We start from the raw sequence: 576,716 nt of genomic DNA on the forward strand, positions 1-576,716 counted from the left end.
TTAGGGACTTTGTCTTGCTCCTGCCTCCCCTTCTCTCTCTGATTCTAGGTATTCATGAAGTGAGTGGCTCTGTTATAACACGTCATCTTCATCATGACATTCTACTTTGCTCAGACCCAGAAACAATGGAGCTAGCCAACCATGGACTGAAATCTTTCAAACCACAAGTCAAAACAAACCTGTCCATCTTTAAGTTGTTCCTGTAAGCATTTTGACCATCGCAGCACAAAGCTAACACAAGAATTGTCTAAGAACATGAAGTAAGCATGTCAAAGATTGAATTCACTAATTAAAGATGGAACTTATAAGATGGTAAGGACAGTTCAAAGATAATTGAAGGAAGTATTTAGAGAAGCTAAAAGAATGAATTCCTAAATAATGAAGGTTACCAGAACATGCTACTCCAAGACGTTTATTTGACTCATGAATTATTTTGAGAAAAGGGTAATTGCGGATAAGTAGATATAGGAAATATTGTCCAAAAATCTCAAAAGAATATAAGTTTCCCTTTTATATAGGAAATCTACTTTCATAAAGGAAATTCTTTTTCCTTGATATGGATTTTCTATGTTGTCCAGGCTGAACTCAAACTTGCAATTCTCCAACCTTGGCCTACCAAGAAGCTGAGATTATAGGTGTGTATACCACTATTCCTGACAGAAATTCACATTGTTAAATTTGTTAAATTTGTCTGATAATGGTAATAGATCTTATTACCTAAGAGACTCTTATCTGCATAACAAGACTGCCCTTATTTACCATACATTTCCCCCATCATTACCTTCTTATACTTTCATCTATTGTCTGAAATCCAAAACCCCTTTTCATAGGTAGTATATAAAACTCAATCACTTGATTGTCTACTTGAGTCTCATTTTCAACATATCAAATTAAAAAATTTTTCTTTTATTAATCCGTCTTTAAAAAATTCAATCCTGTGAGCCAGCCCTAAGCACTGAACATAGGAAGGCAGAGGGAAAAATAAAACCGAATTTCTCTAAAACAAGAATCACAGTAAACTGTGATTTGCAAAATTGTTAAAATTTAAATCAATAGTAAAACATCAAGGTGACTGAAGCACATAACGCTAGGAATTAGATAATCCCTAGCTGGATTTCTCAGCCTTCAACAACAAAACAGAGGAATCACAACAATCCCTTTTGCTGATTTGTAAGGGCCTCAAAATAAAACTACAACAGGGCTTGAAACCTGGAATTTTTCCTAAAAGCTCATGTGTTGAGGACTTGGTTCCCAAAGTAGCAATGGTCAGAGGTGGAGCTTTTGGGAAGTGATAGGATCATTAATGATCAGATCATTAATCATGACTGATTAATAATTTGATGGTAATATTGGGAGATTGTGGAAAATGTAGGAAGTGGGGCCCTGTTAGAGGAAATAGGTCACTGGGGCTGTGCCCTAGGAGAGTATTTTTTTCTTCCTGGTCTCTTCTTCTCTTTTTCCCACCCACCCCTGCTCTGCTTCCTAACTGCCATGAAGTGAAAAGCTCTCTGTACCTCCCTCTTCCACCATGATGCTCTGCCTCACCTCAGGCTCAAAGAAATAGAACTAGAATAAAAACCAAGAGCTAAAATAAACTTTTACTCCTTTAATTTGTTCATGTCAGGTATTTTGGTCATATTAATAAAAAAGCTGGGAAGGGCTCCTTGAAATTATCCTTTGCTCCTCCCTGTTTTGCCCTTCTGACTCTCTGTAATTTGGGGGATGAAGAGAAGCCCCACTAGATGGCTAACTGATAGCTGGGTGTAGTGATGCACGCCTGTAATTCCAGCAGCTCAGGGGGCTGAGACAGGAGGATCCTGAGTTCAAAGCCAGCCACAGCAATGGTGAGGTGCTAAGCAACTCAGTGAGACCCCGTCTATAATAAAATACAAAATTGGGCTGGGGATGTGGCTCAGTGGTTGAGTGGCCCTGAGTTCAATCCCTGGTAGCTGCCCCCCAACCCCAAATAAATAAAGAAAGAAAATTCTAGATGATTAACTGATAAATTTTTCTTTAGACTCATAGAACCCAGATGGCCTTGGTGACACCCTTCCTTAGTAACTAGCCACAGGAGATTGGAGTCTATTGCAATATTCTAGAGAAAATCTGCTCTGGCTGATAGAGAGCCCATGCAGCCTGCAGCTTCACTGTATCTCCTTTTCCTGCCCATAAAAATCCTTTATCCCCCCTGATCTTCAAGATGGAGCACTGAGAAGCTAGTCACACTGTCTTATTCAGTTCTGGCATTGAATAAAACCTCATTCCTTTTTACCAACTCATGTCTCCTAGATTTTGGTCACCATGAGTGGTGGGCAGCCTGGACATTTGATTCTGGTAACAAAATTACAACAAATTCAAAGATCTTAATTGACTTTATGTTGTGATCCTAGACTTGAGCACCACTTTATACCATGAAATAGAATAAGTATTCTGATGGGCTGAGCAGAAGAGGTTGGTTTTATAGATAGAGAAGGGATGAAGAAAGCAGAAACAAAGAATGAAAAGCAGATTGATAATTTCAAAGTTACTTTCCTTGCAAGGCATGGAGAGGGAGACAGTACTGTAGAAAATTAACTAATTGGTATGACTGGGGATGTCCTTCAGTGGTAGAGCACTTGTTTATTATGCACAAGGCACTGGGTTCAACCCCCAGTATTGAAGAAAGAAAAGAAAGAAGAAAGAAAGGAAGGAGGAATGGAGGGAGGGAAATGGGGGTGGGGGGAGAACCAGCCAGGCAATTTGTCAACACGATGATACTTTAGAGTACTTTATGTGAAGATTATAGGATGTATGAATTAAAGCAGAAGGACTTCATTTCCAGGCCCACTGGCCTGTTTTAGAAATTTTATTCTCTCTCATTCTCCTGATTTGGTTAAGGTCAGGTAACAACTTAATTTCCATTTGGTGACATGGAACTTTAGCATGAGTGATTCCACTTTGACATTTGGTCTGTGGTGGCCCAATGCAGGAGCTTAATCCAAAACAACGGCCTCCTACAATTTTTATTTAACTCAAGTATCGGGTGCTTTTCTTAGCAGAAGGAAACAGAGTTCTTCAATGATTAAAAAATATGACAAGTGCTTTGCTGTAGGCAGGAGCTAGGTACTAAAAAGTCATAGCAAAACAGCACTTATTGAGTATTATGAATAAGAGCAGGGTGTTTTCAAGGAAAATGCTAAAATATTAAGAACATTTCTCCTGAGACCTGAAGAACAAGTAATCAGGCATTAAAGGGAGAATACAGAATATAAAAGGTAAACTGCCTATGAGTCTTCACTGGGTTAATATGTGAATCATATGAGACCATAAATAAATAAATAAATAAATAAATAAATAAATAATGGAAATAATCTGATTAATGTGTAAATGAGAGGGTGGGAAGTAAAGACTAGTGTAGAAGGATTAATCTGACTCAGAAAATCTGAAGCAAATGAAAATCCCTCTGCTATTAGCATGAACCTTTCAAATACCTTGGGAAATATGACTACCTAGGAACAATTCTCTTTTTGACCATGAATTACTTCTCTTATTGACCATGAATTACCTACCATTTTCATGAGGCAATTCTATTGGTGCTATTTATTCATTCATTTGTCAAGGTTTCCTTATGGGAGTTGGGTTTACAGTTTAAGAGATTCTCATAGGTTACACAAGGGTTCTTTTTCATCTATATAACTATGCTCAGTCACAAATCAACAAAATTTTATTATCTACTCTTTCATTCATTGGAAAGGTTAAATGGCCTTATCTTGGCATCACCATTAGCATAATTAAATCTGACAGTCTTGACCCAGAGAAATGATAAGATAAATATGTGTTGTTGTAAGCTGCTAAGTTTGTGGGTATTTGTTATGCAATAATAGATAGCTAATAAAATAGTCAATTTAGAACTGCCTAAAATTTTTGACAATGATCACTCTATAGCAAATTCTACTTCTCTAAGCAGACACAAAATTGCCTAACAAGTACCCAAATCTTATAAGTCATTTTTTACATTCTTATTGAGATGCACCTATGATTTCCCATGATATGTATTTGCCTCTCATTGCAATGAGAAATCCCTTCAATTTTTTTCAACAACAGCTGCATTTGCAGTGGTTTTAATCAGTTGGGCATTGATTGACCTTTGTTCTTCATCTTTAAACACTGGGCTACTTATTATCTGTTAATTATTGACCTTCCAAGAGACCAACAGAAACACCTGTTGGCCAAACAAAACTAAATTTATTAGCTCTAATGTAGAATTTCAGATTAACAGTTTTTTTAAAAATACAGAATTTAAGGGATGACATTTATTGGGCTGGGGTTATGGCTCAGCAGTAGAGCGTTCACCTAGCCTGTGTGAGGCCCTGGGTTCGATCCTCAGCACTACATAAAATAAATACATATAATAAATGAATTAAAAATAATTTAAAAGAAAAAGAGATGACATTTATGAGGCTTTAACACCTTGGTTAAGTGTTTTTAAAGTGGATCTTGTGAAGGGGGTGGGAACTGGTTGTAACTAGATCAAGTTAAAGTCAGAATAAATTTGGATAGAAGAGTAAAATTAGATAGGAATGTTGAAATGCGCTTTGGTGAACAAACTTCTGTCTTGATATTTGAGATAATTTAATTTATTCTGTGTTATTTTCTAGAAGCACATATTTTCTGAGTCAAATTGCTAAGTTATTTTTGCTTGCCTTTGGTATTATTTAACACATAGTATAACAGTAAGTTTTCACTCAGAATTATTGCATAGGGATGGGGAATTAGGTTGGTTTCCATTTCATATTGTTGTATCATTACCCTTATTACTGTTTGCAGGCAATGATTCGTTTAATGGCATAGTTCAGATTTCTTTTTAAATTCAGATTCTTTTTGTTCTTCTGTTATCCCATATTTAATTTAATCTCAAGTTATCCCATATTTAATTGCTTCTTGTATTTCCATTTTCTCTTATTCTTTGTTTTCAACATGGGGTCATAGGAAAACACACCAAGTTAAAATAGTGAGAAGATCTTAACTTAGTGGGTTCATCAGCTTTGCTTCACTACGACCAATATACCCAAGAATACTTTAGAGAAGGAAAAGTTGGTTTTGGCTTGATTTCAAAGGTTTACTCCATGTTTAGCCCACCTCAGGTGAGGTAAAACATAATGGTAGAAGGGCATGTTGGAGGAAGGCTCCTCAGTTCATGACAACCAGGAAGGAGAGAGACCTTGAGTGCAGGATCCAGGCAAAATGTAATCCCTAAGGGCAGGCCCTCAGTGACCAGTTCCTCAAATCATGCCCTATCTGCCTAGAGTTATTACCCATTAATACATTCAAATTATTAGTCCATCAAATAGATTAATCTACTGATTATGACACTGTCATAATCTAATCATTTCACCTCTGAACATTCCTGCATTGTCTCACACATGAGCTTTTGAAGGACACATATCCAAACCATAAAAGTATTTTGGACAGGATTTCAGTCTCAGTCCTGAATTATGAATATATTCTTCTCTGGCCTTAGCATGTGTATCTTGGCTTTTTTGAGTAATACTATTAAAAATCTTCCTTGGGTGGAGAATCTCAGAATTTTAGTATTTAACAGCCTCACAGTCTGTTTTAGTTAGTTTTTGCACCATTGTGACTTAAATATCCAAAGAGAATAACTCAAAGGAGAAAAATTTCACAGGGGCTTATGATTTTGGAAATATTGGTCCATAAATGGTTGACTCCATTGCTCTGGGCCCAAGGTAAGGCAGCATATCATGGGGGGAGGGCCCAGCTACAAAAAGCTGTCAGCTCATGATGGGGTCAAGAAATAGAGAGGGGTTGGGGGAGGCTGGAGGAAAGATGCACCCTTCCAGGGCCCACTCCAGTGGCCCACCTCCTCCAGCCCTTCCCCACCTGCCTACAGTTACCATCCAGTCATTCCATTCAAACTAGGATGGACTAATTTGGCTTCAGCTTTTGTAATTTGCCTCAGTCTGGCTGCAGCAAAATAACCCGGGGGTGGGGGGTGGGGGGGGGGTGACGAGCAATTTGTGAAGACTGATACAGCAGGAGTGGGAGCCATTTATTGTAGGACAGGAGGGGTATATATACATTCCACACAGCTTATCTTAATTAACATAAACTAGATACAGCAGTCAACCAATAAGGAATCTCCACACTTAATGGCTCCCTGGCCTGACTTCACAAACCACTCCCTCTGGCAAAATGCGAGGCACCATCTTGACTTGTTTACAGACCTTAACAGTAATTCAAAATCATTTAACCTCGGAATATTCCTTCATTAACAGGAGCTTTTGGGGGACAGGTTACATACAAATAACAACACTATCCTACACCTAAATTTTTCCAGTATTGAAATTGGAAAGCCTATTTGATAAAGTGGTAACTTTTCTACCAATCAAAATACCTTTTTCTACATCTTAGACAAGAAGAAAAATCTTTTAAAATGCATTGCCTTTTGTTAATGTGTCCAAATTATCTCTGCTTTGTAGTAAGTCCGTGTGGCCTTAACTCAGGGCAGGGACTCACCTTTTTGTTTTTGCAATTTTCAGTTCTAGCCATCTCCTGAGTAGCATCTCCTTTGGAACTTTTCTTTTGACATTTAATGACCAAACATGGAAAGGCAGTTTCTTCCTCCATTAGTCTTATCCAGAAAATAAGGGCAAGTATAGTAGGGTCTAAATTAACCTATATGTCATGGTAATGAGGCCAGTACAAGCTGTCATAGTAATTGGAGGTTTATATTAACCCAAAACTTAAGGTATGTCAAATGTCAAGAACAGATATAAGAAAGTAACTCTTATAATTCACTGAGAAAAAATAAAGTAGCCCCCAACCCCAACCATGGTTTTTACTCTTTGTGGTTTTTACCAAAGGTCAACCACAGGCTGAAAATATTAAACAGAAAATCCCAGGAACAAACCATTTATGACATGGATTGTGCAGTGTTCTGAAGGGCATGATGAAATATCGTGCTGTGCTGTCCATCCCTCTTGGGAGAAGAGCTCTCCCTTTGTCAGGCTATGTCACAGCATTGCAGTGTTGATGCTCAAGTAACCCTTACTTTACTTAATAACATCCCAAAGCACAATGGCAATTTCATTACAGTATATTTTTACAGTTACTCTATTTTATTATCGTTATTAATCTATTGCACCTAATTTCTAAAATAAACTTTATCATAGGTATGTATTAATGGGGAAATCCATAGTATATGTAGAGTTCAGCACTATTCGATGTTTGAGGCACCCAGTGGGGGCCTTGGAACATATGCCCTGTGGGTAAGGTGGGACCATTGTACCCCACCCTGTGCCAAAGGTAGGCCTATCCTAGTAGACACACAATACATGGGTGTTGATGGAGTTTAAGTCAAGTTAACTCAGTGGACAAGGTGAGTGTCTGTCTTGCACCACCCCTTTTCCAGGTGCTTGTGGTCTGTCAGTGAGAAAAACAAAGATCCCTGTCTTGGGGACTTATGTCCAGACAAGCTGAATAAGTAACTGATCTAAGCAATGGTGTGGTATAACAAATGTATGTAAGAAGGACCAGGCAGGGCAATGTGGTGGGATGGGGATTGCTGGGAGGGCCTGGAAGGAGATGCTTCTGGGTGAGAATAGTCCAGCTCCATGAGAAGGTGCAATTTGCCAAAACATCTTGGAGGAGTTTTTTAGTAAGAAGCAACAGTCAGAAAAAATACTCAAGGACAGTGTCCTTGAGTAAAAAGTAAAAACTGTTCGAGCCCAGTTTGGCCAGAGCAGAAGGAGCAAGGGCAGGGCAGCCGGTAAAGTCAGGAAGGTGATTTCTTCATTTATTTCATTCTGGTATTCATAATGATTTCAATCAATTTTCTCTTTTCAACAATCACTTCCATGAATAGAAACAGCCAAATGAATACGTGATTGTTTTGGTATACTCCATAATATTTTGATGGTAATTGGCATTCATAATATCAAATGTAATATCCAGTGATAAGTGGATCTCATTGGAAGTTACAAATAATAAGTGGAAAAATTAATCTAAAACAATTTTGGGGGGGAGTAAACTACCCATAGATCGATTCTCAAGTTCTAAAAGTAAAGTTCCAGGCAATTGAAACACACATTGGATCAGACCTCGATCCTGCTATAGTTTTTCTCACATTACAAAATTTACACTAATGTTGGAAACTCAATTTAGGCAAGTTCTTCCAGTGATTCTGAAGTTCAGTCACTTGGTGTCACCTTGTGGCCCTTCTTGGTATAACAAACAAAATAGTTTTAAAATAAAATGATTTTCTTTCTTAAATAGCAAATATCATTTGTCAAATTGATATGGAAAGAGGAGAAAGGACAGGGGCCTTGGGACGACTGTGATATTAACCAAATAAAGAATTTAAAGATTATTAAACCAGTAACCTAAGAAAAAATTGATCATAACCAACAAGGGATTTAAAATGTCCACAGTAATAGCCCAACTGTCTCAAATTAGTGCAAAGTAGATTTTTAAAATTAGACCTTTGTGTCTTTAGGTTTTGTCAAAGCTAAGGAATTTAGAAAACTTATCAAACTTCATCAAAACTACAGATGGCAATCACTTTAATGTGTGAAAGTATGTCACCATTCACTACGATATAGCAGTGAGAATTCCTCAAAATATCTAGTACAATCACATTTAAAAATAAAATCAATCCATACAACAGTCTACTTTAAACCTTCTTCTCTTTGAATCTTGGTTGATACCTTCACTGTCAACACAACTTTAGTGTTGTCTTTCTGTTGGAATACCACATTGTAAATAAATTTTCTCAATCAAGTCTGTATATATTTCTAAATGTATTCGCTTGTTCATTTATTTCATCATTCTTTTTATTTATTTATTTTGTGGTGCCAGGGATAGAATTCAGGGCCTCACACTTGGCATGTTGGATAAGCCTCCTATCATTGAGCTGCATCCCCAACCCCCAAATCATTCATATTTTTTATAGAGCATCAATCCACTAGTTGTTCAAGTGGGATAATTTTTTGTTTGTTTTTCAATTCTGGAGATTGAACCCTGGGCCTCCTGCATGCTAGGTATGTGTTCTACAAGTGAGTAGCATCCCCAGCCCACTTTTAAAATTTTATTCAGTGACAAGACCTCACTAAATTTTCCAGGCCAGCTTTGAGCTTGCATTCCTCCTGCCTAGTCTCCCAAGCAGCTGGGATTACAGGCATGTACCATTGCCTCCAGGCAAGGGAGCACTACAGGGATAGCAAAGAGCCCTGGGTTCTGACCCAGCTCCATCACTGTATGAACTTAGATGTGCATGACAAATGCAGGTGAAAACTTTCACCTTAAAAAGAATGTAAGATTAAAATTAAATTATGGTTATTATAATGTCCTATTATACATCTATAAAAGTATGTTATAATTCTGTTATAAATAATATTTCTTCTCTATCATGTTAAATCTTGGGAGTTACAGAGAAATGAAATATCTTTCTCTGGGAAATTATCATCCTGTTAGAAGCTTTTGAGATGATCATAGAGGCAGAAATCTAAGACAAAAGGGAATTTTTATTCTGAAAAATGAGCAAAACCAAAAGTACCTATACATATTATCCAAGAGGAGAGACCTTTAAATACACATGACATTGTAAGTATTTTACACCTAAAGGAAACTTCTATCAGCTGCTGTCACTTGATTTTGATACATTATAGTTCATTCATATTTTATTTTAAGGTTGTAAAGTCAGTGAGGCAAATTATTACATCCTTTTTTAAGAGCTGTGATCAGTGATTTTATAAGAGATTTTATTAAATCACTATTGCCATATCACAATTCAATTGTTAATAGTTTATATACACTGTTAAAATACCCACTAGAAATTTAAACACTTTTATCTTGACAAAGCTTTTTGTATCTGATTTTATACATTGTGTATTGCAAATTTCACTGGGTTGTTTTTATAAGAGAACAAAGTGCACATGGAGGTTACCTTTTCTACAATGTTACTCACCTGAATCCTTACTATTTGTTGTGTCTTATAGTATTGAAAGCCAGAATTTACATGATTTTGATTTTGTGATATTGATTTTTAAATCTTGAGTTAAGTGGTAAACAAGAAAATTTTAAAAACAGTGATAAGCATATCAGTTAGAACTAAAGTTGCCAATAAGTCTATAGCTTAAGTTTGTTTGATAAGGATCACATTTATTCAACATACTGGACCCTCCAAACTTGCTAAATTAGAATCTTCAGGGAAGAAGTCTGAATGTTTATCTTTGATATTATTCATGCTGCTTCATAAATCGCAGTTCTAATTTAGATATAAAACCTAGCACAGGACACAATCCTAAAAGGCAAGATGAGTATGAATCTCTGATCTGATACTTTTAACCTTAAATACGTGCCTTAGCTAACCTAAGCCTTGGATTTTTATCACTTGAAAAGGGTAACAATGATTACACATGAGCAATGATAGGCATGAGTCAGTGGTGGGCACTGAGTCAGTGTATGTAAAGCATCTGGCATAGCATTTGGCACAAAATCAAGTCTTAATCTTAGCTGTGATTATTGCTATGTCAACATCATTCTTAAATGATTTCACTTTTTGTGATTTATGGTTGCCTCAGAAAATTTTACTAACCATAGAAAATTTCTATGATTATGAAAACTGTAGAGAAGTTCAATTGTGGAACAAAAATATGCTGTGTTCATGGTTTGCGTTTGTGCTTTATAAACCTTGAAATAAATGAGACAACTTTTGGAACTTTTTAACTTTTGAAGAGTTATACTGCCATCTTGTGGCAAAATGACTGTAAAACAAAGACAACAATTTACCAGATTATTCCTTAGGTATGATGGAATAAAAAATTATTTATACAAGTAAGGAAATGAATTCAACTTTAAAAATTTTGGCCAATAGTTGTAAATGAATGAATAAACAAATAAATTCATAAACATAGAAGTCAAGTTTAGAAATAAAATTTTAACTTGAGAATTGCAAATCTTTCAGAGGCAGGAAGGTGCCAATTTAAGGACTTGCCAGGTGCACAAGTTGCTCCTGAGCTGCAGAGAAGCACATGATTAGTAAATATTTGAACTTTAAAAAGATCATTATTAGATTGCTGAGTGTTTTGGTTAGAGGCAACCCCACCGTGTCTAATAGAATTCTGTCTTTCTACCTCCCTTTCTATCCTGAGAATTTTCAAAATTGATGGTATAAATGCTTATAATGCCAGCACAAAACTTTCATAAAAATTTTACAGTATTTCAATTTCACTGTTCAAGATGAATATTAAAAAATCAAGCATTTATTCAGTCATTAATATGAAACACATTGATATGAACTGTCACTGAATTCTTTCTCTCCTATTAAATTTCATCAGTTCAAATGTAAATTTCACTACTTATTGACTATTTTCTGACAAGTTTACATCATTGACCAGCTGAAATTGATTTTAAAAAGCCATTTGGTATAAAAGAACTATTGCTAGCAAGGTCCTCAGCGTTATCCTGTTTTGCATTTAATGAAACTTCCCTGAACACAATTTGACATTCCTTATTGAATTTGCATCCACAGGTATTCAATTATCACTCTATGAACATATACACCGATGATGACTTCCTTAACCTACTTCACCATGGTAGCAATTAGAAGATGATCATGCCTGAATATGGGGCAAGAAGGGCATTTCCTAATAAGTAATTCTTTGAACCTAGAGACCTATGATTGTCCTTAGAATAATTCAACGATTTTTTTTTTTCATTTTTAAAAAATATATACTTGAAAAATAGGAAGTAGAGAGGTTAAACATAACATGAACACTAAAGATCCTTGGCTGTTGTGTTTCTTAATGTTATGAAGCAAGGATCCAATCAATGATAATTAATTTTTTTTGAAGTGATGCACCAGGGCATCCATATATACTATTCAAGTTGTACATTGGAAATATGGTCCTCAATGGGAGCAAAAAAATGAAACAAGTATAGAAACCAATAGTAACTGGAATGAGATTTCAGAGATAGGAGAGGTCATTTATGAGAGTGGTATCACATGGCCAATGATTAGAACTGTTCACTCATCAGTATCCTGAGGCCCCTCATTCCTTTATTCTTTTGTGTAACCAACCAACCTATTTAGTGCCAACCACAACTTATTCCCCAAATCTACTTTCTCAGCATGCACAGCTAACTGAGGGACAGAACACTAATGGAGAACACCAGAAAACAATCGGGACATGATGGCATCAAAATTTCATAGTTTTCATTCATATTCAAAAAACAGAATCACTAATGAACTTTTATTTGGCTTGCTCAAATATTTCTTCCATAAGGTAGGGCAATTATTTTAAAAAGCCACCACTCTGTTCCTGTCCTCTACAGAGATCTCCACAACTTTTTGTCTCCATCCAGTCTTCTAGTTCCCTAAGAAACTTACCGAACACATAGTCATCCCTTTTTTATACCACAATACCCACTCTCTGTTTTAGTTCTAAAAAATTAACTATAGGAAGCACAGAGGGCCAAAGTACACAGTCAGGAGAGGGTTGTATAAATGCAATAGAAATGGTAGCATGGACACAAGTTTGTACCATGTTGACTCAGACTTCCTGGACACAATTATTTGGTCTCTTCTTTTTACTTGGCCATTTGGAGACAAGCCCAATTTTTGTCTAAACACGCTCAGGCATCCAGGGAAGTAACTTTGCAGATATAAACTATCAGAAAATCATTGAAAAATTATTGCTTTAAGCAAATCAGATTTCTACATTTCTAATATAGCTCCAGTCAAAAATTCAATATGCTGAATTAAGATCAAATAACATAAGCCAATTATATATATTAAGTGACCACAATTCATTTCATAATAAAATGCATTTACTTGATTTCAAGCTCCAAAAGTAAATTGTTATTTATACTTCAAAGACACTGAAAATGTAATATTTGAAGTGATATCTGAAGGATGTATATGAGTTGGGCAAAGAACACCTGGATAAATGCCCTGTGACGGAGGAAAACAAAGATGGTTTCAGAAACTGAAAGGTCAGTGTGATTGTAACAGACAATAAAAAGGGAATAGAATGAAAAAAGAGTCCAGGTAGGAGTGGAGTCCCATGGATCTGGAAGCAGCTCTTTTAGGAGGGAATCTCCTTATGACTTGATCATCTCCTCAAGTGCCCAGCTTCCTAATACTGTCTCCTTGGAGGGCAGGATCTCAACATTTGACTTGGGGTTGACACAAACTTTTCTGATCAGCAGGTATGAAATGATCATATTTCCTTTCCAAGTGAAGGTTTCCCTGAGACAGTTCCTGACTGCCTGGAAGCCAGGACTCACAGCTCATCTCCATTACTACTTCCTCCATAGTTCATGGATCAAGTATGCACATGTGACTTCCTTGGCAGCAGATGCAAAGGTAGCAGTTGACCAATGAGCTATGTGACTTTGTTTAACCCAATAAGTCACAAGTTTTCAATTCTGTGAACATACTAATTATCTCAAAGTTATCATAAGTGGAATATTGGTTGCTCAATTTCAGTTTTTATAGGGGTTTCACATCAGGGACAGTACTACAAAATGGTTGATAAGGGCAGTTAGACTAACATGATTCACTTTCTTAGGAATTTAAATTAATATATGAAAATAATATTCTAGTTGTGAGAATCTATAATAGCTGAGGATGTATTCAGAAAGACTGTGAGTTAAAAAAATACAATATATTTTTGACTTTGAAATGAAATTAGGTACTTTTATAGTTTTTGAGTTTGGTAGGGGTTCTCTTAAGCATATCAGCACATATGCTATCTTTTTAAACAATGTCTGAAACCACAGAATTCTGTTTTGAAATAGGTAAAAAAAATATCACTATGAGTTTATTTGCTATGAGTTTATTCATGAGGTTTGCAGTCTCCTGTTCCTCTTCTGTGCCATGCTCCACACCAGCTTTCTGTTCTACTAGACAAAAAAGGATTTTATGGATACAATGAAGGATTTGTGTGTGTTCTCTTTGTGTGTGTGTGTGTGTGCTCATCTTCACTTTGTGTGTGTGTGTGATGCCAGGGATTAAACCCAGGACCTTGTACATGCGAGGCAAGCACTCTACCAACTGAGTTATAGCCCCAGCTCTCACCATCACTTTTTGATAGGTTTCTATTACTTAGAAACTCACTGAAATAGATTCTCAATTTTGTCTTATAGATTGTTAATTCAATGAGAATTCTAGTGCTATATATATACACACACACACACACACACATATTTGTACAAAGTAAGGATAGCACAAACACACGTGTGTGTATATACACATATTAATATATATATATAATATATATATAAAACTATATATATATATATATATAGTTTTTTCTCTATTCTGGCAAGTTTATTTTTTGCTGTGCATTTCTTTTTGGCTGCAGATTTTTTTTTTCCACAAAGAACTCTTACTGCCTGTGTTCTTCTTTGCCCCCACTCTATCTTGAAGATTTCTCACATGTCCTCTTTCATGGAAGTGGGTTTCTCTTGGCAGTTTTTAAGTTGCTTAGAGTGTGTGGTGCTTACCCTGGAAAAGGATAATACTATAGAACAGATTCTATATGGTTCTCTGGTTGGTCAGGGCTTCTTCAATGTGCTGACCACTCAGATAAACAGGGGGACACACTGACACAGAGTAACAGCATCCTTATTACACAGACATGAACAGCTTCCATATTTTTAGTCTCAAGAGTGTGGTGATCAAGGGGGCCTTTAGGTACCATCTGAAATGATTCTCCTCAGTAGTAATGGGAAAAGTCAATCAGGTTCCATTGGCAGTAAGCAGATTAATTTCAAATACATTTCTGAAGTCTTTAAAAGAGGTTGTCTTATTCATAATGGAACATGAAAATTTCTCATTTTTTCCTTCACCAGGGTTTCTTATGCCAATTTATACAGAAGGTAAGTGTTCTGTTTTTTTATGATGCCAGGCTATTGAGATTTTTAAGAAGTATACAAGTCTCTTTTTCTTCTAGTCCACAAAATTAATTTCAATTACTGAAAGGATTTTAGGGATATACTAAATACGATGATCTTTACAGGCTTAGTTAAACTGAGGAGGAAGATGGATAGAACATCTGTTATAGACCATCAGGGACACCAGTGGCAGCTTTTACACATACTGGCCAAAGTCCTCAGACTCTATTACAATTCACCCAGAAACAAACAATAAAACTTCAGGGCTCCAGACTCAGCTGCAGTTTGATGAACTGAAAATTCACTTAACAAAATAGGCCTATTGATGTTACTTATGCATATTTTGTACAAAGAGAATTCAGGTTTGCTATTGGTTTGTTGGTGTTATTGCTGTTTTTGTATCAGGAATTGAATCCAGGTGCATTTAAACACTGGGACATGTCCCCAGCCTATTTTATTTTTGATTTTGAGACAGTGTCTTGCTAAATTGCTTAGGGCCTTGCTAATTTGCTGAGGCTGGCTTTGAACTCATGATCCTCCTGCTCAGCCTCCTGAGTTGCTGGGATTACAGGCATTTGCCACCACATCTGGTGAGAGCTCAGTTTTAAGGAGGAACAGATAAGTCCTTGCCCTGGAAGTAGGTAATACCACATTCCATTACTCTATCCTCAGTAGCTCTGAGGTGCAAAAGTATGTTAAAGTTTAACGTGTTTAAAAATACATTTTACAGATTTAGAAATGAAACAACCTAGTGATTTTGAAGTCTTCAATTTATCATCTCTGCATTATAAAATTTATATGTATAATAAAAATGTATTTTCATATACTCAGAGACATATGCTATGTTTCCTGATTTATTGAAATCAGTAGTGTGGAAAATGCATTCATAGATTGGGCTTTTTTTCACCCAAAATTAATCAGAAAGTTCTAGATTTGTCCACAAAACAGGGCCAATTGCATACTTTTTTGACATTTTTGAAATAAGGGGCATAGAATTTGGCTTCACAGAGAAAAGCAAAGAGAAAAGATAACCAGACTTAGGAAAGCCCACATTAAGCCTAAATTATTTATGTTTTATAAAACCTAGATAGATGTTATGTTACTGATTTTAAAAAAAACTTATATAAGAATGGATGAGAGCTTTGATGCCCTCACATAGCCAAATCAGTCAATTAAACTAATTATTTAACAGAGACACATTTATAACCTATAATGAAAGTTTGTAAAATTCAACTGTGGTCAACCTTCTTGTGCATTCATAGGTTCATAACTGTTAATATAAAAAATGTTTAAGATCTACTTTCTTGTGTCTTCTTGGTTGACAAAAGAAGGTAGAGAGAATAAAACGAGAAATTTTCAAAATATTATTGTACTTCTCATTTCTATGGTAATTCATAATGGATGGCCTCTTTCTAGTGCTATTTCTATAAAGTGGACATTTGATTAGATTAGGAAACCATGGAAACATTGTATTTTTGCTATCATACTAAAAGTTGATATTTTTGTAAGAACACTGAATTTTACCCATGTCATATATTTCCTCTCCCAACACCTGATTTCAAGTTTTGGTTCAGAAAATGATAATTGGAAGCCATGATCCCTAGTGACTCTATAAATATTTTAGGGCTTTCCCTTACTATGGACAGGGGACAGGCACCTACACTTAGAATTTATAACTTTTCCCATTTTGAGAAAACAGAAAGAAAATCACATCCTATAGAATTACATTTGTTTGTTCTATGGTTTCTTTGCTATCTAATGAGGTCATATATAAGAATGGCCAATGGACAGGTTCATGAACAGACAGCAGGATTAGGGGTACATTTCAGCATAGACATGGTTCTCATGTTGTCACTTCATCATGCATTTCCATCTGAGATCTAGCTGTAAGACTTCAAGTTAAACATGGAAGATTAGGCTGGGTGTAATGGCACATGCCCAAAATCCCAGAGAGTTGGCAGGTTGAGGTATAAGGATCCCAACTTTGAATCCAGTCTGGGAAACTTCATGAGCCTCTGTCTCAAAATAAAAGAAGAAGAAAAAGGGCTGGTCATATAGCTCATTGGTATACTTGGTTAGTATTAGTGAGGCCCTGGGTTCAATCCCAGCCCCGCAAAGCAGTTTCAAAGCCAGAAGAATTTCCTCTAAGTCTTCCCTGTGAAATTTAAGCAGCTGGTGGGGGAGGGGGGAGAGAAAAGGAAAAGAAATAAAGAAAGAAAAGAAAAGGGGGAAAAAAAAAAAAACCCTAATGATGCCAACTTCAGGACTTTAACAAGGGAATACCCCAGTCAAATTATTCTACAATGAATACCAAAATCGAAGAGCTTCATCTAAACTCATCATCTTCCATTTGAGTTTCTGATGTACCACTAAAATATGAGTATTTGAGTATACACAAAGCCAGCAAAATAAGAAAAAAAAGAAAGAGGACAAGGAGGATAAGGAGGAGGAAGAACAAGAAGAAATTGAAAAAGAAAACACAAATCATACAGCAAAAAGGAAAATAGCATTCATGTAAACATATAACAATAATCACAACATTAATATCATAGGGATATAAAAAGATATTGAATTCATAAACTCAATTCAATACTCTGAAAAAGTTACAAAGAAAAATAGAGATGCTTTTGAAGATTAAAGATTTGGCAGACATGAAAAATTTAAAATAAGATTTGGAATATGAAGTTAGCAGTTCTCCCATAAAGTAAAATAAAAGCAAACAGGTAAAATATTTGGGGATCCATCTAACAAAAGAGATGAAAAGACCTCTACAATGGAAACTAAAGAACACTAAAGAAAGAAATTGAAGAAGACCTTAGAAGATGGTAAAATCTCCCATATTCTTGGATCGACAGAGTTAAAACCGTCAAAATGACCATATTACAAAAAGCACTATGCAGATTTAATGCAATTCCTATTAAAATTTCAATGATTTTCTTCATAGAAATAGAAAAAGCATTCATGACATTTATTTGGAAAAATAAGAGGCCTAGAATAGCCAAAGCAATCCTCACTGAGAAAAGTAAAGCAGAAGATATCACAATACCAGACCTTATATTATACTACAGAACCATAGCAACAAAAATGGCAGAGTATTGGTATCAAAATAGACATGAAGACCAGCGGGATAGAATAAAAGACACAAAGTCATGTAAATATAGTATCTCATACCAGACAAAGATGTCATAAACATACATTGGAGGAAAGATAGCCTCTTCAACAAATTATGCTGGGAAAACTGGAAAGCCAATTATGTAGCAAATTAAAATTAAACCCTTATCTCTCACTCTGCACAAAACTCAATTCAAACTGATCAAGGACCCAAGCATTAGACCAGAGACCCTGTGCCTACTAGAAGAAAAATTAGGCCCAAATCTCCATCATGTCAGCTTAGGCACCAAATTCCTCAACAAGAGTTCTAAAGCACAAGAAGAAAAATCAGAATGAATAAATGGTATGGTATCAAACTAAAAACTTATTCACAGCAAAGGAAATAATCAAGAATGTAAAGAAAAAGCTTACAGAATAGGAGAAAAACTTTGCCACCTGCATCTCAGATAGAGCATTGATCTCGAGGATATATAAAGAATTCAAAAACATAACACCCAAAAAACAAATAACACAATTAATAAATGGGCAAAGGAACTGAACAGACACTTTACAGAAGAAATACGATTGGTCAACAAATATCTGAAATAATGTTCAGCATCTCTAGCAATTAAAGAAATGCAAATTAAAACTACACTGAAATTCCATCTCAGTCAGAATGGCAATTATCAGAAGACAAGTAAAAATAAATGTTGACAAGGATGTGGAAAAATCTACACTCATATGTTGCTGGTAGGACTGCAAATTGGTGCAACCACTATGGAAAACACCATGGAGATTCTTCATAAAACTTGGAATGGAACCACCTTTTGACCCATTTATCCTACTTCTAGGTTTATAACCAAAGGACTTAAAATCAGAATACTATAGTAACAAAGCTTCATCAATAAATAGCAGCTCAATGTACAATAGCTAAGCTATGGAACCAAGCTAGGTGCCCTTCAACAGATGAATGGATAAAGAAAATGTGATATATATATACTCAATGGAATATTACTCAGCCATAAGTAAGAATGAAATTATGGTATTTGCTGGTAAATGGATGGAACTAGAGACTATCATGCTAAGTGAAATAAGCCAATCCTCAAAACACAAAGGTCAAATGTTTTCTGTAATATGAAGATGCTAACACACAACAAGAGGTTTAAGGAGTGAAGAACAAAAATATTTTGCATTAGACAAAGGAAAATGAAGGGAAGAGAGGGTGAGTGGGAATAGTGAAGCCAGAATTAGGCAATCGGTATGGATAGGTAAATAGAGTCAGGTCAGATCAAGGAGGCCAATTTGAGTGAGTCTGGAAATTTGGAGATGGCTGCCTTGAGGAACTGAAATACCTTCACAGCCCATCCTCCACCCTATCCAGATAACCTGCCCCTGCTCCAACCTGTTGCTAAGGTAACCTGTCCCAGGAATTGCCCCTCCCTACAGTGAGTTTTAAAAGTTGTTAATCAATGTGTCTGGGGATTCTCCATCCTATCCTTTATCCTTAAGCCACCTGTTTCCCACTTTTTGGCCATCCTACCAAGCATTTCCTGGGCCTAGTCACATACCAGGAAGGAGAAAGATAAGGGGAAGAGAAAATGAGAACAAAGGAAGTCCAAGACATATAAAAAGGTGGACCAATGGTACAGAATAGAGGACACAGAAACCAATCCACAAAACTACAACTATCTTATATTTGATAAAGGGGCTAAAAGCATGCAATGGAGGAAGGATAGCATCTTCAACAAATGGTGCTGGGAAAACTGGAAATCCATATGCAACAAAATGAAACTGAATCCCTTTCTCTCGCCATGCACAAAAGTTAATTCAAAATGGATCAAGGAGCTTGATATCAAATCAGAGACCCGCCGTCTGATAGAAGAAAAAGTTGGCTACGATCTACATACTGTGGGGTCGGGCTCCAAATTCCTCAATAGAACACCTATAGCACAAAAGTTAATAACTAGAATCAACAAATGGGACTTACTCAAACTAAAAAGTTTTTTCTCAGCTAAAGAAACAATAAGAGAGGTAAATAGAGAGCCTACATCCTGGGAACAAATCTTTACTCCTCACACTTCAGATAGAGCCCTAATATCCAGAGTATACAAAGAACTCAAAAAATTAGACAATAAGATAACAAACAACCCAATCAACAAATGGGCCAAGGACCTGAACAGACACTTCTCAGAGGAGGACATACAATCAATCAACAAGTACATGAAAAAATGCTCACCATCTCTAGCAGTCAGAGAAATGCAAATCAAAACCACCCTAAGATACCATCTCACTACAGTTAGATTGGCAGCCATTATGAAGTCATACAACAACAAGTGCAGGCGAGGATGTGGGGAAAAGGGTACACTTGTACATTGCTGGTGGGACTGCAAATTGGTGCAGCCAATTTGGAAAGCAGTATGGAGATTTCTTGGAAAGCTGGGAATGGAGCCACCATTTGACCCAGCTATTCCCCTTCTTGGTCTATTCCCTAAAGACCTAAAAAGAGCATGCTACAGGGACACTGCTACATCGATGTTCATAGCAGCTCAATTCACAATAGCAAGACTGTGGAACCAACCCAGATGCCCTTCAATAGACGAATGGATTAAAAAAATGTGGCATTTATACACAATGGAGTATTACTCTGCATTAAAAAATGACAAAATCATAGAATTTGCAGGGAAATGGATGGCACTGGAGCAGACTATGCTAAGTGAAGCTAGCCAATCCCTAAAAAACAAATGCCAAATGTCTTCTTTGATATAAGGAAAGTAACTAAGAACAGAGTAGGGACGAAGAGCATGAGAAGAAGATTAACATTAAACAGAGATGAGAGGTGGGAGGGAAAGGGAGAGAAAAGGGAAATTGCATGGAAATGGAAGGAGACCCTCAGGGTTATACAAAAGAACATACAAGAGGAAATGAGGGGAAAGGGAAAAATAATACAAGGGGGAGAAATGAAGGTCAGTAGAGGGGGTAGAGAGAGAAGAGGGGAGGGGAGGGGAGGGGATGGGAGGGGGGATAGTAGAGGATAGGAAAGGTAGCAGAACACGACAGTCACTAGTATGGCAATATGTAAATCAATGGATGTGTAATTGATGTGATTCTGCAATCTGTATATGGGCTAAAAATGGGAGTTCATAACCCACTTGAAGCAAAGTGTGAAAGATGATATATCAAGAACTATGTAATGTTTTGAACAACCAACAATAAAAAAAAAAAAAAAAAAACATAAAAAAAAAAAAGGCCAAACACCTGGCTTCTTGGGATACTAGGATACTAGCTATGGCCCCCTTCTCCCTCCTGGGAGAAGTGTATGTTACCCCTTTTTAAGTAAACCCTGCTTTATATGCTTGCCTCGGTGTGCTTCTCTAATGTTATTTTCAACATGTGAGGGAGCAGGACTCATCACTGGTAACTGGGGGTATCAATAGGAAAGACAGTAGAATGAATTGGACATAACTTTCCTATGTTCATATGTGAATACACAACCAGTGTAACTCCACATCATGGACAACCACAAGAAGAGGAGGTCACATTCCATGTGTATATACTATGTCAAAGTACTTTCTATTGTCATGTATAACTATAAAGAACAAATTTTAAAAATTGAAAAAAAAAAGTTGAGGGAAAAACAAAAAGAAAGAAAGTAAGCAAAGTAAAAAAGCAGTCCGGGAAACCCATTTTCAGCTTCTGGGGGGGGAAAAAAAAGTACATAGAAAAGACAACAACAAGAGTAAACTAATTTGAAAAAAAAGATTACCTAAAAAATGCGAATTCCTCCTCCAAAGAAATTATACCCAGAGTGCCTATAAGGCCCTTGCTTAGCATCTGGATAGCCATCTTAAGTGACAGCCACCATTTTAAGAAAAATTTCGCTTTCCTGCCCAAGGGCATTTCTGAGAAAGGCTCACCACTCCCTCATACCAACCCCACCCTTAACCACTGCATTAGGATGGCCTTGCTCTAATCCCTGAGCCTGCCCCATAAAAGTCCCAAACCCCAAGCCTCTCTCCATCTTTGAAGAAATGTGCCTTTATTTTTCAGCTCTGACAAATAAAGTCTTGTGTGTATGTCTTCTCTGCCTGGTCTCCATCTTTCATTTGTTGCTCGACCTTCTCCTGGTTTCTCACTTTCCTTTCAGTGCCAAACACAATGATCAAAAACAGCCCACCAAATTACACCTGTGCAACAAGAACAGCACAGACAAGGTGGTGGGGCTGGTGAGAGAACCAGGTTTCAAACAAAAAGTCAAAAATTGGTATAATTTCAATAACAATGGGGACTAGGTGACAGTGGAGTAATACCTTCAAAATTTTGAGAGACACCAATTTCCAACCTATATTTTGTCCAATTATTAAGTGGAAGGTTGGTAGAATAAGAAAATACTCAGGTATACAAGGTCTCATGAAAATGTTTCTTGAGTTGGGTGTGATAGCACACATCTGTAACCCCAGCTACTCAGAAATCTGAGGTAGGAGGGTTGTGAGTTTGAGGCCAGCCTCAGCAACTTAGTGGTGACAGTCAACATAGATAATAAATAATTGGGTCTAATTGGGAAAGTGGGGGATGGTTGGAAAGAAAAATAAATGCTGTCCTTTTCTCCTCCTCTTTCCAAAGCCCTTCCCCCCTGCTCTGGTTCCAACCTGTTGCTCAGGTAGCCCTGCCCCAGGAATTGTTCCTCCCTGCAGGGAGTTGTAAGAGTTGTGAATTAATACCTCCTGGCAGTTAGTTACCTGACTGCCTGGATCACTCCACTGTTTGGCCCATCCCCTGCACCTTTGGCTCACCCTGGCCACTGGTCAGGATGGGGAGAAATAAGAGAGAAGAGGGCAGGAGAAGAAAGAGAATCTAATGTGTAAAAGTGCTGGACACTCCCACTTCTTTCGATATGACTCTGGGTCCCCTTTTCTGGGGAGAAGTCTATTTACATTCTTTAAATAAAACTTGCTTTCTTCACTTGCCTCAGCTTTTCTCTGGTGTTAATCATCAACATTTGGGGAAAGAGATGTCACCTGAAACCTGCAGTATCTGTGGGACACAATCTGGAAAATAAAACTACAATAACAGAATTCCTTATGCATCTTCTACTAGGAGTTTTTCAGAAATTATGCTCTAATGAAAAATAAATAAAGAAAGAATATCATCATCAACAACAAAATCAAAGGAACAAAGAAAAATGAGGATATGGGATCTAGGAAATAGGATATCCTTCAAAAGAGAGGTGAAGAGGACTCCAAAATATAGTGAAGGGATGGCACAGGATCAGAGAGTGACCACTCCAACTTGTAGGTCAGAAGTTTCCAATAAATATGTATTTTCCTAAGAAGGGAAAATTGTGTGAAAGTTGAATATGCTTCAATATAATAAGAAGTGCATTATGTAACTGAAGGAGAGTTTTGTGTTGAATTGGTGAATATGAAATTAATCAAAGAGACAAATGTTAGTTCAAAAGAAAAGCAAAATGTTATACCAGAAAAAAAAAAAAGAATTTTAGTGTACTCGATTTAGTCTAAACCAAAATCAACTTTAACTCATAAGTAAATTGAAATAGATTGGAAGCGGGGTGGGGAGTGTGTTTGGGTTAAAGAGGGAACTGTAAAAAGATGTAAATTCTTATCTTTGCAAAAGGGAAGTTAACAGATAATTTCAAAGAAAAAACACAGGATCTGGGTCTGGGCTCAATGGTAGAGCACTTGTCTAGCATGGGTGAGACACTGGGTTCAATCCTTAGCGCCACATTCAAAAATAAGCAAAGAAAAGGCATGCTGTCCATCTACAACTACTAAATAAATAAATAAATGGGAAAAAAAAAGAAAAAACACGGGCTGTAGAAAAATGTAAACATGTTATGGGAAATTATAGGTAAATTTGAAAACATAAAATAAAAAAATTCAGTAATTGCCAGTTGGAAGCATGAAGGGGATGGGAGGCTAAAAAGTCTATGAGAGTCATTTGACACTCTGAACACTATAATACTTTCTTTATTTAAATAAAAACTAAATGAAGAGGAGGAAGAAAAGAAACCGAAAAATTAAAAGACTGAAAAAAATAAAAGAAGATGCTAGGCCTTTCTATATAGATTGAATTTGTACCAAATTAAATATATTATTTTTAAAATAAAATTCTTCAGGGCTGGGGATGTGGCTCAAGCGGTAGCGCGCTTGCCTGGCATGCGTGCGGCCCGGGTTCGATCCTCAGCACCACATACAAACAAAGATGTTGTGTCCGCCGAGAACTAAAAAATAAATATTAAAAATTCTCTCTCTCTCTCTCTCTCTCTCTCTCTCTCTCCCTCCCTCCCTCTCTCACTCTATCTTTAAAAAAAAAATAAAATTCTTCTTTTAGATATTAAATATATCCATAAATAACATAATGTATAAACCCAAGGCTCTAGCTAGCCAATTCTATTGTAAATATTTCATTATTCACCGTGGCTTTTGAACAAATGTAAAGCAGTAAACAAATTTTATTGTTTTACCACTTTTATCATTCTGGGATTATATTTATTTTCTTTTAAAACTATTTTAAATAAATAACCAGAATCTTTATCCCACCAATCACTGTGAAATGTGGTTCTGATAACAGCCACATGTTCAACTATTACAGTGATCTGTAATAAAAAAAATATATATATATTTTTACATAATTTTCTCATTCTGCTTGTTTCATTTTCTTTTTTAAAATTTGTTCTTTTCAGATATACATGACAGAGTGTATTTTGACATTATACATATATGAAATATGACTTATTCTAATTAGAATCTCATTCTTGTGTTTGTGCATGATGTGGAGTTATACTGGTTGTGTATTCACATATGAACATAGGAACGTTATGTTCAACTCATTCTACTGTCTTTCCTTACTCCCATCCCATCTTCCTTCCCATCATTTTCCTTTGTCTAATCCAATGAACTTCTATTCTTTCCACACCACCCTCTCTTGTTGTGGGTTTGCATCCAGACATTAGAGAGAACTGGCCTTTACTTTTTGTCACTGACTTATTTCACTTAGCATGATTATCCACTTCCATTTATTTACCAACAAATGCCATAATTTCATTCTTCTTTGTGGCTGAGTAATATCCCATTTTGAATATATACCACATTTTCTTTATCCATTCATCTATTGAAGGATATTGAAGAGGATGCTATTGAAGGGCACCTAGGTTGGTTTCATAACTTAGCTATTGTGAATTGAGCTGCTGTAAACATTGATGTGGCTGTGTCATTGTAGTATGCTGATTTTAAGTCCTTTGAGTATAAAACGAGGAGTGGGAGAACTGGGTCAAATGATGATTCCACTCCAAGTTTTCTGAAGAATCTCCATAGTGTTTTCCATAGTGGTTATACCAATATGCAGTCCCACCACCAATGTATAAGTGAACTTTTTCCCCCACATCCTCACCAACATTTATTGTTACTTATATTCTTGATAAATTGCCATTCTGACTGGAGTGATATGGAATCTCAGTGTAGTTTTAATTAGCATTTTTCTAATTGCTAGAGATGTTGAACATTTTTTCATATATTTGTTGATGATTCATATTTCTTGTTTTGAGAAGTGTCTGTTTAGTTCCTGTGCTCATTTGTTGAATGGGTTATTCATTTTTTACAGGTTCCTTCATTGTTGTGAATTCACAATTCAAGTTATAAGCTCATCCTAATCAGAAGCAAAACAAGAATGCTGTAGTGTTTTGGAGTTTTAAATAAAGTCTTACTAGTCATACTAGTAAAGACATATTCACAGACTCTAATCTTTCTTTGCCTTTTCAGCAATATTGAGTATAGTTGTCCTTCAGTAACTGAAGAATTGATTCTGGAACTCCCCCCAGATGACAAATTCCAAAGACCCTTGGGTTTCTTATATAAAATGGTATAATATTTGTATATAATCTGTATATATCCTCCTGTATATTTTAAATCATCTTTAGATTGGTTTTTATACTTAACAATGTAAATGGCATGCAAATAGTTATTATACAGTGTTGTTCAGGGGAAAAAAATGACCAGAAAAAAATGGTTAGTACAGATAAAATTTTTTTCTTAAATTTTGAAAAAAAAAAAAAATGTCTTGGCTGATTCCACAATCATGGATATGTGAGGGTCAAATGTACCAGAGATTTAGAGTCTACATTAATAGAAATATAAAATTTAGATTATGATTCAATGGTTTAAATACTAACTCTAAGACTGAATAAACTAACACTGAGCATATTGTGTTATCTTACTAAGTTCCAGTTCCTTCATTTAGAAACAAGAATTTTACTATATATACTATAAATTTTTTGAAGGATTGGAAATAATTTATATAATATAGTATTATCTCTGCACATAATAACCACTCAATAAATTTTTACTCTTGCTATTAATTTAAGCTACCTGGTCTTACTGGCTTGTTTGTGACCCTCACTACATTTACATGGTGAAGCCCTAAACTCAAATGTAATGACATTTGGGGCCTTTGAGAAGTAATTGAATTCATAAGGGGCTATAAGGGTAGGGGTATTAGGATGGGATTAGTGTGCATTAGTACAGCCCATTAGTAGAACAAGAAAGACCAGAGATCTCCCTCATCCCCATGTAAGTACACAAATAATTTGAAAGTGATCATTTCTGCCTGAATGAGATGCCTGTTTCCTGAGGAGGGGCTAAGCTACTGAAAATCAGGCACAGAATCTAATCCTGTTCTTGGGTTAAATGGCAAAGCAAATTGAACTCCCAGACTCATATGGTGTCTATTCTTAAAGTGAAGGCAATGACTGAGAAGAATGGAATCCTTTCAATCAGAATTGGAATGTGTGGGAAGACCACAGGAAGTGGGAGACAGTGAATTCTTGAATCATAATGAATCATCTCTGCCAGTGGAGAGATGCTTGCTTCTTCCAGCACTAGTAGAAACAATGCTTCCCTGTCTCCCACAGAGGGGTAATGGTTTTCCATACTATAATGGTAATGAGCTCTCCTATACTGTGAGGACAGTAACCCTACATGCTGGAGGAATTCATTATAGAACAGCCCTTCTTAAGATAGTTGCCACAGAAAACAATGCTCATTCTCCTCAGGACCTACCACCACCACCTTTCTTTACCTCTAGACCTATAACTACACTAAAATCCCAGAAGGTCCTTACAGGTGAGATACAAAATATGATTGCATGAGAAAGCTTTGGTTACACTCCAAAAGCACTACTTTAATTTTCTAATTTATACCAACAGAAATCTGGGGAGCATATGTAGGGTTGGATATTGAGGGTATGGAATAATAATGGAAGAAAAATATAGTTGGATCAGGATTAATTTATTCATAGGAATTCACTAAGCTTCATTTAAGCTTGAAGCTTCTTGAGTAAGGAAAGGCTCTTCAATTTTGTTTGTGGTTCAAGCATGGGCCAACATGTGACCCACAGTGAGGAAATTAGAAATTCAGGATCTTCCTTGGTTAAAGGTAGAAAAAGAGATAAAAAGTCTTGGGAAGACTGGAGATTTAGAGTGGAACTGTCATTTAAGACCTACTCAGCCTCCCTGTGAAGGGACTATAAGACATACCTTTCACTTCTACCATGAGAAATAAATTTGTGAGGACAGCCTACCTTCCTTAAAGAACTCTATAATTACTTTTCTTTGTAGGCCAGACCTTATAGTTGGGACTATAGTTATTTAGACTGGGAAATCTAAATATAACTGAAGGAATTGGACACTGGATTGCCAGGGGCCAAGTGGCAGAACTTTACCACTGAAGGCAAAGTGAGTATGGTTACCATATTGGACACTAGAGTCAAAGCAGCAATCAGACTATCCTGACTCACACAGACCTGGTGTTTCCTAGTTTACCATGATGTTTGGGAAGTGAAATAGAGAGAAATTCTACTAATTATTGCTTTATCTGTATAAGCAGAGAATTTTTAAGTCAAGCTGTGTATGGTGACATGTACCTACAGTGCTAGCTACTTGGGAGGCTGAGGCAGGGGTTTGAGCCCAGAAGTTTGAGACCAATCTGGGCAGCATAATGAGATTCCCATGTCAAAAAACACAATGGAAAGAAAAAGAATGAAATTTCTAGATCAGACTTACAAAAGTCTAACCTGAATCATAAAACACAATCCCTTAATCAATCTCATAGATTCCATTTATAAGTCCCAGACTTGAGTCAGTTTTTGGACTCAGATATTTTTGAATGGAGGGGAGAGAAAGTCCTTTAGAGAAAGGATGGTGGTACACTGCCAAAAATGTTTACTGTTTATCTTTCTCCCAGTCTTTCCCAAAGGGAGTAATGGCCTTTACCATGGTATTGTGCATGGGGGGAAAATAATGTAAATTCCTTCAAGGAATACAAGATACTGGCTCTAAAATGATACTAATTCTAGAAGACCCAAAACGTCAGTGTGATCTATCTAACAGACTAGAGTAGGGCTTATGGAGTTAGAGTGATCAGCAGAGTTTTAGCTTAGATTTGTCTCAGTGGGCCTCTGAACACATCCTGTGGGGATTTTATAGACTTCTGAAGGCCAGTCATATTAGGTACACTCAGCAGCCTGCAAAATCCCCACAATGTTTCCCTGACTGTGGAGTGAGGACTATTGAGATAGGAAATTAGGACTGTGTCTACCCAGGAAAATCATAAACCAAAAGCAACACTGTATATCTGAAGGACTCACAGATAATGGTGCCACCATCAGGAGCATGAAAAATGCACATGTAATGATTTCTATCACATCTTCATTCAGCTTAGCTCTTTGGCCTTTGTAGAAGACAGATAGATCTTGGATATTGAGAGGATTGTCCTAAGTTTAACCAAGTCATAGCTCTAGTTGCAGTGACTGCACCAGATGTGGTTTCATTGCTTGGGCAAATTGAAACACCCCCAGTATGTGGGATGTAGTTAATGATCTAACAAATCTTTTTTTCTCCATAATTGACAATAAGGGCCACCAGAAGCAATTTGCCTTTAGCTGGCAAGGCAATACACCTTCACTGTCCTATGTCTGGGGTATATCAACTCTCCAGGTCTATGCCATAATTCTGTTGGCAGTGAATTTTACTGCCTTTTCCTTTCACAACATGTCATACTGGTCCACCATACCGATGATACTATGCTGATTGGACCTAGTAAGAAAGGAGTACCAGCTACATTAGACTTATGGTTAAGACATCTATGCATGAGATAGTGGAAACAAATGCAACAGGAATTCGGGGACCTTCTATAGCAGTGAGATTTCTTAGGGTTCCAGTGGTGTGTGTCAGGTCAGCATACCATCTTAAGATGAAGGATAGTTTGTTGCATCTGCCTCCTTCTACAACCATACCACTAATAAACACTGTGTGTGTGTGTGTGTGTGTGTGTGTATCTTGACAACTGCAGATCTTGAACCTCTCAACTTCCATATCTGTATGGGCAAACTCTTCAAGGTAAATCTGTATGTCTGACTGTCTATCTATCTATCTACCTATCTATCCATCCATTCATGTATCAAATAATCTATTATCTCTTGCCCATTATGTTTTTCTGGTGACATAGACAATCAAATATTTTAAGGGAAAAGAAATGGATCTCAGTACATTGAAATTTGCTAAAACATGATCTCTTACATTGATAGAGATTATGCTCTTTTTTGAACACAAACTAAAGAGGAATAGTATTGATATGTTTTTAGCAAACTGCAAACAGTCAAATTTCTGTTTTCCACAGTACTTCTTTGGGGATATTTTTTAAAAATCTGAGTTGGATAATGGTGGTGTTGAAGGATATAAAGCATTAATTTGGGTTAATAACAAATGCAATTTTCTATACACAGGGAACTCCTTTTCTCTCCCAATCTTGCTACACAAGTATACTGTTTGCTTAAGAAGAACTTTGTGGATGACAAAGGTCACTACAAAATTACTGGGAGGGAGAATATGAGAATGATATATTTATCTTTACATAGATAGAAGAAAAAAACTAAAACACTCTAAATATAAATATTGCCATTAGGGACAGGAAATGATAAATGTGAAAAACGGTACCCAAAGCTGTCAGAAAAATCTGACTTAGCCTCATTAGTCATTTAAGAAATAAAACATAAATAGACCATAGCATAAAGACTCTTGTCTCTCAGGGACTGATGAGCATACACTTTGTGCATTTCTCCATTAGCAGGGATCATCATCGATTAAAGCCTTCTGAGTGCACTTGGTGTATTCAGTTAATATCTGTTAAATTGAGCACATGGGGCTCTAGCAGAGGGCATGATTAACAAATGCTAGAGCAGGGAAAGCTTGGTCAGTATATAGATCTAAAAATGGATCTAGAATTCCCAGCCAGTTTAGATCCCAGCCCCGTTTCCTTTTGCATTGATCTGGATTCAAGTAATACAATGGTTTAAACTAATAATATAATTTATGCTTTTTGCCCTACAAAAAGAACAATGAGAAACAGAAACCTGATTTTCTGAAAAGATTAATTATTGAATAAAATACATAGAATATTTACTAAACAAGTATTTTTTAATTTAATTTTTTTATTATTTTTTTGGGTACTGGGGATAGGACCACCCAGGGGCATTTTACCAACCAGCTATATTTCCAGCCCTTTTAACTTTTTAAAATTTGAGACAGGTCTTGCTAAGTTGCTTAGGGCCTTGCTAAGTTGCTGAGGCTGGCATTGCACTTGCAATCCTGCCTCAGCTTCCCAAGTTGCTGGGATTATAGGTATATACCACTATGCTCAACCTGAACAAGAATTTTTAAAAATTAAATTGCATTTTTCTTTAAAAATGATTGGGAATGTATCTTTCTATGCCAATATGAGCTTATTTACTGAATCCAAAATCTGAAGGAAAGAAAAAAAAATAAGCACATTTTTTTAATGCCAAAGTTAACAGGGGAGAAGAGTGACTGTAGTGAGAAAACACTTACAGCTTGATAAGAGTTCTTAATATTGAGTTCTAAACATCACTAAATAAAATACCACTTTGCTCCTTAGGCAAGTGTCTTAAAATATACATGTTACACCTAAAAATATTCCTGGGTCTCAAAAACATTCAGACTACAGGGAAGCTAACTGAGAAGGTGAGGAGAAGTTTCCTATTTCATCTGGATGGCTTGGCTTCCCCTGACCTCAGAAGAATTTCTATAAAAATTTCCCATTGAGTGGGTACCAGGGCTCTCCATGTCCAAATCAGGTTAAACTTCATGATGACCAGAGGAAACATTTCCCATGAACTCTCCTCTCCTACTTTCTTACAGACCCAGCGTCTCATCTTGATGTCCCAGAGAATGTATTCCTGTGTTCTTTGAGTTTGAGTTTTTAGCTTTAACTTGTATTTGGCTCTCAATCTTGACTCTATCTTATTGTGTATAGGCGACTACAAACATTAGTTCCCATTGAGTGATGTTTAACCTACTGACGGCAAAAGTGATACTTGTTTTTTTTTTTTTTTCCCCCCCCAGGACCAGGGATTGAACCCAGGGGTGCTTAACCATGAAGCCACATCCCAGACTTTTTTGTATTTTACTTAGTGACAGGGTCTTGCCAAGTTTCTTAGATCTCACTAACTTGCTGAGGCTGGTTTTGAACTGGTTATCTTCCTACCTGGCCTCCCTCCAAGCTGCTGAGATTATAGGCATATACCACTGCACCTGGCGCAAGGTGATACTTTTAATGGTGACTTTCGATTATGTTGTTGATATTAGTGATGATGATAAACAGTACTATGTGAACAGGAAAAAGAACAGGAGAGAATATAGAAAAGAACTAGAATAGGCAACATCCTAGATGTTTTAACTAGGCCTCAGTGAAAACAGAATGACTTATCTGTCCATTATGTGTCTCCAGGTATCTAGGTCTGGGGATTTATTTTCATCCTTGGGAACAGACACCCTTTCATATCCCACTTTATGAGAGTACAATTGCAGAGGCAGCAGCTTTGAGCATCCCTTTGAAGTAGGTACTAAGGAGGCATTTGAAGCACTACTAAAAGCTTGCTGTACCATCATTAAAAGCCAATATTAAAATTCAGGAACCTGAAGCATGTTTACACCAGGCTAAGCCATTTATTTCACACATTAAAAGAACATCAAGCTATCCAAAATAATTTAGTTAAAAAGGCCTGTTCTCCTTTTTCTTCACCAACTAACAATGTGCTTGGCCAACATTTTTCTATTCATCTTATCATTTTCAGTGTTTACTTGGTATAATTTTTTTAAAAGGACAAACTCAAAACACACACTCTCTCATTTGATATAAGAAATAGACTATTTAAGGAAATCAAAATCATAAAACAAAAAAGAAAAAGTGTTCAGTACTCTTCAAAATGAAATGGAATAGAAGATAAACTGATTTCTAATTCTAAATCTATCCCCAAGTTACTTTCTCTAGCATACATTTCCATATTTTAATTTTTGTTTTTCATCATAATTTTATTGCTGTATCATAGCTGTAAATAATGGTGGGATTTGTTGTTTCATATACTTTTTCATATTTTAAACTGGATTCTTGCAAGTGGCCTCTTCTGGTGGCTGTGGAAGTGCTTCACTTAGTTTTCCTTCCCGAAAGGCTGCTGTGGGGAGGTATGTTGTTGATTGACCAATCATCTCTAGCTGTGACCCTCCTCATCACCGTGGAGGCCCTGCATTCCGCATTTGCTCCCAGTGAATGGCTAAGCACAGCAACGAGAGCAGACAGCCCATGTCTGCACAAAGTGACACTTCTTCTAATAAGCAAAAAGTTGTCTGAAGTCTCTCTGTGTCCAAGATTTCCTTCGAACAGTTCTTTTCTCTGAGGTTCTTTTTCTTTTCCTTCCTTTCCCCTTACTTTTTACTGCTGTCATCTTTGCATCCCAGCCTGAAGGCCCGTCCTGCTTTCTTCTCTCTGCTGCTTTATCCTTTATAGGAAATAATCCCAACAGATCCCTAGCACACCCAATCCGCATGGTGTCTACTTCTTAGAGTACCCAAACTGAAACAAATGATTCAGAGGATGGTCTGAGAAAGTAGGTGGCAAGACAGGGATCCGGGATAGGATCACACACTGTTCAGTTAGCAAATAAAACATCATTTTGGGAAATATGAGGCATAGGGAGTCTCTGCATGAGATGTCACCCAGATGTCAACCATTGTTGATGATTTCAGGAGTGGTGACATAGAAGTCCCCATAAAGGGGAATGTCTTGTGGGTGTGATGACTAAAGAAATAATTTGAAAGACATAAAATGAATAATACCTGTGAGTCAGCACAGCTGACTCTTTATCATTAAGCTGAATTGATGCCTCACAGAGGTCTAGCAATCAACTGAGACCAGTTGAAAACAGTTAAAGTTAAGTGTGGGTACCATCAGAGTTTACAGAGAAGCCATTTCTTCTTGCAGTGTAAGAACAGATGTGCTAATGCATAGACCCAAGATTTCAGTTAGAAATACTTAACTCCAGAAACATTAAATGTTCTGCGGACAGTACTGGATCAATCTAAAGTTTTGGCTGGGGCTGGGAAAATCTGAAATCCCACTAGATGGAAACATAGGAATGTGACAGCTATGACACCCAGCTTGACTGAACTTTAGACAACCTTCTTCCTGCCTCCAGGTCCCTGACCTGCCCTTTGTTAAAGCACCTGCTATAGAAAAGCTGATATCGTCAATTCTCTCCCTGCCTTGTTGAAATGTAAGTCTCTTTAAAACCCTCTTGCCAAAGTGGGAAAAGCAGGATACACCTGTTAACCCAGGTACTCTGGCAGCTGGGGCAGGAGGATTGCAAGGCCAGCCTGGGTAACTTAGTGAAAGCCTGACTCAACAAACCCAAATAACCAAAACAAGCAAAATTCTTGACAGTGTCACCACCCAGGAAAGTCTTTGTGAAGGACCTGGAAGCTATCCTTGTGAAATGAAATCTCAAGAAAGGGAATGCACCTCTCTCTCTACAGTGAGTTGGGGGCCTAACTTCCATGGACACCAGTCAATAAGCATGATTGGCCTAAACACCGAGAGGAACTTTTGCACACTCAGGAATAGCACATCCTACTGATCAGCTCTGTGCCTCACCACCCCCACATCTTCCAAGACTTTGCCATTATCTCACTCTCATGCTGCAATCATTGCTGCCTTTTGTTTCAATGGAATTGAGTTCAGACCGAGTTCTGGCCTCTCTCCCATATTTCATGAATGAAGTCTTTCTTACCTTCCAGGGCAATGCCTTGAGAATTGTGGCTCTTCAGACTCCTCTTTTTCTGGGAACTTGCAGAGGGGATGAGGCTGTCCTTCCTAGTGAGAGCCAGCACTTATTCCACCCAGGAAGAAGCCTCTGCAAAACAGCAGGTACTCTTTGCAAGAGTTGCCCTTCCCCTCCATACTGGCTTTCAGGCTGACAAAATTCTAGCATGATCTAACTAGAAACTTGCTAGACCAGATAAAGGAGAAATGAGATAATACACTGAAGATGCTGCAAGAATTAGCCACAACAAACAAACAGTAATCAATAGATACCCCTGGTGTTAGGTTGTGAGGGTGTTTGATCAAGAGGACCAGAATGAAAAGCTGGAGAAAAATTTGTTGACTCAGAAGCAATTTCTTGAAACATAGTTTTACATTCTGTTAAGAGCTCTAGATCATGGAAAAAACTTATTGCTTAGTAGTTCTTAGAAGCCAGAGTAAGTGATGGCCCACACTTGGGCAGAGTGTAAAAGCCTGTGTTGCCTTGTAGATTATAGAGGAAAAAGAAATAGGTTCAGGAATGTGGGCCTGGTTGAGACTAGAAGACTTATTTTATGATTATGCTTCTTGGAAGGTCTTAAGGAACCTAGCACTCAGCAGGACTCAGGAATAAATTAGTGGGGGCAGCCAGTATCAATAAATTCAGTAGTGGCTCAAATCAGAATGGCAGGGATGTTAGTAGAAAAGTTACTTGCCGAATTGTACTGGTTAGCATCCACAAAGATGATGAGTCCCTCCCTGAATGATCAAGGCTAGGTGGCAGCACTTAACTGCAAAAGAAAGTGACTCATAGATTGGAGTGGCAGCCCAGTGAGTTTTGATCTTTAGGGTGTTATAGAGAGCAAAATAAACAGGTAACCGATGAGTCTGTTGTGTGACATCTCTAATCAGAAACAGGCAGGAGAAGCAGGAAGGTGAAGACTGTTGCCTCAATTAAAAGTTACAATCCTTTGTGTAGTTCTCAAACCCAAACCAAACTTGAGTTCAAAAATTGACTGAAGAGATGACCCCATTCCTGGGAGGAACACTGAATGATACACATCCTGCCCCCACTGAATTTACAGCCATTTTACACACAGGACCATATGTGTAAAATGTCAGAGAGAGGGATTTCTGGGCACAGAGTCTGAGTTGACATTGAGACTTGGAAACTCAGTGAAGGATCATGGCCTCCTAGTAAGGTGTGGATTACAGAAGCCATGTAATAAATAGAGTCTAATAAAGGGTGGTTTTCAGTGGACCACAAACATATCCTGGTCTCCAAATATGTAACTGGTAATGCCCATTGGCATTTGGAGCATTCCCCATGTTGGGTCATTGGACTCATTGGAAAGGCCAAGTGGAAGTCTGCAATTATTTTCTATCCTTCCCTGAGCCAAAATTGTAAATCAAATCTTCCTCAGAGGACAGGAAAGAATGGTCAAAAATTAGTCTGAAGGGGTGAGGTTTCAGTATATCTATCATTCTGGTCCCTGGAAAAATTGAATAATCCAGAAGAATAAATGTAGATTACTATAAACTCAGACAATTAATAGTTTTGATCGCAATAGCTATTCCAGGTATGACATTATTGATAGAGTTGACCAATATGACTTTGGAAATGTATACTATTAAAATTCTGATAAAAATATAAGGGAAAAAAGCTATATTTATACAGAATGGGTAATATTCACTTAGTTTTCCCCAAGGACCTTACTAACTCTCTCAACCCTCTATTATAATATATTAAAAATTGATTCGAACCTTCTGGATATTTCACATATTAACATATTTATTTATAACATTGGTGACATTCTACTGATTTGGGCAGTACAAAGGACAAGAAAACAATAGGCTAGTATTTTAGAGGCCTTGCTCATACACATTTCAGAGACCTGTGATTTCATCTAAGTTTCTAGTGGTCAGGGACATTGGAGATATTTAGTACAAAGTAAAACACTTTGATATACCTTCTAACACCTGTCACAGAAATGGAAGCACAATGCCCAGCATATCTTTTGGGGTTCAGGTCAGAATGCATTGCTAACATACAAATAATGGCAAGGACCTAAATGTGAATGATATGGAAGGACATGAGGTTAGAATGAGTCCCAGAATAGAAAAGGATTCTGAAGCTGGTCTAAGTTGTGGTACAAGTGGCCCTACGACTTGGGCTATATAATCTGTCAGGTTTTATATTATAAATATCCTTAGTGGAAAAGATGGAAATGTAAGTTTTGGCAAACTCCAGTGCGAGAATTATAATATGTGCTATTGGGATTCTGGAGCAGGGCCAAGTTATCTGAAGTAGAGAAATGCTATTCCCTTTGAAAACCACCTCCTGGCATAAGACTTTACTTTTTTGTATAGATGGAACTCTTGATTATAGGAAAAAAGGTGAACATGTGTCTGGAACTTCCCATAATGAGCTGGGTTCTCTTAGAACCACAATGTCATAACATCATCAGGATCAGTAGTGGCTATCATAAATTACAAGATGTACATTTGAGACCAAGTCTAAGCAATGGCCGAAGGTACAGACAAGTCACATGAGCAGGTGTTGCAGAACCCCTTGTCAATAGGCATGATTGTGTCAGTCCTCCTTCCGAGTGAATTTTCTATGACCAACTGAAGGAAGAGAAAACAAACAAACAAAAAACAAAAACAAGGTTGATTATGGATAAGTGTCAGCCAAAGGCCTGCATTAGATGGAACCCTTGGCGTGGGCTGGCTGGAAATAAGAAGTCTGAAAATAATCAATAAGGAACAGAAGACAAAAGACAGAAAATAGTTTTAAAAGCAGGAGCATTGACGGCTGGAAGTTGGGTCTGATCCTAACAAATGGAAAAACCCATGAATCCTTTATTTATAGTGAAACACACCAAATGAATTTATGATGAGGAGGGGGTTCTTCAAGGTAACCAAATGGCAAGAAGCTGTGAGGAATTGGCCTGGTTCTGGCCTTAGTTGCTTGTGCAGTAATTCTTCCTCCTTCAGGCAGGGGCATCTCAAGGCTGTTAAGTGCACTGGTGTCTCTTTCACCTAAGGCTAGAAGGCATCAAAATTCAAAGCTATTGAACTCATAAATTCCAAGACAATCATGGAATCAGCCCTATTAATAGCAGCCATCTGCAGGTGGATGTATCTTTTACACCTTTGTGTGGAAAGATAAGCAGATGCAGAGTTCAAAGCAATAATTTATTTGCCGCTCCCCAAAGATAAGGAGATTCAACCTATGAGTTCAAAGTGAAAATGGATTTCAGCAGTCAGTAGTATTAATTGCTAATCTATGGAGAAAGAAAATCTTCCTGATTAGTGGAGGTACAAATGGAGAACATGGTCATCCACTCTGTGGAAGGAGAAGTGGCCAGCGAGGATACATTCAGATTCTGGACATATACTAATGGTTTAGGTCTCTGGTGAAGAATCTAGAAAGAAAAGACTAAAGGATAAGAAATAAAAAGGTCTAGGATAGCATGTTGAAGGACACTTGGGAGTTGAAATTGTGAAAATGTTTGAATCATAAGCTCATGCCTAACAGAAAGTAACCCCCAAAGAGATGCTGAACAATGAATTAGAGTAACACGGTCTAATGACACTAGCTACCTTTTTCATTAACACTCTAGAACTGGCATGAGGGGCATGCAAATGTAATGGCCCTGGCATAATTCTGGCACTTTTTAAGCATGGGCAAAGACTAGATTATGCTTATGCTAATTGCTTATCTTTTAATTATCTCCCCCACAAAATTTTTTAATTTATCTTAATTATGGTTTACAGACCTAGATAATCTTCACGGTTTGTTTTTTTTTTCAAACCAACAACAAAAAAATAAAATTTGAGAAAGTGGTTTGAAAAGTGATAGTGGGTTAAAAAAAAAAACTCCAAATTCCAAATTTGTCCCAGGTGTTTGCTTACAAATTTGATAGTGAAAATATTTCAGAAAATGTTAATAAGCCTGTACCAACTCTGGACACAATTTTTTGATTGCTATTTTTATTAAGAAGAGATTGTAGATGTTACGGAACTCTTTCCATCCTTGACTCTAGATAATCTTATTTAAGATTTTCATAAGTTTATTGACAATAGCTCACTTTCAGGGTTTTTGTTTGTTTGTTTGTTTGTTTTTGTTTTGTTTTCACTTCAGATTCTAGATATCACACTAATGCCAGGGTACTAGTTAAATCAGCATTTCATGCTTTTTTTCCCTAATGTTATTGCCCTTAGATTCCTGCAAGTATTTTGTCACTTGGGCAATGATACTGTGATGATAAGGTATCAAAATTTTATCTGAGAATTTTTTCTCTTCTCTCCTACTTATTCTTCAATTTGGCCATTTGCTGTGAGATATTTTTCTGTGTAAAATGTGTTTTGTGTAATAGTGATCATTTTAAATTAAATACATTCGCCAAAACATTTAATTACAAGAAATGTTTTCTCAGAATTTCTAAGGAAAAAGGCCTACTTGCCTAAGATTTGACTGAATGCTAGAATCAGGAAGGGAATCAGTTTTAGTGACATTTTATGGCTCTTCTTGTTTAGAATATTGAAACTCATGAAAGTCTTTTGCTATTATACCTGTGCCCATAGGCCTCAGTCATTCTTCTTGTTGCCTCTTTCCCATCACAGTTCCTGGCAAGCCATCTCTGTACTGTTCAGAAAGGGTGCCGTCCTTTGTTCTCTTAGTGTTTTCCCTGACTTCGAATTCACCTGGTATTTTCTTTCCAGAGGAAAGGATAGAGAAAAGGAAGTGTGTGTGTGTGTGTGTGTGTGTGTGTGTGTGTGTTAGGGATAGGGAGTGGGAATCAAAGAGTGATCAAGATGGCTTGAACAGTTCCCTCTGCTTGACCAAACCATAGACTGTCTTCTTTCAGACAATACACTTTTCCTTCTTCAAGCCTCAAGTCTACTTTATAACCCAGGAATGTCTTTCTCAAGTACCTTAGAACCATCCCTTTGAAAGGTAACCATCAAAGATAGCGCCCTGTCTCCCAGTCTCTGTGCATGGCGAATAGAAGCCTAACTTCAATGGAAGCTTTGCACTAAGTTGCAAAAAGTCATCCTGTTATGAGGAGGTACATTCTTTGTGGGAGAGGAGGAGAGCAAGATTTCCTTAGATCTTGAATTTAGCATTTAGTTATTTTCTTCCATTTCTTCCTTTCCCTTCTTCTCTTCTTCCCTTTCTATTCATGTTTTTAAAAATTCTATTTTGGCATATAACTGGTTTTATTTTTATAAAACTAACAATATTTACACTTTTCTCTCGTTGGGAAGAGTTAGTGCATCGTGAAGACAGATGTTCCTTACTTCTCCTCTAGGTTAAAGCTGTCTGAGAAATAAAATAATCCTTTAATTTAAACAATACTTATTAGGTACCTATTCTATTGCAGACACAATGTTAGAAAAGGAGTTTATAATGATTAGCAAAACAAACATGGTTCTTGTATTCCTGAAATTTATAATCTTGCATTAGTAAACCACTCATAATAAATAGATAGATAGATAGATAAATAAAATGTATACTAAATGCTTTCTTTGAAATGCTTAACAACAGCAGATTTGAGTAGCCCTCTTTAACGCAGTATTTGAACCATTCAAAAGCTCTAAACAAGTGACAGTAAGAGTTCTTTGAATTTCACAGACAAAATAAAAAAAAAACTGAATAAAATAAAACAAAAAAATTAAATTCTCCTGCTTGACAGAATAAAGCCTGTCTCCACAACACAAAACTTTTCACCGCTAAAGCAGAAATGTCATCTGAACATCCAAGGGTCAGTATGAACTGATTAAAATAGCACACAGAAAAGGAAAGAAAATTGGCCAATTTTGCTAATAATCAGCTGTTGCCTCAGGATCAGCTCTCTTTTTTCAATGTTCAGGTACAATTATGAGTATACTGAAGAAAATGGTAACCTGTTTTTTGAAACATGAAGTATAGAGGCTCTTAAATATGTCTAGAAATATTTTACTTGCATTACTTTTCATTGATAAATGAAAGGTAGAATCAGATAGTACTCGATGAATCATTTAAAATATCAAATATATGGCAAGTTATACAATCTGATCCTAATACCTTATAAACCTGTCTTTAAAGGTCATCATCATTGTAAACTATGCTTGGAACAGTTTCTGCATTTCTAAAATAAATAACACATTTTCGCCACCACTTTGGCTCTCATTCTCTTAGTTAAACTGGTCAACTTTTTAGTTGCCTTCTGACTTGACTCACAGTCCCCTGTAATTTCACAGAATTGTCCAAGGACAACTTGTCTTTCTATCCTCTTATTTCATTTTAAAATATGTTTCTATTTCCCAGTTCTTTGTTCTTTCTCTTTATTTCCTTTCTTAAGTATTATATATTAGATGGTCAAGCAATTTAAAATCAAATCGTCCTGTGTCCTGCACTTTCTTGGACTTCAGTTTCTTTCTCTCTCTTTCTGTGTAATCCATCTGGTAAGACCCATTCTAACTAAGACTTACCATGTCCTATTTGTGATCTGATGAATAGACTCCAAGTCCAGGGTGGAGAACATCAAAGATGAACCAAGCATTGAGCTATTTTCACTTTGTATTGTCACTAAGCTCAAAGGGACCCCCAACATGCACAGAATCTTTCTCTTCCTGGCTACTTATTCTCCACTCTACCCCAGAACTGTTTTAAACCTCCTGTACTCCCTTCAAATACTTAATCCATTCTAAGCAGATAACTTCATTCCTTATTCCACTGAGAAAACTGTAGCCATCAGAAGGACTCTCTTTGAACCTCTTCATAAATGATCTAAAATCTATCTACATCTTTCTTATCATCTCCTTTCTTTTTGCTTTTTGTTTTATTAGAGTGGTAGTTTTAAACTTTGCTTTCACATTGACAATATTTACAAATGGGCATATGCCTGGGTCCCAAAATTCGTTGATAAACTGAAGACATCAAAGTTCACATTTTCAATATTTATTAGTAAGGCTGAGACAACAGCCTTTATACAGCACAATTTACATAAGTTATCAAGATACATCTTGTATACAATCACAAAACCAAGACATATTTTTACATAGAATAAAACTCAAGACAGATTTACAAGCATTTTTTAAATATAATTCTCATTTATTTTCAGGTCAGTTTATACCATCTTTAGTCCGAGAATTTGCATTTGTTCATTAGATTTCCCAGAGGGATTTGGGCAAACCAAAGGGGGGAAAAAGAAAAAAAAAAAAAAGAAAGAAAGAGAAAAGAATATTAGCAAATCACCAACACAGCATGCAACATAGTCACAAACAAGACATATCTCCAAGTACTTTGTTTTTTGTTTTGAAATTGACTTTATTAGGTTCTTAATTTTCTCAGACAAGAAATTTTTTAAACATCATATGTGTTGTTAGGATATTAGCACACACATTAATCAGTAGTGGGAGCACCTGAGCACATCACTGAACAAATATATAGACACAATCAAATAATAATCATATTCACATGCTGAATGCCAAAAAATGAATATTTCAACTTCATCTATTTTACCAAATGTATAGTTATGTACAGGGTAATGAATTAAGAAAATGCTCTCAATCTACCTATCAGATAAGAGATTTGATTAAATGATTTTGGTTTAATGGGTAACTTTAATAATAACAACATGGGACATACAGAAAACATCAGTGTGTCTTATTCAATGAAAATCTGTTTCATTCATTCATTCTTGTATTATACCAAAGGCAAGAAATTATTAAAGAAACAGCTCATAATTAGCTACCTCTCATTTTCATTTCAAGCTCAAAAAGAGGGAAAATCACTTCTGTCACACATATATTTATAAACACATAGCTGTAAGTTGGCTGATTTTAGAATATTAGACATTCTAGCAATGAAAATAAGTTTTTAAAAATATTGTTAGTTATGATTTAAATAATAAAGTAAAAAAATACTATAAACATCTTTATGATTTCTTGATGAAATGAAGCATTGATCAAATAATTCCTAATATTTTGGGCACATATAATATACAATTTATATTTTACTTCACATCACCACCATTAGTATCACTACGCTACCACCACCATCGTCACGACCTTTCCTATAATAAGAATCAATATCAGCTGGTTACCAGCTATAATAATCCCACAATATGACTATTTTAATGTGTGTGATTCACAAAATTAATCTTATTGATATGCTGAAAATATGCATTTAATTAGTGTGATTTATTAAAATATGGGCAATATTAAGGAGTAAAAACAATTGCTACCCCTTTGTCTTGGGTATTATTCTTTTGAACCAAAATGGTAAACAAAGAGTTCATAGTCACAGAAAATTTCCCTAATCTTAAGTAAAAACAGGGAAAACACCAACTTCTTGCTACCAGTGTTGTCTGTGTCTGTAATGACAGTTCTAGAGTCTCTGTCTTTTGTAAAAATTCTCTCTGTGCTTTTCCTCTACAGCTTATGTTTCTTTAGGACCAAATTTTCAAGTAACATACCACTTCAGTCTTTGATGACTCAATGAAATAGTGGAAAATTCTGATGCTTTTCAAGGTATAGGTGTTGTATTTGGACTAGTCACATATTAATTAGAGATTACAAACTGTTGCTATTAGGATAAAAAGAAGCTAATTTCAATAAAATTAAATAAAATAAAAAGTGGAAAATCATGTGCTGTGATATATACAAAAAAGTAAAAAATACCAAGAGCCCTATATGAAATTAAAAAAGAAATAGTTTAGTTGTAAGAAGGGTAATCAACACCATTCAGAAGAAATGCATTCATATAAGGATCAGTGTTGCATAGAATAATTCCAGTACAACCTAGGAGTTTGGTCAGTTGCAAACTTGGCACGCTGGCAGGATCTTATGCTCTCTGAAGGGGAATGCTGGTGCATGAAAAGAAGCCCTGTCATTGACCTTCTTGATTGATCTTACCACTAGTTTCTTGGAATGGAGGGGCACCTAGAATAGAAAGGCTCTTATTCTTTCAGGTTAAATAGCTATTAAGGGATGATCTTTGTTTTAATTGGCCCTCCATTTGTATTATTCCAAAAGAAATTGCAACTGCAATGAAGTAAGCTAACTGGTTATACAACCTCTCATGCATACCTCTGGATGAAAGTGGCTGGAGAAGAGAACAAAGGTGAGCCAGGGTATCCTTTTAAGAGCAAACAGCAGAGCCTTATTATGTCAGAAGGAGATCTTCCTGGACCTTTTTCTTCCCCAATTATGACTGATGATTACAGGCTTCCCCAAGTGCTAGCTTCTGCTGGAAATATCCATGGCAACTATCAGCAGATCTAGTAATCTCTAAAAATAAAATCCTAGCAATATCATATCTTTGATGATTTACCTCCTCTATGCTCACTTTAGAGTAGCATTAATGGTCAATGTTATTATACTATCAGACGAGGGGGATTAAAAAATATAGAGAAGAAAAGTGATGGTCATGTTAGGTTGGGAAAAGTGAATTTGTATTTCTTTATGAGTATTATAAAGATATATAGCCTGGGATATATATTACAAATTCTTTAGTTTTAGTGTTTTATATTACTCTCTAATTGAAAGTAATTTCTCTCTAAAAATGAGAAAATTTGACATCCAACCAACACTTTGGTACTCATTTCCTCTAATTAAACCACTAAAACCTCACCTTGAAATAGCAGCTTTTAAGTTCAAAATGCTCTGAGAAGCAATTAAAATTTATTTTGGTCAGGACATGGAAATAAGATGAGATCAATATAATTTATTTAATTTAGTATAATAAAACAAATAATTTTTAATTAATTCTTCCATATTTTTAAATGAATATTCATATTTTAAATAAAAAAATGAGTTTGGGAACAAATTTACTGCTTTTATCTATTACAATGCTTACCATTGGTTTGGAGGACTTTTCTCACATACAAAATTTGAGAATTAAGAAGCTACATAACAATTATTCTTCACTTCTGTGTAAGATTATATTTGGAAATGTGCTTTCATTTTTCATAGATCTCTTCATTGAATCATCCCAACATCCCAATGAGGAGGGCTAGGAATGTATCATTATTATTACCTACAATTTAAAAAACTGGGTTAAACTGAGTTTAAGTGACATGTACAAGGTCAGTAGCAGAATCTAGACAGAAGCCAGGGTTCTAATCTCAGTTGAGTGTGTTTTCTGCAAATCCACATTACTTCCTTTGTCAATGTGGTGGGTTGATGGAGAAGAGGATGCTTCACTTTAATAACTTAAACCTTGGTTGTGTCATTGTATATTATTAAAATAGCTCAAAGTATGTTTTAATCTCAAATGTTGACTTTTTCACATTTTCCCCACATTGATGAACTTGATCACTATGATATTGTCGCTAATAGAGAAAAAGAGAGTACTTGAGAGAACTTGAGTTTGATGTGAGAGTTATTATTGTACAATCAGTTAATGACTTCATGAAAAAAAATTATGGATAACAAGAAATTATACTAATTTAATTAATTAATTAAATGAAATTAATATGATTTGTTTGCCAGAGGAAGAATTTTCTAACAATATGTTACTCAAGAAAAAGGAAAATGCAGGTTAATACATTCATATACAATACCACAAAGAACTGATCATGCTTCCTAGGACATACCAATTTAATCTAGGCCCTTTGTTATGTAGATGGAAATGCCGTGGCTTAATGATAAATTATGGAGACTTTGATATTTTCAACCAGAGTTCCAATATTTTGTGGGTCAACTTTCTTCTTTATTAACCATTCATGGTTTTATTTCTAGATAAATGTAATTTCATGTCTACCTAGTATTATCTTCACTCTATATATTTCAAATTCTATTAAAACAAATGTGCTTTAACCATAAGGATTCCAAAACTGGTCTTTTATATCCCTGTAACATTTACAAAGGGAAAACCTGTATGATATGGCCTAAAAGCCAAGATTTCTGTATCTCCTGTTCCATCTTCCCTACGAACACAGCCACCTCATGTCCAGTCCTGTACACATATTATAGATGTATCTTATATCAGGATCTCAAAACAGCAAGTTGCCTGAGAACACTAAGAAGAAGGCTTTTTGACAACAGAGATTCATTATTTCAGTTCTTTCAACCAAGGTTTCTTTGCATAAAGAATTGCGTCTGCGCTGCATTTGGAAGCCAAGTCAATCTTTGAGGCTGTCTTTAGTTACAGCTCACTCTACTCAAAGATTTTTGCCTTAAGTATCCAAAATGTCTCTCATGGTTTATCTTCACAGTCATGGGAAATCCAAGGTCTCAGAGCTCTACTTTTGTGGGTTGGTTATCAACATGTAAACTTTCTCTGTGTCTTTTTCTGTGTCCCACAGCAGTAAATTTACAAGGCTTTAACATGCTTTTCGTCTGTTGTTCCCACTTCATGTTAGCCTCTGAAAATAGCTCAGTACAATAGTATCTGACTATAACGTTGATTTGAGGCTATGTAGATCCATTTTATACCCTGAGCAGACACTTTTCTTCAATGTGGTTGAGTAGGACTGACCAAAAGTTTGTGCCAGTTGACTATTCTTTTTCTAAGATCCACTTTGTCAAGCCAGATACAGGCTTCACCAATCAAGGTCTTTTTCATAAACTTCCCTCCATTGGAGAAAAGCAAAATCTATAAAAAAAAAAATAGTCAAAATTACATACTTATCCGGGATCACCAGTAAAAGCATGACATTTATATTTAAAAAATGTGGAGTATGGTGATAGACGGAGAGGAATGACAAAGGAGCTTTGAAGTGGAGAAAAAATATGAGCAAAGATTGGAAGCTTAGCCTGATTTGAAAAGATTCTGGAGTGACTGGAGTATTGAGTGAGTGGAAAAGTATACAAGGAGCTATGACTAAATCAATACAACTGAAATTCACCTTGAAGGACTCTGAATGACTAAAGAAAAATGGCAACCCAACTAGTGTTTTTAAATGATAACTCAGGTAAACAGTGTGATAAAATGAATTAAAGGAATAAAACATCAATGACAATTTGGCCATATAAACTACCAAAATAATGTGAATAACAAAGATGGGAGACAAAGAGGATTAATGGCAGTAACATGGAAGTATGGGGAATCAATGTAAAATTAACAGAATGGCCAGAGTAGAAAAGAACTGGCAGATGACTGGATGAAGTGAGTGGGCTACAAAAGTATAAATAGTTTTGGGGGAGATGCTTCTAAGGATTTATCATTTTCTCAAGTGTCATATAGTATATGATAAGTAAATAAATATTTAAAAATCAAATAGAAAATGGATAAATAAAACATGAATGAAATTTTAAAAATAGTAACTATAGAGTTACCTGAAGAGAATGTCCAGCAGGACTGAGGCTAAATCTAAAAGTTTCATTAAATGAAGGCTCTCGATCATGTCTACATACTCTTGTTTTTTTCTTGATCACCTTTTTTTGGGTAGAGATGTTCATGACATATATTTTCACATATAAATCTGAAAATAAGATTCCATCCCAGTAAGTTTCCATAAACCAGATAATTTTCTACTGAAAGAACTATAATTTCATGCTGAGAGTTCTACCTATATTTTACACAGAGGCAATAAATGGTGTACAATTTGTTTCAGAAAACATAAAGTGATTAAAAACATACCAACTTCTTATCAACTTGGATTTGTTTTCTTGTTGATTAATAAATATAATTGTCTAATTTGTGTGCTGAAGAATCTAACCAAAAACTAGGAAAAAATTGACCTATACAACAGAATTTTTTTTCATATCTATATATCTATATCTATCTATCTATCTATATATATATATAATATATATTCTTTGATGTATATAATTGTGGTCAGTATACTGATTACATTTGAATTAGTGTTTCCTATAACATTTAAGAGATATCCCAAATAAATTTCTAGATATATTTACCATTGTCATAAGATTACTTACCTGGTAAATGATCAGGAGACTTAAATTTGTAGGTAATATTTCTGCACTGGAGAATTTCAACTATCAATTGTTCACCATCTGTTTTCATTTCCTTTTTCAATGCAATTTTGATTTCTCCCATTACCTGTGTTTTAACTGAAAGAATTTAATAAAAAGTTGAGGAACATGTAATGCCATTTATTAAATATTAGTTCAATGCATTAATTTATTGAATGCTTATCAAATGCTAAATACCTTATTGAGTTCTATGGATATACAGATGAATAAAACACAGTCCAAACTCTTAAGGAGTAAATAGTCCAATCAAGAGATGGATAAATTAGACAGCTACTTATAACAATGTATGTTTATTATAATGATGGGCTAGTAACAAAGGAGGTATGAGGACGATAAGTAGATGTGTTATTCAGATGTAGATTTTTAAGAAAAAGAGTAACAGATGAGACTATAGGAAGAAAAACATACATAACAGAATTCTAATATAATTTATAGGAAATAATAATAAGTCATGGAAATTCAAGAAGTTGCTTGCCAACAATTGCTTATTACCAGGCTTGCTGCAGAACATTCACTAACACAACTAAACATGATTGTACATTATTACTACTACTTCCTGTTTCCTTAGTAAAATAAATAGCTAGCAAGAATATGTAATAATATTGTCTAAAGCAAGATATGATGAATGATCTAAATGGCAATCAATGCATTTTCTTCTAGTGTTCTATCTTGAGTCTTACATGCTGGAAGAAGCCATTCATACTAGGTCCAATCCTTTATTACTCCACTCATTATTTATTAATTCATATATTCATCCACAGACTCTTGTGACAACAAATATTTTATTTGCCATCCTACACTGTGCTGAGCATTCTACTACAGAGAAAGAACACAAGAAAATTAAACCATAACCAATCACATGCATGGTTATTGGTTTCATGACTTTTTAATCTCCTGGGAGACAAATACTAAGCAGATTATTTCCATGATAAATGTATGATTAGAAAGAAACACAAGGCTCTGAAGTACAAGAGCATGATTTCAAGAGAGTCTTAAACCAAGCAACACTTGCCTAGGAAGTACTGCCTGAGCTGAAACCAGAATGAGAAAGAATTATCCAAGTGAAATCGATGATGAAGGACATTCTTATACAGAGGAGGAATGGTGTTTTCACAAATGGAAATATTATATGGGAAATGAAGGCCCATGTGATACTAAAATATTTTTAACTGAGGTTATATCGTTGACTTGATTTTTACCTTTAGAACACAGAAATCTCTTGATGGTCTAAACACGACTGTCAATTATTTGTTCCCGAGCATTTTGGTCAGGATTTATTTATACTCTTAAAAAAAATTGAAGATCTTCAGAGAACTTCATCTATGTGGATTATATCTGTTGACATTAGAAACCTTAAATTTCTAATTTTAAATAAAAAATGTGAACATATTTAAAATTAATTAATTCAGTTAAAATGAAAATAATGTATCTGTAAATGTTTTAGTGAAAATTAACAAATTTTCTAAAATAAAAAATGTTATTTTTTTCAAATTGCACAAATGCTTGACTGATAGAGAACAGATAGATTCTAATGCTTGTGTCTACATTAAGTCAAGAGCAATATGTTATTTTAGTAGTAGTATATCTGAAATCCAGTCTCAGATATTTAGTTGAAAAGGGGAAGGATATTTTACTGTCTTTATCAGACAATTGTGGATATTTTTTGTTAGAAAACTAAAAATTTTACAAGAGGTAGTTTCCTAGGATGAGGGGCAATGAGGAATCTGAAACCAAATCAATGAACTTTCTGAACTATTATTTTAAAATCCATCATTTCATACTGCTCTTCGAACAGATCTGATTTTTTTTTTATTTTGCTTTTGGTTTTGTGGTCTTACACATACAAGGCAAGTGCTCTATCACTGAGTTTTATATCCCTAGTACTTCTTATTCTTTTATTTTGAGACAGGGCCTTGCTAAGTTGCCCTGGCTGACCTGGAACTTGCCATTCTCCTCCCTCAGCCTTTGTGAGTAGCTGGGATTAAAGTGTGTGTCACCATGCCCAGTTGAACAGATCTTTTCACTCTGCTTAAGATGATAATAAATATGTCAGTCTAATTTATGTGTTGAAAAAATATTGAGTTAAAAACTAGGAAAATTTGGTTCATATGCTACAAATCAATCAATTTTGTTTGTATTTCATGATATATTAGATGTACAGATCAAATTTTAGTTAGCATTTTTGTTTGGTTAATAAAGCAAAGCCTAATTTTATGCTATATATAAAAAACAAAATCCAGTTTTGTTCTAGACTGTCAAAAATGCAGAGACTGGTACATATGTCAGCCATATTCAGGTCAAAATGGAGTGAACAAGAAGAAAAACTCTGTGAAAAACCAAAAATCTAGAAATCATAATGAAGATACAATAATTATGAATGTCTATGAGTCATTTATGTAATTTGCACATTCTTGACAGATAGGAAAGTACAAATGTCATCTAATATATTTATTAGAACGTGCAGGTAAGAATCCAGTTCTGTGTACTAAATATTTTAAATAAAACTTAGCAAGCCCATTCCAATGATCTGTTCTTTTCAAAAGGACCTTCACAGGAGAATAGTCTCCAAAATAAAAAAAGAAAAAATAGGACAGGTCTTAAAATCTCTTTTTTTTAACATCTAGAGAAATTGGGGGAGGGGGGAATAAAGGAAAAAATTAAAAATGTAGGAAAGTGTTAAGCAGTAGCAACCAAAGAATAAGTTATAGTCTGCTGCCAGAAGACCTAAAAATTGGTGTTTAGGAGCAGAAGGCTGATTCTAATACAGCTTAGCAGCATTCCCGAACACATCATATGTCACAGGAGCTTCCCAGAAAAAGAGAAAGGGTTAACAAAATCCTGAGAATTATCACTAAATCCTCTATTACCAAGAGGTAGATGAACAGTGAGCGCAGACTGTTGAGGAAGAGTCAAGCTTAACTGCTTAACTGCTAAGAGGCCAGCAGTTTTGACATATCACAAGGAAGTTATGAGAGGTTCAGTAGATTAAAACAAAACAAAACGAAAAAACCAGACAGGGTTCCCTACAACTGGTGTTCCAAGATGAATCACAGAAGTGTGCAAATCTTAGTGTCTTTTTGTTAGGATTAAGATACTCCTGTGTTTACTCTGGTGAACATAGGCAAAAAAACATTCAACCAATCAAATCCCCAAAAGGAACAAAACCTAGTCAACTAGGTTTGTAAATACACTTATCAGGTAACTTTAACTCTTTGCTCTAAAGGGATATAAAAGTAGATAAAAATAACACTCATCTTTCAAACCACACCTGGAATAGAGGGAAAAAGAGGATTCTATAGAAAGGGAGGGAGTCATGGAAGTGTCCTTCCCCAAATTTGGACCCAATAGAACTTGTGGACAGAATTAATAACACTAATAAGCATGAGGGTTTTTTTTTTTTTGAGAAATTCATTTTTATAGGTCATAGTCTACTTGTATGCCTAAAATCCCAGTACACTCACCAGTGAAATTTGTTGTTGCTTTCCACCTTCTCACTCAGGGAGAAAGGTGAATTAAAAACTTGCTAAAGTTCCCAAGTCATCACATTGCCTGTTTCTTTCTTGGGAGTTTAACTTCACATGCTTCACAGTGTGATACCTGTGAAATTTTTGATGAGTTGCTCTCGGGTCAAAGATTTTTCTGGCTTGTACTTCCATATTTCTCCTGAAGGAAGAGGATGTGCTCACTGAAATTATCTGAAAGCTGTGGATGTGCTAATGGTGGTTCATCATATCTATCATATCTTCTATTTTATACCATCTGGAAGCCCCTGTCTTTTGAGGCAGATGCTTTTTGGTGGAGACTGAAACTTCTGTAACCATGTCTCCACATGGTGGGCAGCAGCTCATGATCTGTTTGACTTTGAACCCAAAAGTGTATCTCATACCCAGAGGATGTGCGCTGATGTTTTAGAATAAAGAGAAAATGGTGGTTGAGAAATGCTCTCACCAACTTCCAGGTCTCTTGATATCCTGAACCCTGTGTTTCTTTGGTGGTATTAAAAGAATAGGAATTATAAGTTAAAAGAAAAGATTTTGAATGTTTTCACTATGTGTTTGTGTGTGTGTGTGTGTGCGCGCACACAAGCGTGCATGCACACATACATATATATACACACACCATAAATATTTAAGGAGATAGAAATGTTTAACCTGATTTGAACACTACAAAACAGATACAAGCACCAATATACCACCTATACCACTTAGTACCCCAGAAACTTGTTCAATTTTTATGTGTCAATTTTTAGAAAATAATAAAAGTACTACTACTCTAGAGTAGATATTTATCCTGGAGGGTGGAACAAACCTAGAAATTAAGACTAGAAAGAGGGAGAAAAGGAAGGAAGGGGGAGGAATATTTGAGAAATGAGATAGCAAAATAATGATGGGGATTATAAAGTTAAATACACAACCAATCTCATTTTTAAAGTATTAATGCATTCAAAACATCAGGGGATGAAATTAAACAATACAAAAATGAGTATTACTGGGCTGGAGTTGTGGCTCAGTGATAGGGCATTTGCCTAGCCCATGTGAGGCAATGGGCTCAATTCTCAGCACGACATAAAAATAAATAAAGGTATTGTGTTAAGTAAATAGATATTACTGTCACAGAGGAAAGGCTTAATATAATATAAAGAAAGTATATAAAGATAACAAGTTAGGAAACAATGATATACATATAGAACAGAAAGATCAGATTCAATATAAACAGTCTCTCAGAAAATGTAAATTTGATAGAAAGCAACATCTATTTTAAAATATAGAAGTCTTTCTCCAAAATAACAGAAAAGTAGATCTATGCATAGAAAGAGCATCCATATACTTGGAAATATTGATAAGTTGACATATTGACATAGCCAATATAATGCTATACTTCACAGATACAGAAAATATTCTTTAAAAAATCCATGAGGAAAAGGGAACATTGGTATATAAAATAAACATTTAAAATATGTATGAGAATATGAATATTAATAGACTAAATGACTATTTGATAACATAACACAAGGAGTGACAGAAAGAAGGAAGAAGGTGGAAAGGCAGAGAGGAAAACTTGAAGATAAAATCCAGGCAAGCAATCAAATAATGGAAGAGGAAATTGGAAGAAAGTGGAAGAGAATTGATCTACTTATGTTTTAATGTAGATAATCAATAGAATTTAAAATTGAAACATAGTATTAAAAATCACAAGCCCTCAATATTCAAATATTTAATTTGTTTCTTAAGTAATAAATTTTTTCCTGAACTAATAGGGTTAAAATATTTATTGAAATTAACTCATTTTTACTTTGATTTATTCTTTGTTAAATTTAAAAATGATATAATCATTTTTTGGACAAAGAGCATACAAATTTAATTCCATTTTAACAAAATTGAGTCCTATTATCTCTTTTGCTAGCTGAAGTGTCCCAACTGATGTAATTGTCAGCTTGTCTTACTTTTTTGTTTTTCACAGCTTTGCTTTTTACACATTCTCATATGCAGCAATCTTCCCACTTTTTCCTCTTTTCCTTTGCTTCCCTTTTTTCTTTTCATGGTGTTGGTGATGAAACCTAGGGCCCTCTCAGATGCTAGAAAAATGTGAGGGACACCCCAGTCCCCACTTTTTTCTCCAGAAAAAGTTTACATGGATTTTTTTCTTTAGAAACTATGTGTATGTCCTATCTACATGCCTACATTTACAGACATATTTTTATATCTATCTAATATATATTTGGGGAAAATGTATTTTAAAATTAACAAACAATCATCTTACAAAATAAATTAGTATAATTTCTGTTTTACAGATGAGAAAACAGTGGCTTAGATATTTAAAATAACTTGCTATGCTGTTAAATGACTCAACTAGAACTTCAATCTATATCTTCTCATTTTAAGTCCAGGGTTTCATTCTCCCATGAACAACTTTCATTTTCTATGAAAGAGATCATTTAAAGATTGACTCATTTGTGGGAATATTCATTTTGAAGGATTTTTTTAAAAAATATCAGAATGAAAGCATTTTTTAGAGTCTATTTTTCTGCTTTATTTTAGCCATACTGGACCATATCCTGGACATTAGCAGAGAAGGTACAGCCAGCAGCTGTCAACATTCTTTGGACCATGCAACAGTATTCCAGAAATTATTGTCTGCAAGCAGACATTTGGTCAATAATGTAGTTAAATAAAACAAAAACAACCGAAACAACTTTTTTTTTAAACAATACAACTTTTTGAAGTACTCAGTAATTTGAGATCCCATTTGTTTAAACATGTGAAGTGATTTACAAGAAGTGAATATTGATTGATATTTATTCTAATTACATCATTGGAATCTGTAACACCTGACATTGTGTAAATTGAGTTTTACTATCAGAATTCTCCTGCAGCCTCAAGCAACATTGTTCAGTGCAAGAACATCTTCCTTTTAGGTAAATTTCTCTTTAAGAGGCAATGCTAAATTAACTGAAAGTGAGTAAAATGTGGGAAAGAAAAGAAGGAAAGAATTGTGTTCAATAAAAGGAAAGTCTGTGTAAGGAAACCAGTAGAGTGCAAATAAAATTCTCATCAACAGATTTCTTTGCATTTGCAAATTTCTATTGCTATTTTTACTATATACCTATGAGCAGATCAGTGGAACTAGCTAATCAAGTCTAAATTGGTGTTATGTAAGGTGTATATTTAGCCCTGACAGTCTTCCACCTCATAATTGTCACTTAGCTCCTACTGCTTACTCCAAAACTAAGAAAATTCTAATAAAGAATTAAGATATATAGTTAAAAGAAAACAAATAAGCAATCCTGACTTTTAGCCCTATGAGAAGACAGGCAAGTCCACTAAATCTCTCTGGTTTGTGTTTCCTCCTATGTAAAGTGAAACTATATAATAAGATTATTTATCTCTTTTAGCTCTATAGAATAACATTTTCAACATTTTCTAAATAAAATAACATAGCTTAGTTCTGGCCCTCCAATAACTAAACATCTTCTGTAAATATTTTTTCTGTTTGTTATGGAAATTGTTATTAATGTTCTAACACCTGTCAATAGGCAAAGTAGGGTTGTATATTTCCTCATATATAGTTTTCTTTACCTCCCTTTAACTGTTTTTTACTCTATCAGTTTCATACATGTGAAGATTTTTTTTCTTTTTAAAATGACAAGATTACCAAGTTAAACAGCACAATGCCTAAAATGGTCATTACTAATGAACAATAATTCTTATTTCTAAACATTATTTACATGGTTTTTGTTAAGAATTATATTTACTTGAGAAAAATAATCGAATATACTTGTGAATATAATATGATGTTTTGATATACATTTAAAATATGGAATTAGGAGTTGAAGCTAATTAAATCTTTCACCTCCCATACTTATATTCTTTCAGCATTCATTATTGATGCAATAAAAAAAATCATTCTAAAACTAATTGATAATGTGTCTGTACCATTAGGTCAATTGCTTATATACTCAGAAAAAAACAAAACAAGAAAAATCATGTCTTAAAGTATCTATATGTCAATATATTTTAAATTCAATTTTCTATGAAAGAAAAGGAATGGAAAAGAAGCCATTATTTCCACTTTGGTGAACTTGTCAGAGAGAAAATAAGCCCACTATAATTTATTCTATTCACCAGTCTTTCTCTATAATTTCCAAACAGGTGTATTAAAGCTGCCCTGAAGTCTATAATAATTTCACTTTCCCTCTTCAAAAAGTTCAAAGGCCTTTAGCCTGTGGAACTCAACAATTATCCATGTTTCCTTTATACCATATCCTCAAGTAGAAAGAAAAGTTGCTAGATTTTTAAAACAGGTCTGGCCATCTTATTTGTATTGAATTTCATCTCCTGATTTAATCATTTTGTTGAGGCTATGTTAAGACACTGACATGTATTTTAATTCTCAGAAACATGTTTTCTGGACAAAATTTCTTAGCTATAAAGAATAATTTATATGTAAGGACAAAATAGAAGAATGAAGAAGAACCACATTATTTGAAGGTTTATCCTACTTATTGTTTGAAAGAGGGAAGCAAAATGGAACTAATTTGTTTAATTCAGTAATGTATTAGATTTTATTCCAAATGCCCAATGGTATGACTTCCTGGGGTTAATTCTTGATAAATTACTTTGGTTGTACAATGAAAATGACACTATGCAGCTATCTCCACTATCCAGCTCTCTTTCTACCTAGCTGTCTATGAGATGATTGTAAATGTTTGAGTACAGCACTTTTTACTAACATATACCATGAGTAAAGATTTAGAATGAGAATACCTATAATAGGATTTGGAAAATGCTAAGGGACCAGATGAAATTCTTTAGAGAACAGCTTATTAGATTTGGTTTCAAGGAAGGAAAAGAAAAAAAAAAGAATCTTTAACCCTAAAATATAATAATAAATTAAATTTCTATTCTTTCATAGTATATACTCATCTGTAATCAAATAAATAATATTATATTATGAAGTGATATATACCTATTAAATTATTAAAATAGCATATGTACATTTCTATCATTATTTCTTCTCAAACATATGAAACAAAGTAGGCATTATTGCTCTTACTGCCCTTGCTTTGAACTAAGGCTGTGTTTTAGTCAGTTTTTTTGCTACTGTGACTAAAAGGTCTGACCAACACAATTGAGAGGAGGAAAAGTTGATTTTGGGGTTCATGGTTTCAGAGGTCTCAATCCATAGACAGCAAGCTTCATTCACTTGAGATGAGGCACAACATCATGGTAGAAGAGTATAGTGGAGGGAAGCAGCTCATATGATGATCAGTAAGCAGAGAGAAACTTCACTCACCAGATACAAATGCCCCAGATAAATATATACTCCACAGCCACACCCCCCAATGCCCACCTCCTACAGCCACACTCTCCCAGCCTTTAATTACCACTCAGTTAATCCCTATCAGGGGATTAATTTACTGATTGGGTTAAGATTATCATAATCCAATCATTTCTCCTCTGAACCTTCTTGTATTGTCTCACATATGAGCTTTAGGGGGATACTTCACATCCAAACTCTAACATGATGCTACAACTAGATTAGATATTTCCAGAAATATGGTCCAGAGTTATTGGAAAAATCACAGCAAGCCGTGTACTATGTGATAGTAATTTTGTGCCAAGTTTATGTGTGTGTCTCTGTGTCGGTATGTGTTGGGCAGGGAATTTGGAATGGGGTAGGGGAATCAGCAAGTATGTGGGTTTGTGGATTGGGGTGCTCAGAATTTGTGGGAAGGTTGTACTGAAAAGATGAAGTATGATCAAAACAGGAAATAAATGCTTACCCATTTCTTTTCTAAACCATTAATTTATGAAAGGGTAATTCATCTGTTATGTGCAGGGAGTTATGATTGACTTGAAGGGCAATTAGCATGTATTCAATTTGTTGAACGAATATTGTGTTCTTGGTACTGTATGTATAGTTCACAGTCTTTATAGTATAAAGTTAGTAAAAGTACTGAAACCTACTTATTCTTTTTGTTTTAGCCTACTATAAAAATACCTAACATATATTAGATGTTCATTGGTTGAATTTGTATAATTTCTCTCCCTGTCTCTCTTTTTTTTTTGTACACAAGATTGAACCTAGGATTGCTTAACCACTGAGGCATATCCCCAGCCCTTTTTATTTTTCCTTTTGAGACAGGGTCTCAGTAAGTTGCTTAGGGCCTTGCTAGATTGCTGAGGCTGGTATGAAACTTGGGATCTTCCTGCCTCAGCCTACCAAACCATCGTGATTACAGGTGTGTGCCACTGTACCTGGCTTGAATTTGTATAAACTCTCTGATCTTTGCAGTACACCTATAAGGTAGGTGCCTTTTCCACCTAGATCTGAAGAAAGTGATCCCTCAGGTCTCAAAAGCCCAGGCTTTCCCCCACTCAACTATGCTGAGGCTGGTGAGAGATATTTTGGAATGTTTTCCAAGTCAATATGGAGAAAAAAAATGATTGTATGTCAGCCTATTAATTTCATTTTTATTTATGTGACATCAGATGCTCTATTAAAGCTATAGAGTGGTATTATACATTCATATCTTAGGGCTAAATGGGGGATGAAGAAGGAGGCATTTATTATATTTTCATTAAAAATATTTTTTTCAAAGGAAGAAGAGCTCATGTAAACGTTCATTAAGACCTTTATTTGAAATAACCCAGATTCAAGGAGACACATAATAAAATAGAGCAAGCATTCTGATTTAAGAGTTCTGTGAAAATAGGACAAGTTTGTGCATTCTCTCTGTATGCTGTTACATAAAGGAAGCCATTCTCTATGAGATAAAGCCCAAAAGAACATAATTTTAGGAGGGAAAATGGAATTTTTTCTGATTGAGCTCCAACAATGTTTTTGATTTTTTTGTGTGTCTTTTTGGTAGATGCTTTTTAGCATTCATTTTACTGTGACTAAAAATAACCAGACTTCTTTGTAAACATTTTTAATTGAAAGCCTCCTATTATCTTGTCTGAGACATCAGATAATTTCATGAGAAGCAAAACTGAAAACTTAAATGGACATTACCTTCAACATGCTTAAAGTTTTGAAACAACTCCCCAAAGCCTTAAGGAAACAAAGCCCAGGAGTGAGGTAGGAGAGCTAGTGCAATGACCAATATGCTAGTAAAACCCTTTTACAGAGAAGAATAAAGCTTAAGACAAGAGTAGCTTCCTGTGTCCTCAAAGCCCTGGCTACAATGCTCCCTCCCTTCTATTGACCTTCTGTCTGAAAGCAGGCAAATCATCCTCCTAGGGAAGTAATAGGTTCACATATATTCTGTTAATATGGAGAGATATCAGTGCTGTCATAATAGGTTTAGAAAATAAAACCAAATAATGGTATAATTCAGGGAAAGTAGAAGATCTTATAAGGAAAAATAGTCTGTCTCTGTAAGCGTGATGCTATGGTAACTGCAGACAGACTTGGGCTTCTCTGTGATGTGAATGGCCACCAGGCAGCCAGGTAAGCTCTGAGTGTACCTGCCAATAAGTCCTGAATAAGGGTGAACAGATGGTAGGAGTCAAATATTTGCATTGGCCCATGGGATTATTTACATCACTTTTCTTTCTTTGTCCCTGGTTTAATTTGATATTCTTAACATCTAATAATTTTGAATGTCCTTGAATTTGTGGTTTTCTCCTTTCTACTAGATGCATCACATAGGAATAGTTTACTGTTCTATAAAACCCTTCTCCAACTTTATTTTTTGCAGCTGCTAGTTCATCTCTTTTTTCTTAACTGTCACACTAGATAAGAGAGCAAACTGTAATTCTACCCCAACAATTTATTCTTAACCCTCATATACTAGACATTTTTTTCACCTCTTGGGTTCCCCTCTTCATTTGTCTCCCTTTGCTTCACCCCAAGAAGATCCCCATGATCTTCACTGTCTGGTTTTCCTTACCTTCTAACTTCTGATGTAGATAAAGCTTTAACCAGCAGGAGCTCTGAGAAGGGAAGGACAGGCTTCTACCCTCTTTATTTCCTTCTCTCACCCAATCCAATCTGCCAGTTCATTGTATTACAAAGGCTTCTACTACTTTTCAGGGTCGCTTGTATACCACAGTGATAGCTTTCACTGGGTTCTGATAACAGCCTCTCACCTCCTGCTTCACTAGATAGAAGGAGGGCTATGGCGCTTTGTTGTAGTGGATTCCAATCGTGCTTCACCTTCCCATTTGGTTCTCTAAACATGCCTCTCTTTGTAAATCTTTTCAACTACCTTCTTGATCATATCATCTGGTGAATACTAGCATATTATGTGACATTGAGTACTGCATAGGAAGTGAAATAAGGATTTCTTTCTCCTCATAGGGAGACATTTTCCCAATTCTGTTTTTGAAAATCTATTTTTTAATTTATGGTATCACTTTTATTTCCATATATTCCTAAATCTATCTTTGATTTATATGCTGTGCTTTATATGCTATGGCATTGTTTCCTTTATCTTCATATGTCCTAGTCAATTGTAAGTTGTAAGGGTCTTTGCTCTTTACAGTTATAAAACCTCAGGTTGATGGGGCAGCCATAATCTTCTCCCTTGCTGACTGACATACCTGAAGTAAGAGACCTCTGAAAGTCCAATTGAGGTAGGACAGAAAAAAATAAGAAAATAGGTAGAAAGAAGATATAAATGAAAGATGGGAAAATAGGATTTTAATTCAGAATATGACAGGCCATACTTTTCCTCTAAAAGCACAAATGAGCTCAATGATCTCTAAAATCCTTTCTTTCTCTTCTCCTTATGCTGCTTTGCAGGATTACCTCTGTAGGTTTCTCAGCTGCCTGCCTGATATCTGTCTAAGGTCCCCTAACTCAATTAGGCTGGAACATAAACTACGTGAGTCACAGCCCAGACTTCCTTAAGACCAAAAGAAAAAAGTGTTACTTTTAGATCCAAGCTACCAATGGACTTAAACAGGTGATTTCTCTCTTTTTTTCCTTTTTTCCTTGCCCCAAAGCCCTCTTCCCCTTTAAAAATGAGTGCTTGTTCATTAAAGCACCAGATAAGATTTAGAAAATCAGTGTTTCTTCATAAAACACTGAAGATAGGAGATAGCCTTTGGTCAACTACCCCATTTCTCAGTCAGAAGGAATATAAGTGGCTTATCTGGAAGATGCATATGAAGAATTGGTCTCCCAGTGTCCGAAGCACTTCTTCATTTCATCAAACATGTGGTTCATCCAAGATAGCTTTTTGGAAAGATCTGACCTTGATGCGATAATCAAGGAAGCTATTTCCATCAATCACCACATTCAGACCTGATACATTTAGAAGTTCATTTCTTAACTCTTTAAACTTTTGATATGAACCTAACTTCTGAAGGTGAGCTCTTATTCTGTCTTCCTTCACTCCCTTCTTTGAACAATCTATGTGCAATCTCATATTTCATGCTCCAGCTAAATCAGACTGTCCAGCTAAATCAGACTGTCTAGCTAAATCAGCTACTGTCAACTAGAAGTCATTCTTAGTTTGTTGCTTTAACTAAAATCATACTAATTTTCATACTTTCTGTGCTTGACACTGGGGAAGTATGCCATTCAAATCTGAACCCAACCTTTAACAGACAGAGTCCAGAAGGAAAGTGTCCTCCTCTCTGTCTGACCACTTATTTTAGTTGCAATAAATACCCAACCTACTGGTACTCTCTAGCTGAAAGAATGATGGTTCTACCACTGGTAGGGCAGCAGTTGCCATACTTAAGATTCTTTGTTTGACATCAGATCTCACCACGAACAGATGTTATTACCATGAAGCAATCATCCTTCTTAGTCATGAGATAAAATGTCAGTTATAAAAAAATTTCTATTTCAATTACCTGACTTTGTTCTATTATAAAATGTCTCCAAACTCTCTACCAGGTCTTTGTGTACTCATTATCTTACAATCATAAATTCTCAAGCACATTCAGATTATTTGAGATCTCGGGATATTCTTTTCATAAAGAACTAAGGACTTCTTTTTTTCTTTCTTTCCCTGAAGATCCCAAAATGGGGAATCCTTCTGGTCCAGAAATTTCTTCATGTGGAAACTTATTAGTAATAAAGAAGCTTGTACCACTGAAAGATGCAGATGGCATGAGATTTTAGGTTGGGCAGCATCTCCATAGTAGGGACACCTGACCACTGTGAGACCAGCAGTGTAGGGCAGACTTAAAAGATCCAGTAGAGACTTGCACAGCACCCTGAAGTCTATCTTTTGTCTTTCTTTCTTTCTTTCTTTCAACACAAGCACACGTGCACACACATACAACCTTAAAGTATGCAAATTACAAAATCATGGGTAATTTCATGTCTATCCCCAAGAAGTCACCACTTGGGTACATAATAAATAATTGGTAAATAACTGGAATTATTTTAAGGCAGAGAATTTAAGGAAAAGTAAATTAACTTTTTCTGTAACACAACTTGGCCCTGATATGGAGAATGAGGAGAAACAGCTGAGGAAAATGGGACCCTAAATATGTCAGCTTATTTTGTTCTATAAATGGGAAAGAAAATGTACAAGGATCTGACTATCTATCTCCTTGCTATATTTTCTAAGAGAACCAGTTATTCAAGTGTTGTTATCGTAGGCAATTATTCTAGAGCAAACTATTCCTACTCTATGATCTCTCTTTTATATTGTTTGCCAGCCATCTGTGACAGGCTCTGCTTAATGAGCACCTGTAACTTTCTTGTTCCCTACCTGTGGGGATCCAGTGAATGGAAATTGAAAACTATTAAAATCATTGTTCCTATTTTTATGTATGCTTGAATACATGTGTATTGTGTTTCTTTCTCTTTTTTTTAAAGAGAGAGGGAGAGAGAGAGAGAAAGAATTTTAATATTTATTTTTTAGTTATCAGCGGACGTTGTCTTTGTATGTGGTGCTGAGGATCGAACCCCAGCCGCACGCATGCCAGGCAAGCGCGCTACCACTTGAGCCACATCCCAGCCCTGTATTGTGTTTCTACATGTGTATTAACTATGTGATGCCAAATTGGCTTATAGGTAAATGAGGATTCATAGAGTTTTAAAAAAAAGAATCCAAATGCCTCTAAATTCATATGACTTAATTAGTCTTTAACAAAAAAAGTTAATTTAATGGCATACTTCCCCAGTGTCAAGCACAGAAAGTATGAAAATTAGTAAAGGATATTCTAAAAATTATTATATACTTTTGCCCAGGTCGCTTGTCAGTCAGGATGTTTCTGTTAATGTTTTAAATAAAATGTTCCATTGTTCTTAAGATTTCTCTTTGACAAAAACAATCACTTAAAATGTTAACTGCTTGTTTGATATCTTTATTTTCATAGTGATCTAAGAATAGCTATTAAAATAGACAAATTAGGTAAATAATGACAGGATAAATATTTATAAGTTATAAACATGATTTGTTTGTAAGTTGAACTAAAATACTAAAAAAACCAATTGATAATTATGAATTCAATATTCTTGTTTTCTTAAAGTCCATAAAAGATAATATATTGGGGTATATTAAATATATTTAAAAAACAATTTAGATTGCTTTCTTCCTGGATTTTCACTAAATATAAGACTACAAAGTTAATTAATATATGTAATATTATGCACAAGGAATACAAAATATTTAAGCTGTATGAAAAGTAGAAAATATTTTATCTGATTGAGAAGAAGGAATAGTTTGTCTAAATTCAAAACAGAAACAGACATGTGGAAGCATTTCGTTAAAGAAAGGAAAAGAGAAGTGGTTTTCAATTAGAAAGGATTTTGTATGATAAGATTTCTTGTCCTAAAATAAAATGACTGGATCATTCCAAGATGGGTGAAGAGAGAGGGGACAAAATATAAGGATGTAGAATGTCTAAATAAGTTGCAGAAGGTACATGTGTGTGATGAATTTGATTATAACTTGATCATTTAAAGTGTTTTCTAGGGTCAAAATTTAATATACCGATGCAAAATCAGAATCTTTTTTATTTAAAGTAATAGGTTTTCTTCTCTTAGTAACATTTGCAGGTAACTGGCATAAGGAGCAGAGATTTTGTGTTTTATGAAGATAATCTCTCCTAATTACTTAAAAAAAACAGTTGCAGAGTCAAAATTTATTAAAATGTCTATCTGCTTCATAGCCTTTTAATGACTACACTATAACTCTAATTAAATGAAGAACTATTATTTTGTGTTACTGTAGTATGTTTAATACTCTAAATATCTGAGACTGAGACTATATAAACACATACACACTAAATATGATATACATATATATATATGTATATCGTATATAATATATATATAATATATATTATATATCAGTTTTGTCCAAATAGTATGCAAAAGTGTGTTAAAATTAAAGGTATATAACTTCTAATATATGCAAGAAAACCAATAAGTGCTGTATTTTATATATTCTAGCTGGACCTTAAAACATATAAAATGTTGAATTAAACTTTTACAATTTTTTCCATTTTTATTTAGTCTCATTCATACACACACACACATACACCACCTGCCATTTAAAACCTGGCTTTCACCTATTTGCTCTGATGAAATAAATGTTTTATTATTGTATAACTGAGATGTACTTGTATATCAGGTAATAAGTCTGTGTGTGATAATTAACACTGTTACCTACACTTATAGGAGAGTTAAAGTTACTCTTTGATTTTTATCAATGCTGTTAACCTATATAGACCATAATTACATAATTACAGTTATCCTACCAAATGATGAATTCTAAATTTCACTCCAAAGGCTAAGTTAATATATAAAGGACTTCTATGTTACTGAGATATAAATTATTTTTGTATATGTATGTATGTGTATGTGTGTTTCACAAGTGTACAAGTCTTCTAAAAAGCAAAAGCTTAAAAGAAAAAATATCTTTAACAAGTTGGTGTCCTCCAAACTAGATTTAAATCTTCCTATCCCATTAAGGAGTATGGAATCACTGCATTTATTTGGATAACTTTTTAAAAAATGTCTTTGATGGAATTTTTGTTTTTCTGAAGGCATCTTTGTTATTTTACACATTAACTTTAAAATACTTTAAAACTTGTCTTCAAGATTGTTTTTTAAAGTGGTTTTAGCAGAGATTGTGGCTCAGTGATGGAGCGCTTTCCTAGCATGCATGAAGTACTAGGTTTGATCCCTGGCACCACATAAAAAAATAAGCAAATAAAATAAAGGTAAAAAAAATTATATATAACTATATATATATATATATATATATATATATATAGTTATAAAAGTGATTTTAATTTCACAGTAAATTGAGAGGAAGATACAGAGATCTTCCTTATACCCCCACTCCTACACATGCATAGCCTCCTCCCCCATTACCAATACCACTGACCAGTGTGGCTTGTCTGTTATAATTGACAGATATACAAGGACACACCATGACCCATCATTACCACCCAAACAACACTGCTTACATTAGGGCTCACTTTCAGTGTTGTATATTTCATGGATTTGGACAAATAATAATGATAAACATCTACCATTATAGTGTCATACAAAGTATTTCACAGTTCCTCAAATTCTCTGCACACTGCCTTTTTAGTTCTCTTTTCCCTTAGCCCCTAGCAAATACTGATTATTTTACTATCTCCACAGTTTTGCCTTTCTTTTAAATGTCATATAGTTGGCATCATTATAAACATCCAGTATTGTAATATGTATAGCCTTCTCAAATTGACTTTTCAATTTATAGTATAAACTTAAATTTCTTCCATGTCCTTATGGCTCGATTGCTCATTTCCTTTTAGCACTGAATAATATTTCATTGCCTTTGTACCATACTAATTTTTATCTATTCATATATTGAAGGACATCTTGGTTGCTTTCAAGATTTGGCAATTATAAATAAAGCTGCTATAAGCATTTGCTGAGAGTTTTTGTGTAGACATAAGTTTTAAACTACTTTCAGTAAATACTAAGAAGCATGAATACTGAATCATATAATAAGAGCATGGTTAATTTTGTAAGAAATTGTCAAACTGTCTTTCCAAAGTGGCTGTACAATTTTTCATTCCTACTGGCAGTGAATGAGATTCTTGCTCTTCTGAATGTTTGCCAGAGTTTGGTGTTGTCTGTTTGAGATTTAGGTCATTCTAATAGATGTGTAGGATTACCTCATTGTTTTAATTTGCATTTTTTGATGATATATAATGTAGAGCATCTCCTCACATTCTTATTTGCTTCTGTGCATTTTAGTGAGGTGTATACTAAGGTCTTTGTCTCAGATTTTAATTGAGTTGCTTGTTTGGAGAGTCCTTTTTAAAAGTTTGGACGACAGTCCTTTTTTTTGATGTGTCTTCTGCAAATATTTATTCCCAGTCTGTGGCTTATCATTGAAATCTCTTGAGTGTATATTTCACAGGGGAGAGATTTTTAATTTTGAAGAGATTTGGTATGTTAAGTCCTTCATAGGTTGTGCTTTTGATGTTACATCTAAAAAGTCATTGCCAAAGCCAAGATTTTCTCCAGTTATCTTTTTGGAGTTTTCTAGTTTTGCATTTTTCACATAAGTCTGTGATACATTTTGAGTTACTTTTTGTGAAGAACAAAGTCTGAATCTAGATTCATTTTTTTTTGCCTGTGGACATCCATTTGATTCAGTATAATTTGTTGGAAAGACAAAATTCATTTTAGTTTTGATATTATAAATATTATTTTTGATGCTGTTGCTGTATTTTTGGTTACTTATTGGTAATTTAGAGAAACTTTAATTAGCTATATATGTTGATGTTGTCAGTTTTTCTATATAGATGCTCACATTGCAAATAATTTGTTTTAATTTTTTCTTCCAATCTTTATACATCTTACTTTATTTTCTTTCCTTATACATTCATAAAGGTCAATATAATGTTAAATATTAGTGTTGGTAGTGAACAAAAATCTCTCCAATAAATAAAATGACCAAAAAATAATAGAATCTTTACAAAATTTAGAAATGGCCCTATTATTTTCTAATTTGCTATAAGTTTTCATTAAAAATGGTGTTTAATATAAATCAAATGATCTTTCTTCATTTGTGTATTATTTCATGTATTGAAAAATTAATGAATATATAAAATTATTTGTCAATTTGTTGTTGGTTATAGTTTTTCAATTTTTCACTAACAATAACAAAGCTGAAATGAACATTTTATTTGTAACATTCAAATGCAAATATTTAGCTAGGATAAATAGAATATTTAGGATATATTAGAATCATTGGTTTAAAGAACATATGCACATTTTTATCTTTGTCTTTGACAAATAATTCTCCAAAATATTTATACTAATATTTCATGTAATGTTCTTCTATCAGCAATATTTAATTCCATTTTGCCACATTTCTATGAATTCTAGTATTTTCTTAGTGATTTTTAAGAAAACCATGTAAATGCATACACCTACACACATTGTATCTTGACACGTTTCCTCTACATACATTGTAAATGTCTGCTGTCAGTCTTCATATTGCTTTATTTTGCTTATGGTGTCATTGGTTGAACAAAAGTTCTGTGAAAATTGTAAAGTAGTCAAATTTTTTAGCCTTTTATGTTATGCTTTTGGTTTTAAATTTTAAAAATCTATCATTATTCATTCAACAAATAGATGTTATCAATTTTCTTTTGAAAATTTCAGAGCATTACTTTGTGTTTTAAGATGTTTAAAACTTTCCACAATTGTTTATTCCTTGCTTTTTTTTTACAACATGAGGTGGTAGTAATTATTTTTTATGTAGCAACCAATTTTTTTATCTGAAATGCAATTTTTTTAATAAATAAAGTTTCTACATATATAAGGATATTTTCTAGGCTTCCTTTTCTGTTTCATTGTTTTGTTATATTATAATTGTTCGATACCATAGTGTTTTATATAGTATAATTATATAGTTAATCTTGATAACTGCAAGGAGCTGTACTTCACCATTTTTCTTTCAGGTGTTTTTAATCCTTTTAATCTTTTATATGAACTTTAGGATCAGCTGTGAAAAGTCAATAATAAACTTTTAAGTGAATTTTTATTATATTCACATATTAACTTGGGAACAACTGTAATCATTATGATATTCACTTTAATGGCATGTTCTTTGTGTCTGTTCATTCGCATCTTCTTTTGTAAACTTTAACACCATCTTATAATTTTCTCATAAATGTGTTTTTTGGTTACATTTATATATTAGAATCAGACTTTTTTTGCAGCTACACTTTAAAAGATTTTATTATTTTTAAAAACATGGTTATGACAGGCAATAAAAGAATTTTTATTTTACCTGATTTTGATATCACTTCACCAGCTTCATTTTGAATAGCAATTGCATTATATGTATATTTTCATAACCATTTTGTGAGATTTTACTTTAGATATATTTTATGTGAATAATATTAACACCCTATGTAGGTGTTAATCATTAGAAGTGCTTCTTTTCTATAATATAAATTACTCCTTACCCTTCTGTTCTTGTAAACACAAGTGTTTCTGAATCAAATCTACTCTGCATTCCTGCATGCCACAGTGATAACTCCAGAGGGTACAGATTACCAACTGATTTATGTGACTAGTGCTTCCTGAAATGGGCTGTGCAAATCCTACTTGTTCAAACTTGAGTAGAAGTAAATGAGATATTAAAGATTATCACTGTTATTGATAAATACAAAACACAATTGCTGTGAAAGTTGAAATCACTAAGTAGAGAATTTAGTAGCCAATCTTAAGAGAAAGAATATAGTATGCTTCTTCTGTGAATTTATTGATATATCTGTCCACCTCCTTTGAAAACCTGTTACCAAATGCCATTCTTTCCAACAGACAACTGTTAAAAGCTACCCTGTCCTACCACTTTTTAATAAATAGAGTTATCATCTACCCCAGTGCTTGAACAGCAAATTGAAAATCTCTCATTTTATACTCAATTTACATAGTAATACTATGAATAAGTAGTTACTAATAATCTTACACTCTTTTAAGCCCACATATGTCAGACATTTTCCTTAAATGGTACTGACAGTATCTGATATAAAAGTACTTGGAATTATTATCTGCCAAATTATCATACCAGATTTTCATTAGTTTAATTTTAAAGAAGCTGAAATCATAGGAAATGGATGAATCATAATATTCAGATTGGATGAGTGATGTTGAGAGTATAGTATTTGACTATAAGTACTGGAATACAAATTTTAACTTGGAGTAAAACAATCCTTGAAAACAGACTCAAATAACAGGACTGGATCAAAATGAGCAAATTTTCTGAGAAAGAAGAAAGAAGGGTAAATCATTTTAAAATAATCAACACCAATAAACATTGAAAAAATAAAAATCGCTACTTTTTAAAAGAAATGTAGGCAATTGTATGGTGACTTTAAATATTAAAATTCATGTAACTAAAATTTTAAAATTCTCCATTTCGGGTAAGAGGAAGATCATGCTCTTGACCATTTTTATATGTTGAATTAAATTTATTTATGATTTATAATTTTGTATTTGTGTGAAGGAACTCCCATTTCTATTGTGGCATGTAACTGCACTTTCTCCTAGCAAGAAAAAAAAAAAAGAAACAACTTCTGTATATTAATGCACTGTTACAGCATGCAAACTACTGATAATTTATTATTATTTTTATTTATTTTGAATGACCACCACGATTAGCTACACCAGGTTTAAAAGACTGATTTTGCAAAGCATCTAAAATTATAAATCTATTATAGTAATGTCTGCTTAGTTGAAAAAAGCTGAAGAGTAGAATGCTGAATTTTTGGAAAAAAAACTGAAAACATCTCTTTACTGATGCTTTTATAACTCTTGACTTGCTAAATATGTTGTTTGTTTAGTAACATTTTGTATTTTATTTTTGCTTGTAGCTTATCCAAGTTTTCTTTCTGTCTTATATGAAGTCTTCAATGATAAAAGCTAAGAAATCCTTCTAAATATCCCTGTAACCTTCTATCTCCCATCTCAGAGAGATTTCAGTTCAGTCTGGCAAAAGAGGTAAAGAAAATATCACTACAATTCATTGTGGTTGGTGCAACGATAGAGGTGATGAGGGTGGCAGAAGAAAACATCCTTAAAATAGCCAGGTGGAGGTGGACTTGATCAATAGCTTCAAAAAAGAGGTAAGCTGAGGGTCGGATTTCAAGGATAGACAGGTATTTTCCAGACCAGATTCATCTGGGAGGTGGTGATCATATTAAGCAAAGAGAACAGCCTGAGCAAAGCTAAGTAGAGAGGAAGTGTAGAGCTTATATGGAAAACTATGAACAATTTGAATATAACCAGGATGTAAAATAGGAGAAAGAACATGTCAGGAGATAACCCATAGAAGTACAAAGTGGAACTTGTAGTAATCCAGCTAGATTTATGTGGTTGATGGGGGTCCATAGAAATGCATTATGCTAGAGATGGACAAAGTCAGATTAGTCAATAGCTGTAATACTGGAAAAATGCTTCAGACCTAGGTGAAAGGAATGATTATGACTTTCACATTTCTTTTGGTGAGATGTGATGAAAACCTAAACTTGGGCAATAGTTAGAATTTAAAAGAAGAAAGAGATTTCAGAATACTTAAGAGGTAAAATCTTCCGGGATTTAGCAATTACCCAGCTTGGAATTGAGATAGTGTCTAGAAAAATAGTTCAACAAACCTGAAATAAAAAAATACATTGGTAGTTGTTGTTGTTGTTACTGGGGATCAAAACCAGGGACTCCCAATTGCCAAGCAAGTCATTTACCACTGAGCTATACCCTAGACTTAAAATAAAACAGAAAGAGTTTACAGTTTAATAGCTATAGTCTTTACTTCCATCCTGTAGTAAAACGAACTCCAAACTAAAATCCTATATATTTTTCTTTTTTTGAGAGAGAGAGAGAGAGAGAGAGAGAGAGAGAGAGAGAGAAAGAGAGAGAGAGAATTTTTAATATATATTTTAGTTTTCAGTGGACACAACATCTTTATTTGTATGTGGTACTGAGGATCAAACCCAGACCACAGGCATGCCAGGCAAGCGCGCTACTGCTTGAGCCACATCCCCAGCCCAAAATCCTATATACTTTTCTATGCAATAAATTTGCATATTAAAAATTTTAAAAACTTTCAAAAGTATGTTTAAGACTGCAGGGAAAAAATATATATATATATATGCCTCACACTTGTGAGGCAAGAGCTCTACAGCTGAGCTACAACCCTAGTTTCAGGGAATTATTCTTAATAAATTAAACAATTTTATTTCTTCAAGTAACAAAATTATGTATTTCTATAACATGTCTTTATACTATCATGTCTGCTATATAATAATTCAACCTAGATTGAATTCTAGTTAATAGTATGGCAGGAAGAAAATCTACTTACTAATTATTTAAGAAGGATCAAACTTTTAAAAGCAGGTTTCCAAATAACTCCATAATTTTTTTCCACATCATTCTATCCTTTTAATCTATAACATGATTATTTTCAGGAATATTATATTTAAATATGTGCAAATTATTAAGAAAATATCTATGAACAAGAAAGTGATTAATCAAATTTAGTTATATGACTGTTTAAAAGATCTAGTCTACTGCTATAAAAATTTCAACCTGAGACTGCTAATCCACATTCCTAAAGTCACAAGAAAAACACATTCTGAAAATATATTATATTTAGAGCTCCCAAACACCCATAAGTCAATATGTAACAACAGCTCATATTAATTTTACTTAGAAAAACTTCACTGGTAATGATTGTAAAAAAGTAAGTGGCAAATTGGTTGAAAAATATCACTTAAGTCTCAAAATCAAAGCAAACTGAACAAATTGACTTCGATGTTGACCCAGCCAATTCATCATTTATTAAAAGGAAATGAACTATAACTATCAAGAGTAATAAACACTTGAAGAAAAGTTATTTGTCCTGAAAATAAGTTGTCAAAAATGGTTCCTGTCTTTGGCCTCTTGTAACAACTGAAATCATTTTAAATTACCTTCACCACTGATTAAAATAGAAGCCAAACAGAGCACGGCCCTGCCTCGCTCAACACAGAACCACAGAACGTGAAATGAGCTTGGACCCTTGAGGGCTAGCAGACAGCTGAGTGAAGGAAAATGTACAATCAAGACACCTGTTTCTTGGATTTAATGAAACACTAATCAAGGAAAGAATATAAAAGGCAAAATAATAAATCAGATAACTTTCTTATTTTAGAAAATAAAGTATTTTGATGAATTCCATTTCTTATGTTTCAAAGAAATCCCCTAATTTTCCCAGGGAACTTTGTAATATATCAATATACAATATGATATATAACTTTTTATATATCAATATACAAGTTTTTCTAAATATAAAATTGTAATGTTTGACTAAAACTGCTTTTAATGCCTTGTATAGGTAGGTATTTTGAATTCCTGATCTTTTTATATAATACCATAGCATCCCTTACTGTCTTCAGGATACAACCTAGAAATTTTTATTTGAAAAATCATATCCTGCCTGGCAATGGCACACGTCAGGAACTCCAGAAACTGAGGTAGGAGGATGGCAAATTCAAAGCCAGCATCAGCAATTTAGCAAGTGTTTTAGTCAGCTTTTTCCACTGCTGGGACTGAAGGATCTGACCAGAACAATTGTACAGGAGGTAAAGTTTATTTGGAGGCTTACGGTTTCAGAGGTCTCAGTCTATGGATAGCAGGTCCACTCCTTGGGGCTTGAAGTGAGGCAGAACATCATGGCGGAAGAATGTGGTAGAGGGAAGCAGCTCCATAGTAATTAGAAAGCAGAGACAGAGATCTCCACTTGGTAGATACAAAATATATACCCAAAGCCATGCCCCCAATTCTTACCTCCTCCAGCCACACTTTACCACTTCAGTTACCACTCAGTTAATCCCTATCAGGGGATTAATCACTGATTGAGTTAAGACTCTAACAATCCAATAATTTCTCCTCTGAACCTTCTTGCATTGCCTTACACATGCACTTTTGGGGGACACCTCACATTCAAACCATAACAGTGAGGCTGTAAGCACTCTAGTGGGACCCTGACTCAAAATTAAAAATAAAAAGGGCTAGGGATGTGGCTCAGGGATTAAGCACATTTGGGTTCAATTGCTAGTACCAAAAAAAAAAAAAAAAAAAATCATATTCCTCTTCTGAACTTGTTTGCCAGAGATTCTTGTTCTCCAAGCCTTCCATATATGGAACAACAGATCAATGTCACCATACATAAAAACAAAGCTAAGATTAAAGTGTAAGAATCCTACCTACTTTAAATTCCATTTTACTTTTTCAATTCATCTGTAAAATTTACTTTGAAGTACATAGCCAATTTCTTAAAAATTCTGTGAAGCATAGGTTTGCATTTTATCATTTCCCATGATTTCTATTATTTTCTTAATTTGTCATGTTGCCCTTTGTTGTTAACACTTTTTCTATGTAAATCATACTTGCATTTAATTGCTCATCATTTACACAATGACCATTACTGCATCACTTCATTTGTATGTTACTAGTACCCAAAGCTGTTCTATTTGCATTTTGATTCAGAATCATATTTTAGAACAAAGGCATCCTCATTTGTCTTCCTAGATAGCTTCCAGACTCTCTGTCCTTGTTTCTTCTACTGTTGCAGCTACATGCATTCCAGTTCTTACTGTTTCTTATTTGGAATATAGATTATTGAAGTATCTCCTAATAGATCCCTTGATGCAAATATGATCCCCTGTAATTCATCTTCCACAGCTCCAGATCAGTGTGTAATTGTCGCTCTTGAAATTCATCTGCATCTTCCAATTGTCTATGTACCATGTGGAGTCTAAATTTCTCTTGGTGGCATGTCATATTTCATAAACTAACTGAACTGTGATTCCCTTTCAAGTTGCATCTCCTACTCTCTGCAGCTCAGAACTATGATACACAGTCAAACATACACAACTACAGCTCATCCATGTCACATATTCTCTCATGTTGCAAAGACTTTTTTCCAGCATTCCCCCAGCTAAACTACATATACTTTAATTTCCAGAACTATTTTTTAAAAAGTATTCTTCTTCTAGGAATTCTTTCCTAGTCAACATATATTCAACTCTATCAGAACTCTTATCCCAATTGTTCATGAATATGTCTGTCTGTCCAGCTGTGCTGGTTCTTTCTGTTAGAGACTCAGTATTCATCATCTTCTATAGATCCAGCTGTGCTTTGTGAAAAAAGGAGGAGCAATCAACAAAAATGCAGTTACTATACTTTTTAACTAAGTTATATAGTTTCTAACTGAAGCAATATCATCTCTCTGGGTCCAGTTTGGGGAGGTAAACTTCTTAAAAGCTGTAAGTCAGTACACACGGTTAACATCATTTGTCAAGATGTTTGTGTTTGTCAGACATATGCCAAGCACCTTTAAAATTCTCTCACAATATTCTCTCAAAATATTTACTTTGACAACTGACATCAGGCTTGATTTAGCTGTTAGTTTTTTTTTTGAGTCTTGAGTTCTAGATTCAATTTTGATTCAAAAATATTTACCAAGTGGGTATTTTGCACAAGTCTCAATACTAGACACTGGGAATCATGAATATTATAATACCTGTTATGAAGGATTGTCAACAGAATTCTGGCCAGAAATTTTTAAAATATCCTAGCTGTGCTTGTTAAATAAATGTCAGTTGTACTGTTATTGTTATTAAGGGTTACATTTTAAAAAAAGATGAATCATCAAATAGAAGGAATATATATATATATATATATATATATATATATATAAATTTTATTCAGTTGCAACAATGTCATAATAAAATGTGTAGAGTAAAGCTTTCCTATTGCTACTTAGTATTCTGTAATATCAATGAGGGCTGTCTGGGCTCCAGAATGCAATGTAAATTGCAGAAATCACACTGATATGCTATTTCCTTGATAAGTAAGCATCTGTTTCAGATGATAATGGTTTAAAATTGCATCTGCTTAGTATAGGAAAATACTCAAATGCAAAGCATGAGTAGAGAGCAATTCTTTTTAAAATACAAGATTTAAATAAAATGTACCCTCCCCCAGTTTTTAAGGTCACATAGCAAAAAATAGAATATATTGACTATTTTAGTCAGTATGCATTTTCCTCAGAGTATACTATTTTCTGTCCATGGTACTTTCCTCTCTGTGAAGTTGGTTCCTTAAGGGAATGTTATACTTGGTTAGTAAAAGGCTTCTTTTGTGAAATATATTGTTTCTTTTTTAGTTCTACTTCTTCAGTAAGATATAAAACAGTTTTTCTTTATAGAAAACTAGGTAAATTCTGAAACTTGCTGGATAGTATAAATAAGAATATCTTTAGAGAAAATAATGATCTACATAGTAGAAAATTAAATCATCTTCAATGAACTTAAATATTATCCAAAGTTTTAAAAATTTTTTCTTGTTGAACATTTATAAATTTTATTTTAACTTTTGAGTGGAATGAAAAAAAATTAAAATAACATAAACATTCTCCCCAGAGATTTTATATTTTACTGTTATTAAAGTCTTATTTCTTTAAAAAACCTCTTATTAATACAACATTGGTACCAACAGAAGGTCTTTTATAAGTCTGTTAAAGACAATACTTAGCTGCAATAGCTGCTATAAAAGAATTTTAGGACAATGGATATTCATATCATTCAGGAGAAGAGTAAGAAATTATGTATTTACTGAAAAAATACAAAACTTTTCTTCTCCTTCTTTTGATCTAGTCCTCCCCCAAATGATTTACACAAACTTTATACTTGATCTATAGTGAATGAGTACAAGTTTAGTTTGTAAACCTTTCCATCTGAAATTTTAAAGACATTTCTTGACAGGTCCTTTTATTTTAAGCTTCTATTACTGCTGTTGAAAAATTGTTTATACTCATATCTTGGCTTCTTTGTATATAATGTATATAATTAATTAAATATCCCTAGAAACATTTGGGATCTTCTTTATATCTCTTGTTTTCTGAATTATAATATTGCATAGTACAGGTCTGTTAATTCATTATCTTTCCAATGTGGAAGTTTGTTTTCCTCAATAAGAGGGAAAATATGCTATGTTTGAATAATATTTCTCTTCATTTCTCTCCTTTCTATGGAATTCTACTAGTAACCTCATGAGTTATAAATCACTTATTTTTTTTTAACAATTATAAGTTTTTTTGTTTTTTTTCCCTAATTTCTCCTCAGGCAAAGACCATTTTCTTTAAAATGACAGTTCATAACCTTTGGCAGGTTTTCTCTTTCTTGATTGTCCTTTTTTGAGCAAAATGTGAGAGCCATTTACTTAGGATAGTAATAATTTAGCAATTAAATAATAATTTTAAATTTATTATTTGTTTATTATCTTTTTTAACTATATAAATTCTGTGGGTTTTTTGTAAATAAAAATGTCTACTATTTCTGTCTCGGTGTATGGATTCCATATCTTATTTAGGAAGCTGTCTCTATACATTCCACCAAGGTTATACATATATTCTTCTAAACTTCACTCAAGTATTTTTATAATTTAATTTTTAAATTTTGACTCCTTATCTTATATTTATTTGGTTAATGGTATAATCTAGGACTATATATTTTTTTCTTACATATTAAAATTATGGCAAACTATTTGCTTAATAAATTATGTTTTCCTACTAAATGAAATGTCTGTTTCATTGGACTTTATAAAATTTACTTTCTTTGAGCAACATATGGACTGTGTATATTATCCCATGTAAATATTTGTCCAATTTGTGTTAATACAATGTTATATTGAGCAAAATAATTTTATGAAAATTTTTAATATCTGATATAACAAGATTTAAATTTTTTGTTTGGTAAGATACATAGTGCCTATAATGTAAACAGTATTGTTACTAGTTGATTGGCCTTAATCATCGATAGTGTTGGATGATTTCTTCCTAAACCATTAAAAATTTTATAAATTTATAACAGTTTTTCATAAAATAACACTATAATCATCAGTATTAAAAATGGTGATAGGTACAATGACAAGTTGGGTGGTATTAGATGATTTACAGATTTTAACCTTGAATGGTGAACAAGTTGCTAGGTATTTCTGGATGAAATGTTTTCACTGCTCTGAGTTTCTTTCACTATAAAATGCAAGTCATATTTCCAATTATTTCATATCTATATCTCCTATTATTTGGAGGCAAATTACCCAAGTAATGTAAAAACATTTAAAACAAAACACCATGTCTTTAGTATATATATACCTTTTGTTAACTATCTACATCTATACCAAAGGGAGCATTCTTAGCTAATATTCATTCGGTGTCCTATACTTTGTTATGTTTGTTCATTTGTTGCAGTATAAAAATTATACTCCAATGTTATACCATGTACCAAGTAAATTTAAGGTGGGTTAAGGAGTGCTCAGGGTCTTGCACATGCTAGGCAAATGTTCTACCACTGAGATCCAGCCCTGGTCCTTTGCTAACCTTTAGTGTTTCTTTCTTCATTAAAAAGCCTCTCTCACTTAAAAAAAATCAGAATATCAAATCCCAATGCAACTATTTGATAGATTTCTGAGCAAAGAAGACATTTTTGAAAAATATTGAGAACTACCACTTCATATATTAATCTCTGAAAGTCTAAAGTACTATGGGCCTTAAATGAAGCGATTGCCAATTCTTTGGTGCATGTAACACTAAGAAGTATTCAAGGTAAGTTCAAGAAATTTAATTTATTTAGCTTTTTAGTGGTCAGTCAATATCCTACAGAGATAGATCTGGCTCAGAGTCAAGACATGAAATATTTTATATTTCAGTAATAGACTATTTTTCAGTTGATGACTTCAATTTTAAATTCACAGTGAGGGAATCCAGGACTAGAAATCAATTTCACTGATTTTTAAACCCAAGCAATTTAAGAAAGTCTGGTAAATTCTAGGGAAACCATTAGCTACACAGAGGATGCATTTCTATATAGTGAATCACATAAGGGTTATTTTGGGAAGAAGAGCAGTCTGAAATACTGTAATAAGTTTATGTAAGAGCTTTTCAAAACAAACTGACAAATGTAGGACTCCTTAAAAATGCCTTTTCTTGGTTTAATACCAAAAGGCAGAAAAAGAAAGCATCTTGGAGAATATGAGATTAAGGAAACTGAGAAGTCCCTAGGATAATATGGGGGATGATTAGAATAATGACAACTAACATTTCTTAGCCAGAGTATCAAACACCTTCCACTCATTATTTTCACTAATCCTTAAAATACACTGTGGTAGGTACTACTGTTATACATGGCAGGAGAGTCCTTTTTGGTAATATTATAGTGCTACCACTCTAGAAAGCAGTATGGAGATTCTTCAAAAAACTAGGAATAAGACCACCTTTGACCGAGTTGTCCCACTTCTTTGTTAAAATCTATAGGATTTAAAATCAGCACACTACAGTGTAAGGATGGCCTTAGGCCTTAGAGTAAGCAACTTCATTTTAAAACTCCAGTTTGAAACCTGCAGTATCACCAGGCACACCTAATAGAGCCCTCCAAATAAGGCCCTCAGGCACAAACAAGTCACTTCTCCCCATCCTGACAAGCAGAGTGAAGTCTCTGGCATGTTGCCCTAGCCCAGGTAAGAGCAAGAAGCAAGAAAATCGGGGTGAGGACCACCAAACCAGATACTTTAACCTCAGGATGAATGACATCACTAAGAAATCTGGTAGCAGTTGATAGAAATTAAAAGGGTGGTCAGAAGCCCCCAAAATTAGTATAAATGATGGAGCAAATGAACAGACATTCAGCCAGCCTACACTGATAAACACAAGCCTGAAAGCCTGATGAGGACCTAGACTGACATCCCAACTTTTCTCATCTGCCTGATCCTTTGCGTTGTTCTCACCACTCTCAAACTCTATAGAAGCCTCTTGACTCTGGTGAGAAAAGAACTTCTCCCTATGACCCTCTCCTCAACCAGCTGTCAGCTCCACCCCAGGTTCCTGACCTGATCATCATGGTCTGAGTGAGTATGCATCCGCTGGACTTAAAGCCTAAGGCTTGAGACTTTAGATCTGGCTCTTGAGTTTAGCACACAGAGGGAATGTCTGTCATGGGCCTGTCATGATTAAGAGTGTTTGCAGGGCTTAGAATTAATCTAGAATTGTTTGCTGTGAATTGATTATGTCTATTGCAGTGCCTAGCATTAATGATTGTCATTTTCTTGATTAAGAACCTATAGAGTGAAATTGTATTGAGTGATTTGAGTGAATAAAGCATTGAAAAGGGCAGAAGCATGTGGACATTCTTTATTTCTCCCTCCTGACTGCATAAGTCGCACCTTTTGCCATCGCGACAATCAGTGGCACAACCACATTAATGTTTATAGCAGCACAATTCACAAAAGCTAAGCTAAGACTCAACCTAGTTTCCCTTCAACAGATGAATGGATAAAGAAATCGTGGTGGTATATATGTACAATGGAGTGCTACTCAGCCTTCAAGAAGATAACTTTATGACATTTGTCAGCAGATGGATGAATCTGGAGATTATTATGCTTATAAGGTCCTTGCTTAGCATCTGGACAGCCATCTTAAGGAAAAAGTTTTATTTTCTTGCCCAAGGACGTTTCTGAGAAAGGCTCACTACTCCCTAATTCCAACCCAACCCCTAACTGCCCTCCCACCTGCCTGGCTCTGATTCCTGAGCCTGCCCCATAAAAGTCCCAGAACTCAAGCCTGTTTGGCCCCTCTCTCCTATACAGAGAGATGGCCTTCATTTGTCAGCTCTGACAGATAAACTCTTCTGTGTATCTCTGCCCGGTCTCCATCTTTCATTTCTCGCTTACGTGTCTCTGTCCTGGCTTTCCCTTCAATGCTAAGTAAAATAAGCCAATTTCAAAAAATCAAAGGTTAAGTACTATTCCTATTTTTGCTTCTATCAATTAAGAACCCAAACCTAGAAAATTTGAGTAACTGCCTGACATTTTGTATATAAAAATTGGCATCTGTAAGTAATGTTTGAAACAATATCATTTTCTTCTTTAAGCCTCACTGAAACTTTCTAATCTATCATCAAAGCCTTTGCATTTGAGCTTGTGCTTATTCTAAGCATCCTTCAGTAGCATAGCATTCCAGGCAGTCTCTAATTTTTATTTGGAGTTGATACGTAAGTCCAACTTACTTCATATTCCTAGAATTTCTCTTAAAATGAGTCTATGAAATTGCTTATTGGTATCTTCCCATTGTTATCTCCTCTCCAGTGTGTCAAACATCATACTATATGACCATTGCTTGTGTATATTCTTCTTTGTTTTGGGGGATTAATAACTCTGAAAAAGCAAAACCAAATCTATTTAGTGTGTGTGTGTGTGTGTTTCTCCATTCTAAATGATGTATTTGGAAACATACACATATACACATACACACTTACATAAATTCTCTTTGCTATTCATCCTATGTAGCTGCTATTGTACCTGACTTGCTACCACCTTTCTATTTTGTAATGTAAAGGTTTGACATGCGAATAAATATCAATAACTGTATTAGAAAGTAACATATTGATCAGTTAAAACTTAGAAAAATTTACCACAACAATAGCACAAGCAAACAGCATTCTTTAGAATAAAAATAACTAAAATGTTTTAAGTGGAATGTTAAAAAAAACATTAAAGCAATTTTACTAAAAAAACAAAAAAAATCTATTAGTATGGACAGGCATATATGTTCATGGATAGGAATTATTACATGTGGAGATGTCAAGTCCCTAAAAATTACAAGTTGTAATATAATTCAAATAGATCTTTGTGTAGAATTTTCTTTGCTTTTCAACAGTTTAAAAGTTACTTTCAAACATTTTTAAAATAAGTAGGCAAAACAGTCCAATGTAGAAAAATAGAACTTAAAATTGGAATAGCTGAATACAGATGGCACTGACAAATCCAGGGAGACATGTCAATGAGATCATCCATAAACCTTTAGTCAGACTAAAACCTACTTGACAATTTTCACTGATCAAAGTGATATTTCATATTATTAAATGTTACGGTTTGGGTGTGAGGTTTTCCCCAAAAGCTCACATGTGAGATAGTGCAAGAAGGTTCAGAGGAGAAATGATTCAGTTGTCAAGGTTTTAACCCAATCAGTGACTTAATCCCCTGATAGGGATTAACTGAGTGGTAACTGAAGTGGTAGGTTGTGGCTAGAGGAGGTGGGAATTAGGGCGTGGCTTTGGTATAAATTTGTATCTGACCAGTGAAGTCTCTCTCTGCCTCCTGGTCATCATGATGTGAGACGGTTTCCTCTGCCACCTTCTCCCACCATGATGGTCAGCCTCACCTCAAGCCCAGAACCTCCAGGACTGAGGAATGGGGCTTTCTATGGACTAAGACCTCTGAAAACTATGAGCTCCTCAAATAAATCCTTTCTCCTTTACAACTGTGCTGATCTGGTTCTTTAGTCACAGCAGCAAAAAAGCTGACTAAAACAGTAAGAAATGAAAGTTTATACCACAAATGTTTCCAGGAATATTGGTTGACTGTTGCTTCTTTTTGTAATACTGGGATTCAAACCCAGGACCTTATGCATGATGTGTAAATGCTCTTAGAGGGAGCTACGCCCCAGCCCTTTTTATTTTATAATGAGATGGGGTCTTGCTTAGTTGCCTGGGCTGGCCTTGAAGTTGTGACCTTGTGCTTTCTCCTCTTGAGTAGCTGGGATTACAGTTGTGACATTGGTTTAAAGCATTAAGTATTACCTTTCACATCACAAAAGAACTAAAAGAAAATAGAGATAATTATGTACCTAAACTGGACATGGGCACAACATAAGCAAATAAATAAGGAAATAATAAAATTATTTGTAAATTTGACCTTAAAATTTTTGCATTTAAGTTCATGAGGGAAAGTCAGGGATTTAAACAATCTTTTTTAAAGAACTAGTCTCATCCTTTGTTCACATGTTATTTTACCAATGCTCATGGACTAAACAGCCACCCTCTGTACTTTCCATTCTTATCAGTAACCTAAATAACTTCAGATGCCATGCATAAAACCTGGTGAGGCAGTATTGTATGCTGACTGAGAGCATAAGCTTCAGCATCAGACACAACTAGGTTTGCCTTGACTTTGCTGCTGAAGGCACTAAAATCTTCTGACCCACATTTCCCTTTGTGCAGGTTGCAAGAAAATGAAGCTTATTAGATGTTATTACTGTGTTTTTTTCTTTTTCTAGTGGATGGAATTTACAAGGGATAATGCTCCTTGCTGATTCTAGTTTATGTTACGTGCCTCACAAATATTACTATATCATAACTGAAATCTAGATTCAAATTGAGACTTATAGATCTGAACTCTAGATCTGTAGTCTACCTATATAATATACAGTTTTACCCTGCTTGAATCTCCCATGTATAATATTTCAAATACAAAAATCTCTAAAAGTCTTAAATAAAGAGGAGTACCCTGTTTTAGGGTAGAAATGCTCATCATTGTAAATATTGATACTTTAAAATTCCTTATTAAGGTTTAATTATTCTTACATTAATCAATCTTGTTGATCACAGAGCACTGGACTCCCATATGATTTAACTTTGTAGAAATTTCCAGTTGTTCTGCTCTCTCCTTGCTCTCTTCCCTATAATTTCAGTGAATTGTTTTCCTACTTGACATCCACAATCCTTTTTTCCATCTATCATCATATTGTTTTTTCAGCCTGGAATTTGACCCTCCCATTACCACCTTAGACCTTGCCCATCTGTCAAAGCAGTCACTAAGTGTAGCCTCTTTCACAAAGCCCTCCCCCATCCCCTGATTCTTACAGATGTAGCAATGTTTTCCAAGGCTGAAATCTCATGGCACATAATTCATTCTCTTGGTTATGAATTTTTGTCATAATTCTTCTTTTCATGATGGTTATTAAAGTCCCTCCTCAGAGAAATGGCTAAGTATCTAACAACAGATATGGTATAGTTACCAATCACTCCAAATAGCCCCAGGCTGTATACACCTGGGTGAGCAAATATGCTTACTTGCTAATTATGAGATGGACCCATCTACATAGACCATATGTTCCCTCAGATCAGCTTCCGGATTCACTTGTTCTCCATAGTATCCAGATTTTTAACACAGTGTCTTATGCATAATATAAATGTTAGTATTTAGTACTGGTCAATGTTGGAAATATAAGAACGTATGGGTAAAAACAGGGCTTTTAGCTCCCTTTTGTGGAGCAAATTTTAGATGCTCCAATAACAGCTGTTATTATGTTCCAATTGAAGGTCTTCTATAGTGATTTAAAAATTTTCTCTTTGAAGAAAATTTTCTCTTGTTTATTTTTTTAAACAAGTCAGCAGAACAAGAGAAAAAAGATTAAATGAATATTTACATAAAGAATTTGGATATTTCAATTTGCAAACTCCTTAAGACATACAGTTATATAATCCAGTTATTATTTAACAGAGAAAATACTTTGACAAAATATTTTTTCAGAAGTCTTTTTATGTTTATCTTGAACAAGACAGAAGACTAATTCTTCTGTCTTAAAAGATAAGACAGAAGGCTTAGATTTCTATCTGATCAGCACAGGGAGTCATTTATGCCCCATACTTGGGTCGTGGACTTAATAAAGTGTGTTCATATACCTAAAACAGGTCTATACTAATCACAGAACTATATATAAAATATACATCTATATAAAATAGGTATTGAAATACCTGGTAACAGGATATTGTTGTTGTCATTATAGATTCCCATCATTTCTGCATTAAATTGTTATGCTTTGCAAACAATTTCCAGTGAGATATTGAATCAAATTTCTGTCTGACTCTCCTCTTAGGTTGATATTAATGGTGGTGTGTTTTTACTCAATTATCTGAAAATATTTGAAAGTATAGCTTTGTATATTTCTGTGATGGTAGAGGTTTATTTGTTCTGGCCCATTGAGAATGCAAACTGAATTTCCATTCTCACTGAAACTAACTTCAAGCTTCCAAAGATACTTACGAAAATTAATGATTTATTAGGGCTATTTTATCTGTAAATATATATAGCCAAGAAAATTAAGTCTCATACAAAGTTGGGATTATAATGCTTGCTAAAGTTTCAAACACCAAGCTTAGGAGAATAATTATATCAAAGCAGTTACTACATGGATGCCTGCTGGCAAAGAATAACCCTATTAAATACATCTAACTAATGAAAAAATGCAGAGAAGGGCTAGATGGCCTATCTTAAGGGTATAATTAGAAACCTTAACATAAATTGGGGAAAAACTCATCTTTACAATTAGAAAAGCTAATTGGTTTGATCTAAATCTTGAAGAGAAGTAATCTTGAGCATCTTTCTCAATAAGTGCATGACATTTGATCAATCTTGAATATTCTTACTGGTGTGGATGGGATCCAATGTCCCTGTCTCAAATCCTCTATCACAACTTAAAGGTGTTAACCATGTGCCAAACACAGTGCTCATTTGCGTTTTACATTAAGTCATGGACATTCAACCAATCATTAGCAGAGATAGTCCAACAAACTATTATCATTTTCTAGTACAACAAAGAGTCCAAAACTTAATAGATCTCACATTCTGACCCACTGAATTAATCTCATGCTGAGATTAAAATTTATGAGTTACTGCTATAAGGAAGATGAAACATTATTAGAGAAAACAACTAAGTGACACATTAATATCAGAAGCCAGCATAAATATGCTTGTTTAATAAGTGAAAAAGGGCATGGCTATTGAGTATAAAAAAAGTCTCAATATCATTCTCAACAGAAAATTTCAACACCATAAACATTACTTTTGCATTCTATACATTGTAATGCCAAAACAGAAATAAAAATTTTATGAGAAGAAACTGTTTAATGGTGATTACCTAAAATCCATGACATCTTTTGATATAAGTGTATGATACATTTATGTTACACATTCATGTACATTGTCTTAGAGAAGTTTTTGTAGGTCAATTCTTTTAGAATAGGCCAAAGTACTCATAAAACAAAATGCTTAGATGAATAATATGAAATTTCAAAATGAAGTAGAGCATTACAAACATTTTTTTTTTTTATTTTCAGAAAAATGCCTTATTTATAAGAGACACTGTTTTTCTAATACCCAGGTCAAGAATTATAAGGAGTAAAAACACAATTAGGTAAGTGAATATTTCTAAAACAATTTACATTGATTCCTTTTTGCTTCTTTGTTTTCCTATTAAATTCTTTATGTTAACTGACAACAAAAGGAAGTGAAGGTAAGTCTCTGGATCACAAAAACAAATAAAATAAAAGCTATCTATATGCCTAAAGTACAACACAAAGTTGATTCCATATTTCTACATGGACAAATCAAAATCTTGCACTTTAATTTGATGTTTTCTACTATCTGCTTAGAACAAATATGTTAAATAACTTTTCCTTACTCTGTCAATATATTCTTTCTAATTAAGTTATTTCTAAAAAGAGTTTAATATTTATTGCATACTATTAACTGTCTTTTATATATCTCTTATAGCCCAGCTTCACATAGACATTTAAGTTAGAAATTTGGTTATTGTTTAATGTTGGGTATAACTAAGTCAAAAACAAGTTGTCTGGAATATTGCTACCAAAAAGGCACATGACTGTAAATGACTCACATTATATCACATATTCCATGTTGTTCCTATCCTCAACCCCCAATCCTCTGCTCAATAACGAATCTGGGATCAACAGTTGGTCAGGGTCAGTTCACTAAAGTATAAATACACTGACTCATAGGTTTGAAGCAAAATAAAGTAGCCCCTTATTGGCTCCTTCTTAAAAAACAAACACGTTTTATGTGGGACTGATGGGGGAAAGAAAGCAATACTGCGATTAACAGTATCTATTCATTGACAGCTAGCTGCTGAAAACTAAAATAATTGTATTTATAAACTTTGAGGTTAAAAGAGTGTCAAAACAAAGTAGCTAAAACCACACATGAGGACCAGGGATGTAATTCATAGAGGATCTGCCTAGTGTATAGTGGGCCCTGGGTTCAACCCTTAGGACCTTGGGGGAAGAGGGTGTGGGGAGTGGTATTAAAGCTACCCATTGATTTCTTCTCTTTATACCTGAAGTTTAGAGTCATAGGAAACCAAAAGCCATGAGTTTTATGTATAATCATTCATTCTAGTTATTCGTTCATTCAATAACGTGTGTGTGTGTGTGTGTGTGTGTGTGTGTGTGTGTGTATTACTGGTGATGAAACCCAGGGTCCTAGCCAGGATGGATAAGCACTGTACCAACTGAGCTTTATCCCCAGCTCTCCACATGCCTCTTTAAGCAACTCTATGGACAAGATTTTCTGCCAAGTGCTGTGATACCAGGATGAATAAACATATTTCTGTTTTGAAAGTTGTTCAGTTCTTATGGAGGAGATGAGCATGAATACAGGTAATTTAAGTAAAAAAAAAACAGTATAAATTATGCGAATTATGGTGAAAATAAGTGCAAATTTTGTGAGCTATAGAAGAGCATAGACAGAAAAGGAGACAAAATGGGGGGAAGGTGAACTCAGACCAGGGAATATGTTGCTTGATGCATCTATGGGATCCTCAGAATCCTCTGCTGTCCCTATGCTTCTATGCTCTCAGATATATTCTTTAGTCTTTCCCTTGCACCCCTCTCAGAGTAGCTGTCACATAGGCTCTTTCCCAGGTCTCCTGTTACCTGGCTTCCAACTGGGTTTGATCAGGCACTGGCAGAGATTGGGAGGAAGTTGGAAACCAGTGTCTTTCTTCTCAAATAAATTCATCTCAGGATATATTTCTGGTGTTTGCTATGTCTCTTCCTTGTCTCCTGTTCCTAGCAACAAGCTTGTCCTGGTTTTACCTCTTACTATCCTTGACCCTACAAGAAGAGTAGCCTCCTTCTGCTGCCTCACTGTCCCCTCTTTGTTTTCTCAGGTTCTTTTATGAGTGTATAATCAATTGCAGCCCTGCATTTCTTCTACTTGAAACACTCAAGAGTGGTTTCTATTTTTCTGGTTGGACACAAATGCCTGACTGAGTCTGAATTCTGGAAAATTTGGGCACTAGATTTGGGATTAAACTACCCATAGGAGAGGGAATGAGTTCATGTGAGAAGTTAGGTAAAAGGGTTGGTGGATTAAGGATGGAACTCTGGCAGAGGTGGCAGGAGGTAGAGGAAGCACAGATTTTTCATTGAGTCTAAGAATGATTGAGTAGAACCAGAAAAATGGGGCATTCTCTTGAATCCATGGGAAACAAATATCATATAGACCCAGAATTTGTCAGATAAGGTTTCTGAAAGCAGATAAATCACATCACAATTCAGACCAGAATTGAAACCTAAGTCTCGTTGTTCCTTTCTAGTAACATTGTGATTCCATGCCCATAATCAGTCATTTTAATAGTGTGACATTTGTGCTGTTTTCCTGGGTTCAACTCACTTGTTTGGACTTTGTATGCTCTTTGTAGTTTTGTTTCCTTTCATGTAAAGCCAATATAAACTATTACTTACCTCACAGGTATTCTAAAAATTAAATGACATAATAGATGAAAGGTACTTAGGATAGTGTACAACATTTAGAATAGTTAAAATTATTGAGCCTTTGGTGAAATTCATAAAGGTTTCAGAGCTCCCAGATTTAATCACAATGTTATAAAAGATAAGGTAATCATTGTTGAGCTCATATTATTATTATGTGTTTGCTGATGCTAAAAATTTTATTTTTGCATGTTGAAATAATTTGCTATTTGTTGAATTTCTTTTTTTAAAGAGAGAGAGAGAGAGAATTTTTTAAATATTTATTTTTTAGTTTTTGGCGGACACAACATCTTTGTTTGTATGTGGTGCTGAGGATCGAACCCGGGCCGCACGCATGCCAGGCGAGCGCGCTACCACTTGAGCCACATCCCCAGCCCTATTTGTTGAATTTCAAACTGAATTTTAAATTTGACTATTACTTTAGAAGTTAGTTCAAATAATTAATTTCTTTATAAAATGATTTTTATACTATTTGTTTCATCTCAGCTTCCTTTATTTAAAAACTACCATGGCTTCAGTGAGGTTTTATGATAAATTCTCTAGTTGTTAAAATTAATTTTCTACTTATTAAAATTTTTAAAAATTTAAGTAAGATATTTTTTCCTTGAGAAAATCTTCTGAATCTTTGTTGTCACCCTTTATGTTCTTTCTATTTTAATTTTTCCCATAGGCTTTAAATTTTTTCAGTACCCTAAGGTAAGTAAATAAAGGGGCAAATTGTTAAATGAATACAAAGTCATTCTTATTTAATGGTTAATAGTGATTCATTACCTTGTGCTTTTATAATTCATCCTTAGATATTTTATTCACATTAAAAGCAAAGATTTTTTAATACAATATGTAAGTTCAACCAAAATTTAGTATTGTAAATTTAACTTACCTTCAGTATCGGCTAGTCCTACGCCCACTCCTGGCTGTTTTACAGGCTCTTGTCCATTCTGTCCCATCTTCCCTCTTTTGTAAAAAAAATCAGAATGATATATTTAGTTATGATCCCCTGAATGAAAAGGAGGAAGTTGTGTATATATATAAAAAATAACATTGTGTATTCAGACCTGCAATGAATAATTTGAAAGGCAAATATATTAATACGTAAATGGCAAATATCATGTTAATTTTAGAATGGGAACTTGTTTATTGTTCCTATTTAGTCAAAACAATATCTTGAAATTCAATGAGTTTCATTTATCAAAAAATCAGACCATCATTACATTTTTCAATTTTGTTTTATAATTTTCCCATTTAAAAATTATTCACTTAACTGATACATAAAATAATAAAATTGCTCTTATGAATGAGAAACCATGTGATATCTTTTGAATGTATATATGCACAAAGTCTGCACCAGGTCAAACATGTCCATCTCTTCAAACATTATAATTGTTTTTCATTTTAACTCAAGAAGATTTTATAACCTTATACTTTGAAATAATGATTTGTTATAGATTATTTTGTGAGAAGGGAAATACTCAATGAAATAAGCTTTGGAATGAATACTATAACCTAAATAGATATTTCTTAAAGAAAGATGTATAAGTGGCCAACATGTACAGGGCAAAATGTTCAATGTCACTAGTTATCAGAGAAGTGCAAATCAAAGTCCCAATGAGATACCACCTCACTCTAGTAAGAGTGGCTTGACAAATCCTGGCAAGGATGCGAAGAGAGCACCCTTTCACTGTTGCTGGGTGTAGCCATTGCTATTATCCATTAAGGAAAATAGTATGGAGGTTCCTCACAAATCCAAAGTAGAACTGCCATATGATTCCATAATTCTCCTACTGGGTATATATCCAAAGGGAATGAAATTGTACATTGTACATTGAAAGTAGATTGAAAACATGCACACCCATATTTACTGCACAACTATTCACAATAGCCAAGAAATGGCAGTGTCAAACTCTATCAACTGAATTGAAAATATGGTACATGTACACAATGAAATACCATTCAGTCATAAAAAAATGAAATTCTGTGATTTGCAACAACACGGATCATATTAAAAATCGTTATGTTCATCATTATCCAAAGTACATGTATAAATATATGAATTGGTGTGAATATACTTTGTATACAACCAGAGATATTAAAAATATGTGTAATAAGAATTGTAATGAGTTCCACTGTCATATATAAATAAAATTCTAAAAAAAATCATTATGCTAAGTGAAATGAATCAAACACAGAGACAATTTCTGCATGATCACCTCATATGTGGATTCCAAAAAAATGTTGATATCAGAGAAATTGATAGTAGAATGGTGGGTACAAAAGCCCCAGGAGAGAAGGGGGAAGGAAGAGTATGAAATAGTTCTATCAAAGAGTACTGAGTTTTATTGTGTGTTATTGCATACTAGGGTGAATACAGATAATGATAGCATGGTTAGTATTTCAGAAAACCTAGAAAAGGGGTTTCCATATATATTGGAATCACATGATACTACACAAAAATGTACAATTTTTATGTTTAAATTAAAAATAAAGACTGCCTAAAATTGTTTATATATGCATATTTTTAAAAATTATTTAATAATTTTTTATATATGTCAGAAGAATGCATTACAGTTCATATTACACATATAGAATATAATTTTTCATATCTCTGGTTGTACACAATGTAGAGTCACACTTTTCATGTCTTCATACATGTACTTAGAGTAATGACGTACACCTCATTCCACTGTCTTTCCTACCCCCATGCCCCCTCCCTTCTCCTCCTACCCCTCTGCCCTATCTAGAGTTTGTCTATTCCTTCCATGCCTCCTCTCCCTACCCCACTATGAATCAGCCCCCTTATATCAGAGAAAACACTCAGCATTTGTTTTTTTTTTTTTTTGGGGGGGGGGATTGGGTAACTTCACTTAGCATATCTTCTCTGACTCCATCTATTTACCTGCAAATGCCATGATTTTATTCTCTTTTATTGCTGAGTAATATTCCACTGTGTATATATGACACATTTTTTTTTTATCCATTCATCTATTGAAAGGCACCTAGGTTGCTTCCACCGTTTAGCTATTGTGAATTGTGCTGCTATAAACATTCATGTAGCTCTGTGCCTGTAGCATGCTGTTTTTAATTCCTTTGGGTATAGACCAAGGAGAGTGGTAGCTGGGTTAAATGGTGGTTCCATTCCCAGTTTTCCAAGGAATCTCCATATACTTTCCATATTGGCTGCACCATTTTGCAGTCCCACCAGCAGTGTATAAGTGTACCTTTTTCCTCACATCCTTGCCAACACTTATTGTTATTTGTATGCATAATAGCTGTCATTCTGATAGGAGTGAGATGAAATCTTAGAGTAGTTTTCATTTGCATTTCTCTAATTGCTAGAGATGATGAACATTTTTTCATATATTTGTTGACTGATTATATATCCTCTTCTGAGAAGAATAGAGGACATAGAGACTAACCCACAAAATTACAATTATCTTATATTAGACAAAGGTGCCAAAAACATACGTTGGAGAAAAGATAGCCTCTTCAACAAATGGTCCTGGGAAAATGGGAAATCCATATGCAACAAAATGAAATTATATCTCTCACCATGCACAAAACTCAACTCAAAGTGGATAAAGGAGGAATTAAACCAGAGACCCTGTGTCTAATAGAAGAAAAAGTAGGCCCTAAACTTCATCATGTCAGATTAGGCCACAAGTTCCTTAATAAGACTCCTTTGGTGCAAGAATTAAAATAAAGAATCAATAAATGGGATGGATTCAAACTAAAAAGTTTCTTCTCAGCAAAAGAAACAATCTGTGAGGTAAACAGAGAGCCTACAACTTGGGAGCAAATTTCTATCCCTCACACATCAGATAGAACACTAATCTCTAGGGTATATAAAGAACTCAAAAAGCTAAACACCAAAAAAAAAAAAAAAAAAAAAAAAAAAAAAACCCAATCAATAAATGGGCCAAGGACCTGAGGAGACACTTCTAAGAAGAGATATATAATGCATATATATATATATATATATATATATATATATATATATATATATATATATATACATATATATACATACATATAATTTCTTTTCAGATTCTTCCTCTGTTTTCAGACTGTGCTGAGCAAACTGCCTTTTAAATTCAGCTTCTGGGCATAGATAAATTTCTTAAGTCATATGATCTGCCCAGATTGAGTCAGGAGGATATAGACAACCTAAACAGACCAATATCAATTGAGGAAATAGAAGAAACCATCAAAAGACTACCAACTAAGAAAAGCCCAGGACCGGATGGGTATACAGCAGAGTTTTACAAAACCTTTAAAGAGGAACTAATACCAATACTTTTCAAGCTACTTCAGGAAATAGAAAAAGAGGGAGAACTTCCAAATTCATTCTACGAGGCCAACATCACCCTGATACCTAAACCAGACAAAGACACTTCAAAGAAAGAAAACTACAGACCAATATCTCTAATGAACCTAGATGCAAAAATCCTCAATAAAATTCTGGCGAATCGGATACAAAAACATATCAAAAAAATTGTGCACCATGATCAAGTAGGATTCATCCCTGGGATGAAAGGCTGGTTCAATATACGGAAATCAATAAATGTTATTCACCACATCAATAGACTTAAAAATAAGAACCATATGATCATCTCGATAGATGCAGAAAAAGCATTCGACAAAGTACAGCATCCCTTTATGTTCAAAACTCTAGAAAAACTAGGGATAACAGGAACATACCTCAATATTGTAAAAGCAATCTATGCTAAGCCTCAGGCTAGCATCATTCTGAATGGAGAAAAATTGAAGGCATTCCCTCTAAAATCTGGAACAAGACAGGGATGCCCTCTCTCACCACTTCTGTTCAACATAGTTCTCGAAACACTGGCCAGAGCAATTAGACAGACGAAAGAAATTAAAGGCATAAAAATAGGAAAAGAAGAACTTAAATTATTACTATTTGCAGATGACATGATTCTATACCTAGCAGACCCAAAAGGGTCTACAAAGAAACTATTAGAGCTAATAAATGAATTCAGCAAAGTGGCAGGATATAAAATCAACACGCATAAATCAAAGGCATTCCTGTATATCAGCGACAAATCCTCTGAAATGGAAATGAGGACAACCACTCCATTCACAATATCTTCAAAAAAAATAAAATACTTGGGAATCAACCTAACAAAAGAGGTGAAAGACTTATACAATGAAAACTACAGAACCCTAAAGAGAGAAATAGAAGAAGATCTTAGAAGATGGAAAAATATACCCTGTTCATGGATAGGCAGAACTAACATCATCAAAATGGCGATATTACCAAAAGTTCTCTATAGGTTTAATGCAATGCCAATCAAAATCCCAACGGCATTTCTTGTAGACATAGAGAAAGCAATCATGAAATTCATATGGAAAAATAAACGACCCAGAATAGCAAAAAAATGCTAAGCAGGAAGTGTGAATCAGGCGGTATAGCGATACCAGACTTCAAACTATACTACAGAGCAATAGTAACAAAAACAGCATGGTACTGGTACCAAAACAGGCGGGTGGACCAATGGTACAGAATAGAGGACACAGAAACCAATCCACAAAACTACAACTACCTTATATTTGATAAAGGGGCTAAAAGCATGCAATGGAGGAAGGATAGCATCTTCAACAAATGGTGCTGGGAAAACTGGAAATCCATATGCAACAAAATGAAACTGAATCCCTTTCTCTCGCCATGCACAAAAGTGAATTCAAAATGGATCAAGGAGCTTGATATCAAATCAGAGACACGCCGTCTGATAGAAGAAAAAGTTGGCTACGATCTACATACTGTGGGGTCGGGCTCCAAATTCCTCAATAGGACACCCATAGCACAAAAGTTAATAACTAGAATCAACAAATGGGACTTACTCAAACTAAAAAGTTTTTTCTCAGCTAAAGAAACAATAAGAGAGGTAAATAGAGAGTGTACATCCTGGGAACAAATCTTTACTCCTCACACTTCAGATAGAGCCCTAATATCCAGAGTATACAAAGAACTCAAAAAGTTAGACAATAAGAGAACAAACAACCCAATCAACAAATGGGCCAAGGACCTGAACAGACACTTCTCAGAGGAGGACATACAATCAATCAACAAGTACATGAAAAAATGCTCACCATCTCTAGCAGTCAGAGAAATGCAAATCAAAACCACCCTAAGATACCATCTCACTCCAGTTAGATTGGCAGCCATTATGAAGTCAAACAACAACAAGTGCTGGCGAGGATGTGGGGAAAAGGGTACACTTGTACATTGCTGGTGGGACTGCAAATTGGTGCAGCCAATTTGGAAAGCAGTATGGAGATTTCTTGGAAAGCTGGGAATGGAGCCACCATTTGACCCAGCTATTCCCCTTCTCGGTCTATTCCCTAAAGACCTAAAAAGAGCATGCTACAGGGACACTGCTACATCGATGTTCATAGCAGCACAATTCACAATAGCAAGACTGTGGAACCAACCTAGATGCCCTTCAATAGACGAATGGATAAAAAAAATGTGGCATTTATACACAATGGAGTATTACTCTGCATTAAAAAATGACAAAATCATAGAATTTACAGGGAAATGGATGGCATTAGAGCAGATTATGCTAAGTGAAGCTAGCCAATCCCTAAAAAACAAATGCCAAATGTCTTCTTTGATATAAGGAGAGTAACTAAGAACAGAGTAGGGTCGAAGAGCATGAGAAGAAGATTAACATTAAACAGGGATGAGAGGTGGGAGGGAAAGGGAGAGAGAAGGGAAAATGCATGGAAATGGAAGGAGACCCTCAGAGTTATACAAAAGTACATACAAGAGGAAGTGAGGGGAAGGGGAAAAATAATACAAGGTGGACAAATGAATGTCAGTAGAGGGGGCAGAGAGAGAAGAGGGGAGGGGAGGGGAGGGGAGGGGGGATAGTAGAGGATAGGAAAGGCAGCAGAACACAACAGACACGAGTATGGCAATATGTAAATCAATGGATGTGTAACTGATGTGATTCTGCAATCTGTATATGGGGTAAAAAGGGGAGCTCATAACCCACTTGAATCAAAGTGTGAAATATGATATATCAAGAACTATGTAATGTTTTGAACAGCCAACGATAAAAAATTTAAAAAAAAAATAAATAAATAAATTCAGCTTCTGACTTTGCTCTTTCTTACTATGTGGAATCTAAGGCAAAGTACTTGGTCAAGATTGTTTTTCTTTTATAATATGATAATAGCCATATCAGCAACCTTTTGATAGAGGTGGCAAATGGCAAATATATATGAAGGGTTTAACACAGTGCCTGAGAAATTATAAGCATTTAATAAGTACACTGTATTAATAGTGATATATATATATGTGTGTGTATATATATATATATATATATATATATATATATATATATATATACATGGTAGCCTTAGACTTCCATTACAATCTGTCACTCATTTTAACTTTCAGCCTCAAATTTTGGGAAAGCCACTTATATAATGAGTTCATGTTATTTTCAAAACTGAGTTTAGTATGCAGATAATGTAACAGCCAAAAGACTGTAGGCAACTTCTTATTGCTTCAGCCAGAGTAAAGACTCCATGGCATATAAAAGATTTTGAGATTGCTTGCATGTGTACTTTGATAAGACATTAAAAATAAAATTAAGTCTCTTAAATCCTCAAAAAAAGCTGGCTGAACAAAAGAATGCCATGGTATTTTACTTTCTAGACAGTAATTTTAACATATCAGGATTTGCTAACAATTCTGATTTACTCAAAAAGTGTCTAGTTTGTTGAACCTGTTGAAAAATGTAACTATACATATTTTTTTAAGAATCCAATTATATCTCACTTGAAAAATGCTCTAAAGATCCTCTTATCATTCTACTTCAGAGAAGATGCTGAAATATATTTGCACATCATAAAAGAGGAACTGATGTAAATTTAAGAATAATTTTATCTTGGTAACCACTGTATTGTTCCATTGTGCCAATTCAAGGTTGAAGATTTAAACACATATTTGTGTTAAGAGATTATGTGAAGACCAAGTGCATGCAAATTAAGTAATTTCTAACACTTATGTGTGTTTTTGTGTGTGTGTGTATATATATATATATATATATATATATATATATATATATATATATATATATATATGGTTTTCATGTGAACATATAGTGTTGTTTGAGCAATGCATAAAACTGCAATTCATGTAATTGCTTCAATGAAATTCAGGTAGTTAAGATAAAAAAGTGAACTCTGCTTTCTATTACCATTAGGAAGAAAAGCTTAATAACCTAGCAGTAATGTTCTCTTTAGCAGTATACTACACTGGTAGAAAGAGCCAAATCATCTTGTTACTGAGTCATCAAATTCAGTTGAAAATGAAGATCTTTTAGTATTACCAATCTAGCAGAGCACAGTATTGAAAAATTACTATCTGTATACTTTGACGAGCTTTAAAAAATTATTACAAATTTTAGTAATTGTAATTGAAATAAAGTTTTGATAATTTTAGATTTGTTGTAGTCCTAGATTTCACATTTTAATATCTGGCAACAGTTTTGTTGCTAATGAAAACCCATTTAAACGTAAGATACTTAGCCAAAATGCATAGTTACTCAATTTTAAAGATTATACAGAAAATCTGCAGCACAGCAAAGCTAGTGAAGAATAGAGGAAATGCAACTGTGGGTGTGTGAAGAATGTGATTTTTCTAAATTCTCAGTAAAATATTTTCAGCTCAGCACATTTTGACTGTATGTTTTTTGTAATTTATATATTTCAATCACCAAATATTAATTGAACATTTACATCAACCCAAGCAATAATTTTATTAGACACAATGGGGCATATAATAGAACTAACAAATAGTATTTCTTTTTTTTTTTAAATAGTATTTCTTATACATATCATATAATATTTTTAAATAGTGAATTTTCTTTGTGCTAATATCGTAAAACAATACTCTCCCAAACAGTTAAATAAAAGCCTCTTCTTGATTTACAAGAGAAACAGAAAACAGGGTGGGGGGCACAAAAACCAAATTGTCATATGGTATGTATGTAAAAAATACATAATCTCACTTCACACATTCAATATTGATGGAATTTCATCATTTACTCTCTGTAAGTCAACTTTATTATCAATGTTAAATTATATATTTTGAAGGGTCCAAATAAATTGGAAGGATATAAAATTAATTACAAAATCTTTATATGATACAGTTTAGAGAGAAATGTAATGAATTTGCTGAATTTTTTAAAATTTAAAATGGATTATCAGAAGCCAAGGACTAATAAGATCAAATTCCTTTTAGGAATAACTTCCAATAAAATAAAACAATTCTATTAAATCCATAGCCTTAGTGTCAAAAACAAACACAAAACCCCTCATATGGACAGGTGATACAATAAAAAATTGCTTAATTCAAGTTGGGAAAAATGTAACTTGAACACTACAAATCAAACATGTTATTCATTGTGATAATAATCTGCTTTCCCTATTATTTTAGTTTTGTAAACTGAACAATTATCTATTAGAATTATTCTGGAGATAAAAAAGAAATATTTATAAAACCCTTGGATATTAAAATAAGTAGAAATTCCACTCTCTGAGAGACTTCCCTCAGCACTGGAGAAAATGAAGAGTCTTTAATAACAGCCCTGATCAGGGTTGGCAAACTCTCTAAAAGGCCAGATAGTAAACATTTTGGGTGGTCTCTGTTGCAACTACTGGATTTTGCCTTGGTAAAGCACAAGAGCAGCATCTGGCAGCACATAAGTAATGGTCATGGCTGTGTCCAATACAACTTTGTTTGTGTTCATCTCGACTTCATATGATTTTCAAATGTCCTAAAAAACTTCTTTTATTTGTTTTTAAAAAGCATTTTAAAATTCAAGAACCATTTTAGCTCTTAGGCCTTACAAAACTAGGCAAAAGTCTTTATTAACCCAGTGGCCTAGATTCTGAGATCTGTATGGTCCAGTGGTGTTTTGAAAATCCACAAGACTATGTAAATTGAGAGGAGAAGGAAAGGTCTGGGGTTTAGATTTTGATGCTGGAACAGACATTATCTACATATTTATCTTGAATGCTGCTAAATTTTGCCACCAATAGGACTAAATCTATTCTAACACATTCTAAATACAAGCTGCTTGAGTTTTACATGTGATTTGCAGGATGATTTTCTTGAAGCTTAACATATTATGAATGAGCTTTTCTGGGAGTAGTTACTCAGGGACCTATATACAAATTGATATATTCTAGAAAATATGAAAACACTTCAGAGCTTTCAATTTTAATTATAGAGAGATTTACAGTTGGAAAGTTTATATGATTAACCCAATGGGTCATCTATTTCAAAGATGATATGTGTCCTTTGAATATGTTTAAATCTGTCTTGAATCAAATTAAGTTACCCTATGTTTATCTCAAATAATATTTGAATTTGGTCATTATGTGATTAAAATACAAATGTAGTGCTGGTGAATTTTAGTCTAGCATGGCTGAATTATTATTTTAGCAGTTTTTGTATTAAAGACTGCACTGATTAAGTAATGCTGCTAGTGACTAGCATTCATCCTTAGCATTAAATGAATTAATCTAGTCTCTCCTGAAAAATCTATTTTTATGTAGGCATAAACAAATGTTTATGGGACAATTATTCCAAATTGGTTAATTTCTACTTATTCCCTGTTAAATGTTAAGAATGTCTTAGTCATGATGCTGTTAACTTTCTAGTAAAATAAAGAACCACTTACATCCTTGGAATAGGAAATAGATTAGTCTCCCCTGCAGTGCTGCTGCTTCCTTCACTGTCCACGCTATACCCACTGCCAAAGCTGCTGCCCGAGGAGCCAGTAGACACGGAGCTTTCTGCAGGCCGGTGATTGGTAGGCTTTGCTGCATGATGTGGGAAGAGTCAACACCACAGTCAATAAGTGAAGCTCACTTTAATCTTCAAATGTATAATTATACGTTTTCTTAAACTACGTGTATAAAGAAAAAGCTGTAGCAAGGACCCTACATTCCCCAGGCTAACTTTCATCTTCACTTCCTTAGCCAGTAATGAGCAAGGGCAACACTAAATTACTTTGCTTTTTTGTTTTTTAATTGGACATTAACAAAATTACTTTTAGGGAAAGCCCATTTCATATTTTAGACAGAGTTAAATAGTATGTAATTATTCTGCTAGCATTATTTTTGTGATTTGAACAGTGTAATAGTAGTGATATGGCAAACAAGAATTTGGGCTATTTCATGGAGAAAATGATTTAAGAAAACTTCTGTAGTTACAAATAGCAGAATACAAGAAGTTGTTAAAATTTATTAGTTATATATTAATAACTAATAATCTGTTTTTCTCCTCAGAAGTAAAGATGCAAAACAGAATAGATAATTTAAAAAAGAGTTTGAAAATTCTGTGCTTGTTTTGTATATGGTTCTACCAACAATCTCCAGGGGGATTTTAAAATTTAAAGATAATTGTTTCTCCTTAGATATTTATGATTGGAACGTGTTTCAAAAGTTTCATAATTTTGACTTTGGATATGTGAATTTACATTCCCATAGAAACATGTTCATTTGTGGTATTTTATGTAGTTGGAGTATGGTATTAATATTGTTAGCGGAGTTATAGATTCAAAGGAGATTTGGGAAGAAATTTCTATGCAGAAAGAAGAAAGATAAGGCCTGTGTTTCCTCATATTTTCTGGGAGAGAAATTTTCCTAGCAAGTTTTTAAAAATTGTTGATATTTGTGTTTTGCCAAAGAGCATTCAAAACCTGATCCAGTTTTGAATCCCAACCCACTCTGTATTAACTCTGAGATTACTCATTTGAAAACCGTGGGGTCAGTAATGCCTACTTTCTAAGACTCAGATTATGAGGAGTGAGCCCAGTGACTCACTCTGCTTCCTCTTCTATTACTTGCTGTACCCCACCATACCCTCTTCTCTTCTTCAGGCATTTACCCCAATGGCTGTGTCTTTGAACTTACACAATCATTGACAATAAATTTATCTTGATTCTCTTCCACATTTAGATGTGTTCTAAGCTACAAAATTACATCCCTGTTCCATTAGGAGTCTCTTAGCTAGTAGACTGGATTTGTTGTACTGGGGAAGAGTTGATTTTTAATTATTTCATGATCCAACATATCTATGTATTTCATAGGGAAATGATAAAGTCACAATGATTCTTAATCTGGGGGATTTTGAACTAAATAACTAAAATAACTAAACGAAATGAAAAAGTATGGATATTTTGTGGGAAACCATTTGAGGACAGGATATCCACCATCAGGTCTCGCCAAAGATTTAGCTTTTTACCCACATCCTCCCTTCTTCCAATTCACCAATATCAGATTCTCTAAAAACACCAGGAATTTTCACATCTGTTCCAGTGACCGTAGTACCCCTCCCCCAATAGGGAAATAAGAAAAAAAATAGTAATGTGTTAATTTTATATTAGGTATTTATAAGTTGGGAACAGCTATATTAAAAAAAAAGGTCTGAATAGCTGGTCTGCAATGAATTACCAATCACCATAGGACTAGAATTGCAGAAAAATAATTGTTACAACATTTGTATAATATTTTCTACAACTTTGTATAGAAGAAACCCAGATAGTGTATTTAGTGTTAAAGAAAATATTTTAAAGGATAATTTTTAAAATGTGAAGGTAATATGACTAGGATATAAAATTATGAACATGTGTGAATTAAATAAAATTGCATAATAAACCACATGATGAATCAGAGAAGATGTCAATTGATTGTAAAGGAAAGCTGTCATGCTTTTTGATTGGTATTATATAATCCAGCCAACTAGATTGTTAATATTTTATAGTATGAGATTAAATGAAAAACATTGATTTTATCAAGCAAAAGAAAAAACTCAATATACTATTTTCAAAGACAACCTTAATAGACATTAATTATAACCAATTTATCTTTACTAAATTAAAACAATTTTCATCTAAGGGCAAACTCACAATGCATCAGAATAGTCACCTTATGGAAATAATACCTTATTATTTACATTTCAGAATAGTCTTTTGTTAACATTGGTTTAATCTGATGCAATTTCCAGTTCTATTCTTTTTCTGGGAAATATGAGAAATATATATAGAATGTTAAGTATCATCATAAGAAGAAAGAAACAGCACTAGAGGTAAATTGAAGGGAAGGTTGTTTTTTGTTTTTGTTTCATCTTGCCTATCTCATTCAACAGAAATCTCATTTGGAAAGCTTGTGAAAATGCCTTCATGATTTTAAATGCAAACAAATAATATTTTAGAACAATATAAAAAGAAAATCAAACACAGTGATGCAAATAATGGAACAAGTCTATCTAGCATTTCTGCAAAACAAGATTGCATTTAACATCAAGTCTACAGAAATTATGAGAAGTCAGGTGACTAATTCAAATAAATCTAGATGTTTGGCATTAATTTAAGCAAACATCTTGTACCTTATTGAATTTTTCTTCACTTAGTAAGTATAGTATAGATACAGACAACCTAACATTTAATGAGTTTCTGAGAATTAAATAAAAATACAGAATGAGCCTTTTTTTAAATCAGGCTATGCCTACGCTTATAGCATAAAATGCTATAAAACATGAGAGTGCAAGGGTTTGATAAGTTGTTGCTAAAAATTCAAGTATTTAAATAGTTCTTTTTCAGATACTTGAAAGAACACATGTATTTTCTCATTTCTCTTGAAACAACCCCTAGGTAAAAACAAAACAAAACACATCAATTTTAATAAATTCCACTTAATCTGTGTTAGTGTAAACTTTTTAATGAAAATATTCTTTTGGACTTATAAATGAGGCTAGATCTAGTGTAATTTCAGGACATCTAAATATTTCAGCTAAATTCTTTAGTTTGCTTCTCAAAATTATTTAGTGGTCTGTTTCTTTCTAAATTTATCACCCACAATTCTCTCTCTCTCTCTCTCTCTCTCTCTCTCTCTCTCTCTCTATATATATATATATATATATATATATATATATAGCCCACTAACATCATTAACTCTGGTTCTCTCTCTCTAATACTTTCCACATTTGTTATGTCCTCCTCCCCATCCAACCACTTTCTTGTATCTAACTTAAAATTATATTTTATTTGTCTTCCCTATCAGAATGGCCTCTTCTAACTTTGGACCCTGCATAGCATATGATATGTGTATCATTTATGGAAAATTATCACTTTCCACTTTTGGTTATAGTTTTACATCAATGTTACATTATTGTAAGCAGAGTCTGCATTTGCTCTTGGCAACCTCCTTCAATCTTGTTCTGGAAGCATTATTCAATGAATAAATACATAAATAACATGACATTAATACTTCCTTACCTAAACCAACAACTAAGACATCTGAATTATTTATTAGGTAAGATTTCACTTTTTAATCCAAGTCTGGGTTTTCATCCCAGTATTCTCAAAAACTGGTTTGATTGGAGAAAATATTTAGTGACAATGTTCTGACACTTGTAAAGGTATATGTGCTACAAAAACTCATAATACACCATGAATAAATAAATACATATGTGTATATACATGTACACATATTCACATACACACATATATTCAAATTAGAGTGACACAAAATAATGTGTATAGTAACTGTGTGGAAGCTATTGCTATTTCAAGTGCTAGAATTTATGTTCCTCTTCCATCTTGGTGTATAGGCAGTTGGAGAGCCTGGGTTTTGATTGTAATATGTCTTTTTATTTTCCATGAAGGACACAAAATTTTAAAATATTAACACTGAATATGATCTTCCATAATTTTATGATTTCAAAGTTAATAATTTAAAAATATTCTACCTCTGCTTTTTTTTCAATTTGATTAATCAAAAGTCTGAGCACACACCTACTATGCATGAACGTATTATGACCTGCATATTATATGTGAAAAATGATTATTTTATAGAATTGATGTTTTTAAAAATAATAAAATACATTTTGAGCCTTTTTTGAGCTGCATTTTTTAGTGTGTTTCTATTTTCTTTTTGAAATTTTAATTGTGCAATCAAGTACCAACTAGAGGAAAGAGTGGTTGATGTACATATTTAATGAATTGTGCTTGCTACTATAGAGGGGATCCTTGTACCCTAGAAAAATCAATCTTAGAATGTTGATCATTTTTGAGACTCAATTATTGAGGGGACACTGCAGGTAAACAAATTTTGTCTTCTGTGAAGCAATGTAATCTATTTTAAATTATCCTTTGACCTCTTCATTCTCTTTGGCTATTAGATGGTTAGACATCATTGTGTTTTATTACTCCACTGTGGCTAACCTTAATTAAATCTGGTAGTGTCTCTTTGCACATCTGTCTTCAATTAGTTTGCTCCATTGGTTTTTCTCCTCTGTTTTACTAAAATGTGCAAAACTATCACTGTTCCTACCACACGATGGCAGCACTATACTCAAGAGTCCACAGATCAAATTGTAGACTGGTGAATCTGGAAATTAGAAGCTGGTAGGAACTCGGAAGATAACCTGCTCCCAAATCATTATTCTGACTTCAGAAAAACTAAGCCCTGTAATGATTAAATAATTCATATAGGTCACACATTTAATGACCAAAAATAATTAAAAGTGTAATCCACTTTTATACCACATTCAATGGTCTTTATTAAAAATGTGAGGTCTCTGCCTCCCTCAGAATTCAGTGCTTGGAATGTATGTAGCCTGGCTGCCTGTGATGTTCTGACACCATCTCGTCACTGTGGTCCAGCATAGTGCTGTCACGACTAGTTCACGAATAATTCATTCTGTAGGTATCCGGTAATCTCCTAAATTACTTGGTTCATAAAATATTAAATATTTTCTTTATAGACACAATCTATAGAATTTTAAGAATGATTTGAAATTACAAGAAATTAATCAATTATTCTTTTGTTTATTCCAACAGGTTAATGATGAACTGAAGTAACTACCTACTTGTTTTAGAAGTCATGTACTCAGGCAGTTTTCTTTATCTGGCTGTAGCTTTGACTTAGCTGGTATTTACTTTAGGGATACTTTCTACTTCTTCCCTGTGCTTGCCTGCCTTCATTGCCTTCCCTTCATTCCTCCCTCCCCTTCTTGCCCTTCTTCCTATCTGTGTGGCTCCCTCTCAGCTGTTTGTGCTGTTACTTTACTTTTTACTTTTACTTTTTTTTTCTGTTATTTTGCTAAAGGTATTTTTAGGTTTTATCTTGTTTTTTAATTTCATTTGAGCATGGATCTGAAAATGTTTGGTTTTAAGTTTCAATGTGACCAATAGTATCAGAGTTTTTTTTTTTTTTTTTTCCGTTTGTTTGTTTTTGATGTCAGAGATTGAACCCAGCGGTGCTTAACCAGAGCCAGATCCCCAGCCACATGGAGATAATAACTTTTTTAAAATTTTGTGACAGGATCTTGCTGAGTTGCTTAGGGCCTCATTACGTTGCTGAGGCTGACTTTGAACTTGTGGTCCTCCTGCTTCAGCCTCCTGAGCTGCAGGGATTACAGTTGTGCACCACTGTGCCCAGCTATTATTTTAATTTTGTCTAATCAAAAAATTTAGAATTTCAGATTATAGTCCAGTTATTAATTTAAGAAGAGATGTTGCATCTTTCAAGTAGTACTTAAGAAATTTGTATATTTAAAAATCTATTTCAATGTATTCATTATCTAATTTGGAAATCTTTAAAGAAAATAGGACATTAGAAAAATGACATAGTTCAATACAGCTATTTGTAGGAGTGCTCATATAGGTACAACTTACAAGCTTTCATGAGTAAAAATATTGAAAATAGATAGTTCTGACATCTATACGAGTCATTTGTAAGTTCTTAGGTGGGGCAGTTGAAGGAAGGATGCCATTTGAAATATCTTTTTAAAATGACAAATTATGAAATGACTATATATACTTACACATATAAGTCATTAAAGGTATAATATACATATCACATACACACATATACCTGCATACAAAGATATTATAAACAATGAGAAAAAGAAATGTTGCAGTCTTTTTCCCTTATAAAAATCAAAATATGCTCCTTAAGATAATCCAAATTCATATAGCTTCTTTAAGAGACAGAGATGGAAATATGATGTCTCATTTGTTTCACCTCAAGACACCTGGTAAAGCTCTTAATCCTGTTTGCATTTTTTCCCTCTTTCCAGACACATTGGCCTTATGACTGAAGTTTTCAAGACATTTTAATGAACAATTCAATATGTTTTTATCTCAAGCTACCAGTAATTGCGGGTGTTTTCTATACATACTAATTCATTCACTCTGGCACTGCAGATAACAGGATCAATGATCAGTTCAGGGAACTGAAATAATGTATAAAAATTCAGTATAAAAATGAGAGTAAAGTTAGTTTAATATGCAGTAATAAAAACCTTGACGGCACAGTATACTAAAATCCTTGCAGTTATCCTATAATTTGCCTTTTAAATAGATCTTCCCTTTTTAAAATTATTTTGGTTAGGAACTGATTTGGAAGAAATCCAAATCCAGTTGTACTTTATGTACAACTTCTGTGGAGACCAAAATTTCATAGTGAATGATTGAAGAAAACTGGATTAAGACATTATCATAAATGAAAATTAAGAATATTCCTTTCCTTTTATCTTTAATAAATTTAGGCTATAGCTTTATCTATGTTCAAATAAAAAGAATGAACAAAAATGTATCAAATAATAAGTTTATCTTTAAAACATTAATAGGAAGGAGCATCAGATAAATAACATTCTAGATCTACATTAATTCTTCATGAACAATTTAATATTTCAGTATTCGTTTCATCTCTTTTGAAGCAGAAATACTCTCTCTTGAAATTTGTTTGTGCTAATTTTGCATTAGGTTGTCAGACAGGTATTTCTAAAAGCTGACAATCAGAGATAAAAACTAAAAACAAAAACAGGAAACAAAATAGAGCTTAGTACTTTAAAACCTGCCAAATGACTGCAAGGAAATTCTAAAAATAGTCATTTAAAGAAATGTTGTCATATAATCCTGAAACTCTGATACCTTATATCACATTTTTTTTGATAACGAGGGTATTCCACTAGATTGATTTATAAAATTTTGCCCAAAGGAAGTGGAGTACATCTCCAGCAGAAATAAATAATAAATTAATGATAGCAAATTGCTAGGACTAATGCTACAAGAAACACGTAATTCAAATTTGGTCAAGGGCCACAGAATAAAGAGGAAGCATAATTACTTGAGAATTGCAGGTGCAGACCCATGAGATCTAGCTTCCTTAGTTAATTTCCAAACTGCTCATTGTCTAATACTTTCCCTCCTTCTGTACTTGGTTATATGTTAGTGGATTATAAAGATTATGAGAGAGAACCAGAGTCAGAACAAATACAAATATTATTAATTCTATTTCCCAGACACTTCTAAACAGGTCAATGACTGCCTTTCTTTCTCCTCTTAGTTGAAAGTAGATAAAACTCACACTTCTATCATACTTCACATTTCTTCCCAGATACTTTAAATTATTCAGTAAATATTTCCAGGATGGGAGATTGACAGGGACAGTGATTTTTGTCTATTATGTTTGCTGCAGTATCAGGAACAACTTGAAGGGGTTCTGAAACATAATATGCACTCAAAAGATTAAACAACATATGGTTGAATGTGTATAAATGATGAACAAATATAGGGAATTCAGATAAGACTTGTTATAGGTGATAAACACATATTTTCAGATTTTCCTTCTTAAAGTATTTAAAAACTCACTAAATTATGTACCAGAAACTAAGGATCAAGTCTAAGAGGTAAGAAACTGTCAATTTTTTCTCAAATTTGAATCAAAATCAAAATCTTCAGTTTTTCTCTTGTTTATGCCAACATAATTTGTAATATTAATTGCAAATTAATGCAGATAAGCAATGCAGATAATATGACAGAAAAGGAACTAATAGTATATAATAACTGTTTTTTCACTGTTTTTCCTTCAAGATAAGAATAAAAATGAAATTTACTCTGCCTTTATAAAATACCCATCACCCATATTAGTTTGAAGAAACTAGATGAAAGCTGATGGGCAACTTATCAGTCAGATTTCAATAGAAAGAAGTAATGAATATGGACATGTAATCATAATTTAATTTAATTCATGCCCAATTAAATATTTTAAATTTGCTATATAAATATAAAGTTGTCATTTGTCAACCTTAATAGTTATAAATTAACATTAAAAAAGGAAAGAATGGGTTCTCAAATGCAATAGAAGAGATAATCAAGGCACAGAAAATTTAGAGACAAATATGATGTCTTAGAAGAAAGCCCTTAATTATCCAGTCTTTGACTATTATAAAAATTATGACTGTACATAAGATCTCTGTTAGTGGATTGTAAACGTTTTGGTCTCGAGATTCCCTTTATGTTCTTAAAAATTACATTATAATCCAAAGAAACTTATTTCATGCAGGTTATAGCTATTGATACTTATTATATGCAAACTTAATAAAACTTTAAAATAGTCAACAGCCCATATTCCTTTAGCCATCAAAAAAATGATGTTCTGTGGCTGGGCTGTAGCTCAGTGGTAGAGCACTTGCCTAGCACTGGTGAGGCATTGGGTTCAATACTCAGCACCACATAAAAAGTAAAATAAAATTATAAAAAAATAAATTATTTTAAAAAAGAGGATGAACTTGGATCTTACCTAGCACCATAAATAAAAATTAACTCAAAGTGGTTAAAAGATCTACCACATTTAAAAAAAAAAAATGATGTTCTGACGCCTGAAAACTCCACTGTACACTTGAGAATGAGTGAGAAAGCAAATAACATCTTGATACTAAAGTTTTCAATCTTGCAGGGATCCCTGGGGGATCAGTGGGCACACTTAGAGAAAATTACTGGACAAGACCTACACTGGTGGAAATGAAGAACCATGAGAATAAGAAACCAGTAAGCATCAGCTTCCTTGATAGTCATTACAGACACCAGGATCATTTTATGGTGCACTCATGTTTCATTTTCTGTAGTGAAAATGTATTCAATGGTTAACCTCTTTTGAGAAAATACATTATTTATATTATTCTTTTTAATTGTCTTTAAGTTATTTCAGAACTTGCTTCATACAGCATTTCACACCTCTAGAAGAACTTAGTCTTAATTAAAAAGTATATATGTGACTGCATGACCAATATGATTCTGTAACATGTGCACTCAGAAAAATGAGAAATTGTATCCCATCTATATATGATATGTCAAAGTGCATAAATGCATTCTACTGTCATGTATAACTAATTAAAATAAATTTTAAAAATTAAAAGAGAGTATTTGGCTAAACCAAAACCAAAAAAACTACATGTAGCTAATTAAAAACTATATGTAACTATTAAAAACTTGCTTCTCTGTTCTACCTTTGCTTAAAACAAAACAAAACAAAATTTATGGTGCATAGAAACTTGAGTAAATAATGAAAATTGGCAGGCTAAAACAATAGAGATTCTTCCCACAAGGGGTTGTCTGTACATGACATCTTTTAATATTCTTGTGCATTAATAGCTGTATGAAGCAAAAATAGTGATTCACTAGTTATTTACATTATGAAATGTCATTAGCAATAAGAATGCTTTAAAAGAAACAAAAACTAAAAGTATAATAATATACCTGCATAGATATTTAAATAGAAATCATGTTTGAATTTAAATATATTTATGAGGAATAGCAGATTTTGCTTCTTCTCTTTTTTTTTAAGTTATAGTTGGGCACAATACCTTTATTTTATTTATTTTTATGTGGTGCCAAGGATCGAACCCAGTGCCTCGCATGTACTAGGCTAGCGCTCTACCACTGAGCCACAACCCCAGCCCCTGCTTCTATGTTCTTTTAAAAAAATAAATATAGTAAAACTTTTATTTCACTCTTTCCTATATTTTTAAATATAGGGATCCAGACTCTTGGTGTTTACCAAGTATTTTTCTTAAAAGTTGACCTGCCTTATGTGATTTGTGATATTAATATTTTCATTTGTGTTTGTTCAAATTATCATCAATTAAATTTATAACTTGCATTTTTCAGTATCTTTGGACAGATTAACATATAAAGCTGTGATTATGTCTGCTATTTCTAGTCACACATCTAACAAATTCAAGATCCCAATCAAAATTCTGTATTTCTGACATGCTTTCTTTTAAAATCCATAAGTACTTTTGGTTTCTCAATAGTTAACTATATATTTACACATATAGCACAGTAATAAAGTAAAAATAAAAAGAAATATTTTCACAGTCTGGCTCAGTACACATGAAGATTCCCCCCATTCTATTCTATACCCATATCCCTCACCACCCCAATTCATCCTGCATGATGGAGAATGGGTGAAATATCATGGTTTTACAAAATGTGTATAATACATGTGGATGAAACATAGAAAAATAATCAAGTAATTCATGGAAAGTTAAAATGTGAATTTAGGCAAAACTGTTAAGTAGCCAGATGGTGTCCTTGGTATTCCTCCACTCCTTAGGAGGCATTTCCCTAGTTCCATGATCCCTTCATCCCAGATGAGAAAGCTCCTGGCCTCATGATCATATATCGCATCCTGACTGTCCAGCATCCCCATTGTGTCTCCATCAGCTTTTCCTTAATCCATACTTCTCATTTCTTTCTTCCATTTACTTGCCTGTCTCGTTTTTCCACAGGTCCTGCTCCTTGGTAGTAATCATTTTGAAAATGATTTGCTCTAGCCCAATGTAAAAGAAATTGCATTTTAAAAATGAGTTTTTCTAGGTATTTCTTGCTAAACTAAAAACATGTCATAGTATTTAAAGGAGCTTGTTAACAAGATTTCCTCTTCTTAGGTCCCGAATTGATAGTTCCGCCTTCATTTATAGTCTCTGGTTACATCATTCGACTAAAGCATAGCAATGTTGAAGCCAAATTTAAAATTTAAATGGACCTGTTGGTTTGCTATTTGTGTCAGGTGAAATGGACATAAAAATAATCATTGTGGACCACATGGATGGCATGGTAGAGACCTATGGCTACTACTGGAAAAGATCAAAAGTAGCCATTGATGGTGAATCAGTGGATTCACCTTCAGTAATGAAGGTTCATAAATAAGAGAGTGTCATATGATCAGAATATGATTGATATGCATTTACTGGTTGTGACTCTGCATGTATAGCAGAGATATTTTTGGCAATGAATTCAAATAACTAAATAAATATTTGAAAAATGCATATGCAATCACTCTAAGAAGATATGGAAACTCTCAAAAAACATTTTGATTTTTACACACAACAATAAATGAATGCCTCTATCCCCAGAGAACAGGCATACAACTTTGAAAGCTAAAAATTATTCAAACTGATTCTCTCAAATTTTGTTGGATGTTTGCTGTGTTCACCTCATTACAGTTTCAATTTTCATTTTAAAAAATATTTTAATTTTGCTTTTGCACAAACACATTGAAATGAGGAATGTCAAATTTGTTTTTATTAACCATGTACATACAATATTAATGCAGATTCCCTCTCCAAATGAACCGATTCTTATTTCTTTTATGATTTCTCCTTTACTTCCCCTTATGGGCCCTGCCCTTTCCAAATACAGAGAAGGCTAAATTCTTTCTGACCAAAAGTGATCATCTACTTTGGGTCAGAAGAAAATGAGATAGTGATTAGCTACTACATTTTGTAACCAACAATTTGCTCAACTCCCCAGAGCCCATCCACTCCCCAACCCAACCTCCCACTACCACTTATCCTTGAGAGCAACTCCCCCAGAGGGATGGATTGGTAAGAGTCCGGCAAAGCAACACATGCATATGAAACTCTTCTTTGACAGGTGCCGCAAATGAGCTTTATTGAAAGTGGAGTCTCCAGCAGTGGTCTGTGGAAGTAGCTTCAGACTTTTCTCCTACAATTCGGCCCACACAAAGAAACTGGCTTTCGTATTTCCCTCATGCAACTTATTTAATAAGTTCTTATTAAATCAGCTTCTTATCTATCCTCTTCCACCTGTCCTAACAGCTCGTTTTATTCCCAAAGAAAGGTATGTCTACCCATTCTGTATGATCTCTAAATTTAAACCTCAAAACCCCAAATCTTAATATCAAACAAAAATAGACAGGAATTTTCAAATTGCACTTAAAATTTAATGTATTAGATGCCAGCTAAATCATTATTCTGGGTTTTAAGAATACTTTCATTTATTTTCATTTTGGTATGGTTCTCAAAAATGTAAAATAAGAAAACAAAAACAAAGCAAAACTACTTTCTAAACTCCCTTCCCTGGCTGGTGTCACTTTCTAAAATAGCAGGACCTGTGATCAACCAAACCAAGGAGCATGGAAAAAAAACACTTTCAAGGATTTCTAAATACAAATAGAGTTGTTTAGGCATCAGGATGATTTGGCACAATCTGTCTAATCTTTCCCTTCAGATTTCCTAGCATGCAACTAAACTCCAGAGGGAGAGAAAGAGTTCCTTTTGGCTCACTCCATAATTCTTGGTTGACCCATATATTATGCTAGTTCAAGCAGAAATCTGCTGAGAAGCTTACAAAAAATATTTGAAAAGCTCTTTAGGGACAATTTTGTCGCCCTTGATAGAGATGCCTACAGATGTACACAGCTTCCTCTACAGATCCTGCCTTCTGACTCACTTGGCTTGTGCAGCAGGAATGTTTTCTTCATTGCTTTTTAAGTCTCCAGCCCTTGGAAAGGAGGACGATGCCGGTAAAGAAAGTGTAAAGTGTCACTATTTCTAGCCACTTTTAAGAATTTGCAGGAATTTTAGTGATAAATAACCAATAGGTAAATGACAACTGTTTTTATTGAAATCAGGAGTTTGATATTGAAAGTTCCTACATATTTTAAAAGCAAAGGCCTCAGAGTCACAAGACAAGGATTGTAGTTGCTGGTTCAGAAAATTTCTAGCTGTGTTCTTAAATCAACCATTCTACCCTTCTGACTCTCTGAATGTTCACCCACAAAACAGGGATAAGAATATCTGAGTGACTACCTCATCCACTTGGTGTGATAAAATGAGAAATGGATGACAAAACACTCTGTACGACGTGAAGAACTATTCAAATGTAGAGCATTATTTTCAGAATGCAGGTGGGATTACATGAACTCCATTGTGAGGATTGAAACAGGAAATTTCTATCCGAATATGTAAACTTATTACTAATACTTTTGAAGTCTGTGAACTTGTGAATAGGAACCTGTCGTTTTTAAGTTTATATCTTGATCAGTTTCTCTTTGCAAATTTTAAATACAGTACACTGCATTTATAAATTTAACCCTGTAGCATGTTTGCTATTAGGCATTTGGCATGGTTCAATTTTATTATTGGTTAATTTATAGTAGCAGGGAAATAATACACTTATATTTTAGAAAACAGGGCATTTTATTTACTATCTATTAAGAAAACATTAAAAAAAAGAAAGCATGCTATCTTATCCAGTTTTCCTTTTGGTTATAATTTCAATAGAGTGATTTCCTAATTCAATCATAACACTTTAAAGATAAAGCAATATCTACTTAAACATTATTTAAAGAAAAAGGATTAAAACATTTCCATATAGATTTTAAAAGCCACATCTATGATAAAAATCTGACAAAATAATTATATTAATACTTAAATCACAATATATAAAAATAAAGCATGAAATAAGGGAAACATTTGATTACTGTGCCATTTGTAACTAATATAATATTCAAGTAAGAAAACGAATAATATCAAGAAATCAACTAACTTATTTGATGGAAGAAAAGGTGAGAGGTGGACTTTCAAGTACTTTTGGAAAGTACCAATAAGACCAGAAAGGACAGGGAAATTGTGTACTGGTGACAACTTATAATTGTGAAAAAGCACATTCAAAATTATACTAACATTTAAACTGTTTTCTTATTTACTAAAGAGTCTAAGAAATATCTTAGTGATTTGCTTTCATATTGCCACATATGTCATGTCAGTTGCCCCAAATATCTAGCTAGTTGGGAGAAAGGCATATTAAATGCTTTTAATTTTCTGAAAATAAATAAAAATCAATAGGAGAGTAGAAGATTTGAATTTAATTTTGTGGCAATACTCATAATATTGAGTGTTTTAGGGTTGGAAGGTACATGCTATCCTAATCTTTTTTTAAAAAAATAATTTTTAAAGAAGGGGTTTTAAATTAAATTTGGAAATTATTTTATAATCACACTAGTTTGATTCCTGTCACTGACAACTTTTTGTTGGGGAAAACTCTATGAATGTTGGGATGAGGTGAGGAACAGATATAAACTTGCTTTTCTTTCTGAGTACAGCTATGGGATCAAGATTAGTTGTTTCTCTAAGCAGAAGCTCATGGGATTTGCCTTCCTCTTTACTGGAACCTGAGAATATTGCCAAGAAACATTGTAAGTGTTGCCTAGGTTGGCCCAACTCCATTATCTACATTTTTATGTAAGCTCTGATGCTTTCATTGGTAATGATTTTCCTTCTATTTTGTTTCCAATGTTGAATTTTCTTCTGCTCCCCAATGTTTCTATTCTCACAGCTATGACTAGCAATGGAATAATAACTACACTCTACTGCAAGGATTCAAATGAGAAAACAAAAACTGACACATTTTATACTGCATCATATAACAATGGCTCAGAACCCAGTAGTTTATGAATGAAATAAAGATACTTTATTTGTTACACAGGCACTTGGATATTCACATGCCCAACACATCTGATACACTTAACAACTATGGAAACACGAATGGAAAATGTCTGCTTGTAGGATCAAGAGAGAATTTCACCATGGAAAGGTGAATGAGTGCATTGACAATTTTTCCTTTACTTTCCTCTAAGAATTTCCAAAAGTTACACTTCAAATAATATGCAACAAAAACTGATCTACATTCCAACTGGTATACTAACTTGAACTGTGAGCAATTTAAACTTTTATCACAATGCAACATATTTATAGTCATGCTTGAACAGATTAGGTTAGTAGCATGCATTCCATTCTGCAATATGAATACTGTTAATCTATTTCCCAACAAAAGTCAAAAGATGCCCAGTGCATAGAAAAATACAAATCACTGTAGTCAATATATTACGAGACTGATCTTGGGACTTACATGGTGATGATGAAGTCCTAAAATGCCATGCCCACAAAAGCACATTAAAAAGTGGATAAACATTTTATCAGACAATCTCTAAAAAATTAAAGATGCGAGCTTTAAATTTGGGGGATTTTCTTGCTGTGTGCTTTGAACAGGGCCTTTCTGCTCACCTCCTTCTGGCTTGACTGGTCCATCAGACATCACCTTCCTGAGGGCTAGCTGGCTTTGGTCTTGGTTGCCATTGGCTGGTGGAGGCAGATTATCAGACTGAGTTCTTTGAATGGGGAGGACTCCTGCTATGCTGTGTCTGTGCTGCTTCCTGGCATGATTAGACTGACCGCTTTTATGTGCTGCTGTGGCAGTGTGGGTGAAATGGAAACCCAGAGTATGTACCTCAGATGGAACCAGCTTCAATGTTATTCATGCAAACAGAAGTGTTCTTTTGCTCTATTTCAATTGTGTTTTCAAATGCCAAAATGACATCACATGCACAGCGCTAGAGGGCGTTAAAACTGGCTGTTTCTTTTAAAATGATGACTGGGAGATGGGAAAACAACCATCTATCTCATTGCCTGGCTAATGCCATGTGGAAGTAACAGTTCACCTACATTTGTGAAATGCCTGCACTTAAGTTTTTATATAATTATATCAATTGCTTTACATTTTCACAAGTGAAGCAAAAACAAAACAAAACAAAACAAAAAAAAAAACCACAACAGTTAAGATGGGTGAACTGCTACACTTTAATTGATTTACAGTTACTAGACATAGCACATCTTGACTTTTAAAGGATATCAGTGATTAGGGAAAAAAATAACCTATAAATTCTCTGTTATCATATACAAAGTGTGATCCAACAGAAGGGACCAATTGTGCTCCTTAACGAGGTTGCATTACCTCATCACATATGCTTATACATATATCATAATATGTACTTTTTAGAATATATGAAATATGATTTTATTCACAGATTTTTCAAAAGACTAGGAAGAGTCACACAAGGAAAGCTACAATGTCTCACATGCATACTTTCTTTATGTTTTTAAGCATTGGTTTGAAATGGCTTTTTCCCCTAGGCTCTAGAATTTGACTACTGATTGGTCTCAATACTCTTCTAATTTTTTTGAGTGTTTTCAGGTGCAAGAATCACATTGTTAACTTTCTACAAATACTTGTGTGTGTGTGTGTGTGTGTGTGTGTGCTTTTTTGTGTGTAATACTTGGAGAATTGGCAGCTAATTGTGCTTATAGTTCCTGCATTCTAAATAATTTTTAAGCACACACGAAAAGGACGCACAACACTGCTTTGCCTGAAAACGTCATAGACACAGCTACCAAATACTATGAGCCAGGGTGGATGGATGGTGGGAACAATGGAGAAACAGCCAGTTTTATTGCAGTCTATGTAAATTAAAAAGAAAAAAAAAACTGAATAAGAGAGCATATTTATGTTTTGATACTGTTCTTACACAGACAAAAGGACAGAGAACAGAGTGAGCAGGGGATGCCAAAAACAGAAAGCAAACAGGGAAGGACAGCAGGAGAGAAAGGCAACAGATGAACATTAAGCTGCCATGCTGAGGAATTTATTTGCGTCTTTTACTTGGTTGAATGCGGAGTTGTTGCACGGCGGCTTCCGCAGCGGCTATGGCAGCCCCTGCATCTTCCAGGTGGGTCTGAGTGACGCTGGTTTTGCTTTGACTGCGAGATGGTCCATGGGAACGAAGATGGCCTTCAGATGATGATTTTGAGCTACCAGGACTACTATGGGATTTCTCAATGGTAGGAACCTGCATGTCTGGTTACAAAAGGGTAAAACAGTTAAAGTTGCTCCAGCCTTCCTGCTGTCAAGATTGGTCTACACATAATTTGAAATTGTTTCAGATTTATTTTAATACTCTTTAAGGAATCATTTATGCTACTGCTTACCATGTAGTAATGTGACTAAACATTTGGAAATTTGGGGGATGAAAGGCAGAAGGGTCAGAATTTTGAGAAGAGATAGGTTAATAAAGAGGAAGACATCCTAATTAGCCTCAAGTCATGAATCTGTTAACTTCTCGTTTTTTTTTTCTTGCAACTCTGATCATTCTAATAGAGGTCCAGTAAAAGACAATAGGCTTAGCATTGCTCCAGGAGGATTTTTAAACAAAATTATAGTGAAGTTTTAGGACATAATAAATGTAAATATTGTAAAATTATTGTCTCAGGTAATTTTAGAGAATGTATGGATCACGTTTACTAAGTTAGTCATAGAGACAGAGGTCTAGACCAATCCCCTTGCAGAATGCTAAACAAATTTTAAAAATTCCAATGGCTAAGCAGAACCCATAAATGAACTATGGAACCTATTCATAAGTAGTCTATAGCACTCATTCCCAGTCAATGGTTACCATATTAACTCAATAGCCTTCTAGACATGGCCTTAGATTCCCATCTCTTACAACACATAGAATCCATTCTCTTCTCATACACATAGAAGCCTGTTCAATTTGATGTGCTTAGAAGTGCATAAGAGACAAGGAAACAATACTAAAGTCTGGTATAAAAGTTGTATTTAATATTTATCAATAGTTCAGCATATGTAGATAAGATATCACACATTTATCTTGTTACCTAATTTATGACAAGGAATCATATTGTGCTATAAGGTGGTTGGTAATAAATCTCCCAAAGGAAAATATCACTCAAATGGAATGCTGTATATATTGCCAAACCCAATGTATGCCACTATTATTTTAAAAATAATAATAGTTTATAAATTAGTTGCAGTTCAACATTTAGGAAAGACTTAACAAAATTTAGCATACCAAATGTTTTGATGACATGGGTAAAATTTTCTTGATACAATAAGTAAAAAGAAGAATGCAAAATTGTATCTATAGAGTAAGAGTGTATTTGTGAAAAATCAGAGATTCAAACAATTAAATGGAATATGCCTAAATGGTAATGATGATTATGTTTTGTCAGTGTGCTACAGGGATTTTTATATTTTCTTTATGAAATACCCCAATGAATTTTCTAAAAATCATATTATTATGGATTTTAAAAAAACAGAAAAGACCAAATGGTTCATATAGCCCAACATTCTACATTTTGTAGATTGAAAAATGGAGAGTTAAAGTGAAGATTGAAAAGTATTTTACTTAAGAATGTGGTTATCTGAAATTAGAACTTCTTTGTCTCAATTCCATATCAATGCTTTACCTGAGATTATGTTAAATTTTTTTTGCCATTCTCTAACTTTTCAATATACATTAAATATACATTCAAGAAGATACTTAGTGAACAAATAGACGAAAACTTTTTGTACTTAAAATATCTCCTACCCTTGGATGGGTCAGGGAAGATACCGTGGCTCCTGCTTTTGATGACAGATGGCTTTGGGGATTGCTGGCTGCTCTGGCTGGAATGAGACTTGCTATGATCAATGCTTTCAGTCTGTTCTTTGAGTGGATACCACCTAGGAGTGTTATCCAGATGAGATGTGCTAGATAAATCAATCAGTACCTGAAAAAAGAGTGCAATGAATCAATGAAATCTATGGATTAATTATGTTCAACTCATTACTTTTTTCTGTAAATCTAAAATTTATTCAAAAATATAAACCAAAGGACACAGTGATGTGAGGAGGAGGATGCTGTCTTGCTCAGTTTTCTTTCTTTTTTATTTCCTTATTTTTCTTCACCCATAATATTGGGAACAAAGTCTTATGTATATTGGATACTCAGAAAATGTATAATTAAATTCAACTATATAATGTCTTTTAATATTAACTCAATTATTTGGATATTGTGTAAAAAGATAGGGTCACAGGTCAATCTTCTCATGAAACAACTTTTTACATGAAATTCTAGTTCTAACCTAAGCTAGGAACTTTTAAAAATGTATGATTTTAGTCACTAGAGGGACAAAAGTGAAAATAATGAAAAAATGAATACTGCAATTACTAATTTCTTCTATTTTAAAATACACTTTAATACTTGAAATAAGATATGACTAACAACACGATGAGAAAGCACTGTGTCATGGTTTAATTGATGTTATATTTTTTTCTTAGTGGCACATTAATAATGACAAATTTTCAGTTGATGAGTTATAAAGATCTAATAAGCCCCACTACAATGGACATAAGTTATGGGATTAGGGTAAACACAAGACAACAAACTGGAAGGACTTCCACATGTCCGTTTTTTAAAATAAAGACATTAGCTCAGATACAGCATTATATCCTAGAGTACTCCTGCTATGATCAAGGCTAGTCCATAGGCTGGAATAAGATGGACTGTTAAGGTGACAGTTTAATGGTCTGATTTGTGCAGAAAGAGGGTTATAGAGTCTTAAAAACCAAAGAAGCCCATGTTATCACCTAGACTACAAAATAGCTTTACACAGTCTGTATCAAAAGCATATCACCTTTTGTAGGTTTTAGATTTCTTGCAAATAATTTATTTTTAATATACACCCCAAACTTCTGCTCTAAGATCACCAAGTAAGAGAGTTTTGGAACATCATAGATGAAAATAGGTCACAAGATCTTGTTTTGATTGTTAGGTCCTATTCCTAGTTTTGCTTTTAATGATATTTGGGAATTTTTTTCTCAGGATATTTAATCATAAGTTACAATGTAAAATGCTACATCAAGTCATTTATACATGTAGCAAGGAACAGCAATTAAAGAATATGAAGTTCCATTTAAAAAAATCCAGCTTATCTTATAACATAAATTTGTTACCTCAAATCTCATTTCCCAATGATTATTGCTGTGAAGTAATAATAAATAAAATAATTAATTATTCTTGGAAATAATTATAAAGTAGCAGGCAAAACCATTTTTCAAGTTGCTGTTCAAATATTCAAAAAGTAACTCAGGAAATAAATTATACCAAGAAAAGAATTTTATTTAGAAATGGTTATTTTATAAACTTAAGATATGTGCTTTGTATCATGCTTTAATTGGTGGTTTATAATAGTAGCAAATAAGGAAAAGGAAATCAGAGGCTTACCTCCCCAAGGAAGTCATTGGAAGAAAATCTATCATAATCCCAAACTGTCACCTCCAGAGTTTTCTTCTTGAGCTACAGTTCAAATAAAACTCTCATCAACCCCCTTTTTCCATCAGAAATTTTCATTATATTCACGTAATAGACTAATTTATTTTCACCCTTGAATCCTTTCCATTTGTGTAAAACCTCTTGAAATTCCATCTGAAACAATGTGGATTTATCCTAAACATTGTTTAAAATTTCAATGATTAGTTTGCAGTCCCTTCTACTGTTTGATCATAAGGGAACTCATTATTTTGTGAACAAAATGGCAACTCTCATTTCCTATTGTTCTATCCTACCCTCACACACCCATTTTTAAAAGTAACAAGCATAATCTAAGCAACCTTTGAATATAAGCAATCTTTAGATGGCAAAAATATCTAGGATTATTTAAAATATTTTGATATTTAAAAATATTTAAAATATTTTTGTTTCAGTGATTTCCAAAAAAAAAATATAGTGACAGTATCTTATTTTTGCAGGTAAATTTCACTTACTTTAAAGAACTCAGCTTATAATTTATATCAGCTGCAACTTCATAATCAAATTAATCTTTCAGAGGACAAATTAAAGGCACATTTTGGAAAGATAATTTCCATATAAAACAATATAAGTTCTAACTGTTCTATTAGTATTCTCTTTTCTCTGAATTTAACCTTACAAACTTCATTTATTTTCTGTATTCATGGAAAGTTAAGATTTTTGAAAGCACATTGATGCAATTTTGCTTCAAATCACATATTTGTGGTGATGATATTTATGCTAGCCACTGTGATCCTGCTTCACAAATGAGCCTCATACTGCCACCTGTAAAGAGGCCTTGACTTAGGGAAGAGATGAATTCCTAAAATATTGTCTGGTGCAGTAATCCATTTTGATGTGATGAAATTTGATGTTGTCTTTGTATCACTTGTGAAAGTCAAAATAAAGATAGTCAAAATAACTTTATAATTATAAGAAAAATATTCTTCCCAAAAGCATAAAGATAATCCACTCTATTAAAATATTTAAAAATTTTTTCATTGAAATAATCAATGGAAAACTTTGCACTTGTCTAATTTAATTTACTTATTTACTCATTTTTTGTGCGATTTTGTCAAAATACATACATCACTTTCATCTTATCTGAACTTCACTCATTTCTTTTCATTGGCTACATTTTTACATGTATTTTATGGAATTCTTGTTTATATGGCAAAAACTAATATGGATCCCAATTTCAAAAATTTTGCCATCCTATATTTATATTAACCCAAATCTGTCACTTGGAAAATAATCATTACTTACCTGTTCCATGGAAATACTTTTATAAATTACTGTTTGATTCCACTCAGGATTAAGACTTTTCTGAACATATTTAGTCCTTCTCTTGTACTCAGCACTGAATTGGAAGAAAAGAAAGAGCTGTTTTGATTATTCACCTTAACTGATGACTTCATAGTTAAATTGAAGGACATGCAGACTTTTCAAGATATTTCCTTCCAGATCACTGTATAATCATCCCATTATCCTCATGTCTTAAGGCTTATTTTAACTTGAATGTACAATGACAATTTAAAAATATGTTGCATGCCTTGAGTTTTGTTTGCTCTAATGAGTATTGTTTTTAAAAGAAATGCCTGTAGATGTTCTAACAATACTATAATTTTGGAAATCTTAATCTTTCCTGAATGTAGGAGATAATTGCACAAACTATATGGTAACATCAACATCTTCTTGTCCCATAAATACTAATGTGGTGTTTAACTTTCCAATGGTTTTGCATGTAATCAAGCCAGCAAAGCTATATTGTCTTTTAATTCATTATTTCTAAAACAAACCAAAAAGAGCAATGAATGCATTAACTGAGTAAAGTATGAAGAATAGTTATTGCTATAGCTGAAATTTTGTAAACATTTATCTAATATATAAAGTATATTCTGATGCTTTTGGTAAAGTACTTTAACAATTTTAATTAAACATAAATTTTTAGCTGTTGAGAATCAAACTCTAGTTCACACCCACTTTTAGAAGTAGCTCTGCCATCTTCCCTCTCTCTGGCTTTATGCTCTTACCAGCCAGTTGCAGGTTGGTAATTCCCAACACTGATTGCAGAGTGGGTCACTTGGGGATCTGGGGTCTGGCAGGGGAACTAGAGGTAGTCAGCATTCCATCTACACTTCCTTATACCCTGCATCCTCAAGGAGACTCTGATCTAATCATTCTGGTGAGAAGCTTGAGCCTATGGATTTTTGAAAGCTCCCAGTAAATGTAGCCTAGACTATGACACACTGGGCTTGTATCTCACAACACCTCACAAGTAAGCCATTGTGACCTGAAACCTATTTTAAAAATAAAGTGGTATTCTTCTCACTTTTAACCACCCATTTGAACATACAAAAATAAGGGCAGTATTTGATGATTTTGTCATTCAAGATAAATTGCAAATATCCTTGGGGAAATATAAAGAAAATCATTTAAAGAAAAAGAGACTCATATAATATATACTGTGGACAGAAAGTATATTTGCACACACACTTCTTAGGTAACTTTGTTAATATCTAGAGAAATTTAAGTTTATATCTACTCAAACATCTGGAATATTCCACTTCTGTCCTAAAGAAGTTATCCCATCTGTACACAAGATATTTGTTCATTGCAATATTGTTCCTAATAATAAAACAATATTGTTTGCAATATTATTTCTAATAGTAAGACACTAATAAAATGAATAATTATGATATATTCAATCAATTATATACTAAACTGTAGTTAAAATGAATTAAATATCCACATACAAAATATATAGATCTTAAAAGTATCTTTATCAAAAAATTTGCAGAAGGATAAATATATATACATGAAATAATATTATAAATTATCTAGTATACATGCATATAAGACATTTATGTAAATATAATATGATAAAAGGAAGTAGAGGTATTAAATTCAATCGAGTAGTTAGGTAGACAAGAAAGTGACATCAGAAGGATCCAGGGGTCCCTTAAAATACCTTTTATTAAACATTGAAGTAAATATAACAAAATATGAGTATTTGGATATTTGATAAAACTAGATAAGAACTACATAGGTATTTGTTAAGGTATTTTCTATAATTTTCAGTACTTTGTAACAAACATTCAAATATTTTGTTAAATTATGTCTCCATATATTTAGGATTTTTGTTTTGTTTTTGATGATGACATGGGAAGAATAATGTGACCACTTTTAAGTTAATAGCAAAGTTGTTCAGCTCTCTAGCACCATAGCTATTCCCATAGAAAATAAAACATGATAGTATGAGTTTTAAAACATGATAGTATGATTTTTAAAGTTTCTGCTTGTTTTGGACTTAGTTATCAAAGTGGCAAGATCATGGGAAAACCATAAAAAGGATTCATGATACAATGATTAGTAGTAAAATCATTTTTCTAAATTCTAAAAATTTGAATCTGATAATTTTAACAATTGAGAATAAATGTCAAATGCAAACTCATACTTTCACTAAAATTTTAGATATGTGTATATTAAAGTCATATGTAGTGTTGAAATGTTTTCAAAAGAATTTATCCGTGTCTTTTCTTAATTCATAAATATAAATAATTATTTTTAAAATTTTCATATTCACCTTTAGACCTTTTTTTTTTTTTTTCAGTTACACAGGTAGTAACAATTATTGAATACTATTCTGTACCAGAAACTTTGCATCTCTATTAAGTTGTACAACCACATAATTCTTACTTAATTGTATTAACGTATGATCATATCTTTGATTATCATGAACAAGTTTGGTTCATGCATAAAAAACATTTATAAAGCAAGCATGCTAAAATAATAACTTTTATAAAATCCTTACTTTTTCTAGGCAGAGTTCTAAATTATTTTTATGTCTTAACTCAATTAATCCTCAAGTCATCCTTAAAAGACAGGTATTATTTGTCATCCTATTTAATAGGAAGAAAAACTGAAGCTTAGAGGAATTAAGGTGGGTTGGCAAGGTTGCATAGTTACCGATGGTCAGGATTAGGATTTAAATATAGAAAATATGATTCCTTGCTCTTAAATACATAACCTATGAACTTAATTGATTAGGCCCATCATAAAATGTCACTTATCCTTCTATTTGTTTAATTGTAGGCTTTATGAACAGGGTTGTCTAGTTTTTTTTATAACCTAAATTTCCCTACTTTAATTTAAATACTTGTTTTATATGTATATATACACACAATATTGTATATTTAGTTACACAATATAAATTCTATATGATGTGTGTATACAAACACATGACACGAAAAAGTAGGCCACTTTTAGAGTTGCCTAGGGAAATTCTTAATGGCATACCTACATGAATATCATGGGACAAAAAGGGATAGTTATTGTAAGTATTTATTTTTTAACAGATTCATTCAAAGGCAACCTAAACTGGACACAAATTAAGCTGTCAATTTTAAAAGAGCATTTTAATCTTATTAAGATATTTCGTTCCCTAATTCTCTCCAGACTCCAGATATTCATTGCCTTTAGGATGAATAGAGGTAAACATGCTGCCCCTACACCCCTGGACTGTACTGTGGAAACAATAAAATCTTCTGCCAACTTCTTTTTGCATTTGCAAACCTGACATGCAGAGCTGGCCACAGAGGCCATTTCTTCAATAACACTTGTATGTAAATAACATGTTATATCCATCTTTTGCATGATCCCAGCAGGCTGTGTAGCCATTTCACCTAATTGAAAACCTGCTATAATTCTCAAAGCCATGTTGAAATCTGTGGGTCACAGGTAGAGGTGGGCAGCTAAGCTGGGGGATTCTTGAATGTGAGAATAAATTCAGGCTGAGAAACAGAGTTCACTCTTATTTTCCTTTCTTGTCTGGTATATGCATGGCAGTACATTACCTCATGGAAGATTACGTTAATGATATTACACTATGACAATTAGGTCATATCTCATAATCAAAGATTTATTAATATGGGCAAATAAAAAGTCAATTTGTTAAGAAAAACATGGTGTTTATCTTAATATATATGTATATTTTAATTTTTATCCCCTTGAAGTTTTGACTGATTTCCTTTTTCTTTCGTTTGCTTTCATTGGCTATTCTGTAATAGGGAGATGCTTTTAAGGAAGTCTCAAGAAAATATTTAAATTCAATTATTCCACCTAAACCAGCAGAGAACAGAGTTCTCCACATCTTTTCAATTTTAAAAGAAAAAAAAATGAGGAAAAATAGAATGTGATAACTTCTTTGTATTTATTTTCGTATAATTAATTATGTAAAACCCTGGAGTCTTCTTTTATTTGGTTTTCCTCTACTGGTCTCACAATGTTTGTGTGTATATTGAAAAAAAAAAGGTGCAGTGCATACCCCATCACCCCATTATGTAAGCTTTATTCTTCTAAGCAGCAGTGTATTTATCATCTGTCACTTAATTTTCCCAGTTGTTCCCTGAGAGTAGAGATTACCACTGTGTTGTCAACTTGAACCCCAGCACTTCGCACATATCTGGCACATAATTATGCTAAAAAAATTTGTTGAATACATCCTTAAAACATGTTTGTACTTCTTTGTTTTCCTTTAAAATTCATTTGAAATAAAATAACTTTTGGCTATTATATTGCACATGCATCTAATATCCATCCCAGAGGAAATAGTTTGTTTGATATGTTAACAATGATGTTTAGAGAAAGTCCAAAAAAAATAATTGAGTTTCCAGGCCTAATGATAGCTAAACCTAGTTAAAATCATAGGAAAATCTCATTAATGAAAAAGAAATGTGCACTTTGCCCAACAGTGTGAAGAAAGACCAGAAAGAGACACTTCAGATATATTCATTTCCACTCCTTAATTATCCAGGGGTGTATATTAGGTTCATGAATTATTTGGGTTCCTTCCTTGTTATTCTTTCACCTCCTCTGGTCTGACATTTATTCTCTCAGAGCTTATGAGTGTATTAATCAAAGACCAGGAAGAGGAAATAAGAAGAAATGAGAAAAAGGAATCAGTGTCATTTTTAATTAGCTAATAGAACTTGTATTTTTTAACTTTAATGTTCTGCAATTTGTTAATAAAGAAAAGTTGTTTGATTTTCTTAGTTTTGTTATATAAGTTGGTATAATTGAATAACCCAAATATGCCAGATTACCCTATCCTCACTTTTTTTTTCCAGAGATAACTGACCATTGGCTACATGAAGTTTATATTTATCACTAGCAATTATAATAGCAACTACCATTGGCTGAAAGCTTATTATGTGCCTGGTATTATGCTTATCACTTTGATTCATTACCCATATATTTCACAAAAGTCCTCTGGAATAGGATATTATTCCTGGTTAGTAGAGGATAAAATAGTTTTAGGTAAATCTCACAGTTTCTAAGTGACAGGGGTGAAACTCAAACCCAAGTTCTTTTCTTTTTTCAACTTTGGTTCTGTGCTACTGGGGATTATACCCTGAGCACTCCACCACTAAGCGACACCCCCAGGCCTTTTCTTATTGTAGTTTGAGGAAGGGTCTTGCTAAGTTGCTCAGACTGACCTCAAACTTGTGATCCTACTGCCTCAGCCTCCTGAGTCACGAAATTACAGGCATGTGACAGCATGCCTGGCCAAACCTACATTCTTAAGGACTTCATTGACTGGCTTCCATAGTACAACTTAATTTCAGGACCTAGTCATTACAGTTACCGCTTATACTGATGATTCTTAAAGACACACTGAAAATGACTTTTAGATGAAAGACTTACTTCTAGAACTTTCAAACTGTAACCCAAGATGCTCCAGACATTCAACCTTTATTTACATTGACAAATCCTGGAAGCTAAATGCAATCACTACTATGATGGTGCTTTCCCCCCATTTCTCTAGATAAAAGACCCAGAAATTCTGAATAATATTTTATGTGTGTGTATTGAAAAAAATGGGTACAGTGCATACCCCATTGTGTAAGCTTTATTCTTCTAAGCAGCAGTGTATTTATCATCTGTCACTTTATTTTCCCAGTTATTCCCTGAGAGTAGAGACTATCACTGTGTTGTCAACTTGAACCCTAGCACTTTGCACAGTATCTGGCACATAATTATGCTAAGAAAATTTTGTTGAATGAAGTGTACATTTCTTTCTCATTAATGAGGTTTTCCTATGATTTTAACTAGGTTTAGCTATCATTATGCCTGAAAATTCAATTATTTTTGGACTTTCTCTAAGTAACATTGTTAAATATCAAACAAACTATTGAAAATATGTTTGAATAATGTGATTGAAAAAGTCTGTTCTAAAAACAACACTCTCTCTGAGAAACAGAACAGATTTCACATATCAGCCCAAGAGAACTGGATGAGTGAACTAGTCCTAAGAAGAAATCCATCACTGTGTCAAAGTGAGAAGTTAATTGAGATTTACTGGACAGATTATAAATGAAAAGTTTAGTTCTGTCTAATTTCAGCGTGATAGTTCCATGTTTGCTTTCTGTTTTTAATATTTTCTAGTTTTTAATATTTTGTACTTTTCTGCATCTTATTGCACATACCTGCTAAAGCTATTTAGAAATGTGGTCAGAAAAATTTGCTGTAGGCCTAATTCAATAGATACAAGAAAATAGAAAAAATAAATGTTAAAACTCAAATCGAAGTGCAAGTCAATGTATATAACAATACAAAAAGTACAATTCTAGGCATAAGAACATTGCTTGACACTGAAAGAGAGTCAACTCTACCTTGCATTCTGGACAACCATGACTTGACTGCATTGATTCCAAGAGCGAGAATGAAGGACACAACAGGAAAGTAGGAAAAAGAGGAAGAAGGAAGTTAGGAACAGAAGTAAGGAAGAAAACACAAGAATAATAATTAGAGAAACTATATCATAACAGATAAACGACATGAGGCAGAAGTTCATCTTAGAAGTACAGTGAAAAAATACTTCACTAATAAGTCTCAATGCCTTAGTCACTGCAATAATTAGGAGTAATTTAGTGAAAGAGTTAGGAGTTGAATATCAGTAGCATATTAGCTGAATTTAAGCTAAATTCCACTCATTAGGATATTTTCTTGGAGAAATTACATGAGGGTAGCTGGAGGTGAGGCTTTCTATCTCCATTTCACTATAGTTCTCATTATTCCCTGTTATTTTCTCTAGAAGGGACTGACATACTTACATTGCCTGTCTGTCCCTTTTTTTGGTTATTCAAGTTTGTAACATTCTAATTAAAATATATCCTGTATAAATAAAAGATAGGTACCTTCATGTAGGATAAAATACTTTTGTTCATTTATTTAAAAATACTAATTAGAGACAAACCTTTGAAAGTAATTTCCCCTTGTTTCATAATACTGTCATTAAGTAACACTAGAGCTTTAATGACCACAATTAAAGTCAGAATGTAGTTTTTTTTTGTCATTTTTGTCATACTCACTTTAAAAGATATAGCCATGCAACTACATACATGTATAAATAAATTAAAATAAGAGATCTCCATTTTTAGGTTATGTGGCTAGTGGGTAATCTCTATGTGACATTATTGAGGGTTTAAAAAATGCTTGATAAATTAAAGCTAGAACAAACATACCAACTATTCTAAGTTTCTAAATGGAATTTTGGAAAAGGATGAAATTAAAGCCTGTCTACTGAATTTAACTTGGCACCTTGCATTTTTCAAATTATTTTCTGAGTATTACCTAATTTATTGCCTCAGAAAAAACATAAAAAACTATGGTTCTCCTCCCTATCTCTCTCAATAATAACCAGAAGCCAAATTTCAAAGAAATTGATCATCTACCATAATGATACACAATAAATAGCAGATATAAGTGCAATGTATGACTCTAATTTGAATCCCATTCAAAACAACCAACTATAGACAGAAAACATATTTTGTAGGATTTCAATGTTCGCTTTGTTTGTGTGTGTGTGTGTGTGTGTGTGTGTGTGTAAAGAAAATAGTTTTGGTGAATGCCCCATGTGTACTTAAAAAGAATATGCAAGTTGCTATTGATGGATAGTGTGTTCTATAAATATCAACTAGGTTCCCAATCAAGTAGGAAAATATTATGAATCAACAGGGAAAATAAGAAATTATTGGTAAATTTAAAAATTATGTTTATACATTGCTATTATGATTGTTTTAAAAGTCCTTATTTTTTAGATATGTATATTAAAATATTTGCATAGAAAATTACAATAGATGAAATTTATTTCAAAACAATCTGGGTAGAGGGAATGCATGAGGGTAAACATGGAACAAAACTGCCCAGTAATAATAATTCTTGAAGATGAGTGCTAGGTACATGGTGGGTTACTGTACTAGTCTCTCTTCTTCTATAATACCACAGTAAAAATATTCCAAGCAAAAAGTAATATTCAAATGTAATTCCCCAGATTGAAAGAAAAAAATAAAGAAAAAATAAAATTTGTTTCGTCAAATTACCAACCAAGATTTTTTTTTTATTATACCTCCATTTGTTGATTACTTTATGGTTTCATCATGCTAATTTGGCTTATATAAATTGTTCAGATAAAACCAATTTGTAGTAGTCAAATCACTGTTTTGAAAGCACCCTTGAGTAGTGATTCACATGTTAGAACATCGAAATTAGCATTAATTATATGAAGATTACACATCTTGAAAGAGCACTTATCTTTTATTTATTAATTTTATTTGGTGCTGGGGATTGAACTTAGGACTTCAAACATGCTGCACATATGTTCTCAGCAACATGCTCAGCCCTAGGCACTTACTTCATGTCAACAAGGTATATGTCATAGAAGAGATTCAGACATATTTTCTATTTACTTACCCAAGTCAACCAACCACTCAAATATTGTTCTTACTTATTATTATTTTTAAAACATTGATATTTTAAAATGTGTGGGAAATATACATATAAATAGGGGCATATCAACAAGCCATTTAAAAAACATACATATTGGAAAATATACACATTTATAAAACAGCAACTAAATATAGATTTTTAAAATAAATTTGGAAATGAAAACTAATGTTTTACATCTACCACAGAGAATTTCTTATCTGATTTCATAACCTGATTGGTCATCACAAGAGTGGTTCCAAGAATTGAAATGTTGATTTATTCCAGAGGATGCCTGAGTTGTGATTACTGCTATTTCAGAACTCTTTAAGGATTAATTATGAATTTTTAATTTCATATTATCTACTAATTAGAAATTTAATTTTGTCATGTAGACAAAACTAAAGAAAGGGTACTAAATTGAGGTGAGGTTTTGGAAATCAGAGATTTTGAATCCTGGGCTCTTGTACTTGAAAGACATTGCTTCTTCACTTACCCTCGCCCTGGAAGAAGGTAGACTTTAACAAAAGGGTCAGAATAGCCATTGTTGTCTCGAGGGACTAGGTTTCTTGCTTGGAGAATATGTATTATGAGATTCCCAAGGTCATAGTTGATTTGAAGCTTTAGGGGACAGCAAAATAGTCCATGAATTTATTTAAACACGAAATACATTATCACTAAATATCCTACCAGTGTGTTTTCATAATCTTATAAATAAGAAGCATCAACCCTCATTTCCATTTGATTTGAAACTAAACAGACCACTTAAGATTTAATTTAATTGGGAGCTCCCAGGCACATTTTAATTTCTAGTAAACATGCTGTTCATTCTTTTACAGTGAAAAGCCTGGCCTATCTAAAGTTCATTAAAAGGAAAATGATACAACAAATGCAAGTTTTACTTTTTCACTAAATTTCTACTCTTAGGAAAATACTACATATTGCTAATATTCATAACTACAATTACCAGGATTTTGAAGCTAAATAACTGGTAAATTTATTATAAAATGCTATTTGTATTTCACAAATGTTACATAATATCAATACTGAGATGTTAAGAATATTTGAGAATGTATAGATTTTACCACTTCCTCCTTTGCATGCATTGATGTCAAACCTATAGCCTGTCTTTCTTTGCCTATTTTTCTTATATAGTGAGAGACTTAAATTTAATCTTGTTGTTTAATTTTAGAAGCTGAAGAAGAAATAAAAGTAGTGGTCTCAGAGATGCTTATTAGCTGTGGCACATTGTCATTGAATAGTAAAAGACTTATTTTTTTTCATATGAATGTGTATATTTTTATTATAATTGTCATGGCTTTATAAACATACACATACATATATACAAGCACATAAATACATATGAAAAGTTTCTATAATATAGTGTACTAATATTTTAACAAATTTATTGAGGTTTAAGCCTGGATATTTTGTATCAGTGTTTCCATAGAACTCCTTGGAGTTTTTTAGCATGATCTGAGTGATATTCTGTTATAAATATAATATCTTCTCAAAGACAGTATAAACTTTGAATCTTAAAATATTTCATATCCCTATATATTTAATATACTTTACCTAGATATTTATTCTTCTGTCAGTATCCAGTAAATTAAATAGCAATCCTTAAATTGATTTTAGATAGTAATTTTTAAAAACCTAGGCTTAATCAAAGAGCTGTTTTATCAATGTTTAAAATATCTCAATATATTTTCTAAGGTAACAACTGCCATATTTTATTAATTTATGATCTTCTTTTATTCTTACAGAGATTTTTCCTTTTCACATTTCCTTTGATTACATGGAAAAAGAAAATTAATTATTACTCCTGAGTCATTTTCAAACTACTAGAAACTCATGGGCTTTTCTTTGCTTAAAATTAATTCAAGACATAAAACATGCAAATGGAAAGACAGACAATAGGCATTTCTATTAATATTTGGGTCTGTTTATGTATGTCTGTATATATCTATCTATCCATCCATCCATCCATCCATCCATCCACCCATCCATCCATCAATCCCTCTGTCTAGACATATTTTTTATTGGTTGTTCAAAACATTACAAAGCTCTTGACATATCATATTTCATACATTTGATTCAAGTGGGTTATGAACTCCCATTTTTAGACTTATAATTCAAACAAATATTTGAGAAGCTGACATATTCCATCATAATTAAGCTAACTATTTTTTCTCTTTCATAATTAGAAGATTCTTTTGGCATCATTTAGAATAAGCCTTAGTTCTTTTTGATATACTTTTGTTTACCAAATAGTAGAAACAGAAAGATCTGTATTCAAAGGGGAAATCCATAAATAAAAATACTAACATTTTCTTATAATCCATACAAAATAGATATGCAGAGTTTATATTAAAACTGGGACAACTAAATGAGTCAACCCTTCATTTAAAACTTTATAATTGAAATAAATCCTCATTTTAGTATAATTTCAATCTAGTTAAGTTTCTTGGCAGAATATGAATCTCTAATTGCCTGACTCAGTCCAGAAAAGCCTAGAGTCTCTATGATCATCATAAAAGCCATGTGAATGATGAAGTAGTAGACCCTAAGGAAGATAAATGGGAAGTTTAAATTGTGTATCATAATGTGGTACTGAAACATAGAATAATAAATTATCTGCAATTAATTTCCCTGAAATTTAGTACAGCTCCCAAATCATGGAGAGAAGTGTTCCTTTTTCTGCCAGACCTGGAGTTCACTTTTTACTGGTAAAGTGCCAAAGCCATTCCTTATTGAAATGAAAACTTGCAGGCTACCCCAAGAAAGTGCATTTCAAAATGTGCTCTTATGGCTTTAAAGAACATCTAGAGATATTCAGGGCTCAGTTCTGAGACAAAAGAGGATACTGCCAGTGACCATAGTCACACAGCTCCAATGCTTACAGATTCATAATCTGGCTTTCTATATAAAATTCCATTTGGAATCAGGTTTTGATAAAGACAAAAATACTGAAATTACTGCCTCAAGAAAATATCCTAAGCATTAAGAATAATATTGTTAGGACAAATTTCACCTACAGAATCAAATCATGGTGCTCAAGGAAAAGACAAATAAAAGAAGAAAAATAAAAATAAAAGAAGAAAAATAACAAAATGACAATAAACCCAAAGGAAACACGATGAATAATAGTCCAAAGGCAAAAATTTTAAAACAAAAATTGAGATAGAATCAAAAATTCTGGTATTCTCTTTATGGTATGTCAAATGATGAAAGACAGATGAAATACAGGCTTCCTAGAAGTGGGGAAGCAACAGAGAGAGCAAGATCTGTAATGCATGAAAAATCAGACTCAATCCTGCTACTTACTTGTAAGTAAGGTTTCCACATTCTATACTTCTCCATTTTCACACTCACCCCCCACTTTTGCTTTTATTTATATGTGCCTAGATAATTGCTTAATTGATAATTTTGGTCTTCATGACTCCATTTCACAGTATTTATTGTAGTCACTACATAGGGATTTGTATTACTTTTTTTTTTAATTAGTCTTGCTTTCACTGCAATTAGTTAGTCATCAGGCTACACTATGTAGCAATTAATATCCCTTGCTGTGTCCAAGTTCTTTCTAATTTAGCCTCAAGCTATCTCCCAGCTGATCTCCTTCTTTTACTTTCTGAATGCCATGCCTTTCCTTTTACTCCTTCTTCTTCCAGGAACACCCTCACCCACTTTCACTATGCTTATCCTCAAGTTAGTCCATATCTTTGTTATCCTTTGTGAAGGTGTTTATGAAAATTTACTCTAGAGTTTGTCGGAGACTGAGCTAAGAGTGTTGCTTTTCCTTATCTGACACTATTTACAAACTTAATTTATTGTGATAATTCTTTCTGTGTCCTTTCTTATCATCTCCATTTATTTGTGTTATTACTTAAAGCATAGTTTTTCTAATATTTCTTACTATGATCCACACTAAGAAATACAATTTTACAATATGCAAATACAGAAACACACACACATATTTTAAAATGATGGTGATCTATACTATTTTTGTTCTATTTTCCTAGTCAAAAGTTTTTCAATTGATTTCATAAATGATAAAGTCCTTTTACCTACAGTATGAAAAATGCTTCTCTACAATAATCATTCAGCAATTGTTTAGCAAATATTGATCAAAAATAAAAAAAGGCAGAATTAGATTTATAAAACTCTTAAACATAAACGATTGGATTTCTGGGAAAATTGGTTATAGTTGAAATATTCAGAAGTATTCAGTCACTGAAACACAAAAAATAATTGACAATGCCATCAGACAGATTTCAAAGTAGAGAATTCCAAAGGTATAATTAGATTTTATAAAGCATAATTTATATAAATATATTGTTATAAAATTTAATTTTCCTGAATAGTTCTAATATGTTATGGAAAAAGAAATATCCTACTATATTTACAGTTTCAATAGACCAGTGGCAAAAATAGTCAAAAAAGATGGTAGAATGACAACTTTTTAAAAACTTTCATACCTGAATTTCTCCTGTAATTGGATGAGAGACAACCTTTGTTGCATCAGTAGGCTGCAATATTAAAGACCATGCATTATTTTAAGAGATAAATTATTCATAGAATTTATCATTTCAACTTTATTCTGAAATTAATTTCTATTTTTTCAGAGCACACTGCCTGGAAAATATATTTCATCCATTTGGTTGCTTCAGAATAACAGGATCCACTTATATTTCTCAATACAAGTTTAATTTAATAGATATATAAAATCTATTATTCATTTTGCTAGGCCAGTTTTGAAGCTGTCATTTTATACCAGCAATATTTTAAATTACTTAGGAAAATGAACACTTTTGGTTTAAAGTACTTTGTTAAAGTATTTAGAGATTTTAAAGATGTATATAGTAATGAAAAAGAGTTTCTACACAAGACCTGCCTAGGAGCACAGAAGTTTTAATAATAAAAGTCCTTTTTTATGCTTGCTGGGTACTCAGCTACTTCCTGCTCCCTCCCAGAGTAAATCACCAAGTGGTTGCTTCCTATTAGAGGATGATGTTTAATTAAAATTCTATCCATTACAGATAAGTTCTCATCTATTTGATAATTTCTTTTACAAATAAGCCTTTAAAGCAATGTGATATCAATGTAGAGGAGAGATTTACAGAAGCAAATCTTTCCCCTCTTTATTTATTTAGAAATCAGGGCACTAAAAAGAAGATAGCTTTATTCCAAGTCTTGTTTTATGAAATAACAAAAGACTAACATTTATGTCATCACTGATGAAGTTATGGGGGTGAGGGCTAAATATTCTAAGTCACATATCCTTTATTAGTTCAACTAGTTTATTTAAAAACTACATTTAGTAAAACTCAAACTGTGCTCTGGCTCCAAAGTATAAACTATTATTTATTGAACACATATTCATTTAATAGTTTTCTATTTCAAAAAGACAAATAAATCTTGAGAAAAAAATGGTTCACACTAATTCCTGTTACTATTTATATTGGATTTGAAGATTTAGAGTTTCTTCAAATCAGATATCTTGAACCTTTTAAAAATCAAAATTATTTATTTTTTATTTATTTAACTTTAAAAAATTCAGTTGATGCATAATTTACATATTTATGGATACAGCATGGAAGTCTGGTAAGCACTTAATAAACAATATACAATGTATAATGATAAAATCAGGGTAATTAGCATTGAATGGGGCACAGAGAGACTAATGCTGCATGTTTTCATTCACATAAAGATAACAGATAAGTTGATCTCATAAAAGTAGAGAAGAGTATTCCATAGAGGCTAGAACAAAAAGAGGGGAAGTGGAAGCAAGGTCAAATAGCAGAAGCCAAAATACAGTTAGACAAGCGGAAAGAACTTTTAGTGCTCTAAGGCACAATAGGGTGACTACAGTTGATAATAATGCATTATACATCTCAAAATTTTAGAAGAAAGAAATTCGCAGATTCATAGAACAAACAAATAAATCTTTGTGTCTTGACACATAGTTGGGGAATAACTGAACAAGAATCCCTCACCCTAGGGTCTCCACGTAAAAATAAAAAATGGTTACTGATAAACTGTTTCATTTGATTTCCCTTTGAGAACTCTATTTCATTTGACATATGACCATGGAAATATATTTAGTGAGGAGAATAATCAAATGGGTCATTTTTAGTTGTCCTGAGGTTCTGGTATATATATATAGTTGGATATTTTTAATTATGGAGAATAAAGGCCAATATCTATTGGACCTAGCTATAAAAGCAAAAATAGACAAATGAAATTAAATCAAACTAAAATGCATGGCAAAGGGAAAAATTAACTGAACGAAGAGGAAATCTACAGAAAGGAGAATATCTGCAAACGATATATCTAACAGATTAATATCAAGAGTATAAATGGAACTCTAAAGTCTCAAAAGCAAAACAAAACAAAAATAAAACACAAATAACCTAATTTAAAGAATTATCAACAGACCTAAATAGACATTTCTCAAAAAGAAGATAAACATATGTCGAGGGACATGAAAAGTGTTCAATATGAATAATCATCATGAAAATGCAGATCAAAATCACAATGAGTGATCACCTCACTCAGTAAGTAAGAATGACTGTTATCAAAAATAATGGAGTTAAGTGCTGGTGAGTATGCAGAGAAAAAGAAATCTCATGCACTGTTGATGGGAATGCAAAATTAGTCCAGCCATTATGAAAAGCATTATGGAGATTCCTCAAAATTAAAAAGTAGAAATTAGAGCTGGGGCTGTGGCTCAGTGGTAGTGCACTTGCCTGGCATATGTGAGGCACTGGGTTCGATTTTCAGCACCACATATAAATAAATAAAATAAAGGTCTATCACAAACTAAAAAATATATTTTAAAAAAACTATAACTACCACATAATCCAGCAATCTGAATATTCTGTTATATCCAAGGAAAAGAAGTCAGTGTGTAGAAGAGACATCTGCATTCCTGTGTTTATTTGTAGTATTATTCACAGTAGCCAAAATATGGCAGTGTCAAGCTAAGTACCCATCAGCTGATAAATGGGTAAATAAAATGTGGTACATACACACAATGGAATGTTATTCGGCCATTAAAAAAAGAATGAAACACTGTCATTTGTGACAACATGGATAGAACTGGAGACCATTTTGTCAGTAAAGTAACTGATGCACAGAAAGACAAATACTGAATGATCACACTCATATGTGGATCTAAAAATGTTGACCTCATAGAAGTTAAGATTAGAATGGTGATTATCAGAGATGCAGGGAGATGGGGTGACGGGAAGGGGCGTGGCTAGTACATGTGTATAATGTTACAGCTAAACAAGAGGAATAAGCTCTAGTGTTCTATGGCATAGGAGGGTGAATATAATCAAGAATATTGCAATAAATACCTCAAAATATTTAATAGAATTCTAAATGTACTCACCACGAAGAAATGATAAAACTTTATGGTGATGGATATGTTAATTACCTTGACTTGATCATTACCCAGGATATAGTTGAAACAAATGATAAGAATGTACATAATAGATATATGTTAAGTCAACCAAAAGCATAAAATAATAAAATGCTAATAGATATGCTCTAATATTTATATATAAAATTATGCTAATTATGATTTAAATATTTTAGTTTTATTACATTGTATTACATTAAAAGAGCTTATAATTTAATATTTAATTAGTCTCATACCAAATGAAGCATAAAGAAGTTAAAATTATCATTTTCAAAATTATCTTATGAACATATATTTGGATATATTGTAACCTGATTTAGGGACATGTAAGCTTCAGATCATCACTTGATGTTTTTATAATCTCAAAATAATTGTTTTTAATTTTAGGATTTGAGGAACAAATAAAAGTATTGCCTTTTATGCATACTACATGTTAATGGGTTAAAAATATCATTAACTTTATTTATTTATTCATTCATTCATTCACTTAACAAAAATGTTTTAATAAACTCTATATGTGCTAAAAAAAAGATAGATAATAGCCCCTCCCTTCTACAGTGAAAACATACATTGAGTACAGTTTTTCAATAAAGAATATGTATATTTTTATATATATATATCCAAAATAACAAGATTTGATTAAAGTTACTATCAGTAGAGTTGACTAGTCTCCATACAAGTATTATTCAATAGACTTTACTGTGTGCCACATAAGTAATTTTAAATATTCTAGTAGTCACACTAAAAATACAAAAATATACATTGAAATAATTTTAACAGCATGTTCTATGTAACCCCATTCATTCAAAATATTATCATTTCACATATCAACATGAAATTGCAATAAAATATTTTACATTCATTTTCTTCATACTATCTTTGAAATATTTGTCACCTGAAAGTTATATAGAGAGCAGCTCTCATTAGGACTAGCCACAAGTGACGAGGAGCTACTTTATTAGATAGTATAGCCCTACAACTTAGCATTTCAGCAAAAATACTGTAATACTACATACGCCCACATACTTGACATAGAAAAGAACTGCTGAATATCATAAAACTTCTCAATGTGATTTCCTTAATGTTCCAATACAACTATTTTAATCTTTTAATCATCATGTAAGATGTTAAAATATTACAATAAGTCAACTTTGTTCTCCCATAATACTCATCAGGTTCACAAGTGACCACTGATGTTTTCATTCACAAATATTTATTTATTTTGCTTTTGTTCTGTGCAATTTACTCAGCTATGAGTTAAAGGTGATATAAATTAATATGTAAATAAGAAGTGGTTGTTAACTCTTATGGAGTTTGTAGCCCAACTGTGAGGGTTAAACAAGCAAACAAGTAATTACAATTAAAATATAAATTATCTTGAGACATATAAAGCATTTTGCACTTTGGAGGGAGGAAGGAAAAGAATCATCTGATGTTAGGGAAAGACCACAATATGCAAAGATTTCTGGTCCTCATATATTTTTGCTTAAAGCCCATCACTGTTCTTTATTACCCGCAAATGGTAATAGAAAGGTTAGGAACAACCTACAATATTCTCCAAATTTTGATTGTTTAGGCTTCAACTCTCTTACCCTTCTAGATTCTGTACACCTATGTAGGCAACTTTCTGTTTGTGAGATTTTCTTCATGCTGCACTCTCTGCTTGGAATGTTGGCCCCTTTCCCCTGTTACCAAAGTTGTTCCATTAAATACCAGCTTTCCTAACTATTCTCCAGGAGTGCTCACTCTACATCTTAGTGGCTTCCAACTTTATACCTTCACTGAATTTGACAAATGATTTTTCACTAGTAATTAGATCAGCACTTCTCAAAGTTCAAGAGGCATCATACCCATTTGGAGAACCTACTAAAACCCAAGTGTCTCTGAATCCCATTTCCTGAGTTTCTGATATAGTAGGTCAGGGGTTGGGGGTCAAAATTTTTAATTTCTAACAAGTTCCCAGGTGAAACTTGTTAGAAATGCAAAATTTGATGTTCCTGGACTGGGAGCTTGCTTCAAGAACCACTCATTGGTCTACCTGGTATGGAGGGATTTTTCCATCTTTGCATCTTGAGTATAGAGCATGTGGCATTGAAAATATCTGAGGAAAATGGGGATAGTTTGGAAACCCTAAATAAATACATTGCTTATTGCAAGAATATTAGTCAATATTTGACAACATTGTGCTTACTATGATAATTTCCCAAGGAAAACATTTGACTCAGCCCTTATAGAACAGGTAAAATATGGCCAAAGAAAGAAATGGGGCAGAGGAGATTCCAGGTAGAAGGGATGCTTTTTAAACAAAAGAGTGACATAATTAGATAATTTATAAATTGTCTTCATTGTAATCTTATTTTATAAGGATAAAAAAGTTAAATTTGTGTTCCCTTTTAACTCCCTGAAATTTTAAAATAATGGTATTAGAAGCATTTGTTTCAAATGAAGATGTACATTATTAAAAAAATTGATTAGTGTGGAAATGTGGGTAAAATTCAAACTGGTGATAGTATTGTTTTTTATTGTCCTAAATTTTCCTTATCTCTATACATTTTTGTTTTTTACTTTTTACTTACATTATGAATCTTATGTAATGTTTAACTTTTCTTTCCAAAATAGTTGTAAAGCCAATGTCTTCTACACAAAGCTCAGATTCATACAACAACAAAGAAAAATAACCAGAAGATATGAAACATCAGATACATTTTCAAATTCCTCATGATAATCATTACTGAAATATTTTGAGAGGTGGACATAAATCATCTTGATACATCTTGATTAGTTACACAGTCAGAAAAGGAAAAATGGTTTTTGTTCCAAAAGATCATAGAAAATGAGATATCACAAGAAAATCACTTTAGAAAATGATGTTTTATTTCCTGTCCCCTGGTCTGAGTCAAGAGCTCAGAAAAGTGACTCAGAGGTTACACTGAACACTTCTCACCTTGCTGCTGCTGTGCTTCTTTTTGCTCACTGAGGGTGACCCAGGCTGCCCAGGGCTGGGAACAGAACTGGATCCTGCTGATGTGGGACCCGAATGAGCATGAGATCCCTTCTCAACCATGGAGGACATGACCAGAGGTGACTGCTGTAGTGAAACCTTTTGGAGCTCTGCTGCCAGCTGTTTAGGATCAACCCCTGGGGATTTCGCTTTGTCCACTACAACAAAATGAAACAGTTTTACATACTTCTTTATTTTTTACATACTTCTTTATTAGGTACCTAATTTTGTGGAACTTATTGAAGTCCTATGTGACAAAATGCAAACTGTGACTTATAAACTAAGCTAAGGTTTCAAAATTAAATCAACTTAATTGCAACTCTCTGGATCAATTTCTGAGGAAATTTAGAAGACCCCCCAGAAAGGGACATCCTGATGGATTACAGAGGAACACAGAAGTGCCTATCATCTTCAGAGAATTTTTAAAAATATTTTATCAAAAAAACTATGAATGACATGATATTTTATTCACCAAAATTCACTTGTATGATCAGATTCTTTTCCTTCTCTAAACTTACTCATCTCTTTTTAAGGGGGAAATTTTACTGAGAATATTAACATTAATAAATGTGTTAAAATTCCTATAGTACTTGGTCTGTTTAGTGCAGATTTTTTAAACCCAGACTTTAGAATTGTCACTTTAATCATAGGAAGTAATTGATAAAAGTTAAATAAAGAAAAAAGTGATACTTTTAGTCTTACAATAAATCTAATAAATGTGTACATTTGTTATTTAAGGAAGAGTTAAGTTTTACATTATCTACTTATGAAATTATGTGTTGATTTTTATTTATTATAAAAAGCAACCAAAAGGATCTGGAATTAGTGTTTCAAATGTCAGTTATAGGACTGGGCGTGCATTGCAGTGATACAGCACTTGCTTAGCATCTTAGCATGCACAAGACCCTAGGTTCAATCCTCACTATCACCAAACCAAACCAAAACAGTTATATTGAAAAGAAATAAGTCAAATAAGTATTAACTAAAAATTATATAAGATCAAAAGAAAATGGCTACATGGATTATTTTCACAAAATGAATTTATATTTAAAGGATTAAAAATGTGAACTCACACAGAAACGATTTCATAAGAATTTCTTACTGAGTTTAAGAGGCAAACATGTACTACCCCAGCATGTTAAAAACATAGCTACAGTGTTTTTGATTTTGTTAAAATTTAAATAGAAATATCTAACTTTGTCAATATCTGTTTATATCTTCATCTACAGCTACATTTGCCTCTATAACTCCTTCTCTATTTACATCTTTATCTATAATTGAAAGCAGATTGCTTCTACCTACCAGCTTTTGGTGGCTCATGAAGTTCCAGGTGCTGAGGATTTTCTGAATCCGATAGCATATTGAGGTCCCTAAAAATTAAGACATAACATTAAGAAAGAAATTGAGCAAGCCTGAGACAAAGGACACTTTTTTCCAACTACCCTCATTTTTTTTTTTCAGTAGGTAAATGAGAAGTGGTTAATGACATAAAGCAACTTCAAAGCATGCTCACCCTTCTAAACCAATATATATTTGCAATGCTTTTAAAAGTCAGAGCTGACAAAAATGATTATTTAAGGTGAAATCTTTATGGATTAAATGTAAGTTCATTTGAGATAACCACACACATCCATGAAATCTAAATGGCTTTAGGCTTTCTTTTAAATGAAGCATGTTTCAATAAAAGCATGAAAGGGGAGAGCTATTGACATATTCAGAAACTAAATTAGCTGAATTCTGTCTATGCTTTAGACTTAGATTCTGAACAAAAATCTATGAACTTTGTATTCACTTTAATTTCTAATTACTGGAATTCTTGCTGACTGGCAAAGGTTCCACCTTAACAATTTTAAATTAAAAGAGCCATGAATAGCCAAAAAATGGAAACAGAAAGATGGGGAAAAACTCACAGTCTTACACATATTTCTGCTTCCCCACTTTGCTGACTAATGATACTCTGTACTTCTTCATATGTTTTAGAAGTTAAGGGAATTCCATTCCATTCCAATACTTGCATCCCTAAAAAGAGAAATTTGAGTATAAAATTAAACATGTAAGCTATCTCTATTCTGGGTCCACAGGGCAGAGAAGACATTTCTTTGCATTTAAAAGTCAACTCGGCACACCATTTCAGAGAACATCATCTCAAATTTCTCTGGAACATTTTGTAGTTTGATTTCATCAACTTACGTGAGAACACAAAATATATTTAATACAACATGCACAATTTTGCCTTCGAAAACCTATTCATGTTAGCAAACACATGCATTCTGTTCACACTGCTATCAAGAAAACATTGAATATATATTGCTTGGACCAATTTTGTTTAGAAAATGAACAGTTACAACTATCCATATAATTTGCCTTTGGGGAGCAAACTACTAGAAAAGCATGGACTTCCATATTCTATCATGGAATGGTAGTGGCAGAAAAAAAGTCATCAAGATTTTCTTGTTAAAATCTCTCCAGAAACTGCTTACCTTCTATTTTTTTTTTTTTTTTTTAGGTAAAACAGATTTTACTTTGTATCTTTTTCTTTGCTGCATGTCAGCTATTCCTGAATGCAGGAGCAGGAATGTCTTAGGAAGAACAGCCTGTGGGTCTGTGACTTGTGCAGTTAAGGGCCCGTGCTCAGAAAGGCTCCATGCTTGAGGCTGTTGCCATCTCAAAAATTTTTAATAGTGTATGAAAAACAACCCACATTTTCATTTTGCACAGAGTCCCATAAATTATGTAGCTGGTCTTGCCTGGCCAGGGTATTTCATTTTTTCCTCTTTAACTAAAAAGATAATTCCATACAAAAAAAAAGGAAAATAGTTACATCATTGATATTTTAACAGTTTACACCTAGTTTCTCTGGTCCATTGTATATGAGCTGCCAAAATAATTTAGGGTACACATTTGGCATGACTCACATGGAACTAATATGTGGGTATGTGAGCTGGACATATAAAGATGAAATCATCCCACAGTGACAAAATATTTGAGAATGTTAACCAGCTTTACCTGAGAAAAATGTGTCTATGCCATAATCTAAATAAAATAATAATTGTTGAACAAGTAAGTTCTTAATGAGCTTTGCCCTTTTCCATATTGTTCACCATTGGCTTTAATGGAAAATTCTAAACATGTATTTAAAAGTTTTAATGATTGTGATATACATTCAAAGAAAGCAGATTATAAGTTGCAATCAAGTAAGAGAAATGCTTTTGCACTCCAATGAAATACCAAAAGAAGACCATTAAAAGGCTCACAGTAACACAAACAAAATGACTTTTCTATAACTTACTCCAAGAAAACTTTATCTTCAGTTGCGCCTTAGGTTTATTTCAATAATCCAAGGCTGTTGTACACATAAAATGAGAAAATTATGTAAAAGACAGTGACAACACCTCTAGAAAGAAAACTATGGCACACTGAGAGAGGAAAGCAAAGCACTTTTTAAAATTTGGACAAAAAGTACATTTATAAACAGATGATTCTGAATTGAAACAAATTAATGCTGTTATAATTCAGAAATTGCATTGTCACTTTTTTGCAGAAGCAAATTTTATTGAAAGAAATAATCACATATCTTCATTATTTTTCTGTTGAATTTACCCATTTCTTTATATCTTGAAATAAAGAGCAAATTTTAAAAAATGATTATTCAGTGAAATGACAAAAAATGCATCTAGTCATAGGAAGGAAAACCATCCAGTACTGCTAATAAGCAATACTTATTTTTTTCAATATTGCCAAAAAATTTATAGATAATTGGGGTTTTGCATTGATACCTATCTGGGACCATGAACTATTTGATCTGCATCTGTGTTAAAATAGACCAGCTGAACTTCTTTTCCATTCAGTTTCTCCCCAGATTTGGTACAGTGCTGGAGTTCAAAAGATTGTCATTTGTTGTTGTTTTTTTTTTATTATTTATTTTTTAGGTATAAATGGATACAACACAATGCCTTTTATTTTTATGTGGTGCTGAGAACTAAACCCGGGTCCCACCTGTGCTAGGTGAGTGCTTTACCTCTGAGCCACAATCCCAGCCCCATTGTTGTTGTTTTTTTAAGTCTTGGTTTGGTACCCATGATGAGACCCTGTAAGAAAGGTGATGACTGGAACAGTTACCCAATACTTCCCCTTTCCATTGTTTGTATACCTACAAATCCTGCAAGAATCGTACTAAATAATGAATGAAAAAGTACAAACCACCCTGTATTCATTTCATAAAATGGTTATAGAAGTTGTGAGAATTAAATACATAACTTTAAAAGATATCCTTGATACATCACTTCAATGGAATAAAGGACAAAAACTTTATAATCATCTCAATGGATATAGAAATGACATTTAAAAACATTATCTCTTCATGATAAAAACAAAGAAAAAACCAGGACACATCATAATAAAGATCACTCATGTTAAGCCAATAGCTAACATTACACTAACAGGGAAAAACTCAACTAGACAAGGATGTTCTCTTTCACTACTTGTATTCAACACAGTATGCAGAATCCTAGCCAGAGTATGCCAGAAATAAAGAATATCTAAATTGGAAAATAAAGAATCAAATTCTCACAGTTCACAGATGACATGATTTTATATATTGAAAAGCCCCAAAACTCCATCAAAAAACTATTAAGACTAAGAAACAAATTCAACAAAGCTGCAGGACACAAAAGCAACCTATAAAAATCAGTAGTAGTGCTACATGCCAGAAGTGAATTATCTGAAACAGAAAACAAGAAAGCAATTCCATTTAGTGTAGCTAAAAAAATAATATTAATAAATTTACCCAAAGAGGTGAAAGACCTCTAGAATGAAAGTTATTTATGAAAGAATTTGAAAAGGATACAAAAGAATAACGAAAAGAAATCTCATGCTCATGGTTGAAGAATGGATATTGTTAAAATGTCATACGATCCACAGAAATATATAGGTTCAATGCTATTCCTATCAAAATACCAACAACATTCTCTACAGAACTAGAAAAAGACAATTCTAAAATTTATGTGAAAACACACACACATACACACACCAAAAAAAAAAAAATCCCAAATTGCCAAGGCCATCTTGATCTAAAAGAACAAAGTAGGAGACTATCTGACTTCAAAATGTTTGAAATATATTTGTTAATTGTAAAAATCCTATAATTTGAAATGCATGGAAAAAATTGTTGAAAATCACTATGCTCTTTGGAAATTCAATTAAGTAATATTTTATCATTTAATAACTTTGAATGTATTTTCAATCTTAAACTACTTTATATACTGTCTTAGAAAAACCTTCTAAAAGATAGTATACATATGAATTATAAAATTTATTATTGTGAGCAACCATTCACATTTTTCTTATATCAAAATTTTTGTTGAACAGTTTTTTAGGTGTGCAAGTGAACAGATAGATAGATGTAACCTAATGTAACAGCTTCCAGTAGGAATACTAAGAGAAAATGTGGATTTTTGTGGAATTTATAACACCAACGACAGGATTTGTTGCTCAAATTCTCAAACCAAATGTGTTAGAAAACACTAAAAAGAAAAAGACAATTATTATGTAATTATAGAATTTAAAAACAATCAACAATAAGATATTCTCTTGTATATGTCTTCCTAATTCCATGATGAATTTTGAATGTTCCTCAAACTGGTTCAAGCCAGTCTTAACTTTATGATACAAAATTTCATGTTACATTACCACTTGATTTGTTTAATATTTACCCATTAAATCAAAACACTTTATGGTTACAATTATTTAGTTAACAGTCAAGATTCTTACAGGTCACTATATTCAAACATATATCACACCAAAGCTCATGTTCAAGCTCATTTTCTTCTTTCCACATATATTTTCCCAGCATCTAGTACGTTACCTTTATGTCCACTATTTGTTATAAAAATAAAAAGATTATAATAGAAAAATTAGAAATAACTGGGCAATTAATAAAATAATGGTAATTCATAGAGGAGCAAGTCTAAAACTGTTGTGGGTAAATTAAGTAACATTTAGATTCATTAGTGATTAGAAGTGCAAATTAAAACAAGAATGCAATATTATTTCTCATCATATTAAAAAAAAGTATGAAAGCCAGAAAATGCCATGTGTTGAATGGATATAGGATCAGGAGACCCTGACCTCTCCCAGGAAGATCATACTTGCTAGATGGGTTGCTCCAGCTTATTCCCACTCTGTGATGTGTGAATGCTATTACTAGGATGAGATGAGAAAAAGAGCTTGTTTATTAAAGGTGTAATTATCTTAATGAGATTAAAGAATGCAACTGTTTCAGAAGGCAATCTGGAAGAAATTAGTTAAATTAAACATACAAATGCCCAGACATCCCCTTCTTGAGTATTTGTGGAATTAGAAAAGCTGGGCCTTGGGAGTGTAGGAATGCTAATGATGGAAATAGTTGGCAAAAGAAACAGAACACACCTGGTGTTGATGCCAAAAGGTGAATCCATCTTAATATCTTTGGCAGGTAAAAACAAGTGAGAAACAGGATCTGGTACATAGAGCAATGCCATTTATGTGGACTTCAATGATATGCATGTAAAATTATAGTATATGTTTTACAAATAAATAGCAGGCATTACATAAAATAGTTGCCAAGAAGGGAACTGAAGAAGAAAATAAGAGAAAATGAATGAGTTAATAAATGAATGAATGAAAAATATAAGCAGGAAGAGAAAAGCTAGAATGAACCAATAGAATGGTGGGCTATAAAATGAGGATTTGATGTGTGTGGGGGTCCAGAACAGAAATGAGAATTCTAAAGTAAATTCAAACACACACACATTTATTTATATAGATTTATGTGTGTGTGTGTTTGTGTGTGTGTTATATAGTATTTTGGTAACTTCAGAAGTCCAACACATTCAGGGGTCCAAAAACTTTAGGGGTCCAACAAATTATTCATATCAGTTATACTAATTACACATTCACTTTTATGTTAGGCTGTGTTAATATGTGAGAAATATATAGATACATTTTATTCTATTTTGACAAATATAATTTTTGTAATTTGCAATCTCAATTATTCATATAGTAACATCAAAGAACAAAATAAAAAAGGAAGCATAGAAGAAAGGGATAAGAAAATAGGAGAAAGGGAATATGTAGCAAAGGGGGAAAAACAGTATTTGAACAGTGTCCTACTTATAGGACAAGCAGATCCCCTCAGTGATGATAAGACATTAAAAACCCTGGTTTGTTTAACTGAGGAAATTCATCTATAAATATGAAATCCAAAGGTTGGAAATTATCTCACTAAAAAGCTAATACAATAATTTTGCTATTTTTATTTTTATTATTGCTATCATATTTACACTTGGTACTGGTAGTTCAAACAAAACTTAAAATAATGCAAATATACAAAAATTGACCTACTTTCATTAAATCAGGCTGTATTTACATGCTGTTTCCCTGGCCACACACTTACATGATACCCTAAGTTTCCTTGATATGCATGAATACATTACGAATTTAAAGGACCTCAATATGGTAGTCAACTTTCTGTTATTATAATCAAAAACCTGAGATAATTTACTTATGAAATGTTATTTGGCTCAAAATTTTGGAGGTTCAAGACCATGATTGATTGGTCCCATTGTTTTAGGTCTGAGCATGTAGGAGGGCAAAACCTTTTACATCACAAACCAGGGAGTAAAGCAAAAGAGGACAGAACCAGGGTCCCACAACTTCCTTCAAGGACATGAACACAATGACTTCACTACTTCTCACAAGGCTTTGAATGGTTCCACCATTTCCCAAAAACACCACTGTAGGGAAGAAGCCTTAAACACATGGGCCTTTGGAGGAAATTCAGAATCCAAACCATAGTCCTGAATAAGGATATAAGAACAATTTGCATTAACCAAGACACTGCCTCTAGAGATACACTGGAAGAAGGATAATCTGACTTTTGTTTTGTTGAAAAAGGAATCTTAATTGAAAAGCATTTTTTAACCCAATAACTTTAATAATGTTTTCACATGTAACTGTGTTTGTGTGTGTGTGTGTGTGTGTGTGTGTGTGTGTGTGTGAGAGAGAGAGAGAGAGAGAGAGAGAGAGAGAGAGAGAGAGAGAGAAAACATTAAAACTTGCCTATTTCTCAGTAAAGAAAATATGTACTATTTTCAGAAGGATAAATGTTGTAGTTTTCAGAAGTGTAATTTTTTTAATTACCTTGCTGCAGGTAGCTGACAGTTTATACTTTCTCTTCACCATAATCAAACTGTGCTCACATTTACTTTGGTTATTAACTAGCTGTTGTACCCTTGAAAACGTTGGTTAATTTGCCATCCTTGACTCTCTCAAGGGAGATTACACTTGCTCCATAACTAGTGTGTTTCTGCTCCATGATGTGGAGAATGGGAGGTTCATGATAGAATGGAAAACAAAACAATAGAAAATGCAATATTTGAGCTGCAGATTTATATGAAAAATTTAAAGAACATTTTAGAATCCTAAAATCTCCATAAATAAATTATTTTTACTATCTACAACTTCTCTTGACATATGAATAAAATTTCTCAAGCATATAAAAAATGTCATCTTCTATTTTGCATTCCTCCCATTTCCTCTCGCTTTCCTCTTAGTGGCAGTTTTCTAATTTCTTCATTTTTCCTGGCTCCCAAGGTTTCTATGGTATCATCCTGACATAACTTTCCCCAGCCATTGCTATGCTTATTCCTGGATTGGTCAGCTCTGGGTTTGGAATATGAAATGTTAAATTTGAATCTAAATTTGGTTTAAATATACATGCCAAATAAAGTATTGAGTTTCCAAAGTTGATATAAATCTAAAATTCATTTTATTAACTTTAGTTTTTTGCATTAAATTTTCATCAGGAATTCTTGAAAACAAATAAAAAATTAAAATGTCAAATTTTTACTCTTTAAAGTATATATTTTAAAAATATGTGATATGTCACAATGGAATATTACTAAGCCATAAAAAAGAATGACTTTATGATATTTACTGGTAAATGGATGGATCTGGAAACTATGATTTTAAGTGAAATAAGACAAACCCCTAAAAGTGAAGGTCAAATGCTCTGATATGTCGATGCTAACACATAATTCGGGGTGGGGGGCAGAGAATAGAAGTTCATAGATTAGACAAAGGGGAATAAAGGGAAGGGAGGAAGGATAGGAGTAGGAAAGACAGTGAAATGAATCTGATTTAACTTTCCTATGTACATATGTAAATACACCACAGTGAATCTCTACATCATGAACACTACAAAACTGGGATACTAATTAGAATAAGATGGACTCCATGTTAGTATAAATATGTCAAAATATATTATTGTCATGTATAATTAAAAAGAACAAAAAAAAGTGATATGCAAATTTCCTGTCCATAGTATCAAGATAAGGGAATTTCTAACTCATAGGAAATTTTAATGTGAATTTAATCAGTGCATATTCCTTTAAATATAGTAATATCAAACTTGCTATATGTAAAATATATAGAAGATTTGTGGTAATTGTCTATTTTTTTGTTTTAAGCCACTGTATAATTTATATTGAAATTGAATATGAAGATTAAAAAAGTGTTATTAAGCAAAAATATATGCTAGTATAGCATAATCTATTTCCATCCTTGGGCAGGAATATAGGCAAGATTTCTACAGACAAACATTATACAGCTTAGGTATATTCTTAAATTTCTCAGAATTAAAGAAATTAAATTATACATTTGAAACATTCATTTGGATTATGATCTTGAGCAATTTACTTTCTATGTGACTTCTTTCACTCATGTGTTTTGGTAAGAACAAGCAATTAAACTTAGCAAGGTTAATGTATGCACACAAAAATTCCCAAATAAAATTAATTAATATAAAAAGTTCTCATGACATTTTGAATAGGAAAAAAAATTTAAAAACCTAATGAATACCAAAATTGTCTGAGCTATCTGAGCTGACCCAAACTACTTTTATACGTCTGGCTTATATTGAAAAATACTTATAATCAACAACTTCTGCACTCAGATCTAAAATAGATTTGACTCCAATTGCAAAAAGAATAATTGTAAAATACATAGATTCTCACATACTTTGCAGTATTAATGATTAATAATGAAAATACATTGTTGGAGGATTACATGAATCAAATATTTGTTGTTGAAGCATAAGTTGGCATCACTTTATAGACTGATGTTATAATGCAAGATCCTTGCAGATACTCTAATTTGTTAACCTAATTATTGAAAAGGTGATATATAAGAGATGATGTATCTTGATATGTCTTGTCCATACAACCAACTGTATACAAGGCCAATGCTAGTACCAATTATTAGAAAAATGTATCCAATTGACGCTATCTAAGCTTACATGGTAGCCCACCTGAATATAAACAATGTTCAAAGATGTAAAACTCAGCATAAAAAACACAAATAATTTATAAGGCTAAACTGTATTATCTATATGATAATATTATCTTGAAGACTTGGGCATGTAAAAACTGAAGATATTAATGAACATATAGAAAGATCTTGTTGTATGTATTTAGGGTGGCAACAATAAAAATTATAAATGCATGAAAACTAATTGGCTTCCTCATCTCTTTTCCCCGTCCCTCTCCCAAATAAGAAACCAACATCACATTTCTCCAGAAAGTTATGTTGTAACCTGCCAGAAGAGAAAATAATATAGTAATGATTAAAGAAATGGAAGGCAGAGAGTCAGTTCTAGGAAAGAGATGTAGCTGTAGTTTTCAAAAGCAATTGCAACCGTCATTCTGCTTGTTATTCTGTTCAAGGAATATGGCATTACCTCAAATAAAAACACTATCAGGCACCTTCAGAAAGTTGGACATTAGACTATCTGTGACTCATTACTCTTATAAAAAAACTTGGGTACAGTTAAGGACGCCAATTACTCTCGGGAAAGTGTCCTGGCTTTGTCATGGTACTTTCAGTGTTATAGATCAATGCGTAGAGGCTGAGTCCCCAGCATTACAGAACGTATAATTCCCTCACTAGGTATTTCCTCAGTGCAGGTGGGGCAGGAAACACCAAATAATGAATATGACTATATTTCCTACCAATAGGTGAAGGGAAGATTGGAACTGATTCCATTAGATTTATAGGAAAAAGGTAATATGTTTCTTGAAATCCAGTATGACTTACAAATTTGTGCTTTGAAAACACCGTTAAGTTGAATAAGGGATTATAATTAGCCATAGTTTGTGGTCCATTTAAGGAAGATTAGCATGATAGGATTTTGTGCTACTAACAATGATCACTAGATTAGTCAGGTACTCCAGTACAGTATTTACTGGAAGGATTGGTGAAATGACAAAGTCACTCTATGGCTGTAATTTATTATATTTAGATTTACATGTGTCATTTTTGTCACAAACAAAATCAGAGTAGCTGAATGAGTCAGAAGAAGGGGCATGGATGTATTAAAAACATTTTTTATTGATCCCCAGAAAATGTAACATGTAAATCACCACCTCATTTGAAATTCTGCATCCTTTTTGATATTAATATTTTATGAATTGTTCATTTTTAAATGTTTTTTAAGTGTGCCCCACTATTCAGACAATAGAATTTAATATAAAATATAACCACTTTATTCTAGGCAAATTATTTCTTATAAACAACGAATTAATGGCAAGACCATCATTATCCCCACTGAGCCTATATATAATGACAATATATAATATATATAATAATATATACAATATATGAGTTCCATATTATAATATTGTTTGACAGATTAAATGCATAAAGTTTTGCTTACACTACTGAGATATAACTTTAAATCATGCATAAATGAGGCAAAAAGGGAATTATGTTTCTAAAAGGGACTGTTATGACAAAAGTCTCTCCCAATTAAAAATTAGCTGTAAAAGGAAAATTCAAATGCCCTCATGGAAGCAGGGCAAGATGGAGCATACATGTAATCCTAGCTAGGCTGAGATAGGAAGATTTCAAGTTTAAGGCCAGCCTGGGAAATTCAGCAAGACCCTTTTCAATGAATAAATAAACAAAAAAAAAATCAATTAATTAATTAATTAAAAGATGTGGATATAGCTCAGCAATAAAACATGTCCAGGTTCAATTCCCAGTACTGGAAACAAACAAAACAAAACAAAGCAAAACATGTATAATATGTCAAGGTCATCGTTCTGTCATGTGTAACTAATTAAAACAAATTTTAAAAAAAGAAAAAAAAAAAAAACATACACACTCATCCCATTGTATGAGAAAATAAAATGCTTCCTTTCACAAAAGTGGAGGGATATCTTAGGACAATGCAAATACCAAAAGTGCTCTTCCTTAAAGTGTGCAGGGGGTGAGGTGGGAGGGGTGTAAATGTTAGAATATCATCAACGCATGTTATATGCTATATTGAAATATCAGCGAATCCCATTTAACTTTGAACGATTATGTGTTAATAAATATGATAGTAAGAAAAAAGTTAAGAAACTGTTCCTCCCTAGAAAGTTACAAAGCAGTTATTTGCTGTGTTAAAAAGTTGATTAAATTCATATTTTAATTGATGAATAGGTTACATTTCTAAACTCATTTTTTAAAAGTAGCATTTTATCCCAATACCAAGGCCAAGCAAGGGAACTACAAGAAAATAAAATTACAGGTTAATGGCTCTATTGAACATAGATACAAAAATCCTAAACAAAATACTAGCAAAACAAATTCAAAAACACATTAAAAAGATTAGTCACCACGATCATGTGGGGTTTCATTCTGGGAGGCAAGAATTGTTTCGCATATACAATAGAAATCAATAAATGTGATACACTACATCAATGGAATGGAGGAAAAATATGATCATCTCAATAAGTGCAGAAAGAGCATATCTTTATAGTATACCACATTGACAAAATACAAAAATTTCCATGGATATGAGAAGGCAGAGGAGGAGTAGGAGGAGAAGGAGGAGAAGAGAGAGGGGGAGGAGTCATCAGAGGAGGAGAAGGAGGAGTCGTAGAAACAGCAATAGTAATAGTAGTATTAAAAGGCATCCACATGTGAAAGGAAGAAGTAAATCTGGGTAGATGGCATGATCCTATATATAGAAAACCTTTTTAATTCCATCAGAATATTGTTATAATTAATAGACAGTCAAATTGCATTATAAAGATTAAAATAAAAAAGGCCACCATTCTATAAACTAACAATGAATTACATGAAAATTAAATGATTTAAAAATCCCATTTACAAAAGCAATAAAAATAAATAAATTACTAAGCCGTACATTTAACCAAGGAGATGAAAGATCTCTACAATGAAAACTAAGTCGTTGATGAAGATTAAAGACAAAATTTCATGGAGTGATGTCCTATGCCATCTATTGGAAGAATTCATACTGTCAATATTTCCATACTATTTTAGTGATTTTGTAGGTTTAATGTGACCACTATAAAATTTTTAAGGACTTTTTTCATAGAAAGAGAAAAAATAGTTCAAAATTCGTATGGAATCAAAAGCATCCCAGGTAGTCAAACAATCTTGAGAAAGAACAAAGTTGGAGGCATCCCAATTTTTAATTTCAAAATGCATACTCACAGACCAATGGAACAGAACTGACAGCCCAAAAATAAATTTTAAAATACATGCTCAACTAACCTCTAATGTTGTACCAAGAATACACAACAGGGAAATGATGTATTCCTATTTCTAGGTATATATCTGAAGGAAAAGATATCACCTGATGGGCTGGGGATATAGCTCTTTTGGTAAAGTGCTTGCCTAGCATGCACAAGGGCCTGGGTTCAATCCCCAGCACCACCATAAAAAACAAACAAACAAACAAAAAACCCGCCCTGTTTATCAAAATAACTAAGACATGGAAACAATCTTAGTGTCTGATGATAGATGAATGGATTGAAATGAATAATACACACACACACACACACACACACACTCTCACACACGCACAATAGAAAAAGTAATTTTGTATTTACAACAACATGATTGAAACTTGAGAGCATTATTCTAAGTGAAATAAGTCAATCAGAGAACAACAATGTGTGATCTCGCTCATAGGTAGAATCTAAAAGGGCTGAACTCACAGAATCAGAGTGAAATGGTGGTTTGCCAGGGGATGGGAGATGGGGAATTGGGAAACACTGGCCAAAATGTTGAAACTTTGAGTTACAAGATGGATAAGTTCTGGGGATTCTAACATTCATGATGATTGAAGTTAGCAATACAATTATATTCTTAAAATTTGCTAAGAAAGTAGATCATAGATGTTCTCACCAATAAATAAATCAATATGTAAGATGAGATTTAAAAAATAAATAAATAAATATGTAAGATAAGGATATGTTAATTAATTTTAACAATTAGCTAAATTAATTAATTAAAATTAATTAATTTAGCTGTAATATATACATAAATCAGAATAAGGAAAGTAGTAATAAAGTGGAAAGAGTCTTTGACAAAGATTTAAAACATAAAATACTTTATATTTGAATCGATGACATGTAATAATTATATGAATGATAAAATCAAAATTAAAAGAGTAATCCTTTGATTCACAATTTCTTTCAACACTAGAAGTATAAAAGTTATATGTGGAGAAGTCATTTTAAATAATAATAAGACAGTAAGTAACCATGTTACCTTCCTCAGAGAATTTTCAAAGAAATAAATTATGTGTCAAGTTATTTCACAAGAAGTGCCAATATTTGTTTCTTTACATTATATAGAAGAGTTAGTTTCGTTTTGATAGATGTTCAATAAAGAACAACTGGTATTTGATGGTTGAATTCCATAAAAAATGTTCTCCATCACTTTAAATAAATAGAATTCAATTTCGAATGCTATCAATCAATATTATAGTATAAACAACATCCTACAATAATTGATTTTCCATTGAAAAACAAGATTGTCTAAGAAGAGTCTAACAGCATATCTGTCATCTGATATATAACAAATATATTTCTTCTCTCCAGTTTTGTCACATTCATGCAAAGAAATAATTTCTCATAAGCAAACATGATTGCAACAAAAAATAAACGCAGTATAGTTCTATAAGAATTATGGAAAGTATTCATATGTATACCATGTATACATATTATTTTTGATGAAAATAAAGGTTATTAGACCCATTTTACTTATGTTTCTACCTATGATATTAATATAGAGCACCAGTAAAAGATGTTTAAGAAAACAACAATGAAGTAATTTTGCCTACTTTTTCCCTCATTTTATCTTCATAGTCATCTAGTAAGATAGAGTAGAAATATCTCTATTTTTTACAGATGAAAACACTCAGTTTTGGAAACCATATTTAGAGACAGTTCAAAAAGCCAGGTCTCTTGATGAGTTGCCTAAATTCACCAATATTAGCATTCTAAAGGCCTATTTTATATTTAAGTTATACAGAATATCTCATAAAATTTTGACTATTTTCATAGCTAATGCCTTATATTTAAGTGCATAACAAATATAAATGAATATATTTTAACTGAGATAAATATAACCACATTAAATCTACATATATTCAGTCAGTATGTATCAAAGAGGATTGAAGATTCTGGGCCACTATTATCAGTTGGTTATGATTTTGGATCATACAATTTAGGAGCAGAACAGGAACAAATGTTTTCAGAGTGTAAATGAGGTTCTGAGGCAGCATCTCCAGGGTTAGAATGAGGCAATGGGTGTGAAGTTGGGAAGTAGAGATGGGGATGGATGAATAGTTCAAATGGGCTGGCATAGGTTGTGAAGGCCTTGTAGGCCACATTATATTCAGACTTAATTCAGTTGATGATATTAAGGCATAGATGAAAGATTTACAATAATCCAGTCCACATTTTAATAACATTCTACCATTTGGAGAAGACATATGCTTTCTTTCTCATATTTTTACCAACTTTGGCAGGTTGGCGTCAGTTTTTTTTATGTTTTTTCTGTATCATGCACATACTTCTATTATATTCAATACACATAATTTCGTTTTTTTGTAATTGTTTCCACTGATGTTCTGAGAATTTCTATATCCATAGTACAAGTGTTTACTGAACAAATGAAGAAAATCAGACACAGACTGGAAGCTGGGAGAATTGGTAAGACGATAACAACTGAAAATCATAATTGATTTTACATTTTTACATTAAATACTATTTTCAGAGAATGTTATCATGATAAAAAATGGGATTTCTGAGAATCAGTTATTCTAATCAATAAAGTACTTAAATCCATTTTTCATAGTTTATTAATGCAAACTCCCTAAGCACCATAATACATTGGTAGAGATTTTATTCAATTTGTTCTCCCTAAATACTTATAGCAATATTGGCAGAGATAATTTTCATAAATAAATACTACATAGTGACCTTCCTTCATAAACATTTAAAAATGTGGCTTTTGGCCATCTTTTCTCCTACCAAGATGTAAATTAACAATGATAAAAATTTTAAAAAAATTGAACTGCCATCTGGAGAATCACACAAATATACATTTAAGAGAAGGTCCTATTAAAGGATATGTATTTTGTATTAATTTAAACAAGGCAGAATATGTGGATGCCAAATACTCTGTACTTTTGTTATATTACATATAAATTTAACTTTTTAAAAAAATATTTGAGTAACTTTTGAATTACTAAACATGGAAACTATGTATAGGAATAAATGACGGAACATATTGAGGACATTTTCATTGAGATAAATTTAACATATATGTATATGTGATACACACACACACACACACACACACACCATTTCTCACCATTTCACCTATCCTATTTCTACCTGGGTTATTTCTAACGTTTTTCAACTATTTTTCTTACTTCTACTTTTATTCCTTTCAGACAATTCTTAATATGGCAGCAAGAGTAATTCTATTTAACAGTGTTCAGCTTGTGTCAGGTAAATGGCTTCTCATCTCACATCAGAGATTAAATATTTTACAGTTGCCTATAAGATTTAATCTCTGTTACTTCTCTAATCAAAACTCTTGCTGTCCTCCATCCCACATATTCCATCAATTCCAGCTACACCAACGTCTTTGCTGTCCTGCCGATCCTTGGCATACACCAGCATGCTCTTGCTCAAGGTCCCCCTTCCTCACCTTGGTGGCTTTACTAAAATCTTCCCTTTTCACTGAGGTCTTCTCTGATCACCCATCTAAAAATGATATGCCACCTTCCTACCTGCCATGCCTACCCTCCTTCCTTTATTTTTCTTCTTAGCATTTATTACCATTTAATATATGAAATTGATACGAACACTTTTCTGAATTTGCTCCTAGAATGTAAGGTCAATGCTTTTATTCATTGAAGCTCCAAAAGGACTGAGAAAAATGACTGCTTTACCTATATATCCTAAAGCATTTTTTTTCAAAATTAAATGGATTAATGATGATACTAGGTGAATTCAAGCACCCATAGTCAACAATGATGAGGATCTTGGGCATGAGCAGAGAGTAAAGTAGCTTAAGATATGGAATCAGGAATCTTATTTTCTCCCACACAGTCAGTGAAACTCAATAAATATATGAAAAACCATTCATGTGAACTTGTTGAGTATTGAAATGAAAAACTATATTCCTGTAGAATACTGTTTCTGCTTAAGCTCTGGTCACTATATCCAGAATATAATAGTAACTTGTAACTATCTATTAAAAATTTATAAGTGAATAAAAGCCTTGAAAGATCTGTATGGTCTGCACAGTGTCTTGGCCACAGAAAGTAATGGTTTGCTATTCAAAATAATCCAAAAGTTACTTGGAATTCTTGGGTTGCAGAAATATAAACCTGTGAGCTCCATTAGGCCATGATCCTGGTGTAGTGCATGAAGACTTGAACAATGTATTCTGAATCTCTTTATTTTCATTTTCTTTCAACATCATAATGAAAACACCACAAACATCGTTAGTTAAGGAAACGAGTTTTTCTTCCCTAAAGGCATACTTTCCATAGTTTTCAGATGTATTTTATATTTTTATTCTTTCAGATCCTGATCAAACTTTCCCTGCACAATGGAAATTTTGGGTCCACTGCTTTGTAGGGTCTTGGCACTGTGAGAGCAAGAAGAACCAAATCATTATATTTCCTTCTAGGATATATCTATAAGAGTCAATACTGAGTGAATGTTATGACCTATTTTAATTCTTCATTATTTCTAGTATTCCTAATGTTCTAACCTCTGCTCCTTTGCAGCAGTTATCTCTCTGGACTTCTGTCTATCCCCTCCAGCCACTTTTTCATCATTTTACTATTTCAAATCAGTAGGTCTTTGTATTTCTACAGTAAGATCCTCAATGTCTTTCACCAGGAAGAAACATTTCATTCAGGGATAAAGACAGACCTTGTAAAGCCTGTAGCTTATAGAGTTTATTAAAAATGTATAAAATTATTTATATTAAATTAAGTGAAAGTGGATATTTGTTAAAAGATGAAACAACAACCAATTACAAATGTTATAAAGCTGACATGTGCCACAATTCTCAAATATTTTTAAGCCAATCCTGTCTTTGTAAGGAACGATATGAGAGGAAGGAGCACTGAGAGTCATGATTTATCTACTTCTTATCTCACTTATTCTTTCATTTCTTGTGATTAATTTTTAGTTCCTAGATCTCCATCTTATATGACATACCCAGCTTAATGGCACTCACATATTACCACCTCATCTCCCACCTCCAAATCTTTGACTCTGTGTTTCTTCAGGTTAAATCTGTCCTTTGTGTCTCTTCAACAGGCAAAGTGTCTCTAAGTCCTATAGGTTTAACGTCAAAGACCCAGTAAAATCATGAAGATGACACTAACTCAGAGTCTTCTGACTCCAAGTTTAATGACTTTTCCATCAAGAATATGATATATTCCTGTAGTTCACAGTTTGAGCATGGTTAACGATCTAAACAGGTACAGGTATGGGGCATGAAATTCAAAATTAATATAGCAAACATTATTCTTACTATATAAGATCTCCAAAGTTGAAAATAAGGACAATTTCTGCACCACTTACAATATGCCAAACACTATGTGTTTCTGATATATCATTTATCAATCTGATAACAATTTGGTAAACACTATTATTATCCTAATTTTCCAACTAAGAACACCCAGATACTAAAAGTTAAACAACTTATCCAGGCAGCAAGTACTAGTCCTGGTCTTAAATCCTAACCTATCTCACTTTAAAATATTCTCTCGATTATTAAACAAAAAGTAATGACACTTGAACACAAATAAGTATTATCCTCTGATAAATATCAAAATAAATGTGTACAGGAGAGAAATATCTTTGTCCTGGCAATGAAGCTAATCATTAATATCCTGATGTAGTAAGACTGATATTACTGCAGCCTAAAAATGTATTAAAACCTCCCCAGTTCACATACCAACAATTTGTATTTTTTTTTCTTCCCAGAAGACAGTTCCTAAATACTTATTAGAAAATCTCTGTTCCAACATGAAATGTAACCTTGTCATGTGTACCTAACATACTGGCTTTAGGGAATCCTGAGAAATCTCATGCTAATTACTAATCCGTACCTGGTATTCCCCCCGGAACAAGAACAAGGAAGCTCACTCATCTGTGTGCAGTGTTTCTTGATCTCCAACCTTGATCACTGCCATGCCATCTGTAACATATGCCAAAAAAGCATAAGCAGAAATAGAGACTTCCTTGCCTGGGAACAATCTCCCTTGGTTACACAGAAGTGTGTCCTCTAAGAATGCTACTGGAATCAGCTCTTGTACAATAGACATCTTCATGGAAGGGACTTCCAGAGGCCACCTTCTAAACTCAAAATCACCACTTCTAAATTGGTTAACATCACTCTTACAGTGAATACTGATTCTCAACAATAAATCCAACAGTATTTTCTTGCCAGAAACTGTCAGTTCATCTGTAAGAAGAACTAGCCAGTTGGGTCATTATCAACCACTTTCACTGAAACAACTAAAAGCTAAAAACTTAAAACTATCTATGAATTAGAATTTATGCACAGGTAAAATCTTTCATAGACTAGCTTATTGATAACAATGAGGTTTTTCTCATCTCTGTGTAGGTCTAAGGTCTGGGAGAGCTAAGTTGCTGTTAGGCTCTACATATACAAGTAAACACTGGGCATCATTGGTTTTTAACTTTTGTTCTCATTGTGTTTCCACTTATTCATTAAAAAGGTTCTTGGAGCTACATTCATATTTGAATACTATATTCCTAGTTTTTAGCTACAAATTTAAAAAAAATTCATAATATTGTAGATATTATCCTCAAAAGATTTTACTAGATTAACTTTCAAACAACCTATCAATGTACACCAACTGTTTTTGGTCCACTAGATAAAAGATATTTCAAGTCCTCATTGATTCATTTTTTTCTTATGAATATTGTTGAAATTATAAAACTATCACTCCAGAAGTGTATTTCACATTTAATATATTATGATATAAAAAACCAGGACAAAATTTATTTGGAGAACAAGAAATCCAGTGATAAAATAAAGCTTAGAACACAGGATATGCACATAAATTATTAGATTTATCCACTATAGTTCCCAAATAAATTTCTATTTTATTAATATTTTCTACTCTGCCTCTTGTTTTGAATACTTAATAATATTTTTTATGAGTCAGCATAGAGAAATACAAAATTAATGTTAAATAATTGCTATTTATTTATTAATTTTTAGCTTTCTTAATGTCCTACTTTACTTTGTTGTATTGATTTAGAATACAATGACTAAATCTCCAGGTAAAGCAAAGATTCTGCATTATGAATAGTTTGAAAGCTCAAATAGATAGGACTATTTGTAAAAATATGTTTTTTCTACAATAATCTATGCTTTCAGTATAGTAACCATCAAATCTCGACAGAGATTGTCATGAAAATGAACAAGCTGATTTTAGAATTTATACACAAGATCAAAGGGTCAAGAATTGTTCCAAGAGGATTTAGAAGAACAACAATATAGTTTATTTTCCTATAACATGTCAGGACTTAATATAAAAATATCATAATTAAAACTGTAATATTATTGTAGGGGTAGACATGTAGACCAGTATCATGGAATATAAAACTCAGAAAAGACCCTTAAATGTGCAAAAACTTCAGTGTATGATATACAGCACTGTAGATCAGTCAGAGTAATAATACATGATTCAAAAACTGGTGCATGAAAAATTGCCTATTCATGTTGGGAAGGAAAACAAAAGTATTCTATAAGTTTCTATTCCAGATCACAGATAAACTAGAACTAACTTAACTCAATGACTATAAGGAAACATTATCTTTATAATTTTTAGAAGAAAATATAGAATAACATTTTAAGACTTTAGAACATGAAACATTTCTTAAATTTATAAAACTTAATAGAAAAAACAAATTTGACTATATTAAAATTCAAAAAAAGAAATTCAAAAAATAAGCCACATAGTAGAAGAAGGTATTTCCATCCTACATACTTAGGAAAGCATTATATCCAGAATATATAAAGAATCTCTAAAAATCGATAAAAATACACAAAAACCCAATTGAAGAATTAGGACAAAGAATAAGTAAATCACAAGTGAGAAAAATTGAAGAGCTAATAAGATTACTAAAATATGATCACACTCAACACTACTAAAGGGGAAGTAAATGAAAATAACAGTAGGATATCATTCTATATTATTGCTAAAAAGGAAATACAGGCTCTATAGTATAACTTAAGGTCTGGTATTGTGATGCCTCCTGCTTTACTCTTCTTGCTAAGGATTGCTGTGGGTATTCTGGGTCACTTATTTTTCCAAATGAATTTCCTGATTGCTTTTTCTATTTCTATGAAGAATGTCATTGGTATTTTAATCAGAATTGCATTAAACCTGTATAATGCTTTTGGTATTATGGCCATTTGGACAATGTTAATTCTGCCTACCTAAGATCATGGGAGATCTTTCCATCTTCTAAGGTCTTTTTCAATTTCTTTCTTTAGTGTTCTGTAGTTTTTATTGTAGAGGTCTTTTACAACTCTTTTGTTAGACTGATTAAATATTTTTATTTATTTTTTTGTGGCTATTGTGAATGGGGTAATTTCCCTTTCAGTGGATTAATCACTGTTGTATAGGAACACATTTGATATATCGGTGTTAACTTTATATCCTGCTACTCTGCTAAATTTATTAGTTCTAAAAGTTTTCTGGTGGGATTTTTTTGGATCTTCTAAATATAGTATCATGTCTTTGGCAAATGTTAGGTTCTGTAAACAAGTCAAGATGGCGCCTGGCATTTTGCCAGAGGGAGTGGTTTGTGAAGTAACACCAGTGAGCCATTAAGTGTGGAGATTCCTTATTGGTTGACTGCTGTATCTAGTTTATGTTAATTAAGATAAGCTGTGTGTAATGCATATATACCCCTCCTGTCCTACAATAAATGGCTCCCACTCCTGCTGTATCAATGTACACAAGTTGCTCGTCACCCCCGGTTATTTTGCTGCAGCCGGACTGCGGCAGGCAAATAGTGATAGTTTGAGTTTTTCTTTTCCTATTCGTATCTCTTTAATTTCTTTCTTCTGTCTAGTTGTTCTGGCTAGAGTTTCAAGGATGATGTTGAATAAAAGTGGTATAAGAGGGCATCCTTGTCTTGTTCCAGTTCTTAGAGAGAATGCTTTCAATTTAGAATGATGTTGGCCTTGAGTTTAGCATACATAGCTTTTATAATGATGAGGTAACAAAAAAGGCATGGTATTGGCACCAAAACAGAAATATAGGCCAATGGTACAGAATAGATGACACAGAGTCAATCCCACAGAAATAGAGTTATCTCATACTAGACAAAGGTACTAAAAACGTATATTGGAGGAAAGATAGCTTCTTCAACAAATGGTGTTGGGAAAACTGGAAATCCATAGGCAGCAAAATGAAATCAAACCCCTTTATCTCATCTTGCACAAAACTCAACGCAATGTGGATCAAGGACTTAGGCACTGGAACAGAGACCCTGAACCTAATAGAAGAAAAAATATGCCCAAATTTCTACTATGTAGGCTTAGGATCTGACTTCATTACCAAGACTCTTTCTTTAAAAAAAATTTTTTTTAGTTGTATATGAATACTATACCTTTATTTTCTTTCTTCATTTTTATATGGTGCTGAGGCTAGAACCCATTGCCTCACACGTGTAGGCAAGCACTCCACCACTGGGCCACAACCTCAGGGCCTTAACAAGACTCTTAAAGTACAAGAAGTGAAAATCAAGAATCAATAAATGGAATTGAATCAAACTAAGAAGCTTCTTATCACCAAAGGAGCCAATTAATAACATGAAGAGAGAACCTACAGAATGGCAGGAAACCTTTACCACATGTACCTCAGATACAGCATCAATCACCAGGATGTATAAAGATCTCAAAAAACACCAAAACACCAAATAACTTAATCAGTAAATGGGCTAAGGAACTGAATAGACACTTCTCAAAATAAGAAATATGAATCATCAACAAATATATGAAAAAATGTTCAACATCTCTAGCAATTACAGAAATACAAATCAAAACTCCACTGAGATTCCATCTAACTCCAGTCAGAACGGAAATTATCAAGAATATAAGCAACAATAAATGTTGGTGAGGATGTGGAGATAAAGGTGTATTCATACATTGCTGATGGGACTGCAAATTGGTGTAACCACTATGGAAAGCAGTATGGAGAGTTCTTAGAAAACTTGGAATGGAACCACCATGTGAACCAGTTACCCCACTTTTTGGGTTATACTCAAAGGACTTAAAATCAGCATACAACAGTGACACAGCTACATCAATGTTTATAAGCAGCTCAATTCACAATGGCTAAATGTGGAACCAACCTAGGTGCCCTTCAACAGATGAATGGATAAAGAAATTTATATATATATATATATATATATATATATATATATATATATATATATATATATAGAGAGAGAGAGAGAGAGAGAGAGAGAGAGAGAGATAGAGAGATAGAGAGAGATTTTATATAAATATATACACACACACATACATACACACACAAACAATGGAATATTACTCAGCCATAAAGAAGATTGAAATTATGGATGGAACTGGAGAATATCATACTAAAGGAAATAAGCCAATTGCAAAGAACCAAAGGCCAAGTGGTTTCTCTGATATGCTTAAGCTAATTCACAATAAAAAGTGGGGACTAGGGAAGCATAGAAGTACTTTGGGGGCTGGGGATGTGGCTCAAGCGGTAACGTGCTCGCCTAGCATGCACGAGGCACTGGGTTCGATCCTCAGCACCACATTAAAATAAATAAAGATGTTGTGTCCACCGAAAACTGAAAAATAAATATTAAAAAAATTTTCTCTCTCTCTCCCTCCCTCCCTCCCTCCTCTCTCTCTCTCTCAATCTCTCTCTCTAAAAAAATATTTTAAAAAGAAGTACTTTGGATTAGACAGAGCGCAGTGAAAGGATGGGAGGCAGTTATGGGGGTAGGAATGATAGTAGAATGAATCAGACATTATTACCCTATGTACATATATAATTAAATGACTTGTGTAACTCTACATCATGTGCAACCAGAAGAATGAAAAGTTCTATTCTGTTTATGTATGATGTGTCAAAACTGGCATGTATAACTAATTAGAACAAAGAAAAAATCATGAAAAAAAGAAAATATAGGTGAAGGAGAGCAAGGATTTAGAGAAACAAGAACACCAAATTTCCACAAAAGAGTACAACACTTCAGAGAGAAATTTGGAAAATTTACTATATTTGAAGTAGCCCACATGACCTTCTCCTACATTATCTATCAAGACCGATGATGGTCATTATAACCCAGAAATTTGACTTACATTTCAGAAGATGCTCATGGACTAGGAAATTACTTCAGATAATTGTACCATTATTGGGAAGAGTTTACAAAAATTGTAAATAAACAGAATTTTTGAACTGCAGTAGTGACATACAATCATAAAAATTCTACTTAGTTGTTGAAAAATACATTTCTGCCCAGTACTTAAAATAAATGAAAATGTACCCAGTTTGGATAAATCTTAAAAACTTCATGTGACCATAAAAAGATGTCACAAAGATATGTACAGTAAGATATTTTTAAATGAATCATATGTGGTTGTGGATACATACATGACATTGAAGAAAAGCAAGCAAAAATGTGACTCTGAGATTAAGTCTGGTGGTTTATTCTGAGGCAGTAGTACATTTGTGAGAGAAGAGGTGGCTATAGGAGGTTTTATCTCATTTATATATACTTATTTCTTTAAAAACACAAAATATGTATGGTCAAATGTTAAGACTGCAATATAGTATGTTGGGCATATGACTATTGGCCATTGACACTCAAACATTTGTAATGAAAATTGGCCAGTGCCCTATTAAGTGTCAACATCAAATTATGGCTGCTAAGAGGCATTCCTTCCTACCAAACATTCCCTTCTCACCAGAGAAGGAGTCATACTTGGGAGAAGTTGCACTGGGCATCTTAATATGTGAGATGAGCACAAAGTATCAATAAACTGTGTAAATGTGGTAAGGTCATTTTCCTTATTGGGGAGGGGTGTAGACTGAAAAATCATGGCCATTTTAAAATATTTATTTATTTATTGTTATTATTATTTTATATATTTTTAGTTGTAGTTGGACACAACCCCTTTATTTTATTTATTTATTTACTTTTATGTGGTGCTGGTGATCAAACCCAGTGCTTCACATGTGCTAGGCGAGCGCTCTACCGCTGAGCTACTATTTATTATTTATTATTTTTTAATTGGTACGTTTATCAATATTCATACAGTCGAAATTCACTGTGGTATATTAGTATATGTACATAGGATAGTTTGGTGAATTTCATTCCACAGTTCCTCCCTTTTCCCCATCCTACTTCCCTTCCCTGAACACCTTTTTTCTATCCCCCGATCTCCTTTCTATTTTCTTCTTCTTTTTATTATAGAGAGAGAGGTAGAGAGCGAGAGAGAGAATTTTTAAATATTTATTTTTTAGTTTTCAGTGGACACAACATCTTTATTTTATTTTTATGTGGTGCTGAGGATCGAACCCAGCGACCTGCGCATGCCAGGTGAGCGCGCTACTGTTTAAGCCACATCCTCAGTCCCTCCTTTCTATTTTCTATTTTCCCTTTCCCCCTTATTTTACTCTAGCTTCCCCATATGAAAGAAAATCTTAGACTCTTGGTTTTCTGAATCTGGTGTACTTCACTTAGCATGATGTTGTTCAGCTCCCCACTGCTCAAGGTCAGATCCTTTCTGTGGTTACCATGTAATGAAAAATTAACCATTGAGTTGTTTCAGTAAAAAATGTACAAGACTGAGAAAAAAAAATGCTTGCCATTTAAGTGAGAATGAATCCAAAACAAATTTGTCGGGCAAAAAACCATTCCACAATAGCACTTACTATTTTGAGTTGAGATTTTAAGTTCAAATGCAAAACTCTCCTGTTTTGTGCCTTTCACCTTCTCACAACCACACTGTTTTAGAGCTTCTGAGCCAAAGAACTGGCAGAGTAAAAATCTCATGCTCAACACTGCACAGGAATATAGCACTGCATTTTCCAGATTGGAGCTTTCATTTCTGTCCATCACAATCCCATCCCCACCCCTGAGATCTGAATTTAATTTCACAGCAAAGAAAAACCACTAAGGAAAAACAACAGCAAATCAACCTAGAGTAAATTTATGAGCAGTAAAGCTCAAAGTTGTGAGAATGTATGCCCAGAGGAAACACTTTGCATTTTGTTCATCTTTTCTGAAAAGATAATCAAAAGTTATATTACAAAATATTGATGATGCTATAAATGTATGTGGTTCTTTACAACGTGTCACTTTATTTGCCTCACACAAACCTGTGAGAAGCTGCATTTTAATAACTATCCAATTTTTGTAACTGAAAATGAGTTTTTTTTTAATCACATTTCTTCATACATTGCCTGAACTCTTGTTTTATTAGTTACTCACTGTGTTGGCCAGTAAGTATGCAGAAAAAAAAAATAATTCACAGTGTTACAGGATAATGGAGGTGTGCAGAGTGGAGTGGGACACAGAGAAGAATTTATCAGATTAAAAGAACCACATCTAAGGTATTGACAATTGTATTATGAACATTCCAAAATCAAAATTTTCTAAGATTTTAATGATACTGAGTAGAGAAAAGAAAGTTTTTAACAGAGGAGACATCTAATTTTTGAACCCATTACTTAAGGTGATTACTGAACTTGTTATTGATATTGTGATATAAAAAGGTTTATAATAATTTGTTTAAGAATAATGATTTAAAATGAAAATGAAAATCTGTAATAAACTTTCAAAGTCCATATATTTGAGTATACTTTTTGATATCTAAATTAGTTCAGAAAGAGATACCATATGGGTGGAGACCAAAATGGGATAAAATATTATACAATATTTAAGACTAACATCGGTGAACATTTCAAAAGTCAGCATTGTTGATCTAAAAATTGTTAAAATGGATAATCTTAAAGACAATAGCAAGAAACAGTACTTTAGAAACTTAATTATATTTGTAGTTTAGTTCCCAGCAAAACCTCATCTTTTTTGGGGGGGGAGTAAATCCTCATAATTTTGCAATAAAAATTATTGCCAATTCTCAGCATTCTTAAACCCAACATTCTTCTCTATTATTAAATAAGACAAATTACCGGCCTGCGACCCACCGGCAGAAGAGGAGCAGCGGCCTGCTGAGAGGCTAAGCCGCCCCCTCCCCCTGCGCCAGCAAAGTAGAGGGAACTGTGACCACCCACAGAGCAGGCCCAGCGGCCTGCTGAGGGGCAGAGCCGCCCCCCACCCCCCGCGCCTGCCAGGTAGGGGAACTGTGACCACCGACAGAAAAGGCCCAGTGGCCCGCGGCGGGACAGAGCTCCCAATCACTCCTGCAAGGTAGGCGGGCCTGCGACCCACCGGCAGAAGAGGAGCAGCGGCCTGCTGAGAGGCAGAGCCGCCCCCTCCCCAGGCACCGGCAAGGTAGAGGGAGTTGTGACCACGCACAGAGCAGGCCCAGCGGCCTGCTGAGGGGCAGAGCCGCCCCCCACCCCCCGCGCCTGCCAGGTAGGCGGAACTGTGACCACCGACAGAAAAGGCCCAGTGGCCCGCGGACGGGCAGAGCTTCCAATCACTCCTGCAAGGTAGGCGGGCCTGCGACCCACCGGCAGAAGAGGAGCAGCGGCCTGCTGAGAGGCAGAGCCGCCCCCTCCCCAGGCACCGGCAAGGTAGAGGGAGTTGTGACCACGCACAGAGTAGGCCCAGCGGCCTGCTGAGGGGCAGAGCCGCCCCCCACCCCCCGCGCCTGCCAGGTAGGCGGAACTGTGACCACCGACAGAAAAGGCCCAGTGGCCCGCGGACGGGCAGAGCTTCCAATCACTCCTGCAAGGTAGGCGGGCCTGCGACCCACCGGCAGAAGAGGAGCAGCGGCCTGCTGAGAGGCAGAGCCGCCCCTCCCCCCCGCGCCTGCAAGGTAGACGGAACTGTGACCACCATCAGAACAGGCCAGACCTGCAACCGACAGACAGATCAGGCCCAGTGGCCTGAGGAAGGGTAGAGCCGCCCCCCCCCCCGCGCGCCTGCAAGGTAGGCGGACCTGCGACCCACTGGCAGTACAGCCCCAGAGGCCTGCAGAGGGGCAGTGCCGCTGCCTGCGCCTGCAAAGTAGGCAGAACTGCGACCACCGACAGAACAAGCCTAGCAGCCCGCAGAGGGACAGAGCCGCCGCCCACGCCTGCAAGGTCGGCGGACCTGCTACCGACCGGCAGAGCAGGCCCAGCGGCCTGCCGGCGTGGTAGGCACATTGCCCCAATTGGAGGAGGGGCAGAGCCGCCGCCCGCGCCTGCGAGGGAGACTTTGCAACTATACAAGACCAATATAAATATATAGGGGGAAAATTCAATAGCACAACAGTTTCACCAAGTAGAAAGGAACGCGAACAGTATGAAGAGACAAGGAAAGAAAGGACCACAAGCAATGCAGGTCAACTCAACGTTAGAAGAGGTAATAGCTGCAGCAGATGGAATGTCAGATAAAGAATTCAGGATATACATGCTTCAGATGATCTGGAGTCTCAAGGAAGACATCAGAGAGCAAAATCAGACAATGAAAGATCACTTCAACAATGAATTACATAAACAAATCCAAGAAGCAAAAGATCAACTATACAGGGAGATAGAGGTTATAAAAAACAAACAAACAGAAATCCTAGAAATGCAGGAAGCAATAAACCAACTTAAAAACTCAATTGAGAATACTACCAGCAGAGTAGAACACTTAGAAGACAGAACATCAGACAATGAAGATAAAGTATTTCAACTTGAAAAGAACATAGACAGCTCAGCAAGACTGTTAAGAAACCATGAGCAGAACATCCAAGAAATATGGGATAACATCAAGAGACCAAATTTAAGAGTCATTGGGATACAGGAAGGGACAGAGTTTCAAACCAAAGGAATGAGCAATCTATTCAATGAAATAATACGAGAAAACTTCCCAGACTTGAAGAATGAGACAGAATCCCAAATCCTAGAAGCCTACAGGACGCCGAATGTGCAAAATCATAAGAGACCCACACCTAGACACATTATAATGAAGATGCCCAACATACAGAATAAGGAGAGAATTTTAAAAGCTACAAGAGAAAGGAAGCAGATCACATTTAGGGGTAAGCCAATCAGGATAACAGCTGATCTTTCAACACAGACTCTGAAAGCTAGAAGATCCTGGAATAACATATTTCAAACACTGAAAGAAAATGGGTTCCAACCAAGAATTGTGTTTCCAGCGAAATTAAGCTTCAGGATGGAAGATGAAATTAAAACCTTCCACGATAAACAAAAGTTAAAAGAATTTGCAGCTAGAAAACCATCTCTTCAAAACATCCTTGGCAAAACATTACAGGAAGAGGAAATGGAAAATAACAATGAAAACCAACAGTGGGAGGTAGGACAGTAAAGGGGGGAAAATAATCAAAGAGGAAAACAAACCATGTTTAGTAACATAAATAAACAAATATGGCTGGAAGAACAACCCATATCTCAATAATAACCCTAAATGTTAATGGCTTAAACTCACCAATCAAGAGACACAGGCTAGTAGAATGGATCACAAAGCAAGACCCAACAATATGCTGCCTACAGGAGACGCATTTGATAGGAAAAGACATACATAGACTGAAGGTGAAAGGTTGGGAAAAATCATATCACTCATATGGACTTCGGAAACAAGCAGGAGTATCCATACTCATATCAAATAAAATAGATTTCAAGCCAAAGTTAATCAAAAGGGATAAAGAGGGACACTACATACTGCTCAAGGGAACCATACACCAACAAGACATAACAATCATAAATATATATGCCCCAAACAATGGTGCAGCTATGTTCATCAAACAAACTCTTCTCAAGTTCAAGAGTCTAATAGACCACCATACAATAATCATGGGAGACTTCAACACACCTCTATCACCACTGGACAGATCTTCCAAGCAAAAGTTGAATAAGGAAACTATAGAACTCAATAACACAATTAATAACCTAGACTTAATTGACATATATAGAATATACCACCCAACATCAAGCAGTTACACTTTTTTCTCAGCAGCACATGGATCCTTCTCAAAAATAGATCATATATTATGTCACAGGGAAACTCTTAGACAATATAAAGGAGTAGAGATAATACCATGCATCCTATCTGATCATAATGGAATGGAACTGAAAATCAACGATAAAAGAAGGAAGGAAAAAGAATACATCACTTGGAGAATGAACAATAGGTTACTGAATGATCAATGGGTTATAGAACACATCAAGGAGGAAATTAAAAAATTCTTAGAGATTAATGAAAACACAGAAACAACATATCGGAATCTATGGGACACATTGAAAGCAGTTCTAAGAGGAAAATTCATTGCTTGGAGTTCATTCATTAAAAAAAGAAAAAAACCAACAAATAAATGATCTCATACTTCATCTCAAAATCCTAGAAAAAGAAGAGCAAAACAACAGCAAAAGAAGTAGAAGGCAAGAAATAATGAAAATCAGAGCTGAAATTAATGAAATCGAAACAAAAGAAACAATTGAAAAAATTGACAAAACTAAAAGTTGGTTCTTTGAAAAAATAAACAAAATCGACAGACCCTTAGCCATGCTAGCGAAGAGAAGAAGAGAGAGAACTCAAATTACTAGCATACGGGATGAAAAAGGCAATATCACAACAGACACTTCAGAAATACAGAAGATAATCAGAAATTATTTTGAATCCTTATACTCCAATAAATTAGAAGATAGTGAAGGCATAGATAAATTTCTTAAGTCATATGATCTGCCCAGATTGAGTCAGGAGGATATAGACAACCTAAACAGACCAATATCAATTGAGGAAATAGAAGAAACCATCAAAAGACTACCAACTAAGAAAAGCCCAGGACCGGATGGGTATACAGCAGAGTTTTACAAAACCTTTAAAGAGGAACTAATACCAATACTTTTCAAGCTACTTCAGGAAATAGAAAAAGAGGGAGAACTTCCAAATTCATTCTACGAGGCCAACATCACCCTGATACCTAAACCAGACAAAGACACTTCAAAGAAAGAAAACTACAGACCAATATCTCTAATGAACCTAGATGCAAAAATCCTCAATAAAATTCTGGTGACTCGGACACAAAAACATATCAAAAAAATTGTGCACCATGATCAAGTAGGATTCATCCCTGGGATGCAAGGCTGGTTCAGTATACGGAAATCAATAAATGTTATTCACCACATCAATAGACTTAAAAATAAGAACCATATGATCATCTCGATAGATGCGGAAAAAGCCTTCGACAAAGTACAGCATCCCTTTATGTTCAAAACTCTAGAAAAACTAGGGATAACAGGAACATACCTCAATATTGTAAAAGCAATCTATGCTAAGCCTCAGGCTAGCATCATTCTGAACGGAGAAAAATTGAAGGCATTCCCTCTAAAATCTGGAACAAGACAGGGATGCCCTCTCTCACCACTTCTGTTCAATATAGTTCTCGAAACACTGGCCAGAGCAATTAGACAGACGAAAGAAATTAAAGGCATAAAAATAGGAAAAGAAGAACTTAAATTATCACTATTTGCAAATGACATGATTCTATACCTAGCAGACCCAAAAGGGTCTACAAAGAAACTATTAGAGCTAATAAATGAATTCAGCAAAGTGGCAGGATATAAAATCAACATGCATAAATCAAAGGCATTCCTGTATATCAGCGACAAATCCTCTGAAATGGAAATGAGGACAACCACTCCATTCACAATATCTTCAAAAAAAATAAAATACTTGGGAATCAACCTAACAAAAGAGGTGAAAGACTTATACAATGAAAACTACAGAACCCTAAAGAGAGAAATAGAAGAAGATCTTAGATGATGGAAAAATATACCCTGTTCATGGATAGGCAGAACTAACATCATCAAAACGGCGATATTACCAAAAGTTCTCTATAGGTTTAATGCAATGCCAATCAAAATCCCAACGGCATTTCTTGTAGAAATAGAGAAAGCAATCATGAAATTCATATGGAAAAATAAAAGACCCAGAATAGCAAAAACAATGCTAAGCAGGAAGTGTGAATCAGGCGGTATAGCGATTCCAGACTTCAAACTATACTACAGAGCAATAGTAACAAAAACAGCATGGTACTGGTACCAAAACAGGCGGGTGGACCAATGGTACAGAACAGAGGACTCAGAAACCAATCCACAAAACTACAACTACCTTATATTTGATAAAGGGGCTAAAAGCATGCAATGGAGGAAGGATAGCATCTTCATCAAATGGTGCTGGGAAAACTGGAAATCCATATGCAACAAAATGAAACTGAATCCCTTTCTCTCGCCATGCACAAAAGTGAATTCAAAATGGATCAAGGAGCTTGATATCAAATCAGAGACACGCCGTCTGATAGAAGAAAAATTTGGCTACGATCTACATACTGTGGGGTCGGGCTCCAAATTCCTCAATAGGACACCCATAGCACAAAAGTTAATAACTAGAATCAACAAATGGGACTTACTCAAACTAAAAAGTTTTTTTCTCAGCAAAAGATACAATAAGAGAAGTAAATAGAGAGCCTACATCCTGGGAACAAATCTTTACTCCTCACACTTCAGATAGAGCCCTAATATCCAGAGTATACAAAGAACTCAAAAAATTAGAGAATAAGAGAACAAACAACCCAATCAACAAATGGGCCAAGGACCTGAACAGACACTTCTCAGAGGAGGACATACAATCAATCAACAAGTACATGAAAAAATGCTCACCATCTCTAGCAGTCAGAGAAATGCAAATCAAAACCACCCTAAGATACCATCTCACTCCAGTTAGATTGGCAGCCATTATGAAGTCAAACAACAACAAGTGCTGGCAAGGATGTGGGGAAAAGGGTACACTTGTACATTGCTGGTGGGACTGCAAATTGGTGCAGCCAATTTGGAAAGCAGTATGGAGATTTCTTGGAAAGCTGGGAATGGAGCCACCATTTGACCCAGCTATTCCCCTTCTCGGTCTATTCCCTAAAGACCTAAAAAGAGCATGCTACAGGGACACTGCTACATCGATGTTCATAGCAGCACAATTCACAATAGCTAGACTGTGGAACCAACCTAGATGCCCTTCAATGGATGAATGGATAAAAAAAATGTGGCATTTATACACAATGGAGTATTACTCTGCATTAAAAAATGACAAAATCATAGAATTTACAGGGAAATGGATGGCATTAGAGCAGATTATGCTAAGTGAAGCTAGCCAATCCCTAAAAAACAAATGCCAAATGTCTTCTTTGATATAAGGAGAGTAACTAAGAACAGAGTAGGGTCGAAGAGCATGAGAAGAAGATTAACATTAAACAGGGATGAGAGGTGGGAGGGAAAGGGAGAGAGAAGGGAAATTGCATGGAAATGGAAGGAGACCCTCAGAGTTATACAAAAGTACATACAAGAGGAAGTGAGGGGAAGGGGAAAAATAATACAAGGGGGACAAACGAATGTCAGTAGAGGGAGCAGAGAGAGAAGAGGGGAGGGGAGGGGAGGGGAGGGGGGATAGTAGAGGATAGGAAAGGCAGCAGAACACAACAGACACGAGTATGGCAATATGTAAATCAATGGATGTGTAACTGATGTGATTCTGCAATCTGTATATGGGGTAAAAATGGGAGCTCATAACCCACTTGAATCAAATTGTGAAATATGATATATAAGAACTATGTAATGTTTTGAACAGCCAACAATAAAAAATTAAAAAAAAAAAAGACAAATTACCTTGTTCAGAAAGGATTTTCAAAAATGGAGTAAACCAAATCTTTTTTCAAAAAACCAATGGGAGCAGTAACTCAGAAAATATACTGGGGATTCTTTTGTCATTTTTAAAACAAGTACATTCAGAAAAAAACTTATGAGCATCAGAAAACTTATATGATTGGTATGATTTAAATGGATAAATCAAAGAACAAAATGAAAGAGGAAATTTGAAAATATTATTGCTTTCACCAAAATCAACCTGATCAAAATCCATGCCATGGAGTGTAGTAGAAGTGTTAAAATATCAGAACCTAATGAGTCTGAAAAGCCTTAGGTCCAGCAAACTCTTCTGATAACAGCTTTGTAGTTTGGGGAAGAAAGAAGAAGAATTTAAGAATTTGGTAGCCAGCTGAATTGTCATTAATATTTTAAATCATTTGGAAGAAAATATTCAACCTGTAAAGGCTCTGTTGACATACTTTTGTATTAATAAATACAAACATCAAAGATAAGCTTGGAGATCATTGATTCTTAAGTTTATTTGGAATTCCTTAGGCAGATAAAGAAATCTCTGCATATCTGTTCAAATATATAAAATTTTTCCCTAGGATAAAATTAATTTAAAAGGATGGAAAATTAATCACTTTGATTTCCTTCAACAAATAAGTTTTTAAAAATTATGGACCATGAAATAAATTTTTAAAGATATAAACAAAACCTCTAGTGATGAAAAATTTGGTATTATAGCAATGCTTCACATCAATCATAAAAACCAGGATTACATCTCAACCAATCTACTGCTTTTAAATGTTTGCAAAATCTATCAGGGGTTGAGGTGGACGGTCTTAAGACCTCAGGATATAATGTTTAAACATGCATACATGCACGCATATAAACACATAAAGCACCAGAAAATATATTAATCTTTACTAGGTAAATGCTTTGGCATTGTCATTTGGGTGGTGGCCTTCTACCTAGGAAATCTTTGGATATGAAAGGAATGACCCTTTACTGTTTTAGGCTGGTGGCACAGAACACAGGCATAGCCTTTATGCTACCCAGAAAGGGTATGATTTATCATGTGTTAAATTAAATATTGTACAAAATATTCAATGTAAAAACAGTATTTAAATATCCACAGTTAAGACAGCATCATGAATTTAATAGAAACATCATCAAGTATTTTATTATGGATCTATGGGTTAGGAGTAAATAAAATAAAGATGAAAATAATAAATAACAAATTATGGGTATGGGTTACACAAAAACTGAACTCTAACTAGAGGATCTGTGCTCATAGAAAAGCCTGAATTAGCACTGTGGCAGAACTTTGAGAGAATATATAAATGAAATAATTAATACAAATTAAATATGTTATATGCACATAGTTTTTAATGATTTCCCACTTAAATAAATCAGATAAATTACAAAACTACTATCCTCAAATAAGAAATGAGGACATTAATAATAATCTTCCATCTTGAAAATTCACAAAGGTAATTTTAGGTTAACTTTAATTTTCTTTCTTGAATGAGTTGTATTATGTTTATTTTAAAATTAAATTTCTGAACTTTAAAAATGACACACAGGCTAGCAAGGGCACATTCCTATGGTGGTATGTTAATTCAAAGAAGGCTATAGAATTTTATCTATAGATCATTCAAGTATCTTTGCCAAATAATATCAGAAATTTACTATCACAACTTTTATTTAAAAATAAAAACTGAATGTTCAGTTTCCTTTGGGAGTCTACTATGTGAAAGTGATCCTATCACTACCATCTTTGAAAATGGGTCTCAATTCATGTATCCCAGACTGCAACATCCAAAGAATAGTGTTATCCCTGAAAGCTATAGTTATAGAAAATTCATGTAGTCCCAGTGTTTTTCTGGTAATCATTATTATCAGTTTCTTCCTTCATTAGCTATCTGGCTAGCTCTCCTAACTTTTCCTATTTTATGAATATCATTAAAATATTTTTGGTAATATACTTTCAGTTACCTATTTTTTGATGTACTGCTAAACTGGCATTCTGGAGACAAGCAAGCAAACAAACAAAATACAAACAAAAAAGGCTGAATTTATAATAGCTTTCTATTTTAAAAGCATAAGTACTTCCATCATGACAAATTAAAGATACCAATGATATGTCAATAATTTGAAGTTGGGAAGAAATGTATACAACACATTTTAATGAGCTGAATCAAGATGCCTGAGGCACAATACTGAAGAATAAATACCACATCCAGTTTGTTTATTTTCATAGTTTATCAAAATATCCAAGAACATTTTTGGTAGTTTCCAAAATGTTTGGCTTAAAAAGATGATGGTGAATCATTTTTAGCATAATTAAAGATTTTAACTAACAACAAGCAAAAGCTAAACCATGAAATGACAGAAAAATGCTTTTTTCCAAATGAGAATTTTATTTAGAATAAAAATAAAAGGTTATATCTAATTTATTATAAACAGTGCTCACTGTAAATAATATCACTATAAATAATACCACCAGAAGCTCACAAGCTCTACACAAATATACACACTCATACACAAAAATGTATATCCAAAGAGTAGTGTTAGCCCCGTGTGCGTGTGTTAGAGATTTTGAAATATTTGATGACTACATTTATGATTCATAATTGAAAATTATCATTATATATTTTGAAAATTCAGCTGAAATACTGTACTGCACAGAAATGATGTAATAATATTTTTGACCATTGGTTACTTCTATAAAGTTATTACATTAAAGCCTTGTAGTATAATGTAAAAGAAGACAACACCAAGCAAGAGGGTTGGAAAACTTTATTGTGAAGGGCCAAAAAAGTAAATATTTTAGACATTGAAAATCATGCAGTCTCTGTCATGAATGCTGTCCTAGTACTGTAGCAGGAAATCACCCAGGTTACACATGTGAATTAACGATCCTGCCTGTGTTCTAACAGACATTCTTCACAAAAACAGGTGGTAGATGGATTTGACTTGTGACCTGTCTGTAGTTTGATGACCTGACTTATACTTGTACTGAATCATTTTTTGAATCTTCGTAGCTCTGCTTTCAATATAATTTTTCTTTTATTCATGAAACATTATTAGAGTGAACCAAACTGTTTTTTTTTTTTAAATAAAATTTCCCCAGTTAGGAAAACTGTTGGCTTATTAGTGTCTTTTATACAACTCAATCCTGTAGCTAACCAACTGCCAAAAGGACAATGCAATTGAAAATAAAATGAATATGTTTGTGGACATAATTTCTTTTGTATTGCCATACCATTATTTCATAGTTTACCATAAAGACAGAGCCTTACCACACAGTAATAAAAGAGAAAATCTTCATATTAAACTAAAAGGTATTTAATATGAGTACATTCATTTTTCTTTGTTTTGAAATCTCTTATTCTTACCTTCCATAAGTTTCCCTGTCTGTTCTGCACCTCCCCCAGGAAGAATTTTGGCAATATAGGCTCCAATTTCTCCACCATGTCCAGGGATTTCTTTACCACCTACAATTCTGATTCCTAGTCCATTACCTGTATTGAAGAATTAGCAAATTAGTAATAATTCAAGAAGAGACTATATTTATCATAGTTTTAGAGAAGACAAAAAGTGGATCTGGCACCAGAAAGCTAAATATAACATCAGCAATAAAAGTACTTTATGCTGACTTCAATTTCATATACTAACACATTGCCAGTTTTTAACCAGATATATTATAAAAATTTTACAAAAGGATATTCTCAGTGTAAGAAAATCTTGAGTATTCACCTATGAAACTTAGGAGCATCTTACAGAAAATCAGTAATGGCTGTCATAAATTGAGCAGAGGATGTGAACATACATAGGACTTCAGCTGATAATGTGAAAACATGATTATAACCTATGAATTATTTGTCACTTTTCAATCTTCACTCATCAATTTATATTGCTTGTGGCATAATAACATTGATCTTGATTGATGACCCACTTAGTAAATTGTTTCTTACCCAAGACAGGTTTATCTATAATTAGCTAAATGGAAAGATGATCAATAATAATGAGAAACCTAATTGAGATAGGTAAAAACTGTTAATATTTTAAATTTATGTGTTTTTTTTCCTAAATCAGCTAAAAACTCGTGAGAGGACATAGTACCAAATGCATTTTCATTGTAAATGCTAAAAATATTTTACCATAAAGCATTAAAGGAAAGCAGAATTCTTCATATTTAATAGAATGCACAATAAACGACTTAAATTGAAATTCGCTGAAATTCATTCATTGATTGAAGTACTATTTTCAAATTCTTTCAGATTGTCTTTCAAAATCTCCAAATCTTAAAAGCTCTTGCTTTAAAATTTTGTTCCTTTTCTACTTTATTCTTAAAAAAAAAAAACCAATGCTATAGGAAGCATCTATACATTTTAAACACTCAGCCACCACTAACACTGAATTATGTAACCTTCCTGTCACTTGAAAAACAAGGATATATTCTGGTAAAATATTTCTTCCCAGTTGTGATGATTCCAAATAATTCCTTTCCTCCTTTCCTCTCTCTTTCTTTCTCTCTTCCTTCCTCTCTCCTTTTCTACCTATCCTCATTTCCTACACTTTATTTCCTGTTTCTTAACCAATATAGGTATTCAGAAGATTTAGAACTCCATGACCAATGTGATTCTGCAACCTGTGCACTCAGAAAAATGAGAAATTACATCCCATTTGATTCAAATGTATGATATGTCAAGGTCATTGTACTGTCATGTGTAACTAATTAAAACAAATAAAAAAAAAAAATGAAAACAAGTTGACTATGTTTCTAAATGCCCTGTATTAGAGTTCACAGTTAAACAGGATACTAGCTCTCCTTACCCCATCTGTGGAGATTTTCTGCTACATGTTTCTTGGTCTAGCATTACTGTTGTTAGCATAAATTATTTATAATGTAAATTTAACACAACTGTATGAATGTGTTTTATTAAGTGATTTACTCCTCCGCTAAGTTTGGGTAAAGACAGATGCGTTCTTAGATATTAGAGTTTAAGGAATCACCAGGACTGAATCTATAATATCACATTTGATGTGTGTGAAGAATTTAGCCAGGATTCACTCAATTAGTTAGGTCTAATTTTTTTCAATGTACTAAGGAAATTTTAGAAATTATAAAATGAGTATTTTTAAATTACTGGCTATAACAAAAGGTTATTCCTTTATTTATCTTTAGGAATAAAAGTATGTTCACAACTAACACTTTGCTTTCCATGGTGGAATCACTCACAAACTGTAATCCATTATTTGTTCAAGATTGTATAACACTTCACTTGGATATTAAATTTCTACTATAGTTAGCATATCAATATCAATATTTGGTCAGTCTAAGAACTCAAAGGTGATTTACAAGATTTATTTTTAGCTTATAGGGATATGTTTAAGATCACACTGTTAAAATTTCTCAAAAAATATACTTTTATGTAGATTATGGCAGAGGAAGGAGCTCAGGGCACTGGCTTTGCATATATCTTTTAAACCTAAAATTTAGAATGCAAAGGTAGCATGCAAAAATAGTTTTAGCACTATATGATGTGTGGTACAACCATATGCTAAAAAGTCTCAAATAGATCTAAGATCATCACACCCTTTTAAAGGTATAGCTAAAAGATTAGTTGTGAAATTTCAAAATCTATAATTAGTATAAGTGACTATTCTACAATTTGGTTATAGCCTCATTTTGAAGATAACAGTGACCTGAGGTTAAGTCATTGGGTCCTTACAGCTATTTGCTTTTTAGTGACTGAACACACTCTAGAACCCTGTGGTAGGATCAGTGATAGGAAACCAAAACTATATCCATCTTGATAAACTAGAATAGAGAATAATTATTTCTGAGTTATGGTGAAATAAAACCTCATAGTGAAATCAAGTATTCAAAATATTATAAAATGTACTTTATGGAATTCAGGGTGGATGGTATAATGGAATAAAACATTATCATGAGAATACTGTGAAAAATAAGATTATATACATGGAAAGTACTTCAGGTGCATAATCAATTTTCAAAAATTACTGTTAACTCTTATTGATATTCCTGCAGTTTTTAATATAAAAAATAAAGTTGCATAAAATATTAAAAATTTGCACAAGAACAGCATGGGAAATAATAAAAAGACCCAAGGAAGATAATATTTTGGTAGTTTTACAGTAGCTTCTTGTACAACTTGGATATTATAAAAATAATAAATATGAGATTTAAAATTCGGTCATTTTGATTTTATATTTCTATAGCTGCATTTTGATATTTTATCTATTAAACATAGACAAAATATTTTCATAAAATTTAATACCACTCTTCAAATCTAGAAAGCAGAATGTCAACCTAAGTTTCAGTAAATTCAAGAAGCAACATTAATTTTGATCTGAAATTGTCCTTGGCAACTAATATTTCTTTAACCAATTTTTGTCAGCAAAATCTCCTTTGCATCTTTTGCTTCTGTTACAATTAGAAACATTGATAAAATGTCTCCTCAGATGCCATGAAATGCATTGGTTCTTGTTCTGACTTCACAGTATGGTATAGTAGAGAACATAGTTCTTTAATAAAGAAAACCAGAAGATAATGCAATTTCACAATATATAAGTATAGCTGTGGTAAAGGAAGTCTTATGGGGTAATTTCAATTCAGAAAATATTTAAAGCATGTTGGGAATATAATATTTGTAGGGCAGAAAAGTCCAATGATAAAAGTACCAAAACATGAAGAAAAAATATTACTTCTAACTTTAGAATTACAATTACTAGTTATTTGTTTTTTAATTGGTCCATTATAATTATAAATAATAATGAGATTCATTATAGCACACTCATATATGCACATGATTTGCTCAATCTCATTCCATAGTGCCTTTCTTTCTTTCCCTCCTTTCTTCTCCTCAATCTGCTTATTTTACTCTATTAATCTCCCATTATTATAATTATTATTTTAATTAGTACACTATGATTATATACATAAGGAGGATTCACTGCAGTATATTTATACATGGACATAGAACAATTTGGTAAATTTAATTTCCTAGTACTTCTCAAAGCCCTCTCCTCTTTCCTCCCTCTCAGTCCCCTTTCTGTACCCTATCAGTCTCCCTCCTTTTTTTTTTTTAAGATCCCTTTTTATTTGATTTTTTTCTCTCCAGTTTCCATACATGAGAGAAAATATTTGACCCTTGGCTTTCTTAGTCTGGTTTATTTCACTTAGCATGATATTCTCCAGTTCCATCTATTTACCAGAAAATGACATAATTTCATTCTTCTTTATGGTTGAGAAAAACTCCATTGTGTATATATGCGATATTTTCTTTATCCATGTGACAGCTGATGGACTCCTACATTGAGTCCATAACTTGGCTACTGTGAATTGTGGTGCTGTAAGCATTGGTATGCAGATATTACTATACAATGCTGATTTTAGTTCTTTTGGATAAATACCATGGAACATTAGACTTTTAAAAAATGTTTATTTTTTAGTTGTAGTTGAACACAATACCTTTATTTTATTTATTTTTGTGTGGTGCTGAGGATCGAACCCAGGGCCTTGCATGTGTTAGTTGAGCACTCTACTGATGAGCTACAACCCCAGCCCACAGACTTTTAAAATCTCTATTTGTAAGTACTTGATGAATATAATATGGTATTAGGTGAGTGAACTCACTTTTTATGAAAAAAACAAATATGAGCATATTTAAGGAAACTCTTTTAATTTCCATTTAAGTTTTTATTTAAAAATCTAATTTTATGTTTAGTGATATGTTACATAAAAAGATTTGTTTTTTATTGTATCAAAAAGAATGTTTCTATTTTCATCATTAAAATTATTTATGAAAATATTATTAAGTCATAATTAGAGCATTAAACTTTGACATAAAGTACTTATTTCATTTAAAAACTATTATATGATACATCTAAGTCTCAAGGAGAAGTGAAATTTACACAAGTAAATATACTATATCATATAGAATAGTGGTAGGTAAATAAAATATAATTCATAATAAAGTTATCATAAAATGAAAATAAACTGCATATATTCTTTAGTTGGAAGAAAGTGATAACACACTTGCTGTACAAATATTAATGTGGATGAAATACCAAAGATAGTGGAAAAGTGTTCAAAGGATGGTTCAGTTAAACATATGTTTGTTTAGTTTAAATGTTAATTATACTCTTAAGGTTATGAAAGCTTATTTTCATATTCCTTCACCTACAAATTTCTATTACAAATTATCAATGTAATATTTAGGAAAATTAACCAAATTATATGAAACATGCATAGTAATTTCCCCTTGTGTCCAATAGAATGCTATAATTTGTTCATCAACACTGGAATACAGAGAACTAAGAAATATTTCACTATTTTTCCTTTTTTTCCCCCCAGTAATGTTTTGCTCACTGCAGGAAAACCTTTTCTACAGACACAACAGTATTGATCACCTTAACAACAACCCAAACTTGACAGTTTTCAGGAGTATTAAAATGGAAACACACGAGTGCCAAGCCAAGATATTTCCTCTTAGTTTTAAATACATATCCACATGCATGAAAAGCAATTTAGCTAGGTGTGGTGGTGCAGGCCTGTAATCCCAGAGGTTTGGGAGGCTGAGGCAGAAGGATTCGAAATTCAAAGCTAGTTTCAGCATTCAGAGAGTCCCTAAGAAACTTAGTGAGACCCTGTTTCAAAATAAAAAATCTAAAACATGGGGCTAGTAATGTGGCTCAGTGGTTAAGTGTCCTGGGTTCAATTCCTGGGCAGGGGAAAAAAAGTATTTTATTCTTTGAAAGGTTTGAAGAGAATATTTCATCTAATATTTTTATGTACTTAAATTTACACTTGGATTTTGTAACACAATATAAATAATAATAAGGCAAATATGTAATGTTGGAATCTAAGAATATACAAAAGGATATCCACATCCAAGTTAGCACATCACATGACTGAAAGGACCAATGGAATGGGATATATAGAAGACAAGTGAAAATATACAATAGAGGACGTTAGTATTCTGATTTCATTGAACATTTTTTTTCAAATGAAAGATGATGAGTGTGCTGCTCAAGTAATTTTACTTAAAATAATAGATTCTCTTCTCTTGACATACTTCAAAAATAATTCTCACAAATTTTTTCCCACATTGCCACATTCATAAATGCATTCTTCATTTCTGCAATGACATACAATTTCCTTTTCTCTTCATTTTATCTTCCCTAATGCAACTGCAAAATTACAACCATAAAGATCAAGTCTGAAAGATTTGCCTGATACTTCTGTAAGAAGAAACAAAATAAATTTATTCCATTTAGCAGTTCTTAGGGTCCAGGAAAAAATTATTGCTGACAAGAAATTGGATGACCCTTTTAAAAAATATGGTTAGTTTATAGGTATGTCCTTAATATTAAATTATACTGAATGAATCTATTTGTATCAGAGTAGATTAAGATATTAATCTTACTGATGGCAGGCCAGCGCTAGTGGTGGGGTCATTCACGATGTCTGTTAAGAAAATTGTTTAATTGGGAAGATACGTATGTATACTTTTAGAGTTACTGGAAATAAAATAGTTTGAATATACATTAGTGCAAAGCTAAGATGCACCTTCCAAAGTAAATGTCACTTTAATTACAGAAAATAGAAGGAGAAAAATACTATTCTAATTCAAAATTGAGTAGTATGTTCCTTTTGTACTTTTGGATATAATATGGGATTGTGGCAGACATACTCTATCGAGATCACCAATGAATCATTTTCCATATAATCCCTTTACTTAACAGCTAGAACTTGTGACTTGCTTCTATTCAATAGAATCTAGTGACATCGATGGAACTCACTATCATGATTATTGGATATTATAAAAGGCTTTGTCTTAGAAGATTTGAAGAAGAGATTTCCCTGCTGGTCTTCAATTAGTAGGTTGCCAAGCCTGAGAAGCAAGCCGTAAGAGAGGGCCATGTGGCAAGACAGAGAGGAAGGCCTCTAGATTCTGACTGGCCCCAGCTAAAGTCAGCTAAGAGTCAGAAATTCAGTCCTACAACAACCATATCAGCTTGGAAGAGGATCCCCAATCTCCAGAAAGAACATAACCTGGCTAATACACTGATTGCAACTTCATGAGAACAAAACCAGGGCATTCAGTTAAGCCATGCCTGGATTCTTGACTCATGAAAACTATGAAATACTCAGCGTGTGTTGTTTTGAGCCACTAAATTTGGTGTGCAGTTATAGAAAACTAAAACAAATAATTGAACATTCCCTCGGTGGCAGAACCTGCATGATATTTATGCTTATAGTAGTGAAAACAGTGATTAACATTGTGATAGAGTATAGGGACAACAGGAAAAATAGGTCATGAAAAGACAATTTGACCTTCATGAAGACAAGAGAAGTACTGTTTCAGTTCTTCAATGTTGGTGCTCTGGAATGTTTATAGTAACTACATATCACATAGACTACACTTAAATATACGCTTGAATGAATAATGAATAGATGAATAGTGAAGCCTATTTCTCTCCAAGTGAGACTAATGCATCAGTTAAAATAATGTTAAAAATATGTATTATCTTCTATTCTTAGAAAATGCCTTTAAAATTACATTGTTTTGTTAGGTCTTAAAATAAATGAACAAACAGACTAGAAAAAAAATTCTATTTTACACATGAAAAGGTAAGATTTGGGAGGTTAATAGACAGCACAGCTAATTTACTGTAAAGCTGGAGAGCAGAATTCATGCTCTTCTTACACATGAGTGACTTAGCCATTATCTACTGACTGGTGAATGCCAGTCCACCTGGTTTGGAGTCTTAAAGAATCAGTTTGATTCTTTAATAAACACTCTCCGGTCCCTCCTTTCCCTCACTCAATTGTAGAGAAATGGTAATGAGAGAGGGTGCCATTGGATCATTAAAAGGAAAAACTAACAATATGTCAGTCAAAGGTATGTGAGCCCCCATCTGTCAGTCCAGATGAGAGAAAGTATTTCTGGCCCAAGTATCTGTTTTCATTCCATGCTCATCTTTATCAAACATTATAAAGATGTAACTATTATGTATTTTTGTATTATGGCTTTTAGTGTACTTATGAATAAATGTATGGATTGATATTTAAATATCTTGGTATGTAATATATGAAACAATACATGTACAGGCCTGGTAACATAATTATTTCAATAACCACTATTTTGGGCAAGAGTTGAGAAACTGTTTCATGGAGAAAGCTACTAAAGTAGCTGAATCACTTTAGGGATATAAATAAATCTAGGTGTCCAGATTATTTTTATACTGAAGGCTGAAATTGTTCACATCACAATTAATTTGCTATTGGTGAAGGAGGTATTCGAAATATTTCAAGAGCTTCTGTCTTCCAATATCCATTAGGGAATATTTTTTCTTTTCTTTTTTTATTTTATTTTTTTACTGAAGACTTATTTAGTACAATTATTTTTGGTTATTTTCATTTCTCTACTGAAATTACCGCAACTATCTGAAATGGATAAGAAATAGGTTACATGGTATTAGATAACTAGGGCAAAAATATTCAAACAGTCCATTAAATTTTGCTTTTAAAAAAAAGTCAACTGCTTTTTAAATTTATTTTCATCTAATTTTCGATTACATAAGCTTTACTGATTTCCAATTTTCAAAACATGACTTCAAAATATGACTTCAAACAGATGGATTATTTGGGTTTATTCTATTTATACCTTGTGCCAATGTTTTACTTTATTTTATTAAATATTGCCCTGGATTTCACTATCCTTCCTTGGATACATTTATCATAACATTCCTTTGTGCCTCATAAATATATGCATATGTGTGTATATATATATTATATATGTATAATATTTTATATATATAAATAATGTGACAATATTACTTTGTATTTAAATTACTATCTGATTTTTCTCAAATTCTTGAGTATCATATTCATGGACGGAAGAAAACAGAAAGTAACTAACATTACTAGACTTTACCCTGTATGAGGCAGGATAAATTCTATATAACCTTCTTGCATTGTACATTAAGCTATCTCTGTAACATTCTGAGTTAGTATTATCTATACCATTTTCTGAACAAAGTATCTGAGACTAAGGAAGGTTAGAAACTTGCCATAGGTTGTTCAGGACACAAAAAGGCTAAGATTTGAACTCTTTATATTTTCTTTACTCCTACATCATTGTTTCTTTTTTTTTTTTTTTCTGTTTTCTCCTGGTCATTATTTCAATTGCCAAGAAAATATTCTAGAGGATCACTAATCCTACTCCTGCAGTTGAATACCATTTTTTTTCTTCCTCATTTCTCTATGGCCAATTTATGCACATTATATGCTTGTATTCTTATATTTCACATTAATATTATAATTTATCCTCCTTTCTTATAGGTTAAGTATCTGGAATGTTTTTACTGTCCTATGGAATTAATTATTCATTCCTTTAATTTCATTTTACTATGAGTGCACAGAAAAGTGTGCTAAACCATCTACCGCTGGGTTAAAGACTACAATGTCACTTCCTTAGCTGGGATACAATGTACAAGCAATATTTGTCCTGACAGATGTCAAGAAAAGTAGTAGTGCTTTGGGGGAAGTAGCCCTGACCAAAAACAACAACAACAACAACAAAAAACTACTTTTGTTACTGAAGAAGTGAATCCAAGGTTTCACCAAAATTTACCTGGAAGGAATTAGTATTTTAGAATAGATTCAACCTGAACCTTATTTTATCTCTATAGCCTTTTGCTCAATTTGTTCCAAAAATAAGGATTTCAATGAGTAATTGAGTCACATACGATTGCACTGTTAAAATAATAAGAGAGAGAAAGTCATTTGTGTGGTCAGAGGGAAACTTGGGTGTCCAGTCGCCTTCTTAGATGCCTTCTGCTCCGCAGAAGCCTCTGCAGTAAAGATGGAACATGCAAGTCCTCCAGGTGGCAGCTATCCTTATTCTTGAGCTTCCAGAAGAAGCAGAGGAGGGGATACAATTGTCCCTTAACTTTCTATTCTAAGAGTTGGCTGGCCTGAAAAAAAAGTTACTTTTCTCATGAAATGTTCATGTAAATGATGTTGGAGAAATGTTCAGTGGGCTATAGCCAGGTTCATCTAAATCGTGCTTGGAATGTGGAGTTGCTCACTTTATTTTTGCTACTATTCCTCTTTATTTGACACAGCATATTTGAGGACAGCAGCCCGGCCTCAAACAAAGGTGATCAAATTTTTTAAAAAATAAAGGTTGAACTTTTTAATCATGATTAAACTGTCTTCAAAATTCAAAGTTGAAGCATATACCCTTTTTAAAAATATCTTATAAAGGGGGGTTTTATTTTCATTGATTGTAATGATGCTAATAGTGCCTATTAAATTAAATTCAGGCTCTTCATTTGTCTACCTGGCCCAGGTTCTAACTATTTAGAGTGGTTCCTTTTGTATAATCTGTTACAGCAAAGCAAAATTAAGTAAAAATAATTTCTTTTCTCACATATTAAATTAATGTCCCTGAAAGGAAATAAAAAAGGGCTAATTGTGGTCTAAGGTCTAAAATGAAGATAACACTATGTGCGGCTTCGTTGTTAGTGACATCAGAAGAGCTGAACCACAGATCTCTTCCCCTCCCTGCTCTGATGGATAAGGTCCCCTAGACAAACAACCCTCCTTATCAACCAGATCAGGTGCAGCTCCTGTGTGTGTGTGTGGGGGGGGTGTTATAATTTCCTGTCAGTCTAAGCAATTATTTAACCAAGTCAATCATATCCTGCAGGAACCAGGGACACTTCAATTCCAAAAAGCCTGCCTGTCCCACAGCCCCTGGTTGTTCTCCTTTCCCAAATACCAATCTCACATTTCCCTGTGTCCTATGGTATCCTTCTCACCCAACCTGTGAGTATCTGTGACTGATAAACTGCTATTGATCTCACCCATCTAATGTTAGGTGTTGGGTATCCAAAACTTGCCATAATCATAGTATGACAGGAAACCCTCCCTCACCAAAAAAGGAGGCAATTAAACTATTAAACATAGGAAAGAATATTTTGATAATTAATGACAGAAATAATACTTAAAGCAACATTGAATATAAAATTTGACCCCTGAACTAAAGTTAATTTTTTTTCTTAAAACTATATCATTTTATATATCTACAGCAAAGAGTAAATGAAAAATAATTTCTCAGCTTGGAAGTGCAAATTGTTAGAATTTTCTAGAAAGAAATTTGATATGATGTCTAAAAACATCTAAAATATTTTTTTCTTTTACCCAGTAATTTTATGTCTTAGACTAAAATTTTACTTTTAGTCTAAGGAAAAGATCATGGCATTTGTAGCATTGTTTATTGTAGTGAAAAAGTGAAGACAGTACAAATATCAATCAATTGAAGAATGGTTAAAGTAAATAAACATTGATACAATATAATAAAACTACTCATTAAATTTATGTTTCTGAAGAATTTTTGATGTTGTATCTATTAATATGCATTTTTAGGAAATTTATATTAACATGTATATGTGAACTACATTACAATGTACTTTTAATGTGTGTCCATCTGTATAAAAAATGTAGGTTGAATATGCTTGTGTAGAACTTCTGACCAATTGGCTAGCCACATAGCTATGCAGACAGAACTTCTAGGAATAGGATTTAAAAATAAAAGAACACAACAATAATAAAAATAAGATGATTAAGATGATGATTATAATAAAATAGTAATAATAATACTAATAAAACAAATGCCGAGTAGACATCTCATATTACCCATACCAGAGGAGAGAATTCTCCTTAGTAAGAAAATACACATTCAGTGATAGATTCATATATTATGCAAAATATCTGATTTTCAACAAAAAATATATGATACATGCAAATAAACAGGAAAGTATGATCCATATTCAGGAGAAAAAGAACAATCAAATGAAATAATCTCTCAGTGCCCCCAGACGTTTTGTGTAATAAACAAAGACCCTAACGTTCCTATCATAAATATGTTCAAAGGATTAAAAATTGTGCTAAAAGAAATAAAGTATAAAACCAATGATTTAAAAGTAAAAAACTTCAACAAGGAACAAAAATTACACAAAAGAAGGCAAGAGATGTCATAAAATCAAATGAAATAATAAATTACTAGTATTTTCAATAGTATACTTGAAGTGGCAGACAGAAGACTATGCAGATTTGAAGACAGACCAAAGAAATGACCTAACCTGATGAATAGAAACAAAGATGAAAGAAAGATGAACAGAGTCTCAGACATCTGAGAGCCATCAAGTGAATAATCATGTGAAATGGGAATCACAGAATTAGATGAGTGAGAAGATGGACAACAAAAATATATTTCAATAAACAACAGTGCAAAACTTCTCAAATTTGAAGAAAAAGCTTTCATGTGCAGCTCTGAGAAACATAATCAATCCTAACTGCAATGAACAAAGAGAGATCCGCACCTAGGTACATCACAATCATATCTAAGCTGAGAAAAGGAGACAATCTTAAAAGGAGCATAACACTTCTGACCGCATTCAGGCCTGGTTAGCTTCTCATTGGGAACAAAGGGAGCCAGAAAGCAGGAAAATGTCACTTTTGAAATACTAAGAGGAAATGACTGTTGGTCAGGAATTTCATATCCCGGAAAACTAACTGGAAGTGAAGATGAATTCAAGACATTCTCTAATAAAGTCAGAGATGTAGCTAGCAGGTTAAAAGGAAATGTCCCTAGATGGTAACTCAAACTGACAGGAAGAAATGAAAAGCACTGGAACATTCTCTGATATAGTACATATTCTACATTATAAAACACGTCACAGTAAAATTTGAAATGACTGAAATCATACACAGTAGATTCTGTAGCCACAATAGAAAAAAAGGTCAATAACAGCAAATAACAGGAGAAATCCCTGGACATTTGGGAATTAAAATGTTTCTAAATAAAAACTGAGTAAGAAAAGGAAGGAGATTAAAAATGCTTCGAGCTGAATTAAAATGAAAATAAAACGCATGGAATACAGCAAAGCAGTGCTAAGAGGAAAAGAAAGAGCTATAAATTATATCAACAATGGAGGAAGTCTCAAGACAACAATCTAACTTTCCACTTAAGAAACAAGAAGAGCTAAATAAACATAAAATAAGTAGAAGGAACAAAACAAATGATCTTTAGATAAGAAATTGATAATATACAGAAAAACAGCAGAGAAAGATCAATGAAAACAAAAGTTGGTTCTTTTAAAAAAACTGGTACAATGTATCAATCTTCAGGTAGACACATCTAGGAAAAAAACTGAAAAGATGCAAATAATCCAAATTAAGACTGAAAAAGGGAACATCATCATTGACCCAAGCAAAAAGAAATGAACTGTAAAAAAATAGTATGAATAGACTAAAACTTAGGTGAAATGGACACATTTTTAGAGACACCCAAATAACCAAAATTGAATACAGAAGAAATATAAATTCTAGACTTATATGGAAACACACTGAATTAGTATTGAAAAGTTTTACCACAAAGAAAAGCTCAGGCTATATGACTTCTTTTTGTGGAGTTCTATCAAATTCTCAAAGAACAGATACTACTAATTCTTCAGAAACTCTTTTTAAAAATACAGAACAGAGTTTCTGGGTGCAACTAAAAATTGTGATGATGATTCGATAACTGTAAATTTACTAAAATTATGTACTTGAACATTAACAATGGATATTTATAACATATAAAGTTTTTATCAATACAGCTGTTATAAAAAGGAACTATTCACATTTGGTATTGCTACTAAGATCCAATGAAATTTATTATAAATTTTCTATCATTAATAAAGACTCAAAGGTCTTTAAAAGACTCATGAAGAATAAAAAAATAGCCACTATTTCCTAAGAAGATACTGCTATATCCTGAAGCTAGACATTTTTAATGTTCCTCACTATTAAAATTGCTAAGTAGTCTTCCCAGCCTTGCAGATGTAGCCAGTCTATTATGGAACATACATAGCAAATGCCTTTATTTAAAATCATAAGAATTTCTTTGGCTTGTTTCAAACAGCTGTGTTTCTGGAGCCATAAGACTGAATTCTAAATTTAAAAAAAGAGAGTCTCATTTCTTGAGCATTGCATTTTATTCTTTTTTCTGATTATTTCTTTCTGAATAAAGGGAATTAATATTCGGTGGGTATGTAGTAAGTACAAAATTTTGTGTTAGGTTCACTTGGGATTATGTGAAATACATGGAGCTCATCGGATATTATAGGTGAAAAAACTTATTCTCAAGATTTAAATAAATGTTAGAACTGAATTCCAATATGGGTCTTTATGATTCCAAAAGTCATTATCTACTTTCTTCACTCTGTTGCCTTGTGCTAAGTTGAGTAAAGACTTCAAAAACTATTGTACAATTTCTGAAAAATACCTATCAACTGTATCTTTACAGTTTACATGATAAAAGTTAATGGATCTATTTTATAAAAATTAAAGATCATTTAGTAGGAGGTTATTTTATATATTTCTCTGAGTATATTACACAATTACAAATTATGATGCACATGGATAGTATATGTGTATACCCTTATTTATATATAGGTCTGGGTATAAGTTCCTTAGGTTTTGTTTCAGTTCCTTCTACAATTTCATTGTAATAATTACTTATATATCAAGTCTTTCTACTACATCATCAGTAAATTGAGGATTAGTTTATTCCTTCTATTCACATAGCATCCAAATTGATTTAAGTTGTACTATGGGTATTAAATGGACAAGTACTGATAAATAAACATTTAAAAATGTATGGAATATGAGTTACAAAAATATTTGCAAAATAGAGTTTGAGTTATATAAGATATTTTAATGAAGAGAAATAAAGCATATATGTTTTTTGTTTGTTTTTAACCTCTGCAAACATCTTTACAGAGGTGGCTCTCAAGCTTTTGGGGTCAGGTACTATTCACCCTCTAATATCACTGGGGACCTCAAAGAGATTTCAATTGTATGGCTCTATGTACATTTCCTGTAGAATAAATTAAAATGGAGAATTAAATTAGAATATTTATTACTGCACTTCAAATAATGTAAGTACATTTCATGTTAAAATAAGTCACATATTTTTATGAAAAAATAACTATTTTATAAACAAAAACTTATGAGAAGGATGATGTTGGTTTACATTTTTCAAATTTGCTTAACTGGGGCTTAATGGAAGAGAGTTTAGTTCAGATCTGATTCTGTATACAATCTCTTATGATTTCACACAGTGTGTAGCCTCTGGAAAAGTCTTTTGTGTATTCACAGAAGGAAGAGAGATAAGGGCAAATGTTGCCTTAATATGTCTATGAATACAATTTTGATCTGAGGACTCCCTCAAGGTATCATGAGAATCATGAGGGTTCAACTGTCATATTTTGAAAATTCTACAATGGATATGTTAAAATCACACTTTATTCATGTTTCTTATTTTGAAATTATTTTTGTTTCTAATACATAAAAATACTTATTTAATTCACTAATTGAGCTTATTTTACATTATTTTTAAATAAAAATTTTTTATGCTACAATCAGGAAGATTTGTCTGATAAAATATTTAAAAAGGTACACAGTATCTCTACTTTCAATGGGTTTATGCAACCAAAATGAAGATTGTTTTCTTCTCTGCTGGGAGTGCAGGTATTTACTACATTTTACTTTTTCCTTGCTTATACTTATCTTGCTTTTCAAAGGCAGTTAAACTATTGGTTTGGCCAGCTTTTTCAGTATTGATAAAGCTATTAGACACTGCTGTCTATCTTTAAACATGAGAAACAGGAATTTTAAAAATTTACTATGGATAATTTCATTCATATAAAAATTATAAGACTATAATGACACCCAAATGCAGTTAATCTTCCAGCTCCAAAAATCATGCAAGAACTGTCAATTTGGTTTTATCTATCTCTACACCATTTCCAGACTTAGTTTATTTTGAAACCAATCCCAGAAATTATACCATTTTATCTATAAAAATTTATCATGCATTTCTAAAAATGGTAATTATAACTAATAACAATATATTGTGCTTTTGAAAAATGCTCAGAAAGTGGAGGCACTGTTTTCTCCACAAATGTGATAATTATGTGAGGTAATAATAAGTTAATTAGCTATATTTAGTTACTACACAATGTATACATACTTCAAGACATCATGATGTACATGATAAATATACCCAATTTTGTTAATTTAAAAAGATATGCCCAATAGAAACATTTACACAAAATGGCAATCATGGATAAAAACCATTAAGAAGTCATTAATATCAACACATGTTTATTCAATCCTATTAGGCTTTTACTTGAGCAGAAAATATCATAATATATCACCAGGAGCATATATATTCTATTCCAGGGTTTACCTGCTCACAGACATTCTCTGCCAAAGACTGCCCTTTATAACTTTAACTTTGCATATACCTGCATTTAAAACAACATAAAAATTCAAAGACTTATTTAAAAATATTACAGATTGTTTCAAACATTTAATTTAGCAAAGGATGATATTTCCTATACATATGTGGGTAATATATTCAGCAGCAGTCAGTAAAGGGAAACAGAATGAGGAAAATGTTGTATTATTATTTTGGGTAGATAGCAAAAGAAAAAGGGGGCAGGTAGAGAGATTATATAATACATTGTTAGAAAAATTTTATTCAAAATAATAATCCTCTTTCCTCATTCTGTAAAATAGAGGAAATTGAATTTCGTTTTGAGGGTAGAATATAACAACAAATCAATAGCACTTATTTTTGCTATTATATTTTAAAACTTTTTTCTATTTGAAGTAAAAGGACAAATTAAAAATAAATTGCAGGAAATGAATAATAATGCTGAGGGGATAGTAAAAATAACAATACAGGTAGAAAACAGATACCACTGTAATAGACTATTGATGATATAGGAAAAATGATTTGAAGATTTCTATTGTAAATCCTGCACAAATAATTTTGGCATTGCTGGAGAGTATTATGTTGTTTTGCTTTATGAACTGCAGGACTGAAATCATATTCTGTAATAACTTCTACAAAAGAGCCCCTGGATTTTAAAGATCTACCCATGGAATTTTCATTAGTGCTTAAAATACAGTCTGAGTAGCAATATAATAATTTGAATTATCTGTCTCTGGCAGATGAAAAATGACATAGTCTTAAAGGAAAACAATAATATTAGAGTCCTAATTGATTCATTCTCTGTGATAATAGATGAAAATTGCTCAAAGAAAAATCTTTTCATATTTACATATTCCATAGTCAGATTTTAGACTAAACCCTCTTTGTTTTTTTTGCTGTATACTGCTTTATAAATCCCCCCGAAACCAAATCATGTTACTATATGCCATGTTCCATCTACTGCCTATACATATATTCACACATTAATACTCATATATGAATATTTTCTGTTGGTATACAGCATTCACAAAACAAAAAATGTATAGTACTTGAATGAGAAGGTGGAAAATATTCAGTTTTTGAAATTTCATTACCTTTGAAAAAATGCTTCATCTCACTAACTTAAACAATAAAATTTATTTGTAATATAGAAATTCTATTATCATTCATAAATTTCACATTCATGAAAGACAAAGGAAGACTGAGGAACTCTCAGGTTGGAGGTTATGCAGGAGTCATGAAAATTAAATCTAGTGACAGATCCTGTATTAGATCGTGAATGGGGAGGAGTGGGGGTAATGGATTAGTGGGGAAACTCAAAATTTGTATAAAGATTATAGATATCTTAAAAATATCATATCATGCTAATTTGGGGATATAGTTGGATAGATGTTACATTAAGAAATTGAACAAAGATTGAGCAGAAGAACTGTGTGTACTATTCTCTGAAGTCTAAAATTATTTTGAAATAAGAAGTTAATATTCCATTATGATAGAGTCTTCTGTCATGAATAATTATAAAGAACAAATAAAAAATATTCAATTTTCATCTTCAGTTTATAAAAAGACACGAATGAATGAAAACAGCATAATTGACAGTGTTTTCATTGAGTAATATAGGGTAAAATATTCATTTAGAAGAACTTAAGATAGTTCTTTACTTTCTGTATAAGAATGTTTTATATTCCTAAAGCCAGTGACAGCATTCCTTAATAGAGCAATAATTATGGAACACTGTCATACCTTGTACGTGTAAGAAATATAGTTAGTGATAAGAATGATCTAAGCATGTATAACTTAGTGACTTCTCACATTTAGGATCATTTCAATGATGTCTTTTATTTTCAGCCTGCTTATTTTTGGACACTTTCTAAAAAACAATTTTGATATGAAAAGTGGTTTTATAAAATATAATGAGTCTTTTAAACTGAAATGCAAATACATGTTAAACTGACATTAAAATAAAAGAGACTAGATTATTTGATTTACTTTACCTGAAACTGTGTGATCCTTAGAGTCTCTTGTTATTTTTATTCTTGCATGAGGAAAGATGTAGTGCATGGTCTTCCCATTCATCTGTATAATCTAAGACATACATGTGACAAGGTGAAACATAATGTCAAAGACACAAAGTACAGTATACAGACTTTAGACTTTTTCATTTAAAAGCACATTGTTTAAATCAATGAAAATGCATTGGAAGATTGTCAGATGATAATTTAATCATTGCATACTCACTGTATATAATGATTATATTTGTTTCTGAGTTCATAATGAACATTTATAATTAATTATTCTTGCAAAGTGATTTGTCTTATTTGGGAAATTCATGAGTGCATGTAATAAGAGGTCCTAGAAGGTGTCTTTTATAACAGCCAGATGTAGTTATTATTGATGATGATAGAAGATGTAAATGCAAAATTTTCAAATTCTGATTTTGTTATGCACAGGCTAGAAATGCAAAAGCATTTTAAAATATTTTTCAGCAATTTAGTAGTGCAAATAGAGAAAACACAGAGAAAGTTCCCCCCATTCTATCATTATAATTAGGATTGCTTTATGTTTAAGTTGCTTGATTTTATTGTTGAATTGTATTTCTGTTAAGCACATCTAGAAATCTTGATGTATGACAAATTTCACTTAAATAAATGAAGTCTTTGCTCATTCTAATAAATTCTAAACTTCCTTTGTATTCAAAGGTTGTGTTATTGATAGTGTTATTTCTCATTTATTATAGAAGCTTCCTAAAAGGAGTAACAATTCAAGCTATTATTGCAAGTCTGTCATTTCAATTCTTATTATTGAGACTTGAACATAACAGTGCTATAGACTATTATGGTTGCTTCTACCTGGTGAAACGATACTTCTCAAACAAAAGTAAATTAGTGAATAGAAACTTGGCTTTATATTTTACAGAATTTTGCTTTCAAAAGAGACTTGTGAAATACTGAGAAATAGAAATGGAAATGATTTATTCATACATAACAATATTATGGATTTTTTGTAGTATAGACTCTTCCTATTGTCTTAGAAAAATATTTGACTCATATTGAAAAATGAAAGAAAGTTTAATAAATATGGAAATTTTGTGCTATTTTAGAATGTGTTTAAGAGGATGTGGGAATATAATTCCAAATATTAAACAGAATTTAGACCTGAAGAAATGTATTATATGAAGAAAGATTCCTTGAAAACTCATGTGGCTTTAATGTGCCATGATAATTCTCAGTTGTAAAATTATTAGAATACTTAATATTAAAAGTAAAATAGATACTAAAGAATGTAATTTAAAATTATATCCTTTAATAAATCAAAAACATTAAACTTCCATAATTATGCTCAAAATGACCAAGAATCTATAAAAGCAGAGGCACCTTTTCCCACCTATGGACTAGATGTGATTCAGCTTTTTTCTCATCATTGCATATGAACGTTGAGAGAATCCTCTAGTGAATAGAGTCACAGGTGGGGAGGTGCTGCATAAGAGTAGAAGAAATGCCAGGGGATGGAACTGAGGTTATGTACTGTCCCATATCTTGCCCTAAGGATCTGGAATCTATCCCTATTGTGTATTGTAAATTCTTCACGTACAGAACTATCACTTGCATACCACCCCTCAAAAGGATTGTTTTTATTCCCTAACTACAAATATTTCAAAAGAAATTATTTTCATGTAATGAGCTTTCATGTTTATGAAATAACAAGTTTGTGTTCACATACAATATTCATCCATTCTTTCACCTGAATACTACACTAGCTTGTTGCAGGGAGCAGTGGGTCTTACTGGCTTCATAGCATTACATAATGATACACCATGTGGATGGAATAGAGCTTGCTCTATATGCTCATAGTCCAGGGCATAATGCATGGGGTAGTACTGGAACACAAACCAAGAACACTTTTCCCAGATTCGCAGGGATGATGGTAGTAGTATCAGAGAAGTCTTCATGCAAGAGGGAGCATATGCATAGTGATGAGCAGGATTAGCCAAGAGAAAGAGGAGGAGAAGATTCCAGGCAAGGGAAACAGCAGAACATTCAAAGGCCAGCATAAGAGACAAGTGGCTCCTTCAGAGGAACTTCATGTGCCTCGATGCAGCAGCTGCATGGGAACTGCAGAGGATGTGGGCATGAATGCAGAGTGGAGGTGTTTTGTAATAGTCATCATGTGTTGACCTTCGCATGGCTCTGTAATGGGTATTAGTCATATTTATAGATTAAGTAACTAAGGAAAATTTTAAAAATAAAAGAGGTTATGTGATATGTTCAGTTCACAAAGCCAGAGTTGGAGACCTATTTAATATAGCAGAGGTTAAACAAAAATACATATTGAAAGGTAACAAACTGAAAAATACATATTGAAAGGTAACAAATACAAGTTTGCGGATTTGGTTACTTTTGTAGTGAATATAACTAATAAACATCTTCAGAACTATTCTTCTACCCCTCTATGTATGTTTTATTTAAAATACTTTTAAAGCAGATAAGCTACTGCTTGCATTACTTAGTTTTTAAAATTCTTTTTGCCTCCACAGCACTTAATGAAAACAAATTCTTGTTATGCTTATGTTTTCAAATAAAAGCATCTGACTTTATTGGTTCCAAGAGCTCAATATTACCTTTTTATGACTAGAGATGCATAGAAGTGAATAAAATGAAAATATTATTTTGCTATTCTCCAGATGAAAATATAGTTATGATGCAACATAGACAGTACTTGAGGATAAATATTAACATATAAAAAGTGTGAATTTTGTGCTTTATATTATAAACTTTGGACTGCTATGTAGTTAAGCATATGTTATCTTCTGTTTGGTATCTATTTATTAAAAAATTATAAAAAAATACAGAGAAATTTTGCCCTCCAAAATCAACATATTTGTTATTTGAGTGAGGGAGAGGTAATGATCCAGAAGAGGCACCCGGTTCCATTTCTTGGCCTGTGTGGGGTTGTATGAATGTTAAATCTATAACTATTTATAATTTTATATATTTGCAGTTTACATGACTATGCATATATTTCTTTTCTTTTTTTTAGTTCGTAAAATGTATATCAAAGTAAAAATGTGAAAAACGTAAACTATTGGTAACAGCAAGAAAATACTCATTAGTCTATTATATTCACCTAATGAGAAACATTTTCTGCTTTATCAATCATAACAAGAAATGTATTAAATACATCTCAATATTCTCAGTTCTCTTTACTTAATTCTGTCATTATTCTAAAAGTTTATAGTATTTAAAATTATAATATACATTATAATATCCTTCATAAATATAATATATAATACACATATCCTCCGTAAATCTAATGTATCAATTCATGTATGTTAATAATAGAAAATTATAAATAAAAATGTCATTAGAGATACCATGTTTCATCTCTTTACATTACAATAAAATTTCAGAAATTTTTGAGGGTGAACACATATTTCTTAAATGTATTCTCAAATAATGTTAGATGGAAAATTAATGGAGAACACTGTTCTGGATATTGTGGGAATAGTAGGGTTGGGTGTTAAATGTATAAAAGTTTATGTTTTAGTTCTTCAGTTTACACAGTTGAGCTTGTTATAATTTTCTTAAAGTACTTGTGTTTTCATTGGTTTGACCTAGGTTTGTGGGAAATGTTAACGTTTAGAGAAACAAATTAGACAGTTAGGATATAATGAGTATGCTATTAAATAGCAATTCTTACAATGAAAGATATTTAAGAGTTTTATTTTCAACTGTTGTATTTATTATTTAAGTAATTGCAGATTAAGGAAGTAAATTTCAGATTTTAAAACACATTAGAATGATTTTATTACTGAAGTTCCTATCTAGATTTTGTTCATAAGAGTTGAAATGTAACAAACAGGGAAATTGTAAAAATAAAAAGATAAGCTAAGAAAAGTATAATTCTTATGAGCTCTTTAGGAGGTCCATTATTCTCCTTGCAAAACAGTGGTGTATGTCTTATACAAATTTAGTGATTATCTTTTGGAGAAATCTTCATTTAAATAGCTATGATCCAATGTCAATGAGTCAGAGCTGATGAAGTGGGACACACACTTAAGCTACTGAAAAAAAAATTTGTGAACTTGATTGAAAAACATTTACGATAATTTTGAGACCACTCTAGGGTAGAACTGAGTCTTTTTTTGTTGGTGGTAAATCTGAAAGAGATTACTAAATATAGCACTTACTTGCTCTTGATGTTGACTGAGAGGTCTAGAGTGGACCAATCTTTCTGGCAATTTTCGGTCCAGACCATGTCCGTTTTCCAAACGAGACTCCCTGGGTTTATCAAACCAATCCGTTTCCTCACGTCGCAAGTGATAGGCTTTGGAGACCAAGGAAACATCATACATTGCAACCACAACTAAAAAGATGATAGAGGGCGGCAGCTGCTCTGCAATACTAACATGCACTAGGCTTGTTAATCATACATGCATTTCAAACACAATGCCCAATGGGATCAGAAAAACTACTTTCAATATTACACAAAAGATAAAATTATGTTAAAATTTATACCAGAAAATAACCTAGAAAAAATGATGCACATGGATTTTCAACATCTCAGAACAAAATAAAACAAAATCAAATTTTAAATCAGAACAAAATGGAATTTAGATAGTGATGGAATATACAAATGAACATTTTATTTAACCTCAGTCCTTCAGTGCCCACTTCTTCACCTCTCCTTACAACCCATCACGCACCGTTAAAAATCAAAAGCAAATGTTTGCCTTGAATGTCAAAATTTCTGTTGTTCTCCCATATTTATATAAACCCAATAGCAATGTGAAGCTTCTGGTTTTAAAATTGGTGTTTTTTTTTTTTTTTCAATATGACATTTCTATGACATTCACAAATAACCAAAAACATTTATTTCTAAGAAGATCCCAAATGTTATTGCTAGGAACATGTGTGCCACAAGCAATTGGCAGCTTAATATTAAAAATGTATCTACTAGAAATTTTAAATACAAATAAAATACTACTCTCTGAAAAAAGCACTGATTCCAAAATTAGATCAAGAATTAACTAACTGACTTTTAAAATTTATACTGTGACAAAACTTTACAACATAAAATACTTTTTTGAAAATGCAAACATACTTAAAATACACAACTGTTACTTATAATTTTCATCTCATGCCACTGGTACTTCCAAGGTTTCTTAAGGCTATTATAAAGTGACTATATACCCAATATATAGAATCTGTCCTATTATGGACTAGTTATATTCTTTCTAAAAAGTGTCCCTATTCATAGTCTTTTGGGAAATACACTGTTGTTTCCTAAACAGTAAATGGATTAATTCTTCTCAAATGTTCATCCTGAAGTATTTGTGGATGATACTGTTAACCTATACTTTCTTAAAACAGCAGCTTCTATGAAGCACACTATTGAGTTTACCTCTCTCTTTATAGATTCTTTTTTCTGACTACATTCCTGAGAATTTTCTTTCTAAAACTTGCTCCCAAGATCCTTCTCAGGCCATTTCCAATGTATGTACCGTTACACACCTCAAAATTCCTGTGATCCTATCCAGAGCTGCTACTTAACCACAGCATTTTCCAATTAAACATGGACTAAAATATGATGTGCAGTGGTTCAGTCAGCCTTGGATTTTAGGAAATACAACAGTACGTACCTTGCTTGTGGTTGCATAAGTATTTAACTGATCTCACCTATTAGAGTATAAGCTGCTTGAAGGCAAGGTTCAGATCTTCTTTGTTTTTTTAAAAAAATTTTTCCTTAACACTGAAAATATTCCTCATTCATGGCATAATATTCAATTGATATTTGTGGAACAAAGAATAGATAATTAGTCATCAACTACAGAAAGAAGCTAAATATTCTGAATATGACAGATTTTAAAATAAAAATTTATCCCTGAGTTTCATTACTAGATACAAAAGATTATTCTTCACAATCTACTCAGTTATTATGGTATACCATAGTTTTGATTTGAAACCAAAGGACTAAATTTATAAAATAATATTTAATATAAGAAACATTTGAAAAGTAAATAAAACACAAACTTTAATAATCAGTCTTTGAAAACACTGGATTATCCTCAACCACACTGATTCTATTTTTATCTTATGTGCTTTTATTATAGATTTCTCATGAAAATAAAATAATACATATTGTTTTCAATAAGTAAATATCTTAAATAATATGATTTCACTTCAATCTATAATTTTGTGATTGCCATTTAATTTTCAATACTATGCATACTTTGATTTTTTGTTATATATTATATATATATAGTAACCCAATATGTAACTGAATAAATTGACCTTTGTATTAGATTCTATGTTCATCATTTATACTTAGTTGTACATAAAAGTCAATTGCTTATAATTACAATTGTCTGACATGTCATGGTAAAGTCACATTTACAAAATAACTTTTATAAAATTAGTATCATGTTCCAAATTAATTTTAAAAAATTTTCTGGAAATTTATAGTCTTTTTAAAAACTTGATAATATTTTCCTGAATTCTTATGTGTAAAATACAAATAAGCAAGTTTAGGGTCCAGTATTGGCCATAAGGAACAGTTCCATGAATAATTTAATTCTCCTTGACGTCAAATATTTAAAAAAAACTATACACATTGATATTTGGGGTGAACATGGGACAAAGCAAAGTATGTTTTCAACAAAAGATCTGTGGTAGCAGAGAGGGATATGATTTGATTGTTTCTAACTTAGCCAATGACCATAATATCAAGTAAAATAAATTATGTCTAGTTAGATTTTTTAATCATGTGAAATATTTCAAAGAACTAGAGTCTTACAGAATATATCTGAAAAACATAGTTTATAACAGAGTATAATTAAATTCAAAGAAAACATGTAACACAATTTGAAAGCAGTAAATTTGTTTTGTCAACATAATGCTAAACAACCTGTTGTATGTTATACTGTTTAAATATATGTTAGTAATATTCAGAAACAGACATAGGATTATACTTGATAAAAGGTTGTTTAAAAAATGCCTAATATTTTGAGTTCATACATTTCAGGAATTGCGTGACTAGGAAAAATAATTTTTATTTTTTCCTTAAATACCCAAGGAATCCAAGATTTCAAAACTTCAAAATAAAAGTGGATCACTGCTCACCAGAGAAAAGCAAAATATTCATATGACAAAAACAAATATGTAGATTTTACTGTGCACATCTTTTTTTAAATCTTTAATTATTTATTTATTTTTATGTGGTACTGAGGATTGAACCCAGTAACTCACATGGGCAAGGCACATGCTCTACCACTGAGCCACAGTCCAAGCCCTGCACATCTTTTATATACTCACTATGATTCAAATGTTGCATATACAATTCAATTTGTTATAGTTGTCTTTTAATATTGTATCAACATAATCTTTATGAATTTTTTGACTGCCTAATTTTTAAATGCATTTTAGTTTTTAAATGCCATTTAAACTACTTTCTTCTTTGGTATTCTTTTTAGACACTGCAGAATCATGTAGGCTGCATAATATGTGATCATCTACTTTATCAAATCACTTTTTGTCATCCTTTGATGACTGAGCATACATAAAATATAAATAAATGAGAAATAAATGCTCATTTTTGCATGGCTGTATATAAATAAGTGCCACATCCTGGGATACCCATAAATACTTATATATCCTGCCCCATGATTAGAAAACATTAGTGAGAAATAAATGCGTATTTGAAAAAAGTGAAAAAAAAAAAATTAAAGACTGTTTCTACTAATATCACAGTTATTACTAAGATACATAGATTCATTCAAACAACTGGCTAAATTTTAAGACATACACAAATGAAGCATTTTATTTAAATGACTATCAATAACAATGGTCAACCCAACATCCTGGAGAAAAAACAGCAGAAGGTGACTGGACTACTGAAATTTTACAAACAAAAGCATTTTGTCTGCCTTCAATCCAGTGATAAGTCCTATAAAAACTATTGAGTTTTTAAAATCATAATCCTGTTTAAGCCTTAGGAATTTAGTGAGGCCCTAAGCAACTTGGCGAGACCCTGTTTCAAAATCAAATATAAAAAAGTTGTGGGAATGAGGCTCAGTGATTAAGTCAGTGTCCCTGGGTTTAATCCTGGTACCCAGATAGATAAATAAAATAAATCATGGTTGTGTCTAGATATGGAAATAGAATGAAATTCCTTTTCATAAAACACATTTTCTTTGCAAGTCCTCAGGAAAAAAGCCTTGAAAGGAGAGATTTACAAATTAGGTTGGTCTTTGGCATCTCCAAAGAAATGAAGCAATAATACTTTAGGTTGATAGAACCTACATTCTTATGTAAACCTAAGAGTCCACTAAGATTTGATCTCTTGAAAGGGGCAAGGCTCTTCACACCCCTGTACTTTTCCTTCATGTCTAAAACAAGAATTGTAGTAGATAATTTTCTAAAATCCTCATGCTTCTGTACAATTAAGTAAATAAAAACCCATTTTAAACTGGTTTTTATTTAAGTATGTGCTTGTCTTAAAGCAGTTGTTCAATATGAAAAACTACTGAAACAATTTAGAGCTGAAAATATAAAATGATAACCAAAAGTAAAGCCAATGCGTGCACCAGGAAGGACTGAACTCCAAATAGCTAACATACGACAAGCAGTTTACAAATTTTTCAATTTGAAATCTAAAAAATGCTTCATAGATACTGGTAAGTTTATTTATTTTCAATATGTATTTAGTGCTAAGCTTTCTAGCATGTAGTGCAAAATGTGCAAATCTGTCAGTAATACTATTCATGAGAGAGATAAAAAGGAAATCATTCATTTAGTGAGAATTACATTACACTGACATCAGAGGCTGATTGAAAACTTCTTAAAAAGAGCACATTCTCTAAATTGGTAAACAATCATGTCATAAAAATGATGAAATAATTCTCTATTACAGAGTCTAGCAAAATAGTGCTAAATGGCTCTAACCCTTAATAATGTCATAAACTGAAAGAAATTGATCAAAAAATTTAAAAATGTATTTTACAAAATGAAAAACTTTCCAGCTGTGTATTTAAAGGATGACCATATTTTATTAACAGAATTATTTGATAAGGGTTTTAGAAAAGCAGACACAAAACAAATTAAGCAATCAAGAAACAGAATAAAAGAATAAATTAAAAATAAAAGCATGCCACAAAATCTATACACAAGATAAATTTTCCATGTACAAGAAATAAAATTGAAGTAAACATGCATAACACACATCAAGAAAGGTAGAATACATCCTTGGAGAAGGAAAATTAAACATGCAGAAAAATGAGAGTTTGAGTTTTGATAGTAACAGGGTAGTCTGAGGCCCAATTTACCTTCACTGTCTGACATGGCATGTTGGAAGTCATCCATGATGAATGCTATGTCACGGTCATAGCCCCGAGTTCGTGATTCTTCTCTCATGTGTTGCTGAACCTCAGGCAATGAGTGACTTGATCCAAACTGGTCCCTGGTGTCTGCAGATATTGGTGGCAGGGGTCCAGCTGCAGCTCTAGCCATTCCCATGGGTTGTCCAACTGGACTTAGTGGACTTTCTTCTTCAGAATTCTGTGCCACAATAGGTATCCTTCCTCTACTCTGGCTAATTGGCAAACTGGTAGGCTTAGTTCTGGCAGAGGATGATGCATGACTAAAGGAAACATCTAAAGCTTCAGCTTCTTGAGCTTTCAGTCTCAGTGACGAGCTGGAAGAATCCCTTTTAATTGATAAATCAAGCCCATAGACAGATGAAGGCCTGGAGGAAGGTCTGGACCTGCTGCCACTGCTATATGGCTTATCTGCTTCATCCTGTAGAGCTGACCGTATGGTATTTCCTAATGTGCCCAATCCTGAGCCCAGTGATGATCCCATAAATTTTTGTTGGTCTGTAATATTTTTTCTGAGGCCAAAAGTGATGTCATCTTGAAGAATCCTTGCCCTAGAAGAAATACCACCAATAGAAGAAGTACTAGAAGTCATATAGCTCGAATAGTCAGGTTCAAGGTCTCTACTTTCTTGGATGGGTGAAAATTTGGACATTTTAGGGTCTATTAGTGATTTCTTATGCTTTGACTGCTTTTGATAAAGTATGGCTGCTGGCAATTGTTTGGCTGCTTGTTTTTCAAGTGTGAGTCTACTGATGCTATACTTTTCAGATTTTGGAAAATGTCTATAGCTGGTATCAGCATGGTAATAATGTGAAAGACCAGCAAGGTGATCTAAGCTCTCTGTCCCTCTGCGGAATTCTTGCTTAATCTGATGTTTCAGAAGCTTTAACTCATAAGGATCCTCCATTGGATCTTCCTCTGCCTTCACATAACTATGCAATCTGGAGGAACTCTGTAAAGGTGCTAGGAAATCCGTCACTTCTTGAGACCTACGTGCCTCAGTGGTTCTAAGGAGACGATCTGTTTTCGACAGATCCTTTTCATGAAGGCTAAATGCACTGCTTAATGCTGCTGTTCCTTTGCTTATTTCTCCAATGTCATCAATTAGGACATAATTTCGTGAAGTATGATGGTCAATATCTGCATAGAAAGAATCTGCAGATATGCTTGATATTGGACTGCTTGCCATGCTACTTCGTTCCTCCAAACCTATTCTCAAGTCTAAGCTATTGTACTTACTACCAAGATGGGAAACAGCATATGTATTGTCAGTAGAAACAGGTGCTATCATCAGGGGTTGATTGCGAATCACTTCGTAGTTTGAAGTTATCTTGGGCTCTAAATACAATGTGGTTTGCCGTGGCTTCGGTTGTATCACCATCATCTGTGATGGTAGCTGGTAAGATGGTTGTGGGGTTGGTGTAGGTTGAGCTTGGGGTGTAAAAGACATTGTTGCCACCGCTTGGAAAGTCGGTTGGGTTTGATAAGGTGAAACTTGCTGATGGTACAGAGTTTGTTGCTGAAAATGGGATTGTTGGGTGTATGGGGTGGGTGCTTGGGTAGGAAGAGCAGGGGAAGAATACTGGTATTGTGTGTAAGGACTCGTTGGAGGGACCAGCTGAGAATCTGTTTGTGTCTGTGGTGGTATGAACTGGCTGAATTCAGTTTGGGGGGCAGTTCTTGGTCGCTCAATGCCATGCTGACTTTCAATTCGGGTTGGCCTGGTGCTGCTGACTTCACTGTCAGACATGTAATCACGATCCTCAGCTACCCCCTGGAGGTATGCTCGCTCCCTCTTTTCCCTCTCCTTTAATAAAGCCTCTTTTCTCCTGTTAATTCCCATTTCCAGATATCGCAATTTGGCATCAATCTCCTTTTCTTCTTCATCCAGTTCTGCTTGTTTCTTTCTGAGCTTTGCAGATTCCCTTTCTACAAGATCAAGCTCTCTGTCTATGTCCTGGAGAATCTTGGCTCGAGCCATGGTGTTGGTTCTGCAGATCCTTCTCCTGGACACAGTGCCCATTGTGCTGAAGGTCGATGGAGTTCCTGTGGAAGCTTCCTCAGGAGGTGGATTTGGCAGAGTTCTCTTAACTTTCTTCTGGGAACCAGAGGGTGTCATGGTTTGAGAACCTTTGGTCTATAATCAAGCAAACAAAATATAGTACTTTATTATCAATGACAAAAGCAAAGACCAAACAAACTTCATAATTTACATTTAAATAAAAATGATTTCATGTATATTTTTAGCCATGAGAGCATAATAAAATAAAAATGCCATGTGTAATTTCAAGTATTGGTCACAAATATGGTTAACTGGAAAACAATTTTTTTTCCTGGTAAATTGGTTACTTATTGTTATAACACCACCAGTAACATGAGAGAGAACTTTCAAATCAGCACCAAACTCATTGCTTATGTAAGCTTCTACTTAGTTTGATTCTTGGGAGAAATCTTAAAAACTCATTTTTCTTCTAAACCCACAGGGGATTACCTAATGAATCTGCTACCAGACTATCTGTGTTAGCCATCTAAAATACAAGTTACACTGGCTGAAAATGTTTGTTTATGGTATTAAGTTTCCTAGTATACCTATCTTGCCATTCCCTCTCTCCCCCTTGGAGTGACTGTCATTCCTTTTCTAACTCTACAATATTTTGAAATGAAATCCTCAAATTATCTAATGCCTCCCCCCAAAAAAAGAATGATTTAATTTCCAATTACCTCTTTAAATATTTTAATTATTTAGGTCCCATATTTTCTTTAGGCTTTAGTATTCTTATGTATTTTTTCTTCTCCTTCTAAATGCCTTAGCAATATCTTCATGAAGCAAAAAGAATTGACTAAAAGAAAAATTCACTGGGACCATTTTTGAAATCAATAAGATAAAATACACAGTTGGTGAGTTGTCAAGTATTTAAAATTTTTTTTTAGTTAATTTGCCATATCCTTGCCTACTAAGAAGCACAGGTGTTGAGAATCATATAATTTTAGGCTATCATAAGATATGAGAGTTGCTAAACTGATGTTCTCAAAGTACCCAAGTATTACATAGCAGATTTACTCAGGTCTTCTGCCTGCCAGCTGCCTGTTCTTTATGAGAAGCTGTCTTTTACTTTCTTTCTATTAAAATCCAAAGACATGAATTCTTCTCTGTCTCCTCAGTCACCACAATACTGATAGTAGAAAAATAATAGAAAATACACCAGGCTATGAATTTTGAACTTGAAAATTAATTAGACCGCATTTGTCCTAGACCCTGGGCTTTTGTTGCCTTTTATCACTTCTAAATTCATTTCCTCCATGGCTTTCATCTGCTTTCTGGTGTCATTTTTTCTGCTCATGTATCTCCACTAGTTGGTTCCTCAGTCAACAGCCATAATATGAAACATTATCTGAAAGTGATATGTGTGTTTCTGAAATTTAAGATATTTGAATGGAAAAGAATAAAGGCTGTCAGTCTCTGAAACAGGTTACAGTGATTTTAAAATTGTAGCCTTTTCTTTCTCACAGAGAAATCTGAAGAAAAACGCATAAAGCATATGTCCAGAGGGGCTATCTAGCATGTTACTTGTTCTCGCTCGACCTCAGTTCATTTCCTATTATATAATAGACACAATCAAATCATAAAGTTGTTTTGAGGACTGAATGAGAAAACTGTATAATACTGTAGGCACACATTAAATACTGTTTTATTTAAAAATCTTATCTCTGCAGAAAAGTATTATGTATTGATAAAGTCACTTTCCAAATCCCTTAAAAATATTGACTTATAAGAATATAATGTCATATCTTTGACTAACAACTGGTCATAATTAACAATAAACTGAGAACAGGGATCTTATAATTATTTTTTTCATTAATAATTTTCCAAAATGCAATATAGATAAATGTTTCATAATTTTGAAAGTTTTTCCACAATAATCTTTTCAGTCCAACGGAGTTCAATAATAGGGTGAAAATTATGCATTGTTTGTTTTTCCTTAATTTGCATGTGGGAGATTAGTTATAGCAATTTTAAAATTTAGAATTTTCTCCTGTACTACATGCTAATGACTATGAAATGGCTTGATAAGGGGGTGTTTAGTTTTGTTACCATGGAAGTGTTATAGCACTGAATATAGAAACATTCCAAAATAAGAACTCTCCTTCCTACCAAAGGAGATGGATATGCTAAATACCCTGATGTGATTATTACAACAATGTATATGTATCAAAACATCACACTGCACCCCAGAAATATGTGCAATTATATTATGTGTCAAAACCCAAAATAAAAAAAAATAGAAATAGGGAAAAGAAAAAAAGTCCACTGGTAAATACAAAATTAAATGATTCTGGTAGAATGAGAAAAAAGATACACAAAACAGAAATTACTGCAAGGGAACGGAGAAATAGTGATAATGAAATTTCTAGGTAGTTAACTAAATTTTTAAATATTATTTTTAAAAAATATTGTAGGTACTCATTTAATGGGTACAAATATTTGTTGAATGAAGAAATGAAAGAATTGTGACTACTGACTTGTGACTATTTTTAAAGGTTCTCAACATTTCAGAATTCACTAAGTAGAACTGCAAGAAACCATAAAAATGACTACTTATTATATTGAATCATTCTTCTTAATGAGAAAAACTATGAATTAACATAAATTGTTATGGTTCATACCTGCACACAATTTTTTCCTAATGTAACTTTGTTTCACTGTTTATGTTTTCATTTGAAGAACAGGCTTAGTCAAATCTATTGTTTTTTTTTTTTTTTTAAAGAATTCCCAGGTTAAAGAAACTTTCCAGATGTTGGGAACTTCTAATTATCCTTCCAGATTGAAAATATTTACTGACCCATGACTGGTGTTCATTAATGTTTTGGGAGCCATGGATTTGAATCATGAAAATAAGAAACAAAGAATAAGCAAGAAAATTACTGGAAAGATTTTAATCGCTCAAAGAAGTTTTCTCCTATAGAGGGGTCCTCTATAGTATAGTGTCCTATTAGGAGACTCCTAGAACATGTGCAAACCTTGTTATAGTGAAAATCTTACCACTGATTATTCAAAATAAATATATTCTCAAACATGTATTGACCATGAGGAATGATGAAAATTATTTTCATAAATTGAAAGGCAAAACAAAGCAAAATAAATCAAATACTTGATTTCTTAGCTGTAGAATTCCAAAAAAAAGTAGTCTACATGTCAACTTTATCCACTTTGCAAATCAAGATATTTTTCAAGCATGTCCATGCATCCACTCAGAAAAAAAGAGATTGCTGGCTACCATGTACTAGGCACTAGCATAAAAATTATGATAACTAATACTAGTCTGTTATCTATTAGCACATATGAATATACAGGGTATCTTAAAAATTGCATGGACACTTCAAAAATAGGAGTCTGTATAGATAACAACTGTTTCTTATCATTCTGGTACATTCCCACAAAAACTCAAATATCTAGAATCTTGCATTAGGATAAAGGATTGGGTTATATTCTGAGTATAAGGGACTAGAAGGGTTAATTACTAAAGGTTTTGATGCCTAACAAAAATACAACCAAATGAGGATGATACCAAATGAACATTTTGTTTAAATCACTTTTCTTCTGTGGATTGGCTTTGCATCTTTGGTGCAGGACTTAGAGCTATGTTCTGTAGACACGAACATAAGAACATAAAAGTAGAACAGTAATTGCTCATTTGCTCACCTTCTAATTTCCTAAGCCAGAGACGTAATAGCCTACCTTGCATATAGGTACAATACATAATTACCTGTAGTATGAAATTTGAAAAAAATGATTTCCAGGTCCAAATAGGGATTCAAAAACTGAACTTCTTTAGGACTTAAATTTTTCACCACTATTGAGATCTTTGGACTATGATAATAATGTCCATGGTTACATTTAAATTGCTAGCATTGATAAAACATTAGAATATGATATAGACCATAACAGGAAAGCTATACTAGGGATGAAAATGGAGGACTATTTTGACTATAACAGAAACCATAAACCCAAAACCTATAGGGCCAGAAGGTGAGAAGCTTAGAATGAGATTACAGAAAAATAGAGGTGATGTGTTGAGCTGAAAGATTAAGTCCCATCTGTCAAGGTGTCTCTAGCAGATTACTATCTTGAAGAAATGGAGACCCAGTATTGTGAGATCTTCGGTGTTGCTCAGAGAATGTCTGAAATTCATTCATAAACTTGGGCATGTATTTTAAAAGGCTTCAAAACATTGTTGAGGCCAAAGAAACCAAATTTGGGGGCTACACAGTCAGAATTCATTGTTCTAAAGAAAGTTTTCCTAGCCGAGGTGGGTGCTTACCAAAAAGTCATTGGCTGGTCAATCAGTGATACAGACTAGTTGAGAGAAAGAAGGAAATGAAGCAATGAAGGAGGATGTGGAAAGAGGAGAAGAGTCCTGCAGACAAACTTCAGTTCTTTGTTAAGTTTCCTGACTTCCTTCATCATCATTGCATAACTCTTACCTCTCATCCTTAAGAGCACTTTCCTCCACAATGCCCCATTTCCCTATCTATTGTTCCTAGGGTACTTTCAGCTATACAGATAATTAAGTTCCTCTTTGGTCACAGCTCATTGCTGGACACATTTGTATTAGTGAATACAAACTATATTCACTAATACAAATGTATTCACTAATACAAATTCAATAATCACAGATTTAAGTTTAAATGTGCATGGTTATGTGTGTACTTAGGTTGATCAGTATCACTTAATTACAGAAAAATATTATAAAGAATTTCAAGTAATTTCTCGCCAACTTATGATTTAAAACGAACTGACTTTCAAGATGACAAAGCTTATAAACTACTACTTAATTGTAATCATTCTAATTAGTTCAATATAATATAAAACAGCAGCATTCAGGACTCCAAAACAGGGAATAAAAACAAAATGACACAATTTTCTTAGAAAACATCAAGAGCTGTATAAAGTTAAATTTATCATGATTACAGATGATGTAGCTGGAAGTCATAATTAGAGGAAAAGGGTCTAGAAAACCTTGGTGTTTAATAAGATTTTTCCTTGTTGACAAGCTTAGTAGTAAAGTTGTTTTCAGATACAGGTGGTACCCTTGATTTGAAAAAAAATACTGTAATAAAAATACTGGACGTAATGTTTAAAATATTTTAAAATAACTATGCAAATAGCAGACAAAAGAAAAGAAAGTTCTAATAATAGAATTGAGTTTGATGGGAGGACTAGAAAAATAGCTAATACTAGATTACAATACCAAGGATGTAATTGGGATAACAAGCAAATAACTTTCAGGTTAAGTTCTGCTGTCCAAAATTATTTTAAACAATTTTTCTCTGAGGAGTCCATTTAAAGCATTCAACTTATATGGCAAAGGAAAGAAAGTTTTGCATGTTCTAAGCTATCAAGAAAATAATAAAGATAATAATAACTAAGGTATATATGGATACACTACCATAAAGAAGTTTTTTAAAAAATATATGCACACACAAATATAATGAACTGTCTTATTGTCAAGATAATCTAAGCTCAATCTAAGGACGAGAAAAAGGGATATTTATGCTGTTTCAAAAATCTGAATGTTAAAAATGCACAAGAGTTATAGTTTAAAGTCACAGATTCTAAACAAAATTATCCAATTACATACAATATAGAAAAATTCAATTTATTCATTTATTTAAATAGTTACTAAGAATAATGTTAAAATGCATTGTTCTAGTTGGACCTGGTGGCTTGTGAGGCTGAGGCAGGAGGATTTCAAATTCAAGGGCAGTCTCAGCTGCCTCAGCAACTGACCTTGTAGTTCGGGAGCCTCAGGGTTGAAGCTCCCCCCTCCCTTGGGTTCTATCCATAGTGCTGTTAAGAACTCAAACACTCCCCAATGTTCCTTTAGGCAACTGATGTATAAAGGAACCACCTCAAGATGGAATGGTAAGCCTGATATGAACAAGTACGAAACCATTTCATGATACCCCATTAATACATATGGAGACATTACATGTATATTAATATATATATAATTTTTATGTTTTTGTGCCAGTTAAAATTAAAAAAAAACTACTTCAGTATTTTGCTAAATAACTCTTGGTATCAATATCAGAGACATGCTTCTAAACTATTTTGCCCTTAAAAAGATATGGGAATGTATTTTTCATTTTATAAAAAAAGAAAACCATACTAGCCAATTGGAATAAAGGCTCATCACAAAAATCATGACGTATCTTAGATTTTTAAGTTTGTTCTTTCAGTTAAGCAGGAAGTTTGGATGAAGGCTCTTTACTTTTAGATGATGGAGATGGGGATTCATTCTCAAAGTGTAATTTCACATATATTTCTTCATAAGGAGATGTTACATATGAAGATACAATTTTCTAGAGAAAATGTAACCTCTTTAAAGGTCATCTATGTGATGTTCCAGGCAACTTAGAGGAGTATATAAACAGAGTTTTATTGGGACCCAGATAAGAAGGGTTTATCTACAGCTTGGAAAAGGACAGGACATAACAGACCTAACAGAAGTCTTGGCCTTTTGGAATGGATGGGACTTAAACAGTAAAATATTTTTTAAAGTGGAGGGAATAATATTAAATATAAATTTTCAGAGAAATACCAAGAATGATCAGGTTTTATTTGGAGAGGATGATGCATCAATATCAGTGATAGGGTAACAGATACAGAGAATGCTCAATACACTAGCAGAGAGGAAAGTGGAAGAGTAAATGAAATGTATATGAAAATACAAAACAAAATCTTTTAAAGCTGTATCTATGTTAAAACCTCAGTTCACCCATTTTCTTCTTTTCCAGGTGGAAAAGCATCCCTGTTTATTACATACTGGTCAAATTGACTCCAATAGCGTACCAGGGCAAGCCTTAAAGGTAATCACTTACAATGCACTGTACTAGGCAACAATCAATGTGGTTTGTCAAAGAGAAAACCGTGACAGCCCAATTTAATTTCCTTCAGTGGTAATGTGGCAGTCTGTGCAGATAACACAGAAGCAGTAGATATAATCGAGAAATGTCTCTGCAGAATAGTTAATGCTTTCCCAGGACAGTCACCAATATGGTTTTGGCCATAAGAATGAAAAGTAGTAATACAGTGTGTCAGGTACCAGCATTCAGATCAGTTACTCATGGGTCACCAATATATGGAATCAGTCAAGGTTTCTTTCACTTGATACTAATGATATTTTGTACCAGATGATTCTATGCTGTTGGGGCTGTTCTGTACATTGTAGGATATTTAGCTGCATCTCTGCTTTCTACCTGCTGAATACTAACAGCATACTGTATCAATCAAAAAATGGCACCATGTACTCCAAATTACCTCCTGGGAAGCAAAATAGTCCCATGTTAAGAAACACGGTTGTAAGGGATATACTAGACAATGCTGGCAGGAGGAAATTATTGGTATTATTATTATTATTATTAATATATTTATTGATGAGGAGAATGCTACTATTTGTATGATAGTATCTTAGTCTATGGGAAAATAGACTTCTCAGAGGAACTGTAACTTCAATGGTGCCTTGAAAGATAATTGGGTGGGAAAAAGGATAAAAGAAAAAGACAAATTCTAATTTATGATAATGATCTGAGTGAATTAATAAAGATAAGTATGTACCAGATTATTTTTGCCTTGTTTTAAATGTTTCATGACCCTAAATCAATCTTTATTTCTGGTTAGCTTTCCTGAGAATGGGTTGTTAAAAGAAAGACAATCCATGACCACCATGTGAGCCAAAATGACACTGATAGAGCTGCATGACCTTAAACTTTTACCTCCAAAACAACATATTTTTCTTTATACCTTACCCACTCTCAGGTATCCTGTCATAGCAACAGAAAATAAAAGTCATGAGAAAATTTCTAGTATTGCAATAGCTACAAAAAGCTTATAATGTAAGAAATTGTCAAATTAAATGAAAAATTTTGTAAATGCTAGCACTTAATTAAAGTTGTCTCTTACTCTAGAATTTATTTAAAAAGAAGGATCAATGATGTAATTTTAAAAAGATTAAAACCTTAAGAAAAGAAGACAGTTCATTTGAGAAATTAAATACCAGAATTACCAGTGAGATCAGTTGAAGAACTAAGCTTAATTTTAAAATCAAGAAACTCTTGTCATCTTAACAATAATTTAGGAAAGAAAGGATTAGAACCAAGAAATTAATCTATATGGAAGCCTACAGAATATTAAAAATAGTTGGAAACATTTATAATGAACAAGAAACATTCACATGTTATTCATGTCACCATACTAAAGACTGAGAATATAATGATGAGTAAGACACAGCCTCTGCCATTTAATTGTGCAAGAAAAAGACATATAAATTGAAAACAAAAATAACTTTCAGGGTCATAGGTTCAATCTCATTTGAACTATCCTCATCTAGAAACTCTATTTTAATAAGAGAATAAATACATTTTTAAACCTTGATAAGAAGAACAATACTTATACATACTATACTCCTCTCTGACTTTATCTTCTTCAGTTCTGTTCCTGGCTATTCATTCGTTTTAAGATGTAAAGATAATCTACAAAGAGCTATGATTCTTCAGCATTAGGAAGGGAGAGAAAATATTTAGGGTTTGTCCCCTTCTAAATAAGGTAGCTTTGTAAAATATATAAATATATATCATCATATTCCTTTAACACTGGGAAGTCAAGCTGGGGGAATATGATGAGGCACATTCTTCCTACTAAACTGACTGTTAAGCAGAGTTTCACTCTGAAATATCAATGAGAATATTAATACACAGAGTCCCCACCTGTCCCTCAACAACAGAAGTTTTCAATTTTGACACAAAGCAGCAGTTATATATAGAAATATATCTCTGCTCTACAACATTAGTAATTTGTTCCCAGAATAAGCCATTATTTTTCAGCATTACTCTATCCTCCACATCAAACCCCACAGAGCTGAAACATACATGTTTAATGTGAAGAAAGTTCTAAATGATAACATTCATAGAAAAATAGTCTAAGTACTGATAAATTACTGGAAATCCATTAGGCATTGCAATAGAATGCAGTGTCTCATTACATAAATCAGCCATCAAATCTCTCCAATTACAGTACTGTAGAACAGTTGAGCAATGGTTTCCATGCAGCAAATACTAGAGAAGCAGAATTATCACTATGAGAATACTTGTGAATTATGGAAAAAGTACAGACACTTTGATCATTAAACATTCTTAAATATGCACTGCCAAGAGAGAACATTTACCATTTGTAAATATAATTGAAATTGTTAGAAAAAGTAGTTTTTCTCTAATTGCAAAATTCCAGTGGCAACAAAACTGTGAGAAACTAATTTACAGGAATCTATTAATTATAGAATAAAAATAAAGTCATAAAACATATTTTTATGTCATGCACAAATTATTTATCAAAGTCTAACTGTCTAGACAAAAATATTCTTCAATAAATATTGTGAAAATGGCACTCAACGTTTCATCAGACGTCTTTAAGCTTTTCCTTAATGCACCTCTTGTCCCAATTTGTTTTGTTTTCTTGCTGAAAGTCATTGCTCTTGGGCTGAGCAGTCAAGCAGAAAACTAGTTTCTACCTCACTAGACAGAGCATTAGACATGCCAGTCTGTGTGGCATTTATTGCCTTGTATTTTCTGAAGAGTCCCAAAGAGATTAATTTCTTCTCTTTTCTAAAATCAGTATAAAGTATTTAAGAAAACTGTCTAAGAGGTTTTTTTTTTTTAAGGTAGACTTCTAAAAAATGTTTATATGTGTGTCTATGTATCTCTCCCTTCCATTTCTTTCCTTCCTTCCCTCTCTTCCTCCCCAATAGCTGGCTTTGACACAATGAATAAAATAATATATATTCTGTTCATATGCTCCTTTGATATAGCTCAGTATGATAGCCATAGTGTTTCTATATTTTTTGCTGTTTTTCCTCTCACCTGCTTTCATGTACATACATACATATATACTTATACACACACATATATCTATATTTATGTTGAGATATATACAGATAGATCTATAGATACCTCTATACATAAATATCTCAACAGAAATATAAAAATATATAGATAGATCTATGGATCTCAACAAAAATATCCACAGTCCATACCAAGCCTACTCAGATTATTACTTTACTTAGAATGCTTTATTGGAAGATGGATTCTTCTGAAACTCATTTTCATCAATGACAGCCCCAGGACCATAAAAAAATGGGATCTGATTATATACTGTATTTTCACCAATCATTTTTAATATTTACAGCATAATGGTATGTGTGAAGTAGTTATCATACATAAAATTCTTGGCTGATACTTTATTGTTCATTAAATAAGCACTATTCTTTTTATCAATCTATTAATCATCACTATCTATTGATAAGATGAGCTTGTTTTTTTCTAGATTATCAAAGTATCTTTTTTCTATGTTTCTAAGAATGCTTTGAGAGTCTGTATATCTAATATATTATTATTTCATAATTGGATAATGATAAAGCTTTCCAGGAAGTCTCTTTACTCTAACCCATCTCTGAGACTAATTATTAGCATGCCAACCCTTTCTTTACTTTTCTTCGAATTTCTCTACTGATAATTATATGTCAACCAAACTGTTTTGCCAGAATTTCAGTGGTATGTCAAACACTCACCAATCCATCTTTTTTATTTTTCATTATAATGTTTTAAATCTAATGTTAGCAAATTTTCTTGCAGTGCCAACTACTTGTTCTTTACTGGACTACTTTATCCATACTAACTGGTATTTCTTCACTATGTATTTATATTTGTATTCTCTTTTACAAATTTTTTCAACATTCAGTTGAAGAATTATATGTGTATTCAAGTGAATACTCTATATTGTGGTTAGTATGTGATTTTTACCCCAAGAGTTCATAAGGGCTTGATCTCAATTTGACAGTGTAGATGTCATGTGGAATCTTTAAGAGGTGAAGTCTAGTAAATAGTCCTTAGGTCACTCAGGGACATACCCTTAGACGGGACTGTAGACTCTGGCTTCCTGTCTAGTTATGGGATTGCTTCCTCCTGCACATATTCCTCTAATTGTGATACCATCACTATGAGGTCCTAACCAGACTTGAGCTGAGGCCAGTGCCATGACCTCAAATCTCCAAAACTGTGAGCCAAGTAATCCATTTTTTCTTTATAAAAGAGACTCGTTATTTTGTGATACCAATGAAGAATTGAAAAATATGCCATATTTGTAACTAGGATATGCAGAGTTAGTTTCAAAAATGAAGATAAAATTTATAACTAAACTCCAAGACATACTTTCAACACTTAAAAACTTGTGAATAGAATTTAGTCCCATTAAGTTAAAATTTGTTTGTGAAAACAGTACTCATATGCAAGGCTAGTTAATTTCAGTTACTATTATGACTTTGAGAGTGGTTAAAGGAAAGCTTTGTTAACCATATTCTTTTAAGTAACAAAATTTTTGTTTTGGGATGGCATTTTTTTTTTAGATAGGCTCTCACTATGTTGCATTGGTTGGCCTTGAACATGTGCTCCTCCTGCTCAAGTGCCTCGAATCACAGGCATGTACTTCACTTGACATAGAATAGTATTATAAATAATATATATAGATTTATAATTTTTCTTTTAATCAGTGTTACATGGTATTGTGATTAGAACTAACTAGATACTCAATATGTTTGTTATATTTACTCTAAGTAGATGTTTAATCAAAATAATAATATTTTTGCTAATTTCATTCACTGCTAAATGGGAACACAAGCCTAATGTATCAGATAAAGTTTACCATATTTTTGTCAGTGATTTAAGTTAATTTTTAATCTTTTATTTACTTATGTAACAGCATGTAGTCATTCCAACTTTATGAAATACTAAGAAAAAGTATATAAATCAGTTAAGATACTGCTGAGAGAAAAAATTAGAACAGTTGTAAACAATGTAATGAAATTAACTGGCACAAACAGGAATTTTTAGACATGGGTATAGGAACAAAGTGAGCTAATTCTGAAATGGATAAACCAGGCTATCAGAAGCACATGTGGTAGAATCAAGATGTAATTGCTTATCCATGCCACCTAACATACAGGAATCACAAAGAGGCAGCATTAGACACATCTTTTGATTTATCCGTTAGAAAGTTATTGGTGATAATAATAAAGGCAGTCTCGACAGAATAATTTCACTAGATTAAAGTATAAATGATAGGATGAACTGACTCTTCATGCTTTGATAACTAGGATAGATATGGCTGTGGTTTGGGGTGAGTCTTCTGAGAAAAAGTATTATTTAAGGAATAAATTAGATATAATCTGAGGGTCAAGAGCACAGGAGTGAAGGTGTTTGAAATTAGACAAGAGGGAGGAGAAAACAAAGCCTTTTTATAAAGATATCATCTAATCAGAGATAATACATTGTTTCAACAGTAATAACTAAAGATCAATATTTAAAACTATACAAAAGCTTGCTATGCATTATCATTAAGAGCTTCATAAATAATGTCTTATTAAATCTCTAACATAATTTTTTAGAGAGGAACTGTTTTTAATTCTGTTTCAGATATTTATAGCTCTAGAGATACTATGTAGCTTCATCAGGCTTGCATCACCAATAGTGGCAGGGCTGGGACTTAATCTAATGCTAATGCTCAAGTTTAAGTACGATGTGACTGAAGTACAAATAAAAAGTCAAAATAATATACAGTGCAAATTTCTACATTAGCATATATGATAAATAATGAGCATGTATTAAAACAGTGTGATCATATTTGATACATAAAATCAGTTCTGTACTTTATGGTTTGGAAGAAACAAATGTAACTAGAAGATGGTAAACTAAATAATCCATATAAATTTTTGTTTCAATTTTCTTCATATTTACACTCCTCTGACAATTTAAACTATCAGTCCTATTCTCTAAACGTAATGTGTATTTCCTAAACTTCTAGAAGATATGTTCAGATAAATAACTATTATTTTGTGAAATAAGCTGGAGTCATTGTTGAGGAGCCTAACATCAACTGTATACTTTAAACATTGGGGACTGAAGGTTTCTAACTGAGTGTCCCTCTGTCCATTCATCCAATGAGTTTTCACAAAATCTCCATTTGCTGTTGTGTTTTGTGCTAGTCCACTGTGACATAAAGATGAATACCTGTATCATTTCTGCCTTCACATAGATTTTAGAACGTAAAAAACACAGACATTTCAATAGGAAGTAAAATTTAATAAAATCTTATATATGGTACTTAGTATAGAAGAAGGAAATCTTTCTCTCAAGTAGAATTGATCATACAAATCATTTGAGGAGACACATGAGGTAATTGTAAATGCTTAGGGGAAAATCACAAGATAAACAGGGGAGGGATTTCCTGCAGCAGACCATGGATAAAGGCAATAATGATGGATACACATATGCCCTAAGACCCACAATGCCTAGTGAATTTAACACAAAATTATTGGATGTAGAGATTGGGAGATTGCATTTTATCTTTTAAAGTGCTAGGGTTTTAAAATTGTATTATTTTCTTATTCCTTTTCATATTATTTTTTATATTTGCATATATTTATGTATTAAATATATTTTTATATTTTTGCTATATACATGTCTATTATTCACAGACAACATATATTGTGTGAGCTAAGGTTTGAATTTTTATTGATAATACATATCAAAACTACTATTATGTATATCTCTATTGTAGAATTTAAAGGTTTTTAGCCAAAAATTATTCCTAGTAGTTACCTACACTTTTCTTTCCATCGATACCTCTGAAGCTAAGTCTTTGCTTTAGTTTAGGATATTATTCATTCTATTAATATTTACTCAGCACTCACTTCTGTGTGAACCACACATGTTTGTGATCTGAGGGAAAGAGTAGTGATTAAGAGTCATATGACCCCTGTCTCATGAGAGGAAATTATAGATATAAAATCATAAGATATTAATAACAAATTGTGTTAAATGTTAAGAAATTCTAGATAGCAAAGGGCTTTTGCATGTATACAGGAACAGACTCAGGTGAGCATGTAGAATACTCAATAGACTAAATGCAGTTGAAACTTTAGTGCAAGGGGGAGAATGGTATATGATGTGTAAAAATGATGGGCAGGTTCCTGTCGGTCATATTGATAATGTATACATTAAAAGGATATTTCCATGTAAAAATATTGAGGAGGAATGATAGTATTAGTAGCACTGCCATGTAAAAAGCATTTGGGTGAAATGCAGAATGAATAGAACAGGAACAAAGATAAAAGTAGTTAACATGTTAAGAACTATTTTAATGGCCCAGGAGAAAAAGAAGATACTCCTTTGAAAACAGAGTGGTATTACTCAGCTATTAAAGAAGAATGAAATTATGGCATTTTCTGGTAAATAGATGGAACTGGAGACTATCACACTAAGTGAAAAAAGCCAATCCAAAAAACCAATGGCCAAATCTTTTCTCTGATATGGATGCTAAGTCACAATAGGCGAGGGTGAGGTGTAGATGCGGGTTCACCAGATTGGAGAGGGGGAGTGGGGGGAAGGGAAGGGGAAATGGGAACGGTAAAGACAGTAGAATGAATTGGACATTCCTATGTTCACATACGAATACACAATTAGTATAACTCCACATCATGTACAACCACAAGAATGGGGTAATACTCCTTGTACATATGATATGTCAAATTACATTCTACTGTCATATATAATAACTAAAAAGAATAAAAAAGAAAAGAGAGTGGTAATAGCAGGAGTTAGAACTAGAAGACTCAAGGTTTTGGGTTTTATTCTTACTGCTTTGCTTGTGTTAACTTATTTCAACCTACAGCAAGCTTATAAGGTAGATACAATTTATATCCTTGCTTATAAATGAGGAAATTCAGGGACAGCAAGGTAAGCAACTTCCTAAAGTTCACACTGCTGGTATATGACAGGACATGAATTAAGAAAATGAAGAGATTTGAATTGAACCATATCTAGATTCATTTTTTAAAACAGTATTTAAAATGGTAGATTGTTAGTTACGTATTGTAGTATAATAATTCACTCCAAAATTTAGTGGCTAAAAATAACTTTTATATTTTCTGAGGGTTAGCAATCTAGCCATGGCTTTGTTGTGATCTTTGCTTAGGATTTGCCACTAGATTGCAATTAAGCTGCTATACAATGCTGTGGTAACTTCGCAGTGTGACTGAGGAAGGCCTCTCCCAGACTCATTCATGTGATTTTTGGCAGGATTCAGTTGCTGGAGGGCTGTTGGACTGGGGCTTCAGCTTACTGATGGCCTCCCTTGTTATTGTCCATGTGCTCCTCTGTAGAAAAGTTATTTGCTTCATCAAAGTAAGAGCCAGAGAGAATGAATACAAGCAATATGGGAGCAATAGTCTTGTAATCTTATCATGGAAGAGACATCCCACAATTCTTTCAATATTCTATTAAATAGAAGCAAGTCATTAAGTTCAGCCCATACTCAGTAGGAATGGATTCCACTAAAACATGAACACCAGGATATAGGATAGATGGAGAGCCATGTGGCAACTGTATAAAACATAAAATAGATTTTATGACTGCATGCAAACTATATGTGCTAGGACAGACTCATGGGGGTATATAAGATGCTCATATATTTGGTAACTAAAAGTTGAGGGGACTTGTATCATCACTGTAATGTGGGAAGCACATTTATCCATGGTGATTAAGGCAGGGAATTGAGCAGAATAGAAAATGAGAAAGGAAACTGAATACTTAAACCTTTTAGGAGAGTTTTGGCAGTGGGAGTTAAATTATTTTCAAGTAACTTCAGGAGAGAAAACAATTGTGGGAGGGGACAGACAACATGGAGGAGACTGACAGTCAATAGAGATGGACATTAAGAAGGTGATTGGATAGAAAATTAGGTGTTGGGTCATCATTGCCACAGATGTAGGAGTTACTCAGGACCTGGCAGGACTTTAGATGGTATAATATCAGTTTATTACCCAGAAGTGGAGTCACGTGAAAAGTCATGTGTAGAGGAAGCATGCTGCATTCTACTATCAATGCAAAGGTATTCTTGAAGAGAAAACTAACATCACTGGGTTTTTGGTGCTTTCTTTTATGTTTACTTGCACGAATAGGTTTTGAGGCATTTTTCCATGCAAAAACAAATAACCAATATGCTCAGAGACCTTTTCTACATTACTAGACTTCTGATTAAATGCCTGTTTTCCTTGCTATTAATTTAGTCTCATATTCTTTTGACAGATAGCCCATCTAGTCTGACAATTCTCCTTAAGGAGGCTGTTACATGTGTTGACTCCTGGCTGTTTTGTTTCACCTTGCCTATTTGGGTTATTTTTTATCATAAAACCTTGACTCCAAATGCAGACATAACTCACTGTGGAGTTAATAGGGCTCTCTCTGGGTTACTGCTTCAATTTCCCTTCTCTCTGACCGTTGTTACCAGGTAAGATTGGACCAGTCCTTGAACCTTCCAAGAATAAGGAAAATTCAATAGGATGTTAATTAAGTACCAAAGGAACACTTTCTTGTCTTCATTGTACTTTAAGATTTTAATTAAAGCCTCAGCACTTCCATTTTTTGAAATTATCCTGAGGTTTTCAATTTTATAGAAGATTAGAAATTTCTGTGAAAATTATTTCAAGTATTCCTCAGAGTGGCTACTTTTAGAAAGAATAGGCATTTGAGAAAACAGCTTGCTGAGGGCAAAATGTGTTTTTCAGGACTTCTCATTTACTTGACTTCCCATTTCCTGGACAGACTCCAGCCCTCGGAGCCTTGCCTTACTGGCATCGCTACATGGAGGACTTCTTGGCTCATGTAGGAGAGGACAAGACTGTATCTGTTTGGTTCCTATACAAGAAATGAAGAACTGCTCCCAATAAGATCATAAAACTTATAGATTTTAAACGCTGACATTGAAGAATTATGCTTTCAAAAATACACAGTAGCACAATGACTTGTATTTGAAGATGACATCAGAAGTCCAAATTTTGAGGCCCTTTCTCAAAATAAGGTTAGGGTGAAATGGTCTGCCTTGATTTGGGGGGATTTTTCTTTCTAAATGAGTGAATTCTTCCTCATAAATTTAAAAATTATATCCCTCTCAGAAATATGTAAAGTTTAATAGTTTGTTTTATGTGTGTGCATGGAAGGCAGATCTTGGTTACTTAGAGAAATAAATAGAACATTACTTTGTGAGATAAATATTTGTGAGGTTTGGCCTAGTGCCTCTTTGAAATCATTATGGTCCCTGCTCTGGCCAGATTATTGACATTTTATAGAAGTTAACTATTACTTGTCTTTGCACATTAAATAACATTAAAATACGATATAACAAACTATTCTAATTAAGTAAGTAACCTAATTTAAGCAGTCATTTCTCCAAATAAATAACAAAATTGACCAGAAATATATGAAAAGATGCTCAACATCATTAGTCATTAGGGAAAGGAAAATCAAAACCACAATTTGATATAAATTTACAACCACTAGGATGGCTATAATAAGTTTTAAAATAACATTCACTAAGTATTCTTTTTATTGATTCTTTTTATTTATATATAACATTAGAATTCATTTTGATATAACTAGAAATGCATGGAATATAATTTGCAATAATTCAGTCTGAAGTACTTCCCTTTTTGCTCCCCTCCTTCCTCCCCATGTTCCCTTCTCTCTAATGAACTTTCTGCTATTTTTTTAATTAGTGCCTTATGGATATATATAATGGCAAGATTCACTGTGGTATATTCATATATGTAAACAGGAAAGCTAGATAAGATTCATTCCGCTGTTCTTCCCTTATTCAATCCTTCTTCTTCCCCTTTAGTCCCCTTCATCTACTCCATTGATGCTTCTTCTATATAATAATCATTTTTAGAAAATGAAAATAGGTATTGGGAAGCATGTGAAGAAATTATAACTCTCATACATTGCTAATGGGACTGAAAAAATAGTTTAACTGCTATGTAATAGTCTCTCATTTCCTCCAAAAGTTAAATATGAAATTACTGTGAGTTCCAGTAATCCTACTCCTAGGTATACATCCAAAAGAATTAAAAAACAGGTATTCCAAAAAAAATACTTATGCATTAATGTTCTATGCACTATTCTCAATAGGCATTATGTCCCTTAATAGATGATGAACAAATTATAGCATACATGATACAATGGAATTCCACTGTACAAAGGAATAATGTACTGATAGGAACTACAAAGTGGGAAAACCTAGCAAACAAAAGCCAGGCACGAAAAGCCACATATTATATGATTCCATTTACATGTATATCCAAAATGGATCAATGTACATAATCAGAAAGCACATTGATGGTGGCCAGAGGCTAAGAGAAAGAAATGGATAGTAACCACTGAATGGGGAGGTAGTGGTGAGTTTACAGCATTAAAGAATATACTGAATGCCACTGATTAGTTCATTTACAAATGGTTAGTTTTAGTGAATGTCATCTGTATTGTAAAAAGCAGTCCCTAAAAAAGTATTATTAATTTCCAATATTCTGAGATACAGACAAAACTAATTTACCTTTTAAAATAGTTTTAGTTCCAAAATATATGTTATATTAAAATTATATTTTAATGACCCATTTCCTGATATTGACTAGTAACATCAAAACTATAGTTTTATACATTTGTCAAAATATTCTGTTTCAGTAAGGTGTGGTGACACACACCTGTAATCCCAGTGGTCCAGGAAGATGAGATAGGAAGATCAAAGAGTTCAAAACTAGCCTCAGCAACTTAGCAAAGCCCTAAGCAACTCAGCAATACCCTATCTCTAATAAAATATTTTTTTTAAAAAAAGGCTGGGGATGCAACTCAGTGGCTAAGGGCTCCCTGGATTCAATCCCTGGTACCAAACACAAAACAAAACTAAAAACCAACAAAACTTCCATGCTTAATTTTATATAAAATAATAAAGTATATTAGTCACAATTTTAAAAAATCTGCTTAATTAGTTTCATAGTCAAATATCAAAATCCTCAAATCTGCAAATTTTATCACGTTCCTGAATTGCTCAAAAGTAGTACTGTCTAGAATATTATAAAATGTACTTCTCATATTGATTAATTATGCTCTGATATGCTTTTGGAAACTAATCAAATTTGCCAGTAGTATTCCATTATATATTTAACATTTTAACTGATAATTATAAAAAAATCAATAATTATACTTTTCATAGTTTTCAAAAATATAGCCACCAGCAGGCTCTATTTCAGTCTCAATTGCATGTTATTAACCAAAGCCACCCAAACTTTGTGCTTCACTAATACAGCATTCATACATTAGAAAATACACTATGAATGGCTGGATTATTTACTAAAACATTCAGTTGTGTTTTATTTTTGTTATGAGATTAGTATAATGAGATGTTTTCTCTCATTTTAATCCTATGAAGGTAGCTGCACATGAGATTCCAAGACTGCATACTTGGCCACCATATCTTTTGAGTTATAGTGCCCACCCAAAGCCTTCCTCTTTTCTCTCTCTCTCTCTCTCTCTCTCTCTCTCTCTCTCTCTCTCTCTCTCTCTCTATATATATATATATATATATATATATATATATATATATATATAAATTCTAGTTGATGGAATTTCCCAAGATAGGACTTTTAAGAGCAATGGCTTTGGAAGTCACTGGAAGCACCATGGGTCAAACTTGGCAGATATAAACATAGAGCTGTTCTCTTTAAAGAGCCATCAGGACTTGGAATAGGACGACACCAACAGGGAGCAATAAATAAATGATCTGTCAAATTGTTTTAATGCAGTAAAGAAATATTATGTTTAGATGTTCCAGTGTTGTAAGGTGAAATATTAACTACAAAAGTATAAAATTTAAAGCATGGCTAGTGTTAATGTCTAGAAAACAATTTTTCTTTAGAAAGAAACTGCTAAGTGAGAATTTAGATATTATTTTTAGCAGATTTGTTGCTTTACTGAAGGTTTTATTTTCTTGAATTTCTCTAGGAGAAAAGGTACTCAGAGGAACTGATGACCTCCTTTTTGTTCTTCCTTTTAATCTCCCAGTATGAAGTTATTAGAAAGTAAAAAATAGCTCTTCTTGTAGTTACTACTTCAAAAACTTACAGGAAATTTGTGCCCTGTGCCTTCAGCCAGACTGAAAGAAGGCCTGATGACTAGAGAGCATGAACAGAAACAATGCAGTAACTTCAATGAATTCACATAACTTAAAGGCTATGGAAACAAGATAAGCAAGAATTACAATAACTGGAGAATGCACATGCAGCTCTTATTTTCTCATTTATATACCATTTAACCTTCATATGATACTGCTGGACTAGGATCATGAAACCTGTGTACAACTATCTCATGTTTCATGGGCAAAATCATTTATACTCTACCATGGGTTGAACAGTCTATGTGGGCAATCAGAAGTAGAATAATAAAGTTAACAAAACATTCTAATAATTAAGATGACAATTTGTCTGAAGACACTGACAAAAATAAAAAAAACACATTAAAATGCACTGCCCTTTGAGCAGTGTTTTTATACTCTAGGGTGCTAAATATTGTAGTTCTGCCTTTAGTCATTCCATTTTGAGAACAAATCATTGGCCCATAATGAGACTGTAGATATTTCCAACGCTCCTGTAAAATATTTAATGATACTCTAATCAAGACAAAATTAACTCTATTTCACATGGTACAAAATACAAATCTTTAATGATGCTATGTTTCTGACATGAAATATTAGAATTATGACTATTATATGTGTTTTTAAGAGCATCAGATCATTAGCAATAAGAAGAATGATTTAGTATCTTCATATCAAAAGCTATGGCAAATATAATGATGATTTTAATAGAGGCACAAAGCCTTGACTAAATTATATGACAAAGATATTTTTTTAATTTGTTTTACTTAGTTACACATGACAGTACAGAGTAGAATGAAACAGACATTATTATTACTGTGTGTATATATGTGACAAAGACATTTTATGTTCAGATTCTTGTAATGCTTTTAACCAAAAAATCACAGGAATGTCTACTGTTGTTTATTTTTCCATCATTGATTAATTATTCTTTGGTATGGAGCACAACCATGAAACATGACATTAAAATAGTTAAGACATGGTTTTATCTTTCCAATGAATAAAATATCTCTTATTCATAAACCTAAACCATGTGAAAAAGCTCCTCTAAAATTAAATAATAAAACATTCTTTTAAAGTTCTTGACTATGGCTCATATTCCATATTCCATATGGACTATGGAAGCATTTGTATTTTAGAAAATAGTACAATTAACATTGATTAAGGGATAGTAAATTAAATCATATTAGTGTCAAGAAATATTCTATTGTGGATACAGAATATAAAACTCATCAAAAAATGACAACATTTTTACTAAGTGTCATTTTAAAAGTCTAATTTTTCCTTTCCTTTCTCATTTTTCCCTATTTAGTACCATAAGAACAGAAGTTGAAGTGACTACATTATTAAGTGATTTTCCAAATGAATAATCAAGGAAACATGAGCTTACTGGTTGCTGTGCCTTTGTATGAACATTTATAGATATCAATTCCTGACATAAATGGAAGAACTTTTTGAAACCACCAGCAAATATTTTTTTTCTATATACAATGCCATTGTTATTTTTGTTAGAACTATTTCTGTAATTTCAATACCTATAGCACAATGAAAAAATTCATGTACATTTATTCATGTCAAAGGAAAAATTAACGTTGGGATGTGAAGTGACTTAAGAAGATTTTAAAATTCTTACACTTAGAGTAAATTAATTCTTTAAGCAGTGGTTTGGGCCCAGGTTCAAAGAAGTAAATGACTAAACTATATAAGTGTCCTCTCTGCTTGGAGAATGAGCTCTGTAATTAGGGCTGAGTTCTGGTAGGGGGAATGAAAAAAAAAAAAAAAGAGAAACTTTCCTTGCCCCTATTATGCTAAAATATACACCTGATATGTCAGAAATAAAATTTGGTTAAACCTATTAAAAGTGAGTTACTCGTGTAGTTAAAATGGTTTATCAGAGAGGCAGAACAAATTTTTGTGTATTTTTCATACACTTTAACCATTCAATTGGGAAGGAAGAAGAGGGAGAATGACATTTATAGAGTTACTCATTGTTCTCCATAATGCTAAGCTTTTATTTGTGTTTTTACTAGTAATTTTATAAAATTGAAAGTGGCCCTTTCAAAATGCTCACACAAAGGTACTTTGTTAAGAAAACCAACTAAAATAGCAGTTTTATAATCCAGTTTAACAATATCTTATATTATTATCAAGGATTGAAATTAATTTTTTCCACTGTTTTAATCTGAATCCTTTCTAATTTCTTAAGGTCAAATTAAAATAGGAAAATATTCCCTTTGCTATTTATAACTTCAGGCAAACTACCTGTTTATTTACTAGTTCATTTAAGAATCAATTTAGCTTCCCATGCTTATTCTCCTGCTTTCCTAATTCAAATTCTACTTAACATTCTACATACAGAACTGTTAGTACGTAATGGTGGAGGCTTACTTAATGCAAACAGTATTGATATTTGGTAGGTGTAGGGGTACAAAGAACAGTGATCTCAACTTTAGAGTTCTCATTTTTAAAATATAGAATTAAATCAACATAAAGCATACAGAAAGTATTTTGTAACTTGACAAAGCAACTGCATGTGAAATATTTTATTCTGTTATATAAGGCAATAAGTCTTAAGTATTTTATGTGTATATGCAGACTGTATGTATGGATATTGCTTAATATAAATATATATTATGATGTTGAATATGATAAAAAAATAGCCAAACAACTATGGGGACATGCTGTGATGCTACCACAAAATATGCATTTCAAAATATACCCCAAACTTTTTAAATTTTTATATTAAAATAATTTTTAGTTGCTTGTTCTCTTTTTTGTCAATAGTCACTAATGCAACAAATTATGAAGTCCTAAATAACTAGTAATTTTACAAATATAGAGATATTAAAAAAATCATGCATGTTTATGTGTATATTTTGGGGGAGATATATTTGGGAGAAGATTTGTGTAGCTTTATTATAAAGCCAATATAAACTTCTCAAGTAGTAAAAATAGGAAGTGTAATGAATTGTTTAAAACTAATATGATACAATATTTAGGAAGTCAATGAACATTAAATAATGCTCTGTGTTATTTAACTTGGTTAAGTCAGGACTCCCTATGGTAGCTATGCTGGTATATCAAATATTCTAACAGGTTTTGGCAGAGGTCTTCACTGTGCAATTGGAACATAAATCAGTTCCTAAAAAGTCATGTCAATTTGCATGTTTTGAAATATGGATATCTTAAAAGTGTAACAAAAATGATCTTTCCTTCAGCATGCAAAGATTTGTTGTGGAATCAATTGTTAAATATGATTACAATGAAACAGCAATATTAATTACTGAACACTAAATTGAAATCACCTTAAAAATGTGTACTCCCTCCCATTTGTATATGTGAATTCATTTGTGTTTTTAATTGATTTTACCAAATCTTCTTAATTTTTAAGGACTATAAATTATTTTACTGATATTTCTTTTGCAAAACTCTAATATAGTACTTTCTATTTTAAGATAGTTGGATTTTAAGGTAGAAGGTTTAAATCTTAAAAAAGAAATATGTAATATAATATTATTAATGAAGATAAAGATACAGAATGAGTCTTCTATCATTTACAAAGCCTGTCTTTTAATATATGAATATATTTTATATATATATGAACATTGTTTTTTAATATCCTTAAATACAGCTGATTTCAAGAAAGTAAGTTTTAATACATTGATTTCTTATGTAGCTTTTCAAAAAGGGCAATGAAAAAAAACCCTAATAAATATTATTCTTCAAATCCCATTTGGCCATCATGGCCATTATTTTCTAAACTCTTTACATTAGAAGAAGATAAAAATAAGATGTTGACAAAAGTAGAATTTCTCAATTTAGGCTATGGAAATTTCTCTCAGAAATAGATATTGAAAAGTTCCCAAAATCTTAAAAATAGCTATCAAAACAGCAATCAGTGAAGCAAAACATATTCTTGTAACAATCAGTTCATGAACACCATCTGCTTTTTAATAGGATTCTGGCTTAAACTCTGAAACAAAAATATTTTAATAGAGTCTGCCTATTACTAAAAAAGCCCTCAAATTATTAAACAAGTCAAAAAGTAGAACAGAATAGTTCAACACTTCATGGCTTATGTACTTTTATGGTCATGTATTGGTAAAAATATTTTAAGTGTAGCCTTTCAAAGTGAAAAAATTAGTATGTGTTATCATTGATAAAGCATGAACTATTCTGAAAACTATCTTTTTAATAGCAATCTCATTAAAAATTCTTATGGTTTAAGAGAGATAAATCTTGGAATGAATTAGGTCCCTTGTACCTCCAAGTAAAAATTTTTAAATTTACCTTGCTATTTCTCCCAATGGTTGACATCACTTTCTCCTCTGACTTAGAAAAGAACATGATTAATTAACCCACTTTCTTGAAGTTACTGATTATCTGGAGTACTGATACAAATCTCTCATTGTATAGAAGAAAGAGAGGGGGCATGAAGAACATATTTTTGTGCTGTGGTCTATGAAAGTTTCATAGAAATGAAGCTATCGATAACCCACAAAACATACCAAAATACTGGATTAAAATAAATCCTGAGAAGATATAGTGTCATGCATTAAGGAAATGGAAGAACAACGAGGAGAAAGCAGAAAAAAATACTGTAACAGTGAATTATACAGAAAGTGCAGTAGGATAAATATGGTTTTGCTTTTGCTTTTGTCAATACCAATAGAGTACAGGTAGGAGTTGGGAATTTGTGAATCCTTCAAAATGAAAACCTTGATGGCTAAAGAGGTGAATTTACACATCAGATTAATCAAATAAATTATCAAGAGAACCTATTATCAGTGAACTTAACAGACAAAAATCCTCATCCATATATAAGAACTTATATTCTGCTGGAGAAAAAGATGATGGTAGAATGTGATGGACATCATTATCCAAAGTACATGTATGTAGACACGAATTAGTGTTAATATACTTTGTATACAATCAGAGATATGAAAAATTTATGCTCTATGTGTAATATGAATTGTAATGCATTTTGCTGTTGTATATAAATTAAAGAATTAATAAAAAAGAAAAAGATGATATTCAATGAAATACACAACATCTTTAAAAAGTGATCCATGCAAATTAGGGGCAGAAATAGAGACTTATGGTGATAGGTAGACATTTAACAGAATCAAATAAGGAGAGCATCTCTGTGGTGGTGAAATCTGAGCAGAAACCTGTACAGAGGAGTGAGACATGCAAAGATCTGGGAAGAGATCCAGATGTGAGCCCTGGATGGGGTGAGGTTGGTGCATCCAAGAACAGTTTGGCTGGAGCAGAGTGAGGAGCTGTGGGTGTCTGGAGAGTGGCTGAGGTGGTGAGACAGACAGACATCATAACATATGGGGCCCTGTTAAGAAATTTATCATATATTCTGAAATTGATGTAACTCTACTGGTGAGTTTAAGCTGCACAGCCAGTGGAATAACCCAATGTACATTTTAGAAAATCACCCTCATTGCTTTTTAGAGACTTGACTCTAGGGAAGGCAAGAGGATAAAGGGGCCAGGTTATAGAGCACAGTGGAAATAAAAACTGTTTGGGTTCTGGACCAGGCTGCCAGGGTTAATGTATGTAAAACCCAAATTATATTCCTTGCTATCTGGCCCTCCCTCAACATTCCAGTTCCATTTACAGTAAACTCTCTCCTCCTCTTTGCTGTGTATATATCCATCATTCTGGACCTCTGTACATTTTATTGCCTCTATTTAGAATGAATTCAATTTTTCTCATCATGGTACAACAGACATGTACAACCTTCATGCCTAGAACTTCCTCTTGGAGCCTTTCCTGACATTTTGGGAAAAGGAGATGATAACATAGAATCTTGTATAGTATAACATATATCATCCACACTGTATTATGTTACTTGTTTTATCTTAATGCCCAATAAACTCTAATTCCCCCACCCCCCAATTTTATTGGTTTGTGAAAATTTACAATCTGTAAACTACTGAGCTCTAGATTTCTTAAATTTACATGACTTTGACTACCACTTAGGAAGATCTCAGTACAGTTAATATCTAGTAATCCATAGTTATAATTAAGAAATTTAATTTAAAATAGTTTCAAAGCATGTCTAGACATTTGTATAAAAATTTAAAATTCACATCTTAAATTCAAAGTATCTAAAATGCTAAAAAAGTCTTTGATAGTTTCCAAATTTGTCTACTTTGTGCACAATAAATCCGACTTTATATACAGTTGGTTCACATTAAATTATGCATTGATTTTGACCATTTGGAAGAATTTCTGAATTGTGTTCCAAAGCTCAATACACCTAAGATTTTTCACACTCAGTATTATTTTATAAGTTTACTCATTTTTTATGACTAAACCATTAATCAGTATTGTTTACACAATCAGTAGTGAAACCTGTATCACCCTATAGTATATTGCCAAATCCAAAATGAATACTATCAGGAAAAATACTGGTAACTTGAATCTCTTTTTTAACTAAGTGCACTTGAATTAAGAATATATGGAGAGGGACTAGGGTTGTGGCTTAGTGGTAGAGTGTTTGTCTAGCATGCGTGAGGGACTAGGTTTGATATTCAGCACCACATAAAGAAATGATTAAACAAAATAAAGGTATTGTGTCCATCTACAACTAAAAAAAGATTTTTTTTTATAAAAAAAGAGTATATGGAGAGATATTAAGTACACCAAATATAAAAGCCTGTTTTTTTTTTCTTAATGAAAAATGCCTGGAATAGGAATATTACTTTTAAATACTGTAAAAACATATTTTAAAATTTTCTACTCGACTCATTAAAAGAATGTATAGAATACAGCTATAAAAATAAATATCTACACATTGTAACTGAAATAAAAATCACTCCTCAAACTGGATAAAATCACAGTGCACCAATGGTTCTCTGACTAGATATGGTCTCTGAACCTCACTTGATGACATTTTTAGTTTTTAGATATATTGTTTAATAAATAAGAATATGATAGCAAAATTCAATTGTAAAATTAGAAAATTAAAAAAATTAACTTAGTAATATGACTATCGATCTGTCTTTGTATCTACAAAGAGACTCACAGTGATATATAGTAATGTATTTTTTTTAACCCACAGCCAGTGTTTAACACAAATGGACCAGTGAAAATATGGCATTATCACAGAAACACCTATTTAGAAGTGTTAGTATTTAAAGACCTAGAGTTCAGAAACTAGTGCACTAGGCAGAGCTCTTAATTTGAATAGAAGACTTGTTTTAAGTTGAACTATTGTACTTATTAAGCACCTCCTGAAATAGCTACATATTAGATTTTCTTAATTACAATATGCCTGCTTTCCTAACTGATTATTATTAATAATTCTCATTCTTATAGAGATTTTCACAAATATGTCTAAAACATCTGTATGTTTTCCCTCAAAGCATATGTACACATTTTTAAATAATCTCTACTATTCAAACCAACATAAAAATTCCTTTTGCTTCTACAAGTACTAGGACCAAGTGTCACTTGAGGTTAGGCTAACAAAGTTTCCAGATATAAAATAAGCATGGATGAAGTATGATAAATATATTACTCTTTCAATCTGCCAGTCCTAGAAATTCTTTTTTGAATAGTAACATCCTAAGATTTTTAATGTAAACATTCTAGCTGAAAGAAGAGAAGATGGACCAGATTATGTCTACAAACCTTCCTATTAATGAATTCCAGTACTTAGAATCTAAACTTATGAACATTCTTTGTCAAATCTGTTTATAGTCAATGTTTATTCCATCATGTTTAGAAATGAATACCCACTGAAATCAATTTACAATTGATATTTGGGATATTTTGATATTAAAACAAAATATTCAATCTCAATAAATCATAAAATAATAACCTTCTTTCTGGGCAAAATAACACAGCTTGGGAGGCTGAGGCAGGAGGATCTCAAGTTCAACGCCAGCTTCAGCAACTTAGTGAGGCCTTAAGCAACTCAGAAAGACCCTGTATCTTAAGTAAAATATTAAAAAGGGCTAGGCATGTAGATCAGTGGTTAAGTGTCCCTGGTTCAATCCTTGGTACCAAAAAAGAAACAACCTGTCCCCCTTCCCCCACACACACATCATTCCAAACAAAAACAAAAAACATTCTCATTTTGCCTCACAGAATGTTTTGTTCCCTTGGTTTTTAAACATATGCTTTTCTGTTTTTTCCTCAAATTTCCAATGTAATAGTCTTCCCTGACATTTAGTATTATATTTCTAGATTACCACAAGCTTTTATTTACCTTCTAAGGTCTGCAAACACATGATTAATAGCAACTCATCCATTGTCTTCTAACTGAAAAGAATCACGCTTACCGTGAAGCCCTCGGTATACTGAAAAGGAGCCCTGGAACTTTCGTCTGCTGTTGGACTCAGAGGCTTGGGGTCAGACATAGAACGCTGCATCATCTTGGCTGTCTTAGGACTTGCTGGGGGAACTTTAGCCATATCTGGATGCAGTACTTTCTGTGGACTTATATCATCAGGGAGGGGTTTTTCATAAGGTACAAAGGCTGATTCTAAGGCTTTGCCTGATGAAAGTGGTGAGATGGGTGAATAAAGGACTTTTGGAGATTTGGGAGGGGAAGGAGCCAGCTGGAGTGTGGAATCTGCCCGAAGGTGAGTTGAATAACCAATCTCTAAAGGTGTTGGGCGTTTCTTGTCTTTGGGTGGAGATGTGGCACTCAGATATTGAGGACTTTGTGTGTCTGAATCTGCTTCTGTTTGACATCCTAAACTGCCCCCTTTGTAAGTCTTTTCAGGTGCTGAAATGTGTTTAATTATTTCTACCTTAGCGTCCACTCGAGCTCGTACGGAAGGTGTTCTTATGGTTCCAACTGGTTCAGTTTGCACAGATATCTCTGCTACTGTCTGGACCGCTATGCTGGAGACTTTAGAAGGGGGTTTGGTCTTGTCAGCCTCTGCTGTGCTGTCACCATATTTCCCTGCCCGAGCCTTTCTCCTTGACCGAGCGGGCATGTCCCACTCGTCCTGATCTTCATCATCAGTTTGGACACTGGTATCAACGCTTTTTCTAGTTCTCCTTCTCCTGCTTGCACAGCTCCGATCAGCAGCATCTTCATCGTCTGTTTGTACACCACTGTCCACTATTTTTTTAAAACTTCGGGGATCGTCTGCCATACTTTCCCCCATCTCATCATACTGTCCCCGGACTTTCACTCCAGAACTTCTCTTTTTGGGTGGTTTTTCCTCTTTTACAACAACATCTGTTAGTGGTATTTCTGAGACAGTACTCAGGATGCCAGGTGGGGCAATGTACTGTGTGACACCATCAGACTGGACCGTGTACCATCCTTGACTCTGTGGTATCTCAATGGCCACTACAGCGGAAGCTGTGGTCGTTGCATCTTCAGTTGCCCAAAACTGACCACCTTCTGGGGCAGCATACTGACCTTCCAAAATTGCCTGCTCTGTAGTAGTTTGTGGGGAAGCAGTTCCAGAAGGGTCATAATTATACTGGTAGATCTGGCGAATCTTCTGCTCCTCTAGCTGCTGGTGAAGCTGTTGTTGCAGCTGCTGGATCTGCTCGAGCTGTAATTGCTGCTGGGCTAGTGTCTCCTGCCTCATCATGAACTGGGCCTGCCGCTCTTCTTCTTGCTGATAGAGAAGGTGCTGCTTCATAGACTGCAGCTCCTCCAGCTTTTTTTGAACCATGATCTTTTCTTGTTCTCGGAACCTTTGAATTTCCTGTCGCTCCCACTCTAGTTCCTCAGCAAAGCGCTGTTGCTTAATTTTCTCCAGTTCTAGGAGCTCACGCTCTAAGTCAAGTTGCTGCTGCTGTTTGTCTTCTCCAGGGACAATTAAAAGAGTGCTTTCATCTCCCACCATTTCAGAAAATATTTCAGATGCTGTGGTTAAAGTGGGAACAGAGTCTACTGTCTCAGCAGTGAGGGTTTCCATAGTAATAGTTTGCAAGCTGGCATTGATATCAATACCAGTCACTGCAATGTCTGTTTCGGATGCACCTGTTGTTATGAAATATGATCTAGCCATAGGCTGGCTCTGGTGCAGGGCAGATAATGAAGTCACTGAATCAGTTGTATGAATACCAGACAAATCCCTCACAGTGGTGCTGAAAATAGAGCCAGGTTGTGTGGTAATGGCAAATGTGGAGGGGATCGGAGTTGCTACTGAAGAATAGACAACACCATTAGATGACCTCAAAACACTGCCCACACCATACTGGGGTGCTGGAGGTGGAGTCATTCTTGCTGTGGAATACTGTGGAGTACTAATTCCAACTCCTGAAATGACTTGTCTTGTTTCTGGATATGGACCTGTAGTCTTGCTTGAATAATCCATTACCTCACCTGAAATACAGGGTAGAGTTATAGTCCAGTTCTCAGAACGAATGATGCTTTTTGGGTATCTCATCTTGATGAATATAATGAATGGGGCCACATGCAAATCCATAGGTTAACCTAATTATGTGCGGAATAAAAGCAATGTTGAACATGCAGGCACATGCAGGCAACTCTGGGAAGAACAAATTAAAAACTGAAGAAACAAAAGCGCACATGTACTCAAAAAATATGTTGCCAAAACATCCAAAGAAAGAGAAAAAGTAACAAAATTGGAATGGGGACCGCATTTTCATCCTGAAATGAGATGAGGAACACCATAATGATATTTCAAGGAAAGGTCTGTTGCCATATCATACTGACCTGTAGTAATTCTCCCTGAAGTTAGATCTACTGCTGCATCAGTTCCTCCAGAATAATCAAAAGCATTCTTACTTTTATAGAAGAAATGTCCAGCATCTGCTAAGTTAGTGTCAGACATAGAAGGTTTCATTCCACCAATCCCTTTGTAACCATATGGCCCTGAACGGTCATATTGATAGTGGTCATCTCTATAACCAAAGCGATCCTCAGGCAGAGTAGTTGCAGGCTGCTGTGCTGTACAGCTCCTTCCAAAAGGTAACTTATAAACCATGTCACAGCACACTGCTCTTCTTCCTGCAGTCAAATCCACAGGTTTTTCATCATCTTCTATTATTTTGGTCACTACACTTGAAGTAGATTCGTCCATTGTTACAACAGTTCTATGAGACTTTGTTGTACTGAGATCCACCACTTCCCCATCAGTGATCCCCTGAGATGTAATACTATCAGTCCATCCATTTGTGACACCAACAGGAGGCACAGTGACAGGTTTTGTAATGGCCGATGTTACTGCATGTGCTGAAGTACTTAGAGATAAGTTGATTGGAGCTTCCTCTCTAACTGCAGCAAAGGCCTGGCTAATTGGCATCCTGTATGGGGACTCAGCATGCTTTGTTTTAGTAAGCTGGAGTGGTGCTGTCATTGTATGTTCTATACTCATTAGGCTTTCTGAGACTGTAGTATAACTTGTAGTAGCTGTGCATGCAGCAATAGTCACTGTCTCAGTGTCCAGGGATACTGGTGTCACAACTGATGAAGTTGCACTGAGGTTTATAATGGAAGGTTGAACAGCACTAATTTGTCTACCATAAACTTCATTTGCTGTGGTCTGTCTCCTTACATCCATTGCAGAAGCAGAAAGATCCATACATTTTTCAGTTGCTTTAACTTCTACTTTTGGTACTGTACGCAAATCAATGACATCACCAACAAGTTGCAACTTTCCGTTTTCCTTGTACTGATGCTTCTCTGAATGTAGGCTATCTAGAGCAAGAGGCTCTGGAGGAATTGATATAGAAACACTGCTGGGACCAACACTAGGGGCTATACTTCTAGCAACTGAAACCTCAGCCTTGGAGACCTCAGTTGTGTGAAACTGTGTAACTGAAGTTGGAGCTGCTTGAAATGAAGATGGTGTTACAACAGGGGCAGCAGAGAATGTCTCCAAAGCTCCTGAAATGTATAGCATTTCCTGAGAACTTGGAATTTCTGTAGATGTTATAGGAGGAACTACAGAAAACACTGGTTCAATAGAAACCAGATCTTTTGGGGGTGATCCCAGGGGCCAACTGGTAATTGCTTGACTAGCTGAAGAATCTGTTGGAGTTCCAGGTTCAGATGGCAGTGTAATAACCACATAGGTTTCCATGAGGGATTTGGAATATCTTGGTGAAGATTTGTTAGAGTGTGGGGAAAGTGGGGAGGTAGGGGAAGGCAATTTATAATCTGCTGAGGTCACTAAATTTAAGGTCATACTTGAAGTTAAAGATAGACCTGTTGGTTTGGGATATGATTCTGTTGGTTTTTGTGCAGTTACTGGTTGCTGAGGAACTACTGGTTTGGGGGCAATTGGAGGTTTGCTTGGCTCAGGCCTATGTGTAAATACAAGTCCAGATGGAATTGAAGAAGGCTTAGGAGGGACAGGAGGAGGGGCAGTGGTACATATTTTTGTTACCGGTAACTCATCACCCCTCTGAACAATTGGTGCCCCTATAGTAGTAATAGCATCAGCCAGAGGTGTAGCAGGAGTAACTGGAGTCACTGGAGCTGCAACTGTGAGCTTTTTTTTAGGATGAATAGTTGGTTTAGGTGAGGTTGGTGGGGGGAGAGGTGGGGGAGGAGGGGGAGGGGGAGGGGGTGGGGGAGGAGGAGGTGGAGGTGGAGGAGGGGGAGGAGGTTGTGCTGATATGTCCAAAGAAGAACTTCGGAGGAATGGACGAGATTTAGTTGGAAGAGAAGAAGCAGAAGGACTGCCAGATGGTAACTGTGATGGAGGTTTTTCCTGGCCAAAGACATCTCTGGGTAAAAAGTAGGTAGACGAAAGCTGCTCCTTCATTGGAAAGGCTGTTGTAGAGGAAGGTAGTTGGTCAAACATAGGTTCAGATAAGCTAATTTTTGTTAGTTCAGCCTCAGACTCTTTTGTTTTATCTTCATAAGCTTCCAAAACTTCCAGAATCATTCCATTCTCAGTTTCCTTCTTGGCTTTTTTCACTGGCTCTTTTTCAGATATAGATAAGTCAGTGGAAATAGTGTCAGCAGTTGGCTCCTCAGGTTTAGTTCCTACAGATTCTGTGATAGAAGGTACTTCATCAGATAAGGGAATAACAACGTGATCAGCACTAGCTCTACCTCCTGGTGTGGTGGTTCTATCTAAAGATACACTTATTTCTTCTGGATAGTCTATAATGCTGCCTGGAAAATAGGTCAATGAAGAAATTTCCTCAGAATCCTCAAATTTAGTTATGATGTCCACTGGCTCTGCATAAACTGTGGTTATACTGTCCAAGGTAGCAATAGGTGAGGAGCTATCTGTGGTACAAACTGAAGAAACAGATGATGTGAGAGAAGGTGTATCAGAAGGTGGGACAGATGTTGCACTTTCTGAAGGCTCAGAGTAAGTCAAAATCAGTGATTCATGGGCAATTATTTCTTGAATTTCTCTTGTATAATCAGTTACATATTCATCCTCAATTTCATCTGTTGAAAAGTGTTGGGTTATTTTAACATCTGGAATAGAGAGTGTTGCACTGCTGGTTGAATCTGTAAGTGATGCTCCTGAGAGAACACTTGATGTCAAAGATGCATCTGGCACCCTGTCAAAGTCCATGGTGGACTCTGTCATGTCATCCCCTAGTGGGGGCTGGGTGGGGCTGGATCCAGGTGTTAACTGCATCTGTTGCCGCTTCATGAGTTCTTCATAGGCAGCATCAGCATCTAATAATTTTTTTTCTTCACTGGTAGAAGTGACCATAGCACCCAGATCCACTATCTCATGGCTTTCTGGAATGATGTAAGAGCTTGAAACAATGTCTTCTTGAGGCACAAGAGAATGCAAACTTTCCAGTTCATAAAACTCTTTCTGGAGATCTGTAATTTTCTGCATGGGATCTTCATAAATCTGTTCTGAGAGTCTAATTTTTTGCTCTCTTCCTCTCTGCTGCATGAATCCATTTTCTTCTTCTGGCCTTGTTAGCAGACTGCCATCTACTGACCCATTGTATGTGTCCTCTACTAAAGATTCATAAATGTAATCCTCTATTAGCATCCCACCATACAAAGGCTCTTTTTCAAACACCTCATCTCGTTCATTTGCAGTTGGAAAAGCTTTATATTTGTGGGTTTTATGCATCATTTCTTCATACATCTCCTCAGCACTTTTTAATGCCTTTTGACCACCTTCTTTCTGCATAATAGATTGCTCATCTGTTGGAGAGTATAAAGACACAGCTGTGGGCAATTTATAAACTTTCTGTACTTCTATTATTTTTTCTGGGCTGATTTCAAAACCTTCTGGGTCTGATTCTATGCTAGGTGAGTATTCAGAACATGAAGACCTATGGAGCTCCTCCATTTCTGCTGCTTGGCGTAATTCTTCGGTTGGAGACGCATCTTCTATGGGAGAGAGATTACTGGGTGGAGTCTTTGGTCTTTCCCTCCTCCTCTGAGCTCGAAGTTCATCTTTGTCTTTCTTTGATTTCTTACTAGAACTCTTTCTTTGTTGCTGTTCTAATTCCCGCTGTTTTTCTTGCTCTTTTAATAATTCTTCTTCCTCTCTCAATTCTTCTTCTTCTGAAGAATCTTCAATGGTAGGTAACAGAGGGCCATGTGATCTGTGCCGGGCTTTGCGTTGCTGTTTGCTTTCTCCTTTTTTGTGACTTGGGCTACTGTCACTGTCCTCATCAAGTGAGGACACAGATGTAGGAGATGTACCAGGAGTGAAGCTGGAAGCATGAAGACTAGAAGACCCTTCTCCCCTGGACCTGTCTTCTGGTGAATCTGTCAAGCTTTCCATTTCCAATTCTGGCTCTTCGTCAAAATACAAAGTTGCTTTTTTCTGCGATGGCTCTGCCGAATATTTATCTGCTATGGTGCTGTTCAGTTCAATTGTTTTAAATCGACGGAGCCCGCCTCCTCCAGCAACTACAAGTTCTTCGCTTTCCTGACTTTTAGTTTCTCTGTATTTCAGCTCTGGACTTTCGTCAAATGTCTCATCATCCTCATCGTGCCACGAATGACGCCTCCCTGCATCATCATCGAAGCTTGCACTACTTTTTCGAGTCAGTCGTCTGTGTTTCCCTGCAGTAGCTTTCCCTTTCCCCTTCATTTCCTCCTTCTTGTGGCTCTCGGTGATACTGCTCAGCTCTTTGAGCTGGTTTCGGATGAACTCGTCATCTTCTGAAGCAGAAGCATCTTCATCAGCGCTCATTTCTATGATTTGCTTTCGAATGAAGTCCTCGTCTTCCCCGGACCCTTGACTGTCTTCCTGTTTGTACTCTTCACTGCTCGATGAGCCAACACTAGTTCTCCGTTTTCTTTGTGGGACAGGTGAGTTTTCACTTTCACTACTGTCATCAACTGAATCATAGGGCTGTCTTCTCGTAGGTACATCATCGAAAAACTCAGACTTTTCTTTAGGGTCCTTACTAGAAGGAATGGCTTGTTGGCCATCCTTTTTGGAAGTCTCCTTCTTTTCTTCTTGAGTCTCCTTGAGCTCCTCTTCTGGAACAGTAACTTCCAGTGTTTCTGAAGAAATCTGCATTTTCAGCTGGTCCGCAGGCTGCTCAGGAGAAACCTCCTGGGGTTGTGCTTTCTTTTCTGACTTTTCATCAAGTGCACTTGCCTGAGCTTCCAGAATAGACAGGACTGTACTTTCTAACTTAGCTAAGTCTGAGGGGCTGGAAGGACTGCTTTCTTGTGAAAAAGAGTCCTTTTTGAGTCCCTTAAGCAAATCCTTTTCATCACTTGGAATAAGACTTGGAATTTCACCAAGTGAACCTGATATTCCATCAGAAGAATATCCCGTGTCACTCAGGCCTTGTGGGCTTTTAGGCTGCTGAGAACTTGAGGTGTCTGATTTGTCCTCTTCCTTTTCCTAACAGAAAGGAAAAGATACAGGAAAACTTAACATGGTTAAATTTAACACATGGCCTCTCCATCACTCCCAAATAGCAATTAAAAACTGAGAAATAGTTGTGGAAATTCTTTTCAGCTACCTAACTGCAAGCCACTATTTAAAAAAAAGAAGTTAAAATGAGAATAAAAAATGAAAATAGTTGATACATATTGATCAAGGTTTAGTTTTATTTTTACTAAGTTTAATTTATATGCCAATTCATAATTATCTTTTATTCTTTCATTAATACTCTACCCTTTTACATTTCAGGTTCACTTTCCTTCAAATTTACTTTCAGTATATTTACTTTGTGATATAATTCAAATTGTGGAGAAAAATTTTAATGATTACTTTGCTACTGACATAATTAAACTTTGGATTATGAGGTCCAGAAAAGGAGAACAAAGAATAAACTTGAATGCAAGTTATACTTGTGATAAAAAATTTACTTAACAAAATAAGCAAATCACATGATAATACTACATGTGTCTCCTACTACAAAGGAAAGCTATAAAAAATTATATATACTTGGTATTGCTAATATTATTACTCTATATCATTTGTAATGAATGTTTAGAAATTGTAAACTTTAAAAAATCATGCAATACTTATTGTACTCATCAGTTCAGCTAAAGAGAAATATTTAATTTGTTATGTTATCTCCAGCATCCCCCTTCAATGTTCAGATACTGCTTATGTCACTGATTTTGAAATTACTTGGTGTTTTATCCTGAAGAAAGATACCTTCAACCAGTACAATAATTTTTGAGTGGAAATATGGGTTTTCCAGGGACCCAGAACACAGTATAAGTTAAGTATACAACTTAGCCTGGACCTGGCTGCTTTCCTGTGCTGTGATGATGCCACACCAACAGCCTTAGTTCAAGAAAATGTTAATAAAATAAATGAAAATGTTAAGCATGCAGACATTTTGCATAAAGTTTTTGCTAATTAAAAATACTCATGAACTGAGCTAGATAGTTCCCATGTTTAGAGGGTGTCACAATAGAGGAAGAGCTGCATGAGAACACATTGCATCTCATGCTGGCATAGGAGGCATCTCCATTTCACTATGTCTGCGTTGTGAACTATCCAGACACTCTTAGTAGGTTTGTGGGTGTAGGCTCTTCTTATCTGTCCATAGCTCAAAAGAACACACATCAGGATGTACTAACAGACATATGAAACACCTTTTCTTTCTCTCCCACCTGCCTCCCTCTTCCACCTCCCTCTATTTCCTTCTCCTTTACCGTCTAGCTATAGAGTTATCAAATATAAATACTGCTGGCTTAATACTGTTTTACATTCAGTTTCATCAATATATACCTTTATTGTATATGGATAACAACATATCCTGAGCAAATTATAGGGTAAAAGGTTTTGCAGAATTTATAAAATGATTCGATTCATAAATACAGTCTAACATATTCTTAATAACATTAGTGCAGAAAGCAATTTTAACTCTTCCTGGATCATTTCCAATGTCTTTCTAAGCATAAAATGCTTATCTGGAGCAGTGAGACTATTACAGCAGTGCTATTGAGCACCAAACTCACTTTAATTCCTTTATTTTAGGAGCCACACATTGAAGAATCAAGCAAAGGTGAAGCAACCTTCTAACAAAAGGTTTCTATATGGTCATAGTTCAGGGACATTCCTATCTCATCACATTTCACAAAATGTCATAGCACAATTTTTTTTTTTACTCCAGACTGCTTTAGTTAGTGTCATTGATCCTTCACTGATTCAGTAAATAACATTACTCTGGAAGTAGGGTACCTAAGCTCTTGGAGGAAAACATGACAAGAATATGATCTTCCATAATCAAATTTTGATGGTTCATTTATAATCTTTGTTTTATATCTACATATATTGCAAAATATAACAAGTCAATAAAAGTACCTATATACACATTGTGATGAATGAAAGGAACTATTATTTATGATACTTAATTCAGAATAATATAAGATAAATTATAGTTTTATCCCACAGGTTCTGAGACTCTACTGTTATGGTTTGAATGTGATATGTCCCCTAAAAGTTCATGTGTGAGACAATGCAGAAGGTTTTGAGGAGAAATGATGGGGTTTTGAGAGCCTTAACCCTATCCTGAATTAATCATTAATCCCCTTATGGGATTAACTGAGTGGTAACTAAAGGTAAGTAGAGTGTGGCTAGAGGAGGTAGGTAACTGGGTATGCCTTTGAGGTACATATTTTGTATCTGACAAGTGGAGTCTCTCTGCCTCCTGATCATCATATGAGCTGATTTCCTCCACCATACTCTGCCTTGGTATTGTTCTGCCTCACCATAAGCCCCAATGGAGTCAGCTGTCTATGGACTGAGACCTCTGAAACTGTGAGCTCCTAATAAACTTCTCTCCTCTAAAATTGTTTTTGCCAGGTCTTTTAATCACACCAATGAAAAAGCTGACTAAAACATCCATGAACATTTAACAAAAATAAGATTTGGACCAGACATACATAGGTAACAAAGGAAATCACAGATATTAGATAAAACTGACATGAATTTCAAAATACCCACTCTACCAGCCCCTTAGGTCACATTTTACTATATGTCCATTCTTTCCTTCTTTCTCAGTACTATGTTCTATCCATTTATCCTCCTGGTCCTGGTCTCTTTCCTCTATATACTCTTCATAAGATCAAATTCATATTTGCCTGAGGTGGTAATACTATGATGATTTTTTTCTTTACTTAATAATATTTTCCTATTTCACATTATAAGGTGACAAGTCTGTAAAATGTTTGCTCTACAGGCTTCTGGGTCTAAGACAAAATGTTGGAAGTGGTTAATAAGGAAGTCAAGTTAGTTGACCAAAAGGCGATAGGCTGAAATATTCAGAATGAAAATAGGTCATTTACTTTTTATACCAGAACATGTCAAAAAAATTAATAGTGTCAATTTTCTTCACACTAACTAGCTTTAGGTATGAAATCCCCTAATACAGTGTCCTTCTACTTCATTAAACTGTTAGCTTGTGAGTCATCAGCAGACACTAGCCAGGTCTGTTGCCTCTTGGATTTAAGGCACCAATCATTTTTAAAAAGTTGTTTATACACAGAGATTGGCATACTAAAGCAATTATCCACTGTCCATCCATTTTGTTCTTCCAGTACTACTTACTTGGTTTTGTGAGAGTTCTAGGTTAGAACAAGAGTGCAATTTGCACTCATTCAGTCTATATTGCTTTTAACTTGTCTATATTGCTTAACACTACTTCATTAATAACATCGTCTAATGGGGGAAATTAGATCCAATGCAAAATAGTAGATGAAACAGAGAAGAATGCAAAACATGATGTGTAAGATGGAGCTGTTTTCTCTAATTACCCACCTTCAAACAAGTGTCTGAAGTTCTATAAACTAGAAGAATATGGTCAAAGGATTTGAAGGTGGCATAATTCAGCTCATTTTCTCCTAAACTCCACAGGACTAAAAGATTGGGAATTTTTTTCTCAGTTGCTTCAAAAGTGTGTGAGGGTGTACTTATTTTAAAGAATATGAAGTTATTTAGTAACATAATATTTAATGACAGGAATTTATTTGAATTGTTTTTGATAAATTATACATTTAAATATGCAATACATTTATATATATATATATATATATATATATATATATATATATATACACACACACACACACACACACACACACACATATACATGTGTGTATGAATATCACTGATTTAAAACAAATATCCATTTTTCTCATTTTAATATTCAGGAAATTGGCATTTTTATTAAGTGTTTCACATTTTACATGTAATACAATTTAGAATAATCTGTGCTATGTAAATTCATATAATTCATATGTTCCTTTTGCATAAAATTTTTCTTTGTCATCTTTGATGTAGGCAGTGAGAATAGGTATAATTTAAACATACTTTTAAAAATAGCAACATCATTTTTCATTTCCCCTGAGAAAAACATTTTCTATGTATTTTTTAAACATTTAGCATTAGATTGTATTACAATCACTTTTATTTTTACTATACGTTGCATTTTCCCATATACAGAATTATGACTACTTAAGTCTTTCTATTCTGTGAATATAAAAAAAAAACAATTACTTGAAAATTCTAAAGTCTAGGGTTCTTTTTTTTTAAGTTTAATAGCTAAAAGCAGAAAGTAAAGATTTTCCTTCCAACATGCCACCACCATTTACTGAATGATAGACCACTGAGAGGAAAGTACTGATAAATTAAGCCTCATTTGAAACTCTTCTGATAGTAGCATATCTTCAAGCATTTACTAGTACTGAAGAATGTGCCAAAACACATTCAGTATCAAATCTGGCTGTGCCCTGTCCACAACTGTTGAAGCTTTTAGCTTTCCCCATTGAAGGCATATAGAATATTGCTGGGAATAGGAACTGAATTCTAGGTTATTTACAAATGTATGCAAAGAAAAGGCCACAATAAGTGTTTGGTTAATTTTCCCAAAGTCATTTAGTTTTAATGGGCTAAAATTAAGCAACAAATGATCTTTAATTATTATACAAAGTTTATGTAAACATGTATTCCTGATCTGAGTGTTTGAAGCACTCCAAACTATATTATATCTAGAAAACTTACAGGGCCTGAACAAAGGATGGAATAATTCCACTTAAGCACTGTGATATAGGAGTTTTTGTCACTACAGAAAATGTGATTAATTTTCACCCTCATAAAATATGACTACACAATAGCTGTATGTAACTTGAATACTAACCTTCAGTTATTTTAAACAGAAAGTACATGCTAAAGCCTGTTCACAGTTCACTTTTGATCAAGAAGGCTATCCTATTCCAGTATAACATATCAAATATAGACTTCAATAGTATTCTGTTTAAGTATATAGGTCAAAAGACAGATTTTTTTGTAGCAACATTACTTTTTTAAAAAGTTAAAAGGTATACTTTTCAAATTCATTATTATATTTCAGGGTTAATTTTTATTTTACCTGACAAACACATTTTAAAAGCTTGAATGAAGAAACAAAATGATGTAACAACACAGAAATATAAACAACATACAATAATAATGTGAATGACATTAGTAACAAATCAATCAATAAATAAATATGTAAAAACTAAACAAAGTAGGACTGCAGTGGGAATTGCTAAAAGAGACAAAATTTAATAATGAAATGGCAGGATGCTAAAATTGTCACAGAAGAAAGACATTTTGTGCAGTGGCTGTGAGCACAACCTTTATAATCACATGAAGACTATAATCCCAGGTCTGCTGCCTTCCAGCTTTGTGATTTGGTGCATAGAAATCCAGTTTTCTCATCTTTAATACAACTATCATAATATGTGCCTTATCAACAGTTGTGTAGATAACTGAAAGAGAAAGGACTTAACACAAAGTCTAGAATATAGTAAGAGGTAAATTAAGGGTACTGTTTTGATTTTAGAGAAAAACTAATTAAGAAACTAATCAATATAGTGAGTTCAGCAGCAGGAGGAGGGACTGAAACTGGGAAAAGAACAAAAGATTCATGAAATAGTTGCCACCAAAGTGGCTTAGAGGCCCAGGTGGGATTTTCTGATAGGGTTGAAATGAAGGTGTTACATGGTGCATAGAGAGAAACCAACTGCAGGCTCAGAAGGGAGAAAGCAGTCTATGTTCAGGAATTGCACAGAAGCACATTTGTTTGGTGTTTGATTTCTCACTTATGCATAATGCTGAAGGTTGCTTGAAAGCTATATTGGAGCCAAATTCCAGAGCATTGAGAAAATCAAGCCACTTAAACAGGAATCTCACCATAGGGTGCAGACATCCTGCCAGCTATGTAAAATCACCCAGTGGGAAATGAGAAGAAAACATTAGGATCCTTACTCTATGTTTTAAAGACAAAGTAGAAAGTAAATTAAGTTTTATTAATATTTTAAATAGATTGATACCAGTATTCTTTCACTTCTTGTCAGTTGGTCACATGATCTATGGAAATCCTGGCAGAAAACTGGAAGTTCTGCTATGAGGAGAAGTTACAGTAAGGCAATCACTTCCTTTGTTCAAACTTTATATTAACTGCTTCCTTTAATATAATATTATATTACAATTTATGGTTTAAACAGAGTTGTGGCTTATAATATCTTGTTTCAACTAAACTATCATGAGTAAGTGGTAGGCAAAACAGCCCTGCAAAAGAATCACGTCTTGAATAAACTAATAATGTAAAAAACACATGTTACTAAGTAAGCTAACACTTTTCATACTATTATAAGCTTTCAATTGGCTTGTAAAACAACATGGTAAAAACAGTGAAAAATTAGATCTGATATGAAGTTAGCTAAATAGTTTTCAGGAGCACTATTTGGAATCTATATCTAATTCAATTGTTGTAAATAACAAACCTTACCCTAAACATATCACATGCTTTGGAGTTATAGTCAGTTTACTGAGAAACCATCATGTAACTTTATAATTTCAGCAAGTAAGTTTTCCAATAATTTACAAAATTTAACAAAATTGAATCTAAAACATTTGGAATATTCTTCTGAATTTTTTTATTTTAATAGTAAAACACAAACAAAGTCACATATTACTTGGGAAAATTTGTCTCCTGCCATGGAAAAATGGCTAAAGTAATATGTGGAAAAAATAAAGTCATAAATCAAATTGCATTCTTTGCTGGCAAATTATGTCAGAAAGAACAAAGAAATAACTGCAGAATGTTTGTGGAAAGGCTATTGGAACAAATTAAGTAGCAAAAGGTTTGGGAATATTAGAATCAAATTATGGACATTTCTAATGTCCTCAGTTCATAATATTCCCTATTTCTGTTTAAATGATAAAATACTTAAGAGAATTACTATTTTGAGCAATTGAGAAAAATGTACCAATGAAAATAACCTCAATATTAAGTGATTTGTTTAATTAAGGTGCACATATATTTTCAGATTTTCTATCAGTGCATTATAGTTAACATAATATTGGGGTTCATTTTGACATTATTAGGCAAACATGGAATTTAATTTGCTCCAATTTATTCCTCAGTATTTCCCCTTTCCCTTATGTCCTTTTTCCCCATTTCACTTTCCTCTATTATACTGGGATTTTATTTATTTATATTTTTATTTATAGTTTTTTCCTTTTTTTAATTAGTGAAAAATAGTATAGAGATTCTCCAAAAAAACTAGGAATGGAGCCACCATATGATCCAGCTATCCTACTCCTTTATATGTATCCAGACCTAAAATCAGCATACTATAGTGATACAGCCACATCAATATTTCTAGCACCACAATTCACAACAATTAAGTTACAGAACCAGCCCAAATGCTTGTGAATGGATGAATGGATAAAGAAAGTTTTATATATGTATACATATAAATATATGTGTGTGTATATAGAAACTCCATTGTGTGAGTTTATATATACATACAATGGAGTTTCACTCAGCAATAAAAAATGAAGAAATATTGGCATTTGCTGGTTAATGGTATGGAACTGCAGAACATCACCCTAAGGGAAATGATTCAGAAGCAGAAATTCAAGTGTTCAATATTTTCTCTCATATGCAAAAGCTAGACCAAATTATTTTCTAGGGGAAAGAAAGGGGTTAGGGAATCCCATGAAATTAGAAATCAGTGGAGTACAGCCAAGGGACTGAAGGGGCAGGAAGAGGGATGGGAAAAGAGAGAAAGAGTAGAATGAAACTGATCAAACTATTCTTTGTACATACATGAATATATCACAGTGAATTTCACATTTATGTATATATATATTAAACATATTTTAATATCAAAACTTTGCATATTAAATATTGAAGAGTGGCTTCACTTATTTGAATTATTCTTTTTAAAACAATAAGAGTTGCAAAGGTTACATAAATAGCAGCATATGTGAAATTCATTTACTGTATCTGTTATAAATAAGCCAGGATTGTATAGTACCTCAGAATGTTACTAAAGTAGTACATTTTATACCAACAAGATCTTTCTTTGTGTTTTGAAGGTATTAACTTTGTGCTGAGATGGAAAATAACTATGAAATTATTTTACTCACAGAACTTCACTAAATTACTAATTTAATTAAATTACTTATTTAAATTCATTAAATTAATTTAAAAGTAGCAGAATATGAGGATTTAATTAATTCAAATAAAAAGAGAAGAATTCCAAAGTTGTCCAACTTTTTGGTGATGACAAATGGTTATTGGCAATGTGCTACTTATTAGCTATGTAGGAAGAAAATAAATATTGGTTACCAGAAAATGCTGCCTGTTACATATTTAGGTATGTTATGCAAATATTATCTATCTCTATGAGAAAACTGTGATGTAGAAACAGCTCTTTGAAGATAAATATTTTGAAATCATCATGTTATTATGCTACATAAAATGACATTCCACTTTTAAAATCTGTAATATCTACTTATTCAATAAATTTTAAAACATAATATTTTAATCAGCTTAAAAAATCTCCAAAATGAAGAACTCTAGAGTGGTTTTAAAAGCCATTTGTTAAAAATAAATTTTTTTTAAAAAAACACACTTTCTGTTAGTTAACAAGAACAAATGATGAGAATCAATGAAGAATAACATTTATATGTGGATTTTTCACAACTCTTTCCATAACTGCTGTCCAAAGCTATACATGGAAATCAGATAGCAAGATTTGGTGTTTAAAAAATTTGGGTTACTTCTTCCATTTATGGAATATTCTTGTGAAAATTATCCATTTTCTGCTATGTACAGTTAAAATAGTTTATACTATAATTTAACTGTGAAGTTGGATTTCAAATAATTCTAACATAAAACTTTAGACCAGGATTTTAAAAAATACTAATATGTATTCAAAGTTTTTAAAATATATATATTATTTTTAATAACATTTTAATGTGAAAACATACATATATTTAAATAAATATGACAATGATGATTTTAGTTTATTTCACTGACTTATTTTCTATTCATTGTGAATGCTTTACAATATAGTAGTAAAACAGTGCAGATATTCAATTTATGAATAAATTAATACAGGTTGAATATCTATTATACAAAAAGCTGGAGTCAAGTAGTATTTTGGACTTCAGATTTTTTTGGATTTTGGAATATCTGCATATACACAATGAAACACCTTGGGTGTGGTACTTAAGTCTCAACATAAAATTCACTTATGTTTCATATACACTTATGTGCATTGCCCGAAGGTGATTTTGCACAATATTTTTAATGTCTTTGCATTTTGACTAAGACCCATACATGAGAACAGATGTGAAATTTTCCATTTGTAGCATCACTGAGTCTGAACTCACAGAGATTAATATTTTGAAACATTTTAGATTTTGGATTTTTGGATTATAGCTACTCAACTTGTACATGCATATTGAAGTTGCATTTATAATGATAAAGAGAAAATGATAAATGTGTAGAATGGAAACAAAATTAGTGTACTTCAAAATATCCCAAGTATTTCTTAAGTTACACTTAAAATTCAACATAGAATCATTGGGAATAGTTGAGTGATGAACTTAAATTGTTAACCCTGAAAACAAACGTATTTGAAAACTATATACTAGAGAAGTGAGAAAGAGGAGTCAAGGTGATGATCAGTAATCAGATTACCCAAGTCATTGACAAAGGCCAACACAAGCAGTAAGTAGGATAGTGTCCTTAGGACTAGGGAATGTAATAACTTCCATGTAGAGAACAAAGGGAAGGTAAGAAGAACTCAGATCACTCAACAGATTAGCACTGGAAAGCAGGTGGTAAGTGAGTAATGGTGCCTTTATTAGAATGCTGGAAGGAGAAGATGCTTCTATAGAAAAGTGAATAAGACTCTGACATAATGAATTTGAGTTTATAGTGAGGTTTTGAAGGGAACTATCTACCTGTTACTTGAAAATTCAGTTCTAACACTCAGAAGCAGAAGGAGAATGAGTAATACTGACATGTCTATTGTGAAGAAAGGGAGTAAATGTGAGAAGTGTTCATGTGGCTCTCCTGGGAGAAAGAAGACAGAACCCAAAGAAAAACTTAATTGTTTTGGGATGGGCAAAAGAAAACTCATAGAGATAGTCAATTTATCAATTTAGAATTTACCAGACTTCTTAAGAGAAAAATGAAAAAAAAAAAAAAAAAAAAAAGAGAGCTCATGAAAACTATGGAGAGTTTACTAAAGTGGGAATCAGTATAAAACATTAAATTCTACAAAAGAGTTCGCTAATAAAAACATCGGGAAATGATGGCTAGAGCTAGTCATTATAATGGAGAATCTACTAAATCTGCTTTTATTTTTGGCTCTGATAACACTTATTTATATAACACAAGAATACCAGGATTCATTTAGTTAATGTGCAGTGCATCATATATTAGAGAAGGGTTAGGGTTAGCAGCCATGTATTCAAACTATAGACTAAAAAACCTTAAATCAGGGTTGTAATAGACTATAATTTCTAGTTGGAGCTTTAGTACTGATAAAATAATTTCTTTATATATCATTGCTGTTAACTGTGAATTAAATTATTCCATTAGATGGTATAAGATCTTTTGTAGCTCTACAAACATCAGAGCTACTTTAAAAATGATACAATTGTTTGTGCAAATACTACTTAAAGTGAGGTACTCTTAAAAGTTTCTGCTGAAGAATATATATTATTCCAGATTGTATTTGGATTATAAATAAATCCTCAATATTAGATATACTGAACAAAATTATTAACAGAATACATAATGTTAAAATCATGGTTAAATACTAAAATAAACTACTTTATGAATAATTGTTTTTATTCTGGATTTTAGCCACAACTCTTTTGTACTTTTGGCAATCATTTTATGGATGACCATACCTTATAAGGCTTTCAAGTAGGAAGAAACTTGTAGCCTTTTGAAAACCAAGTGACTAAATGAATAGAAACATATAAAGACACATAATTTTACATTGAAAGGAAATATTGACATGTCTATTGTGAAGAAACGGAGTAACTTAAAACTATAGGAAATTTATCACTCTATATAATTTAGATAAGTTATTTGATAGACATGAGATAGAAAAACAAATCATAATTATATTTTATGTAAATTTGATTAAACTATCTAAAGTTAAAGTAAATTTCAGCAAAAAATTATTACACTTCTCTGAAAATGTAATGCACTGCGAAAAGTCCTTCAGGTCTGTAATTATCATTGAATAATTTGTGTATTTAGTAAAAATTAGTGCATTTTGTAAATAATTGGTATATGTATATAAACACAGGAGACTAAGCAAAGTTAGAAAAATATAACTTACTGTTTTTTCTTTCCCAGGTTCCACCTGATCAGATTTTGTGATGCCTGCTGCTTGTGGCTGTTCTTTCATTTTTGCAGTTATTTTAACTTCTTCCTTGGGCAAACTCTGTGTACCAGGTGGCAAATCTTCCATTTGGGCCTGTGGTTGCTTTTCTTCTTGGACTGCCTCTGGAGACACTCTGCTTTCATGTGTTTCTTCAGCAGTCTGTCCTTCAGCTTTGAGTACCTCATGTTTGTCTTTCTCTTCTACAACCAATGATTTTGCTTCTGGGGGTAACTTATTGTCTTCAGAGGTTGGCTGCTTTTCCTCGGGGATTAATACTTTTTCTTCTGAGAGGGGTTTTTCTTCTTTGGAAGGTAGCTTTTTTTCTTGAAGGGTTGAAACAACATCTTTCTTTAGTTTACTCTCTTCTTGTTTTTGATCTGTGGTTCCTTTAGGCAGAATTTTTTCAATTGAAGGTATTTCTTTTACTTTTTCTGGAATAAGTTTTTCAGCTTCAACTTTTACTTCTGGTTCCTTCTTTTTTACTTTTACTTGGGCAGGCACTGCTGTTTTCTGAGATGGTGGTTCTGCAGGGACAGGTACCGGAGAGGCTTTGGATCCTGCTGGTATACTTGGTGTTTTGCCCATGTCTCCTAGCTGTCCTGATATTGCTCTCTGGGTTTGGCAATTTAAACAAAGCCATTCTTGAATCTGCAAATAAAATAGAAATGAACAGATTGACTATAATGTATCTGTTTCAGTGTAATTATGCAGGTGAAAATTTGGCAATGTATGGTTGCTTTTTTTTTTTTTTTGGTATAAGAAGAAGGTAGGTCATTTTTTTCTAAACCAATGAAACAGCGACTTTTTAAAAAAGAGTACAAACAGACTACTTGAGTTGTAAAAATAGGCAAAAATATCTAGATACTAACAATTCACTATGCTCACCATAAATGAGAAAGCAAAACAAAATATAAAACAAAAAGAGTGGAAAAAAATGCACTAGAGATGTCCCAGGGCAATCTCCATGTTTGAGGGGTAGAGATGGGGAGAAATCTGTGTGTTAAAAAAATTATTTTTTTTTAAGTTTGGTGTCTTCAAAATTATAATTTCATCATGAATTTATTCAAATAATATTACATTTTATGGTAATTTCCTTTTAACAATCAATTAATCAAAAGTCATTATTGGATATAGCCTATCATCTCCTAACTCTTGGCATGGGCCAAATACATTTCTACCTACCAGAGTAGAACTTGACAAGTACAGGTCAAATTTAAGAACCAATTGTGCATAAATATCTACCTGATTTTGAATTAATAAAATAACCTTATTATTAACACAAATCACATTTCCTCATGAAATTGAGCAAACAGAATTCAATAGCTCAAACTGTTTGTCATCTTTTCCCCAGAATATTCTGATCTGCTGTCTGAAACATTTCCATCTCTTTGCTCTTCAGCATGTAAACCAAAGCCACCTGCACCAAATCAACTGAGGTTCAGACATACAGTTTCCTAGCAACCACTCCAAAACTATTTAAGCAGAATCCTGAGAGTGGAAGAAAAGTGTGTCTACTTTTTTGACAAACTGTCAAGTTAAAGTTTTTGCAAATAAAAACTGAAAACCATTCATAAATAAGAATTCTTGACAAATGATCACACAAGAAACAGATGATGTTAGACTGATAAAATTACAGAAATTCATGTTGTACTTTTTCCTACATGATACCATTCTAATATAAGAAATAAAGGCTATACATGTATCTACTTTCTAATTATTACCATTTGATGAGTACCCATTTTATAAGACACAGGGGGTAATGGATCTACAAATATTATTGCATTCTTATATTGCATTGTCTCTTGAGAAGGTCAATTTCAAATTGCTTTTCAGATTGGCATACTCTTTCTAGGAGCTTAGCTTTATTTAGAGACAAAAAACACTTACTGTTGTAGAATATTACTAAAGATCTGTTTCATTACTTATTTCAGCTTCCAGTATCTTCAGACAATGTTACTTAATATCTGTGACTGTTTTGAAATCTCTAAACCACCATATTTCTTATTTGATGATTAAAAATTGTAAAAACAAATGTCAATTCTTTAACCTCAGCAAAAGTTTATATAAAACATTGGGATGTATTATGTATTTATTTACTTTTTTTTAGTTATAGGTGTACACAATACCTTTATTGTATTTATTTTTATGTGGTGCTGAGGATCAAATCCAGTGCCTCACACATGCTAGGCAAGCGCTTTAAGACTGAGCCACAACCCCAACCCCTCATTAGCTTTTCATGTGTGTGATCAACCCATATCAATTCGCTCCTTAATTTCATATCTAAGCAGCTCTGAAGGAAACTGTCACTTCTTTATATAATGACTTTGTACACAAGTCATAGGAAAGAAACTTATTTGATCCTTTATGTCAAATACTAAAAGTTCCAGTCCTGTGTTGAACTGTCCCTGAAGCAAGCATCTCCACAATACCTACAGAAAACCAGTCATCACCTGTGCTGCAGCTTTGAAAACCATTACTGAATTAAGCCAAGTCTTAAGATATTTTCATTCAGTGTATGACTTTCTTAAAGACATAACAGATACAAATAGCTACAGCACAGTGCTATTTTGTCACATGGATTCTGAAAAACACATGCAGGTGTCCTGAGCATTCCCATCAGGCCATGTCCTAATCTAAGTCAGTCAGAAACTTTTAATATACCAGAAATACAGCTTCTGTCTATTAGAAAACTGAAAGAACACTCATTTTCAAGTGATTTGAAATCGAAGTAAAAGGATAAAAGGTATAATATACTTACTCTATTTTGTCATTATCAAGTGCTTCACTTTCCTAACGTAATGTAATGCTTGGTAAACTATAAAGTGGTGATAATCACCATGTAACTAAGGCCTGTCATATGGACAGAAGGCAATGGTATAAATTCAAGACAAAAAGGGGTGTCATTCAAAGATCTTCACTGGCTCTTTTGATTTAATGTTTGGCTAAAATTCCTATCCATAGGAATTTAGTTAAACCATATAGTTTTAATCATTGCTATTTTATAAGTACTTTTAACATTAAATTGCCATATTCTTAGTACCTTGAGTATCTGAGTGGTTTACGTTGCTAATAAGGAAGCCAATCCTAATTATTTTCACTATATTTTGACTGGTTGTAATTAGAATTAATTTGGAAATTGATGTTTCTATCATGTCACATAAGGACAACATAATTCATTCCTGTACCTATCTATTCTGTACATATTTATTTTCTTTATATCTACTGAATACATACATCATTTGGGAAGTGTATTTGCAAGGCTTATTGTATCAGTAAACTTACATTCAAGGAGAAGAAATAAAGCATGATTAAAAAAATTACAATATGCAATAAAAAATAAATAGGCAGGAGAAAGATACTGTGTTGCAATGCAGAGTGAGGGAGATACCATTTCTAGCCACACATTTTCCAAGATTTGACCTTAAAATAGATAAATGAAATAAATTATGAATGTTAAATAATTTTTGTCAAAATAATTTATTGTCACCATTTGACTATTTAAGATAACAAAAATACTGACTGCAAAACAATATTTATATTCAGTAGCAATCAAAGACAATAACTTCAGGGGAAGGCCTGATTATTTTATTCACATTGAAATTCAACCACTACAGTAAGGGATGGGGCATATCAAAATATATGTAAATGCTTCAAAAAATATAATTATGTGAATACATGTGGAAATTTAAACAATAAATATATTGTTTAGGTGTAAGAAGAAAAGGATAGATAAGCTTGAAAAATCAAGTAGAGACTCTTAGCATTTATTGTCACATAAAGAAATTAGACACTTTGTGGAAGAAACTGAGATTCAGTGAAAGTTTCTGTACAAGGCCGGCTATATTAAGATCAATCATGAAGAATGTAGTTACCTAACTATTAAATCTAGAGGCAGAAAGAAACTAAAATTGTTTGAAGAAATAGAAGGATATAATGGATGCAACAGGACTGTCCAATGAATTTAGTTTGGAACCAAGGCATTTGATTAATTATAAGCCACACAAGGATAATTTTTCGACAATTATAAATGTTGAATTGGCAGGCTTGTATATTTCTCTTCTTTTTTTCTGCAGACCTAGAACCAAAATTAGAATGTCAACCAAAATATTCCAGTAAAACTTACAATGTCAATGAGGAATTGAAAACAACAACCTATAGTAACAATAGAAATTATATATTTCTTTCAATATATAAATTTTAATTTTGTTTTTTAAGTGGGAGCCTAGGTATATCACTGGAAAATATCAAGGCAAGGAAAAAACAAATGTCAAAATCAAAACAACCCAAGTTTTTAACAATGAGTAGAAAAGAATACCAATAAATTTCCCTAAGAAAGTTCATTTTGGACCATAAGGGTCATCATCATTATTGTGTCATAGTTAATTACAAACAAAATTACCAGACAAGTTTCCTTCAAAAAAACTATATTTGTAAATACTGTATATCAGCATAGGAATACAAAAAGTTGTAGGTCACAAACGTGTTTACATTCTTTAATAAAAATAGTACAAAGCTTTCTGCATTACCATATTCAGGAAATTAATGAAGTATTATATTTATAGGGCCAAAATATCTCATCTGTACTTTTAGTTCCTCAATAATCCATTAACTACCACTTCTTTTAAACCAGTAGCAACTGGGAAATAAATTAATCAAGAGGAGTCCTTAAGTTTTACAAAAACTCAATGCATAATATATCACTGACATATACATCTTTCATTAGCTGAAAAGATTTATCTAAACATAGCCTCCATCCTTTCTATATGCGGAACAACTGGGAAACACACGATAGTTCATATCCTGCCTTAAGGTTAAGTATCAAATGGATTATGATTTTATCTTTGTAATATTTTCTTATCATCATTGAGATAATCAAAAGTTTTTTTAAAATTTTTTATATGTGTACATGTATTTTATACAGATGTGCATATATATCAGTGTATATATGTGTAAGTGTATGTATGTATATATATACAGTGATATATACATACATATACTCATACACAGAGACATTGAAGGAATTTCTATTATATCACTGAATTTACTACATAGAGAAATACAAATTATTGAAGCTAATTGAGGTTTTTGGTTTTTTATTAAAAATAAAAAAAGACCAGTAATCATTATGGATGATCTCAGACCATTTCCATTTGTTTTTCTGTGTTTTTTAACATATATTTTGAATATACTATTTTACATATCTCTTAACAGTTATAAACCTTAAAAAAGGCTATGTTTCTTCGATATTAGTTTTAGATATATTAAGCTCAAAAGTCTCCATGCTATGAAACCAAATTCCTATTTGCTCCTTTAACATTAATAACTACAATTCAAAAATTCAGTTCCAAGTAGAGAAAAAATTCTGATAAACAAATAGTGTATAAAAAATAACTCTAGGTTGATCACACCATATTCAAATATATTCAATTGCCAGCCACTGCATGATAATAAAATGCATTTATTTTAACATCAAGTCCTCAAAGCTTGCTCAAAACAAAACAGCACTCAAAAAAATCCATTAATCTTAAGAGTAGAGTTGGAAATGAAGGCAATAAAAAAACAGAAAAAGGATGCTGCTGTGCTACTCAGCATTTTCCCATCAATAAGCAATTTGCTTGGTATAACATTTTGGCTGTCACTATAGCAACAATACCATTAAGGAAAATCTTAGAACTTCAGGGCTCCTATTTACTTTTCTACATATCTTTTTGGAAGCCTGATAATAAGACCTGCATCAGGTTGAAAGTTTGCCCTTCAGGCTTAAAATGGTAAGGAAATGATGGTCACAAATTCTACATCGGCAATTGTATCTGTACCCTGAAAATATCATTTAATCATGAGCTTTCATTAAATGTCCAACTGAACTAATTGCAAGCTCCTGTAGTTATTTCTAGTAGAAGTATTTAAGCAAAGGCTGTAGGTTACATCGTTTTTTTAAATTAATTAATTTTTATTTACAGCTGTTTACTTAAGAAATGTCTCCTTGCAACTCTTGCCTTTAGTGTAGGTAACATTTAAATTCTATAAAGGAAAGACTTTATAAGTGATCATGGGATTGATACTATAATGCCATTGAGTGCTTTGTCTACTAAACAACTTTTGATTCAAAAATTTAAAAAATGATATAATATTTAAATTTTCTTGGCCTGTTAATTTGCTTATTAAGAAAGTTATTTAAGCAATTAATTACAATAATATTCCACTTATAAATCACCTTTTCATTCACTGATAAATCCACATATTAGGGGAAAATGTTACTTGCAACTTACCATGTGGATCAGTGGAACTGATAAACTTAGCAATATAATGGTCTGTATATATTAGTTCCAGGCAGTCTTATAATTCAAGTTGATATCTTAATAATTTGTTTTTCTTTTTTTTTATAAATACATTTCCTTTTGTCAACTATAAAGAAGCAAAGGAGTGAATTCACAATAGAAGCAGTTTCAAAATTTGGATGTTAGGAATCTGTAATCACTCATGAGATTGCTGAGTGTGCACAATGATGCATTTAAGAGACTTCTGATCTTATTCTATCCCTCCCCAAAATGAACAAGCATAAGGTTCTTTTATTATTATACATTTTAAATTAGACTCTATAGACCCCCTTGCTTTTATAATCATTAACACAAAAATTACTGATATAAATTGAATGACTAGGGTTCTTTCTCACTTGCTCATATGTAGAAACACAATTACATAACATGTACTACAAAATATGAACATGAAAAATAAGAAATAACAAAGATTCAATTTATTCTACATTAATACATTAATATTTAAATTACTAATTGTAAATATTAGAAATCAATATTGAAACCTAACAGAATATTGAAGGCTGTTAGAAATGATATTCTGGTTATCATTCCTAGGTGTAAATTGATCACATCCTATTCCTCTTCTTTTCTGAGTATGTTTCATCTCTTCTTTTTGTGTATGTTTATTTGTGTAAGACCTTCCCACATACTCAAGTAAAGTAGAAGTTGCTTTGTTTCTTTTATTAGAAATTTGTAATGTAATCTTCTATATAATGTCAAATACACTAACAGACATGTCCACAATAACCACATGCCAACTAAAGTAATGTATATTACAGCAGACATTAAAACTATGTTTAGAATTTCCTACTTTTGTTTTTTTGTTGTTGGTTGCTTGTTTCCCTTTGGCTAAACCAGAATCCCTTTCCGGTTGCTTTATCAACATACTTTGCAAATATTTTCCTAAACTAAAAAAATCCACCTCAGAGTGTTTGATGTTTTAAATATCATTATATAAATAACACATAAAATGTGCCTGAACTAATTAAAATAATTGTGAATTATTACATTAACACAATTTTGATGGAACTCGCTACAGAAAAATTTGGACTTACTGTGCTTTGCAAGATCTGTATCTATACCTATATGTAGACTTTTTTTTTCAGACTGCTTAGGCTGCTGTGACAAAAATTACTGTAAAATTACTTATAAACAATAGACATTTACTTCTCATAGTTCTGGAGGCTGGGAAGTTCAATTAAAGGTGCTTATGGACACAGATCTGGTATCTTTTGAGGTCCTTCTTCTGGTTCCTAGTTAGTACATTCTATCTGTGACCTCAGATGGAGAGTGAAGCAACCTTCTCCAGGCCTCTTTAATGAGGGTATGAATCACACTCATAAGGACTCTGCCCTCATGAACTAATTCCTTCCCAAAAGGCCCATATTCCTAATGTATATCACCATGGGGATTAGGATTTCAATTTATGAATTCTGACGGGGGTACAAATACTCATACCATATATTTATATATATAAGCAATTGTTTGAATATATCCAAATTGACTGAATATATGTTTATATTTATACATGTATTTAAATAAATCAATTATGTGAGTAGTTATGTATATTGTTTTAATAAGATATAATTTTTAAACTACATGTTTTAAAACAAAGTTTTGTGTTGTATGGGTTTCAAGTAAATTTGTGTGTGTGTGAGTGTGTGTGTGTGTGTGTGTGTGTGTGTGTTGGGGGTGGGGTACTGGGGATTCAACCCAGGGACTCACACTTACTAGGCAGGCACTCTATCATTGAGCTACATTCCCAACTTTTTACTTTTTTTATAATTATTTTTTTCTTTTTTAAAAAATTGAGACAAGGTCTCTCCAAGTTACCCAGGTTGGCCTTCAAGTTGGGATCCTCTTGCCTCAGCTCCCCAAGTAGTTGGGATTACTAGGATTATGCCACTGTGCCCAAATCTCAAGTTCATTTTAAAATAAGTTCTGATCCTTAAACTCTTATAATTTGTTATATCCAATTATAAGACCTGTGAGGTGATTTTGCATGTATGAATAATTAAATCCAAGCCAAAAACTTCTCTTAAGTCTTTCTTAGTCGCTACTCAGTAATATAAGCCATGATTGACTGAATTTTAAAACAATATTTATTTTAAAGATTCTAACATATGCTACCATAGGAGAATTTAAGTTAAGATGATTCAAAGTCATTTGCATTTGGAAGATAGAGTATTTAAAGCATACTGCAGATGAATAAAATGTGCAGAATATTTTATATGATAAATAAAAGTCAATCCCCATTTTTAAATTTAAGCATATTCAAAGACAGAAAAGTATCACAGCACAGGAAGCCTGATAATGCAGAGGAAGGGTGGGTTGTACCAGACTGATTACATGATCAAGAATGGATGCAAGGTGGTTGGAGAGACAAGGTGGTTAGGCAAAGCCTTTGTTGCAGAAAAGAATCAATGTGTTGATTATGCAAAGTGCAAACACAGGTCTAGTTCAAACTAAGTTTCCAGAATTGCCTTCCCAAATGATTTCCATTACAATGTATCATAAGTAAAATTCAGTCTGAGACTTTGCAGAGAGAATGAAAACACCATTCATATTCTTTTTTGTATGTATAGAAAAATTTAGCAGGACCATCAATGTGCTGTTATGGATCACACGTGATGATCACTTATGGTTTGGTTTAGGACAGTAGACAGGAATGCAGCTGCCCTCTGGATTGCCCTTCAGCTTCTTGATCAGCTTTTAGTTTGGAGGCAGTAAGAATGGACAGGAGTTCTAGCCCATCCTTGAGGTTCTAGCTTTTTCTTACTCTTCCCATACTTCTTCCATTCCTCTGCCTGCCCTTCAGCCTTTGAACTCCAGCAGCCTTTCAGCAATCACATAACCAGTTGTCATAACTCTGTAAGGTCAGACTCCTCATTATATACATTCTCTAACTCTTAATGGTTCTGCTCCTCTAATTAAAGTCTAAGTGATAAGCTCAGGCTGAATCAACTATTACTCAAGGTATAGTTAGCTTTCACACAATTATCCATTATTGTTGGAATGTGTGCTAAGTAATTCTAACAAACCACTCTAGATCTTAAGTTTTATGACAAAGATAGTGCACTTTAGTGAAATTCAAGAGATATAGGGACTGTAGTATGCATACATGGGTCATTTCAAAATTTTTAGACCTGTAGTCCTAGCAACTTGGGAGGCTGAGGCAAGAGGATTGCGAATTCAAAGCCAGCCTCAGCAAAAGCGAGGTGCTAAGAAACTTAGTGAGACCCTGTCTCTAACTAAAATACAAAATAGGGCTAGGGATGTGGGTCAGTGGGCAAGTGGCCTTGAGTTCAATCCCTGGTATCCCAAACAAACAAACAAACAACAACAAACTATTAGGGCTTTTTTTTTTTTTTCTTTTTAGTAATGGTGAGACATTTCAGTCATTAGTCATTTAAATAATTTGTGATATATAGGGTTTGGGGTATGTTAATAATCATGAATTTAATAATTCCACAGTGTACACATGTATCTAAACACTGAATTGTAATATATATATATATATATATATATATATATATATGAAATTTAAATTGTTTGTCAATTTAAAATAAAATTTTTAAAAATTAGAGGTGAACATCCATGTGTCCACTATTCACTTAAGAAATAAAACATCACAATATTATCTAACGTGCTCTTTTTGATAACAGGTGCTCTTTTTGATAACATCCTATTGTATACTCTCTAAGAGTAAACACTGTTTTAGTTTTCGTGTTGTTGCATATTTATTTTTTGTTATGGCTTTAATATTATGTCCTTTTTATATATTGCTAATTTTGCATATTTTTGAGCTCTAGGATAACAGTTTGGAGCTATCTTTTTTCCTTTTTCCAGTAAACCTTGCCTAGGAAAAATATCAACTATAAAATGTGTACTGTGCATGAAGAGTAACTTTACAATGAATGCCCATGAACCATGCATCAATTCAGTCCTTCCTGGAAAGGGAAGATGTGAGACCTCAAATGAGTCAGGAGAAGGAGGAAGAAAGAGAGCCTTGGTGAGAACACATGGAGTGTTTCATTTTCACACCTTTCTGTCAGGGCCGCTGTGATAGAAGTATAGCCAGAATATCTGAGACAGAATTGCTACCTGGAGGAAGTCAGCTACAACCTCACTGCCTGAAATGCTCAGATGATACAAAGAATTTTGAGTCAGAAAGTGTGGTATTATTGAATCTGTCATTTTGGAAAGAATCCAATAAAAAAATGTACCCTAGAAAAAGAAAAAGAAAATCAGAACTCAATGCTGCTTTCTCAGCCTTTCACAGTGTGCAGTATGCTGGGTGAAGAAACATAACTATAAAATGGAATTTCCATTTTTAATACATAGCCGGTTTCCATTTAACATTAACTTCCTCTGTGGGCTACTCATATCTGAAGAGGATGAGTTTACCCTGAAGGAATGACACTGCTTTGCAGAGGTCACAAGCTTGTACAGATGACTACAGCAGCAGAAGAAACTGAATGACAGAATTGACATTGCCAGGAAAAACACTATCCTAATCTACAAGGAAACAGGTGAGTAAAAAAAAAAAAAAAAAACGGAGCAGGAAGAACAGGTCCCAGTGGGAAACACAGGGTGGGGCATGTTGAGTTAAAGGACCCTGTGAATATGCTTATCTCATTGAATTCTCATAACAATCCTAGGAGAGTTTTTATAATTATGTTCCTTACTTAGATGCAGAAACTGAAGCACAGAAACTGAAAAGTAATACTGTGTTAGGTATCTAAAGCTAGAAAGTGAAAGACTACAAAGAATTGGCAGTAGTTAAAAGATTCAGATTTTAAAGATGATAGGATAGAAGGAACATAAGCCAGACGTAAGGGGGAATTTCCCAGAGATGATGTGCAAAAGAAGAGAACAGAGGGCAGATTCTTGGAGAATAACTTTATTTAACAAGAATCCAGTCAACCATAATACTCAGAATCATTAACAAAAATGGGTGGAAAGCAGCAGTTTGTAATAAATTGAAGTGGAGAAAGGTGGGCATTTCAAGGAAGTGATAGGCGACATTAACAAATTCTGCACAAGGCTAAGTGACATATTTTAAAGAGACATGTCTTTTTAACAACTGAACCAAGTTACTCTGTTTATATATATTTCCTTCTTTATCTCTTTCTTTCTTTCATTTTTGCAATAAATATTTTTAGTTTCCTCAAATATCTGGCATAACTGGTTCTAAACAATTGTTTTACCTGTGATTAAATGTGTACCTATTCTTAAGAAATGAGTTATGATGTATATTAAATTTCTTCTTGTTTACATAATAAATGTAAACATCTAAACACAAGAAATTCTAGAATAAAATTCAAGTTTTAATGGTAGAATATTGCTTTGAACATTAAATTTTGAAGTAGAAATTAGTGGGTGTCATTTAATTCCCATTATAAAGTGTTATATAATCAGACCTCATATAAACAATTTACTATAGAATGTAATACTTTAACAATAATTTTTCCAAGCTTTTACAGTGAAAAAATTAAGTTGAAAAGAAATGAGAATGTTCTATAAATTGTATATATCAGTGCACACTTAGAAAATGCTGCAGTAATATTTATTCCTGGAGAAGTTACTAAAATATTACACTGTAATTCTTAATTAACTTATCAGACACTGTGTTGCATATATTAACTCAAAGACATAGCTGTCTAGTACAAAAATGACCCAATGTATAGCTGGAAATAAGAATACATCGTCTGTCTTTATTTAAAAAAAAGCTAGAAGAAAATGTTCCAGAAGCACAATGAAGTTGCAACTCATGTAATATGGGGAACTGGAGTTGCCAGGTTCTTCTGAGGAATGACAACTTGGCTGAACTGTAAGATGAGTGTTATTGAGTGAAAGTAAGAGAAATGGAGGGGCCAGTTGATGAAGGATGTTTTATGAACAGAAGGAAAATGTGCAAACAAGTGAAATACTAATTGAAAAGTCTCAGTGGATGGGATTTTGCTTTCCCTCCTCTCCTAGAATATTTACTTTATTTTGAGGAAACTAAAGTGAAGAACTAAGTGGGCTGGATGTTTAAAATTGAGAGACATAAATCCAACATACAGTGATACATGAATTAAGGCTTGCAACATTTTGGTCATATATTAATTTGGTATTATAGTACTGGTATTCTGATACATTCTATGAAGTTCAGAACACTTATTGGTTGCACTGTTATAAAGTTAGGGTCCACAATTAATCTTTATGCCCTCACACTGCTATTTATAATGAAATACTTGAAGTGATAAATAAAAATTGTTAAGGAAACAATAAAATTTAAGTGTAACTTTATTATATTTTAGGATTTTATAGTCTGTGTGCAATTTCAATTTTCTCACCTGTGAGATTAGGACAATGATTTATTCACTCTAATTAACTGATAAATTATGGAAAATACTGAGGTCAAAGTTGCTTATTAATTGTAAAGCAAATGAATTTATGAATATAAGGCATTTTAAAATTACTTTTACTACTATTTGTAAAAGTAACTATAAGAGTTTTTAATGGTTGTAAATGGGAAAAACTATTCTTTATTCACAGTGAGTTAAGGAATTGTTTGACTTTTATAAGAAAAAATTTACTAATCATAATATAACGTTCTACTCATCTTATGTTGTGAAGTTTTAAGGTAATCCTAAAACCACTCTTTGATTTGAGGGGGGGTTATCTTATATGTATATATAACTAACACTCTTTCAGGTTTTAAAAATTATCTTTCTATAGTAACAAAAGTATAGGTTTGAAAAACAAAATCTCTGGGTGAAGCAAGATGGGAGCTGAGTAATTCCCCTAGTAATCACCTTGCCACAGACACACGAGATTGAGTAGCTATTTACACACCAATGCACTTTCATGAGAGCTAAAGAAGCCAGGTGAGTGAGAAGCTATAAATGCCTAGCTTTAGTACAATTAAAAAGTGGGCATTAAGAAGGTAGAATGTTTAGTAAAAGGCGAAAGATTTATATGATCTGAAGAGGTAGAATGGAAGGAGATGCCCTGTTCTACCCTTCCAACTCCAAGCAGCACAGCTGGGAGACAGCCACCTCTGACTTCGTGGAGACAGAAGGAATGAAGTCCAGACCTTAGACATGAAACCAGCCCTGTCTTGGTAAAACATGTGCCAGGGAGAACCTCATAATTCATACCCCCAGGCCAACACCCATGGACTGAGTGGATGGGATTGTGTTAGCCAGGTGCTGATCATCCCTCCCCAAACCTTGAGCAGCAGAGTGGGGAGTAAGACTCCAGCTACTAGAAAACATGGCATAAAATCTAGCACATGACTTCATCTTGGAGCTCCATGCTGGGCCCAATACAGTGAAACTCAGCACCAAGAAAACCCTAAAGGACCCAGAAAGGCAAACAGAACTTCCAGACTCGCCCTGCCATCAAGAGGAGATTTGAATGCTAGTGCAACAGACTAACTTCTGCTCGCATTTTTGCCAGCCTTAAAGTGGGTATGGGAACATACCCTAGCCTTGACTAAGCATGTTCCTGTGGTTGTGAGACTCATGTGTGACATAGCTTATCAGTCATGGTGGCCAAGGGACTATCTCCACCATCTCTCCTCCAACCTCAGGCAGTACAACTATTCCCAGGCCAGTGCTCATAGACAGAGTCTTGAGACCTTACCTGTCCTGGCACCAGGAAGGTAACTGTGCTGAATAGGACAGATTCCTGTTTTGACCTGCATCACTCCTTCACCAAAGGATGGGAAGCACTCTTGAGACTCTGTGAATCCTTGTGGCTGAGATTCAGGTATAACCTAGCTTAGCGTCGGTCTTGATGGCCAAAGGACTGCCTTTATCAACATTACCCCAACTTATGACAGCATACCATGGAGCAAGGTTCCATTTCCTGAGGGTAGGATAAGGTAGATAGAAAATGACTTTGCCCTGCAAACTGAGTGCTGGGCTAGTGAAATCTAACACTGGGAAGGTCCTAATGGCCCGCATTTCTAGGCCTGTGGTTGGAGCTTCTGGAACAGCAACTATACCAGCAGAAGAAACAGCATCCCAGTCTATTGAACTTCTTTTCTGGCCAATATCAACTGTAAATCTTGGGCTACTAGCTGATCTTGGCAGGAGGCAATGCTGAACAGTATAGACCTTGGTACTAACTCAGTGTTTTACTGGTATTGACAGGTTGTAGGTTCAGGTTGTGACACGGCATTGCAGCAAGCCCAGAGGCCTGGGGTGGGTCTTTCTATGTTGACTGTGCTCAGAGATAGACAGAATCATGCAAGGACCAATCACAAGGCTATGGACTCTGGATGAGTCATTTGGGCCTAGCCATATCCTGGGGAAAGGTCTGTGGGGACAGACTATTCTTCCTAGATACTCTCATGGTTCCTTCTGAACAAACAACTGTGGATTTTGTACAAACTGAGCTTGGATCATCCTATCTAGTACTAAAAGAATGACAACACAGCAGACTTGTGATAATCTAGACTTAAAGCATCCTCTAGCAGTGAAATACTAGAAGTGACTACTGGTTCAGAGAAAATAAGCAACTGTTTAGAATTTATGGAAAGGTGGGCACAAACAAAGACAGATTACAAGGACTAGAAAAAAATACCTAATCTTTCAATTTTTAGTTTCTGCATGAAAAAGTTTCAAGAATTTTCAGGAAACTGTTACTTCACCTAATACTTAAAATAGTGACCAGAAAATGGACAGACCATTAATTAGTATGGGAGAAATTCCAGATAAAGAATATAAACAATCTGACTTAGAGAAAACTGGTGAACTTAAATAAAACAGAGAATTTAGATTTAGTACTCTAAAAGAGAAGATTAACAGAGAGATGGAAGAAATTAACAAAAGCAAATTAGAAATCCTTGAGCTAAAATATACACTAAGGGAATTTAAAAAGTGCAACAGAAGGCATCATTAGCAGGATAGATCAAACCAAAAAAAGAATTAGTGAGTTCAAAGACAGGCTATTTGAAAATACACAGTTTGGAGAGAAAAAAGAAAAAGAATGAAGAAGACTGAATAAAGCTTATAGGAACTTTGGGACAGCATTAAGAGAACAAATATACAGGTTATTGAAATTCATTAGGGATTTGAGAAATGTTAAAAAGGAAGAAGCCATATTCAATGTGATAATAGAAAACTTTCCAAATGCAGAGAAGGATATAAATATCCAGATATAGGAAAGCCAATCATCACCAATCAGGTTTAACTCAACTAAGTCTATCCAAGCTTTCAAAAGGGAAAGATAAAAGGTTCTCAAGGCAGCAAGAGGAAAATAACATAAGAATGTCCCAATTTTCCTGACAGAGCATTTTTCAGCAGAAACCATTCAGGCCAGGAAAGAGTGATATGAAGTATTAAAGGAAAAATGAGAACAAAAACCCAAAAGTCTTCTAATTAAATCAGAAAAATGAGAAATTATACCCCATTTGATTCAAATGTATGAATTGTCAAGATCATTGTACTGTCATGTGTAACTAATAAAAAAAATGCTACAATAAATTTGCATGTGCATGCAAAAAAAAAAAAAGAAATTTAAAAAAAATACTGTACCCAGGAACGTTATCCTTTAAAAATTAAGAAGGAATGAACATGGTCACAAATAAAAACTAAGAGAATATATCTCCACCAGATCTATCCTATAAGAAATACTAAAGGGAGTTCTTCAAATTGAAAAAAAAAGGCATTAATGATTAAGAAGAAAATATTAGAAGGTATGAAACCAACTGATAAGAGTAACTATACACACGAATCCAGGATACTCTAATATTGTGAACAGTATACACAAACCATTAACATCTTCAGTATAATGACCAAAGAGAGAAAATAAAAACAAATAAATATAACTATGTCTACATGTTAAGACAGGCCACATAAAACTATATGATATATATAAAAAAATCAAGTTAGCCAATTTCAACAAACTAAATGCTGAGTGCTTTCTCTGATATAAGGAGGCTGATTCATACTGGGATAGGGAGAGGGAGCATGGGAGGAATAAACAAACTCTAGATGGGATTAGAAATGACAGATGGAATGTGATGGACTTTATTATCCAAAGTACATGTATGAAGACATGAATTGGTATGAATATACTTTGTATACAACCAGAGATATGAAAAATTGTGCTCTATATGTGTAATAAGAATTGTAATGCATTCCACTGTCATATACAAATAAAAATTTATTTAAAAAAATAAAAATGTGGAGGAATCAAGTGCTAACCTGGAATTTTTATTAGTAAATTCTTTCACTTCCTTTGATTTTTATTTGTATGATCATATTAGTTGTTTTCATTTCAAAATACTTGTTATAATCAAAATTCAAAATATGTGGGTTTTTTTGTCTTATACTAGCTATAAAGTAAAATATATTCTAAAAAATAATCCTAAAATAATAAGTAAGGAATCAAAACACCCTATACAAGGGTAAATCACTTAACCACAAGGGTAAACCATGAAAGGGAAGAAAAAGGAAGTACAATAAAACTAGAAAACAACTTATAGAATGGTATTAGCAAGGTTAATAATATCAACAATTATAAATGGCTTTAGAAAGACTATGCTTATCAATAATTACCTTGAATGTAAAATGAATTCAATTCTACAATTAAAAACATAGAGTAACAGAGAGGATAAATATACAAGAGCCAATACAAATAAGGAAATTTATAAAAATATAAATTCCTTATAAGAAACTCATTTCATCTCTATAGACAGGTATAGACTGAAATTCAAAGGATATAATAATAAGGTGTTGCTTGAAAGTGGAGCCCAAAATAAAGCAGGATTTGCCATAGTTCTATCATATAAAATAAAACAAATCAAAAGCAGTAAAAACACAAGGAAGGTAATTATATAATAATAAAGAGGTCAATTTATCAAGAGAAAATAGTTCTAAATATGCAAGTATCCAATATCAGAGCATCCAAATATAAAATAAAAATTAAGAGACTTAAAGGGAGACAGACTACAACTCTATATTTGGAGAATTAACACCTCATTTTCAACAAGGGACATGTATTACAAACCAAAAACAACAAAGAGTTAAATTTCACATTAGACCATTAGGATCTAAAAGACATCTACAGAACATCCTATCCAACAGGTACAGAATATACATTCATCACATTAGCACATGGGGTTATCTCCAGGATAGATCATTTGATAGGAGCAAAACAAGTCTCAAGAAATTTAAAAAACTTAAGTCATATCAAATATTTGTTTTCTAAACATAATGCAATAAAACTGGAAATCAATAATAAGAAAAATTGGAAGTACACAAATAAATTATACAGGAAGCTATTTACTTCCCAACAATCAATGAATCAAGTAAGAAACTGAGAAGGAACCTGAAACATTTCTTGCAACAAATGAAAGTAAAGACACAGTACTGTAGTTTGGATTTGTAATTTCCCCCAAAGGCTCATGGGTTAATTATATTTCCTCCAGAGTGGCTCCATTGAGTTGTAGAACATTTAAGAAGTAAGGATTGGCAGGAGGTTTTAGGTCACTGGGAGTGTGACTTTCTTTTGCTATCTAGTCTAGGTGACTCATTTTGCTCTGCCATGTGTCCTTCCATAACCTCAGCAAAGGCTCAAAGCAATGAGCCCAACTGATAATCGACTGGTACCTCCAAACAGTGAGCCCAAATATAAGTTTTCTCTTATATAACAGAGAGGATAGTAATGGAAAGCACCTACCAATGTTCAAGTAGGCCCAGGTACAAGCCATGCTGGCAGCAGACCTTGGCACTGCACATGTGATGCTGGTTTTGTACAGAATTGGTGTCATGGAGGATTAAACTGAGACTTCAAAGAAAAGCCAAGGAGGCCAGACAGTATATTACAGGGTGAATTGCTACAAGTTGCCTTTGAGAGGGCAATGCACAAAACTGTAGGTGTGAATTGAGACTTCATTTGAAACCCCAAGAAGACAGAGAAGGCAGTAATGAAAAGCACCTGCCAAGGAAAGATGCAGGCAACATGCAAGCCAGGCTGAGAGAGAGGCCATGTGCACTTCAAATAGCAAAGCTGTATGGGTGGGGCTGAACAAGCCACTGGGTCCCCAGATGTTGGAAATGGTGACATAGGATTTAAGGTTTGCCTTGTTGGATTTTTCTCTTGCTTTGGCATGATCCTCTCTTTCTATTTTCTGTTCATTCTTTTTTTTTTAAGAGAGAGAGAGAGAGAATTTTAATATTTTTGTTATTTAGTTCTCGGCAGACACAACATTTTTGTTTGTATGTGGTACTGAGGATCGAACCCGGGCCACATGCATGCCAGACGAGTGCGCTACCGCTTGAGCCACATCCCCAGCCCCCCCCCCCCTTTTTTTAACAACAACATATATATGTATTCACTATGCCTGTTCCAACACTGTATTTTGGAAATATGTAACTTATTTTTTATTTAAACAAGGGCTTACAGTTGAGATTGCCTTGTGTCTCAGAGATGTTGGACTTGGACTTTTGAGCAATAATAGAATAGTTAATGCTTTGGAACTCTGGGGCTAGAAAGAATGCATTTTGCATTGAGAGATGGACATGGACCCTTGAAAGCTAGGGTTGAAATGTCACAGTTTGGATTTAGAATATCACCCTCAAAGGCCTATGTCCAAATGTTTGTTTCTCAGTGTAATGCTAGGGAGGCTGTGGAAGCTTTAAAAAGTGGGGCGTTATGGGAAGTCTTTACATCATTGGAGGTATGCCCTTGAAAGGGGTAGCCCCTCTTCTCTTTCCTGTGCTTTTGGTCAATGAAGTGAGAAGTTTTGCTCTACTGCCTAGGCTTACCAGGATGTGCCACCACATGCCCAAAGCAATAGGATTAATTGATCATGGAGTGGAACCTCCAAAACTGTGAGACAACATAAACATTTTCTCTTTATAACTTGATTGTCTCAGGTATTTCTAGAAATTTCTCTAGAATTGTTTCTAGAACTCAATATTAGAAATTGTCTCAGGTGTTTCTAGAAAGTTCTCTAGAGAAAGTTTTCTAGAGAAAGTTCTCTAGAGAAGTCTCAAGAAATGAACATTTATATCAATAAAGCAGGAAAATCTCAAAAAACCTATTACTGCATCTCAAGGAACTAGAAAAACAAGAAGAAAACACACCCAAAATTGGTAGAAGAAAAGTAACAGTAAAGATCAGGGCAGAAACAAATATTTCAATAAAATAATTAGTCATTTATTCAAGAAGATAAACATAATTGTGAAATCTTTAGCTAGTTTAAAAAAAGGGAAAGAGAGATGAAAGCTTAAAATAAATAGAGAGAAAAATGAGACATAATAACAAATGCCACTGAAATGTAAAAGATTCCCCAGATCTCTATGAGTAACCATATACCAACAAATTGGATAATCTAGAAAAAACAAATTCCTGAACACATATAGATAATCAAGAAGATATCATGAGTAATCCGGACCCCCACAGCAAAATGAGATTGAATGAGAAATAAAATGTCTCCCATTAAAGAAATGCCTTTGACCAGGTGGGTTAACTATTGGATTCTATCAAACATTTAAACTATTATCGTTTCATCTTAAAATGTTTTAAAAAATTGATAAGAAGGAAATTCTTCCAAATGAATTATAGGAGACCAGCATCACCTTGGTTTTGATACCACACAGACAAAAAAAAAAAAAAAAAAAAGAAAGAATGAAAGGAAAGAAGGAAGGAAGGAAAGGAGAGAGAGAGGGAGGGAGGGATGGACCAATATTCTTGATGAAGATGCCAAATACCTTTCAACAAGATACTAACAAATCAAATTCAACAGCATGTTAAAAAGATTATTTATAATTACCAAGATGACTTCATTCTAAGGATGAATGGTTCAACATACAAAATCAATAAACATGATCCAACAAATTAAGTAAATAGGTTGAATAATTTTTATTAATTTTTGTCTCAAAAGATGAAAAGAAAAGATATTTTTTAAATGTCACCATCTCTTCAATGATCAAAAGAATGTACCTCATGCTGTGGTTTGGATATGTGGTATCCCCAAAAAACTCATTTGTGAGAAAATCAAAGAATGCTCAAAGGTGAAATGATTAAATTGTGACAGGTGTTACCTAATCAATGGATTGATCCACCAATATAGATTGACTGGGCAGTATCCATAGGCAGTTAGGATATGGTTAGAAGAGATAAGTCAGTGGAGTCTGCCTTTGTGGTTTATATTGTGTTACTGGTAAGCAGAGCTTTTTATCTGTTTTCTGATTGCTATATCCTGGACTATTTTCCTCCTCCACACCTTTTGATCATGATGTTCTGCCTTACCTCAGGCCCAGAGCAATGGACTCAGATGTCTGTGGGCTGAGATCTCTGAACCATGAGTGCCAAATTAACTTTTCCACCTCTAAAGTTGTTCTTTATAGGTCTTTTGGTCACAATGGTGAAAAAGTTGACTAAAATCCTCAAATAGTAAAGACCATATACAACAAGCCCATATCCAACATCACTTTAAACGGGGAAAAGCTGAAATCTTTTTCTCTAAGATCTGGAACAAGACAAGGATGCCAGGTAAACCACTTCTTTTTTCAACATACTGGTGGAAGTTGTAGGCAGGGCAATCAGAGAAGAAAAGAAAGAAAGGGACTCCACACTGGAAAAGAGAAGTCAACTCTCACTGTTTATAGATGACATGACTTTATATTGTGGAAAACCCCAAATATGCCATCAAAAACTTATTAGAATTAGTAAAAAAGTCATCAAAGTTGTAGGACACAATATCAACATACAAAACTCAGTAGCACTGCTATTTGCTAATAGTGAATTTTCTGAAATAGGAATCAAGTTACAATAGCCACATAAAAAGGAAAACTTAAAATATATATGTAACCCAAAAGATCAAATATCTTTATAATGAAAATTATACAAAACTGATGAAAGAAATTGAAGAGGACACAAATGGATAGACATCCTATGTTATTATATTAGAACAACCAATATTTTTAAAATGCCCTCATTATTGAATGCAATCTAATGATTCAATACAAATCCTATCAAAATTTCAATGTTATTCTTTATGAAACTAAAAAAGAAAAATGCCAAAATTTGCATAGAACCACAGCAAACTGAATAGCCAAAGCTATTTTGAGCAAAAAGAACAAAGCAGGAAATACTACTTGACTTCAAAATATACTGTAATATTATAGTGATTAAAACAGCATGGTATTCACATAAAAAGACATACAGGTCAATGGAAAAAAAACAGAGAGCTCAGAAGTAAATCTACATATCTATAGCCAACTGAACTTTAACAAAGGTGTAAGAATGTTTATTGGAGAAAGTGCAGTCTTTTTAATAAATGGAGTTGGGAAAACTGGATATCCTCATACAGAAAAATGAAATAAGACCCTTCTCTCACTAGTTACAGAAATCTACTCAAAATGGATTAAAAACTTAAATGTAAGACTGAACCTGTGAAATAAAGGAAACAATTACAGAGTGAAGAAGGAACCCACAGATTGAGAGTAAATATTTGCAAACTATACATCTAACAAGGCATTAGTATCTAAAATATATAAGGAACTCAAAAAATTCAATACCCAAAATACCTGATTAAATAATAGGCAATAGACCTAAGTAGACATTTCTCAAAAGAATGCATACAAATGCACACTAGCTAAATGACAAAGCAGTGTTTAACACCACTAATCATCAGAAAAATATGAATCAAAACCATGAGATATGACTTCACTCCAGTAAGAATGGCTATTATCACAAAGACTAAACATAAGTGATGACAATGATGTGGAGAAAAGGGAACCCTTGCACTGCTGGGAATATAAATGGTATAGACATTATGGGAAAGATTATAGAGATTCCTCAAAAAATTAAAAAGTGGGCCGAGGGTATAGCTTAGTGGTAGAGCACTTGCATAGTGTGTGCAAGACCCTGAGTTGGAACCCTAACACCACACACAAATAATCAGAAATATAACTACGATTTGATTGGCAACCCCACTACTGGGTATGTATACAAACGAAAGTAAATCAGTATATCAAAAGTTATATCTGCACTCCATGTTCATCACAGAATGACACAACAAAAGACAAGAAATGGAAATAGCCTAGTGTTCATGAACTGATAAACTAATGAAGAAAATATCACACACACACACACACACACACACACACACACACACACCACAATGGAATTCTAGCCAGCAACAATCCTTTTATAGGTGACAATATGGATGGAACTGAGATCATTATGCTAAGTGAAATAAGTCAGGCACAGAAAGACAAGTACCACATGATCTTACTCATCTGTGGAATATTAAACAGCTGCTCTCACAGAGGTTGAGAGTAGACTGATGGTTACCAGAGGCTGGGGATACTCAGGAGGAGGGAGAATTGAAAAGATATAGATCAGTGGATACTAAGTTAGAGTTAAGAGTAAGAAATTCTGGTGTGCTATTGCATAGTAGGATGTCTACAGATAACAAAAAATGCATTGTATATTTCAAAGCTGAAGGTTTTTAAAAATGTTTTTACTATACAGAAATGATAAATGAGAGGATAGATATGCTTAACCTGATTTAAGCATTATACAATGTATACATGTATTGAAACATCACATGGACCCCCACTAAAAAAAAATATATATTTTTTGCATTAGATAAAAATAAATGTAAATTTAAAAATATTCTCTCTGAAAAAGTATAGGATTTTTTGAAAAAAATTATTTCTATGTATTTTCTCTGGCTTTATTCAATGAAATATTTTTCATATTAGCTAGAATATAGCTGTAATATTCTAACTAATATTTTGTTTATTAAAATGCTTATTTTATATTTTAATTTATCAAACTTAGAAATTTGAGAAAAGAAATGAGATAACATGTTGAGATTTATTAATTAATATATAATATGGATATAATATGGCCTTTCACAGGCTTGTTTCACAGAGGCAGATTAAAAAGTATATTTTAAGGCAATTAGGCAAAATTATAAGTTTTACAAATATATAATTATATAAATTTATAAATCCATACATTACAGTATATAACTACTTATAAATATTCCACCACATTGGCAGATGTAAATGAGGTCTTGGGAGGAACAACAAAATAAAGGCAACAGTAGCGCCAAGGACATAATCAATGCTCATTTCAGAAGAAACATTTTTGCAATTACTCTTGAGGTATGTTCTTTTAGTTTCTGCATAAAAATCAAAATAATCTAACTGCAACAGTTTTAAATATCACTGAAGAAGTTATAATCTTAAACTGAATAGGCCAACTTTAAAACATGAATATATGTTGGCAGCTAGTAGGAAAATAGAATGAGAACAACCAACATTTGAGTCTAAGTTGTATTTAGTTTCATTCTTCATTCTATTGGGACTTGGACATGTGAATATATGAATTTGTTTTCTTAATCTGCCAATATGTACAATTATGACATATGATAAATACATGAAGTTTAGTTTTTTGAAGACACTCATCTCAATATGGACACTACACCATTTCAAAAGTTACTCTTCCAACATAGAAATGCTTCTTTTCTTTCCATGGGTTACTTAATTTTATGGTGCTTTTCTCAAATATTAAGATTCTGAGGCACATATTTGTTTATTTAAACATGACCTCTTACTACAATTATTATCTTGAACTGTAACAAAATTGAATTTAAATCTCTCATGATAATGTAAAAACTATTCATTCCCCTTTGTGTGTGTGTGTGTGTATGTATGTGTGTGTGTGTGTGTGTGTGTGTGTAGTAGTTTTACAAAAGTCATACAATGTATTTAGAAAGGAACAAAGATGAAATCAGTATTATGGTAAAGGACCTAGGTCAAAGATCTTGAGAATAATTACAAAGATAGGATCATTACTGTGAACACCTTGAGGAATAAAGGTACATCATTTACCATATGACAAGGCCCCATCTTATGACTTAAAATCAGCTTGTTTTGTTATTTTATTTGTTCTTCACAACTAGCTGCCAAAACCTTGGCTCAATTACCTTTCTTTATTTATCTCTTAATTTGGGATTTATAACACATTCATTCCTTCATCTTTGAGAAAATGTTCCTGCTTCTTGCTACTTCTGAGGCTGTGATGAAAACCTAATTATTGAAATAGGGTATTGTTTTAAATGATAAAATTTATTTTATTTGAAAGTGAACCTTGAATAGGCAATGCGAATCAAGGTAAAAATGTTATTAGAGTGCTCTAGAAAATTAACTATGACACATAGTTTTTACTGGTGAAAATGGAAGAATGTTATAGTTATTATTTCCATTTAATCGGAATCACTCCTAAACCTAGAATTTCTTCATATAATAACTGAAACTATTTAGTTGCACTTATGCAGGTATATGACTAGACATGCTGTAAGAGAAACTACTGACCCTATACCATAATTGTGTTTCCTAAATGTTCTAAATAAAGGCTGATGGTACAGAGCCAAAGTTCAATACATAAAAAGCAATTATAATGGCATGGATGTGGGGCAGGCAAGATAATAATATCCAGGCTCTCTGATTCTGTTTCAGTCCAAGAGTACATTTAAGAGGATCAAAAGACTGAATGGACGGAACAGCCTTCAAGCAAACTGCCATGGTATTTATTTTGGCTAAGCTTTAGAAAAACTTGACCTGGAGCTGATTCAGAAAGATATTGTGACAAGCACCTGCAGTGCAGTTATTCCATGCAGCCAATTAATTGGGAAGCCATATGTTTTAATATTTAGCCAAATTGGGGTTGGGGCTGATATACTGTTATCTTCTTGTGAATGCTGATTAGTTGAACAAGGGTATATGCTGAGTGGACAAGGCTGTGTCTTTTTCTACTTGCTTTCAGCAGTGTCTAGCAAAGATTCACAAAGCATTTTAACTAAACATTTGATTAAAATTGTCAATGTATGTGGCAGTAAACCAACATGAATCTAAAGCTGCTCATTCTCTAAGTACTAAAAATATTACAGACAAAACAGAAAAAAAATATTTAAAATGTCCTTCAATTTAAAAATGTGTTAGGAAAAAAAGTTGAAACCTTTCACATTCTAAAAATATTTCATAGAATGCCCATGTCATTTACTCAAACATCACTCAGCATTTCAACAAGGTGCTTAAAAATTAGACATAATAATAACATTCTCTATCTGTCCTCATGTATACCTCTTACAATTTTGTACTCCGAATAAAATTTAGTAATGTTAAAAAGAACTATTCATTTTAGTCTTCCTTTTCAAAGGAAAAAAGTTTCAAGTAAAAGCTGAGTTAAAATTTTTCTTATTTTTCACAAGCTTTTTAATTCCATGATTACCAATACATTGAATTTTTAGAAAGGTCATTTGATATATTTAAAATTTTCTTAAAATTATTTAATAAAGTCACGAATAAGGTTGTGACTACATTCAAGTAGGATGAGGGAGAAAAAAAACATAAGAACTCTATAATAATTTTGAAAGAATACTGGAATCAGAAAATACATTATAGGTTGCATTTGTTTAAAAACCTGACGTATTTCTCCATAACTTACTAAGATCATTACATGCATCTCTTTGCAGATGGCTTCATTCATATATGACTTGTAACAGCTTTCTTCTCAAATAGATATTTAAATGTGTACCAAAATAAATTAGAAACATGCTCTGTTATAATTAACAAGTCAGGGTATTTTTTATACATTCAAATATGCTTGTTCTAAAATAGCAAACTATTTTATTCTTCTTAAAGATTGCATTTTATTTGAATGAGGAGAGCTTTACTTACATATAGTTAACTCTTTCATAAAAGTCCTTCTAATTTACCTGATTTTTATTCTTTATTATTAGTATTAAAAAGTAGACCTAATACTGATATTATTCTTCTATGTAAATGTAAAAGATGCTGAATAAATCCAGTCTAATGAGCTAAATATCAATACTTTAGAAATGCATTTAATTGATTAACCAAAAATTTCACTAGATCTGGATATAATTCATATTTCATTAAATAAATGTGCAATATTTACTACAGGCAAATGAAATTTGCAAAGACTGAACAAGATTTCAACAAAAAAATCATTGATTTTATAAGTTCTATTAAATATATATAAATATATACATATATAAACATAGATACAAATATATATCTATATATATAATAGAGCTTATATATAAATATAAGCTCTATTACATATATAAATATATATGAGTGTGTATATGTATCAATTACACACCAAAATAAGTACACATAAAAAAATAACATAAAGGTATTCCATTCTAGTAACATTAAATATATTTTACAACTGATGACTCATTGTAGGTAGATGTCATATTAATTCATATAATTTGTGACCTACCTTCAAAATTCAATCAGGTTCAATAGGTGGATATCAGGATACCAACAGTCTAGTTAGGCTTTACTTATAGTATCATAACAAAGTGGTTTATACTCTGTGTCAGATAAAATGTAAAGTAAAATCTTAATTTTTCTACGTACTATTTATTTGACTTTTGGAAAAAATAGTCAACCTTTTAAGTTCCTGAAATACAGATAATAGATTCTGTCACATGAGGTTTTGTGGCCTTAAGTTAGGCAATTTATACATAGTGTTCATAAAAAACAACTAACAATAATATATAAAACACCTATGTGGTAGTGGATGTGTGTGTGTATAAATAGCAGAGAATTTAGGGTTGAAATACTTGCTTTATGACAAAAATTGCAAGTATGAGTATTTGAGCATGTGATAATTGTACTTCTTCAACAGGACTCTGGTTAATCTGGTTGATAATCTCATTATCAGCCAAAAGCCTAATAAAGTGTGATTTTAAATTGTGTTAGATTGTACAAATTTACATAGGTAAAACTGGATCTGAAGGTTTAATAGTATACTTGCATTTCAAAAAAATATTCCAGTTCAAACAAGTTTACAGAAATGTTTTCTACTGAGTAAATTAAATGCATCAGTTTCAACCAATAATCAGCATAGAAGTTTGATATGTTGAATGTAAAACTAAAAAGGAAAATTTTAACCTACTATCCCTCCCTATCATTTCCCCATTCATAGACACACCTAGTCTTAAACACTAAAGAGTGGAAACTAAAAGGGAGAAAACAAAGTAGGATAACAGTACTCATTAATATCCTATATGCCAATTGCATCTAACAATGTGAACAGTTTTTTAAAACATGGAAATAGCATATTACCCATGACCTATATATTCAGTTCATTATATAATTATAACTAAATAAATGGATGAGAATAGTTCTACCATTTATACAACCATTTATATAAATGTGTCTTTGTTATGAAATAATTCATACAGCATTTAGGTTATACTGATTTATTTTTTAATTTTATTGCCCCTCTTGTTTCTCAGAAGTTTGAATGTTGTTTATACTTGTTAACAATTCTGATAGGAGACAGTGAGCAATAATTATTGAAAAACATGGCACAGTGGCACATGCCTGTAATCCAGTGGCTTGGGAGGCTGAGGCAGGAGGATTGGTAGTACAAAGCTGGCCTGAAAAAAAGTGAGGCTCTAAGCAACTCAGTGAGACCCTGTCCATAAATAAAATACAAAGTAGGGCTGGGATGTGGCTCAGTGGGCAAGTGCCCCAGAATTCAATTCCCAATATTGTATCCCCATGGGGCAAAGAAAAAAAAAAGGAAATAGAAGATGGAAAAAAATCAGGTGTTATTTACTTGGCATTTTTTACATTTTATTCCAATTTATTTCTATGCATATTTTAATAGAGCTAATTTAATACTTATATGCTATATCTATATAACTATTAATCATATGTGCAGGAAGAGATATACATTCATTTGTAAAATATGTAACTTTTCATACTACTCTCATCTGTTAAAAGCACAACTAATGCTATTTACTAATTTTTTGTTTATATAGTTGAAAATACCAATATCACAATCTACTATGTAAACATAGCAAAAATTATTTGATCATTCTTTAAATATTACACACTTGAGATGTTTTTATTTTTCACTAATGAAGCTCTTCAACTGGTATTACTTATAATTACTCCCCGGTGGGAAAAAAAAGTAGTTGTTCTTCCTTTTTCACATGAAGGGGAGAATCTTTAAGGGCAAAAAGCAATCCAATGAAATACCATTAACTAAAAATAAAAACACTCGAATTTCCTGATCAATTACCTCCAATTAAGAAAGGTCCAAATACTTTGTTAACTCATTGAAATATTAAAAATAATAAACTATAACCAAATAAATGTATTTCAACATATCTAAAAAAACTGAAATTATCACAAATCTATGATTTGCTTCTGTGCTTCTTAGATCCATAAGAGTATTTAATTTATTCAAATTAAAATATAACATTCTCATATTAAAAGAAGGCAAAAACCAATCATCATTTTTAACAGATTTGTTATGCATTTTATATGATTTTATTTATTTAATTAATTATTTATATATGATAGTGAAATGTATTACAATTATTACATATACAGAGGTTATATACTGTATATATAGATATATAGAGAGAGCACATTTTTTCATATCTCTGGTTGTACACACAGTATATTCACACCAATTTGTGTCTTCATACATGTACTTTGTATAATAATGATCATCACATTCCACCATCATTAATAACCCCATGCCTGCTCCTTTTCCCTCCAACCCCTCTGCTGTATGTAGAATTCCTCTATTCCTCCCATGCTCTGGCTCCCAATAGCACTATGAATCAGCCTCTTTATATCAAAGAAAACATTCAGCATCTGGTTTGGGGGATTGGCTAACTTCTCTAACTCCATCCATTTAAATGCAAATGCCATGATTTTATACTCTTTTATTGCTTAGTAATATTCCATTGTGTATATATGCCACTTTTTTTTAACCATTCATCTAGGTTGGTTCCACAGTTTAGCTATTGTGAATTGTGCTGCTATAAACATTGATGTGGCTTTGTCCCTATAGTATGCTGTTTTTAAATCCTTGGGGTATAGACCGAAGAGAGGGATAGCTGGGTCAAATGATGGTTCCATTCCCAATTTTCCAAGAAATCTCCAAACTGCTTTCCATATTGGCTGCACCAATTTACAGTCCCACCAGCAATGTATGAGGGTACCTTTTTCCCCACATCCTTGCCAACACTTGTTGTTGTTTGTTTGCATAATAGCTGCCATTCTGACTGGAGTGAGATTAAATCTGAGAGTGGTTTTGATTTGAATTTCTCTAATTGCTAGTGATGATGAACAATTTTTATGTATTTGTTGATTGACTGTACATTATCTTCTGAGCAGTGTCTCTTCAGGTCCTTGGCCCATTTATTGATTGGGTTATTTGTTTTTGTTTTTGTTTTTTTTTTGGGGGGGGGTGTTTGGCTTTTTGAGTTCTTTATATACCCTAGAGATTAGTGCTCTACCTGATGTGTGAGGGGTAAAGATTTGTTCCCAAGCTGTAGGTTCTCTATTCACCTCACGGATTGTTTCTTTTGCTGAGAAGAAACTTTTTACTTTGAGTCCATCCCATTCATTGATTCTTGATTTTAATTCTTGTGCCACAGGAGTCTTATTAAGGAAGTTGGGGCCTAATCCCACATGATAGAGATTAGGGCCTACTTTTTCTTCTATTAGACATGGTTGTATTCCTAAGTCCTTGATCCATTTTGAGTTTTGTGCATGGTGAGAGATAGGGGTTTACTTTCATTTTGCTGCATATGGATTTCCAGTTTTCCCAGCACCATTTGTTGAAGAGGCGATCTTTTCTCTAATGTATGTATGTTCTTGGCACCTTTGTCTAATATAAGATAATTGTAGTTTTCTGGGTTAGTCTGTGTCCTCTATTCTGTACCATTGTTCTACCAGTCTGTTTTGGTGCCAATACCATGCTGTTTTTGTTATTATTGCTCTGTAGTATAGTTTAAGATCTGGTATAGTGATGGCACCTGCTTCACTCTTCCTGCTAAAGATTGCTTTAGCTATTCTGCATCTCTTAGTTTTCCAGATGAATTTCATGATTGCTTTTTCTATATCTATGAGGTATGTCATTGGAATTTTGATCAGAATTGCATTAAATCTGTGTAGTGCTTTTGGAAGTATGGTAACTTTGATAATATTAATTCTGCCTGTCTAAGAGCAAGGTAGATCTTTCCATCTTCTAAGGTCTTCTTTGATTACTCTCCTTAGGGTTCTGTAATTTTCATTATATAGATCTTTCACCTCTTCCATTAAGTTGATTCCCAAGTTTATTTTTTTTGAGGCTATTGAAAATGGGGTAGTTTTCCTCATTTCCCTTTCTGAGGATTTGTCACTGATATACAGAAATGCCTTTGATTTATGGGTGTTGATTTTATATCCTGCTACTTTTCTGAATTCATTTACTAGTTATATAAGTTTTCTGGTGGAGCTTTTTGAATCTTAAGTATAGAATCATAACATCAGCAAATAGTGCCAATTTGAGTCCTTCTTTTCCTATGTGTATCCCTTTAATTTGTTTCATGTGTCTAATTGCTCTGGCCAGTGTTTCAAGAACTATGTTAAATAGAAATGGTGAAAGAGGGCAACCCTGTCTTATTCCAGTTTTTAGAGGGAATGCCTTCAATTTTTCTCCATTTAGAATATGTTGGCCTGGGATTTAGCATAGATAGCCTTTATGATGTTGAGATATATTCTTATTATCCCTAGTTTTTCTAGTGCTTTGATCATAAAGGGGTGCTGCATTTTGTCAAATGCTTTTTCTGCATCTATTGAGATTATCATATGATTCTTATCTTAAGTCTATTGATGTGATGAATTACATTTATTGATTTCTGTATATTGAACCAACCTTGCATCCCTCGGATGAATACTACTTGATCATGGTGCACAATCTTTTTGTATTCAATTTGCCAGAATTTTATTGAAAATTTTTGCATCAACATTCATTAGAGATATTGGTCTGAAGTTTTCTTTTTTTGATGTGTTTTTGCCTTGTTTTGGAGTCAGAGTGATATTGGCCTCATAGAATGAGTTTGAAAATGCTGCCTCTTTTTCTATTTCCTGAAATAAATTGAAGAGTAATTGGTATTAGTTCTTCTTTAAAGGACTTGTAGAACTCGTCTGTATATCCATCCGGTCCTGGGCTTTTCTTGGTTGGTAGATTTTTGATGGCATCTGCTATTTCATCACTTGAAATTGATCTCTTTAAATTGTGTATATCATCCTGATTCAATTTGGGAAAATTATATGACTAGAAAATTTGTCAATGCCTTCGATATTTTCTATTTTATTGCCGTACAAGTTTTCACAATAATTTCTAATTATCTTCTGTATTTCTGTATTGTCTGTTGTGATATTTCCTTTTTCATCACGTATGTTAGTGATTTGAGTTTTCTCTCTCCTTCATTTCATTAGCATGCCTAAGGGTCTGTCAATTTTATTTATTTTTTCAAAGAACCAACTTTTTGTTCTGTCAATTTTTTCCATTGTTTCAATTTCATTGATTTCAGTTCTGATTTCAGTTATTTACTCTCTTCTGCTGTTTTGGGTGTTGATTTGTTCTTCTTTTTCTAGGGCTTTGAGATGTAGTGGTAAGTCATTTATTTGTTTATTTTTTCTTATTTTAAGGAATGAACTCCATGCAATGAACTTTCCTCTTAGAACTGCTTTCATAGTGTCCCAGAGATTTTGATATGTTCTGTGTTCTCATTTACCTCTAAAATTTTTTTAATCTCCTCTTTTATGTCTCTTGTAACCCATTGTTCATTCAGTAGCATATTATTTAGTCTCCAGGTGTTATAGTGGATTTTATTTCTTATTTTATCATTGATTTCTAATTTCATTCCATTATGATCTCATAGACTGTAGAGTAGTATCTCTACGTTTTATATTTGTGAAGAGTTGCTTTGTGGCATAGTATATGGTATATTTTAGAGAAGGATCCATGTGCTGCTGAGAAGAACATGTATTAATTCATTGAAGGATGGAATATTCTATATATGTGAGTTAAGTCTAAGTTATTGATTGTGTTTTGAATTCTATAGTTTCTTTGTTCAGCTTTTGTTTGGAACATCTATCTAGTGATGAAAGAGGTGTGTTAAAGTCACCCCAAATTATTGTGTGTTGTGGTCTATCTGACTCTTGAACTTGAGAAGAGTTTGTTTGATGACCATAGCTGCTCCATTGTTTGGGGCATATATATTTATAATTGTTAAGTCTTATTGGTGTATAGTTCCCTTGAGCATTATGTAGTGTCCTTCTTCATCCTTTTTGATTGTCCTTAGTTTGATGTCTACTCTATTTGATATGAGGATGGAAACATCTGCTTGCTTTCTCAATCCATGTGAGTGGTATGATTTTTCCCAACCCTTCACCTTCAGTCTGTAAATGTCTTTTTCTATGAGATAAGGCTCTTGGAGGCACCATATTGTTGGGCCTTTTTTTTTTTTTTATCCAATCTACTAGTCTATGTCTTTTGATTGGTGAGTTTAGGCCATTAACATACACATTTATTATTGAGATATGATTTGTATTCCCAGCCATTTTTGTTTATTTTTGGTATTTAATATGACTTGGTTTCTCCTCTGATTAGATTTTCCTTTAGTGTAATACCTCCCTCTGCTGATTTTCATCATTGTTTTTCATTTCCTCTTCTTGGAATATTTTGCTGAGGATGTTCTGTAGTGCAGGCTTTCTAGTTGGAAATTCTTATAGCTTTATCATGGAAAATTTTTATATCATCCTCAAATCTAAAACTTAGTTGTGCTGGATATAAGATTCTTGGTTGGCATCCATTTTCTTTTAGAGCATGTTATATGTTTTTGCACTGTCTCCTGGCTTTGAGGATCTGGGTTGAAAAATCTGCTGAGACACAAATTAGTCTCCCCTGATATGGGATCTGATTCCTCTCTCTTGTGGCTTTTAAGATTTTATTCTTATTCTGTAGGCTAGACATTTTCATTATAATGTGCCTTGGTGTAGATCTGTTTAATTTTGTACATTTGGTGTCCTGTAAGCCTCTTGTATTTGATTTTCCAATTTGTTCTTCATGCTTGGGAAATTTTCTAATATTATCTCATTGAAGAGATTATGCATTCCTTTGGTTTGAAATTCTGTGCCTTTCTCTATCCCAATAACTCTTAAATTTGGTCTTTTGATGCTGTCCCATAATTCTTGGATTTTCTGTTCATGGTTTCTAATTTTCTTCATTATGTGATCAACTTTATTTTCCAGATTGCATACTTTGTCTTCATTATCTGACATTCTTTCTTCCAAGTGTTCTAGTCTGTTGGTTATGCTTTCTATTGAGTTTTTTTATTTGACTTATTGTATCCTTCATTTTAAGGATTTCTGTTTTGTTTTCAGGGTCTCTATCTCTCTCTTGAAGTAATTTTTTGCTACCTGTATTTGCTCTCTTATCTCATTGTTAGAGTGATCAATTTTTGCCTGTATTTGTTCTTTTAGGTCATTCTTTAATTCACAGATCATTTTAATTATGAATGTTCTGAACTCCTTCTCTGACATTTCATCAACTTCGCTGTCCATGGTGTCCTGGTTGTATGGGGCACTTTCCTCCCTTATTTTTTTCATGTTGTCTATGTGTCTTCCTTTCTTGCAGTGTGGATCTGACATATTACAGTTTCTTCCCTATATTCTTTAATACCTGTGAAGATTGTCTGTACCTCACCTTGATGTTGGGCTTCCAGACGCTGCTGGTATCCCTCAATGAATGCTACTGCATCCTGAATCTGGTTCCTGCGTAAGTTGGAGTGAGTGGATCTGGGGTGCTGGGCTAGTGTAGTCTGCTGGTCAGAAGGAGTGGTCCTAAGCCAAAGGCTATGTTCTGGAGGTGTCTGCCTCAGAGGAGAGGCTGGATCCTACTAAGAGCCTGGGCCTACTGAGAGCCTGGATCCCACATGGGCTGGTGTGGGCGGTCTGGGCTGGATCTCGAGTCCTGCATACTCCACTGGTCAGAAGGGGCAGTCCTACACCAGAGGCTGGGCTCTAATGAGTGTCTGCCCCACTGGGGGAGGGGTGGAACTATTAACATCTTTTTCTTGTGGAATTTTCCCTTATCCAATCATTTTTTTCCAACAAATATTTTATTCCATATTGAGAATAATGGGGAAGAATTATAATATGCTAAAAAGACTTAGTGACCTGGTCTTCTTTCAAATATGTGCTTCCCCAAATCTCAATCCATTAAGAGGATTATGTTCAAAGTGTCTTTGTCATCATGTAGACAGTGCCTCAAGAGGAAACACTAAAGTTTAAGAGTAAAGATTTTTCTTTTATTGGCTTGCATGATGAGATAGTTTGAAGGGAGTTTGTGGGAGAATACAGAAAGTAAGTTGTGGGGATAGAGAGCTGAAATTATATTTCTAGGGAATAAAAAGTCTCAACAGTGAGCTATTAAGAAACCTTCTGCAGAGAGGTTGTGAGAGTTGCAGAAAAGACCACGGGTACCTGTGGATTCATTGTGCAGATTCATAGGGCTATTGAGAGTCCAGTAGATATGTCTATGTTTTGAAAAGACACCAAAGAAGCAGAACATCTCTGCGCAGTCTGGATGGTTTCCCAAACTAAATGAACTATAAAAACAGCAAAATGAAGAACTCACTAAAATGTGTGGCCCAAGACCAAGGACAAGGTGATTTTTCAATATTTTCTTTGCAGACACTTAACTCGATTACCCAATAGATTACCACCTCTCTCCTCATCCTTTATAAACCCATTGGATCTTGTACATAGTGATTGCTATCACAGGGGAATTCCAAACTGAGACAGATGAGGTTTTCACAACTTAATGAATGGGACTCAGAATAGAACTTGAATTTGGTTACATACAGATGCAAAATGAATGGAACATATCATTTGCCCTTTTGAAATTCCATAACTACTATAAACAGAAAGACTTTGCCCTCTACCATGCCTTTAACAAAGACTTTATGATAACGTGTTATCTGTTTGCATGGATGCTATTATTATTGATTAAATATGCTATCTCTCCAGAGATATCCAAATGTGATTATGCTCTCTGAGAAACATCATTAAGAATTGATGTAATTAATTATATCATATGAACAGGGGAAAAGCTATTAGGAAAACACATCATGGTACAATAGGCAAATAAAATCACCACCAAAGTAATTCATAACAAAAAATCAAACCACCAAATGAACCATGAGTTATTTCCAAGTTCTTGAGATGATATTCTTTTATCCCTTGCATATTAATTTTAGAATCAGATATCATTTGTCAATAAACCAGAAGTAATATTTTCCCAAGCTCTGCAAAATTAGTCAACTATTTGCATCATTTAATGATTCAATAAATATTTATGAATAATATGAATTATAAAATAATTATGAACAATAATTTTCTAAGAATTTTTTCTATCCAATGGGGATAAAATGTGAATTACATGAGGATTTTCCCCCCAGATAATTGTATATTTATCTGCATTGTCACCATTGGAATAATATGCATTTTTATATTGATTTTACACAACTTATAATATATGTTTAATATCAATAGACTTATTTCAAGATGTAATTTTAAATTATGGGATGAAACACTGAATTTATATTCAGTAATAATTCAAAATTTGATACCATGAGTTAGCCATAATGGTTTATACTTCTATTTTTAATTAAAATTGTTTCATAAGGCATATTATTAAAGCCTTAATATACCTCTCTATTCTTATGCTCACGTCTTTGATAAACATTAAGAACAAAAATAAACATTTGTATCTTGGAAATTTATACCTGTGACAATTGACTGATCTTAAGAAACGACAGTGGTATAATGACAGAAGTCATTTTCATTTTGAAAATTTATTGACAAGCAATTTATTCAGATCTTGGGGCCACCAGTGCTTTTTCCTGGCTATCAACAAATGAAAGTCTTTGCTAACAGTTGCATAATTTAATATTTTTAAATACAATTTTATTGGAGCTTTTTAAAGAGACCTTTCAAAGATATACAGTAGGATGATAGAAAAATGCAAATTCTAAATACAGTGAGGTCATTGAATTATTTTAAATATTTGTAGTATTTAAATATTTAAATATTTGTTCAGAGGAGTTATTATTCATTATAAAAATAAAATATCAATTAATTGTAGTGCACTCCTATCTTGCTGCTGTGGTACATCTCCTGGATTTCCTTTTCAGGGGGAAAAATTCATAAAGCAAACATAAAATGTTCTAAGTGCAACACCTGCTTAAATTAGTTTCACAGGACAATCATTTCAGGCTTTTCACATATTCTTAATACTTCAAGATAATTTAAACTATCTATGGCATCAACATGAATACTGTTGAAAACTGCCTTTCACATAAAAACCTATTAAGGGCTCAAGAGAGACATAGCACTGTTAGTTTCAGGAACTTGGGCATCTTGTTTTACCTAGATCAAAAAAAAAAAAAGAATTTTAAGAAAAAATTTATCCTTTCCTTTTAATAAAAGCACTGCATGATTCCTTCTCCATAATTAGAATGATATTTATTACTGAAGAAGAAATACCTTCTGTATTCTATTCTGCCTGAGTGGCTAACGTTGGAAAGCTGACTAATGAACTTGGTCCCACACCATCAAAACTAGTTCTTAGTGTTTTTGGCCTGTGTTCCACAGAAAGCCCCATAGACTAATAAAGATGAAGGCCTCCCCGCCCCCAATTCCCTCTAAGATAATACACGTTTGTGTTTGCAGGGAGAAAACAACAAATGACTGTTCTCTTTGTCCTTGATAGTTTCTACAATTAATATTAGTTGAGACAGTCATATTTAAGATGAGCTAATAGCCAAGAGTTGTTCAAAGGGTCAATCATAGAGCACAGTAATAACAGAACATGCCCTACCCAGTATTTTCAAGTCATTATATTAGATTGATAAGCCTGAATATGAGACTTCCAAACATTTGATGCCTTTTTGTGAATTCGGATGGAACACTGATATTTATAATATTGTCACTCTTTTAAAGCACATTCAACAATGAGTTGCTTTAGAAATAACATCAAACATTTTCTATAATAGGTCAGGAATAATCTGGTAACCAATGCATCTACATCAAATGTGACTGTGGGCAGTTCTTAATGATTTCCAAGACCCAGGGCTAATAATGCATCTTGTAAACAAGATGTGTGCTCAGTATTCACTTTATAATGCAGAGTAATATACTTAGAGTCACAGAACATTGTATTTGATCTTATCATCTAAGGTGAAACTCTTACCACATAAAATTAAAAGCATGCAATTTTCCCTTTCTCTAGATTTGATCTTTAGAATCGCATATGTTTATCTGACTTGATATCTCAATATAGAATTTCTTATATTGGATAAATTTAGTGTACCTTACTCAAAAAAGAATTGCTTAGGGAGATGAAGTAAATGTGAGATATTTCTGTAGAATATTTTTAAAAGTGAATGATCTCTTATTGTATTTTATAAAGATGCTCTTTTTATTTTTATTCATCATAGGTATACATGAAAGTAGGATATATTTTGATATAATTATATAAGCATGGAATGGATTTCATTCTAATTAGGATCCCATTCTTGAGAATGTACATGATGGTGGGATTCACTGTGGTATATTCATATATGAACACAAGAAAATTATGTAAGATTCATTCCACTCTGTCCCTTTCCTATTCCCTTCCTTTCCCTTCATCTTCCTTGGTGTAATTTACTGAACTTCTATTTGCTGGCCCCTTCTTAGTGTAACTCAGCTTCTACATATCAGTGAAAACATTTGACCTTTGGTTTGGAGGGATTGGTTTATTTCACTTAGAATGACAGTCTCCAAATCAATCCATTTACTGGCAAATGTCATAAAGTCATTATTCTTAATGGCTGAGTAATACTCCATTGTGTATATTTTCTTTATCCACTCATCTGAGCACCTAGATTGGTTCCATAGCTTAGCTATTGTGAATTGTGCTGCTTTAAACAGTGGCTGTTTCACTGCAGTATGATGATTTTAACTCCTTTGGGTTAAAATCCCACTACTGAGGAATGGGATAACTAGGTCCAATGGTATTTCCATTCCTAGTTTTCTGAGGAATCTCCATACTGCTTTTCAGAGTAGTTGCACCAGTGTGCAGTCCCACCAGCAATGTATGAGTGTACCCTTTCCCCCCACATCCTCACTAACATTTGTTCTTACTTATATTCTTTGTAATTGCCATTCTGACTGAAGTGAGATGGAATTTCATTGTAGTTTTAATTTGCATTTCTCAAATTGCTAGAGATGTTGAACATTTTTTCATATATTTATTGACATTCATACTTTTTCGTTTGAGAAGTGTCTATTCAGTTCCTTTGCTCCTTTTATTGATTGGGTTATTCAGCTTTTACAGTTTCTTTCAATATTTTGAGTTCACAATGCAAGTAACTAAGTTCACCTCTTTGTTTTATAATCAGGAGCAGAACAAGAATGCTATAGGGTTTTGGGGTTTTAAATAAAATCCTGAATTTGAATTCTGGTTCTGCAACTGAGTATTCTAATTTGGGTATAACATTTAACATCTCTAACCCTTTCTTTTGTTATAGGAAAAAAATAGTAAATTTTGAAAACTACTTAAATATGATTATAGATTAAGTCTTATAGCAAGAAACTAATAAGGGAAAATTAGATGAAGAATTAGGAAAGCAAATTAGTTGATGGAAAAATAAATCACTAATTTAGAAGGCAGAGATCAAAGTGAGAGTATAGCAAATATTTAAAAAAGATTAAATGCTGAAATTTTTAAGTGAGAGACTGTTTGTCTTACTGCATAATGTAAGTTAAACAATATCATACTCCACATACTATAATATGGATATAAAAAATAGAAAAGTGTTGGGTGGAGGGGCAAACACCTGTAACCCTAGCAGCTTGGAAGGCTGAGACAGGGGGGAAGCAGAGAGGGAGAGAAAGGAACCAGGTGCCCAATATCATCTTTGAAGACATGCTCCTGATGAACTAGTTTCCTTCCACTATGTCCCACCTCCTAAATGGTTCCACCAGATCCTAATGGTGCTACAGGTTTATCACCAAGCTTTTAACACAACAGTCTTTTGGGGGACAATAATATCTAAGCCTAACAGACTGCTAGGGGAAAAATAATGAAAAGACATGAAGGGCTATGGCTAAGCCCTGAAGCTACACAACCTTTAGAAGCCAGGTTAAAGATAATGGTCCTGCACAGGTGTCTGAGAGGAGTACGTAAAGGCATAGATGGAACACAGGAAGAATACTGTACCACGGAAAACAAGAGAGAATGAATGAGTAGGAGTCCTTTGCTCCAGAGGATAGATTAACATAACAAAGAAATTGAGTACCTAAATGTCTACTGGATTGAAATTTATTAGAAAGTTTAGCAGGAATCAATGATTTTGACAATTTGATGTAAGAAATTGCTGAACCAGAGTGTGTCACGAAGTGGTCGGTATGTGAGGAAATGCAATCATAAAATATAAATAACTCTTCTGTGAAGTTTGGCTGTGAAGGAGTAGGTGGAAATAAAGCAATTGCCTGTAGTCTGTGTAATATCAAAGGAGAAGCAATATAAAATACTTTTTTTTAAGGTCAAAAAATCTAGGAACAGATGGCCCAGCCTTGGACCCTGGCTTTGATTCTTCCTGGTTATGTGATCTTAGATAAGTTACTCATTATTTTTGTGCTTAAATTTCTTAAAATTGGTAACAATCATATCACTTATTTTTTTGTGAAAAAAACTAGCAATTAATTGATATATGTAAAGTCCTTCAAACCATAACTTATACATAGCAAACACACATATAAGTATTATTAATGTTTGTTCAACATGTAAAAATACTTAGTATGTTCAAATGTCTATTGGAATAATCCAATGTAGGAGACTAATAATGAAGTAAATATTTGTCATTTTCTTTAGGGAGACAGATTATGGTTGATTCTTATTATCCCATTTTTACTTAAGAGTATATTCTATTTTTTATGGTAAACATGTTATCAACTTTATAATAAAAACACTGAATATTATTTTAGAAAAAAATATGCATAATGTCATGATAGTGGCACATGGTACGTTCGGTAAATAATGAGAAATATATAAAATAGCATTATAATTATGTGATTTTGTTGAAAATCATGTGTATATGTGTGTGGATTGGATGACTCTCTCTCACACACACACATACTCAGATACAGAAAATAAGGATATGTGTCAAAATATTAATAGCATTAATATTAATAGTAGCTAATTATAAGTGGTAGGGTAATAGAAAATTATAATTTTATTTTTAGTGCTCTTTGTATTTTCTAAAATTAGCATGTTTATTTTTATGTATGAGGCATAAAATATTATTTAAAAAATTAAGAGAGATTTTTATCAGGAACCTGAACGTTCAGAAATTAGGTACTTATTTCACATAGAAGTATCAAAACCATCAGTCTTGGGTCACTGAATCAGCAATAGTCTTTCCACCAAAATTCCTGAGGTTTGGCAAAAATCTTGTTAGTTAACACATTGCTATCCAAACAATGTCAATAAAATACAAGTCTGAATATGACAAACTCCTACATTAATTCCCTTTCCTTATGAATAAAATAGCCTATTTACAAGCCCTATCACACACATTTACAAGTGGAAGACACACTGAATTCACTTTTACACCCAAAAGGTAATGTTTTCCAAATGGTTTCCTTTCCCAGAAGTCATTCCTTTTTCAAAGTAGATGACAGTGGTGTCATACTATAGTCTTTTTCTTTTTGTGTCCCCTGGATTCTCAGCCACTTCTTTCAAGAATACACATATATCCCATAACTAAGCATCTTGCTGAAAACATTTTGCTAAATGAATTGTGCTAATTTTAAGCCAACTGGTATGTCATGCACCTAATGTTTCCAAAGCCTCTGTGAAATTTCTGTAAATAATTTTTAAACTTTTAAACTTTCAAACTGTTTTAATTTGTTAAAATAGAACAGTTCTAGAATTTTCTCATTTATGTCCAATAATGCACTTAAAATTTACTTTAAATCAAAGGATTTAGACAGGAAAGACTAGACTTGAGAAGATAAGTTAGAGTCAGAACAGATATTTTTGGGTCTTCACTTTACTTCAGTTAGATAATTACACCCAAGACTTCAATGAAAATTGTCTTATCACTGGTAACACTGAAGACAAAATAAGAGAAAAAGAGTGCAACAGCTGGTCCCTGCTGTGGTGCTGATAAACAGGATAACAATCATCTCATGAAAGGTGATTATAGGTTACATCTCAGGAGATACAAGGTCAAGTACTATTGGGTTCACTCCACGCTGAATTTAGAGCCATCAGATGGTGGCTAACAGACAATTTCTATCATCAAGATAAATATCAGCTTCATACTCTTTTTGCCCTGTTTAGAGGGGAAAAAGAAATATATATATATATATATATATATATATATATATATATATATATATACACACACACACACACACACACACACACACACACACACCATCTGTAGATGGTTTCATCCTTTACACTTAGAATGATATTTAACAAGTCAGTTTGTAAGCTATATTAACTAACTAGTAATGATATTTTTAAAATATAAAAAAGCTATTCTTCATTTATCTATAAATTACATATCAGGAATCAGAGATGTATAAACAAAAATGTTTTCATGGTATAAGTATATAAATAGAAAATTTTATAAAGATCATTGTTATGGGTCAGCTGGCTACTTTGCCCTCATATCAGCTACACAGATGCTCCTCACTTTGAGACCAAATCAGGAGAACAGAAGGAAACTATCATTAGTGAATAAAGAACCAGTTCAAAATAACTCTGTCATATCATTTAGAAGGAAAATTCATAGGGAGTGTTGAACTTATGATATTTATTTCTATATCTCTGTTACATTCAAAAGAGACTTACTACTACTAACAGTTAATTTTCAGTAATGAAAAGTGAGCAGCTGACTTCTGGTTTCTGGTTCTGCATGTAAGAATCTGGGAAATCACCACTACATTCTAACAACATGTAAAAAAGTTGAACAAAGTGAAAAATCAACAACTCTTCTTAGATCTGGCAAGACAAGTGAGGTCACAGGGCTCAAAATTGTGGTGACAGAACAGTGGACAGAGAATTACAGCTTACCAGAGCAGAAACTGGGGAACAGAAAATTCAGTAGGAACTAGTACTTGGGTAGGAAAGCTGGAAATACAACTGACAAATTTTTGGACTCTTGATGTAGACAGTTCTAAGTGTTAAAAATCCCAGAGAATTGAGTCATTGATGAGGGGAGTTTTACCTCCAGCCACTCCAATCAAATTTTAATAGTAAATACTGGAGAAAAGTCCTTGAATGCTTCTGGCAGGAGGAAGAAGGAATCATTTTAAAATGTGCCAGAGCAGTCTATACTTTTTTAGAAAGATTTGTTCTCAGGAGAATCTACTAAAGTAGTGCCTAACCCACTGGGGTTTTGACCAGGGGAAGGGAAAGGCCCAACTACATTTTCCACATGGGAGAAGGGAATTACTGAACTGCAGCTTACTCTAGCCATGCTCTCCCACCTAAAGGAATATAGAGAGACACTCATGAAGTTCACAGTTCAGAAGTATAAGTTCACTAAGACTGACACTTAATCAGTTATACAGAATGCTTCTTCTCCCTCAGCACCTTACCATCATACCACTAAAGGCTCATTTTCAGCACTTCTTTTTAACCAGGTCATCATGTCAAGCTATCAAGAAAAAAAATATACCACAAGGCATATACAAAGGCAAATAAAACACGGTTTGACAAGACAGAGTAAACTCAGACCTAGGCACTGTAGAGAGGCTGTCATTATCAAGCCAACTATGATTAATACATTATTGCTCAATGAACAAAGTAGACAGCATGTAGGAATAGATGGGAAGTGTAAGCAGAGAGATGGAAGTCTTAAGAAATAAGCAAAACCAATGCTAGAATAAAAGAAAAATACTAATAGAAGTGGAGATTTTCTTTGATTAGCTTATTGGTAGACAGGACATGAGCAAAGGAGAATCTTTGAGTTTGAGAATGTATCAATAGAAGCCTCTCAAGCTACAAAAACAAGAGAAAAAAAGATTTAAAAAGACAAAATAGAATATCTAAACTGTGATACAACTACAAAAGATATAAATAAAAAAAGAGAAAGGAGCCAAAGAAAATATCTGAAAACATGACAATGAAGAATTCCACCCACCCCCCATAAATGTTAAGACACCAAACCACAGGTCCAGGAAAGTAACAGAACACCAAACAGCATAAAAGAAGGAAAGAAAATTTTAAAAAGAAAGAAAGAAAAAAAAACTATGTTAGACATGTCATATTTAAACTATGGAGGATTAGAGATTTTTTTCAGAAAAAAATTCTGAAATATGCCAGAAGAAAGAAATACCTTAATGTACACAAAATAAGAATTACATCTGATTTCCCCTCAGAAATAATGCAAATATGAAAATAGTAGAGTGAAATATTTAGTTTTGAGAGAAAACAAAACAAAAACACCAACCCAAAATTCTGTAACTTGTAAAATTATCCTTCAAAAGTGGAGAAAAATTTTCCCAGATGAACAAAAATTGAGTAAATTTGTTGTCAGTAAATCTACTCTAACCCTGATTTTCTTCATCTGTGAAATGGCATATCATATCCAACTTAAAGAATTATAGGAAAAAATATAGTAATCTTTATAAACCTCAACATAGACCTGTAACAATAAATGATGGAATGTTTTCTTTCTTAATAAAAAGAAGATAGTACCTGGAGCAATTGGGCAAACACAAAATTTTCTTGATTTTCCACTACATTTTTAAAAAGAACTGTCAGCCAAATGATAAAGATATTCTACATTCTTTAAATAAGCATGAGAAAAGAGAATAAAATGCAAAAGAAATCAAGATAAACAAATAAAATCAAGCACTGAAATGTGCTGACCCACTGGTTCACTGGTTACTGTAATGCACTTTCTTTCTTTTTTACACAATCACCAGCATAATAATAATAAAAAAAATCAAGTTAGTGAATTTCTAATGAAGTAAAACCTTTTCAACTAAAGAATAACACTTTATTTTGAAATTGTTTTTCCAAGACTTTGCTGTTAAAAAATATCCTGCCTTTTCAAAATAATGATGATAGTATTCATCAGTCTACTTCTTTTCTATGTCCTCAGATTGACAAAATAGTTGACAAACTTAAAACAGACACAATATTTTCTTTCTAATAATAGTGTTTTAATAATAGTGAATGATAAGTCTGAAAACCAAGGTGTGGCAGTGGAGCTGCAGAGAAGAATATTCTCAGATGTGTGGATGCAGAAAATGGAATAGCCTGATTCTATTTCTGCCATGGAAATAAAGTAATGCCAATTATCTGAAGGAATAGCTGTGCATCTAACAAACAAAAATTCTTGCATACATAGAAAATCTTTGTGATAAATTCATGTTTTATGTTATATAACAGAATGGATTAGCAGCTATGTCTGATTTAAAGAAAAAGAAAATCAAGCCTATATCAGGACCTTTGTTTACTCTAAGGTGGGAAAAGAATACTGGACAGTTAAATCAGTTAAACTTAGTGGCTCAGAAAAGAAATTTTTCTTATGATCCTTTGTGTTGGCTGGGGCCCATCACAGAGTTACATTCAGCTGAAGGTGGACTCACTGGGCAGAACAAAATACTCCCCAAGCATGTTTGCCACATGGTGCCAACTGAGAGTTGGGTCCCTGTCCATGGTGGCTTTTATTCTGTCAAGGCATAGAGATATCAGGGAAGCATGTGAGAAGCTGTGACTCATTGGGTCACATTATATTCCAGTCACTTTGTATGAGTTTACTTGCTATCACTATGATGAATCTAGGCAGAGATTTTTAAAATTTATCTTAGGATAAATAGTTCCTCCAGGTTCTGGGACTCCATTTCTTTCCTCAGTTCTCAGTATTTGTATCTTCAAGTACTGCCTCTGTCATTTTTTTCTGTTTTTCCATTCTGGTTCTCTGATTGGACATATATCAATTTGTTTCTCATTTATGTAATTACCTATACTGCTAACTAACTTCTCATTTGTTTTCTACCTTTCTCTGTTATATGCTAATTTTATCACATATATTTTCCTGCTCATTAATTCTTAGTCTATAACTAATCATGTCTATCTCATTCATTCTTGTTTTCACCATAGTAATTTTGTCTTCTATTCCTAGAAATCTTTTTTTGCTCTAAATTTTACCGATCATTCCTTTACTGTCTTTCACTTTTATTCTATCATTTCCTTTTATATCCTATACAATCTCTATTCTGTCTTTAACCATGCAATTTTTTCATAATCTAGAATCACAATTCAATGCACTTGAATTTGACTCTGACAAAACAACTCCATTTTCAAACAATTTATTCTAAAGACTATGAAAAAATGCTTGTAAATATGGATCATCCCAGTATCTTTTATAAGACTCAAAATGTTAAAGCATTAAAAATACAACCATAGTAAGTAGATGAAACAAATGATAGTTCAATAAGATAATAAATACTACAGTGATTTCTATATTCACAAATTTCACATACAGAAAAGTCACCTCTACCCTAATGCATTTTACCTCATTTTAAAACGGCCTTTTTAGTGAGTACTGTAAAAAGATATTTTATAATGTCTAAATATAGTTTGCTGACTTTTTCTTTGACTTTCAAGTAATGGATCAATCACAGACTTGAGTATTACAAAATATCTGAACATGTTAAAAGACAGATAATTCCACTAGTACCAAATGGATTCATTGGCTCAAGGTTTAATATAAGGGTAGAAAACAATTATTGTGAAATTAGCACTTTAGAAGGATGACGGCTTGAAGCTAGTGTGTTTTCTTAGTGATCTATGAGCAGGTTATTCAGCCCATATATGCCAAAGATTTCCAATTTCTATTTAATTATGAATTCTACCAACTTCTGATAAATGGTTGAAGTATGAGAAAGAGATAATAGCTTGTTTTTTAAAAACATTATTTATTCTATGAGCTGAAAGCACATAATGAATTTTTTAAATTTCTATACTAACTTGAAAGATTAATTAGAATAACATTGGATAATGTGCAGAGAATATAAAGTTTATATCAAATTCAGTGGCTTCTTGGTATAAGCAACTTCCTAAAGTTAGAATAATATACATTTGAAATAAATGCTAATTTCTTGGGTAAAGATTTGAATTACATTTGAAACTTTACATAAGAGTTTCTACTTGTAGGAAAAGAAAAATAATACTAGGTTACATACTGGCTTATGTATGGTTACCTTCCCACAATGTTTAAAAGTATTTCTGATTACTTAAATCACCAAATCTTAAGAATATAATTTGCTTATTTATTAAAGATTCTCTAAATACCCAATTCAAACATTACTTTCAAAATCACATTAATTTGTAACATGAAAAGTCCTGAACACCACTCACTATTTCCTCTGATATTTTTGGACATCACTTTCTAATCCTCAGCAAGTGGTATAGCCGCTGAGCCTCTTGTAGCTCTATGCTACCCTGTGGATAATATCTGACATTTTGTCATAGGATTGAGATGAGGATTAAAATAATAACTGTCAGACAAACTTTATATGCATTCTTTTCTTCATGCCTTTAAATATCAGTGCTTCTAGGGCTCCACTCTGGAACTATTTCATGTGGTTCATTCTTCCTTCTGGAACTAACCTTAATTGGAACACTTGACTATAAAATCTTGGGCCCCAAGTTCATTTATAACTTTCCATGATAGTCCCAATTGGATATTTTGCAGGCATCTTAATTATAAACCAAACTAAATTAATTCTTAATCCACCCCCGCCCTAGAAAAACCCTCTCTCTCTTGTATAATCCAAATTCAAACACTGAATACCACCAACATCCACTCCACTAAGTTGACATCCAATTAAGAAAAAGCTAAAATTTTCCCTCACTTAACACCAACATTATTTTGGCCATCAAATGATAATCCTGCCTACAAAATGTTGATTTACTTATACCCTATCACCATTCTTTCTTGTCTTTCACTCCAAAACTACTGAAATTACCTTCTAGCTTTTTCCTCTAATTCAGTTTATCATTTGTCTATAACACAAACCATTCCATCTTCAAATATCACATTAGTGATATTTCCAAGGCCCTAAATTGTCCTGTGAATCCATGTCTAAAATATATGAATGTCCTTTCTCCATGTAACAAATGAATTTCCAAATCTTTGGTCTATGAACTCCTTCAATAATGCTTAAAATACTGCCCTTCATTTTATCTAGTCTCATCTTTCTTCTTTAACTCTGTTTTAGACCTCCATGAATATTTCTCACACCCCAAACATATATTATTTTCCCTCTGGAATAATTCCAACTGCCTAAGTATCTGGAAATCTGAGCTTCCATTCAATCAATGAAACTATCCATGATCTTATCATTAGATCCACAGTGTGAACTTCTGACCATACAACTCTGACAATATATTGAGCACAAATCTAACATTGCTCTTATCAAACTGTGTTGTCAAGGTTTACTTTTCCTACTTCTCCAGGAAATAATGAAGAACTTGACCTATAGTTCTGGTTTTCTAGCCCCTATGACTGAGGCTGACATGTTCTAGCTACTCAAAAGAGCTACTAAATTTATTCTAGCTACTAGATTTATTCCTGAAGAAAGGAATAAATTCAAGATAAAGGAATAAAAAATGTAAAGTTTATAGATCTGCATATTTAAATACAATAAATAAGAAATATAAATAACATTTCCTTTTGAAATTTTTTATTAAATTATTTATTTATTCTAATTTGTTATACATGATGGCAGAATGCAGTTCATTTCATATTACACATATAGAGCACAATTTTTCAAGTTACTAGTTGCACACAAAGTATTTCCCACTATTTGTTTTCTTCATACATGTACTTAAAGTAATGATGTCTAACTCATTCCAACATCATTCCTAGCCTTGTCCCTCCTTTCCCCTCCCTCCCCTTTGCCCTATCTAAAGTTCCTCCATTCCTCCCATGCTCCCCCACCACACCCATCACCATTATGAGTCAGCATCCTCATATCAAAGAAAACATTTGGCCTTTGTTTTTTTGGGATTAGCTTGCTTCACTTAGCATTATATTCTCCAACTCCATCTGTTTATCTGCAAATGCCATGATTTTATTCTCTTTTAATGCTGAGTAACATTCCATTGTGTATATATACCAAAGTTTCCCTATCCATTCATCTACTGAAGGGCATCTGGATTGGTTCCACAATTTAGCTATTGTGAATTATATTGCTATAAACATTGATGGGGCTGAATCCCTATAGTATGCTGGTTTTAAGTTCTTTGGGTATAAACCAAGGAATGTAATAGCTGGGTCAAATGGTAGTTCCATTCCAAGTTTTCCAAGGAATCTCCATACTACTTTCCAGATTGGCTGCACCAATCTGCAGTCTCACCAGCAATGTATGAGTGTGCCTTTTCCCCCACATTCTCCCCAACACTTATTACTATTTGTATTCTTAATAGCTGCCATTTGACTGGAGTGAAATGAAATATTAGAGTAGTTTTGATTTGCATTTCTCTGATTACTAGAGATGTTGAACATTTTTTCATGTTTGTTGATTGATTGTATATCCTCTTCTGAAAAGTGTTCAGTTCCTTGTCTCATTTATTGATGGGGTTATTATTTTTTTTGGTGTTAAGGTTTTTGAGTGCTTTATATATCCTAAAGGAATGCAATTGGGATTTTGATTGGTATTGCATTGAATCTGTATAGTGCTTTTGGTAGTATGGTCATTTTGACAATATTAATTCTGCCTACCCAAGAACAAGGTAGATCTTTCCATCTTTTAAGGTCTTCCTTAATTTCTTTCTTTAGGGTGTTGTAGTTTTCATTGTAGAGGTCTTTCACCTCTTTCGTTAAATTTATTCCCAAGTATTTTTTTTTGAGGCTACTGTAAATAAGGTGGTTTTCCTAGTTTCTCTTTCAGCAGATTTGTCACCGATATATAGAAATGCCTTTGATTTATGGGTACTGATTTTTTATCTAGCTACTTTGCTGAATTCATTTATTAGTTCTAGGAGCATTTTCTATCTGTCTCCATTTGCATATTTTGATGCAATATTATATTTTTTTATCTTTAGTTTTCTATAATAATTTTCTTCTCATGGCCTGATTTGGTTTACCTTATAAATTTTATGTTTTTAGTTACTCTTTATTTTTTCTTTTCAAATCACAAAGTAAAATTTATCCAATGTAAAAATAAATATTGTTAACTTACAAAGATTAACTAAATATATTTTATTGTTAGTGTTCAATAGCTAAATTTTATCATTTTTTTCCAGAAATTTGATTATTATACATATATTTTAATCATTCTATATGATTACTTTTTAATTAAATTTCATCATTGTTTGTGTTCAATCGGGTACTGACTGGATACTTGCATATTGACAGGCATGTCTGTACTAGTAAATATATACTCTGCTAAGACAAAAATACCTGAGCAAGTGAATATTTTTATTCTCTATGATACTTATTTTGTGATTTTATTCTGAAAAAAATACAAATAAATAAGATCAAGACAAATAGATGCCAATGCAACACAAAGGTCTGACACACATTTAAAAGCTAAAAGAAAGAAACAAATAAAAATAAAGCCCAAAAGAATTTAAGCTAGATCTTCCAAATTTAGCTTCAGAGTGCTGACCCCACTCCCTAAACTTGGCTTCTAAGATACAAGCATGACTGAATTTCATCTGGATTTAATTCTGGTAATAAGAATACACAGCCCCAAAATCAGTAGTGTTTAAAATCTAATGTAAAGATCCCTATATGAGATTCTCACAGAAACAGCACTGATGTTTACAATGAGATTTTATCAATGTCTTCATTCATAAAACATTGGACATCTCCAGAATGACAGACACTGGCCCTGAGAATCAGAGACTAACACATCATAGCCATTATTATCAAATACTTACACTTGAAAGTAATAATAAAAAACTTACACTTGAAAAAATATCAGAAGACAACAATAAGTAGAGGCTGAAAGAACAATTCAGCAAAGTTGTAGGATATAAAATCAAAATAGAAAATGCAGTAGTATTGCTATATGCCAACAGCGAATTATATGAAATAGAAATCAAGAAAGTAATCTCACTTACAATAGCTACAAAAAATCTAGGAATAAGTTTTACCAAAGAGGTAAAAGATATCTATAATGAAAATAACAAGACACTGATGAAAGAAATTGAAGAGGTATTGGTAAAAAGGTCCATGGCACTCAAATTGATTCACAGATTCTTTGCAATTCCTATTAAAATACCAAGGACATGCTTCACAGAAGTAGAAATAAAAGCAATCCTAAAGTTTGTGTGGAATAAGAACAAAACATAAAAAAAGAAACAACAACAAAAAACCCTACAAATAGTCAAAGAGATCTAGACCAAAAAAAGAACAAAGCAGAAAGCAATACACTACTGATTTTACTGATTTTAAAATATATCTCAAAGTGGTAGCAATCAAAGCAGATACACAGAACCATGAAACAAGATAGAAAATCTAGAAATAAACTATCTATAGCAAACCCATTTTCAGCAAAGATGCTAAAAACAAATACTGGAGAAAAGTCAGTCTTTTCAGTAAGTGGTACTAGGAAAATTGCTATATCCATGCAGAAAAATGAAGCTAGACCTCTTATTTACCACCAATTACAAAAATCAACACAAAATTGGTTAAACTCCTAAGTGTGATCCTGGAAACTGAACAACTACTAGATAAAGAAGTAAGGAAAATTATACAGGACATTGTAATGTGTAAATATACCTTTATAAGACCCCAAAAGCACAGAAATCAAAAGCAAAAGTAGACAAATGGGATTATATCAATCCAGAAGCTTCTGCCCATCAAAGAAAACAATTATCAGAGTAAAGAGACAACCTGCAGAATGGGAACAATATTTGAAATTATGCATTTTACAAGAGATTAATAGTATTTATAAGGAATTCTAACAACTCAGTAGCAAAAAAATTTAAAAATTAGTAAATGGACAACATGTATATGAAAAAATGCTCAACATCCCTAATCAGGGAAATGCAAATCAAAACCAGGAGGAGATATTCCCACACCCCAGTAACAATTGCCATTATTTAAAAAAATAATACCAGTGGCAAAGGGGTGGAAAGAATACAACCTTTACAATCTGCTGGTGAAAAAGCAAATTATATAGCCATTATGAAAAACAGCATGGAGTTTCTTTAGGAATTTACAAATAGAACTATCATAGAATCTTGCAATCCCACTAATGGATGTATAGCCAAGGAAATGAACTGTGTCAAAGAGACAGCTACATCATATTGCTATTGAGCTATATCCCCAGCCCTTTTTATTTTTTATTTTGAGAAAGGGTCCTATTGGATTTCTTTGGGCCTCACTGGGTTGCTGAGGTTGACCTTGAACTTGCAATCCTTCTGCCTTGGCCTCCTAGGTCACTAGGATGACAAGCACTTGCCAATGTACTTGTCCCATGGAGACTATATCTTGTCCCTGGCTCCTTGTTCTCTCTCTCTCTCTCTCTCTCTCTCTCTCTCTCTTTCTGCTTCCCAGCTGCTGTGAACTGAACAGCTTTCCTCCACCATGCCCTTCTGTCATGTTTCTTCAGATGACAATGTACTGGAACCTCTAAAAGTGAACCAAAATAAATTTCCTCCCCCCAAAAATAAAAACATAAAAAAAAACCTAAGTATTCTTTAAATGATAAACAGATAAAGACAATGTGACACACACACACATAATGGAAAATATATGTGTGTGTGTATATATATATATATATATATATATATATATATATATATATATGATGGAATACTGTTTCTTTTTTTTTTAAAGAGAGAGAGAGAGAGAGAGAGAGAGAGAGAGAGAGAGAATCTTTTTTGTAGATGGACACAACACAATGCCTTTATTTCTTTCTTTCTTTTATGTGGTGCTGAGGCTAGAACCGGGGTACCGCCTGTGCTAGACGAGCGCTCTACCGCTGAGCCACAATCCCAGCCTTGATGGAATACTGTTTCTTCATAAAAATAAAGAATGACAACCTGTCATTTTCAAGAACATGGAGAGAATTGAAGGTTATTTTGTTAAATGAAATAAGACAGGCACAGAATGACAAATATTGCATGATCTCTCTTATACGTGGAAGCTAAAAAATTGATCTCATAGAAGTTCAGAGTAAAATAGTGTTTACTAGAGGATGGGTAGAATAAGAGGGGAGGGAGAAATGGGGAAAGGTTTACAAATAGGTACTAAGTTATATGTAGGTGAAATATATTCTAGAGTGCTAAAGATAATGAAAATATACTGTACATTTCAGAAAAGCTAGAAGAAAGGATTTTGAATGTTTTTGCCTCAAAAATAATAAATGTTTCAGCTGACATATATGTTTATTTTGACCTGAACATTCCATGATTACACATGAATTGAAACATCACACAGTACCCCATAAATGTGTACACTTTTTGTAAATCAATTTAAAAACTTTAAAACTTGGTCTTAACAAGCATTCAAGAATTCAAGGAATCAACAAATAAGTAAAGCAAACTGGACACAGGAAAAAAAAACATATCAGCAAAATGATAGTTTTAATGGATATTTTCATAGATATAATAAGTAGTATTAAATATTGTGAATTGGAGAATATGTATCCTTGATAAAGAGTAAAATCATTACTGTGTTCCTACCAAATATTCTTCTGAGGAAATGGGCACACAAAGCTGTTTGATATCCCAGTTTTTTAAGAAAAATCAGAAATCACAATTTTTATGTGAAACCCCTTAGACATCCAATGTTCACAATCAGCTATAACTATCTAAAAACAAAATAGAACCCAGCAGGGAAGAAAATATCACAAGTCAAGAAAATGCCCATGTGGAATTGTTCTGGCCTATATGCCATGAGAAGTCAATATCCAGATTAAACTCGAGTGTTAGATAGTAAAACAGTTTAGGAATTTCAGTTGTAGTTATTTTCTTTCTATAACTTGCTTCTACTGGAGTTCAGATAAGGCAGAGAAAAAAAAGCCAACTTGCCTACTCTGCCACATCAGAGAGTGAGGGAAGAGATTTGAATTTGCTCAAATTCCCTGTTGCCTTCCACTTACTATTTAGCTTGCTAATCAGTCTTCTAATTCCTAAGATCATATGTATATTATACATTTATTTCTACATGCAACCATGTTATATGTGTATGCGTCTTGTACATGTTACTTAAAATTTCCAGGTAGGAATTTAAATAAAAATGACATTCATCATGAAAATAAAAATTACATTAGCTGTTTTATGATGATATAATTGTTATGGTTTAGATATGAGGTATTCCCTGAAAGCTCATGATTAGATTTCAAAAGCTGTAACCTAATCAGTGGATGAAGACATATGCTGGATTAATAATTGAATGGATTACTGAATGGTAATAGTAGGAAGATGAGGAGTAAATGAAGGAAGTGAGTCATGGGGCATGCCTTGAGTATTATAATATTTTGTCTCTAATGCCTCTTGTGCTCTAGTGTGTGTCCCCTTCCTCCCACCCCTCCTCCTTCTCCCGCCCTCCCTCTCCCCACCCTCCTCTCTCCTTCCTAGACCATGAGATGAACAGATCTTCCCTAGCATACCCTTCCACCATGTTCCACTGAACCTTGGGTCAAGAGCAATGAAGACATTTGACCATGGACTAAGACCTCTGAAACTGTAACTGCCAAATAAAATGTTCCTACTTTATGTTGGTCTTGTCAAGAATTTGGGCATTGCCATGTAAAGCTAACACAATAATATAATACATTTCTGAAGAAGTCTGATATAAACTGAGAGCTCAACACACATAAATAATCCAAGTTTGACAAAATTTACCAGGTATTTCAAAATTTAACAGAATATTCTCCTTGTTATACTGCACTGTATTATAATATGATATCATATGCAGTCAGTATACCTTCTGATATTTTCAGATCCTGAGGCAAATTTTAGGAACTCTTTCTTCTTCCTCCTTGATGATGATTAGTAGCCTTCTCTCTTTACATTAAATCAAACTGAAAATAAATATCTCTTATGTATAAAATACTGCATTCACTGTATGTATTTTATATTTTATCCAAATATACATGCAATGGAGTTAAGAGATGTGGTAATATTTAAGGTTTCATTGCATCATTCATACCTCCAGGATTTAAGAGCCTCTTAGTAGTTATTAATCATCAAAAGATATGAAATTCAATTTAAATTTGGGGAAAGATAATTTTCGTGATATATTTATCTAATAATAGATTTCTAAAATATTGGTATATCATTGGGAAGCTAAATGTGATAGAAACTGAAAGAAAATACAACAAAAGACAATTTTAAAAATACTTCCAAAAATAAAATGTACATATATCATATACATATAGAATGAACATTTTTCAGAAAGTTTAATTAATGAGGGAACTTACAGATGTCACAATTGGCTCAGGAAAGAACATAAGTTACCATATATTTTATAGACAGACCAAAATGAATTCACAAATGGATTCAAAACTAGCAGTCATTATTTACAATTTGATAATCAATTGTAGTCCCCAGAAACATGGCTATCAGTTTTCTATAACTTTACTTCTACCTCTATAAAGATGTAAAACAGCCTGTTAAACTGCAATCAAAGCTGGAGTCAATCCAGAAGGATGAGATTGATTGCTTGGACTCAAATTTCAAAATCTATCACAATTTTTCCTTATGGCAATTAAGAGTATTTGAATATTTCACAATTAGACCAAATATTGTCCCTGAACATTCAATATCTAATATTAATTTAAATGCATTATCAATGAAGAGAACAACTCTAGAAATTTTAGCTTTTTAACTTTGATTTTTTTTTAATTCATCTTGGTGAAAACTGAAAATCTCAGAATGAATTTAAAAGAAATGTCTAACCAGAAGAGACAGAATCAATCTTCACTAATTAGTCTACCCTAATTAATATGGATCTGTTATATTTCAAATATATATAGTTAGTAGTGACTAAATCAGAAATTAGAAATTGAATTATGCTAGACAACAAAACCACCAAAGATAAACTTCACTCATTAGAGTTGAAACATAATCAACAATAAAACTTGGGTTAGAATATTTGCTTTACACTGTATTTTCTATGAAAATTATCTACGCTCCTCTCTATGTCCTTTTTTCAAAGTAGTGATAATATCACACTTTCAATGATGTTGTCAGGATAAAATTAAAAGTATGTGCTCAAATTCCTTGTACAATGCCTACAGTCACAGTGTATTTATTTACCATTGAGCAAATGAAATTACTGAATGCTTCCTGCAGCCAGAATGGATGCTTGATGTCAGAGATGCCCATCTGCATAAGGGACATCCCTGCCCCAGAAAATTTCACAGCATGGGAGTCCTGACATTTTGGCTGGGTTCTAATAAATTTAAAACAAAACACACAAAAAAAGGTTTTTTGATTTTCTCCAAAAAAGAGACAAGAAATGGAGATACAATTTCTGAGCTTGCTGTCTTATAGTTTTATAAAAATTTAAAGTAATATTTTTGTGAATTAACACAACTGTAAGGCATGTAATTTTTGAAATATCAAGATAATAATCATGAGAGAAAAATTATAAAGATTATCAGATATTCACATGATGTGAGATATTTCATATTAAATATATAAAAGCTAGTTCTGGGGTTTTGTTATTCCTATATCTACTATAATATAGGAATTCCTTAAAAAGTACTGCTATGCATCTAAAAGCACGAGAAAACAGCAACCCATGGTTTCATTGAATAGCAACCAAATATTTACTGAACATAAATCCTGGGCCCCACTTTATGCTTAGCACCTTGAGGAAAGGCATTCTAAGTGTGAAAATGTCCATTCTCTTTAAAAAATTTACAATCTTCTGTGAAAGATAAGAGAAACTCATGAGATAGATTTAAAAAAAAAAGAGCAAATGCCAGACTAAATAATATAAGAGGTCAAGCAATTCCCTGAGAGGTCTTCAATTAAATATTAGCTTATTCTACCGTCAAAACCAGCAGAAATATTTGTCAGTTGCCAGACATTTAGAATGCTTAATTAAACATTTTTATATGTAATGAATAGAGTACATGGGGGCTAAAGATAAGATCTCCCTGAGGTTTTGGAGATAAGTAGGCCACCTGCAGAGGTTCAACTATGAAATGAATAGATAATCCATCAAAAAAATATATTTCTGTGAAACTCTCAGTCCAAAGCAGAATTCCCAAAAAGTAACATACACAAAAAAGAATGTGCAACTCCTAAGACGAAGGGAAAGGAGGTCTGTTCAACTTTGAAAGATGGAAAAACAACTGCAAAGTCACAAAATTAGCCGGGCTCATCTAAGCATCAACTGGAGGAAAGTCTTGGTCTGTAGACTGACTATTCAGTCTCTGAGGCGAGGCTGCACCATTTGTGAAGGTAGATAGATTAGACTACCTCTTCCTAAATAAATAAGACAGTCAAATTATGTAACACTTTGTCCTCTATTTCCTGATTAAAAGAGAAAACCATGGATTTTCATAGAACTTCTGTGGAAGCTTCACTAGAGCAAGAAAAATACAACAAAAAGGATGTGATCATCCTGCCCCTTTTTAGTTATAGTTCTCACAATATGTGTAATTGAAATAGGAGATTTTTTTTAAAGCAATTGCTATGTGCCTGGTGGTAGAGCTTTAGCTGAATTAATTCTTTGAATCATCCCAATGACTGCATGAACAATGCAGTTACTATTTCCACTTTGCAGATGAGATTGAGGCACAGAAAGGGAGCACTACTGAGATCATTCAGTCAGGAAGCCAGAGACATAGCATTTGGACTCAGGAAAACTGACTCTGAAGTCCTGACTTCCTCAAGCATGATACTGAAGCCAGATTTAAAGTTAGGTAGTCAGTGTAGTTAGATAAGGGTCTAATACCAAGTGAAATCTAAAATGGAGGCCATGCTGAGAATGATTCCAGGAAACACAGGACAACTCATGGAATGTTAATGAAGTCCTGAAAAGGCCCTAGGCCAAAGTCCATCCCAAAGAAGTGTTAATGAAGTCCTTCCTGCTCAGACTACTTCTTTGGCCCACCTGTGTCCCACCCCTAGGGCCTTCCCACCTACATTCCATCACTGAAAGAAACTATAAAATGGAGAGACAACCGCACTTCCACGGATTCCACCTCTTGGGTCCCCTTCTTCCTCCAGGAGAAGTCTTTTCTACTGTCCTTTCATAAACTTCTAATTTCTACTCTGACCTTGCCTCGGCGTGCTTCTTTGGTGTTATTCTTCAACACTGGGGAAGCAAGGACTCGTCACCGGTCAACAGCAGTAACAATACTCCACCGTCTCTAACAGCATCATATTATGATTACAATTATACAAAAGACTTCTGTGAGTTTGGTAGGTATAAATCGGTATCTTTAAATCCCTTACCCATTCTAGATCTTGTAAAGATCAATTCTGGGGGCTTTCAATGCCATGTCTAGATTAAAAAATAAAATGAAATAAAAATTAAAAAACTATATATTTTTTTGTGGGCAGTCATTCTCCTCCAGGTGCTATGTGACTTCAACAACAGGTTTTCTTTTTTGTTTTCTTATATCAAAATTTCCTCCCAAATTCCGTATATCCTCATCTCTCTATGAGTAGATAACACAAAACTCTTTGTACTGTTGAAATACGGCAGCAGTTGTTTTGAATAAACACATTTTGGTAATAAAAATGTTGATGAGTTGTAAAAATAAGATAATGTTTCCTGATATAAACAGATGGGATGGGCAATAATCTATAACAAATTGTCATTACAATTTTTTATTATGAAAATCAGGACAAATAAAAAATATCACATATTGCTCACAAATACAACATTTTTAAATAGCTAAATGATGCACAAACATCATCTTTCAGTATCCTTAGCAGTGAAATATATCATATTCTTCTACTAAATTACAAGTTTTCTTTTTCAAAAGCTTATTCTTTTCTCCACAATACTGGTTCTTAGAAAAGTCACAGAATGTAACTGTTTTGTTTTTTTTTTTTTTTCCCCTACCCTAAAGAACATATGCTTATTTTTTATGGTCAAAAGCCAAGGATAAAAAACCTTCCTTAACACAATGGTTCTTCAAAGACTTTTAAATTTTGAAATGTCACACATACTTATGTCTATTTCCTGAAAAAAAAAAATCAGAAATTTGGCAGCATTCAAGCATCAGCTCTCAATTTGTTTCCATGAAAGTGCACAGCCTGGGTAGAAAATAAAACACTGGGAGACAGGTGATGTTCTTCTCACAAGCTCACTGAGTTCCCCATGTAAAAAAGGACATGGCACAAGGTTGGACACCCACTATCAGAGGCCCAACAACAGATGGACTGACTAACAATTTGTACTGAAGCCAAAATCTGAAAATGTCAAAATAAAATTATAAAAAAAGAATAGGTTGATAAAAATGGGAAAAATATGTGTGAAAAAGAAAACTTGAAATTAGAATCCATGTCGAAGAAAGCAGAACCAAAAATATGTTTTCCCTTGCTATAAGTAGAATTCAGTTCACATGTCAGGGCTATAACAAAATGAATGAAGAAAATTATTTATTGTTTGATAATTCTAAATGACTGTCATACCATAGCTATATCATGTTGATTTAGAAATCTTACCTCAAGAAGCAAAGACAGAAGACTCCGGAATGAAAGAATGTGTCTTTTCACCTTGTCTTCAAAAAGTCATTGTTTAGATAATTAGTGGGATTGAAAAGGGATTTTTTTTTTTTTTAGATAGTAGAGATGATGTTTGAAAAATAGTTCTATTGGGCTGGGGTTGTGGCTCTGTGGCAGAGCACTTGCCTGGCACATGTGAGGTACCACATAAAAATAAATAAAACAGAGATATAAAAAAAAAGAAAAAGAAAAATAGTTCTATTATGGAGGGTCTTATATGCCAGGAATGTGGAAGTCATCCTTAAATACAGAAGAAATCATTGGAATATTCTGGATAGAAAAGTATACTGTGTGATGTGAAGAAAGTAAGTATTAAGAAAATTATTCTAAGTATTATAGAGGATAGATTGAAATAGGAAGAATGGAGGCTGAACAAAGTACATTGAAATACTAGAAGGTTGGTGAATACTCAACCTATCAACTTCATTCCTAGGACATGAATTACTTCATTCCTAGGGCAATCCAGCCAAGAGCAATTCAAATGCCTTACTGCTTTATACCACATCAGGAATGACTGGCTTCCATTTGGCAATGGCTTAAAGTAGGTAAAGGCAGAGAAATGGGCTCCATATTCTTTATGAATAAATTGTGTCTCTCTAAAAGACTAAAGAAAAAGAAAGATAAAAACCTTTCTGAAGACTTAGAAGAAAAATATCTCTCTTAAAAGGACTCATTGAATAACAGGAAAAAAATAGAAAAATGAATTGGCAACTTTAATGCAAAGTCAAAAAAATTATGAAATTAGGAGAGGAAGATTTTCAAATAAAAATACATCTTCTATGAAGTGAAAGACATGGATGAGAAAAGGAAGAATTAAAGACAAATTTATATTGCAGCCACTGAATTAAACTATATTAAGGTTAAGAAAAAACAGCAAAAATATACTTGAAAACTTTAAGAATATTACCAAGATGCAATTGAACAGGATAAAAAAAAGAAAAATGAAGATATACAATTAAAGGACCTCTGAAGAAAGAGCTGTAATTATTCTTGAGAATAAACCAGAATAACTGGAAAAGCAATAATAATAAAAGATATATTTGTCAATATTCTCCCTGAGCAAAAAAAAGCAGCTGATTATGCAGATCACATGTGTTCACTGAAGTTCAAGAAAAACCAATGCAAAGATAAATCTAGATTTATTATGCAATTACTATAGCAACCTTTTTTGAAGAGATATTCAAATACATAGTACATACACAGTCACAAAATCAGATTACTTTTCTTCATTAAAAGGCTAGAAAAAAATGTACATTTTTTCAGAGAAGAGACATTCTAAAAAGCTATAAACAAGACAGTTATACTTCCTGTGTAACTATTCTGGTGACAGGGAAATATATTTTGCAATATATAAAAACTCATTATGTAATATTAACTGTAAGAATTTCAAAGGCAAAGCTTGTTACACTTCAAGTGGCTATGAAATAAGTAAAAATGGGGAAATTGCAATGTAAATGAATTAAATTTATTCTCCTTTTATAAGAACCTCTCCTCCTAAGACAAATCAAAGTGCATAAAATTGTTTATAGCAGCATAATTTATAAAAAGCTAAATTGCAAACCAGGGCTCCACAATAAATATCTTATACTGACATAAAAGTTAGGCACCAAATGTTTACAAAGTGAGTTTAATGCCACAGAACACATTTACTTCACAATCATGTTAAGTGAGAAAGACAAAATATAGACATGGTAAAGAATAAAGAATGTGTACAGATTAAATGTGAAGAATAAAGAAAATAAGTTATATTAAAGTAGTTTCAATCTTAAAAAAATCAGTTTACACTTTGTTTTTTGTTAAATAATTTTTGTATTTGCTAAATTATTTACAATGAGCACTATTATAACCAGAAAAAAAAATACACAGATATAAAAGCATGTTAAATATTGATATCCTGTGGAAAGAATTTATATATTTTGGTATTTGGATGAGAATACATGTAGCAGTTACAGAGTTTTAGAATGTTCCTAATGGCTATATTTAAATAATCACAAATCCCATATTAATTAATGATTTTACAAATCACTCTGTAACTATCTATGCATTAAACATTAACTAGTATTTTTAGGAATTAAACTAACTCCCTTTAATTATACAGCATGATTATACTGTAGTTATATTAGTGGTGGGTTTTTTGCTGATAGTTTTATTGAGATATAAAATCCTTTGACTTTTATACAGGTGAATGAACGAGTGAATGGAAATGCCAAGAGTTCCCTCAAGGTATATGTATTATTTTTCTTTGCTTGAAAATAGTTTAACTATTTTATATTACACAGACCAGATGAATTTTAAATTTTGTTTGTGGTGAGGCGTTGGAGTAAGGCAAGAGTAGAGTAGAACAAAGGAACTAAGCTCTTTTGTTTTAACATTAACATTATTTAGGCAAAAGATATGTCAAATCTGTATTTTATAATATATAATCTTTTTATGAGCCCACTTAAGTTAGATGATACAGTTCACCTAATTATTCACAAAGTCGAAAGCATTACCATAGCCCTTTACACAAAAATAATTAAAGAAATGGTACATATCTAAAGAAAACTTTTAATTGCTAGAATTCATCCTGATCCGACTATATTTGTAATTGATAGCTTTGAAAGAAATCAGCAAAGGGAATATTTGTTGTGTTTATGCATTGCAATGTAACTCATCTTTCACAGGGATGCATAATTTGCAGACAGTAGATAAATATTAAATGATCTGTGTTAATAATGCCATTGTGCCTGCTAAGGTTTGAATGTGTTCCCTTCCAAACTCAAGTGTTAAAACTTAATCTCCAGTGAACTGGAACCTTTAGGTAAGTGATTAATTCACAAGGGCTTAACCCTCATGGATAGGTTAGTGCTTTAAAATAGGGATGGAAGAAACTAACTTAGACTCTTTTTGCTCTTCTGTTCTGCCCTGTAGGCTACCGAAAGAAGGCCCTCACCAGACATCTAATGTTGGAGCCTTGACTTTGGACTTCCAAGTCTTTAGAACAGTAAAAAAGAAATTTCTGTTGTTTATAAAATGTCTTGTCTGTGGTATTTTGTTACAGTAGCATTAATGGACTAAGACAGTGACCATGGCATTGACAAGAACTATCAAAGTCAGGGAAAGCACTGACTGAAGACTCCTGAACTAAAATCTAAATTTCCCATTTAGTGACAATGTGATCTCAGATGAATAAGATAAAGTTTACAGACTTCAACTTTCATATATATATATATATATATATGAAATTAAATGTATTAATTATTAAGTCCACATTTCAAGTAAAATGAGTAAAAATATTGAAAGAATAAAACATATTCTTAAAATATGAATTCCATAGATATTACAGGCCTTCTTTTGACCTCCCTTCTTATCCTCCCCTACATCCATTTTCTAGTGGAATGGCCAAACTATACAAATAAAAATATATTTTGCTATATCTGGAACATGACCAGCACACATTATATAAAGTAAAATAATATCATGATAATGAAGCAATATGAGAAGATCATATCACAATGATGAAGAAGAAGAAGGTATTTAATTTTTAGGGTGCTTCACTATAAGAAGTTTAAAATACATTATTTTATTTAATTTTCCCATAGAGTTATCGACAAAAGTTTCTAAAATCCCAATCTTTATTACAAGATTAGAAAGCTATGAAAAATATTTTACAAATATTTCTTAAAGACCGTTTAGTACAGAATTGTTATTTTGACCTGTAAGCACTCCAGAAAGGTAATATTATATAAATTAATCACTGGGCGTCATGACACACACCTGTAATCCCAGCAGCTCAGAAAGCTGAGGCAGGAGTTCAAAGTCAGCCTCAGCATGTTAGTCAGGCCCTAACCAACTAACACTCTGTCTCAAATTAAAAAATAAAAAAGGACTGGGGATGTGGCTCAGTGGTAAAATTCCCTACTGTTCAATACCCAGTAACAAAAAAGAAAAACAAAAGTTATATAAACTAAATGTTTAATTTTTTTTTTAATTTATGCTATGGTCTGCATGTTTTTGTCTCCAAAATTATATGTTGAAATCTAATCCCCAAAGAGTTGACAAAAAGAGGTCAGGTATTTTGGGGAGTGGCAAAGTGATGAAGGTAGAGCTCTCATAAATGAAATGTACCATAGCAAAGAGGCTTAAAGGCACTTATTAGCCCCTCCCTCTGGGGAAGTAGAGGGCACATAGAAGGTGCCATCTAATGGAAATGGACCCTGATTAGACACAAGATGTGGGTTCTTGGTACTGGACTACCCAGCCTTGAGACTCTAAGCAATAAATTTCTGTTGTTTGTAAATTTGTTATGAGTAATCTGAATAGACTAAGAAAATACATAAATAATTACTTCTAAATTATATATTTAATAGTTCAAATGCAAAGGCAGCTGAAAATTGAATGCAATGTTATGAGATCAAAAAGGGCCAGGATCCTACCCAGGACCAGTTAATATTTTTCACTGGAAATTTATAGGATTGTTGCAAGATCACCACCTGGAATTGTTGGCAAATACTACATGAAAAAATATATAATATGTAAATAATAAGTATAGATTGTACCAATCGAATTTCTGATACATATGATTCACACAATTCCATACTTTCTTTCAAGATAGGCATATTCTTGTTTTAGATTTATAGAGCAAGAAGTACTTTAGCTGCAGGGTTTTTATAAGCCTGTACTGTATGAGTTCTTTAAATTGGAAAAGATTATAGTAAATTTTTGTTCTTATGTAAGAAACACACATTAGTTCTCAAGTGCTACTAGCATGAATGAAAGTTCTGAAAGCCTGAAAATATGGGATAAAGGTTAAACTTATTCCCTTTCCCAAGACCTTATTATGGATGAAGATTGAGAAAAAGGAAAGCTAACTTTAGATCCTTTTTTGCTCTTAGACACATGACTCTATTTTTAATTGTTTGGTGTGAAAAAATATCATCTGTAAGCGCAAAACTAAAATCTTGGTAAAATATTTTTATGCTGTACCACTTGCTATTTTGACCTGAAAAATTTACTACCATAGAGCATGCCAATTTTAAAACATGAATTGTTGACAGTGTATGGACAGTAAATTGCAAAATGAATCTAAGACTTTATAGTAAAATACAGGAAACTTACATTATTCTCTTATTAGAATCTACAAAGAGTAGAAATATTCTAAATAGAAATATTTAGAATTTAATAATATATTCTATCAACCTGACTCATTTACACACACGTCCTCTCACTTGAAACCTGGTGCCCAGTATCATATATATGATGTTCTGATTGGGAAATAGAGAACCATCAAACCGGGCATATTTTTGAATCCAAAACTGATAACTAAAAAATTCAGAACTATTTAAACTATTATCCTTTAGTGCTTTAGTATAAAAGATTGTGTAACTAAGTATAAAAACAAAAAATTGCATTCTCAGTAAACTTCACTTGCCAAAAAAATAAATAAAAAGATGGTTTGAACATGTATCTGGTGCCATAGTATTAAGAAAGCTTAATACTATTTTGGGATAAAATTTAATAGTTAAAAAAATAAAACTTAGTAAACATTTATGAGGCCAGAGTGGTACAGGTACTTAACAAAACTATGGTCTGGGAAGTCTTAAGGTTTCTCAAATAAATCCTAAAATTCTAATAACCATTTCTAGAAAATTTACTTCTGGAATGCATTTCAAATTAAAAGACCATAAAGCTGCCTGATGGGCAATTCTTGAGAAATGACTCATGTTAACCATTTATCACTCCAGGATCATTTATTGCCCACTGGCTTTGGGCCAGTCACCCTGTTAGGTGCTAAAGTTAATCAGATAAGAAAAGGCTCAGCTCAGCTTTAAGAGTTTCACAATTGATGGGATGAGAGAGACATTTAAAATGCTAATACAATTTGATAAGCCTAACAGTTGGGCTTTGCACAGGGTGTTTGTAGTACACATAGTAGAGAGCTACAAATAATTAAACATATCTGAATATTAAAACCACTCTAGAGAGGATGTACCTTTGATCTGAGATGATAACATTTCATCACAATGAGAGGAAAGTAGATAGATACAGATGGCATAAGTAAAGGCATGCTGAAGGAGAAAGCCTGTAGTGGTCTATGAACTATTGGTTGAGTTCTAAAACATTTGTGTTTCAATCTTTGCCCTTGAGCTCTACTCTTTTTGGCCTTTTTATTTTTATGTGATTTACACGGCAATTTGTAACCTAACAGGAAGAATCAGCAGCAGGGGGACAGGGTGATGTAGGTAAGTAATACACCTCGGGAGCAAATTTAAAGTGATGAGGAAGCAAGAGCCAGGTGATATTTTAATATAAAAATAAATATTAAATATTTGAGTAAAAGATATGTTGCTTATTTTATGACCTTGTGTTATTATCCAATGGGAGAAGTCCTTCAGGCCAATGGCCATGTAGAGATTGGTGATGGCGTGCTGACAGAATGGGGAAGGCCTTTATACATTCAGTCAACTTTTTTATTGTAGAGCTTTTTTACTTTTTTTTTGGTTGTTGTTATTTTTTTCCACTTAGCTTAAATAGTGGAAGGATATTTTGGTAAGTATCTATAATGGAACAAAATTTTATTTTTCAATAGTCTCTGATACGGCATCCATCTCAAATTCAAGGACTGTAGGAGTCCATTCCCAGTTCTGTTTATAACTTGCTCTAAGATGTTGGAGGAGTTACCTACCCCTCTCAGTTGTAATGTTCACCTATATTGCTAAATCAGAGATTGCAGCAACTACTCCTAACAACAGAGCTATTGTGAGAAAAAAAAATCAGAAAGGTTTTTTGATCTAATTTACAACTCATAATAATAGTTTAATCATCTCAGGTCAGTTGAAATACAAAGATATATTACATATAAGTTCGCCAAAACTATATTTCATACCATACTAGTAAAAATAGGCAACTGTCTTCTTCAGTCACCCTGGGAATCTGAGTATGTTTGCTACCCCTGAAAGCACCTGATAGCCCTCTATTTAGGAGACACTGAACAGCTAGATCAAACGTTTTGAGACTTTTAAAATTCAGAGCCAGACCTATAATTTTAAATTTTCTTGTGGGTATGCTCCCATGTTAGCTTACATATTCTGGATGTCATTTGGGTACAATTTCATATCCCTATGGGTAACATACCATATTACTAGGAAAAAGAAAATGGCAAAATTAAGATGGTGTCTCTGAACAAATACAAAGACATTCTGAACAGCTTTTAGAATCAGGTAATAAACATACTTGTAATGATTGCCTTTTTTTCTTAAAGAATCATCAATAAATTAGATAAGGAATAGAAGGCCATGATATGAAGTTTCAGGGAAATTTCAATTTCTCTCTTCTCTTTCCCTCTCACATATACACAAATGCTGTCCCTTACTTCAATTTTTCTGCCACACCAAAAATTGTGACTGTTATCTTAAAATACACAAAGAGAACTAAGTTTTAATTTCTCAGCACATGGCCTTTGTATTCATTTGCCTGTCACCCAGTCCTATTCCTCTTTCAGACTGGCTTCTGGTTTTACCTTATACTTCTTACTAGCCTTTTAAGGATCTCCCTGAGAGTTGACAAATTCATTATCCTATGAGTGTCAGACAGTTCACAATTACTACCTGAAATTCCTTTCTTGACCTTGAAATTAAAAAACACAAATTTCTCCGGGTTATCTCTCTTCATCCTGGCTGAACTTTCATACTCAAATTCCTCCTCTCAAAGCTGGACATTGGTGTTCTCCACAATTTTATTCTATTGTTATTCTTTTCCTTTCTACCCTAAACTCAAGACACATTCTCCCGAATTTCAAATATGATTTCAGTTTTTACTTGATATAACTTCTTGAAGGTCTCCTAATTATTTTTGATTTACATGCCCATGATGAAATCCTTTCCATTTATGGTACAATAATTTTCCAAATCACCAAGCCATGAAACATTAGCATCAATTTTGATTACTCTTTTTCCTTTATCTCCCACATCTAAGAACTAGAGTTAAATCATGAAGTTTTAATATATGTAATACCACAAACATCTGAGGGGCAATGAAATATGGGGTTCAAGCCAATTTAATAGATTTGATTAAAAATAACAGTCCAAATTCTTACTAGTTATTTGACTTTATCCAGGTTATTTCCTTCTACAAAAATGATAATTATATTATATGCTAGTGTATTATAAAGAATAAACAAAATAACATTTGGAATGTTGAAGGCATTGAGTCACCACTAAATAAATGGTATCTCTTATTATTATGTCTTCTTTCGTAAGTAACATATTACTCAAGTACTACATAAAAGTGCTACCTAAAAGGACCACAATAAGAGTACATTGTTAAGAGTAGCTGCTGTAGTCTCTGATATAGCAATGTATGTGAATATTATAACTGAGAGGAGCTAAGTAACTCCTCCAACATCTTACGAAAGTTATAAGCAGAGCTGAGAAAGGACTCTTACAGCCCTTGAATTTGAGATGGATGCCATATCAGAGGCTAAACTACACTTCCATATCGGTGTACACTTTCTTCCTTTTAATACATACGTTGCTTTGTATTTCTCTTTGGTCTCTTTCTGACCTCAATTTTTCAATTTGTTTATTTACTGGATATGTCTCTCCCACTATATTTTCAAATCCTCCAAAACATTCCTGCTGTAATGTACTGCTCAGCCAGGCTTTACTTGTTTACCACACTCCTTTCTGGGTTTATGTGAAGCCATATTTAATTCATTCCTAAATAAAAATGATCACTTCTTCAGAAAAGAGTGTCATATTCATCTTTTTCTCATCTGCAGTGCCTACTAACAGCCTTTCCAAATAGACATTCAATAAACTGTAGTTAAATAAGTTTAAAAATCTATAAATTGAGAATACATTAATGCAGGTAAGAAAAAAAAATCTATAGCATCTCTTCTGATTACATGTTTTTCCATACCAAGACAGAAAATGAGAAAACCTAAAAATAATTAAATTTCTTCTGTATCTTCCCTTGAGATCCATGGTGTTTTCTATAAAACATTTTCGAGAAAAAATTGGATATAACTTCTCCATAATGATTTAGGATTCTTTATGTGAGTAAATGGCCACTCATCTCCTTAATCAGCACTGCTTTGCAGCCAAATCTCTTACATATGAGATTTACTAATCTAATTATGGGTATGTTATATGCCATCTTGAAATCATTGTTCAACAGTGATCCACAGTAAAATTCACCATCATGGAAATCCACAAGAATGGGGTTCTAATTAGCATGTAATATATCCCATACTTGTATAATTATATCAAAATGGATTCTATTGTCATGTATAACTAAAATGAATCAATAAAAAAGGAATCTATGAGATTGCAAATGTTTAAAGTTTTAAGTCTCTGAATTTTATACCATTTGTTATTTAGCCATAGGTGACTAATACAAAGATCAACACCCAAAAGTGAACTAAATATCTCTATATCAGCAATTTACAGAAAAAAAAATTATAAAAAGAAATATTTTGCAAACAACAATAGTATAAAATTCTTTGGAATAAATCTACCCAGTTTCACAAGATATTTATGGGGCGATTATTTTAAAAATGTACTCAAAGGCATTTAAAGAAACCTACAAAAGAGATGCTATTCCATGTACATGGTTAGGAAGACTTAATATTGTGAAGATATTTATCTTAATGTTATGAATGTCAATCAAAACCAAGATACAGATAGTTTTGGTAAATCTGTTTTTTAAGGAATTTGACAAATTAGCTTCTAAAATTTGTGTGCAACAAAAGCCAAAAATGTCAAAAGTGCCCTAAGGGAAAAAAAAAAAAAAAAACATGATGGGGAGACTTGCTGTTAAAATACCAAGATTTTTTAAATAAAATTATAGCTTCTAATACAGTAGAATATAAGCTTAGGGATGGATAATTTATGGTGGAACAAAATACAGAGCCTAGAAACAAGCCTATACAAATATAGACATGTGGCTATAACAGAGCTAGAAATTACGCTGAGTGGGCACAGAAGGGACTACACAGTCATTGGTACTCCGGAAAATAATTACTCACATGCAAAACTTGAAACCATACTCCTAGTACAAGCTTTGCACAAAAGGCAGAAACAGGGGACTGATAATTAAAGGTGAAAGAGAAAGCATTATTAAGATACAGAAGGTTTTTAGCATATTGAATTGAAAGAATTTCTAAAAGTTGAGTTAGAATTTCTACAATAATTAAAGAGACTCAAAAAGGAACTGTTAAATTTAGCTATATTAAAATTTAACTTTTTTAAATCAAAAGATAGCATAAAGAAAGTGAAAAGTTTAACAACAAACTGGGAGAAGCTATAGCTGATGGAGAATTAGTTCCTGGGATATGTGAGAACTACAATACTTAGTAAGGAAACCAAAACCTATAGAGAAATAACCAAAAGTCTTGAATAGGTATTTCGCAGAATAGGAAAACCAAAAGTCTTGAATAGGTATTTCGCAGTAAATGTATGAAGAGATACTCAATCTCATTAATAACCAGGGCAATGCAAATTAAAACTACAATAAGATACTATTTTACCTCTACTTGAATGGCAAAAAATAAAATATTTGTAAATACCAAATGTTGTGAACTTGTAGGCAATGGGTTTTATACCCTTTTGGTAAGAATAAAATGGTATGATCCCTTGGGGAACAACTGAGCAATCTGTAAAGTTGAAGAAACATAGCAGTTCCACTTCTATGTATGTATCCTATGGGAAAACTCTAGCACATGTATATCAGTAGATATATAAGTAAGGATGTATATATATTTATAACTTTGTCTTTTGTAAAACAAAAACTGAAACTGACACAAATATCCACTAATGATAGATTGGATAAATAAATTCTATTACATTATTTTAATGGAACACAGTATATAAGTGAAGAAGAATGGCATAAGAAAAATAGTGGTCAACCCGGCAGAGTGGCCCATGCCTACAATACCAGTTGTTTAGGAGGCTAAGGCAGGGGGATCAGGAGTTCAAAGCTAGCCTCAGCAAAGGTGAGGTGCTAAGCAACTCAGTGAGAAGCCTGTCTCTAAATAAAATACAAAATAGGGTTGGAGATGTGCCTCAGTGGTAGAGTTCCCCTGAGTTCATCCTTGGTACCAAACAACAACAACAACAACAAAAAAAAAAAACAGTGGTCATGTTGGTGGTGATCTAACTACATATATTTTCTACTGTTCTTAAACAATATCCACATTTATGTTTTATATTCTAGTTATCATATGATACAAATTTAAAGATCCTAGCTGAGGTAATCATCTAAAACCTGCTGATTCTATTTGCATTGCAGGAAAACATACTGAATGTCATATCAAAAGTGACTCACAATAAAACCCTTCAATGTCTTGTACCCTTGGTGATAATATTACTTTAAATAAGTAAATGTCTTATACTGTTGAGGACAATGTTCCATCTTGTTTCTGTGAACAAAATATAATGAAAATATTTTTCAAATTAACTGTGTATCTTTCTTCATAATGTCTATCTCATTAGATGCTAAAATGTTCATACAGGTTCTCTGGTGATAAGTTGCTAATTCTTATAAAAACTTTATTGCTATTTGAAGGTCAATAATGCCCCAGGGTCAAGAATCATGAGGCAGGCCAACTTTGCCTCCGGGAAAGTTGGGAAACTTGCCTCTGGTCCTGAATTGTTCCTATGAATCAGTTCCAATAACCTGAAACATCAGTCAAGAAAAATTATCCTGAAACTGGAAACAAAATCAATTACTGCATGTTCTTTGAAAGTGATACAAAGGTCATCTTTGATTGACTTTCTATTAAATAGGCCACTTTTATAATTTTGTTAAGTCTAAAGATTATCTCGTAGAAAAGTGATAACAATTCACCTTATCCTTATCCAATAGTAAAGCAAATAATTCTCATGTATAATAATGGAAATAAATGTTGTGTAGAAAAATGTAACTGGTTTTGTAAGGGAAAAAGAAATTGAAGTTAAAGCGTAAAAGTTAAAGGGTAAAAGACCGGGTGTTGTAAAGTTTCTAAGCTGCAAGGTCTGAGTTAAAATGTAAAGGATTAGGTATTGTTAGGTTTTTATGCTACCTGCAAAACCTGAAATTTCTGTAGCTGTTGAGACAATGCTTGGAACTGCCCAGTAAATATTTCCCCTGACTATTGGTTGTTTAATAAGGGCTCTGTGTGGTCGCACATAGGCATTGCAGGGCCTGGACCAATCAATTTAAATGTAACCCCCTCCTTAGGAATGACCTATCACTCCAGCCTGACCTGTTCCCGCCAATGAATGAACCAATCATGTTTAGGAGTTGTTATTCAATTTTCCCGCACCTCATGATGATTTGTTCCGATGTATACAAGGCCCTCCGCCCTCCCCAAAAAGTGTACTTAAGCAGTGCTCAGCCCCTGCTCGGGGCTCTGGGCTGCTTTCCCTTCTTGAGTGGGCACGGAGCCCAAGCATGCTGGTTCAATAAATCCCCCTTCTGCCAATTGCATGAGTGGTCACTTGGTGGTCTCTTTCTCCGACATTTCGCGGGATCCTTACAGTTTTAGTCTGATTTTAGAAAACTCCAAACATTACAGTGTATTGCCCTGTATGACATTAACCAGTTTTATAGCCATTAGAAGCTCATTTCAGCATTCTTGACAGACTACATCTTTGTCTTCCAAAATCTCTTTAGAATGAAGTCTTGACATCTTACTAGTTATGTCATCAAATAATTTTTTAAATTTTTGGCACATTTTTTTTATTTTATTATGTATGAAACCAGGTGTTTAAACTTTTGAAAATTATAATTTAGAATTCCTAAAACTTATACCACAGTTTTAATAATATAAAATGTATAACGTGAGTTAACATTTACCCTGTCTTTAATATGTGACAAGGTTATTCTTAGTATTCTAATTCATTAGATTTCCAGTAACTCTGAAAAGCTATCTGCACTTTTATTATACTGACTTAGAGAAGAGAAAACTGAAGCACAAGCAGTCTAGCTCCTTGGGAGTTATACAGCTCCATCGTTAGCCATATGCTTTTATTTGAATATACATTGCCTACTAAATATGTCATAATGTACCCAAGGCCATGCCTTCCTGCACAGTGCACTAGTTTCTTTGGGACTAAGGTAGGGTTTTGACCACATTCCTTCTAAGATTCATGCTACCTGTTGCTATGTGCTGCTGATGTGGTTCCTCCAGAGACCACACTGGAAACCACCAAATTAGTCCACACTGCTTAATCACTTTCAGGCCTATTGTTTATGAATCTAGAACAGATTATCACCTATTACTGAGTCATGGTATTTGTTTTGCTCAATTATTATTCCTGAACTAGGGTAACTACTTCTCTGCTTTTGTTATTACAGAAGCACCTGTCCTCATATAAGGGGGCAGATATCTTCAAATATACTTAGGTAGGGGTGACCTCAGCACAGTGAGAGGTCCTCCTAAAGGCTCCAGTACACAGCCCTATTTATTTCACCTGCTTTACCCTGAATAGAGGATGATTAACATTTCAGGAGGTGGGAAGTGTCAGGGACATCAACTCTCCATTGTCATAATGTCTACAGACATTTACCATTGGCACAGCTATTAATTACACAGTTCCTTTGACCATTACTATTATAATTGCTTCCAACCTGTCCCCTACTGCTTTCTAGCTTCCAGGCTGCTTCTTCATGGCTAAATAGTTTCATAGACACTGTGTCCTTTTTTCAAGTTACTTCCTAGGGCACCATAGGTGATTTATGGGGGTCAATAAAATAATGGTTACACAGTAACAAAAAATGGAGAAGTAAATAGATTTGACCCTCAACTCTGATGTCATTTCACTGATTTGAAGAAGGTAAATAGAAAACAAAAGTATTCATTTTTAAAAAAGAGTAGATTAGAAACACAAAAGATAAAGAAATATTGCTCATTACTTATTGACAAAACAAACTTGTTTGTAATCAAACAATAGTAGGTTGCTAGGCCACATTAAGCCTAATGCACTGATATTGACAGAGGCCTAGCTTACAAATAGGCTGTTAAAACCATGCTCTAAATCAATGGATGTGTAACTGATGTGATTCTGCAATCTGTGTATGGGGTGAAGGTGGGAGTTCATAACCCACTTGAATCAAAGTGTGGAATATGATATGTCAAGAAATTTGTAATGTTTTGAACAACCCACAATAAAAAATTAAAAAAAAAAAAACATGCTCTACCATATTATTTTCTTAGTAGATTTACCAATAGCTAAGGAGCCTTTTACCACATCATAAAACAAAAGTATATGATGCTGTAAGTGTTAATATGTTTAGGATAGCAGTTGGTTTAAAAGGTTTGATAGATTCTTACTGAGACATGGTTTTTACTAGAGTTTGTGACGATCTGATTTAATAAGACACCAGAAAGCGCACTCTACTGTCTTCTGATGGCAAGTTAGAAAGAATAAGCACTGAGCTTTGGTCAGGAATAGAACCGACGGTAACAGCCAGTTACTTTTTAATTAATAACTTTTACTCATAGCTGACATGGGATGACATTTATCAATTGTTTTATACTAAAGAAAAGGACCTTGCATACTCTGGGGCTCCATCCAGCATGCTCTGGCTTCTCTCATGTATCTCCACAAAAAATCAAACAGAAAAAAAATCAAAATTTAGTGGCAATTATTGAAATTATGTCATACTGTTTACTTCCACTTAAAAATTATCCACCTTGCAATTCACCAGTTGCAGATATTTTTAATCTGCAAATTACCTTGTGGTAATGACTGTTTTTAATAGGAACATTGAGGGATAAAGTGCATACAGTAACTTTTGCCAAATAATGTTGATCCTGTCTACAATTTGCTAATCTGTGGACCAAATTTTGACTAAATTTCCTGTGTTAGTTGAAATGTATGATTGTGGGGAAGAGGCTTTATTATTATTATTTTATATAACAGCTTTGCTGAGATAGAATTCATATGTCATAAATTTATTCAAATATACAACTTAATGTTTTTAATACATTCACAGATATTATGACTTTTATTTCTGTCAATTTGGAATTTTTTTTCAGCTTCCAAAGAAACTGCATGCCCTTTAGTTATCACTCCCACCCCATTTTGCCTATTTCCTCACCCCACTCACTAATCAAGTTTATGTCTCTATAGATGAGATTATGCTGGACATTTCATATAAATGGAATCAAATAACATGTAGTCTTTGGTTATCAGCTTCATTCAGGTAAAATAAAACTTTCAAGTTCACCCATGTTACAAGCATGTGTAAGTTCATCCATGTTAATGAAGCCAGATTTAAAGTTAGGTAGTCAGTGTAGTTAGGTAAATCGGGTCTAATACCGAGTGAAATCTAAAATGGAGGCCATGCTGGCAATGATTCCGGGAAATGCAGGACAACTCATGGAATGTTAATGAAGTCCTGAAAAGGCCCTAGGCCAAAGTCCACCTCAAAGAAATGTCAATGAACAGCCCCCAGCAAAAAGGTGCTGACTCAGAAGTCCTTCCTGACCAGATTACTTCTTTGGCCCACCTGTGTCCCACCCCTCGGGCCTTCCCACCTACATTCCATCACTGAAAGAACTATAAAAAGGGGAGACAACATCCCTTCCACGGATTCCACCTCTTGGGTCCCCTTCTTCCTCTGGGAGAAGTCTTTTCTGTTGTCCTTTAATAAACTTCTAATTTCTACTCTGACCTTGCCTCGGCGTGCTTCTTTGGTGTTATTCTTCAACATTGGGGAAGCAAGGACTCGTCACCGGTCAACAGCGGTAACATTACTAGCAGCATAGTATTTCCTTGTACGTGTATATCATGCTTTGATTATCCATTCATCCACCATGGACATTTGGGTAATTTCCATCTTTTGATTATCACAAGTAGTATTACTATGCTATAACATTTATTTATAAGTTTTGGTGTAGATTTGAGATTTTATTTCTCTTGGATTTATATCTAAGAGTAAGATTGTGGGGCCATACAGTAACACTGTTGTTCAAGCATTTGAGGAACCTCCGGACTATTTTCCAAAGTGGGTACATGATTATATTCTCAGTAGAATTATGTCAGTAAATGGTCCAATTTCTTCAAACACTTAGCAACATTCTTTCTGATTTTTTACTCTAACTTAGAGGATATAAAATAGTTATCTCACTATGTATTTTATTTACATTTCTCTGATACCTAAAGAAATCAGGCAGAAGATGCCAAGGATATGTAGACTTGCCATTTGTATCTTTTCTTTGAAGAAATGTCTACTTATATTTTTGCCAACTTTTTTGAGTGGGTTATTTCTCTTATTGACTTTAAAAGTTCCATTGCAGTATAGATAAGAATCTCTTATCAGATATATAAGATATAATCATATAATATGAATTATATGATTTGTAAATGTTTTCTCCCATTTTGTGGGTAAGCTTTTCACTTTCTTGATAATATAATTCAAATTACTGATGTTTTCAATTTTGATGAATTCTAATTTTTTTATTGCTTGTGCTTTTTTATTCATATGTGTGAATCAACTAGCAAATTCTACTTAATGCAGATTTACTCTTATATGTTCTTTTAAGATTTTTATAATTTTAGGTCTTTCACTTAGGTTGCTGATTCATTTTAAATTCCTTTTTCTAATTGCTTTGGGGTAAAGCTCTAATTTCATTCTTTTGCATGTGTGCTGAGAGCCATAGCCAAGTAGGACGCATGGCATTTTTGGTTGAAAGGTGACCCTGCTCAGGGATTCCAGGTTTAGGGTGGATCCTGCTGGATTAGGGTGGCTCCAGGTTTAGGGTAGATCCTGCTGGGAATAGGGCATATCCTGCTGCCTCAGGCGCCCACTCCTTGAGTTCCCGTGGAGTTCTCACGGAGTTCTGAGAGAATTGGTACGCAGAGCACGGTGGAGGGAGTGTATTTTTCCCAGAACGTGCGTGTAGAGTGCTGGTGAGAGTTCGGGAATAAAGAGTTGCTGTTTGAATCTACAAGGCTTTGTGGTGGCTTGGTTGTTTTGTGCCCAGCCAGACTGCGGCACATGTGGCTACTCGGTTGTCTCAACACAATTTGTTAAAAAGACAATTATTTTCCTGTTGAATTGCCTTGGCACTCTTGTCAGATATCAGTTGACCACAGACACATGAATTTAATTCTGGATTCTATAATTATGATTTTTATGTCTATGCAGTACAGCATTATCTCTTTTTTTTTCCTTTTCTTTCTTAAACTTTTATTTTTGAGACAAGGTCTTGCTAAATTGCCAAGGCTGAATATCAAAACTTGCAATCTTGCCTCAGCTTCTTAAGTAGCAAGGATTACAGGCATGTGCCACTATGCCCAGCTCTTACCACATTATCTCGGTTACTGTTGCTTTGCAGTAACTTTTGAAATCAGGAAATGTGAGTCTTCTAGTCTTGTTCTTCTTTTTCAGGATTATTTGCATATTATATGCCCCTTGTGATTGCATACGAATTTTAGGATTATCTTTTACACTTCTACAGAAAGCCAACTGGAATGCTGATAGGTAATGCACTAAATCTGCAGAATAATTTGGGAGTGTTTCTATCTGAACAATGTCTTCTGATTCACAAACATTTGAATTTATTTACATCTTATTTAATGTCTTCAACAATGTGTAGTAGTTCTCAGAGTATAAATCTGGCCTTTCTTTTGTTAAATATATAGTTATGCATTTTTTTGGTATATTATAAATAGAATGTCTGATTTCTTTTATCCAATTTGTTCATTGCAAATGCAGAGAAATATAATTGATTTTTAATATTGATTTTTATCCTACAACATTGTTGAACTTGCTTATTATCTCTAAAATATTTAAATATATTATATATATATATATATATATATATATTTATTTATTTATTTATTTATATTTTATTGTTGATGGACCTTTATTTATTTGTATGCAGTGCTGAGAATTGAACCCAGTGCCTCATGCATGCTAGGCAATCTCTCTACCACTGAGATACAACTCCAGCCCCAGCTTTAAAAGATTTTAGTGGATTCCTGAGGATTTTTAATACAAGATCATGTTTCCTTATCACTGGATGGGTGTCCAAGGAGGTCTCCAGGAGTGGAGGAAACCTCTATTCAGACCCTGACCACATCACAGAAAAGAATTTTTTTTTTTTTTGAGAGAGAGAATTTTTTTTAATATTTATTTTTTAGTTCTCGGCAGACACAACATCTTCGTTTGTATGTGGTGCTGAGGATAGAATCCGGGCCGCAGGCATGCCAGGCGAGCGCGCTACCGCTTGAGCCACATCCCCAGTCCATAGAAAAGAATTTAAGTGCATGTCAGTTTGAGTAGCAGAGCAAGAGGTTTATTATAAAGGAGAAGAACACACTTAAGTATGGGAGTGCAGGTAATCTCATAAGGAGATAGGGAGACAGAGAAAGTGAGACAGGAAGGTGCTAACTGGGTTTGGAATTTAAATAGTTTAGAGGGACAGCAGCTAGGGGGCTGAACTAGAGGAGGAGTTAGGGTGGGGTCACCTAATTTCAGGTCAGTTTTAACTGCATTTGCACACTGCCCTCCTCACATCTTCTAATCATGTCTCATCAGTATCCTACATCTCCACTCAGGGGTGTAGATTTGACTATTATAATGAGGCAAGAGTCATTAGCAATATCTCTGAAGCACATGCTCCCTAAGGGGTGGTTCCTCCAGATGGCTTGTAGTTTTACTGCAGTTTTGTCACCTTTTCTCCTCAGTCAGCCAACCAGCAAGCTGCAGGAAAGGACACAGGTCCACGTACACAGGGTGGGGGGCTCACAGTTGTTTATTTTTCATTCCAACTGTTTATCGACATTTCTCTTTTGAGACTCTGTATCCCTAAATTCCTATCTCCACCTAAGAGCCTAGGTCATGGTTTCCTGGATTTGATTTTTTGTTGTTGTTGTTATTATTGTTGTTTTCTTGTTTGTTTGTTTTTGTTTTTGTACATCTTACAACTTTCTATGAATAACTAGACATTTTAGATCATAAACTTTCTATTAGTACTATTATTTACTTGTTTGGTAACTAGGTAAATATTTTAGTGGTCTGTCCTTCTGCCTCACTCATAGTGTGTAAAGTCTCTGATGCACAGGGTGTACCCCATCCTGGTAGAGTGACAGGTCACCTTGGAATGTCAGAGGTTTGGAAAGGGTTCTCTTTGACTTTTCTTTCTCCAGATTACATCAACCCTTAAACCCCACTAACTGCCTAAACCCATTCTTCTACTGTTTTCAACAGTGCCTTAGGGCATAAAGTGTTTCACAGTCTAATCTATTCAAAATAGGGTTTCTTTGAAGGGAAAGTTCTAATATCAGTATAAAGAATTTATTCTGACTCCAGAAGGAGCAGCTCCTCCCAGATGTCTCTATCTGTTGCATTTCTCTGTAGAGGACCAGCTGACCTTCAGTTCCATTTATATCTCAGGAGTCTTTCCTTCATCTCCAAATTGCCTTTCACTACAAGTTCACTGCTTTGAAAGTGCCTTTAGGCTAGAATTTGTCCACAATCTACTGATCTCCTTTCCTCTGAGAAGGGAAATAGAACTTTCAATTCTAAAGTTTGTATCCCGCCTCAGGGAAAATCTCTGAGGCAGGCCTAGTGCTGAGCCCAAGGACAATGGTAACCTTCCCTCTGACTAACACAACCCTCTTTCTTAGGTGCTGAGCACTGGTTGAAAACGGGTCACAGAAGCCTGTCTTTTTACCTTGCCTTTCTCCATATGGTTTCTCTCATGGGATAGGGATGACTGGCCCCAGCATTCTCACTGGTGCCCCTCCTAAGATAGGGCATTTGTCCCTGAGTGTAGGCTGGTCCAAGAGAGAGGCCACTTCTCAGCTCCAATGGCCCATATCTTAGCTTCAATAACAGGCGATCACAGACAGTATGAGACATGCAGGATGAGAAATCCTGCCCCTTCCGGAAGGATGGCCATCTGACTGAGAGCCTGAGGGAAAGGGCACTTGTGTGGGCTGTCCCAATGCAGAACGCAGTTTCCATCTCACAGAGTAGGGAAAGGGAGGGAGGTGGTGGGTCTTGGTTCAAACACCACAGACTCAGTTCTTACAGAGATTTAGCAGCCATCTTAAATAATGTTTCTTCACTTGTTTGATGCCCCATTTCCAGGGACTTTCAATGATTGTTTGTTTTCTAAACACTGGTGTTGTCTGTCTTAACCAGTTTCATTAACCAGCAGATCCCTGCAGCTCCTCATGCTGCTCTGCCAAAAGTGAAACTTCAAGGGCTTTATTTGTAATAAGCTTGAATTGTACTTGTTTTGCTGATTGGAGAATCTTTTCTTTCTTTTTATCAACCACAAGCAGTTACATCACAAGAGAAAAGATAAGTATATTGAGAGAGAAGTTACATCCGTTTTAGGCCATCAGGAAGAGTTAAGCAGAACCCAGAACATATAGTAAGCCTTCAACAATATAGACAGGATGTTTTGCATTTTTGGAGTAGCATGAAAATACACTTGAGGGCTGAGGTTGTAGCTCAGTGGTAGAGCACTTGCCTCACATTCACAAGGCCCTGGCTTCAATCCTCAGCACCACATAAAATAAATGAATAAAAGTGAAGATATTTTGCCCAACTACAACTAAAAAAAAAATAAAATAAATATACTTGTAGCAAGTACATGAAAAGATTTACTGTACATTAAAATTTCAGTAATTATAAGAAGAACTATTATATGTTATCAATAATTTTGTATTAAGCATTTTTTTTAGCTTCTGTTATGACATTAATGAACTTCTTTGTTTAACAAATAAAATCAGTTTCATCTATATTCTATTATCTCCAAGAAAGAACAGGCAGAACAAATACTATGCATAGATCTTCATTACAAGTGAACATCTAGCCAATCTGTAATGTATTTACTCAATAAATTATTAATACTAAAATTTTCTTCCTTCAGAGATAGTTATTAACTTCTGAAATATAAGCTACACTGATAATTTCCATTAAAATGGCTGATAATTCATTATAAACTATATTTTGTTCCCTTTTGTTTTTGGTGCATATATTCAGACATAAACTCTGTAATGCTGTACTAACCACATAGTTAAAAGTATTTTTATTTATCCAGGGTTCCCATTTTTCCCATATGCTTAAACCTCTTAGCAAAGTTGTTTTTAAAAATTATTCTAAGAATGTTTAAAATCTACTTTTTAAGCAATTTTTCAATATAAATACATTATTAACCATGCTGTAAAAGAGACCTCACAAATTATTCCTTATATCTGAAACTTTGTACATTCTGGAAATATCCCTGTTCCTCATTGTGCCTTCCACCCCTCCCCTGCTCAGTAATCACTGCTCTATATTTCTATGAGTCCTATGATGGATATATTAATTAGAATTTGATTTAATTAGTCCTAAATGTAAATACATATCCAAATGCCAAATTCTTTCCGATAAATATAAACAATTATTATTTGTCAATGAGAAATGAAATAAATAAAAATTTTAAAAAGGATAATTATAAATGGTTTTAGAATAAGGATACTGAATCAAAAAACCAATGTTTATGAAATATCCATAGTTTTTAATGACTGAATTAACATAGAGTCATTCTAGAAATGTTGAGCACAAAATGGAGCAGTCAGGGGAATAAAGTTTCACTTCAGCATTTAAACAAATGTCTATTCAAATATTCAAGAATAAATGACAATATTAAACTCTACTATTTAATAAGAGCTTTTACTTTAATTCTTACAATTGCATTTCCTAAAGAAATAAAAATATTATAGGGCATGGTTTACTTTATCATCATGTATATACTATTAAACTGAATCAGAAAAATGTTCTTGAAAAATATTATCATAAGCACCAGCTAGGATTTCCAAACACACATTTGTAGAAAAGTGACAGAGAACACTAAAAAGCACTAATAAATTCTTTGGCTGGCTCTCAGACTTTCAATTTTTAAGGTCTAATGTATTTTGCAGCATGAAAATTGATATATTCTGTGTTGCTATTCATGAACTTGAATTGATACAGAAGTTGTTTTAAAATATTAGTTTGCTTTGAAAATATACCATTAACTTTCTTCTGTTGATGAATATTGGCAAAGTTTCTGTTATTATTTTAAAAATTAATGTCATTTTACTCATATAAATAAGGATACTAAGTTCTATGTTTTTAAACTTCTTTCAATTTATGTGTATTAATGAAAAATAATCAGGTGAATCACATTTGTATGCTTGGTAAAAACACACTGAGAGTTTCTCAAAACTCTGACCTAAAAATAATTATAACTGGAATAAGTTAATTAAATGTTCTCTTCAAATAATTTCACATGTTCTGCCCCTCACAAAATAAATTATAAATTAATTTGGCAAGATTGATAAAGTTTGACAGATGATCTTTATAGTTCTTTGACAGATGATCTCATCAAAATATTTACCTCATAAACAAGGAAGATATATGAAAGTATGGAAATGAGTCATTTAAGAGGTTAACAAGACAATCAGATCCAAATAGATGAAACAACTGGGCAAAACTACCTCTCTATGTTGCATTTTGTTCTCTCAAGTTACTTTTTTCTTTAAAGAAGGTTTAAAGATGTTGTCAGATGTTAGTTTTATGAACCTATCACAAAATACCAGATGTAATCAACTTTAAAAAGTGAAAAGTTTATTTTGGCTCACAGTTTTGTAGGTTTCAGTCCATGGTCAATTGGCCTTGTGTTTTAGGGCCTATAGGGAGATACTTGTATACCATGGTGGGAGGAGATGGATCTCTTGCCCATCCCATGGAAGTCAAAAGCAAAAGAGAGGGTAACAGGAGGTTTCCCTGGTCCTAATATTCCCTTCAAGGGCACATCCCCAATGACCTAACTTCCTTCCAGCAGGATCTACTTCCAAAAAGGTTCTATTACCTCCCAGTAGCATCATTGGGCTAGGGACCAGACTTTTAAGGAAATGAGGACTCCTTTGGAGGGTATTTATCCAAACCATTGTACTAAATAGGGGATAAATTCTCACCCAGCTGATAACTACTTACTTTAAAATTAATGAAACTGAAGTTCTAAAGAAAGTTTTAAGATAGTTGACAAGAATATAAAAAGTATTTGTGAATTTGAAAGTCTGTTCTCTCCATTTCCTTTGACCTTTCCGTATATAAGCTCCTTGAATACAGGGCTATGTCTGATTCTTCTTTTTTTAATTTTTTATTTCATAGCCTTAGTATATTGATATGGAAAGCAGCAAGTAAGTAGTTTTAAATGACATTATTTCAAAATAATTTCAATATTTCAGAAAGGAAAAAATGTGTTGAATATTTGATTATATATACCCTCTTGATTTCTAACAAGGCATAAAATTCTCTAAATCTATAATTCATATGGTAACTTCTTACATAAGTGTGGAAGTAGCAAGTTAACAGAGAACTGAAGTGGTGTTAGTTTTCTTTCATGCACCATTTGAATTGCCCTCAATTTTCATTTGCATCCCATACACCAGACTTCCTATATCCATGGAGCTGCCACAGCTTCTGAAAGTAACTTAAAGACTCAGACAATAATTGGGGTGGGCAGAAGTCTGCTATAAGCAAAACTGATTGTAAATGCTCACTGCATGCAAACCTATTTTTATTTACTGGTTTTCTTTCAAATTTCTAAAGAAGAAATCAGAACCTGGCCTCTTTCACAAAAAGTACACACAAAAATATTTCCTTTGTATCTCGTCTGATTGAATTCCAAATATCCTTAAAGTGAGCAAGTAGAATTTGTGAGAAATTTAAAATGCACAATTATTTCAACTTGAACGGATTTTGAAAACTACAAAATAGAAAACTGGGAAGTTACATAAATAGTACCTTCCAGATAGTGGATGATCAGTAAAATATTAACTGCTTGTTTAAATGACGAAAATTTAATAACAATTATAAAGCAAAAATCAGGTATAAATGTCTTTTACCATTATTACATATATTACATAAATAAGCATAAGAAGTCTAAAATAAGAATTGTCACAATTTTATAAGAACTATAGTTTCTTGTCTACAAATGGTGAAGTTTTTGTAGTTGGGGAAGATATTATTTGGCTTACTAGAAGTCAGAGTTTTGAAAGGAGATATTTCTTTTGCCATTGAAAATGACTTAAGTTAAAAGGAACTATGATGGAATTAAATCAATATTCTTAAGTGTAGTATATAATAAAATATTAGTAAAACCACATACTTCTATTATTCAGTGTTTCTTACAAACTGATAATAGTTTTAAAACCTACCTGAAAATAAATCATTACCTCTGATTAGGACAGGATTATTTTGAATCATAGGTAAGCGTGATGTAATTCAATTTGTGGTAGGGGGGATCCCAGGGATTGAACTCAGGGGCACTCAACAACTGAGACACATCCCCAGCCCTATTTTGTATTTTATTTAGAGACAGGGTCTCACTGATTTGCTTATAGCCTTGCCATTGCTGAGGCTGGCTTTGAACTAGAGATCCTCCTGACTCAGTAATTCAATTTTATTGCTATCATTTAGCCTCCTAATGATATGCCAATCATATGTCTTAGATGCTAAACAGATACAATGTGTACTTCTTCTCAAAAGTTCAAGATATATATTTTTGTAATAAAATAACAACCCCCAAGAAAAAGAAAAAAAATATAGAGAAGAGTTATGTTAGTGTATTAGAAATAAACATAGAGATTATTTTCCATGAATGCAAATGAGTTTATTCATTGTTATTGTCATTTACTCTTAAAAATCCTCTTTCAAAAACTGTACTCATTTTCTACATTTTCCTAAAAAAAAACTTCTGCTGCAAGGAGACATCCTTAATTTGCCCTCTGGAACAAATGATTTGGGCTTGTTTGTTTTTTTCTCCTCAAAACTTTATATTAATGCATGGACTTGTCTTACATCACTGAGCATATTTTGATTCATAGCTGTTCATCTGTAGAGTATATTTTTCTTTTGGCAATGCAAACTCTTTAGGTGTAGTAATATCCTATCTTTATATTTTGAGATTGCATAATATAAAAATATTGAAAATATTGTTTATTTAATTATAATTTTGTTTTCCTTAGCCCATAGGCAATGGATTTCCAAGAAGTTTTGAAAAAAATGATGATAATCTAGAAGATATAATCTTTGACTCATTCATAAAAACAAAATTATCCAATACTCCAAAAGAGGCAGGTCTCTGTAAGGAGGACTATACCAAGTAAGGATTCCAAGAGCTAAAATATGAACTTTATGATACTTAGATACTTGCCTCTGAGTATTCTAGGTTTATTATAACAAAGTACTGCTGAGTGGCTTTCACAAATGAAATGTGTTTTCTCTCAGCTCTAGAGCCTGCAGGCTGTTTCCTGAAGCTTCTCCTCCCTACTTGCAGATAGCTGCCTTCATCCTGCATTCTCACAGAGCAGCCCCTACAGTCTGTGTTGCTTGTGTTCTAATCGCCTCTTGATAAAAAGAACACTTATCTTATTGGATTAAGTCTCACTCTAATAATGCCATTTTGAATTAGTCATCTCTTTAAAGACTGTTTCTCCAGATACAATCACATTCTAAGGTACTGGGTCAGGATTTCAACATATGAATTTGAGGGAAACACAATTAAGCCTGTAACACTGCCTATTCGGATTTCTAAATTCCTTACTATACCATTTTCCTTAATATTTCTCCATGATAAACTATTAAAAGCAGATATATATTTTGTGTTTCTTTTCTATTGTACATACTTACTATGCTGCTTTAGATTTTTATAAGTGCATTAAAGAAATTTTAATTTTTAAATAGGTAGCATCTTCCTGGAGATGATAATAATTCTATTATCTCAGAACTGTTTCAAAAAAATATTTCATAAATACTGTAACATCTGAAAACATTTCATAAATACTGACTTTCAAAAATACCAGAATTAGATTGTTCGATGTTTTTGAATCTTAATAGTATTTTTTATATTTTAAATATAAAATCATGAAATACTATAATTATTCTGATGAATTCTATTTTTATTTATAACTATTCTGGCCCTAAAGTATTCCTTTTTTGAAAGAATACGTTTTGAAAGAATAAGGGTAGGTTCAAGTCCATCCTGCCACTGGCAGACACCCATGGGAGCTCAGGCCCAACCCAAATCCACCTAAACTGACCTGCATGGGACTCAGGCCCAGGGTAGGCCTGGGTCCATCCAGCCACCAGCAGACACCCACCCGAACTCAGACTCCAGCACAGGACTATCTCTGCAAACCTGCTCAAGACCCAGGCCCAGGGTGGTCTGAGTCCACCACCCACACCTGAGAACCCAGGCCTAACCCATTTCCATCTTGGGACATTGCAGACATTGCCATAGCCTTCACCATACAGTAGCCTCTACCTTTTGACAACAGACAGGGTCTAAAAGCAGCTGCATCTCAGAGCAGGCATCCCAAAGACAGTGTGAGGCCCACCCTTTCAGCCTCATCTCTGAAAGGCATTGCATCCATCTTGGGGCACCTCCTATGCTATCTCAAGATACCTCAGCTATTGCTGCCACCACCTTAGTTGCAGTACCATACATTGAGGGACAGCTGCAGGGTCTAGAAGCTCAACATCAAGGTGAGGTACAGATAATCTGCATAGATACTACAAGATTATAGGGTAGAAAATGTAATATCTTAGATCCACACTGCAAGAAAGGAGGACACATAGACAACATGATAGGCAACATGATAAAACAAGGGAAGAAAATGCCCCAAACAAACCAGGACACTACAATAACAGAACCCATAGACAGCAAAGTTGATGAAATGTCAGAGAAGAAGCTCAGAAGGCTCAAATTTAAAATGACCTGTGAATCTTAAAGAATGATGTAAATGAGCAAATACAGGCAAAAATTGATCACCCCAACAAAGAGATAAGAGAACAAATACAGATAGCAAAAGATTACTTCAAGAAAGAGATAGATTCAAAAAAAAAAAAAAAATCAGAAATCCTTGAAATGAAGGAAACAATAAACCAAATACAAAACTCAATAGAAAGCATCACCAACAGACTAGATTATTTGGAAGAAAGAACATCAGATAATGAAGATGAAGTATACAATCTGGAAAATAAAGGTGACCACACAATGATGATAGTAAGAAACCATAGACAGAACATTCAAGAATTATGGGACCGCATCAAAAGACCAAGCCTAAGAGTTATTGGGATAGAGGAAGGCATGCACTATCTCTTCAATGAGATAATATCAGAAAATTTCCCAAACATGAAGAATGAATTGGAAAACCAAATACAAGAGGCTTACAGGATGCCAAATATGCAAAATTACAACAGATCTACACTAAAGCATATTATAATAAAAATGCCTAGTATACACAATGAGGAGAGAATCTTAAAGGCTACAAGAGAGAAGAATCAGATCACATATAAGGGGAGACCAATTCGTATCTCAGCAAATTTTTCAACCTAGACCCTCAAAGCCAGGAGATCATTGAGCAACATATACCAAGCTCTGAAAGAAAATGGATGCCAACCAAGAATCTTGTATCCAGCAAAACTAAGTTTTTTTTTTTTAATTTTTATTTGAGGGTGAAATAAAAACCTTCCATGATAAACAAAAGTTAAAAGAATTTACAACTAGAAAGCCTGTACTAGAGAACATCCTTGGCAAAATATTCCATGAAGAGGAAAAGAAAAAACAATGCTATAAATCATCAGAGAGAGGGATTACACTAAGGAAAATCTAATCAGAGGAGAAACCAAGTCACATTAAATAGCAAAAAATAAACAAAAATGGCTGGGAAAACAAATCATGTCTAAATGATAACCCTGAATGTTAATGGCCTAAACTTACCAATCAAAAGACACAGACTAGCAGATTGGATTAAAACAAAACAAAACAAAAAAACAACAATATGCTGTCTTTCATAGGAAAAGACATCCATAGACTGGAGGTGAAAGGTTGAGAAAAATCATACCACTCACATGGATGGCGGAAGCATGCAGGGGTTTCAATCCTCACATCAAATAAAGTAGACTTCAAACCAAAGTTAACCAAAATGGATAAAGAAGGACACTACATACTGCTCAAGGGAACCAAACCTCAACAAGACATAACAATTATAAATATATATGCCACAAACTATGGAGTATCTATATTAATCAAGCAAACTCTTCTCAAGTTCAAGAGTAAAATAGACCACAACACAATAATTTTGGGTGATTTAACACACCTCTTTCAATACTAGATAGATCTTCCAAACAAAAGCTGAAAAAAGAAACAACAGAACTCAATAATACAATCAATAACTTAGACTTGACTGGCATATATAGAATATTTCATCCTTCAACAAGAGAATACACTTTCTTCTTAGTAGCTCATGGATCCTTCTCTAAAATAGATGATATTTTATACCACAAAGAAACTCTTAGTAAATACAAAAAAAGTAGAGATACTACCCTGCATTCTATCAGATCATAATGGAATAAAACTAGAAAAAAAGGATAAAATAAAAAAGTAAAAGCTACTCCAACACCTGGAGACTAAATAATATGCTACTGAATGAACAATGTATTGCAAAAGATATCAAGGAGGAGGTTAAAAAATTCTTAGAGGTAAATGAGAACACTGATACAACATATCAAAATCTGTGGGACACTATGAACACAGTATTAAGAGGAAACTTCACTTCATGGAATTCACTCCTTAAAAAATGAAATAGTCAACAAATAAATGACTTAACATTAATCTCAAAGCCCTAGAAAAAGAAGGAAAAAAACCAACACTAAAATTAGTAGAAGAGAGGAAATAATTAAATCAAAGCTGAAATCAATGAAATTGAAACAAAAGAAACAATTTAAAAAATTGACAGACAAAAAGTTGGTTCCTTAAAAAAAATAAATAAAATTGACAGACCCTTAGCCCTGCTAACAAAGAGAAGGAGAGAGAAAACTCAAATCACTAACATACATATGAAAAAGGAAATATCACAACAGACACTACAGAAATACAGAAGAAGATAATTAGAAATTATTTTGAAAACTTGTACTGCAATGAAATAGAAAATATCAAAGGCATCAACAAATTTCTAGAGTCATATGATTTGCCCAAATTGAATCAGGATGATATGCAAAATTTAAACCAATCAATTTCAAGTGATGACATAGAAGATGCCATCAGAAGCCTACCAACCAAGAAAAGCCCAGGATCAGAAGGATACACAGCTGAGTTCTACAAGACCTTTAATAAAGAACTAATACCAATACTTCTCAAATTATTTCATGAAATAGAAAAAGAAGGAGCACTTCTAAACTCATTCTATGAGGCCAATATCACTCAGATTTCAAAACCAGGCAAAGACACATCAAAGAGAGAAAACTTCAGATCAATATCTCTAATGAATATAGATGTAAAAATTCTCAATAAAATTCTGGCAAATAAAATACAAAAGCATAGTGCACCACGATCAAGTGGGGTTCATCCCAGAAATGCAAGGTTGGTTCAACATAGGCAAATCATTAAATGTAATACATCACATCAACAGACTTAAAGATAAGAATCATATATCATCTCAATAGATGCAGAAAAAACATTTGACAAAATACAGCAATCCTTCATGTTTAAAACACTAGAAAAACTAGAGATAACAGGAACATAGGAACATATCTCAACGTTGTATAAACTATCTATGCTAAGCCCCAGGCCAACATAATTCTAAATTGAGAAAAACTGAAGGCATTCCCTCTAAAAACTGGAACACAACAGGGATGTCCTCTTTCACCACTTCTATTTGGCATAGTTCTTGAAACACTGACCAGAACAATTAGACACACTAAAGAATTTAAAGGGATACACATAGGAAAAGAGGAACTCAAATTGGCACTATTTGCTGATGATATGATTCTATACCTAGAAGATGCTAAAAATTCCACCAGAAATCTTCTAGAACTAGTAAATGAATTCAGCAAAGTAGTAGGCTATAAAATCAACACTCATAAATCAAAGGCATTTCTGTATATCAGTGACAAATCCTCAGAAAGAGAAACAAGGAAAACTACCCCATTTACACTAGCCTCAAAAAATAAAATAAAATACTTGGGAATCAACCTAAACGAAAGAGGTGAAAGATCTCTACAACAAAAACTATAGAACACTAAAGAAAGAAATTAAAGAAGACCTTAGAAGATGGAAAGATCTACCTTGTTCTTGGATAGAGAGAATTAACATTGTCAAAATGACCATACTATCAAAAGCACAATACATATTTAATGCAATTCCAATCAAAATCTTAATGATATACCTCATATAAAAATATATCATGCAATTCATCTAGAAAAATAAGAGACCCAGAATAGTGAAACCAATCCTTAGAAAGAAGAGTGAAGTAGGTGGCATCTGTATACCAGACCTTAAACTATACTACAGAGCAATAGTAACAACAACAACAAAAAAAACCCAGCATGTTATTGGCACCAAAATAGACTTGTACAGAATAGAGGACATAGAGACAAATCCAAATAACTCAGTTATCATATATTAAACAAAGGCACCAAAAACATACATTGGAGAAAGATAGCCTCTTCAACAAATAGTGCTGGGAAAACTGGAAATCCATATGCAACAAAATGCAATTAAACCCCCATCTCTCACTATGCACAAAACTCAACTCAAAGTGGCTCGAGGACTAGGAATTAAACTAGAGACACTGTACCTACTAGAAGAAAAAGTAGACCCAAAACTCCATCATGTCGGATAGCTCCAACTTCCTTAATATGACTCCTACAGCGCAAGAATTAAAATCAAGAATTAATAAATGGGATGAATTCAAACTAGAAAGCTTCTTGCCAGCAAAAGAAACAATCTGTGAGGTGAATAGAGAGCCTACAGAATGGGATCAAATTTTTACTGCACGCACATCAGAGAGAGCACTAATCTTTAGGATATATGAAGAACTCAAAAATCTTAACACCAAAAAGACAAATAACCCAATCAATAAATGGGTCAAGGAACTGAACAGATATTTCTCAGAAGGTGATATACAATCAATCAACAAATATATGAAAAAATGTTCAACATCTGCAGTAATTAGAGAAATGAGAATCAAAACCACTCTAAGATTTCATCTCACTCCAGTCAGAATGGCAGCTATCAAGAATACAAACAGCAATAAGTGTTGACGAGGATGTGGGGAAAAAGGTATACTCATACATTGCTGGTGGGACTGCAAATTGGTGCAGACAATATGGAAAGCAGTATGGAGATTTCTTGGAAAACTGGGAATGGAACCACATTTTAACCAAGCTATCCCTCCCCTAGGTCTATACCCAAAGGATTTAAAAACAGCATACTATAAGGACACAGCCGCATCAATGTTTATAGCAGCATAATTCATACTAGGTAAACTGTGGAACCAACCTAGAAGCCCTTCAGTTGGTGAATGGATAATGAAAATATGGTATATATACACAATGGAATACTATTCAGCACTAAAAGAGAATAAAATCATGGCATTTGCAGGTAAATGGATAGAGTTGGAGAAGATAATGCTAACTAAAGTTAGCCAATCCCCAAAAATCCAAATGCTGAATGTTTTCTCTGATAGAGGCTGATTCATAGTGGGTTTGGAAGGGGGAGCATGGGAGGATTAGATGAACTCTAGATAGGGCAAAGGGGTGAGAGGTGAAAGGATAGGACATGGGGGTAGGAAAGACAGTGGAATGAGATGGACATCATTACTCTAAATACATGTATGAAGATATAAATGGTGTGACTCCATGTACAACCTGAGATATGAAAATTTGTGCTCTATATGTGTAATATGAATTGTAGTGCATTCTGCTGTCCTACCTAACAAATTATAATAAAAAAAAAAATTCTATATCCAAGGCCCCAAATGTGTTCTTATAATATAGGGACTTAATAGCAAATCAATTTTTAAACATAAAAGACTTTACTACCCTTGATATTTCTTAAGCTCTATGCCTTAACTTGTTCACAAATATGGAACATTAAGAGCATAGCTGAGTTTTGCCCAGAAGCAATTACTTTAAAAATAGTAAGAAAAATCAATATCAGACAACAAACCTGTGTAGGTAGCATTAAAGAAATAAAAATAGCTAGTTATTTTTAAATACACTACTAGATTTCTATTCTAGCATGTTTTTTCTTATCACAGAAGCTAGCTACCTTACTATGAGTACACAGGGAAATATTAGAAACTCTACCAAATCTAGAAAAGTATGACAAGGAAGGATTCCTTTTTCATAAATCACATTTGGTAACTTTTTTTTTTGCTGGACACCCTGCCAACTCTTTGGAAAGAAACAATGAATAATTTACCTTTATTTGATCATTTTTAACATCAAGGTGAATATGTGAGAAATGCTTTTTATCTATTTACAAATGAAAAATCCTTGTATATATAGGCATGATTTGCCAACATCAACAAACATGTTTGATTAAATTTAGGGAGGTATAACAGTTTGCACTTTAAATCAAATATGTTATGTGTAAATAAAGGATTAAAATAAGTTTTTATTAATGCATATTTTCCTATTTTGAAGGTACTAAGAATATTTTAAATTGTCATAGCCAATTTGACCTGTATCACTGATTTCAAAATTCATTTGCTTTCATTTTCATATGAAAGAAGATTGCTATAAAATACACACATATATATGTGAAACAAGCACCTTGTTTGTTTTTAACATTTAAATACATTGCTGACTTGAGTTATTGATACACAATATAGACCGTACATAGAAGACATATCAATTCAAATATCCAAGCCCAACTTAGAAAAACAAATCACTATTAAATATGTATGTATGTGTATATATATTATATGGTGTGTGTATACATATATATACAATGGTGTGTGTGTATATATATATATATATATATATATATATATATATATATATATATATACATATACATATACATACACACACACAGTGTTACAATATTGCACTTTTTAGCACAAGTACTAAAATCCCTCACTGAGGGTTTACTCTTTTCCAGATACTTGTTAAGTACATAAGCATACTACATGATCACATCTAATCTACAAAATTACTTTGAAGAAATATTTCACTGTTCATAGATAGGAAAATCAGAGAATATAAAATGTTTTCTCAAAGTTATATATAAATAACTGACAGAACCCTGATATGAACCCAGTAAGTCTAACTTCAAACATGTAACTTTAACCAACAATTCATTCCTCCACCACCCATATACAACCACCTCCCAATATGCATGCCTCATGAATGCACCACAGAAAGAATGAATTGTCCTGGGCTGAGGTTATGGCTCAGTGATAGAGCACGTGCCTAGCATGTGTGATGCACAGAGTTCAATTCTCAAAACTGCATATAAATAAATAAAATACATGGACCTTTATTTTCTTTATAAAGAATAAATTGTCCAAGACATACACAGGAATGCAAGCAACAGATACTTTGAGAGGATCAGACCCGAGGTGCAAATCTTTTTTTTTTTCCCACATTTTTTATTAATGCATTATACATTTTTATATCATGGTGGGCATTGTCACTTATTTATATATGCACACAATATAACAATATAATTTGTCCAATATAACTCCTCAGCACTCTCCTCTTCCTCCCCTCCTCGCATTCATTCCCTCGTCCCTTTCCTCTATTCTACTGATCTCCCTTTTAATTTTCATAGAATCACCACCACCACCACCACCACCATCTTTCTTTTCCTTTTCCTTCTGTAGCCCTTAATCTTTGGAATTTGGCTTATTTTGTTTAACACCATGTTTTCAAGTTCCATCTATTTGTTAAGAGTCAATGTCCACCTTCATGGGTTTTCTCCTATGATGCCAGCATATGCTGATATCTCGCTTTCTCTCAACTCTATAGGACTTACAATCTAAACCACACATTTTTGCACTGAATTGGTTACTGACTTTTATATTTCTATTTTATATGCATCTGCCTGTTTCCCCACCTTTATTTGGAATTTCAAGTTAGATTATTATGAGATTAGAGCACTGCTGTAGCATTACATTTCTGTTATGTGCCCAGAGTTCTTATTAAAAGGTTTTGCACCTTGCTTGTTTTTAACATTTGAACACGTTGCTGACTTGAGTTGTTGATACGCAGTATAGACAGTGCATAGAAGACAGATCAGTTCAAATATCCTAGCCCTAGAAGAGAAAAATCACTATTGAATCAGGTCATTTTAAAGGATATTCTCCACCGACATAAATTCAACTACATCTCTAATTAACTATAGTCTTCATTTATATTCCAGGTCAGCCAGAACCAAACCATCCCTGGACAAGTCAGGAAATTAGAATATTTTCCTCTTTTTCTCCCATTTCCCACTAGTACTGCATGTAATTCTGAAAGATTACCTGATATTCTTCAAAAAGAAAGCTGTATTCCCTGAAGAAGGTGGCTAAGTAGTTGACTAGCAGAATAGCCTTAGAGGTATAATTATGAGCTTGTGAAAGGACCATTCTGAGATTCTTACCCTCTCCTTTACTTAAGACCGCTTTAATATGCTACAGAAGCTTTACTTTCACTTTGCTGATGCTTTAGAGAGAACAACATTGTAAAACCTCTCTTATGGCTTTCTGATCTTTCAGATCTTAGCTAATAAAACTTTTTTGATCCACTATAATACACTTATTTGATATCTTATACATGTTTTACCTATATTTTTTGGGCATATCTTTCTTACTTTAATAAGTATCCTGCACATAGAAAGTGTTAGAACAAGTGGCTCGGTCATGGATGAGTGTCCTCCCAAATGGCAACAATACACCCTTAGGTATTTTGATCAAGCTGATTTAGCCACCTGCTGCTAATTTCTCACTATCTTGATTTCTCCTACAGCCACCAAGTTCACCTCTTAGGAAACAGCAAGAATATGAGAAACTTCAAGTCAGCTCTTACACATTCTAATATGAAATCTTGCAGAGATGACATGGATAATGCATGTATTAGTGCATGAAGTATAAAACAATTAACCTCATAGAGCATGATATAAAGGGACTTTATGGTCTAATAATATGATTCAAGATGTGCTATATCTTATATAATAACATAAGATTAATTGAGGTGTTTAGTGTATTGTGAATACATAGTACAACAATTCCAGGTCCTATTCTCTCCTACCTCTTCTACAAATTTGTTATTTCTTCAAATATAATATTCCCTTCCTGACCCATATATATATCTCCCATCTATTCTTATGCGAACACAGAGGATCCCCATCATTAAATTTGTGTGGTGATTGAGGACTTGAATTCTGAAATGAGAATACCTGGGCTTGAAATGCAATTCTGGAGAATATTATTTAACTTGCTAGAACTTTAATCTTTCCTCATCTATAAAATTGCAATAAGCATAACAGAAAAATTACCAGCGCCTCTTAAATACTTTTGAACCCATTTAGATTATCTTGCATAAAACACTCAGTAATGTGTGCTATAATAATAATTATTATTAATGGTAATATTAATTTTGTACTACCATTTCTTGCCTTCAAATACCACACTTTACTTTTCACTCTCAGATACTGCCTATCATTTATATACTGTTACCTCCTAAATTAAAATATCTTTTCTAGACTACTATTGGAGAATGACTAAAAAACACAAACTCTTATCAAAATATTAGCAAGTCAAATCCAAAAAATTATACAAGAAAGACAATTATGTTTCATAGCCAAGTAACTTAGTATACAAGGCTGGCTTAATATTAAAAAATTAGATACATCAGAAATCACAACACACTAAGAATAGAGGGCAACTTTCTCAATTTGATAAAAACAGTCTACAAAAAGTTAGAAGCTCATGCTCACATCATACATTCTGGTGGGAAACTAGATGCTTTCCTGTTAGGGTTGGTAAAAAGCAAGGATGCTCCCCTCACCACCCCTACTCCAAATCTTCCTAGGAAAAGTGAGTATAGCAAGGTGGTGGCATATAAGGTTAATATGCAAAATTCAACTGCTTTCCTATATACCGGTGTATTCTATATACCAATATTTAGAGTTTAAAATTTAAAACAAGTATCATTTACATTAATACCAGAAAAGTGAAACATGTAATGTAAATCTAACAAGATATGTATAGGATCTTCTATAGGAAAATGACACAACTGTGATGAAAGAAATTTTTTAAAATCTAAGTAAATGTACATATACTACATAGATAGGAAAACTTCTTACTAAGATGTCTACTTTTCCTAACTTATTTATGGGAGTCAGTGCAATCCCAGGCCAAATCCCAGTCAAAATCTATTCTGTAGATATCCACAAACTTATTCTAAGGTTAATATAGAAAGGCAAATGACCCAGAATAACCAACAGAATATTGAGGAACAAGGCTGGAGGGCTGCCACCATACACCTTTAATACTTACTATAAAGCTACAGTGATCATGACAGTAAGTATGATATTTGACAAAAGATTAGGTAAAGAGATCAATGAAATAAAATAGGGAGCCCAGAAATAGGCCCAGATGAATACAGTCAACTGATCTGGAACAAAGGAGCAAAGGCAGTTCAGTGAAGAAAAGGTGGTTTTTCAAGAAATGGTGCTATTAGCCAGATACCCATGAGCATAAAAATGAATCTAGATTCAAACTTAGGCCTTTTATAAACTAACTCAAAAATAGACTAAAAGCTTAAAAGAAAAATATTTTTTAAAAAAGCCCTAGAAAATGGCATAAGAGAAAATGTAGTTGACAATGGGTTTTGATGCAGAAGGTTCGTATTGATCTGGTTTCTGGTTTTCCTACCTCTTCAGCCTCATCTGCCAGTACTACAGATTTACATAACTTTTTCAGTCATTTTAACCCATTTGGAATTTTCTACAGATTCTCTACTCCCAACAAATCATACCACCTTCCTCAGTAAAGGTTTGTTTCCTTTTTCATCTGGATATTTCTTAATGATTCTTTAAGATACAGATCAGGCATCACCAAGTCTTTCCCATTCAAATCCCACTCTGACAAAAATCATATGCTTCCCTGGGCACCGCTACTGCAGATCATTACACCATGAGAAAGGTTTGTTCTACTATCAATTTGCAGATCTGGGATAAGTAACTAGAAATCAAGGAAACTATCAAGTTCATACCTATACTTTTTCAAATCATAAAGTACTCATTAAATGATTTATGAATATTGGGGTGGGGTTTGGCTCAGTCGTAGACAGCTTGCCTATCATGTGTGAGGCACTGGATTCTCAGCACTGCATATAAATAAATAAAATAAAGGTCCATTGACAATTGAAAAATATTTTTAAAAATATGTATGAATATTAAAATGAACCAATGGAGGAAGGGACAGAGGGAGGTACATGGAGGAAAAGACAGTAGAAAGGAGAAATGGAAAGATGAAAGAATGTCAGAGTTAAGGTAGATATTATTTTGGAAAGATCATTTAAACAAAGAGAAGAAGAACCAGGAATTGAGCCATGTTTTGGAGTTATGTGAATATCCACAACAATCTGGGAATTAATTCTAAATCTACCCAGTCATTTTGAGTTTTCAATAACTCTGTTCTTTTCAATCTAGATAAGAATCCCTAAAATGACAATATTATATATCCTCTAGAGGAAACAAAATATCAAACTTTAACAAAACTGTAAGATGCACCTTAATTTCAAAGACATTGAAATATTATATATATATATATATATATATATATATATATATATATATACACACACACACACACACACACTTTGTGGAATCTATGAAAGTAGGTAGACATAAGGTGAAGTCTTCTTGTGGACCGTTCCTTATGTATACCAAAAGAATAGAGAAGCTTTATTCATTTCATTGTACTGTGGAGATCAGCAAATATCAGCTAAAGAAACACAAAATGGGCCTGGCTTGGTGATGCACACCTGTAATCCCAGGGGCTGGGGCCCCCGGAAGCAGGAAGATTGGGATTTCAAAGCCAGACTCAGCAATTTAGGGAGGCACTATGAGACCCTTTCTCTAATAAAATACAAAAATAGGGCTAGGGATTTGGCTCAGTGGTCAAGTGCCCCTCAGTTCAATCCCTTGTACTCAAACAAAACAAAACAAAAAACACAAAATAATTTTAACTTGGTTCTAAAATTTTCAGTAGTTACTGTCAAGAGGGAAACATGATACTTCAGATTCAGAGGATCTATAAAATATTTACAAGCATAGGCAAAATAATTTATTCTAGTTACTAAGAAAAGAGGAAATTTTCTACCACAGGTAAAAATAACTTCTTAGAAGCTTCCTTATACCAAAAGTAATGCTTTAAAATCAAGCTCTAGAAATGATCTCATGCAATACACAGAACAACAACAACAAAAAAATTTCTCTTTTTGCAATACATCATAATACTGCAAATTCAATCAACATCTTCAAAATAATAGTATGCCCCATATTTTCTTTTTCAAGACAGACATAATAAATGCTAAATATATTTAATCTTTTACAGTTTTATGGCATTATTGGAATATTTGTTCAATTAATGTTAGAAGCTATTTTATTGTTGGAATATTTGTTCAATTAATGTTAGAAGCCATTTTGTAACTACTAAATTTTAAACATCATTTTAAAAACAATGTAAAGTAAAAAAGATATTAGTTCTAAGGTTGAAATCAAGGAATTAATTCAGGCATGAAGACAGAAACAGGAATCAAGTAGCTGAACAAAAATTCTCCCTGTGGCTAAGATGCAACATCAAGGTCAAAATTTCCATAATAACTCATCAACATAAAATCAAAGGGTCAATTGACTCAAAAATGAGTGTAATTTTAATACAAATAATTGGCAAAGCAAATGGGCAGTAAGACAGAAGGATTGCCAATGAGTAGCAATTTCCTGTTAGGAAATCTAATTTTGTTGAATCAGCCAACCAACTTCCCAGGTAGGTTCATTAGCTCAAAAGGAATTTAAATGTTTCAACCACTGCACAGTAAAATAACTACATATTTTCATATATTTTTTTAAAAAACTCTTATTTCTTTTTCTACTCCCATATTTAACTTTTACAGAACAAGTCTCTTGCATATGTCTATTTGTAAAAAGAACTATTCTAAAGGTAAATTCCATCTCCAACACCTGAAAGTCTTCTGAAGGGCATGGGTATTCAATACACTGCCATCATAACTTCATCTTTATAGAAAAAAAGCATGATATTATTAATAACAAATTTAACACTTTTATACCATTTCCCCCTAATAGTGTGAATAATCCTGAAATAAATTCAAACCCTAGAGGGCTGCAGAGATTGGAGAATAAATAGGACACCTTCCTTCCCACTGGGTAAAAAGAGTGTAGAGAAGAAAGTGCCTAGGGAAGAATTTTAGAATGAGATTCCTAATGACCTGTGACATTCCATCACAATTACTTATTGATTTTTATTTGAAGAGACTCACCATGGTCTTTATGAAACATAGCATAAGAAAGTGATGACCTTTTATTATTTTTGGACCTAAGGGAGCTTTATGAAGAATCTGTTTTAACCTGAACACATCAGCATAAAATTATTTAGCTGACCTATTATCCCCAACACTGCATTCCCAGTGTGAATGTGGACTTTTTATGATCATATCCATCAGACACTTGTCTGGATCTCTTTCTGAAAGGCAGGCAGTTACAAAGCTATCAAAGTCAATTATTTGTCAGGAATGATGGGTAAAAGCAGTGTCAGTAAATATATGAGATTTTAAAACTTTGTGAATTTTCTAGTAAAAAAAAGTATCGCTGAATATTTTAAAGAAATGTGGGGTTTAATACTCTCTAGAATATCTTGTTTTATTCTAATTTTGATTTTATGTACTAGTAAAAATATATTGGGTACAAAGAGGAAGATAATTTAAGCAATCAAACATTTTTTTCAAACTGAAATTCAGGTCAAACATACAAATGCTATTATTTATAAATCTGGTAACAGAAATATTTCAATGATAGGTGAAAAGACTTCTAGCTTTCTCTGGGAAGGCCTGTGATTTGCATGGGTATGTTCTAATACAACAGTTTAAAGCACTTGGAACCAGGGCTCAACCCAAACTTGTTTTGTAGGCAATTTAACTATATTTTTCCAAATATAGGGATACCTAATTGAAATCACATAGAGTATTTATTTAAAATGTCAGTTCTGGAGCCACACACATCAGATTGAATCTCACAGTCCCTTTGGAGTGAGTAGTAGATATTAAAAATTATATTAATCTTGGTTTTCTACAAACTTATCCTGAGATTCTTAAACGCTGTAAAGTCAGAGAGCCACTGCATTAAAACAAATGGTATATGTGTTTTAGATAAATTTCCACTGCTTTTCACCATAAGGAAGAATTGTTTTCGGACTGAATGGTAGACAATGAATTCAGGCTTCCTAAATCTCAGGGTTTAAATTAAGTGTACTTAAATACTTTTTAAAATATGGTATTATTGTCCTTAATCAAATGCTGAGAAACAATTCAAATTAGTCAATAACTATATGCATCAAATGAAGACAATAAATGTGCCTATCATTATAGAGTGATTTAGCCCTAAGTGGTCAGAAAGTAACCATCATGCCACTGTTACTTTGAGACCTAATCAGAGCAAATAAAGATGATTTTCAACTTACAGCGAGTAACCTCATTGTAATCTCAATATAGTAAGTTGACAATGTATTTAATACACTTAGCCTAGCAAACCTCATAGCTTAGCAATACAGTGCACTATAGAGAATCAGTTATTTATTCTTGTGATCATGTAGCTGACTAGGAGCTGCATCTTGCTGTTGCTGCCTAGCACCACAGACAATATTTTGAGATATGGTTTCTATTGAATGCAAGTTGTTTTTGCACCATTGTAAAGGTGAAAACTCCTAAATCAAATCATTACAAGTCAGGGCCTTTTCATAGTTAGCTCCTGTTCACATTGATATGTATATTCTGAAGCTATTTCAATAGTGTAAAATATGACTTCAATTTCAAAATTGTACAACTCCAACCTAATTGGAGATAAAGATTTTAGAATCACAGAGGTTAAGATTGATAGGAGCCAGGCGTGGTAGTACACACTTGTAATCCCAGCGGCTCAGGAGACTGAGGAAGGAGGATCAAGAGTTCAAAGCCAGTCTTAGCAAAAACGTGTTGCTAAGCAACTCAGTGAGACTGTGTCTCTAAATAAAATACAAAATAGGGGTGGGGATGTGTCTCAGTGGTCAAGTGACCCTGAATTCAATCACCAGTATTAAAAAAAAAGACTGGAAAAAAAATAACTTGGCAGGTTATGCAGTCCAGCAATTTCATTTTACAACGTTTGAATCACAGATATTACGATAAAGGTGCAAAAGTGAAAAATTACTTATGTTGAATTCATTATTCTTTATTAATGTCTAAACCATACAACCTTTTTATATCATTAGCTTATAAATTTCTTAATTAATGACATTTTCTTTCCATATATTTTAACAGTTTAGGTTCCCATAAATGATATTTCTTGTGCTTAATAATTTATACTCACCTGTCATTTGCTCTAAATTGCATATTCAATTAAATAAGTAAATATAAGATGATAAATACACACTGGGATATTATCAAGTCACAAAAGCATGAAATCCTGTCACTTGCAATAACATGGATGGAACTGCAGGATATGAAGTGAAATAAGCCAAGCACAGAAAGACAAATATTGCATGTTCTCATTAGTAGAATGAGCTAAAAATGCTGATCACATAGAAGTATAGAGAAAAACGGAGGTCAATAAAAAGTAGAAATGGTAGCTGGAAAGGGGGATACTGAGAAAGTGGATAATGATACCTTTGTTGGAAGGGATGGCGTTCCAATGTTATAACACATTGTAAATTAACTATAATTTGCAACAATTAATTATACATTTCAAAATAACTAGAGGAAGAAATTTTGAAGAATTCCCAGCACATATAAAATAATATTTGAGGAGATGAAAACCTAATTACCCTGGTTTGTTCATTACATACTGAACATATACTCTATTGCATATGGAAGTACAAATATGTCAATTAAAAACTAAAAAATAATCATTCTTTAATCATGGAAGTTTTTTTTTTTTTTTTAAGATAGGATTTTCCTCAGGATCCTAAACCTATATAAGGATCAATCACAGTACTCACTTAAAAGGTAAAATGAGATTTAAACGTTGTAAGAATTTTAATGGAAAGTATATTGAAATTTGCATATTTTATGATTTCACATAATTAAATTCAAAGTATGATATATATTTCTCTCAAGCAGTAAAGACTTGAAGTGTTTTATATCCACTTTTGAAAGTGATTGTTATGCTGAAAAAAATACAGTATTCCTCCACATCATCTGGATGAAATACAATTAGCTAAATTAATTTTGTAATGATATGAAAGACCAGGAAACTTGATCCTGAATTTATCACAAATTCAGGACAGGACAGGGCAGAATGAAAACCTTGGGGAAATAGAATATGGGCACTTTGGGGACTGTGAAGCATAAATAGAGTAGTTTTCTTGAAGAAGAGAAGTGTGCAGCCTTTCACAACTCTGGTGTATATTTAAAGCTTAGGTCTATTTTATGTGGTTATAGAAATTTGTAACTATAGGTGACAGGCATATAATTCTGTTCATTAGGTGGAAGAATATTCACGTTTATAGTTATTTGAAATCATATATTCAGGGGTATTCAGAAGTTGTTTCTTCTTGGGCTGGGCTGTAGCTCAGCGGTATAGCTCTTGCCTAGCACGTGTGAGGCCCTGGGTTTGATCCTCAGCACCACATAAAAATAAACAAAACAAAGGTATTGTGTCTAACTACAACTAAAATATAATATATATATATATATATATATATATATATATATATATATATATATATATATTTTTTTTTTTTTTTTTTTTTTTTTTTAAAGAAGTTGTTTCCTCTTGTGTATCATTTGCTGGAAGTAACCTCAAAAGAAGCAGCATCTTCTGCCAATTTTTCTTCTGTTAAAATCCAAAATGCAACACATTCTAAGCCATTTTAATTACACAGAGAGCTGACAATTTCTCAGCAAGTACCAAACCCTTTTGGAAAACAAAAACATAAAAGAATTTGTGGTGCTTCCCTAACATATGGTCTCACAATACAGCATTAAACTATGGACAAAAGTAAAACTTTATAATTTATTGTGTAATCTGAATACCATATACCAACATTGACTAATTTAATGTAAATATATTTATCAATACTGATTGTTAATATTTATTAAACACTTAATATGTCAGGTACTGTTCTAAGAATATTATATGAATTAACTAATTAAATTAAAATAATTATATGAATAATATAAATTTAATCAATTTATTAATTTAATATAATTATGTAAATTATATTAATTTAATCCACCTCAAAACTGCCCTATTACCATTTCTCACTTTATAAGTAAAGAATCTAAGAGTTAGGAAAAGGGGATTTATTATACTGTCAGCAAGTCTGAACCTGGACCATCTTGATTCCACAGCTTGCCCTCTTAATCATATCCTGTCACCTCCATCTAAGCAGCCAAGGGTTTACTGGAATAGTGCACCTGAGAATAATGAAAGTCAGTTTTATAGAAGAAGCACTACCAAACGTGCAAAATGATAGTACTTGTGTGAATAAAACTGCTGTTCTTTCCTAAAGGGTGGCTACCCCTCTACCCACACTTAACAGGAATGCAAACTACAAAGAAACTCAGATTAGAAGGATCTAAGTTCTTTCTTACATTTATTTTTAAAAGCACAATTACCAATAGTCTTGTAAGTCATTGCATTTTTAAAATTGTCAAAATATGCATATATATACACACATACACAATATGCTATTTACATTGGAGTATATATATGGTATAGGAGATTACGTATATTAAAAATAAGACAGGAACATGATAAACTTTCATTCTAATACAGGTAAGAGTGACTATCAGTTGATTATTTTTAACAAAAAGATATATGAGTAGGCCTAAAATACAGTTGTGACATAAATGTATCTAAGTACTCTATACATTGCTGACAAGCAACCAGTCAGAGGTCTGAACCTGAGATAAGTAGTAAATCCTGAGATCCTCTCAGCTTGGTGCTTAGGAAGGGACAAGCTGTGGCACCTGAAAGGAGTGTCAAGATGGGAATCCTAAAGACAGGTCAGGAAGAAGCCAGACAGCAGGCAGGGTTCTCCATTTAAATGGAAAGCAGAAAAGACAGCAGAACAATAAGAAATACCAAAAGCCATGGAATAACATGAAATGAATAAAAGAAATTTTAAGTCCCCTGAAAGTGTGTAGATTCTGAATCAGCATGTGATGTGAGGATAAGAAGATGGTAGCAGCATTATTCTCTTGAGGCTGGGATAATCTGAAGAGAAACAAAAACAGTCTAATGATTTCCTGGATCCTAGACAGTCACCGCATTCACTTCTCAGTGTGCCTTAAATCATCTTCACCATAAGAAAAGAGCTGCATGGCCAAGTTATTTTTGAACAAGGATAAACCATTGCTTCTGAACTGCAATGAAAGCAGGTAATAAATGTCACCTTAAAAATCCAAACCCAAATTTGACAATCTGAGAGCCCTTGCCAGTGAAATCGTCAGACCTCAGCCCCTGTTAGGTCACACTCCAAATACAATGCCAGGGGCCTCTCTGGTAGGTGTCCTACATGCACCCAGGGAAGAAAATCACAATGCTAATTCTACTTGGCTCTGGCCTGGTGCTGAGGCTGCTACATTGTGACTGCCATTAACCTCCAAGTAACTGCTGGTTGCTCTGCCAGAAATGCCGCCTGACACTGCTGCTCATTACTGATTTCTCTCTGCTGCACATTCCACCACAAAGGAGCTTGAAACCTGCTCCAGAATGTGCTCTCCGCTTCTAGCCATCGCTCAGCCCTTCCTTCAGTGTGCTGACAATGCCACGTGCCATCACAATGTTTTTTCTCTCTGCTCTGATGTCACTCATCCAATCCTCTAAATTAATCTTTCTTAGAGAACATCTTTGGGACATAAGGTGCACAAAAGGCTAATTCTTCCAATAATATACAAGCAATCATTTCTCTTATATGCATAAAAGTCAGGGTTTGCAATGGTGGGAAAAAATTGATATCAGTTTTGGACAGGTTCTGAAGCACTACTCCATCTGACATAGTTATTAAATCCAACTTCATAATGATCATACCATCAAAATTATATATATTTAATTTATTTATGATTGATACTCTATATCCTGATAATTTCCTTTTCACTACTGGTCTAGAAAGTTTGGTGGATATACTTGAATTATTTAAACTTCAAATTTGGAAATATTTATTTCCCTAAATGTTTTTCTGACCCTGCCACAGAGTTACTGGGTACAAAGATACAGATATATGAGCAGTATATTAGTTCCTATTGTTATGTTAAAACCTATTAAAAAGTTAATGGCTTAAAATAACAAAAAAAAAAAAATTCATCACATACTAACTGGAAGGTAGAAATCCAGGAATGACATCATTATTTTCTCTCCTCAGGGTTTTAGATGTTTGAAATCAAGGTGTTGGTTGGGTTATGTTGTCATTCACAGCTTGGTGTCTTCCAAGCTCATTCAGGGTTTTGGCAGAATTTAGCTCCTCATGGTAGGCTCCCCACTATAAAAGGTTCCCTTCTGTTCCCTGCCATGTGGTCATCTCTATAGCATGGAAGTTGGCCTCTTTAAGGTCATCTTGGGAATAGCATCTGCTCCTGTTGTCTTTTCTAAAGGCTTACACAACTATGTCTGGATAAATCTCCAAAGTCAACAGATTGTAGCACATATTATATCTGCAAAATTGCCTTTGCCATAAAATATAAGACAGTCAGGGAATTGATAACCTACCTTATTCATGAGTCCAGCTTACACTCAAATGGAGAGGATTATACAATAAGTGTGCAATAAAGTGTGAGGAATTTTAGGGACCATCCTGACATTCTTCCTATCACTGGTAGATAGGTTATCTAACTACTCTTACTAATCATACATGCAACTTTCCAGCACAAATTCTTACCTGGTCACATTTATTTTCTTGCTGAAAATAAGATTATTTCTGCCTTTGCAATTAATTTGTGAATTATATCATTCCACATCACTCCTCAACTACACTAGTCATAAACCATTGACTTTAAATCTAAGTATAACCTTGACTCAGCTCAAGATTCACTATCTATGTGGGTGGACCCTTCCTTTTAAGTTCTGAATATAGGAAATTGCCTATCTCAATCCTATTTTTGAGACCCTGTTGCTATTCTGGCATCAAGATCATGTTATTTTAAACATCTGGGGATTTTAAACTTGACAGCAAAGAGGAGGCAGAGGACATTTCATTACCTTACTCAGGTTATCAGATCTGTATGAATGACACTTGGTAATTAAAAGCCAATTGACATAAGGTTAGTAGTTAGCAAAATGTGTACCAAGCTTGAAGAAACATGTCTTTGCATCTCAAATACTACTTTTGTTTCACAAAGTCTGTCATAGCTATTTTGTATGATAGTCTTAATTGAACCATTATATAATACAAACAATTGTAGATACAACTGGATCTAATTTCAAAATTCTCACATAACTGGAGTCCTTATCAGTGCCCCTGCTAAAAAGTAATGACTGTCTTCACCAATTTGCTAAGTCATTGGTAAAATAAAAATATTTTGAAATGTCATTATCTTTCTAGTTAAAAGACAACTTGTATTTAAGTCCATGATAAAAGTTCGAGTCACTTAAAACTAAATAATAATTCAGTGTTGAAGACAATTACAGCCAAGTTTACTTATATTTCCTTCATTTTCTTTCATGATATGATATCCAAGTTGCATTTTAATAATACCTATGTATAATCATTAAATAAAAGCAAAAAAATAGTTTTGTCAATGATTAGTAGAGGACTCTCTTATGCCATTCACCAACAGCAAATGCTCACTGAGTGATTCCTATGTGTCAGGCAAACATCAGATTTAATACTACCCTACCTCAGCATCAGCTATCATAAATTGAACTCCTGCTTCTATTTCAACCTGTGCAATTAATATGTTTTCTGTTGTTCAAGCTCAACACTCTCTTTTCTTGACATCTTGGATTAACTCCATTCACGATAATGAACCTGATAGATGTTTCTGCTTCAATGTCACCTGTCCAAACACACAGAATGAACTGAGAGACAAAAGGTACAGAGATAGCAAGGGTTTTAATGGACAGTCTTACAAAACTAGGTGTCTGGGAGAGCAGGCATACTCAAAACAGTTACAATCTGCATTTTAATCCCTAGTGATCAAGGTCCCTCTCCCAGTTCCTCAGTGGCTGAGTACTATGGGGTGTAAGATCTTCCCAAATGTTACCTAGTTTGGATTGTCTCCTATTGGGTTATTTAAAGAAATGTACCTTTAGTTTTCCCTACTTCCCTTTGTTCCCTTGTGGTGGGAAGTCTTTCTTGGGGCAAGTGCACTTTGGCAGGGATGTATTTTATCTTTTTTAGTTAGGTCCACCCTTCCCCCTCACCTCCTGTTTATCAAGGGGCTGTGAATTTGTCACACTGTGGTGCTAACTGCTTGTAACTTTCCACTTTGCTCTTCCCTCCTGCTGTCTTTCTTACATTCCAATTTTACATTTAAGGCTAAATACTGTATTCTGAAAATGGGCCACCAGACTTTCTATTTTTCACATGTCCACAATACATTTCCTTTCATTTTCATTCTCCTGCCACTCTTTTTAAGAACCCAGTATCACAAACCTTTATGGTTTTATTGTACTAAACTCAAATTTCTGACAAAAATTACTATTTCTAAACTTTCACATACACAACTGTTGAATTAATATTCTAAAATTCCTGATAAAAGCTACTGCTTGCCTGTATAGTTGAGTGACAATTGCCAGATTCTAACTACTTTATATATATTTTGTATGTGAACTTGTAAAGACCTAGTTGAACTATTACTATTTCTGTTGTTCAGGACAAAACAAAATAAAATAAATTTCCAGAAATTTTCCTAATGTAGAGCTATCTAACTCAAAATCTAACTTTATTATCACCACTTTATTGTTTTCCTAATTAAATTTACAAGTAGAATAATGTTCATTATGCAAAATTTAATCAGAATGCCTTAACTTAGAACTCGAATCATTTTGCACTTATAAAATGTCCCTTTAAACTATGGTCATTTGGCCACTTGACTACACTGTGTAATTTGGCCCTTATTTGAAAGAACATAAATTATTTAAGGACAAAGACTTTGCCTTGTATTTTCTTGTGTCCTTCAAGCACATGCGATTTTGCCTTAATTTATTAGTATATGGCTTCAACTAATGCCTTCCTTAATTAGTAAAGTACTTTGCAGATAGATTTAATCCAATGCAACTCAGTAAATACCTCTATGGACCAACTCTTGCAAATTAAAAACCATATCATGAGAGAAATAATAAATAATAAATAAATAAAGTGAATTCTCTATATAGAGATAAATAAACATTACCCCTAAAAGAATTCCCTTGCTGTGAAAAAAAAAAAAACTTCCAGTCAAATTGTGGGATAAAGGTTGAGAAATCACATCAAAAGAGATACATTCACTATAATTGAAACTAACATTTGGTTTAGTAAACTAATAGTATTTGGGAGTATAATCCATGATGCCACGAAAACAAAACCCAAAAATTTGAGTAGGAAAGAATAGATTTTATTCTTCAAGAAGAGTGCATAAACTAGTCTGGCAAAAATATAACATAGGAAATGAAAGAGTAAAAGTGAAAAAATAGATGAAAAATGCAAGGAGCACCTAGCAAGGCACACTATGGAATTTCAATTCTCCTTGAGGGTATTCAATAATTTTGAGTATCAGCTCATAATGAACACAGCATCTCAGCACAGTGTTGCTATTATGATGGAAGAAAACTGTGTGTAAAACACCTAGCATGGTGCCTAGAAAATAACAGATGTCCTAAATGATACTTTCTCATTGTTCACTGATCAAAATTCTACTTTATGTAGATAAAGCTGCCAAGATTTAACAGAATAGGGGAAATAAAAGAGAAAATGGAGGTAGATTTCTAGTTACTGGGCCTCTGAAAGAATAGAGATATGTTCAAGGCATAGGAATTCAATAAATATCTGTGAGTGCAATAAGAACTCCATTTGTTCATCTGTCTTTCCTTGAATGCCATAGATATTCATGTACCCCCAGTGAGACAGGAGAAAAAAAACAAAAAAATCCTGTAATTTCTTAGTAGTCTCCCATTTGAATTCACTTTTTCCCCTAAAATGTACAGAAACTTTGTGAAGGTAGAAGGTGGAATCTGTTAGAAACAGAATACTACTGTCTTGCTTTTTCCAGCATCTCAGACATTTCATTTCCTCCACTAGAATCATTGTGCGGAAATTATTTTTGGCTAATCATCTTTACATATGTTTGGGTTCCAAGAAAGACACTAGATGGAAATGAAACATTTTAAGATCTTTGATCTTTCCATTTCTCAAGGTAGATACTTCATCATGTGCTTGAAAATAGAACTAAAACTCTTAATTCCTAAGCTCCTTTGCTGTGAAGAGGTACGTTTTCATTTGGTTTGAAGAGTCTCAAGAGAACACTTTTCTGAAACACAGCTAAAAATGTGAAGGGAAAAAACAAAAACAAAACAGCCACTATTTCCTAAGCTTGAAACTATACAGTGAAGATTCCAAAAAGAGAACTAAGCTTTTCTTCTGGACCATGAAAAATCATCTTCTCAATAAATTTTTAAGTAAAGTAAAATAAATATTTAGATAAAGAGGAAGATACAATGAAGAAATAGATAAATTTAGCCAGAATTAAATAATTAAAATTATTTCTACTCTACAACAGTAAAGAAAATAAACATAGGAAAGCTTTCATTTGTTTTTCCTGTGCCTCAGATAAAAGACCATAAAAATTAAAACATCAATAGTTACAATTGTGATGAAAAGGATATGTCAATAGATATGATAAAAATCTGATCATCTTTGATAATAGTGAAAAGATTAAATTGAAAATCTCCTTGGGCCTGTTTCCCCATCACATCTTTAGTAGACTGACAGAAGATTCTACTTCATTAAAGGAATCCTACCTGCTGTATTCAAATGTTTTTAGGATAGCACTAGTCAAGAGAAAGTATTTTGGTACTTAATTTTCTTCTGAAGCTCCCTGACTGGTTCATGAGTTTTAGTGCATGTGAATAAATATAAAGTTCTAGTTCCTATAGGTCCTCTTCCATAAATAGTTATTTCTAACCCCAAAAGTTCTACCTCTATAGACCAAAGAATTAATTGCTGAAACTTCTAAAAGCCTTTAAGAGTCACTAGAGTCAAACCTTATTAATATAGATCTCATTTGTTACATTTATACTTATTTTCATATTTATTATATTGATGGAATTAAATTATAGCCCTCACACATTTTTTAATCTACTTTGTCTCCCATGCCATTTCTCCATTTTTATAGTTACACATACAAATGTACATGTATGTAAAGACACATATAAATTGAAAAAACTCTCAATTTCAAAGACAATAGGACTTTTAGGAGTTTGTTCATCTATATTTTCATATAACACTTAAATTAATTTATATTTTCCAGAAAGTCAACTTAAGGATATTTTAATATATTTCTTTCTTATTCTATTCACACCTGTATCTTTAAAAGTACATTGGGTTTCTAGTGGGTTTAGTAGATCAAAATATCTGTTGAACTTGAATTATTGCTGATAAATACGAAATGGGCATTTTCCGTTATACAGTGTATGTTCTATCAAGTTGCCTCACTATACTCAACTCAGAGAAATATCCAATGGGGCAGAGGAAAAGCAGAAGTAATCTAGGACTAGATTAAAAAAAATTAAGTCATATTACTTTTTTCACATATGAGATAAACGTGTTCTGTGCCTCCATTTACTAAAATGTAAAAGAGTAATATTAATACTCCATTGAGTTACTATAAGGATTAATGAGATTACATGTGAAAAAGGCTAGTTTAGTGACTGGCTTTCCTATTCTAGGGGCTTCCTCCTCTTGGCTTCCTCCTCTTATTTTTATTTAGATTCCAGAGATTTTCTCTCAAATATTTATCCATTTATATCAATTCACTTGGTTACTTGAGATACTTTACAAACTAACTTTCAAGGCATGGAATTTAAATAACTTTTTCCTTCTGAGCAAGAGATTTTTTGGTCTGTTTCTATAAGAGTTACTAGAGTCAAACTGTTGAACTAGTTATGGTAATAAAGAGAAAGAATAGAGAATCAAAAGTTCCATACATTGAGACCCCTGAAGCCAGCACACTACAGGGTCTCTCCATACCAGCTAAATGCCCAGTAATGTTGAGTGACCTGGCTCACAGAGTCCATCTTGGTTTTAGCCACCAACTTGCTTTATGTTAGCTATAAAAGCTCTGTATCTTTCCTTATCTAATATGCTTTGTTATGTTTCATACTCAGAAGGATGCACCATGTTTTTGGAGAGCGGTGACAGAGAATGGGAGAGCAGTGACTGAGATTGGGTGTCTCTGATGATCTCATGGCTTTGGGCACCTGCTGCCTGGGAATGTTTCTGTGCAAGGCACAGGATGCCTGGCTGTATGGTAACACCCTGCCAGAGGAGGCTGTGTGAAAGAGTCTTATCAGCTTCAATCTTGATCTCAGGCACACTGTTCCCAGGGATAGAGGAATTCTCATGTTACACAACCACAATGTTTCACCAGCTCTGCTACTCCTGAGCCTATCTACTTCATACTAATTTTAAACAATGGGCCTCCTTGAACACTACACAAACCTCTTAACATTGAACATTGCAACTGTGGAAAAGTTGCATAGATGTTTCTAGTTCTATAACTTTCCTGAGTACAGAGAATAATGCTTCCATAAGTCTTTAACCAGATAATGAGACACATATAAGTAAAGATTGCTGGAATACTTCTTTAACTATTTCTTCTTCATCAGAGAGCAGCACTCTACCTAATCCCAGCTATTTTCTTCATATCTGTCTGTATGTATCTTTTTCTAATACCCCATCACCCCTACCTTGAGTTTGACCATGCTGATAGCGGCAATGTTTTTACCATTCCTTCTGCTCTGAGGCAATTCAATAGGAGGTTGGTATATCGCACTTAAAGATTGACACAACTAATTCCCCCTGCACAAAGAAAGGTCACAGAAGCCAATATGTAAAATTTATAAGGAACACTTCTGGGGTAAACCTTACATATATACTTTGTGTGCCTATCTGAAACAAGGGGTGTTTTCTTTCTGTGTTTATGAAATTACTTTATGTTTACCTTCTGGGTGGTTTCTGGATGTTTGTTTTAAACTGGTAATGAGAAGCATTATTTTTAGAAGGTAAATGTGTATAAAAACTACTTTTTTTTTCTGAAAGAATTCTCCTTTTAATAATGTTGGGTAATATTTGAGGCCAAAATTTTATATTAAAAGTGAAATTCAGCCAAGATTTCAGAAAATATACACACTTAACCAAAGTAAAAATTTCTTCCTACTGTCTTTTGCAAATAAAAAAAATATTCTGATATCTAAAAATTCTAGAAAACAAAGTAACTAGAAAGAAAATATATTAAGGAGAATATGCAGAATATTAAAAAATTATATTTGGAAAATAAAGGGTGAATAAAGAAAAACACTAATTTTAATGAATTGTTTTCTGTAAGAATTGCATGTTTTTTTCAAGCCACATTTAATAAGGGATTAATATCCAAAATATATAAGAAACTGCTTCTAAGCATTTTTTTAGTTATAAAATTATGGAATATTTCACAATATCAAATTCTCATTTTTATCTCATTTTCCTCTTCCTCTTCCCCTCTCTTCAGTTAGATAGCTGTAAGAATAGTGCTTCCCAATTAGACAGTAATCAAGTGCTGTCAGTTATACTACATCAGAAGTATCTGAAATATTACTAATTAAAAGAAACTTTCCATCAATGAGGGTGGGGAAGAACAAAACATAATTTTTTCTCCTTTTAAAGTTAACTTCCAAGTAAATATATGACAGATAAAACGATCTTTATTTGCTTATGTGATTTAGAGGAAGAATTAGTAAAGAAAATATTGTATAAGGATAACCACAATAATTATTTACAACTGGTTTTAGACTGCTTTAGAATGCACTCTCCATAAGACCTATCTGGAAGGTAAGAAGACAACTATTAAATATTGAATATATTGAATATTTTTCACATGGAAGATAATGAACTTCTCATTCAAACAAATCAGCTATTCAAGTTCTTCTTTAAGTTCAATTTTGTTGTTGTTGTTGTTTTTGATTAAAGTACTAGCTTAATGGCAGCTGATGAAAATTTTTCTAAAACAATAATTTATCATGGATGCCTTGATTTTACAATAATTACATGATAAAGGTTTTCTTGCTGTGATTTTGTTGGTAGAGATTCTAGTAAAAGTGCTTGGCATTAAAAAACATGAAAAAGTTCATAACTCATGAGAGAGTTTCAATTATGGAAAGCGTTTAAATACTTTATGAGGAACACATTTCACAATACAAGCTTGACTACTTAAAAGATAACATTTAATACAACTGCCGTAGCTTAAACAAAATATTAGAATGAAAATGTCCCTTCTTTCCTGATTGTTAAAATAATATTATCTAGGGCTGGAGTTGTGGCTTAATGGTAGAGCACTTGCCTGACATGTGTGGGGCACTGGGTTTAATTCTTTGCACCACATATAAATAAATGAATAAAATAAAAGTCCATCAACAAATTTAGAAATATATATTAAAAATATTATGATTACCAACATTAATGTTCTTTTCTATCCCTTTGCATCTAAAATAGATGCATTAGCCATCTAGCCTCTTCTTTTACTGTACTCTTCATGAAAATATATACATACATATATACATACACACACACACACACAGGTATGTCTTTACATACACACCCCTATATCTTCAACTAAATATAAGAAATTTGGACAAAATGAATTGAGAAAAGAAAAGAAAATTCTAATCTTCACTTTGGAAAAGTGAAAATTCTAATCTTTAACATCTCAGGTATCTTGGCCATGTTACTTCATTTTCCTGGAATCATTTTAAATTAAGCATTATACTGCTTTATTCAGCTATAACCTTTATGTCTCAAATATGATATCCAGATTCCTGTCTCTGAATCATAAACATTGAAGTATTTTACTCTGTCTATACATTTCTCTACTTGCTGTTTCCTCTAAGTTAAATTTATTTAAAATAATTGATCAGTTCTCCCTACTTATTCACTCTCTGCTTTCCCTGATCAGGGCTTTATAATTCTCCATTATCTAAATTTGAAAGTCATGAAATCTTTATGCCTTTCCCTTCCCCTTCAAAATCAAATCAGTAGCAAAATTCATTTTAGTTTTTCTTTGGTCTCTCTAGTCTTTTACCTTCCATTTTTACTTGTTACAGACTTTTTCTGGTCTTTTTTTTTTTGCTGCTGACTAGGAAAACTGCTAAGCTTCCAATTTACTGATACTGCCTAAAGTCTCCCCCTAATCCAGCGATAGCTTGGAAATATCACGGGGAAGCAGGGACAATACCATTTTCCCCTCTAAGTCCCACAGTATACTGGAAAATATTTCTAAATTGAAGATGACATAAATTAGTGCAAACTCTTAATATCTCATAAATTAGATAAAATTACATTCATATTGAAATTACAAACTATCATTATAAAATAATACAGAGTAAATATTTTGTTATATTCTGAATTGTGAATCACTCCTGTAAGAATTTATTGAACATATTATATGTGCCAGAGGAGACAGAAATATAAGCAAAGATAAATCACAATAAAAACAGAAAAATGTCTTGTATTGGGAGAGAAAAAGACCTTATGATTTGCATTTATCTCATCTTCACTAAGTGCCAAGGAAGACATTCTTAATGCAAAAATAAATAAATAAAAATAAAAAAGTAAATCACACAAACGCTTCCTTATATTTATCTTATTACTTTAGTGGAAGACATTAATTCTAAAATGCCCAAGAATTACATAACAATACTGGGATGAAACTCCACATGCTATATTATAATCCTGAAGTTCAAATTGAATTTAAGATAATTTTTCTTAATATTTTTAGTTGTAGATGGACACAATACCTTTGTTTTATTTATTTATTTTTATGTAGTGCTAAGGATCAAACCTAGTGCCTCACATGTGCTAGGCAAGTGCTCAACCACTGAGCCACAACACCAGTCCTTAAGATAAATTGTATCATTTAAAATGTTTAATTTCGATAGTAAAATTATTTGTTGAAATCATTATTATGGAATCTAACTATATTTGGAAAGAACAGACAAAAATAACTTTATGAGTAATTAAAGCAAGCCTCATACCTAAATCTCAATTTAATTTTTGAGCTATTAAATATAAAAAATTCAAATTAAACACATTCTGGATAAATGTCCTGTTTCTGGGATATATCTAGGTCTTCATTTTACATTTAAAAAAATTAAGAAGGAATTTCAAGGCAATGCATTACCATGCAATACATACAGTGATTCTTTACTTTTTATAACAAAGGCAATTTAGGTCAGAGAGATAGAGATTGATAAAAACAGAATAAGGTAGAACTGATATCTAGAATCTAAATTTGTTTCATAAAAGCTGATCCTCTTAGCCCATCCTAGGATATGTATGAAGGAATTTTGTTAAACAAGGAGTGATTCTACATCTATCTTACAAAAAGCCTACTAAACATTTATGGTATGAAATTATGTTTGATACATAAGGGCCCAATTATGCACAACTATGTTCAGATAAAATGTTCAGATAAACTGGATATATGTTCTAAGGTCTAAAATAAATATCAAAGAATATACCCTATACCACACTAGCAATTAAAGTCTTCTACAGGAACATTTTACATAGGGAAACTTACTGGAGCAGTGATTTATCAAATTACTTTTGATTTAAGTACTTAGTGATTTGAGGCAACGTGGGGACATTAGATGAACTGTCACCAGATATTTGAAAATTATAAAATTATTAACAAAAGGTAATGCTTTAAAAACAAAAATATTTGGGAAAAAGAATGTTATCATCCAAAATTGTATAAAACACACTCTCTCAAAATTTGTGTATTCAAATTGAAAGAGGAAGTACACCACTAATGAAGAAATAATTCTCTGTTGTTTTATAGCCTTAACTATAACCGGATATCTTCTGGGTTACTTTAATAATGTGATGTCACCAAAAGAAAACATAGACAAAATACTAAATGTTCCTTCATGGAAAGACAACATCAATCCCTTAAACTGTTAAATAAAGTGCATCTGAAACTGTTCATTAATCACGTTACCAAGTTAGTATGTGGTACATGCTAGAGACTACTACAAAATTCATAATACAGTTAACAAAATATGCTCACTTAGAAGGGAGGTTGCTTTTAAAAATTAATGCCATTTATCTGACCCCATTAAAACTAAAAAAAAAAAAACATACAACAATTAAGATATATCATCAAGTATAAATGCTAAATAATATCAAGACCTTTTTTACAGTAAAAGCCAGATCTTTAAAGGGCTGAATTTCTTGTATGATGGCCCTTAAATGGCTGCATTTCTTCCACCACAGCCCTTAATTTATAGATTTGAATCAGAAGCCAATCAGGCTATAAGTTGTTCCATGTCTAAAGGCCTCAATGACACTAGGTCATGCCTCAATTCTAATATGCCCCATGGAGGTAGATTGTTCTTTTCTTTTACTTTCATCCCAAAGAAGCATACTGCAAATCTGTGTTCTGTATGTTTTTAAGACACAAAATGAGTATAGAAAAGACAGTAATCAGAAAAAATCCATAAGTTATAGAACATAACTGCTATTTCTATTCAATATAAATTGATGCTGAGGATTGAGAGCATTTAAATAGAATATTACTTTGAAGTAATCCTTAGCTTTTCTTTTTTTTTAAGAGAGAGGAGAGAGAGAGGAGAGAGGAAAGAGGAGAGAGAGAGAGAGAGAGAGAGAGAGAGAGAGAGACAGAGAGAGAGAGAGAGAGAGAATTTTAATATTTATTTTTTAGTTTTCGGCAGACACAACATCTTTGTTTGTATGTGGTGCTGAGGATAGAACCTGGGCTGCACCCATGCCGGGCAAGCACGCTACCGCTTGAGCCACGTCCCCAGCCCAATCCTTAGCATTTCAATGCATTTTTATCAAAATAATAAGTCATGGTGGTATTATCTATGCAATGTCAAGTTAAAATTTTGGGAAATTATTCATATGTATGTATATATGATTGCAATATAATTAGGGATTTTTAAATAATTACAAATAACATACACACACACACATACACACACACACACAAAAAAAAAAAAAAAAAAGCCTAGCTAAGCTTATAGTAATCCCAGCAAATTGGGAGGCTGAGGCAGGTGGATCACAAGTTCCCCATCAGCCTCAGCAGCTTTAAGAGGCCCTTGCAATTTAGTGAAGCCCTGTCTCAAAAAATAAAAAGGGCTGGGGATGTGACTCAATAATAAAGTATCACTGGGTTCAATCCACTGAATGCCCCCACCCCCCAAAAAAGAAAGCCTAGTTAACTTATGTCCACTAAATAATATGTTGAAGAAATTTCTTTCAAATATCTTTTATATTTTACCAGGAAATTTAGAGGTAGAAACGAAACACTACATATTTAAAGAGTTTTAAGTGGAAAATATTTTTCATTTTGTCACTCTCAGATCATTCATATATATCAAAACCATGATTTTTTTTTTAACTGAGTTAAATATTGATATCAAGTAGTGCTTGGTCTTTAATGATTCCCTAAGACTGATTCCCTCTTCACACCATTCCTAAACAGTAATTTTTCAGACTTTTTAAAAAATGTATACCTTTCATAAATCAATACCAGTTCATAATGAAATATCTATATATATTTATATTCTCATAATTCACTCCTGCTAGGTAATTGATACCATCAAAGAATCCTTTCAAAGGTAAATGGTTGATAAATTTTCTTCTTAAAACTTTCATGTAAAATATTTACTTTCTGCCAATGTCATTTGCTGTTAGCCAAAAACCAAGAAAAAAGCATATAAAAATCCAACAAAACCTTTTAATCTTTCTAATCCTTTGTTCAGCTATGAATGATAATTGGGGAACACATGACCAGCTTATGGTTAAGGAGCTATCCAATAATCAGCTCTCAAATCTGTCTACTCTAAATATAGTAAATGTTATGGTTTGGATAAAAGGTGGCCCCCAAAAGCTCTGGTGTTAATGCATGAATATTCAGAGATAAACTGATTACAGGAGCTGTAACCATCCTAGTTTGAATGGACTAGTTAGTCTGGGTGCATCCAAACTAGGATGATAACTGAAGGCAGGTAGGGCATGGCTGGAGGAAGGGGGTCACTGTGAGTGTTTCCTGGAAGGGTACATTTCCCCTCTGGCTCTTTCCCCTCTTGCTCTATGCTTTCTAGCTACCATAAAGTGAGTTGCTCTCTTTCACCACTGCCCTTCCACTATGGTGTTCTACTTCACCTTTTTCCCCAGAATTATGGAATAAGCTGACCATGGACTAAACCTCTAAAACTATAAGCCTAAAATAAATTTTCTCCTCTAAGTTGGGTATGTCAGGTATTTTGTCACAGCAATATAAAGCTATCTAACATAGAAACTGGAATGGGATTGTGGTTATGACTAACCTGACCATGTTAGATGCTTTTGGAACTGGTATGCAGGAGGAGTTTGGAAAAATCTGGAGATGCAGGCTACATATGACTTAGAATTTAGTAAGCAGAGTTTAATGGGCAATTCTGGTGGGAGCTCAAAAGTCCAGAATGCCAACAGGAATGCAGACATCACAGACTGTGTTTTCATGAGGTTTCAAAGAGAACAGGGCTCTATTGGAATTGGATTAGAGGTCATTCATGTTATATTTTTGCCAAGAAGTTACTTACATTTTACCCAGGTCCTGAGACTGTCAATAAAAGTAAATGTAATGATGATGGACTAATGAACCTGGTGGAGGAAATTTTAAGGCAGCCCAGCATTCAGGCAGTGGTATGGTTATTGTTGGCAGCATTTAGCCAGGTTTACTATGAGAATTGGGATTAGAAAGCAGAGAAGGGAGATTATTAAAAACAAACAAACAAACAAACAAAAAAAACCCCTGCTGTTTAGCCAAAAAAGGTGTGGTTGTTGAAGAGATTACAGCCCCAAAAGAATTGTTAAATACTTACATAGGGATAATAGGAAAATGACTTAAGGGCATCCCAGAAATAGGAAAGACCACACCCATTTTATGCTCACAGGTATGAGAGTGAAAGTTCGTTTAAAGGACCATGGTGATGCCCTGCTCACACAGGGGTACCCCAAAGTTTTATTTCCCCAGGATTCAGAACTCAGCATCACCATGTTGGTGGTCCCAGGAGAACTGACTAGTGCTCGAGCTGGTGGAAGGTCTTGGCAACATCTACATGATTCTGGTTCTGTAGACATATAAGATGTTGTACTTAGATAGTCAGTCATGAGGCATCCAATGAAATTTCAAAGGAAGGCCAAGGCCAGTCAAAGTATGGCAAGGTTGAAAATCCTGCAGGTAGGCCCTGAGAGTACAATGCATGAAGCTATGAAGAGGAAGCCACTGCTTTGTGGAAACCCCAGAATTAATAGATGCCAGTAACACAGATTGTCTGCTCAAGAAAGCAGCTGGCTTTTGAGAGAAGTCAAGAAGGAGGCTATGTGCACTGCAACTGGCAAGGCCAGAGGAGTGCTACTGTTCAAGTTGTTTAGAGAGAACATTAAACCACCATGTATCCCAGATGTCAGAGGTGAATCAACAAACTATGTTCTCCTGGCTGATTTTAGGTTGTTTTTTGATCCCATCCCTTTCTATGTAGCTATACCTCCTTTTTTAGAATGAGAATGTTTCCTCTGTGCCATTATGTATTAGATGTATGCAACTTGCTTTTGACTTTGAAAGTGGCTCAGAGGCAAGAGTTTGTCTTGAGTTTTAGAGCAGATTCTGTACACAGACTTATGGTAATGCTAGGACTGTTATGGTTATGGGGATTCTTGGAGATGGACTAAATGCTTTTTGCATTGTGAGATGGACATGAACTTTTAAAGGCCAGGGGTAGCATGTTATAGTTTGGATATGAGGTATCCTCCACAAGCACCTGTGTTAATGCAGGCAATATTCAGAGGTAAATGATTAGATTATGAGAGCTGGAACCTAATCAGTCCATTCTACTTTGAATGAACTATTTGGTTGATAACTGTAGGCAGTGGGGAATGGTCAGAGAAGGTGGGTTATGTGGGTATGCCATGAAGGGGTTCATCTTCCCTGTGGCCCCTTCCCCTCTTGCTTTCTGCTTCCCAGGCACCTTGGGTCGTTTTCCTACACCACTTCCTTTCCACCATCATGTTCTGCTTTACCTCAAGCTCAAAGTGATAGGAGTTAGCTGACCACAGACTAAGCTTCTGAAACTGTGAGCCCCAAATAAACTTTTCCTCTTCTAAGTTGGGTTTTTCAGGTATTTTGGTAATATCAAAGTAAAACTGACTAACATAGTAAACTATATTTGTAGGACAGTGTAACTCTAACATGGCTACTTTCAAGATTTTCTTGAGTATTGCTCCTTTATTTAAAATGTAACATTCTGCTGGATACAATTTAAAATGTGATAATTTTAAAATGAAAAGTACATTGACATATATATTTGTATGTATAGTGTTTGTATAAGAATATTCTAAAAGAGTTTTCATAATTCTTAATAATCTTCCTTTAGATTAAAATATGATTACATTCTGAAGATAAGAAGCTATTTTACAAAAGCTGGTACATAAAGTATAACCCAAAAAATGGCCCTGGCTATTACATTAAGAGACCTATTACCTTTTAATAATTGTTGCCATTATCTCCTGGCCCATAATGCTCTATTGATATCACTTCTTTTTTCCAGATTGTTAAGGAAAGAGTGGGGAAAAGTTGATTCTCAGTCATTAATGATAAGATTCAATTCCAAGAAGGAGGTCACTATAAATGTGCAAATGCTGCCTAACCTTCCTTTTTTTAACATTTATTTTACTTATTTATTTATATGTGGTGTTGAGGATCAAACCCAGGGCCTCACACATGCTAGGTGAGTGCTCTACTGCTAAGCCACAACCCCAGTCCCTAACCTTCCTTTTCTAGTCTCCTACCTCCTTAACTGGTCTCCTCCCCAGTGGCTTGTTGTTGTTGTTCTTGTTAGGCTTTTAAAGTAGTTTCACCATCAAAACTGATTTCTGCCAGATATGCAAAGTATGAAAATGAAAACAATTAAGAACTAACTGCAAATAAAAGTGCTTAAGGAATAGATACATTCTTTTAATAATAAAGACAATCAAATCTAGATAAAGTTTCGATTAAATGAATAGCAGTTAACTTGTTAGTGCTTGAGAAGTTCTTACTGTTGTGTTCTGATGTGAGCAGACTTCTGTTGTGCAATCTAATCACATCTAAATCATTCTGTCCCACAAATGTATTATTGTTTTATGCAGAAAGTTAAATAAGTAAACATATGAAAAGATTTATCTGAAGGATATAAAATGAAAGTAGTGAGATCCATCAAGGAGAAACACTCAGGTTAGAAAAGGTAAATCTAGAAATCCAGGTCCTTAGAAGACTTACTGGGAAAGATCCAAATTATCTCAGCAACTGATAGAAGAAGACAGGAGAGAAAAGGCAGTCAGGGCAATTCAAGGTTGGGGACTGCATTTGAAAGCAGTACATGCAGAGCCATTTCCAGTACTCAGAGTATAGAAAAAAAGCTCTGCCCTGCCCTTGAAGCTCTTGAGTCTCTCAGATGCCTCTTAATAATGGCTACATAGAGAAATAAATCATTAATTTCTCAAATATAACCAGATAAATGGAAACTGAACCTATTATCCTCATCCTATAATCTGTAAACATACATTATTAAAACATCAAAATGATGACATTTAGCTGAGGGATTTGCTAGATACCAAAAGCACTCAAGCATTACTTTCAAGGAGTCATTTTCAAATAGAATTTTAGCCTGGCAGCAGTGAGCCAACTCTTATTTATTCCCAAAATAGCCTATGTCAACCTTAGCTGCCCTATTTTTTGAACAGAAGTTGTGATGATATGCACAAAAAGAAAAAAAAAACATTTTATGACACACGAAAATATTTTTTTCTTCCAGTTTATGTAATATGACCCTATCTGGCCAAATAGTTATGATTCAAATATGCCCCATATGTTGCTAGCATTAAATGCTAAGACAGACCTATTTTGTAGAACATAACATTTATAAATTAGTACTGGCAAAGACATAAGTTTATGAATGCAGCCAACTTAAAACAAATGAATATTATAAAATCATACATCGGTGATGGTTAGATAGAGCAAGTTTCTCATCAGTATTAACTAAATCCAAGCTAAATAATAAAGGCAAGGTTAAAATACTAACAAAGTTAATTATATGTAACATCATTATTTTGCAATAATATTTGATGTAATATTGCTAATGAAGTGATGTATATTGGGGGATGGCATTAAAACTAAGAGGATAATTTAAAATTTGATTTTTATAGCTCAGTGTAGTAGCATCCTAAGAATATCAACAAAGCTACAACAATATATTCAATAAAACTGTTAATCACTCAACCAGAGTTAACTTGAAACTAATATGAAAACTGCAGTATGGCCTATAAAAATAAGACAAATTATTTTATTCTTATTTCAAACCGGGTCAACTGAAATAAAAATAGGAGTGGTGACGAATAATCAGCTCTCATTTTGCCTTCCTGCTATTCAAGGGGCAGAAATAACTCTGATAGAACCACTGAGGAAGAAGAAATTTTTAAAAATCCTCTTTCAGCACTTCCTCCTGATATCCATTTTTCAACTTTTTCTAAATGTGGATTTGTCTGAGTATAAAATAACTAACTGGTCTCTGGAGGCCTTATGCTTAGAAATTAACTCTACATTCATGTTTATATGCACTTTTTGTTGGTGGCTTTGACTGCTTCTCAGCAGGCTATAACATCCTATTAGAATACAGTCTAAAGAAAATTATGATTGAGAGGACTTTTTGCATAATGAATAAAGCAAGGCTTATTTTCTCTAAAACACATTAGTAGAAAGATGACTCAAAGCTGTCAATGATAAAGACTAATTTAAAAGTCTATTTTCCTGTCATTTGAATGCTTAAATATCCTGAGCTCCTGTTTCTTACTAAATTTTTAATTCATTTTATATTTATACCAGTTATATACTTTTAAAAAAAAATTTTTGTTAATTAGTTATATATGACAGTAGAATGGATTTATGCACTTTGATATACATAGATGGGATATAATTTCTCATTTTTCTGAGTGTACCGGTTGTAGAATCATATTAGTCATGTAGTCACATGTACACACAGTAATAATGTCTGATTCTACTCTTTCCTATCCCCCATCCCCTCTCCCACTCCCATCACTTCCCGCTACATAATCTAAAGTAACACTATTCTTCCCTAGTGCCCCCTCAACCTTATTGTGAATTAGCATCCACATATTAGAGAAAACATTCGACCTTTGGTTTTGTTGGATTGGCTTATTTCACTTAGCATGATATTCTCTAACTCAATGGAATATTTCTTAGTTATATTCTTAATAAAGATAGAATATTAGTCAATATGTTTAAATATTTTCAAATGTTTTTCTGTATATCATAGGAAGTATATTCTAGTTTGAAATATTGGATTATTTTCATTATATTGATTTCTACTTTCAGGATTTAAAAGGATAACTTAAAAAAGAGGAAAAAATGGATGAACTATAACATTTTACAATCTTGTATTCTTTATTTGAACCAAAACCATTCACACACATACACAGGTACAAGTAAACTTTGGACTACTTTTTCAGAACCCACAAGAAATAAATATTTTCAAATTATCCAATTGGAAAAATACAGATTTTATAATTTGTGGAGAAAAAATTAATGTACATGTATTCTGTATAGGAATTTAGAAATGTATATGTCAATTAAAAGATGAACTTAATGATGGGATTGAGCTTAGATAGTAAGTATGGTTGACTTCAAAGAGCCAAGTATCATTTCATCATGGTTCTACATCATGTGAATGAGAACGGAAAATTTCCAGACTATGCTCACATATTAAACCTGATATGTTTAATCTCATATATTATGCAAAATATTTCTTAAATAAGTCCAACTGTATGATTCTTAAATAAATCCAACTGTATATATTTATAAAAATACTTAGTTTACCTAAGATTACTTTTTTCCTTTGGTCTCATATATGTCATATTTCACAGGAAGTTCAGTACTAAATTAAACTGAGTATATAGATAATAGAACTAGCCATAGTTTGGTAAATATTAATTCTTTACTTATTATTTCCTAAAACCTATTTTATCTATCTTTAATATATTTGTATTGCACATTTTCTTCTATGAATAATATTTAAGCTCATAAAATAAAGTTATTTTTTGATACCATATACCCCCTAGAATAATATCCCTATTAAATATTAGCTAATTGTAAATGAACAAAATATAAATCTAACACAAGGCTGTCAAATTATTAACTGTATATATTTCTTCATTAGACAGTATTGAAAAAGTACATTTTCTGTTTTCAAATGGAATCAACAAAAAAGGATTAGATAAAAGTGATATTACTTATTTTAGCAGAGGAATTTATAAGAAATTTTCTCCCATTATCAAATATATTTTTATACAAATTTAAAATGTGTTATCAACAATGAAAGAATTTTTATATGAGGGCAATGACCAATTAAAATATGCAATAGAAAACACCATCACTCTCAGTAACAATAAATAAAATATATGAATATTACAAATTAAAAATAAATTATGTTTCATATGTAGAACATCAATGAACTTTTTTTTTTTGCTTTATAGTAATGGAAATCTAAATTAATAGCCCCAGATTAAAATCAGAGTAATATAAAGAATTTAATTTGCCAAAATTAAATTACAGATTAAAGGCAACAATAATAAGATATTATGTATATGGAATTTGAGGGGAAAAGTACTAGGACAATATACAGGCAAAATGGTTATGAAAATTTGGAAAACAAAAAGAATTATGCAGAGAATATGTTTATTCGAGCTATGGAACATAAAAAATTATACTATTTAAAGACTGTTATGAAGAAAAATCAAAGTCATCAAAAGGTCAGAGTATCTAAAAACATTGTCAGAAAGATTGATGCATTTTACATTTAATAAAGAATTCTCATAAATCAGTGGGGAAAAATTTTATTTAGTAATGAATGCTGATAGAATCAACTATTTCCCCCAAATCACTTCAGAACTTTAACGTTCATTCTATACAAAAAATAAATACCACACAATTAACATGGTCAATGTCAAAAATGATAAAAGCAAAAGCAAATGTTTACTGAGAAGATATTAATCTTATTAGATTAGAAGAAATTTAAATAGATAATACTGCAATGTATACATGAAAATAAGATATTACAAAAATCCTATAATGATTAAACATTTTGTTAATATGGAAAATAACTATGTTTTAAAAGCAACATACAAAGTCAAATATAATCTCAACCTTATTAAACATTATGTAGCAAAAGTGTGCAATGCAGCAAAAATATTAATATGGATGGAAAATATTAGCCTTTTGTGTATTCAAAGGTTTCTTTTTACATTGTGAAAAACGTAGGTATAAATTATAAGTTGAAGTCTTCTATATTGCATAGCATAACTAAAATTAATAAAGACAATCTGTTTCCCCTAACCTTTGTCAAACTCTACTCCTATGTATTCATTTATTACTCCCAAGTTGATAAGAAAACACTCCATATATTCATGGATAAATTATAATCACCTTTGTAACAGCTGGATCCTACAATTTTAAGCAGATGGAAAATTAGCCATCTGTTTCCCATTAGTAACTTAAAAAAAAAATGGAAACAAGTATGTGCCCTATATCTTCATGAAAAGCAAAAACTCAGTTCTCTGTCAGTATTTCAATTCATAGTAATGATGACCCTACCTCTCAAAAACACTTCCAGTTATTAAAACAGATTCTTGAAATTTTGCCATTAATAATGTATTTCTTTTATACAAATCTCTTCTTTAAACAATGAAAACCTTTAGAAGAAACCAATACATTTACATCCCATCTGTCATTAGTAAGAATAGGACGAATAGCTCTCCAAACACCTCATCAGAACAAGCAGTGAAGAAAAATGGAGCAGGTAAACAAGATGTGGGAAATAAGTCAGAGCGGCTCTGTTGGCTCTGTTGAGAAGGATTAAGGCTGAAAGAAGAGGTGAGAATAAGGAAGAGGCTCTCTTTTCAATGCTTATCTGTGTGAACTAGAGATCCAGAGAAGACACTGCACTGAACTGTTTGTCAGTTACAGGAATTCATACTTTAAGATGTTCTTAATTCTGTAAGTTGATATTAGGATGAATTTTCTAACTTTTTCTTGATAAATTTAGCAATGTGGTAGAGGTCTTTTGTTTTGATAGGTAAACAGGCAAAGGTCTGTGTATTTTCAGCCCAAGTCAAATTATAGTTGAAGGTGAAAAATTGATCAAGAGTCTCTTACAATTTCCTTCAATGTTTTTTAAGTGTGTGTGTGTGTGTGTGAGAGAGAGAGAGAGAGAGAGAGAGAGAATATGAATATGAATATGTATGTCCTAGAAAACAAGAATGAAAACATTTCCAACTGTAACTTTTACACGAGATAATAAAAGCACATGGAGCATGGTGGTGAAGTATCTGGCCCAATGTCAGCCAACTTATGAAAACTTGACATGTTTTAAAATCAGGTAGCTGTCCACCATAGTCCGCAACTTACCCACATACTTCAGAGTGGCCTATGTGGTACAGCATGCTAATTTCCCCTTATTTCAATTATTTTGTGTTCAGATTTCACAGTGCCAAGTAATAGCATTGGTAAATATGTGTTGGATGAATTCCCACCAAAGGGAGTGCTGTCACATTTATTTGACAATGGCAGGTACAACCATGCCAAATAAATTTCTTGTCTTTTATTAAAAACATTCAACAGCCTAAAAAATTACACTTATTTACACATGAAAAGCAACATTTTTCTACAGGTTTTAATAATAGATGACTTTTGCCATTTTTCTTTATATTTTCTCAAGTATTCTAATTTGAATACAAAATTCTTGTACAATGAAAAATATTAAATATCATTAAACTCATAAGATTCAATAAACATGTAATCAAAATGAGATATATCAAAGACTGATACCTAATATTGAAGAATTCCATTTCCTTTTTTAAAATCTATATTTCTCAACATATTAAATGAAAACCATACTCTTGAATCATATATTTGCTTAATACAGGTTTTTTACCTTCTCAAATTCTTTTTTATTTGTTCTCTTTTTAGTTATACATAACAGTACAATATAATTTGATATATTCATTCAAATATGTACATAGGAAAATTATATCAGATTCATTCCATGGTCTTTCCTATTCCTGAACCCCCTCCCTTCCCTTCATTCCCCTTTGTCTAATCTACTGAACTTCTATTCTTCCCCTCCCCTGTCCCCAACCATTGTTAGCATCAATATATCAGAGAGAACATTTAGCCTTTTTGGGGGGGGGATTGGATTATTTCACTTAGCATAAGTCTCCAGATCCATTCATTTACTGCATTTTTTATGGTTGAGTAAAAATGACATATTCTGTATATATATCACATTTCTTTTCCCATTCTTCTGCTAAAAACCACCAAGGTTGGTCCATAGCTTAGCTATTGGGAATTGAGCTGCTATCAACAATGATGTGGCTGCATCACTGGAGCATGCTAATTTTAAGTCCTTTGGGTATGCTTCATATAGTTCTTAAATAATTCATAGCTACTGTAGACTTTTATGAAATTATCTAAGGTCACAACTTCATGAAGAGATTTTCATAGATTTAGGATGCTTTGTATTTAATTGCATTAAAAATCACTAAATTGATTTGGCATTTAATTCTAAAGGCTTACTTCAAATATTATGCCAAAATATAATCCATAAAATGCTGAAATTATTTTGTTTGCCAAAATGTAAATCCATGAAATAGCTCTTTTAAATGTATGATAAGCAATTTCTAAATTTTCCTATCTGGCACCAATTTCTCCCCAAAGAATCATTTGATTCATTCTCAAATTGTTAGTTTTGAAAAATTTATGGCTGGTGAATGCCAACTGGTACTTTCTCGGAAACACAAACTATGGGTGGTACTTGGCAGGGACATCCCAAGAAAGGTAAGAGGTAGGGAGAAGGACGGCTGGGGACATGGAAGAGGGTGGAGAAAGGGCATTCCCACACCAGACAGATGTGAGGGCTTGGCAGCAGATTCAAACAGGGGCAGCACTGTGTTCATCTGGAACCCAGACACTGTGTAGGCAGCAGAAGAACACAGACTTGTCAAACACAGTCCTCTTAAGGACCCTGAAGCCCTAACAGGGAACTGAGAGAAATGTTGCTTTCCACTTTCAACCCTGGCGCTCATCTACTTCATCGTTTCAATCCTCAGTGGTTCTAGATCTGCCTCGGCACACTTCTCCACCTACATGCTGGCAGGTTAACTCCTCCGGTATGGCAAGCCTGATTCCTCCTCATCTTCCACTGGAATACAGACTCATGGCTCTTCCTTCTCACCTATCCACAGCCATAATGTTCTGCTGTCCTGCCACCTGGGTACCTCCTTTGAGGTCTTTTTTTCTCATTTTCATGTTTACTGATGCTGCCTGAGTTGAGGCGTCCTCACTTGCCACAGAACTATAATGCTGCCTCCCTGACAATCTCAGTAGTGTCCTCTGGGCCATTCTCCACCATGCTGACAAGATTATCTTTTGAAAAATCAGAAGTGATCAGAAAAATCCCCTGTGAAACATCCTTCAATATCACTTCAATTCCTACAGGATAAAATCCAAAATCCATTTTTATGGTTTATAAATCCCTTCAATAGAATTGCATTACACATTGGGAAGAAGAAGCATGCACTAGAAGATGAGTCAAGTTCAGCTTTGGGTAACGTCTCTAAATTCTATAACCAAAATCTGAAAGGAAGCTACGCTACCCATGTGTGTGCAATATTTTGTTTCAAGTTTTAATGAAAAGTAAGTATTATTTTATGTTAGATTACATTTTAGGAGTCCATGCAGTTAGAAATGTATAAGCCTTCTGAATTGTGTGACAGCTCTGCTGCCCTTCTTGAGGCTACATTTTCTAGTCAAACAGCTTTATCTCTCCCCACTTGCACACTCTGGTAATCCTTCTCCATCTTCTAAATGCTTTCACATTCTAGACTATACCATGCTCTCTCATGTCTCTATAGCGTTGTACTTTTTTCTATCTCACTGAAATGTTCATCTCTTCCTTCTTTAGGAGAAATGTCTATTAACTAAATGTCTTCCAGGTTCCTCTCTTGCCTCTACCTGAAGGCTCCTTTGGCTCAGGCCTCAAAACTCACATTCTTCAAGGTAATACTTCTTACTTATATTTTTCCATACACTCTTCGAAACCCACAGCACCCAGTATTTACCGAACTCTATTCACTATTTCATCTATCATCTTTATGCTTCCTTCAGACAAGGATTCCATATGGTTCACTATATAACCCATTGCAGTAACCACTGGCAGGAGTGGGTGTATGGACAGGCAGGACAGGAAGTTTCAGCACCTGAGATCACTAAGGAAAATCATGGGGTCCCATGGTACTGCATCATGTCTGTCTTATCATCACCCTAGCTTGTACATAAATCTGTTGGCCTTCTGAATCTCCTAACATATTTCTGTCAAAACTACAGTCAGATGATCAACATACAATGTATGCTTGTATGGACATAGCACAATGAGTACCATTAATCTACAAAATCAATATGTGTTAATAATAATTTAAACCAGGTGTGCTGGTACTTACCTGAGATCCCTAGTATCTTCGGAGGCTGAGACAGGAGGATCATAATTTTGAGCCCAGTCTCAGCAACTTAGGCCCTAATCACTTAATGAGACCCTATCTCAAAATAAAATGGTTTGGGACTGCAGCTCAGTAGTAAAGCACATCTGGGTTGAAACCCCAGTATTCAAAAAAAAAAAAAAAATTAAAAACTGCAGAAGGATACTTCCCTCTAAATTCAACTTCTTTTAATTCATGAATATTAAGTAGTTTGTATTCATATAAATTTGCAACCAACTCTTCCAAATGAACATAAAATATAAGAAGTCAACAACATAAAACCTGAGTAAAGCTCAGTAGAATAAGGTAGGTACTAACTACATATATAAATACATGTAAGTTACTTGTTGATGTGTACTGAAAACAGAAAGATTTCAAAATGCAGATAGCTAAAAAATCCAGGAAACTAAAGTCAAATGAAAAGTGACATTTATATGTACTCCAAAAATTTAAGACTCTTCAAATAATTCTTCAATTAGGAAGCCATCAGCATGACTGGATTCCAAAAAGCTTTCTCCTGACAATAAACATTTTGCATTTATACCTAATACAATGAGCTTCAGATCAGAAGTCCTGAATAATCTAAGTGAACTGGGCATGGCATTTCAACTCTTGAGTCTCAGCTTCCTTATATTAAACTGACTTGCCTTTCATTAAGGCCCTTTCTTAGATCTAAAATCCCAAGATTTCATAACACAAACCCCTGTGATGTGTATCTCCAGAAGAGCAAAGAGAACATTCATGTTGGCTGTTAGTTCCATTTTTATTTTATACTAAAATATTCCAAAAGCTGTTTCCATTAACATAATTTTTGATAAACATCTAACTGGAACACTTGTGTTTTCAGTAAAACTTTACGTTTTCCAAATAAAAAAATAAGGATGGTTGTCTTGACCTTGTGCTAAATGTGAACTACTACAATCTATCTTTGCCCCTCTTCCCTCACAGGAGTCCTCCTTTTTGGCTACTAAAGAGGCTATAGTGACAGATTTTAGTTTCTGGCAGATAAATTTATGTACAGAGTAATTTTTTGTACCACTTAGAGAAACAATCTAGATATAATGTAAGAACTCACCTCTTTAGTGTAAAGCCATATCTGAAAGTGGGAAAATAACTTATCAATTATATGTTAGAAAAGTAAACAAAACTCATTTTAAAGTATATCAAAAGATCGATGAGATAAATATAGTTAGGGAAAACAGAATCATATTCTCTCTGGCCAAATGAAGAAAACTGACTTCATCTCCAGTGCTTTGTCACTTGGATATAAGAAATACAACCCTGATTTCAAGAACTGCTGCAGAAGAATGGTGCAATCTGACAAGAACTGAAGTGATCGTGAGCGCAAAAACCTCTAATTAGCTACCAATTTGTATCAGTTCTGCTAAACTCTCTTGAGAAGACATTTGCTCCTTAATTTCTTGTCTTCACTTTTTTATCATATTCGGGATAGAGATTTTATACACTTGCTTATAATAAATGTTCAACTGATTTTGCATTTTTAAAACAAGGCCAGCCTGTATTTCAATCGTATAAGAAGTAATCTTTTATCTCTACTAGTAAGACAATCGATTGTATTACCAAGTTCTTTAAAATGTTTACCATGAAGGTTTTAATCAGATACCAATTAAGACATGTGCCTTAGGAACAACAAAGAAAAAAAAAAGACTCCATTTATTTATAGTTTTTTCCTCCTGCTACATCCCCAAATCATTCTAGAGCTGTCACTTGACAACTAGTATTATGGAAGCTCCATTTCCAAATTTCTTTCATTTCTCACTGGTTCCTTAAAAATGTGCCAGTTCCACACTTGGATTCAATATGACTATTGAATGTTACATTTGAATGGAGGCAAGAGAGTAAAGCATTAATTTTAAAAGTTCAATTTAGGAAACTCTGATGCAATCTATGGAACACAGTAGTTAGGGATAACTAAGAATACCCTAGAGTGGCAGCTGCCCACATAATATGATATGTGAGTCACTCCACAGAGCCCTCCTGAACAAACTGTTCTCTTTACAATCTGAAATTCTGTCATTACAGTACTGAAAGCTTTTCAGTCTAGAGAGATTCTCTACTAAACCTGAACTACCTCAAAAACAAAATACCTTAAACCATTATCCCTGATTCATAATGACACAGAAGTGACAAACACTTGAGAGCAAAGACACAGGGAGCTGAGCAAAAAATAGACAATGGAACAAGGGAAAGAATAAGCCCAGAAAATGGGAGGTGGGAAAACATGAAACACTGAGTTTGCCTGTTTTTGTAACTTAGCCTAATCCCAACCCATAAATTTATTCCCAAAGCTGCTGGTAGAATAAATACTAAACCGAAGTCAACTTCTCAGGATAGCATTCAGATGCTCTGTTAAAACACAGTTAGATGTGAAGAGTCCTAGCCCCTACTATTTGATTAAAGTGTGAGTAATCCTAATAAAAGACATAGGACGTAAATTTCATCAAATAATAAATAACATTATTGAAATAATAGACAAAAAGCAAATATTCTGTCTACTGCTTTCATGACTACCATTAGACTCCAGAAATCAGAACACACAATCCCTAGAAAATACTATATTCCACAGACCCAGAATTCTGTGTACTCTTTAAATCTTCTGTTGCAATTAAAATATAGAAAAATATTCTTTCATGTTTTAGTAAAAATTCATAGTAGTATGAAAGCAGAGACAGCTAAATATTTCTAAATTCAAAATAAGAGTAACTATTCATCTTACAAAGGGCTCATATCCATAATACATAAGGAATTCAAAAATCCTAATAACAAAAGCAAGCAATTCAATTTAAAAGTTGGCAGATGATCTGAACAGATACTTCTTGAAAGACAAAATACAAATCTTCAATAAATATATTAAAAAAACATTTAATATCATTAGCTATGAGGGAAATACAAATCAAAACTTTATTAAGATACTATCTCACACAAGTTAGAATGGCTATTATCAAATAATTACAATAATAACAAGAAATGCTGCCAAAGATGTAGAGAAAGGGGAACTCTCACACACTATTGATAGGAATGTAAATTGGTATTGTTGTTATAGATAACAATATAGAGGTTCCTCAGAAAACTAAAAATATATCTGTCATACTATATAGCTATCTAATTTCTGGCTGTGTATATCTAAAGGAAACAAAATCAGTATACCAAAAAGATACCTACACACCCATTTATTGGGACATGTTCACAATAATTAAAATAAGGAATCAACCTAGGTACTAATCAACAATAAAGAAAATGTGGTTTACATACACAATAAAATACTACTAAGCCATAAAGAATAATAAAATCCTGTCATTTGAACAAAATGGATGGAACTGAAAGGTATTATGTTAAGTGAAATAAGCCAGACACAGGAAAACAAGCACCATATGTACTCTTTCATACCTGGAAGATAAAAGTCAATTTCAATGCAGAATACTGGTTATTGCAGATTGGGAAGGAGGGAGAGGGTGAAAATAAGGGAGGATAGATACAATTAGTGCACACTGTATATATGTGTTAAAATATCACATTGAACCCCATTAATATGGAAATAAATAAAATATTAGAAGATTGTCTTAGTGTGTTTATCTACTCACTCGAAATAAACACTATACCATTATCTAATAAAGAATTTATCATCCTACATTTCAGATTTTAAGGAATCAAAATAATTATTTAAAAATCTATAAAAATGCCAGGCAAAGACTAAACAAATGAAAGAAATATTTGTTTTGAATCATATATGCATTAATCCTGAGATATTGTGTCATTTTACCAATTACCACAATGATTTTTTCATTTCCTACATTGTTCCCTAGAGATTTATTCAGATTATTGTATGTACCAATACTTCAGGTTATTTTCATTTTGTTTAACCATTTACCTCTTCAAGGAAATCCTGATGATTTTCAGTTTTGGAGGAAAAAAAGCTTCTCTAAATATCTGTGTACAATTTGTTTATATGAATGTAAGTCTTCATTTTTTTCTGGGTTAAGTGCCCAGGAATGCAATTTATGGGTTATATAGTAGTTATATATTTAAATTTTAAAGAAAAAAGTATACTGTTTTCCAGAGGGCATCATTCTTGTTATATAGCATTAATTTTTAAAGACTTCTGTGTCCATATTGATGAGGGAGATTTGTCTGTAATTTTCTTGTTTTGAACTCTTTGTCTTGTCTTGTTACAAGGGTGATACAAACACTGTAAAAGAACTAGGAAGTGACCCCCCTCTTCTATTTTCTGGAAAAGATTATATACTCAAGGTATTAATCCTTTTTCAAATGATTGGCAGAACTCTACAATGAAATCATCTGGACCTAGGGATTTATTTTGGGGGGAGTTTTCAAATTACAAATTCAATTTCCATAGTGATCACAGAGTTATTCAATGTAGTCATTTCTTATTGTGTGCTGTGATAAGGCTTTTTGAGGAACTGTTATATTCCATTTTTGTTGTCAAATTTACTTATGTAGAGTTGTTTGGAGCATTCTCATCATATTTTCAATGTCTATAAGATAATTACTCACATGCCTGGGTTCATCATTGACATGACTAATTTGTGTACTTAAATTTTTCAATTCCTTTTTCTTCTTCTTTTCTTGTTTTTGACAGTCATCCTAGGGATGTGTCAATGTTATTGAGCTTTTCAAAGAAAAAGCTGATCATTGTTTTTGTCTATTTTTTTCTGTTTTCAATTTAATTGATACCTACTTTTTATTATCTCTTTCCTTCTACTTGCTTTGGGTTTGCTCTATTTTTCTAGTTCTCTGGATGAGAACTTTGATTATTGACCTGAGACTTCTTCCTCATTTCTAATTTATGCACTTAAAAATTTTCTTCTCAGCACCGTTTAGGTGTGTCCAACAAATTTTGATAAGTATTATTTTCATATTAATTCTGTTCAATCTACTTTTTTTAGTTACACATGACAGTACAATGATCTTGACATTTCATACATTTGAATCAAATGGGGTATAATTTCTCATTTTTCTGATTGTACAGGTTGCAGAATCACACTGGTCTTACAGTCACCTATATACATACAGCCATAATAATGTCTGTTTTATTCTGCTGCCCTTCCTATCCCCCCTCCCCTTCCCTCCCCACCCATCACATCTCTCTACCCAATCTAATGTGACACACTTTTTTTTTTTCTCCTCACAACATCATACATGTATTCTGTATAACAATGAAGGTCTCCTTCCATCTTCTGTGCAATTCCCCTTCTCCCTCCTTATCCCTCTCACCTCTCTTCCCTATTTAGTGGTAGTCTTATTCTCATGCTCTTCCTCCCTATCCCATTTTGAATCACCCCCCTTATATCACAGAAGACATTTGGCATTTGTTTTTTAGGGATTGGCTAACTTCACTTAGTATAATCTGCTCTAATGTCATCCATTTCCCTGCAAATGCCATAATCAATCTACTTTTTTTGTTTGTTTGTTTGTTTTTGAGAGAGAGAGAGAAAAAAAAAATTTAATATTTATTTTTTAGTTTTCGGCGGACACAACATCTTTGTTTTGCATGTGGTGCTGAGGATCGAACCTGGGCCGCACACATGCCAGGCTAGTGCACTACCACTTGAGCCACATCCCCAGCTCAATCTACTTTTAATTTTATTTCTCTTGGAGCTTCCCCTTTGACCATGGATTATTTAAACGTCTGCAGTTTCTTTTCCAAGTGTTGGGAGATTTTCTTATTATCATCGTATTACTGATGACTAGTTTGTTTCCTGTGTCAGAGAACACATTCTCTACAATTTCATTTCTTCTGAGTTTGTTGAGGTTTGTTTCATGATCCCTGCTATGGTATGTCATTCTTTTCCCTTGTCATTAAAAAGAATGTTGGAAGACAGTTTTATAAATGCCTATTAGATCACTGTTATAAAACCAAAATCCAAAATTTTGTTCTCCATACACAAAGCCCCATTAAATCTGGGGCTTTACATCTATTCTATGATAGATACTTTGGTTTTTAAAAAACAAGTTTAATGATATTGAACACACCTCAAATTAAACTTCTCTGTTCTATCTGTTGAGACTTTACACTTCATTAATATGTGAAAGACTGTGACTCACTCTTCATTGGTTTTACAGCACTTTCCTTTTTAGTAGCTAACATGTTCTTTATATTACCCCTTCTGAAACATCTGCCTACCATCTCCACTTTCACTGATGATTAAACTACGCAGAGTGAGAGATAACTTGCACAAAAGACTTGAACCTACTTTTTAAATCCCAGATTCATATTCTTCCCACATTCTTTATTGCAGAAATTGAGTTGTCATCTGAGTTATTATGACAGAGTGGTGGGATAGGAACTCCAGCTCTATATGATTATATTTGGAACCCTATACAAATTACTAAGCCTCCTAAGAAAGTTTTCTTATCTTAAAAATGAAAGCATTGATACTATGTTCTGCACAATATTATTTAAGAATTAAAATAGTACATATAAAGAACTTAATGATCAGTGTCTATTACAGAGCATCTGGGCAGTATGTGCCAGCCACGACTGCTTATTACCAATGGAGAAAAAAGGCTGTCAAGTTAATATGCTAAAATTTCTCTTCCATTGTCACTATTTAGAATATTACCAACTGGCAAGGTAAATAAAGGTAAATAAACATCAGTGGGTTGACTAATCTTTTTGTATATGAAAAATCTTTATTTTTAATGGTTAAAGTATTTACTCACCTTTTTTTTATTAACATGCTTTACAATCTGTGATCCAAAATATACACTGTTAAATATGTTCTTTCAAAAACTGGCATCTCTTATTTACTAATGGTGTAATTAAGATAATCAGAATAACAATATTCATTCCAGAAAATAATTTATTAATGAACAGACTTCCAGTTTGGGGAAGAATTACCATCTTAGTGGTAAATATTGCAAAATAAGCACAAAAAAAAGATACCCTTTGTCTTTTGGATACACAACATGCAACAACAAAAATTATTATTAATGATCAACTAATCAAAACATAAATGAATTAATAATAAGGATTTAAGGAAATTCTTGATTGCCAGACACCAAGGGAAAGTAGATTCTTATTTCATGCAGCTTATAGTTTATCTAAAGCAACAAATCTAAGTCCTAACAGTGAGTCTTAATCTTTAGTGTGTCTATAGAATACTTCTTAATATTAAAATTCTGGCCCACATATATAAAAAGAATAAGTGACTCGACACCAGTAACATCAGTAATGGACCTAAACAATCTCTGCTATTATTTGCCTTAGCATATGTCTATAACATTTTCTGCACATTTTACATCTTGCTTTCTTTTCATGGCCATCCTTCAGCACTGTCTTACTAAGAACAGTTACCTTCCCAGACCAAGTTTTCTATTATACCCAAATATTCCCTCATGTTCCAGTAAACATGAGCTATTCCTATGATGTCATAATGTATCTTCTGAGTGATATGAAGTATAGTACACCAGCATAGAAAATTGTGATGATGAGCTACACTAATCAGCAACTAGTTCACAAACAAACAAACCCAAAAAATTCAAATTGGGTCTTGAAGGCTAACTAGCATTTGGGTAAGAAAGAAGGAATTTACAACAACAAGATGAGTGAGAAGAAAGGCTAGGGAATAGAAAAGCACAAAACATATGTAAGTCCAGTGAGGTTTACCTGTAGGGTTGGGGTAGTACATGTGATGAATTGAATAGCTTACAAAAATGCTAAGCATATAAGTTAAATGCAAATTTAATAGTTATCAAATATCAAAAATAAGGACTTTGAAATCTCTTCTATAGAAAAAGGAAATCTCCTAAGCATTTACTAGCAATGTTTTGGTTTGGTGGCAGAATGGAGGCAGTAGGGAGGAAGAGTATAAGTATCCAGATCAAAAGGGATACTGAAGTCAAGGAGAGCACACAGGAAACCTGGTTGGAGGTGATGAGGATCCAAACAAGGCTTACAAAAGAAAAAAATAATTGAATAAACAAAGAATATAAAAGAGAAACAAACAAAATATAGTGATATAGTTTTTTTACTATCTTTTTAATGCATAATATAGTTGCAAATCTTCTAAACATAAATTTAGGCATATATTAATCTAAATTTATATCATAGGAAATGATATACTCTTCAAAAAGCTTCCCCAACTGTTCTTTCTCTTTCTACTCTTGTCATTGAATCCATAAATTGGTAGAAAAAATCTTAGGAATGTTAACATGCTAAAAAGCCATTTTGAAGTGTTTCTTACAAAGCATAGGATCTTGTTCAAGTTACACTGGATTATAATCTATAACACCTGTTATATTAAATATCACCATGGGATTGATTACTAAAAAATATCTAATTTCTGGAAATAGACATACACATGTCTATTAGGGTTTCAATTTTAAATTTCCCCCAAATGTTTAAATGCTAAAGTTTTGGTCATCAGGTCATCTACTTGTGGCACTATTGGGAGATGACAGAATCTAGGAGGTAGTGCCTAGTGGAAGGAAGTTAGGTCACTAGGTGCATGCTCTTGAAGGGGACATTGGGACCCTGGTATCTTCCTTTTCTCTCACTGCTTCTTGGCCACCATAAGGTAGAGTTGCTGTAGCACAGATTCTTATCATGGTGTCCTGCCTTGCCATAGACCCAAAGCAAAAGTCCAAGCAATTCTAGAAACTTCTGAAACTATGAGCCCAAATAAATCTTTCTTCCTTTTAGTTTTATTATCTCAAGTATTTTGTCACAGGAATGAAAAGCTAACAGAATTATTCTATCTATATAAAAGAACTTGGCACATTATTCAACTAAAGAATATATGCTTGTTATAAAATTATTTTACATATGAGAAAATTATATATTGTGAATATTAGAATTATTATAAAATAACAAAACAACACAGAAACACAGACATACAAATTGTAGTCACTCAATTTAATAGTGGTTTTGAATCCTCTTTTTACCTAAAGTACATCACGCTTGGATAATTTCCTTGAATATTACAAAATATACCATTTGCAAAAATATATTAAACACAGAATTTGGGCATTTAATTATAGCCACTTTATAATCCTTTACAAAACTAATTAACAATAGACTCTTCCAGTTATTTAAGTTAATTAGTGTAATAGCTAATTCTTGCTTAAATATTATTTCTATACTACTAAAGGGAAACATACGATGATCAAATCACTTTTTCATACATATCCTATAAAAGAAAATCATGATCTGTTAGAACTCATTGAAAATAACTACAAAAATTTTTAAAATCTAAAAGCAAAATGAAGTAGGACTAACATATTGAAGTTCCTCTCTGAATTTTAGAGATTGATATTACACCCATTTTGGATGTGGCTGTCTTCTGTTAAAGGTCAGCAAAAGAAAGAAATCATGATAAAGGTCGGCAAAAGAAAGATATCACCATGGTCAAATAGATTTGCATTGTCAATAATTTACCAAGTAATTTTATTTAGTTGGATATTCACTTTTAATGGAAAAGAATTTTGAATAAGACAAAAAATAGAATAATAATACAAGATAAGGTTTTGTCTTTACCCCATAATTAACTTAATTTTGTTCAAATTATTTTTTTGGACTTAATTTTGTTCAAATTATTTTCTTGGGCTTCATTCATATAGTCTCAAAGTGATTGTGTTAGGTACTTTGGTGCCTCTGAGTAGGATTAAGGCAAAGATTTCTTCAGCTATTCAGCCTGAGGCTAAAAAGTCCAGTGTTTCTTTTTTGTTTTGTTTTGTTTTTTTCTCCCCTAGTTCAACTGGGAAATGGTGGTATAAAAATAAAGAAAGAATAATTCTGGCACAATTCTGCAACTGGACCCTTAAAACAAACTGTGCATGATTACCAGCAAGCCTCCAATACCAGGGGCACATTTGCTGTGGGTTTCACTTTTTCACTATGGTCCTGCCTGTCTTGGAATGGCTTCATGTCTAATTGCCTTTCCAACTCAACTTTGAGCTTTTGTTCCTTCTTTATCAAAGCAAATCCTGACACAGATCAGAAAAGATGAATAATTAAGCAGAAGCTTTAACATTATCACAAGAAAAAGGGCCTCAAAGGTGAAAAATTAAAACAGCTTCCAATGTTATACAGGGTTCAAAAAGAACTAGACAACTATGACATTTCCAATTTGGATACATAGAGAGTAGGGTCATTTAGGACCCGTACAGCTCATTTAAAAACAGGCAGATCATTAAATGGCCATCACAGTTGGAGCTCAATTATTATAATCTTGAAGTAGAGACAGGTTCTCTTTCATCTCCAACATGTACACTTTTCAGATTGTCTACCCAGAAGGAGTAAGGAGTAAGATGGCAGATGGCAAGAGATGGACCAGTGTATCTAAGTTCCTTCTATTTATCAGCAATCATATTGAGGTTTCATTGTCCAAAAATGACCAGCTCGTTTAACTCTGTAGTAATGGTAGTAATCATTTTCTTGAATTATTTTGAAAAGATATTTACAACATTGACTTTCTTTGTTTTAGGCTGAAAAACTAAAAATCATTATAATTACTTTAAAACTTCTTAATTCATTTACCCCTCAAATTCTTCTATCTTTACTTATCTGGATATCTTATACATCAAAGATGTACTTCCTTATGTCAGGGAGGATAAAGAATATTCCCCACTATGTACAACACTGGGCATTCAGAGTAAGTCCTTTAAATTCAGAGTGACTGAGCCCAGAAGATGAGGAATGGCAGGCTGTTGTACATTTTACAACCACAATGTCAAGGACACCACAGCTATGGCTTTACAAAGCCTTAGGCTTTTTATCCAATCCTTAGAGAAACACAGATTTCACTTCATGTTGTTTCCAAAACATAAAGTGAGTGATACCTCTTAAAAAAAAAAGTTTACTCTGTTTTGTAAAAAATTAAAAAGGAAAGAATGTAAGGATCTTGCCACGACAGAGTTTACATCTTGGTAAGGGGAAAGGCTACTGCATCATTACAAGGAAGTAATGATGTCACCAAAGGAGAATTTATAAGAATAAATCATCAGTTGGATATAGTTAAGAGACATAGAGTCACACTATGATAAAATTATACACCTACACATGAGCGCGCGCGTGCGCGCGCGCGCACACACACACACACACACACACTTTAATACTAGATCCAGAAATTAAATGAGAATCCCTTTTTCTTCTGTACTCTGCAGGAAAGATCCACAAATACAGTTTCATTATTAACATCCTATTATCATTTATCATATGTAGTAAACAGTCTTTGAGTAGAGTTTCTCATTTTATCACTTGGTTGTGGCCATAAAAGGTAGAAAAGTAAGAGACACAATTTTTACTTATTATTATGTTTTGTGTGTGATGCTGATATTTTCAGGGCCTCTTGGCCACTCTGTAAGTGTTCTACCTATGAGCTATATCCCAAACCCACTTTAAATGCAATTATTAATCCCTAAGGAAATGTTAGTGCCTGAGGGAATCAGTAGCCCCTCCTTGAATAAAGGATACTTTATTTATTTATTTATTTATTTTGAATAAAGGATACTTTAACTTCCAATAAAAGCTTCAGAACTTTCCCTAAAATCAGTCATAAGCAAAGTCCTTCTTGGATCCCATATTTCAGGTTTTTATTTAGAACGATCATTGTTATTCTGTTCCTAAGCTAAATGACATCTCTCTGCTAGACTTAAAAATCTTAATTTCTGAACTATGAAATATGAATAAGATAGTGAAAATAGATATTTATGCTAAGACTAAACCAAATTTAGCAGAAGCTAAAAAAATGTATTATGTAAGTGTAATGAATAAAGTAAATAAAATAAACAATTAAAAACAGAATTCTGAGATTATAAGGAAATGCATGAGGCATGAGAGTACATGACAGAATACATTTTCAGACATAGTCAGTATAGAAATTGATTTCCTTAAGGGCACATGTTACATAATTAGATGTAAGTTTCTCCAGTAAATTTCAGTGAGTCAATCTTGAGAATGTAAACAAGTATTTGGCACAGAACAGGGAATATCATGATAGCATTTCTTAAAAGGAATTTGAATATCATCTGTCTCATCTTTGGTATTCATCTCATGTTATATTTTTTACTACAAGGCCTTCTTTATTTTTTTTTCCTACTTTAGGGTTATAAATATATACACATGCCGATTCACAATGATATATATACAGTAGTCCCACATTTTGAGAGTCATAATTCAATGTGAGAATTTGCTTTAGACTTAAGAATGAATTTTATTTTTAAAATTCTGTCAGATAAAATATACTAAACCTATGTTCTACTTTGCTTTGCACTCAAGAAATAAAGGCTAGTTTTATTTTAAAATATGTAAATATCTTTAATAATATACTGAATGTTATATGTGATATTTTATATAAAACCTACATATGAAATGTTCACAGGACTGAAATATAACCCTAGGTTATATTTCTTAGAGTATACTACCTCTATTTTTTGAACTCTACAAAAACAAATATTATAATTACTTTATCAGTGTATTTAATCTATAAAACAATAACATTCTTCATTCTTGATTTCTGAACTATAAAATATGAATAAGATAGTGAAAATAAATAGATATTGATGTTAACACTCAGCCAAATTTAGCAGAAGCTAAAAAAATGTAATATTTCAGTGTTATGAATAAAGTAAGTAAATAAATAAATGAATTCATTTAGCAAATATCACTTGGTGTGTCTGGGTAATCAAGCTGTAGGTATAATGACCATAGATTCTAAATATCATTAGTCTCAGACTTAACAACCCACTGGAATTATTAGGTATCTCATGACCTCAAGTCTTGAACAAATAAGGGGCAGTAAATTGAAGAGCTGTAATTTGTACAATAAAATAATAATTTCCAAACTTCATTAAACACCCACACACTGTAGACAACATTAGTAATTAGACTTAGAATCAAGTACTGCTTTTTTTGAATGATTATTCTCCTGTCTTTCATAATACTTTCTCTCACCCCTTAACCCTACAAATATAGACACAAGCAGAACACTGGGTTGGGAGGAAACAAAGCAGAGACTCTGGAATATGGAAGCTCTGGGTTTGAATTCTACCTCTGCATTCTGTGGTAGTGAGCAAGTTACTTAAAATCTCTTGACACACTGACATTCAGTTATTGTAACTGTAATACTGAAATGGCAATACTCATTTTATGTCATCATAATAAATTGTCGCCTGAAATGATTTTTATAAGCACACAATCAATACGTATTAGACAAATTTTTATTGAAAAAAATATATAGCTTATAAAAGTCAAACTTTTATATATATATATATATATATATATATATATATATATATATATATATATTTAAGAAACATATACATACTTCAAATGTATAAATATTGATATATAATATATATAGCTAAAATAGTAGTTTTACTCTCTTAAATTAAAGAGTTTGATTAGCAGGTATGATATAGTACAAATTCTGTCCCCTGAGAAATCCTTCCTAAACTTCGTGGCTAGTTTACTTGATGATTATTCACTTTATTGAGAAATTCTAGATATGTTAGTATATAGACATAAAATTACAAAGTGTCCATTTTTCTATTTAATAGTAAACTAAATACTTTAATTTCCTTCAGAATTCTCTGAATCATAAGACAGTCATTTTCTGCATACAAATATAATCTTAACAGAAAATATAATTATAAATACAGACAAAACCTAGTGATTTGCAAATAGTTGATGGACATTAGTTAGTTAATATATGTGGAAATGAAGGAAAATTTGACTGGTATGTGTTTTACTTTTGGCATAAGAAACTGTGACATTTCATTGCTGCAGTGGCTGAAATCTGTTGCTTCTAAGAATAAATCTTCCAAAATTAACTTTGCCAATCACGAGGCAATCCTACCTCACGCTGCAAAAAATTCTAAATTTGTTTATTTCAGGATCCTCCCCAGAGATATTCTCAAGTCTAACTTCTTAGTAGATGTTTAAGTACTCCAGTGATAAAAGATTCAACTCAAATAAATCTATTTTTTCCCAAAATTTGGAGTCACTACTTCTTTGTGTGATTCAGATAAAAAGAACAATGTTATTTAATCAAGCAAAGAAGAAGACCTACAATATTTCAAATAACTACATTTGGTACTTTAAGAACTGAGAAGGGGAAGTTTTTGTTAGAGTTGAAAAATTGTAATAGGCCTTATAAATTTAGCCTTGACATAATTCATTATAATTTTTCTAATCACTCAAAATGAATAATAATTTCCTTCTGATTGCACATTGTATAGCAGCTTCTATAATTCATCTAAGTCCTCACTTAGATGAGGTCTGGTTTTTCGCAGATGAAAAAAATATCTATTATTTCCACACACCTCAGACATTAATTATTTTGCATGCCAAAAGGCATGTTTTCTTTTCTTATTTAATCATGCTAAATGCTTATAAATACAATCATATGACATTTATATATTTATTAAAATGTACTTTTCTAAGGATCTGGAACCTTTATTTTATTAAAACTTTTTTAGGAAGGAGGGGTATTTGCCAGTGGTTGAACTCAGGGGCACTCAACCTCTCAGCCACAACCCCAGCCCTATTTTATATTTTATTTAGAGACAAGGTATCACTGACTTGCTTAGCACCTTGCTTTTCTGCTGACACTGGCTTTGAATTTGCAATCCTCCTATCTCAGCCTCCTGAGATGCTGGGATTTATTAACACTTTTTAAAAGTTTATTATTGAGAATATTGACTGTCTATTCTGAGAAAAAAATATACCAACAGTTAAACAATAGTAATAGCTTTGGAAAGTATCAAGACTGTGAATCTTACCAGGTATATAACTAGTTGGCAATTTTTTTATCACTGTTAAAGAGTAATTATTAACGTTGAGATGTACTGATTGTAATCTATTCCAATCTGTTTTGATAATGTTAGACAAATTAATTCAAATAAAATGTTTTAAATATGTTTGGAAAATTAGGTTATTATGATAACCAAAAATACTTCTGTTTTCAGTGCCTGGGGATCAAATCTATGACCTCCTTCATGCTAGCCAAGTGTTATACCACTGACTTACATACCCAACCCACTAAAAACTAGTTTAAAGAGAAGACATTGAAATTGGAGGAAAGAAGAAAATGAAGCAAGACAAATTGTATTTATGCACAAAGATATAAATTAAGAGTCAAATGAGTTTAAAAACAAAATTAATTATTCATCTCAAGGGAATATAAAAATTATATGACATAATCATTTTATACCAATACAATAAACAAACCTATATAATAAGAGTTAAGATGAAAGACTAGAGATACACATATAATCTTGAATTTAATTTCCAAACAATAATTTATGCAGTTTATGAATGTATGTGTACATTTTCTTATCCTTGCTTAGGATAAGAAAATAACAAATTTAGGAGGGTAGTATTCCACCACCACCATACCCCCAGGACTGAAGCAAGGTAATAGAACCAAAGAGCAATACAGAGTGCTTTGTTTGTACCCCTAATGAATATGTCTAAAGCTATTATAGCTGCATATTAAAACTTGACAAGACTGGATATGGTATGCCTTAGTCTGTTTTGTGCTGCTGAAACAGAATATCTGAAAGTGGGTTACTTATAATGAACTGAAATTGATATCTCACTGTTCTGTAGGATGGGGGATCTAAGACTTAGAGGCTGGCATCTGGTGAGTACTTACTTGTTGGATCATCTCATGACAGAAATTGTCATATGGAAGTAGAGGAAAGGGTTAAGATAGAGAGCAAGAGGGGAAAAAAACATTCTTTTATAAGGAACCCACACCTGTGACAGAAAATCCTGAGATAACCTTCTCCTGCAAAAACAGCATTGATACATTCATGAGGTGTAACCTTACAATTCAAATACTCCTTTTTTGCCCCATCTCCCAGCCCTGCTGCATGGGTGATCAATTTCCAGTACATTAACTTTGGAAGACACATTCAAACTATAGTAGGGTGCACGTTATGTGATTCTTTACACACTTAAAATGTTACCTAAATTAAAAATTGTTTTAAAAAATATTTAGTTTTAAAGACTGTGATAAAATAAGTATAAGAAAGCATCAACAGACCACCCACACCAGTCCACATGGGACCCAGGCTCACAATATGCCCAGGTCCACCCCTCCACCAGTGGGGCAGACACCCACCAGAGCCTAGCCACTGGCACAAGGACCGCCCATTCCGACCATCAGACTACCTGTAGGCCCAGATCCACCCACACCAGCCTGTGTGGGACCCAGGCTCACAGTAGGCCTGTGTCCACCCCTCCACCAGCAGGCATCCACAGGAGCCCAGCCTCCGGCATAGGACCACCTCTTCCAAACAGCAGACTACTGTGGGAGTCTAGGCCTGGCCCAGATCTGTCCACACCGACTTGCACAAGACCCAGGTTCAGGGTAGGTCCTTGTTCAGCCCCCTCCTTGCTACCCCCTACTGCCTCCCTGCCCCACCAACCTGGAAGCCTAAGCCTAACCAACATCCATCTTGGGACATTGCAGTCATCATCACAGCCTTCCCCACACAGTAGCCCCTAACTTTTTGACAACAGACAGAGCCTAGAAGCAGCTGCATCTCAGTAGCAGGCATTCCAAAGACAGTGTGAGGCCCCCCCTTTCAGTCCCATCTCTGAAAGATGTTCTGTCCATCTTGGGACACCTGTACTGCTATCTCAAGATACCTCTGCTATTGCTGCCACCACCTTTAGTTGCAGTACCATACATCCAGGGACAACTGCAGGTGAGGTACAGATAATCTTCATGGATACTACAAGATTTTAGGGTAGAAACTGTAATATCTTTGATCAACACTGGAAGAAAGGAGGACACATAGACAACATGAAAAAATAAGGGAGGAAAGTGTCCGAAACAAACTAGAATACTCTATTAACAGAACCCATGGACAGTGAAGTAGATGAAATGTCAGAGAAGGAGTTCAGAAGGTTCATAATTAAAATGATCTGTGAATTAAAGAATGACCTAAATGCGCAAATAGAAGCAAAGATTGATCACTCCAACAATGAGATAAGAGAGCAAATACAGGTAGCAAAAGATTACTTCAAGAGAGACTCTGGAAAAAAAAAAACAGAAATCCTTCAAAATGAGGGATACAATAAATCAAATGAAAAACTCAATAGAAAGCATAACCAACAGACGAGATCACTTGGAAGAAAGAATGTCAGATAATGAAGACTGAGTATACAATATGGAAAATAAAATTGATCAGACAGTGAAGGTAGTAAGAAACCATGAACAGAACATCCAAGAATTATGGGACAGCATCAAAAGACCAAATCTAAGAGTTATTACGATAGAGGAAGGCACAGAGTTTCAAACCAAAGGAATGCACAATCTCTTCAATGAGATAATATCAGAAAATTTCCCAAGCATGAAGAATGAATTGAAAAGCTAAATATAAGAAGCTTACAGGACACCAAATGTACAAAATTACAACAGATCTATACCAAGGCATGTTATAATGAAAATACCTAGCATACAGAATAAAGATAGAATATTAAAAGCCACAAGAGAGAGGAATCAGATCACATATAGGGGGAGACAAATTCATATCTCAGCAGATTTTTCAACTTGCTGAGACCCTCAAAGCCAGGAGATCCTGCAACAACATATACCAAGCTCTGAAAGAAAATGGATGCCAACCAAGAATCTTTTACCCAGCAAAACTAAGCTTTATATTTGAGGATGAAATAAAAACCTTCCATGATAAACAAAACTTAAAAGAATTTACAACTAGAAATTCTGCACTACAAAACATGCTCAGCAAAATATTCCACAAAGAGAAAATAAAAAACAATGATGAAAATCAGCAGAGGGAGGTATTACACTAAAGGAAAATCTAATCAGAAGAGAAACCAGGTCACATTAAATACCAAAAATAAACAAAAATGGCTAGGAATACAAATCGTGTCAAAAAATAACCCTGAATGCTAATGGCCTAAACTGGCCAATCAAAAGACATAGACTAACAGATTGAATTTACAAAAAAAAAAAAAAAAAAGACCCAACAATATGCTGCCTCCAGGAGATTCATCTCATAGGAAAAGACATACACAGGCTGAATGTGAAGGGTTGGGAAAAATCATACCATTCACATGGACCGCAGAAGCAAGCAGGGATTCCATCCTCATATCAAATAAAGTAGACTTCAAACTAAAGTCAATCACAAAGGATAAAGAAGGACACTACATACTGCTCAAGGGAACCATACACCAACAAAACTTAACAATTATAAATATATATGCCACAAACAATGGAGGATCTACGTTCATCAAACACACTTTTCTCAAGTTCAAGAGTCAAACAGACCACAACACAATGATTTTGGGTGACTTTAACACACCTCTTTCACCACTAGATAGATCTTTCAAACAAAAGCTGAACAAAGAAACTATAGAACTCAATAATACAATCAATAACTTAGACTTAACTGACAGAATATTTCATCCTACAATGAGAGAATACACTTTCTTCTCAGCAGCACATGGATCCTTCTCTAAAATAGACCATATACTATGCCACAAAACAACACTAAGCAAATATAAAAAAAATACAGATACTACCCTGCATTCTATCAGATCATAATAGAATTAAATTAGAAATCAATGATAAAATAAGAAATAAAATCCACTCCAACACCTGAAGATCAAATAATATGCTACTGAATGAACAATGGATTGCAAAAGACATCAAGGAGGAGATTAAAAAATTTTTAGAGATGAATGAGAACACAGATACAACATAGTGAAATCTCTGAAACCCTATGAAGGAAATTTTAAGAGGAAAGTTCATTGCATGGAGTTCATTCCTTAAAAGAAGAAAAAGTCAACAAAAAATGACTTAACATTACATCTCAAAGCCCTAGAAAAAGAAGAACAAATCAACACCAAAAGCAGAAGACAAGAAATAATTAAAATCAGAGCTGAAATCAATGAAATTGAAACAAAAGAAACAATTAAAACTATTGACAAAACAAAAAAGCAGATTCTTTGAAAAAATAAATAAAATTGACAGATCCTTAGCCATGCTAGCAAAGAGAAGGACAGAGAAAACTCAAATTACATACGTGATGAAAAAAGAAATATCACAACAGACACTACAGAAATACAGAAGATAATTAAAAATTATTTTGAAAACTTGTACTCCATTAAAATAGAAAATATTGAAGGCATCGACAAATTTCTAGAGTCATATAGTTTGCCCAAATTGAATTAGGATGATATACACAATTTAAACAGATCAATTTCAATGTCAAAATAGCAGACACCATCAAAAGTCTACCAACCAATAAAAGCCCAGGACCAGAGGGATACATAGCCAAGTTCTACAACATCTTAAGAATGAACTAATACCAAAACTCTTCAATTTATTTCAGGAAACAGAAAAATAGGGAGTACTTCCAAACTTATTCTATGAGGCCAATATTGCTCTGATTCCAAAACCAGGCAAAGACATGTCAAAAAAAGAAAACTTCAGACTAATATCTCTAATGAACATAGATGCAAAAAATCTCAATAAAATTCTGGCAAATCAAATACAAAAACACACCAAAAAGATTGTGCACCACAGTCAAGAGGGATTCATCCTAGGGATGCAAGGTTGGTTCAACATACACAAATCATTAAATGTAATACATCACATTAACAGACTTAAAGATAAGAATCATATGATCATCTCAATAAATGCAGAAAAAGCATTTGACAAAATACAGCACTCCTTCATGTTCAAAACACTAGAAAAATTATGGATAACAGGAATGTATCTCAACATCATAAAGGCTATCTATGCTAAGACCCAGGCCAACATCATTCTAAATGGAGAATAATTGAAGGCATTCCCTCTAAAAACTGGAACAAGACAGGGATGCCCTCTTTCACTACTTCTATTTAACATGGTTCTTGAAACACTGGCCAGAGCAATTAGACAAACGAAAGAAATTAAAGGGAGACACATAGGAAAAGAAGAACTCAAATTGGCACTATTTGCTGATGATATGATTATATATATAGATGATGACAAAATTCCACCAGAAAACTTCTAGAACTAGTGAATGAACTCAGAAAAGTAGCAGGATATAAAATCAATACCCATAAATCAAAGGCATTTCTGTACATCAGTGACAAATCCTCAGAAAGGGAAACAAGGAAAACTACCTCATTTACAATATCAAAAAAATAAATAAAATAAAATACTTGGGAATCAACAAAAGATGTGAAAGATCTATATAATGGAAATTACAGAACCCTAAATAAAGAAGTCAAGTAAGACCTTATTAGATGGAAAGATCTAACTTGCTCTTGGATAGGCAGAATTAATATTATCAAAATGACCATACTTCTAAAAGCACTATACAGATTTAATGCAATTCCAATCAAAATTCCAATCACATTCCTCATAGACATAGAAAAAGCATCTTATTTTCATCTGGAAAAATAAGAGACCCAGAATAGTTAAAGCAATCCTTAGCAAGAAGAGTGAAGCAGGAGGCATAACTATACCAGTCCTTAAACTATACTACAGAGCAATAGTAACAAAAACTGCATGGTATTGGCACCAAAACAGACTGGTAGACCAATGGTACAAAATAGAAGACACAGAGACAACTCACAAAATTACAATTATCTTATATTAGACAAAGGTGTCAAAAACATGCATTGGAGAAAAAATAGTCTCATAAACAAATGATGCTAAGAAAACTGGAAATCCATATGCATCTACCTCTCACCATGCACAAAACTCAACTCAAAATGGATCAAGGAATTAGGAATATAACCAGAGACTCTGCATCTAATAGAAAAAAAAGTAGGCCCTAATCTCCATCATGTGGGGTTAAGCCCCAACTTCCTCAATGAGACTCCTTTGACGCAAGAATTAAAATCAAGAATCAATGAATGGAATGGACTCTTAACTAAAAAGTTTCTTCTTAGCAAAAGAAACAATCTGTGAGGTGCCTCGAGAGCTTACATCTTGGGAGCAAATCTTTACCCCTCATACATAAGATAGAGCACTAATCTCTAAGATGATATACAATCAATCAACAAATACATGAAAAAATATTCATCATTACTAGCAATTAGAGAAATGCAAATCAAAACCACTCTAAGATTTCATCTCACTCCAGTCAGAATGGCAGCTATTATGAAGACAAACAACAATAAGTGTTGGAGAGGATGTGAGGAAAAAGGTACATTCATACACTGCTGGTGGAACTGCAAATTGGTGCAGCCAATATGGAAAGCAGTATGGAGATTCCTTGGAAATCTGGGAATGGAACCACCATTTGACCCAGCTATGCCTCTCCTTGGTCTATACCAAAAGCACTTAAAAAACAGCATACTACAGGGACACAGCCACATCAATGTTTATAGCAGCACAATTCACAATAGCTAAACTGTGGAACCGACCTAGGTGCCCTGCAATAGATGAATGAATATTTAAAAAGTGGCATATATACACAATGGAATATTACTCAGCAATAAAAGAGAATAAAATCATGGCATTTGCAGGTAAATGGATGGAGTTAGAGAAGATGATGCTAAGTAAAGTTAGTCAATCCCCAAAAAACCAAATGCCAAAATGTTTTCTCTGATATAAGGAGGCTGATTCATGGTGGGATAGGGAGAGGGAGCATGGGATGAATCGATGAACTCTAGATAGGGCAGAGGGGTTGGAGGGGAAGGGAGGAAGCATGGGGTTAGAAATGATGGTGGAATGTGATGGTCATTATTATCAAAAGTACATGTATAAAGACACAAATTGGTGTGAATATACTTTGTACACAACCAGAAAAAAAGAAAAAAATTGTGCTCTATATATGTATAAGAATTGTAATGCATTCTGCTGTCATATATAAATTTTTAAAAATTAGGAGAAAAAAATGGGGGCAACACAAGCCTTATAGAGAAACCCCAGGTAAGTCTAACCTTGGTACCTGAGCAGGAGAAAGCCACTGTCTAGGCCAGGGCTTCTCAAACTTACTGTGGTGAAGGAGCCATTATTTTTAAAATAAAAATAAAATAAAATACTAAAAATGAAAAAAAAAAAGAAAAGAAATCACATCCTATCTGAGTCAGGAGTCAAACCTCTTTCTCTATAAGCATTATCATCTAAAGTAGAATATCCTTCCTCCAATCCTTGACTCATTAAAACTCAGAGTATTTGATTTTCTTTTTCTTTTCTTTTTTTTTTTTTTTTTGTTATTGGGGATTGAACCAAGGCCACTCAACCACTGAGCCACACATATTCCCAGCCCTATTTTGTATTTTATTTAGAAATAGTCTCACTGAGTTACTTAGCACCTCACTATTGCTGAGGGTGGCTTTGAACTCATGATCCTCCTGCCTCAGCTTCACAAGCCTCTGGGATTACATGTTTGTGCCACCACATACAGTTCTGATTCTTTAATATCTATAATAACAGCATAGTCTTGACGGTGTACATCATGATCTTTCTTAATAACAGTGCACAAAAAATCAGCTGTCCATTAACTTGTAGGGTTTTTTTTTTCCTTCAGATTTGGTGGTTGATCATTGTGTAACTCAAGCTTATGTTAAAACAATAATAAACATTTATTATCTCAAAAAAAAAAGAAGGAAAGAAAGAAAAAAGGAAAAAAAAGCATCAACAATGTGAAGGACTATCTAAGTTGTACTGAGAGGTCTGCAGAGCCCAAGATGTAAAATTTTGAGAACCATGCAGTTATCAGAAAATAAGACTCTGAATGTTTCTATTTAATCTGTGCACAAACAACATTCACATTCAAGTTTTCAAGGGCATTCTAGAAATTATTTGTGGTGAAATAAAACATTACAGTAATTTACAACTACCACAAATATGAAAAATAGAGAAATAATCCTTAGCTCACTACAAATAATAAATCTACCCCTTACCCCTAAAACAAGCTCATCAGAAAACACATCTGTGTGAATGAGGAAGTAATTCTTAGGTAAACTTCAATCTGTACCAACGTACTTGTTTATGAAGGTTATTTATAAACATCTGTCTCCTAGGCCTGGGAGAGTGCCATCTCATGCTACTTTTTCCTGGTTCACTCTACTTAAATCACAATTGGCTTTCTGTAACATTCAGAGCTTTCTGTAACATTCATTCCTTCTGCCTGGACTGCCTTTCAGGGACCCTACTCCCATTCTATGGCTTTATTCTTCTCACTGATCTCAGCTAAATGATCTTACCTCAGAGAAGTCCTCGGTGAACCACACGATGTTAGTAGGATTCATTTATTTTCCTTCTATTTCCTGTCTCTGCCACAGATTGGAACCAGCATGGCAGGCAGGTGCCTGTGTACTCCAGTCACTAAAGATGACATAGAAACTGATGCAATGTCTAACTTTGCCAAACCATAGTAAATACTTCAAATGTTCTTTTCTGATTATAAAATTATTAAAGGGAAGTAATGATTACTTAAATTTTAAAGTGATTTTATTATGCTGTCCCAAGATCAAGAAAAACTAAATTATAAAATATTAAGCAAGAGCAAACTCAAGGACACCTTCCTCACCCTCCCCTCAATCATTAATTATTATAGGCACAAACGAGTTTATTGCATTAAGCTAAAGTTTGAAGTTGAAGAAATCTCACTTCCTCAAAATAAAGATATTTCCCTATACTTTGTAAAAAATTAAATTAAATTTTAGGAAAAATGTCCTGAGGCACCGATTGATTCCCAAGACTTGTCTAAGTGATTATGACATTTAGCCCAAGAATGCTTTATAAAATTGGAAATTGTTTTCTTCACTAGGACATTTAGAGCCTCTAGGCTTTTAAACTCTTTTGTTCTCTCAAACACATATTCTAGCAGCACAGGACATTTTGAAAAAGAAGCAACACTTTCATATTTCAATTTATCTGGAAATGGTTTAAGAGCGTGATAATTTTAGAAATTTAAGAGGGAGACATAAAATAATAAAAATCACACTAAAGGATATGCTATAGAAATGTGAGTATATCTTTGGTCACATAAGTAGATTCAAAATATTTTATTTGGTTTTAAATCATACTTGATTGATTTTAAAGGAAAATAACTTCTTTAGGAAGAGTAAGCAAAGTGGTAAATTCTTAATAAGTCTTTTTTCAGCCACTTTAACAAAATACACATATATTGCATTTCACTTTATTCTTTTATGTAATTTAATGTACCAGATTCTTCACTAAAATAATACACATACTCTAAGATTTACGTAAGATAGCTGTGATTATAAATGAAAACTATTAGTCATAAACTATTAATGAGACACCCAAATCATGTCTGAAAAAAATTTATCACACGGCTATAGTAGGTACCTAACACTTGAAATTAATTATATTTTCCAAAACCAATCAAAAGGAACTGATTTTAATTATCCTAAAAATACATCCATATTTTTTCTGAATTCAAAAGTGAATATTTAAACTTCTATAATATTATAGAATTATTTCTGTAAACCCAACACTTTCTTAATGCTATTGAACTCTACCCTTTCAGTTGTTTCAGGATCAAGGAAGAAGTGACAGAACTAATGCCCGGATCAAAACATAGACTTGGAAAAAGGCTTCTACATCTTGGATATTACTTTCAAACTTCTCAATAAAATAAAATGTTTAGAGAAGTATTCAATAAATATGTCCATTGAATGAATGAATGAAGAATGAGCAAATGAATCATCAAAAGGCAGAATTCAAGAAGTTCCGAGTTTTTCAACAGCAAATCCCTAATTGTTCCTATGATAGCACAAATTTTGTGTAAAATACCAACCACTTTTATATATTAATTTTCAACAAAAATAGAAACTTAAAGAAACATACACTGTTTACCAAGAATAGGATAAATTGTATAGTGTAAACTACAATGCAAACAAAAAGTTGTCGTTCTATTTATAGAATCTATGGTCTAGAACTATTTGAAAGCAACAGATTACTTAAAAATTTTGATTACTCGTGGAATATACTAACTCTTTTTCATCATGACAGTTATATTTCTGCTTGCTTATTTATTTATTCATTTATTTAGTACTGGAGATTTAACCCAGCGATGCTTTATCACTGAGCTACATTACCAGCCTTTTTTTCTTTCTTTCTTCCTTTTATGGACAAGATCTTGCTAAATTGCTAAGGATGACCTTGAAATTACAATCCTCCTGCCTCAGCCTCCTTAGATGCTGGGATTACAGGCAAGTTTATGCCACCATGCCTAGCTTCTGCACATTAAAAAAAAAAAAAAAAGAGTATTTATTTTCATTGCATTAGCCTTATAAATCTATATATCCTAAACATGAAATCTAATTTCTATGGTCAGTATACCTTATAAAAATAAAGATTTGGGTTCAAAATTATGCCATATTAACTATTTATACATCCTTAGACTACCTTAAGTTTGTGAACATCAGTGTTTTATTTGCATATCTCATACAAATATTGTGTGAAGTGAGAAGTGTAAGTTTTTAAATAAACAACAAAATGCTGAGAATTTTTTAGGTTTCTGCTTCCCAGATAGAGTGTGGAGGCACCTTAGATACTATAGTGAGTTACCAGGGGCACAGGATATGTAAATTTTCAAGAGAACAGCAGAGACAACCCTCAGACATTGCATGAACTGCTAGTATTTTGTTGTTTAGCTCCTAATTCTTAATTAAAGGAAATATTAGACATTTCATTTTGCCTAGGGGCAAAAGGAAAAAATGATGAAGAACTAAAGGTTCCATGAACCAAGAAAGTTTCGAGCTAGTAAATAGTTTCCTCTCACCTTCTCTCTTCTCTGATTTGAAGAGAAAGCCCTACCTACAGGATTTTCTCTGTTCTCTTTGCTTAATTTGCACTGTAGAAGTCAAGAAATATCCTTTCTGGCAAATTCAATTTTGAAAGCTGAATGAGAACAGTCCATGTTGGCAAATACAAACATCCAGTTCTGATAAACAAGGAAAAAAGGGGCATTTTTAATTTTTTTTCACGGAAGACTAAATGTAGTTCTCAAAATAGAAAGATGGAAACACAATATTGGAAAAGAGAGAAGAAACAGACTGGGCCACAGCAACCAGAAATCGAGATGCAGAAACAGTCAGGTAGGAATGCTATGCTGACAGTGTTGCCACCACAGGAAGGTACTTGCCCTTCCCTCTAGATTATAGGACAAAACTGTGTCCCACCAAAACCACCAAACAGAGAACTATCCTAGATTACAAGAATTTTCAGATTCCTAAACACCAAAACACAGCAAATTCTATCACAAAAGTTTCGTCTACCTTCCAGGCCAGCTAAAATTCTACTCTATAAAAAATTCTTCATTTCTCTATATTTTTATAACACCTTTTTCATATTATTACTATAGTAATTACTACTGTATAATTTTATTAGTCATTTTTATATTTTTTTTGTTTCCATGGATTACAAGTTTTGTAAGGGTAAAAGTCATACTGTTGCTTTTATAAAAAAATTTCTGTAGCATTTAGATTTTTAATTAAAACTTTTTATGAAACAATAAAATGTCTGAATAGAAAAAAAACATAGATAAATCTTATTTCCTATGATTATTTCATTTTGATGGACTACAATAATTTTAACTAGGTCAACATTTCCAGAAGTATGTATCTAATAATATACTCAGAAACCCAGGCACATTTATGAAAATAAGTATGAAAAAGGTATAACTAATCTGTTATTGAAGGTTCTTCATAATTAATGATATTCAAAATTCTGATTATTCTCTATGGTTAAAAAATTAGCTTTTTAATCAATATGACCTAATATATTAAACATTTGTGATTGTTAGTAGTGTGGTTTATCATTTTTATTCAGCAATTTTGATCACTTAAAAATCATCTGTTAGGGGCTGGTGTTGTGGCTCAATGGTGACACTTGCCTAACATGAGGCCCTGGGTTTTATCCTCAGCATCACATAAAGAAAAATAAATAAAGGTACTGTGTCCATCTATAACTAAACAGTATTTTTTTAAAAAATTGTCTGTTAATCTGTGGATTTTTACATGCCTGTTTCATATTTGAAGCACTAAACAAATAGGTTGTAAATACATCTAAATGCTTTGGAGAAATGTACTAAATACAAGCTTATCACATTTTCAAAGAGAAAAAAAACAGTCACTATACATATTGATATAAGTGCTATTCATCTTTGTCAATGTGATTCCTTTCTACTCATCCTCATATAACTAACTGTGTAGCCAGGTTCTGGCTTGCTATGGAATCCTTTTCATAACTGAATGAAGAAAAAACAATCTAATCATAAATGTAGAGTAATATTACTTGTTTTTTAATCTAAGTCAACATTCCAGAATTTTTTTGATTTAGATTCCATTCCTGGTAAATATCAATGGCAATAGTTTTGGCAAGCCACTAACTGTAACAAAAGTTATCAAGGGTTATTTAACTGGTCAAATTCTTAGTCTCTGCTGTCTTTGGGGGTAGCTTTTATTTTTCAAAAGATTCATTAGCTTAAAATATAATCATTCATAGATATGTCAGGACACTGAAACAATGGAATATATTTCTTACCAATTGTTATTCCACTTTTTTTTAAAAAGGGAAAAGTATTTAAAAGAAAGAAATTTTCTGCATTTTAATGACAAGTGATGTGGAAATGTGACAGAATTACTAAAGAAGCCAACAGAAGAGCAGCATCTGCTCAGCCAGGCAAACATGCTTTATCCTGTCAGTGACCACATAACAGGGAGAGATCTCCAGAGCACAGCCACCCATCACTGTCATGGTGGACCTGCTGAAATCAAGAGCTGGGAGAGAATTCAAAATTGACTCAAGACTAACATCACTCTAGTTCACCTAAGTCTACCCTTCTGTCACTTGTCAAATACAAAAATTAGAACAGCATTTGCTTCTTTACTTATTATTGGCCTTAGCTTAGATTTAAATGACTTTGATTATAAATTAATCATGACCAAAATATCTATTTAAGTCAATCCCTAGTCACTTTCAAAATTAACTTTGAGTTGACAGTCTGGAGTTTTAAAAGCCAAAAATAAACCCAGTTGAATTCATTAGAAAACTTATTCCTTGTAAGATACTTAACTCATAAATAAACAAAACCAGGCTTGAATTACACATACACACACTCACAGAATTACAAATTATAGTTTGTTGTACATTTTCTTTGGCAACAGTTATAGCTATTAAAATATGGCAAAGAAAGTAATAATTTACATAAAGTCAAAGAAATACTTTGTGTATATACATACAAAAAAACCCATCTCTAAAAAATTATTTATAATATTGTTTTAATATACCAAGAAATAGTAGTCTATTCACATAAAAAATTCAACATGTAACTTCCACTTTAAAAGTTCAATTTTCCATTATATGTGCTATAATATCTTATATAATAACAAAATCTTAAATATAAATTCTGCCAATTAAAAAATATTGCACAAATGATATACAAAATATTTTCTGAATACTAGATGCAAGAACATAATTCTGAAGCAGACTAAATTCAATACTTACTTTTTAATCTTCAAAAGCAGAAAAGGATGCATGTTCAATACTTTTTATACATTTATTTTTTTTAATTTATTTGTATGTGGTGCTGAGTATTGAACCCAGTGTCTCACATGTGCCAGGCAAGTGGTCTACCTCTGAGCTACCACCCCAGCCCCTCATGTTCAATATTTTTAATGAGATTCCTTCTTTGCATTATTTTGTAATATTCCTTTTCTCCACTTTTTAAATCTGGGGATGATTAATCAATATACATCACCAATAATATCCACAGTTAAATTAAACACCTCCTTCATTAATTTACACCTGAACCATGCTGATGCTGCAAAAAGTATTGGAGCTAGAAACGTCTGTGAGTAACTGAAGTAGCTCTATGTAACTATTCTGAAATTTAGACACCTTTTTAGTTCTCACTGGTCCCTGTTCACTTCCTCTTCCCCTCTTAGCCTCCTCACTTTGTTGTGCTTATAAACAATAATTACTTATCAAAGTACTTGTCCAACTCCCACATTAAGATAACCTTATCTATACCTAGAACTTAACCACATACCTTTACAGGCAAAACAAATACCTACATACCCCCAATTTCATTATACTTTCAATATGCCACAAGCAAACCATGTTTTAGCACTATAACGTTTTTATTTATTTATTTAACTGGAGTGTTTTTTCTAATTATCCTTGGCTTAGGCTGATTTTCAAAAAACCTGTCCAGAAGTATGATGGAGTTAGGAAAGTGATATATTTCCTGCTCTCCACTACCACTTTCTAACCATGGTTCAACACCTAACAAACTGCTCTCCTCTTTGGAAATATCTATTGGTTCATTATCTGCCAACATATGAATCCCACTTCTATTGACCTTCAGCAGCTTCCTGATAGCTTGAAGTCTAACTTCCCCAACCATCTTCTGTGACCTTGATATTAATGTAGGTGATCTTTCCAGCTATCTGGCTTCAGAACAAATAAAATGAATCTGTTTCAAATATGGTTATTTTGATGATGTACAATCCACCTACTCATATGATATTCCTCTGATATTAACATAACATTGTTCACATTCTAGCTAGTTAAATGCTCAATAGCCTCTCATTTTCATAAGCTTTAAAAGATCAAAGACAAAAATTAAAAGAATGTAATTCCATCAATCTAATCCATTTATTTTTTCCTGAGAAAAGTTTATCCAGTCCTTATAAATTACTATGACAGTAACAAAACCACATTTTGCTTAGTATTATAACTATAGAAATTCTTAAATACTACTATTATTTGGTATTATTATTTTAGTGGTTTCATAACATTCTGTCAAGTTTTTGAAAGAGAAGTTTGCAAGTGAATTAAGATTTGTAAATCTAAAGCTAGACTGTCTGGGTTAAAATTTCTATTCTGAGTCTTATATTAGCTTGTGAACTTAGCCATTTACCTATGCTCAGTTTCCCCTTCTACAGAAACAGACAATAAGAATGCAACCTTATGTAATTTTGCACATGAAGTACTTTGAACCTAGAACTTGAGTGAATGCTTAGTAAGTATTATATAAATCGCAATATGCCATGCTTTCCTTATGTGTATACATCTATTGCTGGAAATGATGGTCTTGGTAAGGTTTTAGGTTCTTTTGCAACTCTGTTTTCACTACTAAAGAAAATTCTTCAATAAGCAGTGACCTTTCTGTTGAGTCATTTATCTGGTTAAGTTTTCAAGAATGCTCTATTAATAATAGCCAACCTATGGAACCATCATAGGTGCCCTTCAACAGATGAATGGATAAAGAAAATGTGGTATACATGTACAGTAGAAATTACTCATCCATAAAGAAGAATGGAATTATGGAATTTGCTGGTAAATAAATGGGTCTGATGACTATCATGCTAAGTGAAATAAGCCAATCCCCCAAAGCCAAAGGCTGGATGTTTCCTCTGATATGTGGATACTAACATATATATGGATGCTAACACTTCCACACATCTCTTTGTGGCTGCAAGGGAGAATGGGGAGGGGAAGAATAGAAGTGCATTGAATTAGACAAAGGGGAATAAAAGGAAGGGCAGGGAATGGAAATAGGAAAATAATAGAATGAATCACACATAACTTTCCTATGCTTATATATAAATACACGACCAGTGTACTTCCACATCATGTACAACCACAAGAATGGGATCCTAATTAGAATCAGTTATACTCCATGTATGTATGTCAAAATATACTCTACTGTCATGTATATTTAAGAAGAATAAATTTAAAAAGAATGCTATTAATTAGACCCCAAAATGTTCTTTACAGGCCTATTTAAAGTAAAATATTTGTAATAATTTATAATACAGCTATTAAGAGACCAATTTTATCACCATATTGTTGGCACTTAATCACTTGTTTTCCTTAAATATTTCTTTTTCCTTTTCTTTCAAAGGCCTTTTCCTAATTTTTCTCTTTAATCAGTCATTATGCCATTTTAGCCTATTTCCTCTTTCCTAAATTAAACTTGATCTTTCCAGCTCTTAGGTCTGTCTGCTTTTCTATGTTGTTTCCTTCCATATTATAACTTCATGACTTTGACATCATTTCTATTCTACAACACCCAAAACAAGATGATTATCCCTTAAATAGCTTTTGTGACCCAGATTTGAGTAATCTAACTTCCCTCTGAACACAAACTTTTCACTTTACTTGATCATAACTTCAATCTTCCTTGATTTTACAATGGCTAACCCAATCCCAGGATAAAAGCCATGGGATCATATTTATCTTTCCACTTCCACACATCCAGTCAGCTGCTAAAGTCTATTAAGTCCCCCTCACCCCCTTGGGGAAACTCTACAATCTAATTTCTAACATCAACTAGTTCATTTAATAAATTAATAATAAAATTACAAAGAAAAATTAAGCATTGATAATATAAACCTATTGTTACTATCCTAAATAAAGAGGGTGATACACTACTGATTTTATGAAGAGACCTTAAAGGAGAGATAATGCCATCCTGAGAACTTCAGGTGCTGCTTTCAGTCATTCTCCCTGCCATGGAATTTAAGGTAAATCAGTTCTACTTTACATTTCTATGTCAATGAATTACAGGTATACATTTATGTATGTGTGCACTGAGCTGTGATTTCAATATGTTTTTTCCTCTTCAAAACTCATGTTGGAATTTAATCCCCATTGTTTGGTATTAAGAGAGCAGAAACTTAATCCGATTATGATGTTCAGAGGCAGGGCCTTTGGGAGGTGTTTATGATTAAATAAGGTCATCAGGATGGAGCCCCCATGATTGAATACTGATAGCTCTAAAAGAAAAAGGAGAGACCACACACATACACCTACTGCCATGTGGTCCCCTGTTTTTACACAGGATCTGTCTGCAAGGCAGTCATCACCAGATGCAGCCTCTCAAACTCAGACTAGAATTCTCAGCAAAGTAAACCTCTTTCCTTTATAATTTATCCAGACAGAATCAATTACATAAATATTACCTTCTCAATAAAATTCTCTTAAGAAATCCAACCATTTAATTGCTTGGTAAACAATTCTAATTCTACCCCTTCGTCCTCACGTTTTTTTTTGCTTTCTAGTATACATACCTTATTTGATTCTCTGCCCTTTGAGGGGCTGAAAACAATAAATATTATGGGATTCTGCTCCACAGGTAAGCTGACTTATGATGAAATAAAAAATAGATTATCCAATTAGGTTCAACCTAATCAAGTGAGTTCTTCAAAGGGCCCTTCCTCAGGTGAGAGATGGATGAAATCCATCTCCAAGTCTAAGATGGATTTCATGAGGAAAATTTGTTGAATATGGGTACATTTCACTGAGAGTGACAGAGTGTTTTAATTAGGAAATGTCTGCTTGTTTTATTAAGAACTGGGATAAATTATTATAACAATTCTGGATACTGGGTACCATTTAGCAAAAAGTCATGATAATAATAAAACTTCTCAATCCAAAATATGTAGAAATACAAAAGTAGGAACAATTCATTTAAATGTCAGAAAATAAAATAAATCTCAGATCACAGCCTACATAAATTTGGACTTTTAGCCATAAGTTTCAGTCAGCTTTTCTCATGTCAATATATTCTTGTTGGTAATCGCTTGTCAGCAATTTTCTAAGGCTTTCCAAGTATACTCATTTTAAGCAATTCCATGATAAAATTTCTTCCAATAAAACTCTCTTCAAAATCTTACAGATATTTTGCTCCTTTCATATGTAAAGAAAGCATTCATATTAATATAACACAGCCATGGAAAAAAGCCCATCAAATAAGTAAAAATAGAAGCAGCATTTATATCGCAAGTAGAACAACATCAAGGCCTGTTTTTTCTCTCTGGTCAAGGCCCATTACTTTTAATCACATTATATAAAATAATCTGAAATAACTTTTCAAGCTTGAAGTAAAGGTCCCCACTCACCTTTTAACATCAAAATTCATTTTATTAAGCATCCCAACTCCTCTTAGAGGTGACACTTCAGGCAGAACAAAATCATTTTTAACTCAACTATTTAGCAAAAAAATGTACCCTGATACCATACACCTTCTGGACCTAACATCTGTTGCTAACAAAACTCATGCTCATTTTGCTGTTTCTAGTGCCATGAATATGCTTTTAAAACTCAATGTATTACTTTTCAATTCTTACAACAACCCAGCCCAAAGAAGTTAAGGAATCTGTACTAGCAAGATTTGACCCAGTTATCCCACTCCTTGGCACATACCCAAAGGATTTAAAATCAGCATGCTACAATAATGCAGCCTCATAAATATTTATAGCAGCACAATTCAAATTAGCTAAGCTATGGAGCCAATCTAGGTATGCTTCAACAGATGCATGGATAAAGAAATTGTGGTATATATGCACAATGGAAGATTAGTTGGCCATAAAAAAGAATGACGTTCTGACATTTACTAGTAAATGGATGGAACTGGAGACTATCATGCTAAGTGAAATAAGTCAGTACCCCCAAAATCAAAGGTGAATGATTTCATTGATATGTGGAAGCTAAACCACAATAAGAGGATGGGAGAAGAAAAGTTTAGTACACTAGACAAAGAGAATGAAGAGAAGGGAGGAGAGAGAGGAATAAGAAAGATGGTGGAAAGAATCTGACATGATTTTCCTATGTACACATATGAAAAAAATCTAAGTGAATCCCACCATTATGTACATCCACAAGAATGGGGTCCTAATTAGAATAAGAATAGGCATGTATAATTTTATCAAAATGGATTCTACTGTCATGTATAACTAAAAGAAAAAAATCAATTAAAAAAGATGACTAGGAAATTGCTGAGCTGATTTTGAAGCACAGGTAATCACCACCATAGGAACCATCTTAACCACTGTATACATTTACAAGCCAAATGTCTTTTTACTTTGAAGCTTATTTTCATTTACTTATCCCTCAGCCTTAAGAAAAGGTACTTTACCCCCATGAGCCTAATTTTGTAAATGAGATTTGAAAAGATTTCCAATATTTATGATATGTACTTTTTTCTTCACCTATTAATATGAGGCATACCAAGAAAAAATCAGTTCATAAACTGGTTAAAAATATTTGTAACTAACCAAATATGAGGCTAACCAATCTTCCAGATAATACAGCAGTAATAACTATCTAAAATTCTTTCATTCTACAAACATTTGGTTAGCATATATTATGCACTAGTTACCTGGAATAGGGTCTGATATTCATAAAATTTGCATTCTAGTGAGGAATAATACACTAATAAGTTAAGTATTATATTAAACAATAATAAGAGCTGTAAACAAAAGAAAAGATCAGGGTAAAAAGACTGTATTATGGAAGGCAGCAGGCAGCTGTAGTATTAAATAAGGTAGTCAGAATATGCCTCATGGAGATAATAAGCAAATAATTGAAAAACACATTTTTTTTTCAAACTGCCTCACTATTATCCTTCCATACCTTAAAAAGTAAAGATGCATATTAGTACTTAAAATTTTCCCAAGGGCTTTAAAAATCCTTGCAGCCAACATAGAACCAAATGAAGCCTCAAGCCATTTCTAAATACAATTATAATTCTATTAACATAAATCATGTGTTTCACTCAACAAGCCATTTGCCAAAAGGCTGTTTTTCCTTCATTAAACAAATGTGTACTGATCACCTACCACATACAGGCATTAAGAGTGCTGAGGAGACTAAATCTTGTGTTCCCCAGTTCACATTCTGGTGAGCTCATACAAATGAACAGAGAATCATAATGCTAAGTAAGAAGGCTTATTAGAGAACATGAAGCAGGGCACAAGGAGAAGTGAGTTTTTAGATGAATCTGAAAGAATGGAGAAGAGATAAAGACAAGGTTAGTGGACAGCATTAGAGGCCTGCACAGAGGCATGGTGGACTGAAAGCACACACTCTGCTTGTGGCCCTGAGCATAAGTCCTATAGGGGGGAAAATAAAAAGATTCAGTAGAATTTAATAAATAAAGAAACTCCACAAATAATCAAAACTATTTGGAGGCTGAACTTTGAGAAACCGAGTTTCCTCAAGTAAAAAAATTGTGTTTTGCATAGCAAAGTTGATAAGCAAACAAGTCTCTTATAATGAAGATTAGATAACAGAGAGAGGTTTAGAAGAAAGAATTGACCAGAATTGAAAGCCCTTGCTTCTGATGGATAAAATGATTCTGAAGAGTTGTGGTGCTTCTCAAGAAGGCAGAGAACAGCTGAGGAACACACAGGGAAGAGGATGAACCCAACACAGGCCATGTGGAACATGAAGCCTCTCTGCTACATTTATTTCAATGGAAATGTTCTCTGGACAGTATAATTTATGACTGTGGAGACAAAGGTAAGAATTCTAGAAATAAGAATGAACTATTTAATATTTAAAATACTATGCTGTCAGCTTAGGAAGGCTGGGAAGAGTAAGTAGATTATTTCATCTAATACAACCACACTCTGAAGTCATAGTTATTTCTACTTTCATTCATTCAGAAATGTTTATTAAGGGTCTCCATGTGTCCAGCACTGTTTAAGGCAAAAACAGGACAAACAAACCTCCTGCATCTGTGAGAATACTCTTCATAGGTAAAAACCTGAGGAATAATATCTCACTCAAAATCATACAACTAGCCAATACGTGGTCAGACAAGAATTTGAGTTGAGTCCTAACTCAAAGAGTCAGAGCTCTAAACCATCATGCTGTTAGCTTGGAGGTTACAGGTCAGCATATTTAGTATTTTAATGAGACAATAAAAGGTCATAAGAAAGCAATTGAGTCTACAGATGAGAAACTTCTGGAATGTCAACAGTCTTTGCAAAGGGCCACTGTTCTAAGTTATGCAGAGATGATGAGAAGAGGGTCTGAGGATATTTTTCTCACATGGGTTTTTATGTACTCATGATTCACCCTAAACAATGTTATTTAATCTAATTAGGAAGATTTCTCTCATCTGCTCTGTTTCTGTTTTTAAACATACAAACATGGTTTGATTGCTCTGGGTTTGTTCATTAACTCAAGCAAATTTCCATTTCTTCCATAATGACAAAATGTTTTCAAAACATGTCTACCTCAGCATTTCCTAACAAATGTCTTCTAGAACACCAATTCTCTCAAACAACTAAGTATATTACAAATTTATTTTACTGCATAATCATTTACTATATGATCATATACATAATCATAAGTGATTATGTAGTAAAATAAATTTGTAACATACTTAGTTTAAATGATATCCTATTGTAAAATTTCTCATAGCACTAATATATTAATACATGGAAGTCATATCTATAAGTGGACTAAATGTGAAGCATTTTGTAAATTTTCTTGACCAAGGAACATGATTTTAGTTTAGTATAGCATTATCGTGGTCTATGCTTTGATGAACAACACTTCTTAAAAAAATAAAACCTGTTCTAGGTTATTCAACCAGGTATAATACCAGATTATATTGGGATCTTTAGTTAGTGCATTATGTCACATGAGAACATAAACTTCAAGTGGTTTAGTGTACTGAAAAATGAGCAAGGTTTTTATATAGAGGATTTCTTTTATAACAACTGCAAAACATGTTCATTCCTTTGTTCTGCATGGCTCAGTTGGCACCATTATGAGTTGTGTAAGTCTATTGTTAAAGGGTTTGTATACTTAGGTAATACCTACCTAATTACTTTGGCATAATTTTTTTAATGAAGCATGTTATTTTTCTAGTACTTATGTATTATAGTATGTTGATGGATTAAACTAGAACAGAATGATAAATATGTGACATATAATAGATGTTAAGAATTCCACAGAGTTTCATGAAGGCTGAGGAAATAGTGAAAAAAATTAACAAGTGCTCCTGCAAGCAGTTTACTCAATCAAAAGGTGTACTGTATATCGAATCTTCTAATTAACTTTCCTTTGAAGTGTGGTTCAGGTAGAGTAGTCCTATTTTTTTGCAGGTATAAAAGAAAACTGCTTATGATTTGAGATGATGAGAGAAGTGGCAGTATTTGGTATGTTGAAAAAAATTTCCACTTATAAAGTTATAAACTAGTAAGATAAACTGAAAATGGTTAGAAAATGTATGATAGTTGTTACTCCAACATGGTTAAAAGTAATCAAAGTGAATATAAATTTAATTCCAGAATTTTAAAGGTAAACTTCTACAACCATTACTGACTTGTGACCTGTAAAAGCTGCTAAAATCTTATTCTTTTACTTTAAAAAACTGGAAAATGCTTTAAATGAGCATCTTTCTGTGGTTTCCCAGATTGGCAAATTGAAACAGCATGTCCTCTCACACAAAACTGTCCATAAACATGATTTCTCATCCCATTTTTGAAAATACAACAGAGGAGCAAATTGTCTTTAAGTACAACTTTAGGCATTCCACACAGAAATAAAAAAAATTATATTTATCCCTGTGGTTAATTCCATGTGTAAATCATTTTTTGACTTCTCCTGCTTGCTCTGTTTCCCCTTGTCCCTACAACTTATTTTTCAAAAAAATTGACAAGACAAATGTGATTCACAGTTTTATATGTGAACGCACAACAGTATATGCCATCTCCCCAAATGACATACAAAGGTCATTTTAGGTATTTTGTGGTATTCTGGGTCTTAACTTCTTCCCAAGGAAATTTTATATTTTAGATTCAAAATACACATACATATATGTGCACACATATATGTATATGCATATATACATAGACATATATAATTTTCCAATATTAGCAAATATTAAGGCAAAATACATTATATCATTTACTTATATGGTATCAAGTATCCCCTTTTCCCCTAGGATAAAATATATCTATAGTAAATAGTATCAAACTACATGTAAATTATATTAGCAATAGTAAAGACTGACAAATTTAGACCTGAAACATTATTTTGCCATCTGATTAGGAGGCTTTGTATAATTTAAAGAAGGTGTAATCTCAGAGTCATGGTCAGAAGTCTGTTTGTATAGTGGAAATGCCATCCAATTTATTTTCAAATTATAAAACATTTTATTAGTATGTGGGATGACACAATCCACACACAATAGGGCAAGAAAGTGTTAACACACATTAACTTATGTAGCACGTATTTTCTGCTAGAGCAGGGCTTACTTACTTGGATATCAGATATTATGGTGTGGATATGAGGTATTTTCCCAAAGTTCCTATATTATGAGGAATATTCAGAGGTGAAATGATTAAACTTTGAGAGTGTAACCTAATCACTTCATCCTAGTTAGTCTGAAGGAACTAAGTGGGTGGTTAACTGTCCACAGGCGGGGCATGACTGGAGGGGGTGGGTCACTAGGGTTATACCTTGGGAGGGTTCAGCTTCCCTGTGGCCCATTCCCTTTCACTCTTTGCTTCCTGGCAATGCCATGAGCTGAGCCCCTTTTCTTTAAGGGGCTTTTCCCCCATAATGTGCTGCTTCTCCTTGGGCCCAGAGCCAGGAAGCCATCTGTCTAAGGAGAGAGACTTCTTAAACTGTGAGGCAAACTTTCCTTCAGTTCTTGTTGGGTACTTTGGTCACAGTGACAAAAAAAAAAAAAAGAAAAAAGGTAACTTAAACACAGGATTATTAGCTTCGCTAATTTTCCCATCACTTCTTTTCTTCACATAGAGTCAATAGAGGAAGGAATGTTTTTAAATGAAGATAGGAAAAAAAAAAAAAAAAACATTTACCAAATAGGGTATTTTTATTTAGTACTGTAGCAGTCTAATGTGGTCTCAATTTAGGATGATCACATTATTTCCCTGAGTCTAATTTATTTCTTCTTTAAAGTAGGTTTGATAAGCATTTCTCCTTAATAGCAGTTTCATGGAGTTGGTTCAGGAGCAATCCAAGAATAAGAGGGTTTGCCAGTTGAATGAGTGAAGTTGGTCAAAACCAATGCACTTTCGTTTTTACCTATTTTCTATAATAGGTCTTTACACTTCATATCATTTGAAAAAGAAATTTGTAATATTATAAAGAAACCAATTATTCCCCTACACATCTTGCATCATATGCCAACAAGGCCCTGGTAGCTCATTACTCTGTCCATTTCTCAGGCTTGTCTTTACATTATGCATCTTCAAGGGCTGAGGTAATCTCTTGCATTCTGCTTGCTACAAAAGAGGAAAAGCCTACAAACTCAATGATCCTTGCCTGTGACTCAGACCCACTATGTGCAAAGCACCAATTTAGACCCAGACTGTAACACCTGCATGGGACTGTGGGGCAAAGAGAATTGATACAAACATGCTGATTTTTACGCTATTTGCTATATGTTGATAATAAAGTTATTTTTATCTAATCCAGGAATTTTCAGCATACTATTAAAATCTATGAAACCCTAACGGGATAATTTATTAGATGTAAGTTGGGCAAAGTTAAATCCTAGGCCAGATTAATCCTATCACTAGATGCTTTTGCCAAGATTTGCATGGGTATGGAATATATTGAAATATTAAAACTAGTCTAATAAAACAGTAAGGTACGAATACCATAAACTAGACAATAATAGTATACACTAAAGAATTTAGAAAAGTGAACAGTTTTAATGTAAATGTATTGCATGGTAAAGGTAGCACTACAGATCAGAAAAAGAAAAGGATAAATTATTTAGTAAATGACATGGGCCAAGCATCTGTGCATTTTGAATATATGAAATTATACCTTCACCTAATACTCCACCAAAAAAAAGATGCACAGATAAATAAGACAGAGATTCAATGTGAAAAATAAAATTACAAATACTTAAGAGAAAATACCAAAAGCTTTTTCTTATAAAGAAATGTGAAGAAGGCCATTAGAAAAGTAGGTAATCATGGAAAATATTAAAAGATTTGCTTCCATTAGAAAAAAAACAACAACCCACATGCATGGATGAAAATTTTATAAAGAAATAACAAGTGATAGATAAGAAAACTCATTTCAAGATAGTTTTTGATAAAGGGTTAAATTATCTAAAATATGATAAATAAATACATAGACTTCCTCCAACAAAAAATAGCTATGGTATAAATTGGCAACATAAAAGAGGAGAAATAAAAATGATTGATAAGCTCATGATATGAATAAAACTTCAGCAATGTTTACTTTCAAAATAGGCAGGAAAATGTAAATTAATGCAATAATACAACAATTACTGACTCGTGAAATTGGTAAATGTGATGTACTAACAAATATAAGAAAGAACAGACATTGTTGGTAGTACTGTAATTATTATCAGTTTTTAACAAAATAATAGAAATTTTTGATAAAATTTTAAAACCCCATTTGCCTTAGCCTTATATATTCATTTCAAGGGATTTATCTTAAATATAAAAGCATAATGTAAAATATATGAATAAACATTTGACTTCAGCTTTGTTTATATAGTAACAGAAACTAGAAATACCCTCAATTTCTTAGTTTCCAAGAAGACAATGTATGTTCAGACCGTGTGAAATTGTAGCAACTTACCTCACATAGAGTAGAGCAGAATGAGGTAAGTCAGCAAAGATTCATGTGAGAATGCCCAAAGTATACCACTTAGTGACAAAAAGAAGTCAATAGCAACATACTTTTGAAGATTCACTTCAAAATAGATAATTTTAAAAACTACCCCCAAAAAAACTTTTAAAAAATCTTAGATACTTTCATGTTACTGTGTTTGAATAACCATTATAAAAATAAAGCAAAAAACAATAAAAGACATGTCTGAACAGACCACTAAAAGAAGTGTCTAGAGGAAAAGCAGCCATTCATTTACCTTTATACATTTCATTCATTATTTTACTAATTATAAGGAAGAGTTTTACTTCTGTAATTCAAAATGTGGAATACAGTTTTAAGTGTAAAATGGATAGCCATCAAAAAAATGAATAAAATACTGAATGAATGATATATTCAGTTTCAAATATTCTGTATTTCTGAGACTTCTGGTAGAAATTGATCCAAAATTTAAACTTTTCACTGAATGCCACAGGGAATTTATAAGTAGACTCAAGATTTCTAAGAAAACAAGAGAGATCATTTGGAGGCTGAGGGGACATTGGAGAATATAGGCTGTCCTGAACTAAAGGTTGAATGGCTACAGTAGATAGAAACTAGCAAGAACTAAGATTTCATTTGCAGTGTTCACTAGGGGAGTACTGAGATCTGTCTTCTCAGGGAAACAAGCAAAAGTAACCAGTTATCTTATGTAACATAAAAGAGCCCTGAAAAAGAAAATTGGATTGCAACAAATACAAGAATATTCATATTTTATTGTATAAAGAAATAAACATTCTACATAGAAGCAAATATACTACATGCATGTGCAACTACAAAGTGAAATGATAAGAAGACAGGATGGTAATAATAGCAATATTCAAGGAATGAAAACCTTATACAACAGTAATTGGACTTGAATGAATTCAGAAGCCAGAGGAAACCTTTTAGCCTTTCCACATTTTAAAATACTAATTGCTACCCCAAAAGATCCATAGGACAAGGATAAACCAGATTAAGAAAATTTTAAAAAATGATTTACACAAAAGAGCAAGTGGGAACCTGTAACAACGAAAACTGAGATCATTAAAAAAAAAAATAATTAAAAAACCCAATATGTAAATTTATGGCTATTTCAATATACAATTAATGAAAAATTATTAATAAGACATTTTTACATTTTTCCTGATAAGGCTTTGAAATCCATTCTGCAGTTTACAATTAAAACATATCCTGCTGAATGCCTAGGTGCACACCAATAATGCAGTTACTCTAGAGGCTGAAGCAGGAAGGGTTTCAACTTCAAGGCCAAGGCCAGCCTAGGTACTTTGTGGGAATCTCTCAAAACAAAAAATTTTTAAAGACCTGGGGATGTAACTTAGTTGTAGAGTAATTGCCTAGCATGCATGAAGCCCTGGATTCAATCTGTGTACAAAAAAAAAAAAAAAAAATCCTAACTTGAGTCACTTATAGTACTCATAAGAACATGTAGCCAGGTACTTTTATATCAGATTACGCATCTCTAGCAAAACAGGAGCACACATGCAAAATGCGTTGTGATAAAAATTCATACAACCACTATGGAGAACTAACATAGTATATGCAATCCCAGGAATATTCTGTGTCTAGGAATATCACCAATGGAATATCAAAACATTGGTAGGAGCAAAGATTCAACTTCTACCACCACCAATGGAACACTGAGACATTCACCATTTTTATGGTCATCATTTGTAAGTATTAGCATAAAAATATTTTTTACAACTTGAACAAGTATGCTTTATACTCTCACATCACTACATATGAAGACAGGGACATCATTTCTTCATTGAGCCATATGCTGTTATCTGTCAGCACAGACCACCTGGTGAACTTATCTGGGAAGAAGATTGTACAATGATGCTGGCTTTTACATTTCTAAACCTTTCAATAAGCCTTTTATAAATTCAACTGTGCAATACAGCCACTGTTATTCTAGTGGTCCCAAATGTTAGCTGAATTTGATGCACATATTTACAAATTTGTTAGTACTAAAATCCTACCAGTTACCAAATGACACAACTTATAGTTAAGACAGCATAAAACAAATAGTATTTGTCATCTAGTTCCTTAGGTTATTTAAATATAGTGTAGTAAAAAGAGCACTGACAGCCTCTGAGTTAAACCTTTGTGGCTTGAAAAGTGCACCTAGCTCTGATTTTCATTCTACTAATCTCCAAATCTGCAAACCCATCTCAGAGAGTGGTTGAGAGAAAAAACTTTGCACAAGGCCTCTCACAATGTCAAACGTGGCCCCATTAGAATAAAAAGAAAAGGAGCATGGCTGATAGCACTTTACCTTTTTAAACATTGTCTGCTCAATGTTTTGTCTGGATCAAGATTAGAGACATCTATTTACATTTAATGTCTAAAATAAAAATTTTCCAGGAAGCAAAGAAATACAAATCAAACAAAAGCATTTTTAGACTTCCAAATTAGCAAATGTTATTTTAAATGATATTTTTCACATTTGGAGAGGCAGTAGTGAGAAAGAAATCACATGCATGAATGGTGGCAATGCCAACCGCTATCACAGCTCTGAAGAGAATTTGATACAGCAGGGTCCTTATCCTGATTTAGTAACCTTAATATGAGTACACTTTCCTTGGGAAACTGTTCAAAATACAAATATTTATGTTCAAAACAGTTTAACTTGTTCATAATAATAAAACAATGACAACAAATTAAATTCCTAATAAGGAGAAAATGTTTATAATGAAACACAAATCCATAGAATACTTAATCATTTAAAATAACTTTAAGTTGTTTAATCACATGAGGAAATGTTATATGTTGATTAAGATACATAAATACCATATAGAGTATAATATGTAAAAATGCCTAGAAAAATAAGAATTATTAGGAAATTTTCTTTTTTGTTCAAATTTTATTAAACAAAAATAATCTCAATTTTAAATCAATTGTTTGAATATTTTAACAAAATATCACTTTTAACATCAAAATTCTCCTAAATCTTAATGACTAATTTTTATTTTTCAACAGACTACAGGATAAATTTTTTTATATCAGTCAAAAAGTGCCTTCAAGTGTCCCTCTTTGTCATGATGCAGAAATTTTCATCTAGGATGTAGATTTCCACTATGGAATTCTTCTGAAACAATTAGTAGAACTGTCTTCTCCTAATTCACTTTTGATCATTCTTTTAGCCTTTCATTTTTAATGTGTGTGTGTGCGCACGCTTGCGCGCCCCTGTGCCTGTGTTCTTAAATACTTTTCAGTATTAATACATACTTTTGAAAGTAATAAGTAAAGTTCATTAAAAGAAAGATAATATGTTTTTTTGCCAAGTTAAGAAACACAGCACATCCCCACTAAGCCACGTACTGAGTATTTGATAGAAAATGCAGATGTTGCTGTTGCCAGAGAGCAAATATCTGAAGGGACTCAGTCACACCACTGGGTCTTAATCAGCCCAAAAGACTCATTTGTTGCCTAGTGACAAATATATGCCAGCTATTTCTACATCGTTTAGGCCAGGCACAATTATCTTGCTAAGAAGCAAAATTATGATTCTAGGACTTCCTGAAACATGAGAAACATATTTCATTTTATTTTCATAATCAAAAGTTACTTTAAAAAGAGGATGTCAAAAACAATAAAATAAATACCCCAAGTTATTTTGCCTCCTTTAAGCATTTTAATTGTTTAATGAATGATTAAAATTCACTAGGTAAATTAATTGCCATCTTGGACTGTTTTTCTCACTATGCTTTCAGATTTTGTAAGACTAGCCCTTTCAAAAAGCCCTACTGTGACTTGTAAAACTCCTTCCAAGACAAAACATTCCCTGAGTTGGCAGAAATTGAAGCCTAAAAGAATTGTCTCATGCTATCAAAGGTTAACAGATTTATAGCACCATTTATATAAACTGAGCATCAAGCAGTATAACTTTGGCTAAAGTCTGGCCTGCAGGCAGCTCTTGGCACTTAGGAGCAAGGGGAGATGTTGGCACCAGGACTAGAAAACATCCTTAGAGACAGGTGAGTTGGATTAATGGGTGAGGGAAGAGGGACATTGTCTACAGCTCCCCAAATCACAGCAAAGGATAAGGAGTCTTTTCACCACCAGAGGAAGAGACAACAAAAAGGGATGAGGTGCAAGATGCCACAAGCAAGGAATGACTTCCTGCCTCATGACTAGTCTAAGAGAAGTAGAGGCTAGGATAGAATCAAACATAGCAGAAAATAAACAGAAATCACCAAATCCTTTCTTGAGAAATAAGATTTCTACTTCAGTCATAAAAGTCTGAGTAGTTTCAGGCTGTTCTCTCTGAAACTAACATGAAAGTACAGTAATCAGCCCTGCAGAAAATAATGGATCTCATTAAAAATATCACAATTAGAAAGTATAAAACAAAATATGAATCAAGAAGAAAGTGCTTCCCTAACTCCTAAGTGAGATAAATAAAAGGTATTTCAGCATGAACACTGGAATCATAGCACAAATTAAGCCTATAAATGATGTTTAGAATTGGTTTATATATCACATGCATATGTGTATATGTACATATATGTATATATTTATATGTAAATGCACACATATGAACACACACATGCACATTGTGCCACTCTTTTTTAAAAATATTTTTTAGTTGTAGATGAACACAATATCTTTATTATTATTCATTTTATTTTTTTAATGTGGTGTTGAGGATCAAACCCAGTGCCTCACACATTGGAGGCAAGCACTGAGCTATAGCCCCAGCCCCCACATTGTGCCATTCTTTTCAATTAACCTCTCTGCTGTTCTTCCAAAGTCCTTTAGGGTGATGATAATATAAAGGCAACCAACCTTGATTTACTCCCATGATGCCAGATCAGCCAGTGGACTCTACTAGAAGCTAGAGCTCAGGCCTTGAGCTAACTAAAAACTTCATGTAGATTATTAGCATATTCAAGGTGAGCAAGGAACACTCTTTTGTTACATAAGATATCCTTCCCTCCTGAAATATAATCTTCCAAACTCAAAGAATTGACAGCAGAGCAGAATTTGAACAGTGATATATATATATATATATATATCCCACTGACCATATATAAAATAGGAGCTCACCTAAATGGTCTAAACACTTGAGACAATTTTTATTTTGAAATTATTCAAACTTGATTTTCCACACATCCTCATTAATTTCTGTATCATTCAAAAAATCTCATACCCAAATTACCACCTCCAGTGTATAATTTACCAACACACAGAAAATCAAAGATTTCCCTAGAAGACTCATTGATTCTCTAGCTAGAGGGCTCTCATTTCATTCTTCCAAACATTGACAGAATTCTAAGCATCACGATGATCCCAACATGCCCTTGTGCATATGCATATGCATGCACAGGCATGATGTGTAAATTATAAGTTATAGACCTCCCCTTACATGGCACACGTTTTTTAAAAGTGTTCAAATATTTAAAAATATGTATATAGTTTTTTTCAGTGGTACAGTTTGATTTAGAACTATTTTACTTAACTGCATTGTATAGATAGCATAAAGTTCCTCATTAAAGGGTACACTTTTTTAAGCGTTTAGAATAAATGCAGTTGTATTGGGGAAAAAATGAAAAATGAAATTTTCCTCATCATGAACATACAACCAAAAGCTATTCTTCTAAAATATAAAAGAAATTTAATGTTGATTTTTGTTTTGTTTTCATATTGAATCCCAAATGCTGTATGTAATAATTATAGTTGTTACCACTCATAACATCATAACATGCTAACAGAAACTAAAATTTATCTACTTTTAAAATGGATCTTAGTTAACATTATTCATCATAGCTGAAGAGAAAAATCTGTTTTAGCCTGCAGTGAAAATGCTTTCATATGGTGTTAACTAGGTCAAACAATACTAATGTGTTTTTTAAATAACAAAATAAAAATTTTCTATGGTTTGTTCCAAAAATAATTATTTAATGCACACCCCCCCCCAAAAAAAAAGACAACTTAAAGCTTTTTTTTTTTTCCTATAAGATGCTAGTCTATTTGGTCTTACCATTCCAATGAGTTACAAGATCAAATACAGTGGAGTAAAATGGTCCTTCCGTATTTTTGACTTGACAAAAGCAATGAATAATTATTTTAAATTCACTCTCAAAATGCTTATTAAAATATTGCTGTTACTTACTAACACCAGAATGATCATTTATCCCCTGAGATTCCAAAAATCACATATTCTGACAGCCTTAATGTGCTATTAATGCCTATAGACTCTTTCTTTTATAAATACAACATTAGACAGAGATGTACCATCAGTTTTTTGGTCATAGACATTGCAGAGAAAGTATTCTTGACATCCCAGAAAACATATCTTCACATTAGTCACTGAAATCCATCCATCTTTTCCCTTTCCACAGTTCTTAGTAAAGTATTCTAGGTGCTGCCAGATAATATCTCAAACAGAATCATAAAAAGCCTAGATATAATTGAGCCACTACTTTCTACTTGGTAACATTACTAATTTACACCAGATTTTTAAGTTTTTTTAAATAACAGACTTCGTATCATTGTGGGTTCTGCGACCAACTTTTTTTTTAATATATTAAAGGGAGTAGAAGGTTAGAGAAATGAGAATGATATATTACAACCCTTATTTGCAGTTTACACATGAAAACTCAATAGTCCTCCTAAGATACAGGTTTTGGATTCATGAAGGATGGGGATCATTGTTATTTTAATATCAACCTATTCCATTTTCTTACTTGAAGTGTATTAACCCATAAAAGTCCTAATAATTGGAGAATCGTAGTATATTAAGCAAGGAATAATTAAAACTTCTAATGTATCAATACTGATTTGTTTTCTCCACTAGAAACATATTTTTTGCTCATAAATTTGCCCCCAAAATATCTCAAAATAAACTGTGCATTCATACATCTTATATACACATTGCTTACCTCAGTCAAGTGGGGTGTCGGGTTAAATCCACAGAGATTACACACTTGATTCTTGCATTCAGTGCAAGTGTTGAAATTAGGAGGATCCTGAGAACCTATGTTGAGTTCAGTTTTGCAGAGAGGGCAGGCTGGTTTGGGTTTGGTGGTTTTCTCCAACTTGTCTGGAAGGACAGACTTTTGGGACTCGGCTGTTGAAGGTTTGCTATCCTTAACAGGTGGGGGCTTCTTGTCTGTTTCTGTTCTTCTGGTTGTTGGAGCCTGTTCAGCTTTGGGCTCTAATTTTTCAGCTACTGGAGCTTTCATTTCCTTTTTCACAGATATGGCCTTTTCAGGTGCAGGTGGTGCCTGGCCTGCAGGTTTGGGTGGCCCCTTAGAAGCTGGGGGCTGGGGTGGGGGAGCGGCTTGTTTTGTTGGGGCTGTGGGCCCTCCTTGTGGCTGAGGTCCAGTCTGGCCAGCTGTGGAAATTAAATTTGATGCCTGGCTGAAGAAGGATGCTCCAAACCCAAAGAGTTTCCCAGTCACAGTTTCCTGAGGAGTTGTGGGCTGTGATCGTGGCGCATCAGTAATACTGCCCAGGTTCAGACTGAAGCGTCTCGACTGCTCCTGAGGTTTGGGGGGCTGCGGAGATGCAGGAGCAGTTTGGCCAGTGGAAGGTCTTGGGCCAGGGGGTGCCGGTGACCCTTTTGGCACAGGCTTGGCATCTGGTTTAGGGGTCGTTTTGGTTGGTGCTCTCTTAGGCTCTTCCTTCTTTTGAGCTGGATCCACTCGTTTTTGATCTTTGCTTTCTGAACTAGGCCCAGGATGTGAAATTATTTTTGAATCTGATGCAGGTCGAGGCATGACTTTAGAATCAAATGGGGTGACTTTTTCTCCTGCTGGTGGAAAACTCTGAGAGGGTTTGGCAGAGTCTGTTTTCACTGGAGGGGCTGTGCTCTCTGGAGCCTGAGCCTGTACTTGGGAGATCCGAGCATCAGGTTTCCTGGCTGTTCCTTCTGCTGAAGACTGAATGTCTGCAGGTGGCTTTATGGTCTTGGGTTGCTTTGATTTCTCCTCAGCTGTGGAGGCTTTGACCTGCTCAGCTGTAGGAACAGAAGGGTCTTTGGGAAGGGATGGCTTGGAGGAGGGCTCCTCCACAGGCGGCTGCTTGGCTGGGGCTGCAGGGGAGCCCTGAAGGGTTGGTTGTTTCACTAGTGGGGGCTTTTTCGACTCAGGGGCCTTTGCTGTATCCTGTTTGAGTGGTGCATCCTTCTTTGGGGAACTCTGCGGTGGCAGTGGGGTTGATTTGCTCGCTGTTGTAGGAGCAACAGGGGCAGTCTTCTGTTTGGGCTGGGGTGATGATGGAATTGGAGCCAGTTCGCCTCCTAGAGCCCTTTGCATCTGACAGTTTAAACAGAGCCACTCTTTAACCTAAAAATAATACAAAATAATGGTCACTGAGATAATAATACTGTGAAAGCACAAAAAAATCTTTTAAAAATATGTTGTTACCATTTCAAACTATGTCTCTCATTATTCAAAATATAAAACATATGCCACCTTATTTATATAAAATGTTGAATTATATGAAAACATAATTAATAAACTCAGAGACCAAAGAACAATGTTTTAAAGAAAATAAAAAGTAAAAATTGACATGTTTAATTTTGTTCCAGTGTTAATTCTGTTATTATGATTTATTCAAATTCTGATTACTCCCAGAAATAGAAAACCATATTAAACTCCTTTAGTCAATTATGATATATGTTTTCTCTATTTATGGCTCAATAAATGGTTTTTAGTTATACAACTCAGAGTAGGCTAGTCAGATTCTGAAAGCATTGCTAGTTTCTTAAATTAGCAGAGCTATTACCTCCCTGATCAAGTTAACATACTTAAATATGAGAAAACAAAAATTGTTAACCATGCTAGGTTAGAAAGAATATTCCCTCCAAAGAAAATAAATTTAAAAATTGGCATCCCCTCAAATTATCATAAATAGCCTTATTTATTTAAAAAATTCTCTTATAAATTTTATGAGTATACTTAAAAAAGCAATATTAAAAAAGTAATATATACATTTGACTAGCAATGTGTGCAAATGTAAGAGAGAACAAGAGGGAGAGAAGGTGAATATGTGGGATATATTCATATATAATATGTGTATATATATTATATATAACATATATAATAATAACATATATAACTCTTCTTTTCACATTGCATCAACTATGAAAAGATGTTGAATTTAATGCCATAAATTAGAAGGTAATTTAAAAGTACCCATATTTAATAATTTTTATTTTTTCAAACTGTGTTTGCTTATCACAGAATATTTTAAATATCTCCAAAATAATTTAGAACATCAACTTCTACCACAATCCAATCCTCTCAACCCAAAGTAATCAATATATATAGTTGGAAACTCAAGTTCTTTGTACAGAATGGCGAAAAAAATAAATATATGGGGGTCATTTTCAAAAAATAACTTTTATTATATATATATATATATATATATATATATATATATATAAATATTTGAACTTCCAAAACAAGCAGTTGCTACTCCAGCAAGTACCAAGATAAAAGGCAGGCTAAAATGTAAGAAAACTTTCACTCTATTTTATCCCCTTCTTGAGGAATGAAATAGCTCTATAAATATTCATCTACACACTCATTCAAGCTCTCTATTACTGCTGTCAATTCTGCTATTCTGCTAAGTTGTTTTCTCATTTATTTACTTTCATATAGCCTTATATGATCACCTCATACTCATGGAGGCAGACAAAAGTAAAGTATAACTTAAAAACAATTCTTTATAAGTATGATAACTTTTTTCTATTAAATATCTATTATATGAAATGTGTATCCACATTAACCAGTTTAAATGATACACTTCTAGGGTTAGTAACTTTCATTATCATTATTTGCTTATTTCCTTTGTAACAAGTGTCATGACCAAAGCAAATGTGAAATTTAATTAATATTTATTCCATTAGTCAAATATTCATTAAGTACTTTCTATAGAAAACATGCCACTGAATAAAGAACCCCAAATCCCTGTCCTGGTGGAAGCTATGTTACAGTAAACAGATTAGAAACAAGTTAAATGCAGAACACAATTTCAATTTTACACATGTATAGTAAGTATTTGATAACATTGTGATAATTCCTTCTTTATTTCCTGCTAATGTTTTCCCACCCCAACCCCTCCAGATAATTTCTTTGGATGCATTTGGCTTTATCAGTGAACTCTAAGCTCCTTGTCAACATGACCATTGAAGCTTCATGCACAACCTGTCCTTAGGCTCTAACTTCATCTTTGGTCAAGTGCAAAATTAGAAAATCACCATGATATATATAGTATTTGATATATATCAACACTGGGAAGTGCCTTATATACAATACTTATTTCCAAATAAAATGATTTGTGTTAGTTTATAGGTGTACATAAATATATCTCCACAAAAATGGAAAGAGAAAAGTTAGAAAAAGGGAGAAGGGAAACATGAGGCCCCTGTCCCTTTGCTGAAAATTCAGCTTTCCTCTTAACAAACCCTTTTCATGAACAGACCTCATTGTCCTATCTTTTGTCCTTTTCTTTTCTATTCTTTCTCTTTTTTTTTTTTTTTTTTTTTTTTTTTTTGTTACCTGGAATTGAACTCAGGGCCCTCAACCACTGAGCCACATCCCCAGCCCTATTTTGTATTTTATTTAAAGACAGGGTCTCACTGAGTTGCTTAGCACCTCGATAAGTTGCTGAGGCTGACTTTGAACTTGTGATCCTCCTGTTTCAGTCTTCTGAGCTGCTGGGATTACAGGCATGCACCACAGCAACTGACTCTTTTATCCTTTTAATGACCATTTTTTTTAACTTTGATAAGCACATAAAAGATATTTGATTCATGTTTTCTGTCACTGCTAGGATACAGATTGAAATGATTGTCTATAGCTGTCACAATATGAAAAGTTTTTTATCCTCTTAGGATGTTTTAGAAAAAGCCTCCATTTTAATTCTACTAGGCAAATCTGGTGAATATAGAAATGATTTTTATCTCATTACTTAACAATCTTTCTACTAAAAACACCAGCATTTCCAATATCCTAATTGAAAAACAGGAAAAGGGAAAAAAGGGTCTTCCTATACATTGAGCAAATAAAAAAATCCACAACCAGCCCCAACATTAACGTTGTGAACAGCCTTCCACTCTACTGTTAGGTAGGTCTGCCACAAGGCACTCAGGAAGAACACCAGTAGGAATAGCGCTACCACCCTGTCACTCATGTTAGAAACCTTGTCATAGTTTTCCCACATTCTCAATTATTCCCCAAGTGGATCTCCATTGCTTATGAAAAGAAATTCCCCATTCATTCTCTCACATTTCCAAAGTTACTATACTTCATTTGACCCTTATTACAAATTTCTCAAATATTTTACACTTCCACAAAAAAAAAAGCATTTTAAATAAACAACAGAAGAGGTTGACTCTAACCACTTCCTCTAAACTTTAATGCCTCTCTGCTACCTATGAAATAAAGACAATTTTTATGAGAAATTCAAAATATATAATTTCATTAGTGTTGTTATGCTAGAACTTACACAACTCTGCTACTTGCAGGTCTATACCCCATCCTTCAGCATGATTGAGTCTTCATTTTATAATAGCCATGAATGAGGACCTTATTTTAGTCCTTATCATTTCTTCTACATGCCACACAAGTCAGACAATCTTGGAGGCCAAGACTCATTCCAACAAGTCAGTTCACAAAGATTATGCTCATAAGCAACTTCCCTGATCCCCTGTCACAAGTAGCACCCCCCCCCCCCGCCGCTAACACTACACTAATCATCCACTTTGATAAACCATGAGACAAATGTGATAATTAATACCAGTAGAGCCTCCAACTAAATCAGTGTATCTTGGAGGACTCTTTCCCTCAATATGCAATCATTAAATGAAATTACCTAACTATTGGGGTGTCAAGCCTAAACTATTGCTCAATTCTACATTGTATATGACAAACAAGGAGAAACAGTCATCTTTTGCTTTTCCTAACCATGGCCTTTCAGAAGGTGTATAAATGAAATTCAAGTTATTGAAACAATTATTTAATGAGCTACTCTAACTCGGTTCTATGAAAAGGATCAAAAGAAATGCATAATATTTTTCATTCATTTAGTTTTCCAGCTTGATATGCTATATAAATGGGGAGAACAAAGTGATCAGAAAGCATTCCTGCTCATCCTCAGATCACTGTATATTTTTTAGATACTTTTTTAGTTGTAGATGGACACAATATATCTTATTTATTTTTATGTGGTGCTGAGTATGGAACCCAGAGCCTCACACATGGCAGGCAAGCACTCTACCACTGAGCCACAACCCCTGCCCAGATCGCTGTATATTTTCATATAGATTTGCATTTAATTATTCTAATATACTTCCTTGATAATTGCAATGCACAGGGTTACTTTTTGTTGAGCATATATCTATATTGGTGCTGGAAAATACAGTAATGAAATTTTACTGGCTAAAGCCTTTGCTGGATAATTATAAATGCCTTAGATCTTTCAAGAATTACAACTTGAAAGTTTAATGTGAACATTACATACAGAATTTCAACTAAGGGTGCCACTTTCAAAAAATGTCTCAAAACTATGATTGCCAAAAAAATATATTATGATTTTTATGAGTGTCTTCAGTAATAATTGAAGGTAATTAACTTGATACATCTAAGTAATGAATTAAATCAGTAGATTTTGGGAGCTCAGAATTAAAGTATATTCCTGCTCAGCATTACTAATTTGTTTAGCTTTGAAACTGAATGAAAGTCTCTCAAAACAACAATGAAAAACTTCTACTTCCAACAAATACAAATTTGTTGGAATTTGCATAAGATTTACAATGAAATTTGTACTCAATCACAAAGCATATGTATTTGTAATAATGGAACATAGAAAGATAATGTTAGGAATTTATATTTTCTGGTGATAATTCATATTAGTTGTTTAATAAACTGTCTTAAACAATGATCTTATCCTGTAGATAGACAGTAATACCTGTTGGGTTCTTCTTGACTCTTCACAAGTAAACTTTTCTGCAACCATAACATCTGAATTGACCATTTGCCATGGAGGCAGTGTTCTCATTCTCTCACCTGAACAATGATTCTCAGCCAACTATGGTCTTCTCTCTTATTTACCTAAAAGTTACTCATCCTTTACAATCCACAGTGAATTACCTCCTTTACCACTTACTCTTTCTCCATTAATGAAGATCTACCACTTCTTAACTATTACTATTATAGTCTGAAATGGATTTTAGATTCTATACATGGTGGTTTAAAGTATTTTCCAATTATTTCCCCTTCTCTCATTTTAGACTTTAAAAAGGAGTGACATCTGACATAATTTTTCTATGTACATATATGAAAATATCACAGTGAATCCCACCATCATGTTCATCCACAAGAATGGGATCCCAACTAGAATAAGATATATTCTATACTTTTATAATTATATTAAATGGATTCTACTGTCATGGATAACTAAAAAGAACCAATACACTGTAAAAAAAATGGAGTGATGAGTTTTCAGGCTTACTATTAGCTTCTGTATTGGATACCAATTAAATTTTGGATTTCATTTAATGCTGAACTATACAAAAGGATTTTTTCCTATTTCTGATCAAATTGTCTTAAAATATTTATTGAAAGCCTTATATTATTTTGAATGCCATAGAAAGATAACCAGACAAATAGAGCCAAAAAAATAAGCCTTATAAAAAATAATTCAAGCTAAGGTTTGGTGACAGATTATGCTTTCTGCTACTCAAAGATTGCCCAAAACACACGACCTCCCCTACAGAGGCTGTTACTCCCAACAGCAGTTTGGCTGCAGATGGCTCACTGTAGTTATCATCTTTAGCTTTGCATATTAATACATAATTTATTTTGGTTAAAAAATAGACACTAGCATTCGTCAGATTTTAATAAGATGCTCAGCAACTTGGAAAAGAAATTTCATTTAAAATATCCAAAAGTTAGATGGATATTTCCTCTCTGAAACTGTGAATTACAATTTTCAGCTGCATAATTCAGCAATCATAAACAAAGCTTGTGATATGCAAACTAAATATGCACTTTTTACATACACCATAACAATGTTCATCAATTGCTAGCAATAGCATTTGTAAATCCTAACAAATAGGATAGAATATAGAAGAATGTTTTTAATATGTTTGTCAGGGTAACCCAAAACAAAGAAAACTGACACTTTTGCTAAAGCACAATTTATAAAATAATTGCAGCACATAGACATGAAAATATATCTATATTCTATTACAGTTACACAAAGAAAAGAGGATGACAAATTAGTAAACTGAGCTTACCTACATTATACATTAATACTTTTAGACTACCTCACATATGGTGATTTCAAACTGTAGTATTTCAATGGATTAACACACACCTTAGGCTATCATACAGTTTTGCAGCCTGTGATCTAGTGGATCCAATTAGACAATGTTTGCGTGATTATTTGAATAGCTTATTAAATTTTCCTTTTATGATTTTATTTAAAGATGAAAAATGAAATAATAAATTACATTACTGAAATAAAGCAAATGTCTCATGAATTTAATATAAAATGAAATATGTCAGATGTTCCATGGAATTAAGCCAATTTATTGTGTGTTGACTTGGAAAAAAAAGGAAGTACATTTTTTAAAATATATGAAATGCTTAAAATATATTATTGCTTGGGTAAAAGGAATTTTAACCTTTTCTAACTTGTTGTGAATGAAAGTCCCTTATATCTTGTAAATTGCTCAAATTTAACATAGTTTCGTGAATCTTTAAGGAAAATCTGATTTCAAAATGATGCTTAATTTACATTATTTTGTATTTTCCCCAATCCTATTTATATTTTTCATTATCGTTTATTTTCTCCTGGTCTTTTAAAAATCCTTCCTCTGTCTGTAAGTAAAAAAAAAATATGAAGATCTATACATTAAAATTTTTTTAATAGGTACAATTATAGAATTCCTAAATCACATGCTCACATAATGAAAACTGCCACTTAATTTATTTTCTTTTACATAAATAGAAATCTGTTGTTGAAAGTATACAGTAGAAAACTGTGATAAAAATATCATATTTCTATGAATTGTTTTGCATTTAATAAAATTTTTATTAGAAAAATAAGAAAAAAAAGATGATTTGCTGTTTTACATCAGGTAAGACCAGATCTCACCTATATATACCTTATTACATTCCACTTTAGAAACAGAATTGTTCCCTTATAGATTGCTAAATTATTGCCTCTCCTTCTAAGCTCTGATTTCTGCTCTTAACAGTAAACCAAGTTATTACCTTTACAATATCTATTATCAAATTCTAACAAAATGGCTGGCTCAGAAGACTTTGAATTCTTATCTTCCTATTCTGCATACTTATTTTTAAAATGAATGCCTCATTAAAGGAGTATTAAATGACAAAATGCAGATATATTGCTTAGTAGTGTTTGAAATGCACAGTATTCAAACTTACTCTCATCTCTGTGACAAAGAACCAGTCTGCTTTTGTTCTGAAGAAAAAGAAAAGAAACTTTGCAGTGAAGTTGTTGCTAACTAGCAATATTTTCAAGTGAACTTATAGTAATACCAGCAAGAATGTAGTTACGAGAAGGGCAGAACTAGCCCTGGAACCAAGATCACCTGATGCCTTACTGATACCTATAATACGGTAATTTCTTTAAGGAAAATTATTATACACCCCTAATAGATTATTTGTATATTTGTCTTCAGTGCAATAAACAATAAGTGAGTTAATTTATCCCTGTGTTAAGCTTACTGATCCAAAAGATGATTTTGTTAACAGTGTATATCTGCTTTCACAGAACATCTGTTATTACCAAGCTATGTAAATCATTATACAACTTCTAATAATACACAACAACAAGCTTACTATAAAAGTCAGTTCTTCAAAAAGATATCTGAGGCTATACACACACCTGTAATCCCAGCAGCTCAGGAGGCTGAGGCAGGAGGATCATGAGTTCAAAGCCAGCCTCAGCAAAAGTGAAGCCCTAAGCAACTCAGTGACACCCTGTCTCTAACAAAATACAAAACAGGGCTGGGGGTGTGGCTCAGTGGTCGAATGCCCCTGAGTTCAGTCCCTGGTACCAAAAAATTAAAAAAAAAAAAAAAAAGATATCTGAAACATCTAGTGATTTAAAAGCTGGAAGTAAAAACAGTCTTTAGTTATAATGACTAAAGTGTGAGTACAACATGAGGTACACACAAACATTCAGGAAATAGCCACATAACAAGTAAAATGTTTCTCGAGGACCACATCAAAGATTTGACCAAAACCAATATGGTATGTGTAAATATATATAAGTAATACATATTTTTAAATATTTGGGTCATTCTATTTCTTTAAATTCATTAGAAAATATTTTGAATAAGGGTAAATTCATTTTGTTATAATTAGGATATTCTTGTTTTAACAGTATGAACAGTGATACTCTTATTATACATAATCATAGGCATTATCAAAATATTTTAAAAAGAACTAGACAGGACCCTTTGTCTTCCAAAAACCTTATGCTTAGAATTATGGTGCTTTATTTCCCTTAATTGGCTTCACATAAACATGGTGCCTGTTAAAGTATACACAACTTTGACAATGATGAAGAAAATGATTAAACAGTATCACAGACATAAGACAAATATTCATTGTTAAATCGAACCAAAAATTCTTAAAATTTCACCAAGAACAATGTTGCCATACTTTTGACCTTATATATGCCCGCCCCAAAGGCTCATGTGTTAAGACCTTGGTCCCCAGTATGGAACTACTGGGAGGAGGTAGACTCTTTAAAAAGTGGGGGCTAGTGGGAGGCCTTGTGGTCACTGGAGACATGCCCTTCAAGGGAGTAGTGGGGCCCCGCTTCTTCTTCTTTTTGTTTCCTAACCATGAGGTGAATGTTTTTTATCCACCACGTGCTTCTTCCATGATGCACACTGTGTTAGCACACACTCAAAACAACAGGGCCAAGAGACCAAGGACTAAAACCTCCAAAACTTTGAGCCAAACTAAAATGAATTCCAATTAATTCTAAAATTATAGCTAACAATCTAAAAAACAAGCATTTAAATCCTTTATACATTCCTTCACATCATATACTTGGTTAAACAATCATTTGAACATTCAGAACTTTTAGATTACATCAGAGTTGATTTTAATTATAACATGAATTCACAAGTTGAAAAAATGCAAAAATGTATGTCATTAAATGTCTTCTTCTTTAACACTGAGGCTTGAATTTCAGGATCAATCAGTATTAAATTTTGCTTGTAGTTATTTGTTGCGATTGCCATTATAACGTTAAATAATGCTTTGATTTTTACTTTTGATCTATAAATTTAAAATGTTACATATCTACAGCTTGCATGAATTTTTTTCAAGCTAATTTTTTTTTCAAAAGACAATACTATCATCTATTTTTAGGAATAGAAATAGCTCTCTATGAAATAAGATAAGCTCTTATTTATAAATATTTCAAAGGCATTGCATTGAAGACAAAGATATAATCAATTTATTAGAAGTTTATAATAATTTTCCTCCCATAAAATAACCAGTTCCCTACCTGTAAAGGAGGCAGGAATGAATATAAAATCTCAGAATTATACACATTCCCGGGTGCATTCCTTCTCTTCCCTATTTACTGCCCTCACCCCTTGACCCTCAGGTTCCATTAGGACTATATGCATCAATTATACATTTACTAACCATTCAAAATTTTTGAATCTCAAGTCATCCATCAACTCCAAGACTAATCTCCAAATGACAGAGTGAGGGAACCCCACAACTAATCCCCATCCCTCTTTTGGTACATAAGATAACCCTGCTGTACTTCAGTTTTCTTCCTAACACTACCATCTGTCACACCATATGTTTTACTGATTTGTGACCTCACTAGAAAATCCACTCCATGAGGAAAACATTTTTGTGTATTTTGTTTATTCTTATATACCCATAGTCTAGAGAACATGCCAAAAATATAGGGGATGTTAAGTAGTTGAATAAACAACAATACATGTTGTTTAGCTGTATAATCTAGGAAATTTCTGAGACATTAATGAGGTACACTTTTATCCTCAACCAGCCCATTGATATTTTCATATGATAATTATCAATGAAATATCCACTTAAATCTTTGTGAATTTTTTAAGAATTCTTAAGTTATTTTTCCTGAATGAACTCTTATGAGGTTGGGTTTATATGTTTTTTTCCCTATTAGTTCATTTCTAGCATTCATATGGTATTAATGTCAAATGTCTAGTTAGGCTCTTAACCCACTAATTTATAGTATCACCATCAGTATGAGTAATTGACAGAATTTATTCGTATAGACAGTTTTGTTTTCCTGTTATTACTCTTTTTTGAGGGAAAGTAGGATGGTGGTCAAATAAGTAAGTCCAACTTTGCTCTGAAGGTAAAAGATTTAATGCAGTTGACTCATGGTTGAGATTATTTCTTTTCTCTACAACACATTGTTGTGAGAAAGGAGCATTACCTTCACTCCTACTCTTCTTTCAAAAGCTTCTAGTTTTCTTAAGAGGGCACTTCTTAGGCAACTCTCTTCTTCATTTAGAGAACATTCTCTAGTGGTACAGAGGGATAAATAAAGTGTCTATCACACCATATGTCTTATTTATTTCTGCCCTTTACTATAATGGATGCTCTTCCCACTGAATGTAGGAAAGAATCTAGGTATCCTCCTTGTTCCTACGGCAATTTTAAAATCTATTCTTTGATTACCACCCACAAGCCACTACTACTTTTTTATATTTGTTGACTCCAAGTTTAGGGCCTTTCTCAGGTTCCTTCAGAAAGCTACTGTACAATGAATGGTTTTCTCAGCTCTTTGTCAACTCCTTCCCTTTGCCAGGAATCCCTCGATATACCAAATGATGTTACTGGTACTCTTTCATCTTTTCAGGAACTATTATGCTATCAATATTTTAAAAGTGGGACTTCTAGAAGGAGTAGATGAATATTTGAGTGCTTAGTCCTCCTTTTATAAAGGAACTGTGTGACAGTCTGCTTTGAATTTGAGGTAAGAAAAAAATAAAAATCTGTGCTAAAAACAGCAAGGAATTTGAAAAAGACTATCCTCTTTTCTAAAACTTCTTTCAGTCATCCCACCATGAGAAATACCTTACTGGTTTGCTTTTTCCACAGATACCAGGCTCCTGATATTTGGTATAGCTCTTCTCTTTTCTTACCAGCTCTTTTTAAACAAATCCTTACTCCCATGGCCCCTGCAGGCCCATTCTGTTTCTCACTAGAACCAGAAGCATCAACACTATCCAATGGCCAGTGAATCCATTTTTACCCAACTGGAGATTTTTAGTCATTGTTTGTTCTGTCATTTTAGTAAATAATGAAAGTTTTTATGCACATCTATATATGTAAGTGTAGGGATAATTTTTTTTCTCCTGAAAGGTGGCCATATTTTTTTGAAAAAAAAAATATCTAGTTTCAGCAGAAAAAAACTAATTAATATATCATGACCTAATAAAACAGTGGGGCACCTAAATTCACTTTCATCATTAACATTTGCTTCATTATCAACATTATGAAAAGTGACAATTCATTTTCATACATTTTAAAATTTGAAAAAGTTGAAAGAATTACCAAACATTAGGCACAAGCCTTTCAATCTGGCCCTAAATCTATCTTGCCTAAGATTATACACCAAAAAAGATAAAACAAATCTATACAAACAACAATAAAAATGCTTTTGTCACTGATTAGAAAGTAAATGTTCAGTTTCTGTGTCAGAAACCAAGGCCAAAGAGAGGAAATATATTGTACTGATTAATTCAATTAATGAATCAGGAAGAAGAGCTACAGCCATAAACTCTTTTGGCATCATAAGTCTAGGCTTGGAGCCAATGGATTCTTAAGGTTTATTTGGAATAGCACACATCTTCATAGCCTCCAAGGAGGGCAGTTAATTTACAGGCCATCCTCACACATTGGTGACTGGATTGTCTAAGATGTCTTTGTGGGTAGGAGAAAGGTTGGCAAATTATAATTAAAGAAGTAAACTTGCCCCTAAATCTTGTGGCTGAGTGTAGCTACCTCTCCAGTCCTTCCTCCCTAGAGGTTTTAGTAATTTAAGTCAGTATAGTCACAAGTAAATATAGTCACAATTCTGATGTGTGGGTTAAAAAAAAAAAAAATCAGAGAAATTCTTTTAGTGTTTTCAATACAAAAGACCAGTATTCTATTTTACTCCCTGAACACAAAAGTCATATACTGAGTTACTTACATGTAAAGGTCAAACTGGAAAACAACATTCATGTAAACTGAAGTACCAAAGAATGTCCAACATCTGTTCCTATTTTGCATGGAAGAACTGTTTAATGAATGTGAATATTTGAGGCCAGCTTGAAATATGCATGGAGATTTACTTTTTCATGGATACGTATAACAGTTTAGAAACAGTGGTCATCCCCAAAATTCCATCTACTTTATCTCATGGAACAGAAGCCTTCAGCCTCTACCCAGCCCTAACTTCCCAACTCTGACCTCCGGATAATTCAGGAGGTTAAGAAGCTGGCCATGTGGTGAAAAGATTAGGTAGGATACCTTTCTAGAATTCAGAATTAGAACTATGATTATATTTTTTCTTTATGGGGAAAAGAAATGAAAATTAAAACAAAATATTATTATTAATATTATTGATCAAATTTTTTAGATTGCTACCTCAGAATCCAACTTCTGATATTATATCTATATAGAAAATAATGTGCAATGTATAAGTAAACTTTAAAAGTCAAATCTATTTAAGATGTTAATATTATCTATTCTGCAATGTATTACAAGTTTAAAATCACACTGTATACTTAAAAAATACTTTCTCACACAAATTTTCAGTGAATCCTTCTAACAACCCAATGTGTTTGACAGAGAATGTGTTGTTATTTTTATATTTTAATGGTGCCACTATAATAGAAAGTGTAAATGACCTGTCTAAGCCCATTCAGTAAATAAGGAATGCCTTCCTTCATTTAGCTAATAAGGACCTCTGCCTGCCTCAGCTTCACATTTCCTACTCCTTCCATACCCATCCATGTGTGTTCAAATTTCTATTATTCTTCACATTCCAGTTCAAGTACTTCTGCTTTGATAACAGAGCTCCAAATTCCCTCTGGTAGTAATGGTTTCTTCCTTTGTCCTAAGTACTTTCTGTCTCTTCCCACAGGAATAAACAGATTTGGAATTAGATGCTTTGAGTTATTCTTGGTAACTTACTATCTGAGGAGCCTAATAACTAAAGCAATCAGAGCAACCATCTGAACACCAGTTTCCTCACTAGTGTAATAGAAAAAATAGAATTTTTTCCCATGGAAATATTTGGAAGTTTAATTTTGATAAAAGAAATAAGAATTATGTGAAATGTAAAGCCCTATAGAAAGTTACTATCCATTCTCTCTCTCTCTCTCTCTCTCTATCTCTCTCTCTCTCTAATGCACAATTTTATTTCCCCTATTTCTACTTTAGGAAAGAGCCCATTATCTAACAAATATTTTATTCTGTCAAAGTACTCAATGGTGCTTCACAACTTGGCATTTGATACAAATTTGGAAAATAATCAAATGCATGACTACATAAATCAAAGTATGTTTCAGAAAACAGACATCTATCACTACTGCTGAGTATAAAAAGCAAAAAATATGACTTCAACCCATCTCCAAACTCACTGCCCATTTTCTCCCCATCATCCAGCTAACTTGGATTTATTCCTGATTTCCAACATACATCTTCCACTTTTCTGTTTCCAGATCTTGACCTAAGTCATTACCCTTTGTCATGTTCTCTATCTATTAAAATAGTACTAACCCTAACACCTAGCTCAAATACCACTTGCTCCATGAAGATTTCGTTGATCTTATCCACTGGAAATGGAATAAATTTCTACTCTGAAATCCATATTTGTTCAGATCCCTCACAGTTCTTAACATCTGTACACACAATATATTTCCTTGTGCATACATTTATATAGTTTCTAATTGAGTATATTTTAATCATGGAAAGATCAGCATTCGTGTTTTAGTATATGTATGTCCCACCAAACATGTAGCAGAATGTACATTTAGTACATATTCAAATACTATCTGTCTTCCAACTAATAGCTATACAAATAACGTGGTTTAAATTCCCAACTTCATATGTTTATCTTATAAATTGCCACTCAAATATAACAAATTCAAACATTTGATAAAATTATCATTTGAGATCATTATTACTTTTTCTATTGAGATAGTACACAATGAGCAGAAACATATCATTACCAAAATTTAAAAAACTACATATATAAACAAATTACTTATAATTTCTTCATTAATTTGAATGTAGTGTGTTCTTATTAGTTGCAATACCAGTAAAGAATAATGTATTTAAAATGTTAAAGCACTTAATATGACTTTTGGTTAAAAGAGTAAACAGTACTTCAGGAAAAAAAAACAGATATTGACATATTTTAAATCTACATCATTTTCATTTTCATTAGCACCCAATAACAGTTATCAATACTCATTATTGTTATAATTTATCATAACATAGATTTCACTTACAACAAGCATATACAAACCTCATCTTAGGGATATTTAAATCAATAATCCTTCACTGCCTGCTGTCAGTTACTTCCTGAGTATTCACAGATATGATGCGTGGTCAGCCCACTAACAGCTATCCTCCAGATGGACTCCACATGCCTTCTCATCAAGTAGGGGCTATTGGATCTGCTCTCTTATACTCTTTTAGACCCTACACTATTCACCCCCACTTTATTCATATTATTATCCCATCTTCACTATATACTTCCTTAACTCAGAGAATTTCCTAAGTGCTCTGCTATTTTATGTTTCGTTCTTTTGTACCTATCTGTGTCACAATTAGTCCCTTTATGATTAGTGGTTAGGCAGACTTACACAGGAAAAGCCTTGGCAATATTAACTGTAATCATCAGAGAAGACATTTGTCAATGCTAAACTTGCTTTAATGACTTAATTTTTTTGTATTGATCTATGCCATTTTCAATGACTAGCAACTAATGAGGGAAACATGCCCTCATTGGATATATCAAAATTCAATTTTACATTAAAACTGTATGTAGAATCCGAGATCACTGTCCACTTTTCCCTAAAACAAATATGATTCTAGTCAAGAATACCAAAATTTCGGTAGGTAGGAGCATCAATTTAAAACTTAAAGCAAAATCATTTTATGCCAAATAACAAATAATGTAGATATTACACGGAGTGAAATGAGTAGGAACTCAGCATCTTTCAATCAATTTGTACTTGTTTTATGTGCCAAATTTTCAAAAATTGTGCAATATTTGGGGATTATTGGAGAAAACATAAAAAAATCAATTGACAACTGAAAACAAAGGAAGAGGGGAGGGAAGAATGAACAATGGAACTAGAGAAAGACAATGCCATTCTACCATATAAGGTAAACTAAGCATCATTTACAGAAGGATGATATGCTTTAAGAACACGGACTCTGAATACATCCACTCACCTTGGTTAAATGAGGATTTGGATTAAAACCACAGAGGCTACAGACCGTGGTCTGACACTCAGTGCATGTGTTAAAATTGGCCTTTTCTGGATCGTGCAACAGAAGCTCAGTGGTATTGCAAAGAGGACAGATGGTTTTACTTGGGCCTTGTACTGGAGTCTGTGCTACAGATGGAGAAGTTGGTGGTGGTTGTGGAGGTTTCTCAGTTACCATTTGGCTTACTGGTTTTGTAGACTGATATGCTGAGGGCTTTGCTGGGCCAGGCTGCTGAGGTGGGGGCTTTGCCTGGCTAGGCTTCTGAGGTGGGGGCTTAGCTGGGGCAGGCTGCTGAGGTGGAGGCTTAGCTGGGCCAGGCTGCTGAGGTGGGGGCTTTGCAGGGGTAGGCTGCTGAGCTGGAGTCTTTCCTGGCCCAGGCTGCTGAGCTGGAGCCTTTCCTGGCCCAGGCGGCTGAACTGGAGTCTTTCCTGGCCCTGATGGCTTAGCTGGAGACTGTGGTCCAGGTTGTTGACCTGGGGGTTTTGGTGTACCAGGCTGCTGGGCTGGAGACTTTGGCCCAGGCTGAGATGAAGGCTTCTCTGACCCAGCCTGCTGAGATGGAGGCTTTGTTGTCCCTGGCGGATGGGCCAAGGGTTTCACTGTCCCTTGCTGTTGAGTGAGGGTCTTCACCAGCCCTGGTTGCTGGACTGCAGGCTTTGTAGCCCCAGGCTGTGTTTTTTCAGGTCCAAGCTGCTGGGCTGGAGATTTTCCAGAAGTTGCTTGCTGAACAGGTGATTTGGATGGGCTCTGCTGTGTGGGTTTTACTGGTTCTCCCCTTACTGTGTCTGACTGCTTCGTTTGAGGCCTGGCTGCATCTCGCTGAAGTGGTGATTTTGCTGTGTCTGTCTGAGCAAGCTGGGCAGGCCCCTGAACTGGCTTTCCTGTAGCAGGGGGTTGTGGTTTAATTTTTTCTGGCTGCTGAGAAGATGCTGATTTGGGAAAGCCATCCTGCTGAAGTGGGTCCTTAACAGGTCCTTGCTGCTTGGGAACTGCCTTGGGTGACTGTTGCTGTGGTGGAGGTTTTGTGATTCCTTCCGGTTTTCCCTGTTCCTTTTGAGCTACTTTTTGTTTCTTGGTGGCTTCTTCCTGGGATACCTCAGAGTCTGATATTAAATCAAAAGGGTTGAATTTATTTACAACAGAGGATACAGCACTTAAAGGGTTAACTTCAGAGAGGAAACCAGGCATCATGCTAGACTTGTGCTCTTCTTTAAAGTCAGTTCTGGACTTTGATTCTTTCAAGCTAATAGTGGAAGGACTCCTTCCAGGTAATTTCTGCTCTGACCTGAAAGTATCTGTAGTTCTACTTTTACTGAGACCAGGCTGAGCTGGACGCCCTGGGTCTGGAGGTTTTCCTGGTTGCTTTGGAGAATGACTACTATCCAACTCTTGTTTCCTAAAAAAGAAAAAAAGTGAAAATAGTAGAAGTTACTTCAAATCAAATATTAAAAGGCTATCACTTTGTTATATTCCTCAAAATTATGAATGCAAAAATTTAAGTAGAAACAATTATGTAGCAACCTATGAGTGATCACAATGGTCTTGCTATTTTTTTTTAAAAAGTGGGTAGAAATTTTCAATAGGGAGGTAAAGAAGAAACAATACTTGCCAAGAGTAATGAAAAATTAAGATATACAGATTACAAATATTTATAATGAAAATAATTTATGTATATTTAATAGAATCTTCAAATACTTAAAACTTAATTAAATGTATGTTTAAATTAAAAACCTAAGTAAGTCAATGAATGTCCTATCATAGTTCTTATGTAGTCACCAGTGCATCTTTTTTAATTAAAATTTATGGTCAAAGAAAGTCTCCTAAGTAGCAGGATCATTAAGAAGTAAAATTATTCATTTTAAAATGTAGGAGTTTGCTTGACTTTGAAACTGTACATTAGTTACATAAGGCACACAATGTGACATTAGGGGGTTGTGAGTAATGTAGGATAAATGATGCCTTTCTAGGGACATTAAGAAAATTGATAACCTATTCATATTTGCTCTATTCTATCTAGAAAGTTAACATCCATCAGATATTGTACCTTTAAACTTTATGGAATAAGGATCTCTACATTCATTAGATATTCTTAAAAAATAAATCCATCTTTTTGTTAAGACCAATGGTATTTATATTTTCAAATAGATAATTCTTGATCTGAAATTTCTATTCAATGTTAACAACACATGCTTAAAGCATCTTGAGATATAGTCTGATATCCAAATAACAGCAAGCAAGGTATGTCCCCACTATTAGGAAGCACTGTTACTTTCCTCAAATGAAAATACACAGTGATCTGTATACTCAATATTGCTGAATTTTTTATTATTATCACTGATAGATTATTCATAATCATATTTATTACTATTTAGATTGATATAAATATGTAAAAATTAATTTTAAAGTTTCCTTTAAATTTGTAGAAAAATATGTAAGATGAACTTTGTAAAAATACTAAATACTATCAATTTAAATGACTATGGTTAAATAATTAAAATAGGTGTTTCTTAATATAAATACGTATAATTTACTCAAACATTACATTAAATGTTTACTTTTTAAATAAGCCATTCTTTACAAATAAATTTGCAACTAAAAGAGTATTACATATTATAGTGTTACAGAAAATCAGATAATTGTTTTATTTGCCAAGTATTGCTTTTCAATTTTAGAAAAATTATAAGAGATAAGGATAAAGAAGTAGAGATCCAATAGCACCTAAAATATGATAATAATAAAGCTCTACAGATTTTAAATCAGTGCACTAAAATTTACCTACTAAAGTAAACTACAAATTTTTAAATTTTGTATCATTCAATAATATACATTTTCCAAAACTTCCCTACTGATGTAGAAATCTGGGTACAGACCATGAGATAAGACACAGAAGAAAGAAGCATCAAAGACTCAGAATGGAAACAATCTATAAATGGCAATGTAGGCAAATATTTGTGATAACAGTAAATGCCAAAATTGAGATCAAGCTCCTTGCACCACAAATTATAATTGCATGTACTTCCTACAAACATTAAGTTAAGCTATATTTTAAAAATTCTCCCTGCCAGAAAAGACCTATGTAGCCATGAAGGTTGCTCTACCATGTAAACTCAATTTAAATTTTTGTTGTTGGAATTATGTAAATAAAACACAAAGATCTGAGACTGAGAAATAGAAGGAAAATCATTAAGAGAAGGTATCAGCTTAATACCAAACAAAAACATAAATCTACCTTAGTTAATTGTGGTCTTCTGTGAATTTTTGTTGGTTTAGCAGTTGTTGTGTTAAAACCAAAGTAATTAAAATATAATCTGTGCCTTGTACACTGGACCATGAACTCCTAGAGAGAGTGTATTTCACTCATCTTTCCATCACTAGAATCAATCCTGAAAACTAGTAGACAGGCATTAATGTTTGATGAATTAATGAATAAATGAATGGTTAACAATGAGCAAACTGATGAATGAACATGTTGGGTTTTTGTTTTACTCTAGATTAATGTTTCTTGAATTCTTTTTACCTCAAATTCTTCTATAGGCCCTCTACCATACAAATGGATATATCCCATACTCATTTTAAAACCTGGACTTTTCAGGTTGCCCTGGGGGGGGGGGGGGGAAACAGTAGTGCAGGTGGCTACTCAGTAGGGGAGGCCCCAAGGAATACTAACGGAAATAATCAATTTAGCCAGGACTCTTATATTCTATCAGAAAAGTTTTCTAGTAAGCCCTCTCATACGACAAATCTGTAGCCATAATAGAATCAATAGATGAAGTAATAAAATTGTACTACAATGAATAAAAAATCTAGGAGGATTTTATTTGTATCCTGCCTTCTACTTCTAGCTTGTAGGTACTCAGGTTTAATGCTATCTCCTTTTTCATTTTATTATTGCCATCCCCAGAGAAGAATTTTTCTTTCAAACATTAGTAGAAAAGATATTTCAACTAAAATAAGGTCAATATGTATGCAAATATAAGAATGTAAAAGCAGCTGGAATAAAAAAAATATTTTAATCCCCATTATGACTCTATAAGTATTATTAGCTCTATTTAGAGACAAGGAACCTGAGGTATATTTTGGTTGTGAAGTGCATGTAATTAGCTATGAGTCAGTTAAAATCAATAGGATAAGAATCTTGTTTTGGAACTGCCAATCCTTGTTTCTTAAAAATAAAAATAATAATAATAATAAATCTCACTATGTCCAATTTGTATCTCTTTAACATCTGAAACTTCAAATAATGTGGATATGCTCTCATATGCATATATATAAATTAACATAATTCTAAAATTCTAAATGATAGACCTATGTTTCTCTGGTTATCATATGTGTGGTCAATTTTCCAAAAGTTGTATACATTTTACAAAAATATTTTAGTAAGATATAAGCATTTTGCAAAAATAAAAGAATACTGTTATTTGAGTATCTGGAGGAAGCCTTCACCAAGAACTGTTTAGGTCACAGATTACCTGTTCATAACAATTCCACCATAACAAAATTATTAATGGAGAGCTTTAAGAATATATTATCTAATAAAATACTACATAAAGTAACATTTTATGGGCTAAAATAATATTTCTCAGCCACTCTCTGAACAGAAAAAAAGTTAAGAATCTAAAAATCGAAGACCACACTTTTCTTGGTATTTGTAACCAGCATGCTAGACCTGTTGCATGTGCCTCTTTGGAAAAATTACAATGAGCTGGCATACATTTCTAAAAGGCTAATAAAAGCACTGGACCATGTTATTATCCTATGAAAATCTAGTATATGAACATTAAATGTTTTTACAAGTCAAGTTTTCATCAAGTAAATAAAAGAAATACATATTATAAACTCTACCACTGAGGTAATAAAAAAGAAGGCTTTATATTAAAGAAATGACCGAATACATGAATAGTTTTTAAATACCAAAAAGCATATTTAATATAATGAGGCTAATTTTCATCAGTAGTGATTTTCTTTCAAGATAAATAAGGGTTTTACCTGACAGATTTTCCACACTTAAGATATTATGTGACAATACTGTCACTGTCCATAATTCTTTAAGTTTCTCCTATATTAAGTTTATTAATATAGTTATCTGGAAAAATTATATACTTATACGATAGTGACTATGTTAAAATGCTCTTATTTTACAAAGTAGAGGACTATTACATCTGTATGTCCAGGTCTTTTGTATTTTCAATATCTTTAAAAAATCGTATATTTCCCCTCAGTGTCATAAGGAAGGGATGATTTCAGGACCATGGAAAGAGACTTGTTCTCTGCTGAAGGGTGCAAAGTTAGTTTGTTTACAATTATAAAAGCAGGGCAAGCAACTATTATGCCCTTTTAGTACTTTAATTAGGAAACAACTGATTTATGGGATGAAGAAAAACAGTAGAAAAAGAAATGAATAGTTGATTTCAGATTAGCTCTCATAATTGCCGATACAAGTTGTCATTTGTTTGTTTTGTTTTTCAAAGTGTGTAATGAAAACTAATTTTAAAGTAATAAAATGTTCTCCCATAAACTGAAAGTCACTTTTGCATAAAAAGAGCAATGGTTTAAAAATGACATATGCTAATTCAGAAATACATGTACAGCACCTGCTCTGCTGTGACCAAACCATCTGTTTAATGCCACAACATATTTCAGGGTCTCACAACTGAATATATAAGGTGTGTTCGTTCTATGCTTTCTGCTTAAACAGCTCCTGTTCTCCTCTGGGGGTAAGGTGGAGAGGGCAAATCACTTCCAGAGAGATTAAGGGTATTGTTACAGGACTATTTAGACAACATTCGCAGAGAAAAAGACCCCGAAATGCTGAGGAGGTTTAAACAGATACAGGTAAACACCCAGCCCAGCTCTATCCATTTCCTAACACATTCGCATTGTATTAATGGAAGACTTCCAGATTAGTAAAACACTGGAGGGCGTCTCTCCGTGCCATCCTAGAGGGAAAAGGTTCCAAAAGGCCAAAAATCACAACCTAAAATCACAGTTCCAAGAATGCAACCCTTTACTATCCCACTAGAAACTCCATCATGCATCATTTTTATTACGCCCGTGAAAAAGCTTATGATCTCTTTATTGCCACCCCATTAAGGAGAATAAAATGAACGGAGGCGACATATATGTACCGCCTTGTTAGCACATATGGGTTGGCACATATGTGCACGAGAACCTGTACATATATGCCCGGACATATACAGCATGCTGTGCGTGCCTGTGCATGGAAGGCGACTCCGCAGCGGCCGGGGGAACGCTTCCCTTGGGCAGCCCCTGCGCCCTTGACATGACAGCAGCGATCTGTCTCCTTTCCTCTTCGCTCAGCTGGCTCAGATCCGCCTCCATGCCGGCCGGGATCACGGTGTGCAAAGGGGTCCCCGCCCCGCCGGCCCCTCCTCCGGCCGCAGCCGCCGCCAGCCCTTCGGGGAGCCCTTCCCCTTCCAAGCTCGCCTCGTTGCCCATGGCTCAGGGAGATTCGGGGCCGCTGCGCTCCCGCCTTGCGCTGCGTCCCGGTCGAGAAGCCCGCGGCCGGAGAAGCAATTGGAGCCGGGGTCCGCCCAGGGCGTGCAGGCTGCTGAGTCCTTAGTTCTGCACTCGGCTCAGTTGCGGGGAACGCCAGGCGAGGATTAGTCCCGTTCGCAGGTGACGCCCGCCAGAGCCGGTGTCTCCTCCATGTTGGACAGCGCCAGGCAACCTTTGCAGAAGACGCCTCCCCGACGCCGCCTCAGCGCTGTGAGCTGGGGAAAAGCAGATCTGAGCCGTGCCAGCCAGGCGCCGTCTGCCCCTCCCACCGCGCCCCGCCTCCTGCCCGCGCCCTCGCCGTGCGCGTGCGCCTCCGAACAGGTGATGCCCGCGCCCCTCGCCCAGCCCACTCTGCGTCGCGCTGTGTCTCTCTTCGCTCTCACCACCGATTTAAAGGAGCCGAGCAAGAACACTGATAAAAGCCAGGACCAAAGAGCTGACGTTTCTTTCAGGCATATTTCAGGATGCCTCAACTTGAGTTTTAGCTGACCAGATTTAAGGGAGAGTGGGGAGGCAGTGGAGATGAGTGTCTGCTTCTAGCTTTGGTTCCTGGGACTTGTAGTTTCTTTCTTTCCTTTTTCTTTTTCTTTCTTTTTTCTTTTCTTTTCTTTCTTTCTTTTTTTTTTTTTTCTTAAGGGAGGGTTTTAAAAGATCCTAGAAAAGTGTTCAGGTAACTGGAAATGAAAAAGAAAGACACTTCATACCTTTGAGGGAAACTTCCCAAAAGTAGCCAAGAAAGGCCTTTTCAATTAGAACTTTCCAATTAGATTAAAACTATTTAAAGTGATACATAAACAAGCCAGTAAGGTTTTTGAATCCTTATAGCTTGTGTTGTAGTCCAAATGGACTACACAAAAGTAAAGGATTGTGGATAATGGGATATTGTGCACTAGGGGAACTATAGTAACATCTAGATTGTTAAATATTAAAATGTTATAGCGATGTTGAAATATTAAAAACGAGATTTTATCCCCTTCCTCCTCCACTCCACCTTCATTTCTTTAAAACAAATATGGAGAGAAGACTGTATAAATGTAAATTAGTATGAGTCACACAACTGGTTAGCAGTATAGCTAGAACTAATATAACTCCCCCCACCACCACCACCCAAGCTTCTTGCTCCTCTTTAAGAGGGGACTTGTTTCAGTCAGCTATTTTGCTGTTGTGAACAAAAGACCTGACAAGAACAATTAGAAGAGGAAAAGTTAATATTTGAGGGCCCACAGTTTCAGCAACCTCAGTCCATAGATGGCCAACTCCATTTCTAGGGGCCTGAGGTGAGACAAGACATGGTAGTAGGAGAATGTGGCAGAGGAAAGCAGCTGGGAACATGGCACCAGGAATCAGAGAGAGAGTTCTGTTCCAAAAGGGCAGAATATAAACCCCAAAGGCAGGCCCCCAGGGAACCATTTCCACCAACCTCATCCTGTCTGCTTAAAGTTATCACCAAGTAAATCCCAATGTGGGGATAAATGCGCTTATTAGGTTAAACCTCTTATAACCCAATCATTTCACCTCTAAACTTTCTTGCATTGTTTCACACGAGGTTTTGGGGAAACCACATAACTAAAACATAACAGGACTGTTCTATTTCAGCACTGAATTTGTAATTCCAGTTTTGTTACCTACATTTTCTCTCAATGTAGACTTAAAATCTCCACTATTGAGGTTAACAGAAATTCAAAAGCTAACAGTTGAGAAGGAATAAAAAAATCAAATGAATAGGTTGGTCAGAAGGTACATTTCCAAGTTTTTTCTATAATAATCATATAGAAAGATATGTGCTTTTTACTTGTTTTAAAACTAAAAAGTAGCACAGATGTAATAATTTATGATAACGTTTTGGTTTTAAAGATGGCTAGTTGTCAGACAAAGCCATTGGTGGATTTCTTAAAGAAACTTTGAGTAAGCTTTGATTCTCTGATAACCAAAACTTCCAAAGTCAAAACTGCAGGAATCACTCATTGAAATAAAGAAGAGAATGCTCTCTCTTCAAACAAATTAAGATTAGGCAACCTAATATTCTGATGGCCACATTTGCAGTCAAATACAATATACTCATAGCTCCTAAAAGTGAGTGTGCTTTGAAGAAGGACATAATTAGATACAGGAATGGAATCATAATGCCTTCTCTTTCAAAACAGGTAGTTGTTCCATGGTCCAGACTGCCTGAGGATGAGTAGCATTCAAAGACAGATGTGAGAAAAAGGGAGATGGTTTACATGCTGGCTGTTTTCTCATAATATGCTCAAGTTTTGTGAGTATAAAATAATATATGATGTTTCACATCCACAAACCACAAGTTTAAAAAATTAATAAGATGAATAACCTTTCAGCCTCTAGACCTAGAATACTGACTAAGCAGGGGATATTAATTCCATATTCTTTGTCATCATTGGTGAAAGGAACCACTGAAGAAGAAATAATTGATAATATACAAAGTCATGTTGCTAGACAAATAAAAAAAGCAATAATATGTAAATAAATATATTGTGTAGCCCCTTTGTGAAGATACAGATTCACTTTCTCCTTCCCTCCTCTCTTCTAGGAGCAAATATCATCAGAAAATAGGAGAATGGATTGTATGATAGGAAGAATAAATGGACTATGAAACAAGAGAACTGATGCTGATAGCACTTTGGAAATATTTTGATTGTCTTCTTTTTAAATTTATTTTGCCTTTTAGACCTTTATAACGATGAGTTACTTTTAAAAGTTTTTGTTTTTCTCCAAATCTTCTAATTGGGGCTAAGATGGCTTGTACTTGGAAAGTTTTTTGATCTAAAGAGAAACACTAAAGCAGAGTCCAGGTATGTTCCTTATGTGTGAATTGTTAGAAATCAAAAGAACAAATATGAGAAGTTTAGTGCTGCTTTATAAAATTTCCTTTTGATTACCAGAAAAATATCAGAATTAGTTTAATTCTGTACATGAACTGATAGTGCTATATCCCAAATCTTTGTTGTTCCTTGTTCATTATTTATACTTAGTGTAATAATTATTTGAATTTTCATGTAGTTCAGTGAACTTATATATATAATATATTCAACTTAATATGTTGGTCATGAAACAATTTCTGAAAACCTTTGCTAATACATACTTTATGTCCATTAAAATGGCAACTTCATAGAACCAAACTTTTCCTTTCTTTTAACTCTAGTCTCATTTCCCCAGGTATTTTCTAATTTAGTAGATAGAAGCCAACTTAACAATGATAATTCAAAACTGAACATGATTAGAGAATGCTACCTAGGAAGAGGGTGGGACCTTCTACCCGTGTCTTTGCAGATTCCATTCAACCCAAGATTAAATCAAAACACCATCTGTGTGTTGCCATATATGAAATGCCTGAATAAATTGAGGATTTTCAAAAGTTGCAGTTAAAGATTTCTAATATATAAAATATCTAGTCTCACTAGTTTTTAAATACTTACAATTAAATTATCTTCCTATAATCTAATTCTGCCTATTTAACTAAAAATATTTGCTTGTACTTATTAAAGTCTTTTTAGAAAACAATAATATTAATACTATTATCATGATAATGCTGATGAATGTTTTTTAGAAAAAAAAGGTCTTTTGTCACTTAAATTTGGGAATATAAATCAATTCAGGCTTTCTGAAAAATAATTTGACAAGAGTTATCAATTGCCTTAAAAAGATTTTTAATCTATGATATATTTCTGGATATAATTTCTCAAGAATCATTTGAGTTATGAAAAATGGTTTTGTGAAAAATATGTTCAGTGGTTGTTATGTATGATAACAATAAATATAAATAACCATTACAGTTTCAACACATAAGAATAGAGAAATAAAATCTGGCACAACGAGGTGATAATATTTTGTGGATATATTTATTTAAAATATAAGAAATGTTGACATGGTATATACCATATAGTGTTTTCATATGATGTGATGAGTGATAAAACTCAAATGAATCTTATTCTGTGTTTAAAAGTACATGACTTTTTGTGTATGACTGTTCTGTAAGCATATAGACAACATAGCTTAAATTTTATAGTGGTGGATATACATATGTTCTTTTTTTAATGTTTCTTCTGTAACAGAAGATGATAGAGGATTGTGTTCATTTAGTGAAGGAAGAACCTGCAGTGGATTAAGGTTCAGCATTTCATTTTTTGTGACGGTTGAGCTGCTTCTGAATTGCTGCTCTCAGCCATTTTTGTTAAATCTAAAGTGGTATTTACAGCTAGAATGAAGGAAATTCAGTGAGATTACAGTTGATTATGAACTGAAAGAAAAATTATAAAGGTGTTTTAGAGAAAACTTTGAAATATATATTTAAAATTCTGACATCTGAAACTTCAATTTCTCTCTTTCATACTATTCCAAAGTTAATCTGTAATTTAAATGAACAAGTCACCTATATTTAAACTATGTTCCTATATACTTATGGTATATAATATAGTCATAAAATTTGTTTCTGTCACTTTAAAGTATTTATTTCATAAATTTAAACACATTAATAAGTCATGTTATATCTTAGATGATTAAGCATTATTTATCAATTTATAAATGAACTTTGAAATCTACTGTATAGAAAATGGGGACATGTGTACAGGTCTTATTCTTGATGATTTTTGATTGACAATGTCCAACTTTAAATCTGATCTCTGCCATCTCTCTGCCAATCTCTGCCATTTGGATACATATGTCATTGACTTTTCAGATCTTGAGGTTCCTTAGCTGTAAAAATAGAGAAAATAATACTTCTACCTCTCTCCACGGTTGTGACAATTAAATGGGAAAAAGGTGTGAATGTACTTGTAAACTATCAGATATACTATCCAAGTGTGATAGATTGTTACAGTACTGCTGCCCAATGAATCACTACTCCCCACTCTTTGCACCTCCTATCAAGAGGTAGGGTTGATTTCTTTGCCCCTGAACTAGAACTGAACACTTTGTTTTTTAAATCAAAACAATGGGGGATATGGGGAGAAGTATCATATAATTTCTCAAGTTAGCCTTCCAGTTTTGCCCTCTGTGTATCCTAAGAACTCTATGTTCTGAAAAAGCCCAAGTTGATGAGATTGTAGAGCAAGCAGCCTATCCTGTCCTCTAGCTATCTCAACTGAGGCCTTAGTAAAACCCCTTAAAGCACACTGACCCAGTTGCCCTGCTGGCTAGACACATCAGTGAACCAGGTGAGAACAGAAAAACATGTGCAATCAAACCAAAGAATCACAAAAGGCAGTCAAGACTTTTATAGTGGTGGATATACATATGTTCTTTTTTTAATGTTTCTTCTGTAACAGAAGATGATAGAGGATTGTGTTCATTTAGTGAAGGAAGAACCTGCAGTGGATTAAGGTTCAGCAGAAAGAATGCAGAGCTTTATATTCAAGTTGATACACATTACAGACACAGGCAATATAGCAACCAGAACCTGCAGTGGATTAAGGTTCATTCAGAAAGAATGCAGAGCTTTATATTCAAGTTGATACACATTACAGACACAGGCAATATAGCAACCAGAGTACAAAAAGCTATCTGATATCTGTTTCGGTCAAAACAAAAGAAATTACCTTTAAGAGAATGTATCATCTTTTCAAAGCTAGCAGAATGTGCTAAAGTGCAAGGTTTGTATGGGTTTTCCAGGAGCACCATAGTCTCCTATGTGCTAATTCTAAGCTCATGGAAGAAAACATTGGGAAATTTTTATCTTGCATAGGTCTTTGTGCAAGCAGAAAAAAAAATACATGACTTTTAATAGTGATGTGTAAAATGTAATTGGAAAAAATTATAAATTGCTCATATTACAGTGCTTAAATTCCTAACAGTGTATTACATGTATCTATAGCTATTTTGAAAATTGTTGCTATCTGGGCCTCACCTCAAGATAATTAAACCAGAATCATGAGGTGAGGTGATAGCATAAATATTTCTAGAACTCCCTAGGTAACTCTAATATGTAGATTAGGTTTAGGACCACTGCTCTGAAAGGATAGCAAGTTTAAATATCAGAATTACAAGACCAAAGACAAGGAAAAGGCATCTGGGATGCAGTCTAGACTTTTATTTGAAGCTGTGTCAAAAGCTATCATCAGAAATTTTTGAAGAAAAAGGTAGAAGGCACAGATTACCTTGTTTAAATTGGTATATCTGCATTTTGAATATAGGGTACAGTTCAGGTCACTGTGTTTGATAATTGTGTGATAGTACTAGAGGGGTACAGTAAATTAAATGAGAAGATTAATTAATCACTTCATTCTAGAAGATTGAAGAGGGCACTGTAGCATATTACTGAATAATGTGAACCAGAAAGTTCACTCAGATCTGATAAACTGAAACTAAGGGGCTTTTTGGATACATGAAAAAAGATCACCTTTAGTCAAATAAACAGAGTCTGGTTCAATTAATTATTCATATCCCATATTAGGTGAAAGATGCTTACTCCTCACTAACATCAGTTTGGGGCAAGTGTCCAACTTGCTCTAGAATTATGTTTGACCTTATGACCATACTCCACCTCTTAAAAATGTGTTACTTTCAGGCCTGGCACAAAAGAATTCTAGTGTGTGCTCGTCTGAGACAAGGATGGAATCAACAGGCCACTCCAATGGTTCCATGGATTAAAGATAATAGAGCTGTTGGGCAGGTTCCCTAAGAGTGACTATGTGTGGAATTCTACTTTCTTTTACTAGGATCACCTTAGACTGTAGTTTGGATCTTAAATGTCCCCCAAAGGCCCTTGTGTTAGTGATTGTATACGCAGTATAGCACTTTTTGGGAGATGATGAAAACTTTAAAAGGTGGGTCCTAATGGGTGGTCTATAGGTCACTGGGGGTATGCCCTTAATGAGAACTATAGTAACTCATCCCCTTCCTCACTCTTTTTCACTTCATGATCATGAGGTGAGCAGTTTTGTTCTCATGTGCTCTCACCATTAGCCTAGAGCAACAGGACCTATTGTTCATGAACTGGAACCTTCAAAACAATGAGCCAAAATAAACCTTTTCTCTTTATAAGTTAATTATCAAAAAAAAATATCACTGAATATCAGAAAATAAAAAATAAGTTAATTATCTCATGTATTTCATTATGGTGACTAATAAGACTTCCCTGAACAGTTCTGTCAAAATTTTAGTCAATTTTCACTGCTATGACTAAAAGGACCCAACCAGAAGAACTGCCAAAGAGGAAAAGTTTATTTGAGGGCTCAGAGTTTCAGAGATATCAATCCCTAGACAACAGGCTCCATTCCTTGAGGCTCCAGGTAAAGCAGAACATCATGAGAGAAGAGTGTGGCAGATGGAAGCAGCTCACATCATGATCAGTAAGCAGAGAGAAAGAGAGGGACTCCACTCTTCAGATACAAAATATATACTCCTTAGCCATGCCCCCAATGAACCACTTCCTCTATTGACATCCCAACTGCCTCCAGTTACCACTAAGTTAATCCCACTAGGGATTAATTCACTGATTAGGTTAAGGCTATAATGCAACCATTTCTCCACAAACCTTGCATTGTCTCACATGTGAGCTTTTGGGGGACACCACATCTAAACCATAACAATCAATGAGGAGGAGAAATATTATGTTTGAGCCATAGTAGATTTTTGTTTCTTGATCTTTTTTAGAAGTAGTCAGTGTTAACTAATACAAGATGGTTGGAAGTATTTCTTCACAAAATAAATTACCTTTAATAGAATGTATCATCTTTTCAAAGCTAGCAGAATGAGTATAACTAGGTGCCTGATTCCCAAACATGCCTTGCTCTCTCACCTCTATAGCCATTTCTGCTTTTCCTCAACCTGCCAGGATTGTTTCTTTGCCTCTCTCAATCCATGCATTTCTTAAGCTCAAAGTCCATTTGCCATGAGAAGACCTTTTCCTATTCTAAGTCCATTATTATTTAAGAATATTATTATTCATTTGACATTTCCATATGGTCTTGCTTTATTTGCTTAATTTTTCAGCACTAAATTCTTAAATAAATTCTAAATTCTTAAATTCAAAATTTGGTTATTGCTCTTGGAATCCTATCAGTATCTAGTATATAAAGTGAATGCTCAAACCAACAGACAATAAGTTCATTATTTAGTTAGAAGTCTTCAGGTTAAAAATGTGTATGATGCAAAAATTGCATTCACTTATCTTGTGTAGGACATTTATAAAATGAGGGAATTATTTAATTGAGATTAAAGAAATCTCTCTTATAATGATGCAATTCTAATCCATGAATATTGCATTATATTTAATATATTTCTAAGTCTCTCTGCTAAGAATTTTATATATTTTATCCCATATAGTCCTTCTGACAATCTTGTTATATTTGACCATTTTGTCCATTTTATAATCCAAAAATAGAGATTCAGAGAAGTTATTTAAACTTCTTTCTTTCTTTGTTTCTTATTTTTCTTTGTTTCTTTTTTTTTTTTTTTTTTTTTTGGTGGTGAGGTACTGGGCATTGAACACAGGGGCACTCAACCCTGAGCCACATCCCTAGCCCTAATTTATATTTTATTTAGAGACAGGGTCTCACTGAGTTGCTTAACACCTCACCTTAGCACTTTGAACTCACAATCCTCTTGCCCTAGGCTCCTGAGCCACTGTGATTATAGGTGTGCGTTACCACACTTAAATTTCTTTGAGCCCTTTGTTTAAATATTCCATGTAGCCAGAGGTGAAAAAATGATAATATAAAAAAAAATCTATGAAAAATTCTCACTATTCTGATTTTATAATGTAAGGGTAAAAGAAATTGAAGTTAAAGCGTAAAAGTTAAAGGGTAAAAGACCGGGTGTTATAAAAGTTTCTAAGCTGCAAGGTCTGAGTTAAAATGTAAAGGAGGTATTGTTAGGTTTCTATGCTACCTGCAAAACCTGAAATTTCTGTAGCTGTTAAGACAATGCTTAGAACCGCCCAGTAAACATTTCCCCTGATTGTCTGGTTGTTTAATAACTGAAGGGGTCTGTGTGGTTGCACGTAGGCCTTGCAGGGCCTGAACCAATCAGTTTGAATGTGTACTCTCCTTAGGAATGACCTATCACTCCAGCCTGACCTGTTCCCGCCAATGAATGAACTAATCATGTTTAGGAGTTGTTCAATTTTCCCGCGCCTCATGATGATTTGTTCTGATGTATACAAAGCCCTCCGCCCTCCCCAAAAAGTGTACTTAAGCAGTGCTCAGCCCCTGCTCGGGGCTCTGGGCTGCTTTCCCTTCTTGAGTGGGCATGGAGCCCCAGCATGCTGGTTCAATAAATCCCCTTCTGCCAATTGCATGAGTGGTCACTTGGTGGTCTCTTTCTCCGACGCTTCACCTGACCCTTACAATAATATAATTCAGTAAGAAATTATCCTTATCAGTTTTTCATTTATATTTTCATATAGGGCTGGATGTCTTTATCTCAAACCGTAGGGTAAGAATTGTACTGTTCCCCATTTCAGGAGCTATTTGGAGAGTGTTTAATTTTATTCCAACCATGGTCGAGATTTGCCAGGTTAATTATTGATGAATAAGCTGAGGATGGAAAGGATTTCATATAATTCTGCCTGAGGCTTCCCATATCTTCCCCAACTCAACTTACTGCTCACATAAAAAGATCAGTGTCTGCTGTTGGCAGATGGTCCATAACCTGCCTGCAATAATAATACTTCATGTTTTCTAATGGCATTCACTGTAGGGAACTCAAACTTCTGAAAATTGACAGTCACTTTTACAGGTCTGTTTTACAAATGGTTAAACTTCAGAAATGAATCTCCAGCATATCTCTGGAATTATTTATACTAGAGAAGTTTAATTTTTTACACATTTTATTTTCATTTTCCATCTCATAGGACCATCTTAATCATTGGTTCAAAATCTGAGCTCTTAAAAGAAAAAAAGTAATTATATAAATCTAATAAATGATGCTCCAAGATAGATAATCAAACTGTTTTATTGATTTTCTTGTGATTCTTGGTGGGAAGCAGTGGCTATTTTCAATCATGGAAAGTAAAATACTTAAGGAGAAGCTGCTTGAGATATTTTCCATAGCAGAAAGGCTCTTTTTGAAGAGAACAAAAATATAGTTTGTTTTTTTCCTAGCCATTTTTGTATGTTTCATTCCATTCTCAATTGTGTCCTGAAGAAAGTTGAACCATCTTGTGCCAAGAGCCTGGCCATATCTTGCTGCTTACCTGTTGGCTCTAGGTGGCCAAGAGGCCAGGCCAGTCCTAAAGTGTCTCACCTGCCTGCCTCCCTCACCAGCTGGTGGTGATCTCCAGGCTTGGCTTGTAAGGGTAAAAGAAATTGAAGTTAAAGTGTAAAAGTTAAAGGGTAAAAGACCGGGCATTGTAAAGTTTCTAAGCTGCAAAGCCTGAGTTAAAAGGTAAAGGACCAGGCATTGTAAACCTGTTTCTAAACTGCAAAGCCTGGGTTAAATTCCTGAGGCAGTTAAGACAATGCCCTACTGGCTATTTAGTTGATTTATAGCATTCAAGACCCTGTGCAGCTTGTCACGTAGGCATTGCAGGGCCTGGACCAATCAGTTTGAATGTAACGCCCTCCTTAGGAATGACCTATCACTCCAGCCTGACCTGTTCCCGCCAAGGTATGTACTAATCAAGTCTAAGAATTGTTGTTTGACTTTCCCGCGGTGTATGATGATTTGTTAAAGGAGACTGTGATGTATGTAAAATCCCCGCCCTCCCAAAAAAAGTGTACTTAAGCAGTGCTCAGCCCCTGCTTGGGGCTCTGGGCTGCTTTCCCTTCTCAAGTGGGCATGGAGCCCCAGCATGCTGGTTCAATAAATCCCCTTCTGCCAATTGCATGAGTGGTCACTTGGTGGTCTCTTTCTCCTACGCTTCGCCGGACACTTACAGGCTCAGCAGGGCAGGCTTTCTTCATTAAGTAATCATCTTAAATACCTACTATGCACTGGTGCTCCAGAAATAATGGGATACAAAAGAGACCACTTTCCTGTTCTATAGAGTTTATATTGTACTGAAGTAAACAGACATTTTTTTTTTTAAAGAGAGAGAGAGAGAATTTTAATATTTATTTTTTAGTTCTCAGCGGACACAACATCTCTGTTGGTGCTGAGGATCGAACCCGGGCCGCACGCATGCCAGGCGAGCGTGCTACCGCTTGAGCCATATCCCCAGCCCCCTGAAGTAAACAGACATTTTAAATATTTTACAGACTTCTTATATTGACAATGAAAAGCTAAGATTTTTTTTTAAATCATCTTGTTAAAGAGAACTAAGAAGTCAGGCAAAATTCATTTTAAAGAATATGAAGGTACATCAAAGAGCTGACAGTATAGTGAGGTAAAAACTCAAGGGAAATGGGAAATAGTGAGTGAACTATTTTAGTGCTAAGAACATTTGCCAATTCAGAAAAATGTGCATGTCCCTTTCAACAACCTTCTTGGGTGAGGGGGAATGAAATAAAAGTCTAGACTCTGCAAATAAATGCATTGAGTCTAACTTGAGATTCTCCCAATAAAAAAACTGGAACACCAAAGGCTACCGGGCAAGGGTGAACTAGAATAAGATCACTTCTTTCTTTAAATTGCTTAAGTTTGCATGGAAGTACAAAGTGCTCTGAACTGTTAGTACCTCTAGGTGAAAGGAAAAAGAAAATGCAAATGAGCCACATATGGTGGTGCACTCCTATAATCCCAGCAGCTCAGGAGGCCCAGGCAGAAGGATCATGATTCAAATCCTGCCTCAGCAAAAAGTGAGGCATTAAGAAACTAAGTGAGACCCTGTCTCTAAATAAAATACAAAAAATAGGGCTGGGGATGTGGCTCAGTTGTCGAGTGCCCATGAGTTCAATCCCCAGTACCAAAAAAAAAAAAAAAAAAGCAAATCATATCTAAAGAAAATCACTTCCATCCTAGACCTGTATGCTCCTGTATGCTTTTTGCTATTTCTGGGAAAGAAGAGGTGATCTATGCGGAGATTTAAGGGTTTTCCAGAGGTGCTGGTGAAATGTAGCTAAAATTTAGAATGTCTCATGAGAATAGGGAAAGAACCTGCAGAGAATGAAATTTAATACAATTAAAAAACAAAAACAGTGACCAATAGAGGGACTCACCTGATCCTTAAGCCAGATATTGTAGTAACTACCTTTGATCTTTCTTGGCAAAGTGTGGTCCTTGAACCTTTCAAATCAACCAAATTTTCAAGCCTAACCTCAGACCTACTGCATTAGAATGTGCATTTTATCAAAATATCCTGATGATTCATATGCATATTAAAATTTGAAGTAACAAATGAGAATAATGAAGTCTGAACTAGATCAGGAAAATGGGGAAGAGGAAGAATCCATGGAAAAATAGATGCCATAGAGTCTCTATGATTTCTACATTAAGCACCTGAAAAGATGATGCTTTGATATGTTTTCAAATTCTGTGTCATACACAAAGCCAATAAGAGAAGGGAAACAATATTATGTAACTTTTTTTTTTTTCACTTTATGCTATTGGCTTAGAGAGTGTTGGCATTTAGATAGTACACGCATTTGGTTATGGTGGTGGTGTAATTGGAATTCAATACCTGAGTCTAGAACCAATGTTCTTTCTCTGAGCACATTATTGGATTGTCTTTTCTAGTTGTGAAAAGCAAGTCCGATTATGAAAGATATTTAACTGCCACAGTCTGGCTGGGCACAAAATCATGAGCCTTGTAGATTCAAACAGCAAGTCTTTATTCCCGACCTCTCACCGGCACTCTACACGCACGTTCTGGGGAAAATCCACCAGCACTCAGCTCTGCATCCCAAAATACTCTCTGAATCCCGGGAGAACTCAATGGGAACTCAAGGGGGGGGGGGGGGCTGAGGCAGCAGGATACGCCCTATTCCCAGCAGGATACACCCTAAACCTGGACCCACCCTAATCCAGCAGGATCCTCCCTAAACCCAGCAGGATCCTCCCTAAACCCAACAGGATCCTCCCTAAACCGGGATCCACCCTGGTCCTTGAGCAGGGTCACCTTTCTCAAACATTCATGCAATGTCACTGCAAATGACCTGGGTCCAAGGCAAGCCCATTTCCACAATGGAGAGTCCTCCCTCTAAGCAACATTGGTTAGGCTGACAAAGAAATTGCCATGCTTCATTCCTACTTGGCAATGGCTCTCAGCATTTAACAATGTTTTTTTTAAAACTTAGAAATATTTATATTATGCCAGTAAACATCAATATTTCTTTAAGCATGAAATTGTGCTACTAAAAATTGTACACAACTTCTTGTTAACCATCTGACAATAATGTACTAGAATTTGTTCCTAAAACATAGGAGAATATTAAAACAAAATCAAATTAAATTAAATACAAATAAAAATGCAAAGTTTAACAAATTTTGAATTAAACAAAGGCAGATGGACACATTTTGAGAATTCAGTTTGGGCAAGAACTTTTGGAAAGCTTTAGGAATACTTATACAGGTATCAGTGGGTGAAGTGGTGATCACATGTTCATTTCTTCTTCCATTGTTGTAGAGAAGACAAACCAAATGCAAGAGGACTCAACATACCCCACCAATGTACTTTGTATCTCTCACAGTAACTTGCAAGTGCTGTTATTTTAATTAGGAGATTTCTCATTAAAAATTTAGTTTTTTTTTTTTTTTTTTTTTTTTTTGAAACACAAAGCTGAAGCATTGAGTTCATTCTAGCTTGGTGACAATCATATGCAGTTGGGGTGGTAGCCTCTCCTTTTAAATCTGCTCCACCTGACATCTTAGGTTATGTGCAGTTCCGCCTCCTATGGACTCTCTGTATTTGACTAATCCATAGTCTCCACTTCTCATGAAAAATAGAGAACACAGTCTTCGACTAGTTAGCAATATCAACTAATGGTTACAAATTTCATAATTTGTTTTGGACCAGTCAACCGACCTACAGTTTTTAAAGATGGGGGACAAGATGCACAATATAGATTCCAGTCACATTTTCTTCTTTGCATCTCCACTGATTCCTGTTATCGATTTGCGTTTGAGGCATGTTGGTTTGTGTGCCTGAATTGTAATTAGTGATAGGTTGAACTTCCTCTGTACCTGCATGTGTTAGAGTTGCAATTACCAATCATGTAGGAAGAATAATAGTGATGGCAATATAAAAAGAAAAAAAATCTTTCTTCTAACTTAGTGTCTAGATGGTTTTTGTAGTGAACATTTTTCCTTTAGCTGAAACTGTTTCCCTGAGCAATTAATTTCTATAAAATGAAGACTCACTTTCTATGTAACTATTCTTATTTCTAGAAATCTGTTTGAGGTTAATAATTAATATTGGCCTATATTGTTTTATAAATCACTGTTTTGGAGATTATAAATTCTATGAGTCTTACTAATTTAGATAAGTTAGCAATATTTAAAGACCTTCTAGATACTTGCAAAGATTAACCTATTGTACATCTGACAATAAATTTGATACTAAAAAAACGTTTCATTTAACCTTTAAAGCTCACATTACATTTTTATACTCCTTTCAGAGAAAAAAAAAAAAAAAACTCTGGCCCAAGCCAGAAATATTTGTTTCTTGTGATACATTATTTTCCTGAAGTCTAAGTTGTATAATCCATGATCTCTGGCAAAAATATTCCCATCCAGATTTATTTTTCCCTTGAGCACTATTTGAACCCTTTTATCCCCTTCAAGATTTGTCTCATTATCTTTCCTCTTTGTCAGTGCTCAGGTATTCCACTGCACTTGCATTGTCACCTCAGTTTCACTCCATCTGAATCCTGCTGAAACATGGACCTCCTGAAGGGCTCCTCATCTGTAAAACCATCCCTGCTCACTCTACTGCTATCTTCTGAATCAAATACTTAGTGAACACCTTGTGCCATATTGAAACATTATTTCTCTTATGAAATAAATATGTATCAATTCCTTTAGTGATATGGTTACAAAATAAATTGAAAGTATTCCATGCTTTTTTATTCTACTGGATTATTTTCCATGGGAAAGATTCTATAAATACTCACTGACAAATAGCCTAGTTCTGAGATCTAAAAGCTTAAATCAAAGATTCAGCACCATCAAATTTTCTGTCTCTACAGTGTCTCTCCTATCAGCAGACAAACATATTTCTATTCCCAGTCTGTTTTTTAAAAAATCCTCTTTTGATCTCATTTTTCCCTCCAGCTACAGCCCATTTCTCTACCCCACTTTATAGCTGAATTTATGATCTTACCCAGATTTAAATGACCAGCCCATATGATATCTAATAGTTATATAAAATTAACATGTCCAAGCATTATTGATCTTCACCTTGACCCACAATGTACTAATTCATTTCCACATTTAATTAGTAACTCTGTCTCTCCAGTTTTAAAGTCAGAGTGTGGGATCATTTTTGACTCGTATTTCTCTTATATACAGTATCCAATCCAATGACAAACTCTATTGCCTCTAGCTTCAAAAATTACCTTATATGTGAATACTTTTCAACTTTGACCTTGCTTCTACTTGGCTATGCAATTATCTGCTGATCAGAAAGTTACAACAGCCTCTTATGGGTCTTCTAATAGCAGTCTGTTCTCCCCATTAAAGCCAGAGTGATGCCATCAAGTTATGTATCGTTCCTCTGACTCATCCATTGTCTTCCCATCTTAATCAAGGAAGAAGCCAAACAAACACTTTGCAAAGGTCCACAAAGTCCCATGTGATCTTCACATGCCCCCCACCTAGCATTGTCTCTTTAAATTTCCAGCAATATCAGTCAACACATTATTCTTCAAACATACCAGCTATGCTTATATGTAAGGGTCTTTGTTCTTGCCTTTCTGTGTGACTGCAACATTATTTCATTCTATGCCCCAATAGCTCCATGTTTTCTCTTTAATTGTTGCTTCAGCATCACCTTCTTAGTGAGATTTTGCATGAACAGTCTCTTTAAAATGGTAACCCCTGCCCACATTAGTGTTCCTCATTGTCCTCTATTGCTTTATGTTTATTCACATCACTTATCTACATCTGATACATCATGTATTTTACTTATTTATTTTGAATTCTCAACTAGAAAGTATGCTACAAAAGGAACAGTGGGTTCCTTTTGCTATGATGTTCAATGATTTATCTCTAATGCCCAGAACAGTGCTTGACACATAGTAGATATTCAATTAATATTTTCTAAATATAAGAATGGCTGAATGAATGGATAATTAATGATATATTAACAGGGCACCAATTGTAAAATTATAAGTCAAATTAAGTTATAATTTATTTCCTCTGATAAAGAAAAAATTTCACGATGTTTTTGGATGATATAAGTTACTTTTTTTTTTGGACTTATGTAGCACATATTCATTATGGCCTTCTGAAAATGTCTCCACCTCTCACTTTTTCTTGGAACTATCCACTTACCTCTCTAATGAATATTGTATAATGTGTTGCTTGTACACTACAGACTCAACATGCTCAAAACTTATTGTATCCTCTTATCATAATGAATTTACTCACTCTGCTATGCTAACCATATCAATAATGGCAATGGTTCTTGTCCAACCCAGTTATAGAACAGTTCTCCTAGTATCTTCTTCATCTACTCTAATTATATAACAACATTTCAAAGATAAAAATTTCAGGCATAATCCACCTTTTCCTTATCATTTAAAGCAAATGTGGCAAGATAATTTTGGAAAGAAAAACTTGGGGGATTTTTTTTTTCTGTTTTCTTGTTTTATACTAAGCAACATTATATATATATATATATATATATATATATATATATATATATATATATATATATATAGACATAGATAGATATAGATAGTATAGATATAGATATCTAGATACACACACACACACACACACACACACACACTACAGAATTTTTTTCAGGGTTGAATGTAGATGCCAGGCCATAAGGAGCAAAAAATTGAACAAAGCCAGAAAAATGAATGACTAGTATCAAACAGATAGTTAATCATATGTAGTACATGGTGCTTCCAGAGATACACTGTCCTACATATAATGGTGATCAGACTTTCCAAAGATCCACACATTTCAGTCAAGAACTCAGAGATGAAGAGTATTCAGACACAAAAGGAAGCTATATGCAGACCAGAACAGTGGTGTTCTTAGTGACCCCAAGATGAGCAATGGCCAATGGCCTCCTTTGCTTTTGCATGAGATCTTTAATGTTAGAAACAAATGGAAACCTGAGTCCCATTAATGACTGATGATTTAGTCAGCTTTTTTGTTGTTGTTGTTGTTTGTTTGTTTGTTTGTTTTGATGTGGCTGTGACTAAAGGATCTGGCCAGAACGATTTTAGGGGAGGAAAAGTTTATTTAGGGGCTCAAGGTTTCAAAGGTCTCAATCCATAGACAGCAGACTCCACTACTCAGGGCTCATGGTGAGGCTGAACATCACGGAGGAAGAGTGTGGCAGAGGGAAGCAGATCACATGATGATCAGAAAGCAAAGAGAGATCTCTACTTGCCATATACAAATATATGCCCCAAAGCCATGGCCCCAATGCTCACCTCCTCCAGCCTACCTACATTCAATTACCACTCTTAATCCCTATCAGGGGATTAATTCACTAATTGGGGTAAGATTCTCATAACCCAATCATTTCTCCTCTGAACTTTCTTGCATTATCTTCACATGTAAGCTTTTGGGGGATACCTCACATCCAAACCATAACAACTGAGATTGAATGTCTCAGCAGATTGGTGCTTCCATCAGCTTTAAGTTCATTCAAAGGAAATAATTATTCATGGTATTTAATATATGTTGTCTAATATTTATACTATTTAACCAATAATCTTTCTTTCTCTTCTTCACTTTTTCACTCTTACTCTCCCTCCCCTTCTAAGAAACAAAAACACCAAATGATGAAAATTTCAGATAATATAATTATTTAATAACAACCATAGAATTAAAAAAGAAAAGAAAAGCACTGAAGTCCCAATAACTGCAACCATTCATTATATCTTTTAAAGTTGGGAGAGACTAATCTCTCCTTTTATTTCTCATTTTTCCTGTACCACACATGTAATAAGTAGCATTGTTCACTGACACAAAACATAGTACTGCTAAATTAGGATCAAAATCTTTCCAAATGAAGAATCTTACAAAATGAAGTAGGAAGATTAGGAGCGAGCACCTACTGCAGATATGATGACAAAGGTAAGGAATGATAAGCTTGAACATGTGTGTTTTGACTCAAGTATTTTCATGCATCCTTTTACTAAGGGGCATTTTTGAGCAGGCTTAGAGATGAGGTAGAGAGAAGAAGGTAAAAGCTAGATCAAGCAGGACTGTTAGGCCAAATCAAGGGATTTGGATTTTTATTCCAAGGGAAATGGGAAGCCATTAGAAGCTATTAATTACAAGATTAACATGGTTGGATTTACATTTTAAAGGATCATCTGGAAGCTTTGTAGAGAATAAAATCAAAAGTGACATGATTAGAAGTATTTCATTCATCTCTTTATTCCCAATTCCTTGTAGTATATTGGCTAGAGGATGAGTTGCAATGACTTTGGTGTTAAAAAATAATTACAGTTTGAAGTTTATAGACAAGCCAAGGGAGGAAGTCTGTAATGATCTATGTGGTAATATATTAAGAGTTGGAGACACCTTTATAAACTCATGTTTTGTTTAACAGAAATGTACAGACAAAATTATTTACATACATGAATAGATATATTGGTTGGTATACACATGTATACATATTGGTTTGTATACACATGTTTGTATTCACATGTGTTTCCTTGTTTTTTTCTGAAGAGAGAGAATGGAAAGCACAACATCCCATTAGTAGTGAGACCACTGACCACCCTGTTTTTGGTTTCTTATATCATACTTCAATAAACAGAACAAGGACTTCTTAGAAAACTGATTGATTCTAGGGTTGAGGCAGTAAACATACATGAGTCTTGACCTTTTTGTGTCTGAATGTAAGAAAGTACTAAAAATGAAAAACTCAAACTGATAGGGTATGTCAAATGGACACAGGACCATCTGAAACAGCTGCCAATGGCCATGGGTGAAACAATATGAACAACAAAATAAAGTAGCATTGGATTACCTTTCAAAGTATAAAATTTTATCCATGAGTTTATCCTGATATAATTAAATGAAAGAATGAATAAATGGGAAAAGAGGGATGAATCTCCCACATGGAATTCCAAATAACTGGAACATAATTCAAGGTGGCAGAGTGTAGTGCTTCAGTTCTTAAATATGGATTTTATACATAACTTTCTTCTAAAGATTATAGCACAGATGGGGATCTGAAGGATTAACAGTGGAAAAACCTGACAAACAATATGTCAGCTAGGTGATCATGGTCAGCACTAACAGGCAAAAGTCATGTTGATAGTATGTACACTTGATATATTATGAAAACAGTGTGTTACTGTTTTCAGAGGTATACTGTGGTCTTGATCCCAGAAACCTATAACCATAGTTAAATCATAAGAAAAAAATCATAAAGATCCCAACTGAGCATCAACACTTAAAATAGCTGACCATTACTCTTAAAGCTGTCAAGGTCATCACAAAAACAAAAAGGTAAATCTGAGACTGGCACAGCTAAAAAGTTACCTAAGAAGACATAAAGAATCATTTCCCAGATGGAATCTCAGAACAGAAAAAGAGCATTAATCAAAAACAAGGAAAATCTGAATAAAGCATGGACTTCAGTTAATTGTAAAATATGAATATTTCTTCTAAACTTATGGCAAATGTAGCCCTAATATAAGATGTTAATACTAGGGGAAATTCAACGTGAGGTATAAGATCTCTTAGTACTACTTTTGAAGCTTTTCTACAAATCTAAAACTACCAAAAGTTAAAAGTTTATTTAAAAATTGTAGTAACAAAACATACTATCTAGAGGCTAGGGCTGTAGCTCAGTGGCAGAACACTAGCCTTGCATATGTGAGGCACTGGGTTCTATCCTCAGCCCCACATATAAAAATAAAGACATTCTGTCCATCTACAACTACAAATAATTTTTTTTTTAAAAAAATGTACTTTCTAGTAGGTGAACTGGATTTTTCTAAACATACAAAATCTGTATTCAAGTGTTCCAAAGATTAGATTAGCACTGCAAGGAGGAAGGCTGGAGTTAAACAATTACATCCCCATCTGAGGTGCTTGACTGGAATAGTTGATCCACATCAGCCTCAAGGGCCTGCTCTGCATCAATCCATTCTTTCAGGTTCAGAAGGAAATGGAAGCAGCTCTGGTTCAGAAAATTATTGTATGATTGAACTTACTGCATTTCTAGCACCTAAATCAGTGTTTAAAACAATAAGTACATAATAGATATCTGGATACAGGAAGCAGAATAGTATCATGGTTATGCACATACACTTGGATTGGCTCCACTTGTCAACTTAATAATTGTGTCATCATTAGAAAAGTTTCCTGTTTGACTCAAGCATTAGAATGCATCTGTTTTGACTCAGTTTTCTTATCTGATAAATATAATTTTAGTGATTCAGCTGATTATTATGAAAATTAAGCAAAATGGTTTATATAAAGCAATTAGTACATATGAAGCGATGAAAAAATATTAGTACCATAAAAATTCAACCAATACAGAAATGAATCAGCCTAGAATTAGTATCCTCTTCCCTATTTCTGGTTCTCAGTATTAAGACAGAAATTGTTTGTGGGAAAACAGTGGGAAAATCCCAGATTATTTTCCAGATTGCTTTTCTTTGGTAGTAGGCCTATGTGAAGCCTTTCTCCCCTCACCAAAAACAACAACAACAAAAAACAAAACTATGGGACTCCAAATTAGAAGCCAACATTGTAGAAAGATAGACAACCATCTAGCAGTTTGTACAGGCCTGGAAAAGAGATCAAAAGAGAATTGAAATACATGGTAAGCAAAACAACAAATACTTCTTCTACCATTAGTACATGGAGATCATAATTTTGAGACCTCCAGGCAATCAGTTTCTGGGGAAAAGAAAATGGAACAGCAGGTTAGACATGCATCTTGGAAATTCCTACCTTCTCCATGGATTCTGAAATAATAGAACTATGCAACTGCAATCAGAAAGAAAGATTTGTTTACAGGTTCTATAAGTGCCTAATCATATTGTTTAAAGACCATTTGGGGGAAAAAAAGGATAGCATTGTTCTTGCCCTTCTTATCTTCTGCCTTCCCTAATGAAGTTACAAGCCTTAGATTTCAGACACAGTAAAATGTCAAAGTCAAAGTATGAAACTGAAGTTAGGGAAGGAATAAAGATGGAGGGAAGCTACTGGTCTTATTACTTAATATAAATCAACCGAGAATTTAGGGCTTTTAATTTTGACAGAGAAGTGTAGCCTGCCTTTTATAAAGGATATGTAGGAGTGATTGCCTCAAGATATTAGGCTTCACTGAGCAGTACCTGGGACAAAATTTTTGTTCTAAATTATCTATCTGGAAAATTGCTAAATTTCCACTTTAGTTTATGAAGCATAGTTTCAAACTATGATTTGAAGACTTAAGCCCTTTACCTGAGAAATTAGAGTCATCCTCTTTTGGAAATTATGGTCAAGATTCAAAAAAATAATTTTCTAGTAGAGTCCTGTCTGGAGAAAATAACCTTTTGGGAGATTTAGAATATCTACATATTCTTAAACTTAAGATTTCCTTTAGAATTTAAATGATAAAGAAAAACTGATGAAATGTTATATCCAACTCTGCTCCCATGTGCTTTGTTTTCTTTGTTTCATCACAGGAAAGCATTTTAGTTATTTTTTGATGTAAGCTCACAGCTAGTCCTACAGTAACAGGAAAGAAGGGGGTTGCTCATAAAAGGAAAGTTGAAGGGACATCATCAAAAGCATGTTTCCTTGTAGCTGAACTTTATGCCCCATAGTACATCATCTTGATGTCTTTTAATGCAGTGGTCTTTCTTTGTGTGAATTTCTACTTAATGATAAAAAATCCAATTCTTGGCTGAATTAGAAAAATATATTAATACCATAACAGATATTAATGTATATATTTATCCACCCTCATAAGAATAAATGAGGCTCAGGTAAGAAGGTTAGAAAAATTCTGGGAGCAGAAAAAAAGAAAGTGAGGGAAATCTGGACAAAAAGTGAATGTCCAGGATTTGTAAACATCACACGTTATGCAGGGAGCAGCAAAAATGATGTCCTGGAGAGGAAATTCAGTGACATTTTAGTGGTAATTCCCATACTACTCCATCCTCTATGCCATCACCAACTCCTCAGAACATCTGGAGTGTCATAGTCTTGGAAACAGTTTTAGAAAATAGGAACTAAACATATTTGTTTATTTCTTCTGTGGCGGTCATTGTACTTTTTTACCTTCCTTTTGCTCATTGCATTAATAAAGGTGCATAGAAATGCCTTCAGTAAAGAAGGCCAAAGGGGATTTTAGAGATAAAATTCAGCTTTAAGTCAGCAGTCTATATATTAGAATGCATTTCTGAAAAATAAGATGCATCAAAATTTTGATAAATGTAAAGGATGAAATAGATCTCATTTATTTCTGCAGTCAAATATTAATAGATCAAATATTTTTTTAATTATCAAATTACATAACTTTTTAGTTCTATGATTAAAATTTTTCTGAGAGAATAATTAATATCTCTAAATTTTTTTAGTTTAAGTGATTTTTCAATTTAAATTTTTCATTATGTCTTTGAAGATGAGAAAGCATTCTAATTATTTTTGAAATTAGAAACTTCACATTAGGAATGCTGTGTGCTTGGTTGTAAAAAAAAAAAAAAAAAAAAAAAAAAAGATGTGATGATATACACGAGTCTTTCAAGAGTCTTTACCAGACAAGAATTTTTCACTAGACTTTTTTACTATATGAATAATAGTATTTCTACTAATTCTTCCTTTATTTAGAGCATGAAAAATCATTGGTATAACCAAAAAAGGCCTTTTGTGTTGTCAACAGTCTTTCTTTCTTTCTTTTTGAGGTGCTAGGGATGGAATTCACAGCCTTGTGTATGGAACATATATAGCATTCTACCACTAAACTGCACCTCCAGCCTGACAGGGGTGTTTTTCTAGACCAAAGATGTAGTTGCTAAATCTCTTAGACTAGATGTGTGGGATGACTAAACTTGCATTTTAAAAGCCTTTCAATTTAGACAGGGTATTTTAACAAGCAAAGGATGTCATATTTTCAATTCCTGTGTTCCCACACATTAAAAACGGCTTTATATTACTTAGGTAGATGGTTTTTTAAAGAGGATTGAGGAATAGTATTTCTTTTCATTGTGCACATTCGATACAAACAGGTCAAATTGTGATATATTGGTTTCACTAATCTCTTCAGTATTCACCTTGTAATAAATAAATGCACTATGTTGTTCTCAGTACTAAATATGAATTATAAAATAAATAATACTTTAATGTAAAAATATTTAGTTCAAAAAATTATTTACAATAATTTATAAAATGAAATTGTAATGTATGATTATACTTCCAATTGGTATTAATGAAATATGTTCAATGAATAGATAATCCCATATGACTAATTACAAAGCTCACAAATATCACATTCAATGAATACTAAACATATCATAATTAACTTTTTAAATGTACTGTTTTCTAAAACTATATAGTTTCTCCCAACATGGCTATGTCAGAATTATTAATTATTTTTTGACTTAAATAAACAATAGGAACATAAGATTAGACAGAAAAACGAGCAAGGATGTTATCAATTAATACGTATGTTTATTTGTGAGTTGTAAGTTGATATGAAGCATGATTTTTGAAACTATATTTTGCAAGTAACATCAATTTTAGAAGTCTGATTTCCTGATTGTTCACAGTTCCATTTCAGACCAGTTTGAATGCAGCTGTAGATTAAACGACCACATTTTTTTTTTTTATTGTAGATTTTGGTAAATGCTCTGTAATTTGCATCTCATTTCCTTGCTCAAAGCTCAGGGGAGTTTCCTATATTTTTGTATCATGCATTTATTTACAAGTAGAAAAAGCAAAAATTTAAAGATGACATAAAAAACAAAAATGTTAAACACGATTTTCTATTCTGTAGGCAAAGAACATAGCTTGAAAAAAGAAAAAGTGATAACCTCTACACTATGGAAGCGATATGATAAATTGTGGTATAAAAGTGTATTAAGAATTGTAATGCAAAAAAATAATAATAAGAGAGCTCATGTATAATGGCATAATTTGGTGTGAACATACTTTACATACAGTTATGAAAAATTGTGCTGTGAATGGATAATTATGATTGTAATGCATTCCACTATTGTCATATATGTAAGAAATTAAAAAAAAAAAAGAAAAAGGAAAAGTAATTTTATGTGACCATAGGACCCTGTGATCTTCTAAGTAAGAAACTGAAGTCCATTTCTGCACTCATCTATTCACTCTAAGTATTTTGGGATCATTTTCCTGTAAGAGTCATAGAACAGAACAGGATAAAGTTTGGGGGAGGGGCACAGAAACTGTCAAAAAGAAACAGCATAATCAAGTGTCCAGCAAGGAAATTGTCAAGCAAGAGATCAAAACCCAGCTCTGCTCCATGGCCTATGAAATTTTTTGAGTAGTCCTAATACATTTATGATGGGCCAAGTTATAAATGCTGTCCCATGTACTACATCATTGTCATTTAAGCTTCAAAACAGATTCATTTTATAGATTTATAAATTAAGGTTGCTTCCTTTTTTTCATGTCTATGTTGGCAGTGGAGTTGAGCTTTTATCTTTGGTAGTCCATCTCCAGTGCCCATTCCCATAATGACAACTCTACATTAGTTTAGTCATATAAAATGAAGGCCAGGGTATTCACCCATATATTCATAATACTACATTACAACAGTAGGAACAGTGTACACTAAACTGTTAGTAAATGTTGAAAACCTTTCAAATACAAAATTTCAGTTACATGGAGACAATTACCAAGGTGGAAATAGAGTAACCACAGTGTCTGGAATTATAAAACAGAGCTTTAGAGATTATTTTGTTTTTCTTTAAATTTAGATTTCAGACTCAGATAAAGTAAAACTACTCTTAAAAGAGAAGATATTTTTCAGAACTGTTAACTATGTCAATCAAAATAATTTTGAAATATCAACTTTATTTGGTACTTTTTGAATATTGACAGAAAGACTTAAGGAATATTGAATGTACAATAAATGATTTAAAAAACTTATGCAAATTGGCAAATTCAGATATCAGTTTTAGTTTTACATTGGCATTGAATGATATAACAGTATTCTAGCCTGGAATTTACATAGGTGATAGCCCAGTACTGCCCAATGAGAATGGGCCCATAGCTTTTCAACTAATATGTAATATTGATGGTAAAAATAAATTTCAGATATCATGAGCTTCTATACTCAGTTACAGCTTATTGAGCTGAAGAGAGAGCTAGATATAATTTGCATAGATTTGGGCAAGTCACTAATCCTGCTAAGATTTTGCATCAAATGCATAAAATTTTTTACAGAAAGATGTCATGATACCTTCATAGGCCAAGAGCAGTGCAAGGCTGACTTGATTTGTGCCCTTATTGACTGTAGAGAAATTTACAGTCTAATAAACTGAGGAACTTGCAATTTATTTTGGTGAATATGTCAAAGATGGGGGAGGAAAAGGCACTAATGAATCAGATGTCAATGGACTGGCTATATACCTAAAAATATTGATTATATTTGGCATGTTTTGTTTTTAAGCCTGTAGGTGATGTTTCATTGTTTAAAATCCAGAAACTAGTACACCTAAATTCAAGAGTTTCCTATATATTCAATTAAAATACTTGCACCAATGTTTGAAGGTTGTCAGCTTAGAGAACTCTTCCCTGTGTTTTATCAATACTTATTTACATGATTTTTTGTACATAAGACCACTGCTATTAATTTTTAGTTTCCATTGCATATGTTTAATCTCCATGTAAAGAAGCCATATCTAGGGATTGGCTAGCTTCACTTAGCATAATCTGCTCTAGTGCCAAACATTTCCCTGCAAATTCTATGATTTTGTCATTTTTTAATGCAGAGTAATACTCCATTGTGTATAAATGCCTCATTTTTTTAATCCATTTGTCTATTGAAGGGCATCTGGGTTGGTTCCATAGTCTTGCAATTGTGAATTGAGCTGCTATGAACATCGATGTAGCAGTGTCCCTGTAGCATGCTCTTTTTAGGTCTTTAGGGAATAGACCAAGAAGGGGAATAGCTGGGTCAAATGGTGGCTCCATTCCCAGCTTTCCAAGAAATCTCCATACTGCTTTCCAGATTGGCTGCACCAATTTGCAGTCCCACCAGCAATGTACAAGTGTACCCTTTTCCCCACATCCTCGCCAGCACTTGTTGTTGTTTGACTTCATAATGGCTGCCAATCTTACTGGAGTGAGATGGTATCTTAGGGTGGTTTTGATTTGCATTTCTCTGACTGCTAGAGATGGTGAGCATTTTTTCATGTACTTGTTGATTGATTGTATGTCCTCCTCTGAGAAGTGTCTGTTCAGGTCCTTGGCCCATTTGTTGATTGGGTTGTTTGTTCTCTTATTGTCTAATTTTTGGAGTTCTTTGTATACTCTGGATATTAGGGCTCTATCTGAAGTGTGAGGAGTAAAGATTTGTTCCCAGGATGTAGGCTCTCTATTTACCTCTCTTATTGTTTCTTTAGCTGAGAAAAAACTTTTTAGTTTGAGTAAGTCCCATTTGTTGATTCTAGTAATTAACTTTTGTGCTATGGGTGTCCTATTGAGGAATTTGGAGCCCGACCCCACAGTATGTAGATCGTAGCCAACTTTTTCTTCTATCAGACGGCGTGTCTCTGATTTGATATCAAGCTCCTTGATCCATTTTGAATTAACTTTTGTGCATGGCGAGAGAAAGGGATTCAGTTTCATTTTGTTGCATATGGATTTCCAGTTTTCCCAGCACCATTTGTTGAAGATGCTATCCTTCCTCCATTGCATGCTTTTAGCCCCTTTATCAAATATAAGATAGTTGTAGTTTTGTGGATTGGTTTCTGTGTCCTCTATTCTGTACCATTGGTCCACCCGCCTGTTTTGGTATCAGTACCATGCTGTTTTTGTTACTATTGCTCTGTAGTATAGTTTGAAGTCTGGTATCGCTATACCGCCTGATTCACACTTCCTGCTTAGCATTGTTTTTGCTATTCTGGGTCTTTTATTTTTCCATATGAATTTCATGATTGCTTTCTCTATTTCTACAAGAAATGCCGTTGGGATTTTGATTGGCATTGCATTAAACCTATAGAGAACTTTTGGTAATATCGCCATTTTGATGATGTTAGTTCTGCCTATCCATGAACAGGGTATATTTTTCCATCTTCTAAGATCTTCTTCTATTTCTCTCTTTAGGGTTCTGTAGTTTTCATTGTATAAGTCTTTCACCTCTTTTGTTAGGTTGATTCCCAAGTATTTTATTTTTTTTTGAAGATATTGTGAATGGAGTGGTTGTCCTCATTTCCATTTCAGAGGATTTGTCACTGATATACAGGAATGCCTTTGATTTATGTGTGTTGATTTTATATCCTGCCACTTTGCTGAATTCATTTATTAGCTCTAATAGTTTCTTTGTAGAGCCTTTTTGGTCTGCTAGGTATAGAATCATATCATCTGCAAATAGTGATAATTTAAGTTCTTCTTTTCCTATTTTTATGCCTTTAATTACTTTCGTCTGTGTAATTGCTCTGGCCAGTGTTTCGAGAACTATGTTGAACAGAAGTGGTGAAAGAGGGCATCCCTGTCTTGTTCCAGATTTTAGAGGGAATGCCTTCAATTTTTCTCCATTCAGAATGATGCTAGCCTGAGGCTTAGCATAGATTGCTTTTACAATATTGAGGTATGTTCCTGTTATCCCTAGTTTTTCTAGAGTTTTGAACATAAAGGGATGCTGTACTTTGTCGAATGCTTTTTCTGCATCTATCAAGATGATCATATGGTTCTTATTTTTAAGTCTATTGATGTGGTGAATAACATTTATTGATTTCCGTATATTGAACCAGCCTTGCATCCCAGGGATGAATCCTACTTGATCATGGTAGGGACGAAGAGCATGAGAAGAAGATTAACATTAAACAGAGATGAGAGGTGGGAGGGAAAGGGAGAGAAAAGGGAAATTGCATGGAAATGGAAGGAGATCCTCAGGGTTATACAAAAGAACATACAAGAGGAAATGAGGGGAAAGGGGGAGAAATGAAGGTCAGTAGAGGGGGTAGAGAGAGAAGAGGGGAGGGGAGGGGAGGGGAGGGGGGATAGTAGAGGATAGGAAAGGTAGCAGAACACGACAGTCACTAGTATGGCAATATGTAAATCAATGGATGTGTAATTGATGTGATACTGCAATCTGTATATGGGCTAAAAATGGGAGTTCATAACCCACTTGAAGCAAAGTGTGGAAGATGATATATCAAGAACTATGTAATGTTTTGAACAACCAACAATTAAAAAAAAAAAAAGAAACCATATCCTTAGTGGGATTTGGCCTAAGGAAAAAAAAAAAGAAGCCATATCTGGATACTATTTTAGAAACTGCATTAGCCAAAGAGACATATAGCCTTCAAAAATTTACTAATAAGGCCTGAATCTCAGGAGCTGATTTGAAAAATAATAGGAGGTTTACATAAAATAAACTGTTTATGAGATTCAGATATGCTACATATAGTTTCCTCAAACTTGATTAAAGGTAATACTCATTAAACAAATATTTTGTCCATTGTTTTTAACTACTTTGTCACTTTAACAATTTTGATGGTAATACCTAGGAAGAAAAACAAAGAGACAAAAACTTTGCAAAGAAAATCCCAAACAATAATTCTGCATTCAGAAATAAAATTATGCACTTTAAAAATGTCCCCATGCTTTAAAATATCACATATATGCCTTGAAATTTGAGCAATTAAGAAAATAGTTCACCTGTTAGAAGTCATTTTCTTTTTAGACAGTTGCCAGATTGTTGTCCTATTGTTCAACAACTTCTCCCCTTTGCCCCCTATACATTGGTGCTGCTACCCCAGTTGGATGAAAGGAAACAAATGTCACTTGACTTTTGGGACCATGACAGTCTTTAGCAAACAGAAACATATCTGAATGAAAATAAACATTGTCTTTAATTTATGGGTAGTTAAGGCTTTCAAGTAAATACCTTTGCTTGTCAACAAACAAAAACAATAGGCTGACTTTTAAACATACAATATCTAACATAACTAGTATACTGAACTAGTGTATCAGGTGATTTTTCTACTAATAATAGAGCATTCTTATGCTTTGAATAATTTAGTATTAAATCTTTCATCTGTTTAACCAGCCATAAAATTGCTCCTTAACATACTATCAAATGACAACATTGATTTATAGTGAATTGTGAGTTCAACTGGTGAGCTAAATACTCTTTGAAATAAATATACTTGAACTTCATGGGCAAACTAAAACATTGAATTAAAAATAACATGAAAAATACTTTTATTTTTACCATATGTATTTTCTGGTGTAAACCATGTCTTAGCTAGTGAAGTGTCCCATACATATCTATGTTTCAAACTTTTGTTGTAAAATAATTTTCTTTGGGAAAGAAGGACATATGAAGATTCACACATTCTCATATAAATTTCAGACTTATTGTTTACCTTTCCATTTTAATGAAAAGTTCTAAATCATGAAAATTTAGTAGATAGCTCAGATTCAGTATTGGTTTCACAAGCATACAAACTTTATACTCACAGAAGACTCTGAACTTGGAAGGACCTTGCCCTTAATATAATCTTCTGTTGTCCCCAACTTGCAATTATCAATACTTAAACAAGGAATCCACATTTTTGTTTTCCACTAGGACTTGCAAATTATGTAGCAGTGCTGCTTAGATGTTTATTATATCTATGATTTTAATATTGCTTATGTTAGTTAAAGAATTGTTATTAATTCAAACATGTAAAAATAATCCATTAGCTGGTTTGCTAGCCCCTTAACTAGGAGAACTGCCCACTCAAAATTGGATTCTATAAATCATATTACTGCATGGAGACCTTGAAAAAAAAAGCTGATTGGTCTCCTGTCACCTTCATCAAATTTGACTGTCACAGCTTCTGCAGAGATTGCATGTGAGAAAACAGGAAACACCTAATTCTGTTTTAGCTTAACCCAAACTATTAAAATTTCAGTTAAATAAACAAATGATATTTAACTGATTTTATATATATATATATATATATATATATATATATATATATATCATAAATAGAAATATGATTAAAATAAATAATGTAAATGCCATTAAACAATATAATACAATATTAAGCAGAATAAGATATAGCTATGAATATGATCAGGAAAAAAATAGTGTCAGTTTTTTAAACAAGTTGCTGAAGAATATGTAGGACAATGTTTCCTTTTGTTTGTTTGTTTTTGTCAAATACATACAAATATTAACAGACTTTGGAAAGATGCATATGCAAACTATTAACAGAGATGGTTATAGGAAGTGGCTTTATACATAGGGATATATATATATGTGTGTATACGTGTGTGTGTGTGTGTGTGTGTGGACTTAGACAAAGGGGTTATTTATAAGAGAATTTTATTTATAAAGTAGAACATTTTGCTTTTTTAATTAGAGAAAACTTGAAGATTGATTTTCATAATAAAATAAATATCTATGGTGTCTTTTTAAATTAAAGGTATCATCCACATTTTCAAAAATATTTAGCCATTTCCTAAATAAATATTTTTTAAATCTTGAGTTTAAAACTGAAGTTGGTAGAGTTAGAATATGAATTATTGCAACCCTCTATATAAATGCATCCCTGGAGACCATGTCAATTATCTATATTAAGTTTATGATAATGAGTTCTTTTGGTTGAAACTGTGTATGTAAGTTTTGAATATAGTTCATGACCAAGACAATCAGCCAAGTAACTCCATGCAGGGATTAAATATGAAATTATAGCTCCTACCCTCAAAAATTTTCCAGTTTAGTGAACCAGACACTGATAACAACAAAATATAACTTAATTCACATTTAAAGACAGATTAATGATCTGTTGGGAAGTATTCTAATAAGTCAAACTGCAGAGTCAATTCCCTGTTTTGATTATTAACTGGCTTTAAATGAGACCTTTTTCTGAGTATCATAAAAGTGATTAACTAGGAAGATGAAGAAGTAATTCTGTGTAGGGAAATATTTGGAGAAATAATTTTGTTAATTGCCAAAAAAGGTGCATCCAAATTCAATGAGGAAAGTCAGTGAACAGTGCCATTCTAGATGATTTATAAACTAAACTAAACTAAACTATGTGTACCTTAAAAAATGTGGCTAGTGGTAATGTTACCTACCCATGTAAGTATGCACATGGTGCATGTTATTGACATTTTAATCAGTTTGTTCATGAGATAGGCAATTACCAAAATTTTTAGAGTATTATTATTGTCATTAGTGATCCTTCTTGTAATATGCTCTCCCCAAAACCCATACTGTAATTGAAAAATTACCATTTATCATCATTCTCCAAACTCAAGCATATGTTATAAGAACTGTCATTAGTAAAGAGCAAATGCTTTGATTTGTGCTCCATTTAAACGTGCTCAGAAAGAATCTAATAACATTTTATTCCAGATGCTGTACATAATCTTTGTTTAATAATTTCCCTTTTAGATAATTTCATGAATTCAGAGATTTATTAGTAGGAACTTTTGAAAATAATGACAACATGGTCCAAATCTTTTCTAAGCAATTTGCCTAGCAAATGATATTAAAGTTATGATGTTATTGTTGAAAAGCATGGGAATCCTTGAAAATGAAATTGCCAATATTATTTATTCTAAAGATTAAACCCTGCCAAAATTTTTTTCAGAAAGTAAAATGCATTCCAAAGACTTTCACTGTCACTTCCCATGTCAAATTATATGTGTGTGTGGGTGTGTGCGCACGTGCACACATGTGCATACACACACACACATGCACACATTGGTAATCCCACAGAATTTTACACACACCTACACAAACATATACAACACATCACAAGGATATAAAATGAAATAATTTCAAAAACTTTCATCATTAAATGACTCATACTTTCAAACATAAGAATATTTTCAAATATGATAAATTTTGTTATGAGATGAATTCTTTCCCTCCAAAATTTATATATTAAAGTCTTAGCATCCCAACACATAGAAGGTAACTATATTTAGATGTAGGACTTTTAAAGAGGTAATTAAGCTAAACATCTCACGATCGTGGGCCATCATCCTGTATATTTCAATTCCCTACAAAAAGAGATTAGAACACAGTTATGCAGAGGAAAGAACATGATAATAGCTAGAAAAAGATGGCCATCTATAAGTGAAGAAGAGGCCCTGAGAGAAAAACGACTCTGCCAACACATTGATCTTGGAGTTCTAGCTTCCAGAATGTTCAGAAAATAAATCTCTGTGGTTAAGGCACATGATCTCTGGTACTTTTATGGCAGCCCTAACAAACTAGTACCAGCCTCCACAGATGCTATTTAAAAAATGTGGTGCCCTGAGCTGACATTTTGATGCAATTCCATACAGAAACAGAAGTAGATTCTCAAAAGAAGCTAGAATAAAAGCTGATTAATTATAACTAATTACAAAGACCACAATTACCTTCCTACCATGACAAGTGTTTAGCATAGCCACCCAAACAGCACATCATCTCAATTATGTGATTATTGTGACAAATGCTTTCTTCATAGAGAAGATTATAAAGGTCTAAAATTACCTATATTGCCTTAAGAATTTTTATGTTTTCAGATAATTTGGGAGGCAAATATGGAGGATATAATGACTATTTTTGTTAGTCTTTTTTTCACTGTGACCAAAAGACCTGATAAAAACAACGTAAAGGAGGAAAAGTTTATTTTGACTCATAGTTTCAGAGGGCTCAGTCGATAGATAGAGGGTCAATTTCATTCCTCTGGCCCCAGGGTGAAGTAGAACATCAAGGCAGAAAGACATGGCAGAGGAAAGCAGATCAGGACATGGCCACCACAAAGCAGAGAGAACTCCACTCACCAGGGACAAAATATAAACCCCAAAGGCATACCCTCAGTGACCCACCTACTCCAGCCACAATTTACCTGCCTATACTTGCCACCAAATTAATCCACATATGTAGATTAATCCAGTGATTAGGCTACAACTCTCACAATCTAATCATTTCATCTCTGAACATTCTTGCATTGTCTCACATGTGAGGTTTTGAGGATACCTGATCTCTAAAGGAAGATATTCCAGCCCTGGCCCCTGAAAGCTCATGCTTTTCTCACAATGCAAAGTAAGTCCCATTTTCAAGAGTTCCCAAAGACTTAACAGTCCCAGAATTTCAAAAATTCAATCCCAAAATCTCTTCCGAGACTAATGGCAAAATATTATTTCTTTTCCCTGTAAAGGTCAAAAGCAAGTGAGGAGGCTGGAGATGTAGATCACTGCTTGCCTAGCACATGTAAGGCACTAGGTTCAATCGTCAGCATCACACACACACACACACACACACACACATACACAAATGAATAAAATAAAAGTATTGTGATCATCTACAACTAAAAATAAAAAACCCAAGTGTGTTTGTATGTATATATTTACATATAATAATTATATTTATATATAATATTTATATATGTATGTATATGTATATATAAAATTTCCAAACCACCAGGGAGAAATAGAGGAATATAAAGGAGAAATGGGGCCAAAGAAAGATAAAAATCCATCTGGGCAAACAAGTCCTACATCTCCTTGTACAACATCTGGAGCACAAAGCATATTCTCACCAAAGAGCTTGTATACCTCTGCCCCATAGCTTCTTCTCAAAGAAATTTTTACTTTTACACTTTTAACCTGAGATGGGTGTGGTCTTGCCAATTCCTGAGATGCCTTTGAGTCATGTATCTTATTGTCTCTGTGAAGCACTTAGAATCTCTGTAGTGGCCATAATCTCTTTAACAACCATATCTTCCATAGACATCAATTTGCTCACACTTTTTTGTCCAAACTCCAAGTTTTTCAAATCTTTCTGCTCTAATTTCTACTTCTAATTATCATAGCAAACCTGGCTAAAAACTTGGCTAAAAGACACCAGCAATATCCATGCCACTACCTGAATGCTATGCTGCCTTGAAATTTCCTCTGCCAGATTAATTAGTACATCACCTTTAAATTCAGCCTCACAGAAAATCTCTGGATGTAGGCAAAATATAGACAATTTCTTTGCCAGAAGTAACATGTATGATGTCTAGTCCAATTTCAAATAGAGACCTTCTCCTCTGAAATCTCATCAGCCCAATCTTTACTGTCCACATTTCTATCAGCATTCTAATCTTCTGACCTCCCACCAGAATCACCCATTAAGCCCTGCTTACAAGCTAAAACTTTTCTAGCTTGCATGTCTAAACTTTTCAAAACTCCCCAACTCAGCCACAAACCAATTCCAAAGATATTTGAACCACATAGAAGCTCACTTTTGATACCAATTTCTGCTTTAGCCAGCTTTTTCATCATTATTACCAAAGACCAAAAATCATGAACAATGTAGAGAAGAAAAAGTTTATTTTGCTCATGGTTTTAGAGGTCTTGGCCCATAGACAGTCAATTTGACTGTTTTGGGCACAAGGTGAAGGAGAATATCAAGGCAAAAGTACATGGCGGAGGAAAGCAGCTCAGAACATGGCAAAAGGAAGCAGAGATCTGCTCACCAAGGAAAAAACATAAACTCCAAAGGCAGGCTTTCAGTGATCTATCTCCTCCAACTACACACTACTTGCTTACAGTTACCATCAAGTTAATCCATATCAATGGATTAATGCACCGATTCAGTTACAACTCTCAGAACCTAATTATTTCACCTTTGAACATTCTTGCATTTTCTCATTAGTTTGGGGAGATGCCTCATATCTGAACAATAACCATAGTTATTGAATTTAATGCCCATTTACTTGATATTTGAGGATGTGGTGAAGGAATTGACTATCAAAACTTTGACAAGAAGCCAAAAGCATACAAATGTGAGAGGACTGGAACTTCAAGCTGAAGGAGGTTCATGTACCACAGTGGATATTCATACTACCTCTGCTGTATATTCTATAACATAATTAATTGATTCGAATATTAAATGTCCCCCAAAGGCTCTTAAGCTAAAGCCTTGGTTTTAATGGGAGTTTGTGGAACTTTTCAGAGGTGAGGCCTAGCAAAAGGACGTTAGGAAGTTAGGTCATTAGGGGTATTCCCTTGAAGGGGATATTGGGATACTCTTATCTTTCTCTCTCTTTTTTTCTCTCTACCTCCACCATCTCCCTCTCTCCTTCATGGACACTATTAAGTGAACACTTTGTTTCTCCCTACCCCTGCCATGATGTTGTGCCTTGGCACAAGTCCAAAAACAATGGAACCAAGCACTATGGATTGAAATCTATGGAAATGTGAGGCAAAAAAAATCTTTCCTCCTTTTAAGGTGATCTTCTCAGGCATTTTGTCATAATGATTGTCATAATGATAGAAAGCTAATACAGTAATGCACCTCACAATTGGTGAAGAGTAAATGACAATATATGTGAAGTTCATGACACAGTTTCTGAAAGAGAATTAATGTTCCTTAAAAGCGTGAAGAAATAAATGAAAACAAGTCAAATGGTTTGGAACTGAAGGGAAAACTGCTGACTTCAAATACGAATAATGATAGAGAACACTCAGTAGGAAATCTTTTAGACTTGAAATTCATTGCGGTAAACAAACAATCATCTAAATATATGTTCAAGAATTGCCAGCTGTGCATATAATTTATGCCCTGAGATGATCTCGCATGTCAATAATTTTAGTTGTGCTAGAGTGCACTGTGTAGGGTGAGGAAAAATGTGGCATATGGGAAATAAAGGAAGACTGGAATTCAGAGTCTTTCTTTCAAAGACCAGTGACAGCAACCAGGCTGAATATTATGTGGGGAAAGTGGAAAGGATTCAAAGTTATGATAGATTAATGTCAATTTAAATGAGTATATGGAGAAAAACTATTCAGATTTTCCCTTTTTTGTATTAAAATCATCTAATTTCTGTATTACTCAGTTTTCCATCACTATATGGAAATATTGGAGGCAGGTAACTTTATAAAAAAAAGAGGTTTGTTCACTTAGCTCAGTTTGGGATGCTGAAAGTCCAAACAGCATATCCTCTAGGGAAGGGCCCATGACAAATGGCAGGATTATCTGCAGGGGAAATAACATGGCAGGGTAGTAATCATAAAGAAAAGGAAGGTCTGGGCTTGTTATTTGTATAACAATACTTCCATGAGAATTCAAGGTTCTAAAGAGTTATACCATATCCCTTTAGAGGGTCTTGGTGACCCAGGGACTTTCTACCAGGCCCAACCTTTTAAATGTTCCATTGTACTTCCCAATACAATACTCTGGACACTAAGGTTCCAACAACATAGACCCTTTAGGGATACCCCAACCATACTCCAACCATAGTAATTTCTCTCAAAGTTAATTCTATAAATGTAGATGAAATAATGATAAGCTATAAAATTATTGTTTTTTTTATTTTTGTATTTGGTACCAGGGATTGAATTCAGGGGCACTAAACCACTGAGCCACATTCTCAGTCCTATTTTGTATTTTATTTAGAGACAGTGTCTCACTGTGTTGCTTAACACTTTGCCCTTGCTGAGGCTGGCTTTGAACTTGAGATTCTCCAGACTCTACCTCCTGAGCTGCTGGGATTACAGGAGTGTGTCACACTGCCTAGTAAAATTATTGGTTTTTGAAATGAAGAAATAGATAATATTAACTTGAAAACAGTGATTTGTAGGTACAAATGAAGTAGTTGACTTGTGAACTATTTTGCAAATTGTTTTGGTTTATATTATAAAATGAAGATTTCTCTCTGTTGGAAACTTCAAATGTCAGATAAATATATTTTTAGGAAACAATGAAATTTTGAATGCTCAGTCTTTGCCTTGGCAAGAATGGGTATTTATTACTTAGTTCCAAATTTTAGATGGTCCTGACTTTTGTGTATTAACATTAAAGGTGGTGGTAATATGCTAAACATATGCTCTGCTATAAGTTCAGGGTAGTAAATGAAGTCTGAATCATCTGAGCTTTGACCATTTTCCTAAGATGCCAGAAACACTTGTGGGTGGTATCCGCCTATGGACAGCTATAGGAACTTACAGTACGTCGTTCTGAATCCTTTTTTTTTTCTTTAATTTTTATTGTTGGTTGTTCAAAACATTACATAGTTCTTGACAAGTCATATTTCACACTTTGATTCAAGTGGGTTATGAACTCCCATTTTTACCCCGGATACAGATTGCAGCATCACATCAGTTACACATGCACTGTTTTACATATTGCCATACTAGTGTCTGTTGTATTCTGCTGCCTTTCCTATCCTCTACTATCCCCCCTCCCCTCCCCTCCCATCTTCTCTCTCTACCCCATCTACTGTAATTCATTTCTCCCCCTTGTTTTTTTTCCCCCTTTCCCCTCACTTCCTCTTGTATGTAATTTTGTATAACCATGAGGGTCTCCTTCCATTTCCATGCAATTTCCCTTCTCTTTCCTTTTCCCTCCCACCTCTCACCCCTGTTTAATGTTAATCTTCTTCTCATGCTCTTCCTCCCAACTCTGTTCTTAGTTACTCTCCTTATATCAAAGAAAACATTTGGCATTTGTTTTTTAGGGATTGGCTAGCTTCACTTAACATAATCTGTTCTAATGCCATCCATTTCCCTGCAAATTCCATGATTTTGTCATTTTTTAATGCAGAGTAATACTCCATTGTGTATAAATGCCACATTTTTTTTATCCATTCATCTATTGAAGGGCATCTAGGTTGGTTCCACAGTCTTGCTATTGTGAATTGTGCTGCTATGAACATCGATGTAGCAGTGTCCCTGTAGCATGCTCTTTTTAGGTCTTTAGGGAATAGACCGAGAAGGGGAATAGCTGGGTCAAATGGTGGTTCCATTCCCAGCTTTCCAAGAAATCTCCATACTGCTTTCCAAATTGGCTGCACCAATTTGCAGTCCCACCAGCAATGTACAAGTGTACCCTTTTCCCCACATCCTCGCCAGCACTTGTTGTTGTTTGACTTCATAATGGCTGCCAATCTTACTGGAGTGAGATGGTATCTTAGGGTGGTTTTGATTTGCATTTCTCTGACTGCTAAAGATGGTGAGCATTTTTTCATGTACTTATTGGTTGATTGTATGTCCTCCTCTGAGAAGTGTCTGTTCAGATCCTTGGCCCATTTGTTGATTGGGTTATTTGTTTTCTTATTGTTTAATTTTATGGGTTCTTTGTATACTCTGGATATTAGGGCTCTATCTGAAGTGTGAGGAGTAAAGATTTGTTCCCAGGATGTAGGCTCCCTATTTACCTCTCTTATTGTTTCTTTAGCTGAGAAAAAACTTTTTAGTTTGAGTAAGTCCCATTTGTTGATTCTAGTTATTAACTCTTGTGCTATGGGTGTCCTATTGAGGAATTTGGAGCCCGACCCCACAGTATGTAGATCGTAGCCGACTTTTTCTTGTATCAGACGCCGTGTCTCTGATTTGATATCAAGCTCCTTGATCCATTTTGAGTTAAATTTTGTGCATGGTGAGGGAAAGGGATTCAGTTTCATTTTGTTGCATATGGATTTCCGGTTTTCCCAGCACCATTTGTTGAAGATGCTATCCTTCCTCCATTGCATGCTTTTAGCCCCTTTATCAAATATAAGATAGTTGTAGTTTTGTGGATTGGTTTCTGTGTCCTCTATTCTGTACCATTGGTCTACCCGCCTGTTTTGGTACCAGTACCATGCTGTTTTTGTTACTATTGCTCTGTAGTATAGTTTGAGGTCTGGTATCGCTATACCGCCTGATTCACACTTCCTGCTTAGAGTTGTTTTTGCTATTCTGGGTCTTTTATTTTTCCATATGAATTTCATGATTGCTTTCTCTATTTCTACAAGAAATGCCGTTGGGATTTTGATTGGCATTGCATTAAACCTATAGAGAACTTTTGGTAATATCGCCATTTTGATGATATTAGTTCTGCCTATCCATGAACAGGGTATATTTTTCCATCTTCTAAGATCTTCTTCTATTTCTCTCTTTAGGGTTCTGTAGTTTTCATTGTATAAGTCTTTCACCTCTTTTGTTAGGTTGATTCCCAAGTATTTTATTTTTTTTGAAGATATTGTGAATGGAGTGGTTGTCCTCATTTCCATTTCAGAGGATTTGTTGCTGATATACAGGAATGCCTTTGATTTATGCGTGCTGATTTTATATCCTGCCACTTTGCTGAATTCATTTATTAGCTCTAATAGTTTCTTTGTAGACCCTTTTGGGTCTGCTAAGTATAGAATCATGTCTTCTGCAAAAGTGATAATTTAAGATCTTCTTTTCCTATTTTTATGCCTTTAATTTCTTTCGTCTGTCTAATTGCTCTGGCCAGTGTTTCCAGAACTATGTTGAACAGAAGTGGTGAGAGAGGGCATCCCTGTCTTGTTCCAGATTTTAGAGGGAATGCCTTCAATTTTTCTCCATTCAGAATGATGCTAGCCTGAGGCTTAGCATAGATTGCTTTTACAATATTGAGGTATGTTCCTGTTATCCCTAGTTTTTCTAGAGTTTTGAACATAAAGGGATGCTGTACTTTGTCGAATGCTTTTTCCGCATCTATCAAGATGATCATTTGGTTCTTATTTTTAAGTCTATTGATGTGGTGAATAACATTTATTGATTTCCGTATATTGAACCAGCCTTGCATCCCAGGGATGAATCCTACTTGGTCATGGTGCACAATTTTTTTGATATGTTTTTGTATCCGATTCACCAGAATTTTATTGAGGATTTTTGCATCTAGGTTCATTATAGATGTTGGTCTGTAGTTTTCTTTCTTTGAAGTGTCTTTGTCTGGTTTAGGAATCAGGGTGATGTTGGCCTCATAGAATGAATTTGGAAGTTCTCCCTCTTTTTCTGTTTCCTGAAATAGCTTGAAAAGTATTGGTATTAGTTCCTCTTTAAAGGTTTTGTAAAACTCTGCTGTATACCCATCTGGTCCTGGGCTTTTCTTAGTTGGTAGTCTTTTGATGGTTTTTTTCTATTTCCTCAATTGATATTGGTCTGTTTAGGTTGTCTATATCCTCCTGACTGAATCTGGGCATATCATATGACTTAAGAAATTTATCGATGCCTTCACTATCTTCTATTTTATTGGAGTATAAGGATTCAAAATAATTTCTGATTATCTTCTGTATTTCTGAAGTGTCTGTTGTGATATTGCCTTTTTCATCCTGTATGCTAGTAATTTGAGTTCTCTCTCTTCTTCTCTTCGTTAGCATGGCTAAGGGTCTGTCGATTTTATTTATTTTTTCAAAGAACCAACTTTTAGTTTTATCAATTTTTTCAATTGTTTCTTTTGTTTTGATTTCATTAATGTCAGCTCTGATTTTAATTATTTCTTGCCTTCTTCTTCTTTTGCTGTTGTTTTGCTCTTCATTTTCTAGGATTTTGAGATGAAGTATGAGATCATTTATTTGTTGGTTTTTTTCTTTTTTTAAGGAATGAACTCGAAGCAATGAATTTTCCTCTTAGAACTGCTTTCAATGTGTCCCATAGATTCCAATATGTTGTGTCTGTGTTTTCATTTATCTCTAAGAATTTTTTAATTTCCTCCTTGATGTCTTCTATAACCCATTGATCATTCAGTAACCTATTGTTCATTCTCCAAGTGATGCATGATTTTTCCTTCCTTCTTTTATCATTGATTTTTCAGTTTCATTCCATTATGATCAGATAAGATGCATGGTATTACCTCTACTCCTTTATATTGTCTAAGAGTTGCCCTGTGACATAATATATGATCTATTTTTGAGAAGGATCCATGTGTTGCTGAGAAAAAAGTGTAACTGCTTGATGTTGGGTGGTATATTCTATATATGTCAATTAAGTCTAGGTTATTAATTGTGTTATTGAGTTCTATAGTTTCCTTATTCAACTTTTGTTTGGAAGATCTGTCCAGTGGTGAGAGAGGTGGTTGAAGTCTCCCATGATTATTGTATGGTGGTCTATTAGACTCTTGAACTTGAGAAGAGTTTGTTTGATGAACATAGCTGTACCATTGTTTGGGACATATATATTTATGATTGTTATGTCTTGTTGGTGTATGGTTCCCTTGAGCAGTATGTAGTGTCCCTCTTTATCCCTTTTGATTAACTTTGGCTTGAAATCTATTTTATTTGATATGAGTATGGACACTCCTGCTTGTTTCCGAAGTCCATATGAGTGATATGATTTTTCCCAACCTTTCACCTTCAGTCTATGTATGTCTTTTCCTATCAAATGCGTCTCCTGTAGGCAGCATATTGTTGGGTCATGTTTTCTGATCCATTCTACTAGCTTGTGTCTCTTAATTGGTGAGTTTAAACCATTAACATTTAGGGTTATTATTGAGATATGGGTTGTTCTTCCAGCCATATTTGTTTATTTATGTTACTAAACATGGTTTGTTTTCCTCTTTGATTATATTCCCCCCTTTACTGTCCTACCTCCCACTGTTTGTTTTCATTGTTATTTTCCATTTCCTCTTCCTGTAATGTTTTGCCAAGGATGTTTTGGAGAGATGGTTTTCTAGCTGCAAATTCTTTTAATTTTTGTTTATCGTGGAAGGTTTTAATTTCATCTTCCATCCTGAAGCTTAATTTCGCTGGATACACAATTCTTGGTTGGAACCCATTTTCTCTCAGTGTTTGAAATATGCTATTCCAGGATCTTCTAGCTTTCAGAGTCTGTGTTGAAAGATCAGCTGTTATCCTGATTGGTTTACCCCTAAATGTAATCTGCTTCCTTTCTCTTGTAGCTTTTAAAATTCTCTCCTTATTCTGTATGTTGGGCATCTTCATTATAATGTGTCTAGGTGTGGATCTCTTATGATTTTGCACATTTGGCGTCCTGTAGGCTTCTAGGATTTGGGATTCTGTCTCATTCTTCAAGTCTGGGAAGTTTTCTCGTATTATTTTATTGAATAGGTTGCTCATTCCTTTGGTTTGGACCTCTATACCTTCCTGTATCCCAATGACTCTTAAGTTTGGTCTCTTTATGTTATCCCATATTTCTTGGATGTTCTGCTCATGGTTTCTTAACAGTCTTGCTGAGCTGTCTATGTTCTTTTCAAGTTGAAATACTTTGTCTTCATTGTCTGATGTTCTATCTTCTAAGTGTTCTACTCTGCTGGTTGTATTCTCAATTCCATTTTTAAGTTGGTTTATTGCTTGCATTTCTAGGATTTCTGTTTGTTTTTTATAACCTCTATCTCCCTGTATAGTTGATCTTTTGCTTCTTGGATTTGTTTATGTAATTCATTGTTGAAGTGATCTTTCATTGTCTGATTTTGCTGTCTAATGTCTTCCTTGAGACTCCAGATCATCTGAAGCATGTATATCCTGAATTCTTTATCTGACATTCCATCTGCTGCAGATATTACCTCTTCTAATGTTGAGTTGACCTGCATTGCTTGTGGTCCTTTCTTTCCTTGTCTCTTCATACTGTTCGCGTTTCTTTCTGCTTGGTGAAACTGTTGTGTTATTGAATTTTCCCCTATATATTTATATTGCTCTTGTATAGTTGCAAAGTCTCCCTCGCAGGCGCGGGTGGCGGCTCTGCCCCTCCTCCAATTGGGGCAATGTGCCTACCACGCCGGCAGGCCGCTGGGCCTGTTCTTCCGGTCAGTAGCAGGTCCGCCTACCTTGCAGGTTCAGGCGGCGGCTCTGCCCCTCTGCGGGCCGCTGGGCCTGTTCTGTCGGTGGTCGTAGTTCCGCCTACTTTGCAGGCGCGGCCAGCGGCTCTGCTCCTCTGCAGGCTGCTGGGCCTGTTCTGCCGGTGGGTCACAGGTCCGCCTACCTTGCAGGTGCGGGCGGCGGCTCTGCCCCTCCGCTGGCCGCTGGGCCTGTTCTCTCTGTCGGTTGCAAGTCTGTCTACCTTGCAGGTGCTGGTGGCGGCTCTGCCCCTCCCCCAACCGGGGCAATGTGTCTACCATGCTGGCGGCCCTCTGGGCCTGTTCTGCCGGTGGGTTGCAGGTCTGCCTACCTTGCAGGCGTGGTTGGCAGCTCTGCCCCTCCGCAGGCCGCTGGGCCTGTTCTGTTGGTGGCCGCAGTTCCGCCTACCTTGCAGGCGCCGGGGGGCAGCTCTGCCCCTCCGCAGGCCGCTGGGCCTGTTCTTCTGGTGGGTCGCAGGTCCGCCTACCTTGCAGGCGCGTGGGGCAGCTCTGCCCCTCTGCGGGTTTCTGGGCCTGTTCTTCCGGTGGGTCGCAGGTCCGCCTACCTTGCAGGCACGTGGGGGCGGCTCTACCCTTCCACAGGCCGCTGGGCCTGTTCTGCCGGTGGGTCGCAGGTCCGCCTACCTTGGAGGCGCAGGGGCGGCTCTGCCCCTCCGCGGGTTGCTGGGCCTGTCCTGCCGGTGGGTGGCAGGTCCGCCTACCTTGCAGGTGCGTGGGGGCGGCTCTGCCCCTCAGCAGGCCGCTGGGCCTGTTCTGCCGGTGGGTCACAGGTCCGCCTACCTTGCAGGCGCGTGGGGCGGCTCTTCCCCTCCGCGGGTTGCTGGGCCTGTTCTCCGTCTTTCTGAATCTTGAGAATTTTATCAAAATAAATCCATTGGCAAGTATTCTAGTAACTTTCTTTAGTTAAACTAGAAAAAGATCAAGTAAATTCATGAATTTTAAGGGTTATTTGGTCTTTGGAGATATGGTAAGGATTATTTTTATGTCTGATCAGAAAACTGAGAGTCTTGGTGGTTTAGATAAAATCATGGATTTAGAGATCATGGATAAAAACTAGTTAAATATTGTTATGGTTTACATGTGGTGTCCCACAAAAGCCCACATGTGAGACAATGTAAGAAGGTTTGGAGGGGAAATGATTGGGAGATAGCCTTAACTTAATCAGTGAACTAATCTCTTATGGGATTAGCTGAGCTATAACTGGACGCAGGTAGGTTGTGGCTAGAGGAGGTGGGGCATTGGGGGGCATGGCTTTGGGGTATATATTTTGTATCTGGCAAGTGAAGTCTCTCTCTGCGGTCTGATAATCATGGGAGCTGCTTCCCTCCACTACACTCTTCTTTCATGATGTTCAGCCTCACTTTAAGCCCTGAGGAGTGGCCTTCTATGAACTGTGAGCCCCCAAATAAACTTTTACTCTCCTAAAATTGTTCTGGTTAGATCTTTTAGTCACAGCAACAAAAAAAAGCTGATTAAAACAGATATTTCCTAATAATAGCCTAGCTAATAACCTGTATATGTATCCCCTTTCTTCCTTTTTCAATTCTTTCTTTATTTTTTCTTTTCTTTCTTTCTTTTTTTTTTTTTTTTGTATGTGTGTGTTTGTTTGTTTGTGGTTCTAGATATTGAACCAGGGTCTCAGGCATGCTGTGCAAGCACTCTACCACTGAGCCACAAACCTAGCTATTTTTATTTGTATTTTAAGTTGCCGAAAGCTGGTCTTGAGCTTGTTCCTCCTGTCTCAGATTCTTGAGTAGCTGGTTTTACAGGCATGTGCCACCATATGTAGTTCCTGAGGTACTGTCTAGTGGACACATTTTAAATTTTTTTATGTAAGCAAGCTCTCAACTTCTGGGAAATTATGCTTTCCTTAACATCTCCATTTTCATTTTTTTGAACAGCAAAAATAAAACATTTTATTGAGAAAACTATGTTTGAAAATATTTACAATATTTTTCAATTTTACTTGGCAAAATAAGATGGAATAAAATTTATTTTTGTATCAGAAAATGTCAATAAAAATATAAGCTCTTTTTAGTTTGTCAACAAATTTGGTGATTTTGCAGAAATAACCACATAACTTATTGCTTTTATGATTTTAGCTTTCAGAAGCATATGGCATACAGATGTGATCACATGGTGGAATAAACAAACAAATAAGGGCAACATTTGAAAAGAATATAAACTTGTAAAGTAGTCCACCTCTGTGTATTTCATTATCAAGTCAAAGATATTTTTTTACAAGAGTTTGTGCATTTGTCTTTGATCTTTTCCTTAATAGAGAGAAACTTGATTTAAGGAAGTATCTCTTCCCTCTTTGACATTTATGCATTAGATGTTGAGTTTAATTGCATAATTGCAAATTGGAATACTTTGTGTAGTGACAGAGTAAGAGAAAAGAGGAAAAAATGTGGAGGTGTGTCTTCTTCTGTTGATATCCCCAGGTTTTAGATCTCTGTCCTTTTCTCATTTTTTCAGGATATCCTGGGCAACTGCATTCCTTCTTGAAATTTATTTTTTTTTCTTTTAGGTATACATTAAAGTATATTTTGACTTATTATATATACATGGAGTATCTCAACATCCTCCCTCTCCTACACAGGCCTGCACAAGTTACATCACAGAAATATTCCTTCCCACTTTTGTTTCAACAATAATTTAAAAATTTTAGTTACTTTTTTTTCATTTTCATTTTTAAAGTAAGAACAGTATAAATTCATATGATTCTGCTCCTTTTGGCCACAGCTGCTCTAAGTCCTGAATATCCTTTTTCCACAAGAGTTTAGAATTGCTATTAAAACAATCTAATTTTTATGTTGCTGGTTTCTGGAAGAAAGAAAATGAATATCTGAGACCTCTAAGGTGCCTCTTCCTGCCATGTTAGCAGATAATCAAAACAGATAGAACTGGAGGGAAGAAAGAAGCCACTTCACAGAAGGGAACACAGGCAAGAGAGTAGGTCATGCTGACATTCAGATTTCTGGTTCAATTTACTCCTAAAGTCTTAAGTCTCTGCTCTCAGGTTCTTGAGTCACCTCTAGATTCTTATAGTACTCATTTCTCTTATCTTCTTAAGCAGACAAACCAAAAAGACCTAATCAATTTATATTTTGTGTGCCCCTAAAATGATTAAAGCAGCAAAATTTGTATAAAATGATAAATAAAAAAGCAAAGAATTAAACAGAAATTCTACATATAGATATATAAAGCTGCATACATTTATATTATCTGAACAACTGAATAATCAAACAATTATATGACTAATTTCTTTTGCTTTGTTCTATATTATGCCACAGCCTATCTAATGTTCTTGTAAGACATACCCACATTTCATGGTGGAGATCATGTTCACATGTACACATGGTTTCTGAATGATGGTCTATGCTTTTCTTGAATATTATGCTTATAAAGACTTAAGATTTAAGTCCTCAATGAATGAAAATGCCTTTCTTGAAAAATTCATACTATTTGCTAAGAAGCAGCTAGTGATTTTCCCTGTGACTCTGTCATTTTAAATATGTACAAATGTAAATCATCGTCCAGAAATGATAATTTCTCCACTGTCATCTATTGTTAATGTTTAAAAATTGTAATACTCCAGGAACATGCAAATTTTTGTGTGTTTGAAGATTTTCATATAATTTTCTATAATTTCATAGCTAAGAAATTATTCTTTATTCTTTTACCATGATTAAAACTCAAATTATCCCACATTGTATAAATAGATATTTTAACCTTCATAGACGTCTCTGTTAAGGTCCATCAAAATTTTTCATTGTCCTTGGTCAAGAACTCTCATGTAATAAATCCTTTTATAATGCATTCTTCCTTTTACATAAAATTGAAGCCTCCATAACAACCTGCAGATTTTCTACCAAGTAGACATTCTTTTATAGTCTTTCATAAAGTTTGCCTTGTCAGTTATATGGCCCATTACAATGTTCAATCAAACCTTATCATGTGGTTACTAAGAGAATTTGGACTTAATGGGAGGTAAAATAATTATTTCACTTTTATGGATAAGGTTTGTGTTAAACATCTTCCCTGTAATTATGTGGGTCAAGAAAACTTAACTATTGCTGTTAGTCCCAATTTTCTCCAGTAGGTTTATGGTAACAAATATCCATGCTAAGATTTTGATCAAGAACAGGCATCAAAATCTTGAAAACTCTTAATCAGTCACATTTTTCTAATGCCCTTAAAATACTGACCAAATCACCAGAGTTAAGTGAGTCAGAAATTCCAAGCATTGCTTCCATTGCTGGATGCACTAAGATATTATAAAATAAATCAGAACTGGACAGAGGAGTGACAATATTATAAAGAAAAATTATATATATGTATAAATGTGTAATTTTTTTTAATTTACTGGTGCTGTCACAAAATGAGAGAGAGAAAAAGAAAAAAAGAAAAATGACAGAGTTAAAGAAAGAAGGTGTATGGCCATGCAGGTGCACTGCTCAGAACTCTCTTAAAGAGAACCTGTAATAAGGAGCAGGCTGACAGTTCCCATCAGTAACTACTTCACCTTATTCACAGTGCTCAGTGCTACACTTCCACAGGACAGCTCCTGGACATTGACTGTGCATAGCAGTACTAGGAGAGCTGATGCCTTTATGCCTATATCTAGTTCTCTTCTAAAAGGCAACCTTTGCTCAAGGCTTGGTCAACACTTTCTTGGAATGCATTGCAATCTCAAGCTCTTCCTATGCAATCATCCTTCTTCCTTCTTTCTCCTTTCATGGCTATCCAGTAATAGGCAACTGGCACACGCACACCTATCTGAAGTCTCCCCACCTTTCTCTGCTCCTTTCTCTCTTAATCCTTTATAGGCATTTTCTCCAATTACATGTATTACATCTAATACCAAGTTGGCATTTGCTTCCCAAAGGACTCAAGTTGGCACAAAAAGTAAGCTGCTCACAGAATGAAAAAAAAAAAATCATTCTTTAATAAAAAACTCTCCACACTATATTGGCTCCTTGTTACATAAAGATGAGAACATGTATAATTTGAAAAAGCATTTTACTTTAATGATAAATTTTAAAACAAATACTTTTCAACAATGTTTTGATGTGCTTCTCGTGGCATTACTCATGTGATAACTTTGGTGGACTACAGTAAGTGGACATATTATCAAAAAAAATGGCTGCTACAAAAATAATTTAATTTTAGACCCTTTTAGGAGGATTCCACTTATGGATTTTTATTGGGACAACAGTACAAGGAAACAAAGCTACTTGAGGTAACATGCTAATATTTAATCAGTGCTCCATACACCAAATTTTGGGCCCTACATGCTGGCTGAAGGGCATTATTAAAACTTGTTCTTCTGTTTTCCCATCTGTTCCTTCATCTTTTAATTAATATTTAGAGATAACATCTACTATTACTTGTTAGGATACCCTCAATAAGCAATAGAAATATGTATAGAATTATATTGGAGGCAAAGAAATTTCTACTATCTATCTTACTTCTTATGGGTGATTTATGAATCACAGCCATATGATCACAAAGAAAAAATAAATAGTTACACACGAAACAAACATATGGAATCTAGAATCAGAGTACTGGTTAGTGTAATTATAATTAAATTCCCTTCTGATAAACCAAAGCATTAGTTAAGATATAGAAACAATAAAAGAATACTTGGTAAAATTTTGAGATTGTTTTAAAATTTCCTTCACTTTGCTTTACTATAAAATTCATTGAAATGTGAATAGCATTCCACGTTCTCACTCCAATTTCAGTATCAAGGTTATTATAATTCCCATTACTACTTTTTCTGTTCTCTCACTATCATCCAACAGTGACTCAGGTGTGATTGATCCATTTACTATTTCCTAAAATCCATTTTTTCCCTGTCACTTCTTTGTTTATATCATGTCTTCTACCCAGAGATCTAGAATATTGATGGAAATCTACCTATTTTCATTCCCACAGCAAGCCAAACTTCCTTTGATCATCACAGATAAAAGATAATTATCCTTCCAGTTAGCATTATTTATTTATTATTTGGACATTTGTGCCCTCCTATATTTAAAATTGTAATTTTTCTTAATAATCACCATCTGTTTAATTATTGCCACTCAACTATCACATCTTCCAAGTTTAGGAACATTTATTTTGACATATGGTAGTACCAACTTGAGCAAATCTCTAGAGAAGTCCTGCACATGGTACAGTGCATCCTTAGCCATCTAAAAATACATTTATTTTTCCTTCACATCTGAATAAAAAATGGAATGGATAATGAATTCTAAGTTTTTATCCATCTTTCATTTTCTTCTTATGCCCATGATGAAAAATGAGAAATCCGAAGTCAACCCACTTTTCTTTCAATTCTCTTACAGATAATTGAAGAAGTTGTTTTTATATATTTCTGATTATAACACTTATCCAGGGTTTGATCACTTCTGATATTTTCAGTTTATCTTGCTTAATCCAAAGAGTTACTACCAGTCTGAAGAAGTATTTTTTTTTCAGGTGAAGGAAGGAGTTTTTCTTCATGTTTCTTTGATTTCACCCTCTTATACTTACTTAAAAAAAAAAAGTTTATTTCACTTATTTATTTTTATGTGGTGCTAAAGATCGAACCCAGGTCTCGCAAATGCAAGGCAATCGCTCTACTGCTGAGCCACAACCCCAGCCCTACTTACTTTTTTACTACCCCATATAGCTCTTTCTATGAATATATTAAAAGTATTTTTATTCTCTAAATTTTCTGAGGTATATTCTTTATTAACTTTTCAGATTATTAATTTGGTCTATAGTCATTTAAGTTCTAATATTCTGCCCTTTTATGAATGTTAAAAAATCTTCTAAATTTATTTTGTGTGGTTCTCAAACTTTTTGCTGTTCTCTGGTTGCTCCTTTTATAGAAGCCTGGTTTTGTTTTCAGATGCAGTCTCTTCTATAATCCCTCTGAGGACACTCATCAGAATTTCTTTCCTTTGTTCCCTAAATTATCTGTTCTCTTCCGTGTCATTTGTTCTGGGTGCCTATATTAGGCCTTCTATTTCATGCTGTTAATTTTCCTAAATTGTGCTGATCCTTGATTTCCTGGACATACTATTAGGTAGCTAGCAAAGGTTTCTCTAAAGTTGTGTTGTCTGTCTCACAAAAACATCCTTCCCAGTGGGAGGAGTGATATAACTCAAATTATTACTTCCAGACTTTGATCTTTTTTCTGCATTGGAAGCTTTCCCAAATTTTCATACAGCATTTCCTTGGATGAGTCTAAGAATTCTAAGTAAATGTTTTTTCTCTTCAATATTATATGTTTAAAAAAACCTTAACTACTTGATTAAACTCCCATTATATTCATCTGTTTCCTCATTTTATAATCATAAAAATATAAATACTCTGCAGTTTCCCCCTCCTTATTTTTTTTTGTTTCTTTCCAACATATTGCTGACTGTACCCATTTTCCTATATTCTATCTGTACTAAATAACTGGTTTCTTTCTCCCTTTAAAAGGTTAGATTTCACCAGACACTTCTAAACAATTCTGCTTATTCAACAATCTTTGTTACTTGCTCTCTTGCCTTTCTGTTTCTCACTGTAAGGATAGCTTAGATATCTGCTATTGAAGTAATCAAAGACCAGAGAGGAGACTGCTCCTGTTAAGTAGTGCCATCTACAAAACTTATTTATTCATTTTGGGGTCTCAGTGATCAGTTTACCTGCAGAGTTATTTCTTTGACTAAAAGTGAACATATTTTCACTGACCTCCTTTCCTTCCTTGGTGAATCCATCACTTGGCTTTTCCCAAGTTGTAGTTCTTATTATAAGCTTCTCTTATATAAAAATTTTAACTAGTTAGTGTACATTGGGAGACGACCACCATTTTCTGCTGTTATGTAAAGGAAGACAGCAGAAATATATATGGAAGGAAAAGAGTGAAAGTGAGTAAAGGAATTTTACTTTAGGAAGACAATAACTTGCAAATATTATATCATTTATTTTGTTTGGCCCTCAAAATAGGCTAGCGGGTAGCCTCTTGAATTCAAATATTTATCATACAATGCTGGTCCTTCATTCAATACTAGACAGGTACATCATAGAAAAAAATGAGGAAATTGGTGAGCTTTGATGCCAAGGCTGAATTTATTCACATTTCTAGTTTAACAGTGGTATCAACACCAAAGTACTTACCAAAAAAAATGTTTTTAATTACTTCAATTTTTTTTAAAAAAATATTAGTTTAAAGACTAGAGAACTTAGATTACAGGGCTTATTCCATATTGATGAAAGATTGTCCTGTTAATATGTTGGCTTATTATATTCTAGGGCAGTAGAACCCAGAAAATAACAAGCCAAAATTCAATCAATGCTGGCACAATGATATTTGAGATTCATTTTACAGCAGATACCTTAGGGACTTCAAAATATTCCAAAATTACTTACATGACCTCCTATATGCTCCCTTTGTCACATGGTTATATAAGTTCCTACTATACATACATTGACACTATATAGAGAGGATCATCATAAAAGAACAAAAATATTGAGCACAAACCTGAGACACCCAAGCAGAGAGTGAATTACCTTAGAATATTATTTAAATTATGAGATATACATTTATTTATTCTTATATTTATTCAGCATACTTATTGAGATATTCCTGTATGTTAAGCAAATATAATAGTAACACAGTGAACAAAAAGAAGAAAACCCACAATCTCATGGCAATTTTATTCTACTAAAATTACTGGATCATACTGAGTTCACAAAGACTGGATCAAACATACTCTCTCCAAGCATTGTGGCATTTTTTTTTCAAGATAAGTTCTTTGCTCTAACAATAAATGTTGACAAGGATGTGGAGAAAAAGGAACACTCATACATTGCTGGTGGGACTACAAATTGGTGCAACCACTCTAGAAAGCAGAACAGAGATCCCTCAGAAAACTTGGAATGGAATGACCATTTGACCCAGTTTTCCCACTTCTTGGTTTATACCCAAAGGACTTGAAATCAGCATACTATAGTGATGCAGCCTCATCAATATTTATAGGAGTTCAATTTACCATAGCTATGCTATGGAACCAACCTAGATGCTCTTCAACAGATGAATGGATAAAGAAAATATTGAATATACATTCAATGGAATATTACTCATCCATAAAGGATGAGACTATGGCATTTGCCTGTAAATGAATGGAACTGGAGACTATTATGCTAAGTGAAATAAGTTAATTGCAAAAATCCAAAGGTTGGATATTCTTTCTGATATTCAGATGCTCACACAAAATAAATATAAGCTCATTGGTTTAGATGCTAAACCAATGCATATAAGTTCATTGGTTTAGACAAAGGGGAGTGAAGGGAAGGGAGGACGGAGGGGCATAGCAAAGACAGCAGAATGAATGGGACATGTTATAGTTTGGAATGTGAGGTGTCCCCCAAAAGCTCACATGTAAGACAATGTGAGAGGGTTTAGAGGGGAAATGATTGGGTTGTGAGAGCCTTACCCCTTCCCTGATGGGATTCACTGAGTGGAAACTGGAGGCAGGTGAGGTATGGCTGGAGGGGGAAGGTCATTGGAGGTGTGACTTTGGGGTATATATTTTGTATCTGGCAAGTGGAGTCTCACTCTGCTCCTGATCACTATGTCTGACACACTTTTCTGCCATGATGTTCTGCCTCATCTTGAGCCCTAAGGAATGGAGCCTGTTGTCTATGGATTGAGACCTCTGAAACCATGAGCCTCCAAATAAACTTTCCTCCTCTATGATTGTTCTGGTCAGACAGACCTTTTAGTCTCAGCAGCAAAAAAGCTGACTAAAATAGAAATTGGTACCAGCAGTGGAGTTGTTGCTGCAACTGTCCTGTCCATGGGGTTTAGAAGACTTTGGAGCTTTCTGGAATTGGTAGCAGAAATTTTGAGATATATAGCACTGCAAGCTAGAAGTGCTTAAGTTTGTTGAAATTGGAGCTTACTGGCTGATTCTGATGTGAACTCAGAAGACCAGAATGCCAATAGGACCATGGACAATGAGGAAAGGGCTCAAGAGGGTTCAGAAGAGGAGTCTATTGGGATTTGGAGTAGAAACCCTTTGTGTTATGTTTAACTGAGAAACTGTCTGCCTTTTTCCTGTGTCCTGAGACTTTCTGTGAGTATGATTTTAAAAGTGATGGACTTCTTAATCTGGTGGAAGAAATGTCTAGAAAACATAGCAATCAGGCAGTAGGATGGATATTACTGTAGGCTTTTAAACCAAGTTTAATGTGATAATCAGAAGCAGAAAGCAGAATAGAAAGATTTGGAAAACTTAAACTTGAAAGGCAGGAGTGAAACTGGGGCTAAGGAAGTTGCAGTTATTAAAGACCTTACTGCCACTCAAGAATTCCTGAGGATTTTGCTGAAAGATAATAAGGAAGATGGCTTGAAGGCACCTCAGAAGCTGGCAAGACCACACCCACCTAAGGCTCAAGGAAGTAAAAATTCTCTTGAGTAGAGACCAGTGGTGTACCCTTCTTGCACAAGGAGTCTAGGTAGTTTTTTCAACATGCTCAACTACCCAGACACACAGAGGCTGCTGCCGCAGTCTGGCTGGGCACAATCAGGAGCCACTTGTCAAAAGAAACTAACTTTATTTTTAGAACCACACACCAAACCACACAGCTCCTCAGGAAAACCCCTCAGAGCCTCAACTGCCACCACCGGCTTTCCACAAGCCTCTCTCTCCCACACAAGCTTCTTTCCACCTCCCATAATCCTCCTGCTCTTGAGGCCGATTGGCTGGGTCACGTGGGCAGAGCCAAAAAAGTCCCCCAATGAGCAGCTCCGTGGTCTGAAAGGGCAGGGAAACAGTCCAATGAGCATCACCGCAGAGGAGCCAATCAGCTAGATGTTGCTGGGGCCGAGGAGCCAATCAGCTAGATGTTGCTGGGGCCGCTGTGAACCAATCATCAGCCAGCAGCTGGAAGTTTGCTGGGGCCCCTTCGGCTGTGGCTCTCAACATCTCCCCCTCTCTGTTTAAACAACAAGCATGTGGCTTAGGGACCGTGCCTGTTAGGCAGTCCAATTCAACATATGGTCCTTACCCGTCATTGGATGAACTGACCTCTAGGCGTCAGCCTCCTGTCTTAGGTTGGTACCACTGCAATTGGATCATACCCGTCACTGACTACCGGTCCAGCATACAGCTATACTTGTGGATAGGCCTTTGCACCAGTGGGGGGGTGAGGTTCTTTGCCTCACCTCTGTTGGCCCCCAAATTTTAGACCATCACTAGTAGAGGAGGATGCAAAATACCATGACATTAAGCCAATTGAGGGCTCCTTTGAAAAATTGTACCACCGGTGACATCATCAGCAAAAATACCCCAACACTACCACAAGTCGCTGCACCAACAGATAGTTCACAATGCATACAGGTGAGCTCACAATGTGTCCAGGCAAGTTCTGCAAGCAGTTCAGTGATGGCTATTGTAGAAGCTGTAGATTGGTTTTATCTTTGACTTCACCAGCACTGGGATGAAGATAGGAATTCTAGCAATAATGGCTAAAGAAAAAATTATGTAACATTACAGAAGGCACTAAAAGAAAACAATTTTCTTAACAATTTACATTATCTTTAAGAGAATTATTAAATATAATGAAAAGGAAAGGTGAAAGTAAACAAACAGATCTGTTAACCTTCTTTGTTGTTTACATATTAAAACAATCCTCAACAGTTGTTTACCCAATTTAAATTAAACCATATAAATCATGTGAAAAAAAAATATTTGGATCCATTTTATCATGAGCGCTCATCATATATGATATATGGACATACGTACATTCAAACATATAACACAAAACACAAGTGTGCACACATAATATAATACATACAACACATAACATTATAGTAAAGGCCTTATAACTTTTTACAGGTGAAATCTCCATTGCAATGTTTAAAAACTCTATAGTCAAAAAATAGAACTGATCAGCAAAACATTAACCTAGGTCTGTATGAGCTCAAAAAACAAAATAGAACTTCATGATATGGCAAAGGGCAATAATAAAATAGATATTGAAAAAAGCATCCTGGTTCTGTTGCAGATGTAAGAATAGCCAAACTGGAGTTTTGGATATCAGTTGTTATGGATTTGAGCCAAATCATCTTCTTTTTGGTCTGTAGAAATCGCTTTAGTTAATCTTTCTGGAATCCAAATCGGCTGCTGTTCTCCCTGTGGAAACACATAAACAGACCCCCGACTCCAGACAATCACTGGGTCAGGACCTTGGTTAATCTCTCTGGAATCCAAATCGGCTGCTGTTCTCCCTGTGGAAACACACAAACAGACCCCCGACTCCAGACAATTACTGGGTCAGGACCTTTCCATTGTCCTGTTAGAATATCCTTCCAAAGTACCTTGGGCTTATGCACATTTTTTGGACACATATGCCTTTCCGCAGCACTAAGTCCTGATGAATCCAAATTTAAAAAGTTTAGAGTAAAAAGGGTTATTTTAAGTTTATCTTTGGGGAATATATACCCCTTCCCAATTCCTTCTTTTTGCTTTAATAAGTACATTTTAATAGTTTGATGAGCTCTTTCAACTATGCCTTGTCCCTGTGGATTGTATGGGATTCCTGTTATATGAGTAATGCCAAATGTTGAGCAAAATTGTTTAAAAGAGGTAGAAGTATAACCAGGGGCATTATCTGTTTTTAATTGTTTTGGAACACCCACAGTGGCAAAATTTTGTAAGCAATGAGCTATAATATCTTTAGTTTTTTCTCCGGCATGAAGGGAGCCCATCAAAAATCCAGAAGAAGTATCAACTGTAACATGCAAATATTTTAATGTTCCAAATTCTGGCAAGTGTGTGACGTCCATCTGCCAAATATGGTTAGGTATCAATCCTCTAGGATTGACTCCAAGATTAACTTGTGGTAAAAAGGTCACACAATTTTGACATTGTTTTATTATTTGTCTAGCTTGTTCCTTAGTTATTTTAAAACGCTTTTGTAAAGTATTAGCATTGACATGGAACTTTTTATGAAAATTTATAGCTTCTTCTAGTGTAGAGAAAATATGTATGTCATGTGTAGTTTTATCTGCTAAATCATTGCCCAAACTAAGGGCTCCAGGCAATCCTGTATGTGCCCTGATATGTCCTATAAAGAATGGATCTTTTCTGTCCCAGATTAGACTTTGTATAGTGGAAAGCAAAGAGAAAACAGTAGAAGAAGGGGAAATCCTACCAGCATCTTCAAGAGATACTATAGCATTAACTACATACTGACTATCAGAAAATAAATTAAATACAGAATCTTTAAACATCACAAAAGCTTGTAAAACTGCATTAAGCTCTACCTTTTGAGCTGATTGTTTGGGTACTAAAAATGTAAAAGTTTGATCAGGGGTAACTACTGCTGCTGTACCATTATTTGACCCATCAGTGAATATATTTGGAGCATTCATGATAGGTGTTTTTCTTGTCATTTTTGGAAAAATTACAGGATGCAATGACCAAAAAGACAATAAAGGATTAGATGGTAAGTGGTTATCAAATGAAACATTAGATTTGCACATGATTATTGCCCAAGTATTTAACTCATTAGCTAACTCATCAATTTGATTCATAGTATATGGAGTAATAATTTTATTGGGAGAAATTCCAAACACTCCCTTTGCTGCTTTTATTCCTTTGAGTATTAATTGTCCTACAGCCTCAGGATACCTAGTAAGAATAGTGTTAGGAGAATAAGATAAATGTATCCATAATAATGGACCTTCTTGCCAAAATACTCCTGTAGGAATATTTTTTGTTGGTAGTACAATAAATAATAAAGGCAAACTTATATCAATTCTATCCAAATGCATATTTTCCATATATGTTTCAATGATTTTTAATGCCTTTCTTGCTTCAGGCGTTAACATTCGGGGTGAATTTGGATCTGATGGACCTTTTAGGATATCAAATAAAGGTCCCAACTCTCCTGTTGGTATACCTAAATAAGGCCTTATCCAATTTATGTCTCCTAATAACTTTTGAAAGTCATTAAGTGATTTGAGTTGATCTACTCGTATTTGAATTTTTGGTGGACAGACCATGGTTGAGGATAATAGAACTCCTAAATAATTAATTGGAAAATTTAATTGTACTTTATGTATTGCTATCTCTAGATTATAATTTTTTAATAAGTTTGTAAGTGTGGAATAACATTCTAGCAATGTGTTTTTATCTTTGTGTGCTAATAATACATCATCCATATAGTGAAATATTTGTAGTTCAGGATTTTGATTTCTAAGTGGCTGGATTGCTTTGTTAACATAAATTTGACACATAGTTGGGCTGTTAGCCATCCCTTGAGGGAGTACTTTCCATTCATATCTCTGATCAGGACCTTCATGATTCAGTGCAGGGATAGTAAATGCAAAACGTGGACTATCCTCAGGATGAATTGGAATTGAAAAAAAACAATCTTTAATATCTATAACTAAAACATACCAGGTTTTTGGCAAAGCAGACAACTGAGGAATCCCTGATTGAGCAGGTCCCATAATAACCATCTCATTATTAATGGCTCTTAAATCTTGCAATAATCTCCATTTACCAGATTTTTTTTTTGATGACAAAAATGGGAGTATTATGGGGAGATACAGAAGGTTGTATATGTCCTTCCACTAATTGTTGTTTGACCAGGTCATGGGCTGCTTGTATCTTTTCTTTAGTCAGGGGCCACTGAGGAACCCATACTGGTCTTTCTGATTTCCAAGTAATTTTTATTGTCTCAGTGGCCCTTTCTGAAAATCCAACCCATGTCTGTCTGTTCCTTGATCTATTTGTATTGGTGCTGCTATACCTTGTTCTTGTTTTTCTAATCTTTTTCCTTTCCTAAAATCTTGTCTAGTCATAATAGTGGGTGCATTTTGGTTGATGTTATTTGTTAATGTCAAACCTAATTGATATAGGACATCTCGTCCCCATAAATTTACGGGAAGATGATCCAATACATATGGCTGTATAGTTCCTTCACATCCTTCAGGATCCTTCCAATCTAATACCATTGCACTTCTATGGGGATTAGTCGCCACTCCTAGGCCTCGAAGCGTTTGAGTGGCTTGTTGTAATGGCCAATGTTTTGGCCATTCTTGACGAGAGATGATGCTAAGGTCTGCACCTGTATCCAGTAGCCCATTAAATTCATGTCCTTGAATATTTAGTTTTAGCATGGGGCGAGAATCTAAATTTAAAGAAAGCATAGCCCAATCTACACCTGTGGAACCTAATCCCTTGGAACCTCTTTCTACAGTACGACTGGAAAATTTATCATGTAGGCTGGGTATTATTAGTAACTGTGCTATTCTATCTCCTGGTGAAATTACTGATATACCCTTTGGAGAACTGGCTATAATTTTTATTTCACCTTCATAATCGGGATCAATTACCCCAGGACTTATCATAAGTCCTTTTAGAGTAGAAGAGCTGCGTCCCAATAATAAGCCTACTGTTCCTTTGGGAAGAGGTCCTTTCACCCCTGTGGGAATGATTTGAACTCCCATCTCTGGAGTTAGTACTGCTCTGGCGGAGGCGCAGATGTCCAACCCTGCGCTCCCTCTGGTTTGTCTGATGAGGGATCTGATGGACAATGTGTCCTGGACACTACCCTGATGGGGTTGCTGGGTTCCTCCAGTGCTCCGTATATTTGTGGTTTTGGGCCCCGGAGCATTGGGCCCCCTTGTCCATTTTTTGGCAATGGAGCCTGATGCCTTTCTCCACGATATCGTGGATAAACACCTGGTCCTTGTTCATTTTTTGATAATGGAGTACCCTCTATGGTGGTTTGAGAATGGCATTCATTAGCCCAATGTCTCCCTCTACGGCATCGTGGGCAAATACCTGGTATTCTACTCCTTGGATACCTAGTTTTGTTAAACCCTCCTCCAATGGGGCAATTCCTTTTAAAATGTCCTGTTTGTTCACAATTGTAGCATGTTCTTGGCCTGGCATCTAAAGCCTGCTTTACTGCAGCTGCCACAATTTGCCCTTGTTCATTAATGTCTCTGGCATCTAAAGCCTGTTTTACTGCAGCTGCCACGACTTGCTCTTGTTCATTAATGTCTCTACATAATTTAATATATGTGTTTAAATCTTCATGTTTCCATGGTCTAATGATATCTCTGCACCAACGATTCGCTTGCTCATAAGCCAGGTGTTTTAGTAATGGCATTGCTTGTTCTGTAATCCCAAAAACTCTGGTAGCTGTTTGAATAAGCCTATCTACAAATTCAGCATAAGGTTCATTAGCTCCTTGTATTACCTTAGATAATTGACCTTGTAAACCTCCATGTCCTTGTAAAGTCTTCCATGCCTTAATTGCATCTGCAGCAATTTGTGCGTATACGCCAGGATCATATGCAATTTGTTGCTGCTGATCCTCATAAGGTCCCTTTCCTAACAACATATCTAGATTTCTCTGAGGATAACCAGCTGCTGCATTTCGCCTAGCCGTCTCCTTGCAAAATTCCTCATTGGCAACCTTCCATAACAGGTATTGTCCTCCATTTAGCACAGCTTTACACATATTAGCCCAATCTGCTGGCGTCATGTTCAAGTTGTTAATGGATTCGACCATGCTTACAGTGAAGGGTGCTTGAGGACCATAGGTTGTTACAGCCTCTTTTAGCTGCTTCACTGTTTTGAAATTTAAAACTTGGTAAAATCGCTGCCCTCCTGCCTCAAATACAGGGCATGTTAATATTTGAGATCTTGTCTCAGGATCCCAACTATCAACTGCGGGGGTTGGGGACCTCCCAGCATATGGAGGTGGCCTTGTTAGTTGGACACTTACGTCCTCTGGTGATAGAAAGGTGTTAGTAGCAGTCTCCTGTAGAGGTGGTGCTGTTGGTTGGACACTTACACCCTCTGGTGATAGAAAGGTGTTAGTAGCAATCTCCTGTTGTAACTTTCCCCCTGATGGCTTTTTCTGTTTTACACTTTCTTTCTCTGTCTGACTAACTTGAGAGGCCTTCTCTTTTACTTGAATCTTTTCCTCTGTCTGACTAACTTGAGAGACCTTCTTTTTTACTTGAATCTTTTCCTCTGTCTGACTAACTTGAGAGACCTTCTCTTTTACTTGAATCATTATGTCTTCTCCTTCCTCTACCATTGTCTGAACTGAAGGCTTTGGACTAAGCAAACAAGATACGAACGTCCACAATGGCAATGTGCCAACTGGCAGAGTCCCTGGGCTTTTCTTTTCTATTCTTTTTAAATCTTCACCATGATGGTTCCATTGTGATATATTTAACAACTCCTCCTTAAAAAGCCATGGGCTACATTTTTGTATTGTATCAACGTATGCCCTGACTGTTCTTGATTTTACTGAGATGCCTCCTTCCTCTAACAATTTACTTAACACTCTTTCAGTTTGTTTTTTACTAATTTCTGATCCCGTATTTCTACTATAATACAACCCAACAAGATGACGCCAAACAAAACCGAGACAGAATGAAATAAAAAGGGAACAACAAAAAGTCATTATAGCCTTTCTATCCTCCTGACATGTGCATCCGTCCTTTCTCCCTATCTGTTCCTCAGACGTAAATAGTTTTTCCTCAGATGTGAGCGGTTTTTCTTCCGTCTCACTCATCTCCAGGGACAGGCAACTTAAAACAAAAGTGAAACAAAATAACAAAAGAAGAATCTTAAAATGGCTACTCATCCTCTCGCCCTGCCCTCAGGGGCGAGCAGTTTCACTTACCCTCAGTCGCTCCCCGTGCGAGCCACCAAATGCCGCAGTCTGGCTGGGCACAATCAGGAGCCACTTGTCAAAAGAAACTAACTTTATTTTTAGAACCACACACCAAACCACACAGCTCCTCAGGAAAACCCCTCAGAGCCTCAACTGCCACCACCGGCTTTCCACAAGCCTCTCTCTCCCACACAAGCTTCTTTCCACCTCCCACAATCCTCCTGCTCTTGAGGCCGATTGGCTGGGTCACGTGGGCAGAGCCAAAAAAGTCCCCCAATGAGCAGCTCCGTGGTCTGAAAGGGCAGGGAAACAGTCCAATGAGCATCACCGCAGAGGAGCCAATCAGCTAGATGTTGCTGGGGCCGAGGAGCCAATCAGCTAGATGTTGCTGGGGCCGCTGTGAGCCAATCATCAGCCAGCAGCTGGAAGTTTGCTGGGGCCCCTTCGGCTGTGGCTCTCAACAGGCTGCCACAGTCAGAGTCCCTGGAGGCTTCACTACTGCTCAAGATGACAGCAGACCTTGGCATCAACTATGTGGTGCTGGTTCTGCAGGGTGCTAGATTTAAGGGGCCATGGAGGCTTCCACCAAAATTCAAAGGAAGGCCTGAGAGGCCAAAGTACAGCAGGGTCAGCATCCCTGCGGCTTCCCTGAAAGTACAATGCCCGGAAATGTGAGAAAGAAGCTAAAGCTGAAGTGGAGACCACCAAGATTAAGAAATGCCAGTAACTTGGGACATCATCTGAGGAAGGCTTTGGGTATTGAGTTAAGAAAAGCCAACAGAAAAGACACTTGGGCTGCAACCAACAAGGCCACAGGGACAGAGCTACATATGGCCTTTGGAAAGAACATCACCATGCCAACAGAACATGCCCAGATGCCAGACATGGAGCTACAGGACTTGTTTGCCCAGATGAATTTTGGTCTTGCTTTGGTCCCATCCCTTCTTTCTATGCTCCTATTTTTATAAATGGAAATGTTTACTCTGTACCTTTATATATATTGGACACTTGTAAATCACTTTTGATTTTTATAGGAACTCCTGATGCAAGTTTGTGCTGAGTCTTAGAGGAGACTTTGGACTTGAACTTTTGGGAAATCCTTGAACTGCTGAAACTATGCAGACTATTGGAAATGAACTAAATGTGTTTTGCAGTGTTAGATTGCCATGAGCTTTTGGATGCCAGGGGTAGAATATTGTGGTTTGGATGTGAGGTATCTCCCAAAAGCTCATGTGCGAGACAATACAAGAAGGTTTAGAGGAGAAATGATTAGGTTATGAAAACCTTAACCCAATCAGTGAATTAATCACACTTGATGGGATTAATTGAATGGTTAATTGAAGGCAGGTAGGTTGTGGCTGGAAAAGGTGGGGCATTGGGGGTATGGCTTTGTGGTATATATTTGTATTTGTCTAGTGGATATCTCTCTCTGATTTCTGATCATCATGTGAGATACTTCTTTCTGCCACACTTTTCCACCACCCATAATGTTCTGCCTCACCGCAAGCTCAGAGGAATGGAACTAGCTCTCTATGGACTTAGATCTCTGAAACTATGAGCTCCTCTGCAACTATGAGCTCCTCTACTTTTCCTCCTCTACAATTGTTCTGTTGTGGTCTTTTAATCACAGCAGTGAAGAAGCTGACTAAAACAGGACATAACTTTCCTATGTTCATATATGAAAACACAACCCGTTAAATTTCACCCATGTACAACAAGAATGGGATACTAAATAGAAAAAAAACATATATTCCATGTATACATAATGTGTCATAATACATTCTACTGTTATGTATATCTAAAAACAACAACAACAGATGATAAGTGTTTTTTTTGTCTCCTGCCCTCTTTGCATCTTCTTTCCAGAGTACTGGAGAAATTTGGAGTCCTTTATATATGAGTTAACACAAAGAACTGGATTGTCAAATCCAACCAATATACAAGTCAGATATCTTACCCAAATTCATGCTTTATAAATAATCAAGAATATAAGTAATTAAGACCTGATGAAGAAGGGAGATGTCTAGATACACCAAAGCCAAAAGTCCCAGGTATTTCCTTTATATATAAACTTTTCCCAGAATAGTACATGAGGCCTTTAATAAGGTATATGACTACTTCACATGGCATGATGCAGTGTAGATTACTAAACAGCTCTATTTTATGACTAATATCATTGTATAGCTTAGAATACATTGTCTAGAACCATACTTCATAAATCTGTGGTTTCTAGATTTGTTTGCCATAAGCAACCTCAAACCAGGTTGAGATTTCCATAGGTAAATATTCTCCTCCTGATAAATATTTTCTCATGTGTGTATGGGGGTGGGAGTTATTAGTGTGTTTACAAGAAGACTGGACCAGGTTGCCTGGCTTTTTTTCATTCTCAATAGTATTCGTACTTCTCCTCCTATAGGGTGGAAACAGATTACAGGTCAGCTGTGTAAACCTGTTTTACCCAATATACATATCATACACACTTTGAGGAAACCAAGATCACAATCTCAGATTCATCTAACTGCCCACTTTTTTCTGCCATGTTCCTATTCCTATTAAGAGGGCATTTTCAATGGCTGACCTGAAGCTTGGCTATTTCTGAAGAACTTAAATCTTTTTGATATCACACTTCCTCAGAAAATTTGGACATCTTAACAGCTCTCACACTGAATGGTGGACTAGGTGAGAGAAGAGGGAGGGATGAGAACTCTGGCCTTTGAAAGACTTGATTTTTCTCATTCTTTTTATTCCCATTAATCCACTAGAAATTGACACTAGGTTCTCTCTCCATATAATCCTTTTTATAAAGTTGACATTTCAGTATGTTTTTAAGATATTAAAGCAGAGCCAAAAGGGCTTAAACTTTTTAAAAATTTATGACAAAGTAGAGTTTTTCATATCCTTTTAAAATAATAAAGAAATCTAATTCTGTGGCTTAAAGTTATCATAAGACCCCTTTGGGTTAAGCAAAGATATTTGTTTTCCATTTATATCAGGGAGTTTGGAGATAGATGACTGCTGGAGGTGGATCAGCAGCTCAACAACATCCAGGTCAGTGTTTCAGATCTTCTTTAGTCTTGTCCTCTTTTCACCCTCCTCACAGTCATGTGATAGATGCTTCAGCTCCAGACAGCACATCTGTGCTCCAGGCAGAAGGAAGGATAGGAAGCAAAATGCTAATCCCATTTTTGCTTGTGTTAAAAAGATAAAAATCTTCCCAAGACAAAAAACAGGATGCTGTTTGCATCCCAGAGACATGAAATATGTTAATGTTACCTCTTAGCACCAGAAAAACTACACAAACAAATATTATGCCTGGGATAAGAAATACTATTTTCTTATATAAAATTATATTTTGGTTAGTAAAAAGAAGAGGAACATTTAAGATTTGACTGAAAATTAACTTTGTTGGCCACAGACCTGTACATCTCTTTCTATTACATCACACATACACACATATACTCACTAACTCTCATCATGAGTTATGACTTCTCTATTTAGATGGTCTACTTAAGTATCATTATACTGTTTTAGGTAACATATCCTATGCACCATAAATACGTTTTGCAGTCAGAATTCTCCAGGAAGCAGACCCTAAGAAAGAATTTAACATGTGTGATGTTTATTAGAGATATTTGAGATCAACAAATGTAAAAGAGAGGGAATGGATGCAGGGTTGGACAGCTACAGACTTAGATGATCTTACAGGGAAAAAAATCAGATCTAGAGTGGCTTCAAAGTGGTCTTGAGTTCAAAGGAAATGACTGGTTCTTTGTAGCCTTATGCTCATCAGTCACTGGATTTAGGCCATGTAGCCTTGGACAAGGAAGCTCAGCTCAGACAATCCCAGAGAGACTGGCAGCAGAAGGGCACCAGCTGACACATCCATAGCAACATGGACATCGTGATTTCAATGAAGAGAAATCTGAGCAGAGCACCATCAGTAAACAAGAAAATTGTTTATCAGAAATGAAAATTGTACAATTATAATATCCTAGTCCTTATTGCCTCCCATATTATAAACTTGCTACTTTATTCACACTGATGACCAATAGCCTTAAAAATATACACACACATACACACACACATATACACACATGTATATTTATTTATACATAATTATATATATAATTATGTGTGTATATATATATAATTATGTGTGTATGTGTATATATATATACACACAGCTAATGTGAGTTGAAGTTTGTCCTTTGTAAAGAGACCATGGACAGCTCTGCTGTCTATATATCATTATGAACCATAAATTATGATCTATTCAATAGATAAACTGAAACTAGATTACTTGCCAAAGTAACTTTTTAAGTGAGGAAAAGATTTATATTTAAGAACAAAAATATCTATTGTAATTTATGAGACTTCTATGACCTGGAAACACCATTAAATAAAGTAATATATGTGAGAAAGCCTTATTAACTGCCAAATTCTATACAGACATCTATTATTTTTATTATTCCAGAATAGTTTAATGTTGAAGTTTCTGTGAGTACTTAATCTGTTTCATTACTTTTATGTGTCAGGAAATCCATTCAAAAAAGGCCTAGAGTCCTTGTGATTTTTGTAATCGCTGTGAGAAGAGCTAACACTGAGATCCAGCTCACAGCTTCCGATTATGTGTGCTTTCCTTTATCCATATCACATTTTAAAGAGGCTTCCTGTGTCATTAGGGTGCTGGAGTAGATTACTGAAAACACAAAAATAGAAAGTATTTCTATGATGTTATTAAAGTATCATGAAGTGGGAGAGATGTGGTCTCTTCACCAATAAATTTCCAAGAAATATGGCGTCTTCCAAGATACAGCTTTCTCTTCCTGAAAGAGTGTCTTCTTGAGATTGCCACATCAGATCCTGCACATTCTCCAAGACCCTTCCTCAACAGTCTATTGACTGTTTCGTTAGTTTCAGTACTCTTTGCCTAGAGTTGGGCTTCTGGTTTGGGGGAATGAATTATAAAGTCATTTTTTGCTGCTTCTATTGCCAAAGGAGCCTGCTACCCTTTCCTTTCTTCTTCTTAACCTCTTCCTACTCTTCTCTCATGAATTCTGGAGCAAGCTGTACTAGTCTCATGATGGTCTCTTGTGTTTATTCTCCCAACTACAGGTAGATTATACATGTAGAGTCCTATGACTCTTATTTGGGCTAGAGATGTGAGCTATGGGGGATTTTGTCATCCTAAGCTATACTATAATTTTAAAAAAATGGAGTGCTTGGAACATGAAGGGCACTATCATATTACAGGATCCTAGACAACACTTTAAATTTGTAAACAACTTGGTCCAAAAACTGGACAAATAGTATATCTGTATAGATTTCTTGCTGTACAATGGAATTTCACATGCTCCTTTCCACAAAGATATGCATGATCAATTAATATTAAAAACTCCTGTATAAATTTGTTGACTATGTTATTTTTAAAATCAATAGTACTCATATCTCAAAATACATAAAAGTACCCCAGGAGCTTTCAAAAATATTTATATTTGACTCTAGTTTCTGGTCTGGAATAGGTTAAGAAACACACATTTTAAAGAAACAGAAACAGGTGAGAAAAGTAAGTTTTTCTGACTCTTCTCATATGTTATGTGATGAGATGAGGTAAGTATTTTCTTGGTGATAATCTGAATACTTTTTGTACTATGTAATTTGCAAGACCACATGCACTCAAACCCTGATTAAATAGAGGAAAATATAAAATAATTCTTCAGGATCAAATTTATCTGTCAAAAAATTTCAGAATTTCTTCCAGTCAAGTGCCCTCAGATTTCATTCCCAGAAGTGCTTCAGTCTGACAGTCAATTTTGTGAGAACTTCTTTAAAATACATAATATATGATTGGGCAATTTATGCTTTATATTCTGAATATTCTGATTTTGTAAAATTAATGATAGTGAACTTACATATCTCATTTAATATTAGTATCTGAAAAATTTGTAAGTTGCTCTTAAACAAATTCATCAAGATTATGAAAATCAAGAACTTATGAAAATCAAGAACTTACATCTAAGTATTAGCATAGCTTAAAGATAGCTTAGCTTAAAGATGCAAATTCTATTATGATCATGTTATTAAAATCTCTTTAAACTAAATAGTATTTGCTGTATAATTTAATTCTTGCACCAGAGAATAGTTTGTGTAAATTGTTTAACCATTGAAAAGTAATTTGCCATTTTTATAAATTTTTTTTTGCATGGTAATTATGACTATTTTGCAGTGCTGTTTTACATTGTTCAAGTTTAACTAAAAATTAAAGTTAAGAATTTAAAATGACTTGCCTATTAATTTTGTTCACCTGTTTTTAAGGACTATATATACTCATTATATATAGACACCAAATTTTAGTTAACTCTTAATTAGCATATCCTCCAAATATTTCTATTTAGACTATCCCACAAATATATTTAAGATATATATTTTTAAAGATGTAGATGCAATTCTATTTTTGTTACTTTTTGATTTGGTTCTACAAATATATATAAAATACCATATATATAACAATTTAAAGAACATTATTTTTATTCTTACATTTCATGACACTTTTTGATTTAAAGTCTTTTTAAATATAACTTTATAAGAACACTTATATGACTAAAAGCAATTTTGAACACATATAACTATTTCAACATTTTTTTTCAGAATCTATTATCTTTACTTAAGAAGGCTGACTAAATGATTCAGGCATAGCATTTAAAAAAAAATCAAGGACAGTGTATTCTTTGAACCAGTATGTGGTGCTATCATTTTAAATTTAGTACCATCCCAGTTACTTGTCCACATAACTTTAGGATAGCTTGGTTTTTGTCTTTATTTTTAACATCTTTCTTATGGACATATATTAAGACCTCTAGAACACATCCCTTAAAACATGGTTCTAGAAAGGGGTTTTAACAGGATTTTATTTAAATAATGGCATCCATTAGTTGCAAATGTGAAGTCATACTCGCCTCATACCCATCTTACTAGATCTGCATCAAACTTCTGTGCCTTTAATTTAATTCACCAGGTGATCTCAGAAGTATCCATTATAAGTTCAATTAATTTTCTAAAATATGGTTGTGATTCAAATTTTTCAGCAGATGAAATCAGATTCTAGCATAAATTTAGAAGGCAATACATAGAATCTTGAAATAAAGGCTTATCCCTGGTATAGTAAGCCTGAACAGAAGCTAAATACAACTCAAGTGCCATTTCCCCATCATGCTGTCTCTTGATTTATAACAATGTTGGTATTGTGAATAAATAGGAAAAACTTTAATGTTTTCAATTAAAAGAACTAGATCAACTGGCTATCTGAAGGAAAAAATAAAATGAATCATGGCTTCTAACTTAAATTATGCCAAAGGGAAAAAATATGCATCACAGGGTTTACATGCTAAGGGTAAAGCTAGTAAGCATTTAAAAGAAAAAATTAGACTTTGTGGTAAAGAAAGATATCTTAAGATACAGAAATCAACAACTATGTAAGAGAAGACAGATAAACAGGACTTCATAAACACTTAGAACCTCCCTTCACCAGAAATATCATTAAGAATGAAAACATTCCAAATATATATGACAATGGTTTATATTCAAAATATTTTAACTACAAATTAATAAGAAAATTAAATTCCAAATCCCAGTATTTCTGCATTATATCTGCAAGGGGTACTGTTCTCATTGTATTATATGAAAATATTATATGTTCATGTGGGTGGCCCTGGAATACTGTTATTAGCTGCTTGATGGGACAGTTATTTTTCTTGAGATATCCTTCTTCTCCAGAATTTATCTTTGAAATCAGCTAACATTTTTGGTTCTAAATTTTGGTCATGTGTCTGAATTTCCTGCAACATTTCAATAATTCCCAGTGCCCGAGTCACATGTAAGAATAGTTGAATCCAGAGGTTGGGGTTTTGAGTTCTGGGTAAGTATCATTCAAAGATCACTAGATTTGTCCAGTATACAGAGAGGTTTAAGGGACTGACCTGAGAATTTACTCAGTTATATTACCATGTTGACACTAACTTGACTCACTTGTATTACTGAATTTACCTAGCCTAACTCCAGGCTTTTATTTTCTTTTCTCACAGCAACTGTTTCACATAAATTATGAACAAACAGCAAATAGATGTATCTGCTATTTGAGAAAGTTACTATTTATGTAATTGTATTTTTCCCAGTCTTCAGAACTTGCTGAATTATCAGTTCTTTGTGAAGTACTCCAGAGACAGTTGAATTTTGATTATGTGTTCTGTATGTGCTTATTTCTCTAGAGCTCTCCCCTATTCATAGTACCCCTTAACCTGTAGAGTAACTCTGAGCTGTTCTATTTCCTCCACTAGATCAAATCAACTAAAGTTAAAGAAATATGCCCTAGTCATCTAGCATATAGTAGATAATAAACATTTTCAGAGAATTAATCAATATCCAATTTAGGGGGTAATATTATTGTATTATTATTATTATTTTATAAAATCAATGTATACTTTATTGTAGAAAATCATATATATTAGGAAAATGATGCTGAATTTATTTGGGTTCTTTTTTTGTTCTTTTATCTAAAAATAATGCAATTTCCCTCAGTTACCTCTTAGTAGTGAGTTCCTGGATTCTTACTCTGAAGTGAACATTTTAAAGCATCTGAAGGAATACTAGAAGGTACATATGACCAAATAGCTCCACTTGTTTATCTATTCTTCTTCTTGATGTACTCAACAAAATTATAGTCAAGGAATTTCTTAATTTGATCTTTGTTCTTATACTTATCCAGGTACAATTTTAGGGATTACATGTTTTTACAAAGATTCTTATAAAAAAGCAGTTCTTTCTGCCCAGAACTATTTTCCCTTCCCAGAGGCAGCCACTTTGAAATCCCCACTGTTCCGTCAATTCCTGTCATTCAATCAGACACCAAGTTTTTTTCAATTTTTAATTTCACACATTACTTGCCGACTTTCAATAACTTCATTTTTGTAACTTTATCTACATCCACTGCACACTTGCACCCATTATATATGTATACAATCAAAACATTCACTTACAATAAATAATCACTCATTGCATTTATCCTCCTGATTGAGTTATAGCATACTTAGATCAGTATTGAGAATTTATATTATGGTGATAAATGTTTTTTCTATGCAATAGCTGCTATTTCTTTCAAATTATTTTCTATTTCCATTTTATGATTTGGGCACATATTTTATGTTAAGTAATTTTCTAAAATGTTTTTTGAACTTTAGCCTACTTATAATTAAGAGTTGAACTTTAGAAAGCTGATTTAAATTTCTGTGTACATGAATAGTTTAATAAATATAGGGTCACTGTAGAATGGTATGGCTGGATTCTTCTTTGGGATACCACGAATATCAATAGATTTGAATGTTTTCTGGTAGATTCCCTACAGACTAACTTTTACATTTCTTGCTTACAGAGAACAAACCTCTTTCCAAAGCAGTAGGATCCAAGAGATAGAGTTAAGAAATTAGTAATCAGGGAAAAACTCTTCAGACTCAATCATCAGGGAAAAGCAAATTAAACTACAATGTGATGTAACAATTCAGATAGTAAATATCTTATGTTGGTGAAGATGAGGAGCCACTGAAACCCCCCATATAGTCTGATGAAAGTATGAGTTGGTGCAACCATATTACAGAATTATTTTCCAATAACTAGAGCATAACATATGCATACTCTAGGAGTCACCAACTCCACTACTTAGTATATGCCAACATAAATTATGTATATGCTCATATAATTTATTTTGAGATTTAAAAATGGAGGTGTCTTATTATTGAACAAAAGAATCTAGAACAAGAATGAATGTATACTCTCTAGTTTCATTTATATGAAATACAAAAAGAGCAAAACTAAGTTATGTTGTTTTAAGTCAGGGTCCTCGTTCCTCTCAGAGGGACATAGGAAGTGGGTGAGAGCCCAGGGTAAGGTTCTAGAGAGGTTGTAATGTTCTGATTTTGTCTTTTGTTTTTCTATGCTGCTAAATGGGGATATTCTGTGATTAAAACAAATTTTCACAATTATAAGCAAAGACTGATTCTCTCCTACCTGTAATACTAAGAAACTAGCAGCACCAGTATTTAAACTTGTTCAACTAATTAAAGCCCACTTTAGTGAATATGCTTTCAGTCAGTGTTAGCTCCTTTCTTCTGAAAAGTCAACTTATCAGAAATACATTTTCTGCAAAAGGCATGTTTCATAGCAACCATTAATCAACTCAAACCTCACCTGGACAAATATTAGATGATGTTAGCACACTTACATTCTACAAGGGTTTCAACATCTGAATTCCATACTTCTCCCCAAATTTATATAAAATCAGCAGTTTGTTCTGCTTTGAGACACTGTGAGTTAATGAAAATAAACAATAAATTCAATCATCTTTTTATTTTAGGTGTTGAGTGATGGTCATATCATCCTTTGATTATAGATTATGAAAATTTATCTCAGCACATATTTATAATAGGTGCAATTTTCTGTATGAACATAGATTACAACATAATATTTTTTTTTAATTCAAGAGAGTATCTACTTCTTACCAACATGAAGGATCGGGGACCAAATTTACCCTATTTCCTTGAATAAACAAAAAGAGGACAAAATAAATATGAATAAATGGGCTTCAAGACATTAGATATTAGTCAATGAAGGACAGAGAGACCTAAGAAAAAGTCACCATTCTGACCTCCAGCTTTCCCTGTTTACTGCCTTGAGAAAATTTCCAGGCCACAGAAAAGGGAGGAGGAAACCTGACAGAGCTGAAAGTCTTCATTTTTAAAAAAGTGCCCATAAAATTCTGAGGTATGTGATCAAGGAACAACAATTTGAGGGAGGAAAAATTATTCCAAATACAGTCATATTGTGTTCAAGTTTTTCCCAGTAACATGTAGACTGATTACCATTTGTTCTTTTTAGTAAGTCACTTCAGTCTCTTTTTTGCAAAAAATGAGAAAATAATAGCAACTGATTCATGGGGTTACTTAAGCGTAAGTGAGGTACAAAATTAATAGGTACAAATTTTACAGAATATAACCTGGCATATATAAATACACACCAGGGTTAATTGGAGTATATTAGATTGTTAACTAGGTTCATTGCAATTTCCTCTGAGAAACTTAGAGGTTATATGATGTATATCAGAAGACATAGATGTAAAATCAATAATTCTAATTCATTAATGATATGATATACTAACTTGCTAAAATTTGTTCAATATGAAAATCAGATCATCTATAATTTACTCTCAAATTCTTCATAGAGATAATATAAATACTGATATTCTGTGTTAGTTAGCTTTTTTATCACTGTGACCAAAATACCTGAAAGAACAACTTAGAAGAAAAAAAAAATTATTTTGGCTCATGTTTTCAGAGGTTCAGTCCATGGTCAGTTGGCTCCAAGGCAAAAACATCATAGTGAAAAGGCAGGATGGAGGAAAGCCGTTCTGCTCATGGTAAGCCAGAAGCAGGGTTGGGGACAGGAGTAGATAAACCCTTGCAGAGCACACCCACAGTGACTTACTTCCTCCAACTGGGTCCCACCTCCTAGTAGTCTATTCAGCCAACAATGGATTAATCCACTGATGAAGTCAAAGCCCTTATGATCCAATCATTGCTTAGAACCCAACCTCTGAACCTTGTGCATTGGGGACCATGCTTTCAAGACATGAGCCTTTTGGAGTATACTCCAGACCATAACATATATTATGATAAGAATTTTCTGAGATGACATCTAAAATAATGTTTTTTAAGCCTTTTTCCCTTAAAGTGTAACATATCCTCAATATTCTAATCATATTTAGAAGATAAATTATTTGTCATGATTGGGGTGGGGGAAATACACCTGTTTAAAGAAACAGCAATAGATAGCAGTCTCTTTTCTAGTCTCTTTTGTAGAGACAAAAGAAACTGAGCAAAATTTTGTGAGAAAGACTCTGCTGGTTATATAACCATATTGACATATGCTTCTGTCTAGAAACCTTGGAACCTTTTGAACTGAAAGCTGAGCTGTACAGAATGGATTAGTTGACAGGGGAAAGCTGCATATTGCACTTGTTTTGGCATCTATGTAAATAATAAAATTAGAAAGAGTTGCTAGGTCCTTTAATATAATGCCAAGTGTACATGAGGCTGAATGCTTTCTACATGAAATCTTTACTAAGATTTGTTGGGAATTGTGGCAACATACATGTGAATCTAAAGAACAGAATAAACTAATAAAGACAGTCTTTAATGTCTGTCTCTCCCCAGGAGGTAGACAGATGGCTGTGTAAGGCTTTAACCTGGCACTGCTACCACTTATCAATTCCTGAGACTTTCAATTCTGAGCTTAGTATTAATCCCTTTTGTAAACAAAAGGGATTCTCTTTTGTAATTATACTCATATGTAATCTTCAGCTCTATTTATGTGTAAAGGTTACCTGAAGATCCTCTTGAAATTATTTTTGTCAATAGAAGGCAATTTGAAACATGTAACATAACAAAGATAAAAAATTAGAAAACACTTATTATGTTTTTACAGATAAAATTATATTGTAACCTAATATATTTCAAATACATCTTTTGTTTGTTAGAGCTATTTTAATACTCTAGTATAACCCATCATAATTGTGTTTTGCTGATTTAATGAATTCATTGGTGATTCCTCAAGACCAGATATAACCCCACAAGTACTCATCTAAAAATATAGTAAATCTATTTAAAGAAAATGCTGGTGGATTGGTTCAATATAGACACTTGCTTCCCTAAACCCATTGCATTGTGGAGTCTCAGGAGAGAATGAGGTTATTGACAGTATGAAAAGTAAAGTTAAAGGTGTCAGAAGAGCAAGGAATTTTTTCTTTATTGGGTATAATTGTGTTCAGACTAATTGGACAGTGGTCTCTCTGTGTAACAGAGTGATATGTATTTATTTTCATTTCTTCTTCATTCATCTACTCTTCTAATCATCCAGCTGGCTTCTGACTCAACCTTCCTAAAGAAATATTTGTCTTGTAGTCACTGATGGGTGACTTCCCTACTCAAAATTAAATAGCTTCTCTTTATAATCTTTTTCAATGTGTTCTATGATATATTCAATCAGCTTTTCTGAAAAGTGGTTTCTTTGGAGTGTATGACCCTGTACTACCATGACAAATACTATTCTGTTAGTTCTTATCATTTCACTAAAAATTACTTGTTTCTGTCTGATCCCCTTTTACACCTCCACAGAACTGCCCTTCCATTTTGCTTCTTACAGTTCAGTCACTATGCATTCAAATCCCATGTTTCCTTTAATTTTCCCCAAATTTCCGTCATCCATCATTGAAAGTACATACTTAATCTCCACTTTCTCACTTCCCTTAAAATGTATTCAATCACAAATCCTGCCACATTTTACATACATCTATTTCATCCTTTTTGTTCCCACTGAAACAAATGGTCTGAAACTGGAGCATTTTCTAGATTCTAAAACGCTAAGCGTATTCTTCACTAAATTCCTAATGTTAATCTCCTTTACAATCAATCTTTGTTAAAAAAAAACAATACTCTATGAATATTTTCACATTTCTCCAAAGTCTGGACTTTCTGAGCAGAGTACTGACAATTCAGGTTAAAGAAAGACTGAATGTAAAGATGTCTTGGGAGTTAAAGATAATGATTGCTCTGGAAAAATTTTGACATGTACTGTTATGATGTGAACACTTGGTTTCCCCGAATTTATATGATGAAATCTATGTTCCCTGTTAGGATGTTTATTAATTAAATAAACTTACCACCTTGAAAAATCTTACCAAATTTATATTGTTTAAACAATAATCTTAGCCAAGTATTTCTTTGCATTAAAGATTTGGTGTGTAAGCATATTTTTCTTTTTACTACTGGGCTTTCAAAGTCCTCATTGCTCCCCAACACAATGACTTTAAATCTAACTCCAATTAGTCTTGTGTTTCACAAACAAATAACACTTCATACTACTTCTTGAGAAATACTTATTTCTCTTTAATAGTGATATTGTATTAATAACATAGCCTTATGTTGTTAAGGAAAAAGATAAAACTTGATGCATAACTCATATCATGTTCAGGATGAATAAATCAGAGAATTAAAGTTAAAAATGACATCATAAATATATCCTAATAAAATATGGTGCCTTCCCTATGTAGCCTTAAATTTAGAAAAAAATTATCCAAATATGATATAAAAGTTGAAAGAAACAAACTTAAGAAATAAATAAAATTAAGAGAAAAATAAGCATATCAAAAGCATTCTAAGCAAAGAAAAAAAGTAAAAATCTACATTAAACTTCTCTCTACTTGCAAAGGTTTAGTATCTCTAATATGTAAAGAACTTCTGGAAATCAAGAAAAGCAAATATACAAATGAAGAAAAGAAAAATCACAAGGACAAATCATTGACAGGAAATACATAATCAAATGCCTTTCAGTAATATAAAATGAAGTTTATTCTTCCCTGTCTCTGATGAAAAACAAAGAGTCCTTCATATTGTTCCCTGTATTTAATATCTTTTTTTCCCCTTAATGATTGCTTTCAATTTTTTCCCTTTACTTTTTAACAGTTCAAATATTATGTTACTATTTGTAGTTCTTTTATTTATTATGTTAATAGTTTGGAATTTGCTGATCTACAAGTCAGTTTTTTGTTTTTTGTTTTTTTAAGTCAGATTTGGGAGTTTGAGGCCTGTTCAGTTTTTAATGTTTTTTTTTTTCTTTTTCTGTCCTAATAAGCATCTTTTTCCAACTGTGCCTCCAATTACATATATGTTAAAGACTTCTGATGGTGTCTTCCAGGTTTCTGGAGCTTCATTTTTTTAATATATATTTTCAAATTGGATAGTTTCTATTGTTTTAAGATTACATTCATTATTGTTTTCTCATTTCCATTAGCTGTTAAGCTCTTTCAGTGATGTTTTCATTTTTATTATTTATTTTTGAAATTTTCGTTAGATTTGTTTTACTGTTTCCATTTTTCTGTTGAAATTGCTGATCACTTACTAATGAAATAATTTTTACTAATTAATATGGATTTTTCATTAATAACTTAATGATATTTTCTTTTAATATTTTAAACATATTTATAATAGCCAATTTGAAATATTTTCTGCTAATATCTTTGCCTTCTTGGATTTGGCTTTTATCAACTAATTTTCAGTGCCTTAATTTGTGTTTTGAAACTTTATTAAAATCACTGGACATTTAGATAACCATTATAATAACTTTGATCCAATTTTTGCAGGAACCTCCTCAGAAAACTTGGAATGGAACCACCATTTGATCCAGTTTTCCCACTCCTTGGTGTATACCCAAAGGACTATAAATCATCATAGTACAGTGTCACAGCCACATCAATATTTATAGCAGTACAATTCATAATAGCTAAGCTATGGAAACAACCTAAGTGCCAACCAGATGAATGGATAAAGAAAATGTGGTATATATACACAATGCAATATTAGCCATAAAGAAGAATGAAATTATGGCATTTGTAAATGGATGAAACTGAAGTCTATCATGCTATGTCAAATAAGCCAATCCCCCCCAAAACAAAGGCTGAATGTTCTCTCTGATATACAGATGCTAACACACCATAAGGGAATGGAGGTAAGAAATAATAGAAGTTCACTGAATTAAACAAAGAGGAAGGAAGGGAAAAAAATTGATGGGAATAGGAAAGGAAGTAGAATTAATCAGCTATTACTTTCCTATGTTCATATATGAATACACAACCAGTATAAGTCCACATCATGTACAAACAGAAGAATGAGAAGTTATATTCCATGTATGCATATGTCAAAATATATTCTACTGTCATATATAATTAAAAAGAACAAATAGATAATAAAAAAACAATTTTTAACAGGAATCTAACTTCCAGTAGATTGCTTTGTTCTTGGAAATATTTGAATTTATGACTTTATGAAACTAAATCTGTGAAAAGCCCAAGACAATTTCCAAGTTTTTCTAAGTTTGTAGGACAAACTCAATCTTCTAAAGTCTCTCTTGTGGGTCTTATTAAGATATTTTTAGGCTTTATTATGTGGGACTAAAGTAGGCACAGAACTTTGGTTCCTGTGCTTCATGGGCAACACTGAAATCTAATGTGTTCAGAGTGAGCACATTTTCTCATTGTGCTCACTAATTTTACTCCTCACCTCCTTACTTCTCTGATTTAGCACTTCTTATCATTGCCTGCTTCCCATTATATTCTTTGTTTTTCCTCCCACTCAGTTATGCTTTTAAAAGATGTTATATCCAGCATTTCTAGATGGTCTGTATCTGAAATTTATCTCTAAATATCTAATCTGTTTTTAGAAAAAGAAGTCATCTAATCTAGTCTTTATGTTTCTTAGAAAGAGTGGTGCTTGCCATTGGGTAGAGCCTTGTGGCTTGCCATTAAGTAGAACATTGTGCTGGTTCAGAGCTTTTGCAGAATTCTGGATATTTAGAAGAGACAGAATTGGAAGGCACAAGTGGAATTGGAGTTGAATATTCCTTGAACTAAGCATAGATGCAGATAGGGAAAAAAATCCACTGAGAGTTTAAAAGGGGCTGGAGTCAGGCTGAAACATTCTTTTCCAGTGAGAAAATGCATTACAGAAAGACTAGAATTGTAGAATGAAAGGGAGCCAAGAACCTGGGAATCATGGTGGCAAAATTGTATGCTAATTATTTGTAATATATATTCTTATATAAAACCACAAAGACAATCTTAAGTTTAATTTTTTTCACCCTCTTTTCATATTTTTCTGAATTATGTTTTCAATAGTTACTTGCTCTGACAGCTGAAATATATATATAATGCTTATAATTTACCAATACATTTAACATGTTAATCTTCATCTTCTATGATCTGAAGGAAGATATAAACTCTCTTGAACTTTGCTTTTCTCATTTATAAACTGAGAATAATGAAAAGTTCCTTGAAGTACTATTATGAAGATTAATAAGAGTGGGTAAAACTTTTACCATTGTTGGCACTTCAAAAATTGTAGCTACCTCTGTTATTTCCTTAATGAAATGAAATCTAATTATGTACTATAGTCTCCTAAATAGAAAACCCTGATTTGTAGAAAAACAATAGACACTGGAAACATTTTAAAAAATTGTAACTTCTTAACATTCTTTGGAGTTGTTCATTAATCTATCTTAAAATTTTCTCTTAATTTACAATTTTAAATTTAGATATTTTGGGAGCAACTTCTCACCTAACATGATTAAATCAAAGGGTTAAGACCCAAAGGAAACAGAAATTATGTAACCAAACATATCTATTTTATATATAAACTGCCACTCAGAAAAAATTTAAGTATTGATGAGGGACTCATATTTACTCAACAGGACAGACAAAATTGGAACAATTTCTCCTGACTTTCTTTTTCAAAGTGATTTTCACGACAAGGGGCTGTTTCTACTTATTGAACCCTAGCACACATTCCATGCAAGATGTCTTCTGATGTTGGCAGATTCCATCTACTATATGTCTTCTTTGATATAAGGAGAGCAACTAAGAACAGAGCAGAGAGGAAGAGCATGAGAAAAAGATTAACATTAAACAGGGACGAGAGGTGGGAGGGAAAGGGAGAGAGAAGGGAAATTGCATGGAAATGGAAGGAGACCCTCATTGTTGTACAATGAGGATGTGAGGGGAAAGGAAACAAAACAAGGGAGAGAAATGAATTACAGTAGATGGGGTAGAGAGAGAAGATGGGAGGGGATGGGAGGGGAAGGGGGATAGTAGAGGATAGGAAAGATAGCAGACTACAACAGACACTAGTATGGCAATATGTAAAAACGTGGATGTGTAACCGATGTGATACTGCAATCTGTATGCGGGGTAAAAATGGGAGTTCATAACCCACTTGAATCAAATGTATGAAATATGATATGTCAAGAGCTTTGTAATGTTTTGAACAACCAATAATAAAAAAAAATTTTTAAAAAAAGTAAAACCAAAATATTACTGACAGTTTTGTAAATTACAGGGGTACTGCAATCTTTACTAATATTCTCAGTGGATCGTAAGTGATGAAAGAATAACCATTAAAGCTAATTATCTTAGAAACCTCTTATTACGAAATAACCAGATAACATCAATGGTTAATGCATAAACTTTAGCAATGCATAAAACTGTATAGGCATGGTGAAAGTGTCACCTTAATGGTATATATTTCTAAATGAAAAACCAGATTAGTTACATATAAATATTAAAGGTCAATTCATTTGATTTAATTCCTTCTTACATGAATATCTTATTAATATATTTCATTTTCTAACAATAGTAGTTTATACTCTTACATGAAGAGTGTCAGTTAAACATCATTTGATTGCTAAATACTCACAGGACCCAAAATGAAAAGGCTTACAAATCTAAAATTTACTGCAGGTAAAGACAGATATATCATTGATGTGAATGAAGATATTCATGTTGTAAGGATATGCTTCACAGCAAGGTTGAGGTGCAAATTTTCATTTTCCCCTCTTTAAAGACATACTGGATACACTTATTGTTTGGATCAGGAACACTGGTGTGCATTCTGAACATCTCAGAACCAAGAAGCCCAAATAGAGTGTCAGCTGGGGTATCTTTTAAACTAAGGTATTTCTAATGATTATTTCAGAATATTCTTGGTATATAAACAGACACACAACTATTTGATGGTTCTCACTGAGACTAGATGAAAATAATCTCTCTGTGATCAATAAAAACACAGAGAAGATGTTATAAACTTCTCTAAACCCTCAGAATTATGATTGCAACCAACTCTACTAATTTTCTTTTTACTTCAATAAAATAGATCAGGTTCATTCTTGACATGCAAGAATTAAACCTCACAACACTGTCTGCTTACTTTACCTGTGATCAAAGCCTTTTATGAAAAAATAATCATTCTAATATGACAGCAATTACTTGTCATGCAATATTTTCTAATTAGATGGCATCTATAAAATATGAGTAAAAAACATATTCCGAATGTCTACAACAACCAGTGATAAGTTATATGAAGTTAAGCAGACAACAAAACCACTCAATAATATCAGCAAATTTTCTCATTGTTTTAACTATGATTAACTATTAACTTTGATTTCTTTTTGCCTCCTTGATCTATATATACCTGCACATTAGTGTGTACATTTGCTGAGTAAATAAAGATCATAATCAAATTATAGTTAATTTATAATCAATCAAGTCTACATCTTCAGGCCAATTCTCCTTTATAGTGATAATATCCTGAAGGAATTGTAATTCAATCTCCCAATACATTAGATCTTCAACATTACTGATTATTATAGCTTTCATCAAGTTCTGCAACATTAACTTTATATATGATCTCTGTATTACATTATATAAATACTGAGTCATATTCAGAATTTATGGTTATAAAATAAATCAAATATTATTGCAACATAATAATTTTATTCTTTCAAATATATTTTATCTTTTTATTACATCATATGCTATTTTTTATGACAAATTAAAGGTCATATTTTAGGGCCACACTGTGTCTCTCCTAACTTCCTATATTGAAGCCCAAAGCCAAGTACTTCAGAATGTGACTTTATCTGGAGACAGGATCTTTTTTTTTATTTATATATAACAGTGTAATGCATTACAATTCTTATTACATATATAGAGCTCAATTTTTCATATCTCTGGTTGTATATATAGTATACTCATACCAATTCGTGTCTTCATACATGTACTTTGGATAATAATGATCATCACATTCAGCCACTGTTAATTACCACATGCTCCCTCCCTTCCCCTCCAACCCCTCTGCCCTATCTAGAGTTCGTCTATTCCTCCCATGCTCCCTCTCACTATTCCACTATGAATCAGCTTCCTTATATCAAAGAAAACATTTGGCATTTTTTTTGGGGGGGGGGCAGGAGTGGCTAATTTCACTTAGCATTATCTTCTTTAACTCCATCCATTTACCTGCAAAAGCCATGGTTTTATTCTCTTTTATTGCTGAGTAATATTCCATTGTGTATATATGCCACTTTTTTTGTTATCCATTCATCTATTGAAGGGCATCTAGGTTGGTTCCACAATTTAAGTATTGTGTGGGATTGCAAATTGGTGCAGCCATTATGGAAAGCAGTATGGAGATTTCTTGGAAAATTGGGAATGGAACCACCATTTGTCCCAGCTATCCCTCTCCTCACTCTATACCCAAAGGACTTAAAAACAGCATACTACAGGGACACAGCCACATCAATGTTTATAGCAGCACAATTCTCAATAACTAAATTGTGGAGACAGAATCTTTAAAGAGATGGTTAAGCTAAAATGAGGCTATTAGCATGGATCGTAATCCTTCATGATTGATGTCTTTCTAAGAAAAAGACATTTGAACATTTAAGGAGATACCAAGATGGCACATGTAAAGACCACATGAGTGCAGAGCAAAGACACAGCCATCTGCCAGTCAAAGAGAGACACCTCAGCAGAAACCAAATCTGCTGACACTTTGATTTTTGTAATTATAGCCTCCAGAATTATGAGAAAATTATTTTGTTTAGTTCACTTAATATGTATATCTTGTCATGGAATGCCAGAAAATTAATATACCTTGTCTCTGTTATTTTAAGATCCCAAACATCTTGTGACACAGCCAAAACCTTTTGTCAGGTTGCATGGTTTATCAAATATTGATTCTCAACAAGATAGGGCCCACATCAAGTCCTCATTTATATGCCACAAGAAGCACACTGGTCCTATTTAAAATTTGTCTTATACACATAACGTGGACTATACAGAAAGAATGGTTAGCAACTAGTCATGTTCCAGAAAATCCTGGTAGGCTGTTTTCCAGTTAAAATTCTTCATAGAATAGGAAGTCCATTAGTCTCTTATAGATGCATATCTTGAGCTTCTACTGCAATAATCTCTTGGCATTGTTCTTGATATAACCTCAGGCTCCACCTGAATCAATATACCTACACACCTATCTTGTGTTAATGTGCAAGAAAATTCTGTTTGTCATTTGGGGAATGTCATATTAGAGTCTGCTGTAATTGGAGAGCCCATTTTGTGAGTATATCATTTTGTGAGTTTATAATTCTAGTTAGTGTGCCTAAACCTCCTTCCTGAAAGAGGATCATGGTAAGGTGACCTATTTGATCTAGGCAAGTTTTTCTTAACTCCTTCAGAATATTCTTTTCATTCTAGAATGCCCATTTCCAATTGTGCGGCTATTAATCATGTCACTCATTATGAATGACAGTGTGGAGAGTCTTCATTGATACAGCATAACTCATTCTGTGTTAATAGGGTTTGATGCACTGCTGTTGTATTTTTTTTTCTTCTCAGATTTATAACTATTTTAGCATTTGCTGTCTATCTTCAAGTTTCTTGCCCAAAATAGTTACTAAAACATCTAAATAACATATATAAACACTTATGAAATTTGCTCAGATACCTACTCCTCTGGATGCCTTTATTCTAATCTTTTCTCTCTTTCTGCTTTTTTTCCCTCTTCCCCAAAACAATATAGTCAGTTCTATGCTTTTATCTTTTGTCTTAAACCAATATCCAGTTCATGACAACCATTTCACTTATGAAGTATGCCTTTATTGTGGGGTTACAAAGGCACATTCTTTAAAAATGAGAACATTTAAAAAGCTGAACAGTCTTCCTCATCATCTCATCTTTAATATTCTTTAAGTCAACTTCACTTTTCTCTTTCTGTTCTTATCTGTATTATGTACCAATCCTAAATTAATGACTAAGGCCACCAAGCCAAGCAATATGATTGGCCAGCTTTTCCCCTATGTGACTGTCCCATGACTGCCATATTTAAACTACTGGAATGGTTGAATGCCATTTTTCATAGATAAATTTGCTTATTAAAAAGAAAAAGAGTCTATGTTAAGCAGAAAAAGTGTAGTTTCCATCGTTCCCTATCTATAGAAATATTGTATTAGACAGAATGTAGGAGTAGAAAATGAGACATGTTCACAGTAGGAAGATGCTTAAACAAGTATTTGGGGGTTTTGTTTGTTATAATCCTCTAAGTACTAGCTTGAAACAGTAATTTTCTGGGTTTGACTTACTCTTCCTCTGAATTAATTTCTAAAGGAATAGTGTCTTTTATTACCTAAAATTTTTTTAAATCTTACATAAATATTTAATTTTCTTATTAAGCTGAAAATAAGATGTAGATCATGCCTTGAATTAGATATTACCTTCTGTTCAGGTGTCTTTAATTTCTTACTAATTATAGGACACAGAGAAGCTCAATAAAATAATATTGTGGAGTAGGGATGGAAGTTTGGGGTGGCCCAGGGAAGAAAATGGGATGTCTTATTTAATTATTCAAAGTGTATTTTTATTTTGTTTTGCTAACTTTTCGTGTAACCTTTAAAGAAATTGACTGTTAGGATTGGTGACTGAATTATGGGTCTTAAACTGTCCTGTGACAGAGGTGATGCCTCTCTTGGGAATTCTCAGGGGAAAGTTGTCGATTTGAGAGACTGCCTAGTTGCTAAGATGATGCCCTATTCAATAGGAGGTTCTGTGCCAACCGCAGAACTATTCAGTTCTTGCCCTGGAGGTTCAGATGCCAGCTGCTTGGGGGTAGAAAGTTATGGGTGCAAGCTGATAAACATAGTTTGGGCTGTTCATACTCATGACCTTGATTCTGCTTACTTTAAAGAAACTTTCTCACAATAAATCCTTTTGGTGTTTATACCTATATAATAAATGTGCTGAGCTTATTGTGTGTCACTACCTCCCTAGCAAAGAGTAGTCAACCACGGAGACCCAGCTTTTTCTCTATTTCTGTGTCTGTTCGTCTTTTCTCTATCCCCTCACTGTTGGGTCTAGGAACCTGAATTAATGGCTATGGAGAATGTGGCATTTTAAATAAATTTAAACTTGTCAAATATATAATAGTACAGTCTATAAAGAGTTTTCTTGTCTATGAAGACTATTACTTGAATATGATAATTAGAATTTACACCAAGGAGAGGAAATACAAAAAATAAGGGTTTTAAAGAAAAGCTTATAAACCATTGATAGCTTATATACAAATAAATATTTTAAAGTAGCTTGAACAATATATTTTTCAGTTATTTATTGTGGTAACATACATATTACATAAAATAAATCATTTTAAGATTATAGTTTTAGTGATAGTAAATAGACTCATAAGGCAACCATAACTACCATCCATTTCCATGACTCCTTTCATGTTGTAAAAGGGAAATTACACTCATTAAACAACATCCCCATCTTCCTTTTTCTCCAGCCCCTGGCAACCACCAAGCTACATTTTGACAACTTTATCTCATATAGGTACAGAATTTGTCTTTGTTGTAACTGGCTTATTTCACTGAGCATAATGTTCTCAAGATTCATCCATAGTATAGTTTATGTTAGAATGTCCCTCTTTTTTAAGCCTCACTGTGGATTCCACTATATGTATATAATGTATTTTGCTTGTTCATTCATCTATCAATGGACCCTTGGGTTGATTTCCCATTTCAGCCATGTAAATAATTTGCCATGAACAGGGTTTAAAAATATCTCTTAGTACTTTATTTTCCATTCTTGGGTGTATACCCAGAAGTGGATTATTTAATCATATAGTAATCACATCTTTAACTTCTTGAGGAATTGCCACTTTATTTCCATAGTGACTACACCATTTCACATTCTTATCAACAGTGCATAAATCTTCCAATTACTTCATACCCTTGACAAAACGTTATTTTCTTTCTTTCTCTCTCTCTCTTTCTTTCTCATAGTAGTCATCCTAAAGAGTATGAAGTGGTATCTTCTTAAAGTTTTGATCTGCCCTTCCCTAATGATTAGTGATGCTGAGCATCTTTTCATATGATTATTGGACATCTGTTTATCTTTGTTAATTTTTTTTAGCTGTAGATGGACATATCTTTACTTATTTATTTTATGTGGTGCTGGGGATAGAGCCCAGTGCCTCACACATGTGAGGCAGGCACTCTACCGCTGAGCTACATCCCCAGCCCTGTATAATTTTTTTTGAGAAAATTTCTATTTAAGTATTTTAATTTGGATTCGTTTATTTATTTATGGTACTGGGGTTGAACCCAGGAATGCTCTGACACTTATCTATATCCCAAGGTCTTTTTACTTTTTGAGACAGAAGTTTCATAGGTGACAGTCCATGAGCAGTTGGCCCTTGTTACTTTTAGGCCTGGGTTGAGGCAGCACATCATGGCAGGAGTGTGTGGCAGTACAAAACTGCTCAATTCATGTCCAAGAAGTTAAAGAGGAAAAGGAAGCAGCCTAGGTATGACTATGTTCTTTGAGGACACTCCCCTGAGGACCTGAAACTTCTCAGGAGGTCCCACCTCTTAAAGTTTCCACACCTCCCAATAGGTCCAAGCTGGGGACCAACGCTTTATCGAATTAACATTTGGAAGGCACTTAAGATTTAAACCACAGCAGTTCAACTGGGCAATATGTCATTTTCTATGAAAGCTTTCCTAAATCAAGTTGAAAGAACCTGGGAAAGAGATTATTATTTGAATTATTTCAAAACCTTTAGCTTCCTAACGGGAAAATATATTTTACAGTAAAATTTTACAAATATAAATAATGCTAGCCAGCTACTCAGGAGTATGAGGCAGGAGGATTCCAAGTTTGAGTCCAGCCTCTTTCATACATACATATTCATATTTTTATATATTCATATATACACATATCTTTCTCATACATATTAACATATATAATATATATGTATATATTTTATCTTATATCTTAGTGTCTGCATGAACCATTGATTATTTATCCATTTACCTACTGAAAAACAACTTTTTTGCTTCCAAGTTTGGATAATTCTGATTAAAGTTGTTACAAACATCTGTGTGCAAGTCTTTGTGTGGACATATGTTTTCAACTACCTTTCATATTATCCTTCTCTCATGTTATTTTTTCCTCCAGAGAATTTTTTGGTATAGAACAAACTACTAAGAATTATTGTTAATTAAAACAAATCAACACCATAAAGACTATCTACAGAATATAAACCTGGAGAAAGCATGCTAAACCTCAAAATGTGATATAAATAAGGAATTAGAAGGGATATATCCATTATATGTGTGTGTGTGTATACATATGTGTGTGTATATCTTAATGTATAAGAATATGTATCTGTATACATGTGGATGTTAGTGTATACACACACATAAATACATACTAATAGGGAGAAAGACATGAGTAATGGGCAAATTGACAGTTGAAAATATTTAGCTGATGAGACAGAGAAATAGCTAACACATTTTTTTCTGTTTTCACTAATTACAAGCTTTACAACATTTCTTAGAATAAAAAGAAAACATAAAGCAAATATTGAAAATATGCAACATCAGGTTTAAAGGTTTGTTGTTAAGTACTGAGATAGACATTTACAAATCCATCATATTTAATCTTTTTATAATATTTTAAAATGTCAACTTGGTTTCAGAGTTTTTCATATCATATACATTAATGTCACAAAAGAAAAATAGAGTCTAAAGAATGCTGTCAAAAGTATAATTCTGCTTTGCTAACATATTTTGGTTCTTTTTTTGTTGTTTTTGCCTTTTTGTTTTTTGTATGGCTTTCTGCCCTAGGAAAATTTAGCAGTTATCCTGACCTCTCCTTCATCATTACTGTATCATCTATTGTTCATCTGCAGACATAAAAGCACAGCTTCGCTGCCTTTTTAAAAAAGTATAAAAATGGTTTCACAGAAGGATTAGGAAAACCTTTAATATATCGAAATAGTGAGATTGTAGACACAAATCTTAACTATTAGCAGCTTTTCAAAAGCAAAGTCCCGGAGGAAAGCTACCTGCAGATGCCTCAAGAAACTGCACCCTTTGGCTGTGCTTACGGAGCACATATCATGGAAAGAATTTACCTGCAGCTGTGTTATGAGAAAAATAAAATGAAGAAAATCCTCCAAGAGGAATTCTCTCTCTTAATTCTGATTCACACTGACCCTTTTGACCAACAATCTTAAAAGGAAATTTTCTCCATTATTTACATTGTTTTACCTAACACTTGAATCTACAATTTTGCAATATATATATATACTACAGCCTTTGGCACCAGTTTCCTCTTGGTCTGCAATAATAGTAATCAGCATCCATATGACCATTTCTTCCCAAGTCAAATATCAGCGCAAACCAATAGGCTGAACAACTATGAGTATTAATTCTTAAAATAAGAGGGAAGAAACATTTTAATTTCTGTAAAGCTTTCCTAGCAACAATAGATTCTTGTATATTAAATATATCATTAAACCAAAAAAATTGCTCATTATTAAATTTTAGTCCACAATTGATTAGTAAATACATGGAATGATCACAAAGCTTATAATGAAGTAATATATCATCATTGCAAAAAATTAAAAATCTGTATGTTTTAGGAATTATATCACCGTTTCTTCAGAGGTAAAGCCTTACTTATCTGCTATTATTTTAGGTATTAAAAATGGAAACAAATTTTTTTTTCACTGCCAGTTCCTTTGTCAGGAGAAACGTTAATGTATAATATCATGATATTAAATTTTACTCTATTTCACCTCTGTAAATTTTTTGAAAAATGATTATTATTGCTTTTAATTTTATTTTTATCTCCCGTTCCAAGAAGGTAGCCAGATTTTTTTAATGAAATTTAAAATAGAAATTTTTGGAGTCTACTTTCTCAGAAGATATTAAACTTACTATCATCATAAAAAGTTTCTCTCTCTCTCTCAAAAAAAGAAAGAAAGAAAGAAAGATAGTTTAAACTTATTGAGAATTGGATATATGGTCAGTGACAGTCAAAATATGCCTGAGATCCCTGAGGGTAACTGACATCTTGTAAGTTTCCACAAGTTCATCAGAATTTCTTATTAATAACTACATGATAGGTGATATCATTATGTGGTCAGTAAGTAGAATGTGTTTGCATATTCTTATGCTTCAATATTTTCTGTTTTCTAATGTGGTAATTATTGATAAAATAGAAATTGCTTAAACAAACATTCTACAGGTTCTCAATATTGTGTTTGAAAGTAAAGGAAAAGTATGATAACCACTGCACTAGGTAATCTAGAAGAGGAGGGAAAAAATTGGAGTGCATTTGTGGGACTAAGAGGGATTATGGTGAGAAAGAAAGTAAATGACTGGAAGTAGTAGAAATCAACTTGACCCAAATCACTGGCTCAGTCCCTGGAAGTTGGCAGGATCAAAGGAGGTTGAATACTCAGCCCTAAGTACTCTAGCCCTGCCAAGAATTGTCTGCCTTTATGAAAATAGATCAACCTGAGAAAACTGGAATATATATGAGAGTATTAAAATATATATAACAACCATGATATATTAAAGTATGGAAAGTTTTTTCTCTTCCTCAGAAAGCTTGTGCAGCCATTTGTTTATCCAAATGATTATTTTTTGTGAAAAGCTTTTTTATCTAATTTGTCTAGAAAGAAGATTTCAGGTGCCTACTCCTCATTATATAAGTCAGATCTCCCCTTTCCTTTTATGTTGATATGACCAGGAGGTGGTAATGAGACTAAAGTCTAAAAACCAGATGCTGTCTCCTGAAATTGTAAACACTGAGCCACTGATGCCAGGGTGGGAAGAAAATTTGGAGAATTTACATCATAGTGACTCTGCTGGCAGTAGCAGTGACAATAGATGTCCCAGATGCTGTGCTTCATGACTCATTTTAGTATTCCCCTTTTCCAAGTAAAGCCTACAGCCCCAATTCCCTACCTCACTGTCCTTCCCATCAACTCCTTTTTGCTTAAATCAGGAATTTCTGCATAAGATTTACAAACCTAAGGGAATAACAATCAGTCCCATTAAAAACAACCAAACCATTGACATATCTCTCAATATCTCTCAACCTCTTATGGATGAGGAATTATAACTAGACTATATTTAATTTTAAAAAATAATGTAGAACATACTATTATCTATTAAATTATGAAGACAGGGAAAAATCTACCCATTTTAGCTGATTTTTGACTTATTTTATATCTACTGTCAACAAATAGTCTTCTTTGTATAGTTATAGTTTCTAACTTATATTTCTTAGATAATCCTTTTCTTAAGTGAATATGAAGATTATAGACATTTGAATTAAAGAGATATAACAGAGTAGCTGGAAAGAAGGTTTTCAACACACATACACACTGCTACTGCTATTTGGGGGTACTTTCTTAATTTATCAGCCCTCAATTTCTTTATATGTAATACAGAAATAAAATAATACCTATACCATAGGGCTTCTTTAAGATTAAAATAAATTATATGTAGCTAAATATATTTTAGCTATTTTAATAGGGCTTAAAAGGAGTCCATTCATGAGCACCAGCATTTCCTTTGCAGTTCAACTATTATTAAAGCCTTTGGACTACTTTGTGATGGTTCTAATTGAGATTCATTCTTAGAGAAAGGGGACAGATAAATCCAAATGTGAACACCTAGGAAGAAAAAGGGAATCTTTCAGGTGACACAGAATGAAGAAATTATCAATTTGGTTACGATGAAATTCGAAAGCCATTAAGTTATAAATGAGATTTTTTTTTCTATTCCAGACTTGAATTATACTATTTGAAAGGGACCTTACTGAATACTTATGAAAAGTAAGATAATCATTCAATAAGAAAGGTCAATGAGCAGGAAATACTTTGCATTGAGATTGGTAAAATTTTCTTGAAATTTAATAAGAAATTAAAAACAGCATCTTGTTGGTAAGGTTGAACCATTCTTTTCAAAAAGAATTTTCTTTTCATGTAGAGAGTGAATTTGAATGACTCATGAAGAAGCAATTTGAAAGAACAAAAAGGAGAAAAACGTCTTTGCTGAACTGAATAAGAAATGAATTTTGAAAGAGGAAACAGGAAAAGATAATGGTTTCTAAAATAAAAGAAAATGTGTGGATTTAAGAAGGCTGGAGACAGATAATTTCCAAATTCAGTAACTTCTTAAATTAGAAAAATTCAGTTTAAAATGTAAGTTTTGTTATTAAATAATGACAGACAAACTTTAGTAATATACAGCTTGTATATGTTAATGCTATGCTTGTAATGTTTTACTTTGAATGGCCTAATGTTTTTCTATTTGGAAGTAAAAAATGCTTAATCATATTTAGCTGCTATGGAATAATACTATATTTTAATGTCTTTCGATTTCAATAGAATTTGATAAAATGAAGAAGCTATTCCAAGGTTTTCAGTATTGTTCAATTTATTTCCAAGAACAGAATTAATGATTTCTACAATATTAATACTGTATTTATTACAGTATTGGAAAGAACATCTTTGGAGAATTTTGCATCCAGAGGATATGGACATAGTCTAAACAGAACATTACTCCAGCCAGGAAAAGCAAAAGTATAAATACTATTAAAATTCAGGACCTATTAAAAGCACAGAGAGTGGCTGGGGTTGTGGCTCACTGGCAGAGCACTTGCCATGTGTTAGGCCCTGGGTTTGATCCTCCACATCGCATATAAATAGATAAATAAAACAAAAGCAAAGAGAGCAATAAACACAAAGAGGTCAAAAAAGAACTGAATCCCCAAAATAGGTAAGTAGTCTTTGTGCTAACACAGATCTGTGCTCACTGTTTTCCTCATCTAGAAGATTGACCTTTCTATAGGTAGAGAAACTGCCAAAATAAAGAGAAACCATAGGGATTTTATATATATCCCCAAGTATGCATCCATTTTGAATGTTTTTGTTGTGTTTTAACAAATTTATATATATATATATATATATATATATATATATATATATATATATATATATGTAAATGACTACCACAATCAAAACATAGGACATATCCATAACATGAAAAATTCTTTTATAATGTATTTCAATTAATCTTTTTTCCCATTGCCTTGACTCCCACATCCAGATTACCACTGATCAGCTTTTTAAAATTTGTTCTAATTAGTTATACATGACAGTAGAATACATTTGGACACATCATACATAAATGGAGTATAACTTCTCATTCTTTTGGTTGTATATGATGTAGAATCACACCAGTCATGTAATCATATATGTACATATATGTCTGATTCATTCTGTTATCCTTCCTACCCCTATATTCCCTCCTTCCCTTCACTCCCCTCAGTCTAATCCAAAGTAGTTCTATTTTTCCCTAGTCCCACCCAGCTTACTGTGAATTAGCATCTGCATATCAGAGGAAACATTTGGACTTTGGTTTTTGATGATTGGCTTATTTCAGTTAGCATGGTAGTCTCCAGTTCCATTCATTACCCACAAATCCCATAATTTCATTCTTTTTTTTTAAGTCTAGAGTAATATTCCATTGTGTGTGTGTGTGTGTGTGTGTGTGTGTATATATATATATATATATATATATATATATATATATATATATATGCGCCACATTTTTTTGTTGGAGAGCATCTATGTTGGTTCCATAGTTTGGCTATTGTGAACTGAGCTGCTATAAATATTGGTGTGGCTTCATCACTGTACTATGCTGATTTTAAGTCCTTTGGATATAAGATAAGGAGTGGGATCAAATGGTGGTTCCATTCCAAGTTTTCTGTGGAATCTCCATAATACTTTCCAGAATGGTTGCACCAATTTGCAATGTATAGTGTACCTTTTTCTCCACAGCCTTGCCAATATTTATTGTTGCTTGTATTCTTGATAATTGTCATTCTGACTGGAGTGAGATGAAATCTTAAGAGTATTTTTGATTTTGCATTTCTCTAATTGCCTGAGATGTTGAACATTTTTTCATATAATTGTTGATAGATTGTATTCTTCTGGATAGTGTCTGTCCAGTTCCTTAGCCCATTTATTGACTGAGTTATTTTTTTATTTTTGGTGTTGAGTTTTGAGTTCTTTATATATCCTGGAGATTAATGATCTATCTGAAGTGTACGTAGCAAAGATTTTCTCCCATCCTGTCTGCTCTCTTCACGTTATTGATTGTTTCTTTTTCTGAGAAGAATCTTTTCAATTAGAATCCATCCCACTTACTGATTCTTGATTTTATTTTCTTGCACTTTAGGATTATTGTTCCTAAGCCAAAATGATGAAGATTCCGGCCTACTTTGGCACAAGGTCTCTATTCTAGTGCCTTAGTCTTTGATCCTCTTTGAGTTGAGTTTTGTGCAGAGTGAGAGATAAGGGTTTAATTTCATTTTGAAACCAGAGGTATTTTAACAGTCATGTGGGCAGTATGAATGACTGGAATAAATAGGAATCCTTGTTGAACAGTTAGATCTATTTTCTCTCCTTTCAATTCAACTATATGGGACTTTCACTGAATGTGGAAATGCATGGTACAACACACACTTTGGGGTTTGACTAGAAAGCAGAAAAAGAATCTCAGATTTCTCTAATTCTTCAGTTTTCAGCTGGAGAGAAAGACTTACAGTATACACAGTCTTAGAATCTTTGAAACAGGAGTTTTAATAATTGTGAAAGTAATCCAGCTAAACTATTGATTGGGTTGGATCAAAGTAGTCACTCAGCCTTTCATCCTAGTTGCCCAGAAGAAGGAAGGAAGAAGGAAGTGGGTGCAACTTATGTGTGAAAATAATAGGCTCTTTTGAGTTTGTTGAATGTAATCCCCCTCCCCCAAATTAAACATTATAAGATATAATAAGGATCTAAAAGCATGAGCAATAATCAAGAGAAATAACTAAAACAATAGACAGGTTTCAAAAGGGTCCAAAATTTGGAATTATTTAATATTGTATTATAAACATTTTAAGTATATTATAGCAAAAATGAAGTTAGAAGGTAGCAAACTGTAGAAACTCAAAAGAAATATAACTAAGTAAACACTGATAATAATAATACCAATTGAACATACTAGAACAGAAAAAATGCAATATTCAAATATGAAAATTTATTGGATATATATAACAGAAAATCTGACACAGTAGAAAAAAATCTTAATACTATAATGCAGAGATAAAGAAATTTCCCAAATTTGACAGAAAATAATGATGATGGCAAATCTAGCTGAGTAATGAACAAACACAAGAAATAAGTGGGATAAAAATCAAGTGTTGTGGGCTGGGGTTGTGGTTCAGCAGTAGAGTGCTCACCTAGCATGTGCGAGGCCCTGGGTTCAATCCTCAGCACCACATAAAAATAAATAAATAACATACAAGCATTGTGTCCAACTACAAGTAAAAATTAAATATTAAAAAGAAAAAAGAATCTATTTTAAAAAATCAAGTATTATGGTTTGGCTTTGGAATATCACCCAAAGTCTCAGAGATAGGGTGTTGGGGAAGTGACTTAATCATGAGGTCTCTGATCTAAACAGTGGATTAATTCATCAATGGTTGCATGGACTACCAGGAAGTGGGATTTAGTTGGAGGAAGTAAGTCTCTGAGGGCCATGCCTGAAAGGGTTTATTTTTCCTTCAACTTCTCCCCTTCACTTCCTGGATGACATGGACACTTACCCTCCCATCACAATGTTCTGCCTTACCTCAGGCCCAAAGCAATGGAGTCAGGCAACCATGGACTAAAGCCTCTGAATCCATGAGCCAAAATAAGTCTTTCCTCATTTAAGTAGTTCATGTCAGGTATTTTGAATACTGCAATGAAAAGTTGCCTAACACGTTGAATTCAAACATTGTTTATTATAATTTCATGAATTAGGCAAAAAGAATTCTTAAAAAATTAATAGCTATGTGTTAATACTGATGAAATAGAAATCACATAGTTGATAAATTGAGTAAACCTCATCAATAATGAACTCAAAGAAAACTAAAGCTGGGAAATTCATAGTCTAATTAGAAAAAAAAGATACAAAAAATCCTAAATGCAGCCAAAGAAGGAAAGATATTTTTGGAAACAGTAATAAGAATGACATCTGACTACTCATCACATACAGTGGAATCCATTAGACAATGGAGTGCCATATTTAAAGTGTTGAAACAAAAATGAAGGCAGCCTAAAATTCTATATAAGAATATATAAATGAAAATAAGTACCTATTAAAATAAAAAGGTAGATATAAATTAAAAACATATACTCAAAATACCTCCTAACAATAGCAGAATACACATTTTTTTCCCTCAAGCACATACTACACATTCTCCAAGTTAGATAAAAAATCAAGACACAAAAATGTCTCAATATATTTTAGATTACATCATACAACTTCTCTTCTTTGGCCACAGTAGAATTAAATGAAAAATCAGTAATAAAAGAAAATATGAAAAAAGTCACTAATATGTGGATATTAAACACCAGAATAAACTAATATATTAAACTGAAAATCACTAGAAAATATTTTGAGATGAATGAAAACAAAATCAGAGTGTACCAAAATTTATGGGATGTAGTGAAATCAGTTGTGAGGGAAATGGAGTGAATGCCTATATTAAATAGGAAGAAATATATATAAAAAATCTACTCTTCTACCCTAAAAAAACAGGAAAAATGAACAAACTCAATGCAGAAGAAATAAAATAATAAAATACTGTTTTTTTTTTTTCTTTTACAGCTTTGCCACTAGTAATGATAGCTCAATAGTATCAACACCACTTTTGCCATGATGGGTTCTTAATATACCAACAGTTTACAGATTTTAATTATTCACATAATAACTATTTACACAATATCTACTTAGATATATATAAATGTGTAACAGATTATATTTGTGTTTTTTGTTTATTGTGTGTGTTTTAAATATTCAAAATAATTAATCAAGCTTGCTGGGCAGATGGCACACACCTGAAATCCCAGCGGCTGGAGAGGCTGAGACAGGAGGCTCATGGGTTCAAAGCCAGCATCAGCAATTTACCAAGACCCCAAGCAACTCAGCAAGACCCTGTTTCTAAATAAAACAAACAAAAAGGGGAGGGGGGCTGGGGATGTGGTTCAGTGGTTAAGTGTTCCTGGGTTCAATCCCCAGGGCCATAATAATAATAATAATGATAAAAACAATAATAATAAATAAAGCTAAATTTGCCATCAGAATTTAGATATTTAATGGAATTTAAATTTCCATTACTGCTAAATATTTAAAATTTGTTTTTAAAGTTTGATTTTACTAGATTGTAAATTTGCTAGATCATTAGTATTAAACAATATGCCAATAGTTCTATTCCTTTTCACAAGATAAGAGTACTCACACAATGGAGGAGGAAGGAGAGTGGGGAAAATATAAAGAAAAGGGGTCAGGAAAAGAACTGACATGCATCAAGTGTCTATAGTTCTAAACACTTTTATAATACATTAGAGAGTGGGTATCCTTTATCTGAAATGCTATGACCAAAAGTATTTTTGGATTTTGAATTTGGGGGGATTTTGTTATATTGCATATACATAATGAGATGGGAATCAAGTTTAAACATGAAATTCATTTATGTTTCTTATTTGCCTTACACACATAGACTACAGGTAATTTGCTTCAATAATTTAAATAAATTTTGCACACGAAACAAAAAAAGGTGTACTCATACAATATGTAAAATATTAATATTTCAGAATGCATATGAAAGTTCAGGAGTACTTTATACCTCTTTCATTAAGAGTTGTTTAACTGTTTAATCCATCTCTTAAAAATTATATGTCCATCAATCCCTTTCATTATTTCCTAGAAAAACTTAACATCAACAGTAGACACCTGTTGAAATATGTAGCCCATTCTTCCTAATCTGGATTCCAATAACCTGTCCTGGATATGCAAATTCTTCCACTAAGGTATCATGACCTCAACACCACCATTACTCAAAGAGTAACACTGTAAACAAACTGACATATTTTGATTTCTAAATATTGATTATTTTTCTATGACAGAGATCAATCAAAATGAAACTGGAGGGTTAATAAACTCTAATGTATTCAGAAGAATTCATACTTGATTTTATAGTTTTAAATAATATAAATTTCATATTAAAAATAAACCAATATGCACACCAGCATAGGAACTTAGGATAGTATGAAAAAGAAAATGAAATGACAGTCTCCTTTCTATCACAGTACTTCAGCGCATAGCCCTCCAGAAAATCATTGGGTTAGTATTTGTGAATATTCTTCAACACATATTTAATATCCATTTAAGACTAAGAATATATATATGTATATATATATATATATATATATATATTTTCTTTGCTGTGTACACATATGGGAGAGCACAATACTCACTATTTTCTACTTTTCTCTTTTATTCCATAATAAATGTTGGAAATATTTTCATATTAGCACTTGTGAATCTACCATATTTTAACAGTTGCATAGTATTCCAAAAAGTGATATGTACTTCATTTTGTTAGTATCCTATTTTTGGTTGTTTTGTTTATAATTATGATTATAATCAAAGCTGCAAAAAGATTTTGTCCCATTGATCACTTTATGCAAAATATGTAAATATTACTTTCCCAACAATCTTATCATTATTTTGTTTCATTAAATATTTCATCTTTTGGCAATTTACTACTAAAAAATAGCTCATAGTAGATTCAATTTATTTTTCTTTGAGTTATGGTGAATGGCTTTCAAATGTTGAAAATTCACTTTTTCACTAACTGTATATTCATGCCCTGTATTGATATTCCTATTGGCTTTTTGAAAACCTGTGGTTCAATATTTAAATAGACCTTCATATTTCAACTCCAAGGCTAACTGCAACATGCAAAATGGCTGTGGAGGTTGTGATATAATCAGGCTCTCAGAGAAAGGACTCAAAACAGTGGGCAGTGACTTTGATTTATTGTTCCAAGTCACTACTAAATTTATTATAAAAACTATATGAAATTATATAAAAATTTATATGATATCAAGTGACCCTCTTCCTATATAATTCCAGAAGTAAGAAAAGGTCTTACATGGTAGGGAAAAAATGTTGTCAAATTTGAAATGGGTTGTCAAGGATATTTTCTATAAATAAAGTTAACATTTGCTATTAAATATATTGTGGAAATCAAAAGAAGTGTCTTTTGTCAGCACCAATCCTGGTTGCTTAAGACTACTCAGATGCTACTACTGTCAATTGCAGAAATGCATGGCTTCTAAGCTTTCCAATAAAACAAACAATCAAACAAGAAAATTCTTTTCAGCATTGTGATTATTGAAGATGCTCATGACTAGGCTGGGGTTATGACTCAGTGGTAGAGTGCTTGCTTAGCACATGTGAAGCCCTGGGCTCAATCCTCAGTACCATTTAAAAATAAATAAATAAAATAAATATATTGTGTCCAACTACCATTAAAAAATGAATATTAAAAAAAATGTTCATGACTTCTTATGAACCTTCAGGGAGTCCATAAATCACTTGTAATATCAATTACAGGATAAAGAGATAAATTGATAACCACTAATAAAATATTATAGGACAGTCTTTGTTTGCAAGAGAAATCAAGTTCATATGACATAACAGTGGTGGATTTTTAAGAATCTGAAACTCATTGTCATAAAAGAGAAATTTATGTCTTCCATATCCCAAAAGAAAAGTATGGGAGAAACTGACATTTCAAAGACCATTATATAATTATAGTTCCTGTATGTCAAGGACAATTTTACACAATTTTCTATAATCTACTGAAATTCAACATATGAGATTACTTTCATAAACAATCTATTAATTACTTAGAAAATCATCTTATGAAAATCTGCAAAGTCTGTGTAACTTCTAGATTGTGTCTTTCTTGAGTCAATTTTATAGCTGGTTCTTCAATATAAGTCACAAGAATTGTTCATAAATGTTAAAAAGTTATTACATATAAAAAGAACTAATAAAGAAACTTTTAAATTATTTTTTATTCTAATTTTGTTATGTATGACAGCAGAATGCATTATAATTCACATTACACATAGAGAGCACATTTTTCATATCTCTGCTTTTACACAAAATAGAGTCACAGCATTCATGTCTTCATACATGTACTTAGGGTAATGATGTCCATCTCATTCCACCATCTTTCCTACCTGCATGTACCTGCCTTTCCCCTACCATCCCTTTGCCCTATCTAAAATTCATTTAATACTCCCATGCTCTCCCTCCCAAACCCACTATGAATCAACCTCCTTATATTAGAGAAAACATTCAGCATTTGGTTTTGGGGGATTGGCATACTTCATTTAGCATTATCTTCTTCAGTTCCATCCATTTACCTGTGAAAGCCATGATTTTATTCTCTATTATTGCTGACTAATATTCCATTGTGTATATACACCATATTTTCTTTATCCATTCATCAACTGAAGGGCATCTAGGTTGGTTCCACATTTTAGATATTGTGTATTGTGCTGCTATAAACATTGATGTGGCTGTGTCCCTGTAGTATGCTATTTTTAAGTCCTTTGGGTATATAGACTGAGGAGTGGGATAGCTGGGTCAAAAGGTGGCTCCATTCCCTGTTTTCCAAGGAATTTCCATACTGCTTTCCAGATTGGCTGCACCAATTTACAGTCCCACCAGCAATGTATGAATATACATTTTTTCCCCACATGTGTGCTAACATTTATTGTTGTTTGTATTCTTTTTTTTTTTTTTAGAGAGAGAGAGTTTTTAACATTTATTTTTTAGTTTTCGGTGGACACAACATCTTTATTTTATTTTTATGTGGTGCTGAGGATACAACCCAGGTTCTCACATATGCTAGGCAAGTGCTGTACCGCTGAGCCACAATATCCCAGCCCCAAGGTCTTTAATTTCTTTTTTTAGCATTCTGTAGTTTTCATTGTAGAAGTCTTTCACCTCTTTTGTTAGGTTGATTTCCAAGTGTTTTTTTTTTTTTTTTTTTTGAAACTATTATAAATGGAGTAGTTTTCCTCATTTCCCTTTTAAAGGATTTGTTACTGATATACAGAAATGCCTTTGATATATATTTGTTGATTTTGTATCCTGCTACTTTGCTGACTTCATTTACTAGATCTAGAAGTTTTCTGAGGAAATTTTTTAGGTCTCCTCGGTATAGAATCATATCATCAGCAAATTGTGGAAGTTTGAGTTCTTCTTTTTCTATCTATATCCCTTTAATTTCTTTCACCTGTCTAATTGCTGTGGCCAGTGTTTCAACAACTATGTTAAATAGAAGTGGTGAAAGAGGGCATCTCTGTCTTGTTCCAGTTTTTAGAAAGAATGCTGTCAATTTTTCTCCATTTAGAATGATGTTGGCCTGCAGCTTAACATAGATAGCTTTTATGATGTTGAGGTATGTTCCTGTTATCTCTAGTTTTTCTAGTGTTTTCAACATGAATGGATGCTGTATTTTGTTGAGTGCTTTTTGTGCATCTATTGAAATGATCATACGATTCTTATCTTTAAGACTACTGGAGGGCAGCAGAATTCAACAGACACTAGTATCGCTGTATGTATATACGTGGCTGTATAACCAATGTGATCCTGCAATCTATACAAGTGGAAAAATGAGAATTCATACACCATTTGAATCAAATGTATAATATGTCAAGATCATTGTATTGTCTTGAGCAACTAATAAAAAAAGACTACTGATATGATGAATTATATATATTGATTTCTGTATGGTGAACCAACCTTGGATCCTCAAGTGAACTCCAGTTGATCATGGTGCACTATCTTTTTGATATGTTTTTGTATTTGATTTGCCAGAATTTTATTAAGAATTTTTGTATCTATGTTCATTAGAGATATTGGTCTGAAGTTTTCTTTCTTTGATGTGTCTTTGCCTGGTTTTGGAATCAGGGTGACATTGGTCTTATAGAATGAGTTTGGAAGTGCACCATCTTTTTCTTTTTCTTTCTTTTTTTTTTTAAGAGAGAGAAAGATGAGAGATGAGAGAGAGAATTTTTTTAAATATTTATTTATTTAGTTCTTGGTGGACACAACATCTTTGTTTGTATGTGGTGCTGAGGATCGAACCCGGGCAGCACGCATGCCAGGTGAGCTTGTTACCGCTTGAGCCACATCCCCAGCCCCACACCATCTTTTTCTATTTCACAAAATAAATTGAAGATTATTGGTATTAGTGCTTCTTTAAAAGTCTTGTAGAACTCGGCTGTGTATCCATCTAGTCATGGGGTTTTCTTTGTTTTTAGGCTTCTCTTGGCATATTCTATTTCATTGCTTGAAGTTGATCTGTTTAAATTATGTATATCATCCTGATTCAATTTGGGCAAATTATATGACTCTAGAAATTTGTCAATGCCTTTGATATTCTATTTTATTGGAGTACAAGTTTTCAAAATAATTTCTAATTATCTTCTGTATTTCTGTAGTATCTGTTGTTATATTTCCATTTTCATCATGGATATTAGTAATTTGAATTTTCTGTCTCCTCTTTGTTAGCATACCTAAGGGTTTATTAATTTTATTTATTTTTTCAAAGAACCAACTTTTATTTTGTCAATTTTTCAGTTGTTTCTTTTGTTTTAATTTCATTGATTCCAGCTCTAATATTAATTATTTCCTGTCTTCTACTGCTTTTGGTGTTGATTTATTCATCTTTTGCTAGGGCTCTGAGACGTAATGTTAGGTCATTTATTTGTTGACTTTTTCTTCTTTTAAGGAATGAACTGAATGCAATGAACTTTCCTCTTAGTACTGCCTTTATAGTGTCCCAGAGATTTCAATATGTTTTACCAGTGTTCTCATTTACCTCTAAGAATTTTTTAATCTCCACTTTGATGTCTTTTGGAACTCATTGTTCATTCAGTAGCATGTTATCTAGTTTCCAGGAGTTGGAGTAGTTTTTATTTTTTATTTTATTATTGATTTCTAATTTCATTCCATTATGATCTGATAAAATGCAGGGTAGTATCTCTACTTTTTTGTATTTGCTAAGAGTTTCTTTGTGGCATAATATATGGTATGTTTTAGAGAAAGATCTATGTGCTACTGAGAAGAAAGTGTATTTACTCATTGAAGGATGAAATATTCTATATATGTCAGTTAAGTCTAAGTTTTTGATTGTATTATTGAAAATTATTCCAAATAGCTTTGTTTGGAAGGTCTATCTAGTGATCAAAAAGGTGTGTTAAAGTCACTGAAAATTATTGTGTTGTCTTCAATTTGAACTTGAGAAGAATTTGTTTTATGAACTTAGATGTTCCATTGTTTGGGGCATATATATTTGTAATTGTTATGTCTTGTTGGTGTATGTTTCCCTTGAGCAGTGTTAAATGTCCTTCTTTATCCCTTTTGATTAACTTTAGCTTAAAGTCTACTTTATTTGATATGAGGATGGAAACCCCTGCTTGCTTCTTCCATCCATGTAAGTGATATGATTTTTCCCAACCTTTCACCTTCAGTCTGTGTATGTCTTTTCCTATGAAATGGGTCTCCTGGAGCCAGCATATTGTTGAGTCTTTTTTTTTTTAATCCAATCTGATACCCTATATCTTTTGATTGGTGAGTTTAGGCCATTAACATTCAGTGTTATTGTTGAGACATAATTTGTATTCCCAGACATTTTTATTAATTTTTTTTTTAACTTGTCTTGGTTTCTCCTTTGATTAGTTTTTCCTTTAATATATACCACCCTCTGCTGATTTTCATTGTTGTTTTTCATTTCCTCTTCATGGAATATTTTGTCAAGGATATTCTGTAATGCAGGTTTTCTAGCTATAAATTATTTTAACTTTTGTTTATCGTGGAAGGTTTTTATTTCATCATCAAATCTAAGGCTTAAAATGCTGGATACAAGATTCTTGGTTGGCATCATGTTCTTTCAGAGCTTGATATATGTTTGTTGAAGGATCTTCTAGCTTTCAGGGTATGGGATGAAAAATCTGCACATGACTTAATTGGTTTCCCCGTATATGTAATCTGATTCCTTTCTCTCATGGTTTTTAATCTTCTCTCCTCATTCTCTGTGTTAGGTATTTTCATCATAATGTGCCTTGATGTGCATCTGTTGTGATTTTGTACATTTGTCTTCTTGTAAGCCTCTTGAATTCGGTTTTCCAATTCATTCTTCATGTTTGGAAAACTTTCTGATAATATTTCATTGAATAGACTGTCCATTCCTTTGGTTTGAAACTCAAAGCCTTCCTCTATCCCAATAACTCTTAAATTGGTCTTTTTATGCTATCCCATATTTTTTGTATATTCTACTCATGGTTTCTTACATTTTCACGGTGTCTACATTCTTTTCAAGATTATATATTTTGTCTTCACTGTCTGAGATTCTGTCTTCCAAGTGGTCTAATCTCTTTGTGATGCTTCAATTGAACTTTTAAATTGGTTTATTGTTTCTTTCATTGCAAGGATTTCTGTGTTTTTTTTTTTAACCTCTATCTCCCTATTGATATAATCTTTTGCTTCCTGTATTTGTTTAGGTAGCTCTTTGTTGAAATGATATTTTGCTGCCTGTATTTGCTCTCTTATATCATCCTTTAATTCACAGAACATTTTAATTATGTACATCCTAAACTCCTTCTCTGTAATTTCTTCGCTGTCCTGGCCATGGATTCTAATAATGATGTATCTCGATTTGTTTGGGGGCACTTTCTTCCCTTGTCTTTTCATGTTGCTTGTGTGTCTTCCTATCTAGATCAGTGGATCCAGGCATTACCATTGTTACCCTATAGGCTTATGGTGCCCCTGTAGAGTTCCAATACCTCTCCTTTGAGGGGAAGGACAATGTTAACAGAACCCAATATAAACAATATGCGACCTATAAAAATAGTTTTTGCTATTAAGACATTTACAGTTTGGTCACAACATATAGAAGTGGTGAATTCAATTATTATCTGCAATATAGTCAGTAGGTAGGTTTATAAAAGGGTTTACAGTTTCTGACAGTCGACAAAGAACCAGGGGTGAGGTGTAGGATGATATGCTAAGGAGGGAAGAGGTGAGGATATAGAGTTATTATATCTTAGGAAGTGTAAAAGAATCTAAAGAAGAAGGTTAGTAGCAGGGGGATAGAGAGGAAGTAATTTGGGGTATACAAGTAAGTGGGAAGACAACAGAGTACATAAAACAAACACATGTATATTAAGAAAAATTAAAAATGTTAAAATAATAAAAATTGGAGAAAAAAGAAAAAAAATATACAATACAACTGTAATATACTATTCCGACTTCCCAGTGGTCAAAATCCTAATTCATGCAAAGTACTTGGTTTCACATAGGTTGGGGATGTGAGGTTGGGAGAATAGAGAGGGAGAAGAAAAAAATAAATCTCAAAAGGAAGAAAGGAGGATTGTTGTGGTTGGAGATCAGTATCTTTCCTGCTTCTCTTCTCATCTAATAGGTGCAGTTCTTAATTGTTAGCTGGTATTTCTGCCCTCAGGATGGTGAACATAACCAAGGTGGAGGGTTAGTCCTGAGTGGAGGGCACCTGGAAGTGGGGTTTGGCACCCGCTGGTCCCCAAAGGGAGACTGCACCTCAAGGATCTCTTTTGAGGCTTGCTCATATGATATGATAGCCTGGTCTTATCTCCTTATCTCACCTGACAACTTCCCAGTTCCTGGTTTCTATGTTAGTCTCTAAACTGTATCACACTCACCTTCTCCTTTAGTACTTCCTATTAAGGGACCCTTCTCTCCAGGGGTCTTGTGTGGTGTTTTAGGAATGCTGAATAAATGCCCCCTCTAAGAGATGGTTTGTGTTGGGCAGTCACTGTGCTGGGTTAGCTGCGGAGAGGGAGGAGTTAGAAACTGGATACCTGGCCAGCCAGAGTTCCAAAGTGGGAATTGCCCAAAACTAAAGATAGTGATGAAAGTGACCCAAGATGAAGGCACCTGCTTTCAGTGATGGGGTGTCGGGTCAGGTTGGGTGGGAGGAGCTGGGCAATGTCGTTAGATGATGTGTTCAGAGACAGCTTTGTGGCATGCAGTGTGTGGCTGTCAGCTGTCTCCAGAGCTTGTACTAAGTTCCCAGCTGCAGGCAGGCTACTGTGCATAGAGGACTATCTCTGTTGCTCCAGAGTCCCAAGATGGAGGCGACCAGGGGTGCTCCACGTTGGTAGATAGGGGTCCACACAAGAGTGGCGGCCAGAGTTCTTGCCTGTGGGTAGCTGCCAGGTATTCTGTGTGGGAGCGGTGTCTGGGATTTCTGCTCAGGTGGGTAGCCTAAAAAAAGTTCTGTATGGGTGCTGATGCCAACTGACCCACTTGGGCACCCAGTAGTCCTGCGTGGGTGAACAGTTGGGAGACCTTGTCTGCTGCTGAGGCCTGGAGCCCTGCACAGCCATGGTGGCCATGACTCCTGCACACGAGCAGGAATACCTCTCGCAGAGAAGCAGTATTCTCACTACTTGAGTCCCAGGTCATGAAGCGACCCAGGATGCTGCCTCCCACTGCCCCACCATCTGGGATCCCCCCATTAAAGAAAGTTTTTAAGTGGCAACAAAATTTTCCTAAAATTTTCAACCAATTTTATTCAAATAACCAATATTTCATCCCCAAACATTCTCATTCATTTAAGAAATCTTATGACTTTATTACCATATATAATGCACCATTCTATGTCCTAGGATACAACAATGAACAAAATAAAGAAATATTCTTATTTCATAAATTGCAATAAGGAGGTATCTATGGAAAGAGAAACCTGAATAAAAGTATTTAGTGGGGTGACTGTGCAAAAGATTAACAATTTCCTCCAGTATCTTCTTTTAGAGCTTTTTATGATGATCTTTAGAATTGTTCTTTAGAATAAAATCACAAAATAATACAAGATTTTAAAACACAAAAGACCAAATTTTATTAAATATGTTAGAGTTGGCAAAATCATTCTCTAGCTTCTTTTGCCACTATATATAGATATATATTGTCTTTTTTATTGTTCTAGTTTGACATTAGATGTATTAAAAATTGTATCTTGCAAAATGTCCAATTGCCATTTGCACTGCCACTCAGATTGGGGAGCTACTTCCACTGTTTTTTTATATATCCTTCTAGATATTATGTGCATTTATAATCATTACCTTACCTGAATTTAATATAATGATAACATACCGTATCCTAGCTGTAATTTGTTTTTTTTTTTTACTCAACACAATATTGTGAATGACTTTCCATATCAGTATGTAGTTTATTCAATTTGTATAGCTACACAGGATTCAATTTTGTGGATTTTCCATTTAAAAAGAAATCACTCCCTGGATATTTGATATCTACCTATTGACATCCAATGAGATAAAGACACTGGGTAATTGATTAGTAGTATTATTTTTATTGTAATTTCTTAAAACATTCTATTTCACATTTGCCTTCATCATATTTTAATCTGACAGAAGCAAAATATGCTCCTTAAATGCTGCTATTAAATTTGAACACATCCATAATATTTTAGGAAGTATGTTTGAATTTTTTGGTTTGCACCTAATCTTGTGTTTTATAAACATAACTATATTGAAACATCTCTAAAATAGAAAGAAAGAATGAGACAATGCACTTATGGAGTAACTGCAAACAGTTGTGTTGGAAGGAGAGAAAATTAGGACTACACTAATAAATTGAGTATGAAAGGCTGGATAGAGAGATATTTATAGTATTTATGATATAGAAAAAGCAAAAGTGATGGTGGGATTGCTGCTCTACCATGGAAATAATCCTTTGAAAAAAGTAAAAATTTTGTAATTTTAAATTCTCATAATGGGAAGATAGAAGAGCATACAAGTCTGGGGAGAAACTTAGAGGTGAAAGAGAAGCTGTGGCAAGAGAGGAGCATGTGGTGCACAGTCCTTTATGTTGACAGAAGCCTACCCTGTCCTTCCTCTGTCTTCCTTATTAGTAGCCAGGTTTCCCCTGGGGAAGTGTCATTCATGCTAATTTGTCTCTAGATTTACCTAATGGTGTGGCAGCCATGCAGTTCAAGGAGGAACAAATTCACCCTTGATTCAGGGAACAGAGTATTTCTCCTAACAAAAGGATGTATTTTGGTAACCCAAGACCAACCAACCAGCAGATAAATCTAGATTTTGTCAGGAATACAACATGAATGTGTATTGCCCTCATACATGGGACATGAATAGAAAGCTTAGAATTTCCATAGCCTGCTGGGGCCTTGAGGGATGTGTCCTTAGGATGACACTTCCCCAGGGGAAACCTGGCTACTAATAAACACCTGGAGAGGTGCAATCCATGAGAATCACAGTGAGTTGGCACGAGAGTCCTGCTCAAACTACTCCTGAATGTATATATCCTCTGAAACTTTAAGGCACCTGATCTAAGATCCCCTTACTATTTCAGTCAGTTTTGTTTGTGTTGTCTGTTCCTTAAAAGGGGAGGGAGGTGTGAGTAATTGATAGAAGAGCAGAAAGTTAAATTTGGCCTACTGTATGCATTTGCTTATTTAGCAATTCTGTTGAATTTTTTTATACAATTCTTTTTAAAAGGGACAGGTAAACAAATTTTACCTATATGTCACATTTCTGAGTCTGCATCTGTATGTATCTCTAATCTCCCTCCAAGTTTTTCTCTCAAAGCTGATGTTCTTAGGCCTTCAAGTTTTTATATTATGTCCTGTGCATGTATATATTATAAGGAAGATAACTTTATAATTTTTCTCCCTGTCAGATTTCTATTAAATCTGATCACTTTTCAGTCTCAAAACATGAATTTAAAATATAAGTTATTAAATCTATTCTATAGTAATTAACCAGTTTAAAGATATAATGGATGGAATCAGAAAGAAAAAAGCAATCACAAAATAGTAACATTTTGCTATGCTTTTATATTCTGCTAATAAGATTCTAAAATAAGAATCATAAACATAACCATGTAATAATGTGGTTTATACACTGCTGAAGAGAGAATATTGAATATTTAAACAAAGCTTTCAGGATGATTTTCAAAGTTTCTGCACTTATAATGTGCCAAAAAGAGAAATGAAAATCCACTGAGGAAAAGAACCACAGAATTTGAAACTGGAGACCATTGCCATAGCCTCTTGAGAGTTATGGAAGAAGAGTTGCTTTCTAACTAGCTCAACTCATGAACTCTTATAAATAAATAACATCATCCTGCATTTCACAAAGAAGTAAACAGAAAGAGTCTTTGAAGAATGAAGCAGCTGTACAATATTTATCACTAAGCATTTATATACTACATTTGTCAGCAAAGGTATATAGAAAGAGAATTTTGTTTCTTTCCTGTTATTTTGGAAAGTGTTATGATGATAATGCATTTTTATGATAATGACCTTACATGACAAGAAGCAGTACAAATATGTCACAGTGTATCCAGTACTGTTTCTTTTTAACTGCTTATGTGTATCTTTGCAATTAGTTATTAACTGTGTCCCTTTCACTTTTAAACATTTCCTGGTTTAGAGGATAAATTACATGGTCTTCCTGCTTAGGGGAATCAACATTCAAATATAAATATAAAGAAGGCAAGTTAGAGGAGAGATCAATAATTGCCTAACTAAAGGATTAAGTTGAATAGATAGATGCATAATCATCCCCTTGTCATCAGAGCAATCTGCAAACAAATTATGCAACCAGGGAGTTTACTGACAACTGAAAGTCTTCATCCCTTCAATTTTCCTTCTGGGAAAGCATTTCTTAATTTTTATTCTTTACTATCTTAATACATGGTAAAGTACAAATTTCCTAAGTTAAAATGACCAACTAGTTCTTGATTAATAGTATGAATAGTGGGATCAAAGGAGGATAAGAAAGGAAAAGAGGAAGGGAGGCAAGTGGAGTAATTTTAGCATGTAATCCTCTAAACCAGATCATCTCAATAAGCAACTTTTCAATTGTGATGAATAATAAAATAGTGAACGGCTCAGAAAGAACCGAAAATGAGAACACAGCCTCTAGGAAGCGTTTCTTCATTTGACGAGTGTTTGTACTCACTGTGAAGTGCCTAGCACTTTCCCCCTGCTTACTTAAATTGTGCCCTGAAAAATTAAAACTAATTTTAATTGTGTTTCTCACCCAAGAAAGGTGTCTGTAGGTAAGTCAAAATACACAGCAGGTGTAATGTCCTTTTTAGTCTTCTTACTCAAATGTACGTTCTGAGGACCTCCATCAAAACTTTTACAGGTCACATGTGAGGCCAGGATGGCCGCTGTGGAAAGTGTCTCCTGTGGCAACTCTATTGCAGCTCTGTGTCTATGTGTGATCAGGAACAACATCCACTTACACAAACTGAAATTTTATGAGTAACACTTTGTACCCCAGGCCGTGGATTTTATGTGATTTATAGCTTTGACTCTTAAACTGAAGGTTTTACAATCTATTTTATTTGTTGAGCATATTTCTTCTGTTAATCCACATTATGGAGTACATCCTCATAAATAGAGCTGCTACAATTGTCTTCCCACTTTACTTCCCCTCATTTGCTTGTATACATAAACAGAAGTAGGATGGAAAACCACGAAATGGCAGTGCTGCTTGGATGCCTGAGTGACTGAATCGCTAGACTAAGGATGTTGCTAGGAAGCTGCGGCTGCTCCCACTGTAAATTAGCCACTCGTTACAACCAATCAGATAAACAGCCTTACACGGGATGACTAGGGGATTTTGAGCTTTTTATATTATTTGCTGAAGATTGCTTTCCTAGGCACATTTCCTCCCATTTGATTAAAATGCATATATTTCTCTCATCATCTTATCTTGTCACATATTTCTGCATTGCTAAGAAATTGTCACGGAATCACAGGAAGTATGATGTCCGTGAGGAAGAATATTCATCCCACGTTTTCCTCTTTTCTTTTAGCTTTGTCTTACAATGTAATTTCCCCAGAATAGATGACCCAGTATTTTGTGTGTGTGTGTTTCTCACCCAAGAAAGGTGTCTGTAGTTGAGTCAAAAATTATTCTATTTAAGCCTCAGCACTGCTGCCAATGTGAGGTTGGTGAGTCAGCCAGCAGCTCTCTCCCAACCCTCTAATCTTAGGAAGGGTGACGGTGACATTTCCTGCACTCTCTACCTCAACAACTCATTCTCAGAAAAAGAGGAAGACATTATTGGATAAAGAAGTTTTGAAAAATATACAGTACTAAAAAAATGGAAGATACCACAATACAGTTTTTGTATTTGCTTTAGTTCTTACCCTCTGAGCTACAGCACTATGCCGTAGGATTTTCTGCAGTGATCAAAGTAGTATTTGAAAATGTGGCTATTGGCATGTGAAATATGGGGAGTGTGAATGAGGAAATACATTTTTCAGTTTATTTAATTTTAACTGATTTAAATTTAAATGAGCACATAGAGCTAGAGGCTACCAGATGGAAGCTCTAAGGCACGCAGAGGTTTTATCAGTTACTACTCATTGCAACTGTTTTAAAAAACCTGCAGATAATCAACCATGAACTTAATGTGGTTGAGTCCAGAAGACAAAGGAGTTAAGGAGACCTAGATCTAGGCTTCTCTGGGGTAGACTATTTTAAAAAATATTGCAGATTAAGAGAGTAATTTGCTAATGATCATATTTATGACTGCATTTTAATAAGACAACGTTTTTATTCCTGGCTTTCATTATGAGAATAAAGGTATAAACACACATGAAATATATTTATTTATCTATATAGTATATTCTATCAAGCTCAGTGATTTAATGTGGAACAGTTCACTAAGGCATCAGAAAGCTCAGGTATGAAGTTTTGACAATGATACTTTTACATGACGTTGGTTGATTTATTCTTCTCAAACATCTTCAATGATTTCCTTTCAGCAATAGAATTGAGTCTTGATTCCTCTAAGTCTTCAAAATCTACCTCCTCTACATTATTCTCTTCTTCTATCACTCAGTAAGTCATAATAGGCAACTCAACTATTTTTGTTTACCTTTTAATATATTCAATAACTAATCTTCTGGAACCTAGAAGGCCCTCTCTTTGAAAATGACAGCCAATGCTGAAAGTTAGCAGTACTTAGCCTGGATGAGAAACACAATATGATTATGAGATGTTGCTGCCTCTGCCTTTCCCTCCTTCTGAACATAGTGAAATCCTGCTTGAACTCACATATTAACTCCTTTGGAAAAAAAGTACCAAAACCTTCCTTGCAAGTAACCTCTCTGTCATAGCAGCATCACATTCTGACACCTTACAATTGCTTGTATTTCTATTAATCTCCTTAGACCTTGAATCCCTCTGGAGAAATATTTTCTGGTTTTTTTTTTTTTTTGACTTCTTTTTTTTTTATTGGTTGTTCATGGAGAAATATTTTCATGTTTATGTCCTCTAGCATTTATTTCTTGTAAGGCTCTGAATCCATTTGAAGGGTGCAAGAATGAATAACAAAAAACCCCTTCCCTTTAAGATCCCAAGTTAAAAAGGGAGGGAGATACTGAAATGAATCTTTTTTATTCTAGTTGATGCAGGCCTCCATCAAGTCCCACCAAGATGCAGTGGAATAATGAATAACAGCTTTTGGGAGGTAGGAATGGAGAGAAAAATAAGAAGCAAGTAGACAAATATCTTGTATATTCTGATAAAATTTAGTCTATGATGATTCTAAAAAGAACTAGAAGAATGAAGATGGGTAAAGACAGGTGAAATACAATAAGACAGATGTAATAAAAAGTAAAGGTAAGAGTGTGTTCAATATCTCCATGGAAATAAATCCACTGTCAATATTATTGTGTCCATCAAAGACAGCAATTCACTGTTGCTAACTAAATTTATAGCATGGGCAATCACTAACCTGAGCTTAATTCCTCTTATAAAATGCAGAGCTTAGATGGATATAAGCAGTATTTTCTAAAGGGTCTTCCACACAACTTTCTTAAATGTTAATACTAAAAAATAACTTTGTAATATCTGAATTAAATGAAATTCAGTAGGCTTATTTGGAATAGGTGTTCTTGGAATCTATCATAGGGGCTATGTGACTCAGGGGAGCATCATATGCCTTCCTCAAATCTATTTGAAATAGGAAGCTTGTGCATCATTTGAGTATACTTATAGGGTATGATAACAGTCATAAAAGGAAAGGAATTGGGTGCTATGCAAAGAATAACATACCTTAGGTTGGGTGGCCTAGGAATACTTCTCTGACTCTAGAAGTCTCTTATGAAAGATGAAACAAAATCAGTAGAGGATGAGCAAATATTTCAGAATTAGGTTATAGTATGTGCCGATGCTCTAATGATAAAAAATTAACATGGTTCATTCATTTTAGGTACTCAAAGACCACAGTGAATTGAGCCTTTGAAGCAAAGGACCATGTCAGGAAAAGTAAGGTGGCATAAGTAGACACAGACAAAGGGTACTCAGACAGAGCTATTGTGCTTCTAGTTATTCAGTGCACTCCTTCCTTAGGTGAGAAAGTCTTGATAAGAAAAAGAAAAGGTCAGCTGAATTGAAGTTTACTTAATGACAGGATTTATTTTTTTCCATCTGTCATAAGTATATTATGTTATGACAAATCCCTAAGAACAGTCCATACTCTGTTACTTTGAGTAACTCCAGGAGCCTTAACTTAATTCTGAGTGCAACAGAAAGCCACCTAGTATATATAATCAGAAAAATAATATTCATTATGTAGAAATTCACCATGAATTTGATTTAGAAACCAGAGGTGGATGTTTTTGCCCTAACATTACTTGCCTTTGCAATCTAAAATGTAATATTACCGGTTCTATTGACAAATCTGACTTTCATTCCAATAGGAACAATAGAGGAATAATCTCCTTTTCACAGTTTTAATGCCCATTTAAAAAGTAGGTATATAATGCTCAAAATTACCACCTTAATACTCCTATTTTTCATTCTCCCTTCATTTTTGTCCATATTATTTCTGTTCCATTTCTAAAGTGGAGTGAATAAGACTCACCTGAGCAGGATCTTCTGTAGTTATATCTTTTCTTTCTCTTGACTACCTGACATTAAAATTATTCTAAAGCATGAATTTTAATTCTTGTATTTATTGACACAAGCTTTGAGTTTTTGAAAGTTTTTCTCCTTCGATTTATATTACTCTTATATTCTATATCACTTTCCAAAAACCTGAAAGCAAAGCATGACTGTTCAAGAGCTATGCCAATGGCTTCTTTGTTGCAGTTTCTTTCCTAAATAGCGCCATCTTGTGACAAAGAAAATAATTGCTTGTAGTGAGTTGAGCATTTGCACATTACAATCTGAAGCTTTGCTTAATGCACACCAAAATTTATAGTCAGTGAGCAGTGTGGAATTGATATGATATCTTGGTGTTTTATGTAATTTTCCTTAAAATGAAGTTAAAATTTAAAACAATAATGCTTGGATTATTCAATGTTAAGAGCATTCTTAAAAAAATTATAACCTATTTGTACTCAATAGTATGCTAGATCAATGCAAAGGTAAGCTACAGGTTACATCATGCACTTAAGAATTTAGCACCTCCCATGATAACGTTTCTAGATATTCGATTTAGTTTGCTTTAGTCTGATGACATAATAATCACACTACTTTCCCCAAAGTCCTCCTTGGCAAGCAGGCTAAGAAGTTATCCACTTCATTTTCAATGCACAATTCACAGTTTGCATACAATTATTTTCACCTAAATACTTGCGTTTGCTTTATGGCGTGGAGGAATTGCTTGCCTTATATGCTTTTGAACACAAGTTATGATTTAATTGTTATCACAGCCCTTGCTCTGCTTAACATCTTTAGAAAACACATTCAGAAAGGATTTAATTTTTTAAAAAATTCTACCCAAGAGAAATATTTCTCTTTTAAAGTGTAGAAAACATTTTCTGTTAAATATTGTTGAATAAAAAAAAATATTGTTGAATGCATGCATTATGTGTAACAGTTTTCTTTTCCAGATCTTGCTGTTTTAGTCACAATGTTCTCAAATGCTTATATAAGAGTACAGCTTGATTTGGCCTTCTGAAAGAACTGGTGTAGGTTAGTATTCCCCACTGAGTAAGTTTCTATTGAGTAAGTTTTAAGGCTCCTGGAGTTACTCAAAGAGGAAGAGGAACTACAGAATGTGCAAAATGCTGATCACGAAAACAGGAATGATTGAAGAATTATTCCATTTTTTTTCCATTCTCTGCTGAAAAAACATAAATCCTGATTAAATATACAAATCTGTAACATTCCAATAAACAACTAAATGTTATAATTTTACAGATATATTTCTATTAAGGAATGCTTTAGTCATCTAAAACTTTAAAAAAAAACACCATAGGACACTTCAAGAATCATATGGGCTTTTAAAAACAAATTTAGATCTAACATCAAGGAAAAAAATATAAATTAATGTAAATCTATCACAATCAATTTTGTAAGTTCCTTGGACTCTGGTTATTTCTTCTATACTCTGAAAAACAGTAATATATGCATTAAAAATTGTTTAATTTCTACTCTTACACTATTTGCAGAATGGAATTTTCCTATACAAATAAATGTGGGCTCTGCTACAAGAATTGAACAAAAGAGCATATTTTTTTTCTAAAGAATTGCTTACTTATGAAGTCTTTTGATAATTCAGACATCTGGACAGCTGTGTTTAATTTGTTCTTAGTCTAACTCTACTTGCATTCAAATTTTCTATAAAAAATTCAAAATGTAAAACATGCATACTTAATTTCATCTTTAAAAGATTTAACATTTTAATGAATCAGCTAATTTAGACATGCAAGAATGAAACCTGGATTTAACTTCCTGAATTGCTGCAGGCATTGCTGTAGCTCCTGGGGGAGAAAAAAAAATGATATGTTGCCCATATCTTAATCAAGCTATTAAAAGTTACCACCATGGCTAACAGTTGCTTCAAATGAGAATATAAATATCAAGCATATAGAAGTTTGGGAGAGCAAAATTCTTGTTTACTAACATTTCTATAAAATGCAATTTTTTAAATAATTGAAAAGCATGGACTCAAGAAATCTTTGCTGAAAAACAACAGCTAAAAATCCATTACTTTTAGGCAAACAAAATCTCTTATAAAAGTGCAGATGTAATTGGAATTAGCACGTTGAAATGAATGAGTTATTCAGTTTATCACATGACTTGATTTAAGGTGGTTATCTCCATTTATAAGAGTGTCTGCTCATAGGCAGCACATAAGACCATCCCTCTGGAGTACTAGGAAGCAGCGGCAAGCATCCCTGGGCTTGGGAGTAACAACATAGAGGTTTGAGACAACCAGAAGTGTGTGGGATAGAGGTGACATAAACAGAAATTGCACCAACTTTCTGTCCAGTACCTCTGAAAATCACAGCCTAAATTTAAATCCTTGAGTCTATTACAGAACAGGAAAAGCCTTCATTAGAAATCCAACTGTTTTCATAAAAAAGGAAGGGAGGGAAGAAGGAAGAAATACAGACTCCTCATATTTCACCTTTAATTACAAAGAATATTTTAAGCATTCTAAATGAACAGAATATTGTGGGATTTGAAAACCAAGATAAACTCTTAACATTTCCCCTACATTTGTCATGCCTTCTCTTATCTTGAAAGATTTCTTCAGATCTTTCCTCTGAAACGCTTCCCAAAGCTGCTTATCTCTATCAGCTGGTTAACTTCTGCACCATTTGAAACTACAGCAAAATGACACATACTCCTTAAATCCTTTACTCTCCTCCACAAGAAGAGAAGTTTTGCACCTTTTATGTACATCCTAAGTGCTGCATGCTCACTCCATGAAAATACATATCCTGTGTCTTCTCTTTTTACTCTTTAGAGTCAACACCTAGCACAGTGTTGAATGAATAAATTCTAAAATAGTCAATATTTCCTAACCTAAGCCCCATCTGAAAGACATCAAAAGTAGAAATAGGTTGAAAATGTTTCATCACAGTTGAAAAAATTAAAGTTGGTCTATGTAACAGTTGATTCAGTTATCCATCAATTGGTTCAGCTATTACGCCAAACTAGGGTTGATGTGGTTGGAATACATGTACAATAATGTACTTCTTTTATTAATTTATTTTCTCTTCACAGATATTTACTGAGTTCTTATGTGCCAGGCACTGTACTAACTACAAAATGTACAATATTGAACCAAACAGACATAGTCTCTTTGTTCTTGGAATAAGTGCATGGGTCATTTTGTTATTGTGGATTCACTTGACCTGAATTTACTCTCTTGAAAAAGTAGATTCAATCCATAAGTAGAATAAACAAACATTCCCAATCTTTGGATTTAATAGGTTTCTTACACACTGATGGAATAAGAAGAAAAATGTTCTTATGAATTTTATATACTTGATTTGTTGATTTTAGCTTATTTTAATATGATTTGGTATTATATAACTCATCACCAAGGCAACTCACTTATGGGGTCACCCACCCCCCCACACACAAACAGAGTTAACAGTTTGATAATATTAAAAATAAATTATCAATACCTAGTCCCATACATAGTTATAATGAGAAAAATAGATTTAAGAACAGGCCAACAACCTCACAGAGATAAAAATGCACCAGAATATGTGCCCACAAGCCTAAAAAAATGACTTAAAAGATATTAGGAAAAAATGATTAAAAGACATGAGAAAAAATATGAATTATATTTTTATGTTTATTTTTACTTATAGGTGGATACAATATCTTTATTTCATTTTTATGTGGTGCTGAGGTTTGGACCCAATGCCTCATGTGTGCTAGCTGAGCACTCTACCACTGAGCCACAACCCCAGCCCCGAATTATAGTTTTTTATACTTTTTTTTATTAGTTGTCAATGGACCTTTATTTTATTTATTCATATGCAGTGCTGAGAATCGAACCCAGTGCCTCACACATGCTAGACAAGTGTTCTACCACTAAACCACAACCCCAGCCCATGAATCATATGTTTAAATGGAGAAGTGAATGGACAAAACTCAGAAACATAATTTTTTTTTAAAACTGATAAAATTAAGGAAAATGAAAATGAAGAAACACAACATATAATACACTCAGAAAAATATAAAAATTGAAATATTACTGTTAGAAGGGGAAAGAAGTTCTGGTAGGCTATTGCACAGCAGGATGAATATAGATAGCGGTGAGGTATAGTACACTCAAAAATCTAAAAGGAAGTATTTTGTGAGTTTTCACCATAAAGAAGTGGTAAATGAGACAAGAGAGAGATTTAACTTGATTTAAGTATTATACAATGTATACAAATATCACACTATCCCATTAATATGTGCAATGTGTAAAATTTTTTATATGTTGGTTAAAAATAAATTTAATTTAAGTTTAAAAATTGAAATATTTTATTCTTAAAAAATGAAGGAGATCAAAGGAAATTAAAAGAAAGTAGTATATATATATCAGATGTATATGTATTAGTATTATTTATTATGCATATAATATATTATATTAGTAGTATATTTTTTAGTAGACAAAGGACTTAGGGATAACAGAGATCCCTGAAGATTAAAAAAACAAAGTCAAATAAACTAATATTAAAACTACAATTCAAGGGAACATTCTTGAATTAAAAAAAAATTGCAACTACTTAATAAAAGAACACACTGCATATTTGAGAATGTTACTTAAAGTGCACAATAACAAGATATAGTGTATAAAACCACTGGATATTAGCAGAAAAGAAAAAAAAACTCTTTTAAGCATCTAAAGAGCTCTGCTTTTGCAAAACAGCAAATGAGTCATAAGGGAAACAAAATTAGCTTGTCATCACTTTTCAACAGCAATTCTTAATGCCAGAAGAAATTAGAGCTGTATATTTAATTTACTAAAGGAAACATAATGTGGACAAATGACTTTATATGTAGTAAAACTGACTTTCAATTATAAAGGTCACAGATAAACTTCGATCATCATCAATATCTTTCTCAAGAATCCTTCTGAGGCATTTACTAGAGAAAAAACTTCAGACAATCAAGACAACTAGAGTCACTATGGAAGAACTTAGGGTCAAGCAAAGAGTTAGGAGGAGAAGTAATACCATATAAGCTTTAAATGTGAAGGAGTAATGTCTATATAAACCAAAAATATAGAGTATAGCTATTTTAAATGAATAAAAATATAAAAGATGCTTTATTATATTTTTAAGGTTAGAATTTTTTTCAGTAAGCTTATCAGTAGTTGTAGTGTTAGTCCTGCCATTCCAAAGTAATTGTGTGGGCAATGTTTAAAAGCATTAATTATAGGAAACTGATTCCTTCCATTTTTATATCCTTGACAACCATAATTCCTGGTTGAAAGAATGGAGTCAGAGATGTAATATGGAAGGTTATAGCAAAATGTGACAGTCTTGAATTTGAGCTGGAAAAATAAACTCATAAGATTTTTGAATTTTAATATTATATGAGTATTTGTGGGTATGTGGGTGTGCAGGTATTGGGTGGTGTTTGGGCTTACGTGTTTGGGCTTATGTATGTATATACACCAAGATTCTTATCTTGCCTATTAAATAAAACACTAATCTAGATTTGTGGATATAATTAAAGTCCCAAAGAGAAGTCCTGGCTAACTAACCTAATCACATGAACACTTTAAAAGCAGAGAGTTTTCTCCTGCATGTTGTAAAAGATGTTGAAGACAAAAACGTCAAGATTGTTTTGAGATGCCATTGCTGAATTAAAGATGGAGAAAGTGGCATGTTGAAAAAACTAGAATGGAGCCTGTGAAAGCTGAAAGTGACCAAGAGTGAAAAAATGTCAAGGAAATGGGGGACCTTGGTTTGACAGCCTGAAGGAATTGAATATGTCACCAACCTGAATAATTTTGAAAGCAGAGTCTTTTGTAGGGCCCCACATAAGAATGTATTCTCATGCAGTTCCTCTATTTCAGCCTCCTTAAGACCATAAGCAATAATCCCAGCCTTGAATCCCGGACTTCTATATTATGAAACTATGAGAGAATGAATGAATATTATTTTAGAATATAAAATTTGGGATTTTGTTAACAAGAGGAAACTAATTCAAACTTGGAGCATCTTATTATACTAGAGAGAAAGGATGCCATCTGACTACTAGTCATGTTGAAAAGACTGAAAATCTATCTAACATGAAGAAACTTCACTTCCCTAAGATGTGATCAAGAGTTTTTGTAAAAAACATATTTGAAATGTATAAATTCAGAAGATATGCTTAAACCAATGTGACCATCATAATAGTAAATAATTATTCACATGCAGGGGAAAATGGAGAAACAATTTCAATTCTCAGTTTCTATCTTTTTTAAATGATTTTATTTTTTAAAAATACATGATAGTGGAATGCATTACAATTGTTATTACACATATAGAGCACAATTTTTCATAACTTTGTATGTAAAGTATGTGCACACCAATTCATGTCTTTATACATGTACTTTGTGTTTTTTGCATTACAATTCTTATTACACCTATATATCATAATTTTTCATATCTCTGATTGTATATAAAGTAGGTTGACACCCAATTTGTGTCTTCATACATGTACTGTGGATAATGATATCTTCTCCCTGTATTTAAAATCTATGTAAGAAGTAGATGAGAGAAGGAGTCCCTTTGTAGAAAATTTTATGCTTGTGAATTGTAAAGAATGGTTAGCATTATAATGTCACTGTTTTGCTACCTCCTAGTGAATTACACATTGACTAGCACATCTGCTAACATCATCATGCAAAGAGACAAGGAGAATACAATGTTCCTAATGAAAGAATATAACATTATTTATAGTCTTGTCATAAGAATGGACCTGAGTCTAATCAAATATCTGGATCCAGCTGCCATATATCAGGAAATACAAAGGACATACCTATGTGATGAACTGTATAATGAGTATCCAATCAGTAAAATCTAGTCCATGAGAAGAAATCAATTGGCCCAAGTGTTTCACCAGCTAAACTGTAAGTAAATGAAAAAGATATAAAGGGAAACTGAAGATAAAAAAGGAATAGAGAGACATTTAAATTTCAGTATGATTGTTTCAGTAATACCAAACTGTATTGTATAGGTATACATATTAGATAAGATTGTAAAATAAAAAAAGGAAGTTATTACTATAAAACCCAGGTATGTATGTGTGCGTGTCTGTGAGTGCATGTGGAGAGGGAAATGGTGGTTGTCATTTTGGCCCATAAGGCCAGGCTTGCTGGCTAATTATAAGGACATTTCCCTTAAAAGAATTCCTTAAACTCTACATTTACTTATTTCCTTGGTAATATTTTCCATATATATGTTGTATTTTATAACACAAAAAACTTAAAAGACAGAGAACCTACCTACCATCTATTTAATTTTCATCTGGGTACATATGATTTCATTATCACTATGGGTATTACCGTGTTTGGGTTGTGTCACACTCCTCTGGATTACAATTAAGAAAATAACTGGTATACATATCCAAACTCTGCAATATTGCTGATAACTCCAATTTTAGATTTCTTGATGATGCTAATATAATTCACCTATCATTTTCCATATTAAGTTACATATATTAAACATGTATATTTTGATGACTGTGAATTTTTTTTAAACAGATGACATATTCCATTGCTGAGAGCCATAGCTAAGTGGGTACGACACATGGCAATTTCCTTGTCAGCCTACCCCATGTTGCTTAGAGGAAGGACTCTCCATTGTGGACCCAGGTCATTTGCAGTGACTTTGCATGAAAGGTGACCTTGCTCAAGGACCAGGGCAGATCCGGGTTTAGGGTGGACCATGGTTTAGGGCGGATCAGGGTTTAGGGCAGTTCCAGGTTTAAGGTGATTCCTGCTGGGAATAGGGCGTATCCTGCTGCCTCAGGTGCCTCGAGTTCCCGTTGAGTTCTCGCGGGATTCAGAGAGTATTTGGGATTCAGAGCCTGGTGGAGAGTGTGGATTTTGCCCAGAACGTGCTTGTAGAGTGCCGGTGTGAGTTCGGGAATAAAGAATTGCTGTTTGAATCTACAAGGCTGTGAGTGGCTCGTGATTTTGTGCCCAGCCAGACTGCGGCATTCCATTGCCTGCCTTCCACCTACCATATTTCTCTGAGAAAAAACAAACAATTCAACCTGGAATTTCTCCAACCTTACTGCCCCCCCTCTGTAAAAGAGCCAGTTTTTAAGAGCTGTTTCCAATTCAATAAATCAATTCAAAATCCCTGGGCCTGGCTCAGGACCAGGCTGTGATCTTGTGCATGAGGAGTGGGGCATTCCTAGGTTCCTCTGCAGTGTGTGCTACCCATTCTATTCAGTCTGGTAGTGACATTTTAAAGAAGGTTCAATAAAATGTCCAAACCTTGGCTGCTCATTAAAGCCAACTGAAGGGATTTTTAGAAAATAGTCATTATTCCTGCCCCAGACCAATTAAATCAGAATCTCTGTGGGTGGTAGTTTGTATTCTTTTTCAAAGATCCTCAGGGGGTGGGTTTTAAAGAGAGTTAGGACTGTGAACTACAAGACTAATTAGTTGTAAGATAATTTGTTAATATAGCTAACTCTTTTGTGAAGTAATAAATTAATTTTTTAAAGGAACAAACTCTTTTATAATTTATTTGTATGTTAACATTGTACTTGTTAGTTGCTCTTAGTGGGAGGCATCTATTAATATGCCAATATATGTTAAGATGAAAGGTGAGAATGAGAAAACGAAAAGAACAGAGTTCATTGTCTTATGGTTATAGGGTTAAATTTGAACCACTGCCTGGTCAGAAAAACCTCTGGAGTACTCATATATCCATTACAACAATACAATTCAATTTATATATTCTCCATACTACAAAATGTTAAAAAAGATTTTATTTTCTACTGTGTTATGTGTTTATGTTCATGTTAACTGATTAGTACTGTAAAATATGAGTAATGTGGTAAGACGAAACAACACTTTTGTTGTGTTTCTTTTTTCTTGTTAGATCAGTTGTACTAGAGAAGAGAGAAATTTAGTTCAGATTTCTCCAGAATGTTCACCAGGCAACTTTTAGCTGGAAATCTGAGATAAATAAATTGAATACAAGTTGTTTCATTTAAGACACTTTTAGTAGATAATAACGCATAAGCAATAGAAGTTTAATAGCTGACATGACAGGAAATCCAGAAGGTTGTTCTAGATAGGAGACGGTGATGTCAGACTTCTGGCCTGACTTCTCAACATTTATTTAAAGTCCACAAAATAACTACCAAAGCATCATAACTTACCCAAGAGCATTGAGAGGAGGAAGAAAATAATTTTCTTCTTGCATACATTTTTGTATCACAGAAAAAAATCGTCTAAGAGAATTCTCAATTTTCCTTGCCCCAAATCAGGATGAAGGTAGAAAAAAATGAATCTCTCCATTTTCAGCCTTTAAAAAGAAAGGTTACCTCCACCAACAAGGAATTAATATGATTGGACATTGTGCTCAGTAGGTAGTAGCTCTTTGTCTAAAATATAGGCCTTTAATAGTCAAACTGTATAAATTGAGTGAATAATTTTCTGAAAGTTATAAAAGCAAAAGCACCAGCAAATTTTAAAATAAAACCTGCAGTGTCAAAGAGTCTTTCTGACTCTATACATCCATGTTTCTCACACTTCAAGGTACATAAAATACAAAAGTACTTGTTAATGATTCCAGCCTTACAGAAAGTAGAATGGAGCTCAACATAGGGAAAACTTCTATCAAGGTCAAAAACCAGATGGTTGTTCATCCTTAGCCCAAACTTTGAGAAACTTTCTACACTTACAAATGTTAGGTAGTACCCAACAATGAACAGTGAAAAGCATGGCGAGATCAAAAGCGTTATTTGAATTACTTGAAGGTCTTCTTTAAACTACTTTTGAAGTAGACAAGAAAGCAAAGGGTGGCAATTAATTTGTAGAAAATAAACAGAAGCAACAGAGAAAATGGGAAAATATGTCAAAAGAAAAATATTAGTGGGACTAACTCTTGACAGGGTCCATTGATGTTGTTATGAAGCTAGAAATTATGGCTAAAGGTGTCTCCATTTGTCTGGGAAGGAAGATTTCTTTAGTAGCACAGATGCACTAAGGTAACTTCTGACCAGTATTGACCCCCAATGCCCACATTAACATGAGACTGACTTGTAGATGAAGCCCCACTAAATAGAATAGTCATCATGATAGTTCAGAGAGGACCAACTAAGTTCAAAAACTGCACCACCTGAAGTGAAGGAGGAGTTGAACACCTGATTGGCAAAGAGTACAGAAGGTGGTCCCCAATTCTTCTGGTAAACATCAAACAGTAATAAGTTGGGAGACAACATTATCTCCTTTGTTGTTCTCTGTTTGAAGATAGCCCACTCTCTCTATCTCGAGAATGCTCTTTGCTTAAGCCTTACTTTGCTTTTACTTTATTTTTTCACTTATAAGAAAGTTCTCGTGCATGGATTCTGGTGTCTGAATTTAAATTTTCTTTTGTCAGAACACAAGAACCAAGCTTTGTAGTTTCAGCTCCCTGCTTTCCAGTGACACAACTACTACTATTCCCAAAATAATTAACCTGGGTTTTTTGACCTGTCTCTCAAGTTGCTGAAAACCTCTCTAACCAGATTTATTCTAACCTTGTAGTCTATAATAATCCATGAAGTGGTTTTCATTTGCTGTTAGATTTTACCCATCATTAATCACAGAGACTCAGCCATTCTTATTCAGGTAAATCTCTGAAAATTGATCACAGGCCTGGAATGCTTCTGGCCTAATGCCTCACTATTATAAACAGAAAATGTCCACTACTCCACTCTCTCACAGTTTAATTAATTGAAAACACCACAGTCCTCAGGAAGTCATATGTTCAGCATAATCCTGTGACAAGACAACTTATCAAATGACCCTCTTCTGTACGAAAGTTAATTTACCATACAGGCAGAATATTTCCTGTCCTCATTTCAAATCCAATTTTTTCCTATTTTTCCTGATATAAGATTACTTAAAAGTCTCAAATCTTTATTATTTAATGGTATAACCCATAAAACATAGCCAATGATTCTATTTTAAAGAAACACAATTTTCTCATAATAAACAAAATTACACCACTGACTTCACAAGTGATTTGGCAAAAATGCCATAAGAAGTTCAATCCAGTGGGCTGTGGATGTAGCTCAGTTTATAGACTGCCTGCCTAGCATGCTCAACTCCCTGGGTTCAATCCCTAGCACCACAAGGAAAAAAAAAAAAGAATAAGAAAGAAAAAGAAAAGAAGTTCAATCCGTTTTCAGTGGCACAGATCTTACCAATGTGACTCACTATTTTTATTGCCTCTATTTCAAGGTCAGCTGATTTTCCCTTTATGTCTATCATTCCAAATTCTGAAAAAATATATATTCTAGTCATCCCTTATCAAATTGGTAGTAACTTAGTAAAAGTAAATATTTTAATGCCTCATACTCTTTCCCAAAAGGACAATGCTCAGAAAGAAAAAAAGTTGACTTAATTTAATTATGTAATCCCATAAAGAAGAGTTGCTTATGAACTTTAATGATCTATTCATTCCACAATGCCCTATGTTGATACCATAGTACTCACAATACCATCTTATTCTTTCTAATTTTCACTCTCCTATAATTGGCACTATCACAATGAAAGCAGCAACTATTATCTTTCACCTATATTCCTCAATGCATAGTCACTCAGAAAGTCATACTTTACTTTTTCTTCCACAATGCAAAAATATTATATATAATAAGAATTAATATTATAAATATTACTGACTCACCTATTTTTAGTTATATTCTGACTCAAAGAAGTAGATACTAATTATATAAAAATAATCTAATATCAAGGAAATAAAAAGCTCAATTTTATCTGATTGACTTTGTTGCTGAATTATGCAATTCGATATACTGTTCACAAACCAGTTCCCTAAGATTAGCTCAGTAATAACTTCTAAACTGCCAAATACAGGGTAGTTGCTTTTAGTTTGGAAGAGTCTTAAGTTTATTACCACAGGATTTTCTATGATATTTATATTTAAATTTAATATTCCCATTTGTCTGATGAGCAAGAAATTAAAGTATTATTAGGTGTAAGAAAGCTACTATTCTCTGTCAATGATTGTAAAAATTATGTTTCATAGATTATTCATAGTATATTCAACAGTGAAAAAATAGGTTAAATTGTTAAATATGTGAAATACATTTTTGTTAAGCAAAAATTAAACCCCTAGAAAAACCTGCGGAACTGCTTAGCTTAAAACCTGTGAACATACATTTTAAAGCTCTAATGTAGGTGTGAGGGTGTGGGTGTGCAGGAATGATAATCTTGGATGCAACATGTCTACAAGAGGAGGTCAGGAATGTATTGTAATCTATTTTATTTTTTTTTTTAAATTTTAGCTTCTCTGTTAAATCATTGAAAACAGAGTACTTTGCAACTAAAATGTGATCTAAGCAGAGACAAAAGCCTCAAGGCTGGGGGGTAAGCAAGTTCTTCTCAGTTGTGCATGCATGTGAGGACACAGCTTGGGTAGCTGGAAACTTCCTGCTAATAATCCTGGGGTGGCAAGATTATGAGAAAGGTTAAAGCTGGTTAAGATTAGGAAACAGGGGTTGGGGTTGTGGCTCAATGGTAGAGTGCAAGAACTTGCCAGGCACATGTGAGGCACTGGGTTTGATCCTCAGCATCCCATAAAAATAAATAAATAAAATAAAGGCATTGTGTCTATCTACAACTAAAAAAATAAATAACATAAAAATATTAGGACACAGGCCCCTTTCCTTTTTTTATTTTTATTTTTGGTGTATGTGTGTGTGTGTGTGTGTGTGTATACACAGACACGTATGCCGGGATTGAAACTATGCCCTTGTTTATGTTGGGAAAGTGTCCTACCACTGAGTTCCATCCCCAACTCAAAAATGTATCTTCTAATCTCTACAACCATCAGACCAGGGCAGCTTAGTGAGGAAGAAATTTGAAGAATGCCAGGATATTATTGTTCAGGAAGAAGAAATAATAGATATGTCTATGTACTTAATACAGGCAATTCCTATAGATGTGGTTTTCATGACTTCAAGGAAAACAGTTCCAACCTTAAATATGCAATATGCAGTCTGTATTAAATTTATTTCTTAGTTTTGGAGGTAGCCACTGAGAATGAATAGCATAAATTGCTGTTGTTAATTTGACTAAAATATTGTGTGTCTTCAAGTTAACTCTCTGTGTGCATATAATTTGTAATTGAGATTCTTTATAAGAGTTTCTCAAAGTACAATTCTGCAGTCATCTATAGTAGAATCCTGGGATAATTCTTCTCAAATGCCTATTTATTACTTAGACTTGTGAAATTAAAAGTTTTGAGGGTAGGCATGGAAACCTGCATTAGAAAACAAACCCTCCATGTGACTTAGAGGTTAATAAAGTTTTTGAAGAGACTTTTTAATCAGAATGATTTAAAATTTCTTAAGGTGCTTAAATGCAGGCATCAATTTGTAATGAAGTATGTGGGGGTTGGATGGAAAAGAGAGGAATGGTAAAGTGAAAATGAATCAGGTTTTCTTGGAAGTGGTTGTGAAAAACTCAATTTTTCTGTTTTTTCTAGGGGGAGAATGTGGAAATCAGATAGGGCAATGAAGAAAATGAACCTGAAAAAGTAGTGGTGTCTGTGGAGAGCTGATGGCTGTGACCCACTACATAGTTCCCTCTGTGAAAGATACCCTGCTATGATGATTGTTTTCAAAACTATTATGAGAAATAAACTAGATAAACTGGAACATATTCTATAAAATATGTATTTAAATTTGACTGATTCCTAAAGGAAAAATTTGGTGTTTTAATAGTAGTATTTTTTTGAGGCCCCCTAAAATTTAATGACTCATTATTTTGGATAAGTTTTATCACCAGCCATTACTCTCAAACCAATATATAAGTTTAACTTAACAAACTCTACCTATGAGGTTAATAATCAATATGAATAAATTTGAATTTTATCTACTTTCTCATCTCCAGTTCACATTGTTCTTGAAACTTCAAAAAGGTAAATACATTTTCAATACAGAAAATAAATAGCAAAGGTATTCTATTCCATTAAAATTTGTTACCAATGTTGAGTTTGTCTATTAAAGAGAATGTGAGATAAAGGTGGTCCTGGGGTAGCAGATCACTTGACATATCCTTTATTTCACAGTTTGATAACATATTTTTAATGTTAAATTTTTAATTAAAAGCTAACTATTACTATCCAGATCATATTGCTCATTCTGCTTACTTCTTGGGAAAATTTTACAACTGAGGAAGAAAGTCACAGATCTAAAACACAGCTATATAAACAGCAAGTACTTATGTACCAATACATATTATTTAAAAATTTAACTTTTGAGTAAGTATCCTTGTGGATACTTATCCTTTCAACTGTATCAATAACTAAGAGGTACAAAATAGGAGTAAAAATGCTCTTCTGTCTCCTACTACGTTCCTCTTATTGAAACAAGGTATATTTTTAAAATATTTTGAGAAACTTTTGAATATTATTATTTTACTTATTTTTTCTATAAAAATAGATACAAAGAAAATGAAAAATACAGACTTTTCTTTCTTAATTAAAATATTATGAGTCTTTTGTGTAATTTTAAAATCAACTCCAACTAAATTTAAGCAAGGTTTAAACCAACTTAAAAAACAGAACTTAATTCTAGAATAATAATACTAAAGTTCATAAATAAAAAAGTAATGTGGAGAAAAATGAATCATAAAAATTAATTTTGCTGGTGTTTTCAAATTACTTAGATGGTGTTAATACCATCTTCTTATATATTCTGATTTATTTGCAGAAAAAAAACCAGAATTAACCAAAATGCCCACAGTTCTGAAAATTCCCTTCCTCATATGATTTTAAAAATTAAAATTCTGAATAATACCAAATTTTATTTCTATGTTGTATTGTCTTTTCTCTGTCTCCTGTTGGTCAGTCTTCTCTTGGAACCAATAAATTTGTAATATATCCATTGACCTGAGCCATTTTACAGTTGAAAAGATTGAAGACATTTCTGTTTCAATGGAACAGGCTTAAGATATTCTTAGATATCATACAAGGAGTTGAGACTATTATTCACTGGTAACCTAATTGTTTTTTTCTTTCTCTTCAGTGTATACTAAGTGATCCAACAAGCACAAATGAAGAG

The 576,716-nt window shown here is 33.7% G+C and overlaps 1 protein-coding gene across 1 annotated transcript; it reads right to left on the minus strand.

The window, feature by feature from the left end:
- Nucleotides 1–45,597: 45,597 nt before the first annotated feature.
- Nucleotides 45,598–450,485, minus strand: Pclo (piccolo presynaptic cytomatrix protein). Its single transcript, XM_027926468.2, has 25 exons — nucleotides 450,241–450,485; nucleotides 443,994–445,425; nucleotides 427,410–428,816; nucleotides 251,338–252,030; nucleotides 234,982–240,073; nucleotides 232,613–234,627; nucleotides 202,172–204,359; nucleotides 197,039–197,175; nucleotides 192,846–192,936; nucleotides 174,880–175,005; nucleotides 139,164–139,272; nucleotides 138,556–138,623; nucleotides 137,197–137,411; nucleotides 131,305–131,355; nucleotides 127,320–127,444; nucleotides 124,732–124,758; nucleotides 118,325–118,418; nucleotides 116,996–117,067; nucleotides 115,319–115,499; nucleotides 113,593–113,787; nucleotides 96,676–96,817; nucleotides 86,841–86,914; nucleotides 47,025–47,159; nucleotides 46,422–46,567; nucleotides 45,598–45,738 (listed from the first exon to the last, which is right to left on the minus strand). The coding sequence occupies exons 1-25, from the start codon at nucleotides 450,483–450,485 to the stop codon at nucleotides 45,598–45,600; spliced, it is 15,201 nt and encodes a 5,066-aa protein (XP_027782269.2).
- Nucleotides 450,486–576,716: the final 126,231 nt, after the last annotated feature.

Source organism: Marmota flaviventris, chromosome 1, assembly GCF_047511675.1.
Source record: "Marmota flaviventris isolate mMarFla1 chromosome 1, mMarFla1.hap1, whole genome shotgun sequence".
Taxonomy (NCBI): Eukaryota; Metazoa; Chordata; class Mammalia; order Rodentia; family Sciuridae; genus Marmota; species Marmota flaviventris.

Excerpts from the sequence above, each read along its gene's own strand:
- Pclo (XM_027926468.2), bottom strand. The coding sequence starts at position 450,485 with ATGGGCAACGAGGCGAGCTTGGAAGGGGAAGGGCTCCCCGAAGGGCTG. Across the intron at positions 192,937-197,038 it reads TCAGTCAACATCAAGAGCAA|ATTATACAGATGAATGGGAA; the intron begins GTAAGTGCTATA and ends TGTATGTCTTAG. Across the intron at positions 86,915-96,675 it reads CTATTTCCTATTCCAAGGAT|AGGGAAGATGGGACAGAATG; the intron begins GTAAGTGGTTCT and ends TTTTTACAAAAG.